At 37.6% G+C, this 576,716-nt stretch overlaps 2 protein-coding genes, 1 non-coding gene and 2 pseudogenes across 3 annotated transcripts; 2 read left to right on the top strand and 3 right to left on the bottom strand.

Annotated features, from left to right (window-relative positions):
* Window positions 1-113,276: 113,276 nt before the first annotated feature.
* LOC115513334 (60S ribosomal protein L30-like) lies at window positions 113,277-128,174 on the top strand. The gene is made up of 2 exons (XM_030314568.1): window positions 113,277-113,286; window positions 127,766-128,174. Exon 2 carries the CDS (start codon window positions 127,782-127,784, stop codon window positions 128,127-128,129), a length of 348 nt encoding a protein of 115 aa, XP_030170428.1. The 5' UTR covers window positions 113,277-113,286; window positions 127,766-127,781; the 3' UTR covers window positions 128,130-128,174.
* A 94,041-nt stretch (window positions 128,175-222,215) lies between these two features.
* PRIM2 (DNA primase subunit 2) lies at window positions 222,216-568,789 on the bottom strand. Its single transcript, XM_030315767.2, has 14 exons — window positions 568,706-568,789; window positions 567,790-567,951; window positions 564,972-565,075; window positions 562,026-562,105; window positions 560,102-560,222; window positions 502,729-502,830; window positions 500,485-500,622; window positions 388,534-388,601; window positions 364,749-364,821; window positions 359,451-359,636; window positions 295,218-295,344; window positions 288,978-289,060; window positions 233,188-233,256; window positions 222,216-222,824 (listed from the first exon to the last, which is right to left on the bottom strand). Exons 2-14 carry the CDS (start codon window positions 567,941-567,943, stop codon window positions 222,600-222,602), a joined length of 1,530 nt encoding a protein of 509 aa, XP_030171627.1. The 5' UTR covers window positions 567,944-567,951; window positions 568,706-568,789; the 3' UTR covers window positions 222,216-222,599.
* Window positions 254,157-254,499, bottom strand: LOC115514627 (annotated as a pseudogene).
* On the top strand, window positions 341,660-341,766 carry LOC115515202. Its single transcript, XR_003969232.1, has one exon. It is a non-coding gene; the product is annotated as a U6 spliceosomal RNA (small nuclear RNA).
* Window positions 529,342-530,603, bottom strand: LOC115514085 (annotated as a pseudogene).
* Window positions 568,790-576,716: the final 7,927 nt, after the last annotated feature.

Raw genomic sequence — 576,716 nt, 5'->3', positions numbered from 1 at the left:
TTCAATGAATTCTCATTTCACTCAAAATAAAAATCCAAAGGCATTAACATGCCTGTCAGGGCACTGCTGAGTCTGTTTACCCTGTTATTTTTCTATGACTTGTTTCTTACTACTTTCTCTCACACTCACTGCTCTAACCACACTAACCTCTTGCTATTCCTGGGACCCTGCCATCCAGGGCATTTGCACCTGCTTTGCCTTCTGCCTGGAGTCTTCTTCAGATATCTGCATGGCTTTTACCTGTTTCAACTCTTTCCTGAAATGTCACCTCCTAAGGGAAGCAGTGATCACTCTATTTAAAATTATAAGCATCATCCTCCAAAATATCTTGTTACCCTCCCTGAAACTTTTTCTCCACAGTGAAATTAATACCAAGTAACATATACAAATACATATATTTATACCTTTACATAAGTAAACATATATGTATGCACAATATACATATATATGTAACATATGTATGTGTATAAATACATGTACATATGTATATGTATTTACACACACACACACACGCAAATATATTACCTTATATTGTTCATTGTCTTTCTCTTATCAGTAGAATGCAGGCTCCATGTAAACAGATTTTTTTTCCTTTCGTTTACTGCTCTGTCCCTACATCCACTACACAATTACACAGTGCTTTATTGAAATCTCAAATGGGAAGAGTCCATTTCAAGACTTTCTTTTGTCTCATAAACTAAGACTTGTCTCAACAGGCACATGAAAAGATGCTCAACGTCGCTCCTTATCAGGGAAATACAAATCAAAAACACACTCAGGTATCACCTCACGCCAGTCAGAGTGGCCAAAATGAACAAATCAGGAGACTATAGATGCTGGAGAGGATGTGGAGAAACAGGAACCCTCTTGTACTGTTGGTGGGAATGCAAATTGGTGCAGCCACTCTGGAAAACAGTGTGGAGGTTCCTCAAAAAATTAAAAATAGACCTACCCTATGACCCAGCAGTAGCACTGCTAGGAATTTACCCAAGGGATACAGGAGTACTGATGCATAGGGGCACTTGTACCCCAATGTTTATAGCAGCACTCTCAACAATAGCCAAATTATGGAAAGACCCTAAATGTCCATCAAGTGATGAATGGATAAAGAAATTGTGGTTTAAATACACAATGGAGTACTATCTGGCAATGAGAAAGAATGAAATATGGCCCTTTGTAGCAACGTGGATGGAACTGGAGAGTGTGATGCTAAGTGAAATAAGCCATACAGAGAAGGACAGATACTATATGTTTTCACTCTTATGTGGATCCTGAGAAACTTAACAGAAACCCATGGGGGAGGGGAAGAAAAAAAAAAAGAGGTTAGAGTGGGAGAGAGCCAAAGCATAAGAGACTGTTAAAAACTGAGAACAAACTGAGGGTTGATGGGGGGTGGGAGGGAGGGGAGGGTAGGTGATGGGCATTGAAGAGGGTATCTTTTGGGATGAGCACTGGGTGTTGTATGGAAACTAATTTGGCAATAAATTTCATATATTAAAAAAAATAAAAAATAAAAATAAAATACCAAAGACATGAAAAAAACAACAAAAAATTGACAACAATTTAAATTGACAATTGACAGCATTGTAGATGGACAAAACATTTATCTGTCTTGACCTTAGACTGATACATATGTTTGACTCATGTCTGCTAATGTTCTCCACTGACTTTCTAGATCAGTTCAGCATTTTTGGCATCTCTCCTATTATAATTTTTTTTTATTACATAACTTCCAAAAAGCTTACATGTTCTATCAAATAATAACACCCTAAATAAAAACTTAATTGCATAGAAAAACAATGACGAAGCCTTCAACAATCACCTCTTAGACTTTTGTCAGAATAAAAACTTGGCCTCAAAAGTCTCTTGTACATCTTTCTGTCTAAACCTGACTAAGGCACAAATCATATATTTTTCAGTTTTTTTAAAGCAATAAACCAGCTAGAAAATTGGGAAAAAGCAAGAGTTACTATAGCAAGGCCAGAATCTGCTTTAAAAGAAAAGCTTTCTAAGCTAAGTGAAATACTAGCTATTTGTTTGTTTGCTTGTTGTTTAAATGTATGGGAAGGGATACCTGGGTGACTCAGAAGGTTAAGCATCCAATTCTTGGTTTTGGCTCAGGTCATGCTCTCACGTTCGTGGGATGAAGCCCCACATTGATTCCCTGCACTGCAAGCATGGATCCTGCTTGGGATTCTCTTTATCCTGTCTCTACCCCTCCCTCGCTTACATGCACATGTGCACTCTCCCTCTCTCAAAATAAATAAATAAACATTTTTTTAAATGTTTGGGAAGGGGCACCTGGGTAGCTCAGTCAGTTGAGTGTCCACCTTTGCTCAGATCATGGTCTAACCGTTCATGGGCTCGAGGCCCACATCAGGTTTGTGCTGACAGCTGAGAGCCTGGAGCCTGCTTCAGATTTTGTGTTTACCGCTCTGCCCCTCACCCGCTCTTGCTCTCTCTCAAAAATGAATAAACATTTTTTGCAATTTTAATAAATAAATAAATGCATGGGAAAAAATTGTCAAGGAGTAATCACATTTTCTGTGAGTTTTAATCTGCATTTGCATTTACGAATCAATAACAGCTACTAGATATGTTTGATCATTGTGCTGGTGTGATTTCTTAAAACTCCCTTCCTAACTGCCAGAGGAATTTGTACCTGGCAACTGAGGCAGAGCAGAATCCATGACTCCCAAAAATGACACTTCGGCATGTGGATTATTTTGAGTAAAGGCAATCAAGGCCTAACAGACTGAGAAAGAGGATTTTTTTTTAAACCTTTCCCTTAAATACCTAAAAGAATTTAGATAGGAAGCCCATACTAGGAGGAGAGCTATTATTACCAGAGACAATTTTTTACATCAGAAAGACTTCTCTGCACAGTATGGCAAACATTTGTTTACCTAACATTTGCTTTTCCTATTTTCCTGCGACTTGTCTTCCTTCACTTTGAAGTCACACACCTACCTCTTTCTCCTTAGCTCAGGATGGCATATAAGTCTCAATTGCCTCATTGTCGAGAGTATCATATCTTTGGAGTTCCCATATACACAGAATTAAATTTGTTTTTTCCTCCTGTTAATCTGTCTTACATCAACTTAATTATTAGACCGGCCAAAGAAACTAGAAGGGAAGAAGGAAAAGGCTTCCTCTCCTATACAATCTACCCTCCTTTCTCTTTTATAATGAAGCAAAAATCAATAGGCTTTCCCCCAAAGTTTTTTTTTCTTTACCCTGAAACTCTCCATGCAATCCATTGAAATCCCTGTAATTCATTTCATTGTTCAAAACCATTCACTGCTGTGGTTGCTGTACACAGGAAGTAAAGAACACATTTTTAAAAATAATAGCACTTTAACCTTGAATGAAATGCTTAAAGCAGGTCTCTTTTTGGTATGAAGGGAAATTGGGAGGGGGCAGGGGAAGGAGAGGAATTATTTGCACAATTACTTAAATACTTGTATTTCTAAAAAATAAAATAGGGCATTGAGCTGAGGCTTGTTCATACAAGTTTAATATACTTTCTATCTCTATTCCTTTGTCTCTCTCTTGTTTCATCTGGTTTAGAATTGGGTTAAGTTATAAGAAGATCAGCAAGCATCTGACCAAGAAATTAGGCTATAGGTAGGGGAAATTTTCTCGGAGCTACAAAAGATTCTCAAAATTTTTTTTAAATTTTTTTCAATGTTTATTTATCTTTGAGAGACAGAGAGAGACAGAGCATGAGTGGAGGAGAGGCAGAGATAGGGAGACACAGAATCTGCAGCGGGGTCCAGGCTCTGAGCTGTCAGCACAGGGCCTGACATGGGGCTCAAATCCACAAACTGTGAGATCATGACCAAAATCTATGCTTAACCGCCCCTGGGCACCCTGCTATATAATATTCTCTACAAGTTGTTGGGCAAACACATGTAACACATGTAACAGGACAACTAAAAAAACAAGGCAGTTAATGACAGCAATCCCATGAGAAGACATATTGTATAATTATGATCAAATGAAATTTTGTATGTAAAATACTCAGCCTTTGGTATATAGTAAGTACTGAATAAGTAGCTTAAAAATGAAGCTCAAATTGGAGATCAGGTTTAGAGGGGTCAATTTAGGACTTAAATTGTAAAGTGCCTTGGTGGCTCAGTTGGTTAGGTGCCAAGACACTTAATTTTGGCTCAGATCATGATTTCATGGTTCATGAGACTGAGCCCTATGTCAGGCTCTAGACGGCCAGCACAAAGTCTGCATAGGATTCTCTCTCTCCCTTTCTCTCTGCCCCTCCCCCAACTTACTCACACATCCTCACTCTCTCTCAAAATTAATAAATATTAAAAAAAAAAGGAAAGTCTCCTAAATCCTAAACATGGAGGCTATAGAGATTAATTTCAAAGGGCTAGGGACTAATCTAGTTTAGACTATGTCAAGAAAAGCAGGAAATTGAACCTCTTCTGTCTCATTCTGCTCCATTCCCATTAATAAACCCCCAAACTAGATATTTTTATTGAACATATCTATACGTTGGGCACTCTGTTGGGTCTTTTACATACATTGTCTCATGATTTCTTACATTCTAGGAATGTTGTGGGGATTCCCACACCAATTTTCAATATGAGGAACAACTTCAGAAGGGGTTATAAATTTTCCCAGGGCTACACAGCTAATTTATAATAAGAAGAATATTTGAGGGGTGCCTGGACAGCTTAATTAAGCATCCCAACTTAGCTCAGGTCATGATCTTGCAGTTTGTGGGTTCGAGCCCCGCATCAGGCCCTGTGCTGACAGCTCAGAGCCTGGAGCCAGCTTCTGATTCTATGTCTCCCTCTCTCTCTGCCCCTCCCCTACTCATGTTGTGTGTGTGTCTCTCTCTGTGTCAAAAATAAACATTTAAAAATTAAAAAAAAAACAGGATTTGAACTCAGGTGTGCTTGACTTGAGAGCCTGTGCATTTTCCCCATGATACTGCACTGACTCCTTTTCATCTCCTGCTCCCTTCCTTCCATTCTCTCAGCCTCTGTTCAGTATTTCATTCTTTCTTGCCCAAGCGGTATTCACAGCTATTAACCTGGCTCCCTGATAGTAGCTACAAAATGACATGGCAGTCTTGGGGGGGGGAGCCACATGGCGGAACAACATGGAAGGTTTTTGTGTGTCTCGCGTCTGTGAAATACAGCCAGATCAACACTAAACCATCCTGCACACCGAGAAAACTGATTGGAGGATCAACACAACAATCTGCACAACCTGAAGCACAGAACTCAGCAGGTACGCAGCTCAGAGAGATGAACTTGGGGAGCAAGAAGCCGAATTCTGCAGGGAGCCACTTTTGCGGGCAGAGAAAGGATGGAGACGGCGAGGGGAGGTGGCGGGGGAGAGGGAAGAATATAGGAAAACCACCCCTTGCCAAAAGCAGCTGGAGAGAAAGTGGAAAATCAGAAACAGCCACAGGGAATAAACTAAAAAGGGAGAAAGGACAAAGGAGAGGGTTTAAATTCCATTAAGACTGTAAACAAGGGGAGCACAAAGTCTGCCACTCTGCAGCTCCATACCTGGCGGGGCTCTGGTGGGAAGGGCGAATCCCCAGGAACAGAGTGGGGTCCGGGAGGTTCTCGGGCCACCCAGGGAAAAGCGGTTCCACTGCTGGAAGGACATTTGGTAGAGACTGTTGAGGCCACCTGGTCCCAGCAGACCCCAGAGAATGCCCACATTTGCTGTTGCTGGAACAAGGTCATTAAGGGTGAATCCTGGTGCTAGAAGTGTGTTGTGATTTTCCATAATCCCAGAAACGCTGCTGCTATGCTATCTCGCGAACTTTTTCTGGGGCAGGCTGACACCTGGCCGCAGTTTTGGGGCTCTGGCAGCAGCAGGGTCCAGCAAGCGTTCCCGGGTGTAGCTGACATTTGGCCTTGTTCGGCCATTGCTTGGGAAGACCCTCCCACAGAGGGGCTGAACAGGTCAAAGCCACAGTCCCTCAGAAGTAAGAGGCCGGGGGGAAACAGCTGCATCTGAGACAAAACTCGGGAGAGTGGTACTGCCTGGGGCCTGGTCACAGACAATGAAGAGGTAGGGAGTGGACGAAAGCTGAAGACAGAGGACGGGTGCACAATTGCTGATCTGGGAGAACAGAGTTCGTTCCGTACTAGAGACTGGCTAACTGAGTGACACCATTTTCCTCACTCTTGCGCATGTGCATATGCACCTATGAGCACAACAACAATCCACCCCAGTAGGCTAGCAGCGCCATCTAGTGGAGACTGGAGCCGTTACACTGAGCCCCGCATAACTGGGCCAACCTCTCTCTTCAATAACACAAGTCTCACCAGGCAGTGAGACTTAGTTTATGGACTATAAAACGCTTCATAGTCTCTGACTTCTACAGGAAAACGAAGTAATTTCAGTCCTATTTCATTCTGTTGGCAGGTCCATATATTCCATTTTCTTTTTTTTTCTCTTTTTCACCTCTTTTCTTTTTCTTGAATACAGAAAGAGAAAAACTTTATTTTTAATTTCAATTTCTATTAAAAATATTTTTCTTTAATTTTTTACCATATTTTTTGGTTTTATGTAAATGTTTTCAAATTCTATCTTGCTTCCATCATTTTATTTTAGTCTACGACAGTGTATTCACTTTTTAAAATTTTCAAACGATTTCTTTTTTCTTTTTTCTTTTTCATTTCTTTTTCTTGAATACAGAAAGAGAAAAAACTCATTTTTATTTTTAATTTTTATTAAAAATATGTTTTCTTTAATTTTTTCTACTATCTTCTTTACTTTCATGTAAATTTTTTGAAATTCTATTTTACTCCCATCATCTCATTTTAGTCTACTTCAGTGTATCATTTTTTCAAATTCTCAAGCGATTTCCTCCCCCCCTTTTTTTTCTCTAATTGTCAAATCACTTTTTTTTTTCTAATCTGTCAAATCAACATCGAGACCAAAGCACACCTAGGATCTAGCATCATTTATTTGATTTTGTGTGTGTGTATGTGTGTGTAGTTTTTTAATTTTAATTTTTTAATGTTAACTTTTCCACCTCATTAATTCCTTTTCTCCCTTCAAAATGACAAAAAGAAGGAATTCACCCCAAAAGAAAGAGCATGAAAAAAATGACAGCCAGGGATTTAACGAACACAGATACAAGCAAGATGTCTGAACCACAATTTAGAATCACGATAATAAGAATACTAGCTGGAGTTGAAAATAGACCAGAATCCCTTTCTGTGGAGATAGAAGAAGTAAAAACTAGTCAGGATGAAATAAAAAATGCTATAGCTGAGCTGCAGTCATGGATGGATGCAGCAGCAGCAAGGACGGATGAGGCAGAACAGAGAATCAGCGATATAGAGGACAGACTTATAGAGAATAATGAAGCAGAAAAAAGGAGGGAGATGAAGGCAAAAGAGCATGATTTAAGAATTAGAGAAATCAGTGACTCATTAAAAAGGAACAACATCAGAATCATAGAGGTCCCAGAAGAGGAAGAGAGAGAAATAGGGGTAGAAGGGTTATGTGAGCAAATCATAGCAGAAAACTTTCCTAACCTGGGGAAAGACACAGACATCAAAATCCAGGAAGCACAGAGGACCCCATTAGATTCAACAAAAACCGACCATCAACAAGGCATATCATAGTCAAATTCACAAAATACTCAGGCAAGGAGAGAATCATGAACGCGGCAAGGGAAAAAAAAAAAAGTCCCTAACCTTCAAGGGAAGACAGATCAGGTTTGCAGCAGACCTATCCACAGAAAGTTGGCAGGCCAGAAAGGAGTGGCAGGATATATCCAGTGTGCTGAATCAGAAAAATATGCAGCCAAGAATTCTTTATCCAGCAAGGCTGGCATTCAAAATAGAAGGAGAGATTAAAAGTTTCCCAGACAAACAAAAACTAAAGGAGTTTGTGACCACTAAACCAGCCCTGCAAGAAATTTTAAGGGGGACTCTCTGAGGTGAGAAAAGATGAAAAAAACTATATACATATATATACATATATATATATATATATATATATATTTGGAAAGCAACAAATTAGAAAGGACCAGAGAACATCACCAAACTCCAACTCTACAAGCATCATAATGGCAATAAATTCATATCTTTCAATACTCACTCTAAACATCAATGGACTCAATGCTCCAATCAAAAGACATAGGGTAACAGAATGGAGAAGAAAACAAGATCCATCTATATGCTGTTGACAAGAGACCCACTTTAGACCGAAAGACACCTTCAGATTGAAAGTAAGGGGATGGGGAACCATGTATCATGCTAATGGTCAACAAAAGAAAGCCAGAGTAGCCACACTTATGTCAGACAATCTAGACTGTCCAGCAATGGACAGATCATCTAAGCAAAAAATCAACAAGGAAACAATGGCTTTGAATGACACACTGGACCAGATGGACTTAACAGATATATTCAGAACATTTCATCCTAAAGCAGCAGAATATACATTCTTCTCCAGCGCACATGGAACGTTCTCCAGAATAGACCATATGCTGGGACACAAATCGGCCCTTAGCAAGTACAAAAAGATCGAGATCATACCGTGCGTATTTTCAGACCACAACACTATGAAACTCGAAATCAACCACAAGAAAAAATTTGGAAAGCTAACAAATACTTGGAGACTGAAGAACATCCTACTAAGGAATGAATGGGCTAACCGAGAAGTTAAAGAGGAAATTAAGAAGTATATGGAAGCCAGTGAAAATGATAACACCACAACCCAAAACGTCTGGGACGCAGCAAAGGTGGTCATAAGAGGAAAGTATATAGCAATCCAGGCCTTCCTACAGAAGGAAGAAAGATCTCAGATACACAGACGAACCTTACACCTTAAGGAGCTGGAAAAAGAACTGCAAATAAAACCCCAAGCCAGCAGAAGACAGGAAATAATAAAGACTAGAGCAGAAATCAATGCTATCGAAACCAAAACAAAAAACAAAACAAAACAAAAACAACAAAAAACAAAAAAACAACAGAACAGATCAATGAAACCAGAAGCTGGTTCTTTGAAAGAATGAACAAAATTGATAAACCACTAGCCAGTTTGATCAAAAAGAAAAAGGAAAGGACCCAAATAAATAAAATCCAGAATGAAAGAGGAGAGATCACAAGCAACACAACAGAAATAAAAACAATAATAAGAGAATATTATGAGCAATTATATGCCAACAAAATGGGCAATCTGGAAGAAATGGACAAATTCCTAGAAACATAGACACTACCCAAACTGAAACAGGAAGAAATGGAAAATTTGAACAGACCCATAAGCAGTAAGGAAATCGACTTAGTAATCAAAACTCTCCCAAAAAACAAGAGTCCAGGGCCAGATGGCTTTCCAGGGGAATTCTACCAAACGTTGAAGGAAGACTTAACACCTATTCTCTTGAAGCTGTTCCAAAAAATAGAAATGGAAGGAAAACTTCCAAACTCTTTCTATGAAGCCAGCATTACCTTGATACCTAAACCAGACAGAGACCCCACTAAAAAGGAGAACTATAGACCAATTTCCCTGATGAACATGGATGCAAAAATCCTCAGTAAGATATTAGCCAACCGGATCCAACAATACATTTAAAACATTATTCACCACGACCAAGTGTGATTTATACCTGGGATGCAGGGCTGGTTCAATATCCGCAAAACAATTAACACGATTCATCACATCAATAAAAGAAAGGACAAGAGCCATATGATCCTCTCAATAGATGCAGAGAAAGCATTTGACAAGATGATGCACCATCCTTTCTTGATAAAAACCCTCAAGAAGGTAGAAGAGAAGGAGCATACCTCGAGATCATAAAAGCCATATATGAACGACCCAACGCTAATATCATCGTCAATGGGGAGGAACTGAGAGCTTTCCCCGCCTAAGGTCAGGAACAAGACAAGGATGTCCACTCTCGCCACTGTTATTCAACATAGTATTGGAAGTTTTAGCCTCTGCAATCGGACAACACAAAGAAATAAAAGGCATCCAAATCGGCCAGGAGGAGGTCACTTTCACTCTTTACAGATGACATGATACTCTATATGGAAAACCCAAGATATTCCACCAAAAAACTACTAGAGCTGATTCATGAATTCAGCAAAGTTGCAGGATATAAAATCAATGCACAGAAATTGATTGCATTCCTATACACCAACAATGAAGCGACAGAAAGAGAAATCAAGGAATCGATCCCATGTACAGTTGCCCCAGAACCCATAAAATACCTAGGCATAAATCTAACCAAAGAGGTGAAAAATCTATACACTGAAAACTATAGAAAGCTTATGAAAGAAATTGAAGAGGTCACACAAAAAAATGGAAAAAGATTCCATGGTCCTGGGTGGGAAGAACAAATACTGTTAAAATGTCAATACTACCCAAAGCAATCTACATATTCAATGCAATCCCTATCAAAATAACACTAGCATTCTTCACAGAGCTAGAACAAATAATCCTAAAATTCGTATAGAACCAGAAAAGACCCCAAATAGCCAAAGCGATCTTGAAGAAGAAAACCAAAGCAGGAGGCATCACAAGCCCAGACTTCAAGCTATACTACAAAGCTGTAATCATCAAGACAGTATGGCACTGGCACAGGAACAGACACTCAGATCAATGGAACAGAATAGAGAACCCAGAAATGGACCCACAAATATGGCCAACTAATCTTTGACAAAGCGGGAAAGAATATCCAATGGAATAGAGACAGTCTCTTCAGCAAGTGGTGCTGGGAAAACTGGACAGCGACATGCAGAGGAAGGAACCTGGACCACTTTCTTGCACCATACACAAAAATAAACTCAAAATGGATGAAAGACCTAAATGCAAGACAGCAAGCCATCAAAATCCTCGAGGAGAAAGCAGGCAAAAACCTCCTTGATCTTGGCCGCAGCAACTTCTACTCAACACGTCTCTGGAGGCAAGGGAAACAAAAGCAAAAATGAACTACTGGGACCTCATCAAAATAAAAAGCTTCTGCACAGCGAAGGACACAATCAGCAAAACTAAAAGGCAACCTACAGAATGGTAGAAGATATTTGCAAACGACATATGAGATAAAGGGTTAGTATCCAAAATCTATAAAGAACTGACCGAACTCAACACCCAAAAAACAAATAATCCAGTGAAGAAATGGGCAAAAGACATGAAGAGGCACTTCTCCAAAGAAGACATCCAGATGGCCAACCGACACATGAAAAAATGCTCAACATCACTCGTCATCAGGGAAATACAAATCAAAACCACAATGAGATACCACCTGACACCTGTCAGAATGGCTAACATTAACAACTCAGGCAACAACAGATGTTGGTGAGGATGCAGAGAAAGAGGATCTCTTTTGCATTGTTGGTGGGAATGCAAGCTGGTGCAGCCACCTGGAAAACAGTATGGAGGTTCCTCAAAAAACTAAAAATAGAACTACCCTGCGAGCCAGCAACTGCAGTACTAGGTATTTATCCAAGGGATACAAGTGTGCTGGTTCGAAGGAACATGTGCACCCCCATGTTTATGGCAGCACTGTCAACAATAGCCAAAGTATGGAAAGAGCACAAGTGTCCATTGATGGATGAATGGATAAAGAAGATGTGGTATATATATATATATATATATATATATATATATATACACACATATACACACACACACACACACACACACATACACACACGTATATGTATATGTATGTATATGTACATATATATATGTATGCATATATATACACACAATGGAGTATTACTCGGCAATGTAAAAGAATGAAATCTTGGCATTTGCAACTATGTGGATGGAACTGGAGGGTATTATCCTAAGTGAAATTAGTCTGTCAGAGAAAGACAAAAATCATATGACTTCCCTCATCTGAGGACTTTAAGAGACAAAACAGATGAACATAAGGGAAGAGAAACAAAAATAATATAAAAACAGGGAGGGGGAGAAAACAGAAGAGACTTATAAATATGGAGAACAAACTGAGGGTTACTGGAGGGGTTGCCGGAGGGGGATGGGCTAATGGGTAAGGGGCACTAAGGAATCCACTCTTGAAATCATTGTTGTACTATAAGCTAACTAATTTGGATGTACATTTAAACAAATTAAAACTAAAACAAGTTAAAATTATCTTTTAGTGTTCAACCTTTATCGTGGTGCTTAGCATTAAACTCTATAAATATGTTTAAAATAATTTTTAAAGTAGTATCTTGTTATACCTCTGGGAACTTGAGAAAGCTGGGTGTGGCAGGATGGAGATGGAATGGGTGAAAGAGAGGGAATGGAAGCAAACATTGTAAAGGAAATATTTTTATTACAATTTTACATATGGGAAAACCAATACCTGGAGAGGTAAGTTACTTGCTTGTGTAAGAGGTAGGACCAAATTTCAAGGCCCTAGCAATATTTGGCTCCAACAGTCTTGTTCCTTCCTCACTATGATTCTCAGAGCCAGGCAGAATTCCTCACCAAAGAGTATATGATTAATATGCCATATGTTCCCAGAGGACATTTTATTCAAATTTATTAATTTAAATCTACAAATACCCATTGTATATTATGGAGCATAGCAAATAATTTGCCATCTTTGAAAAAGGTAAAACAGAAGAATTCAAAGAAATATCATTCTTGCAGCTACTTGATTTGGACTGTAACTTGCAGCTACTTGGTTGGACTATAACTCAAGTTATATCTATTTTGGTAGGAAGTATCAGGATCCACTATTCTGTGCTTTATTGCTTTCAATACAGAGAAATAAAGTGTTTTTGTGCCATGATTTTCAGGCACTGATTATGCAATTCTAAGAATTACTAATACTCTTTTAGCTCTTGGAATGTGTCAAACACTATGCTTATTCTCATTTATACTTACACCATTCCTACAAAGTAGGCAATTTTATTACGATATTGTAGGAGAAGCACCTGAGTCTCAGAGAAACTATGTAATTTTCCCCATTTTCACAGGCAAAGTGTGGATTCAGCATCAGGTCTGTTTGCTTCCAAGGACTGTTCTCTTAACCATAGTATTGTATAAGCAATGGTTTTCTTGAACTGAAACTTGCTGTATAATTCATCAGGGTAGGAATACTAGCTATAGATGGGGTGATACTTGATTAGGCTCAAGGATAGCCTAATTCTGTATTCCAACGTGGTTAAAAATGGGGCCATCTTATATAAGTTGGATCTCTGATCTCTCTGGATAGAATTCACAATTGCTTCAGAGTGCAATTCTCAGCTCCTTTCTGATTGGCCAACTTGTTTGCAGTGAGGTATCATACCTATGTGCACATCTGTTCAGCCATCTGTAGTGTAAAATGTTGTCAATCATTCTTACCTCAGGGAAACCATGAGATTTTAGTTTTGGAAAATTACCATCCTATGGAAGGATAAAGCAGGATGCCAGTGGTAAAGATATTTTAACAACATGTCTTACTTTAGATAGATTACTGGATATATGGATTGTAGTCTTAGGATTTTAAGGTACACAAATAATCTCCCAGCCTTTAAAATCAGTTCATTTTATGCCTACTGGATCACTAGGTCATAAGTTTTCCTTCCTAGGACAGTCTGTGTTACCAAGTCTAACAGTGAAGTTTCTCAGACCAAATGAAACTGAAGTGTCACTGGGCTATAATAAATTGTCCAAACCAGCTCTGTGAGATCTCTGTTTTTGGTAGTTCTGATTGTGGTACAGAACAGGAGCTGATGAAAAGGGGTATAATGAGCTATAACATTGCTAATAATTCAGTTGTTTCCCCAACGGCCACCAGTTTAGTAAGGTGGTAAGTGTATAGCTGGTGATTTATTTTTTTCAAAAGAGCTGAAACTATTGCACATACCATCCCCATACTGCCTCTACCATTACCAAGCCAATGCACTTTGAGTAACTTTATGTTCCATATGTATCCAGTCAACACAGACTGACTTTTCAGATTATTTGAGCTCTATATCACAAATGTTGGGGGGTAAGTGTCCAAAGGGAGATTTTATTTTAACTTATAGTGATTGACTCTCAAACTTGGAGGAACTAGACAGGGTCAGGAGACCCAAGGCCACTTCTTGTTCCAGATTTGCAGTTTGAGCTCATTTGGATGTATTTTCATTATTTTCTGCTACCTTTGTAGAAAGAATTCACAGCTTGTGGTTATATAAATGGAAACTACTCTGGTGACATGATGTGACCTTCCATCTCAAACCTGGCCCTTTTCCCAGTGTCAATGAATGGGGCTGTCATCTACCCAGTGACTCATGCCAGAAACCCGGGAGCTATCCTGATACCTCTCCACCCCATGCTGTATTCAATCTATCACGAGGTCCTTCTATTTAGTTCTGAAATAGCCCCTTACGTGGCCCCCCTGGCACATTCTTGCTTCCCCGTGTCATCAGTATTCTCTACACTGTAACCAGAGTGCCAGTCTCAAAGTTATCTATTCATGTATTAATTCATCTCATCAATATGTTTTTACTGCCTGCTATGTGTGTGGGATGCAGTGGGGAATAAGATAATATTCTTTCCTCACAAAAATGCAACACAATATGTGTCAGGATCCCAACTCCACCTCCCCCACTCCCCACCACTTTGTGTTAAAACACATCAATAGATTTCTAGTTGTTCTTAGATTAAAAACCAAAATATTTCCAATGACTTTCATAACTAGGTTCCCATTCCTCTAGCCTCACTTATTGTCAACATTCACTTCACTCTAAACATGAGCTTTGTTTCTAAACATGCCATCTGCCTGGCCACTTCACAGCCTTTGCACATGGTACCTTGTGCTCAGAATACTTTCAGCCTCCACTACGCATCAGCCATCCCTCATCTCTCAGCTCGAATTGTTCCTCCTTTAGGGAGTCCTTTTCATATCTGCCAGACTAGCCCACATCCTTGAATTCTATGCTTTCATGGTACCATGAAAATTTCTTTTGTGGCTGTCATCAAGGTTATGCCTCAGAGTAATTGATTAATGACTTCACCCCCACAAGTCTTTAAGCTCCATGAGTTTTTTGCTCACCAGTTGTATCCCCAGGGACCAGCGTACCATGGGTATTAAGTGCTCAAAATGATATTTTTAAAATAAATCAGTTTACACAAATGGACAAGCTGGGTCTTATGGAATAGACCTTCACTTGCTAATTCAGTCTTGGGTTGGCCACAAATACTGATGCTGTTTGAGAACACAGGCTCTTGCACTAAATATATACAAGAAGTAATCCTGTCTCCTCCCTTTATTAGAATTATTCATTCTCTTAAGACCTCAGTTTTGGCATCAATATCAGAGGGTTGTTGTAAGGATTAAATGGAACAATGACAAAAACCTCTTGGCATAAGTGACTTGTCTGTGGCAAGTACTCAATAAGTGATAGTTAAAATAATAACAGTAAATCACTGTTGCTTAACACAGCCTCTGTCTTGTACCCATAAAGTAATAGTACTTGGCCTTTTCTATTGTCAGTGAGCTATATGTAAAGCAAGTGCTCCTTGGGTAGAAAGGCTTCAGAAATCCAGTGTCATTTCTCTTAGTATTTTGGACTCCATTTCCATTCAGGAGGATTAGCTGTTGGGAAAGAGACTGCTATTGTCTCCCAGTATTTGTTCTCTCCTATTGTAATAATAGAATGTGTAAGGATACACACTGCCCAGAAGAAATCCTACATTTAACCACCTTCCTTGTACCTGGGTGTGTCCATTTGACTAAGTTCTGGCTAATGGGATAATGTTTGTGGTGGTTGTGGGAATGTCCTCCAAAAGACAGCTTGCATATGCCCCTGCCCTTTTTCTTATTTTTTCTTTCCTTCTACAGTTTGGTTGGAATGCTGGGGTGATGGCTGAACTTGGAGCTTCCATCTTGGACTATAAGGTAACCATGGGAATGGAGGCCATGCAAGGCAGAACTGCAAGGTAGAACCTAGATTCCCAAAGCCCTTTTAGGTAAAAAACTTGCACTATGGAGCACAGTCACCGCACAACTCTGAAGTATCTCTTGGCCAACTTTGACATCAGAGAGAAACAAGCTTTGTCTTGTTCAAATCACAGTCATAAGAAGTTTTATTCACAGCCTAAGCTAAATCTTCATCAACATAGGTCTGTACTATATAAGACATAAAAGAAACAAGAATCTTCTTGTCTTTGGCCCAAGCCCTGTGAGGTATTGATTCTGACATCTGTTTTCTTCAGTGGCCCATGAGCACAATGCAGTGGTCAGGGTCCAGCTGTATGAAGGCCCAAGGAATCTTTCTATGCATTTCCATAGCCATGTCCAAGTCAGAGTCCCAGTATGCTATTTGGCTTGTTCAACCATTCATTCAAACACCAAATATTTGTCCATTTACACTATGGAACAGGCACTGTTTTAGGTTCTTTAGGTACACCAATAAGCTAAGCACCTGAACTGATTTCTCCTATTTCTGAGGACATCCCTATTCTCAGTAGGAGAGACAATCATGTTTTTAGTTGCTATTTCAACCTTAATAACTTTTGGTTTTAGAAGGAATTCTATATTTTGTTGGGAGACTTACAGTTAACATGGGCATTTTCTTTAGCTCCCAATGTTTGTGAAGACTAATGAAAAATGGCATTCTTATGATATTTGATGGTCAGAAATTTGGTCATCATAGCTTGAGAGGAAGCTTAGGTCATAGGTCATAGATCCTTTCATCATCCCATCTGGACAGGCATTTCTTCCTCTGTCCTTGCCAGAACGTATACCAGTCACTCTGGAGTATCGGGATGGAGAAACCATGTGATTATAGCCAAAATGACAGGCCACAACTCCCAGGTGGCTCACCAAGGACATACAGGCAACATGGTTTTCCCTCCTCTGTGTTCAAGTCCTGGTCTGCTCTTAATGACTTTGGGCAGAATGTCCACAACAGAAGACCTCTGCTTCTTCTTGCTTAAACACTTCCATTCCATATCAGCCCAAAAGAGACCATGCTTATCTCAGTATCTTGGTACCCAGGGTTAATCTAAGTCACCTGGTGTCCTTTTTCATTTTAAAGGAATCAAACTTTATCTCCTCTTGATGTTTTCAGTTGTTATTTATCTAGTGGCAATGACTCAAGTGTGGCTGTATAACAGTCTCAAATATTTCTTTCTGTTTCCTTTTCTAATTCAAGCAGCTAGTGCACCTTGTTTTTCTTTGCCTCAGAGAACAAGGATTCCCATTCTGTTTTTCAAAGGCATAAACTATTGAGTAGGATACAATTGCCCAAGTGAGGAAGATTGTATGATTATTCTCTGTACTTTGATTATACCCAAGATATAGCATGACTCAGGGAGGGTGCCTTGTGGAGTACCAGAGAACATGGTGCCATAGAGCCCCTAGGAGGCTGGGTTCACCCTATCCTTGAGTGGCTCAGAAGCAGTAGATCAGGGAACTTAACAGACCACATAAATAGGTGACAGAAGTGGACCCTGTGGAGAGATGACCAATGACAATAGGCCTCATCAGTGTTGGGCACCCTCTATGACTTTAGCACTGGCACAGTATTAGAGAGTGTGCACATGGGAAGCCCCGAGAATGAGCCTGGTTGAGGATGGTTTAGGATTACAGTTGAAATTAAGGTGAACTATAGAAAATCAAATCAGGTGTTATTTATCACACACCTTTTAGTATACTGAAATATAGTGGATAAGAGCATAGGCTCATAACTGGCTCTGCTGCTTACTGGCTATGTGACTTTGGACAAGTTAGTTAATAATGATGACTATGCCTCAGTTGTCTCATCTGTACAGTGGGGCAATCATAGCATGTACCTCTAACCTTTGTTGTGAAAATAAAATTATTTAATCTATATAGTGCTTGGCACATAGTAAGCATTCCATGTAATGGTAGTTGTTAAGATCAGGTATTTATGGAAGATATGTTTTAGTCTGTTGGTTAAATTGTTGTTTATAGGCTTTTTAATAACTAAGAGGAAAATACTTTGGAAAAGAAATGTAAAGCTATAGTATAGGAAAACATTGATCACTGAAAAGCAGTAAGAATCTAAAGTACTCATTTTTGTGGGGCGCCTGGGTAGCTCAGTTGGTTAAATGTCTCACTTTGGCTTAGGTCATGATCTCATGGTTCGCGAGTTTGTGACCCACATTGGACTCTCTACTGTCAGCGTGGAGCCTTTTCAGATCCTCTGTCTCCCTCTCTATTCCTCCCCTGCTCTTGCATGTGTGTGCTCTCTCTCAAAAATAAATAAGCATTAAGAAAATTAAAAAAAATAAAGTATTAATATTTGAAGTGATTTTTTAGAAACTTGAGAAAATATATTAAGTTCATAGCAAATAACATTTCCTGAGAAACACTTTATTTGGTTCAGTAAGGAGGGCCTGTAGTAAATAATTTCATGTGTTCCAACATCCCTTTTGTTTAATTTATGGCCAAACATTGCAGAAGCTGCTCCTTCTTCCCTTGCAAACCATTTCAGGAAACACCCCACCATGATTCCCTCTTCCTTTGGACTTGAACCCAGTGCCTCCGGTTGAGTAGTACAGAATGAATACCAATGAATCCTTGTTTCTTGACTGATTAGTCCTAAAACCTCTAATGTAGTTGGGAGAACACATCACTTATGTTCTACATTTTGATCCAATGCTTCTGAAGCCTAGCTCATGACTTGTAAACCCTAGTTTCCTGTTTAGATTCTTAGCCTTATGAACTAAGGGCAAAGCATCTCAAACTTTAAAGTGCACATGAACCACCTGAGTGTCTTGTTAGAATGCAGGTTCTGATCCAGTAGGACTGGGGTGGGCCCAAGATTCTGCATTTCTGACAAGCCCCCAGGTGATGCCCATGCTGCTGATTGCTTTGAACAGCTTAGGTTCTGACAGGAGAAATATACCAACAGCAGTGTTGTCAGGGACTGGGACCAGTTACCAGGGAAATTGTTGATTCTCCTTTTCTTGGAGAAATCATGCCCTGAATATGAAACAAGGAGACAGGAATTTCTTAGATGCAGTTTCCTCTGGAGGCTAGATGGACTATATGACTTTTGACAGTTACCACCCTCTCTGCAGTTTCATGTGCACAGACTATTGTGTGGTATGATATTCAATTCCATAAACATCCATGTGCCCATATGACACATGACATTCCACCAGGTTGTTGAATAAATTTTAGATCAGTAGCTATCTGGTATTCCAACACTTTTTTTTTTTGGCTATAGGTTCTCTTATAATATTAACTGGATAGATGGAAAGTAAAAGTCCTGTGGTATTAAAAATTTTTTTTAAATTACATTGTTGAGTAAAATATGTTTTAAGTGTAAAGGACACAATGACATGTGAAAATATTGAGGCATATCTATTTGTTAGTACTGTAATTGACACAGAAACAAAATGTCCAAAGAGGAGACTCTTGAAAGTATCAAACAGAAAATGGCATAACCTATATAAGTATACTGTAGAATTCATAATTGAGCAATGTGTAGCAGCTCACCATAAGCTACCTCTCTAACTATTCTAAAGTGGGTATCTTTATCCTTCCCTACCCTAATTTATCAAGAATTATGGGTCTGCAAAGAGCTGATACAAGAGAATCCAGCTCTCATAATTAATGAATAATTTTGATGATGGAGGGCTGAGTGGGATAGAAAGAGAGATACTGAAGAATAAATATCTTTCTCTTTAGGAGTTTCAAATCAGGTTAGAGAGAACACTCACTCATATGGAACTATTAGTGAGTAATTCAGGATACTATAACATAGTGGCCCTCAAACTTTGGCATCAGAACCTTCGCAGAAATAGAAAACCCAGGCTTTACTCTACTCCAACAATCCTATGGTCTTGGTTTGATTTCCAGGTGAGATTCTGATACTCATCACACTATGAACCACTGATATAGTAAATATTTGGTTGTGAATTTGTAAGACATTTGAGATTCCAGAGGAGAGATGGGCTGGGATACCAGGAGGAGGTTTCAAGTAGAAAGTCTGGTTTAGAGGACACTTACAGTGAGTGTGAAGAGGCATAGAAAAGGTTTATATGAAGAGGTGTCATGAGATTAGAGTTGATGGTGAGGATTAGCTAGATGAAGAGGAAAGATGAAGTGAGAGATATCATTTAAGAGGCAGACTGGGTAAGGCACGGGAGCAAAAGAAGCCTCACTTGTTGGGGAAGGTATGAATTGACTGAAATGTCTGCAGTAAAGGGTGCATATACTCAGAAGCTTGGACTTCATTCTGGATGATGTGGAGTTATTACAAACTTTTACACAGAGGAATGACATATCCAACTTGCTCATGCAAAGACTGCTATGTCATTTTTTTCCTTTTTCTTTTCTTTTAATTTTTTTTTATACTTTACATCCAAATTAGTTAGCTTATATGCAACAATGATTTCAGGAGTGGATTTCTTAGTGCCCCTTAGCCATTTAACTGATCCCCTTCCCACAAACCCTCCAGTAACCCTCAGTTTGTTCTCCATATTCATGAGTCTCTTCTGTTTTGTCCCCCTCCTATTTTTATATTATTTTTGTTTCCCTTCCCTTATGTTCATCTGTTTTGTCTCTTAAAGTCCTCAGATGAGGGAAGTCATGATTTTTGTCTTTCCCTGACAGACTAATTTCACTTAGGATAATACCCTCCAGTTCCATCCACATAGTTGCAAATGGCAAGATTTCATTCTTTTGATTGCCGAGTAACACTCCATTGTGTGTGTATGTGTGTGTGTGTGTGTGTGTGTATACACACACATATATATGTAAATATACATACATATACATATACATATGTGTATATATACACCACATCTTCTTTATCCATTCATCCATCAATGGACACTTGGGCTCTTTCCATACTTTGGCTATTGTTGACAGTGCTGCCATAAACATGAGGGTGCACGGGTCCCTTCGAACCAGCACACTTGTATCCCTTGGATAAATACCTAGTACTGCAGTTGCTGGCTCGCAGGGTAGTTCTATTTTTAGTTTTTTGAGGAACCTCCATACTGTTTTCCAGGTGGCTGCACCAGCTTGCATTCCCACCAACAATGCAAAAGAGATCCTCTTTCTCTGCATCCTCACCAACATCTGTTGTTGCCTGAGTTGTTAATGTTAGCCATTCTGACAGGTGTCAGGTGGTATCTCATTGTGGTTTTGATTTGTATTTCCCTGATGACGAGTGATGTTGAGCATTTTTTCATGTGTCGGTTGGCCATCTGGATGTCTTCTTTGGAGAAGTGCCTCTTCATGTCTTTTGCCCATTTCTTCACTGGATTATTTGTTTTTTGGGTGTTGAGTTCGGTCAGTTCTTTATAGATTTTGGATACTAACCCTTTATCTCATATGTCGTTTGCAAATATCTTCTACCATTCTGTAGGTTGCCTTTTAGTTTTGCTGATTGTGTCCTTCGCTGTGCAGAAGCTTTTTATTTTGATGAGGTCCCAGTAGTTCATTTTTGCTTTTGTTTCCCTTGCCTCCAGAGACGTGTTGAGTAGAAGTTGCTGCGGCCAAGATCAAGGAGGTTTTTGCCTGCTTTCTCCTCGAGGATTTTGATGGCTTGCTGTCTTGCATTTAGGTCTTTCATCCATTTTGAGTTTATTTTTGTGTATGGTGCAAGAAAGTGGTCCAGGTTCCTTCCTCTGCATGTCGCTGTCCAGTTTTCCCAGCACCACTTGCTGAAGAGACTGTCTCTATTCCATTGGATATTCTTTCCCGCTTTGTCAAAGATTAGTTGGCCATATTTGTGGGTCCATTTCTGGGTTCTCTATTCTGTTCCATTGATCTGAGTGTCTGTTCCTGTGCCAGTGCCATACTGTCTTGATGATTACAGCTTTGTAGTATAGCTTGAAGTCTGGGCTTGTGATGCCTCCTGCTTTGGTTTTCTTCTTCAAGATCGCTTTGGCTATTTGGGGTCTTTTCTGGTTCTATACGAATTTTAGGATTATTTGTTCTAGCTCTGTGAAGAATGCTAGTGTTATTTTGATAGGGATTGCATTGAATATGTAGATTGCTTTGGGTAGTATTGACATTTTAACAGTATTTGTTCTTCCCACCCAGGACCATGGAATCTTTTTCCATTTTTTTGTGTGACCTCTTCAATTTCTTTCATAAGCTTTCTATAGTTTTCAGTGTATAGATTTTTCACCTCTTTGGTTAGATTTATGCCTAGGTATTTTATGGGTTCTGGGGCAACTGTACATGGGATCGATTCCTTGATTTCTCTTTCTGTCGCTTCATTGTTGGTGTATAGGAATGCAATCAATTTCTGTGCATTGATTTTATATCCTGCAACTTTGCTGAATTCATGAATCAGCTCTAGTAGTTTTTTGGTGGAATATCTTGGGTTTTCCATATAGAGTATCATGTCATCTGTAAAGAGTGAAAGTGACCTCCTCCTGGCCGATTTGGATGCCTTTTATTTCTTTGTGTTGTCCGATTGCAGAGGCTAAAACTTCCAATACTATGTTGAATAACAGTGGCGAGAGTGGACATCCTTGTCTTGTTCCTGACCTTAGGCGGGGAAAGCTCTCAGTTCCTCCCCATTGACGATGATATTAGCGTTGGGTCGTTCATATATGGCTTTTATGATCTCGAGGTATGCTCCTTCTCTTCTACCTTCTTGAGGGTTTTTATCAAGAAAGGATGGTGCATCATCTTGTCAAATGCTTTCTCTGCATCTATTGAGAGGATCATATGGCTCTTGTCCTTTCTTTTATTGATGTGATGAATCGTGTTAATTGTTTTGCGGATATTGAACCAGCCCTGCATCCCAGGTATAAATCACACTTGGTCGTGGTGAATAATGTTTTAAATGTATTGTTGGATCCGGTTGGCTAATATCTTACTGAGGATTTTTGCATCCATGTTCATCAGGGAAATTGGTCTATAGTTCTCCTTTTTAGTGGGGTCTCTGTCTGGTTTAGGTATCAAGGTAATGCTGGCTTCATAGAAAGAGTTTGGAAGTTTTCCTTCCATTTCTATTTTTTGGAACAGCTTCAAGAGAATAGGTGTTAAGTCTTCCTTCAACGTTTGGTAGAATTCCCCTGGAAAGCCATCTGGCCCTGGACTCTTGTTTTTTGGGAGAGTTTTGATTACTAAGTCGATTTCCTTACTGCTTATGGGTCTGTTCAAATTTTCCATTTCTTCCTGTTTCAGTTTGGGTAGTGTCTATGTTTCTAGGAATTTGTCCATTTCTTCCAGATTGCCCATTTTGTTGGCATATAATTGCTCATAATATTCTCTTATTATTGTTTTTATTTCTGTTGTGTTGCTTGTGATCTCTCCTCTTTCATTCTGGATTTTATTTATTTGGGTCCTTTCCTTTTTCTTTTTGATCAAACTGGCTAGTGGTTTATCAATTTTGTTCATTCTTTCAAAGAACCAGCTTCTGGTTTCATTGATCTGTTCTGTTGTTTTTTTGTTTTTTGTTGTTTTTGTTTTGTTTTGTTTTTTGTTTTGGTTTCGATAGCATTGATTTCTGCTCTAGTCTTTATTATTTCCTGTCTTCTGCTGGCTTGGGGTTTTATTTGCAGTTCTTTTTCCAGCTCCTTAAGGTGTAAGGTTCGTCTGTGTATCTGAGATCTTTCTTCCTTCTGTAGGAAGGCCTGGATTGCTATATACTTTCCTCTTATGACCACCTTTGCTGCGTCCCAGACGTTTTGGGTTGTGGTGTTATCATTTTCACTGGCTTCCATATACTTCTTAATTTCCTCTTTAACTTCTCGGTTAGCCCATTCATTCCTTAGTAGGATGTTCTTCAGTCTCCAAGTATTTGTTAGCTTTCCAAATTTTTTCTTGTGGTTGATTTCGAGTTTCATAGTGTTGTGGTCTGAAAATACGCACGGTATGATCTCGATCTTTTTGTACTTGCTAAGGGCCGATTTGTGTCCCAGCATATGGTCTATTCTGGAGAACGTTCCATGTGCGCTGGAGAAGAATGTATATTCTGCTGCTTTAGGATGAAATGTTCTGAATATATCTGTTAAGTCCATCTGGTCCAGTGTGTCATTCAAAGCCATTGTTTCCTTGTTGATTTTTTGCTTAGATGATCTGTCCATTGCTGGACAGTCTAGATTGTCTGACATAAGTGTGGCTACTCTGGCTTTCTTTTGTTGACCATTAGCATGATACATGGTTCCCCATCCCCTTACTTTCAATCTGAAGGTGTCTTTCGGTCTAAAGTGGGTCTCTTGTCAACAGCATATAGATGGATCTTGTTTTCTTCTCCATTCTGTTACCCTATGTCTTTTGATTGGAGCATTGAGTCCATTGATGTTTAGAGTGAGTATTGAAAGATATGAATTTATTGCCATTATGATGCTTGTAGAGTTGGAGTTTGGTGATGTTCTCTGGTCCTTTCTAATTTGTTGCTTTCCAAATATATATATATATATATATATATATATATGTATATGTATATATATGTATATAGTTTTTTTCATCTTTTCTCACCTCAGAGAGTCCCCCTTAAAATTTCTTGCAGGGCTGGTTTAGTGGTCACAAACTCCTTTAGTTTTTGTTTGTCTGGGAAACTTTTAATCTCTCCTTCTATTTTGAATGCCAGCCTTGCTGGATAAAGAATTCTTGGCTGCATATTTTTCTGATTCAGCACACTGGATATATCCTGCCACTCCTTTCTGGCCTGCCAACTTTCTGTGGATAGGTCTGCTGCAAACCTGATCTGTCTTCCCTTGAAGGTTAGGGACTTTTTTTTTTTTCCCTTGCCGTGTTCATGATTCTCTCCTTGCCTGAGTATTTTGTGAATTTGACTATGATATGCCTTGTTGATGGTCGGTTTTTGTTGAATCTAATGGGGTCCTCTGTGCTTCCTGGATTTTGATGTCTGTGTCTTTCCCCAGGTTAGGAAAGTTTTCTGCTATGATTTGCTCACATAACCCTTCTACCCCTATTTCTCTCTCTTCCTCTTCTGGGACCTCTATGATTCTGATGTTGTTCCTTTTTAATGAGTCACTGATTTCTCTAATTCTTAAATCATGCTCTTTTGCCTTCATCTCCCTCCTTTTTTCTGCTTCATTATTCTCTATAAGTCTGTCCTCTATATCGCTGATTCTCTGTTCTGCCTCATCCGTCCTTGCTGCTGCTGCATCCATCCATGACTGCAGCTCAGCTATAGCATTTTTTATTTCATCCTGACTAGTTTTTACTTCTTCTATCTCCACAGAAAGGGATTCTGGTCTATTTTCAACTCCAGCTAGTATTCTTATTATCGTGATTCTAAATTGTGGTTCAGACATCTTGCTTGTATCTGTGTTCGTTAAATCCCTGGCTGTCATTTTTTTCATGCTCTTTCTTTTGGGGTGAATTCCTTCTTTTTGTCATTTTGAAGGGAGAAAAGGAATTAATGAGGTGGAAAAGTTAACATTAAAAAATTAAAATTAAAAAACTACACACACATACACACACACAAAATCAAATAAATGATGCTAGATCCTAGGTGTGCTTTGGTCTCGATGTTGATTTGACAGATTAGAAAAAAAAAAGTGATTTGACAATTAGAGAAAAAAAAGGGGGGGAGGAAATCGCTTGAGAATTTGAAAAAATGATACACTGAAGTAGACTAAAATGAGATGATGGGAGTAAAATAGAATTTCAAAAAATTTACATGAAAGTAAAGAAGATAGTAGAAAAAATTAAAGAAAACATATTTTTAATAAAAATTAAAAATAAAAATGAGTTTTTTCTCTTTCTGTATTCAAGAAAAAGAAATGAAAAAGAAAAAAGAAAAAAGAAATCGTTTGAAAATTTTAAAAAGTGAATACACTGTCGTAGACTAAAATAAAATGATGGAAGCAAGATAGAATTTGAAAACATTTACATAAAACCAAAAAATATGGTAAAAAATTAAAGAAAAATATTTTTAATAGAAATTGAAATTAAAAATAAAGTTTTTCTCTTTCTGTATTCAAGAAAAAGAAAAGAGGTGAAAAAGAGAAAAAAAAAGAAAATGGAATATATGGACCTGCCAACAGAATGAAATAGGACTGAAATTACTTCGTTTTCCTGTAGAAGTCAGAGACTATGAAGCGTTTTATAGTCCATAAACTAAGTCTCACTGCCTGGTGAGACTTGTGTTATTGAAGAGAGAGGTTGGCCCAGTTATGCGGGGCTCAGTGTAACGGCTCCAGTCTCCACTAGATGGCGCTGCTAGCCTACTGGGGTGGATTGTTGTTGTGCTCATAGGTGCATATGCACATGCGCAAGAGTGAGGAAAATGGTGTCACTCAGTTAGCCAGTCTCTAGTACGGAACGAACTCTGTTCTCCCAGATCAGCAATTGTGCACCCGTCCTCTGTCTTCAGCTTTCGTCCACTCCCTACCTCTTCATTGTCTGTGACCAGGCCCCAGGCAGTACCACTCTCCCGAGTTTTGTCTCAGATGCAGCTGTTTCCCCCCGGCCTCTTACTTCTGAAGGACTGTGGCTTTGACCCATTTGCTCCTCTGCGGGAGGGTCTCACCAAGCAATGGCCAAACAATGGCCGAATGTCAGCTACACCCGGGAATGCTTACTGGACCCTGATGCTGCCGGAGCCCCGAGACTGCGGCCAGGTGTCAGCCTGCCCCAGAAAAAGTTCGCGAGATAGCATAGCAGCAGCGTTTCTGGGATTATGGAAAATCACAACACATATCTGGCACCAGACTTCACCCTTAACAACCTTGTTCCAGCACCAGCAAATGTGGCCACCTTCCAGGGTCTGCTGGGATCGGGTGGCCTCAACAGTCTCTACCAAATGTCCTTCCAGCAGTGGAATTGCTTTTCCCTGTGTGGTCCGAGAACCTCCTGGACCCCACAGTGCTCCTGGGGATTTGCCCTTCCCACCAGAGCACCACCAGGTATCGAGCTGTGGAGTTGTGGCCTTGTGCTCCCCTTGTTTACAGTCTTAATGGAATTTAAACCCTCTCCTTTGTCCTTTCTCCCTTTTTAGTTTAGTCCCTGCAGCTGTTTCCAATTTTCCACTTTCTCTCCAGCTGCTTTTGGCAAGGGGTGCTTTTCCCGTATTTTCCCTCCCTGCCTCCCAGTCTTAGTGGTCTCTCAGCCTACACAAGCAGCTCCCTGTGTGCCGCCGGCTTCTCTCTCCCCAAGTTCACCTGTCCGTGATGCATACATGCTGAATTCTGTGCTTCAGGTTGTGCAGATTGTTGTGTTGATCCTCCAATCAGTTTACTATGTGTGTAGGTTGTTTCAGTTTTGGTCTGGCTGTATTTCATAGACGCAAGACACACAAAAAAACTTCCATGCTGTTGCGCCATGTTGGATCTCCTCAAAGATCATTTAATGTCAAAATTTTAAAACCAAATGTGCATGATAAGATCTGGCCTTTTCTGACTTAGCATTCAAAGTCACATAGCATCACTTCTGCCACATACTATTGGTTACAACCAAGGCACTAAGGCCAGACGAGATTCAAAGGGAGAGGACATATACCCCACTATATGATCAAAGAAGGACCCAAAATATGGACATGTTTAAAACACATTGGGGTAAAACTACTCTTAAAAGATTTGAAAGAGAGAGAGAGAGAAGAGAAAGAAGATAAAAAAGATGTGCAAGACTTCTACACAGAAAATTATAAAATATTATCAAGATTCATAAATTGAAGAACTCATTATTATAAAGATACTAATCCTCCTTATTTTTAAAGATTTAATAAAATCCCAATCAAAATCCCAGCAGGCAAAAATAAATCAATGTAATTGATCCTATTAACAGACTATAAGTAAAAAACCACATGATTATCTCAATAATCAGCAAAGCTTTTGATAAAATCTAACATTTATTCCTGATTAAAAAAAAAAAACTCTCAGAAAATTAGGAATAGAAGAGAATCTCCACAACCTGATAAAAGGTTACAAAATACTTAAAGCTAATATCATACTTAATGGTGAAAGACTTAATGTTTTCCTCCTAACATTAAGAACAAAGAAAGGATGTCCATTCTTACCTCTTTTGTTAAAAACTATAGTGGAGTGTGATGGGCATTGAGGAGGGCACTTGTTGGGAAGAGCACTGTTGTATGTAAGCCAATTTGACAATAAATTATGTTATGAAACACAAACTGTAGTAGAGAATCTAGCCAGTGCAATGAGGCAAGAAAAAGAAATATAAGGCATCCTGAAATAAAGGAAGAAGTAAAACTGTATATGCAGATTACATGATTGTCTGTATGGAAAATCTCAGGAAACCTACAGAAAAGCTATCAGAACTAATAAATGTTTAGGAACATTATAGGGGAAAAAGGAGCAATATATAAAATGAATTATATTTCTAATATACTATCAACGAACAAGTTGAAACTGTAATTAAAATGTACCATTTATAGGGGCGCCTGGGTGGCGCAGTCGGTTAAGCGTCCGACTTCAGCCAGGTCACGATCTCGCGGTCCGTGAGTTCGAGCCCCGCGTCAGGCTCTGGGCTGATGGCTCAGAGCCTGGAGCCTGTTTCCGATTCTGTGTCTCCCTCTCTCTCTGACCCTCTCCCGTTCATGCTCTGTCTCTCTCTGTCCCAAAAATAAATAAAAACGTGGAAAGAAAAAAAATTTTTTTTAAATAAATAAATAAAAAAAATAAAATGTACCATTTATAGTAACATCAAAAATAAAAAATAATTTCACAGGGGTAAACCTGTGAAGGGGTGTGCAAGACTTGTACACTGAAAATGACAAAGTATTGCTAAAATACACTTAAGAATATATAAACAAATGGATACATATACCATATTTATGGATTACAAGATTCATTTTTTTCAGATGTCAATTCTCCCTAAATTAATCTATAGATTCAATGTAATTACATTGAATTGTGATTCCAGAACATCTTTTTCTGGAAATTAGCAAGCTTATTCAAAAATATATGTGGAAAATGACCTGTAATAGTCTAGAAAATTTTGAAAAAGAACCAAGTTGAATGACTAACATTAGGTGACTCCAGGACTTAGTAAAAAGCTACGGTAATCAAGAAATCCTGACACTGGTGTCAAGATAGACAAATTGGGTAATCACTTGTATAAAATATCAGCTTTAATCTATACTCCACACCATATACAAATATTACTTCAAATGGATAGTAGACCTAAATGTAAAACTGAAAACTGTGTAAGTTATAAAAGAAAATGCAGAAGAAAATCTTTGTGGCTTTGCATTGAACAGATATTTCTTATACATAACCAAAAGTATGATTGATAATAAAAAAATGATAAACTTTACTTTACAAAAATTAAGAAGTTCTGTTCGTGAAAAGAAATTCTTAAGAGAATAATAGGCCACAAACAAGGAAAAATAATTACAAAGCATTTATCTAGTAAGACCTTGAACCATAATATATAAAGAACACTCAAAATTCAATAAGAAAATAAACCAATAAACACTAGACACAATATTTGAATATTTGAATAGACACTACAAATTAAGATATATAGATGGCAGATAAGCATATGATATCAATATCATATCATATCGACACAATATCAATATCATTAGTCATTAGGAAAATGCAAATTAAAATCACTTCACAGTATAAGAACGGCTAAATTACAAATACTGACCGGGGTACCTGAGTGGCTCAGTCATTTGGGCGTCCGACTTTGGCTTAGGTCATGATCTCACAGTCTGTGAGTTCAAGCCCTGCGTTGGGCTCTGTGCTGACAGCTCAGAGCCTGGAGCCTGCTTCAGATTCTGTGTCTCCCTCTCTCTCTGCCCCCTCCCCTGCTCATGTTCTGTCTCTTCTCTGTCTCAAAAATTAAAAAAAAACATTAAAAAAAATAAAAACAAATACTGACCAAGTTCTAGTAAGGATGTCAGCAGTTAAAATTCTCCTACATTGTTAGTGGAGATGTAAAATGGTTGACTACTTTGGAAAACAGTTTGGCAGTTTCCTAAAAAGTTCAACAAACACCTACTAATCACCTAACCTTTCTACTACCAGATATTTACTCAAGAAATAAAAGCTTATGTCCACATAAAGACTAGCCCATGAACATTCTTAGAAAATTTATTTACAATAGCCAAAAACTGGAAACAACCCAAATGTCCATCAACAGGTGAATAGATAAACAAATCTACACAATGGAATTGTATTCAGAAATAAAAAGGGATGTACTGTTGATAAACAATGATGGAATGGATGACTCTTAAAATAAATATGCTGAGTAAAAGAAGTTAGACCAATAACCAGTATATACTGGGTGATTCCATTTTTTTATATAAAATTATAGAAATGCAAACAAATCTATATAATATCAATGGCTGTCTATGGGTTGGGTTTCTGAGAGGGATGGGATGGAGGGATTCCCACAGGGTACAAGGAAAGTCTGGGGGTAATGAATATGTTCATTATCTTGATTGTGGTAATGGTTTCATAGGTGTTTTCACATTTAGAACTTATAAAACTACACTTTAAATATGTGCAGTTTATTATATGTTAATTATACCTCAATAAAGCAGTTACAAAATTCCAATTTTTTTTTTGTAGAAAATCAAAAGTTGTTTCCAAACCTTACATAAAAAGGGCAAAGTGTCAAGTACAGATCAGATCATTTTGAAGAACAAAATTGGAGGACATATATTATCATATATCAAGACTTATTATATAGTTCATCAATTAAGAAAGTATGATCATGTCACAGGGATAGAAACGCAGACTAATGGAATAGATTAAGGAGTTGACCTACATAGTTATTTGATTTATGAAAAAAGTAACACTACATGCCGTTGGTGAAAAACAGTCTTTTCAATAAATAGTACTACATCAATTGGATATTCATAGAGAAAAGAATAAATCTTCACTTCTAGCTTGTACCACACGCTAAAAACAACTCCACGTGGCTTGTAGATATCAATGAGAAAGACAAAACATCTAGAAAGTAACATAGAAGATATCCTTATCACCTTGAGGGCAGGCAAAAGCATTTTTTAATGTTTGTTTATTTTTGAGAGCATGCGTGTGCCTGCACAAATGAGGGACGAGCACAAAGAGAGGGGGACAGAGGATCTGAAGCAAGCTCCTGCCTACAGCAGTGAGCCCAGTGAGGGGCTCAAACTCAGAACTGTGAGATCATGATGCCAGCTGAAGTCGGTTGCTTCAACCACTGCACCACCCAAGCACCCCAAATTTTTTAAACAAGGCACAAAAAGCACTAACCACAAAGGAAGAGACAGATAAACTGAACTACAATAAAATTAAAACTTCTGCTCATGAACATATGCTATTAAAACAATGAAGAGGCAACCAAAAGAATATACAATATGTATATAACATTAACATCACTTATATCCTATAAATCAATAAGAATAAGACGGTTGGCGCACCTGGGTAGCTCAGTCGGTTAAGTGTCTGACTCTGGCTCAGGTCACCATCTCGTGGTTTGTGAGTTCAGGCCCCAAGTCGGGCTCTGTGCTGACAGCTCGGAGCCTGGAGCCTGCTTTGGATTCTGTTGTCTCCCTCTCTCTCTGCCCCTCCCCCACTCACACTCTGTCTCTCAGGAAATAAATAAACACTAAAAAAAAAAGAATAAGATGGTTAATTTGCTTCCAAAAACGGGCAAAAGACAAACAGAAACTTCACAAAGAAGGGTATCTCAAAGGCCAATGACATCTGGAAAAGTGGTTAACTTCTTTAGTCAACAGGAAAATGCTGAAGAAAATAAAAGTGAGATACCATAATACACCTACCATAATGATATAGTTTTTAGTAGGTGACAATACCAAATACTGGCAAAGTTGTAGAACTGGAACTCCCACGTATTGCTGATGGGAATATAAATTGGCACAATAATTTTAGAATATTCTTTGGAAATATCTAAATTCGAACATATATATGTATTATGTAGGACCCCACAGTTCCACACCTGGTGATAAAGTCAATAGAAATATATTATTAGTGAGAATATAACTGGTACAGGCTTAAAGAGAACAATTTGGCAGGATCAAGTAAAATCCAGCATATCTACATCACAGAAATTTTTATACAAGTACCAAAGCCAATCTGTCTATAAAGATGTTTGATATAGTAATATTTGTAATGGTAAAAATGAGAAATAACCTGGATATTATCAATTGGTAGATGGTTAATTATTTAAGGTCCATGAAAATTATTTGAGCTAAAAAGAATGATGTAGATCTATATGTACTGAGTGGAAAGATATCCCAGACATATTGTCAAATAAAAGATTTTGCAGAGCAATATACATGACATGATTGTTTATTAACAGAATATACAATTTTAATTTAAAGTGTTTTAAGATTACATATATGCAAACGTAGGGAAAGAGGTCCGGAAAGAGACACAGAGGGTTAACAGTGGTTCTCTTTAAAACCTAAAACTGGATGAGGGGAAGGCTGAAAAGTGATACAGGTTTTATACTATATAATTTAAACAACAAAAATATTTTCAAGAATTGCTTGCATATTTTTTAAAAGACTAGTTTCTCGTCACAGGAATACCCCAAGTGAAGAAGTAGTGAAATATAATCATCATTAAAGTCAAAATGAAAGCTGCAGGCTGCATGAGAAGGAAGGGGATAAGATTGTTCATGTGAGCCGCACAGTTCATTTTAGAGAAAACATAGCAAGAGCAATGGCTCCATCTCCCACCAAGGTGAAAAATAACTCTTTGGGGGCACCTGGGTGGCTCAGTCAACCAGTTAAGTGTCTGACTTCAGCTCAGGTCTTGATCTCACAGTTCATGAATTCGAGCCCCGCATCCAGCTCTGTGCTGACAGCTCAGAACCTGGAGCCTACTTTATATTCTGTGTCTCCCTCTCTCCCTGCCCTTCCCCCTCTTGTGTGCGGGCGCACGCGCGCGCGCTCTCTCTCTCTCTTAAAAATAAAGATTAAAATATTTTTTTTAAGTTCTTTGTGGGGAACCAGGAACAGTCCCAGCTCTTATAGAGTCTGATCTTAATTCTCTTTTAAGAAAAATAATGTAAAATTACAGTAATGAAACTAGGAATAGGATCTTAGAAGGGCCAGTGCAAGTGAGAAGTCTTACAGCTTAAATTTCATTAGCTTTATGACAAACTTCTATGTGTAACATAATCAAATATTACATAAATTTTGGATGCAATAATGCAAGTATTTCCAAATGGAGAAGACAGAGAGTAACAACTATGAATAATGAAGTGCTATTTGTGAGAGGACTATATGTTGCCAGGGATTTTATTTTAATTTATAGCCTAAAAAGTTGTATGTATATTCAAACTATAAACTATTTAAAGTTCACATCCATGTCTTATGGTTAACTTCAAGAACAACAAAAAGAACATAGCTAATATTTTTTTCAACTAATATTTTTTTCAATTGAAAATTTCTTCCTGCCTTAATAACATTTCTTGTGATAGATTCATCTTAATTTAAACCTTTAAAAATCATTTACATTCTTTGGCTACTTTATTTTAAGAGTTTAGAATATACTCATTCAGAAATGTATTATAGCCCAGCCAGGAGGCACATCAGACCTAGGAGTCTGACTCAAAATGATAGCAAAAAGTGTGAACATTTCATGAGATCAGGAATCTTGGCTTGTACATTCAGTCCCAACGTCCAGTGCCTGTCAGAGGGCACAGTGAACCATGATAATAACTACCATATATTGTACTGACTACCATATATTCAGCCAGATTCTGTGATAAGTGTTTCACAGACAGTATTCTTCCCTATTATTATCCTCTTGGGAAGGACTATTATTATACTCTTTATTAATGAGCAACATGAGGCTTGATTAGGTGACTTAACCCAAGATCACACAATTTTGAAGTGTGATAATTCTGATAATTCTGTTTCCTAGAACACTTCAGTAAATATTGGTTGTGGGCACCCTTGATTAAATGGAAGGAATAAAGGAAGGGAAAGGAAGAGTGAAGAAGGAAAAGAGGACACAGGTAGATGACAAGGGCCCATGGCATTGACCTTTAGGAAAAAAACCATTTCCCTGAGGGGAATAATGGATGAAAGCAACCTAGCACTCTTATCTCAAGAAGCCTGTATGCTGAGCAGATTATCAGGACAGGCCTACCTAGCAAAGGAGCTTCCCTCTCCAGTTTATTTTGTACCACTCTACACTTTGCTCTCTCCTCTCCAATCACGCTCATTCTTCTCCTTCTGGTTTAGTGGTTGTCTGTCTACACTGGTTCCCATTGAGCTGTCTGTCATTCTGGTCATCTTCATCCCTTTGGCTCTTGTGCATTACTACCTCCAGGTCACAGGCACCTTTGATGAGGCTGTGAGAGACATACAGTCATTCTCCCAAGGGCTAGCCACCTCCTAGGTATACAGCCTTGGAAGCACCACAACGGTCCCCCGCAGAGATCCTCACAGAATTTTATCCTCTCTTCCTAGCTGGGGTACTTTCCTTCTTCTGTTCTGGTCCTCAAGAGCCTTTCCCTTCCCAGTTCCTCTCTGAAATTGGCTCAAGCCATTCCCAAAGACCAGCCTTAGGCTCCAGGCCACACCATTGCAGGCCCAGCCAAGATCCCTAAGTTTCCAGGTCACATTGAGAGACTCTCACTGTGTGTGCGAGTGTCACCCCATTTTTAAATGAATGGTAAAAGAAAACATGAGGGAAAAAAATCACAATCAACATTTCCATACATTATTCTGCCACATTTCCCTGGGTGGGGTGATACCCTGGGTGAGGAACATAGTAAAATGATTAGGTTTGAGGCAAGAGACCACAGACTGGCTTCTGGCGTGATGAGTTATGGTACCTCTGAGATAACCAACAGGAGACATGAAGAAGGCAATTGGATACATAAGTCTGGAGGTTTCTGGCTAACTTTTTGTAGAGTCCCATGGAAAAAAAAGCCCATTATTTTCCCACTTAACCATTTCCAATATGGACAATAATAGATTTTCTTACCATTCAATAGCTTATAGGGCAAGTCTATTTATATCTAGCATGACATTTGATTCTCTAGTTTTACCAGTATTCTGAAAACCACTTAAAGTTTCATTTTAGAAAAAGACAAGAACAGAAATTCAACAAAATATTTTTTTTTCTTAGGAGTAGTTAAGAACCATGAACTTATATAAAACACTTTGAGTTTAAAACAAATTATTGCAGGTGAAGAAAATTATGTCCTTGGAGATCAGTGACCCATTCTCAACTGACCACAATCTCCCTTCTGTTTCACCTGCTTCCTACAATACATTGTTGGACCAAAAAAAAAAAAAAAAAAAAAAAAGCTTATAAATTATTTAAGACATTCTAAACAACTTTCACTCAAAAAAACTGCTGAGTTAATCCCTAGGTATTACCAGCTGGTTAACCTATCCCCAACTTCAATGCTATTACCTACTGCTGAAAACACAATGTTCCAAAGACAGGGGAACCCAAAATAGGGTTTACTGTATAAAAGTTTAAGTTCTACTCATTTGAGGTGTTACAAAACTGTGCCATGGATACTCTGCTTGCGGTTTTCTATTACATTCACAGATTTTTTTATTCATGTCATTTGTATCACAGTGGGATAAATTGTAAAACTAACTCACAGCTCCAGCAAAAGGAATATAAACTGAGAAATACTATTGAGTTTATTGCATTTGAGCGAGGTATACACAAAAGCATAGTCACCTGGAAATGCCACCATGAAACGGCCACTGCCAGCCACAGAGCTTGCAGCTCTGTTCAAAGATTCTTATCACCTCATCAGGGTAGAGCAAACCCACCCTGGTGAGCCCAATCTGCCCTCCTCCATTACTGGACATGGAAGAGAAATGCTATCACAAAGAGTTCATGTCATTCAGATCTCCTTTTATTGCACAAATCTCAAAATCTGGCCCAAATCCGCCCTGGTCTGGAGCCAGCAAACATTACTTCCTATCATCAATATTACAAAATTGGGTAACTTAAAAAACTGGGTGGCTTTTCATGATGTTCTAAAATCCAAAATAAATACAGAAAACACAGCTGACTATGTAATAAAGTGAGGTCCACTTCCCATTGTAGTTCTCCTCTGTAACTTTGAAGTTAGAGGTGAGATTTCAGTAAAATTCCGACGACATTATGGGCAGAGATCCAGACATGACCAGCTCCTGCCTTGTTCATGCACTCTCCCTGAGAAAAACTGGACTGAGGGAGTAGTTACGTGTAAAACATACAAAAGACTGAGAATCAAAGTAAAACTTAAATAAGAGCTGGGGAGACATTCAATATCTCCCAGTACCATGAGTCTTTGGGAAAAGCTACACTGGAAAACAGTTTAGGCTCCTGTTTCTCTCCACCTACCCTTCACATGTTCCTGCCATGACCTGAGATGATGGTGTCCCCAGAGCAGGGATGAATTATAGCCCTACATGGATGCAGGGAGGAAAGACCTTCCTTCCTAACATATAGCCCAACAAATGATCTGACCAATTTGATTAGCAAAAAAACCCTTTCTTGGTTGTATACAGCCAGGAGGTCTGGGCTGAGGCCAGTCTGATGCAGAATAGCTCTTATTAGAGTAAATAATGGCTTTTTCCAAGACAAATTGATAGTGATTTTATCAAAATGTTATTAATCATCACTTACAGTCAAAATATTGCCACAAGTGTTTTTTTTTTTTGTCCTTATGTGCTTACTACGTGGCATTTTAAAAGTTAGTTAATTGGAATATGATAACATAAGATATGTGCAAGATATTCAGCTGATTGCTAGGGAGAATGTGGCAATAAATAAACACATAAGCATTCTCTTCAAAGGATTTACAACCTGGAGAAAAACACAGGATAAGCAATTTATTCAATAAGTACGTCTACACTATAGCACAGAGGAGGCTATGAGAATTCAGAATGGGAGTCTCTTTTGAACTGAAAATATCAGGAGAAACTTTGAGAAGACAGTTGGATTTGAATGATACCTGAAAAGATTGGTAAATGTTTTAAAATAAATATTATATTTTTTCCATAATAAGATTAGTGCACAATTAGTAGCTTTGCTAAGGGAAAAAACATTTAATGAGGGAAAAGAAATAAATCCCACCAGATCCCAACTCTTTTTTAGTTCATTTATTTATTTATTTTGAGAGAGAGAGAGAGAGAGAGAGAGAGAGAGAGAGAGAGAGCAGGAGGAGCAGACACAGAGGAAGAATCCAGATTAGGGCCTGTGCTATCAGCTCACTGCCTGACCCAGGGCTCCATCTCATGAACCATTTGATCATGACCTGAGCCAAGATCCAGAGTTGTACGCTTAACTGAGTGAGCCACCCATGTGCCATGACTTCATCCTTTCCTATTTGCATTTGTCCATTTACAGATCTTTGGTCCTCCAGTTGAGTGGCAAAGTGGCATTGGGCTCTTGCCTGGCTTCAGCAGTGATAGAGGCACCAGAAGAACCAGTGCTGAGAGGAGAAGAAAATTGAATAAGGCAGGGCTGTAGGGCTAAGGATACCTTTAAGCTCTGCAAGAGAGAGAATGTGACATTCTACCTCTGCCAATAGCTGTTGTGGGCAGTGACCAAAACTAAGAGTTGTGGAGCTATATAAGGCACTGAAGATTCTCAAAAATCAACAAGAAGGAACTATGGAGAGGAAAAACCAACTAAACTGCCTTTGGTCAAGGAGTCGGAATCTTAAGTGATTAACACGTGGCTATTACCATAACTGTGGCCTTATTTTAGTAATAGGTAGGTTCTCTGACTTTCCCATTACACAGTCAATAGAGAATAAAACATAGATTGGTGGCTCTGGGAGACCCATGTGACAACAGGGGGAAATGGGCACCAGATTTTGTTCTCAACTTAATATTATCTATTCCCCCCTCTCTACTTTTGAGGCAAAGCATCCAGCCGGGTTTTGGAATGATGGCATAAAGAAAAGTCTTATGTGATGTGGAACTTCTAGTTCCACAGTTTAGGAAACAGTAACACAGCAACAAACCAGATTGTCTCTTCTCACATCTTTCTTGAGAGATATAACTGAGCAAAATGGTTCCCTTATTTCTGTAACTAAATACAATTAAAAAAATAAATCCAATGTTTTAGTTTTAAAATTTCCCTACTTTACAAAGATATCAAAGCAGGAAGAATTTTTTAAAAGAGAATTATCCTACAGATAATTAGTAGTAGTAAAAGAAAGACAGATTTAGGTTAATAGAAACTGAATTAAGTCCTTTGTATCTCTTCCTAATAAGTCATCAATTATGGGCATATCTAATTAAGTAAATCCTCTTGTAGGATAACTGGCACTTAACACCCCAAAACAATGCAGTGGTCAACAACAAGAAGACAAGGACAAAGTTTAAACCTAGAATCAGTCTTTCCATCTGAAGACTCTTGTGGTTCATTAGAAACAGTGAGAATGTGGGAGAATAAGGAGTGTGAGAAACAAAAAATGTAAAATAACGTAACATGTTCTTTAATAATTACTCATGCTTTTTCAAAGAGAAGAAAACTGAGGACTCCATATTGAAAAAAAGTAAATTTGAGGTCATTATTTTTTCAATAGAAATTCCTCCCTTCATCCATCACCAAACAGCGCAATGTGAAAATTTAATTGAATGTTTTCTATGCCTAGGGAGCTGTGAATAATGGCAACAAGGATGGTAAATAATAATTCAAGGTCCTTTGGAGTTCTTAACTTTAAAATAAACAGTAATACTCACAATACTTCCAAGTTGAAAAAAACAAATTTAAATTGTCTAGTACTTTCAGTAAACATAAGCTAACATTTTATTAGTACTGCATATGGGGGAGAGGGCTGTGAACAAGGAGAAACGATCCTTATTCTTTACATATCTCTCCTTTCTTCATCGCTCAAGGGAAAAAGAAAGCTATTATCATTAGGGTCTTATCAATGAAAGAGAGAAATGTCATGACAGTCAGGAGGATTATTCCGCCAAGTCTCTGCTGGCCTTCCATCTGATAAATGGGCCCTGGCCATCCCCACTTTAAGACTTTATCCTGCCCAGGATAAGCACCAGCTATGACACAGACTTTCATGTTGGATCAGAGAAAGGATTTTAATTATATAGTGCAGTGAAAAAAAAAATAACACTAGTCTAAGAGTCTGCCACTAACAGCTGTGTGACCATGGGGGACCATGTAAGGATCAGTTTCCCCATCTGTCGAATGAAGATGCTGGACTAGATCAGGGGGTGGCAAACTTTTGTGCAAAGAGCCAAATAATAAATATTTGGGGCCTTGAGGGCCACACGGGTTTTGTCTAATTACTCAACGGTGCTATTGCATCATAAAAGCAGCCACAGATATTACATAATCAAAGAAGCATGACTATGTTCCAATAAAAATTTATTTACAAGAACAAGTAGCAGGCTGGATTTGGCCCAAGGGCTATAGTTTGCCAACCCCTGGACTATACAACCTCTTTATCCCTTCAACTCTGCAAATCTATAATTCTAAAAATGAGAGAGGCAGAATGAGATTTATCAGACAGGCGTGAGCTGTCTAAGAGCCTGCTGATAGATGCAGGAATACTTCAGGGCAATTCAGAATGCTTTGTTAGCTTCTGGAGCCTATGATCCACCCACATCTAGCAGTGCAACAAAGCAAGGAAATACCTAAAAGTTATAAGAATTGAAAAAGAAATCATAGAAATGTCATCATTTGTGAAAGATATGATTGTGTATATTTAAATAGAGAGAAATTATCAAAATAAGTCACCCATAAGCTGATCAACTTTCTATTCATCTCAGATTTGCCCATTTTTCCCCTGTCCTATACTGTATAAAAGACAACAAAATTGTGCAATCTCTTTTGCCCTCTAGCATTAAATGTGCTACTGTTTTAAGAATATAGACATCAAGCATATAATTTAATCAACCTCACACAGTGTGGAAAGCAAAGCAGAAATCAAGAATGTTGAAAACTGTTTCCTCTAACTGTACTGAGATTTAACCAGGAATACGGGTTTGTAAGCCTCCAGTTGATTCAGTGGACCCAGAGGAAAACAGAACAAAAGGCAAGAACTTAGAGAGATTCAGAATACTTGAACAAGAGGGGCACAATGATAATGAAAAGGAAGATATCAAAAAAAGACTTCCAGAAAGAAACAAAAGCGAGTTAATTTTAATATCACAAAGATATGTGGATACAAAAAGAGTATATAGGAAATGCATGTTTACCTCTGGGCTTGGTTGATTAACATGGGAACAATTTCATTTGTTATGCTCATTTGGTTATTAACTTCTGGATAATGCTCACAATACCTCAATAATTAACAGGTAAGTAGAAAATTCAAAATATTTACTTGCTCAGAACTATAAAAAAAATTTCTTATCAAATAAAAGTTAACAGAATATATATATAATATATATATATACTCTCTCTCTCTCTCTATATATATATATAGAGAGACACGAGCTCGTGTCTATATATACATATATAGAGAGAGAGAGAAAGAGAGAGAGAGACTATATTCTGTTAACTTTTATTTGATAAGAAATTTTATATATATAGATATATATATATATAGCTCATGTCTATATATATATACATATATAGAGAGAGAGACTGTATTCTGTTAACTTTTCTTTGATAAGGAATTATATATATATATATATATATAGATAGATAGATAGATATAGATATATATATAGCTCGTGTCTATATATATATAGAGAGAGAGACAGAGACAGAGACAAAGAGAGCAAGCTGGAGAGAGGTGGGGGGAGAATCTCAAGCAGGCTCCATGCTCAACACAAAGCCTGACGTGGGGTTTGATCCCACGACCCTGGAATAATGACCTGAACTAAAAATCAAGAGTCAGATACTCAACCAACTGAGCCACCCAGGCACCCCTACTGTCTATATTAAGTATGTTTTCTAGCAGGCAAGTTTGGAAGTATTTGGAAAATAGATATAGGTCATTGGATAAATGCAGATTATCAATGCAGTCACATTGATGCCTTGTTAAGTATCAATGCAATCTACTGTATGGAAAAACTATAGATTCCAATCCAGTACCACTAGTTGAATGTATTCAAATATTACAGATTATATAAATTACCTCTTTGTAAAGTAGATAACATTCTAAACACTATTGTGCCCAGCCTAATTAATGAACCAAGAAACACTGTGTCTCAGAAAGTCTCAAAAATTTCCCATTAGCTTAAAAATTCACTATAAAGTTTAAAAATAAGGGGCACCTGGGTGGCTCAGTCAGTTAAACATCCAACTTCAGCTCAGGTCATGATCTCGTGGTTCATGATCTCATGGTTCCTGAGTTCGAGCCCTGCCTCAGTCTCTGTGCTTGACAGCTCAGAGCCTGGAGACTGCTTCAGATTCTGTGTCTCTCTCGCTCTCTGTCTCTCCCCAGCTCGTGTTGTCTCTCTCTCTCAAAGATAAATAAACACTAAAATAAATAAATAAATACATACATACATACATACACACACAGAGTTAGGATTAGAAAAGCATCTCTGTTGTGGAGAAGATGACATAGTACACATTTCATTCAGTGGAGGAAGTCTTACTTTACAGCTGAGTTAGAGGGTATCCTTCTGTATTCCTTGGTTTTTTTAGGCAGGGTGATTTGAATCCTGTGGCCATAACACCTACATTGGAATATAATCTGCTATAAAAGAAACATCTATAGGGTTTTTTTTTTCATTAACCCAGGCTATTATTGGAGGTAGCATTTTTTACATGTAAATATTTTGTCATAATCCGTTGATGCTTCCAAGAGAACTAAAGTACATACAAGACTTTAAAATTCTACATAGCAATTTAACCTTCATCTGAAATGCCAGATTTTTTACTGCCATTTGTATTTTTAATTTGTTTCAAAGTTAAATTGTATTTGTTTTTTTTTGAATAGATACTTACACATGGATTAAAACTCAAATAAGGTACTTTGTGTAAAATCTTTCCCCCTCCCCCACCATGCCTCTCTTCCAGGCACCCAGTTCCCAATCCATGAGCAGTCAGTGTAACTAAGAGGAGCCGTCTCAGAAATGCAGACCTCAGTCTCTCCCTTCCCACTCTGAGGTAATAATACTAGAAGGATCCCACTTGCCACTGCACAAAGATCCTTACAAACAAACCAATCCAGAGAAGTCCTCTAAGACCCTGAGTAGGTTAGGAGATACACCATCCCACAAAGGCAACCAAGGCTTAAGTGAGCTGATCAGCCTCTGTGTGTTCACTGGGTCACCATGGTCATCACTGGCTTGCTTATGCAGCATCACACAAAGAAAAGGGTCTCTTCCAATTCTTGAACCCACTTTAGGAGGCTTTCTTCATTAGCAAGGGAGCTTGCTCTTACTCCTCCTAGTGTTGTTCTGTAAGTGTTATTCTCCCACACACTGCTGATTGTGAACCATTTATGAATATTCTACAAGGTTCCACAAGATCGATGTTTGCCTTATGGTTGTCCTAGGGATATACTCATGTTTGAAATTTTTACCCACTTCATGTGGTACAAATTAACAATTTTGTGACGTAACATGAAGTCTATTTCTTACACCAGTTTTACTGACTTTTATTTTAACTAGAACTTACCTTACTTCAGGAAAAAAGAAAAGGGTAGTAGATTAAAATGTGGGTGAAATTTGGTTGAATTTTCAATGTTCAACAGTCATTGCTAAAAGATGGTTCTCAAAACTTGAAATGCAAAGGAGATAATCTGGAGATCTCAAAGGATATGAAAGATAGGGAACTATTTCCTCTGGGCTAAGAAAAGAGGATTGAGGATGCATTTTGCATTCTTACACATCTGCATTTTTTCCCAAATAAGTATACAATGCTCTTTTAATATAAAATTATTACCTATTAAAGTACATAAGTGGCTATTGTTCCCATTTACAGATAACAAAACTAAAGCAGTGATGGCTGAAGTGACTTTGCCAGCTGTATCTCAGAGAGTCAGTGGGGAAACGGAATATCAAATGGGGTCCCTCCAGGTCCTAGTCTATTTTTTAGCCCACTGACTCTCCTGTCTTCTTTTATAAGAGCACTGTATCTTGAAAGCATCTCTCAGAGACACCTCTGAGGTTAATGCCTTAGAAAAACCTATCAAACATAATGACTTTGATAGAGACCATTTCACATTACTTTTACCAATCTATTTTTCTTGGTTCATGCTCTCAAAAATGTCTGACTTTTCCCAATGACACTGTTCACACTGATTCTAGTTTTTTAACAACATAGGCAAAGATTTAAGCTGACTTCTATGAGGCAAAAAGAAAATGACAGTAGAATTCAATTCTCCAGGATAGATAGAGAATATGCAATACATCTCCGTTTTAGGAACCATCAGTATTGCATTACCCAGCACCCACTACAGCAGCAAAAGGGGACAATCTTGGCAGCTTCATGAGATCCTTGGAGAAATCTCCCTCCTCCTTTGCCCCAGCCCCATCCCAATTCATCCCCAGACCATTCTTTGTAGCTATTATGGTTGCCAATATAACTGGCTCCAGAGCCCTATGGTGTGGGTTTAATGGTAAAGAGAAATGTGAAATATAGAATATGGAATTTCTAAACAGTAGAGGATTCTAGTGACATCTATTTAGTCTAATCCCCTCATAGACAGGATATAAAAAAGACCAAACTTGCTAATTCATTAACAAATAATGGGCTCTACTTCTTAAGGATTTGCTTCTCCATGAAGAATTAAAACCATTTGTCTAGTTTGCCTAATACCTTTCCCAGGAGAAAGGGACTGGAGTAGACCTTTGGATCCCCCTCAAGAGGGATATAGGAAAGGGAGTATGTAGGTGCCAGGTGACTCACCGCTTCTCCCTCACCCCCTTTCATTAGAGCTACTGTCTCCCCATAAATATAGGTGTTATACCTCTTCCAGGGCATGTTTTCATGAGATACAACTTATCTCTACTCCATGAAGCAAATGGCATGCTCTTAAATCCAGAGGACTGGAGTCAAATGGATTGAGCTGGGCTAGGCAGGTCCAACCTTTAATCTGCCAAACTACCTGGAGCCAGGGATTTGGTCCTCAGGGACTAATCAACAAGCAATTCAGATATGATGGGTCAGAGAGTTCCATCTGGGTCCCATTACTCAAAAAGGAGATGAAGTCAAATCAGGGAGTATATGTAACCAGGTCCAAGAACATCATAGAGGCCTAACTATGGGATAGAGCTAAGTATTGGAAGCATGAAAAGAATGGAGCACAGCTGGTCAGAGATGAAAGTATAAAGCACCTATGCAATTTTAGATTGGAGAATCTACCACTTTTCTTTAATTTAGCAGTAGACAAAATACCCAGGGCTGCATCTGACTGGCTTAAAACAAAGACTGCTTTTTTGTAAAAATTTCCTCTACATCTCCACCTCAAAAGCCAGTAGGGAATTGTCATATCCATGTTCTATGCAAAATTGAAGTGCAATTTATTACCTATAATCTATTATATCTCTCCTTGGCATGTTTATTGGTTACACTCCTGGTTATAAGCAACAGAATTTGACACTGGCTGATAAAGCAAAAAAAAAAAAAAAGTATAATAATTCATGGAAGTATTGGCTGGGAGACCTAAAGGCAAGGGCCAAGGATGAGCTTGGGTACAATGTCAAAAACCATGTTGCAGCTAGCCTGTTAAAGAACAACCACCACTGCTATGGTCTCACCAGAGAGTAGAGAAAACCACTGTGGTCACTGCCACCACTGCACCAGCAAGCAGGAACTACACTGAGACCTGTTTGTTCATATTGCTCCCTTCTGTATCAGTCTGTCATGGGTATTGCTGATGGCTGACTCCTAGGCTACAAGCTACATTTTAGCTGCATGAGAGGTTATAAACTTATGGTTTGACTCTTTACTAAAGATGTGGGATTCAAAAATGAAAACTACTCCAAGAATAGAAAAGCTATTCAAAAGGTAATGGGAAATTTTTGACAGGGCTACCAAGATAATTCGACAGGAGAAAATACTGTTTTCAGCAAATAGTGCTGAACAACTAGATATTCACATGCAAAAGAATGAAACTGGAACCATTTCTGACACCACATACAAAAATTTACTCCAAATGGAGCATAGGCTTATATATAAGAGCTAAAGCTTTAAAATGTTTAGAAGAGGGGCGCCTGGGTGGCGCAGTCGGTTAAGCGTCCGACTTCAGCCAGGTCACGATCTTGCGGTCCGTGAGTTCGAGCCCCGCGTCAGGCTCTGGGCTGATGGCTCGGAGCCTGGAGCCTGTTTCCGATTCTGTGTCTCCCTCTCTCTCTGCCCCTCCCCCGTTCATGCTCTGTCTCTCTCTGTCCCAAAAAAAATAAATAAACGTTGGGAAAAAAAAAAATTAAAAAAAAAAAAAACTTGCCTTTCAAATGATATCATAAAGAAAGTGAAATGTATGGAACCAGAAAAGACCCCAAATAGCCAAAGCAATCTTGAAAAAGAAAACCAAAGCAGGAGGCATCACAATCCCAGACTTCAAGCTATACTACAAAGCTGTAATCATCAAGACAGTATGGTACTGGCACAGGTACAGACACTCAGATCAATGGAACAGAATAGAGAACCCAGAAATGGACCCACAAACATATGACCAACTAATCTTTGACAAAGCAGGAAAAGACTATCCAATGGAATAAAGACAGTCTCTTCAGTGGTGCTGGGAAAACTGGACAGCGACATGCAGAAGAATGAACCTGGACCACTTTCTTACACCATGCACACAAATAAACTCAAAATGGATGAAAGACATAAATGCAAGACAGCAAGCCATCAAAATCCTCGAGGAGAAAACAGGCAAAAACCTCTTTGATCTTGGCCGCAGCAACTTCTTACTTAACACGTCTCTGGAGGCAAGGGAAACAAAAGCAAAAATGAACTACTGGGACCTCACCAAAATAAAAAGCTTCTGCACAGCGAAGGAAACAATCAGCAAAACTAAAAGGCAACCGATAGGATGGGAGAAGATATTTGCAAACGACATATGAGATAAAGGGTTAGTATCCAAAATCTATAAAGAACTGACCAAACTCAATACCCAAAAAACAAATAATCCAGTGAAGAAATGGGCAAAAGACATGAAGAGGCACTTCTCCAAAGAAGACATCCAGATGGTCAACCGACATGAAAAAATGCTCAACAACACTCATAATCAGGAAATACAAATCAAAACCACAGTGAGATACCACCTGACACCTGTCAGAATGGCTAACATTAACAACTCAGGCAATGACAGATGTTGGCGAGGATGCAGAGAAAGAGGATCTCATTTTCATTGTTGGTGGGAATGCAAGCTGGTGCAGCCACTCTGGAAAATAGTATGGAGGTTCCTCAAAAAACTAAAAATAGAACTACCCTACAACCCAGCAATTGCACTACTAGGCATTTATCCAAGGGATACAGGTGTGCTGTTTCGAAGGGACACATGCACCGCCATGTTTATAGCAGCACTATCAACAATAGCCAAAGTATGGAAAGAGCCCAAAATCCATCAATAGATGAATGGATAAAAAAGATGTGGTATATATAAACAATGGAGTATTACTTGGCAATCAAAAAGAATGAAATCTTGCCATTTGCAACTATGTGGATGGGACTAGAGAGTATTATGCTAAGTGAAATTCGTCAGAGAAAGACAAAAATCATATGACTTCACTCATATGAGGACTTTAAGAGACAAAACAGATGAACATAAGGGAAGGGAAACAAAAATAATATAAAAACAGGGAGGGGGACAAAACAGAAGAGACTCATAAATATGGAGAACAAACTGAGGGTTACTGGAGGGGTTGTGGGGGGGTGGGTTAAATGGGTAAGGGGCACTAAGGAATCTACTCCTGAAATCATGTTGCACTATATGCTAATTTGGATGTAAATTTAAAAAATAAAACAAGTAAATAAATAATGAAAGAAAGAAAGAAAAGAAAGTGAAACATAACACAGAAAAGGAAAAAATAATGTAAACTACAAATGTTTTAATTTCTTCCTCTCTGACTCATTTGTAAGGGAAGGATTCCTACACTAGAGTTATGGGGATGGCTGAACCTACAACACCCGACACAAAGCAGATGAGACTGGCAGCAGTTCATTAGTCACTATACTCACAGCCAATGGGACAAGGATACCACATCATGTGGAGCCAGCCACATGGGAGTTGTACTCAGGAACAGAGTGTACAACTAGGAGCTGTGGAGGACAATTTCATAGTAGCAAGAAGGTAGGATGACCCTTGGTTCCCAAGAAAGGATGTGATTGGTTTATTTGAATAAACCCATGGGTTGGCTGAAACTTGCTATTCAAGGATCAGCAAGAATCACATCTGTTCTGTTTGATATGGTGAGTTGTTTCAGGGACGTTATATATGGGAGAAGAATGGGAAGAGGACCTGGAAGTTAGATCATCCAAATCCTTTCCAATTTTTCCAGATGTTAAGGCAGCATATGATATTGAACCTTAATTTTATGTTTTAAACCACCATAAGACAAGTCTTCTAAGGGACTCATATCCAGGATATACAAAGAACTCCTACAACTAAAGAGTAAAAATACAAATAACCCAATTTAAAAATGCATAAATGACTTCAATAGACATTTCTTCAGAGAAGAAATAAAAATGACCGACAAACACTTGAAAAGATGTTCAACATTATTAGCCATTAGGAAAATGTAATGTGATACCACTTTATACCTAAGATGACTATGATAATAAAAGAAAATGGACAAAAACAGTTGGCAAGGATATAGAGAAATTGGAGCCCTCCTACATTGCTGTGAGGGATGCAAAGTGATGCAGCAGCTTTGAAAAGCAGTTTTGGCAGTTCCTCAGAATGTTAAACATAGAGGTACCATATGAATCAGCAATTTCACTCCTAAATATATACCCAGGAGAAATGAAAACATATGTCCACACAAAAAGTTGTATATGAATGTTCACAGAATTATTCATAATAGCCAAAAAGTAGAAACAACTCACATGTCCATCAAAACTGTTGAATGAATAAATAAAATGTGGTGTGTTTACGCAATGGAATATTATTCAGCAATAAAAAAATGAAGCATCAATACATACTACAACATAGATAAACCTTAAAAGCATACTAACTGAAAGAAGATAGTCATAAAAGAACACCTATTGTATTATTCAATTTATAAGAAATGTCCAGAATAGGCAAATCTATAGAGACAGACAGTACATTACTATTTGTCTATGGCTGAGGGGTTGTGCCTAAGAAGTGACTGCTGATGATTATGGGTTTCTTTTTGGAGGATGAAAAGTGTTCTAAAATAGGTAGTGATGATGGTTGTACAATTCTATGAAAGTGTTAAAAGCCATGAAATTGTACCCTTTAAATGGGCAAGTTATAGTGTGTGAATTATTGAGATATAAAGTTATTATTTTTTTAAGGTATGAGTGCCTTAAATATGACGATTCCAGAAGTTTAACTATAGTCAAATATCTACTTGAATCTTTTACTTAAAATATCTTCACAAAATTTGGAAACCCTTTATGGCTGATTGACTAATATATATTTCCTTATAAATCTCCTGTAATCTTGCCAAACCTGTTGATGGCAACAATGAGAAACACAGTAGTTAAGTAGATAAGTGACAACTGCAATTTTATTTTTTAAAATATTTATTTATTTGTTTTGAGAGAGAGCACATGCGTGTGAGCTGAGAAGGAGCAGAAGGAGAGGGAGAGAGAGAATCCAAACAGGCTCTGCACTAACAGCACAGAACTTGAACTCATGAACTGCGAGATCATGACCTGAACTGAAATGAAGAGCTGGTCACTTAACCGACTGAACCACCCAGGCGCTCCTGTAATTCCATTTTAACCATCTGTGTAAATAAGGGTTAGGGAGGATTGGAGGGAAGATGGCGGCGTAGGAGGACGCTGGGCTCACCGCGCGTCCTGCTGATCACTTAGATTCCACCTACACCTGCCTAAATAACCCAGAAAACAGCCAGAGGATTAGCAGAACGGAGTTGCCAGACCCAAGCGCAGACAAGAGGCCCACGGAAGAGGGTAGGAAGGGCGGCGAGGCGGTGCGCGCTCCAGGGACTGGCAGGAGGGAGCCGGGGCGGAGGGGCGGCTCGCCAGCCAAGCAGAGTCCCTGAGTCTGGCTTGCAAAAGCGGAGGGGCCTGACGGACTGTGTTCCGACAGCAAGCGCGACTTAGCGTCTGGGAGGTGATAAGTTAACAGCTCTGCTCAGAAAGCGGGAAGGCTGGAGGACAAAGGGAGGGAGAGCTGCTGAGCCCCCGGACGACAGAGCTCAGTTTGGTGGGGAACAAAGGCGCTCACCAGCGCCATCTCCCCCGCCCATCCCCCAGCCAAAATCCCAAAGGGAACCGGTTCCTGCCAGGGAAATTGCTCGCTCCGCGCAAACACCCAACTCTGTGCTTCTGCGGAGCCAAACCTCCGGCAGCGGATCTGACTCCCTCCGGCTGCCACAGGGCCCCTCCTGAAGTGGATCACCTAAGGAGAAGCGAGCTAAGCCTGCCCCCCTGCCACCGTGCACCTTGCCTACCCACCCCAGCTAATAAGCCAGATCCCCAGCATCACAAGCCTGGCAGTGTGCAAGTAGCCCAGACGGGCCACGCCACCCCACAGTGAATCCCGCCCCTAGGAGAGGGGAAGAGAAGGCACACACCAGTCTGACTGTGGCCCCAGCGGTGGGCTGGGGGCAGACATCAGGACTGACTGCGGCCCCGCCCACCAACTCCAGTGATACACCACAGCACAGGGGAAGTGCCCTGCAGGTCCTCACCACACCAGGGACTATCCAAAATGACCAAGCGGAAGAATTCCCCTCAGAAGAATCTCCAGGAAATAACAACAGCTAATGAGCTGATCAAAAAGGATTTAAATAATATAACAGAAAGTGAATTTAGAATAATAGTCATAAAATTAATCGCTGGGCTGGAAAACAGTATACAGGACAGCAGAGAATCTCTTGCTACAGAGATCAAGGGACTAAGGAACAGTCACGAGGAGCTGAAAAACGCTTTAAATGAAATGCAAAACAAAATGGAAACCACCACAGCTCAGATGGAAGAGGCAGAGGAGAGAATAGGTGAACTGGAAGATAAAGTTATGGAAAAAGAGGAAGCTGAGAAAAAGAGAGATAAAAAAATCCAGGAGTATGAGGGGAAAATTAGAGAACTAAGTGATACACTAAAAAGAAATAATATACGCATAATTGGTATCCCAGAGGAGGAAGAGAGAGGGAAAGGTGCTGAAGGGGTACTTGAAGAAATAATAGCTGAGAACTTCCCTGAACTGGGGAAGGAAAAAGGCATTGAAATCCAAGAGGCACAGAGAACTCCCTTCAGACGTAACTTGAATCGATCTTCTGCACGACATATCATAGTGAAACTGACAAAATACAAGGATAAAGAGAAAATTCTGAAAGCAGCAAGGGGTAAACGTGCCCTCACATATAAAGGGAGACCTATAAGACTCGTGACTGATCTCTCTTTTGAAACTTGGCAGGCCAGAAAGAATTGGCACGAGATTTTCAGGGTGCTAGACAGAAAAAATATGTAGCCGAGAATCCTTTATCCAGCAAGTCTGTCATTTAGAATAGAAGGAGAGATAAAGGTCTTCCCAAACAAACAAAAACTGAAGGAATTTGTCACCACTAAACCAGCCCTACAAGAGATCCTAAGGGGGACCCTGTGAGACAAAGTACCAGAGACATCACTACAAGCATAAAACATACAGACATCACAATGACTCTAAACCCATATCTTTCTATAATAACACTGAATGTAAATGGATTAAATGCGCCAACCAAAAGACATAGGATATCAGAATGGATAAAAAAACAAGACCCATCTATTTGCTGTCTACAAGAGACTCATTTTAGACCTGAGGACACCTTTAGATTCAGAGTGAGGGGATGGAGAACTATTTATCATGCTACTGGAAGCCAAAAGAAAGCTGGAGTAGCCATACTTATATCAGACAAACTAGACTTTAAATTAAAGGCTGTAACAAGAGATGAAGAAGGACATTATATAATAGTTACAGGGTCTATCCATCAGGAAGAGCTAACAATTATAAATGTCTATGCGCCGAATACCGGAGCCCCCAAATATATAAAACAATTACTCATAAACAGAAGCAACCTTATTGATAAGAATGTGGTAATTGCTGGGGACTTTAACACCCCACTTACAGAAATGGATAGATCATCTAGACACACGGTCAATAAAGAAACAAGGGCCCTGAATGAGACATTGGATCAGATGGACTTGACAGATATATTTAGAACTCTGCATCCCAAAGCAACAGAATATACTTTCTTCTCGAGTGCACATGGAACATTCTCCAAGATAGATCATATACTGGGTCACAAAACAGCCCTTCATAAGTTTACAAGAATTGAAATCATACCATGCATACTTTCAGACCACAATGCTATGAAGCTTGAAATCAACCACAGGAAAAAGTCTGGAAAACCTCCAAAAGCATGGAGGTTAAAGAACACCCTACTAACGAATGAGTGGGTCAACCAGGCAATTAGAGAAGAAATTAAAAAATATATGGAAACAAACGAAAATGAAAATACAACAATCCAAACGCTTTGGGACGCAGCGAAGGCAGTCCTGAGAGGAAAATACATTGCAATCCAGGCCTATCTCAAGAAACAAGAAAAATCCCAAATACAAAATCTAACAGCACACCTAAAGGAAATAGAAGCAGAACAGCAAAGGCAGCCTAAACCCAGCAGAAGAAGAGAAATAATAAAGATCAGAGCAGAAATAAATAATATAGAATCTAAAAAAACTGTAGAGCAGATCAACGAAACCAAGAGTTGGTTTTTTGAAAAAATAAACAAAATTGACAAACCTCTAGCCAGGCTTCTCAAAAAGAAAAGGGAGATGACCCAAATAGATAAAATCATGAATGTAATGGAATTATTACAACCAATCCCTCAGAGATACAAACAATTATCAGGGAATACTATGAAAAATTATATGCCAACAAATTGGACAACCTGGAAGAAATGGACAAATTCCTGAACACCCACACTCTTCCAAAACTCAATCAGGAGGAAATAGAAAGCTTGAACAGACCCATAACCAGCGAAGAAATTGAATCGGTTATCAAAAATCTCCCAACAAATAAGAGTCCAGGACCAGATGGCCTCCCAGGGGAGTTCTACCAGACGTTTAAAGCAGAGATAATACCTATCCTTTTCAAGCTATTCCAAGAAATAGAAAGGGAAGGAAAACTTCCAGACTCATTCTATGAAGCCAGTATTACTTTGATTCCTAAACCAGACAGAGACCCAGTAAAAAAAGAGAACTACAGGCCAATATCCCTGATGAATATGGATGCAAAAATTCTCAATAAGATACTAGCAAATCGAATTCAACAGCATATAAAAAGAATGATTCACCATGATCAAGTGGGATTCATTCCTGGGATGCAGGGCTGGTTCAACATTCGCAAATCAATCAACGTGATACATCACATTAACAAAAAAAAAGAGAAGAACCATATGATCCTGTCAATCGATGCAGAAAAGGCCTTTGACAAAATCCAGCACCCTTTCTTAATAAAAACCCTTGAGAAAGTCGGGATAGAAGGAACATACTTAAAGATCATAAAAGCCATTTATGAAAAGCCCACAGCTAACATCATCCTCAACGGGGAAAAACTGAGAGCTTTTTCCCTGAGATCAGGAACACGACAGGGACGCCCACTCTCACCGCTGTTGTTTAACATAGTGCTGGAAGTTCTAGCATCAGCAATCAGACAACAAAAGGAAATCAAAGGCATCAAAATTGGCAAAGATGAAGTCAAGCTTTCGCTTTTTGCAGATGACATGATATTATACATGGAAAATCCGATAGGCTCCACCAAAAGTCTGCTAGAACTGATACATGAATTCAGCAAAGTTGCAGGATACAAAATCAATGTCCAGAAATCAGTTGCATTCTTATACACTAACAATGAAGCAACAGAAAGACAAATAAAGAAACTGATCCCATTCACAATTGCACCAAGAAGCATAAAATACCTAGGAATAAATCTAACCAAAGATGTAAAGGATCTGTATGCTGAAAACTATAGAAAGCTTATGAGGGTAATTGAAGAAGACTTAAAGAAATGGAAAGACATTCCCTGTTCATGGATTGGAAAAATAAATATTGTCAAAATGTCAATACTACCCAAAGCTATCTACACATTCAATGCAATCCCAATCAAAATTGCACCAGCATTCTTCTCAAAACTAGAACAAGCAATCCTAAAATTCATATGGAATCACAAAAGGCCCCGAATAGCCAAAGGAATTTTGAAGAATTAGACCAAAGCAGGAGGCATCACAATCCCAGACTTTAGCCTCTACTACAAAGCTGTAATCATCAACACAGCATGGTATTGGCACAAAAACAGACACACAGACCAATGAAATAGAATAGAAACCCCAGAACTAGACCCACAAACGTATGGCCAACTCATCTTTGACAAAGCAGGAAAGAACATCCAATGGAAAAAAGACAGCCTCTTTAACAAATGGTGCTGGGAGAACTGGACAGCGACATGCAGAAGGTTGAAACTAGACCACTTTCTCACACCATTCACAAAAATAAACTCAAAATGGATAAAGGACCTAAATGTGAGACATAAACCATCAAAACCTTAGAGGAGAAAGCAGGAAAAGACCTCTCTGACCTTAGCCGTAGCAATCTCTTACTCGACACATCCCCAAAGGCAAGGGAATTAAAAGCAAAAGTGAATTACTGGGACCTTATGAGGATAAAAAGCTTCTGCACAGCAAAGGAAACAACCAACAAAACTAAAAGGCAACCAATGGAATGGGAAAAGATATTTGCAAATGACATATCGGACAAAGGGCTAGTATCTAAAATCTATAAAGAGCTCACCAAACTCCACACCCGAAAAACAAATAACCCAGTGAAGAAATGGGCAGAAAACATGAATAGACACTTCTCTAAAGAAGACATCCAGATGGCCAACAGGCACATGAAAAGATGTTCAGCATCGCTCCTTATCAGGGAAATACAAATCAAAACCACACTCAGGTATCACCTCACGCCAGTCAGAGTGGCCAAAATGAACAAATCAGGAGACTATAGATGCTGGAGAGGATGTGGAGAAACGGGAACCCTCTTGCACTGTTGGTGGGAATGCAAATTGGTGCAGCCGCTCTGGAAAGCAGTGTGGAGGTTCCTCAGAAAATTAAAAATAGACCTACCCTATGACCCAGCAATAGCACTGCTAGGAATTTGCCCAAGGGATACAGGAGTACTGATGCATAGGGGCACTTGTACCCCAATGTTCATAGCAGCACTCTCAACAATAGCCAAATTATGGAAAGAGCCTAAATGTCCATCAACTGATGAATGGATAAAGAAATTGTGGTATATATACACAATGGAATACTACGTAGCAATGAGAAAAAATGAAATATGGCCTTTTGTAGCAACGTGGATGGAACTGGAGAGTGTGATGCTAAGTGAAATAAGCCATACAGAGAAAGACAGATACCATATGGTTTCACTCTTATGTGGATCCTGAGAAACTCAACAGGAACCCATGGGGGAGGGGAAGGAAAAAAAAAAAAAAAAGAGGTTAGTGTGGGAGAGAGCCAAAGCATAAGAGACTGTTAAAAACTGAGAACAAACTGAGGGTTGATGGGGGGGTGGGAGGGAGGGGAGGGTGGGTGATGGGTATTGAGGAGGGCACCTTTTGGGATGAGCACTAGGTGTTGTATGGAAACCAATTTGTCAATAAATTTCATATATATATATATATATAAAAAAAAGGGTTAGGGAATAGCCTAAGTTTTTAGAGAAAGAAAGGTTAATAGAGACACACCAGGTGAGAAAATTGCTTCTCAAAAATGTTAGCTAACTTTTCCAAGGTCACAAAGCCAAATGATAAAGATTTTGTGTATGTGGAAACCTAATACACCATCCATGCTAGGAGACTGGCTAGCCAGCCTCCATGATGGCTCCCAATGATTCTCACCTCCTGTTATTTACATTCTTATGCAGTCCTCTCTTCTCTATCCCATTGTTCATTCTCAGAGAAACTAGATGAATGTCATGATGACATTTAAGCAACTATGGAGAGGTCTATGTAAAAGGAACTAAGGTCTGCTAACAATCACATGACTGAGCTTAAAAGCTTGTCCTCCCTTACCTGAGTTTTCAGATGAGACTGCAGCCCTAGTTGACAGCTCGATGCAACCTTATGAGAGACCATGAGCCAGAATCATCCAGCTATGCTTCTCTTGAATCCCTGCCTCATAGAAATAGTGTGATAATAAGTTGTTTTAAGCTACCAGGTTTGGGGGAAGTTTGTTATACAGTAATACCCACTAATACATCCTTTATGCTGTTGCCACTCTAACTACTACTTCTTATCTGAGAACCATTAAATACTTACAGTGATTTTCCAGGTTGCACAGGTTAAAATTCAAACCTTCATCTCTCTATTTGGGTAGGACTTTGATTTACATTTCTCCATTTAAGGAGAGGAAAATTAAATATTACAGTATTTGCATAATTTTTTTCAATCTCATTAGGAGATTTTGCTACTCCAATAAGAGCAAGGTATAGTATTTCAAAGTAGGATAACTTCTTAGGTATGTTGCTCCTGCTTTTGCTACCAGGGTAATTAAATCCAATCACATCATGTTCCAAAGGTTCATTGATCTCTATCTGTGTTATCTGTAAACAATTTCACCCATGTTCCTAAATCCACTCTGATCAATTTCCCAAGAGTTTCCCAATGTAACAAAGGAGCCACATGGGAAAATATAGAAAAGAAATCAGCATATCTTATCCTCTACATTGTGGAAGCAAAATTCATAGTAAAATTTATTATGACTGACATCCACTGTTCCCCTGACCTCTTTTCTTCATCTAATGAAGACTCAAGCACCTGATTCTCAGTCTCCTTCTCCTCTCTAATCATGTCTCAGTGACCTCACTAGAAAATAGCAGCAATCAGACAAGATTTAGTTAACTCTCCTTCAACCAAAACTACCAACCAATCTGCATCTATATCCACAATGGAATTCTCATCCACGTTCCTCTCAATAGTCAGTATTTCGGCACCTGGGTGGCTCAGTCAGTTAAGCATCAGACTCTTGGTTTCAGCTCAGGTCATGATCTCACAGTTCACGAGTTTGAGCCCCACATCAGGCTCTGCACTGACAGTGCAGAGCTGCTTGGGATTCTCTCTCTCCATTTTTGCCCCTTCCCAGCTTGCTCTCTTTCTCTCTCTCTCTCTCTCTCTCAAAAAATAAATAAACATAAACATAAAAAAATAGTTAATATCTCCACATGTGCTTTGTACTTCTTCTCTTCTTAAATACTCAAAAATTTTACATCCAGTATTTTCCAACCTCTCTTTCCTGGATTACCAATTTCTGCCTCTCTTTGTATGCACCCCAGAAATTTATCAATATTCCTTAATACCACTTCTCTAAAAATATTCTCTCTTAATCCCATATACCCAGTTGGCTGCTATCCCATTTCTCTGATCTCCTTCCTGGGCAAAATGTCTCAAAGCAGATTGGATTCTTGGTTTCTCTGTCTTACCATCTTTCATTTTTTACTTAACCCATTCTAGTTGAGATTTGATACCATCATTCCACCGATACTACTTTTATCAATTGGTACTAAATACCACATGTTTTGCCACTTCCAGTGGACATTTTTCTATCCTCATCTTACTCAATCTTACATTTAATCCAGTAATCAGTCTCTCCTTATTAACATACTCTCTTCTTTTGGTTCCTAGAATTCTGCAATATCACACTCTTCCTCCTACCTCTCTGGCTACTTCCACTCAGGCTTCTTTCCTGATTCCTCCTCTTTTGCCTGCCTTCCAAATGTTGCCACTTCACAGGGCTCAGTCCAAAGACATCTCCTCTCTCTCCTGAAAGTTGCTCATCTACTTCCAACACATGAAAGTCCACATAAACGCCAAAAAATCCCACATTTATGCTTTCAGATTCATATATCCAACTTCTACTTGAGATCTCTAGTTGCTATTCACACATATTAAACTTAATATGTCTAAAACAGAATTTTTCATTCTCAAATAAATTATTCTCCCAAGCATCCCCATCCACCTACATACTCAAGCCTGAAACTAAGTGGAGTGTTATATATAATTTTTCCTTCTCCTTTTACCTTTACCTATATTCAATCCAACAGCAAATTTTCTGGAGACCATCTCCAAAATGTGTCTTAAATCTATGTACTTTATGTTGTATACCACCAGCATCATACTATATAATACATCGTACACCTATAATACTGCCAGGGCTCCCCTTTTTGGTCTTTTAAGAGGAAACTTGTAGAGTGGAAAGAGCATAACGGTATATTAATTATCTATTGCTACATAAAAAATTTCCCCAATTTCATTTTTTCTAAACTGAGCCCTCACCTTTGTCCCATCTACCGGGTTCTTTACCTGATTAATTTCTTATGATTTTATATATTTTAGATTAAATATCATCTAATTTCCTGACCATATTCCCTCTTATTCTCTTTTTATAAGTTCTTTATAATTTATAATTATAAATGTATTTACTTGTCAATTGTATCTCTACCCCTTCTAGACTCTAAACTCTATAAGCAAACAATGCTTTTTTATTCTTCATCCAAAACCTACTGTCTAGGTCAGTACTCTGAAACTAATAAGCTCTCATTAATATTTGTTCAATAATAATGACCGTGCTATAGGAGATTCATAAAATCAAAGAATATTCAGTTTAAGAACAACAAATCAAAAGACCTTTATAAGTAAACTGGGCATTCTTTTGCAAAAGGCCATCAGTATGCCTTGCATTTGCATTTAAGAAGTTCATTGCATACAATAATGCAAAATTACTGCATTCCCATTTCTGCCAGCCACATATTTGTGTATGTTTGTATGAGGTTGTGTTTATTTCTTAAATATCCTTTTCTACTCTTTTAATTACTATTTTTAGCACCTTCTGACTCAGATTGAACAAGATCTGTCCCCCAAAAATGCTCTTGATTCTTATTAGAGTATTTGACCTTAAAAGGCCTCCTATCAGAAGCCTAAAAATGTCAGCATTTCCCCAGATGCAGAGGCTTGTCTCATTCCTTTAACCACTAAACTAAATGATAAATCAAAGATATTCTAAGGGGGGGGGGGAAACTATCAAAAGTCTTACTTGTAAAGCAGAATTGAAGTTGAAAAGAAAGTAAGAATGAGACACACTATATGGGCATCAGCAGCCACAGGGGAACACTGCCAAAAAGTCAGAAATAACTTCTCAAGGGTAACCATTTTCAATCTATTTTATTTCTTTTTATTACTCTTCCCAGGTAACAGAAAACTTCAACTGATATGAAACCTTTTAACAAATGTGGCTTGTAATATGGTGTATTTATATTCTTATTTTATTTGATTCAATTATTCTCCAATAATGCTCCTGGTATTAAAAGTCCTTTTGATGATTGTTCTGTTTTCCATTTCCAAAGTCATTAACCTCCATTCCCTACCTGAGGTGAAGGGAATGCTCTGTGAGTGACAGCCTTGTTTACAGAGAGCAGTAAAGGACTTGGCAGCTGTTCCAAAGTGTCAAATGAGATAGCCTGAAGAATGCTATAGAAAAATGTCACCAAATTGGGAAGCGACGTCACACTAACTAGACTGGCTCCTTGTCCACTAATAGAATTCTCTGACGTGTACCTCTTGAGAGAGAAAGATTTTGCTAGGAGGGAGGAGTGCTGGGTAATTTTTTTGTACCTTTCATATGACTTTCACAATCTTCCAACTATCAAAAGCATAAAGATTACCTTAAAAATGCAAATAATGAGAAGAAACAAACTAACAAAGATTATATTAATTTGAATTAAAAAAAACAGTGCCTTTTTTAAATGATTTCATTTTTAACATCTCAGAGTGCCTCTAATATGCCAAATTTTAACACAAAATTGATGCTCTTTAACTATTTCAAAAGGTATATCCGAAAGTGTGCCAAAGTGTTAATTTGAACTATGTCATTACTTAAAAAGCACATAATCAGGTATTAATTGGGCAAAGCCTTCTAATATATTTAAGTTTTCTATTCTCTATTCTCTTGTGACATTTAGTCTTTTAGTAAATGCAATTTTTCATTCAATAGACATTCCTTAAACCTCTAGTATGTGCAGGCACAATTCCAGGCACTTAAAATCAAATACAATTAAGAAATCAGTTTCTAAATTGTACCAGTCATATCTGGGAGACATCCAATAGTTCATACTCTAGTAGAAAAGAGAGAAAAGAGAACAATAAATAAATAAATCAGAACATTCACAAAGTTATATTCTTTTATTCCCTGTGCTTTCTCTGGGCCAAAGTCTCTCCCCTGAATCCTAATCATTCTTTCTAATCCACAGATCTCCCATCTTCACCTCAAAATCAGGTCATTCAAGACAGATTTTGCCCTTGTGCCCAACTCCAGCTTGGTTCCAATCCCCAAATCCCTAATTGTCAAAATAGTAACCAACAATGAGCACGTACTATGTATAAAGCACTGCATCAGTGTGGTACACTGATTATCTGACTTAACCTTCAAATTATTCCTATGAATTAGGTCATATTCTTAGTCTATTTTATAATTAAGGAAGCCAAGAATTGGAATACTAAGTAACATGCCCAAATAACTAGAAAGTAGTAGGTGTAGGCTGGTTTTGAAAATCAATGCTACACTGTCCAAAAGTTACATGTGGCCATTGAGCATTTGAAATTTGGCTAATGCAATGAAGAAATTAAAGTTTTTATATAATTTTTATTTATTTTATTTTATAAGTTAATTAAATTTAAGGGCCAATACTTAATTCAGTTATTGGATATGTGAACATAATTTTTCAAATGTAAATTTCATGAAATTTAAATATAGATCAAGTATTTCTCTTTTTTTTTTTTTAAGATTTTAAGTAATCTCTACATCCAATGTCGGGCTTAAACTTACAACCCTGAGATCAAGAGTCTCATGCTCCACCAACTGAGCCAGCCAGGCACCCCTATAGGTCAAGTATTTCTAATTAAAATTTAGCTTCCAAATTTACTAATTTGGAGTATATCAGTATAAAATATACATCAGATTCTGAAGACCTAGTATGAAAAAAATGTAAAATATTTCATTGATACTGTTTTATATTGACTACATGTTGCAATGATATGTTGGATATACAGCAGTTCCCCCCTTGTCCATGGGGGCTATTTTCCAAGACTCCTAATGGATCCCAAAAACCACAAATAGTCCCAAGTCTTACATATATTGTTTTTTCCAGTATATACTTAATTATGATAAAGTTTAATTTACAAATTAGGCACAGTAATATATTAACAATAATAAATAATAGTAGAACAATTGTAACAATATACTATAATAAAAGTTATATGAATGTGGTCTATCATATTGTACTGTACTCACCTTCTTCTCTGTTGATGTGAGATGATAAAACTCTTATGTGATGAGATGAAGTAAGGTGAACAACATAGGCATTGTGATAGCATTAGGCTGCTATTGACTTTCTGAGGATTCAAAAAAAGGAAGATCATCTGCTTCCAAACTATGGTTGACTGCAGGGAACTGAAACCAGAGAAAGTGAAATCATGGATAAGGGAGGTCTACAGCATTGGGTTCACCAAAAAAATATTATTATGATTAATTTTACCTGTTTCTATTCACTTTTTCAATGTGACTATTACAGATTTTTTAATTGGCTCGCATTATATTTCTATTGCACAGCACTGGTCTATAGCCTATTCTCCTAACCACTACACTATCTCAGCTGTCAGGAAGGTGTTTGTTTGTTTGTTTGTTTGTTTGTTTGTTTTAAATATCTATTTATTTGGGGGAAAGTGCAAGCAGGGGAGGGGCAGAGAGAAGGGAACTGAAGGTCCAAAGTGGCCCTGCACTGACAGTGCTTGACAGCAGCCAGCCCAGTGTGGGGTCTCAAACTCACAAAACACAAGATCAGATCTGAGCCGAAGTCTAACACTCAACTTACTGAGCCATGCAGGTGGGGCCCCTCTCAGGAAGGTTTTAATTCCATGCTTATGTGGTAACAAAGACCCAATAATCAAATTGGCTGCTGTCCCTGTCTCTCCCCCTCCGATTTGCTGTTTGAGTGTCCCTGTCATTTCCCCCCTACTATAAGCCATTTGTCTTGGGATATCTTATCCCCTTCACTCTCTAGCCTCCTCTCAATTATTCTTTAAGAATTAACTCAAGTCCCACCATTAAAGAGTGGCTTTTCTTGTTATTTATTTCAAAATATTTTTCATTCTTTCACTTCAACATTAAAATACGGAAATCATCAAACTAGACATTCAAGTCTAGTATTCTGCTACAAAGCATGGCTCTAAGCTACATGTTGTAAGAATGGGGGGAGAATTCATATATTTGTAATCATATTCCAGCTCCTTTTTCTAGTCTGTATCCCTGCCATTCATAAATTGATTCAAATAATTCTTGAATTCATTCACAACTGCCACTGCGAGTTCCACACTTATTTCACGAATGGTACTTTTATTTGCCTAAATTTCCTCATTCAAGTTTTAAAGAATGCCATGGTGTTCCTTCACAATAATGAAGATTATGTGTTATCTTATCCACTGTTTAATTTATAAATTTTAGTCATGTCTTATTTCAGTTTTAAATTCCTCAATTTAAGTTCCTAATCATTCTTTATATGGCAGTTATTATCACCAAGAGCAAAAAATATTATCTTTGACCATTGCATCTTAATCTACAATCTTTCTTGACATACATAAGAATTGACCATGGTCTTTAAGATTCCAGCTAAAAATAATATGAGAGGGTAATAGAATATTTTCTGTTTAGTGTCTAATTTCCTTTATAAAAATTATTTTAAGTACTTTAATATTTAGCCATACATTGATCTGATGGCATCAGGAAACATTCTATAACAATTCTTTGCATTTGAGTAATAACCACAACCTTTTTTAATACACAGAGAAGGTATATAACTATTTTATAATTCTGTTTTTGGTATTCACATTAATTTGCACTTCTCTGCTTATTCATACTGATGCATAAATCTTTATTCCTGTCTCTCCCTATCTTCTTGGTGTCACAGAATTAAGTCTTGGGAGATAATATCACTCTTAGATGTTTCACAACCTATGTTTTCCTCTTCATCATTTAGATCGTTGATTCTCAAACTTCAGAACGCATAAGAATCCTAAGATTTTTACAGAAGCTAAAGATGAAAATGAAGAAAGTAAAAACATGCTAAAGCCTTTGTCTTACTCATTAATTCTCGGCATTCACTCAAAAAAACATAACTTTAAAAATGTGAAAGAACTTATCTGTAAGATTTCTGTTTCTGGCAACATGGTAGATTAAATATTTAAAAAATTCTTGATAGAAAGCACACATAAATGCTGCATAACATATAACAAATATTCTTATAATTACCTATCTGGTATTATAAGAAAGAAAAAAAAAGAAAATTCTCAGGCACCAACTCAAAGAGAATTAGAAACTAAGAATTCATATCCATAGCCAGCCCCTACATTGGTTTGGGAGTTAAAATAATGCTTCATGGTCTAGGAAAAGCCAAGATAAAGTAAGTGAAGTTTCCTTAGGCCTACAATATTTGGGGATTGTCTGGAAGAACAAGCAAATCCTAAATCTAGGCCATCCAGGATTTCTACAGATGAAGTTTTGGTAAAATGGGCTTATATTATAAAAGGAAATATTATAGAAACAAAAAGAGTCAAAGGAAGTGACAAATAGTGAATTAGACACTACAATTTTAGCTAATGAAGAAATTATAACTATAATTATTAAAATAGTAAACTAAGGAGATAACATAAAAAGAAAATTGGATACAACTGAAGCAAGAATTAATGAACTAGAAGATAGGTCTGAAGAGTCCAGCAAAAAGAAAAGTGGTGTATAAAATGAGAAATTTAAATTACATTTAACAGTTCTTCCAAAAGGAGAAAATAAAGGAGGAGAGGCAATATATGTAGAAATAATAGTTAAAAATTTTTCAGAATTTTTAACCAAACATACAGAGAAACATCTATAATGCTATCTATAAAAATTAGAAAATAACAATAGTAAACAAAAAGCATAAAGAAATCTTAAAGCTCCATAAAGAAAAGACAGTTGGCCTTTAAAGGATTAATAACTAAGCTGACAATAGACTTTTAAATAAGCAATGTGGAAGCCATTAGACATGAAAATATTTCCAAAATACTGGGGAAAAATAAGTATCATCTAGAATTCTATACAGAACAACAATTCCTTTAAAAAATATGAAGCAAAATTTTTTTCATATAAAAACTGAAAAAAGTGACCACCAAAAGACTTTCTTAACAAACTTCTGTAGGAAGTAATTCATAAAATAAAAGGGGAAAAAAAGCTTGAGATGCAAAAACATTTTTTGAACAAAAATGAGCAAAGATATTGGTGATATAATAATAAATCTAAAATATATCTGTATAAAATAGTAACAATACCTAATTTTTAGTGTTTAACAATCTCTAAACAAGACTGGCCTAAAATATCAGGCAAAAATTAGATGTAAGATGCAAGACTATGATTGGAATTAAAGCGCTCTAAGGCCCTTCTATCATTCAGGGAGAGGTGAAGATATCAATTAACTTAAGTATATATGTAGTAATTTCAAACATAATTACTAGAGAATGGAAATTATGTGTGACTTCCAAAGCCAATGGAAGGAGAAAAATGGAATTTTTTTTTAAAACTGTGATATCAAACTAAAAACTTATGCACAGTAAAGGAAACAATCAACAAAGTAAAAAGACAGCCTACCAAAAGTATTTCCAACCATTATCTGATAAGGGGTTAATATCCAAAGTATACAGGAAATTCATACAACTCAATAGCAAGAAAACAAATAACATGATCAAAAAGTGAACAAGGATTAGTTATTTCCCAAAGGAAGACATACAATAGCCAACAGGTATATGTAAAATGCTCAACACAGCTAATCAGGGAAATGTAAATCAAAACCACAACGTGATATCACTTCGTATCTGCTAGAATGACTATTATCTAAAAGACGAAAGATAACAAATGTTGGCAAGAATATGGAAAAAAGGGAACCCTCATACACTTGGTGGGAATGTAAATTGGTACAGCCACTATGGAAAATAGTATGGAGCTTCCTCAAAAATTAAAAAAAAAACTACTGTAGGATCCAGTAATACCCCTTCTGGGTATATAAACAAAGGAAATAAAATCAAGATATCAAAGAGATATCAGCACTCCCATGTTCATTGTAGCATTATTCATAATAGTTAAGATATGGAACCAACCTGTGTCCATTGACAGAAAAATAGACAAAGAAAATGTATATTCACATATATGTGTATATATACACACACATACACACACACACACACACACACACACACAATGGAATATTATTTAGCCTCAAAAAAAGGACATCTTGCCATTTACAACAGTATGGATGAACCTGGACAGCATTATGTTAAGTGAAATAAGTCAGACAGAGAAAGACAAAAATTGTATGATCTCACTAATATGTGGAATCTAAAAAAGGGACTCATAGAAGCAGAGAATGCAATGGTGTTTTCCAGGGGCTAAAGGGAGAAGGAAATAGAGAGATATTTGTCAAATTTACAAATTTCAGCTATGCAGGATGAATAAGTTCTGGAGGCTTACTGTACAGCATGATGACTATAGTAATTATACACTATTGTATAATTGAAATTTGAGAGAAGTGGGATAGATCTTAAATATCCTCACTACAAAATAAATATGTGAGGTGATGGATGTGACAATTAGCTTAATTGTAATGATCATTTCATAACCATACTGTGATTATATTTGATAAATAGATAAAAACATCACATTGTACAACATAAACATATGCAATTTCATTTATCAATTATACCTTAAAATCTGGAAAAATATATTAATTAATTAATTAATTTTAATTTTAAAATTGTAATAAATTTATAAGATAGAAAATCTGAATGGAAGAAAAGATGACACAGAAAAAGCAGTGCCCCATGAAATAACTAAATAAGATAGTAGAAATAAATCCAAAATATTTGAAATGACAATAAAATAAATGGACTAAACTTAAAACAGTAAAAATAACATAGTCATTTTCAAATTGATGTTTTACAAAAAAAATTCAGTTCTATGCAACTTACAAAAGACAATGTTAAAATGCAGATGACAGAGAAAGTTAGAGAGTTAAACCACATAAAATTATCCAGGTAACACTAAACAAATGAAAACCAGTGTAACTCTATTAATATAAGAAAAAAAACTTTAAATTGGTAGCTCTTTTAAACCCAGTTCACATTAAAATAATTTGGGGAATTTTTTCAAATTATCAATGCCTCACCTACACCAATTAACTCAGAATTTCTAGAGGTTGGTCTTGCGCATGTATGTTTTAATTTTTTCCTAGGTGATTATGATGCAAAATCAGATTAATAACTTCTATTTTAAAGCAAAACCATGTTTAGGAATGAAGAAATACACCATGTTAATAAACATCTTTAACCAGGAAGAAATAAAAATCCTAAATCAGTATGCATATAATGATATAACTTCAACATATCAGTAAAGCAAAAACTGACAGATTTGGAAGAATATTCATAGTGTAATTTTTTGATACTTTTCTTAATAAAAGAGAAGTCAAGTAAAGCAAAGAAAAAAGTAGGGATAAGTAACATTCTTAGCAAATTTGAAGCACAATATACCTAGATGCTGATACTCAATAATTAGCAACTACACAAAGAAAGTATACGTGGAATATTTACAACATTTTATTATGTAATAGGCTTTAATCAAGTCTCAACAAAACAGATAAAAACTTGCTACCATATAGATATCCTCATCAAAATAAAATTAAATTGGAAGTAAAGAACAAAAATATTTTTAAACCATATATTTAGTAATTTTAAAACCCACTTTTATGTAATTTGATAGTTAAACAAGGTATAATGGAAATTAAATAATAGTAGAACTAAATCATATGGAAAATGTTACATATCCAAACTTGAAAAGTGCTGCTCAAATAGTTCTTAGAGGGGAATTTCTAAACTTAAGTGCTTATATTTTAAAAAGAATGTTTAAAACACACTGAAATAAGAATTCATTCCTAAATAGTTTTTTTAAATAAAATAATACATCATACGCTGCATTGTACTAAGGGTATGATATAAAATAATAATAATAATAATATCTAATTTGTAGAGTTTTAAAATAAGATAGACCTACAATATTGGACAGAAATTAAAAACAAGATGCAATAGGCAAGAGGAAGTAATTAAAAGCATAAAACTCAAAGAAAGAGATAAAACTATTTCTATTTGTAGATGACATAATTGTATATCTGAAAAACCCAAGAGAATCAATAGAAAAACCGTTACAAACAATAAGAGATTTTAGCAATGAAACTCAAATATTAATATGCAGAAATTAATAGCTTTCTATATACAAACAATAACCAGTTAGAAGATACAATGAGAGAGAAGACTCAATTTACAGAGACAACAGTAAAGAAAATACTTGGTTATAAGGTTAACAGGAGATATGTAAACTTATAGGAGGAAAATTTCCTATTATTTGCGAAATATAAAACAGTATACTTGGAACAAATGAAAAGACAGACATTTTAGGATAGGAAGACTGAACATCCTAAAGATATCAATTCCCCCTAAATTAATTTATAAATGTTTCAATCCCCCAAAATGCCAAGAAGTTTTTCCCCGGATACAGATAAATTTGTTATAAAATTGAGACCGAAAAATAAACCAGCAGGATGGCAAAGTTCTGGAGATCCGTTGCTCTACAATGTGAATATACTTACCACTACTATAGTGTACACTTAAAAATGATTAAGACCGTACATTTTATACATCTTTTATCACAGTTAAAAAAAAAACAGGAATATAAAACAACTTCTCCATACTGATCACCTCTCAAGCATTCTTATATAACATTATAGATAATCCCTCTATTCTTAAAGAATATCTACCTGGGGAACCAGAAATACTGATTCCACTGAGCTTCAGTATATTCCCTCAAGTGTGATACTCCTGTGCTTAGTCTAATGCCAGGCATGTAGTGAGTGATCAACAAATATAGATCATAAGTAAACTACAACTTTCTCTGTAAATATATTGAGTTATCAATAAATCTATGTGCATTTCCAAAAAATATGAACAAGGAAAAATCACTAAGTGTAAAAAAGAAGAAAAAATGAGGGAGGCTAATTCAAATAGATACTACAATATTGTTATAAGACCTATATTTAAAATTGTGTGGCATCCAGAAAAACAACATATAGTATCAGGAAAAAAAAAAAAAAGAAACAAAACAGACTGTCCAGAAATAGACCCAAGTGCATTTGTAAGTTTATTGTGTGATAAAGATGGTTATCTCAAAGCAAAATGGCGGCAGATACAAAAATATTAATAAGTGGTATTGAGAAAACTGAATAGTCATTTAGAAGAATATGTCATTAGATTTATACTTCACAACATACACCAGTATAAACCCCAAATGAATTAGATATTTAAATGTAGACAGTTGGATGATATAGATAGATACATACATAGATACATAGAAGAAAGAAAGAAAAGAAAAGAAAAGAAAAAAGAAAGAAAGAAAGAAAGAAAGAAAGAAAGAAAGAAAGAAAGAAAGAAAAGATGGAGAGAAGGGAGGGAGGGAATGAAGGAAGAAAGGAAAGAAGGAAGTAAGGAAGGGAGAGAGGAAGGGAGGGAGAAGAAAATGACAGACGAAAGATGTGAGCCAATTCCTCTATTACCTGGGATAGGGGAAGAAGTTCCTAACCATGATTCAATGTCCAGAAGCAATAAAATAAAATGGAAAATTTTAAAAATTAAAAATAAACAGAATTTGTAAGGCAAAAACAGTAACAGTATGTGGAAAATCAAAAGATAAATGACAATGATAAACCAGGAAAAAAAATCTCAATTTATATCATAGCAGATCTGACCTCTCATATATAAAGAGTTTTTAAAAATTCAATCTTGCCTAATAGGCTTAGACTTCAGCCTATTAAGATAAAACCAAAGCAAATTTCTTTCCATGGCCCAATATTTATTGGTTCTAGATAAAACTTTCCCAGTCTTTTCTACAATAAAAGTACTTCTTTTTGATCAAGCCTATGTTAGTTAAATTCAATTCTCTATTACAAACTATATAAGAAGAAAGAGTTGTCCTAAGAACAGGAATATTTCAGTCATTTCATTTCTAATAAAATCTCAAACAATATGGTGTTGTCTATATTCTAATTTCATCATTAATAGCACCCTTGCTTGCTTTCAAAATTCTCCTACTTTGAATGATAAATTATGTTTACCTTGTCTGTAGACCAAATGACAACCAGTTTTCATCAGAGTGTCACAGAAGGAATTTCATCCACATTAGCTGGCATTCATCAACTAGCAGATTCATATGGACCTAACCATCTCCCCTGTGCTGTTGTACCATGAACTGTTCCAGTTCTAGTAATTAGAACTAAGGCTAAATGCAATTAATTCTCTAAGTTTGAGCTGTTATGTTTGACTCTCTTAAAATTATATCATACAACAGGAGTATTAGGAAGGCTTGCTGACAAAATGAAAATAAGAGTAGGTATTAACCATGCCAGTAAACTTCCTTTGTACTTGTTATTCATATCCTAAGCCTGGGCTCCTCCTGACCTACCATTTTTCTCAATAAGCACTCATGGACCTCTTACACGTACGAATTTCTGATCAGGTAGTCTCCCACCGATGCAATCCGGATGCTTCTTGCTGAAAATATGATTTCTTACAACCTCCAGCTTCACTTCTATCTACCTCTGCCTACCCTCAGGAGTTACTGACATATGTTTTTCACTTTTCCTGGTTAAAAACCCCATCCTTCACAATTTGCATTCTGGGCTAAACACTGAGAGTATCAATAGCATAAGATAACACCCACTGTTAGAAAAAGTAGGAGACAGGTCCCTGGGTGGCTCAGTTTGTTAAGCCTCTGACTTTAGCTCAGGTCACTATCTCATTTGTTGGATGAGCCCTGAGTGAGGATCTGTGCTACAGCTTGGAGCCTGGAGCCTGCTTCTGATTCTGCCTCTCTCTTGGTCCCTCCCCTGCTCTCTCTCTCTCTCTCTCAAAAATAAATAAACATTAAAAAAAGAAAGAAAGAAAGAAAGAAAGAAAGAAAGAAAGAAAGAAAGAAAGAAAGAAAGAAAAAGTGGGAGAAAACACAATAGATTTACAATGGTTTAGCCCAAATCACTGAAATGGAAACACCTAATAAAAGTGAAAAAGAGGGGCACCTGGGTGGCTCAGTAGGTTAAGTGTGGGACTCTTGATTTTCGCTCAGGTGATGATCTCACAGTTCATGAGATTGAGCCCAGTGTCAGAATCTTGGGATTCCCTCTCTCCCTTTCTCCCTGCCCCTCCCCCCTTCTCTCTCTCTTTCTCAAAATAAATAAACTTTAAAATTATTAATAAAAAAAGTGAAAAGTGTATTTAGCTAACTCCCTATGTGTGCTGAGAATAGGTAATAGTGACTTTCTCACTCAAAAAGGACTTCTTGGAGGAAACTAAATACAAACAGGCATAGCTCCCACAGTCCCTGCAGAGCCAACTTTGTGGCAATGGTTTGGTCATATTTCTTCTAATAGATCTACCAATAAAATCTCCTAAATGAAATTCATTTCTTTCAAATAACCAATGAATTTACAATGATTATTTCTACATGTCCATTCACCATAAACAAGCTAGACCTTTATCTCATGGCCTCACTGAAATATAGCAGGCATGTTTCTTTGTGGAAATATACCAGAGTGGTGTGATACATCCACTGACCTTTCCAAATAATCTTGCTTTGTGAACAAAAGGAAATGTTAATTTCCTCGAGAGTAAAAGCTGATGCAGTTGTCAAAGATAAAGCAAAAAGGACACAAAAGCAGCAAACTTCAAATGTGCTCTGGATACTGAAATAATGATAGCAAAGGAGATCAGTGACCTCGAGAATGACAACGAACTAAAGTGGGATTTAGAGGTCCCTAAGTATAATGTATTCATCGACACTTTTATTTCGAATGGACAAGCAATGGAGCAGAATTAATGCCCTGTGGAACTCATGGCTGTGCATCGAAATCCACCAAGTTACCAAGACTTATGGGCTTTCCAAACAACCCAGGTGAAGGTGGCACTCTTTACAGGGTGCCTGACCAGCAGAATACAGATTTGATTCTCCGACCCCTGAGAAAAATACAAAGCAGTCACTTTGAGCTAAGACTCCAAATTACAGCTGTGGTTCAGCTTGGATTTTTTTTTTTAATGAAACTTGCTGACTAAGGCCATAATATTTGATTTATCTTTTCCTTTTAATGGTGTTGATCAGAATAGAATTGGTCTCTTGTTACCACTCTGAATACATTGGGCTTTGCTGGATACCTAGCTGGGTACATCTATTCTAACCTCATTGTGGCTATCAGGAAATGAATTTCCTAATTAATAGCAGAAACCAAAGAACAAACAGAAAGAGTAAATGCAAAAGGATAATATTCTTTAGGAATGCTGTCAAACTGTATTTCGGACAGCTCCCCCTTGGCCAAATAACACACAAAACAAAGCACACAGGGGCTGTCAGCCATGAAGAGGCAGAGAAAAGAAAAGAACAGCAGATTGAATATAGAAATAATTTGTCATCTCAAAAGACTTCCAAAGTGCAATAAAAGACTGTTTGGAATCTAATTGAAATGATTCTGGGAATGAAATGACATCAGCGCTCACTGAAGGCACATTACGAAAATATAGTTGCTTGAGTGAAAAACTAACGGAGCCCTCAGTTTGGCCTAATGGTGCATGGGAAAAGTTACCTCCCAAGGTCACTCCCTTCAGTGCCACCACAAATCAATATGTTGGAACCCACTGAAGACACTAGGCAAACATCTTGATCGTGTATGTCAGTGAGAACCCTCTAACCCCAAATAGAAGTATTTATGATAAGAACAAAAAAGTAAATACAAAGCAGAGTTTTGCCAAACTCTCCACAAGAATTCTGTTTTAGGCTCTCCCAAGGATAAATAGTGTTGCTCCTTTCCCTACAGAAATGTAAAGCACACTGATATCCCCTTGGATACGGAAGGCAAAGTCTGAATCCTGCATTTCTTTAAAGTATTTCCGTCTCATTCAACCAATATTAACTGAACATCACTAAGTACTAAATAGACTCAGTACTTACATGGGGGACCCTGCAAGCCACAACACTTGTTTACATGAGTCACCGCCTAGTGGGGAATGAATTATAATAGTACAATGTGATTATGTGAAAAACATATATAGTCCAGACTGATTTGCTCCATCTGAGGAATTCACACATAGGGAGATGCCTAAGTGTGATGCTAAAGGTGAAAATGAGTTCTCCATCCAGATAGGGCATTGAAGAATGAAGTACCTGGAGGGAGCATCCAGAACTGCTATTGCCAAGAAACACAGAAAGGCATGACACAACAAGAGCCAAGTTGCTGTCCGCCTGTGGGTGCCCTTCTAAGTGTAGACCCTTAGCATTAACAGAGACTTGCCAGTAAAATCTTCCCGTGAAAGAGTTGTCGGTTTTCTTTTTCTCCAATTCCTCTCTTCACGTTTTCCCTTGAACTACTCCAAACAAGCATTTGACTCCATCACTTTGCTAAAATAGCTTTTGCCAAGGTCACCAATAATCTTTATGCTGCTGAATCCAAAGTCAGTTTTCAATCCTTAGAAATTTGGTAGACCAACATTTAACAGACTGTACCACATCCTCCTTCTGGACATACTATCTTCCTCTGGCTTCTTGGACACCAGTCTCTTGACTCCCACCACCCCCAGCTTTATTTCCTTTGCAGAGTCCCCCTCATTCCCTTGCATTCTAAATATTGAACAGCCTTAGGGTTCAGCCCTCAGACCTCTTCTTTCTCTATTCATACTAACTTCCTAAGATATCTTCCACCCGGTCCCACACTTTTAAAAAGCATCTATACGCTGGTGGCTTCCACATTTATACCTCTGTCCTAGACAGTTCACAACTGTGAACTCCAAGTATATAGATCTCACTGCCTACTAAATATTTACATTGAAGTTCTCATAGGAATCTCAGCATTACAACATCTCAGAAGAAACTTCTTACTCCTTCCCCCAAGTTATTCCTGCTATAATCTTCTCCATCTCACTTAATAGTATCTCCATTTTTCCATTGTTTGTGGCAGAAATCTTGGTGTTGCCCATGACTTTTCTCTTTCTCTTACATCCCACATTCAATCCAACACCAAATCAATTTCAGAATATATCCAGAATCTCATCCCTTCTTGGCACTTCTACTGCCAAAATCCTGGTCCAGGCCAATCACCCTTCACTAGGAATATTGTAATAGCCTCCACAGTGGGTCTCCCTGTTTCTGTTCTCATAATAAGAATGATTGTTCAAAAACTTAAATCAGATCATGGCATTTCTTGGCTCAAATTCATCCAATAACTCCTACCAAAGTCAGAGTAAAACCAACAGTTCCCTCCCAACACTGCTACCTGACCATATTTTTGCCCACTCTCTGCTTGTTTAGTCTCAGTCACACTGGCCTGCTTTCTAGTCCTCAAACATGCAGAGCAGTGTCCCACTCCAGAGCTTTGTACTTACTCTTCCCTCTGCTTCTAAAGCTTTACCCTCATGTTATCACATGGTTCACTTTCTCACTTTCTTTAGTATCTGTTTAAATATCCCCTTTGCAGCAAGGTCTACCATGACCACTTTCTATAAAAGAGTAACTCTTCTCCGTTACTCCAGCATTCTCTATTTCCCTCCCCCTGCTTTTTCTAGGTTGTATTTATTACCACTTGATGTAGTCTATGTTTTTAAATGTGTTTATTTCTTTCTCTATCTAATCCCCACCAAAATATAAGTTCTGTGAGGGCCAAGGCTTTGTCTCTTATGTTTACTCGTGTATCCTCCAGCTCCCAGAATGGTGCCAGCTGTGTAGTAGGCACCTAATAAAAACTTATTGACTTAGGGGCACCTGGGTGGCTCAGGCGGTTAAGCATCTGGTTCTTGATCTTGGCTCAGGCTCATGGTTCATGGGATCAAGCCCCTCATTGGGCTCTGTGCTGCAGTATGGAACCTGCTTGGAATTCTCTCTCTCCCTCTCTCTGCTCCTTCCTGTGCATGCACACATGCACGAGGGCACACGCATGCACGTGCTCTCTCTCTCTCTCTCTCTGCTCTCTCTCAAAATATATAAACTTTAAAAAATAATAAATATATATATATATACACAAAAGATAAACTTATTGGCATACTGTGTGAATGAACAGAAATGGTTCCTAATACCTGAGAACTCATATGAGAGCTTCTTCTTTAGAATACCATCAGTGTCAGTTCCTCCAGAAAGAAGGAACTAGAGACTGACATCAGAACCACATAATTCCTAAATTCCCATCTTGCTTAAACAAAACACACACACACACACATACAAACAGTAGATACTGAAATTCTCAGAATTAAATACAGATGTAATCATTTATAGTGTCCTCTTATACCTCTTATAAACTTTATAAAGTTGCTAGTTTAAAAACATCATCTTGGGGCTCCTGGGTGGCTTAGTTGGTTAAGCATCTGGCTCTTGATTTTGGCTCAGGTCATGATCTCAAGGTTTGTGGGATTGAGTCCCAGGTTGGGCTTTGTGCTGACAGAGCCAAGCCTGTTTGGGATTCTCTTTCTCCCACTCTGCCCCTACCCCACATGCACGTGCTCACACTCTCTCCCTCTCTTTCTCAAAAATAAACACTTAAAAACATCATCTTAAGTATATTATATTATGTACTTGAACCAGATTCATACTTGGACTTTACCTGACTAGTAGGGCCAAGGGTGCATTGCCTTTGGCAAAAATTTTATACTAACTTTTTTGAAGAATTTTTAAAGAAAAATTGTTACTAAAGTTTAGATGTACATATCCTTCTACTGGGAATTCTGCACCTAGGGAAACCCTCTGTATGTAAACAAGGAGATATGCATGCAAAATGTTTATTGCAGTATTAGTTGTAATAGGGGGAAATTAGAAACAACCTAAATATCCACCAAAGAATGGATAAATAAACTGTGGTATGTTCATAGAGCAGAATACAAAGTAGCCCTTCAGAATTAGAGCCTCACCTAATAACTTGGATAAATTTCAAAAGCATTGTCGAGCAAATAAACAAGTTGCATGATATATACCAAATAATACCACTTACATAAAGCTTACAAGTGTACAGCACAATACTATAGAGAATTTATGGAGACATAAAATAATAAATGCCAAATTCAGCAGGATGACTGCCTTTGTGAGGGATCAAGAGATGGGGATGAAAAGGGTCTTAACTGTATCAGCCATGACTTATTTTTTTTAACAAAAAATATATAGCTGAAGGAAATGTGTTAGGGTTTTAAGATTTGGCAAAAACTGTTGATGTTTTTGGTATTTCTCTCTGCTTTCCTATGTGTTTGAAATATGTCATAAAAGAAAATATTCTGTTCCCCAGTGTGGGGAAAACCAGAAAAATAGTGCTCTTAACACAGTGCAATATTAATGAAGCTTGATTATATTTATAAGGGCATGCCAGGTGGAGAAAACTGTATTTGCATAATTGCTTATTTTGGTAACACTAGTAGTCAGTTAAATCATGAAGGACTTTAAAAGTCAAGGTGAGCTGTTGGAATTTCATCCTGTTGGCAATGGAAGGTCATTGCATTTTAAGCAAGGGAGTAACTTGATATGATTTATATTTTAGAGAGATCACTCTTGGGGAGCAATTTGGGAAGTACAATGGAAGACTAAAGTGAATGGAAGTAGTAAGACCAGTTTGGAGGCTTTTATAATGATCCAGGCAAAAGATAATGATGTCCTGGACTAAGTTAGTGACATGGGGATGGAGAAAAGCAGAGGAAAGTAAAAGTATTTGGGACATAAAATCAACAGGACTCTTATGTGCGAAGTGCAAAAGGAAATCCAGGGTGCCTTTCAATTTTCTAGCTTGTTGGAATGAGTGCATAATGATTGCAACCACTAGGATAGGAAATTAGGGGGAAGTGCAGATTTGGGAGTGACAGGGGAGACAAAGAGCTGACATATGTTGATTCCAGCCATCTGTGAGAGGATATCCAGGAAGCAGATGAATTAATAGGTCTGTAGCTTGAGAAAAAATTTGGAGCTAAAGATAAATATTTGGTGTTTATCCACATATAGTTGGCAATTAAAATCATGGAAGTGAGTGAGATCTGCCTGAAGAGTATGGAGACAGGAGATTAAGAGAGAAGAGAACCAAGGGTTAGAACTCTAGGATCACCACATTGAATGGGGGAGACACAAGAGAGGTGCCCCTGAAAAAGGCTGAACAGAAGTAGGTGGGGATACTGAGGAAGAATCCAGAGATCATGTAAGGCAACTTCAGACCATTAAGACTGAGGTTGGTCAGAACAAGCCCTCCACTCTCCCCTGCATTGAAATGATTAAGAACTGCCTCTTCCTCCTCCTAAAGATTAATTTCTCCCCCTGGGCTTCGGATGACTTCAAAAATGGATATGTAAACCCTTGAAGGACATTAGGTATGTTGTTTGGAAAAATCTTAAGAGACCAATGTCAGATCCTCAAATTTCATATGACCCCTCCTAAAACTGACCTACCATAGAATATTGGGTCCAAGCATTAGAAAAATGCTCTCTCACCTTCCCTTCAACAATCGCCTTCCATTTAACAATCGCTTTCTTTTCCCTTCACAAAAGAAAGGCATTCTCCTCATCCATTCTTTTTTTTCTCCATATTTTTTTTAAATTTAAATCCAAGATAGTTAACATATAGTGTAATAATGTTTTCTGGAGTAGAATTTAGTGATTCATCACTTACATATAACACCCAGAGCTCATCCCAACAAGTGTCCTTCTTAATGCCTATCACCCATTTAGCCCATCCCATAATGCAACACCCCCCCCCAACAACCCTCAGTTTGTTCTCTGTATTTAAGAGTCTCTTATGGTTTGCCTCCATCTCTGTTTTTATCTTATTTTTCCTTCCTTTCCCCTATGTTCATCTGTTTTTTTTCTTAAATTCCACCTATGTGTGAAATCATATGATATCTTTCTCTGACTTATTTCACTTAGCATAATACCCTCTAGTTCAATCCACATTGTTGCAAATGGCAAAATTTCATTATTTTGATTGCTGAGTAGTATTCTGTTGTATATATACCACATCTTCTTTATCCATTTGTCAGTTGATGGAGATTTGGGCTCTTTCCATAACTTGGCTATTGTTGATAGTGCTGCTATAAACATTGGGGTGCATGTGTCCTATTGAATCAGCATTTTTGTATCCTTTGGAAAAATACCTAGTAGTACAATTGCTGGGTCATAGGGTAGATCTATTCTTAATTCTTTGAGAGACCTCCATACTGTTTTCCAGAGTGGCTGCACTAGTTTGCACTCCCACCAGCAGTGCAAGAGGGTTCCTCTTTCTCTGCATCTTGCCAGCGTCTATTTTTGCCTGAGTTATTAATTTTAGCCATTCTGACAGGTTTGAGGTGGTATCTCATTGTGGTTTTCATGTATTTCCCTAATGATTAGTGATGTTGGGCATCTTTTCCTATGTCTGTTAGACATCTGGATATCTCCTTTGGAATAGTATCTATTCATGTCTTCTGCCCATTTCTTCACTGGATTATTTGTTTTTTGGGTGTTGACTTTGATAAGTTCTTTATAGATTTTGGATACTAACCCTTTATCTGATATGTCATTTGCAAATATCTCCTCCCAATATGTCAGTTGCCTTTTAGTTTGGCTGATTGTTTCCTTCCCCATGCAGAAGCTTTTTATCTTGATGAGGTCCCAGTAATTCATTTTTGCTTTTGTTTCCCTTGCGTCCTGAGACATGTCAAGTAAGAAGTTGCTGCAGCTGAGATCAAAGAGGTAGTTGCCTGTTTTCTCTAGGATTTTGGTGGTTTCCTGTATTACATTTAGGTCTTTCATCCATTTTGGGTTTATGGTGTGTATGGTGTAAGAAAGTGGGGTGTGTGTGTGTGTGTGTGTGTGTAGTGTAAGAAAGTACCCCAGGTTTATTCTTCTGCATTTCACAGTCCAGTTTTCCCAACACCATTTGCTGAAATGACTGTCTTTTTTTCATTGGATATTCCTTCCTGCTTTGTAAAGATTAGGTGGCCATACATTTGTGAGTCCATTTCTGGGTTCTCTAATCTGTTCCATTGATCTATGCATCATTTTTTTTTGTGCCAGTACCATACTGTCTTGATGATTACAGCATTGTAATACAGGTTGGAGTCCGGACTTGTGATGTCTCCACCTCTGGTTTTCTTTTTCAACTTTACTTTGGCTATTTGGTCTTTTCTGGTTCCATACGAATTTTAAAATTGTTTGTTCTAGCTCTGTGAAGAATGCTGGTGTTGTTTTGATAGGGATTGCGTTGAATGTGTAGATCGCTTTGTGTAGTATAGACATTTTAACAGTATTTGTTCTTCCAATTCATGAGCATTGCATGTTTTTCCATTTTTTTGTGTGTCTTCTTCATTTTCTTTCATAAGCTTTTTATAGTTTTCAGTGTATAGATCTTTTACCTATTTGATTAGATTTATTCCTAGGTATTTTATGGTCTTCAGTGCAATTGTAAGTTGGATCAATTCCTTGATTTCTGTTTCTGCTGCTTCATCATTGATGTATAGAAATGCAACTGATTTCTGTACATTGATTTTATATCCTGCAACTTTGCTCAATTTATGTATCATTTTTAGCATTTTTTTGGTGGAGTCTTGGGGGTTTCCACATAGAGTATCATGTCATCTGCGAAGAGTGAAAATTTGACTTCCTCCTTGCTGATTTGGATGCCCTTTATTTCTTTTTGTTGTCTGATTGCTGAGGCTAGGACTTCCAACACTATATTGAATAACAGTGGTAAGAATGGACATCCTGTCATGTTTTTCACCTTACATGGAAAGCTTTCAGTTTCTTCCCATTGAGGATGATACTAGCTGTGGGTCTTTCATATATGGCCTTTAAGATACTGAGATATGTTCCTTCTACCCCTACTTCCTTGAGTGTTTTTATCAAGAAAGGATGCTGTATTCTGTCTCTTCACCCAGTCTTAATTATACTTGGATACATTTCACTGAGGTATAAAAACTTCCAAAGGGGCAAAGAAATGATACCAAATTTTAGTCTCAGGAAAGCCTTCTTGAATCAATTAAGCACCTGAAACACATTGTGGGCCTTGTGTCTTTCCCTATCTTATATATTTCTGTTAGGAGTTCAGCATGGCTATAGAATCCTTTTTTAACCACCTTTTGTGACTTCTTCCACCCTCTCCATCTTCCCTCTTATTCTCATGTCCACTTCCAAACTGACTTTGACCAGCTTCTTGCAGATATAACCTACAAGTTCCTGGCCTCAACTTCTCTGGTGCTGTGGGAGGGTGGAATCTCACACAGGTGCAATCCCACATCTTGAGGAAGTTAACTCTCTGCGGGGTAATCCTGGAGTTATGATGCAGGTAGGTAAAGGTTTCCCCTTTTATTCAGAGAGAGGAGCCTCATTTATTAGGCTCCTCAGGTGATCCTGTGGTATCCAGAAGCCAATCTTCTATACCAATGGCCAATCAGATAAAGCTTCCTTTATTGGCTCTCCTCTTCTTCCTTTACTTGCCTGTCTCACTGCTCCCTGTATGGTAAGTCTCAGGCTCCGCTTTTTGGGGAATTCCATGCTAAGGGAGTTGGGATGCCCTGAATTCAGATATTTTGTAAGATGGGACAGAAGGAGCGATGACAATTGCATTTAACAACTTCCCTTCTTCCATTCCTTGGACTACTACCAAAAGATACATCACCTTAGGAGAATGCTAAGAGAGAAGACAGAACAGGAAAAATACCAAAGGCAGCAGTGTCTTATTTTACCCAGGTGACAAACTCAAGGCAAGGCTCTGTGGATTATCTATCTGTCCTAGAATTAGAATACTTGAGATATGTGGGAGGTATGCCAGGAAATCCAGCTGACCATGAGGCACACCTTCTCTGCATTTTTTTAAATAAAAAGCATTTGATGAGAACTCATTTCAGCTTTGTCTTGACCTAGGGCTCATATACAAGTTTTCATGATCTCAAGGAGGATCATGAAAAGTGCCTCCACAAGTCAGTGTTGCAGCTTCATATAAAAAGAACATACGTGAAGGTAAGTTAGCATTTTATATCTTGAACATTTATTCAGATGTGTAGGAGAAACAATTTTGTTAACTTGTACTAAAATGTTATTGATGGCCACCTGAATGGCTCAGTCAGTTAAATGCCAGACTCTTGATTTCGGCTCAGGTCATGATCTCACGGTTAGTGAGTTCAAGCCCCGGATTCTTTCTCACCATCTCTTTCTGCTCCTCCAACATGCACACATGCGCACTTGCTTTATCCCCCTCTCTCTATGCCCCCTCCAAAAATAAATAAAATAAAATAAAATGTTATTGAACCCACTTTCTTTTTAGATGCAAGTCTCCTGTTTGCTGCCCCTGGTTAATCACTTCTCTGTTCAATTTTTAATTCCTATTATGTGTGTATTAATGTTAGATTAACATAATAGAAACATTTCTTGATCTTACTGTAAATAATGTTAAAAATTGTTAATTTACTGCTTGTAAGTCCCACATTTACAAAAGGGCTGATATGTTCCTTTTTTTCTGTTATGAATTTCCATAAAGCAGGTTAATCTGCACCTTTAAAGCAGAACATTTTCTTGTGTCTAGAAATAGAACACAATTTTCACGAATTGATCTAGGAAATTAATATTAATTTATCTCTCTCAGAGGTAGAAATGCTGTTTAATTGCCTCAAATGTACAACGATAAATATCTTCAATGATAAAATGAAATTGCTAATCTATATATAATACTCAAGTGTGTGACTCTGTCTGACCTCCACATTTTTTTTAAATGTTCATTTATTTTGAAAGAGAGAGTGTGAGCAGAGGAGGGGCAGAGAAAGAGGGAAAGAATCCCAAGCAGGCTCTACACTATCACAGAGCCCCACATGGATCTCGATCTCACAAACCTTGAGATCATGACCTGATCTGAAATCAAGAGTCAGACACTTAACTGACCTAGCCACCCAGGCACCCCTGACCTTCACATATTTTTTAAGACAGTTGAAGATAACATGGAAAATTAAAACTTAGATAAATATAAATTATCTCCATTAATATCCAACAGGAAAAATTCTAAAATGCACAGTTTCCAATTTTTTGGGATTGGTTTTTGCTCAACTGTCATGTAATCTTCACAATGAGTCTCTAAATGAAAGGATGGCAGGTATAATTAAGAGGTATTTGATAAGGCTTGATAAAGCCTTCTAATTGTATTTCCCAGAAAATTAAAAAGTTAATACTTCTAAGACCTAGGTAAAAAAAATACTTGGGAAGTCAGCACTTTTCTATGTTTGCCTTCAACAAAATTATAACAGCAGTCTGTAGCTAAACTTTTAAATATAAGTCTTGACATATTATTGTGAATTTGAGTATATAACTTGGAAGAATTGCTAAGAATTGAGTGATATAAAAATTATTCAATTTCCTTCCATTTACTGTGTAAATAATTCTCATTTAACATACATAAAAATGGGGATATAGTTGATGCTGAATCCCGTCTCATTCTAGCAATGTCATATTTACCTATGGATACATGACCTAATTAGAAAAAAACTTTCACAAAAAGCAATGCAGTTCCCAAAAAAATTTACTTTCTAGATTTAATAATTATCATTATATATAACAAATTCATTTTATAATCATGTATTAAAAATAAGTATAACTTACATTAAGACATACTGCCTTATCTTTGAGAAAAACATGAAAATTTCCATTTATATACATGTTTTCTTACACAGAATTTTGATAGAATGATACATAAGATTATTAAGCATAAAATTATATTACATTAGGATACAATTCTGTGGGGTAAAAGGAATGAAAATACTTCAAGGAGAAAAGGTAATGATGGAAATTTTTCATTGGTTAAAGAAGAGTTCATATACATATTTTTAAAAAATAGATGATGGTGAATATCAAATCATTGTGAAATTTAGATTTCCTTGTTTACATTTGAGAGAGTGATGTCACAGTTTTGTCTTTTAAATGAGACATTTACATGCAGCAGAAATTACATCCTTTTCAACTATTTAAACTTAGGATGAAGAATTTTAGATATTTGCATGAAAATATGTAAGGGGGTACATAGTTTTTAAAAATTTATTTAGAAGTTATGTGGGCAAAAATATTTGAAAACCACTGTATTAGTTTCCTTTTGCTTCTGTGACAATCACAAACTTGGTGACTTAAAACAATACACATTTATTCTACACAGTTCTGTAGATCAGAAGTCTGATATGAGTCTGTCTGGGTTTAAAGCAAGATGTTGGCAGAGCTGTATTCCTTCAGTGGGGAATCTAGGAGAAAACCCATTTCCTAGTTTTTCTAGCCCCAATTCCTTAACTCCTGACCCTGTTTCTCCATCTGAAAAGCCTGCAATGTTAGACCGAGTCCTTCTCACACCGCCGTCTGTCTCTTCTGCCTCCCTCTTCCATGTACAAGGATGCTTGTGATTACATTGGGCCCACCTAATCAAACATAGCCTTTCCATCTCAAGGTCAGTAGATTCGCAAACTCTAATCTCAACTGCAACCCACATTTGCTCCTGTCATAACATAACCTAACATGTTCTTCAGGTCAAAGATTAGGACATGGACATCCTTGTGGGGCCATTATTCTGCCTACCACAACCATCTCTTTCTTCATTCTGGTTATTCACCTTGTGCCCCAGTGGTTGCACATAAATGAATTAATAAAAATAATTTAACAAAGACTTCTCTCCAGTTTAAACTCCCCACGTCGAATGCCCCAGATGCCACCCTTTTTCTCTCTCCCCTTCACAGCCAAATATCTTGAAATAGCTATTGCTTTCTCATTCAGTTTCTCTACTTGTGACCCTCAAATCACAACCTGGCTTTCATCTATGAAAACGATCCTCCCCCAGTGGCAAACAATGGAGTATGTCATGACATCCAAAGGTCATGTGACACAATTTTGATCAGTTTCTCCATCCTGAAACTCCTGATTCGCTTGGTGTTTTGGCCCCACAGTCCTGGCTTTCTTCCTATGTCTGTGTTAGGTACTGCCAGTCTCCTTTGTGGAATCCTCTCCTCATGCCTAGTCCATACATTTTGCTGTTCATTAGGGTCCTGTCCTAACCCGTATCATAATTCTGCACACTCTCTAGGCAGTCACATAGCTTGATAAGCCAACTACAGGTAAATTGCTCCCAAATTCTTATCTCCAGTCAGACCTGTCTCCTGAGCTTCAGAAATACATATTCTACTGTTTATTAAATGTCTCCATATGATGTTCAACGGGTACCTCAGTTTTAATGTACTGAAATCTGAATTTGTCATTTGCTACTACATGTCAACCTACTTTAACTCATATTCTCTATCTCAATAAATGCCACACCAATTCCCTGGTTGAACAAGACAGAACCCTAAGTGTCATAATCTCCACTCTCATGAATCATCATCAAGTTCTGTCAGTTCTACCTCCTAAATATATATTGAATCCTCCATACAGTCACTTCTCAAGTTTATTTCTTGCTCAGATTTCACCATTATTTCTTGCTTGGATTACTGGTCTTCCTGCTTCCAACTTTGACACCCCCTTTGTTTTCTCCATACTGGACGCCCACAGTAGCCAAAATGATTTTTCTAGAAGACAAATGGCATCATATCATTTCCCAATTAAATCACTTCAATGGCTCCCTACTGCCATTAGGATCAAGACCCTAGCCTGATCTCTTACTCCAAATATGCTAAACTTTTTTCACTTCCTTGAACTTGTCATCTTGCTTCTCTTATCCAGACCATCTTACATGCTGTTACCCCTGCCAGACATGAGCTTCCCACACTCCTTGCCTCCCTGTTTAACTCTTACTTAATCTTGATCAGGAATGCATTTCACTTTCTGAAATTGGAGAGGGAAAGGAATGGATGGGTAGGAGAATAAATTATCTTGTAGTTTGGAAGTAAGGAATTGGAATGCATACCTGATGCACTTCTTAGTGAAGTGGTAAAGGCATTTCCTTGGAGTGCAATAAGTAAAAGTAGGTAGAGAATACAGAGGCAGGTGAAGTTTTCCTGATGTCATCCTTTATGGGAAATAGGAAAGAGGATGAGCCAAAGACAAGTAAAAGGATTGTCAAACGGAACCCAGTAATGATCCATCTGTAGCTTTCAGTCTGTTTGCTTGAATGGATTTTTCCAGCAATGCTAAATCAAGCCTGTCCTTCTAAAGCCCATCTACCTGATGTTCAAATCAAATAACCAGATTGTTGACAATTCAGACCTCTTTTTAATATCTTTACAATTCTTCACATGTTCTGTTTTCATTTTTGCTGAAAATAATAATTTGATCACTATAATCAAAACATGTTTTAATATATGTATATACTGTGCAAAAATTACCACAGTAAATTTAGTTACCATCCAGTACCTCACATAGTTAAAATCTTTTTCTGGTGGGGACTGACAACTTTTAAGATTTGCTCCAGTATTGTTCACTATAGTCACCATGCTTTACTTCATATCCCTAGGGCTTATTTGTCTTGTAACTGGAAGCTTGTCCCTTCTCACAACCTTCACCCATTTTGCTCACTTCCTACACCCTCCCTCTGGCAAAAACCCATCTGTTCTCCATATCTTTTAGTTCAGTATTTTTTGATTCCAAATATAAGTAAGGTTATACAGTATCTTTCTCTGTATGACTTATTTTATTTACTGTAACACCCTCGAATTCCATCAGTGTTGTTGCAAATGTCAAATTTTCTTTCTTTATGTCCAAATAATATTCCATTGTAGATATACCCCACATCTTTCTCCATTCATCTGTTGATAGACATGTAGATTGTTTTCATGTCTTGGCTATTCTGAATAATGCTGCAATGAATATGGGGGTGCAGATATGTTTTCAAGATAGTGATTTCTTTCCTTCAGATAAATACCCAGAAGTGGAATTGCTGGTATGGTATTTCTATTTTTAATTTTTACTTCAGTTTGAGAAACCTCCATACTGTCTTCCACAGTGGCCATACCAATTTACATTCCCACCATCAGTGCAGGGGGTTTCCTTTTTCTCCATATCCTCACCAACAATTATTATTTTTTTTTTTATTTGAGAGAGAGAGAGAGTGTGGCGGGGTGCAAGTGGGGCAGAGGGAGAGAGACAGAATCTTAAGCAGGCTCCATGCAGAGCTTGACGCGAGGCTCAACTCCATGACTCTGGGATCATGACGTGAGCTGAAATCAAGAGTTCGACCTTCAACCAGCTGAGCCACCCACGTGTCCCAACAATTATTATTTCTTATCTTTTTTATAATAGCTACGTTCTAATAGATCTGAGGCAAAATTCATTGTGTTTTTTTAATTGAGATATAATTACATATGACATTATATTTTCAGACATACAACATAATGATTCAATATTTGTATAATTTGCAAAATGATCACCACAACAAGTCTAGTTAACATCTATTACCACACACAATTACAAATTTTTGCTTCTTGTGATAAGAACTTTTGAGATGTTCTCTCTCAGCAACTTTTAAATATACATTGCAGGATTATTAACTATAGTCACCATGCTATACGTTGCATTCCCATGACTTATTTATTTCATAACTAGAAGTTTGTAACTTTGACCATCTTCACCATTTTGCCCATTCCCCACCCCCATCTGGCAATAACCAATCTGTTCTCCATATCTGTGAGTTTGGGAGGAGGTTGGGGGTTAGATTCCACATATAAGTGAGATCATGTGGTATTTGTCTTTCTCTGTCTGACTTATTTCACTTAGCATTTTATTACAGTTTTGATTTGCATTTCCCTGATATTGTTGATCACCTTTTTAATGTACCTGTTGTCCATTTTTATGTCTTCTCTGGAAGAAAGTCAACTCAGATCCTCTGCCCATTGTTTGTTTGTTTTTGTATTGAAATACGCTTGACACACAAGGTTATATTAGTTTCAGGTTTACAACATATTTATTCAACAATTCTATACATTATTCAATGCTCACCATGATAAATGTAGCCATTTTCTGTCACCATACATTATTACAATATTACTGAGCATATTCCCTATGCTGTACTTTTCATCTCCAACTTATTTATTTTACAACTGGAAGTTTGTACCTCTTTATTCTCTTTATCTATTTTGCCTATCCTCCCACCCACCGCCCTCTGGCAATCACCAATTTGTTCTCTGTATTTGACTTCTGTTTTTTTGTTTGCTTGTTTTACTTTTTATTTTCCACATATAAGTAAAATCATAGGTTAGTTATCTTTCTTTCTGACTTGTTTGAATTAGCATAATAACCCCTATTCCATCCATGTGGTTCCAAATGGCAAGATATCATTTTTTTATGTGGCTGAATAATATTCCATGATAGATGGATAGATGGATAGATAATCACATCTTCTTTTTCCATTCATCTATCAACGGACAGTTGAGTTGCTTCCATAGTTTGGCTATTGTAAATAATGCTGTAATAAACATAGGGGTAAATATATCTTTTCCAGTCAGTATTTTGTTTTGGGGGAGTAAATATCCAGTAATAGAGTTTCTGGGTCATATGGCATTTCCATTTTTACTTTTTTGAGGAATCTCCATACTATTTTCACAGTGATTGCACCAATTTACATTCCCATCAACAGTGCACAAGGGTTCTTTTTTTCCACATCATTCCAACACTTGTTATTTCTTGTCTTTTCAATATTAGCTATTCTGACAGATGTGAGGTGATATCCCATTGTAGTTTTGATTTGCATTTCCCTGATGATGCTGAGCATCTTTTCATATGTCTCTTGGCCACCTATATGTATTCTTTGCAGAAATGTGTGTTCAGGTCCTGTGCCCATTTTTAATTGGATTATCTGTCTTTCTGGTGTTGAGTTATGTAAGTTTTTCATATATTTTGGACATTAAACCCTTATCAGATACATCATTTACAAGTATCTTCTCCCATTAACTAGGTTACCTTTTCATTTTGTTGATGGTTTCCTTTGCTGTGCAAAAGGTTTTTATTATCTAAAAACTATCTCATTATTTTATTTTTACGTTTGTTTACCTTGCCTCAGGAGACTTATCCATAAATTTGTTGCTAAAATGATGTCCAAGAGATTATGGTCTGCTTTCTTTTAGGATCTTTACAGCTTTAGGTCTTATATTTAGGTCTGTAATCCATTTTTAATTTATTTTTATGCATGGTATAAAAAAATGATCCAGTTTCATTCTTTTGTATCTGGCTGTCCAGTATTCCCAGAACCATCTGTTCAAAATACTGTCTTTCCCCATTGTATATTCTTGCCTCTTTTGTTGTAGAGTAATTGACCACATGGGTGTGGGTTTATTTCTGGGCTCTGTATTCTGTTCTTCTGATCTATGTATCTGTTTTGGTGCCAGTACCATACTGGTACTTTATGCACCAAACCATATATATAGTTTGATTACTATAGCTTTGTAGTATATCTTGAAATCTCAGTTTGTGATACCTCGAGTATTTTTCTTCTTTCTTAAGACTGCTTTGGTTATTTGAGGTCTTTTGCGGTTCCATACAAGTTGTAGGACTATTCTAGTTCTATGGGGTGGGGAGAATGCTGTTGGCATTGTGATAGGGCTTTCATTGAATCTGTAGATTGAATCTGTAGTATGGAAATTTAAGAATATTAATTGCTCTAATCCATGAGTATGGTATATCTTTCCTTTGTGTCATCAATCAATATCTTACTGTTTTTAGAGGATAGGTCTATTACCTTCTTGGGGAAATTTATTCCTATGTATTTTATCCTTTTAGGTAAAATTGTAAATAGGATTTTTATTAATTTCTCTCTCCAATGCTTTTTATTTTATTAGTATATAGAAATGCAGCAGGTTTCTCCATATTACTCTTCTATCCTGTGACTTTACTGAACTAATTTTTCATTTCTAGTTGTTTTTTGGTGTTTTGGTTTTAGGGTTTTCTATATATAGTATCACCCCATCTTCAAATAGTGACCATTTTACTTCTTCATTACCAATGTGGATACCTTTTTTTCGTTATTATTGTTGTTGTTGTTTTACTTTAAGTAGGCTCCATGCCCAATGTGGGGCTTCAACTTACAACCCAGAGATCAAGAGTCACGCACACTACCAACTGAGCCAGTCAGGTGCCCCTGATTCCAGTCTTCTTAAATTTGAGACTTTTTCTATGGCCTGACATATGGTCTATCCTGGAGAACATTCCATGTGCTCTTGGAAAAATGTATATTGTTTTGAATGGAAGATTCTCTGTATATCTCTTAGGTCCATCTGGTCTAATGTGTTGTTCAAAACCACTGTTTCTTTATTGATTTTCTGTCCCAATGATCTATCCATTGCAGTAAGTGGGGTATAAAAGTCCCCTACTATTATTGTTTTGCTGTACATTTTTTCATTTATATCCATTAATATTTGCTTTGTATATCTAGGTGCTCCTATGTTGGGTGCATAGATATTTACAATTGTTATATCCTCTTGTCAAATTGATTACTGCATCATTATGTAGTGACCTTTGAATATGTTCATCCATCCCTTCACTTTGTCTCTATGTGTCTTTAAATCTGAAATGAGTCTCTTTAGACAGCATATAGATGATGGGTCTAGTTTTTTTAATCCATTTAGTCACTCTATATATTCTGATTGGAGCATTTAGTCCATTTACATTTAAAGTAAGTAATAGGTATGTACTTACTGCTATTTTGTTCATTGTTTTCTGGTTCGTTTTGTAATTCTTCTCTGTTCCTTCTTTTCCTCTCTTCCTTTTGGGGATGGCTTTATTCAAGGGTATGCTTGAATTCCTTCCTCTTTGTTTTTTATATATCTATTATAGGTTTTTGATTTGTCATTATGCTTGGGTTCATATATAACTTCTTATATGTATAGCAGTCTATATTGAGTTGATGATGATTTCAGTTCAAACGCACTCTAGAAGCACTAAATTTTTACTTCCCTCTCCAATTTTTATGTGTATAAGGTCATATTTTACACTTTTATACTGTGTATCCTTTGGCTAATTTTTATAGGTAGTTATTTTACTACTTTTGTGTTTTAACCTCCATACTGGCTTTATAAGTAATTAATCTACTACTGCCTTTATTATATGTTTGCTTTTACCTGTGAAATTTTTTTCATAATTTTCTTCTAGGGTATGGCCTTTTTCTTTTTCCACTGAAAGAATTCCCTTTAACATCTTGTAAGAGTGGTTTAGTGGTAATAAACTCTTTTAAACTTTGTTGGGAAACTCTTTATCTCTTTTTTTCTGAATCATAACATTTCTGGGTAAAGTATTCTTGGTCGTAGGTTTCTTTTCCTTCGATTGCTTTGAATTTGTCATGCCACTGCCTTTTGGCATGGAAAGTTTCAGCTGAAAAATCACCTGATCAACTTATGTAGTTCCCCTTGTCTGTAACTGTTTTTTCTTACCTCTGTTAAAATTATTTTCTTATCATTACTTTTGGACATTTTAATTAACATGTGTCTTGGTGTGAGTCTCCTTGGTTTTATCTTATTAGAGGCTCTCTCTGATTCCTGGGCCTGGATGTCTGTTTTCTTCCCTTGGATTAGGAAGGATTTCAGTTATCATTTCTTAAATAAATTTTGTGCCCCCTGTCTCTTCTTTTATTGGGATCCCTATAATGTGAATGTTATTGTGCTTAATGATATCAGAGTTCCCTTAGCCTATTTTCCTTTTTCATTCTTTTTTCTTTTCACTGTTTAGCTTGGATGCTTTCCATTACCCTTTCTTCCAGATTGCTGATTCAGTCTTCTGCGTCCTCTAACCTGCTGTTTATATTCTCTACTATATTTTTTATTTCTATTATTGAATTCTTCAGCTTTGACTGGTTCTTTTTTATATCTTTTATCTTTCTATTGAAGTTCTCACTGAGTTCATCCACTCTTTCCTCAAGTTCACTGAGTATCTTTATGACCATTACTTTGAATTCTCAAATCAGCATTATCTTTGTTTCATTTAGCTCTTTTACTATGATTTGTCCTGTTCTTTAATTTGGGACATACTCTTCTGTCTCCTCATTCTGCCTAACTCTCTGTGTTGCTATGTATTCATAGGTCAGCTATATCTCCTGGTCTTGAAAGTAGTGGCATTGTATAGAAGTACTGTGGTGCTCTATGGTGCAGTCCCCCCTGGTCACCAGAAACAAGCACTTTAGGGGGTGTCCCCTGTATGGGCTGCAAGCATCCTCCTGCTATGGGTGAGCTAGACTGCCTTTAGTCCAGCCAGCTGCAGTGACCTGCTTGGCCTCCTGTGGGCATCTAGTGAGGGTTTGCTCCTGTCACTGTTGAGAGGCTAGTCTGTGGCAGTCATGGACTCATTAGTGGTTGAGGCCAGCAGTCAGCCTTGCTGTCTGCAATCAGCCTCTCTGCCACAGTCATACCAAAGTACAGAGTTTTCTCCCTGTGTAGCCAGCTAAGACACATGCCTACAGGAACTTTAGGCATGCTGATGTGTGTGGTTTTCCCTCCTCCCCCTCCCACAGGGCAGGAGCTACTTAGGAATGGCATCATCTCCAGCAGGGGTTGCCACCCAGGTTTGGTGGGGCAGGAGCTATTTTGGAGTGGCATCTACTGAGGCAGTCAGGTTGGATGTGGGAGGTTCACAGGGGAATGCCAGGACAGGGCACATGGTGCTAGCAAGAAAGATGGAGAATGTTAGTGCTCACTCTCACAAGCACCCAGCTAGGGTGGGAGAGGGGAAGACAAATGGCATCCACCAGCACTCTTATTCCCAGGGAAATCTGCAATTCCCCGCCACTCCAGCACATGCTATAAGATTAGTCAATATACCTCCTTCATGTAGGGGCACCTTGGTGGCTCAGTCAGTTGAGTATCTGACTTTGGCTCAGGTCGTGATCTCACCTTGGTGGGTTTGAGCCCCACATCGGGCTCTGTGCTGACAGCTCAAAGACTGGAGCCTGCTTTGGATTCTGTGTCTCCCTCTCTCTCTGCCCCTCCCCCACGTGTGCTCTGTCTCTCTCTGTCAAAAATGAAAATAAACATTAAAAAGTGTTTTAAATATATCTCCTTCATGTATACCCCAGGCACTTTTTAGGCTGTTATTTCAATGCTGTGTCTTGGGCCAAGTTATTTAGTTTGCTGGCTCTTTAGGGTGGGGACTTAGTTTCTTACTGCCTTCCAGCTTTCCCAGAGTTAATCCCATTGATTTTTTAAATCTCCCAGAGTTAAACCCCACTGATTTTTAAAGCTCCTGGCATTAAGTCCATCTGGTTTTCAAAGCCAGATATTTTGGGGACTCAGTTTCCCAGTGCAGTTCCCCAGTGCCTGTAGCAACTGGTGTGGGGGCTGATCTGGCTTCCCTGTGTTTGTGATAGCCTGGGATTTGGTTCCCAACCAGGTATCCACTCCTCCTACCCTTGTTGGTGTGACTTCCTCTACATGATCAAAAATGGATTCTGCCAGTCCCTGGATCATTGTCAGAGTTCACTACATAGATGCGTATCCATGGGACAAGGTGAGCTCAGGATCGTCCTACTCTGCCATCTGCCTCAAACCCTTATTTGTTTTATTCTATTGACTTGTATGCATTCTTGATACATTTTGGATATTAACCCCTTATCAGATATCAGAAGCTTTTTAGTTTGATGTAGTCCCGCTTGTTTATTTTTACAGTTGTTGCCCTTGTTTTTGGTGTCAAATCCAATTCATACCCAATTAGTCAAGCGTAAGTGATAATCTGGACTTAAAATTGGCATCTGAAGTCAGGGGGCAGGGGGGTTGTCTTGTGGAACTGAGCCTATAACCTATGGGATTTGATGCTATCACAAAGTGAATACTGTCAGAATTGAGTTCAATCGTAGGGCACCCAGCTGGTGTCACAGAAACACTTCATATAGGAAACCCCCACACACATTTGGTAACCAGAAGTGTTCTGAGTATGGTAGTAGTGTGAGAAGTAAAGAGACACATAGGAGAGAAAGACTGGATATTTTTTCCATAAACAACCATACCGTTTTGATTTTTATAGCTTTATAACATAATTGGAAATCAGGAAGTATGGCACCTCCATATTTTTTCTTTCTCAAGATTACTTTGGCTATGGTGTGGTTCCATACAAATTTTTGGATTTTTTTCTGTGAAAAATGCCATTGAAATTTTGATAATGCCATTGAAATTTTGATAGGGAATGCATTGAACCTGTACATTGCTTTTTGTGCTATGGACATTTAACAATATGAATTCTTCCAATCCATGAGCAAGGTATATCTTTCCATTTATGTGTGTGTTCTTTAAGTTTTTCATCAATGTCCAATAGTTTTCAGTGTACAGGTCTTTGACCTCCTTCATTAAATTTGTTCCTAGGTATTTTGTTCTTTTTGATTCAGTTATAAAAGGAATTGTTTTCTTAATTTTTCTTTCTGCTATCCCATTTTTAGCATATAGAAACACAACTCATTGGGGCGTCTCAGTTGGTTAAGTGTTTGACTTTGGCTCAGGTCATGATCTCGCAGTTCGTGAGTCCAAGCTCCACATCGGACTGTATGCTGACAGCTCACAGCCTGGAGCCTGCTTCAGATTCTGTGTCTCCTTCTCTCTCTGGCTCTTTACCACTCGTGCTCTATCTCTCTCCCTCAACAATAAATACTAAAAAAAATTAAAGAAACACAAATGATTTTTGTATACTAATTTCATATCCTGCAACTATAATGCATTTGTCTCTTAGTTCTAACAATTTTTTGATGGTCTTTAAGGTTTTCTATATGTAATATCAATGCATCTGAAATAGTTTTACTTTTTCTGTTCCAGTTTGAATGTCTTTTAGTTTTCTTGCCAAATTGATCCAGCTAGAACATTTTGTAATATGTTGAGTAAAAGTGGTAAAATGGGTATACTTTTTTAAATTATTTTTTTAATTATTCTTTAATTACAGCGTAATTAACATTTGTTGTATTAGTTTCAGTGTACAATATAGTGATTCAACAATTCTATACAAAATTCAGTGCTTATTATAATTGCACTCTTAATCCACTTCACCTATTTTACCCATCCACCTACCATCTCGCCCCTGGCAATCACCAGTTTTTTTTCTGTATTTAACAGTCTACTTTTGTCCATCTCTTTTTTTTATGTTTTTTCTTTTTTTTTTTTTCTGTATGTTTTGTTTCTTAAATTCCACATATGGTGAAATCATATGGTATTTGTCTTTCTCTACACTTAACTCAGCATTATCCATGAATAGATCCATTCATGTTGTTGCAAATGGCAAGATTTCATTCTTTTCATGGCTTAATAATATTCCATTGTGTATATAAACCACATCTTCTTTATCCATTTGTCTATCAATGGACACATCTATCAGTGGGTTCTTCTATATTTTGGCCACTGTAAGTAATGCTGAAATAAACATGGGGTGTATATATCTTTTCCAATTACTGTTTCTGTATTCCTTGGGTAAATGCCCAGTAGTGAAAACACTGAATCATTTGGTAATTATATTTTTAAATTTTTGAAGTACCACTATACTATTATCCACAAAGGCTGCACCAGTTTGCATTCCCACTAATTGTGCACAAGAATTCCTTTTTCTTCATATCCTCACCACTATTTTTTGTGTTTTTTATTTTACTGTTTTTTGGGTTTTTAACACAGGTGTGAGGTGATATTTCATTGTGGTTTTTATTTGCATTTCCCTGATGAGTGAGTGATCTTGAGCATCTTTTCATATGTCTATTGGCTATCTGTATGTCTTCTTTGGAGAAATATCTCTTCATATCTTCTGCCCATGCTTAATTGGATTACTTGTTTATTGGTATTGTATGAGTTCTTTATATATTTTGGATACTAACTTTATTGAATTAATTGAACATATTTGCAAATATCTTCTCCCATTCATTAGGCTGTCTTTTGTTGTGTTGATTGTTCCCTTAGCTGTGCAAAAGTTTTTATTTTGGTGTAGTCTTAATAGTTTATTTTTGCTTGTGTCTCCCTTGCCTTAGGAGACAAAACTAGAAAATTTTTCTATGACCAATGTCAGAGAAATTCATGCCTGTGCTCTCTTATAGGATTTTTATGGTTTTAGGTTTTAGGTTTGAATTTATTTTTGTGTATGATGTATGATAGTGATCTAGTTTCATTCTTTTTGCATATGGCTGTTCAGTTTTTTGAGCACCATTTATTTCAGAAACTGCCTTTTCTCAATTATATATTCTTGTCTCATTTATCATAGATTAATTGACCATATACACATGGTTTTATTTCTGGGATCTGTATTCTGGTCCATTGATCTATGTGTTCATTTTTGTGCCAGTACCATACTGTTTTGATTACTATAGTATTGTTAGATTACATACTGTTTGATTACATTGGAGTAGATCTTGAAATTGTGATATTTCCAGTTTTGTTCTTCCTTTTCAAGATTGCTTAGGTTAGTCAGAGTATTTGGGGGTTCGATACAAACAGTGGAATTATGTATTCTAGTTCTGTGAAAAATGCTGTTGGTATTTTGAGAAGGATTGCATTAAATCAGTAGATTGTTTTGGATAGTATGGACACTTGAACAATATTTGTTTCCCATTCCATCAACATGGTGGCATATCTTGCCACTTGTTTGTGTCGGGTATTCCACCTAATGAAGTTTCTTTATAGGTATTTTATTATATTTAGTACAGTTGTAAATAGAATTATTTTCTTAATTTCTATTTATATTACTTCATTATTAGTGTATAGAATTACAAAGGACTTCTGTATATAAATTTTGTATCCTGCAACCTTACTGAATTCATTTATCAGTTCCGGTAGTTTTTTGGTAGATTCTATAGATTTTCTACATATGGTATTATATCATCTGCAATAGTAAAAGTTTTACTTCTTAATTACCAGTTTGGATGCCTTTTATTTCTTTTCTTGTCTGATTGCTGTTACTAGGTTTCTAAGTACTATGTTAAATAAAAGTGGTGAGAGTGGACATCCTTGTCTTATTCCTGATCTTAAAGGAAAAACTCTCATATTTTCACCATTGAGTCTGATGTAGGCTGTGAGTTTTTCAGATAAGGCCTTTGCTATGTTGAGATATGTTCCCTCTAAACCTACTTTGTTGAGGGTTTTTACCATGAATGGATGGTGTACTTTGTCAAATGCTTTTACTACACCTATTGAAATGATTATATGTTTTCTAGTCTATCTTTTATTTATGTGATGTATCACGTTGATTCATTTGCAAATATTGAACCACCCTTGCATTCCAGGAATAAATCCTACTTGATCATGGTGAATGATTTTTTAATGTATTGTTGGATTTGGTTTGCTAATATTTTGTTGATTATTTTTGCACTTATGCTCATCAGAGATATTGGACTGTAGTCCTCTTATTTGTATTCTCATTATCTGCTGTTGGTATCAGAGTAGTGAGGGTCTCAGAGAATGAACTTGGAAGCCTTCATTCCTCTTCTGTTTTCTGGAAAATTTTGAAAACAGTAAGTATTAACTCTTTAAATCCTTGGTAGAATTTGCCTGTGAATCTATCTGGTCTTAGATTCATTTTTATTGGGAGGTTTTTACTATTATTATTATCAATATTATTATTATTACTATTATTATTAGTTCAATTTCATTGCTGGTAATTGATCTGTTCAAATTCTCTATTATTCAATTTTGTGAGGCTATATGTTTCTAGGATTTTATCCATTTCTTCTAGGTTGGGCAATTTGTTGGCATATAATTTTTCCATAATATTCTCTTATAATCCTTTCTATTTCTGTAGTATTGGTTGTTATTTCTCCTCTTTCGGTTCCAATTTATTTGAGTCCTCTCTCTTTTTTGTTTTTCTTTTAAGCTTGCTTATTTATTTATTTATTTTCAAATCAATGTTTTTATTTTTTTCTTGTTTTGCTCTTTTTTTTTTTTACATGTAATTTATTGTCAAATTGGTTTCCATACAACACCCAGTGCTCATCCCAACAGGTGCCCTCCTCAATGCCCATCACCCACTTTCCCCTCTCTCCCACCTCACATCAACCCTCAGTTTGTTCTCAGTATTTAAGAGTCTCTTATGGTTTGCCTCCTTCCCTCTCTGTAACTTTTTTTCCTCCTTCCCCTCCCCCATGGTCTTCTGTTGAGTTTCTCAGGATCCACATATGAGTGAAAACATATGGCATCTGTCTTTCTTTGCCTGACTTATATCACTTAGCATAATACTCTCCAGTTCCATCCATGTTGCTATACATGGCCAGATTTCATCCTTTCTCATTGCCAAGTAGTATTCCATTGTGTATATAAACCACATCTTCTTTATCCATTCATCAGTTGATGGACATTTAGGCTCTATCCATAATTTGGCTAATATGGCTGAGAGTAGTAAATAAATCTCTTCCCTGTATACCTTTTTCAAACGACTGCTTCTATAGTGTATCTCAGCAGGTTTGCTTGTTTTGCTGTCTCTTTAAGGGTAGTGAATCAGTGTCCTCTCACCCTCCAGCTCTCTCAGAGCTGAGTCTTTGATTTTTAAAACTCATGAAGTTAAGCCCTCTGGTTTTCAAAGCCAAACATTATAGGGATTCATCTTCTCAGTGTGAGTCCCATGTGTTTGGGGTGCCTGGTGTAGGGACTACTTATCTCCCTTTTCCATTCTTGCAATGTCCCTCCCTCCTACAGGTCAATGGTTCTCAACTGTGTCTCTATCCTTCCTACAATTTTTTATATGGTCTCTTCTCTACCATTTGCTGTGAAGAGTCTGGTATGCCAGGGTTTGTTTTATTGTTTTCTGGGTTTTTTACACTGACATGGGTGTTATCTAGGTATATCCATTGGAAGGTTAGCTTAGGATCCCCTAACTCCCATATCTAATCCAGAACTTCTGAGATGTGAATCCTTGTGTCTTATTCCTTATTTTAAGAGGAAACAATTTAAGATTTTCACCATTGAGTATTATGTTAAAAATGGACTCGTCATAAAATGGCTTTTATTATGTTGAGTTACATTCCCTCTATACCCATTTCATTGAGAGTTTTTATCATAAATGGATGTTGAATTTTGTCAAATGCTTTTTCTCCATCTATTGAGATGTTCATATGATTTTTATCCTTCATTTTTTTAATGTGTTATATCAGTATATCATATTGTTGTGCGGATGTTGATCCATCCTCATGTCCCTGGAATAAATTCCTCTTGATCAGGTTGAATATCTTTTTAATGTATTGCTGAACTCAGTTTGTTAACATTTTAATTGAGGATTTTTATTTACATCTACGTTCATCAGGGATATTGGACTATAATTTTCTTTTCCGTGGCATCCTTACTTTGGGTATCCAGATAATTCCAGCCTTGTAAAATGAATTTGGAAGTGTTTCCTCCTCATATTTTTTGGAAGAGTTTGAGAAGAATTTTTATTAATTCTTATTTGAATGTTTGGTAGAATTTATCAATGAAGTTGTCTTGTCCTGGACTTAGTTTGTTGGGAGATTTTTGACCCTTACTGTTTACTGTTCTGCTCAAAATTTCTATTTCTTAATGATTCAGTCTTAGTAGGTTGTATCTTAGAATTTATCCATTTCTTCTAAATTATCCAATTTGTTGGCCTATCATTGTTCATAGAGGTTTCTCTTGGTCCATTGTATTTCTGTTGTAGTAATCTTAATATCTCTTTCATTTCTAATTTTGAGTCCTCTCTCTTTTTTATAAGGTGAGTCTAGCTAAAGGTTTGTCAGTTTTATCTTTTTGAGAAACAAGTTCTTATTTTTATCGATCTTTTATTTTGTCTTTTTAGTCTCTATTTCATTTATTTCTACTTTTTTCTTTACGTTATTGCATCTACCAAATTGGGACTTGTTATATTTTTGGAGTTGTTTGAGGTTTAAAGTTGAATTCTTTATTTGAGATTCATCTTATTTTTGATGTAGGCATTTATTTCCATGAACTTCCCTCTTAGAACTGCTTTTGTCATATGTCCTAGCATGTGTTTTTATTTTCATTTGTCTTCAAGTTTATTTCTCTTTTGGTCTCTTCTCTGACCCATTTGTTTTTCAGTAGCAAGTTGTTTAATCTCCATATTTTTCCAGGTTTCTTTTTGTAATTGACTTCTAGTTTTATATCATTGTGGTTGGAAAAGATGTTTGATCTGATTTCAATATTTTTTAAATTTATTAAGTCTAATTGTGTGATCTAGCATATGCCCTATCCTGGATTATGTTTCATGTGTGCTTGAGAAGAATGTGCATTCTGCTGTTGGATAAAATGTTCTGCTTATGTCTGTTAAGTCCATCTTGTCTAATGTATCATTTAAGGCCAATGTTTTCTTATAGATTTTCTGTCTATATGTAGACAAAAAGATCCATCCATTTTTGAAAGTGGGGTCTGTAAGCCCCCTACTATTATTGTATTGCTGTCTATTAATATTAATCTGGTCTGTTAGTATTTATATATTTAGGTGCTTCTATTTTGGGGTGCATAAATATTTACAATTATTTGTCTTGCTGAATTGACCTTGTTATTATGTAGTGTCCTTCTTTGTATTAGTCTTCTTTTAAGTTTTTAATATTTTATTTTATTTTTGAAAGAGAGACAGGGTGCAAATGGGGAGGGGCAGAAAGAGAGAGAGAGAGGGAGACAGTATCTGAAGCAGGCTCCAGGCTCTGAGTTGTCAGCACAGAGCCTGACACAGGGTTCAAACCCACAAACCATGAGATCATGTCCTGAGCCAAAGTCAAACCCTTAACCAACTGAGCCACCGAGTTGCCCCTGTTTTGTTTTGGTCTTTAGCTTAAAGTCTAATTTGTCTGATATAAATATAGGTACTCCAGCTTTCATTTGGTTTCTATATACATGAAATATCTTTTCCCTCTCTTCACTTTAAACCTGTGTGTTTTCTAATATCTGAAGTCAGTCTCTTGCAGACAGCTTATAGATAGGGATTTTTTTTCCCATAAACTCAGTCTTTTGATTGAATAATTTATTCCATTTGCATTTAAAGTATTTATTGATAGGGATGGGCTTATTGCCATGTTGTTCATTGTTTTCTAGCTACTTAGTAGTTCCTTTTCTCTTGTTCTGTTCCTTTATGATTTGATGATTTTCTGTAGTCAAATGCTTAGAGCCCTCTTTTTATCTTTTATATATCTCAATAAGTTTTTGTTTACCATGAGGTTTACACTCTATTTAAGTTGCTAATGACCTAAATTTGAACACATTCTAAAGCTCTGCATTTTATTACCCCCAAATTTCATGTTTTTGACATAACAATTAAACATCTTTCTTGTATATCTCTTAACAAATTATTAGTTATCTTTACTACTTTTGTTTTTTACAATTCATACCAGCTTTATAAGTGATTAACTCACCACCTTTACAAGATTATTCTGAATTTTACTAGATATTTACATTTGCCTGTGAGATTTATACTTTCATACATTTTTCTATTACTAATTAGCACACTTTCGTGTCAGTTTTTAAAAGTTCCTTTTACATCATTTGGAAGGCTGATGTAGTGGTGATGAACTCCTTTAGCTTTTGCCTGTCTGGAAAACTATTGTCCTTATTCTAAAGGACAGTTTTTCTGGGTATAAAATTCCTGGTTTGCAGTTTTTTCTTTCAGCACTTTGAAAATATCATACCACTCCCTCCTGGCCTGCAAAATTTCTGATAAAAATATGCTTATAGTTTTATGGGGGTTGTCTTGTATATAAAAATCTGTGTTTCTCTTGTTGCTTTTTCAGATTCTCTCCTTTAACATTTGACAATTAAATTATGTACTCTGTGTGGGGCTTTTTGAATTCATTTTGTTTAGAACACTTTGGACTTCCCAGATCTAGATGTCTGTTCTTTTCCCAGGTTAGGGAAGTTTTCAGCCAGTATTTATTCAATTAACTTTTCTTCCCCTTTCTCTCTCTCCTCTTCTTCTGGGACACCTATAAAATAAATATTGAAATACCTAATGTTTTCCCATAAGACCCTTAATATGTCTTCACTCTTTTCATTTCTTTTTCTTTTGCTCCTTTTATTGAATGAACTCCTCTGCTGTGTCTTTGTGTTTGCTAATTTTTTTCTTTTGCTTTATCTAGTCTGTTGTTGAAACTATTAAACTTTTCAGTTCAGTTATTGCATTCTTAAACTCTGTGATTTCTGTTCGGTACTTATATTTTTTATCTATGTTAAAATTCTCACTTTATTCATTCACTGTTCTCCAGACCTCAGTAAATATCTTGGTGACCATTATTTTAAACTCTTTATCAGATAAAACACATCTCCTTTTTATGAAGGTCTTTTTCTGAGGTTTAACTTGTTTTTATTTTGAAACATATTCCTCTGCTTCTTCATTTTCTTTGATTCTCTATGTTTGTTTCTATGCATTACATAAAACATCCACCTCTCCCAGTCTTGACAGAGTAACGTTACGTAAAGAATGAATCAACAGGGCGCCTGGGTGGCGCAGTCGGTTAAGCGTCTGACTTCAGCCAGGTCACGATCTCATGGTCTGTGAGTTCGAGCCCCGCGTCAGGCTCTGGGCTGATGGCTCAGAGCCTGGAGCCTGTTTCCGATTCTGTGTCTCCCTCTCTCTCTGCCCCTCCCCCGTTCATGCTCTGTCTCTCTCTGTCCCAAAAATAAATAAACGTTGAAAAAAAAATTTTAAGAATGAATCTTAACGTTCAACTCTGCCCTAGTTCCTGGTCATGTCTCAAAACTTTGTGATTATACAAGCTGCTTCTTTATTGTTAATGGTTCCCAGTATTTGAGGAAGTGTTAAAACCTGTCAGTGTCCCAAAAGGGAGGCTCTCATTTAGCACCTAGATCCAGGCTGATTGGAGTCTGGATTCTCAGGCAGGAGCTTTTCAAGGTTGGTATGCTTCTTTCAGGGATGACTTGAAGATGGGTGTTTGTGCCTGTTCCTTCTTCATTTATCCCTGGCTTGAAAGAAGTTAAGAATGACTTACTTGTTTGCTATTATCTCATTGAACCTAAGATCCCCAGCCCTCTGGCCACGAGAGTCAAGCTATCAAGGGATGTATCCTCTGGGCAGCAGCCATAAAAGCCTGGATATCAGATATGTACAAAACTCCTTTCGCAGAGACATTGGTGACCTGGTGGGGGGATGGGGGACTAGGCAGAAAGAGATTATAAACATAATGCCCACTGACCTGCCTGATCTCTGGGGAGGATTTCAGTCAGGCCCTAAATGTGTGTTAAATTAGAAGTATATCCCTCAGGGGGCACCTGGGTGACTCAGTCGGTTAAGCGTCCAACTTCAGCTCAGGTCATGAACTTGCGGTTTGTAAGTTTGAGCCCCACGTGGGGCTCTGTGCTGACAGCTTGGAGCCTGAAGCCTGCTTCGGTTCTGTGTCTCCCTCTCTCTCTGCCCCTCTCCTGCTCACGATCTATCTCTCTCTGTCTCGCAAAAATAAATAAACGTTAAAAAATTTTTTTTAAAAAGAAGTGTATCCCTCAGGCCACAAGTTTTAAGATCTACCAATATGCCTCTTTTATGGAAAGACTGAGAGTTTGTCTGTTGTCTTTGTGTTGTGCCCTGGTGGGATAACTGTTTAAGAACTGTTTCTCTGTTACAGTCCTATGGAACTCATGAATGTAAGCCCTTGGCCACCAGAGCCAGGTGATCAAGAAATGTGTTCTCTGGGTGGCAGCCACAAAAGCTGGGGAGTCAGACATGTACACAAGTGCCTTTCCAAGAGATACCAGAAATATGGGGCAAGGCAAAAGGAGAGTACAAAGATGGTACCCACTGGCCCTGCAGTCTCTGGAGAGTAGTGCAATCAACTTCTAGATCTATGTTAAATTAGGAGGCTGCCACTCAGACCAGAACTTGTAAGATAAGCAAATAGGCCTCTTTTGTGGAAAGATTTTCAGTCTGCTGTCTTTCAGACTGCATTTCAGTCTGTTGCCTCTTCACTAAGCCTGAGTCAATAGCCACAGCAACTCCTCACAAGGCTGTTAAGAACTGTATTTTGGTTTGTGATAATCTTGTGGGTCTTGTGAATATATAAGCGCTACTGACTTTCAGAGCTAAATGCTTCAGGGGCCCACCTCTCAGGTAGAAGTCTTAAAAGTTTGGGCCCCAGATGTAGGTCCAAACACTTCCCTTCTCCGGGACAAGCTGAGAGCCATGCATTCCCTACCAATTGTATGTTGTCACACCATGGGATGGGTTTATAGTGAGATTGTGTCTCAGCCCCTCTTACCTATTTCAATGTGGATTTTTTTTTTTACCTATCTGCCTGATGTGTAGGAATTACTCAGCTAGTTTCTGGATTTATTTCATAGGAAATTATTCCATATGTTTCTATAGATTTGGTATGTTTCTATAAGGAAGTAAGTTTAGGATGTCACCATCTTGAACCAATCTCTCCTGGTCTCTGGAATTTAAATTTTTTTTTTTTACCATTCCCATGTGTGTTCTTTTATAGGGCTATTATTAAACCTTTAAAGAGCATTTCAATATGACATTTCTAATTTCTATAAATATTTATCAAATTTGTAATTTTGTGTAAATTATGGGACTATTTTATATCTTTATAGTTGACTTTTTTTCTATTTTTCTTTTGAACCCTTTAAATATCTATTAGCCAGTTTGTACATAGTAGCTATGTTTAATCATAATTATTATATTTTTTACACCATTTATCTTATCATTAAAATAAATTAAGTTATGAAACTCTTTGGACACCAGAATATACATTCCCAAGGCAGAGAAGCTAGGATCACAGCAGGTGTTATACATGTTTTCACCGCATGAGGTGTGCTGTGGGGATTTCCCTATGGCAGAGACCAAAGGGCAAGCTTCTCACTGAAGGCTTTTATAAAATGCTAACAAATAACCACTGGGTATATTTACAAGAAATGTGAGAGAGCATGACTGGTGCTGTCATGCACAAATTGATGGGCACCAAAATCCCATGCACTCAAAATAACAGTTAAATGAGGTTTGCTTAGTTTTTATTTCCTATTTACCTACAAGGTGAAACAATCAAACAGCTGTAGTGAAAACTTAGGATTTTTCTCACTAGATTCCATCACTTGAAATAATCACAGAATTTTTCCCTGGAAATGGCTTTAGAGCGCATCTAGATCAACAACACCTCCTCCTGGGTTTTATTTCATACTCCATTTACCCATTTGCTGGCATGGACAATGCTTCTTTTTAAAAATATCTGTACATATAAATATTTGTGCGTGAATACCCAGTGTGAAAGTTACACAGGTTGTGCTTATTATAGATTATGTGATTTCCTTTGCATCTTTCCTCCTTAAAGCTATAATGCAATGACCTTTCCTGAGTAAACATTAGAAAAAGCACATTAAATACTTGAATTTGTGATGTCTAAATGTTAGGGGAACAAGGAGTAGTTTAGAATGCAGAAAACGCAAAACCATAGCAGACATATGTGAGAATCTGAGGGCCAAAGGAGGTGTAGGACAAAGACTCTGGTTCTCCCCAAGCACTCACTTGAACTAAGTAGGTGATCAGAGTGGCTCACCAAGTAGAGGTAGGAAATGAGTCAGGCTACAGTAATTAAGACCCTCAGTTTGGAAAAATATATCTTAGTCAATTTTCCTTCCATGTCCAATTATTTGCATTTGAAGTAAGAGAAATGTAATGTGTCCATCCCCTTTTCTTGCCACCCCTATGCTTATTGAGCAGCAAAGAAAGTATAGGGCTGGATATAAAGAGCAGTGAATAACCTGGTATTGGGAAGTGGGAAGGTATTTCAGGTTCCAATTTTAGTTCTGATACTAGCTTGTGTTACCTGGAGCTTTGCTCAAACTTTTCTAATCTCAATTTCCCCATTTGATTAGTTGACATTCAACTGGTGATTTCTATAAAATCCCTTCCAGCTCTAACATCCCATGATCACAGGTGTTGATCATCTCTTGACCAGAGACTTGCCTTAACATAAACTGCCTTGCATGGGATCTGTGAAACTTAATCCCAATGAGCCTCTGAGTGTGGTAGAAGGACCTTATGAGAACCCTGTATCTTTTATAAAGCCATCACCTAAAACAAAGTTCACACAAACTCAGTTTTAGAAGTTTCATCTCCCACAAGGCTTAGTGGCATGCCTATAAACTGCAAACCTGAAATACAATTCATTCACTCATTAAGTACAAATGCCAAGATTACCCTCAGGAAACCACATATAACTTTTATTCTGTGAGTACTGGAGAGACAATGTGCACAGAGGGCTAAGAATGCCAGATGGAATCATGAACCATTTGCAAGGACGGAGAGATGATCCAGAGAAGCCTACATGAGCATTGTAAGCATTTGTGAGGGATATCAGAAGGCTCCACAGCCTTTGCAAGGGTTAGAGAAGCACGAAATGTTAGAAAAACATTTTCAGGCTGAAGGAACAATTTGGATAAAGCCAGAGTGAAGGCCATTGCTGTTTCAAGAAATGCTTAAAAATGAACTGAAGCTAAAATGTAGGGGCATAGGATAATAGTGGCCAGGAAGAAAAGGTGTGAACAAGGCTGAGACCAAATTGCAAATGTTCTGATATGCCTGACAAAGGAATTTGGAATTACTCGCGTGGGCAACAGCTGGGGGTTGAGATGTTTGCAAGCATGAGCTAGACACAGATTTGTGTCTAGTAGGAAAATGTGCTGATAGCAGCAAGGAGGATCAAAGAGACTAAGAAAAGACTTGTGGAAGGGAAACCAGAGAGGGGGCTACTGCAGAGAAGATATCTAGCTCATCCTGGCTCGCACCACTTGCCATTTGTAGGACGGAGTCTGAATTATATTAGCATATCCATTCTGGTCTGATCAGGAGTATAAACAGAGATATAGAAAGACTTACCAGGAATCATAATGAGAATAACACATGTCGCTAGACAAATAGTGGCAGTCTTTTATAAATTTTTTTTAATTCCAGTGTAATTAATGTATAGTGTTCTATTAGTTTCAGGTGTAAAATATGGCGATTTAACAATTCTATACAAAATTCAGTGCTTATCATGGTAAGTGCACTCTTAATCTTTACCAATTTCACCCTTCCAGCCACCCATCTCTCTTCTGGTAATCATCAGTTTGTTCTCTATAAGAGTCTGTGGTTTGGGTTTTTTTTTTTTTTTTTATTTGGAGAGAGAGAGAGAGAGTAGGGCAGAGGGAGAGAGAGAGAGAATTCCACGACCCTAGGATCATGGCTTGAACCGAAATCAAGAGTTGGACACCCAACTGACTGGACCACCCAGGTGCCCCAGATCTGGTTTTTTGTCTCTCTTTTATTTATTTCTTTGTCTTATTTCTTAAATTCTACATGTGGATGAAATCATATGGTATTTGTCTTTCTGTGACCGATTTCACTCAACATTATAGACTCTAGGTTTATCCATGTTGTTGCAAATACCAAGATTTCATTCCTTTTTATGGCTAAGTAACATTCCATTGTTTATATATACACCACATCTTCTGTATCCATTAATCTATTTATGGACAATGCTTCAATATTTTCACTATCGTAAGTAATTATGCAATAATCATAGGGGTGCATATATCTTTTTCATGTAGTGTTTTTATTTTCTTTGGGTGAATACTCAGTAGTGAAATTACTGGATCATATGGTAGTTCTATTTTTAATTTCTTGAGAAACCTCCATACTGTTTTTCACAGGGGCTGCACCAGTTTGCATATCCACCAATAGTGCATGAAGGTTCCGTTTTGTCTACATCTTTTCCAACACTTGTTATTTCTTGAGTTTTTTTTTTTAAGTTTTTTTTTTTTTTTTCAACGTTTATTTATTTTTGGGACAGAGAGAGACAGAGCATGAACGGGGGAGGGGCAGAGAGAGAGGGAGACACAGAATCGGAAACAGGCTCCAGGCTCTGAGCCATCAGCCCAGAGCCTGACGCGGGGCTCGAACTCACGGACTGTGAGATCGTGACCTGGCTGAAGTCGGACGCTTAACCGACTGCGCCACCCAGGCGCCCCTATTTCTTGAGTTTTTAACTTTAGTCATTCTGACAGGTGTAAGGTGATACCTCATTGCGATTTTGATTTGCTTTTCTCTGGTGATAAGTGACGTTAAGTATCTTTTCATGTATCTGTTAACAATCTATATGTCTACTTTGGAGAAATGTCTGTTCATATTTTCTGACCATTTGTTAATTGGATTATTTTGGGGGTGGCGTTTGGTTTGAGTTGTAGAAGTTCGTCATATATTTTGGATACTAACCCCTTATTGAATGTATCATTTACAAATATCTTGTCCCATTCAGTAGTTGTCTTTTTGTTTTGTTGATTTTTTTTTTCCTTTGCTGTGCAGAAGCTTTTTATTTTGATGTAGTCCTAAAAGTTTATTTTGACTTTTGTTTCCCTTGCCTTAGGAAACATATCTAGAAAAATATTCCTTCAGCCAATGTCAAAGAAATTGCTGCCTGTGCTCTCTTGTAGCATTGTTACAGTTTCAGGTCTCACATTTATGACTTTAATCCATTTTGAGTTTATTTTTGTAAATGGTGTAAGAAAGTGGTTCAGTTTCATTCTTTTGCATGTAGCTGTCCAGTTTCATTGTATAGTGTTCTATTAGTTTTAGGTGTAAAATATGGTTCGTTGAAGAGACTTTTTTTCCCATTGCATGTTCTTGCTTTGTTATAGATTAATTGACTATATAGGTGTGGGTTTCATTCTGGTTTAAGTCTCTGTATTCTGTTCCATTGATCTGTGTGTCTATTTTTGTGCCAGTATGCCAGTTCCATACTGTTTTGATTACTACAGCTTTCTAGTACATCTTGAAATCTGGGATTGTGATACTTCCTGTTTTGTTCTTCTTTTTTAAGATTGCTTTGCCTATTTGGGATCTTTTGTGGCTCCATACAAATTGTAGGATTATTTTTTCTAGTTCTGTTAAAAAAAATTAAAAAGAAAGTTGGTATTTTGATAGGGATTGCACTATATCTGTAGATTGCTTTGTGTAGTATGGACATTGTAACAATATTTGTTCTCCCAGTCCATCAGCATGGAATATCTTCCCATTTGTTTATGTCACCTTTGATTCCTTTCATCAATACTTTTCAGAGTACAGGTATTTCACCTCCTTAGATAAGTTTATTCCTAGGTATTTTAATATTTTGGGTACAATTGTAAATGAGATTGTTTCCTTAATTTCTCTTTCTGCCACTTTATTAGTGTATAGAAATGCAATGGATTTCTTTATATTCATTGGGTATTCTGAGATTTTACTGAATTTACTACTCCTAGTAGTTTTTTGGTGGAGTCTTTAGAGTTTTCTATATATAGTATCATGTCATCTGCAAATAGTGAGAGTTTTACTTCTGCCTGACCAATTTGGATGCCTATTAATTCTTTTTGTTGTCTGATGTCTGTCACTAGGACTTCCAGTACTATGTTGAATAAAAATGGTGAGAATGGGGGGAAAAAAGAATAGTTATGGAGGTTTCTCAAAAAATTGCCCTATGACCCAGCAACTCAATACTAGGCATTTATCCAAAGGATACAAAAATGCAGATTTGAAGGGGCACATGCACCCCAATCTTTATAGCAGTGTTATCAACAATAGCCAAATTATGGAAAGAGCCTAAATGTCCATCAACTGATGAATGGATAAAGAAGATGTGGTTTATATATACAATGGAATACTACTTGAAAATGAGAAAGAATAAAATTTATTACTGGGTTTTTATTTGTGGTTACCATTATTTTTATATATAACATCTTATACATATAACAGTCTATATTAAGTTGACAGTTGCTTAAGTTTGAGCCTGTTCTAAAAGCACTAAAATTGTACTCCTATCCCACCCTCCTAAGGTTTTCAGTATATAACAGCATAGTGTACATCTTTTTATTTTGTAAATCTTTTGATTTTTATAGATATACTTAATTTCATTGCTTTTGCACTTCCTACTTTTCTTACTCCTGCTCATGGTGTTTTCTTTCTATGCAAAGAATCCCCTGTAACATTTCCTATAGGGCTGGTTCAGTGGTGATGAGTTCCTTTAACTTTTGTCTGGGTAACTCTATCTCTCTTTCTGAAGACATAGCCTTGCTGTATAGAGTACCCTTGGTTGCAGGGTTGTTGTTTTTTTTCTTTCAGCACTCTGAATGAATCATGCCACTCCTTTCCAGCCTGTAATATTTCTGCCAAAAAATCAGCTGGTAACCTTAGGGGGTTCCCTTGTACAGAATTGTTATTCCTTTCTGTTGCTGCTTTTAAAATTCTCTCTTTGTCACTACTTTTTGCTAATTTAATTACTATGTGCCTTGGGGTAGACCTCCTTGGGTTGATTTTGTTGGGACAACTCTGTGCCTCCTAGATCTGGATATGTTTCCTTCCCCAGAGTCAAGAAGTTTTCAGCTATTATTTCTTCAAATAAATTTTCTGCCCCCTTTGGTCTCTCTTTGCCTTCTGGGATCCCTATAATGTGAATGTTACTATACCTGGTAGTGTCACTGGTTCCCTATGTCTATTTTCTTTTTCTTTTTCTTTTTTTTAAGATTTTTTAAGTAGGCTCCATGCACAACATGGAGCCCAGAGTAGGACTCAAACTCACAACCCTGAGATCAATACCTGAGCTGAGATCTGAGTTGGATGTTAACCAACTGAGCCACCCAGGTGCCCCTCATTTTTTATTGTGATTTTTTTCTTTCTGCTGTTCAGCTTGATTGCTTTCCATTACTCTGTCCTCCAGGTGTTACAACCCCACTGCTGTCACTGAGCTATGTTTGCCTTCAGTTCAGCTGTCTACAGTTTGCCTCTTGTGGGTAGGGTTTGGTCCACGTGTTGTTAATGGGCCAGTCTAGGGCCACCTTAGTCTTAAGTTGGGTCAGACTAGATGTTTTCTAGAGCTGCTGTCACACCAAAATGCAAGGCCCTTTCCTGTGTTGTCCCTAAGAGGCTTTCATCGGTGGGTGGGGCTTGTAGTCAGACCAGCTGTCTGCACCCAGCCCTGCTGTGTGTGCTTATATTCTCCTCTCATCTCCTCTGTAAAGGGACAGGAGTCACTTTAGAGTGGGGCTAGACTTTGTTGGTGCTGCTTACACAATGTCATGCTTCTGGCACTGCTTTGGATGGACTTCAATTTAGGACAGGTTGGAGAGGGGTGGATCACAGAAAAGCATAGGTGTGGGGCATGCTGTTAGCAAGCTAAAAGGAGAGTCTTCACACTACACTGGTTCCCACAGATGTCAGTGTATCTGGGGGGGGGGGGCAGGGAAGAGAAATGGCACCCACCAGATCTTTTGTTCTTGTAGAAATCTACTAAAGATCCCTACCCCTTCAGCACACATTCTGAGATTAGTAAAATAAATCTTCCTATTTTCCTCAGGCATTTTTCAAACTGCTGCTTCTATGCTACATCTCAGTGGGGCTGTTATACTGTCTCTTTAAGGGAGGAACTCAGTTTCCTATATCACCCTCTGGCTCTCCCACAGCCAAGCTGCTGTTTTTTAAAGTTCCAAGTGTTAAGCCCCACTGACTGCAAAAACTTGCAAAATTAAGCCCCTCTGGTTTTCAAAGCCAAATATTTTGGGGATTTGTCTTCCCAGTGCAGGCCCCCATGCCTGGGGTTCCCAGCGTGAGGTCTGCTCCTCTCCTTTCTCCCAGTTTGCAGTAACCCTCCCTCCTGTGGACAATCTCATAAGTCAGCTTGGTTCCTGACTGCATCTCTGCCCCTCTTCCTATCTTCAATATGACCTCTTCTCTATGTTAATCTTAGTCTGTTCTGCCAGTCTTTAAGCCATTTTCTTTCTTTTTTAAAAATTTTTTAGGTTTATTTACTTGAAAGACAGAGAGAGAGAGAATGAGCATGGGAGAGACAGAGAGAGAATCCCAAGCAGGCTCAGTGCTGTCAGCACAGAGCCCAATGCAGGCCTCAAACTCAAAAACCATGAGATCATGTCCTGAGCCAAAATTAAGAGCCAGACACTTAACCAACTGAGCTACCCAGGTGCCCTTGAACCTTTGGGTCATTTTCTGAGTTATTTACACTAAGATGGTTGTTCTCTATGTGTTTCCATGGCACAAGGTGAGTTTAGCTGACAGTCTTACTACATGAATAAAACCATCATATCTCTTATTATATAATTTGTTACACAAATTCATTCCATAATTCTTAATACATAATTTATTACAGAAATTAATAGTATGCTACTATCTGTGTTATAATCCACATCCTTAAGGAGGTCTTCCAGAATGAATGTCCATTTCACCATCATCATTCTCTTTCCTCTAATGCTGGCCTTGTCTGAACTGTAGAATTTTGTGTATTGATACTTGCCTTGTTAGAAATAAAACAGATATTTCCAAGCTTTATTTTGTTTTTATTTTGTAAGGAATAACCAAGATAACTAATTTTATAGAATCACATAGGTATACAGAAAACTCAGGTCTTGGGTAAATATGAAAAATATTTCAAGATTTCCAGATTTCCAGTTTCTTCCTACTAAATTCCACTTCTTATTTATTTATTTTTTTTAGATAGAGTGAACAAACTGGGGAGAGGCAGTGGCAGTGGGAGAGGGAGAGAAAATCTTAAGCAGGTTCCACACTCAGTATGGAACCCAAGGTGGGGCTTGATCCCACAACCCTGAGATCATGACCTGAGTCAAAATCAAGAGCCAGATGCTCAACCTACTGAGCCACCCAGGTGCCCCGTCTACTTCTTATTATTAACAATAATTTAAAAGCTGATAGTGTTATTGCTGTCATGCTGAGAGAATACATTTGAAATACCAAAAATAAAGGGTACTTTTCTGTTTCTACAGCTGCCCAAACTCTCCCAGCACCCCTTGCCTCAGGATCTCACAATGCTTTACAAAAGTAAAATTCATTAAGGCTTCCCTTGTAAAGTGGGCAGCATTATTATTCTCATTTCTCACACTGACAAGACAAAATAGAGAGATGTCTTTCAGTTTCCTGCCCAAAGTCAAATCTAGTGGCAAAACTAGAAACAACTCAGTTATCGGCCATCAACTATTATCAAGCAGCTGTGCACTTTCAAGTAAAGCTGAAGTAACTTACCTATAACTAGAGTAAATTGCATTTCAGAATAGAAATAAGAACGTGGGCTACTGCTAGCTCTTACACATTACCTGTATCTTCTCCACTGAGCACCAACTGACCTTCCCCAGAAGGATGCAATCTGATTACTACCTAAATAGACTGATATAACACATTCCAGATCACATCAGCCCTACAAATGGTGACTAAAAGAGTCAAACCCATAAATAAACCATGCCTACCCTGGAGACACAGGTGAGATGAGGAAGGAGAGGACTTTTAAAGAATGAACACTAGAAAGAGAAAGTAAAAGAACTAAAATAAAGTTATAAATATATGTATGTGAATAGAACATATAAATGTATGACATGATATATAAACATGATACATATTATACAATAAATGTGAAATGTGTGACATGTATTTTATATACATATTGTATATAACATATATATTATATATTTACATGTTTTATATATTATATACTGTTATATATAATATGTCCATGTTATATTTATATAAATAAATATTTTATGTTTGTATGTATATATGTATGTATGTATATATATATACATACATATATATGTATACATATACATACATATATATGTATATATGTATATGTGTGTGTGTGTGTGTGTGTGTATATATATATATATATATATATGAGATACAAGACACAAAATATGATGGCTGTGTATCAGCCCATTGAAAATCTAACATGGAATTCAATAATGCACCTCATGACATTTTTTTTTAATTTTTTTTTTTCAACGTTTATTTATTTTTTTTGGGACAGAGAGAGACAGAGCATGAACGGGGGAGGGGCAGAGAGAGAGGGAGACACAGAATCGGAAACAGGCTCCAGGCTCTGAGCCATCAGCCCAGAGCCTGACGCGGGGCTCGAACTCACGGACCGCAAGATCGTGACCTGGCTGAAGTCGGACGCTTAACCGACTGCGCCACCCAGGAGCCCCAATGATATTTAATATGGAAAAGATTTAATGCCTTGGTAGTGGACTGACTTTCTATTAGAAAAACTATATATATTTTTAAAGATGATTTTAATTATGTACTTATGAAATCTGTGCTTTAATTTATATTTCTATAATAAAAGAAATGTCATGTTAAAAACATACATTTTCAGGTAATAAAGAAGTACATTTTGGAGAGAAAAGCTAATTTCTTCAAATTAAGCAAACATCTTTTTTTTTTTTAATTTTTTTTTCAACGTTTATTTTTGGGACAGAGAGAGACAGAGCATGAACGGGGGAGGGGCAGAGAGAGAGGGAGACACAGAATCGGAACCAGGCTCCAGGCTCTGAGCCATCAGCCCAGAGCCTGACGCGGGGCTCGAACTCACGGATCGCGAGATCGTGACCTGGCTGAAGTCGGACGCTTAACCGACTGCGCCACCCAGGCGCCCCAAACATCTTCTTACAATAAGAAATCTAAGGGGAGCCTGGGTGGCTCAGTCGGTTAAGTGACCGACTTCACCTCAGGTCATGATCTCATGGTTCATGAGTTCGAGCCCCGTTTCAGACTCTGTGCTGACAGCTCAGAGCTTGGAGACTGCTTCATATTCTGTGTCTCCCTCTCTCTCTCTCTGCTCCTCTGCTGTTCACACTCTATCTCCTTCTCTCTCTCTCTCTCTTTCTCTTTCTCTCTCTCTCTCAAAAGTAAACATTAAAAAAAAATTTTTAGGAAATCTAAGATGATAAAATACGCTTAAGAAGCAATAGTCTGTACATAAAATTGATGTACTATGATAGATACAATATTACTAAACCATATATGCCATAGTTGAAAAAAAACATGGTTTAGAATTTTAGTTACTTAGCCACAAGTTTTTTATACTAGAGAATTAAGTAGGAAGATAAATAATGACAAATTATTATAGGGACCAATAGAGATTTGACAAATAAAGTTTAAGTAAAATTGTCATATATAGATCTACATATATATATATATATATATATATATATATATGGTCTTTACAAAATAGTTTCATGGACTGATAGGTTTTGAATAAAAAGTATATCTAACTTCTTGAATATATACATTTATACCATTTATTAGTAACAATAAAATTGTCTTCATTACTATGTGTAGAATGACCTTAGCCATCTAAAGTTCTTCTGAATAATGTCCTACAAAAGGATGCTAGAAAATAAGTGGTTGAGTTTGGAAATTTTCTAGTCTTGTCATATTTTAACTTAATTCTTCTCATGAGTTTATTTTCTAAAGTGGTGTTAGTGCAACATGCATCTTTTTTTTTTTAATATTTATTTCTGAGAGAGAGAAAGCACAACAGGAGCTGGGGGTGCAGAGAGAGAAGGAGACAGAGGATTCAAAGCCAGCTCAGTGCTGACAGCAGGGAGCCTGATGCAGGGCTCAAACTCACAAACCATGAGATCATGACCTGAGCTGAAGTCAGATGTTTAATCTACTGAGTCACCCAGTCTGCATCAATGCAGAAAAAGCATTTGACAAAATTCAACATCCTTTCTTGATAAAACCCTCGAGAAAGTTGGGATAAAAGGAACATACTTAAACTTCATAAAAAACCATTTATGAAAAGCCCACAGCTAATATCATCCTCAATGAGGGAAAACTGAGAGCTTTCCCCCTGAGATCAGGAACACGACAGGGATGTCCACTCTTACCGCTGTTGTTTAACATAGTGTTGGAAGTTCTAGCATCAGCCATCAGACAACAAAAGGAAATCAAAGGCATCAAAATTAGCAAAGATGAAGTCAAGCTTTCAGTTTTTACAGATGACATGATAGTATACATGGAAAACCCGACAGTCTCCACCAAAAGTCTGCTAGAATTTATACGTGAATTTAGCAAGTCGCAGGATACAAAATTTATATACAGAAATCAGGTGCATTTTTATACACCAATAATGAAGCAACAGAAAGACAAATAATGAAATAGGTCCCATTCACAGTTGCACCAAGAATCATAAAATACCTAGGAATAAACCTAACCAAAGATATAAAAGATCTATATGTTGAAAACTATAGAAAGCTTATGAAGGAAATTGAAGATACAAAGAAATGGAAAAACATTCCGTGCTCATGGATTGGAAGAAAGAAGATTGTTAAAATGTCAATACTACCCAAAGCTATCTACACATTCAATGCAATCCCAATCAAAATTGCACCCGTATTCTTCTCGAAGCTAGAACAAGCAATCCTAAAATTTGTGTGGAACCACAAAAGACCCCGAATAGCCAGAGTAACATTAAAAAAAAAACCAAAGCAGGAAGGAAAAAAAAAAAAAAAGAGGTTAGAGTGGGAGAGAGCCAAAGCATAGGAGACTGTTAAAAACTGAGAACAGGGGCGCCTGGGTGGCGCAGTCGGTTAAGCGTCCGACTTCAGCCAGGTCACGATCTCGCGGTCCGTGAGTTCGAGCCCCGCGTCAGGCTCTGGGCTGATGGCTCGGAGCCTGGAGCCTGTTTCTGATTCTGTGTCTCCCTCTCTCTCTGCCCCTCCCCCGCTCATGCTCTGTCTCTCTCTGTCCCAAAAATAAATAAACGTTGAAAAAAAATTTAAAAAAAAAAAAAAAAAACTGAGAACAAACTGAGGGTTGATGGGGGGTGGGAGGGAGGGGAGGGTGGGTGATGGGTATTGAGGAGGGCACCTTTTGGGATGAGCACTGGGTGTTGTATGGAAACCAATATGTCAATAAATTTCATATATATAAAAAAAAAAAAAAAAAAAAAAAAAAACCAAAGCAGGAGGCATCACAATCCCAGACTTTGGCTTCTACTACAAAGCTGTAATCAAGATAGCATGGTATTGGCACAAAAACAGGCACATAGACCAATGGAATATAATAGAGACTTCCGAATTTGACCCACAAATATATGGCCAACTAATCTTTGACGAAGCAAGAAAGAATATCCAATGGAAAAAAGACAGTTTCTTTAACAAATGTTGCTGGGAGAACTGGACAGCAACATGCAGAAGAATGAAACTAGACCACTTTCTTACACCATTCACAAAAATAAACTCAAAATGGATAAAGGACCTGAATGTGAGACAGAAAACCATCAAAACCCTAAAGGAGAAAGCAGGAAAAAACCTCTCTGACCTCAGCCACAGCAATTTCTTACTTGACACATCTCCAAAGGCAAGGGAAATTAAAAGCAAAAATGAACTATTGGGACCTCATGAAGATAAATAGCTTCTGCACTGCAAAGGAGACAATCAACAAAACTAAAAGGCAACCTTTGGAATGGGAGAAGATATTTGCAAATGACATATCGGATGAAGGGTAAGTATCCAAAATCTGTAAAGAACTTACCTAAGTCACATCCAAAAAACAAATAACTCAGTGAAGAAATGGGCAGCAAACATGAATAGACACTTTTGTAAAGAAGACATCCAGATGGCCAACAGGCACATGAAAAGATGCTCAACATCACTCCTCATCAGGGAAATACAAATCAAAACCACACTGAGACACCACCTCATGAATGTCAGAGTGGCTATAGATGCTGGAGAGGATGTGGAGAAACAGAAACCCTCTTGCACTGTTGGTGGGAATGCAAACTGGTGCAGCCACTCTGGAAAACAGTGTGGAGGTTCCTCAAAAAATTAAAAATAGATCTACCCTATGGCCCAGAAATAACACTGCTAGAAATCTACCCAAGGGATAAAGGAGTGCTGATGCATAGGGGCACCTGTACCCTAATGTTTATAGCAGCACTTTCAACAATAGCCAAATTATGGAAAGAGCCTAAATGGCCATCAACTGATGAATGGATAAAGAAGATGTGGTTTATATATACAATGGAATACTACTTGGCAATGAGAAAGAATGAAATCTGGCCATGTGTAGCAATGTGGATGGAACTGGAGAGTATTATGCTAAGTGAAATGAGTCAGGCAGAGAAAGACAGATACCATATGTTTTCACTCATATGTGGATCCTGAGAAACTCAACAGAAGACCAGAGGTAGGGGAAGGGGGTAAAAAAAGTTACAGAGAGGAGAGGAGGAAAACCATAAGAGACCCTTAAATACTGAGAACAAACTGAGGGTTGATGGGAGGTGGGAAAGAGGGGAAAGTGGGTGATGGGCATTGAGGAAGGCACCTGTTGGGATGAGCACTGGGTGTTGTGTGGAAACCAATTTGACAATAAATTATATATTTAAAAAAATAAAAAAATATTGATTGATTTTGATGGGGGGGGGGGCGGGGGAGAGAAGGGAGAGCATCCCAAGCAGGCTCTGAGCTATCAGCACAGAGCCCAACACAGGGCTCAATCTCCCAAACAGTGAGATCATGACCTGATCTGAGATCAAGAGTCAGACTCTTAACTGACTGAGCCACCCAGGTGTCCTGAGTGCAACATGCATCTTAATTAACACTGTACCTGGCATTTCATCATGGTCAATCAGTGTTCATTGAAGGGATAAACTCTTCCTAAACATAGTTGGAACTTTTTACTTCTCATGTCCCACTCTCAGCCCAATAAATGAGAACACAGGGGCCTGGGAGGATACTGTCTGTTAACTCCTCTCAGACAACAGTGAGGCCCAACCATCTGTAAGTAAGCTGCCCAGCTGATACTGGCACTTGGTAAACCTGGGTTTAGTAATCATTCCTTTTCTACCCACCTACTCCACAAAGCTACTCAAAGAATATAGGGACACACAGCCTTCAGTTTGCAATTCATTTCGTACCACATTGCTCTTTGCAGATTCTTTCTCACAGTATAGAAGGCAGATGAGCAGGTCAGCAGGAAAATTTCCCCTGTCATCATAGCTTTCATAATTATGTCAGTGACTTAACTGTGCAAATCTGTTTGGACACAAATGTTAAGTATTCCTAAACTCTAGTGTATCATAGATCATATATTTTAGTCAAGGTTTCCCAGAAGTAGATCCCAAAAGGATTTGAAGGTAGGCAGTTTATATTGGAGATGATCGCGAGAAATACCAGTAGGAGAGTGAGACAGGAAAGGGAAACATGCCACTAGAAGATGTGTTGATAAGCTAGTTACTACTGGAGGCGATTAGGACTTAGTCCTGCTAAAGACCTCTAAAATATGGCTAAGAATAGGCTACACAGGCTACAGAGTTGTCCCCTACTCAGGAAGGAAGTTAGGAAAGCTATCTTCCAACTCATGTCCATCATTGGCTGAGATGATTCTTGGGATGTTCATTCTGCTGGCACATTCAGCCTGCTTTATACGTGTCCAAGCTTCCTCCGAGGCCAGAGAAGTGCCTTGAGAGAGTCACAGGTGCTTGTTGCAAGACTATCTAACACAAGGTCTTACACAGCATTGCAATTTGAATCTATCCGGTTATTTACAAAACCCAGGTCCATCCTTTTCTGTGATGGATATCTTCCATTCCCTTTATGTCTATTAATATTTACTTTATATATTTAGGTGTTCCTATATTGGGTATCCAAAATATATAAAGAACATATAAAAACTCAATACCCAAAAACCAAATATTCCAATTAAAAAGTGGACAGAAGACATGAATAGACATTTCTCCAAAGAAGACATCCAGATGGCCAACAGACACATGAAAAGATGTTTATCATCACTCATCACAAATCAAAACCACAATGAGATATCACCTCACATCTGTCAGAATGGCTAAAATCAACAACACAAGAAACAACACTTGTTGGTGAGGATGTAGAGACAAAGAAACCCTCTTGCACTGGTGGGAATGCAAACTGGTGCACCCACTGTGGAAAACAGTATGGAGGTTCCTCAAAAAGTTACAATAGAACTACCCTACAATCTAGGAATGACACTACAAATACAAAAACACTAATCCAAAGGAACATATATACCCCAATGTTTATAGCAGCATTATTTACAATAGCCAAGATATGGAAGCAGCTCAAGTTCCCATCAATAGATGAATGGATAAAGATATGAAATATATATACAATAATATTATTTAGCCTTTAAAAATAAAATCTTGCCATATGCAACAACATGGTTGGAACTAGAGAGTATAATGCTAAGCAAATTAAGTCATATGATACTTAGAAATGAAACAAATGAGCAAAGGAAAAAAGGCAAACCAAGGAACAGACTCTTAACTAGAGAGGACAAGCTAATGGTTACCAGAGGGGAGGTGGATGGGCGGATGGGTTAAATAGATGATAGCGATTAAAAAGTACACTTGTCTTGATGAGCACCAGATGATAAATGGAATTGCTGAATCACTATATTATACATCTGAAACTAATATAACACTAAATGTTACTATACTGGAGTTAAAAATTGGAACTGCCATACAATTTAGCAATTGCACTTCTGAATATTTATCAGTGGTAAATGAAATGCTAATTTGAGAAGACACATACACCCTTATGTTTAGTGCAGCATTGTTTGCAATAGCCAAGATATGGAAACAACCTAATTGTCCATTGACAGTGAATGGAGAAAGAGGATGTGCTATATGTACACAATGGAATATTACTCAGCCCCAAAAAAGGAATGAGATCTTGCCATTTGTAACAACATGAATGGACTCAGAGAATATAATGCTAAGTTAAATAAATCAAAGAAAAACAAATACATGATTTTATTCACATGTGTAATCAAACAAAACAAACAGTCTCATAAATACAGAGAAGAAACTGATGGTTGGCAAGAGGTGGACAGTATAGGGAATATAGTAATATTGTAATAACTTTATATGATAACTAGTCATATGGTTGTGATCATTTTATAATAATGTTGTAAACCTGAAACTAATAAATATTGTATTTATTAGGTTGGTAGGTGGCAATTTTTTTTTTTTTTTAGTTTTTAATGTTTATTTTTTTTTATTTTTTTTTCAACGTTTATTTATTTTTGGGACAGAGAGAGACAGAGCATGAACGGGCGAGGGGCAGAGAGAGAGGGAGACACAGAATCGGAAACAGGCTCCAGGCTCTGAGCCATCAGCCCAGAGCCCGACGCGGGGCTCGAACTCCCGGACCGCGAGATCGTGACCTGGCTGAAGTCGGACGCTTAACCGACTGCGCCACCCAGGCGCCCCTTTAATGTTTATTTTTGAGGGCAACAGAGACAGTATGTGAGCAGGGGAGGGACAGAGAGAGGGAGACACAGAATCTGAAGCAGGCTCCAGGCTCCGAGCTGTCAACACAGAGCCCGAGGCGGGGCTCAAACTCACGAGCTGTGAGATCGTGATCTGAGCCAAAGTTGGTCCCCCAACTGACTAAGCCACCCAGGTGCCCCAATAGTTGGCAATTTTAATAAAAACAAAGAGAATTTATATATAAGGCGTGTCTTAGGCAGCAGCAAGACAAATGGATCTTTGCACCTACCCACCAAAACTTAAAAGTTTATAAAGAGCCCTTAACTGGGTTTAGTCATGTATAACATGCAGGTGTTCTCAACGCCACATTATTATCTCGAGGCTATGTCCTTGAAACAGCCTCTGGGAGGGGAAAAGGCAAGTGGGACTCAGCTTCCAAGAGCAGGGGAGAACATGGGGAGCTTCTGAGTGCCTGGGTCCAGCTCACAGGTCAACTTTTTGATGATGTTCTCCCAAAAAACGTGGATTCATTTTTTGCTGTGAGAATTCAGTACGATGATGTATGTAAAGGAATTCACACATAATCTGGAACATGGTTAAGTGCCTATTCAGTCATTCAAAAAATACATATTAAAAATCTTCCATGTACTTATACAGCTCAATACACCAAAAACACAAATAATCCAATTTATAAATGGTCAGAAAACATAAACAGACATTTCTCCAAAGAAGACATATAGATTGTTAACAAACACATGAAAAGATGTTCAACATCACTCATCAGGGAAATGCAAATCAAAACCACATGAGATATCACCTCACACCCATCAAAGTGGCCAAAAGAGTATGGAATTTCCTCCAAAGTTAAAAATAGAACTACCATATAATCCAGTAATTCCATTACTGGGCATTTACCCAAAGAAAGTGAAAACACTAAATGAAAAAGATATATGCACCCTTATGTTTATTGCAGCATTATTTACAATAGCCAAATTATGGAAGCAGCCCAAGTGTCCATCGATAGATGAATGGATAAAGAAGAGGTGGTAAATATATACAATGGAATATTACTCAGCCATAAAAAAGAATGAAATCTTGCCATTTGCAATAACATGGATGGATCTAGAGAATGTAGTGCTAAATGAAATAAGACGAATATCATATGATTTCACTCATATGTGCAACTTAATAAACAAGACAAACAAAGGGTGGGGGAAAGAGAGACAAACCAAGAAACAGACTCTAAACTATAGAGAAAAGATTGTTACCAGAATGGAGATGGCTGGGTGGATGAATGGATGAAATAGGTGAAGAGGTTAAGAGTACACTTATCTTGATGAATACTGAGTAATACATAAAATTGTTGAATCACTATATTTTACTAATGTGAAACTAACACTGTATGTGAACTGTACTGGAATTAAAATTTTTTTAAACTTTCATGTACTAAGTACCAAACTAGATGCTGGGTTTACAGCAGTGAACATTCCCTATTCTTAGATCCTAAAAATGAAAAAATTATATATATCAGGTAGTAGTAGGTGTTAGAATAAACGATGAAGATATTCTAGATAGGGAATGATGGTAGAGCAGAGATATTTTACAGGGTGGTCAGGCCATTTTGATAAATTTGGGCAGATAACTGATCTGAAGGAATAAACTATGGGATATCTGAGGAAAGCCTATTTGAGGCAGAGAGAAGAGCAAATGCAAAGAGGGGACGTGCTTATTATAGTCCAGAAATACTGAAGAAACCTTGCAACCACAGCAAACTGAGCAAAGAGGGGAGTACAGAGATGAGACCTGAGAGGTGACAGAGACCTAGACCTGATAGACTACTGTAGGGACTTCCAATTTGACTCTGTGCAAGTCAAGCAGCCATCTATGGGTTCTGAGCAGACAGACATGATCAGACAGCATTGCTGTGGCTGTTCTGTTCAGAATAGACTGAAGAAGGGAAGAGCAGAAACTGGGATACCAGCTGAAAGGCTATTGCAATGATCTACATAAGAAATGATGGTACTTGGGCAGTAGCCATGGAGATGGTGAGAAGTGACAAGATTCTGGATATATTTTGAAGCCGTTGAGATTGTTAGTTCGGATACAGAATATGAGAAAAAGAAGCATAAGAATGAGTCTAAGTCATTTAGCCTGAGTGACTAGAAGGAGGCAGTTGCCATAACTAGCTGGGGACTGTTGAAGTAAAGCAGATTTGGAGGGTAGTGGTTACAATTGAGAGCTCAGTTTTAGGCAAACATAAGATGTGAGAGGTGTTAAGAGAGCTGAAGTGAGTAGTATAAGTTGAGTCCCACAAGAATATATAGTTTATATATGATAGAGCTTTGGAACTAGATGATACAACCACTTTAATGATACAGATAGTCCATTAATAAGAGCACCCAGTGTCATGCAATAAATAAACATATGCCTTACAGGAAGTTTCCAGAGTAGAATGATGTTCTTGGTCCCTTTTGTGAAAGAAAGAATCTAATTCAACTTGTAAATGCAACAGAAAATGGAGCCACATAAAACATTTGTTGAAATTTGGCCAGAGCATTAATTTTAAATTGTGGTGGCCTGAGGACTTTAATTACTTCAATTGATAGGGTATTGGTTTCCAGATCACTGGAACTGAGTTTATGTATCTTAAAAACACCAGGGTTGTGTTAGGGAAGGCAACTTTTCTGGGTTAGACTTTTGACAAAATTTCTTTACATAAGTATTCTGAAAGTTTAATAATAATGCCTCTAGAAATTTACTGGCTAGACTTAAGGAAAGCAAACATAACATGCTGTTTTACAATGATTTTACAAGAACTTGAAATATTATCTTATAGCTCAGAGACAAGCAAGCTTTTTCATTAAAGGCCAAATAGTAAATTTTTTTTCCAGTTTTATTGACAAGTAATAGACATACATCACTGTATATGTTTAAGGTGTACAAGATGATACTTTAATTTACATATATTGTGAAGCGGTTACTACAATAGGTTTAATTAACATCCATCATGTAGATACTTTTTTTCTTGTTTTTTAAAATCGGGTCTTTGTGATGAGAACTCTTAGGATCTACTTTCTTTTTTTTTTTTTTTTTTAATTTTTTTCCCCAACATTTATTTATTTTTGGGACAGAGAGAGACAGAGCATGAACGGGGGAGGGGCAGAGAGAGAGGGAGACACAGAATCAGAAACAGGCTCCAGGCTCTGAGCCATCAGCCCAGAGCCTGACGCGGGGCTCGAACTCACGGACCGCGAGATCGTGACCTGGCTGAAGTCGGACGCTTAACCGACTGCGCCACCCAGGCGCCCCTGGATCTACTTTCTTAACAACCATCCTCTATATCACACAGCAGTATTACCTATACCTAATGTTATATATTACATTCCTAATACTGTACTTGTAACTGGAAGTTTGTACATTTTGACTACTTTCCTCCAGTTCCCCCTCCCTACACTCCCTGCCTCTGGTAACCACAAATACGATCTCTTTTTCTATGAGTTTGGGGGAGTGTTTTTCAAAGAGTAAATATTTTAAGCCTTGCAGATCAAATGGTCTCTGTTTACACTACTCAACCCTGCAGTTCTAATGTAAGCAGCCATACACAATATGCAAATGAAGGAGCATGGTTGTGTTCCAATAAAACTTTATTTATAAAAATATGCAGTAAGAATTTGGCCAGGTGGCCATAGTCTGCTTCTTCCCATCCCCACACCCTGCAAAAGCTTAGAAAAACAGCTATATAAATTTTGCTCAGCTTCCCGCTCATAAACAAATAAAAATATATTGTCTTTTCTCAAGCTGTCATTAAATGTTTAACAAATTTAGAAATAAGTTATACCAGTTAAATATTTTTGCAACAATTCAGACAATACTTCATAAGACCTTGGAACTGGGTAGGAACAGTAGAGGTGACAGAAAATGGTCACATTCTGAATATATTTGATGATAGAAGCAACAGGATGTGCAGAATGATTGGATGTAGAATGTGAGAGGAAGAAAGGAGTTGAATATGGCTTCATGGATTTTGGTTCACCCAATATGGCAGCTATTATTATTATGTTTATATAATTATAGTCTATATCTTACTTCCTTAACCTGGCTTCTGTAAGCACAAAATTAAAAATGTGTTCTATGTATATGAGATACTTGCCATCTTACTGAAAAAAGAATATTCCAAGAAAATTGTATTTTAGGAATCTTATTATATTATTTATCAAGGATATACTTCATAAGGATCATGCAATAGCCACATAATCATTATCCCAAAGCCAGCTTCCAGTTCAGATTTTCTTTATTTATCCTATAGAGGCTCACTGGCTGTCAGAGATACAGCTCTGATGAGAATCTTTGCCACAGTATGAGTTCCCTTGTGTACAACCATTTCCTGTGAGTTCATCAACAGTCCACAGCACTAGTACATTCACTCGGCAAAGTGACTCATAATCATTTGCATTTTGCTTTGACATACTGATCATTAACATAAGCCTACTCTTGCATGACTTTCCTAAGGACATATGAAGATGTTCATGGATAGTTGAGCTGTAAATTTCATAAAGAATTTAAATTATTAAAAGTTAAACTTTGGGGTCTTGTGCTTCTTGGTTTAACTATGAAAAACAACTGGACAAGTGAGCCCCTTTAAAGAGCTCCATTTCAGTCTACTGGAGAAGGGGGCCCAAAGAGTCAGATAGGGAGTTATTTACTGTGGTGTAACTTGCAGTAAGGCATCCTTAAGGTCTTGGGAAACTTTGAAAATGCAACTGAATAGGAGTCATTCATTCATTTACTTATTCATTCAGCAAGTATTCCTTTAGGACCTACCAATTGCAGGAAATATTCTAAATGCTGTGCACATGGAAATAAACAAGGTGGACTAAATTCCTGCCATTAAAAAACTCATATCCATGAATATCTTAGGTGAGGGTAACCAGACAATAAGCATGTAATCAAATAATTTGAGATATAGATAAGTGCTATGAAGAGCATAACATAGAGCAGTGGGAGAGAGAATGCCCTAAGAACAAGGGCATTGTACATAAGTCATTTTTTGGGAAATGATACTTGAGATGAGTCCTAAATGATGCTAGTTGCAGGAAGATTGAGTGGAAGAGTATGGCAGGCAAAAGAAGAGCAAATTCAAAATTCTGACTGTGGAATTGATCTTCACATATGTGAGGACATTAAGCATCCTTTTAACCCTCAGGCATTTGGTGATTCAAAAGAACCAGTCAAAAGAGAGGTTGGGTATATTTTTTGGCTATCTCATGATACAGAAATTTGAGCTCAAAGCTAAAGTGACTACTTGCCCAGTTTTCCTGGGACTGAGGGGTTTCCCAGGATGCAAGCAAGACATCTAATAATAAAACTGGGAAAGTCCCAGACAATTGTCCCAGACTAGAAGTTAGTCAACCTTTCAAGGCCCAGCAAGATAAAAGGGCCCTATTAAACACCCCATACTTTCATTTTGAAAGACTCCTTAAAAGCTATACCATTGAGTAAAATAAGCCAGGATAAGGCCATTCCTCACAAAGCCTAAAACCTAGCCTTTTTTTTCACCCTAGTTTCTCTTATGTGCTACTACATATTTTTGCAAATTGATTGAGGCATAATTGACAAAAGTGTGATATATTTAAATGTACATTGTGGTAATTTGATATATGTTTATATCCCCCCCATCTAGTTAATTAATATCCATTACTATACAACACACACGTCTGTGTAATGTGAAAACTTTTAAGTTCCACTCTCTTAGTAGATTTCATTTATATAATACAGTGTTATCAACTACAGTCACCATGTTTTACATTACATCCCCAAACCTTATTCATCTTATAACTGAAAGTATAGGCTTTTACCAACCTCTTCTCATTTCCCCCAGCCCCAGGCAACCACTTTTCTACTCTGTTTCAATGACTTTGTTTTCTTTATAATTCTAATGTCCTAATATGTCATTGTATATGTATATATCTTCTTTATCCATTCATCTGTTGGTGGACACTTGGGTTGCTTCTATATTTTGGCTATTGTGAGTAATGTTGGAATGAGCATGGGAGTACAGATCTCTTCAATATCTTGTTCTTATTTCCTTCTATATATACACACAAGCAGTATTGCTGGATCATATGGTAGTTCCATTTATATTTCTGAGGAACCTCCATACGTTTTTCATAGTCACTGCACCAATTTACATTTCCACCAACATTGCACAAGGATTCCCTATTCTCCACACCCTTGGATCATCTTTATTTTTGATGGTAGCCATTCTAATATGTGGGAAGTGATATCTCATTGTGGTTTTATTAATATTTTTCTGGTTATTAGTGATGTTGAGCACCTTCTCATGTACCTTTTGGCCATATGAATGTCTTCCTTGGAAAAATGTTTATTTAGTTCCTCAGTCCATTTTCTTTTACTTTTTCCAATACTGGTTATTTTTAAATATTGGGAGCCTTTTTATTTAAAGAATTCAATATCTGTTTCAAATGAGAACTCTGGTACTGAGATCTGAATAAGTTGTCTCAGGAAAATTGTTGGTAAACACTAAAAATAGCATTATTGGTGGGGCACTTGGGTGTCTCAGTTGGTTGGGCATCCAACTTCAGTTCAGGTCATGATCTCACAGTTTGTGGGGTTTGAGCCCCACATCAGGCTCTGTGCTGACAGCTCAGAACCTGAACCCTGTTTCGGATTCTGTGTCTCCCTATCTCTCCCTGTCTCTCACCTATTTGACTCTGTCTTTCTCTCTCAGAAATAAATAAAAAATTTTAAATGAAGTTCCCAAAGGTTTTGTTAAAAAAAATAACATTATTGGTTTGCAAAAGTCACCAACATATTATGATGGTTTTGGTAAAGCGAGGCACAATATGTGGGAAAAAAGAAAATTAAAAAAAAGCTTTCATCAGCAGCAATGTTGAAAACCATAAAATCAGTAATTAGATTTAGAGGAAAAGCCAGTGGGGGGGGGGGGCGGCGGGGAGGGGACTACACTGATGCAATCAACTAATCTAGAGCTAGTTAAAACTATAGTTTAGCTTGAATGCCAATTGATATCTATTGCTGATACAGACTGAAGGAATAAAAATCAACCATAACTCAGGACCAAGATGACAGAGTAGGAAAGCCCTGAGCTCACCTCCTCCCACAACACACCAAAACTACAACTGCATATAGAGCAACTCTGAGAATGACCTAAAGACCAGCAGAACACCTCTTCCATTAACTAAAAATATAAGAAAAAGCCACCTCAAGTATGCAGAAGGGGTAAAGATATGACCTCAGGATACACAGTCCCAGCACAGAGACCAACAGTGGGAGCAATATCACAAACACAGAGGTCCTTCCTGAGGAGTGAGAGAGTTCAAGCCCCACACTGGGCATACACACCCAGGGAACTAGTACTGGGGAAACAAGCCTATATACTATCTGCCTTTGAAAATCAGCAGGAAACCAAGGAAACCAAGGACTCCACTCTTAAAGGGCCCATGTACAAACTCACTTGCTCCAAGACCCAGCAGAGGGAAAGCAGTTTAGAAGTTCTTGGGCCTTATGTAAAGATTTATTGACGAATTTTAGAGTATAAAACATAGGGGCATGGATCTGGAGAAACTTTCTCCAGGAATGGAGCACTTGCAGGCATCATTATTCTTACCCTCCTCTACCTTGCTGGCCCAGTGCCAGCAAGTGCCATTTCTGAAACTCTCCATCCATCTTTCTAGTACTGCTTACCTAGACTTGGTTTTCCCCTATGGACCTGCCCCAGCAGGAGCCTCTCCAAAGTGGCTCTTATAGTGAATCGCTTGGCTAGAACCAGCTCTTCCCCAAAGTGACTTCCATACTGTCACACTCAGCAGATAGACTCAGCTGGGATCAATGCCCCACCAAAGCAACTCCTGTTCCACAATACCCAACAGGTGGCCTTGAATGTCACCAGTGTCTCCCTGGAATCTTTTGCCCTAGTGGGACCAGACCTGACCACCAGTGGCCAGTTGTGGCCAGCAGTTGCCACCAGCTTAGCCGGTTCCAGCCCCACCCATGAGCAACACTTAAATCACAGTCATAATAGAATGGTTCACACAATACATACAAAGGACATCCCTGGAGTCCCTGGCTCTGGTGACTAGGTAGGAGTACACTTGTGGAACACACAGGACACTTTCTACATATGGCCACTCTTTCAAGCCTGGGAGACAAAGCTATCAGTTTAATATATGAAAACAGAGAGTCAGGCAAAATGAGAAAACAGAGAAATATGTTTAAAAAATCATAAAAAAGTTCTTTTTAAAAATGGAGATAAGTAATCTACCTGTAAGGAATTCAAAGTAATGAGGGTGCCTGGGTGGCTCAGTCAGTTAAGCGACCTATTTCAGCTCAGATCATGATCTCACAGTTCATGAGTTTGAGCCCCACCTCAGGCTCTGTGATGACAGCTCAGAGTCTGGAGCCTTCTTCAGATTCTGTCTCTTTCTGCCCCTCCCCTGCTTTCTCTCTCTCTCTCTCTCTCTCTCTCTCTCTCTCTCTCAAAAATAAGTAAGCATTAAAAAAAAAAGGAGTTCAAAGTAATGCTCATAAAGATGTTCACCCAAATCAAGGGAAGAATGAAGAAAAACAGAACTTGAACAAAGAGATAGAAGACATAAAAAATAAATAATCAGAGCTAAAGAATACAATAACTGAAATGAAGAAGGTAGCAGAAGGAAGCTGTGGCTGATTAGATGATGCAGACACATAGATCAGTGATCTGGAAGACAAGATAGTGGAAATCAACCAAGTTAAACAACAACAAACAACAACAGCAAACAGAATTTTTAAAAATTTTAGGGGACTTCAGGAACAATATTGAGCATATTAACATTTGCATTTTAGGGGGCCCAGGAAAAGCAAGACAGACAGAAAACTTCTCTGAATAACAGCTGAAAACTTCCCTAACCTGAAGAAGGAAACAGATACCTAGGTCTAGAAAGCACAGAGAGCCCCAAGTGGGATGAATCCAAACAGATCTATGCCAAGACACATAATAATTTAAATGCCCAAAATTAAAGATAGAGACTCTTAAAAGCATCAAGATATGGTGTGGCTCAGTCAGTTGAGTGTCTGACTTTGTTCCAGGTCATGATCTCTCAGTCTGTGAGTTAGAGAGATCTAACTCTATGATCTAACAGAGCCCACTCATGTTGGGCTCTGTGCTGACAGTTCAGAGCCTGGAGCCTGCTTCAGATCCTGTCTCCCTCCCTCTCCCTCTCTCTGTCCATCCCCTGCTGGTGCTCTATCTCTCTCAAAAATAAATAAACATTAAAATTTTTTAATTTTTTTTTTAAAAAAATTTTAAAAAGCAGCAAGATAAATGAAAATAGCTATGTACAAGGTAATACCCATAAGACTATTAGCTGATGAATAGCTGATGAATGACTATTTAGATGAATTTTTGCAGGCCACAATGAAGTGGTATGATATACTTAAGATGCTAAAAGGAAAAACCCTACAACCAAGAATATTATATCTGGCAAGGTTAATATTAAGAATTCAAAAAGAGATTAAGAATTTTCTAGACAAAAAGTTTTAACAAAAGTTAAAAGGCTTTATTGCCACTGAAGTGGGCTTACAGGAAATATTGCAGGGACTTAACTATATGCTACCTAAAGAGACTCACTTCTGACTTAAAGATACATACAAATGGAAAGAAGACATGAAAAAAGATATTCCAGAAAATGAAAACAAAAAGAAAGCAGGGTTACACTTCAGAGATTTTATCAAGAGACAGAGAAGGGCATTAAATAGTGGTACCACCTATAAATATCTATGCTTCCCTTTCTCTCTCCGGGCCATTTTGGCGGTTGCTTCTGGTTGGGTCCGCCCAGTACCTAAGGCAGGAAGATGGTGGCCTCAAAGAAGATGAAAAAGTCGCTGGAGCCCATCAACTCTAGGCTCCAACTCGTTATGAAAAGTGGGAAGTACGTGTTGGGGTACAAGCAGACTCTGAAAATGATCAGACATGGCAAAGCGAAACGGGTCATCCTTGCCAACAACTGCCCAGCCTTGAAGAAATCTGAAATAGAATACTATGCCATGTTGGCCAAAACTGGTGTCCATCACTACAGCGGCAATAATATTGAATTGGGCACAGCATGTGGGAAATACTACAGAGTGTGCACACTGGCTATTATTGATCCAGGTGATTCTGATATCATTCGAAGCAAGCCAGAACAGACTGGTGAAAAGTAAATCACGTAAAATTTTTCGTTAATAAAATTGGCTAGAGCTTGTTTTTAAATAAATAAATAAATAAATAAATAAATAAATAAATAAATATGCTTCCGAAATAGGTATGCTTAAATATATAAAGCAAATAGTAACAGATATGTAGAGAAAAAATTGACAGTAAGGCAATAATAGTAGGGATCGTTAGCCCTCCACTTACATCAATGAATATATTTCTCAGGCAGAAAATCAGTAAAGAAACAGTGGCCTTAAATGATACATTATACCAGATTGACTTCATAGATGGTACAAAACTTTGCAGCCAAAAGCAACAGAATACACTTTTTTTTGTCAATTGCACATGGATCAACTCCAGGATAGATCACATGTTACATCACAAAGAAAGTCTCAATAAATTTAAAAAGGTTGAATCATATCAAGTATCTTTTCCAACCACAAAGTATGAAACTAGAAATCAATTTCAAGAAAAAACTGGGAAAAACAAACATAGAGGCTAAATAGAATGCTACTCAGCAGCTAATGGGTCAACACGAAAATCAAAGAGGCAATCAAAAAATACCTGGAGAAAATTGAAAATAGAAACACAACATTCAAAAATCTATGGGATGCAGCAAAAGCAGTTCTAAGAAGGAAGTTTATAGTGATAAAACTTTACTTCAAGAAACAATATCTCAAATAAACAATCTAAACTTACAGCTAAATGAACTGGAAAAAAAGAACAAACAAATCCAAACATTAGTAGAAGGAAGGAAGTAATAAAAATCACAGTAGAAATAAATAAGAAAAAACAAAATAATAGAACAGTTCAATGATACTAAGTGCTGGTTCCTTGAAACGATAAATAAAATTAATAAGCCTTCAGCCAGACTCATCAAGAAAAAAGGATACTAGGCCCAAATATATAAAATAAAAAAATGAAACAGAAGTTACACCAAAACCACAGAAATACAGAGATTAGAAGAGATTGCTACAAACATTTATAGGCCAACAATTTGAATGACCTAGAAGCAATGGGTAAATTCCTAGAAACATAATCTTTCAAGTCTTGAATTAGAAAGCAAAATCTGAATAGACTGATATCTAGTAATGAAATTGTATTGGTAATCAAAAAACTGCCAATAAACAAAAGTCCAGTTCACACAGCTTCACATGTAAATTCCACCATTTAATGAGTAGTTAATACCTGTCCTTTTCAAACTGTTCCCAAAAATTGATGAGAAAAGAACATTTCCAAATTCATTCTGAGGCCAACATTACCCTGGTAACAAAACCAAAGTTACTACCAAAAAACAGAACTATAGGCCAATATCCGTGATGAACATAAATGCAAAGATCCTTAAAATATTGTAGCAAACTAAATTCAACAATACATTAAAATGATCATACACTCTGATCAAATGTAATTTATCCCAGGGATGGAATAATGGTTTGCTTTACACAAATCAAAGTGATACACCACATTAACAAAATGAGGGATAAAAATTATATAATAATCTCAATAGACATAGTAAAAACATTTGATAAAATTCAACATACATTTATGATAAAAATTCTCGGGGCACCTGGGTGGTTCAGTCGGTTAAGGGTCTGACTTCAGCTCAGGTCATGATCTCACAGTTTGTGAGTTTGAGCCCTGCATTGGGCTCTCTGTTTTCAGCACAGAGCCCACTTCGGATCCCCATCCCCCTCCCACTCTGCCCCTCCCTGTTCACGCTCTCTTTCTCTAAAAAGTGACAAACATTAAAAACTCTCAACAAAGTGGGTTTGGAGACAACATACCTCAACATATTAAACAGTGTGGTAAAGCAACAGCTAACAGAATACTCAATGAAAAGCTTTTCTCAAAAGCTTTTGGCTTTTCATCTAAGATCTAAAACAAAACAAGAATGTTGGCTCTCATCGCATTTATTCAACATAATATTGAAATTGTAGCCACAACAATGAGACAAGAAATAGAAATAAAGGCATCCATTGGCAACAAGTAAAACTGTCACTGTATGCAGATGACATGATACTGTAGATTAAAAAAAAACCTAAAAACCACCACAAGACTAGAAGTAATAAATGAATTTAAGAAAGTTGCAGGATAAAAATTAATATACAGAAATCAGATAAATTTCTATGCAGTAATAACAAACTACCAGAAAAAGAAATTAAGAAAACATTCCTACTTAAAATTGCATCATAAAGAATAAAATACCTAGGAATCAATTTAACCAAGGAGGTGAAAGACCAGTACTCTGAAAACTGTAAGACATTGATGAAAGAAATTGAAGATGACACAAATAAATGGAAAGATATTTTGCGCTCATAAGTTGAAAAAATTCATATTGCTAAAATGTAATTAGTACCCAAAGCAATCTATAAATTCAATACAATCCCTATCAAAATACCAAAGGCATTTTTTACAGAATTATAACAAATAAAGCTGAACATATCATTCTCCATGACCTCAAGCTATACTATAAAGCTATAGTAATCAAAACAGTAGGGTAGAGAACAAAAACAGATACATAGACCAATGGAACAAAGCAGAGAGTTCAGAAATAAACCCACATTTATGTGGTCAATTAATCTAAGACAAAGGAGGCAAGATATACAATGGAAAAAGGACAGTCTTCAAAAAATGGTGCTGGGGAAACTGGACAGCTAGAGGAAAAAGAATAAAACTGAACCAGTTTCTTACACCATATACAAAAATAAACTCAAAATGCATTGAAGACCTAAATGTAAGACCTGAAACCATAAAACACCTGAGAGAAAACATAGACATTAAACTCTTAGACATTAGTCTTAGCAGCATTTGTTTGGCTCTCTCTCCTCACGGAAGGGAAACAAAAGTAAAAATAACAAATGGGATTACATCAAACTAAGAAGTTTTTGTACAGTAAAGGAAACCATCAACAAAACAAAAAGTCAACCTACTGAATGAGAAAAGAAATTTACAAATGATATATCTGTAAGGTGTTAATATCCAAAATATATAAAGCATTCATACAAGTCAACACCAAAAAACAAGTAATCCAGTTAAAAATGAGCAGGAGACCTGAATGAATATTTTTTCCAAAGAGAGCAGATGGGCAATATCACTAATTATCAGGGAAATGCAAATTTTAAAAAACACAGTTAGATATCACTTCACACAAGTCAAATGGCTATTGTCAAAAAGACAAGAAATAACAAGTATTGGCAAAGATGTGAAGAAAAAGGAACCATTGTGCTCTACTGGTGGGAATGTAAATTGGTGTAACCACCATGGAAAAAGAGTATGGAGTTTCTTCAAAAAATTAAAAATAGGGGCGCCTGGGTGGCTCAGTTGGTTAAGGGTCTGACACTTGGTTTCGTGATCTCAGGTAATGATCTCAAGCCCCATATTAAGCTCTATGCCAACAGTGCAAAGCCTGCTTAGGATTCTCTCTCTTCCTCCCTCTCTGCCCCTCCCCCACTCACTCTCTCTGTCTCTCTCTCAAAAATAAATAAACTTTAAAAAAAATGTTTTTAAGCAAAAATAAAGCTACCATATGGTCCAGCAATCTCACTTCTGGGTAATTACCCAAAGAATACAAAAACATAAATATGAAGCTATATGCATCCCTGTGTTCATTGTAGTATTATTTATAATAGCCAAGATATAGAAGCAAACTAATTTTGCTTAGTTTGCTTTGCATTGATAGTTGGATAAAGATGTGGTGTATATGTACAATGGAATATTACTCAACCATAAAAAAGAATGAAATTTTGCCATCATGACAACATGGATGGACCTAGAGGGTATTATGCTAAGTGAAATAAATCAGAGAAAGACAAATACCACATGATTTTGCATGATACATACATATGATTATATGTATAATCTAAAAACATATATATACAAACAATATAAAACAGAAACAGATTCACAACAATAGAGAGCAAACTACTGGTTGCCAGAGGAGAGGGACTGAGGGGAATGGACAAAATAAGTGAAGGGAATTAAAAGGTACAATCTTCTAGTATAAAATAAGTCCTGGCATGTAAAGTACAGCATAGGGAATATAGTCAATAATGTAATAACTTTGGTAACAAATGGCAACTAAATTTTTCATGGTGATCATTTCATAAATTATATAAATTTTGAATCACCATGTTGTACATCTAAAACTAATATAATAGTGTATGTCAAGTATACTTCAGTTAAAAATAAAATCAGGGGCTCCTAAGTGGCTCTGACCTCAGTTCAGGTTACGATCTTGTGGTTCATTGGTTCGAGCCCGGCATAGGTCTCTGAACTGGTGGTGAGGAGCCTGCTTGGGATTCTCTCTCTCTCTCTCTCTCTCTCTCTCTCTCTCTCTCTTTGTCTCCCCTCTCAAAATAAATAAATAAGCTTTAAAATAATAATAACATAAAATCATAATAATTAAGGAAATATAACATCAAAGCTCCATAAAAGAAAAAAATAAAACAACAATACATAATAATAAAGATACCCATTGTAGTTTGCAACTGGATTTTTTTGATAATCATTTTCCAAACATACCATGCAGGAGTTTATCAAAGTCTTGTGGTTTCATTGTGCAGATATTTCACTTGGACAAATTTATTCCTAAGTATTTTATTATTTTTTATGCTATTGTGAATGGGATAGTTTTCTATTTAATTTTCTGATGTTTTGTTTGTGTATAAAAACACCACTGATTTATTATGTTGATTTTATATCCTGCAACTTTACTGAATTCGTTGAACAGTGTTTTGGTTGAGTAAATAGAATATTCTATAAGATCATATCATCTGTACATAGTGACAATTTAACTTCTTTCTGATTTGGATGCCTTTCATTTATTTATTTTCCCTGATTGCTCTAGCCAGCACTTTCAGTACTATGTTTAATAAAAGTGATGGCAGAGGGCATCCCTGTCTCTACCTGATATTAGAGGAAACGTTTATAATTTTTCACTACTGAGTATGATAATGGTTGTGGCTTGTCATATATGGCCTTTATTGGTTGAGGTATGTTCTTTCTACACACAATTTGTTGAGGGTTTTTAATCATGAAAGGATACTGAATTTTGTCAAGTGTCTTTTCTGCTGCATCTATTTAGATGATTATATGATTTTTGGTTCACTCTATTAATGTGGTGTATCTCATTTACTGATTTGTGTATATTGAACCATCTTTGCAAACCAAGGATAAATTCCACTTGATCATGATGTATGATCCTTACAATGTGTTGGTGTTAATCCCCAACACCTATTTAACCCATCTTCCCACCTACCTCCTCTCTGGTAACTATCAGTTTGCTCTCTATAGTTAAAAGTTTGTTTCTTGGTTTTCCTCTTTTTTTTTCTGTTTGCTCATTTGTTTTATTTCTTAAATTCCACAAATGAGTGAAATCATATGGTATTTGTCTTTCTCTGACTGACTTATTTCCCTTAGCATTATACTCTCTTGTTCCATCCATATTGTTGCAAATGGCAAGATTCCATTCTTTTTTATGGCTGAGTAGTATTCCACTGTATACATATACCACCTTTTCTTTATCCATTCATCAGTCATTGGACATTTGGACTGTTTCCCTAATTTGGCTATTGTTGATAATGCTGCTATAAACATTGGGGGTGCATATATCCCTTTGAATTAGTACTTTTTATTCTTTGGGTAAACACCTAGTAGTGCCATTGCTAGATAATAGGGTAGTTCTATTTTTAACTTTTTGAGGAACCTCCATACTGTTTTCCACACCAGTTTGTATTCCCACCCACAGTGCAAGAGAGTTCCCCTTTCTCCACATCCTTGTCAATACTTGTTGTTTCGTGTGTTGTTGATTTTAGCCATTTTGTCAGGTATGAAGTGGTATCTCACTGTAGTTTTGATTTGTATTTCCTTAATGATCAGTGATGTTGAGCATGTTTTCATGCATCTGTTGGTCATCTGTCTTCTTTTAGAAAATGTCTATTAATGTCTTTTGCCCATTTTTTAATTGAATTATTCATTTTTGGGATGTTGGGTTTTATAAATTCTTTATGTATTTTGGATACTAACCCTTTACCAGATATATCATTTGCAAACATCTACCCCCATTCCATAGGTTACCTTTTAGTTTTATTCATTGTTTCCTTTGCTACGCAGAAGCTTTTTCTTTTGATGTAGTACCAATAGTTCATTTTTGCTTTTGTTTCCTTGCCTAAGGAGGCTATCTAGAAAGAAATTGCTACAGTTGATATCAAAGAAGTTACTGCCTGTGTTCTTTTCTAGGATTTTTATGGTTTCCTGTCTCACATTTAGGTCTTTAATCCATTCTGAATTTATTTTTGTGTTTGGTGTAAAAAAGTGGTCCAGTTTCATTCTTTTGCATGTTGCTGTCCAGTTTTTGCAACACCATTTATTGAAAAGACTGTCTTTTTCTCATTGCATATTCTTTCCTGCTCTGTTGAAGATTAAGCAACCATATAGTTGTGGGTTCATTTCTGGGTTTTCTAGTCTGTTCCATTGACTATTTTTGTGCCAGTACCATATTGGTTCAATCACTACAGCTTCTAACATAACTTGAAGTCTGGAATTGTGATGCCTCCAGCTTTGCTTTTCTTTTTCAAGATTGCTTTGCCTATTTGGGATATTTTGTTGTTCTGTGCAAATTTTAGGATTCTTCTAGCTCTATGAAAAATGCTGGCAGTATTTTGATAGGGATTGCATTAAACGTGTAGATTGCTTTGGGTAGTATAGACATTTTAACAATATTTGTTCTTCCATCCTTGAGCATGGAATGTCTTTCCATTTCTTTGTGTCATCTTCAATTTCTTTCCTCGGGGTTTTATAGTTTTCATAGTAAAGATCTTTCACCTCTTTGGTTAGGTTTATTCCTAGATATCTTATGGTTTTTGATGCAATTGTAAATGTGATTGTTGCCATGATTTCTCTTTCTGCTGCTTCATTATTGGTATATAGAAATGCAACAGATTTGTGTACATTGGTTTTGTATCTTACAACTGTACCGAATTTGTTTATCAGTTTCAGCAGGTTTTTGGTGGAGTCTTTTGGGTTTTCTATATAGAGTATCATGTCATCTGCAAATAGTGAAAGTTTGACTTCTTCCTTGCTAATTTGGATGCTTTTTCTTTCTTTTTGTTGTCTGATTGCCGTGGCTAGGACTCTAAGTACTTTGTTAAATAACAGGGGTGAGAGTGAACATCCTTGTCTTGTTCTTGACTGTGGAGGAAAAGTTCTCAGTTTTTCCCCATTGGGTATAATATTAGCTGTGGGTTTTTCATATATGGCCTTTGTTATGTTGAGGTATGTTCACCCTAACCCTACTTTGTTGTTTTATATCATGAGTGTTGTACTTTCTCAAATGCTTTTTCTGCATATGTTGAAATGATCATATGGTTCTTATTATTTCTTTTATTAATGTGGTATAATTGATAATAATTCACTGATTGATTTGTGAATATTGAACAACACTTGCAACCCAAGAATAAATCCCACTTGATTGCAGTGAATGATTTTTTAATGTATTAATGAATTCAGTTTGCTAGTATTTTATTGAAAATTTGTGCATCCATGTTAATCAGAGATATCAGGCTATAGTTCCCGTTTTTAGTGGAGACTTTATCTGGTTTTGGGATCAGGGTAATTCTCCTCAAAGAATGAGTTTGAAAGTTTTCCTTCTTTTTCTATTTTTTGGAATAGTTTGAGAAGAATAGGTATTAACTCTTCTTTAAACATTTGGTAGAAATCACCTCTGAAGCCATCTGGTCTTGGACTTTTGTTTGTTCAGTTTTTTGATTATTGACTCAGTTTCTTTGTGGGTGTTGATCAGTTTTGGCAGTTTATATGCTTCTAGGCATTTATCCATTTCTTCCAGGTTGTCCAACTTATTGGCATATAGTTTCTCATAATTCTCATAATTGTTTGTGTTTCTGTGGTGTTGTTTTTATTTCTCCTCTCATTCTTGGTTTCATTTATTTGGGTCCTTTCTCTTTTATTTTTGATAAGACTGGCTGGAGGCTTATTAATTTTATTAATTTTTCAAATTCTTTCAAAGAACCAGCTCCTGGTTTCATTGATCTGTTCTATTGTTTTTGGTTTTTGGTTTTTGTTTTGTTTTGTTTTAGTTTCTGTATCATTTATTTCTGCTCTAGTCTTTATTATTTCCTTCCTTCTGCTGGCTTTAGGCTTTGTTTTTCTTTTTCTATTAGATGTAAGGTTACGTTGTTGTTTAGTTGAGATTTTTCTTGCTTCTTGATGTAGGTCTATATTGCTATATACTTCCCTCTTAGGACTGCTTTTGCTGTATCCCAAAAGTTTAGACCATTGTATTTTCATTTTCCTTTGATTCCGTGTATTTTTTTAATTTCTTCTTTGATTTCCTGGTAGAACCATTCATTGTTTAGTAGCGTGTTGTTTAACTTCCACGTATTTGTGGTCTTTCCAAATTTTTCTTCTGGTTGATTTCCACTTTCATGGCATTGTGACCAGAAAAGTTGCATGGTATGATTTCAATCATTTTGTATTTGTTGAGGGCTGTTTTGTGACCTACTATGTGATCTATTTTAAAGAATGGCCCATATGCACTTGAAAAGAATATGTATTCTTGGGGTACCTGGGTGGCTCAGTCAATTAAGTACCCAACTTGGGTTCAGGTCATGATCACGGTTCCTGAGTTTGAGCCCCATATCAGGCTCTCTGATGTCAGCCCCGAGCCTGCTTCATATCCTCTGTCCCCCTTTCTGTCTGCTCCTCCCTCACTCTCTCCCGCTCTCTCAAAAGTAAATAAACATTTTTTTAAAATGTGTGTTCTGCTGTTTTAGGATGGAATGTTCTGAATGTATCTTTTGAGTCCATCTGGTCCAGTGTGTCATTCAAAGCCATCATCTCTGTTGATTTTCTATTTAAATGATCTGCCCACTTATATAAGTGGGACATTAAAGTCCCCTACTGTTATTGTATTATTATTGATTAGTTCCTTTATGATTGCTATTCATTGTTTTATATATTTGGATGCTCCTATGTTGAATGAATAAATATTTACAATTGTTATATCTCCTTGTTGGATTGTCCCCTGAATGATTATATAATGCCCTTCTTTGTCTCTTTACAGTCTTTCTTTTAAAGTCTAGTTAGTCTGATATAAGTATTGCTATACCGACTTTGTTTTGACATCAATTTAAATAATAGATGTTTCTCCACCCCTTCACTTTCGATATACAGGTATCTTTAGGTCAAAACGAGTCTTATGCAGGCAGCATATAGATGAATCTTATTTTTTTTATCCATTCTGATATGCTATGTATTTTGATTGGAATGTTTAGTCCATTTATATTCATTGTAATTATTGATAGATATGTATTTATTGCCATTTTATTACTTGTTTTGTCATTGTTTCTGGAGATTTTCTCTACTCCTTTCTTGTCTTTGTCACTTTCACTCTTTCCTTTGCATTCAAAAAATCTTCAATGTTTCTTACAGGGATGGTTTAATGGTCACAAACTCATTTAGTTTTTGTTTGTCTGGGAAACTCTTTACCTCTCCTATTCTGAATGATAACCTTGCTGGATAGAGTGTTCTTGGCTGCAGATTTTTCCCATTCAGCATTTTTAATATATCATGCTACTCCCTTCTGGCTTGCCAAGTTTCTGTTGAGAAATTTCCATCTAGGCTTATGGGTGTTTCCTTATAATTTAAGAACTTCTTTCGTCTTGATGCTTTTAAGGCTGTTTCTTTATTACTATATTTTGCAAAATTAATGACAATATGTCTTGGTGTTGTCTTGTTTTTGTTTATTTTTATGGGAGTTCTCTGTGCCTCCTGGATCTGGATATGTTTCCTTCCCCAGATTAGGGAAGTTTTCTGCTACGATTTTTTGAAATAAATTTTCTGCCCCCTTTACTGTCTTCTTCTTCTTCTGGGACTCCTATAATTACAAATGTTATTACAATTGTTGGAGTCACTGAGTTCCCTAAGTCTATTGTCATGTTGCATAATTCTTTTTCTCTTTTGTTCAGCTTCATTATTTTCCATTATTTTGTCTTCTAGGTTACTAATTCCTTCTTCTGCTTTTTCCAGCCTGTTGTTCATTGCATCAAGCCTGTTTCCAATCTTATTTATTACATTCTTCATCTCTGATTGATTCTTTTTAAAAAAAAACTATTGCTCTGGTAAGGGTCTCACTGATGTCTTCTTTTCTCAAGCCCAGTGAGTTTCCTTATTATTGCTGCTTTAAATTCTCCACCAGCCATGTTACTTATATCTGTTTAACTAGATCTCTGGCCATGGCCTTATCTTGTTCTTTCATTGGAGATAAGTTCCTCCATCTTGGCATTTTGTCTAAGTCTATGCCTACTTCTCTGTGTTCTAAAAGCCAGTCATGTTCCCTGCTCCTGAAAGCAATAGCCTTATAAAGAAGTCTTGTATTGCCCAAAGCCTGGTGCTTCAGTGAGTGTCTCTGTTGTGTGCTGCCTGCTCTCTACTATTGTGTTTTGGCTGCTCTATCCTTCAGGCCAGTTGTCTGAAGAGGCTCTCCTTCCCTGTTGTGGGCCATGTTGGTCCCTGGCCTGAATGTGGTGTTTTAACTAGGTATGCTTTGGTCTGATTGTGAAATGAGACTTGACACCAACTCCACCAGGACTGAGATCCTGCAGAACTCTCTGATGATGAGATATGGTGTGAGCAGGGGGTTGTGCTGATATTCTGGTGGAGGGGCTGACCGTGCTGGTACTGAGGCAAGCTTGACTGAGAAGGGCAGTGCCACCAGAGCACTGGGTGGGGTGTGGGACTTGGTGTAAGCAAGTTGGGCAGCCATTGTAGGCACTGCACCGCTTCCCACAGGTTTATGCTGTTCATGCTAAGGGGTGGAAGAGGGAAATGGCACCAGCCAGCTTCTTTATTCCCAGAGAGATATCTCTGTGAATGCTGCCTCTCAGGAAAGCACTCCTATAATAGTGAATAATCTCCTTTCTGTGTGCCCCAGGCATTTTTCAGATTGCTGTTTCCACATTGTCTGCCCCTGGATTTTTTGCCTGCCTTCTCTCCGGGAGCAGGGAAGTGCCCTCCGGGCTTTATCCCAGCCAAGTCTACTGACCTTTAAACCTCAAGGCTTTAAGCTCCACTGGTTGCAAGAACTCACAGTATTCAGCCCCTCTCATTTTCCAAGCCAATGGCTTTGGGAAAACATTCTCCTTTGTATTTCCCTGTGTGCTCCTCTCACTTCCTTGACCTTCTCCTCAACTATGACTCCTTCCCCTCTGCAGCACCCACAATTCGTTTCTCCCCTAAACCATATCTTCATGCTTCCTACCTACAGCCTTTTCTCTCCCTCTAGTTGTGGAGTTTGTTCTGTCAGTCCTCAAGCCAATTTCTGGGGTAATTAGGATGACTTGATAGTTATCTAGTTTTGTTCATGGGAGGAGACAAACCTAGGGTCCTCCTACTCTGCCACCATATTCTAAAAATTCTCTTAGCTCCCACTTTAAAGAACTGAAAACCCCAGGACTGTTTTGATTGAAGGCATAGTTTCAATACACTCTCACAAAGGAAGTAAATTCACGATACTTATTATTTACAAATCCCAGAAGTGGAATAGGGGTATGATGAGCTGGGAGAAGGCCTCCATCCCAGGCCACAAGCAAGCAAGAGCTAGGGGGCAGAATAGCAAGTAGCTACTACTTATAACATGGTGGGGTGGTAGTCACTAAATTTTTGCAGGTTCAGCTTTAAGTGGTTGTTTTGAAATGTGCCCTAGGAAAAGCAAAGTAGGGATTTGTGGTGGGAATCCTAAGCTTGAGTTCTTATCTAAATGTCTAGACACTGGGTATGAATAGGGCTTTCACACTGTAAATGCCTAAATAGCCACTCAAAATAACTCTGTTTCCTCATCACAATTGACCTCATAATACATAGGCATTAGTCTTTAGGGAAAATCACAAGTACTGTCTGGATGGTAGAGATATTAAAAGCCACTGGCAGGGCTTTAGGCACCCAGCACATGAAACATTTGAGCAAAATAAAAATGCCAATCAATAATAGCAATAGACTAATGGTAGTCTGAAATATTGTCTGTAACTATAGATAATGTAACACATTGGGTATAACAGCCCAATGTGTTCAGTCAGGATGGCTGACAAGTTGGCATTTGCCTTAATTTGGTTTTATCTTTTTTTTTTAAAGTAGGCTGTATGCCCAATGTGGGGCTTGAACTCATGACCCCAAGATCAAGAGTCATATGTTCTACCAACTGAAACAACCAGGTGGCCCTAGTGTTTTTATTTTTAATTAAAGTATACAAATACAATATTATATTAGTTTCAGGTGTACAACATAGCGATTTGACAATTCTATACATTACTCAGTGCTTACCACAGTAAGTATAGACCTTATACTGTTGTTACATGTGTATGGTGGGGGCACCTCACACAGTTCCCATGAGAAATAGTTGCAGACCTACTCCCAACATAATGGAGATGAATATTGCATACTTTTGACAGGAGGGAGCAGAAAAACAGATGGATTGGGAGTTGGTGATTTGTAAAGGTAGTCCCAGGGAGAATAAAATGTGGTATGAACAGACAGGAATTTCCAGGGGCCATCAAGGAGGCAAATGCATCGGAGATTAAAGGAAGAAGTACACATATAGAGAACTACGTAGGTGTGAAGGCCCCAGGACACTAGACTCATAGTGGACACCAACTGTTTGATTAGGAAATCCAAAGTAAGTTGGAATTCTAGGTGCCTGGGCCTCAAGGTCCAAGACCATGTGGATTGTGCTCCTTGGGATGAGGTGTAGGTCATATTCATCCATGTGATGTTGGTACCTGTACAGATATGGATAATTATAAAGAGCATGGGAGGGGGAAGGAGGCTCCTGCCAGGCACCACTTACTATATTGCAAAGTATCCTATGTGAGAGCAGTTGAGTACCATAGAGAGCAGTCAGGCAAGGTGCAGGACATGTGAGTGCCTTCTGTTGGGAAAACAGGGGCAGGGTAAATAAATCATCCAGATAGGCCACTAACTGGGGGAAAAGTCTTTGTTGAGCCCAGTAACATGTCTGGCCATTACAATGACCAAAAAAATGAGCTTCAGTTCCTGCTCATTGTATAAAAATATTAAGACTGCTAGAGGGTTCAAATGGGAGGATTTTAGAGCCCAGCAGCTTGCCTGACTGCTCTCTATGGTACTCAACTGCTCTCACATAGGATACTTTGCAATATAGTAAGTGGTGCCTGGCAGGAGGAGCCTCCTTCCCCCTCCCATGTTCTTTGTAATCATCCATATCTTTACCAGTACCAACACCACATGGATGAACATGACCTACACCTCATCCCAAGGAGCACAGTCCACATGGTCTTGGGCCTTGAGGCCCAGGCACCCAGAATTCCAACTTACTTTGGATTTCCAGTTTCTGACCTTTGTATAAAAATATTAAGACTATTAGAGATTAGAGGGTTCAAATGGGAGGATTTTAGAGCGCTGTATGGTGATGGTGGGAAAGGGTCTCCTCAGGATGGTATAGGGTAGTGACACTGTTGTGGTGGTAGCAGTATCTGCCACCAGAGAAGGGTTCTCCTAACAAATTAAATTCACTCACCCGCAGTAGGGCACATAATATGGACCAATCTAATGGGTGTGATCAAGGCAAGCAATTGAATAAAGTGTTTGAGGATGCCTCTGTATGATTATGAAACTCAACACATACCTTGGCCTTCCAAAGCTTAAAGGCCCTGCAAAGAGCAACTGGCAATCATTGTACTATTATCTTACTCTCAAGCAGCAAGCATTGTAGTTAGCAAGGGTGCCTTGGGGTAGATGCATAGTTAACTCTGCAAATCTGCAAAACACCATTCAAGGGGGTCATCAGTAGGGCATTTCAGTAAACAAGTGTTCAATTCAGCAACCAAGTACCAGGGAGTGCTTACCATCATCAGCCACCATGTCTTCCTCAGCATTATCACTTGATATAGTGGAAGGATATGGAGGCAGTATTCAAAATAAAGTTTTAGGGGCGCCTGGGTGGCGCAGTCAGTTAAGCGTCCGACTTCAGCCAGGTCACGATCTCGCGGTCTGTGAGTTCGAGCCCCGCGTCGGGCTCTGGGCTGATGGCTCAGAGCCTGGAGCCTGTTTCTGATTCTGTGTCTCCCTCTCTCTCTGCCCCTCGCCCGTTCATGCTCTGTCTCTCTCTGTCCCAAAAATAAATAAACGTTGAAAAAAAAAAATTTTAAAAAATTCAAAATAAAGTTTTATCCCATGTTGTCATGAAGTGAGGCATAATCAACTCGAATTATGTCCCACAGTGCTGGCATTGTCATTTCTTGAATTGTCATGTCCTGCACCATCGTGAGTTGGGGTACAATCATCTCCAGTGCTGTTGCCTGTAAAGGAGGTATCCCAGATGAGCTTGTTGGCTTCCCAGGGAGCCACCCAAGAGGGGAATTGAGGGCCCAAGATGTCTGCCAGAGTCACATAGATTTGGGATGCCCTGATTAAGATTTGTTTGCACCACTGGAAGAATGTACTGATGTCACAAATTCTCAGTAAATTTGGGAGGTGTTCAGGGGTACAGCTCATAAATGATTGGGCAGTGCTCTCCTCCAGGGCATAGGTGGTCTCCATCCATAAATAGAAAAGGTTGGAGGCATATGGATGACCTTGGTTTAAAGAAATTTGGTTATATGCTCCTGAAAATCTTATGTTTAGCCTTATATTACCAGAGATGGGTCTGAACTGCACAAGCCTGTCAGTCATTAGGGTCAAAATTAGGGCAGTGATGGCCAATGCCCAGAGGTCAGAATGTTGGTGTTTGGGCAGGGAGGATGGCCTGTAAGCATTTGTGCCAATGATCTTATTTAAGATAGAAGGTTTGAATTACCCAGCTAGTATCCATACCTGATGGCATTTCAGGCTCAGCCCTCCTAAGGCTGACTTCCAACACATAACACCCCCCGATTCTGGGATACAATTGTGGATGAGTGCTATGTGGTTCCAGCAAGTTTCTTGTATTACCTTTCAAGGGTCAAGGAGAAGGCCCATGACCCACATAGCACAGAAGTTACAGAGTAAAACCAACAGTAGAAAGCATTTGCATTTTGTAGTTTTGCATCTACCTGTGGACTGCCCCATGTGAATATTTATTATAGGGCCACCATGACTCAGCAGCTCACTGGTGGCCTCCTCCAAAGTTGGGCAGGGCCAAGTATTGTAATCGTATTTCCATGATGTCATCTTCTAATGTTTCAGGTGTCAACCAACCTGGTTGTGTCCCCACACCTTTTAGAGATCCACCCTGTTCCTTTGATGGGTCTGGGTGCAATTATTTCCACTTCTTTTATTTTTTAATGTTTATTTATTATTTTGAGAGAGAGAGAGAGAGAGTGTGTGTGTGTGTGTGAGCAGAGGAGGGGCAGAGAAAGAGGGAGACACAGAATCCAAAGCAGGCTCCAGATTCTGAGCTGTCAGCACAGAACTGGATACCAGCACAGATCATGACCTGAGCTGAAGTCAAATGCTTAACTGACTGAGCCACCCAAGTGCCTCTTTTCCACTTCTTGTGGAGAAGTATAATTAGGATAAATGAGCCATCCACTAAAGCCACTATACATTAGAATTCAACTGGAATTTTCATATCAAGTGGGCAAGTGTGGTCCACCAACAGCATAGTGGGTCTGTATTTCTCTAGCGGGCCAGGACTATCTATGATCAGGAGGTCATGTTTAACCACAAGTCCCTAATCAAGTTGCCAAGGAATATTGGAAGGCAAGATGAGTGACATTTTCAATCTGTAAGGGGACTCAAAATTGTTGGGAAAAATATAAATAATATTGTCCCACAAGATGAAGACATCAAATTCCCCCATGATAACAATTATAAGCAGTATGATTGGTGAGTTGTAGTTGTAGCAATATGGTCTAGAGTTTAAAGTGGTAAGTGCCTATGGCAGCAAGGAAGTCCATTTAGGATTCCATTTACCACTCTGTAACTTAAGGAGCAAGAATCTTAGGGGCACCTGGGTGGCTCAGTCAGTTAAGCACTGACTCTCGATTTTGGCTCAGGTCATGATCTCACAGTTCATGGGATTGAGTCCCACATCGGGCTCTGTGCTGACAGCACAGAACCTGCTTGGGATTCTTTCACTCCCTCTTTGCCCCTCCCCAGCTCAGAAGCACCCCCTCTCACTCTGTCTCTCAAAATAAACTTCGGAAAAAAAAAAAAACAAGAAGAATTTTAAACTACCATGGCTTTCAATAATGCCAGAGGCCTGTTTCTGGTATGGGAGATAAAAGTACCTTTGAATTCCTGGAGGAGAGGCTAGTGCTGTGCTATATTGGTAATAAAATGAGATCTTGATCTGAGTCATTGCCAAGAGGGCCAAATGGGGGCAGGATATTTTTAGAAAAGAAAAGATTACCTGTTCCACAGAGGTGTTCTTTTGGGTGTAGTAGGTCAGTAAAAGAATCCATATATGTAATGGCAAAGCAGACAGTGCCCATGGAAGGAGGAAGTGGCCATATGAAGTTAGCCTACCAACAGCTAAAAGGACAAGGGTGGTCCCCTCACAGAACTGAGGCATGATGGGACAGTTTCCAATGTTTGGTTTGGGAGTATAAGTTGCATTTTAAAACCATGCATTTTGCAAGGGTGTGTAAGCAGACTGTCCCTGTGGTAGGCCCAGGCCAGTGTGGTAGCAACTTTTCCATAACCCGAAGAGAAATGGGAGTATTTGGCCTGGGAATAAGGAGTATGGAAGTGATGAGTAAGAAAGGCCAGAATGGTGGAATCAAGGATTGATTGAGAAGGGAGAGGCTGTGATTTTGTGGTACTGGATGGAGCTGATGTAATTGGTGATTGAAAGTGCCAAATGGGTGATGACATGGATTTGGATAAGGGCATCCACCTTGCAGTTAAAGACAGACTCTGGTGTAGGCAGTGTTTTTATGTGGTGAAACAGGGATAACCTTAATTGTGACTGGTGCCTGGGCAATGTGTGTCCAAATTGAGGCACCCCAAATGAGATGGCCTTGAATGTGAAAGTTGTCCTGCTGCCGTTGTCCCAACCAAACTTCTAACCTATTAGCAACCACTCCTGAATCGTAAAAATATGGACAAGAGGCTTGCCATGGACAATGGTATGCACAATCATTTGTACCACCATAAGCTCAGCAAACTGCGCTTACCCTGACTTGCTGTCTTTGATAAGCCTGGCACTGCTGCTGGCAGGATGGTACACTGCCCCTCCACCAGATGGTGGCACTACTATCCGTAAAGTACACAGACTCCTTTCCTCACTCCATCAACTCATCCCAAGGGCTACCCCAGGTTGCTAGACACTTAGGCAATTCCTTGAGGCCTCTGGGCAGAGACTGGAGGAGTATGGAAACCACATCTTCCTGTAATTTGGAAAAACCTACCACATCAGGTTTAGCCCATTCCTGAAGATACCATTTCCATTTTAACAAGGTCATGGCTGTGCCAAGTCACTGTTAAGAGGCATTCCTTATCCATGACATAATAGGAATATGCGTACACAGGAGAACAAGCTCCATTCCCACGGGGATTTCTGTTTCTAACCAAGCCCAATAAATGGCTAGAATTTGACATTCTAAGGGGGTGTAACAGGGGTTACAGAGAGAAGCCATCTGCCCAGATGCCCATAAACAACCAAAAGAAGCCATGTTTAGTCCATAGGCTCCCAAATTGTCCATGGTGGTCAGTGCCTCATTCCAGAAGAAGGAGCCAGGAAAACCAGGAGGAGGACTTGACGAATTGATCTTTGTGTCAACTGCAAAGCTTGTTGTTGAAATTCTGCACCCCCCCAACACATACACACACACACACAAAATGTGGAGAGTTTGTGCATGACTACATAAATAGGTTTAGGAATGATGGATCAGTATGGTATGTGTCCCTGCCAAAATGTGAAGAGGCTTTAAGACATGTTGAACTTGCAATAGCATGGTAGGAGACTGAATGGTTAACAATTGATGTAAAAGCAAGCAGAATTTCTCAGCCTTTAGAGGACTAATTAATACCCAAAAATTTAACAGTTGTGGATGACCCTTAAATTTTATGGGGGCAGTAGCCCAACCTCTATATTGCAGATGGGTCACCAGCTGTATTAGGGCCTCACACACCATATCCTCCAAGGGGCCCTGGATTAGAATGTCATCAATATAGTGTCAAAGAGCACAAGGGGACACTGTAAGGGCATCCAGGCCTTGCCAGAAAAGATTGTGTGCAAGAGTCCAGCCATTGAGTTAACCCAGAACCAGCCAGGTAAGGGTATATGGGATGCCTTCAAAAGTGAAAGCAAACTGTGGCTGGGACCTGTCAGGTGACTGAAACTGAATAGAATGTTTTAGCTAGAGTAATCACAGCAAAATAGTCCCATGGAGCCCTTTGGATGTCCTCAATTAACTGGACAGTATTGGGAATGGGATTCTTAATAGGGGGCACCAGAGCATTTACATTTCCATAGTGAACTCTAAGGCACCACTCATGAGTAGTGGACTTTAATACTAGACATATGGGGATGATGAAAGAAATGATGTGTTTAATGACTCCATTTAATAAATCTTGAATTTTGAGTGGCAATCTCTCAGTCCCCAATGTAAGTGCGATGGGATGGTATTTACCATCTTAATTGAAGGCAACAGTCTAATGGGCTCCTAATGTGCAGCTCCCACCAGAAGGTTCAGGAATTTGGATTTGTTCTAAATGGCATGGCTTTGAGTCAAAGTATCAATACATTAAAAAAATGGAAAGGGTAGGGTCAAAAAGGCTACCGCCACTAAAAGATTTTAAATAAAAAATCGTTCAGGGGCACATACATGGGTGGCTTAGTTGATTGAGTAGCCGACTCTTGATTTTGGCTCAGATCATGATCCCAGGGTTGTGAGATCAAGCCTCGAGTTAGGCTCTGCATTGAGCATGGAGCCTGCTTGAGGTTCTCTCTCCCTCCCTCCCTCTCTCTCTCTCTCTCTCTCTCTATCTCTAATAAAAATTAAAGAAAAAAGAAAAGATTGTCCAAATAGTGACATCCAATGAAAGTTGAGTGCCTTTTATTACCTTACCTGTTATGCCTTGTAATTTAAAGGGCACCACTCACTTATGTTTGGAGGAGGTCCTGGGAAGCACTGTAATTTGGGCTTCCATGTCAATGAGAGCTGTAAAATCTTTGTTATGTGTGTCTGAATAGATAATTAAAGAAGCATATGAGCAGTTACCCCCTACAGGAGGGACATGCTCTGGGGAACTGCTGGTCCCAAAAGCAGGGGCCTTGGTGGCTGCTACTCTGAAAGATCAGGGTATTGAATCCTGGATCCCACTGCAGGGGCTTGGGACTGGGTCATTTGAAAGGTGATGGCATATGCCTGCAGAGTGGGACAGGAGGTCTTTTAAAGAGCCTGAGGTGCCCAAGCAAAGGTTTCTAACTTATGTTTGGGCTTTCAGAAATTAAGTCACTAGAAACCCCTGTTCTCCAGAGCTGCCAGTACAGGGAAGCCTATTGATCATCTCATGAGAGAAAGGGCTTGTTCAAGGTGCCATCCCTTGGTGAGGACCAATAAGGGGCCTGAGAGCTCCTATATGTCCTAGAGTCCCTCCATTGATGAGCTCCCATATGTCCTAGAGTCCCTCCATTGATGAGCTCCCATATGTCCTAGAGTCCTTCCATTGATGAGCTCTCATATGTCTTAGAGTCCCTCCATTGATGAGCTCTCATATGTCCTAGAGTCCCTCCATTGATTCTTGGCTGAGGGACAGCATGGCTCATTTGCCTTCATCAGCAAACAAGATTGGGCTGTAGGAAAATTCTCTTTTTCGTGTCTAACTACAGCATTGATGTAATCTAATGCCTCTTGTATATATCTGACATTCCAATGAATTGTAATGGCCTTATAATTATGGAGAATGCCCATTAAAAGGAACTCCTTAGATTCTGGCCCCAAGGGCACCTACTCTGAGTTAAAAAGGTCAGGGGGTCTGTGAGAGCATGATGCTCAACAAAAATATATAGCCACTGAACCATCTCTTTTTAATATAAGAGTAGATATGCTTCATCTAGGATTTTGAACTCACCATGAGCCTTAGCTCTAATCAACATAATGGATGGATGGGTTTGGTTGCAAGCCATAAAAGCCCAGGTCAGGGGCGCCTGGATGGCTCAGTCAGTTAAACAGCTGACTTCAGCTCAGGTCATGATCTTGCAGTTCGTGGGTTCAAGCCCCGCATCAGGCTCTGTGCTGGCACCTTGGAGCCTGGAGACTGCTTCAGATTCTGTGTTTCCTTCTTTCTCTGCCCCTCTCCTGCTTGTGTTCTGTCTCTCTCTCTCTCTCTCTCTCTCAAAAACAAATAAACATTAAAAATTTAAAAAAAAAAAAAAAAAGCTCAGGTCAGGAAAGCCAGACCTTCTTCCTCCTTATTACTGTTGGCTTTGGAGGTTTGTAGGGATCTCTTTCTCAGAGTCCATTTCCTTTTTTATTTTGTCTGTATCTCCTGTTCTGGTGGCTCCATGCATTCAGGAGCACCCTCACTGTAGCAATAAGTTCAGGGGCTCCTCTCAGGAACCTAATAAAATGGGCCATCAGTATCTTGGAGTTTTTAACAAACTATAAATTTTGAGTCTTAGGCCAAATTGGTCAACTGGCATATCTCAGCCACTGTGGGCAACATTAGAGCCAGTTCCAAAGACCCATAAAAGCCAATCCAGGAAAGTCATACCATCATCTTTGTTCTTTGGGGTCCTTTGTGGTTCCATATAAGTTTGGAGATTATTTGTTCTAGTTCTATGAAAATGTCTTTGCAATTTTAATAGAGATTGCGCCGAATATGTAGATCACTTTGACACTTTAACAATATTGATTTTTCTAATCCATGAGCACAGATTATCTTTCCATTTATTTAAGTCATCTTCAGTTTCTCTCATCAATGTCTTACAGCTTTCAGTATATAGGACTTGTACCTCCTCAGTTAAATTGATTCCCATGTATTTTATTCTTTTTGATGCAATTGTAACTGGGATTGTTTTTTAATATTTCTTTCTGATAGTTCATTATTAGTGTATGGAAGCACAGAAGGTTCTGTGTATTGATTTTGTGTTCTGCAACTTTACTGAATGTTTTAGTTCTATCAGTTTTTGATGGAGTCTTTAGGGTTTTCTATATATAACATCATATTGTCTGAAAACAGTGGCAGTTTTATTACTTTTTTCTGGTTTGAATGTCTTATATGTTTTTCTTGCCTAATTTTTTTGGCTAGAACTTCTAGAACTATGTTGAATAAAAGTGGTGAGAGTGAGCATCTTTGTCTACTTCCTGATTTTTAGGAAAAAAGCTTTCAGCTTTTCACCATTAAATGTGATATTAGATATGGGCTTGTAATATATGGCCTTTATTGTGTTGAAATATGTTCCTTCTTTGCCCACTTTGTTGGGAGTCTTTATCACAAATGAGTGTTGAATTTTGTCATCTGCTTTTTCTGAATCTATTGAGGTGATCATAAGATTTTTTATCCATGATTTTGTTGTGGTGGTATATCAAATGATTGATTAGCAGATGTTGAACCATCCTTCCATCCCTGGAATAAATCCCTTGATCATCATGCATGATCCTTTTAATATAATGTTGAATTCGGTTTGCTAATCTTTTCTTGAGGATTTTTGCATCTATGTTCATCATAGATATTGGCCTATAATTTTCTTTTCTTGTGGCATCCTTGTCTGGCTTGGTATCAGGGTAATGCTCACTTTATAAAATGAGTTTGGAAGTGTTCTGTCTTATTTTTAGAATATTTGAAAAAAAAAGGTAGCAATTCATCTTTAAATATTTGGTGAAATTCCCAGTGAAGCCATCTGATGCTGGACTTCTGTTCATTGGGAGGTTTTGGTTACTGATTCGATTTCCTTACTATTAATTGGTCTGTTCAGATTTTCTATTTCTTCCTGATCCAGTCTAGATAGGTTGTAAATTTCAATGGATTTATCTATTTCTTTTAAGTTGTTCAACTTTTTGGTGAATAACTGTTCACAGTAGTCTCTTATGATCCTTGTTATTTCTCTGATACCATTTGTAACATCTCCCTTTTTTCCTGATTTTATTTATTTGAGACTTCTCTTGTTTTTTTTTTTTTTTGTAAGTCTACTTTAAGGTTTGTCAATTTTGTTTTGTTTTTTCAGAAGCTAGCTCTTAGTTTATTACATCATTTATATTGCCATTTTAGTCTCTATTTCATTTATTTTTGCTCTGATATTTGTTATTTCCTTCCTTCTACTTACTTTGGTTTCTTCTAGATCATTGAGGTATAAATGTAGGTATTTTTTTGAGTTTTTCCTGTTTCTTAGTGTGGCATGTATCTCTGTGATCTTCCCTCTTAGAACTGCTTTCATTACATCTCATAAGTGTTGGTATGTTGTATTTCTGTTCCATTAGTCTCAAGATTTTTTTTAATTTCTCTCATGATTTCTTCTTTGACTCACTGGTTGTTCAATAACACATTTAATCTCCATATATTTGTGAATTTTCCAGTTAACGTATTGTAATTGATCTCTAGTTCCATGCCATTGTGATCAGAAAAGATGGTTAATATGATTTGAGTTTTCTAAATGTATTTAGACTTGTTTTGTGGCCTAACATATGATCTATCCTGGAAAATGTTTCATGCGTGCTTGATAAGAACTGTATTCTGTTGTTTACAATAGAATGTTCTATAAATATCTGTTAAGTCCATCTGCTCTAATATCATGTAAGGCCAATGTTTTCTTATTTATTTTCTATCTAGACTATCCATTGATGAAAGTGGGTATTAAAGTCATCTATTGTTATTGTGTTGCTCTCTATTGCTCCTTTTAGGTCTGTTAATATTTGCTTTATACATTTAGATTCTATTTTGGCTGCAAAAATATTTAAAACTGTGAAACTCTTTTTGGATTGACCCCTTCATATATTTATTTTCTTTGTCTCTTTCTACAGTCTTTGTCTGTTTACATTTGCATTTTCATTTACAGAAATTTTTGACAGGGGAGCCTGGGTTACTCTGTTTGTGAAGTGCCAGAATTCAGCTCAGGTCATGATCTCCTGGTTCGTGAGTTCAAGCCCCACATTGGGCTCTCTGCTGTCAGTGTGGAGCCTGCTTCAGATCCTGTGTCTCCCCCACTCATGCACTTGCTCTCTCTCAAAAATAAATAAACATTTTAAAAAAATTTTAAGACACTATTGAGAAATATGGAATTATCACCATTTTGTTAATTTTTTTCTGGCTGTTTTGTAGTTCTTCTGTTCCTTTATTCTCTTGATTTCTTCCTTTGTGATTTGATGATTTTCTATAGTGGTATGCCTAGATCCTTTCTTTTACCTTTTGTGTATCTTTTTTATTTTTATTTTTTTGTATATAATTTATTGTCAAGTTACATAACATACAGTGTCTATAGTGTGCTCTTGGTTTGGGAGGTTGATTCCCATGATTCATCACTTACATACAACACCCAATGCTCATCCCAACAAGTGCCCTTCTCAGTGCCCATCACCCATTTCTCCCCTTGCCGACCCCCACCCCCATCAACCCTCGGTTTGTTCTCTGTATTTAAGAGTCTCTTATGGTTTACCTCCCCCTCTATTTGAAACTATTTTTTCCCCTTCCCTTTCCCCATGGTCTTCTGTTAAGTTTCTCAAGTTCCACATATGAGTGAAAACATATATCTGTCTTTCTCTGACTGACTTATTTCACTTAGCGTAATACTCTCCAGTTCTATCCACGTTGCTACAAATGGCCAGATTTCATTCTTTCTCATCGCCAAGTAGTATTCCATTGTAGATATGAACCACATCTTCTTTATCCATTCATCAGTTGATGGACATTTGGGCTCTTTCCATAATTTGGCTATTGTTGAAAGCATGGCTATAAACATTGGGGTACATGTGCCCCTATGAATCAGCACTTCTGTATCCTTTGGGTAAATTCCTAGTAGTGCTATTGCTGGGTTGTAGGGTAGTTCTATTTTTAATTTTTTGAGGAACCTCCACACTGTTTTCCAGAGCAGCTGCACGAGTTTGCATTCCCACTAACAGTGCAGGAGGGTTCCTGTTTTTCCACATCCTTGCCAACATCTGTTGTTCCTGAATTGTTAATTTTAGCAACTCTGACTGGTGTGAGGTGGTATCTCATTGTGATTTTGATTTGTATTTCCCTGATGATGAGTGATGTTGAGCATCTTTTCATGTGCCTGTTGGCCATCTGGATGTCTTCTTTGGAAAAGTATCTATTCGTGTCTTCTACCCATTTCTTCACTGGATTATTTGTTTTTTTGGGTGTTGAGTTTGGTAAGTTCTTTATAGATTTTGGATACCTTTCGTGTATCTTGATAGGGTTTCATTTTGTGTCTGTCATGAGCCTTCAATCAAGCAATTTATATTTATCCCAGTCTGTTTTAAGTTGATAACAACTTAAGTTTGAATGTATTCTAAAGCTTTACATCTTACTCCTCCCCTAAGTTTTGTTTCTCGTGTCACAAACTTCTCATGTGGGGAATAAAAATGGTGAAAGTCAGCATCCTTGTCTTGTCCCTGATCCTAGAGGAAAAGCTTTTAACTTTTCACCATTGAGTACGATGGTAACTATAGGCCTGCCATCACAGCCTTTATTATATTGAAGTATGTTCCCTCTAGATCCACATCTTTTTATATTGTATATTCCTTGACAAATTTTCATTTGCTTCCATATATTTTGCTAAAGGCAAAAGGCAATATTAGCTTGACATTAGTCCAACCTCCAGAATCCTGTAAGTCTCCCTTGAACATATGAAAATCCCTTTGGAAACTTCCTTGATCTCTACCCACCCCAAGATATATGTTTTCAATCATCCTTCAAGCATATGGCCCACTGATAAACATCTGAAGGGTCTCATGACTAAGGTTTTACTAAGACAGTGTTAAATGACATTTTCCTAACAACAACTAGCGCCTCAAGGTCCTGGAAACCTTCCTTCCAAATTCCTTAGAGACTTTTGATATCCCTGACCCCCTCCCCCAACTTGAAAATATGTAATCAGCCACTCCTCACAATCCCCATGCAGCTCTTTCTGCCCATGGATCCTGTCCTGTGTTTAAATAAAATCACCCTTTTTGCACCTAAGACATCTCAAGAATTCTTTCTTGACTGTTTGCTTCTGAACCCCAACATTTCACATCATTTTGATGCCCAATGTGGGACCTGAGTCTTTTCATCTGGACACTGAGACTCATTCAAACTTGTGAGTACTTTGTCTTCTCTACTATTATTTCAGGGGCTTTTTAAGGACTATGGTCTTATTGGAACACTTTCATGTCAATTGTTCAGGCCACACTCTGCCCATGGCTACTCTACAGGATGGAAAATGCCTGCTTTTTGGCCGAAAGTTAGTACCATGGCTGGAATGGTAATAAGATCTAGAAACGTGATGTCTTCTCTTTATTCCTGGCCTTATACAAAGATGTTTGTCTTGAGCATGGGACAGTCACCTAAGTCACTAGGATGGCTACTAATCTTTTTTTTTTTTCATTTTTTTAATGTCTATTTATTTTTGAGAGAGACAGAGACAGAATTCGAGTGGATCAGGAGCAGAGAGAGAGGGAGACACAAAATCCAAAGCAGGCTCCAGGCTCTGAGCTGTCAGCACAGAGCCCGACACAGGGCTCAGACTCACAAGCTGTGAGATCATGACCTGAGCCGAAGTCAGACACTCAACTGACTGAGCCACCCAGGTACCCCGGGATGGCTATCAATCTTAAGACTCTCTTGTGAGGTTTCCTCCTCATTGGTCTAATGTGACCCCCTCCACATCTCTGGTCCAGCCATTTCTGGTCATGAGATCTCCACTCAGAGTCAGCCAAAACCAGCACCTGATTGAATTAAAACCCAACCAGGCACCATTTCCTAGGGAAGTTTGCTTTAAAGACTACATGTCTTGGAATGTTACTTAGATTGTGACGGATTTTTATCTTTACTGTTTTCCATCAATTTCCCCTGCTAACTACTTAAATTACAAAATCAGGTAATTTTCCCTTGTAAAACTTTTCTAGTATTTTCTATGGATTAAAAATGGCAGATTCTTCATGGCATAGCATAGTATTTTGGTCCATTCACTGACACCCATTTGTAGCCTAGGATGCATTGCAGAAGTTGGCGGATGCTGGCACTCCCTCCTACAGGACCTTGACAGCAAGCAGAGTGATGATCAATAGCGATTTCTTTGAAGGGACACCTTGGGTCACTTTGACACCAGGAACCTCTGATATATCCTGAATGTGGGAAGCCACTCAGAGGTGGGGAGGGTGGATTTTCTTGGTAAAGGACCTTCTCTAGCCATCTTCTTCAGTTTCCAAGGACTCTCCCTTGGGATTCCTTTTAACCCACTGGAAACAATACGGATTACAACGTTTAAGAAAAGACTGATCTCTTCTGTAACAGTGCATGACCTCAATTTGATCTATCAGTTTGATCTCTTTTGTAGGAAACATGGCAAATTGACAGAGGTACCTAGGTCCAGACCTTCATGGCTCTAAATCAGGACCCAAACCTAAAGTCCTCTTACAGAATGAGTTTGGTCAGTAACTAGACTGATAAACTCCCTCCTGATATTTTGGATGATAATTGTCTAAATAGGCTTCCTAAATCCAGGTTGCTGGAGGAAACACAAGCCATCCGTAATGAAGGGAGCATTGACCATCTCTCACTGTTATTCCTCCTAACAGATATAGGGGCTTCTCCCCCATTCATTTCCCAGGTTAATGGCTCTGATAATTGGAGCCAACTGTCTCTGGTTAGTTTATGTTGGGATGAGGACTTTAAGGAAAATTCCCAAGCAATTGCCAAAACTTCCTTTGTTTCAGGGATATTCCCTGACTTCTGTATCTGACATGGACTGCCTATATTTTCACTTGTTGGCAGGAGAAAAACATGGCATCTGTTCATCTGTCCAAACTGATGAATTTTAGAACCAGGAGTCCTCTTTCTCTGCCCTCTAACAGCACTTTCCCTTATTTTTCCTTCCCCCCCCCCCCACTTCTATTTCTGTACCACCTTGGCTGTGGCCTGCATAACTGGCTCCTATTCCACCCTCAGTACCTCCAGCACCATTGGTTCCTCCTTCTACCCTTGCTGTCAAGAAACAAAGAGCACCCTCTTGGACTTATATCACGCACTTCAGATTTCCCCACCAGTGCCCACAGGTAGAAACTGACAATGGGAAACAAATTGACTGACTTTTTTTTTTTAATTTTTTTTTTAACGTTTATTTATTTTTGAGACAGAGAGAGACAGAGCATGAACGGGGGGCCACCCAGGCGCCCCCAAATTGACTGACTTTTAAGCAGACCCAGATGGAACAAAATTCAGTATTTAAACTAATTCAAGTTTTTTGGTTTAATTAATATTGACATATCTAGAGTTATCCACATTAAATATGAAATTTTATTCTAGCGAAGTGTACTGCAGGTCAAATAAGCTCGTGTTATTTGTGTTGCAATTTGTTAGCAAAAAGATAACTTAAAATGATAGTTAATTTTGTCTGTCTCAGAGTTTTCATGGATAATTGTTAAGATAGTCTTTCTTCGGTAACCTGAAATTTTAAATCAGTGCTGAAGCACTGATTACTGAACATAGGTTTGTTCTTTTGACTTCTCATTGCAGAGAAACTAAGAATATTTGAGTTTGTTGGAAAATGTGTTTTGTGCTTAAATGTATTCATAAATTTGCCATCTAAAGAATTCTGGTGCAACAGATTACAATTAGTTACTACTTAGTTTTCACTGGAGGCTAAGATTTCTGAGAGTTAAAATTCTGTTAAATGTAATTAAGATTAATGGAAATTAGGGAAGCAACTCTGTATGTAGGAAAGTAGGAGATGTGTAAGAAAGACGTAAGGAATGGGAATACATTTTTGTTGAAGGAAAAAGAAAGTAATTTGTCCTAGAATTAGACTGGTTATTTCAAAAGAAAATGCTTAGGACAAAATGTAAATGCAAAGGAACGTTGTAGAAAGTTTGTGAAGAGGAATCTTTGAAAAAGAATGTTATGCATGGTCAGGATAAACTTAGGTTGAAATAAGTGGATTTTAAAAGTACACTGGTATAAAATTGAAATTCTGCTTTCTCTCTGTTAAAAAGACAAAGTTTTCTTGGCTTGTTGGTCTGCTCTTGATAAGAAAATGTAACAAAGTTGTTTTCTCTTTCCTTTGCCTCTGCAGAAAAACCAGTTTCTATGTTTTGTCTTTATCAGGTCTTTGATGAGCTGTAATACTATCTAGGCATGTGCTTTAAAACTTTCTAAGGTTTCAACAAACTTCTCTAAGATTTAAAATTATGACTGAAGTCTCCAACTAATTAGACTTGTTAATTTGGTATGTTATGTTCTGGTACAAGGTCATCACTCAATATTCTGATTATTGACATTTTCTGTGTCACAGAAATAATTGGATCTCCTTGTCAGATTCTCAGGTCATTAACAGTGTCCATTTCTGAGTTTTTTGTCATTTGTAATTGTTCTTACTCTTTCATGAAACATGTTTCATTTTCTTTTTTTTTTTTTCAACGTTTATTTATTTTTGGGACAGAGAGAGACAGAGCATGAACGGGGGAGGGGCAGAGAGAGAGGGAGACACAGAATCAGAAACAGGCTCCAGGCTCCGAGCCATCAGCCCAGAGCCCGACGCGGGGCTCGAACTCACGGACCGCGAGATCGTGACCTGGCTGAAGTCGGACACTTAACCGACTGCGCCACCCAGGCGCCCCTTTTTTCAAGGAGATTCAAAAAGGGCTTTTGACAAATATAGGTATTCAATATCTTTAAGATCATAGAACTGAAATGGGAAAGAATTTCCAGAACTGAAAAATCTACATTCAAACTAAGTAAGAATTAGTAACACGGGACTAAATGAACTGAAAAAGATGATTATAGTTTTTGGGACTCTTGTTTAAAACATTGCTGGTTCTCTAATGTTTGCTCTTCCATATTAAGAAAACTTTCTCTTAAGATATCTATGACTGGGGCCCCTGGGTGGCTCAGTCAGCTGAGCATCCAAATCTTGATTTCAGCTCAGGTCATGATCTCAGGGTAGTGAAATTGAGCCCCGTGTTGGGATCCATGCTGAGTGGAGCCTGCTTAAAATTCTCTTTCTTCCTCTCTCTTTCTGCCCCTCCCCTGTGTGCATGCTCTCTCTATATATGTAAACAATTTTTTTAATTAAAACAATAAAAAAGACATCCCATGATTTATAAAAATATGATCAAGTATTCATTTGTGAACAAATTGAAGCATTTAACTTTTCTCTCTACCTGACCCTCTAAAATTCAGAAAAGTCTCAGTGAGTATTCTTTCATTCATGGTAATCATAGTTATTTACATAGGTTCAATAAGAATCTGTTCTCCTTGTAACAGGACACCATTGGAAATATTGGTTATTTTACCAAGACTTTGACTGGAATATCATACTTGAGAGACACGGATAGAGTCACATGTGATTAGGCAGCTTTACGAAACTGAGATTGACTTTAGAAACAGAGAGTCAATAAAGCCCCTTGGAAATGTTAACCTGATACCTTGCTTACAGAGTTCCCATAAACAGAACTCTGTTCCCATAAAACAGAGTTCTTACCAGTAAAGAACGTCACTACCTGGCAGGTGCAGGTACGTCAGGATATTTTGGGTACCTCAAGAAGAGGAATTTGCCCAAATCTACAGGTGTTGCAGGCATGTCTGATGGCAAGTACTTGGGCTGGCTTCTGGCCTAGAAAGGCTACTAAAAGTTCAATCCAGATTCCTATTGAAAAGTTGCAGCAAAGCAGACATTAAAAAATCTATATGGTCAATCACTATTCTTGCTGAGTTTATGTAAATAACTAGGCCAAGTTTTTTAAAATTGGACTTGTTTTGCAAATGAATTAGCTTTGATTTGGTTATCTCCAGAAATGAGACTAATTATAGAGAGAAACTTATGTTTCAATAACACACCTTTGTGAATATTAATTTCTAGTTCTGATTGTCTCTGAATGTTATTTGCCTAAGCTAGGCAACTTGAGCCAAACTTCAGAGAAATTGCCACAATAGCTCATGTATAGACAATCTTCATGTTTGTTATTCTGGGAGGATAACAGGATCCCATAGATATATATTTTTTATTTGAACAGCTGGAAAAATGAGATTGATTCCCCAACAGTTGTGTACTTCAACTATCACCTTGACCAATTCTGTGTGGCTGGAATGACAAAATCACTCCTTAAAAGCTAGAGTGCACCCCACTCCATGGGATTAACTATGAACTTGTAGAATGATGGATAACCCCAATTTCCTTGTGATTGGACCAGATAATGAACTTAGGGATGCCCATATTCCCAGACAAGTCTTCTCCCATTTGCCAGTGATTCCTCATAATTAAGATGTTGGTAAGGCTAACCATCAAAAAAAAAGAGGGCTTCTTGATAGTTTTATCACTTAGCCATATTTGTCCTAGGAGCTGCTTCGATTGCTATCAAATTGCAAATAGAAGCTTTAGCCAAGCATACAGCAGCCTTTTTAAGTAAACCCAACTTCTCAGTATATACTGGATGGAATATATCAAATCTGGGATAGATATTTATGGCTTACCCCCACAACTGGACAGTTAAGTCAGAAAGCAATTCTATGCTAGAAACAAAAAAACCATACTTACAATACATGGACAAACCGCACATGGCAGTTAGGATAGCTATCATTAGAAGTATGCTTACAAATCATTGCTCTCCAGGCCACTGATTGATTTGCTACTGACTGAACAAGAAGGCCTACACTTAGATGGCTGGTTCCTAATGGGACCCAATGGCTATGTGGCTCTAACTTGTGGCCATGACTTTCTCCAGGCTGTATACTCCTCTGTACTCTGGATTCTGCCTGGATGCATGGACACATCATTAAAACCATTACTAACACAGCCAACCTTCCAAATTTAAAACAATAGTGGACACATTCTGTTTTTCATTGGTATGACCACCTCGCATCTATCTTTATTCCCTCTTTAGGACTGGAGGATTTGGTTTGGCACATGAAACTCTTAATAAGTACACAGTCAAAGCCCTAAGTGACACTGAAAATAGCATTTCACTATCAAATACTGAAGTAACACAAATGTGTTTTACTTCAGTTTTACAAAATAGAATAGCATTAGATGTTTTAGCTGCTGCACAAGGTAGCCCTTGTGCTTTCATAAATGCAGAATGCTGTGAGGGCACCTGGGTGGCTCAATTGGTTGTGTATCTGACTTCGGCTCAGGTCATGATCTTGCAGTTCTTGAGTTCAAGCCCCACGCCAGGCTTTCTGCTTTCAGCACATAGCCTGCTTTGGATCCTCTGTCCCCTGTCTCTGCCCTGTCCCCACTTGTGCTCGTTCTCTCTCTCTCTCTCTCAAAAATAAACAAAAACATTTTTTTTAAAAAAGCAGAATGTTGTGTATACTTTCCAGATTACCATATTTCTGGATTTCTAATGGACATAAACACTCAAATTGGTGCTTTAACTGATCCCTCTATTTCCTTTAATGATTGGTTAAACTTCTGGACTAGAGGAGGATTTTTGTCAACTATCAAAGGACCCTTATTCGGGCTTCTTTTTTTGTTGTTATTTTGATTTTGTTTTACTATTTTCTCCCATATCTCTTCACCTGGTGCTGAGACTCCTTCACTACCATAACATCAAGCCAACAGATAATCCTTTCTACTCAGGGAGATCCATACATGTGGTTTTCCTTGGATTCAGCTGTCTCTGCCTTTCATAACCCCTATATACATAAGTCCTCAACTGAACAATATTGATCCATAGTTTGGGATATCTCTATGCTCTGATTCAGCAGGAAGAAGTTACAGAAGTCAGGACCTTCCACCATCAGCAGCCTTAAAGATTTAAGGGTCAAAATTGTTTGGGGGGAAAGATATGATGAATAAAGGCAAAAGAAATAAATAAACTTCCTTATAACTTACAGCCCAATGACAAGCACTTGTGACAGGCAGAGTGACCTTCCTCCAGGAACTCAACTGCCTCAATGTTAATACTTTGCTAAAGGCAAAAGGCAACCCTAGCTTGACATTAGTCCAACCTCCAGAATCCTGTAAGTCTCCTTGAATGTATGAAAATCCCTTTGGAAACTTCTTTATCTCTACCAGCCTCCAAGATGTATGTTTGCAATCATCCTCCAAACATATGGCCCACTGATACACATCTGAAGGGTCTCATGACTAAGGTTTTACTAAGACAGTGTTAAATGACATTTTCCTAACAACAGCTAGTGCCTCAAGGTCCTGGAAACCTTGCTTCCAAATTCCTTAGAGACTTTCGCTGTCCCTAACCCCCTCCTTGAAAGTACATAATCAGCTGCTTCTCACAATCCCAGTGAAGCTCTTTCTGCCCATGGGTCCTGTCCTTGTGCTTTAATAAAACCACCCTTTTGCACCCAAATCGTCTCAAGAATTCTATCTTGACCGTTTGCTACTGAACCCTAACATTTCATATCATTGTGGACCTAGTCCCATTGACTTTTAGGACTGGGTGTTTGGAGGGCCTGTCCCTCAAGTGGAAGTCTTAATAGCTGTAAATACCCAAGGATTTCAGCTGGGAATCCTGAAAGGCTATAGGAGGATGTGTAAAGTAAAAAATAGAAAAGCTGTTACAAAGACCAAAATCATGCCTTCAATCACCTCAATTCCTGGATTGGGATATACTGGATATACCCCTACTGAGTTACCTGACAGAACCAAATGTAAATCATTTCTGAAGGAAGATCAATTATCTCTGCAATTTTTCCTGTACTATTCTGACATTGAATAAAAAGTATGACACAAACTTGAAGACCATCAAAAACCAAGGAAAAATCAAACAATAGCTATAGACCACAGGCAATGACAGATATTGGAATTAAACAGAGGCTTTAAAATAACTACGAAAGGGTTTTTTTTTGAAAGTTAAGTTTTTAAATTGGTAATTAGATGGAAAATCTTAATAGAGAACTTGAATTCATGTTTATGTCTTCCAAGACTATTTCCCATACAAACATCCTTAAAAATATAGATCTTATAAATTTGTAGAAATGTCATTGAGAATCGTTCCCTGACAAAAATATCCACACTAAAAAACGGAGAGTAAAAAAGATAATCTCAGAAGTAGAAGAGAGAAAAGATGATGAAGCAATATTTGAAAGACAATGGCTGAAAATATTTCTATAACTGAAGACAGTGTTTCATATTCCAGAAGCTCCACACACCTGCAACAGAATTACAAAAGAAAACTACTCTATGTATAAAATGATCAAACTGTTGGAAATTAAAGAAAAAGATAAAAGCTTAAATGCAGGAGGAAACAAAAGATACCTCCCTCAGAAGATGGCGAAGTAAGAGTATCTCACGCTCACTTCAATCCATGAACCTAGATAATAATCACATCACTGCAACAAACCCAGAAAATGACCTGAAGCCTGGCAGACCAGACTCTTCAATCACACAGAGGAAGCCACATCAAAAATGGGGGGCACCTGGGTGGCTCAGTCAGTTAAGCATCTGACTTCAGCTCAGGTGATGATCTCATGGTTTGTGGGTTTGAGCCCCACATAGGGCTCTGTGCTGACAGCTCAGAGCCTGGGGCCTGCTTGGGATTCTGTGTCTCCTTCTCTCTCTTCCCCCTCCCCCATTTGCACTCTTTCTCTGAAAAATAAACATAAAAAAATGGTAGGAAGGTTGGAGACCCAGTTGGGACCAAACTCCCAATGAGACTAACCACAAATAGGAGGAACACCACCAGCACACAGAGAAGAGGGGAACAGACCCCACTCCAGGCATCCCAGACACAGGGGACCTGCACTCAGAAGATGATTCTCCACGGCACTTGGCTTTGAATTCAGCAGGGCTTTAGTTCACAAGTTTTTACAACCAGCAGTGCTTAACTCAAAAATCAGAGGACTCAGCTCTGGGAGAGCCAGAGAGTGATAGAAAACTTTAAGAGTTCCCACTCTTAAAGTGATAGCCTAACAAACAACCTGCCTACATACAGCATAGAAGCAGCAGTCTGAAAAGCCCTGCAGTATATATATGAAGATTTATTTACTAATCTCAGAATGGTGCTGGAGGGGCAGGAATGTTTAGGAGAATTCTCCAAGGAAAAGGAACTGCTGGGTACCATTTATCTCCCACCCCCACCCCAATACAGCCTAAATATCTGGACAACTGCAGGAACCAGTGCAAACACTTACCACATAGCTTGCTAACATCATATGCCCTGCCCCCATGTTCTCCTGTGGACTTGCCTCATCCAACCGGCTCCACCTGGCAAGAGTCCCTTCATATTGGTGCATGGTGCATCTCATTTTACAAGCAGCCCTGAAAGTGACCAGCACCACTCCAAAGTGAGTCTTGTCCTAGGGAAAGGGAAACATAACCACACATACCAGTTCAACTGCAGCCCCAACAGTGGTCTGGGAACTGAAATCTGATCTGACTGCTGGCGTTGCCCACCAACAAAAACTCACAGGGGCAGCACAAGGAGACAGCCCTGCATTTCAGGATCACTGCAATCCCGACAGACAAACTAGGAAAATAATACCTGCTCTGACTTCAGGCTCTGTCCACCAACTAAAAGCTCTCAGGGGACAAGGCAAGGACAGTACCCTGGAGTTTGGTGTAACTTCATCCCTGGCAAATGAGCTGAGGGCAGACATCTGGTCTGACCCAACTGGCAACCCCAGACTGGACATGTAACAGCATGGGGACCAAACTTACCCACAAAAGGCAAAGGGGGCCATTGCAGCCAAATGAACTGAAGGCAAATGCACACAACCACAGTAGTACAGTGCACACAAACAGGTACACCTCTGAAGTGCATGGTCCTGTTGAACAGGGAACATTACATGACAGGTCTTTACAGGACTTCTTCATAAGACCACTACTTTCAAGATCAGAAGTATATAAGTGGCTTTCCTAATACATAGAAACAAACAGAGACAGAATTAAGAGGCAGAGGAATATTTCCCAAATGAAAGAACATGATGAAATCACAGCAAAAAGGCTAAATGGAATGGAGATAAACAAATGCCTGATAGAGGATTCAAAGTAATGGTCACAAAGATACTTGCTGGATTTGAGAAAACAGTGGAGGATCTCAGTGAGAACTTCAGCAAAGAGAAAAATGTAAAAAAGAACCAATCATGGATGGTTCATTTCAGCTAACCTCAATAACTGCAATTAAAAATACATTATAAGGAATAAATAGTAGAAAAGAGAAAGCAGAAAAACAGATGAGTGAGCTGGAAGACAGAGAAATAGAAATCAACCAAGCTTAACAGCCAAAAGACCAAAAACAAAAGAATAAAAAATAAGAATAGGTTAAGGAAAATCAGAGACATCATCAAGCATAATAATATTCACATTATAGGGATCCAAGAAGGAGAAGAGAGAATAAAGGAGGCAGAAAATTTATTAGAAGAAATAATAGCTGAAAACTTCCCTAAACTTGAGAAATCCAGACCCAGGAGGCACAATGAACCCCTAACAAAATCAACTCATGGAATCTACAGCAAGACACATAGTAATTAAAAAGGCAAAAAATAGTGATAAAGAGAATTTTAAAAGGCACAAGAGAAAAAAATATATAATTACATACAAGGGAAACCCCATAAGGCAAATATTAGGTAACTGAACCAGCAGTATATAAATAAAACAACATGAACCTAATAACATCATGAACCTAATAAAAGGTTAATTTAACATGAAATAAATCAGTGTTGGATACAAAACTAATATATCAAAAAATACCTTATATTTCCATATACTAGCAATATTTAGAAAATTAAGTTTAAGAGTGGGACACTAAAAAAATAATAAATGAAAAATTAAAAAAATAAAATTAATTTTAAAAATTATAGCATTTATAATAACATCAAGGAAAATATTAAATTCCCAGATAGAAATCTAAAGATGAACAAGACTTCTACGCTAAAGCCACAAAATATTAAGAGAAATTTAAAATGACATAGATAAATGAAGACTCAATAGTATAAAGATATCAATTCTTCTAAAACTGATCTATAGATTCAATACAAATTCAATATATTTCCTAGGTTTTGCATGTTTGTGTGTGTGTGTGTGTGTGTGTACAAAATTAACTAATTAACTTTTAAATTGAAATAAAAATTCAAAGAGACAAAAATAGCTAAGATAGTCTTGAAAAAAACAGGGGCTTCTGGGTGGCACAGTCGGTTGGGCCTCCGACTTCAGCCAGGTCACGATCTCGCGGTCCGTGAGTTCGAGCCCCACGTCGGGCTCTGGGCTGATGGCTCGGAGCCTGGAGCCTGTTTCCGATTCTGTGTCTCCCTCTCTCTCTACCCCTCCCCCGTTCATGCTCTGTCTCTCTCTGTCCCAAAAATAAATAAAAACGTTGAAAAAAAAAATTTTTAAAAGAAAAAAACAAGTGATTAGAAATTATGCTGCTGGAAATTAACTGGTTGCCATGACTTACTATAAAATTATAGAAATTAAGAGAGCTTGATACTGACAAATAGCTAAACAAATAAATAGACCAATGGGTTAGAATAGAGTGTCTGTAATCATACCTACATGTAAATGAACACTTAGGACAAAAGTGACACTGAAGATTTGAAGGAAAGGAATTGGGCCAAATGTATATCCAAATGGAAAAATATAAATGTTGACCTCTACTTCATATCATATTCAAAAATCGATTCCAGCTACATTGTAGATTTAAGTATGATCTGTAAAATGATGTCTGTTCTCTTATGTGTTTTATTTTGGGATATTTTCTCCATTACATCTTTCTTCTCTAAATGAAAGACTTTGAAAGTGAACAACCATACCATGAGGTCTTGTCCAAGTACTCTTATTTATTTCTAACAAACTTGTTTAAGAGAGAGCTGGTGGAGACATTAGAGAACACATGGGAAGAACTAGTAAACTTCCTTCAAAACTTAAAGAATAGAAATACCTCCTTCTGAAAAAGAAAAGATAAGAGTCATTGCAAAATATTTGTTCTTATGTTTTGTTCATTTAAATAATTCTTATATTAAAATAACATATTTAAATTCATATATATGAATACACTTTCTGCTGTTTTCGTTATGAAATAATCCAGTTGTTCCAGCAGCAATAGATTAGAAAACTATTATTTCCTTTCACCGTTAAATAACATTGTCTTCTTTGTCCAGAATTATTTGATTATAAATATGCAGGTCTATTTCTAAACTCTCTGTTTCTTTTATCTATATGTTTGTCCTTACACCAACACCACAGTGTCTTGATTACTGTAGTTTTTATAGTGAGTCTTGAAATCAGTTAAGGAAGCCTTCCAAATTCATTCAAAATTATTTTGGCTTTTCTGGGTCTTTTGTTTTTTCATATAGATTTAGTATCACCTTGTTAATTTATACAAAAACAAAACAAAACACTTGCAAGTATTTAGATTGGGATTACATGGAAACCATAGATTGATTTGGGGAGAATTGAAATCTAAACAACATTAAGACGTCTAATTCATGAAAATAGTATATCTCTCCATTTATTTAGGTTTTTTAAGATTGCTTTCAGCTATGTTTTGTATCAGTGGATAAGTCTCACACATATTAAATTTATTTCTAGGTATTTCATATTTTGAGCACTTAGGGTAAATGATATTTTTTAGATTTTCAATTTTTCTTTTTTTATTGAGATATAACTGACATGTAACATTATATTAGTTTCAGGAACACAACATAATGATTCAATATTTATATATAATGTGAAATAATCACCACAAGTATAGTTATAATCCATCACCATATATAGTTATAAATTTTTTCTTGTGATAAGACCTTTTAAGATCTACCTTTTCAACAATTTTCAAATATATAATACAGTATGATTAACTACAGTCACCATGTACATTATATCCTCATGACATTTATTTTATGTCAAGTTTGTGCCTTTTGATCTCTTTCATCCTTTTTGTCCACTCCTTTTCCCCCCACTTCTGTCTATCACCCATCTGTTCTCTGTATCTATGATTGATTCTTTGGTTAGTTGTTTTTGTTTTTGTTTACATTCTACATATGAGTAAGATCATACAGTATTTGTCTCTCTGTGTCTGACTTATTTCACTTAGCATAATTCCCTCAATATTCATCAATGTTACAAATGGCAAGGTTTTATTCTTTTTTAGGGATGAAAAATATCCCATTTTTTCCCATTCATCTGTCAATGGACACTTAAATTGTTTCCATATCTTGGCTATTATAATAATGTTGCAAGGAATATGATGGAACATATATCTTTTTGAGTTGTGTTATTTTCTTTAGATAAATACAAGTGAAATTGCTGAATCATAATTGTAGTTCTATTTTTAATTTCTTTAAATTTTTTTACTATTTATTTTTGAGAGAGAGAGAAACAGAGCTTGAGTGAGGGAGGGGCAGACAGAGAGGGAGAAAGAATATGAAGCAGGCTCCAGGCTCTGAGCTGTCAGCACAGAGCCCAACATAGGGCTTGACCCAACTAACTGCGAGATCATGACCTGAGCCAAAGTTGAACATTTAACTACCTGAGCCACCCAGGCACCCCCATTTTAAATTTTTTAAGGAACCAACATGATGTTTTCCATTGCAGCTGCAATAATTTACATTCCCAACAATAATACACAAATTTTCCCTTTTCCCCACATCCTTGCCAACACTTATTTCTTATCTTTTTGATATTAGTATTACAACAGGCATAAAGTGATATCTCATTGTGTTTGTAATTTGCACTTCCATGATTAGTGATGTTGAACACCTTTTCATATACCTGTTGGTCATCTGTGTGTCTTTGAAAAATGTCCATTCAGATCTTCTGCCCATTTTTTAATTGGATTGTTACTTAATTTTATGAGCTCATCATATATATATGTGTGTGTGTGTGTGTATATATATATATCACAAAGCTATGGTGATAATGCTGGCTTTATAAAATTAATATATATATATGTGTGTGTGTGTGTGTGTGTATAATGTCTATCCTTATACCAATACCATAATGTCTTGAATACTGATAGAATGTATATATAACCATATATCAGTTAAATGATTTGCAAATATTTTCTCCCATTTGGTAGGTTGCCTTTTCATTTTGTTGATTTTTTTTTTTTTTTTGCAAAAGCTTTTTAGTTTGATAGAATTCCATTTGTTTACTTTTGCTTTTGTTGTCTTGGTTTTTAGTGTCAAATCCAAAAATTATCACCAGGACCAATGTCCTTATCACCTATGTTTTCTTCTATGAGTTTTATGGTTTCCAGTCTTATGTTCAAGTCTTTAATCCATTTTGAGTTTTATGTATGGTGTTATATAGTGGTCCAGTTTCATTCCTTTGTGTGTAACTGTCCAGTTTTCCCAACTCCATCTATTGAAAAGACTGTTATTACCCATTTATATACTTGGCTTCTTTTGGTCATAAGTTAATTGACCATATAAGCATGGGTTTACTTCTGGGCTCCCTATTATCTTCTTTTGATCTGTGTGCCTGTTTTTATGTCAGAACCAGACTGTTTTGATTACCATAGTTTTGTGATATAGTTTAAAATAAAAAAGCATGATGCATCCAGCTTTGTTCTTTCTCAAGATTACTTTAGCTAATTGGAGTCTTTTGCCATTCCATAAAAATTTTATGGTTGTTTATTTCTTTAAAAATGTCATTGGAATTTTGATAGAGATTCCATTGAATCTATAAATCCATTTGAGTAGTCATGGACAATTTAAAAATATGGATTCTTCCAATCCATGAGTATTGAATATCTTTGCATTTATTTGTGTCTGCTTAATTTATTTCACCAGTGTCATAATTTTTCAAGTATGGGTCATTCACTTCCTTGGTTAAATTGATTCCTACATATTTTATCCTTTTTGATGCAATTATAAATGGAATTGTTATCTTAATTTCTTTGGACCGCTTCATTATTACTGTATAGAGGCACAACATGTTTTTGTATATTGATTTTGTATCCTGCAACTTTTCTGAATTTGTTTATTAGTTCTAATAGTTTTTTGGTGAGATCTTTAAGGAGTTGTATATAAAATATCATATCATGTGCAAATAATGGCAGTTTTATATCTTCCTTTCTGATTTGGATATCTTTTATATCTTTTTCTTGACTAATTGCTCTGGCTAGGACTTCTAAAACTGTGGGGAATAAAAGTGGTGAGCGTCAGCATCCTTGTCTTGTTCCTGATGCTAGAGGAAAAGCTTTTAGCTTTTCACCATCGAGCATGATGTTAACTATGGGCCTGCCATCATGGCCTTTATTATGTTGAAGTATGTTCCCTCTAGATGCACTATTGTTGAAAATCTTTATCATAAATGAATGTTGAATTTTGTCAGATGATGATTTTTCTGCACTTATTGAAATGCCCATACGATTTTTCTTGTCTTCATTTTGTTAATATGGTGCATCACATTTATTGACTTGCAGATGTATCCTGCATGGGAGTGGCATGGCACTTGTTCCCTGAAATAAATCCCATTTGGTCATGGTACATGATCCTTTTAATATATTGTGAAAGTTTGTCAGCTAATAATTTATTGAGGATAATTGCATCTGTGTTCATCAGGAATATTGGTCTATAATTTTATTTTCTTATAGTGTCCTTGTCTGGTCTTGGTATCAGGATAATGCTGGCTTTATAAAATGAATTTGGAAGTGTATTCATCTCTTCTACTTTTTGGACCAGTTTGAGAGGAGGTAGTATTAATTCTTCTTTAAATGTTTGGTAAAATGTACCAGCGAAACCATCTGGTCCCGGACTTTTGTTTGTTGGGGAGGTTTTTGATACCAATTCAATCTCCTTACAAATAATCAGTCTATTCAGATTTTCTACTTGTTCCTGATTCATTCTTGTGAGGTTGTAAATTTCTAGAAATTTATTTATTTTTTTATGTTGTGAAATTTGTAGGTGTATAGTTGTTTATACTTCTTTCCATTTATGTGATTTCACTTGGAATTTCTGGCTTTATTTCTTTCATTTCTGGCTTTATTCATTTGAGTCTTTTCTCTTTTTTCTTTGTGAGTCTAGCTGAAGTTTTGAGAATATTTATCTTTTCAAAGAACCACCTCTTAGTTTCATTAATCTTTTCTATTGTCTTTCTAGTCTTTATTTTATTTATTTCTGCTCTTTTATAATTTCCTTCTTTCTACCAACTATGTGCTTTGTTCTTTTTCTAGCTCCTTGAGGTGCAAAGTTAGGTTGTTGGACATTTTTCTTGTTTTATAATATAGGCTTTAAACTTTTTGTAATATTTATTTATTTTTGAGAGAGAAAAAGAGACAGAGACAGAGAGAGCATGAGTGGGGAAGGGACAGAGAATCTGAAGCAGACTCCAAGCTCTGAGCTGTCAGCACAGAGCCTGATGTGTGGCTTGAATTCATGAGCCATGAGATCATGACCTGAGCCGAAGTTGAGCACCTAACCAACTGAGCCAATCAGGCGCCCCTGTAATGTAGGCTTTTTACTGCTATGCAATTTCTTCTTAGAACTGCTCTTGTTGCATCCTGTAAGCTTTTGTACATTTTATTTCCATTTTCACTTGTCTCAAAGTATTAATTGATTTCTCTTTTGGTTTCTTCTTTGACCCATTCGTTGTTCAGTAGCATGTTGTTTAATCTCCACCTATTTGTGAATTTTCATTTTTGTTCTTATACTTGAATTCTAATTTTTACTGTTGTGGTTCAAATGTTCTGTAAACATCTGTTAAGTGCTTCTTAATGTGTCATTTAAGTCCAATGTTTCCTTATTCGTTTTCTGTCTGTGGATGTGAGTATTAAAGTCCCCTATTATTATTGTATTGTTATCTGTTTCTCCTCTTAGGTCTGTTTCTCCTCTTAGGTCTGTATTGTTATCTGTTTCTCCTCTTAGGTATGCAAATATTAACAAACAGACCTTTGTTTCTTATTACAGTCTTTGGCTTAAAATCTAATTTTTCTGATATAAATATAACTACTCCAGCTTTCGTTTGGTTTAAAATGCATGGAATATCTTTTTCCATCTCTTTATTTTTTTGTCTGTGTTTGTCTTTACGTCTGAGGTGAGTCTCTTAAAGGCAGCATATAGATGTATCTTGATTTTTTAATCCATTCAGCTGCCCTACATCTTTTGATTATAGAATTTAGCCCATTTATATTTAAATAATTATTGGTAGGTATGTATTTATTGCCATTTTTTAAGTTTATTTATTTCTTTTGAGGGGGGGGGGGGTGCACACATGAATGAGGAGGGGCAGAAAGAGAGGGAGAGAGAGAATCCCAAGCAAGCTCCACACTGTCAGTGCAGAGCCCAATATGGGGCTCAGTCTCATGAACTATGAGATCATGACTTGAGCCAAAATCAAGAGTCAGATGGTTAACCAACTGAGCCACCCAGGTGCCCCTATTTCTTGCCATTTTGTTAATTTTTTTCTCTATTCCTTTCTTCTTCTCTTGCTACTGATTCCTTAGTGATTTGATAATTTTATGTAGTTATATGCTTAGATTCCTTTCTCTTTCTCTTTTGTATATAGGTTTTTGGAGTTTTTTTGTTTTTGGGGGGTTTTTTGCTTGTTTTTTTGCTCTGTGGTTACAATGAGGCTTATATAAAACAACTTATTTTATAAGTCTATTTTAAGTTGATAAGAACTTACCTTTCAATGCCTTCTAAAGTTCTACCCCTCAGACCACAGCATGAAGACGAACTTTGAGATTTTTTCACAGAATGACTGGGTGACTCAGTCAGTTGCTTCTAGGCGTGCCCTTGGTTGGGGGGGGGAGGGGTAGCTAGTTAAGAACTTTTTCTTCATTTGTTACAATCCTGTGGGTCATTGAGCATAAGCCCTGCTGGGCACTAGACCCAGGCAATCTAGAGGGTCCTCTGAGTGGAGCCACAAACATCAGGTACCAGATGTGTGTACAAGCTTCCTTCTAGGAGATACTGGTAAGTTTAAGCATGGCTTAAGGAGGCTTAAGGAGAGTGCAAAGATGGTATCTGCCAGCATTTGACTCCAGAGAGTATTTCAGCAGGTCCCTAGATATGTGTTAAATTAGATGCCTGCCATTCAGGTTGATCCTTTAAGATAAGCAAATAAGACTCCTTAACAGAAAGTCTGGGTGCTTTCTAGATAGCTGCCTGTGCACTAAGCCCTGGAATAGGTGAATCTTCATGTGTGAACTTCTAAAAAACTGTTTCTCAGTTCAATGTAGTTCTCTTGGCTTTCAAAGATAGATGTTTTGGAGCCTCATTTCTCCCAAATATCTTCCCTCATGATTAAAGCCTTTCATCTCATAATGTTGGGTCATTGGTTCCCAGATAGTCACCTGCATGTAAATCTGTTTATCTCACTCATTCTTACTGGAGCTGCTCCTTTACAGAAATAAAATAATTCAAGATGTAAAAAGCTCTGTTGGGAAGCCCTGTTCCTATAAAAAGTTTTGAGTGAACTTTCCCAATCTCTTTTGAATGGAATCCAGACAGATTAAAAGTGTCAATTATATTTTTAGCACCATGATTTCATTTTAAATTAAGCAAATATACATTTAATTGATAAGACGGGTTGATTCTTTTTGACCTTTTAATATTAGTTATAAACTAGTATTTTAACTGGTTTAATTTAATTTAATTATATTATCTTTAGGGATCCTTATTTTAAGGGTACAGGTGTTAAGTGTAAGGGTGTGTGATATGGGCTTCAAATATTTTTGCTCTTCAGGATGAAGTTTGGGGTTTTGAGTTTCCCCCTTTTGTGGGTTGCTATATTGGGGATAATGGTTTATGGCAAGATTGTGTCTCAGCCTCTTCCACCTGCTTCAATAGGTTTTCTTTTTTTTCTCATTTGTCTGATGTGTAAGAGTTGCTCAGCTAGTTTGGTGGGGGGGAGGTGGTTTCAGAGAAAATTGTTCCATATGTAGCTATAGATTTTGTGTGTCCATGGGAAGAGGTAGGTTCAGTATCTTCCTACATTGTCATATTGAACCAGAGCCCCTAAATTTTCCTTTTCTAATTGTTTGCTGCTAGTATGTAGAACTATAAGTAATTTTAGTATATTGACTTTGTATCCCCTGGCCTTACTAAAGTCATTTATCCATTCCAGTAACATTTCTGAAGCTTCCATAGAATTTTCTTTATACACAACCATCCCAGTGAATAAAGACAGTTTTCTTTCTACTTTTCCAAATTACGTGGCTTCCATTTCTTTTTCTTGCCTTATTGCATTAGCTAGGCCCCCCAGTATAATGCTGAAAGAGAAATGATGAAAAGGGATGTCCTTGTCTTGTTCCAGATGTTAAAAGGAAAGCATTCAGTCTTTTTCAATTAACTATGATGTTACCTCTAAGATTTTCTTAGTTGTCTTTTATCAGGTTAAGGAAGTTCCCTTCTGGTGCTTGTTTACTGAGAGGTTTTGTTTTGTTTTTATCATGAACAGATAGATGTTGAATTTTGTCTAGATCTATTGAAATGATTATGGGGGAGGGTTCTCTTGTATTTTGCTAACATGTTGAATTACATTAATTAATTATTGAAAACCTAACTTTGTAATTTGGGGATAAACCCCATTTGGTCATGATATATTGTCCTTTTGATATATTGCTTGATTTTAGTTGCAAGCATTTTGTTACATATTTTTGCTTCTTCTATATATGAGGGACATTGGCCTGTGATTTTATTTTCTTGTAATGTGATTGGTTTTGGAATTAGGGTAGTGCTAATCTTATAACATGCATTGGGAAATGCTCTGTCCTCCATTTGTTTTTGAAAATTTTTCCATAGGATTGTAATTTTTTTCAGTATTGAATAGAATGTATCAGTGAAGCCATCAAGTCTAGTTTTTGTGGGAAATTTTCAAGTTATAAATTCTATTATTTGTTTGTTTATTTATTTATTTATTTAAAATTTTTTTGACATTTATTTATTGTTGAGAGCCAGAGACAGAGCACAAGCAGGGGAGGGACAGAGAGAGAGAGGGAGAATCTGAAGCAGGCTCCAGGCTCTGAGCTATCAGCATAGAGCCTGATGTGGGGCTCAAACCCATGAACCTCAAGATTATAACCTGAGCAAAAGTCAGACACTTAACCAACTGAGCCACACAGCCACCGCTATTTATTTTTTAAATGTTCATTTATTTATTTTGAGAGAGAAAGAGAGAGATAGAGAGAACAGGGGAGGTACAGAGAGAGACAGAGAGAGAGAGAGAGAGAGAGAGGATCCCAAGCAAGCTCCACACTGTCAGCACAGAGCCCAATGCTAGGCTTGATCTCATGAACCTTGAGATTATGACCTGAGCTGAAATCAACAGTCAGACACTCAACCAACTAAGCCACCTATGTGCCCCTATTTTTTATTTATAAAGGGTTATTCAGGTGATCTATTTATTTTTGAGTCAGTTTTCATAATTTTTATTCTTCAAAGGGGCAAAATTTTGCCTCTTTCATCTACATGAAATTTTGCTAAACTATGGTTCATGTATCAAATCTGGCCCATTTAGGGCCAATCTAGCCATACCCATTTATTCATGTGTTATCTATGTTTGTTTTTGTAATAACAGGGTTGCATAATTACAATAGAGATTATAGGGCCAAAAGCAGAAAATATGTATTATACTGGGTTCGAGATTTAACTAGGGCACTTCTAAAGTGTCCTGCTGTTAGATAGGCTCCAAAGGAAGAAATACACAAGTGGATTAGTGGTGGATTGTATTTTCCCAGTTTAAATGGCAGGAATTACAGATATCCTTTCTCATTAATTTTGTCCTATACAATGAATAACACCATCACAAATAGGCTGTTTTTCCTAATGTGAGGATAAAGTCACCCAGAGGCAGTATCCCATTCTGCCTTGGTGCTTTTTATAGCCTTCAATTTGAGTATGGATAGAAGTTGTACGTAACTCTGGTGCTTGTCTTAGTTTAATGTAGAGATCCAGTTGCATATGGATTTAAGTGTTACGCTTTAAGAAGTTGGGTGTGCCCCAAGGCTTCTAGCTTCTCTTGGAACCTACTGACAGGGGACATCTGCCATATAACACAGTGGCCTGGATGGGTCATTAAGAGAAAAATCCAGAGCTTCTCCCTTTGATTTCTGTGACTAACAACTCAGATTACTTCCTATGGAAGATACATTGTTGTGGATTAGGGAGGGGAATTGAATTAAGATGACAGGGAAAATGCCATGGTGTAGAAAAGGGAGTAAAATTGTAGTCCTCCGACCAAGACCTGACATGATATGTTAACTATTCTTGAGAAGCTGATGGACAACACAAGGCATATAAATTTTCACATGATTTTTTATGGCAGTTCTGGCTCTACTTTTTCTATATTGTCCCATGATACCAAAGAAACCACAGTTAGGAGAAATTCTAGTAGTTGAAACTCCTCATGATTTTGAGTCTGTAGTTTGCTTTTATCTGAAGAGCTAAGGATTCTGGAATTTTCCTTTTGTAGAGTACAATTAAAATATAACTCTTATTCTTTAATAAAATAAATATTCTATTGTAGTTTCCAAAAAATTTTAATAGAACCACTGTATAATAGCTAGCAATTATTTACACCAAATGTACAAAGCATTTGACAACAAGGATCTCATTTAATCTCACACCAATCCTAGGATGTGGTTAATATTATTGTCCCAATTTTATAGATGAGGAAATTGAAGCACGAAGGCTAATTAACTTGCCAAAGACAATAGAAAAGTTCTGGTCTACCTGGGGCCTGCAATTTGGGCTGCTCAGCTATGGAGGGTGGTCCTAAGGCCTTTGGGTGAAAACCAATGATGAAGAAGAAAGTCCATTCAGAGAATCACAGTGCCTGATTTCATCAAGGGGTTTGTGACCCAGCTCAGGGGATTTAACCTCTCCATGTGCCATTTTCCTTTTTAGGGAAAATGCAGATGATTTCTATTCTTATCTACTTCTGGAGGTGCCATGGTAGCACCTGATCTGATACTCCAGAAAGTACTTTTGAAATGCATGGAGACTATAGCATACAGGCATTGTTGTCATTGGGAATCATATGTGGGCCATCAAAATACTACAACCCTAAGCAAGGACATTATATGATGCCTTCTATATGGTAAAGTTCAGGTTACCTCAGTTCTTCCCTTTAAAAGCACAAGCAGTACTCTGTGCATCATTTCAGCAACTCTTTACACTACAGTATATGCCATATATAGAGATCCCACAGTTTCAGGGTTTTTAAATCTCCATTTACCCTGCCTGGACACAACAGTGTCAAAGGTGAGGCAAAGGGCGAATCCACTGACATTAATTCCTTTTACTAAAACCTTGTTTGACTCGTGATTTTTTCCCCTACCTACCACAGTATAGTGCATTTAACAGGATCACTCTAGGTAAGCATGGTTTTCCAGAGTGGATGCCCCTCAAAGAGGGAGGACCCATATATAACATTTGTTGGAAGGGTTGATTATTAAATAGCAACTTCTAACATTTACTAAGTGTTACCATGAGCCAAGCAGTATTCTAAGTGCTGTAGATAAAATAACACTATTCTAACAGAATTTTCTATTCTGATAGAACAACCCTTCAAGTGGATGTAATTATTATCCCCATTTCATACGTAAAGCAAATTAAGCATGTGAGAATTAAAGAAGTTGCCCAGGGGCGCCTGGGTGGCGCAGTCGGTTAAGCGTCTGACTTCAGCCAGGTCACGATCTCGCAGTCCGTGAGTTCGAGCCCCGCGTCAGGCTCTGGGCTGATGGCTCAGAGCCTGGAACCTGTTTCTGATTCTGTGTCTCCCTCTCTCTGCCCCTCCCCCGTTCATGCTCTGTCTCTCTCTGTCCCAAAAATAAATAAACGTTGAAAAAAAATTTTTTTTTTTAAAAAAATAAAGAAGTTGCCCAAAGTTAGTCTGAGGCCCTGTGTCCATTCTACCCCTTTATTTGTCGGTTTTAGAAACACTGAGGTTGATATTGCATGGGATAAATAAATAACCATTCATTCCCTCCACACACATTTACTGAGTACCCAACATTGTCATGCAGCATTCTAAGAACTAGAGATAATGCTAAATATTAAGGGTTCAAATATGAAAGTAATATAGTTCCTTCCCTCAAGGACTTTACAGTCCATTGAAGGGGAACATAAGTAAATGGATGATTATAAATACTGTAAGTACTGTGGTAGAAATACCAGATGGCTTAAAAGGGACAATGAACATATATTGGGTCATCAGAGAAGGCTGAAAGAATGTGTACCTAATCTGAGCCTTAGAGGAGAAAGAGTAATTGGCAGGGCAAGGAATGGATGGGTGTTCCCAGCAAGAAGAGTAACAGGAAGCAAGAGATGAGAGAGCATAGTGAGTGTGCAGGGCAAGAGTATTTGGAATGGCAAATCGCAGGGTTGGATCAGAGAATAGAGGGTGAATGGCAGTCAATGAACTAGAGAGGTAGGCAGAGGTTAGGTCGTGGAGGGCCTCATACATGGAATCATGGGCAGCTGGACATCATCATGTAGGTAAGGAAGTGCCATGTTTAAGGAGGGTTGTGGGAATAGATGCAGGGTAGGCAAATGGAGACTAGATAGTAAGTTCAAAGATCACTGTGGCAATACAAGTTAGAAGTGATGAGAGAGAAATCCAGTGCAATACAAGTGCACTGGGAGGAGACTGAATGGGAGGAGAAGAAATTGTTTTGGATTTCTCAACCTTGACACTACCAACATGTTGAGTCAGATATTTGTTTGTTTTGAGGGGCTGTCCTGTGCATTATAGGCTGTGTAGCAGCATCTTGGCCTCTACCCGCTAAATGCCAGGTAGCAGCATCCTCTCTAGCTGTGACAATCAAAAATGTCTCCAGACATTACCAGATGTCTCCTGTGGTCAAAACTATCCCCCAGTTGAGATCCACTGGTTTAGATATGCTGGTATTAAAACAAAATCAACTGGACTTGGATGTATGGACAAAGTGAGGGAAAGGATAGTCAAGGTTAACTTCAGGGTACCCACAATGACAAACTTAGGAAAAGGATAGGTTTGGTTTGGACACATCGAGATACTTGTGGGACTCCTAATAGAGAGGCCCAAGAGGTAATTGGATGGGTGGGTCTGTGCTCAGAGGAGAGATCTTGGTCTAAGATGCAGATTTGAGAATTATTTGCATGGAGATAGGAGCAGATGAGATCACCTACGGAGACTTATGGAGTGAGAAAGGCATGAGGCAGGAACTTTGGAGAGAACCAAGAAGAGTTAACAGCGGTAGAGGATTATTAAATTGCCATTCCAATTCTCTTCAGTGAAAGGGAAGATAAAAGAGAAGCATATAGCATTGTGTCCTTTTTAATCAGTAACGAAGATCTTGGTATGCTCTATGACCAAAGTGGAAGTTAAAATTTAAAAAAAAAAATGGAGGGGGAATCAGGAAAATTTTCATGATTTGCATGAGATGGTTAGTTTTCCTGCTACACAGTCTTAAATGCATCATTTGCTGAATTTATTTTGTCTCTGTGCTTGCAGTGCAAAACTAAGACAAAACCCAAAGACCCTTAAAGAGCCTCATAGTTCTATTACAGTGAATGAATACTTAGAAATGCGGCACTGAATTGAAAAATCCATCATGCATTTATTAGCGGGGTTGTTTCACTACCTTGTCATCAGTGTTCAAAAACACCACTGCAACTGAAGGCTCAGGGGAAATACAGAAGCTTTATACCCAGACATATTCTTTAGCTTTTGATAAGGTTCTACAGTGATAATTCTCGGAGAAAATAAAATGTCATGGAGCTATGGACAAAAAGAGCTTATGGGATAGAAAGCAAATCCAATAACAGGAAATAGCATCACTTTTGGCAGGAAGGTCAGATGAAGTGGGAAGATAATTTCCTGCAGGTGACAAGATTTCCATAGAGTCACAAAGCTAATTGTCTACAATGCCAATTATGGTGAAAAGCCTTAGTCTGGGGCAATAGCTACTTGTCAGGAACTCAATGTTGAAAAAAGGCCAGATGCTTTGGGTAAACAAGTGGTTACCTGAATGTGAGTTTAGATACCCTTGTGAAAAACACTAACTCTTTGAGCCAACGGTGTGTTAGGGAGACCCGCTCCCAAGTAATGTGCGTCTTCCTGAGGGCCTGATGACCAAACTGGCACACCTGGTCAAAATGAAACTTGGACACACTGCAGTTCTGTGTGTTGAAAGGGAGACAAACCAAATGAAGTTCTTGAAATCACTTCCCCATCTTACTCGCTTGTTAGAGGAGATATTTGCTATTTTTCTTTGGAACACAGGACCCTGATTGCCCGATTTCTAGAGGGAGCACTGCCTTTCCAATTTCAGCCCCTCCTGCCTCTCCATCAACCTTCTCTCTCCCTCCCTTTGCCAACAGTGGAAACGAAGTTAACAAATGGATCTAATTACCACAGTGGTTTGAGGCTTCTCAACTTTTTTTCCCTTCCAGCTGTAAAGATGTCCTCAGACTGAACTTCACATTCAGAACTGCTGTCAAACTCTCACTTTAATGGGCACTTAAATTTAATGTCAAGCTGATGCCTGTGGAAGACCTTGATTAAATTTGCAAACAGTAGACTCTAACCAAGCCAGAACTTTAGAGCTGTCTCATTTTGCCTTTCAAGCTTAAATCCCAGAAGTTTTCTTTTCTTTGCAAAGAATTACAGAAGTTTGCTTGCAAAGACATTGAGTATCAGTAAGACAGCAAAGTGTAACAAACAAAACAATTCCGAGAGAGAAATTGCTTTTAGAGAGAGAAAAAAATCCCTTGGCTTATTAAAATTCTATATGAATTAAAGATTTTTCCCATTGCTTCATTTTGCTCCCTCTCATTCAAAATCTATAACTATTCACTTTTATGACTCTATAATATTATAAAGCAGTCCTAAAAAGTTTATTTAAAATCTTCCTAGTGTTCTTTTATGCACATTGCAATTAAGAGTTTTATACTGTATGGGCACAGTGAGAAACATTATGGAGAAACAACATGAAAGAAATATGATAGAATCTCCACTAACAATGTCATTGTTTCAACCAGCTACAAATTTCCAGCCTGTGTCATTCTTCTGTTTCTTTTTTCCTCTCTGATAATCATACAGCCTCTTCTCTTTCCTCCTTGAAGAGGTAATAAAAAAAAAAGACTAGAAGTTAAAAGATCTGGAAGACTCATATTCTTTTTCATTGGCTACTGTTTTGAAAAGAGCCTGCTGGCTTTGATTTTTCTTTTGGGTTCTTCCTGCATCATCCAATTCAAACAGGTCTACTTTCAAAGAAAACAAATCAAAATTGTCAAGACCTGTGAAGCATGAAAAATAAATTGCTTTTTCCAACTCCAAAAAGCACCAGAAAGACATTAATTTCTATCTTCTTATATAAACCTCTAACCTCTATCCTCTAATCTATAGACTTCACAAAATATTTATATATTCTTCTGTATAATACATGACAGGAGATCAAACCTTATTACAAAGAAATTGAACTTGTAATACAACTAATATTTAAACTAGTGTTATTTTGGGGTTTGACTAGACATATATAAAACATTCAAGTAGGATGATGAATTCTTGAGGCTGCCAGTATAAAATAAATAGTAAACTAAGATACATCTACTGTGCTGTTAATGGCTCTATCCTTTTAGCTGGTGGGAGCACAGGCTTCATAAAAGAAAGAGAACTTGCAGCTGTAGAAAAAGATTCTTGCAAAATGTTGCCAGATATGAAATATCTTGTCATAATATTTCTCATTGAACTACAGCAGTGAGACTGCTTCTAATATTTTCATTAAAAAAAAATACAACAGAGGCCTACATTCTACGCTTGGCTTTCTAAAAGTAACCTAATTCTGTGGTTAAAACAGCCCCATGTAGCATTTGTTCTTAACACTAAAAAAAAAAAAAAAAAAAAAAAAAAAAAAGACGCGGTTTTGCAGTTCATGGATAAAGTGGTAGTCAGTCATCAGATTCCTGTTGAGAACTATAAATGGTAAAAGGAATAGCAGATGGTTTCAGAAGGGAAAGATTTATAGCGGTAATTTGCAGTGGAATAATACTATTTTCTGAACTAGGTAATCATAATTCACAAAGACAAGTAAAGATTCAGATAGTATCTCATCTAATGATATGTTACTAATATTCCAAGAAATCTCTCAGCGGCTTAAAATAAAAACTCAGCCAACATTTTTAGGTTCTGGTGATCTGATGCTGTTTAAAACCTTTTCATATTGCCATAGCTTTTTACAGAATTTAAAACGTGGTGCTTCTAACAGTCCCGTCTTCTGAATACAGTATCCTCTTTTTAATTTAGGTAGTATCTGGGGCTCCTGGGTGGCTCAGTCGGTTGAGCGCTAACTTTGGCTCAGGTCATGATCTCGCAGTCCGTGAGTCCGAGTCCCATGTCAGACTCTGTGCTGACAGCTCAGAGCCTGGAGCCTGCTTCGGATTCTGTGTCTCCCTCTCTGCCCCTCTCCTGCTCATGCTCTGTTTCTCTCTGTCTCTCAAAAATAAACAGAAATAAATAATTTTTAAAAACCCTGCAGTAATGTCTAATTTCTTGTGATAGGAGGACACTTTTTATATATTTACCTTTTAATTGAAGTATAGTTGATATAAAATATTATTTTCAGGTGTACAACATAGCAATTCAAAAATTCTGTATATTACTCAAAGCTCACCACAAGAAGTGTGATTGCCACCTGTCACCATACAATTTATTACAATATTATTGACTATATTTCCTATGCTGTACTTTTTATTCCTATGACTTTTATTCCTATAACTGGAAGTTTATACCTCATAAACCCCTTCATCTACTTCACGCATCCCTCCACCCACCACCCACCACCCACCACCCTCCTCCCCTCCAGGAACAACCCGTTTGTTTTTTGTGTTTATGAGTCTATTTCTGTTTGTTGTTTGTTTATTTGTTTTGTTTTTAGACTCCACGTATAAGTGATATATGGTATTTGTTTCTGTCTCAGTTATTTCACTTAGCATAATACCCTCTAGGACCACCCTTGTTGTTGCAAATGGCAAGATTTCATTCTTTTTTATGGCTAAACACTACATCCTCTTTATTTAACTATCAGACACTTAGGCTGCCTCCATATCTTGGCTATTGTAAATAATTCTGCAATGAACATAAGTGTGTATATATCCTTTTGAATTCATGTTTTTGTATTCTTTGGGCAAATACCCAGAATGAAATTACTGGGTCATAGGATATTTCTATTTTTAATTTTTTGAGGAAACTCCATACTGCTTGCCATAATGGCTACACCAATTTGCATTTCCACCAACAGTACATGAGGGTTCTTTTTTCTCCACATCCTCAACAACACGTGTTATTTCTTGTCTTTTTAAAATACTAGCCATTCTGACTGGTGTGAGGTCATATCTCATTGTGGTTTTGATCTGCATTTTTCCAGTGAGTACTGATGTTGAGCATCCTGTCATATGTCTCTTGGCCTTCTCTATGTCTTCTTTGGAAAAATACCTATTGTGGTCCTCTGCCAATTTTTAAATCAGATACTAGTATTAACATTATTTTTGTTGGTGTTTGTCTGGCTTCTTTATAGTTTGTATATTAACCTCTTATTGGATATGTCATCAGCAAATATCTTCCCCCATTTAGTAGGTTACTTTTTTATTTTGTTAATGGTTTCCTTTATCATGCAAAACCTTTTTAGTTTGGTGTAGTCCCAATTATTTATTTTTGCTTTTGTTTACCCTGCCTGAGGAGACAGGTCCAGAAAAATATTGCTGAGGCCAACGTCCAAGAGATTACAGCATATTTTTATGGTATCATATCTCACATTTAGTTCTTTAAACTATTTTGAGTTTATTTTTGTGTAAGGTATAAAAGAAGTGGTCCAGTTTCATTCTTTTTCATGTAGCTGTCCAGTTTTCCCAACACCATTTAGTGAAGACACTATCTTCACCATTGTATATTCTTGCCTCCTTTGTCATCAATTAATTAATGATATAAATGTGGGTTTATTTCTGGGCTCTCTGTTCTATTGATCTATAGGGCCCAGTTATAGGGTCTGTTTTTGTGCCAGTACCATGCAGTTTTGATTACTATAGCTTTATTGTATAGTTTGAAATCTGGGATATGATACACATGCAGCTTTGTTTTTCTTTCTTAAGATTACTTTGGCTATTCGGGGTCTTTTGTGCTTCCATACAAATTTTGGTATTATTCTAGTTCTGTAGGAAAATACAATTGGTATCTGCATCAGATTCGTAGATTGCTTTGGGTACTATGGACATTTTAACAATATGAATTCTTCCCATCCATGAACAAGGGATATCTGTCCATTTATCTGTGCCATTTTCTATTTAATTCACCATTGTCTTATAGTTTTCAGAGTATAGGTTTTCCACCTTCTTGGTTAAATTGATATGTAGGTATTTTGTACAGCTTGATACAATTGCAAATGGAATTATTTTCTAAAGTTTTCTTTCTGGGGGTGCCAGGGTTGGTTAAGTGTACGACTCTTGACTTTGGCTCAGGTCATGATCTCACAGTTGGTGAGTTTGAACCCCTCATTGGGCTCTGTGCTGACAGTGCAGACCCTGCTTGGGATTCTGTCTCCCTCTCTCTCTCTGCCACTTCCCTGCTTGCTCTCTTTCTTTTACTCAAAATAAATAAAAATCAACTTTAAAAAAAGATTTTCTTTTCTGCTACTTCATTATTAGTGTATAAAAATGGAACCAATTTCTGTGTATTGATTTTGTGTCCATCTTTACTGAATTTATTTATTACTTCTAATCGTTTTCGTTGAATCTTTAGGGCTTTCTATATTGGTATCATGTCATCTACAAATAGTGACAGCTTTAATTCTTCCTTACTAATTTGGATGCTTTTATTTCTTTTCCTTGTCTGGTGGCTGTGGGTAGAACTTCCCAGTATTATGTTGAATGAAAGTGGTGAGAGTGGACATCCATGTCTTTTTCCTACTCTTAGAGGTAAGACTTTAAGACTTGCAACATTGAGTATAATGTTACTTGTGGCTTTTTCATACATGGCTTTTATTATGTTGAAGTGTGTTCCCTCTAAACCCACTTAGTTGAGAGTCTTTATTGTGAATGGATGTTGAATTTTGTCAGGTGCTTTTCTGCTTCTATTGAGATGATCATATGATAATTATTCTTCATTTTGTTAATGTGATGTATCACATTGGTTGAGTTCCAAATACTAAACCATCCTTGTATTCTTGGAGAAAATCCCACTTGATTGTGGTAAATGATCCTTAATGTATTGTTGAATTTAGCATGCTAATATTTTGTTGAAGATTTTTGTATTTACATTCATCAAAGGTATTGACCTATAGTTTTCTTGTTTTCTCTTTTTCTTTTTTTTTAACGTGTATTTATTTTTGAGAGACAGCATGCGCACACAAGCAGGGGAGGGCAGAGAGAGAGGGAGACACAGAATCTGAGGCAGGCTCCAGGCTTTGAGCTGTCAGCACAGGACCTGACGCAGGGCTCGAACTCACAAACTGCGACATCATGACCTGAGCTGAAGTTGGATGCTCAACCAACTGAGCCACCCAGGCACCCCTGACCTGTAGTTTTCTTATTTTGTTGTGTCTTCATCTGGTTTGGGGATCAGAGTAATGCTGGCCTCATAGAATGAATTTGGAAGCCTTCCTTCCTTTTCCTCTTCTGTTATTTGGAATAGTTTGAGAAGAATAGATATTAACTCTTCTTTAAATGTTTGGTGGGGTTTACATGTGAAGCTATCTGGCCCTGGACTCTGTTGGGACTTCTTAAATTACTAATTTAATTTCTTTACTAATATTTGGTCTGTTCATATTTTTTATTTTTCTAATTCAGTATTGGAAGATTGTATGTTTCCAGGAATTTATCCATTTCTTCTAGGTTGTTCAACTTCTTGGCATATAACTTTTTGTAGTAGTGTTTTATAATCCTTTCTTTGTATTTCTATGGTGTCTGTTGTATCTTCTCATTCATTTCAGATTTTATTCTTTTGAGTCTTCTTTTTTTTTCTTGCTGAGTCTGGATCAAGATTTATCAATTTTGTTTTTCTCTTAAAGAACTCTGTCTTAGTTTCATTGATCTTTTCTATTGGTTTTTAGTCTCTATTTCATTTATTTCCACATTGACCTTTATTATTACCTTCCTTCTACTAACTTTGGGCTTTGTTCTTTTTCCAGTTTTTTTAGGTGTAAGATTAGATTGTTTGAGATTTTTCTTGTTTCTTGAAGAGGCCTATATTGTTATAAACTTCCCTCTTAGAGCTGCTTTTCTTGTGTCCCAAAGATTTTGTACCATTGTGTTTTCATTTTCATTTGTCTCCAGGTATTTTTAAATTTCCTCTTTGATTTCTTTGTTGACCCATTGGGTGTTCAGTAGCATAAGCATGTTGCTTACCCTTCCGGTGTTGTCATTTTTCCAGTTTTTTTCCCTTGTAATTGATTTTTGCTTGCAATTTTATTTTTCTTTATAATTTATTTCTACTTTCAAACTATTGTGGTCAAAAATGATATGATTTTGATCTTCTTAAATTTATTGAGACTGGTTTCATGGCCTAATATGTGATCTATCCTAAAGAACATTCTGTGTGTATGTGAACAAAAATGTGTGGTTTACTGTTTAGGGATAGAATGTTCTGTACATATCTGTTATCTGGTCTAATGTTATTCTATCTGGTTATTCAGAGACACTATTTCCATCTTGATTTTCCATCTGGAGGATCCATCCATTGATGGAAGTACATGTTAAAGTCTCTTACTATTATTGTATTACTGTCCAGTTCCTCCCTTTATGTCTGTTAATATGTGCTTTATGTGTTCAGGTGTTCCAGTGTTGGGTGCATAGATATTTAAAATTGTTACATCCTCTTGTTGGATTGATACCTGTATCATTATGTAATATTTCTCTCTGTCTCTGGTTATAGTCTTTGTTTTAAAGTCTATTTTGTCTGATATAAGTGTATAAGCCATAAATATTATATATATAAGTATTGCTACATATATATATATATATAGTTACTCCAGCTATTTTTCTTTTTTCATTTGCATGAAATATCTTTTTCTATCGCTTTACTTGCAGTCTTTATTTGTCTTTAAGTCTGAAGTAAGTCTTTTGTAGGCAGTACATAAATGGGTCTTGTTTTTGTTTTGTTTTGTTTTGTTTTGTTTTTTGTCCATACAGTTGCCCTTAATCTTTGGATTGAAACATTTAGATAATTTACACTAAAGTAAATATTAATAGATATGTACTTATTGCCATTTTGTTAAGTACTTTCTGCTTGTTTTTATAGTCTTCTCTATTCCTTTCTACTTTTCTTAGCTTCCCCCTTGTGATTAATGACTTTATTGGGGTTATGCTTGGATTCTTTTCTCTTTATTGTGTATCTATTATAGGGTTTGATTTGTGGTTACCATGAGGTTCATATATAGCATTTTAAGTGGATAGCAGTCTACATTAAGTTGATGGTCACTTAAGTTTGAACACATTTAAAAAGCACAACATTTTTACTCCCCACCTTCATGCTTTAAGTATATGATATCATATTTACATCTTCCATTTTGTTAATACCTCAACTATTTTTTGATATGATTGATTTTATTATTTTGTCTTTTAACCTTCTTATTAGCTTTATAAGTGATTGATCTACTACCTTTACTGCATGTTTGATTTTATCAGTAAAATTTAATGCTTTCATAATTTTCTTCTAGTTATGCTCTTTTCTTTTTGCTTAAAGAAGTCCTTTTGGGGCATCTGGGTGGCTCAGTCGCTTAAGCATCTGACTTTGGCTCAGGTCATGATCTTGCGGTTGGTGAGTTTGAGCCCCACGTCAGGCTCTGTGTTGATAGTTCAGAACCTGGAGCCTGCATCAGACTCTGTGTCTCCCTTTCTCTCTGCCTCTCCCCACCTCGCACTCTATCTCTCAAAAATAAACATAAAAAAAAAAAAAGAGGGATGCCTGGATGGCTCAGTCAGTTAGGCATCCACCTTCAGCTCAGGTCATGATCTCGCAGTTTGTGGGTTTGAGCCCTGCGTCGGGCTCTGTGCTGACACACAGGCTGGAGCCTGATTCAGATTCTGTGACTCCCTCTCTCTCTCTCTCTGCCTCTCCTCCATTCACACTCTGTCTCTCTCTCAAAAATAAACATTAAAAAAAATTTTTTTTAAAGAAGTCCCTTTAACATTATTTGTAAGGCTGATTTAGTGATGATGAATTCCTTTAACTTCTGTCTGGGAGATTCTTTATTTTTCCTTCAAGTATAAATGATATACTTGCTGGGTAGAGTATTCTTGGTTGCAGGGTTTTTTTTTCCTCTTAGCACTTTGAATATATCATTCCACTCCCTTCCAGCCTGCAAAGTTTCTGCTAAAAAAAATCAGCTAATAGCCTTATGGTTTCCTTTGAACATAACTAGTTGCTTCTGTCTTGCTTCTTTTAAAATTCTCTCTTTAATTTCAACATTTAATTATTATGAAACTTAGTGTGGACCTCCTTAGGTTCATGTTGTTAGGGGCTTTTGTGATTCCTGGACCTGGTTACTGTGTCCTTCCCTAGATTAAGGAAGTTTTCAACTATGAGTTCTTCTTCAGCTATTATTTCTTCAAGTTTTCTGGCCCTTTCTCTCTCTCTCTCTCTTTTCCTGGTAACTCTACAACATGCAATTTTTAGTATACTTGATGTTGTCCCAGAGGTACTTTGCTCTAACCTCAAACTTTTTTCTTTTCTCTATTTCCTGTTGAGCTTGAGTGCTTTCCAATACCCTGTAATTCAGATCACTAACACATTCTGAATCCTCTAATCTGTTGTTGATTTCTTCTAGTACTTTTCATTTCAGTTATTGTATTCTTCCACTCTGATTGGTTCTCTTATATTTTCTATCTCTTTGTTGATGTTCTCACTGAGTTCACCTTCTGTCAAGTCTGGGGGGTATCTATATGACCATTCTTTCAAAATCTTTTTTTAATTGAAGTATACTTGACATGCAATGTTACTAATGTAACAACATTAGTTGCAGTTGTGTAACATAGTGATTCAATATCTCTAAATGTTATGCTATGTTCACCACACACATAACCACCCTCTGTCTCTAGACAATGCTATTACAATATCATTGACTATTCTCTATGATGTACATTTTATCCCCCTGATTTATTCATTCCATACCTGGAAGCCTATTATCTCCCACTCCCTTTCATTCATTTTCCCTTCTCACCAGCACCTTCTTCTCTGGCAACCATTGGTTTGTTTTCTGTCTTTATGGACCTGTTTCTTTTGTTTGTTTGTTTATTTGTTTTGTTTTTTAGATTCCATATATGAATGAATTCATTTGTTGTCTTTCTCTGTCTGACTTATTCTACTTAGCATAATACTCTCTAGGCCCATCCATGTTGTTTCAAATGGCAAGATCTTATTCTTTTTTATGACTGAGTGAGATACCATTGTGTGTGTGTTGTGTGTGGTGTGTGTGTGTGTGTGTGTGTGTGTGTGTGTGTACACCACCTCTTCTTTATCCATTCATCCATCAGTGGATACTTGGGTTTCTTCCATACTGTGGCTATTATAAATGATGCTATAATAAACATAGGGTTGCATATCACTTTTCAAATTAGTGTTTTGTATTCTTTTGGTAAATACCCACCAGTGGAATTACTGGATCATATGGTATTTCTGTTTCTTTTCTTTTCTCCCCCCCCGCCTTTTTTTTTTGAGGAAACTTCATTCTGTTTTCCACAGTAGATGCACCAATTTACATTCTCACCAAGAGTATATACATGGGTTCCTTTTTCTCCACATCCTTGCCCATATTTATTTCTTGTGTTTTTGATTCCAGCCATTCTGACAGGTGTAAAGTGATATCTCATTGTGGTTTTGATTTGCATTTCCTTGATGATTACTGGTGTTGAACATCTTTTAATGTGTCTATTGCCTCTCAGTATACCTTCTTTGGGACAATGTTTATTCAGGTCCTCTGCTGATTTTTAAATTGGATTATTTGGGGCGGGGGCTTTGGGTGTTGAGTTATATTAAGTGCTTTATATATTTTGGATATGAATCCCTTATTCAGTAGATTGACCTTTTGTTTTATTGATGTTTTCTTTGCCATGCAAAGCCTTTTATTTTGATGTAGTCCCAATAGTTTATTTTTGCTTTTGATTCCTTTGCCTAAGGAGACATAACTAAAAAAATGTTGCTAAGGTCAATGTCTTAAAAATTACTATCTGTGTTTTTCTAGGGCTCATATGGTTTCATGTCTCATATTTAGGTCTTTAATCCATCTTAAGATTTTTTTGAGTATGGTGTAAGAAAGCAGTCCTGTTTCATTATTTTGTACGTAGCTGTACAGTTGTCCCAGCACCATTTATTAAAGTGTCTTTGCTTCATTGTATATTCTTGCCTTTGTCATAGATTTATTAATTTTATAATTCATTTTATATTTTTATGTGTTTATTTCTGAGCTCTCTATTCTGTTCCATTGGTCTGTGTGTCTATTTTTGTGCCACTACCATACAGTTTTGATAATCATAGCTTTGTAGTATATCTTAAAAACTGAAATTGTGATATTTCCAGCTTTGTTTTTGTTTTGTTTTGTTCCCTCAAGATTGCTTTGGCTATTTGGAGTCTTTTGTAGTTCCATACAAATTTTAGCATTATTTGTTCTAGTTCTGTGAAAAATGATGTTGGTATTTTGGTAGGGATTACATTGAATCCACAGATTGCTTTGAGTAGTATGGTCATTTTAAGAATATTAATTCTTCCAAAATGTAAGCATGGAATATTTTTTCCATTTGTGTGGTCTTCAGTGTTTTTCATCAGTGTCTTAAAATTTTAAGAGTACAGGCCTTTCACCTTCTTGATTAAATTTATTTTCAAGCATTTTATTCTTTTTGATTCAATTATAAATGGGATTGTCTTACTTTTTCTTCTACTTTTTGTTATTAGTGTATAGTAATGTAACTAATTTAGGTGTATTAATTTGTATCCTGCAAACTTACTGAATTTATTTATTACTTCTGATAGTTTTTTGGTGGAGTTTTAGCGTTTTCTATGTATACAATCATGTCATCTGCAAATTGTGACCGTTTAACTTTTTCCTTACCAATTTGGATGCTTTTTTTTCTTTTTCTTTTCTGATTGCCTTGGGTAGAACTTCAAGTACCATATTGAATAAAAGTGGTGAAAACAGACTTCCTTGTCTTGTTTGTGATCTTAGAGGAAAAGCTCTCAGCTTTTCCCCATTGAATATGATGTTAGCTGTGGGTTTTTCATATGGCCTTTATTATTTCAAGGTATACTCCTTCTAAACCCACTTTGCTAAGAATTTTTATTATAAATAGATGTTGAATTTAGTCAAATGATTTTTCTGCATCTATTTAGATGATCATATGATTTTTATCCTTCTTTTGTCAATGTGATGTACCACATTAATTGATTTGTAAATATTGAAGCATTCTTTTATCCCTTGAATAAATTTCACTTAATTGTGGTGAATAATCCTTTTAATATATTGTTGAATGCAGTTTGCTAATATTTTTTTGAAAAGTTTTGCATCTGTGTTCATCAAGGATATTGGCTTACAGTGTTTTGGTTTTTTGTTTGTTTGATTTGGTTTGGTTTGGTTTTTGTTTTGTTTTGTTTTTTGCTTTGTTTTGTTTTGGTTTTTGGGGGGAGTGTCTTATTCTGTTTTTAGTGACAGTAATACTGGCCTAGTAGAATCAACATAGGAGTTTTCCTTCGTCTTCTGATTTTTTGGCATAGCTTAAGAATAATAGCTTTTAACTCCTCTTTAAATGTTTGATAAAATTCACTTGTGAAACTATCTGGTCGTGGATTTTTATTTATTGGGAGTTTTATGATACTGATTCAGTTTCATTACTGGTTTGTTCGTATTTTCTACTTCTTCCTGATTCAGCTTTAGAAGCTTGTATGGTTTCTAGGAATTTATCCATTTCTTCTAGGTTGTCCAATTTGTTGGCATATAGTTTTTTTCTTTTTCTTTTTTTTTTTGTAATATGTTTGAAGTATTCTCTTATTATCCTTTGTATTTCCATGGTGTCTGTTGCTTAATTTTACTTCTTCTCTTTCATTTGAATCCTTTCTCTTTTTTTCTTGATGTGTCTGGCTAAATGTATTTCAATTTAGTTTTTCTTTTCAAAAATCTAGCTCTTGGTTTTATTGATCTTTTCCATGTCTGGTTTTGGTGTCATTTACTGCTGGCCTCATAGAATGAATCTGGAAATTTTTAGTTCTTATGTCATTTATTTATGTTCTGATCTTTATTATTTCCTTCCTTCTAATAAACAGGGGCTTTTTTAAAAAGTTTATTTAAGTAATTTCTGTACCCATTGTGGGCCTTGAATCCACAACCCTGAGATCAAGAGTCTCATGTTTCTCTGACTAAGCTAGCCAGGCACCACTAAAGATATTATTTTTAAGTAATCTCTTTACCCAATGTGGGGCTCAAACCCATAACCCCAAGATAAACTTGGGCTTTGCTTATCCTTCTTTTGCTAGTTTCTTTAAGGGTAAGTTTAGATTATTTATTTGAGATTTTTCTTGTTTCTTGAGGTAGACCTATATCACTATAAATTTCCCTCATAGAACTGCTTTTGCTGTGTCCCAATTATTTTGGACTATTGTGTTTTCATTTTCATATGTCTCAATGTATTTTTTTTACTTCCTCTTTGATTTCTTCCCTGACCCAGAGGTTGTATAGTAGCATGTTGTTTAGCCTCCACGTGTTTGGGTTCTTCCCTCTCCCCACCCCAAATTTTTCTTGTGATTGATTTCTAGCTTCATACCATTTGAGAAAAGATACATGATGTGATTTCAGTCTTCTTAGACTTCTTGAGACTTGTTTTGTGGTCTAACATGTGATCTATCCTGGAGAATGTTTCACGTGTACTTGAAAAGAATACGTGTTCTGCTGGTTTTGGATGGGTAGTCTGTATAGATCTGTTAAATCCCTCTGGTTTAATGTGCCATGTAAAGACTTTGATGATTGATATTCTGCCTAGATGATCTATCCATTGATGTACGTGGGTTGTAAAGTCCTCTACTTTTATTGCATTACTGTTAATTTCTCCTTTTATGTCTGTTAATATTTACTTTAGGTGCTCTAATGCTGGGTGCATGGATATTTATAATTATTATATATATTTTATTTGTATATATGTTATATATATTTGTATATGTATGTTATATATATTTTATTTATTTATATATAATTGTTTTATATATATATATATATATATATATATATATATATATATATATATACATATAATTGTTATGTCCTCTTGTTGGATTGATCCCTGTGTCATTATGTAATGCCCTTCTTTGTCTCTAGTTACAGTCTTTGTTTTAAAGTCTATTTTGTCTAATATAAGTATTACTACCCCAAGTTGTTTGTTTTTTTGCTTCCATTTTCATGGAATATCTTTTTCTGTCATTTTACTTACAATCTTTAGATTTTTTTTTAATCCATTCTGTCACCCTATGTATTTCAAAAGGAGCATTTAGATATTTTACATTTAAAGTATTATTGATAGGTATGATAGGTGTTACTGATAGATATTTTCATTTTGTTCATTGTTTTCTGGTTGTTTTTGTAGTTTTCTGTCCCTTTCATCATTTGCTCCCTTTCCTTATAATTGATGAATTTCTGTAATGTTATGCTTGAGGTTTTTTTTTTTATTTTAAATTTTTGTGTCTCTGTTTTAGATTTTCAGTTTGTGGTTAACATGAGGTTCATATGTAATATCCTAAGTATATAGCAATCTGTATTGATTGATGTTCACTTAAATTTAAATACATTCTAAAAGAAACTTTTTACTCCCCAGTCTTATGCTTTATGTACATGTTGTCATATTTTTCATCTTTTTATTCATAATTTTCTTCTATATGGTCTTTTCTTTTTCACTTAAAGGAATTCCTTTAAACTTTTTTTTTTTTTTTGCTGTGTCAGTAATAGAAAATGAGAGTATGGTAGTGAATACATCCAAGTCACTGCCTTTATTGAAGCGTACACATAACAAATTCACAAAATCGAATTCACCTAGTATATTGTGCTATGAATTTCACCAAGGTAATGGTCATTATTATAATTACATATTTGTACAAATGCATTCTGTTTTTCTTTTAGATAGCAGAAGTGTTAGGTCAGATTAAAATAAAACGTTTCAGGGGCGCCTGGGTGGCTCAGTCGGTTAAGCGGCCGACTTCGGCTCAGGTCATGATCTCACGGTCCATGGGTTCGAGCCCCGCGTCAGGCTCTGTGCTGACAGCTCAGAGCCTGGAGCCTGTTTCAGATTCTGTGTCTCCCTCTCTCTGACTCTCCCCCGTTCATGCTCTGTCTCTCTCTGTCTCAAAATAAATAAATGTTAAAAAAAAATTTTTTTTTCAAATAAAACATTTCATACATTTATATTAAGATTGACATTCTGAAAATTTTGCTAATTTACTTTCTTACTCTGCCATGCAGGATATGTTCAACTAAACATTGCTCCTAATTTTATGTCATATTATGATGGGCCATATTTCTAAACATTTTGCTGTAGAACAAAGCCTCTAGCATGGCCTCCAGGGACTCCCCTCCTGCGATTCTGGCTATTGGATAATCCCCTCCCCTTGAGTGTATTCTGGACCTGGTGACCCACTTCCCCAGCTGATACCTTAATTTCAGACTTGTGAGTTACCCTGAGCAGGATGACCAAGCCAATTACAATCATTTAGTTTTTGGTTTTCAATCCTGTAGGTTGATATTTGTATATATTGCAAAACAATCACCACAATATGTCCCACTAACATCCTTCACCATATATTGTTATGTTTTTTTCTTGTGGTGAGAACTTTCAAGTTCTACTCTCTTATCAACTTTTAAATATGCAGTACACTGTTATTATATTAACTGTAGTCACCATACCATACATTACTGCCTTGTGACTTATTCATTCTATAACTGGAAGTTTGTACCTTTGACCTTCTTCACCCATAAGTTTTGTACAGACAGGTATTTTTTAAAATTACCTTTAGATTTATTTTAAAAGTTTAACTCATGCATATTTATTTATATTTCTGTTTCATGAATGTTTTAAATTAAGTTTTAAATTTTAATTCCAGTATAGTTAATATTCAGTGTTATATTAGATTCAGGTGTACCATACAGTGATTCTACAATTCTATACATTATTCAGTGCTCATCATAGTAACTGTACTCTTTAAACTTCATTACCAACATCACCTATTTCACCCATCTGCCCACCCACCTCTCCTCTGACAACCATCAGTTTGTTCCCTAGAGTTAGGAGTCTTTTTCTTGGTTTGTCTCTCTCTCCTTCTCTTTTTTTTCTTTGTTCATTTGTTTTGTTTCTTAAATACCACATACGAGTGACATTATATTGCATTGGTCTTTCTCTGACTTAGATTATACTCCCTAGTTCTATCCATGTCATTGCAAATGGCAAGATTTCATTCCTTTTAATTGCTGAATAATATTCCATTGTATATATCTACCACATCTTTATCCATTCATCTATTGATGGACACTTGGGCTGCTTCCATAATTTGACTATTATAAACAATACTGCAATAAACATAGGGGTGTATGTATCCCTTTGAATTAGTGCTTTTGTGTTTTGTGTATCACACCTGTGATTTGTGGATAATAAAATAGCCTTATTTTTAATTTTTGAGGAACTTCCATACTGTTTTCCACACTGGCTGCACCAGTTTGCATTCCCACCAACAGTGCACAAGGGTTCATTTTTTTCCACATCTTCACCAACACATGTTATTTCTTGTGTTTTTGATTTTAGCCATTCTGGCAGGTGTGAGGTGATATCTCATGTAGTTTTTTATTTGCATTTCCTGATGATAAGTGATGTTGAGCGTCTTATCATGTGTCTGTTGGTCACCTGTATGTCTTCTTTGGAGAAATGTCTATTCATGTCTTCTGCCCATTTTTAATAAGATTACTTATTTGGGGGTGTTGAGATGTATCAGTTTTTTATATATTTGAGACACTAACCCTTTATTGTATATATTATTTGCAAATATCACCTCGCATTCAGTACATTGCCTTTTAGTTCTATTGATTATTTCCTTTGCTGTGCAGAAGCTTTTCATTTTGATGAAGTTCCATTAGTTCACTTTTCCTTTTACTTCCCTTCCCCCAGGAGAATTATCTAAAAAAATGTTGCTATGAATGATATCAGAGAAATTATGGCCTATACTCTCTTTTAGGAGTTTTATGCTTTCAGGTCTCACATTTAGGGGTTTTTTTTGTTTGTTTTTTTGTTTATTTCAATATATGAAATTTATTGTCAAATTGGTTTCCATACAACACCCAGTGCTCATCCCAAAAGGTGCCCTCCTCAATACCCATCACCCACCCTCCCCACCCTCCCACCCCCCATCAACCCTCAGTTTGTTCTCAGTTTTTTTTTTGTTTTTTTTTTAAATTTTTTTTTCAACGTTTTTATTTATTTTTGGGACAGAGAGAGACAGAGCATGAACGGGGGAGGGGCAGAGAGAGAGGGAGACACAGAATCGGAAACAGGCTCCAGGCTCTGAGCCATCAGCCCAGAGCCTGACGCGGGGCTCAAACTCACGGACCGCAAGATCGTGACCTGGCTGAAGTCGGACGCTTAACCGACTGCGCCACCCAGGCGCCCCTGTTCTCAGTTTTTAACAGTCTCTTAAGCTATGGCTCTCTCCCACTCTAACCTCTTTTTTTTTTTTCTTCCCCTCCCCCATAGGTTTCTGTTAAGTTTCTCAGGATCCACATAAGAGTGAAACCATATGGTATCTGTCTTTCTCTGTATGGCTTATTTCACTTAGCATCACACTTTCCAGTTCCATCCACGTTGCTACAAAAGGCCATATTTCATTTTTTCTCATTGCCACGTAGTACTCCATTGTGTATATAAACCACAATTTCTTTATCCACTCATCAGTTGATGGACATTTAGGCTCTTTCCATAATTTGGCTATTGTTGAGAGTGCTGCTATAAACATTGGGGTACAAGTGCCCCTATACATCAGTACTCCTGTAACCCTTGGTAAATTCCTAGCAGTGCTATTGCTGGGTCATAGGGTAGGTCTATTTTTAATTTTTTGAGGACCTCCACACTGTTTTCCAGAGTGGCTGCACCAATTTGCATTCCCACCAACAGTGCAAGAGGGTACCCGTTTCTCCACATCCTCTCCAGCATCTATAGTCTCCTGATTTGTTCATTTTGGCCACTCTGACTGGCGTGAGGTGATATCTGAGTGTGGTTTTGATTTGTATTTCCCTGATGAGGAGTGACATTGAGCATCTTTTCATGTGCTTGTTGGCCATCTGGATGTCTTCTGTTTTTTTTTTAATTTTTTTTTCAATATATGAAATTTATTGTCAAATTGGTTTCCATACAACACGCAGTGCTCATCCCAAAAGGTGCCCTCCTCAACACCTATCACCCACCCTCCCCCCCTCCCACCCCCCATCAACCCTCAGTTTGTTCTCAGTTTTTAACAGTCTCTTATGCTTTGGCTCTCTCCCACTCTAACCTCTTTTTTTTTTTCCTACCCCTCCTCCATGGGTTTCTGTTAAGTTTCTCAGGATCCACATAAGAGTGAAACCATATGGTATCTGTCTTTCTCTGTATGGCTTATTTCACTTAGCATCACACTCTCCAGTTCCATCCACGTTGCTACAAAGGGCCATATTTCGTTCTTTCTCATTGCCATGTAGTACGCCATTGTGTATATAAACCACAATTTCTTTATCCATTCATCAGTTGATGGACATTTCGGCTCTTTCCATAATTTGGCTATTGTTGAGAGTGCTGCTATAAACATTGGGGTACAAGTGCCCCTATGCATCAGTACTCCTGTATCCCTTGGATAAATTCCTAGCAGTGCTATTGCTGGGTCATAGGGTAGGTCTATTTTTAATTTTCTGAGGAACCTCCACACTGCTTTCCAGAGTGGCTGCACCAATTTGCATTCCCACCAACAGTGCAAGAGGGTTCCCGTTTCTCCACATCCTCTCCAGCATCTATAGTCTCCTGATTTGTTCATTTTGGCCACTCTGACTGGCGTGAGGTGATATCTGAGTGGGGTTTTGATTTGTATTTCCCTGATAAGGAGCGACGTTGAGCATCTTTTCATGTGCCTGTTGGCCATCCGGATGTCTTCTTTAGAGAAGTGTCTATTCATGTTTTCTGCCCATTTCTTCACTGGGTTATTTGTTTTTCGGGTGTGGAGTTTGGTGAGCTCTTTATAGATTTTGGATACTAGCCCTTTGTCCAATATGTCATTTGCAAATATCTTTTCCCATTCCGTTGGTTGCCTTTTAGTTTTGTTGATTGTTTCCTTTGCAGTGCGGAAGCTTTTTGTCTTCATAAGGTCCCAGTGGTTCATTTTTGCTTTTGATTCCCTTGCCTTTGGGAATGTGTCAAGGAAGAAATTGCTGAAGCTGAGGTCAGAGAGGTCTTTTCCTGCTTTTCTCCTCTAGGGTTTTGATGGTTTCCTGTCTCACATTCAGGTCCTTTATCCATTTTGAGTTTATTTTTGTGAATTGTGTGAGAAAGTGGTCTAGTTTCAATCTTCTGCAGGTTGCTGTCCAGTTCTCCCAGCACCATTTGTTAAAGAGACTGTCTTTTTTCCATTGGATGTTCTTTCCTGCTTTGTCAAATTTAGTTGGTCATACGTTTGTGGGTCTGGTTCTGCGGTTTCTATTCTATTCCATTGGTCTCTGTGTCTGTTTTTGTGCCAATACCATGCTGTCTTAATGATTTCAGCTTTGCAGTAGAGGCTAAAGTCTGAGATTGTGATGCTCCTTCTTTGGTCTTCTTCAAAATTACTTTGGCTATTCAGGGCCTTTTGTGGTTCCATATGGATTTCAGGATTGCTTGTTCTAACTTCGAGAAGAATGCTGGTGCAATTTTGTTTGGGATTGCATTGAATGTGTAGATAGTTTTGGGTAGTATTGACATTTTGACAATATTTATTCTTCCAACCCATGAGCACAGAATGTTTTTCCATTTCTTTATATCTTCTTCAATTTCCTTCATAAGCTTTCTATAGTTTTCAGCATACAGATCTTTTATATCTTTGGTTAGATTTATCCCTAGGTATTTTATGCTTCTTGGTGCAATTGTGAATGGGATCAGTTTCTTTATTTGTCTTTCTGTTGCTTCATTATTAGTGTATAAGAATGCAACTGATTTCTGTATATTGATTTTGTATCCGGCAACTTTGTTAAATTCATGTATCAGTTCTAGCAGACTTTTGGTGGAGTCTTTCGGGTTTTCCATGTATAATACCATGTCATCTGCAAAAAGCAAAAGCTTGACTTCATCTTTGCCAATTTTGATGCCTTTGATTTCCTTTTGTTGTCTGATTGCTGATGTTAGCACTTCCAACACTATGTTAAACAACAGCGGTTTGAGTGGACATCCCTGTCGTGTTCCTGATCTCGGGGAAGGCTCTCAGTTTTTCCCCGTTGAGGATCATTAGCTGTGGGCTTTTCTTAAATGGCTTTTATGATGTTTAAGTATGTTCCTTCTATCCCGACTTTCTCGAGGGTCTTTTTTAAGAAAGGATGCTGAATTTTGTCAAATGCTTTTTCTGCATCAATTGACAGGATCATATGGTTCTTATCTTTTCTTTCATTGATGTGAATTATCACATTGATTGATTTGCGAATGTTGAACCAGGCCTGCATCCCAGGAATGAATCCCACTTGATCATGGTGAATCATTCTTTTATATGCTGTTGAATTCGATTTGCTGGTATCTTATTGAGAATTTTTGCATCCATATTCATCAGGGATATTGGCCTGTAGTTCTCTTTTTTTACTGGGTCTCTGTCTGGTTTAGGAATCAAAGTAATACTGGCTTCATAGAATGAGTCTGGAAGTTTTCCTTCCCTTTCTATTTCTTGGAATAGCTTGAGAATAGGTATTATCTCTGCTTTAAACGTCTGGTAGAACTCCCCTGGGAAGCCATCTGGTCCCGGACTCTTATTTGTTGGGAGATTTTTGATGACTGATTCAATTTCTTCGCTGGTTATGGGTCTGTTCAAGCTTTCTATTTCCTCCTGATTGAGTTTTGGAAGGGTGTGGGTGTTTAGGATTTTGTCCATTTCTTCCAGGTTGTCCAGTTTGTTGGCGTATAATTTTTCATAGTATTCCCTGATAATTGCTTGTATCTCTGAGGGATTGGTTGTAATAATTCCATTTTCATTCATGATTTTATCTGTTTGGGTCATCTCCCTTTTCTTTTTGAGAAGCCTGGCTAGAGGTTTAGCAATTTTGTTTATTTTTCAAAAAACCAACTCTTTTTTGGTTTCAAAAACCAAACTCTGGTTTCGTTGATCTGCTCTACAGTTTTTTTAGATTCTATATTGTTAATTTCTACTCTGATCTTTATTATTTCTCTTCTTCTGCTGGGTTTGGGCTGTCTTTGCTGCTCTGCTTCTATTTCCTTCAGGTGTGCTGTTAGCTTTTGTATTTGGGATTTTTCTTGTTTCTTGAGATAGGCCTGGATTGCAATGTATTTTCCTCTCAGGACTGCCTTCGCTGCATCCCAAAGTGTTTGGATTGTTGTATTTTCATTTTCGTTTGTTTCCATATATTTTTTAATTTCTTCTCTAATTGCCTGGTTGACCCATTCATGCTTTAGTAGGGTGTTCTTTAACCTCCATGCTTTTGGAGGTTTTCCAGACTTTTTCCTGTGGTTGATTTCAAGCTTCATAGCATTGTGGTCTGAAAGTATGCATGGTATAATTTCAATTTTTGTATACTTATGAAGGGCTGTTTTGTGACCCAGTATGTGATCTATCTTGGAGAATGTTCCATGTGCACTCAAGAAGAGAGTATATTCTGTTGCTTTGGGATGCAGAGTTCTGAATATATCTGTCGAGTGTATCTGATCCAATGTATCATTCAGCGCCCTTGTTTCTTTATTGACCATGTGTCTAGATGATCTATTTCTGTAAGTGGAGTGTTAAAGTCCCCTGCAATTACCACATTGTTATCAATAAGGTTGCTTATGTGTGTGAGTAATTGTTTTATATATTTGGGGGCTCCTGTATTCGGCGCATAGACATTTATGATTGTTAGCTCTTCCTGACGGATAGACCCTGTGATTATTATATAATGCCCTTCTTCATCTCTTGTTACAGCCTTTAATTTAAAGTCTAGTTTGTCTAATATAAGTATGGCTACTCCAGCATTCTTTTTACTTCCAGTGGCATGATAAATAGTTCTCCATCCCCTCACTCTGAATCTAAAGGTGTCCTCAGGTCTAAAATGAGTCTCTTGTAGACAGCAAATAGATGGGTCTTGTTTTTTTTCCATTCTGATACCCTATGTCTTTTGGTTGGCACATTTAGTCCATTTACATTCAGTGTTATTATAGAAAGATATGGGTTTAGAGTCATTGTGATGTCCGTAGGTTTCATGCTTGTAGTGATGTCTCTGGTACTTTGTCTCACAGGATCCCCCTTAGGATCTCTTGTAGGGCTGGCTGAGTGGTGATGAATTCCTTCAGTTTTTGTTTGGGAAGACCTTTATCTGTCCTTCTCTTCTAAATGACAGACTTGCTGGATAAAGGATTCTTGGCTGCATATTTTTTCTGTTCATCACATTGAAGATCTCGTGCCATTCCTTTCTGCCCTGCCAAGTTTCAGTAGAGAGATAGGTCACGAGTCTTATCGGTGTCCCTTTATATGTTAGACCACGTTTATCCCTAGCTGCTTTCAGAATTTTCTCTTTATCCTTGTATTTTGCCAGTTTCACTATGATATGTCGTGCAGAAGATCGATTCAAGTTACGTCTGAAGGGAGTTCTCTGTGCCTCTTGGATTTCAATGCCTTTTTCTTCCCCAGATCAGGGAAGTTCTCAGCTATTATGTCTTCAAGTATACCTTCAGCACCTTTCCCTCTCTCTTCCTCCTCTGGAATAGCAATTATGTGTAGATTATTTCTCTTTAGTGCATCACTTAGTTCTCTAATTTTCCCCTAATACTCCTGGATTTTTTTTATCTTTTCTCAGCTTCTTCTTTTTCCATAATTTTATCTTCTAGCCATGGTCTATCTGATCCGTGGTCGTCTCCATTTTATTTTGCAGCTCATTGATAGCATATTTATTTATTTATTTATTTATTTATTTATTTATATATATATGAAAATTATTGACAAATTGGTTTCCATACAACACCCAGTGCTCATCCCAAAAGGTGCCCTCCTCAATACCCATCACCCACCCTCCCCTCCCTCCCACCCCCCATCAACCCTCAGTTTGTTCTCAGTTTTTAACAGTCTCTTATGTTTTGGCTCTCTCCCACTCTAACCTCTTTTCTTTTTTTTTTTTTTCCTTCCCCTCCCCGTGGGTTCCTGTTAAGTTTCTCAGGATCCACATAAGAGTGAAACCATATGGTATCTGTCTTTCTCTGTATGGCTTATTTCACTTAGCATTACACTCTCCAGTTCCATCCACGTTGCTACAAAAGGCCATATTTCATTTTTTCTCATTGCCACGTAGTATTCCATTGTGTATATATACCACAATTTCTTTATCCATTCATCAGTTGATGGACATTTCGGCTCTTTCCATAATTTGGCTATTGTTGAGAGTGCTGCTATGAACATTGGGGTACAAGTGCCCCTATGCATCAGTACTCCTGTATCCCTTGGATAAATTCCTAGCAGTGCTATTGCTGGGTCATAGGGTAGGTCTATTTTTAATTTTCTGAGGAACCTCCACACTGCTTTCCAGAGCGGCTGCACCAATTTGCATTCCCACCAACAGTGCAGGAGGGTTCCCGTTTCTCCACATCCTCTCCAGCATCTATAGTCTCCTGATTTGTTCATTTTGGCCACTCTGACTGGCGTGAGGTGATACCTGAGTGTGGTTTTGATTTGTATTTCCCTGATAAAGAGCGATGCTGAACATCTTTTCATGTGCCTGTTGGCCATCTGGATGTCTTCTTTAGAGAAGTGTCTATTCATGTTTTCTGCCCATTTCTTCACTGGGTTATTTGTTTTTTGGGTGTGGAGTTTGGTGAGCTCTTTATAGATTTTAGATACTAGCCCTTTGTCCGATATGTCATTTGCAAATATCTTTTCCCATTCCGTTGGTTGCCTTTTAGTTTTGTTGGTTGTTTCTTTTGCTGTGCAGAAGCTTTTTATCTTCATAAGGTCCCAGTAATTCACTTTTGCTTTTAATTCCCTTGCCTTTGGGGATGTGTCGAGTAGGAGATTGCTACGGCTGAGGTCAGAGAGGTCTTTTCCTGCTTTCTCCTCTAAGGTTTTGATGGTTTCCTGTCTCACATTTAGGTCCTTTATCCATTTTGAGTTTATTTTTGTAAATGGTGTGAGAAAGTGGTCTAGTTTCAACCTTCTGCATGTCGCTGTCCAGTTCTCCCAGCACCATTTGTTAAAGAGGCTGTCTTTTTTCCATTGGATGTTCTTTCCTGCTTTGTCAAAGATGAGTTGGCCATATGTTTGTGGGTCTAGTTCTGGGGTTTCTATTCTATTCCATTGGTCTGTGTGTCTGTTTTTGTGCCAATACCATGCTGTCTTGATGATTACAGCTTTGTAGTAGAGGCTAAAGTCTGGGATTGTGATGCCTCCTGTTTTGGTCTTCTTCAAAATTCCGTTGGCTATTCGGGGCCTTTTGTGGTTCCATATGAATTTTAGGATTGCTTGTTCTAGTTTCGAGAAGAATGTTGGTGCAATTTTGATTGGGATTGCATTGAATGTGTAGATAGCTTTGGGTAGTATTGACATTTTGACAATATTTATTTTTCCAATCCATGAGCAGGGAATGTCTTTCCATTTCTTTAAATCTTCTTCAATTACCTTCATAAGCTTTCTGTAGTTTTCAGCATACAGATCTTTTACATCTTTGGTTAGATTTATTCCTAGGTATTTTATGCTTCTTGGTGCAATTGTGAATGGGATCAGTTTCTTTATTTGTCTTTCTGTTGCTTCATTGTTAGTGTATAAGAATGCAACTGATTTCTGTACATTGATTTTGTATCCTGCAACTTTGCTGAATTCATGTATCAGTTCTAGCAGACTTTTGGTGGAGTCTATCAGATTTTCCATGTATAATATCATGTCATCTGCAAAAAGCTAAAGCTTGACTTCATCTTTGCCAATTTTGATGCCTTTGATTTCCTTTTGTTGTCTGATTGCTGATGCTAGAACTTCCAGCACTATGTTAAACAACAGCGGTGAGAGTGGGCATCCCTGTCGTGTTCCTGATCTCAGGGAAAAAGCTCTCAGTTTTTCCCCGTTGAGGATGATGTTAGCTGTGGGCTTTTCATAAATGGCTTTTATGATCTTTAAGTATGTTCCTTCTATCCCGACTTTCTCAAGGGTTTTTATTAAGAAAGGGTGCTGGATTTTGTCAAAGGCCTTTTCTGCATCGATTGACAGGATCATATGGTTCTTCTCTTTTTTTTTTTGTTAATGTGATGTATCACGTTGATTGATTTGCGAATGTTGAACCAGGCCTGCATCCCAGGAATGAATCCCACTTGATCATGGTGAATCATTCTTTTATATGCTGTTGAATTCGATTTGCTAGTATCTTATTGAGAATTTTTGCATCCATATTCATCAGGGATATTGGCCTGTAGTTCTCTTTTTTACTCGGGCTCTGTCTGGTTTAGGAATCAAAGTAATACTGGCTTCATAGAATGAGTCTGGAAGTTTTCCTTCCCTTTCTATTTCTTGGAATAGCTTGAGAAGGATAGGTATTATCTCTGCTTTAAACGTCTGGTAGAACTCCCCTGGGAGGCCATCTGGTCCTGGACTCTTATTTGTTGGGAGATTTTTGATAACCAATTCAATTTCTTCGCTGGTTATGGGTCTGTTCAAGCTTTCTCTTTCCTCCTGATTGAGTTTTGGAAGAGTGTGGGTGTTCAGGAATTTGTCCATTTCTTCCAGGTTGTCCAATTTGTTGGCATATAATTTTTCATAGTATTCCCTGATAATTGTTTGTATCTCTGAGGGATTGGTTGTAATAATTCCATTACATTCATGATTTTATCTATTTGGGTCATCTCCCTTTTCTTTTTGAGAAGCCTGGCTAGAGGTTTGTCAATTTTGTTTATTTTTTCAAAAAACCAACTCTTGGTTTCGTTGATCTGCTCTACAGTTTTTTTAGATTCTATATTATTTATTTCTGCTCTGATCTTTATTATTTCTCTTCTTCTGCTGGGTTTAGGCTGCCTTTGCTGTTCTGCTTCTATTTCCTTTAGGTGTGCTGTTAGATTTTGTATTTGGGATTTTTCTTGTTTCTTGAGATAGGCCTGGATTGCAATGTATTTTCCTCTCAGGACTGCCTTCGCTGCGTCCCAAAGCGTTTGGATTGTTGTATTTTCATTTTCGTTTGTTTCCATATATTTTTTAATTTCTTCTCTAATTGCCTGGTTGACCCATTCATTCTTTAGTAAGGTGTTCTTTAACCTCCATGCTTTTGGAGGTTTTCCAGACTTTTTCCTGTGGTTGATTTCAAGCTTCATAGCATTGTGGTCTGAAAGTATGCATGGTATGATTTCAATTCTTGTAAACTTATGAAGGGCTGTTTTGTGACCCAGTATATGATCTATCTTGGAGAATGTTCCATGTGCACTCGAGAAGAAAGTATATTCTGTTGCTTTGGGATGCAGAGTTCTAAATATATCTGTCAAGTCCATCTGATCCAATGTCTCATTCAGGGCCCTTGTTTCTTTATTGACCGTGTGTCTAGATGATCTATCCATTTCTGTAAGTGGAGTGTTAAAGTCCCCAGCAATTACCACATTCTTATCAATAAGGTTGCTTATGTTTATGAGTAATTGTTTTATATATTTGGGGGCTCCGGTATTCGGTGCATAGACATTTATAATTGTTAGCTCTTCCTGATGGATAGACCCTGTAACTATTATATAATGTCCTTCTTCATCTCTTGTTACAGCCTTTAATTTAAAGTCTAGTTTGTCTGATATAAGTATGGCTACTCCAGCTTTCTTTTGGCTTCCAGTAGCATGATAAATAGTTCTCCATCCCCTCACTCTGAATCTAAAGGTGTCCTCAGGTCTAAAATGAGTCTCTTGTAGACAGCAAATAGATGGGTCTTGTTTTTTTATCCATTCTGATACCCTATGTCTTTTGGTTGGCGCATTTAGCCCGTTTACATTCGGTGTTATTATAGAAAGATACGGGTTTAGAGTCATTGTGATGTCCGTAGGTTTCATGCTTGTAGCGATGTCTCTGGTACTTTGTCTCACAGGATCCCCCTTAGGATCTCTTGTAGGGCTGGTTTAGTGGTGACAAATTCCTTCAGTTTTTGTTTGTTTGGGAAGACCTTTATCTCTCCTTCTATTCTAAATGACAGACTTGCTAGATAAAGGATTCTCGGCTGCATATTTTTTCTGTCTAGCACCCTGAAAATCTCGTGCCAATTCTTTCTGGCCTGCCAAGTTTCAAAAGAGAGATCAGTCACGAGTCTTATAGGTCTCCCTTTATTTTTTTTTTTTTTTAAATTTTTTTTTTAATTTTTTTTTCAACGTTTATTTATTTTTTTTGGGACAGAGAGAAACAGAGCATGAACGGGGGAGGGGCAGAGAGAGAGGGAGACACAGAATCGGAAACAGGCTCCAGGCTCTGAGCCATCAGCCCAGAGCCTGACGCGGGGCTCGAACTCACGGACCGCGAGATCGTGACCTGGCTGAAGTCGGACGCTTAACCGACTGCGCCACCCAGGCGCCCCTGTCTCCCTTTATATGTGAGGGCACGTTTACCCCTTGCTGCTTTCAGAATTTTCTCTTTATCCTTGAATTTTGTCAGTTTCACTATGATATGTCGTGCAGAAGATCGATTCAAGTTACGTCTGAAGGGAGTTCTCTGTGCCTCTTGGATTTCAATGCCTTTTTCCTTCCCCAGTTCAGGGAAGTTCTCAGCTATAATTCCTTCAAGTACCCCTTCAGCACCTTTCCCTCTCTCTTCCTCCTCTGGGATACCAATTATGCGTATATTATTTCTTTTTAGTGTATCACTTAGTTCTCTAATTTTCCCCTCATACTCCTGGATTTTTTTATCTCTCTTTTTCTCAGCTTCCTCTTTTTCCATAACTTTATCTTCTAGTTCACCTATTCTCTCCTCTGCCTCTTCCATCCGAGCCGTGGTGGTTTGCATTTTGTTTTGCATTTCATTTAAAGCGTTTTTCAGCTCCTCGTGACTGTTCCTTAGTCCCTTGATCTCTGTAGCAAGAGATTCTCTGCTGTCCTGTATACTGTTTTCAAGCCCAGTGATTAATTTTATGACTATTATTCTAAATTCACTTTCTGTTATATTATTTAAATCCTTTTTGATCAGTTCATTAGCTGTTGTTATTTCCTGGAGATTCTTCTGAGGGGAATTCTTCCGCTTGGTCATTTTGGATAGTCCCTGGTGTGGTGAGGACCTGCAGGTCACTTCCCCTGTGCTGTGGTGTATAACTGGAGTTGGTGGGCGGGGCCGCAGTCAGTCCTGATGTCTGCCCCCAGCCCACCGCTGGGGCCACAGTCAGACTGGTGTGTGCCTTCTCTTCCCCTCTCCTAGGGGCGGGATTCACTGTGGGGTGGCGTGGCCCGTCTGGGCTACTTGCACACTGCCAGGCTTGTGATGCTGGGGATCTGGCGTATTAGCTGGGGTGGGAAGGGAAGGTGCACGGCGGCAGGGGGGGGCAGGCTTAGCTCGCTTCTCCTTAGGTGATCCACTTCAGGAGGGGCCCTGTGGCAGCCGGAGGGAGTCAGATCCGCTGCCGGAGGTTTGGCTCCGCAGAAGCACAGAGTTGGGTGTTTGCGCGGAGCGAGCAATTTCCCTGGCAGGAACCGGTTCCCTTTGGGATTTTGGCTGGGGGATGGGCGGGGGAGATGGCGCTGGCGAGCGCCTTTGTTCCCCACCAAACTGAGCTCTGTCGTACGGGGGCTCCGCAGCTCACCCTCCCTTTGTCCTCCAGCCTTCCCGCTTTCTGAGCAGAGCTGTTAACTTATGACCTCCCAGAAGCTAAGTCGCGCTTGCTGTCGGAACACAGTCCGTCAGGCCCCTCCGCTTTTGCCAGCCACACTCGGGGGCTCTGCTTGGCTGGCGAGCTGCCCCTCCGCCCCGGCTCCCTCCCGCCAGTCCGTGGAGCGCGCACCGCCTCGCCGCCCTTCCTACCCTCTTCCGTGGGCCTCTCGTCTGCACTTGGGTCCGGTGACTCCGTTCTGCTAATCCTCTGGCGGTTTTCTGGGTTATTTAGGCAGGTGTAGGTGGAATCTAAGTGATCAGCAGGACGCGCGGTGAGCCCAGCGTCCTCCTACGCCGCCATCTTCCCCTCTCCCCCTCCCATTGATAGCATTTTTTAGCTCCTCCCTCTATTCCTTAGTCCCTTGATCTCTAGCAGTAGATTCTCTGCTGTCCTTTATACTGTTTTCAATCCCAGCGATTAATTTTATGACTATTATTCTAAATTCACTTTCTGTTATATTGTTTAAATCGTTTTTGATCAGTTCGTTAGCTGTCATTATTTCCTGGACTTATTTTGATGGGAATTCTTCAGTTTTGTCATTTTGGATAGTCCCTGGAGTGTTGCGGAACTGCGGGGCACTTCCCCTGTGCTGTCTTGAATAACTTGCGCTGGTGCGCGGGGCCGCAGTCAGACCTGATGTCTGCCCCCAGCCCACTGCTGGGGTCACAGTCAGACTGGTGTGTGCCTTCTCTTTTCCTCTCCTAGGGGCGGGATTCACTGTGGGGTGGTGTGGCCCATCTGGGCTACTTCCACACTGCCAGACCACACTGGTGCTGGGGATCTGACATATTAGCTGGGGTGGATCGGTAAGGTGCACAGGGTGGGAGGGGCAGGCTCAGCTTGCTTTTCCTTCAGAGATCCACTTCAGGAGGGACCCTGTGGCACTGGGAGGGAGTCAGACCCGCTGGAGGGATGGACCCGCAGAAGCACAGCGTTGGGTGTTTGCTTGGTGCAAGCAAGTTCCCTGGCAGGAACTGGTTCCCTTTGGGATTTTGGCTGGGGGATGGGCGAGGGAGATGGCGCTGGCGAGCGCCTTTGTCCCCCATCAAGCTGAGCCCTGTCGTCTGGGTCTCAACAACTGTCCCTCCCGTTGTCTTCCAGCCCTCCCGTTCTCCGAGCTGAGCTGTTAGCTTATAACGTTCCAGATGGTAAGTCCCGCTTGCTGTCAGAACATACTCTGTGCGGCCCCTCCGCTTTTGCAAGCAGACTCCGGGGCTCTGCTTGGCTGGTAGGCCGCCCCTCTGCCCTGGCTCCCTCCTGCCAGTCTGTGTACCACGCACCACCTCTCCGCCCTTCCTACCCTCTTCTGTGGGCCTCTCGTCTGCACTTGGCTCTGGAGACTCCATTCTGCTAGTCTTCTGGCAGTTTTCTGGGTTATTTAGGCAGGTGTAGGTGGAATCTAAGTGATCAGCAGGACACGGTGAGGCCAGCATCCTCGTACGCTGCCATCTTCCCCAGGTCTCCACATTTAGGTTTTTAAGCCATTTTGGGTTTATTTTTGTGTATGTTTAAAAAATGGTCTAGTTTCATGCCTTTGCATGTAACTGTCCAATATTCCAATACCATTTATTGAGGAGTCAGTCTTTTTCCCATTGTATATTCGATCCTCCTTTGTCGAAGTGTGGCTTCATTTCTGGGCTTTCTATTCTGTTCCATTGATCTATGTGTCTATTTTTTTGTCAGTACCATACTATTTTGATTACTATAGCTTTGTATATACCTTGGAGTCTGAAATTGTGATATCTCCAGTTTTGTTTTCCTTTTTCAAGATTGCTTTGGCTACCAGGGGCTTTATGGTTCCATACAAATTTTAGGGATGTTTGTTCTAGTTCTGTGAATAATGCTCTTGGTATTTTGATAGGGATTACATTTTGTCTGTGGATTGCTTTGGGTAGTATGGATATTTTCCCAGTATTTGTTCTTCCAATCCATGAGCATGGAATGTCTTTCCATTTATTTGTGTCATCTTCAACTTCTTTCATTAGTATTTTATAGTTTTCAGAGTGCAGGTTTTTCACCTCTTTGGTTATTCCTATAAATCTTACTATTTTTTGAGCAATTATAAAAGGGATTGCTTTCTTAATTTCTCCTTCTGTTTCTTCATTAGTGTATAGAAATGCAATAGATTTCTATACATTGATTTTGTATCCTGTGACTTTACTGAACCTGTTTATTAGTTCTAATGTTTTTTGGTGCTTAGGGTTTTTATATAAAATATAGGGTCTTTAGGGTTTTCTACATAAAATATCATGTCATATACAAATAGGGAGTTTTGCTTTTTCCTTACCAATTTGGATGCCTTTTTGTTGTTGTTACTATTGTAGTCGTTGTTGTTGTCTGATTGCTGTGGCTAGGACTTCCATTACTATGGTGAATAAAAGTGTTGAGAGTGGATATCCTTGTCTTGCACCTACCATAGGGAAAAGCTCTCATTTTTCACTATTGAGTATGATGTTCTCTGTGGGATTTTCATATAAAGGCTTTGTTTGAGTTACGTTCCTCTAGAACTACATTGCTAAGGGTTTTTTTAAAATCAGGAATGAAAGTTTTACTTTGTCAAATGCATTTTCTGCATTATTGAAATGATCGTATGGTTTTCATCCTTTCTTTTATTAATGTGATGAAACACTGATTGATTTGCAAGTATTGAACCACGTTGCAACTCATGAATACATCCCACTTGATCCGAGTGAAAGATTTTTTAATGTATCATTGAATTTGGCGTGATAATATTTTGTTAAGGATTTTTGCATCTATGTTCATCAGAGATACTGGCCGATAGTTCTGGGGGTTTTGTTTGTTTGTTTGTTTTGATTTTGTCGTGTCTTTATCTGGATTTGGTATCAGCATAATACTAAGCTCATAGAATGAGTTTGGAAGTTTTCCTTTTTTTTTTAGAATACTTGAACAGACTAGGTATTAAGTCTTCTTTAAATGTTTGGTAGAATTTGCCAGTTAAGCCATCTGGTCCTAGATTTTGTTTGTTGAGATGTTTGTTTGTTTTTTTTAACATAATTTATTGTCAAGTTGGCTAACATACAGTATGTAAAGTGTGCTCTTGATTTTCGGGATAGATTCCCATGGTTCATCGCTTACATACAACACCCAGTGCTCATTCAAGCAAGTGCCCTCCTCAGTGCCTCCCATTTTCCTCTCTCCCCCAGCCCCCATACACCCTCAGTTTGTTCTCTGTATTTAAGAGTCTCTTGTGGTTTGCCTCCCTCCCTCTCTGTTTGTAACTATTTTGTTCCCCGTTCCTTCCCCCATGGTCTTCTGTTAAGTTTCTCAAGTTCCACATATGAGTGAAAACATATGACATCTGTCTTTCTCTGCCTGACTTATTTCACTCAGCATAATACCTTCCAGTTCCATCCACGTTGCTGCAAATGGCATGATTTCATTCTTTCTTATTGCCAAGTAGAATTCCATTGTGTATGTAAACCACATCTTCTTCATCCATTCATCAGTTGATGGACATTTAGGCTCTTTCCATAATTTGGCTATTGTTGAAACCACTGCTATAGACATTGGGGTACACATGCCCCTATGAATTAGCACTCCTGTATCCTTTGAATAAATTCCTAGTAGGGCTATTGCTGGGTCATAGGGTAGTTCTATTTTTAATTTTTTGAGGAACCTCCACACTGTTTTCCAGAGTGGCTGCACCAGCTGGCATTCCCACCAACAGTGCGAGAGGGTTCCCATTTCTCCACATCTTCGCCAGCATCTGTTGTTTCCCAAGTTGTTCATTTTAGCCAAACTGACCAGTGTGAGGTGGTATCTCATTGTGGTTTTGATTTGTATTTCCCTGATGAGGAGTGACGTTGAGCATCTTTTCATGTGTCTGTTGGCCATATAGATGTTTTCTTTAGAGAAGTGTCTATTCATGTCTTCTGCCCATTTCTTCATTGGATTATTTGTTTTTTGGATGTGACTTTGGTAAGTTCTTTACAGATTTTGGATACTTACCCTTTACCTGATATGTCATTTGCAAATATCTTCTCCCATTCCAAAGGTTGCCTTTTAGTTTTGTTGATTGTTTCCATTGCAGTGCAGAAGTTTTTTTTATCTTGATGAGGTCCCAATAGTTTATTTTTGCTCTTAATTCCCTTGTCTTTGGAGACCTGTCAAGCAAGAAATTCCTGAAGCTGAGGTCAAAGAGGTTGTTGCCTGCTTTCTCCTCTAGGGTTTTTATGGTTTCCTGTCTCACATTTAGTTCTTTCATCCATTTTGAGTTTATTGTAAGAAAGTGGTATAGTTTTATTCTTCTGCATGTTTCTGTCCGGTTTTCCCAGCACCATTTACTAAAGAAACTGTCTTTTTTCCATTGGATACTCTTTCCTGCTTTGTCAAAGATTAATTGGCCATACATTTGTGGGTCCAGTTCTGAGTTCTCTATTCTATTCCATTGGTCTATGTGTCTATTTTGTGCCAATACCATACTCTCTTGATGATTACAGCTTTGTAGTAGAGGTTAAAGTCTGGGATTGTGATACCTCCTGCTTTGATTTTCTTTGTCAACATTACTTTGGCTATTCAGGGTCTTTTGTAGTTCCATACAAATTTTAGGATTGTTTGTTCTAGCTTTGGGAAGAATGCTGATGCAGTTTTGAAAGGGATTGCATTGAATGTGTAGATTGCTTTGGGTAGTATTGACATTTTAACAATATTTATTCTTCTAATCCATGAGCACGGAATGTTTTTCCATGTCTTTGTGTCTTCTTTAATTTCCTTCATAAATTTATATAGCATACAGACCTTTTACATCTTTGGTTTCGTTTATTCCTAGGTATTTTATAGTTCTTGGTGCAATTGTAAATGGGATTCGTTTCTTGATTTCTCTTTCTGCTGCTTCATTATTGGTATATAAAAATGCAACCGATTTCTGTACATTGATTTTGTACCCTGTGACTTTGCTGAATTCATGTATCAGTTCTAGCAGTCTTATGGTGGAGTCTTTTGGGTTTTCCATCATGTCGTCTGAGAAAAGTGAAAGTTTGACTACTTCTTTGCCAATATTGATGCATTTTATTTCATTTTGTTGTCTGATTGCTGATGCTAAGACTTGCAACATATGTTAAACAACAGTGGTTAGAGTGGACATCCCTGTCATGTTCCTGATCTCAGGGGGAAAGCTCTTGGTTTTCCCCACTGAGGATGATATTAGCTATGGGCTTTTCATATATGGCTTTTATGATGTTTAAGTATGTTCCTTCTATCCTGACTTTCTTGAGGGTCTTTACTAAGAAAGGATGCTGTATTTTGCCAAATGCTTTTTCTGAATTTATTGACAGGATCATATGGTTCTCATCCTTTCTTTTATTAATGTGATGTATCACATTGATTGATTTTTGGATATTGAACCACACCTGCAGCCCACTTGATCATGGTGAATAATTCTTTTTATATGCTATTGAATTCAATTTGTTAGTATCTTGTTGAGAATGTCTGTATCCATGTTCATTAGGAATATTGGCCTGTAATTCTCCTTTTTGTGGGGTCTCTGTCTGGTTTGGGAATCAAGGTAATGCTGGCTTCATAGAATAAGTCCAGAAGTTTTCCTTCCATTTCTATTTTTTGGAATAGCTTGAGAAGGATGGGTACTAACTATTCTTTAAATGTCTGGTATAATTCCCCTGGGAAGTGATCTGGCCCAAGACTCTTATTTGTTGGGAGATTTTTGTTAACTGAGTCAATTTCTTCACTAGTTACGGGTCCACTCAAATTTTCTGTTTCTTACCATTTGAGTTTTGGTAGTGCGTGGATGTCTAGGAATTTGTCCATTTCTTCTACGTTGTCTAGTTTGTTAGTATATAATTTTTCATAGTATTCTCTGATAATTGCTTGTATTTCTGAGGGATTGGTTGTGATATATCCATTTTCATTCGTAATTTTATCTATTTGGATTCTCTTTTCTTTTTGAGAAGTCTGGCTAGGGGCTTATCAATTTTGTTTATTTTTTCAAACAACCAACTCTTAGTTTCATTGATCTGTTCTGGGTTTTTTTGAGTCTATATTGTTTATTTCTGCTCAGATATTTATTATTTCTCTTCTTCTGCCAGCCTTGGGGTTTCTTTGTTGTTCTGCTTCTATTTCCTTTAGGTGTGCTGTTAGATTTTGTACTTGGGATTTTCTTGTTTCTTGAGATAGGCCTGGATTGCAATGTATTTTCCTCTTAGGACTGCCTTTGCTGCATCCCAAAGGGTTTGGACTGTTGTGTTTTCATTTTCACTTGTTTGCATATATTTTTAAATTTCTTCTTTAGTTGCATGCTTGACCCATTCATTCTTTAGTAGGATGTTCTTTAACCTCCATACATTTGGAGGTTTTCCAAACTTTTTCCTGTGGTTGATTTCAAGTTTCATAGCATTGTGATCTCAAAGTGTGCATGGCATGATCTCAATTCTTTTTTATTTATTGAGGGCTGTTTTGTGACCCAGTATGTGATTTATTTTGGAGAATATTCCATGTGCACTTGAGAAGAATGTGTATTCTGCTGCTTTAGGATAAATAGTTCTGAATATATCTGTCAAGTTCATTTGGTCCAGTATATCATTCAGGCCCATTGTTTCTTTATTGATTTGCTGTCTAGATGATCTGTTCATTGCTTTAAGTGGAGTATTAAGGTCCCCTGAAATTACCACATTCTTACCAATAAGATTGCTTATGTTTGTGATTGAGTGTTTTATATATTTGGGTGCTTTAGAATTTGGTACATAAACATTTATAATTGTTAGCTCTTCTTGATGGATAGACTCATAACTATGATACAATGTCCTTCTTCATCTCTTGTTACAGCCTTTAGTTTAAAATCAAGTTTTTCTGATAAAGTATGGCTACTCCAGATTTCTTTTGATTTCCAGTAGCATGATAGATAGTTCTCCATCCCCTCACTTTCAATCTGAAGGTGTCCTCAGGTCTAAAATGGATCTTTTGTAGACAGAAAATAATTGGGTCTTGTTTTTGTATCTATTCTGATACCCTATGTCTTTTGATTGGAACATTTAGTCCATTTACATTCAGTGTTATTATTGAAAGATATGGATTTAGGTTCATCGTGTTATCTGTAGGTTTCATGCTTGTAGTGATGTATCTGGTCCTTTGTGGTCTTTGCAACATTCCACTCACATGGTCCCCCTTAGGATTTCTTGTAGGGCTGATTTAGTGATGAAGAATTCCTTCAGTTTTTGTTCATCTGGGAAAACCTTTATCTTTCCCATTCTGAATGACAGACAGGTGTGCTGGATAAAGGATTTTTGGCTACATATTTTTCCTATTCAGCACATTAAAAATTGCCTGCCACTCCTTTCTGGCCTGCCTAGTTTCAGTAGATAGGTCTGCTACTGCCCTTATGTGTCTACTGTTGTAGGTTAAGGCCCGTTTACCCCTAGTTGCTTTCAGAATTCTCTCTTTATCTTTGTATTTTATCAGTTTCACTATGATATGTCATGCAGAAGATGGACTCAAGTTACATCTGAAGAGAGTTCTCTGTGCCACCTGGATTTCAATGTCTGTTTCCTTCCCCAGATTGGGGAAGTTCTCAGCAATGATTTATTCAAGTACACCTTCCACCCCTTTCTCTCTCTTCTTCTTCAGGAACTCCTATGATAATATTATTCCATTTCATTGAATCACGTAGTCCTCTAGTATTCCATTTCATTGAATCATTAGTTCTCTCTCCTTGTGGTCCAGAATTTTTTTTAACCTTTTTTTTTCAGTTTCATCTTTTTCCATAATTTTATCTCCTATTTCACTTATTCTCCCCTCTGCCCTTTCAATCCTCGCTGTCACCACCTCTAGTTTATTTTGCACCTCCTTTACATTTTTTAATTCATCATGACTATTTTTCAGTTCCTTGATCTCTGTAGCAATATATTCTCTGCTGTTCTCTATGCTTTTTTCAAGCCCAGCGATAAATATTATGACTATTATTCTAAATTCTTGTTCAGTTATACTGTTTATATGTGTTTTGATCAATTCTTTAGCTGTCACTTCTTCCTGGAATTTCTTTCGAGGAGGATTCTTCTGTTTCATCATTTTGGCTAGTTTTCTGTCTCTTATGTGTTTTAAAAGCTTGTTATGTGCCCTGCACCTGTGAGTACTACTATTAACGAGGGGTCATACACTGTCAAGGGCCTGGCCCTTCAGGAGGTGTTTTTTGGAGTGTGTTACTTGCTCTCTGTTGTTGTGACTTTGGTTACTATATCTCCCTACTTATAGTGATGTTTTAGACCCTCCACCGGGTGTGGTTGATTGAAATAGCCCTGGAAAGGAAAACAAACAAACAAAAAACAAAAAACAAAAACCAACACACACACACAAAATCAAAACAAAAAACCAGACACCAGCTACAAGTAAACAACAGGGTAGAAGCAGTGCTGATGGAATAGGTCTTATCCCTTACAAAGAGTGAAATGACAGGGGTGAGGAAAAATAAAGTAAAATAAAATTGACCAGACAGAGAAACTATATGGCTTAATCCAGAGAGAAAGAAAGGAAAATAAAGAAGGAAGCGGGGAAAAATAAAGTAAAATAAAATTGACCAGATATAGAAACTATACCACTTAATCCAGGAAGAGAGAAAGGAAAGTAAAGAAGGAGGTATAGAACATGTATAAAGAGAATAGATTAAATATGTTTGCTTAAACAAACCAACAGCCAGAGTAACCAAACTAGAGGAAGGAAGAGATAAGAAGGAGAAAAGGAAGGAAGAATTTATTTATTTATTCATTCATTCATTCATTCATTCATTCTGGGACGCCAGAGGAGGGCTATCTGGTTGGTCAGCGTCAATCCCATTCCTGTAGATACACAGTTGCCAGGCACAGAGGGGCATAGTTTGGTGTAGGCAGGTCCCATTGTGGGCCCACTGTCGGTTCCCTGAAGGCGATGGGGAGAAAAGTGGTGACACCAGTCTCTCCTCCACAGACCGGGTGTTCCAAACCACTCTGTTCAAGCCGTCCTCACTGTGCCGTGGGCGCAAACAAGGTGGTTTGTCCCACTCCACCGACTCCTGTGCCTCCCTGGCACTTGGCTGGGATTTAAACCCCGATGTCTTAAGGAGTCCTGCTCTATGTGCCCCGGTTCTGGGGAAGAGCTGCCCATAGTGCCTCACAGCCACCTCCAGAGTTTGTTTGTTTGTTTGTTTTTGTTTTTTACTGATTCAATTTCATTGCTGGTAATAAGCCTGTTCATATTTTCTATTTCTTCCTGCTTTCATTTTGGTAGGTTATATGTTTCTAGGAATCTATCTATTTTTTCTAGGTTGTCCAATTTGTTGGCATATAGGATTTTACAATATTCTGTAAAATTGTGTGTAAATCTGTGGTGTTGGTTGTTATTTCTTCTCTTTCTTTACAATTTCATTTATTTGAGTCCTATCTCTCTTTCTCTCTTTTATGGGTCTGGTTAGAGGCTTATCAATTTTTTTGATCTTTTCAAAGAACCAGCTCCTTGTTTCATTGATGTATTCTATTGTTTGTTTGTTTGTTTTGGTTTTTTGGTTTTTTTTTTAAATTTTAGTTTTTATTATTTTTTTCACCTCTGATCTTTATTATTTCCTTCCTTCTGCTGGTTTTGGATTTTGTCAGTTCTTGTTTTTCTAGCTATTTTCAGTGTAAAGTTACATTGCTTATTTGAGATTATTTTTACTTCTTCAGGTAGGCCTGTATTGCTATAAACTTCCCTCTTAGAATCACTCTTTCTGCGTCCCCCAAATTTTGGATCATTATGTTTCCATTGTCATTTGTTTCTAATTAATGTTTTATTTCTTTGATTTCTTGGTTGACACATTCATTATTTAGTAACATGTTATTTACCTTCCATGTATTTGTGGACTTTTCAGATTTTTTCTTGTGGCTGATTTCCAGTTTCACAGCATTGTGGTCAGAAAAGATGGATGGTATGGCTTTGATGTTTTTGAATTTGTTGACACTTGTTTTATGGGCTAATAGTTGGTCTATTCTGGATAATGTTTCATCTGCACTTGAAAAGAATGTGTATTTGCTGTGTTAGGAAGGAATGTTCCCACTGTATCTGTTAAGTTCATCTTGTCCAGTGTGTCATTCAGAGCCACTGTTTCCTTTTTTGGATGGAAATAGTTCATTCATTTTGGATGATATGTTCATTGATGTGTGGGGTGTTAAAGTCCTCTGCTTTTATTGTATTACTATCTATTAGTTCCTTTATGTTTGTTATTAACTTATATATGGGTATTCCCATGTTAGGTGCATAAATATTTACAGTTGCTATACCTTCTTGTTGGATTGTCCCCTGAATGATTATATAATGTCCTTCATTTTCTTTTGTTACATTCTTTGTTTTAAAGTCAATTTTTTTCTGATATAAGCATTGCTACTCTGGGTTTCTTTTGACATCTATTTGCATAATGAGTGTTTCTCAACCCTTTCACTTTCAATCTGCAAGTGTCTTTCAGAATGAAATAAGTCTTATAGGCAGCATTTACATGGGTCTTGTTTTTTTAATCCACTCTATCACCCTATGTGTTTTGATAGGAGCATTTAGTCCATTTACATTCAAAGTAATTATTGATAGGTGTGTATGGTCATTTTGTTACTTGTTTAGTGGTTGTTTTGTAGGTTTTTTAAAATCCTTTTCCTCTCTTTCATGGTTTGTTGGCTTTCTTTAGTGATACACTTGAATTCCTTTTACTTTATTCTTTCCAGATCTATTGCTGTTTTTTTAATTTGCATCTTCTGCTTATAGCGGTCTATATTAAGTTAATGATTGCTTAAGTTGAACCTATTCTTTTTTTTAATATGAAATTTACTGTCAAATTGGTTTCCATACAACACCCAGTGCTCATCCCAACAGGTGCCCTCCTCAGTGCCCATCACCCACTTTCCCCTCCCTCCCACCCCCCCCCATCAACCCTCAGTTTATTCTCAGTTTTTAAGAGTCTCTTATGGTTTGCCTCCTCCCCTCTCTGTAACTTTTTTCCCCATGAAGACCCCATGGTCTTCTGTTAAGTTTCTCAGGATCCACACAAGAGTGAAAACATATGGTATCTGTCTTTCTCTGCCTGACTTATTTCACTTAGCATAACACTCTCCAGTTCCATCCACGTTGCTACAAAAGGCCATATTTCCTTTTTTCTCATTAACAAGTAGTATTCCATTGTATATATAAACCACAATTTCTTTATCCATTCATCAGTTGATGGACATTTAGGCTCTTTCCATAATTTGTCTATTGTTGAAAGTGCTGCTATAAACATTGGAGTACAAGTGCCCCTATGCATCAGTACTCCTGTATCCCTTGGGTAGATTCTTAGCAGTGCTATTGCTGGGTCATAGGGGTAGATCTATTTTTAATTTTTTGAGGAACCTCCACACTTTTTTCCAGAGTGGCTGCACCAGTTTGCATTCCCATCAACAGTGCAAGAGGGTTCCCATTTCTCCACATCTATAGTCTATAGATCTATAGTCTCCTGATTTGTTCATTTTAGCTACTCTGACTGGTGTGAGGTGATATCTGAGCGTGGTTTTGATTTGTATTTCCCTGATGAGGAGCGACGTTGAGCATCTTTTCATGTGCTTGTTGGCCATCTGGATGTCTTCTTTAGAGACGTGTCTATTCATGTTTTCTGCCCATTTCTTCACTGGATTATTTGTTTTTTGGGTGTGGAGTTGGGTGAGTTCTTTATAGATTTTGGATACTAGCCCTTTGTCTGATATGTCATTTGCAAATATCTTTTCCCATTCCATTGGTTGCCTTTTAGTTTTGTTGATTGTTTCCTTTGCAGCGCAGAAGCTTTTTATCTTCATGAGGTCCCAATAGTTCATTTTTGCTTTTAATTCCCTTGCCTTTGGGGATGTGTTAACTAAGAAATTGCTGCGGCTGAGGTCAGAGAGGTGTTTTCCTGCTTTCTCCTCTAGGGTTTTGATGGTTGCCTGTCTCACATTCAGGTCCTTCATCCATGTTGAATTTATTTTTGTGAATGGTGTAAGAAAGTGGTCTAGTTTCATTCTTCTGCATGTTGCTGTCCAGTTCTCCCAGCACCATTTGTTAAAGAGACTGTCTTTTTTTCCATTGGATATTCTTTCTTGCTTTGTCAAAGATTAGTTGGCCATACTTTTGTGGATCCAATCCTGGAGTCTCTATTCTATTCCATTGGTCTCTGTGTCTGTTTTTGTGCCAATACCATGCTGTCTTCATGATTACAGCTTTGTAGTAGAGGCTATCTCTCCTTCTGTTCAGATTGATAGCTTTGTTGGATAGAGTATTCTTGGCTGCAGGCTTTTCCTTTTCAACACTTTGCATATATCATATCACTCGCTTCCAGCCTGCAGTTTCTGCTGAAAATCTGATAGCCTTATGGGATTTCCCTTGTATGTAACTGTCTTCTTTTCTCTTGCTGATTTAAAATTTTTTTATCACTTCTTTTGCCATTTTGAATATTAAATGTCTTGGCATGGACCCTTTGGGTTGATTTTGGCAGGGAGAATCTCTGTCTCTCCTGGATGTTGATATCTGTTTCATTCAACAGATTTGGGAAGTTTTCAGCTATTATTTCTTCAAATAAATTTTCTGCCCTTATATCTCTCCTTCTCATGGGATCCCTTTAATGAAAATATTAATACGCTTAATGAAGTTACTGAGTTCCCTAAGTCTATTCTCATCTTGCATAATTCTTTTTTCTTTCATTTGCTCAGTTTGATCACTTTCCATTACTCTGTCTCCCAGGTCATTAATTTGTTCCTCTGCTTCCTCTAGCCTGCTACCCATTAACGTTTCTTATAAGGTCAGTTTAGTGGAGATGAAACTCCTTAATTTTTGTTTGGGAAACACTTTATCTCTCCTTTAAGTCTGAATAATAACCTTGTCAAGTACAGTATTCTTTCTTGTAGGTAATTTTTTTTCCTCTTAGCTGATTTAATATATCTTGCCATTCCTCTCTGACCTACAAAGATTCTGCTGAAACATCAGCTGATATACTTATGGGGTTTCCCTTGTATGTAACTAGTTTCTTCTCTCTTGTTGCTTTTAAAATGTTCTCTTTATGTTTAAACTTTGACATTTTAATTATTATGTGTTGTGGTGAAGACCTCCTGGGATTCATCTTATTTGGAACTTTTTGTTCCTTCCTGGATGTTTGTTTCCTTACTCAGGTTAGTAAAGTTTTCAGCAATTTTTTTTTTCAAGTAAGTTTTCACTCTTCTTCATCTCTTCTCCTTATGGGACCACGATACTGTGAATATCTATTCACTTGGTATTGAAGAGATTCCTTAACCTATCCTCATTTTTTAATAAATTCTTTTTTCTTTTTACTGTCAGTTAAGCACTTACCAGTACACTATCTTCCAGATCATGAAGCCCTTCTGCATCTGCTATTCTGTTGATTCCTTCTAGTGTATTTTTCATTTCATTTATTGTATTCTTCAACTCCAATTGGTTCTTTTTTATATTTTCCATATCTTTGTTCTGTTTTTTTTTTTTTTTAATATGTTCATTTATTTTTTAAGAGAGAGAGCACGAATGGGGAAGGGGCAGAGAGGGAGACAGAGGATCCAAAGCAGATTCTGCACTGACAGCAGAAAGCCCAATGCAGGGTTCGAACCCATGAACTGTGAGATCATAACCCAAGCCGAGTAGGGTGCTTAACTTGCCGAGCCACCCAGGTGCCCCCTCAGTTTTTCCACTCTTCTCTCCAGTCTAGTGAGCATATTTGTGATTACTTTAAACTCTTTATCAGGCATATTGTTTACCTCTGTTTCATTAGGTCTTTTTTTTTTTTTTTAAGGGTTTGTCTTATTCTTTTTAGGGGGGAGTTTGGCTTTTTGTGTTTCTGTGAATTAGTTGGAACAGCTACTTCTCCAAAACTTGAAGGAGTGATCTTGTGTGTGGTTATCCCATGTCTTTGCTGTGTGCCTGGTGACATTGGCTGGCTGGCTGGAGCTGCGGCTGGCATGGGCTGGGGGTCTGAAGCACTTTGTGCTGGCCTATCTTGGTGGGATGGCTGAAACTGAGATGGGCATGGGCAGTTCTGGACTCTGCTCATAGGGCACCCTGGTATGGCGGCTGAAGCCGAAGTGGGTGAACAGCAAGATGGGTCCTGGGCCACTCTGTGCTGGGAGCACTCTGGGAGCTGAAGTGAGTGCAAGCCAGTGTATTGGGTGTACTCAGCACAGGGGGTGCCCTGTTGGGGTAACTAAAGCCAAGGCCGGTGTGCCCTGGGGTGTTCTGAGACACTTCACACAGTAGATGCCCTGGTAGGGTGACCAGTAGAGAGGCAGGTGGGGGACTGGGGGTTCCAGGGCAGTCTACACAGGGGATGCTCTGGTGTGGAGGCTTGAGCTGAGAGGCAGGCTATGGACTAGGGGTTTCCAGGATGCTCTATGCAGGGGGTTATCTGGCTGGGTGGTTGGAGATGAGCAGGCATGAGCCAGGAGGTCCCACAGTGCTCTGCTCTAGGGGTGCTCTAGCAAGCTGTCTGTAACCAAAGTGCTGTGGCCCTGGAGTATTCTGGTATGCTTTGCACCTGTGTCACTTGGGTGCAATGACTGGAGCTGTAGTGAGTGCCAACCAGGGGCATCCGTGTGCACCATGCTGTGGCCTCCTGGGTAGAATGGGCTGGGTTGGCATAGGCTAAGAGTCTAGGGGTTCACTGAGACAGCAAGCTGGCTGTGGCATCCAGAACTCTGCTACCGTCCTCAGTATCAAGGGGTAGGGAGCATAAACCATGCTGCTTAACATCCCATCTGGCCTGGATAGAGTCCCACCAACTCCCTGTTTGGTGGAGTTCTAGGGCTGGATCTTTTATATACTAGTTGCTCTTTTAAACTGGCTTTTTTTTCTTGTGTTCTATTCCTTCAGTACTCTCTCTCCCTACTGCACTTTGCATCAGTGATGGGGTTCCCTTGTTACCGTGTCTCTCTCTTGTCATTCTCTATGTGGTCTATCTTTTGTTGTACATAAGCTGTCCAATTGGCCCTTAGTTCTTCAGGAGGAATTGCTCTATAAATAGGTGTTGATTTGGTGTGTCCACAGAGGATATGACTTCAGGGTCTTCCTACCTCACTATCTTAGGCCAGAACTCACTTTGGTACTCTTTTACCAAAAGGTAAATTGCTTATCTCCATTTTGTTTAGTTCTTTCCCTGATTTTGTCATGTTCTTTCTTTTGGACAGTATCCCTCTGTTTGACTTTCTCTGTTGCTATGAATTAGGTGAAAGAACTACCTGAGTGTTGAAGGAGTGGCCCTGGGTGGTGGCATGGACTGCGTTTTGGTGGCTCTGGTTGGCTGGCTAGAGCTGGAGGGCTTGCGGGCCGGAGGTCCTGACACACTTGGTGCCAGGGCTGCACTGGCCTGGACAGCTGGAGCTGGAATGGATCCTGGGGTGCCTGCCTTGATGCCACACTAGCAGAACAGCTAGAATAGGGCAGGCATGGGCTGGGGCTTTCTCCACACCGGGGCGGCCATGGTGAGATGGCTGGAGTGGAAGCCAGCGCTGGCTAGGGGTGTCCTGCCATGCTTAGCACCTGGGCCACCTTGGCAAGATGGTTGACATATAATGGGTACAGCCCAGGGATGTCCTGGTGTATACCACACTGGGGCAGTTTGGTAAGACAGCTGGAGCTGGTGTGTGCTAAAGGCCCAAGGCTCACTGAGGCAGCAGATTGACTAGAGTGTCAGGATGCTGCTCCTGTCTATACTGCCAAGGTGGAGGGGGAACATAAATAATGCTGGTCACCAGTGCCTTCAATCCTGGAGAAAATTTCCAGCAGCTCTCTACTGCTTGGCAGATGCTCTAGGTTTAATAGTGCATTGCCTTCACTTATATACAGTCTAGTTGCTCTTTATGTTACTGTTTTACTGCTGTGCCCTAGGTTAGGCGAATCTGCATCCAAGCCCTTCAGTACTATCCCTCCCTACTGTAGCTTGTAGCACTGGGAGTAGGATTCCCATTACTGTGTATCCAGCTCTCCTACCCTTCTTTGTGTGGCCCCTCTCTATCCTTTGTTGTGCAGAAGCTATTCGTCAGCCTTTAGTTCTTCAGAAAGAACTTCTGTAGGTGTAGGTGTAGGTTGGGTGTGTCCCGCGTAGAGTTCAGGATTTTCCCATGGCACCATCTTGGATCCCTCCTCATAATATGACTCCTTCAACTACACACATTAATACACATTTTTGTATTTATTGACAAAAATGGTCCAGAAAAGGATTAAGTAAAAATTACAGTGGTAAGGGTTAATAGTTGTTTTTAGTTCTACTGTCTCTAGGAAACTGTAAGCAGTCTAGAAAGCTGTTATGTCTCCTAAAACAGGACTTAGATCACACCACTCAAGTGTTAGATTTCAAGAGAAATTCTTCCTTTTTTCCCTTTTGTCAAAGCAAAATAGAATGGAGGTCTTTGTTTTTACCCGTAAGCCTGCTTTCCAGAGGATGAACTGGGGTGGGGTGGGGTGGAGGGAGTAGACAAAGAGGTTAAAAAAGAAACAGGCAAAATCTTGAAAGAAATGAAAGCTAGAGAGGAAAAATGGTTCTTAAGCGCTTAAGAATCATTCATTGAAGTAATCCTCTAGTCCTTCCATATCCACTTCCAGAGAGGAATTCAGAGAGGCCAGAGCAGATGATGCATCCTTGTTTTTCTGGACACTTGGTTTGGGTTGAGGAGCTTCTGGTTGGATGGACTCCTTTCTGATGTCTTTACTACCAGTTAGAATCCGTTGGCTCTCAAAAAAGAACTGGTTAGGATGGCTCAAAGAAAAGCCACAATCATCCACCTGTGTAAGAAAGCAAATGTATATATTAACACAAAGCAAAGGTATAGAGGGACTTCATAAACCAGTCTAGACCTTGTTCAAAAACTATTTAATGCCCAGAACATGGATCTTAGTAGTTCTCGGTCATAACACTCAATCCAGTACTTACATGATTTCATTCAGAGGGTGCTTCAACTACTACCTAAACATTAATGGCTTCTTGCATTTGTATTTCCAACCCAAACCTCTGCTCTTAGTTCCCGTTCCCTATCCAACTCTACTTCCAGATCTACCTCTTAACATCTCAGATGGCTAAACAAAGTGGCTGCCATATTGTCTGTCAATAAATATTTTGTTGTTTAAAAAAAAAAAAGAAGAAGGGTATAATCTTTAAACATTCCAGAATTGGGGCACCTGGATGGCTCAGTTGGTTAAGCATCTGCCTTTGGCTCAGGTCATGATCTCGTGGTTTGTGAGTTTGAGCCCCACATCAGGCTCTGTGCTGACAGCTCAGAGCCTGGATTCTGCTTCTGATTCTGTGTCTCCCTCTCTCTCTGCCCCTCCCCTGCTTGCACTCTGTTTCTCAAAAATAAACAAAATATTAAAAAATAAACATTCCAGGACCATAGGGAGTGGACATAAACAGACACTGTTTTGATATTGGTCCCTGATACCACTCATGTTTTAGAGTATATTTATAAATCTGGCCTATGTAATCCCACTTAGTATCATAATTACTGAAAAAGCAACCTAATGTAATTTCTTCATTCCAATCTTGAGTTTTCCCCGCTCTTACTTTTTTTTTTTTTTACTTTTTTTTTTTTAACGTTTATTTTTTTTGAGACAGAGAGAGCCAGAGCATGAACAGGGGAGGGGCAGAGAGAGAGGGAGACACAGAATCGGAAGCAGGCTCCAGGCTCTGAGCCATCAGCCCAGAGCCCGACACGGGGCTCGAACTCATGGACCGCGAGATCGTGACCTGAGCTCAAGTCGGACGCTTAACCGACTGAGCCACCCAGGCGCCCCTGCTCTTACTTTTTATATAAAATTTTTTTCTTTTGGTAATTTTCAGTGGGACTTAACATAAAACTATGAACCTGCTCATGTTTGCATTATTTCTTTTCACAAATACTATCACTAAACTTTAAATTAAATCTTGAATATCATTTCCAATTACCCATTACCCTGTGCCTTTACTATTCAATGATGCTTTTACAAGGTGTTCAGATGATATTTGAACATTTAGCAAATACTGCTTTTTTTAACTTTGATTCTAGAAACTTTGATTCTAAAATTTATTAATAAAGAAAAATATATTCCTTAATATTAGCAAGCACTTATTTAATGACTACTGTGTACCAGACATTATTCTAAGTGGCATAAAACACACATATATACTCATTCACAAACATGCATATATTTAGTTAACTTCCATTAAGAGCACTGTGAAGGTAAATTATCAGTACTTCCCACTTTAGAGAGAGGTTAAATAACTTACCCAAGATCACACACTGGCAGGGCTGGAGATGGGATATGAATTAGCACAGTCCATGCTCATAACCAGTATGTTCTGCTGTCATGTCCTTGTGCCAAGGTCAATGATTTTATAATGTATTCATTTCTTAAGTTGTATAAACCTTTACTAACTCTTGGGCTGTGACCTAAGAGCAAGATAGCTCCTAAAGTGTAAACCTTCTACATGAGTCACTTTCTACACACTCAACCAGTGGGTCAGATTGAATTGATCACATGTCGAATCTCTGCCCTCCCTGCCTTCTGCAGTGGAAGCTGACAACCAAAGGATACCATTTTACTGCAGTTATTTGTTGTTGTTTTTTGTTAGGGGGTATTTTCATTTCAATTTTTTTTTTTTTTTTTTTACAAACTGAGAAGCCATTACACTTTTTTGTTCATTTGTCTTATATTAACCTTTTTATGTCTCTCTTTGTACTGAAGTGACTTGTATATATATAGTAGGTATCTAAATATTTGGTGAGTTGAGCCCAGAACCAACAGTGTATACCAGTCATATGTGCCACATTATGAGCTGGTAGTTTTTCAGCACACAAGAATGCATTTGACTAAGTCTAAAGAAATTTCGAGCCTAGTGAAGTCAGTCATATACTTAACACTCTTTTATTCTTGATAGAGGTTTTTAAGGGTCACAGATAAAGGCTTATTATCTCCATATTAGAGACACATTCTGGCTGGGGAGATCAAGGAAGGCTTTGTGAGAGAAGTGCTATATGAGTTGAATTTGGGAAGATGGAGAAAGTGAAAAGCTGGGATAATGAGGTCAAGGTTAATACAAACAGCAGAGCCACATGAGCAAGGTAAGAAGCAATGTCCCTGGAAAGCAAGTAGATCAGATGGCCTGGTGTAAAAGGCATATAAAAGGGAATAATAGGAAATGAAGTTGGGAAGACAGACTGGGGCCCGACCTCAGAGAGCCTTGAAACTCAGGGTAAGTAGTCTAGACCTAATTTTGCAGGCATCAGGGAGTCACTAAAAATCCTTGAGAGGGGAGGTGATGTGATTAAAGCAATGGATAATCGTATGGTGGATTCAAATGGATTAGCAGGGGGTTAAAAGAATTGCTGTCATGGTTCAGAATTAACCCTTTTAACAGGTGAACCAATAAACAGAAACAAGGTGTTTTTTGGTAATACTTGAATACCCCAGGATTCTCTGATTCTCTTTAGTCAGCTGTTGATATATGTTGGGCCAATAATTTTATAGTAAAGTCAGTGTATAGTAGATTGATAGCATTTAGACTAATTCACTTTAAGAGTTATTACTCAGGTCACTAGAACAAATTTTTATCTGCTACCTTGCTGCTTAATTTTAAAATGTTTCCTGAATATTTTATGATAAATCTATAATTTTTATTAACAATGGAGTCATTTGTGAACTTCATTATATTCGATTTTTCACCCAACTCATTAAAAAGTAGGAGATATAAAGTTTGCATTTTACCAAGTGTTTCATGAAAAGTTTTTTATGTAACATATCAATCAGAAGGCTTTACATTTTATAGAGAACATTAGAGATTGGAAAGACCTTGAAGATCCTTTCGATTGAACCTTCTACATGTAAAACGAGGAACATGAAGCCTAAAGAGATTACCTAGTTTATGCAAATCATTGAACAAGTAACTGGTTTTGTCTGAATTATAATTAAGGCCTTTGACCAGATCACTTAGTTGCTCTGAAATCTGTTTTAAGAGGTTTTTATGCAAAGTCAAATAAACTTACAATCATAACATAATATTTTTAAAATTTTTAAAAATGTTTATTTATTTTTGAGAGAGAGAGATTGTGTGAGCAGGAGAGGGGCAGAGAGAGAGGGAGACACAGAATCTGAAGCAGGCTCCAAGCTGTCAGCACAGAGCCTGACACGGGGCTTGAGCTCATGAACTGTGAGATCATAACCTGAGCCAGAGTTGGATGCTCAACTGAGCCACCCAGGTGCCCCAAGATTATAAGGATTATAAAAAACATAGTGGTATTATTTCATGTAAAAAAAAGAATCTACTGCTTTGGCTATAATTACATTGGAGATTTTCTACACCTAAAGTTTCAACGTGTTAAAATTCTCAATACATCTATCATCACGGAGAGGACTCTTTGGATCAAAATAAATTAAACTTCAATTTGGACAAAACGAAATCTTTATAAGCCTCGGTTTCCTCATCAATGAGGTAAAGATATTAATATGGTTGCTATGGGGAAAACCAAGAAAACAGGAGTGTAGAAAGAAAGTTGTTGGTTCTATGCTATCTACTGGCTTTGCAAAGACTCAAGAAAAGCAAGTCACTTAAAAAAAGAAACAAATTGAGGGGATCCTGGGTGGCTCAGTCAGTGGAGACTCAGACTTCGGCTCAGGTCATGATCTCATGGTTCATAAGCTTGAGTGCCGCATCAGGCTCTGTGCTGACAGCTCAAAAGCTGGATGGAGCCTACTTCGGATTCTGTATCTCCCTCTCTCTCTCTCAAAAATAAACATTAAAAAAAAAAGTTGAATTCCCAAAAGTTAAGGGAAAAAGATCATATTGCTTTAAATGTGTCCTTAGCTCCCTCTTCCACTTGAAAGAAACCTGAACTGGAAATTATTGATGGCATATTATAGGTGTAGTTAATTAAAAAAAAAAAAAAAGTTGAATTCCAGGGTACCTGGGTGGCTCAGTTGGTTAAGCATCTGACTGTCTTGATTTCAGCTCAGATCATGATCTTACAGTTTATGAGATCAAGTCCAGTGTGGAGTTCTGCACTGACAGCGTGGAGCCTGCCTGGGATTTTCTCTCCCCACTTCTCTCTGCCTCTCCCTTACTCTCTCTCTCTCTCTCTCAAAATAAACTTAAAAAAAAAAATTGAACTCCAATCTCAAAACTATACTCAAATGAGACCTTGCCTGTACATCGAAAGATGAATAAAAGACCTTTAAATGTTTTTAACTTTAAAATATATTGTTTGAAAAATGCACATATTTTTTATTCACTTTAATTTTCTTATTAACCAACTAAAACAGTGACAAGGGTCTTGAATCAAGGGCATGTACCATGTTACTATGTGACATTTGGGTTTTCAACAGTCTCTCTTAGGTTGGGGATTGCATTTTTGTAACTCATTTTGCTAATAAGTTCATTTTACTGAACTTACGGTCTAATTCAGTTGCTTGATAGCATGATGAAATTATGAAGTTCCTTCTGTATGGTGGATTGTACTTTTTTCTAAAATAGGTTGTCTTTTAAATGTTTTCTTTCTTTCAGTTTTATTTCTGGCTAAAGGAAGTGTAATGGCTGCCATTCAGTTTCCTTTCAGCTTGTCCAGAAAAATTAACTTTGGTTTATGCCCTCCCCCCATTGAAAACAGATTTTACTTCAAAATGAATTTAGAATAGAGAAAGCAAATTATCCCCATAGAAACCCTCAATTTTAATTTATTTCTGCTTAAAGGTCAGCAGCTATTTCCTTTACTCCTTATTTTTAAAAAAGTAGGAACATTCTAGATTTGGAAACAGAATTTTTGTTTCTTTCCTTGCCGTTTTTCTTAATTGGCTGCTATTGGTGATGTTTTCCTTTTGGTGGGTCATTTTTTATGTTTTGTACATTGTGTTCACTAGTGAGAAAGGGAAATTCTGTGATGTATTTTCATTCTGCCATATTAGCTTAGTAGTCTCAAAGTACTGTAAGGGATATGAAATAAGATCAGTGTAGTTGGCATCCAGAAAGAAGGAAATGGGTTGGACGCCTTTATAGGCTACATTATAAATTTTGGATTTCATCTTCAGAGCAATTTGGAAGCCCTTTAAGGTTTTTTTTTTTTAAAGCAGTTTACTAAAATAATCATGTTCCTCTATTTTAAAGATCATCCCAACAGCTGTGTGGAGGGTAAAGACCTGGAATGGTGCATGTGTTGTAGATAGTGGGAAATGAGTTAGGAAGCTACTACAGTGACCCAAGCAAGAGACAAGATGATGGCTTCTAGCCCAGTACTCTAATTGATATCCATAATAATGACCCTGAATTATTATAAAAGAGCTTAATTTTATTTGGTATATCCTGTTCAAGCTTGCAGGCAAATGTGATAGAATTTAATAAGATTTCTGCAAAGATTTATATGGTGGGAAAAAAATGCTCAGCTATTTGGCAAATAAGTATCAAGAATGACTCAGTTTGCTAAAGAAATGATTTTCAATTACAATTCAGAGATTAATCCACACAAGGCCAAGTGTTTTCATTTACACATGGAGCATACCAAAAGCAAAAAACAGACCACAGTATAAAACATTGCTCCCTAAAAAACACTGAGGAAAACAGATTTCAAGCAGCCCAGATTTTGACATCTACTTACAGAATCTCTCTCAAACATTTGCTTGGAATCAACATGTTCTGCACACGATGACCTTCACACAAACATAGGTCTCATATTTCTGCCACAGCAAATGTAGATTTTGAAGGAATGGAAGCAATATTGTTTTACCTATGGGATGTTTGGGTTTTAATCAAGAGATTTTGCAATGACAGCTTATAATGAGGCAGCTGGTATTACCAAAAAAGCCATATGGAACTATCATAGTGCGGCTGTAAATGGTATCAATTAACTGGTTCATTTTCAAAACTTTCGTTAAAATGAGCTTGATCGCAAAATCCTCAGGAAAATAAATGTAGCTTTAAAAATTTTTGTTAAGCGGGGAGGCAGGCAGGATGGCAGAAAACTGACAATAAAAATGGATTCTAGTTTTAATTTAATGAGAAAAAATAATAGATATTCACAACTAAAAATCTATAATGAGACATCTAGCGAATTCAAACAGCCTTTTTATTCCATTGATTTTTATGTGGCTTAAGTTATATGTGGGAGGATTTAGACATACATCTTTTCAATATCTTCACTAATCTAAGGCAAGTTTTTAAATTGCCCATAGCAGTAATATTCCTGTAAGAAAAGAATACTCAGTAGATACTACAAAAGCAGATCTGGGAACTAGAAATTTTCTTCTTATTTTTTGTGATTATGTCACAAACTCAATGTTTAAATCTAATTTTCACATTTTAAAAAAAGGAAAGAAGTTGAATGACAGACCTTAATTTGTGGAAGTTCTAAGGTGTCTTATTAAAGAGAATCCACAAATAATTAAGAACTCTCAAGCTGAGTAGGCAAATTAAGGAATATGGTCTCTAAGAAAAAGGTTAATTCAAAACTGGTGCGGAAAATATCAAACAAATGTGGCTTATCGGGTGAGATTCCTAGACTGCTAAAACTAATGAGAATTTGTGCTTGTTTCTATTTAAGTGAGGTTTATTTTGTCTTTTAAATTTTGTGAAAACAAAGTCTTTATGGTGGTAAATAACAGTAATATTTTCAACAGTTAGGTGTAATAGAAAGAAGGGGAAGAGCCACAGCAGACAGTGGTAGGGATGGTTCTGGCTCCGGATCTCCTATTTACAAATTATGGTACCTTGGGCAAGTCATGTAGAATTGTTGGTTTTCAGGTTTTTTTTTTTTTTAACATAAACTATTATAGTTGGATCATAAATATAGACAAGAAAATGCTAGTGACCTCCACAGTCATTATTACAGGTACAGTATCAGATTCCATAGAAGTACACAGTCATGGTCAGGCTCATAAGCTTTAATGACTTACTTAGTCCATCCCTTATAAGCAGTAGGACCTTACACAGGTTGCTCACCTTCTCTAAACTTTATTCATAAATGGGAATAAAAATAGTACCTCACTGTAGTACTGTAGTGTGCATCAAAAGAGCTAATGTGGTCAAAGTACTTAGTGCTGTATTGGGCATGTGTTAAGGGTTCTACAGATGTCGGTTACAGTACTGTATTCATTATTACAGTACTGTAATATTATAGGATATACTTTTCCTATGAAATATTTTATACTATAAGAGATTCTGTTATTATATAACCAAAATATAAAACATATTCCATAAAAACTAAATAGGAAAAATAAAAATGATTATAAGACAGCATAGCATGGTAGCTGATGATGAATTCAACGAATGCAACATCTTTTGGGGGAGGGTCACGGATGAATCCCTTTGAAACCTGATAAACAACAGACTCCGAAAAAATGCACATATACACTCACAGAAAAAAATGTCTCAGGAAGTTGGATGTCTGTCCTAGGTTAGGGAGCCATGATCAAGACCAGCAGTTGCAAACAGGGGGTCAGTGAGCTGAATTTCACCTGCAGATGTGTTCTACTGACTTGTATACAGTCTTCAAACTTGTCAATGTGAATGCCCCTAACAGGATGTGAATTCATCAGCACACCATGGTGCCTCCCATACTCTCTGGTGTTAATCTCAGCTACCTTCACAGTTTTTTTTTTTTTTAAGTGAGAGAGAGAGAGAGAGAGAGAGCATCTTAAGCAGACTCTATACCCAGCACAGAGCCTGATGAAGGGCCTGATCTTACAACTCTGAGGTCATGACCTGAGCTGAAATCAAGAGTCAGACACTTAAATGACTGAGTCACCCTGATACCTCTACCTTCACTTTTTTGGGTTATTTGCCTAACCTCTGTAGGCCTCTGAGTCGTGACCCTTGCTTTACATGTTTCAGAACCTACTAGTTGGTCTTCTTATATAGGCATATTTTGTTTTATTGCATTTCCCAGATATTGTGTTTTCTACAAATTGAAGGTTTGTGGCAACCCTGCAGTTGAGGGAGTCTATTGGCATTTTTCCAGCAGTACTTGCTCACTGTATGTCTCTGTCACATTTTGGTAATTCTCACAGTATTTCAAACTTCGTTATTTTTGTTATGGTTATCTTTGATGTTACTACTGTAATCGTGTTGTGGCATCAGAAACCATGCCCATATAAGATGCCAAACTTAAACTGATAAATGTTGTATGTGTTCTGACTCCTCCACTGACTGGCCATTCTCCTGTCTCTCTTTCCTCCAGCCTGCCTATTCCCTGAGACACAGCAATACTGAAATTAAGCCAATTAAGAACCTACAGTGGCCTCTCAGTATTCAAGTGAAAGGAAGAGCCACAAATCTCTTACTTTAAATCAAAAGCCAGAAATGATTAAGCTTATTGAGGAAGACATGTTGAAAGCTGAGACAGGCCAAAAGCTAGGCTTCTTGTGCCAGTTAGCCAAGTTGTGAATGCAAAGGAAAAGTTCTTGTAGGAAATTAAAAGTACTACCCCAGTGATCACACAAATAATAAGACAGCAAAACAGCCCTATTGCTGATATGGAGGAAGTTTTCGTGGTTTGGACAGAAGACACACCAGCCACAAGATTCCCTTCAGCCAAAGCTAATCCAGAGCCAGGCCCTAACTCTCTTCAATTTCATGAAGGCTGAGAGAAGTGAGGAAGCTATAGAGGAAAAGTGTGAAGCTAGCAGAGGTCGGTTGGTTCATGAAGTTTAAGGACAGCAGCAGTCTCTGTGACCTCAAAATGCAAGGTGAAGCAGCCAAGTGTTAATACAGAACCTGCTGCAGGTTATCCAGAAGACCTAAATAAGGTAACATATGAAGGAGCTACACTAAACCAACAGATTTTCAACGTAGACAAAAGAGTCTTCTTATGGATGAGCACAGAAAGTGGTTTCATGATATGGAATGTACTCATGGTGAAGATGTTGGGAAGATTGTTGAAATGACAACAAAAGAGTTAGAACCTGACATAAATTTAGTTGAGGAAGCAGCAGCAGCAGGGTTTGAGAGGACAAACTCCAATTTTGAAAGACGTTCTACTGTGGGCAAAATGCTACCAAACAGCATCACATGCTATAGAGAAATCATCCATGAAAGGAAGCTAAGTTGATAAGGCAAACTTCTCTGTTGTCCTTTTTTTAAAACCAACCACAGCCACCCCAACCTTCAGCAACTACCACCCTGAACAGTCAGCAGCCATCAACATGGAGGGAGGAACCTCCACCAGTAAAAAGTTATAACTTGCTGAAAGCTCAGATCGTGGTTAGTATTTTTTAGCCATAAACTATTTTTTAATTAAGGTATGCAAAAATACCTATTAATACCTGTAATAATGCTACTACACACTTAATAGACTACAGTATAATGGAAACATAACTGGTATCTATACTGGGAAACCAAAAAATGCATTCAGCTCACTTTATCATGATGGTCTGGAACCGAACCCGTAATATCTCCAACGTATGCCTGTACTATAGAAGCATGGCAAAAGAGGCTAACAAGATAAAACACCAAACACATTTCCTTGAGTCCCTTGCAGTCAGGGGTCTTACATGTAACTAAAGTTCAGCCATGCAGGTAAATATGAGATATGGCAAATAAGAGTAACATGAGGTGGCAGCCAGAAGTAAAACAGATTTTCTACAGGAAAGATGAAAAGCCTCTGGTTTTCCTGGGCACCTAGGGCAACTGTTCTACAGCTACTCCAAGATTTGGCTACCTAAGGCCGTTGGTCAAATCCAGCCCAGTATCTGTTTTGGTAAATAAAGTTCTACGAGAACACAGTCATGCTTGTTCCTTTATATATGATCTATGGCTGCTCTGGACTACAAAAGCAGAGATGAGCAGTTTGACAGAGACCATATGGACAATACGGCCTAAAATTTTTACAATCTGGCACTTTCCTAAAAAAGTTTACTGGCCCTCGGTCTCATCCCTAGACGTGAAATGGTGGGTGGCAGCTGTAGTAGAATAAGGTTTTCTCATTGTGTAGCTTCTCATTGTTACAGTATTTCTGGGTCTGTAGATTCCTAGATTAATTCTCTGGCCCCTCTATCAATTTTATAAGTTACCTAATACCATGTGATAAATCCCTTTCTGGTGAAAATAGCTGGAGCTGCAACTAAAAACCCTGAATGAAACACAGAATAACAACAAAACAAAGGATTAGGCCATAAAGTTTAAAAATGTACTTACATTATGTGTCATCTCGAAGTACTTCTGACAGGCTACTTGGTAATGTGTCCCTTTTACTAAATCCAAAATCTAAAATGAATGGGAAAAGGAGAAAGCAAAATTAGAAACTAAGTCTCTCTAAACCGCTGTAGCTCATGGTTGTTGGCCTTTTCATAATCTTTATTCCAGACAGGAAATGCATTAAATCATGTAGCATGTTGTACTTCTGCAGCCTGGGCACTGTGATAATTTTGACATTATACACCAGCTGCTTAGGTCAGCATTAAGCTACAGATGACAAGAGATAGGAAGTGATCTTTGTGACCTACCAACTGTGAATTTCAATAACTTTACCTTGACAACAAGATGAAAACAGATCCTAGTATTATGACTTTGACAGTTATTGTCAGAACATCACCTTGCAACTTCTCTTCCAAAATTATAGATATAAATCTAGTAATCTAAATGATTGGTGCATGAAGCAATCAGGTGTACTATTTAGATTTTTATTTTCCACATTACAGTTTATACAGATACAGCTCAAAATACAGTTGTGTGCCCATCAGGAAAATTTAATGTAAGTCCTTTGGAAGAGTGTCTGTGGAGAGGGAATGCTTTTACCTTCAATCAGATTTGTTCTTTTTTTGAAATGAAGTTATTTCTAGTAAAGCTCAGCAGAATATGAGAGTGAATAGTCTATTCTGAACACCTATTAGGAACATCATCCTATCTTTTGTAAATACAATTTGCTTTCCAATTCTACTTCATGTAATCTCTTCAGAGCGGTACAAACTCCCATTCTTATCAGCCAGGTGCAATGCCAGTTGAAATTTGTAAAGTTTCACCACCTCCCCTGCCAAATAAATAAAATATATATTTGGCCTATTTATCAAACACAGTAAAAATGCTGGAATTAAGAGATAGTCTAAAATGAAGGGAAATGTAATTCTGGAGAAATGTTCATTTCTATCCCTTTTCAAAAGGCTGACCTTCCTGTGACAACAGAAATGTACATGAAGTCTCAAATTCCTGCTATCCTCATTATTGAATATAGCTTACATCTTTCGACAAACACACAAAATTATTACAGTTACAGAGCAGGAATCATACAATACTGACAGTGTGCTTAAAAGAACTGTTTTTCTTTGATTGTCTTATAGATTACATTTCTGCATTTCAGGTCACCTTTTATTAAATCCTTTATGGAAGACCTATATAAATGCCAACCAACCACAGCACCCAGGATCCTATTTGACCTGTCCATTTTTCTCCAATTCATTAGAGCAGAAATGAAAAATAAATCAATTTAAAATCAATGGCTATAAAGTTTTAAAACTGAAGCAAGCAACAAAGTTTTCAAAGTAATTTTAACACTCTGAGTTCGTATTCTCCAATGTTTTTACATACAGATATTCAAATTGTATTGAGATGAACTTATAACTGATTATTTGCAAACATCAATGATACCATGAAGTAATATCTGTGAACTGCAATTTTGGAGAAGCAAAGCCTTCAAACTTTAGTTAAGTTTAAATGATACCGTAAATTACCTGAAGAGAAATGAATTCACAGAAATAAACAAAAAGCTCAATTGTGTGGTATATAACAAAGCTCTTTTATGTAAAAACACAACAATAAATCCAACATCATATTCTGTGTATATACATACTCTTAAGATATATATATTTAAGTATATATGAGCTTATATACGTATATTTAAATATCTTCCTTGGAAAGTGAATATGTAACATTATATACAAACATTCTAATATATATATTTGGGAAACATTTTTTTTAATTAAAAAATTTTTAAAAATTAAGTTTATTTAGAGGGAGTGGCACAGAGAGAGGGAGACAATCTCAAGCAGGCTCTGCACTGTCAGTGCAAAGCCTGACATGGGGCTTGAACTCATGAACCGTGAAATTATGACCTGAGCCAAAACCAAGAGTCGGACACTTTACCGACTGAACCAATCAGGTGCCCCAAGATTTAAAAAATATCTAGTTAGGAAGCCTAGCTGGCTCAGTCAGTAGGGCATGTGACTCTTGATTGTAAGTTCAGGGTTGTGAGTTCAAGCCCCATGATGGGCAGGGAGCCTACTTTAAAAAATAAATAAATATAAAAAATTAAAAATAAAAAATAGTTGGGTGATATATGTTAAAGAAAATGGACACATAAGCTACAGAAGGAGAAAAGCTTATGTATTTTGAAATTTTAGGTTCCATTAAAATTAAATTTGGATTAATCACAGATCAACCCTTCCCCTCCACCCTGCTCCACTCCGAGAGAAGGCTCTTAACAAAAATCATTTAGTTTTCCTTTCACTTTTTGCTTTATTTTTCTAGAATGAATTGTTACTTGAAAATTTCTTGCAAATCCAGAAATAAATCATTCAACCATCATCAATCCCTAAGTAACTTTACTGATCATTGTCACAGCCTATTTAGGGTGAATGAAGGTTTCTACACATATGTAAAGGTGTAATACGGGGAAAAAAAGACAATAGAGTGCTTTTCATTGCCCAAAAAAGCTATTCAAAGAAAGACCTAAAGAGAGGTTCTAGAGAAGGAGAAAGAAAACCCTCCACAGTAATGGAGATGTGAGGACAATATATGAACTACTAGAAGAAAACCAAGAGAAAGACTGCTTTGAGACAATTAGATATTATTTATAGGTATTACCTTCATTTCAGAGATGAAGAAATATATCCCCTTAAAATAGGGGTGTCTATCTAGCGAGTGCCGTTTACTGTGGGAAGAATTAAAAAATCCTATGCAATTTATGATTTTCTTTTCTTTAAGGGGAATAAGTGAAACATTAACTCAAAAAACCCAGTAACTAATAAACATATATACTTTAATTTCACATTATGATCTAGATTATAGATATACAGGAGGAGAAAAAAGAAAGAGAAGGATGTTATGGACCAATGAATGAAGTTTGGTTTTTTTCTCTGAGTAAAGTGGGGAGCTACTGCAATTTTCTTGGCACAGGAGTGGCATGAACTGACACTGTTAACAGGATTATTCTGCATGACATGATGGAAACAAACTAGAAGGAGTAGGGACAGAAATAGGGAGCTCATTACAAGAATCCAGGGAACAGATGGTACAGGCTTTGGCCAGGCTGGTAAGAGTAGTGGTTACAAGTGGTCACATTTCCCACTTACTGGCCATAACCATTTTTGAAAAACAGCTGTTCTGCACAAAAATACTCAATAGGAACCTATTCCCTGATGTTTTAGAGTAATTCATTACCTATCACTCAACACTTTCCCACTCTGACTGATTTCCTAAATAAAACTAAGTAGTCTAAAAACTCAGTAAAAATGCAGGGATACCTGGGTGGCTCAGTCAGTTGAGTGGCTGACATTGGCTCAGGTCATGATCTTGTGGTCCGTTGGGTTTGAGCCCTGCATCACGCTCTGTGCCGACAGCTTAAAGCCTAGAACCTGTTTAGGGTTCTGTCTCTGTCTGTCTGTCTGTCTGTCTCTCTCTCTCTTTCTCTGCCCCTCACGTGCTTACACTCTCTCTTTCTCTCAAAAATAAACATTAAAAAAATTAAAAAATTAAAACTCAGTAAAATGCAATATGTAAGTAACAAAATATCATGTAAAATAAATGTAGAATACCAAAAATGCCACTTACTAGTCACTAAACAATATGAGTTAACAAATAGATACTTCTCATACAATAGCCAGTGACTAGGACACCTGAAATCTCTATGTCAGGCAACATCTTAGATGCATACCCACTCTGTGGACTTCAAAATATTCACAAGTGATTATGATGTTCTACCATTTTTAAAAAATAATATATTTATTATTTTTTTTAACTTACATCCAAGTTAGTTAGCATATCGTGCAATAATGATTTCAGGAGTAGAATCCAGTGGTTCATCCCCTACATATAACACTCAGTGGTCATCCCAACAAGTGTCCTCCTTAATGCCCCTTGCCCATTTAGCCCATTCCCGCCCCCCCCCCAACCCCCTCCAGCAACTCTCAGTTTGTTCTCTATATTTAAGAGTGTTCTAACATTTCTATATGGAATGCAACTTGGGGCTTTTTCTGCACCTAATTTTCTTTAATTTTTCTGATACAAACCTCACTAGCAAATGCTATACTAAGATAGTCTACAGGTATGTTGAGGATGGTACCGGTATAATTTGTCAATGGGTTGGATGACTCCAAGGCAGGAAATACAAAGCTAAAAATCAAAAGAAAAGAAAACTGAGGTATCAGCAATATACTAAAATCAGTTTGTGAAATAGAAGCAAAGACAGATACTTGACCAAAAAAACATCAAAAACTAAGGACAGATGCCTGAGACAGACTGTAGAAAAGAATTATAGGTCAGAAGCTAAGTTCTCACAATATGTTTTACATGTCCTTGGAAAGACTCTTTGTTTTTCTGAAGGTGGGCCACTTATATGTTAATGTACAGATGCTGAAAATGCTCACTGCTAAGTCACAAAGGCTGGACAGGGATGGTTAAGCAGTGATGGTTGGCATGCACGATGACAGTGGTTACTGACCCTTCTTTATTCTTTAAAATTCAGGGTCTCAGCAATGGTTGGGCTCATTTAGAGTTTAAATTTTGTGTGTATAATTCAAGTAATCACTTTTTTAAAAAATGCTGAGTTCTAACAGAAGAGCCCATGTCCCAGGCCAATGGACATATATGCTTGATTGATAGCCAGACTACTGTGAACCTGAAAAAGACCTAGGGTTTAACCAAAAGTGGTGTGCTTTTCTTTGAAACTAAAAATTTTTCTTTGATGCTTTCAAGAATGAAGAAATATTGGCTGTGGTAATATTTTTATAGTGTTAATTTTGAACTTACCTACCTAATCTTGTCCTTTTTTTTTTTTTTTAATATGTTTTGGGGGTAGGGGAGGCATATGGGGAGTTATTTCATATTGTGCTTGTTTATACATATTTTGTGTGTTGGAATCATATAATATGACATTAAATTTTTTTAAAGAAAATGAAATTCTGTGGGAGGCTGGCTTGGTTAAGCAATTGACTTTGGCTCAGGTCATGATCTCATGGTTTGTTGAGTTCAAGACCTGCGTTGGGCTCTGTGCAGACAGCTTGGAGCCTGGGGCCTGCTTTGGATTCTGTGCCTCCCTCTCTCTCTGCCCATCCCCCACCATCCCCCACTTGTACACGCGGGCTTGCTCTCTCTCAAAAATAAAAAAAACTTAAAAAAATAAAAAATAAAAAATAAAAAGGAAAATGAAATTCTGTAAAGAAGCCAGAATGAAGATGTAGTTAGGGCAACAGTACTTTTTTGGCAATGTTCATTCAGCCAGATAACTTCTGAAGGGTCAAACCTCCATCCTCCTAAATTGGCCTTTGCTCTTCTTAGAGGGATAGCTTCATAAGGTTCCAGTTCAGCAGGCAGGGACTGGCCAGAGAAGAGGGTCAGAAATAAAACAGGTGAGGGAAACTAAATGAGATGAAGAAATGTGAGGAGGAGACAAAAAGAAACAAACAGGAAAATGAAAGAACCAGGTAGAAGAAAAATGTAGAAAGCCAGAGGAATGGGGTAAATGAAATGGAGATCACAGCTTACTATTTACGTGGCCTGTAAACACCAAAGTACAACCCATAGCTCACAAAAGGTGTTTCAAATTCCATTTTGGAAGAGCAAGAGCACACCATGATTTCCTCTTGTATATACCAAAATAAGTGTCAATTCTGATGATGAAGCTAGAAGTTTTTCTTTTTCTTTTTTTAACGTTTATTCATTTTTGAGAGACAGAGTGCAAGCAGAGGGTGGCAGAGAGAGAGACACACACACAGAATTCAAAGAAGGCTCCAGGGTCTCAGCTCTCAGCACAGAGCCCGACATGGGGCTTGAACTCATGAACTGTGAGATGACCTGAGCCAAAGTCAGAAGCTCAACCAACTGAGCCATCCAGGCACCCTGGCTAGAAGTTTTTCTAACTCTGCTTTAGAAAAATGTAACCAAAAAATTTGAATAATCATATCAAATAAGGCTCCTCTGAAAATACAAACGTTTTTTTAAGTTATTTATTTGAGAGATAGACAGTGTGTGTGCACATGTGAGTGTGCATGCAAGTGAGCAGGAGGGGGCGAGGGGGCAGAAGGGAGAGGGGGAGAGGGGAGGAGAGAATCCCAAGTAGGCTCCATGCTCAATGTGGAGCCCATCACGGGGCTCGATCTCATGACTGCAAGATCACAACCTGAGCAGATATCAAGAATCAGACATTTAACCCACTGAGCCACCCAGGTATCCCGAAAATACAAAATTGTTTAAAGAAAAATTTCTGTGAGGATTTAAGACTATTGATCAAATGGAAATTTTACTTTTGGTTTTTAATGCCAATATTTCCAGAATAAAGTACAAAATGTCAAGCATAACAATCCATTTATTGTTCTAATTCATCAGGGACCAAAAGGCTCAGAAAAAAATAAGAGTAGTGACATCAAACTAGATTTTGGTAATTAATATTCTTTAACTTGGCTTTTTATTTTTAATTATTTTTTAACAGCTGACCAAAGCCCACGAAGAATAACACTTCATCTACCTCTTCATCCTCAGGGCAAATAACTATTTTGGTTTTGAATTTTTTGTTTATTTGTTTTGAATTCTAATACAGTGGCTACCCAAGATACCCTTCCAGTAGAGGAGGAAGGAGCATATTAGGTGATGTTTTTCTTATTTCATTGGTAATATATCACAGCTAGTTGACTAACATATGATATACAAAATACTGATGGGAAACCTTTCTATTTACATATGCACACATACACTAGAAATAAAGAAAAAAATTTAAAACAGAAATGTACATATCATTTTATCACTTTGAGCCACACTTCCTTCTTTCTTCCTAATGCTCTCTACTATTCCCTGCCATCTGTAGCTTCCTCTATGCCCTTTACTTCAGAGCCTGCCAGTGAGGTCCAGATGATTTCCTGGCAGAGAACATAGCCACCTGCCTGTCCTTGGCTTTGGTGAGTCAGGTGCTGCACAGCTAGGTGTGCTGAGCTCACCAATTAGACATGCAGTTAATCTGTCTCTAATTCAAGGTCATATTCTGTCTTATTTAAAAGTGATAACAAGCTTGTTTCTTTGTAAAAAGCTCAACCTTTTGAAAGTAGACCTGCTGATATTTTTCCACTTCATCTCTAACCATCCTTTATTTCAAAGGTGAAAGAAAATGTGGTACAGATGCAGAGTCTGGAACACTTTTGAACATACTACTTTGCTCCTATTTCTTACACACTCAGCATAGCTTAGGCAGCCGCCACCTTACATCTCTACTGTGACCTTCATTTATTGGCAGATCAGGGGCAAGTTTCCCTCTCTTGAAGATGTACTTTCACTCATTTAAAACATTACATGCCAAGAATTTTTCTGACTCACTCTTCATTTTCTATAAACATAGTTATCTAACTGAATCGATTCCACCTCCAAATGTCTCTAAAAACATACCCTTTCCTCCCCATTGTTCAGGCTGTAATCATTCTCTTTTTTATTGAAAAGCTTCTTGACTTATTCTTTCTTTACTCAAGACAGCTTCCAAACTGCCACCATAGTAACTTTTCTAAAATCAAATCTAACCCTGGCATTGCTGGCTTCCAGCCGAAAACAGGTCACAAATTCATTATGGTCCAAAAGGCCTTGTTCATCAGGCCCCAAGTCTCCTTCTTTGGGCCCCTCTCCTGCTCTGCCTGGTCACTGGGGTCCTTACGCTCTAGTCCAGGTCCTCCCACAGTGTATTCTTTGGAATTTTAGCTCACAAAATCCTAATGACTCAGAGGGTTTTTTCACCTAATGCCTTTTTTGGTTTGGTTCCAATGAGAATTATCTAAGTTTCTTTATAGCAGGACTTAACAGGATAGTGTTCTTCAGAGTAATTTGTCTCCAGAACTTGTTCCATAGCTCTCCCAGGACTAGGGCTCCTCAAAACATACCCTGACAACCTCGTCTACACAGACTCACCTCCCCAAGTCTTATGCTATTTCCTGGTCTTGGCTAGGTTCCTCTTACCACACTTAATTTGTTCACTGTCTCCCCTACTAGAACAGCAGCTCCATGAAGGCAGAGGTCTTGTGCCTTGAACAGTAACTGGAATATAGTCATCACCTTGTTATTATTTATTCATGTTGAATGAATGCTGTTCCTTTTGCCTCATAAGCCTCACTTCCCTCCACTGGGGAAACTCCTACTCAATTTTCAAAAGCAATGCAATGATCACTTCCTACAGGAAGCATTCCCTGAGTTCACACCTCTCTCTCAGCAGATCCTACCCTCTGATTCTCCAGCTGGCACTTTAAATGTATTTTTATTAAAGCACTTATCACACTTTATTATAGTGAATTATGCCTTTTGGCACCATTAGACTAAGAGCTCTAAAATAGTTTCTTAATCATTCTATTTCCAGATTTGAACACACTGAAAACTCAGTGACATGTCAAGTGCTCAGTAAATGTTTATTGAGTAATAAAATGTCTTTCCTCACCACGGCAACTTCTATTTAAATCAGTCTTAGAGCACTGTTACTAGAACTGTTTCAATTAGTTGCTTTACATTTCTTTCTAACTTTGGGGCGGGGGGGGGGGGGGGGGGGTGCGTGTAGACCACAGCAAAAAAATTACTAATTTAGTTCTTCCACAAGGTGTTAACAGAGCTTGAGAGGTTTCTCTAGTCACATCTGAAGACACTCTGGAGAAGAGAATGAAAATAATCTATCACATTAACTTGAATCCAAATGTAGAAATCTGCCATTGCTATATATAGTTTTACACATGCAGGCAAACGCTAATATATGCAAACACAGACAGGCCTCTGCCAACGCCTCTCAAATAAGCTTTCAGACTATGAACTGATTGAGTGAGTCATTCATTTGCTTACTCCATTCATTCAGCCCACATTCATTAAGCTCCTATAATGAATTCCAGGCACTGTAGTTAGAGACTGGTTTTATTCAGAAGACAGACACCATTTCTGCTCCCAGGGAGGATGAAGTCACAATGAGTCTAGAGGGGAGGGCAAACAATAAGCAGGATGTTACAGAGGAGGAAAGGGAGGAAAAGTGATTGAAACTTCCAGAGGAGGGCCCTACTGAGTGAAATTATAATAAATGAGTAATAGTTACCAAGATAAAGAAAAGGGTAAGGACAACCCAGACACAGGGAATAACATGCAAAGGAGGCAGAGAAACTGGACAGCAAAGTGTTTAAGGATGGGCAGAAATTAAAGTATATTAGAAAGATTACTCTGGCATCATGTGAAGGGCTTTTGGGGGAAAGAGACTGAAAATTAGGAATTAAAGTCACATGACATCCTAGGTTACGGAAGACAGAGAGACGAAAGAGCAAACGGATTCAATAACACTTAACAGAAAGGAGCCTTGAATATTTTCCTGATTTCTGGCTTGAACATCCAGTGTTTTATTCACATTCCGTGGAGATTATGTAGTGGACTCTGTGGTATGCTGTCTACATCCCCTCTCCTCAGAACAAGGACACACATTTCTCCAGGGTCAGAGAGTGTTGATGACTGCCAGCCTGTGGCAGAAGTCCCTCTCAGCTGAGGCTGAGGAAAGCCATTTTGCTCAAGGTGCTGTTCCCTTCCGGAGAGCAGCCAGATCCAGTGACTGGTCGGTGCAGTGATAGAAAGGCCAACAGCCCTTGCTCCAACTAGGGACACCTCTGCAGGGTCATCCCAGCATCAGAGTTCCCTGAAGGATCAACTAAAGACCACCTTCTCCTTCTGCTCAATCCTGTCTTCACTCCCTGACAGATATGGATCCTGAGAGAACTCCCCAATGAACCTCCTGCACACCAATCAGCACAGTGAACCAATCTGTAACACAGTCCAATTATTTTTTGCTTGTTAGTTTTTGCAGGAAGAGGGATGGAAAAATGTGAATAATAATAATAATGATAATAAGCTACTATGTATACTGTTCTAGTTATTGTACTTATCTGCTCTCTAAATCTCTTCATGTGTGCATATATATGCAAACACATTAGAAAAAGAATGATGATAGCTATTTCTTAGATCTTTGCGAAGCCATGAGAATCTTATTAAAAGTGTGAACCTCCTCAATTGGAAAATGTACTATGCCACAATTCATAAATCCTGAAATATTCTCACAAATCAGCCAACTACTAAATAGAAGTGAGGCTTTCTGGAAGGTGTATGACACTCAAATTTGGTAATCATATTACTCCCTATTATGTTTTTTTGTACAATATAAAAATGCTAATATTGAAAATTTCTCATTGTCTTTTAACTTACTATATTTGAATAAAGATTTGAATCATTAATAATAGGTACCCAAAAAGCATTCTTGAGAAGCTATTAAACTGCCACCCAAAATACTGAATTCCTTAGTGCAGTTTAATACTAACATTTGGGTTAAAGGATTTAAGCTTTAAGGGAACATCAATGACTAAGTGAACTTGGAATAAGGGGAGGAAGGGAATGAGAAGAAAGAGAAAAGGGGAGAAGGGAGGACAAATGAGAACATATATGTAAAGTCTACTCAGCAATATGGACAAAAGTACTGCCAAAATCAATCCCACGACTCACTAATTAAAACTGTGCTTAAGTATTCTATTTTTGTGCCTAATATAAATGCAAGTCAGTCCAGAATCCCTATGTCCTATGATCTTTATGGAAATGATGAAAATATTTATACTAATTTAGTAGTTATTTTCAAATATCTTACTTATAAAAAGAAATGTATCATATCAGACATGATATTGAAACAGAAAGTAAAATCTGTCACTTAAAGGTCTGTCCAAGGACTACAGGATTAAGAGAAAAATATATGTAAATTTGCATATATATAATATTTTACATACACATATGCATACAGGTTTACATAAATACATATGCATATATATAAATAAAGATCAGAAACAGAAAACAACATGAAATACACTGTAAGCTGATGGGAAACAATACCAAGAAGTCTGAAATGGCTTAAAGCTAAGCAGACTAAGACTTTCTAACACTTGCTATATAAAGTAAGGTTAGTTATTTAATTTTTTGTATTCTTTAAGTTTGCTTCTCTTAAAAAAGGGGAGGAAGGCTCTGGGAGAATACTCTATAAAATGGATCATGAAATAGAATTAAGCTAGGTGAACAGTTATGTCTACAGGTAGACAGACTAGATTTTATTATAAGTATCATAAGTGACAGCATCATATGCTACTGAAATTCCTCTATAGATATAATTTTCATGTAATGAACAAATAAAATGATTCTAGAAATAGAAATAATTAGGGGCGCCTGGGTGGCGCAGTCGGTTAAGCGTCCGACTTCAGCCAGGTCACGATCTCGCGGTGCGTGAGTTCGAGCCCCGCGTCGGGCTCTGGGCTGATGGCTCAGAGCCTGGAGCCTGTTTCCGATTCTGTGTCTCCCTCTCTCTCTGCCCCTCCCCCATTCATGCTCTGTCTCTCTCTGTCCCAAAAATAAATAAACGTTGAAAAAAAAATTTAAAAAAAGAAATAGAAATAATTATAAACAGGGTACTAAATTTCCTTTAAAGAAAAACTATGTCTTCTATTTTAATGCAATTTTAATAAAAGTAAACTTCAATAGGTTTGGCTAACAGTGGCAAATGTTATTTGACTTTTGAAGTGATTTTTCCTTTGAAACATATTGAACAATATTAAATAATCTTCAAATGACCATTTATTTTCAGGGTGCCTGGGTGGTTCAATCAGTTAAGCATCTGACTCTTGATTTCAGCTCAGCATGATCTCACCATTTGTGAGCTCAAGTCCAGTGTTCCAATCCCCCCTTGTAACTCTCTCTCTCCCTCTGTCTCTGTCTCTCCCCAGCTCACACACTCTCTCAAAATATATAAACATTAAAAAAAAAAATCGCACAAATGACCATTTATTTTCAATCTATAAAAAAAAGGAAGGATATATACAGAAATATATTTTAGATATTCAATGATTTTTGTGATAAAGCCAAAAATGCAATCACATCCTCCTCATCCCAATTCTAATGCTCAACTTCCAAACTTTTCCTTAATGTAGTTCTAAGATATACCAAGAATAATGTACACATCTTCAACTACAACTATAAGAAAAGCAAAGCTAAGTGCAGCAATCTAAGTACTGTTCTCATAAATCAAGACATGCTCCTAGAGATGAAATAGACAGAAAAGCTGCTCTTCGAAGCAGTTACTGTTCATAAAGTAATGGACAGACTGAATACTATCTATTGACAAGTACTCCTTACCTAAGAAAATCATAGGAGTTTTAGGTAGTTCAGATTTATATGAACATTGAGTAAGGAGTCACTGAAGTTTATCTTTGCCATAAAATCTTCTTGACATAGTGTTACTTCTGTTTCTTAAGCTGTCCATTTTGAAAGATTTCTTCATTAAAAGGCAATTTGTCAGTTTTAGATTTAAGATGGTCACTAACTTCTTGAGAACTCTTGTACTAGGAAAACGAAAGGTTAACCTACCTCTCAAAAAGTAAAAAGATGGCACAAAAACAGACACACAGACCAATGGAATAGAATAGAAACCCCAGAACTAGACCCACAAACGTATGGCCAACTCATCTTTGACAAAGCAGGAAAGAACATCCAATGGAAAAAAGACAGCCTCTTTAACAAATGGTGCTGGGAGAACTGGACAGCAACATGCAGAAGGTTGAAACTAGACCACTTTCTCACACCATTTACAAAAATAAACTCAAAATGGATAAAGGACCTAAATGTGAGACAGGAAACCATCAAAACCTTAGAGGAGAAAGCAGGAAAAGACCTCTCTGACCTCAGCCGTAGCAATCTCTTCCTCGACACATCCCCAAAGGCAAGGGAATTAAAAGCAAAAGTGAATTACTGGGACCTTATGAAGATAAAAAGCTTCTGCACAGCAAAGGAAACAACCAACAAAACTAAAAGGCAACCAACAGAATGGGAAAAGATATTTGCAAATGACATATCGGACAAAGGGCTAGTATCTAAAATCTGTAAAGAGCTCACCAAACTCCACACCCGAAAAACAAATAACCCAGTGAAGAAATGGGCAGAAAACATGAATAGACACTTCTCTAAAGAAGACATCCAGATGGCCAACAGGCACATGAAAAGATGCTCAGCGTCGCTCCTTATCAGGGAAATACAAATCAAAACCACACTCAGGTATCACCTCACGCCAGTCAGAGTGGCCAAAATGAACAAATCAGGAGACTATAGATGCTGGAGAGGATGTGGAGAAACGGGAACCCTCTTGCACTGTTGATGGGAATGCAAATTGGTGCAGCCGCTCTGGAAAGCAGTGTGGAGGTTCCTCAGAAAATTAAAAATAGACCTACCCTATGACCCAGCAATAGCACTGCTAGGAATTTATCCAAGGGATACAGGAGTACTGATGCATAGGGGCACTTGTACCCCAATGTTCATAGCAGCACTCTCAACAATAGCCAAATTATGGAAAGAGCCTAAATGTCCATCAACTGATGAATGGATAAAGAAATTGTGGTTTATATACACAATGGAATACTATGTGGCAATGAGAAAAAATGAAATATGGCCCTTTGTAGCAACGTGGATGGAACTGGAGAGTGTAATGCTAAGTGAAATAAGCCATACAGAGAAAGACAGATACCATATATTTTCACTCTTATGTGGATCCTGAGAAACTTAACAGGAACCCATGGGGGAGGGGAAGGAAAAAAAAAAAAAGAGGTTAGAGTGGGAGAGAGCCAAAGCATAAGAGACTGTTAAAAACTGAGAACAAACTGAGGGTTGAGGGGGGGTGGGAGGGAGGGGAGGGTGGGTGATGGGTATTGAGGAGGGCACCTTTTGGGATGAGCACTGGGTGTTGTATGGAAACCAATTTGTCAATAAATTTCATAAAAAAAAAATAAATAAATAAATAAAAACAAATAATAACAATCAAAAAAAAAAAGTAAAAAGAGCATACATCTTTACATATTTCATAATTTTAGTATCGCTATTAAGTTTCTTGAAAGCACCAATTAGATTTGCTTTTAAAATAATTATTGGAACACCTGGGTGGAGCATTTGACTTCGATCTATTCAAACATATGAACTAATCGATTTCATAGTTCGTGAGTTTGAGCCCCGCATTGGGCTCTGTACTGGTGGTACAGAACCTGCTTGGGATTTTCTCTCTCTCCCTCTCTCTCTGCTCCTCTTCCACTTACACATGTGTGCTCTCTCTCAAAACAGATAAATAAACTTAAAAATATATTATTAATGGTTATGCCCAGTAAAACTCCTAAAACGCATTTCCTTCTTCTCTTAAAAAAACCTAAAAACTAAAATGAGAAAAAAGTTTCAAAAATATTAATACATAAGTATATTTGTAAATAATGCATCATTTCAACTAAAAAACTTGAAAAATATTTATACTAATTTATGAGTCAACATGTAAAAGTAAACATCAGTTTTAATTGGTCAAATACAATTGTATGCTAGAAGCAAATATTAAAATATGATAGGGAAATAGAAACTAATCACTCTAATACTTAGTCCCAAAGGCTCAGTAGTCCCATGTAACTATTTAGAGCATTGTTCTCCAACAGAAATATAATGAATGACATCTATAATTTTAAACTTTCTAACTATAATTAAAAAGGTAGCAACAGGGGTGCCTGGGCCGCTCAGTTGCTTAGGCATCCCACTTTGGCCCAGGTCATGATCCCACGCTTCATGGATTTAAGCCCCACATTGGACTCTGTGCTGACAGCTCAGAGCCTGGAGCCTGCTTCAGATTCTGTGTCTCCCTCTCTCTCTGCCCCTCCCCGGCATGCACTCTGTCTCTCTGTCCCCCCCAAATAAATAAACATTAAAAAAATAAAAATAAGCTATTGCCTGGGTGGCTCAGTTGGTTGAGCATCTGACTTCAGCTCAGGTCATGATTTCATGGTCCGTGCGTTCGAGCCCCACATGAGGCTCTGTACTGACAGCTCAGAGCCTGGATCCTACTTCAGATTCTTTCTCTTTCTTTCTCTCTCACAAATAAACATTAAAAAAATAAAAATAAAGGTAGAAACAAATGAAATTAATTTTAACTTATTTGAATTAATAGTTTGTCATTTTGACATGCAATTAATATAAAATATTTCTGAGATATTTTATAATGCTTTTTCACTTAAATTTTTGAAACCTGGTATATATTTTATCCTTTAAGTGTTATACTAGAGCTGACTCACATTGGCTTCTGAGAATCAATTGTGCATTATGACTTTCCAAGTCAGGGTTTTGACATCACTTTGGTAGTTTAAAATTGGCCACAACAGAAGTACTTACATTAACAGAAATCAGCAAATGACATAAATCAAGGCTCTCCTACCCGACCCCTCCACTAGCTGGTTTACCAATACACCACTGCCTTCAGTGGTACATCTTGATTTGGACCAGCCACATTTCAAGTGCTAAAAAAATCAATCACAGAGATTCTTGTTTTTAATTTTAAAAAATATTTATTTATTTTTGAGAGACAGAGACAATAGCGTGAGAGTGGGGGGGGGGCAGAGAGAGATGGAGACAGAATCTGAAGCAGGCTCCAACCTCTGAGCTGTTAACACAGAGCCCAATGTAGGGCTTGAACTCACAAGCTATGAGATTGTGACCTGGGCTGAAGTTGGACGTTTAACCGACCGAGCCACCCAGGTGCCCCAATCACAGAGATTCTTGATCAAGATGGTGGAGCAGGAGGATACTGTCTCACCTCATCCCACAAACACACCAAAACTGCAACTACATATAGAACAGCTCTCTCTGAAAACAACCTGATGAATAGCAGAACAGCTTTCCACAACTAATGATGTAAGAAAAAGTCACATCGAGATGGTTAGGGGAGGCAGAGGCACAGTTTGGTCAGGGCCCACACGTGGGAGGGATATCACCAATGCAAAGGTCTCTGAGGAGTGAGGGGTTCAAGCCCCACTTTGGCTACTCCGGATCTGGGGACCTGCACTGAAAAGACACATCCACATAACTTAGGGCTTTGAAAATCAGTGGGGCTTAACTTTGGGAGAGTCAGGGGGTTACAGGAAAATAAAAGTATGCACACAAAATCGCTTGCTCCACAAACCCGCACAGAGGCAGCAATCTGAAAAGCAAGCACTTTGGCCATACATGAACTGGCTAATTTTAGGCATGTGCCAGAGGTGAAGGAATCTATAGGAATTTTATCTGGATTGGAAGTGCTGACAGGCACCACTTTTGGTACTCTGATCAACATAGCACTGCTCACCTTGCCCCAGCATTCCCCTACAAACCTGCCCACCCCAACAGATGCACCGCCAAAGTGGCCCCCATTCCCATCACACCTCCCAGTGGGTGGTGTCAGCCTGGAAACAACTCCTGCCCCTAGTGGCAGCCCTACCCATCAGTGTGCCTGCAGCAGCCATGACCCACCCTACAACACACAGGGTATACCCCTGGTGTTCATGCTTCTGCTGATTGAGGGGACTGTGCTTATGGGTCCCAAAAGACACTTTCTACATAAGGCTACTCCTTTAAGAATGGGAGACTCAGCTGTTCTACATTATACACAGTAACAAAACAGAGAATCAGGCAAAATGAAGAGACAGAAGAATATGTTCCAAATAAAAAAAACAAGATAAAACCTTAAAAAAGAACAACACTGACAACGATGGGGAGATAAGCAATCTACCTGATAGAGTGCAAAGTAATGGTCGTAAGGATGCTCACTGAACCCAAGAATGGATGAACCAAATGACGATTTCAACAAAGAAAGAAAAAAAAAATCAGAGCTAAAGAATATAATAACAAATGAAAAGTAGAGGGAATCAAAAGAAGATTACAGGATGCAGAGTAGATCAGCAACCTTAAAGAGAGTAGAGGAAATTATCTAAACTCAAAAGCAAAGAGAAAAAACATTTAAAAAAAATGAGGATAATTTCAGGGACCTCTGGAACATCAAGTGTACTAATTCACTCATGTACAAAAAGGAAAAGAAAGAAAGGAGCAGAATATTTATTTGAAGAAATAATAGCTGAAAACTTCCCTAATCTGGAGAAGGAAAGACATCCAGGTTCAGGAATCATGGAGAGCCCCAAACAAGACGAAGAACCCAGAGGTCTGCATCAAGACACATAATTGTTAAAGTGTCAAAAATTAAAGATAAAGAGAGAATCTTGAAAGCAGCAAGAGGAAAGCAATTAGTTTTATACCGGAAAACCCCCATATGACTATCCACTAATTTTTCAGCAAAAAATGAGCAAGCCAGAAGGAGGTGGCATGATATATTCAAAGGACTAAAAGGAAAAAACCTACAACAAAGAATACTCTATTTGGCAAGGTTATGTTTCATAATTGAAGGAGAGAGAGTTTCCCAGACAAACAAAAGTTAAAGGAGTTCATCATCACAAAACCAGCCTTACAATGTTAAAAAGACTCCTTTAGACAGAAAACAAAAGGCTGTAACTAGAAGAAACTTATGAAAGAAAAAAAAAATCTCAATACTCTGGTTTCTCTTCAGATCGAATAAATCTTTCACCTTTTAAAGAAAGAAAGAGAAAGACAGAAAGAAAGAATTTCATTGGTAAAAGCTAATGTATAGAAAAGGTAGTTGATTAACCATTTTATAAAGCTAGGATGAAAGTTAAAAACCAAAAATAGCAAATAAACTATATCTATAACTATTACTTAAGGAAAACACAAAATAAAAAGTTGTAAAGTAGGACTTCAAAAAACATACAACATGGAGGGGGGTGTAATGTTTTTAAAATGCATTTGAACATAAGTAACCATCAACTTAAAACTGCTGATTGTTATATATGAACCTCATGGCAACCACAAACAAAAAACCTATAATAGAACAGTTCCTTGGATCTTCTATCTACTAGATTGGGTGCTGCCCAATTCATCAATCATTGAATAAAGCCAGTAAGATCTTTAAAAATGTACTTAGTTGATATTTGTTCAACAGGCTGATGGCAGGAGTGGAACCCAGAAACTTCTGATGGCTTCGGGAATAAGAAACATGAGAGTTGAGGCCCATGAACCTTTGGGTTCTAGGTCTTTCTCACTGTTTCTGAGGGACATGGGTAAGTTCCTCTTGGTTCTGAGCTCCACTCTCTTTGTGTTGTATGCTCCTGATCTAAATGGCTTTCCAGTCCAGGATTAATGGGTCAATCTAGACTGACAGGAGGCTCTAACAGAGAGCCAGTCCTTAGTCCATGGTTAGTCCACAGTCCCAGTCAAGGGTTTATTTAGCAGGTAGGCTTGAGCTGGCAGACAATTACATCTAAAATCGGAGTTCCTTGCCCTTGGTTCAGTCCATGGTCCCCATTTGCTGCAGTGTGATGGTTCAGTCTCTAGTTCCACTTTGGAAACTGCTAGTGGTACATACCTAAGGCCTTTTCTTGGCCAGTCCACAGTACTCTCTCTTTGGTTACTGCTGATATGCACAGTCCATTTCCTTGGTTACTACTGGTTTCTGTTAATGTTTACATGAGGTTAAATGATTAACAGATCTGCTGTTAATGGAAGTCACAGAAGCCAAAGTTGCAAAATTTGTAGGCATGGATCAAGCGCTTAAAAGCTGTATTAGAATCCTCGCCACCTAACTCTAAGACTCCCATACTAGGATAAACTGATCATGGAATGGGTTAGATTGACACTAGGTCACCTGCCAACCTCAAAAAAAATTCTATGCAACGAGGTACACTGTAAAACACCCCAAATCCCCAACCTAGCGGCATATCCCTTTTCAGGCATTAACTTGGCTCCAAGAAACCGAAGGAAAGAAAGAACGTTTCGAAGGAAACGAAAGAAATGGAATCCTCATATTTAAAAAAAAAATGAGTATACTACCATCTGGCACAACTGCTTATTTTATATCTAAAAACTGTGGTCCTAGAAGCTGCACATATCTATAAAAATGGCAAAATCTTATTAAGACAACCTAGAATTAAAACGCCTTTACAGGGAACAAGAAGTGCACTTGAAAGCAAGAGTTCCCAAATCAAACAAATAGGATACCTATTTGAACTGGTATGCAGAAGCCTCCAAAAGGCTATAAGATTCAAAAACAGCTTCACTGAATGATTCATTATAAAAGGCTAATGAAAAGACTTAAGAGGCACTTACAAGACTAAGGCTGATGTGACTTCTACTACTCCCCTCTATCCTCCTTTACCTGAGTACTCAGAGTCTACTACTAATCTACTATCTGAACTGCCTTTCCATTCTGAAAAGACTGTCATACAACCATAAGAGAAAGTCCACCAAGTTAGTGACTTTACAGATGCCACCATATTTACTCTTGGAGGGTCCTCATATAGGCCCCTCTCAGAGTTGATAGGACTCTACGAATTCTCTTGCAAATTGCTACAAGTTATTCCATTAAATAGCCAAGAATAAATGAAAATTAAGGGAAAATCATGCCAATATTGGACCTACACTCTGAAACCCACTCAACTCTGGAACCTACAGATGGGATCCTGGGAGAACTGGCAAAAGCCAGTGAAAGGTGAAAAATCTTAACAAAGTCAGCTCTCCTGGATCTCTATCTGTAGTACTCAGCTGAGAGAAGGTAAAATTTCACATTGTCCCTTCCTTTCCAAATCCAGACCCACTGGTTATTGATCCTTTCTCTCTCACAGACAACTATTTCCTTCTTGTATGTCTCATTTTGTGTTCCGATGACTTGGCTTGGCATGTCAGGTTAGGGATCCCCCAAATATGGTAAGACAGAAATGATGGTACCACTCCATTTGCAGTTTGGGCTTCACCACATGCAGACCCTGAGGGGAATTGTGAAAGTCTTTCTTTTCTTTTGACTATCTTTGGGAATGGCTCTGGATCTTGGGAGGGTTGTATCCTTTGTACCCTCTTTGGGGACATGTCTTGTATCCAAAGAGTTGTTTGATTTTGCCAGAAGTATTTCCTGTCTGTCTGGCTAAAAGCTGACAAGATTTTGAAAGGATTTTTTAAAGTAGCTCTACTGACAGAGATAGGCAAACTGAAAGCTGATATTGAAAGCCTGACAGGAACTTCTAGGCCTTGTCACCTAAGCTACCCAGAGGTAAAGACAAATATCCCAAAAACAGAGCTCTAAATCTAGAATATAGAATTCTTCTGATTTCCATCTCCATTGAAGATATTCTCCTTGATAAAAACAAGCAAATTGAAGATAATGTAGTTGCTTGAGTGTGTAAAGCCTTTGAATTCAGGTTGCTACTGACTCACTGAAGAATTAAGAACTGTTCTTTTCATATGAACTGGGTCTTTACCAGGACAGAAAATGCAGCTCTAGAAGCAATTCAAAGCCACTTAACCTTTCTGTCAATACCAAAACCCTTAGTCATCTCAGAAGGCTGGTTAAGTACTGTAAAATTCTGAATTCAGGAAACAAAAGCCCTGCTTAGAAGGACATTCATTCTTTCCCTGGGTCCTTGAAATGCAGATGTTCTACTACTATCTTCTCAGTAACTCCTATGTAGGCTATCTCTTCAAAATGCAAACTTCAGGGAGGAATTTTTATCAGAAGATAAAAAAGGGTGGGGGAGGACTATTTGAAAACAAAGTCTATGAAAATCTTAAAAGTCTTCTTTACAAATGAATAAAAGCTTTAGGCATCTGAGCAGGTAACCTTAACTTATACCATCTGTCAGAAATATGATTTGGATTCAACTGCTTTTTTATAAACTAGGAAGTTTTGCATCATCACACCTGACTCATGGCTAAAATTTTATTTTTATTTTACTACTATTACTTTTTTGAGGAAATAGAAAAGGAATTTGTTTATTGAGGGCAAGAGGATGCAAGCAATATAATAATCAAAAGTTTATCTGGTTTTCACTGACTTTTCTTTCTGTTTCCCAAATGGGGGTTAGATTTTATTTGTACATTTTCTGAGAGTCTCAATTTGCTCACGGAATCCTTTACACAGGGGAGGGAGCTGTGGGGCAGATTCCTTAAGAGACCCCGTGGGAGAACTCTCATTGGGTGGGAGTATTGCTCAATGTTGCCTACTTCTTTCCCTTGTGCTTCATGTGTACTACAAAATGGTCATTTTATGCAATGGTGAGCCCAGCCATTAGCAAAAAGAAGTTCTGGAAGCCCACTTTGCCATCTTGGGACTGGTTTGGGTCCTTCATTATTTTGTCCACAGCCAGAGGATCTTTTTGATTTTCCAAAAATCCAGGGAACTCCTTTTCCATGAGTACTCTCAGGTCCCCCTTTGTTAAGCAGCCTTTATCCTCAGCAAACTTTGTGAAACATGAACATCATGGTTTCCATGGCATGTTCCATTTAAGATGGGGTTTTTGTGGCTGGGAGCCTTAGAACCAAGTAGGTGTGGGGGGAGCTCATGCCTAGCCTCCACCAGCTCTCACTTCTGCTGAGAACATTCCTATGGCTAAAATTTTAGAACAATAAAGTATTTGTTTGCATCTTTCTATATGTTCATGTGTGTTTATGTATAAATGTTGTAGTTATGTCACATTTTTCTACCTCTGGATGGTACTGCCAGAATTAATTTGTATAACAGCTCTATTCAATTGGCTTAAAGAAAAACAAGTGCCTATAAAATTAAGAATTTCTAGACTCAGAAATACTGAAACCAAACCAAATACTTTCAAATTCATCTGGGTCATCTTCAGTAAACAAAAGCTAGCTTAAGTTTGTTACTCTAATTAAAATAGGTATGTCTTTACAGTCATCAGCATCAAATAATAGTGTATACAAATGACTCTCATTCTACTTGGTTTACTAGTCAAATAAGTTCATGTGATATGTTACAAAAAATATGCCAGCAACAAAGAAAAAAAAAACAACTTAGCAGGATGTCTAATTTTGATTAACATATTGTGAAATTTTTAAGAGTAATCTAAATACATAAAAAATGATTTAAAGAGAGATAAGTTGGATGAGAGTTTACAGATAAACTTTTTAGCAATGATTATGTCTAACAGGCAAGGAAAGTAAAATAGTTGTTGTAAAGTAACTACAAGTATATGACAAAATCATATATAAAATCAGGATAGAAAAGTAATAGAAAGTTTGTATTAAAAAACTGGGGAAATAAATTTTACATGTGATCCAGCTGGCTATAATTAGAATGGATTTAATTTTTAAAATGAATTTTAAATTCAAAAGTACACTGTTGCACAGTTAGATTAGTTTCTTGGACTTTTGGTCTGCTTTAAGCAACTATGAAAGTTTCTTTACCTTTTAAGTAATCTGAATGGTCGGCAAAGATTTTGTGTCTTATGAAAACAATTTACTGTGTTACCTGTTGTCTTTACTAGCTCTGTGATTGCTTAAGAAAACCCAATATTCTCAATATTAAGAGAGCTAAGTTTTGTGCACAACTATGTAACCTTCTGTATATGTCTTTAACATCTACTTTGCTTAAATTGGTAATTAGGTATTATTCCATAATGATCTGTGATCATATTTGGTCAAATGTGCAAACCTTTTGAAGGTTTGATGACTTCCCCAAATCAAATTCTAAACAGTCTTTTTTTACATGAAAGAAGCTTTGAGATTTACCAGAAGGCCCCTGAAAAATATCAGAGGATTTGTCTCTCACCTGGTAAAATGTTAAACTAATTTGGTTTATTTGATATGTTCAATTAAGTGGAAAGCATTATCAAATAAGAAGTGATGTTAAAAGTTATTAGGCAATATTTGTATGGATATGAGTTATTCATTATGTATTCTAGAAACTGTATGAAATTCCTAGAAATCTGGTATGTCCTGGTATAATGTTATCAGTCATAATTCCAGTCATTTTCTTAAAATGTTGTGTATCACAGAAATAAGCAAATTTCCTGGTAAATTACATTAAAATAAACTCTCATCACATCTTTAGCCACAGGCTTTTTAAGTCTTTTGTCATATGTAGACAGTTATTCTTTTACTCTGATGCTTTTGCAAAAGTGAGATTCCAGAAAAAGGACCCTACAAAGGTACTTTTACAAGGTATTGAATCTTGGCTGCATATTTCACAGCTGAAAAAAGTCCTCACATGACATCCTGTTCTTTGAAAATAATGGCCCTCTAAATCAAATTGACTAGGGAAAGACGTAGCCTAGATTGAGGTAGACTGCTTCCACCTAAGACATCAGATCAAGAATGTTTCTTTGTAGGGACACCTGGGTGGCTCAGTTGGTTGAGTGTCTGACTTTGGCTCTAGTCATGATCTTATGGTTAGTGAGTTTGAGCACTGCACTGGGCTCTCTGCAGTTAGTGCAGAGCCTGCTTTGAATCCTCTGTCCCCCTCTCTCTCTGTCCCTCCCCAGCGCGTGTGTGCATACTCTCCTTCTCAAAAATGAACAAACATTTTAAAAAATTAAAAAAAAAAAAGGATGTTTCTTTGCATTCCTTCTTTCCTCTGACCATCCTTTTCGTGAATTCTCTGGCTATACTTAAGATCAAATTAGTATCTTAATTAGGAACATCTTTTTTACTCTTAAAGATATTGAAGAATCTACTGCTAAAGCAATATATATAGCAATAAAGCCTAACAAAAATACCTAGACTCTCTGGCTAAAGTTGCTCTTGATTATCTTTTAGCACAGCAAGGAGATGTTTGTGCTATGGCCTACACCCCTCACTTTACTTGGATTGACACTTCTGGGACAGTTGGGATTCTGCCACAGTAGTTCAATGAAAAAGCCAGATGGCTTAAGAAAGTAACTCCTTCAATGCAGTTTTTCTTTGACTTACTTGATTCGAATTGCTTTGGGTTCTGGGGACCATGGTTCTGATATGAACCCCAAACACTGGGAATTATGTTGCTTTTAATAATCTAGTACTCTCCCTGGTACACACTGTTCTCTCAAAAGCTTTAAACGCATGTTTACAGCTGCTAACCAGCAAGCAAACGATCCTCTTTAGATAAGCATGTCAGAAAAGGAATGAAGAGAGTGACCAACTTAAAAAACATAAATGCAACATCATGACCCAAGAGTTCCACTAAGAGATTCAGCAAAAAGACAACATGATTGATGAATAACACAGAGATTCAGCAAAAAAGCCCTCAGAACTCCAGAGTGGGAGCTGAGAGTAGTGGTAGTACCTTCAATTTTTATCACATCTCTCAGGCTCAGAGTCTGATCAAAAGAGTGAATTATAAACAAGACACTAGGACCATAAGGAAGTCACTTTTGCTAAGCCCCATCTAACCAAATTGAAACTTGACTTAATTATAGTTTCAGCTCTTGCAGAAATAGAATCTTAAACTAGCTAATCAGGAATCACCTAGTTGGCACCTAATCTCCCTGAAAGACACCTGCCATCCTCTAAAGGAAAGTGACCTTACAATAAGATATCCACTTTTTTGGCCAACTGTTAACTTCCCTGTTCCACTCCTTTCTGGCTATAAATGTCTTTAATTTGTACAGTGCCGAGGAACTCATTTCTATTTCCTAGATTGCATGTTGAGTAATTTGTGAATCACTGAATAAAGACATTAAGGGGCGCCTGGGTGGTTCAGTTGTTTAAGCGTCTGACTTCAGGTCAGGTCATGATCTCATGGTTTGTGAGTACAAGCCCCACGTCTGACTCTGTGCTGATAGCTCAGAGCCTGGAGCCTACTTCAGATTCGGTATCTCCCTCTCTTTTTGCCCCTCCCCCATTTGTGCTCTCTCACTCTCAAAAATAAACATTAAAAAAAAAGACATTAACTTTAAAATATATTCAGATGCATTTTTAATAACAATAGCTCAAAAAGCTAAGTGAGATGTAAAGCTTTAGAACCTGAAAAGTGTCTTCTCCCATACATTCACTCATTCAAGTTTTACTGAAGTACTATTTTACTAGTCATCGTTATAGTAATGGAGAGATAAACAAGATGAACATAATACTGCTCTCTTGGGAGTTTATGCCTCAGACAAAAAACAAATAAAAATGAACATTCACCAAATGATGTTGATGTGAAGAAAACAGAATAAGGTGCTATCATAAAGTACTTGGGGTGTCCCCTGAAGTGGTTGCTGACTGAAACCATCCAGTAGGCAGCCTCAACTAGAACTGCCATCCCTAAAAGTGGCTTCTGCAAAGGGGAGAGAGTGTTCAGCACCACCCACCAGCATACCTGAAATAGCTGTGGCCAGACCTCAGCGCCCAGCAAATTAGGGTCTAGCCCTGACCACCTGCATTACTGCAGTAGTTGAAGCCATATATAAAGCTAGTATGAAGGATAAAAGACCAAAGTAGTAAAATCAACTATACCTTCAACGAATAGTTAACAAATACACAAAATAAAAATATGTAAAATATCTTTATACACATCTATATAAAAATGTGGTGGGGGTTAGTAAAAATGTAGTGATTTTAGAATGTATTCAAACTTAAGTGACCATCAATTTAAAACAGACTGCTATATAACAAAGAGTATTATGTATGAGCTTCACGGTAACCACAAATTATGATACATGAAAAACAAAGAAAAAGTCCAAATAAAACTGTAAAGAAATTCAACAAATCACAAAAAACAGAGTAAGAAAAGGAACAAAAAAGAACTACAAAAAATACCAGGAAACAATCAAGAAAATGGCAATAAGTACATACCTATAAATAATTTAAATATAAATGGAAAAAATGTTCAACCAAAAGGCATAGGGTGACTGAATGGATAAAAAAACCAAACACATCTATTTGCAAACTACAACAGATTCAATTCAGACCTAAAGACCCATACAGTCTGAAAATGAAAGGATGGAAAAAGGTATTCCATGCAAATGGAAACAAAAAGAAACCTAGACAGAAATATCTCTCAGATAAAATAGACTTTAAAACAAGGAATGTAACAAGAGACAAGGAAGGGAATTACATAATGATAAAGGGATCAATCCAACAAGAGGATATAACAATTCTAAATACCTATGCACCCAACATAGGTGTACCTAAATCCATAAAGCAAAATATTAACAGATACAAAGAGAAAAATAGACAGCAGCATAATAATTGTAGGGAACCTTAACACCCCACTTATGTCACTGGATCAATCATCCAGACAGAAAATCAATAAACAATGGCTATAACACATGAGATCAGAGGGACCTGACATGTGAAAGTTTTTTTAAAAAAATAGCAAAACACATATTGTTTTCAGGTATACATAAACATTCTCCAGGACAGATCACATGAAAGGCCATAAAAAACAAGTCTCAGTAAAATCACAAAGACTGAAATCATATCAAGCACCTTATTGCTAATGCTTTGAAACTAGAAATCATTTACAAGAAAAAAAATGGAAAAAAAAAAACCTAGTAGAGGCTAAACAACATGATACTAAACAACTAATGAGCCAATAAGGAAAACAAATGGGAAATCTAAAAATACCTGGAGACAAGGGAAAATGCTAACACAAATTTCCAAAAAAAATAGGATGCAAACAAAGCTGTTCAAAAGGGAAGTTTTTAATGATAAAAGTCTACCTCAGAAAACAAACAAAATTTCAAATTAACTTTACACCTAAGGAATGAGGGTGGGGGGAAATGCCTAACATTGGTAGATGGAAGGAAAATAATAAAGGTAAGAGCAATGATAATGGAAATAGGGACTAGAAAACAATAGCAAAGATCAATGAAACTAAGAGCAGATTCTTTTAAAAGATAAAATCAATAAACTTTTAGCAAGATTCATCAACACAAAGAGAGGACTCATAAATAAAACCAGTAATGATGGAAAAGTTATAACCAACACTACAGAATTACAAAAGATTATGAGACTACTATGAAAAATTACATGCCAAAAATTGGGACAAACTGGAAGAAATGGATAAATTCCTAGAAACATACAAGTTTACAAACACTGAATAAAAAGAAATAGAAAATGTGAGCACACAATTACTGACAATAAAATTGAATCAGGAATCAAAAATTCCCAATAAATAAAACTCCTAGATATGTCATTTGTAAATATCTTTTCCCATTCTGCAGGCTGCCTTTAAATTTTGTCGATTGTTCCTTCACTGTGCAGAAACTTTTCATCTTGATGAAGTCCCAATAGTTCATTTTTGCTTTTGTGAACTCCCTTAAGTTTATTTTCATTTTTTATTATTTTCTCTCTCTCCTGCTCAGCTTGATTGCTCTCCATTACTCTGCCCCAAAGGTAGCTCATCTGCTTTTCTTCTTCCCCTAGCATACTATTTATTCCCTCTAGTGCATTTTTAATTTCAGTTATTGAGCTCTTTATCTCTGATTGGTTCTTTTCGATGTTTTATATCTCTTTGTTAAGGGTCTCACTGAGGTCCTTCACCCTTTTCTCATATCCAGTGAGTATTGCTATGACCATTACTTTAAATTCTCTCTCAGGCATATTCCTTATCTGTTGGATTTTGGTCACTTGCTGTGATTTTGTTCTGTTCTTTGACTTGGGACATATTCCTCTGTCTCCTCATTTTGTCTAACACCCTATTTCCGTGTGTGAGAAAAGTCAGCCACATCTTTTGCTCTTGAAAGTAGTGGTCTTATGAAGAAGATTTTTTGAGTGAAATGTTCCTTGTGCACCAGACCTTGTCACTTCACGGGTGTTGTGTGGCTGAGCTGCATTTACTATCTGTCCAGTCATCTGCGATGGCTCTCTGCATGTTGTGGGCAGGGTTTGGCCCCTGTATTGTTGGTGGGCCAGTCTGGGACTGCCTTGGACTTGAATTGAGGCAGACAAGGCGTTTGCCAGAGATGAGGTAGCACCACAGCTGGTGGGTTTCTCTGTGTTGTCCTCTGAGATGGCTTTTGTTGGTGGGCGGAGGCTACAGTCATACTAGATGTATTCCTCTAGCTCACTGGTGGGGCTGCAACTGGACTGTATGTGTTATCTTCCCCTCGCCTTGGGGTAGGAGTCAGTTTGGAGTGCTATTCCTTTTGGGGCTGCTTGCTCACTGCCAGGCTTGTGGCACTGCTTTGAATGGGTTCTGGCCAAGGGCGTATTGGTGTCCACAGGAGAATCAAGGGTGAAGCATGCTGTTAGCAAGGTAGGTAGTGTGTGTGATGCTGTGCTGGTTCCCACAGGTGTCCCTGTGTTTAGGTTGGAGGGTGGAAAAGGAAAGGGCACCCACTCTTTTAGAAGTCTCCCAATGATCTCTGCCCCGCCAGCACACATTCTGAGATTAGTAAAGAAATATCCCTTCTGTATACCCCTGGCATTTTTCAAACTGTTGCTTCTATGCAGTATATCTATGGGGCTGTTTGTTGTGCAGTCTCTAAGGGTGGGGACTCTGTCCTTTCGGGTATCCCAGAGATGAGCCTGATTTTTTAAAGTTCCAGGTGTTAATTCCTGATGATTACAAGAACTTGCAAAATTAGGTCCCTCTGGTTTTTCAAAGCCAAATTTTATAAAGATTTTTCTTTCCCAAGTGGGTCCCCCATGCTTGGGGTACCTGGCTTGGGGATATGATCCTCTTGGCTGTCCATGCCTGAGGTGTCCCTCCCTAATGTGTCTCTGCCCTTCCTCTCCTCTTCAATGTGGCCTCTTCTCTATGTTTATCAGGGAGAGTTTGTTTTACCAATCTTCAGGGTGTTATCTCATTGTATCCATGGGACAAGGTGATCATATTAGAGTCTTCCCACACCACTATCTTCCTCTATCAACAATTTTAAGAAGAGTTAATACCTTTCCTTTTCAAACTGTTCCAAAAAATTAAGAGAAAGAATGCCTCAAATTCACTCTACGAATTAAGCATCACCCTGAAACCAAACGTATATGAAGACATTAAAAAAAAATTACAAGCCAATTATCTGTGATGAATACAGATGTTGCAAAAATCCAAATATTACATTCAACAATACATCAAAAAGGTCAAGTGTGATTTACTGTGATCAAGTGTGATCAAGTGTGATTTATTTCAGGGACCCAAGGATGGTTCAACATTTGCAAATCAATTAACTTGATAAAACACATTAACAAAATGAAGGATAAAAATCGTATGATCATCTCAATAGATGCAAAAAGCACTGGATAAAATTAAACATCTGTTCATGATAAAAACTCTTAACAAACTGAGTACCAAAGAACATACCTCAATATAATGCTGGCCATGTATAACAATGCCCAGCTAACATTTTACTGAACAGTAAAAAGGTAAAAACTTTTTCCTTTAAGAACAAGAAAATGATGCCCACTCTTGCTACTTTTACTCAACATGGTACTGAAATTTTAGCCACAGCAATCAGACAAGAAAAGGCAGTATAAGGCATCCATATTAAAAGGAAATAGTAAAACTGTCATTATTCGCAGATGACATGATCTTAAGGTAGAAAACACTAAAAACCACCACAAGGCTGTTAGAGGTAATAAATGATTTTAGTTAAGTTGTAGGATACAAAATTAATATACAGAAATTGGATGCAGATGGGTCATTCAGTCATTAAGCATTTAAGCATTTCACTTTGGTTCAGGTCATGATCTCACGGTTTGTGAGCTCCGCTTCAAGTTTGAGCCCTCCTTCTGGTGAGCACAAGCTCCATTATGGGTGAGTTCCACTTCTCTCTCTCTCTCTCTCTCCCCCCCTTACTCATGTGCATCCCCCACCCTGCTCCTTACTCATGTGCACCCTCTCTCTCTAAAAAACAACAACAAAAACACACACAATCCCAGATAAACAAAAGCTGATGGAGTGTGTTGCTAGTAGATTTGTAAGAAATAGGAGATGGAGTCCTTCAGGCAGAAATGAGAGGTCACTAATTGTAACTCAAATAAGAAATAAAAAAAAAATACTAAAATAAAGAACACTAGTAGAGGTAACTACACAGGCATAAAAAAGCCAGTATTATTGTATTTTTGGCATATAACTCTTTTCCTTATAATATGATTTAAAAGACCAATGCATAAAACACTAATTATAAATCAATGTTAGTGGGGATACAATATAAAAAGATGTAATTTCTGACAACATCATAAAGGGAAAGGGACAGAGCTACAGAGAAGGAATTTTTATATATTACAAAGGTTAAATTGGTACTGTTATAAGTTTAAGAGGTTAATTATAATACCTAGAAGAACCATCAAGAAAATAACTAAAAACAGATATACAGAGAAAAGAGAAAATTGAAACAGTACACTACAAAAATATTAATTGCAAAAGAAGGCAGTAATGGAGGTACTGAGGCAGAAAAATGTATGAGATATACAGGGAAGAGAGAAAAATTATGAAAGTGAATCCTTTCCTACCAGTAATCATTTTATTTATTATTTTTATTTGTTTTAATATGTGAAAATTATTGTCAAATTGGTTTCCATACAACACCCAGTGCTCATCCCAAAAGATGCCCTTTTCAATGCCCATCACCTACCCTCCCATCCCTCCCACCCCCCATCAACCCTCAGTTTGTTCTCAGTTTTTAAGAGTCTCCTATGCTTTGGCTCTCTCCCACTCTAACCTCTTTTTTTTTTCCTTCCCCTCCCCCATGGTCTTCTGTTAAGTTTCTCAGGATCCACATAAGAGTGAAAACATATGGTATCTGTCTTTCTCTGTCTGACTTATTTCACTTAGCATCACACTTGCCAGTTCCATCCACGTTGCTACAAAGGGCCATATTTCATTCTTTCTCATTGCCACGTAGTACTCCATTGTGTATATAAACCACAATTTCTTTATCCATTCATCAGTTGATGGACATTTAGGCTCTTTCCATAATTTGGCTATTGTTGAGAGTGCTGCTATAAACATTGGGGTACAAGCGCCCCTATGTATCAGTACTCCTGTATCCCTTGAGTAAATTACTAGCAGTACTACTGCTGGGACATAGGGTAGGTCTATTTTTAATTTTTTGAGGAACCTCCACAGTTTTCCAGAGTGGCTGCACCAGTTTGCATTCCCATCAACAGTGCAAGAGGGTTCCCATTTCTCCACATCCTCTCCAGCATCTATAGCCTCCTGATTTGTTCATTTTGGCCACTCTGACTGGCGTGAGGTGATATCTGAGTGGGGTTTTGATTTGTATTTCCCTGATGAGGAGCGACGTTGAGAATCTTTTGATGTGCTTGTTGGCCATCCAGATGTCTTCTTTAGAGAAGTGTCTATTCATGTTTTCTGCCCATTTCTTCACTGGATTATTTGTTTTTCGGGTGTGGAGTTTGGTGAGTTCCTTATAAATTTTGTATACTAGCCCTTTTCCAATATGTCATTTGCAAATATCTTTTCCCATTTTGTTGCCTTTTAGTTTTGTTGATTGTTTCCTTTGCTGTGCAGAAGCTTTTTATCTTCATGAGGTCCCAATAGTTCATTTTTGCTTTTAATTCCCTTGCCTTTAGGGATGTGTCAAGTAAGAAATTGCTGTGGCTGAGGTCAGAGGGGTCTTTTCCTGCTTTCTCCTCTAGGGTTTTGATGGTTTCCTGTCTCACAATCAGGTCCTTTATCCACTTTGAGTTTATTTTTGTGAATGGTGTAAGAAAGTGGTCTAGTTTCATTCTTCTGCATGTTGTTGTCCAGTTCTCCCAGCACCATTTGTTAACGAGACTGTCTTTTTTCCATTGGATATTCTTTCTTGTTTTGTCAAAGATGAGTTGGCCATACGTTTGTGGGTCTAGTTCTGGGGTTTCTATTCTATTCCATTGGTCTATGTGTCTGATTTTGTGCCAATACCATGCTGTCTTGATGATTACAGCTTTGCAGTAAGAGGCTAAAGACTGGGATTGTGATGCCTCCTGCTTTGGTCTTCGTCTTCAAAATTACTTTGGCTATTCGGGGCCTTTTGTGGTTCCATATGAATTTTAGGATTGCTTGTTCTAGCTTCGAGAAGAATGCTGGTGCAATTTTGACTGGGACTGCAATGAATGTGTAGATAGCTTTGGGTAGTATTGACATTTTAACAATATTTATTCTTCCAACCCATGAGCATGGAATGTTTTTCAATTTCTTTATATCTTCTTCAATTTCCTTCATAAGCTTTCTATAGTTTTCAGCATACAGATCTTTTACATCTTTGGTTAGATTTATTCCTAGGTATTTTATGCTTCTTGGTGCAATTGTGAATGGGATCAGTTTCTTTATTTGTCTTTCTGTTGCTTCATTATTAGTGTATAAGACTGCAACTGATTTCTGTATATTGATTTTGTATCCTGCAACTTTGCTGAATTCATGTATCAGTTCTAGCAGACTTTTGGTGGAGTCTATCGGGTTCTCCATGTATAATATCATGTCATCTGCAAAAAGTGAAAGCTTGAATTCATCTTTGCCAATTTTGATGCCTTTGATTTCCTTTTGTTGTCTGATTGCTGATGCTAGCACTTCCAACACTATGTTAAACAACAGCGGTGAGAGTGGATATCCCTGTCGTGTTCTTGATCTCAGGGGGAAAGCTCTCAGTTTTTCCCCATTGAGGATGATGTTAGCTGTGGGCTTTTCATCAATGGCTTTTATGATGTTTAAGTATGTTCCTTCTATCCCGACTTTCTTGAGGGTTTTTATTAAGAAAGGATGCTGAATTTTGTCAAATGCGTTTTCTGCATCAATTGACAGGATCACATGGTTCTTATCTTTTCTTTTATTAATGTGAATTATCACATTGATTGATTTGCAAATGTTGAACCAGCCCTGCATCCCAGGAATGAATCCCACTTGATCATGGTGAATCATTCTTTTTATAAGCTGTTGAATTTGACTTGCTAGTATCTTATTGAGAATTTTTGCATCCATATTCATCAGGGATATTGACCTGTAGTTCTCTTTTTTTGTTGGATCTCTGTCTGGTTTAGGAATCAAAGTAATACTGGCTTCATAGAATGAGTCTGGAAGTTTTCCTTCCCTTTCTATTTTTGGAATAGCTTGAGAAGGATAGGTATTATCTCTGCTTTAAATGTGTGGTAGAATTCCCTAGGGAAGCCATCTGGTCCTGGACTCTTATTTGTTGGGAGATTTTTGATAACTGATTCAATTTCTTCACTGGTTATGGGTCTCTTCAAGCCTTCTATTTCCTCCTGATTGAGTTTTGGAAGTGTTTGGTGTTTAGGAATTTGTCCATTTCTTCCAGGTTGTCCAGTTTGTTGTTGGCATATAATTTTTCATAGTATTCCCTGATAATTGCTTGTATTTCTGAGGGATTGGTTGTAATAATTTCATTTTCATTCATGATTTTATCTGTTTGGGTCATCTCCCTTTTCTTTTTGAGAAGCCTGGCTAGAGGTTTAGCAATTTTGTTTATTTTTTCAAAAAACCAACTCTTGGTTTTGTTGATCTGTTCTACAGTTTTTTTAGATTCTACATTATTTCTGCTCTGATCTTTATTATTTCTCTTCTTCTGCTGGGTTTGGGCTGTCTTTGCTGCTCTGCTTCTATTTCCTTCAGGTGTGCTGTTAGATTTTGTATTTGGGATTTTTCTTTGTTTCTTGAGATAGGCCTAGATTGCAATGAATTTTTATCTCAGGACTGCCTTCGCTGCATCCCAAAGCGTTTGGATTGTTGTATTTTCATTTTCGTTTGTTTCCATATATTTTTTAATTTCTTCTCTAACTGCCTGGGTGACCCACTCATTCTTTAGTAGGGTGTCTTTAACCTTTGGAGGTTGTCCAGACTTTTTCCTGTGGTTGATTTCAAGTTTTATAGCATTGTGGTCTGAAAGTATGCATGGTATGATTTCAATTCTTGTATACTTATGAAGGGCTGTTTTGTGACCCAGTATGTGATCTATCTTGGAGAATGTTCCATGTGCACTCAAGAAGAAAGTATATTCTGTTGCTTTGGGATGCAGAGTTCTAAATATATCTGTCAAGTCCATCTGATCCAATGTATCATTCAGGGCCCTTGTTTCTTTATTGACCATGTGTCTGGATGATCTATCCATTGTTTTAAGTGGAGTGTTAAAGTCCCCTGCAATTACCACATTCTTGTCAATAAGGTTGCTTATGTTTGTGAGTAATTGTTTTATATATTTGGGGGCTCCCATATTTGGTGCATAGACATTTATAATTGTTAGTTCTTCCTGATGGATAGACCCTGTAATTATGATATAATGCCCTTCTTCATCTCTTGTTACAGCCTTTAATTTAAAGTCTAGTTTGTCTGATATAAGTATGGCTACTCCAGCTTTCTTTTGCCTTCCAGTGGCATGATAAATAGTTCTCCATCCCCTCACTTTCAATCTGAAAGTGTCCTCAAGTCTAAAATGAGTCTCTTCTAGACAGCAAATAGATGGGTCTTGTTTTTTTATCCATTATGATACCCTATGTCTTTTGGTTGGCGCATTTAGCCCGTTTACATTCAGTGTTATTATAGAAAGATATGGGTTTAGAGTCATTGTGATGTCCGTAGGTTTCATGCTTGTAGCGATGTCTCTGGTACTTTGTCTCACAGGATCCCCCTTAGGATCTCTTGTAGGGCTGGTTTAGTGGTGACAAATTCCTTCAGTTTTTGTTTGTTTGGGAAGACTTTTATCTCTCCTTCTATTCTAAATGACAGATTTGCTGGCTATAGGATTCTTGGCTACATATTTTTTCTGTTCATCACATTGAAGATTTCCTGCCATTCCTTTCTGGCCTGCCAAGTTTCAAAAGAGAGATCAGTCACGAGTCTTATCGGTGTCCCTTTATATGTTAGAGCACGTTTATCCCTAGCTGCTTTCAGAATTTTCTCTTTATCCTTGTATTTTGCCAGTTTTACTATGATATGTCGTGCATAAGATCGATTCAAGTTACATCTGAAGGGAGTTCTCTGTGCCTCTTGGATTTCAATGCCTTTTTCCTTCCCCAGATCAGGGAAGTTCTCAGATATTATTTCTTCAAGTACACCTGCAGCACCTTTCCCTCTCTCCTCTTCCTCTGGAATACCAATTATGTGTAGATTATTTCTCTTTAGTGCATCACTTAGTTCTCTAATTTTCCCCTCATACTCCTGGATATTTTTTACCTCTTTTTCTCAGCTTCTTCTTTTCCCATAATTTTATCTTCTAGTTCATCTATTCTCTCCTCTGCCTCTTCAGTCTGAGCTGTGGTCGTCTCCATTTTATTTGGCAGCTCATTAATAGCATTTTTTAGCTCCTCCTGGCTGTTCCTTAGTCCCTTGATCTCTGTAGCAAGAGATTCTCTGCTGTCCTTTATACTGTTTTCAAGCCCAGGGATTAATTTTATGACTTTTATTCTAAATTCACTTTCTGTTATATTGTTTAAATCGTTTTTGATCAGTTCGTTAGCTGTTGTTATTTCCTGGAGGTTTTTTTTGAGGGGAATTCTTCCATTTCATCATTTTGGATAGTCCCTGGAGTGGTGCGGAACTGCAAGGCACTTCCCCTTTGCTTTCTTGAATAACTTGCGTTGGTGGGCGGGGCCTCAGTCAGACCTGATGTCTGCCCCCAGCCCACTGATGGGGCCACAGTCAGATTGGTGTGTACCTTCTCTTCCCCTCTCCTAGGGGCGGGATTCACTGTGGTATGGCGTGGCCCGTCTGAGCTACTTGCACACTGCCCGGCTTGTGGTGCTGAGGAAATGGTGTATTAGCTGGGGTGGATTGGCAAGGTGCACAGGGGCGGGAGGGGCAGACTCAGCTCGCTTTGCCTTCAGTGGTCCTTTTCGGGAGGGGCCCTGTGGCACCAGAAGGGAAGCAGACCTGTCAGAAGGATGGATCCACAGAAGCACAGCATTGGGTGTTTGCGTGGTGTAAGCAAGTTCCCTGGCAGGAACTGGTCCCCTTTGGGATTTTGGCTGGGGGATGGGTGAGGGAGATTGTGCTGGCGAGCGCCTTTGTTCCCTGCCAAGCTGAGCTCTGTCGTCCGGGGCTCAACAACACTCCCTCCCATTGTCCTCCAGCCCTCCCGTTCTCCTAGCAGAGCTGTTAGCTTATAACCTTCCAGATGTCAAGTCCCGCTTGCTGTCGGAACACTCTCCGTCTGGCCCCTCTGCTTTTGCAAGCCAGACTCGGGGGCTCTGCTTGGCCGGCGGGCCGCCCCTCGCCCCGGCTCCCTCCGGCTCCCTCCCGCCAGTCCGTGTAGCGCACACCGCCTCTCTGCCCTTCCTACCCTCTTCCGTGGGCCTCTCATCTACACTGGGCTCCAGAGAATCCGTTCTGCAGTCTTCTGGCGGTTTTCTGGGTTATTCAGGCAGGTGTGGGGTGGAATCTAAGTGATCAGCAGGACGGTGAGCCCAGCGTCCTCCTACACCGCCATCTTCAAACTGTAAGCCCCCCTCAGTAATTATTTTAAATGTAAATTAAACTCTCCAATCTCACAAATGCGAAAAAATAAATAAAAGTAGATGCTCTCTAGGAGAGACTCAGTTTACATCTGAAGACAAAGATAGGTTGAAAGTGAAAGGATAGGAAAAGATAATCCATGTAAATAGTAACCAAAAAAGACCTGGAATGGTTTTACCAACTTCAGGCCAAATAGATTTTAGGTCAAAAATTGTTACAAGAGGCCAAAAGAGCATATTATATACTGATAAAAGTGTCAAGCCATTAAAAAGATGTAATAATTACAAACATATACACATCAAAAAAGAGACACAAAACATACATGAAGCAAAAACTAAAAGACTTGAAGGTAGAAATAGTTCTAAAATAATAGTTGTAAACGTTATTATCCCACCCTCAGTGATGGGTAGAACAACTACACAGAAGATCTGCAAGGAAATGAAATTTAACTCTATAACCAAGTAGACATAATAAGCACATACAGAACACTCTATCCAAAACAGAATACATTTCTTCTCAAATGCATATGGAAGGAACACTCTCCAGAATAGACCATATGTTATGTGACAAAACAAGTACTAATAATAAATTTTACAATGCTGGAATTATATAAAATACCTTCTCTACCACAATGAGATGAAATAAGAAACTTATACCCAAAGGAAAACTGGAACAGGAAATCAAAGGAAAGGAAATTAAACAACACATTTGTAAACAATCAATGGACCAAGGCAGAAAAAAAATCACAAGGAAAACTGTAAAATACTTTGAGACAAATGAAAACAAAGATACACCACCACGAAGCCATGTAGAATATGAGAAAAGCAGTTCTCAAAGAAAAATTTCTAGCTGTGAACACTTAAAAAAGAAGAAAGATCTCAATCAATAACCTAATTTTATGCTTTTAGTAACTGGAAAAAGAAGAGCAAACTAAACCCAAAACCAAGAGAAGGAACAAATAAAGATCAGATTGAGGGTGCCTAGGTGGCTCAGTTGGTTAAGTGTCCAACTTTGGCTCAGGTCATGACAGCTCAGAGTCTGGAGCCTGCTTTGGATTCTGTGTCTCCCTCGCTCTCTTCCCCTTCCCCGCACACACTATGTCTCTCTCTCAAAAATAAACATTGAAAAAAAATCTTTAAAAAAAATGATGAGTGAAGATAAACAATAGAGAACAGAAATGCAAAAGAGAAAATTAAAAAAAAAAAGTTGGTTCTTTGGAAGGATCAATAAAATTGGTAACGCTTTAGCTAGATTAAGTAAAAAAAATCAGGGATGCCTGGTTGGCTCCTTAGTTGGTTAAATGTCCAACTCTTGATTTTGGCTCAGTTCACGATCTCATGGTTTATGTGATCAAGCCTCTGTTAGGCTCCATGCTGGGTGTGGAACCTGCTTAAGATTCTCTCCCTCTCTCTCTCTCTCTCTCTCTCTCTCTCTCTCTCGGGAAAAAAAAAAAGAAAATCAAAGACTAAAATTACTAAAATCAGAAATGAAAGTAGGGACATTACTACTGACTTCCCTAAAATGAAAATGATTATAAAGGAATTCTAGGTACAACCTTACATCAACCAATTAAATAACCTAGATGAAAAGGATAAATTCCTAGAAACACATAAATGTCCAAAACTGAGTCAAGAACATGTAGGAAATCTGAAGAAACCTATGACAGACAAGGAGATTGAATCAGTATTTAAAAAAACCTCTCAACAAAGAAAAGCCCAGTACCAGAGGGCTTCACTGGTCAATTCCACTAAACATTTAGAAAAGAATTTACACCAATCCTTTTCAAACTCTTCCAAAAATAGAAGAGGAGTCAACATTTTCTAACTCATTCTCTGAGATCAGCTTTACCCTGATAGCGAGGCCAAAGACATCATAAGAAAACTGCAAACAATATCCCTAATGAATACAGATGCAAAAATTTCAACAGAATACCAGCAAACTAAATCCAGCAGCACATTGAAAGTATTATAAACTATGTCCAAATCGGATTTATCCCAGTAATGCCAAGGTGGTTCAACATATGAATACCCATCAATGTAATAAATCACATTAACAAAATGAAGGACCAAAACCCCATGATCATTTCAATTGATGCTGAAAAAGCTTCTAACAACATCCAACACCTTTTCATGATTAAATACACATATATACACGTATCAACTAGGAATAGAAGAAAACTTCCTTAACATCAAAGGACACTTATGAAAAACCTATAGGTAACCTCATAATCATGGTGAAATTTTGAAAGCCTTCCCCAGATCAAGAAAAGACAAGGATGCCCACTTTCACTGCTGCTATTCAACATGGTACTGGAAGTTCTAGTCAGAGTAATTAGGCAAGAAATAAATGGCATCCAAATGGAAACAAAAAGGTAAAACTATAACCTCTTCACAGATGCCATGATTCTATATGCAGAAAAATCCTTAAAGAATCAAATTAAAATTGAAAAAAAAACCTACTAGAACTAATAAGTGAATTCAGCAGAGCTGCAGGATACAACATAAAGAAATCAGTTGTATTTTTAGTACAAGCAATGAACAATCAGAAAATGGAAATTCCACTAACAATAGCATTCACAAGAATGAAATATCTAGCAATAAACTTAGCCAAAGAAGTGAAAGACATGTGTACTGAAAACTACAAAACACTGCTGAAAGTTATTAAAGACCTAAATAAATGGAAAGAAATCCCTCATTCATGGATTGAAAAATAATATTGTTAACATATCAATACTATCCAAAGCTATCTATAGACTGAAAGCAATCTCTATGAAAGTTCCAAAGGCACAAATGGAGAAGACAATCTTCAAATTCATATGGAATTGCAAGGGACTCTAAATAGCCAAAATAATATTGAGTAAGAACAAAAACGCCAGAGGATTCAAAGTTTATGATTTCAAAACTTACTACAAAGCTACATTAATCAAAAACGTGTCATACTGGCAAAGAGACAGACATATAGACCAATGCTACAAAATTGAGAGCCCAGAAATAAATCCATATAAACCCAATCCATGTCCAATTGAGTTCTGACAAGGGTGTAAGACCATTATAATGGGGGAATAGTCTTTTCCATAAATAGTGCAGGGACAACTGGCTATCCACATGAAAAATAAAGTTGGACCCTTAGGCTATTATCATATGCAAAAATTAAATCAAATGGATTAATGGCCTAGATGTAAGAGCTAAAACTATAAGATTTGTAACCAGAAAATATAGGTGTCAATGTAACACTGAATTTGGCAATGGACTTTCAGACATGACATCAAATCTACAAGTAACGGGGGTGTCTTGGTGGCTTGTCAGCTAAGCATCTGACTCTTGATTTCGGCTCAGGTCATCATCTCACAGTTTATGGGATTGAGCCCCTCATCAGGCTCTGTGCTGTCAGCTTGGGATTCTCCCCCACATTCTCTCTCAAAATAAACAAATAAACATAAAAAAAAAACAAAAAAACAAAACCAAAAACACCAAACTACATGCAACAACAACAGAAGCAACAAAACCATACCGGATTTTCATTAAAATCATAAAGTCTTGTCCATCAAAAGACATTATTAAAAAAGTGTTGATCAAACAACCTAAAAGATGGGAGTAAGTATTTGAACACTGTTATAGAGTGAATGTTTGTGCCCCCCTCCCAAATGCATATGTTTAAATCTTAACCTCCAATGTGATGGTATTAGGAGATGGGGCCTTTGGTAGGTGATTACTGCCCTTATAAAAGATACCCCAGAGAGCTCCTTCCCACTTCTGCTGTGTGAGGACACCATGAGAAGACGACCATCTATGAACCAGGAAAGCAGGGCCTCACCAGACACTGATTCTGTTGGCACCTTGATCTTGGAATTCCCAGGCTCCAGAACAGTGAGAAATCAATTTCTGAGGTTTATAAGCCATCTAGCCTACAGTGATTTGTTTTAACAGCAGCCCAAATGGACTAAGGCAGGAATCATATATCTGATAAGGGTCTAGAATCCAAGATATATAAAGAACTCTTAAACTCAATAATAAAAAGATAACTGAATTTTAAAATAGGCAAAAGATTTGAATAGACATTTCTCTAAAAAACATATACAAATGGCCAACAAGCACATGAAAAATACTCTAATTTATTAGTCATCGGGAAAATGTTAAATAAAAACACGATGTTTTTTTATGTGGTTAAAAAAAAAAACCACTTCTCACTTATTAGGACTGGGTTATGGACTGAACTGTGTGTCTCCTCCACAAAAGATATGCTGAAATCCCAATCCCCACCACCTCAGAATGTGACCGACAGAGAAAGGGTCTTTACAGATGTAATCAGATTAAAATGAAGTCATGAGGGTGAGTCCTAATCCATTATGACTGGTATCCCTATAAAAAGAGGAAACAAAGAACTCACAGAGGGAAGATGATGTGAAAACATATAGTAAGAACATCATGTGAAAATGCAGGCAGTGACTGGAGAGATGTGTCTTTAAGCCAGAGACTGCCAACAAACCACCAGAGACGAGCAGAGAGGCCTGGAATAGATACTCACTCCCTCAAGGCTCTCAGAAGGAACCAAACCTGCCAACGCCTTGATGTTGGCCTTCTGGCCTCTAGGACTGTGAGACAATGATTTTTTTTTTTTTTAATCCACCCAATTTACCACCCAATTTATGGTACTTTGTTAAGCAGTCCTAGAAAACTAACATAGCTATAATTATTTTTTAAAAGGGAAAGTAACTGTTGGCAAGGAAGTAGAGAAATCAGAACCTTCCTAACATTGCTGGTGGGAATGTAAAACGATCCAGTCTCCGTGGAAAACCTCTTAACAATATCTCTTCAAGTTACACAGAATTACCTTATGACCCAGCAGTTCTACTTTTAGGTTTATCTCCCAAAGAACTCAAAGTAGGTACTCAAATACTTATGAACGTATATGAACGTTCATAGCAGCTTTATTATACTATACAACCAAAAGGCAGAAACAACTTAAAGTCTATCAATGGATGAATGGATAAATATGGTATAGACAAGCACTGGAATATTATTTAGCCATAAAAGGAGGAAAGTATTGATACATGCCACAACATGAACCTCAAAAATACACTATATGAAAGAAGCCAGATACAAAAGTCACATATTATGTGATTCCATTTACATCAAAAATCCAGAATAGGCAAATCCATAGAGACCACTGGTTGCCAGGTGCTGGGGAGTGATTAATGAATAGAATGTACTTTGGGGACGATAAAATGTTTGGAATGTGACAGAGGTGGTAGTTGCACAACATTGTGAATATACTAAGTGCACTGAATTGTATACTTTAAAATTATCAATATGTTTATATTATGTGGATTTCACCTCAATAAAAAAAGTAACCAGGACTTTTGAAACGCTGTTACTTTCTACAATTTATACTTCATGAGTTATTCTTTATTCTCATCTTTGTTTCTTATTATTTGCCAGTGTTTAAATAATGCGTTAACCACATACACAAATTTAGGTACATAAAAATTCACTTCACATTAATGACCTTCCCTGAAAGAAACCAAAGAGAATCTCAACTGAATTTAAAGAAAAAAAGAAAAAAAAAAAAAAGAATAAATAAATAAATAAGAAAAGAAAAATACTATACAGAAACAGAACAATGCAGGGGCGCCTGGGTGGCGCAGTCGGTTAAGCGTCCGACTTCAGCCAGGTCACGATCTCGCGGTCCGTGAGTTCGAGCCCCGCATCGGGCTCTGGGCTGATGGCTCAGAGCCTGGAGCCTGTTTCCAATTCTGTGTCTCCCTCTCTCTCTGCCCCTCCCCCGTTCATGCTCTGTCTCTCTCTGTCCCAAAAAAATAAAAAAAAAAAAAAAAAAAAAAAAAAAAGAAACAGAACAATGCAGTGGAGGCAGGATGAGCTTCAGGGCCAGGTGAGGTATAAATCCTGCGCTTCTTGTATATTAGCTCTACGGTTTTGAGCAGCCTTTTATCTTTTCCAAACCTCAGCTTTCTTTTCTAGGAAAGGCTACTACTCTGGCAAAATCAAACAACATACAGTTTACTTGTGTAAAGCCCCTATCATAGTGTTAGACACAAAGAAGGCCAAAATATAAAAATAAAGTACTGTAGCTACAAATTGTACTGTGGCCAGTGACAAATCAGGCACAGAAGTCATTACTATATAATAAGAAAAAAACCACTAAGTAGTAAAAGAACTCCTAGATTATAACAAAAGATGTTAACTCAATTGTGGCATGTATTACAATGAACTATTACCTTTAGGTTAGCCTGTAGGCAGCAATTATTGTTTATTGATTCAGCTCTGTGAGAATTAAAGATATGTCATATGTGTTTTAGTATAGTAAAAAGACACTTTCCCCATTAAAATAGGATATAGCACACTATTATGGACACCAGTAAAAAAATATGAACATTTCAGGTGTACCTTATCACAATAGAAAAAGAATATTTTCAGGAAAATAAAAGCATTTAAGATCAAAGACTTTATTCTCAATAGTTTGAATGCATATTCTTAAAATTTCTATATTTCGAAATATTAGTGTTTCATCATGAAACTGTAGTTTCTTTTTAAGCAAAATGAAAACTAAAATGCCAAAAACTCAGTAAGTTATCTAAATTAGGCAATAACTATGGATAGATATGGTTAACTGAACAAACTAATGAAGAATTGAAAGGATTATTACCTTGTTGGAAATTTTTAAAAGAAACATTATGGAAGGAAATTGACAATAAAATGCATACCGATACTTTAAGGAGAAAAAGAGAAAGTGCCAATAGAAAAATGGCCGGCACAGCTTGTAGACTTATATATTACTTATTCACTTGATCACCTGCTATGTACTACCGAGAGATAATTTTCCAGGGGTCTCAAATTTCTGGACATTTTGCAAGCAGAAAAAACAATGGGTTTTGCTCCAGATCACTTTCCAAGGATGTGCATATAATGAACAGCTTTAGAAGATACAGTGCCTTCCACTGAATGAAAGAAGAGACATGCTACTACTGTCCACTATAAAAGATTCAGATTCCCTACACTCAGGATTTTTCTCTTCCAACATAACCCATGGTAAATGCCAGTGGTACCTGGCCTTCTTCATGTCGCTCTCTGGGAATGGTGCAAGAAAATGCTGATATACTACAACTACTGCTACAACTTTCATGCCTTCTGCCATCACCCATGAACTAAGTAACTAAGTGGGGCAAAATCTTAGACCTTTCACAATTCTTTTTTTTTCCCCCCAACGTTTATTTATTTTTGAGAGACAGAGAGACACAGAGCATGAGCCTCTGAGCTGTCAGCACAGAGCCCAACACGGGGCTTGAACCCACAAACCGTGAGATCATGACTTGAGCTGAAGTTAGACGGTTAACCGACTGAGCCACCCAGGCACCCCTAGACGTTTCACAGTTTTTAACCATGGACGAGATACTGTGGGAGGTCTGTAAGGACAGAGGGATAAATGTTAAAATCTCACACCCAAAGATGTCACAGTCATCTATTACCACTTCTTTTGTCATCTATCCATGAGGCACATTATCACTTAACTTAAACTTCATATTTAACATGAAACTTTTTTTTTAACCTTGAAGCAAGTAACACATGTGGAACTGAAGAAAAAAATTTAAGTACATAGTATGGCTAATAATTAATGTCAACAGCTTCCACATCACATTTCTTTCCTGCCTGGTCTGCCCCCAAGAGGCAATTTCTAACCATTTCCATTTGGAGCTATAGTAACATCTTTGGAGATGTTACCTACATAATTCTAAATTACATGCTGACACTTTGAGTTCTTTATTTAAAAGATGAATATTTGGCTTACTTATGCTATCTCCATCTTTTTCAATCAAAAAAATTTAATGTATAATTTTCATGCAATTAAATATACCCCTTTCAGTGCATAGTTTTGTAAAACTGGACAAACTTAGTCATGCTATCCCACTACAATCAAGACAAAACATTTCCATCACCCAAAAGTACTTCCTTATCTGTTTCTAACTAATACCTGGGCCCTGCTCCCAGCAATCTCTGTTTTCTGTACCTATAGATGTCTTTTTCAGAATATAACATAAAAGGAATCACATAGTATGGCTTCTTTCACTTAGCATGATATGTGCTATTGGGTCTACCAGTAGTTTGTTCTCTTTTTACTGCTGAGTAATATTCCATTGTATGACTATACCACAATCTGTTTATTCAGCCACACACTGAAGAACAATTGGGTTGTTACTAGTTTTGGCAAGTAGAATAAGCAACTACAAACATTTATATACAAGTTTTTGTGTGGACTTACACTTTTATCTCAAAGGTATAAATAGCAGTGGTAATAACTAGGTCATACAGTATAAGAAACTATCAAGCTGCTTTTCACAATGGCTCTACCACTGGATTTCCTCCAGCAGTGTATCAAACTTTCAGTCACTCTATATCCTCACTAGCATTTGGAATTATCAATTTTTTAAATTTACTTGACATATAGTGTTCACCGTAATTTTAAACTGCATTTCCCTAATACCCGATAGTGAGTTTTTTTTCATGTGCTCATCTTCCACGGATTTGATACAATATCTGTTCAAACTTTTTATTCATTAAAAATGATTTTCTGGGGCACCTGGGTGGCTCAGTCAGTTAGGCATCCAACTTCAGCTCAGGTCATGATCTCATGGTTCGTGGGTTCAAGCCCTGTATCGGGCTCTGTGCTGACAGCTCAGAGCCTGGAGCCTGCTTCGGATTCTGTTCTCCCTCTCTCTCTGCCCCTCCCCCACTCATGCTCTGTTTCTGTCTCTCAAAAATGAATAAATGTTAAAAAAATAAAAATAAAAATTGAGTTTCTGATCACTGAGTTTTGAGAGTTCTTTATATCCTTTTTCAAATTTTAATTTAGAGACAGAGAGCACGAGCAGGGGAGATGGGCAAGGGAAAGAGAGGGAGCTCAGTGTGGAGCCCAATGTGGGACCCAATCCCATGACCCTCAGATCATGACCCAAGTCGAAATCAAGAGTTGGATCCTCAACTGACTGAACCACCCAGGTGCCTTAAGAGTTCTTTATATCTTTATACGTTCTGGATACAAATTATTTTTTGAAATGCGTGACTTACAAATACTTTCTTCCAGTCTATGGCTTATTTTATTCTCAATGTCTTTACAGAATAAAAGTTTTAACTTTGACAAAGTATGATTTATCAATATTTTCCTTTCATTGAACATACCAAACCCAAGGTCGAGAGTTTACATTTTACATTTAGGACTATAATCCACTTCAATTTAATTTTTATATAAGATTTGAGGTATGTGTCCAGGTTCTTTCTATTTTTTGCATATGGACATTCAATTGTTCTACAACAACTTATTGAAAAGACTATCCTTTTCCTATTGAATTGGTTGCCCATTGGCTCAGTGTGTCAAGCTGCTGACTCTTGATTTCGGCTCAGGTCATGATCTCACAGTTCATGGGTTTGAGTTCCACATCAGGCTCTGCACTGACACTATGGAGTCTGCTTCAGATTCTCTCTCTCCCTCTTTCTGTTCCTCCCCCACTCACTCTCTTTCTCAAAATAAATAAAACTGAACTTAAAAAAAATCTGGTTGCCATTTACAGGGCACCTGGGTGGCTCAGCCTGTTAAGCTTCCGACCTTGGCTCAGGTCATTATCTCAGTGTTCAAGAGTTTGAGTGCTGTATCAGGCTCCACGCTCAAAGTGCAGAGCCTGCTTGGAATTCTCTCTCTCCCAGTTGCATGTACGCTCTCTCTCTCTCTCTCTCAAATAATAAACAAACTTTAAAAAAATCAGTTGCCCATTTTTAAATATGTGGGTCTATTTCTGGACTTTTAATTTTTCCCAGTTTATCTCTATGTTTATCATTTCTCTAATATCACATTGTTTTGATTATAGCAGTTTTCAAATAAATCTTGAAATCATGTAGTAGGGGGACAGTTGAGAGATAAATGCAGGCTGCCCATTCTCTTTGGCTTTATTCTGTTGTTCAACTGCTGTTTTCTGAAGCTTGAGTATCAAGCTCATTCAAAAAGGGAGAAATGTGATCCTATGAATGTACTTTTTTTAAAAAGTAGGTGATGCCCCAGCAATAAATAGCACTACTAGGAATTTACCCAAAGGAGACAGAAGTGCTGATTCATAGAGGCACACATACCCCAATGTTTACAGCAGCACTATCAACAACAACCAAATTATGCAAATAGTCCAAATGTCCATGAACTGATGAATAAATAAAGAAGATGTGGTTTATATATACAATGGAATACTACTTGGCAATGAGAAAGAATGAAATCTTGCCATTTGCAACAATGTGGATGGAACTGGAGAGTATTATGTTAAATGAAATAAGTCAGGCAGAGAAAGACAGATATCATATGTTTTCACTCATATGTGGAATTTGAGAAACTTAAGGACTATGGGGGAAGGAAAGGGGAAAAAATACTTTCAGACAGAGAGGGAGGCAAACCATAAGAGACTCTTAAAACCAGAGAACAAACTGAGGGTTGATGAGGGGGGTAGGGGAGAGGGGGAAATGCATGATGGGCATTGAGGAAGGCACTTGTTGGGATGAGCACTGGGTGTCATATGTAAGTGATGAACCATGGGAATCTACTCCCAAAGCTAAGAGCACACTGTATACATTGTATGGTAGCTAACTTGACAATAAATTGCATTTAAAAAAAAAAAAAAGTAGGTGATGCCATGTAAGTCACAATGATCTCTTTTCTGATCATCAAGATTCTGATTATTAGCATCTAGGTATTTTTTATAGTGGAAGGTATCTTTCTTTTTTTTTTTTTTTTTTTTTAATTTTTTTTTTTCAACATTTATTTATTTTTGGGACAGAGAGAGACAGAGCATGAACAGGGGAGGGGCAGAGAGAGAGGGAGACACAGAATCGGAAACAGGCTCCAGGCTCTGAGCCATCAACCCAGAGCCCGACGCGGGGCTCGAACTCACAGACCGCGAGATCGTGACCTGGCTGAAGTCGGACGCTTAACCGACTGCGCCACCCAGGCGCCCCAGGAAGGTATCTTTCTCAAGTAGTTCTCTGAAATAAAAGTAGCTACATTGAGTTTTACCTTACATGCATTTTAATGTTTATCTTTACTTTTTTTCCAATATTTTAAAGTGCACTTGGAGTTTTTGAGATCTAATTTGCACTCATGCCAACCTGCAACTGAGCATTCATCAAAATGTTTTACATGGATTTTTCATTCATCAACTTTTTGCCCTTTAGAACAGTCTCCCAGCTGCTTCATTCTACTGAGATCCACTCAAAAAAGACATCAATTGAAAGCAAAATATTATTTACAGCTTGCCCACATGCACTATACATCTGTGTTCATCTCAGATAAAAGGTTACCATGCAAGTCCAAAGGCTGATGTGGAAATTACTAGTCAGCTTCAACTCAGTAAAGGATCTGCTTAGAGAATGAGGGTAAATGGAGGAATGCAATGGAGTCAAAAGCAAAACATGTACATAGTGTAGGAGTGCAGACCATAGTGACTCCATCTTTGGCCCACCACCTTGTCCATGTCCACATGATGACCTCGTAAGTGCTACATGTTCCAGGCCCCTTGGAGGTTAAAGTATTCCCTGACCAGAACACAGGAAGGATTGTTCTGGTCTTTCCTAAATCTGATTAGGTAACAATTAGAAATAACATAGTTTCTCCCCCTTCCTGACTCACAGATGGCCACACGAGTTCTGTTAAATGTTAGCTATCAATTAGGCAAGTGTTCGTAGATCCTCTGACAGCACGACAGAGCCCTCCAGGGTCCCCTTACTCTATAAAATCATGGACTGAAGTCTGGACTCTAAGGAAAATAGCTGTTCAGCTATCCAGGTCACTGCCTGTTCAATCCTGTCAGTAAGTTACCCTGAATAAAACGCTGTGTAGACTGAATGGAGTTGCCTCTTTAGTTTCTCGGTCTCAAACTGCCTTCTCAGTTTGGGGGATATTTTACTGTCCTTCCTCCTCCTTCCAACACATAGTTATTACTATTAAATAAAAATAGTGATATTCTCAATAGACACAGTAATTACCTGTATTTTTAAAAAAGTGATTCTTTATGATGGCTAAAAAAGCCTTTAGTTAATTCTTTTTCTAGATTCCCTATCAAATTTACTGTCAACAGTTCCCAACCTTTCCTACATCCAGAACACCATTCTTAACCTCTACTCTAAGCTAATAACCAGACCTTTTCCTTTGCAAGTTAGAGTTAAGGCCTCTTAATCTACTCCACCAATTTCCCTTTGTTCTACACCTCTACATTTTTCTCTATATTCCCAAATGGGCAGAAAGATATGCCTTTTTCTGTCACTATCCTTTTGTGCAAGTATACAGACTCCTTTCTTTAATAAGATTTTCACTTGTGTCATTGAATTCCCATGTGGCTCTTTCTGCACCCCTCCAAGCACAACCTAGCATCCAACTCATACAAAAGCTACGCCCACTTACTTCTCCAACATTTTTTTTAAAGCAGCTACCAAGTGCAAACTCACTGAATTACTATGAGAGACAAAGTTAAAAAAAAATCTAATCCTCGTTTCAGGAAACTTACAAGTTAGAGGGGAAGATGAACGGTTAAATAATTATAATCTTGTGTAATAAGTTTAAGAGCAAAGGCATGTACAATATAGTCACAAAGGAAAGAAAAGTTAATTTTGCTTAATTCAAGAGGGATTATCTTTTTAAAAGTATTTTTATCAAGATTACCCTCAAGATACAAACAGGTTCAGATCTCCTCTAAACCATCACAAGATGTTTAAACTAATATCACCCTGTCATCCCTTTCGCCAGCACATTTCTTGAAAAGGCTACTTATATCACTATCTACAAATCCAATGTGCTGTCTTTCATTCACTTATCTTCTAAGCAAATGTGTTCTGGCTTTTGATTTCTATCACTACAATGATACCTTTCACCAAATCGAAATTGGGTAACTCACTCAACACACCCAGTCACCACCTTTTCTCAGTCCCCCTCTCTCTGCTATGAAGGACACCTGTGGACCCTCTCCTCAAAATTCTCTGTGACTTGTATGATACTTCGTTTCCCTAATGTATTCCCCCTCCTCTCCCTTTTTTGTTCAGTCTTTCCGATTCTGCTTCCCTCTGCTGGCAAAAGGGAAGTGTTAGCCAAGCCTCCATTGTAAGACATGGTTTTTGACTCTCTACCCCCTCTCTCCATTACTTAGTTCTCCCTTTCTCTTCCAACCCACCCCCCCCCCCCAACCACACACACACAACACACAAAACACATGATAATCACCCTCAAGTAAACTGGCGCTGAGAGGGGAAAAAACAAAACAAATCAAAACCCATGGATTCAGAAGGCCTGGCTTTAATTCTGGTTCTATCACTGACCTATTAGCTGCATACCCATGGCATGTCACATCCTATGTGGCTCTATAAAAGTGAATAGCTTCCTATTGTCTCCTCAAACCCTACAGTTCTACATTTCTAACTGGGAAGAACCTCAAATTTCCACTTTTAACTTCTCTAATGAAGCACAAATCTATATTCTGTCTGCCATTTAAATATCCCACCTCTAAACCTAATCTCACAAACCAATTTACTTCTCTCGTCTATTAATGTTTATGTACTAGCACTTCCATTATCTTAAGCTTCAAATGCTAATAATCTATATACTTACTGCTTTTTATTCTTGCATTCTTTTTTAAAAATTTTTTTAACGTTTATTTATTTTTGAGAGAGAGACAGAGCATGAGTGGGGGAGGGGCAAAGAGAAGGAGACACAGAATCTGAAGCAGGATCCAGGCTCTGAGCTGTCAGCACAGAGCCCGAAGTGGGGCTTGAACCCACATACCGTGAGATCATGACCTGAGCTGAAGTCAGACTCTTAACCAAATGAGCCACCCAAGCGCCCCTGCATTCTCTTCTTTTAATTCCCACTCCCCATCCTCCACTCCTGACCCAGGCATAATTCAAAGAGTAGATCTTCCAGAGGTTGGAAGGTGGCAGCAGAGTAGGAGGACCCTAGGCTCACCTTGTCCCATGACTATAACTAGATAACTATCAAATCATCTTAAATACCCCAGAATTGACCTGAAGATGGAAAGAACAAACTCTACAACTAAACGTAGAGAAACAGTGGCCACTTCAGTGGAGCGGGAGCTGCAGTTGCCGTAGAAGGGCAAGAGACAGACTACCTCACAGGGCAGCTCAGGGGAAAAGGAATCACCAAAGCAATTGGCTTGGAAAGTGAGAGGGAATGAATTTTATAAATTCTTGCAACCAGTAGGGCTTAAAGCCTAGAGTTTTAAAGGTCAGCAGGCTTGGCTCTGGGAGAACTTGGAGGGCACTGGCACTGCTCTTGGAAAAAAGGCAGGGAAAACAGCCTAGGAACATACAGCCTGGAAACAATGATCTGAAGGGTGCCTAAGCACATAGTGGGGAGGTTATTTACTTATTTCAGAGCATAGCCCAGAGAGACAGTGTTCACAGAGAGATCCCTCTGGGAACAAAAGAAAATACGGGTGCCATTTCCCTCCCCTGTCCCTCAGCATAAGCACAGAGCCACCTACGGGAAGCAGTGCAGCACCAACATTTGCTACCTAACTTGCTTATATCAAGCCCTGCCCCCCCCCCCCACACACACAATGGTGGAATCACCCTTCCCACTCACCTTGCCTCAGTCTCAGAGCTCAGATCCCCTTTCCCAGAAGACTAGCCCAAACACCTGCTCACACCACGTCTCCTCACTTGGGAGTTTTGCAGAGCCTTGGTTCTGGTGACATTGGAAGTAGGTCTCATTTCATACACAGACCACAACACATCTAGCTAAAATATGTCACCTTCAGGAAAGGGACGAAATTCTACTCACAAAAGGCAAAGAGAGCCTTTGCAGATGACTTGCCAGAAAGATTAGGCCAGGACAAAACAGCAGATTGCATGCAGTACACACTGGAGACACTCCCAGAAGCGTCAGGCTGGGGGGAACAGGGATCACTACAAGGCAAGGAAGTACAGGACCACTTTTTCATAAGGGCATTACCCCCAAGAACAGGAGACATAGCTGACTTTCCAAACACAGAGAAAGAGGTACAGAGACTTAGTCAAAATGAGGAGACAAAGAAATGTATCCCAAATGAAGTAAAAGGACAAAGCCACACCCAAATACCTAAGTGAAACAGATATAAGTAACATAACTCATAGAGAATTTAAAATAATGGTAATAAGGATACTCAGTGGAAGACATGAATGAGACCCTTCACACAAAGATAAGAAATAACATAGCAGAGAAAAAGGGTATGATACACAAAATGAGAAACATGCTTAATGAACAGCAGGCTAGAAGCAGAGAAATGAATTAATGACCTAGAAGACAGTGATGGAAAGTAATCAAAATGAATGAGAGGAAAAAAAAGAATTCTGCAAAACAAGAATAGACGTAGGGAAGTCGGTGACTCCATCAAACATAGTAACATTTGTATTATAGGAGTCCCAGAAGAAGAAAGAGAAAGGGGGCAGAAACTTTATTTCAAGAGATAATAGCTGAAAACTTTCCTAAAGTGGGGAAGGAAACAGATATCCAGATCTAAGAGTCAAAGAGTACTCTCATCAAAATCAACAAAAGCAGACTGACGCCAAGATATATTGTAATGAAATAGCAAAATGTACTGATAAAGAAAAAAAAATTAAAAGCAGTAAGACAAAAGAAGATAATAACTTCCAAGGGAAAATCCATAAGGCTAAGCAGATTATTTTTAACAGAACCTTTCCAAGCCAGAGGGGAGTGGCATGATATATTCAAAGTGATGAATGGGAAAAACCGCAGCCAAAATACTCTATCCAGCAAAGCTATCATTCAGAATAGAAAGAGAGATAAAGAGTTTCCCCGACAAATAAAACCTAAAGTAGTTCATGGCCGCTAAACCAGTCCTTCAAGAAATATTAAGGGGACATTTTGGAAAGGAGAGACCAGAAGTGACAATATAAAGGTAGGAAACCCAAAAGCAGTACAAATGAGTATTTCTATAAAAAATCAGTCAAGGAACTCGCAAAATAATAGAATATAAAATATAACAACAGTGGGGAGGAGAAGAGTAAAGAGTAAAACTTTCACTATTGGCAGATTACATGATACTGAATATAGAAATTTTGAGACTCCACCAAAAAACCCCTAGAATTGATAAAAGAATTAAGTAAAATCACAGGATAAAAAAAAAAATCAATGTACAGAAATCTACTGCATTTCTACACACCAATAACGAAGCAGCAGAAACAGAAATTAAGAAAACAATTATCTTTTACAATTGTACCAAAAGTAATGAGATATTTGGGAATAAACCGAACCAAAGAAGTGAAAGATCTGTACTCTGAAAGCTCTAAGACACTGATGAAAGAAAGTGAAAATGACACAAAAACATGGAAAGACAAGCCATGCTCATGGACTGGAATAGCAAATACTGTTAAAATATCTTTACTGCAATCTACACATTTAATACAATCCCTATCTAAACACCATCAGCATTTCTCATAGAACTAGAACAATCCTAAAATTTGTATGGAACCACGAAAGTCCCTGAACAGCCAAAGCAATCTTGAAAAAGCAAAGCAAAGCTGACAGCATTACAATTTCACACTTCAAGTTATATTACAGAGCTGTAATAATCAAAACAGTATGGTACTCACATTAAAATAGACACATAGATCAATGGAACAGAATAGGAAGCCCAGAAAAAAAAAAAAAAAACCTACAATTACATGGTCAGTTAATTTTTGATAAAGCAGGAAAGAATATCCAAAGGGAAAAAGAAAATCTCTTCAACAAATGGTGCTGGGGAAAATCGGACAGCAACATGCAAACAATGAAACTAGACCATTTCCTTACACCAAACACACACAAAAAATCAAAGTGGAGTAAAAACCTAAATGTAAGACCTGAAACCATAAAAATCCTAGAAGAGAACATAGGCAATAACCTCTTTGACATCAGTTGTAGCAACTTCTTTCTAGATGTCTCCTGAGGCAAGGGGAACAAAAGTAAAAATAACTACTAGGACCAAATCAAAACGAAAAGTTTCTCAATTAAGCATCCGACTCTTGATTTTGGTTCAAGTCATGATCTCAGGGTTGTGAGACCAAGCCCTACATCAGGCTCAGAGCTGGGCATGAAGCCTGTTTAGGATTCTCTTTCCCCCTCTCTCTGCCCTTCCCCCACTTGCATGCACACTCACACGTGCACTCTCTCAAAATAAATAATAACAAAATGAAAAGTTTCTATATGATGAAGGAAATAATAAAATTAAAAGGCAAACTATGGAATGGGAATAGATATTTGCAATAACATATCCAATAAAGGGTTAGTATCTAAAATATATGAAGAACTTATAAAACTCAACACCCAAAGAACATATAATCCAATTAAAAATGGGCAGGGGTGCCTGGGTGACTCGGTTAAGCGTCTGACTTTGGCCTAGGTCATGATCTCACCATTCCTGAGTTTGAGCCCTGTGTTGGGCTCTGTGTGGACAGCTCAGAGCCTGTTTCAGATTCTGTGTCTCCCTCTCTCTCTGCCCCTCCCCTGCTCATGCCCTGTCTCTCTCAAAAATAAATTAAACAATGGAAAAAAAAAAAAAAGGGGCAGAAGACTTGAAGAGACACAGCTCCAAAAAAGACATACAGATGGCCAACAGACACATGAAAAGATGTTTACCTCATCACTTACCATCACGGAAATGCAAATCAAAACTACAATATCACCTCACACCCATCAGAATGGCAAAAATCAACAACAAAAGAAACAACGTGTTGGTAAGGATATGGAGAAAAAGAACTCTTGTGCACTGCTGTTGGGAATGCAAGCTGGTGCAGCCTCTGTGGAAAATAGTATGGAGGTTCCTCAAAATGTTAAAAAAAAAGATCTACCTTATGATCCAGCAATCACACTACCGGGTATTTACCCAAAGAATACAAACTATGAAGTCAAAAGCATAATTGGACCCCCATGTTTATAGGAGCATTATTTACAAGAGCCAAGATATGGAAGCAGCCAAAGTGTCCATCAACGGATGGATGAATGGATAAAGAAGATGTGGTATATACACATATACAATGGAATATTACTCAACCATAAAAGAAAATGAAATCTTGCCATTTGCAACAACATGGATGGAACTAGAGAGTATAATGCTACATGAAATAAGCCAGTCAGAGAAAGACAAATCCCATATGATTTCACTCATATGTGGAATTTAAGAAACAAAACAAATGAACAGAGAAAAAAGAGAGACAAAGCAAGTTACAAAGAAAAAATTCATGGTTACCAGAGGGGAGGGGTGGATGAATGGTTTATTAAATAAGTGATGAGGATTAAGGGGTGTACTTGTTCTGATGAGCACAGGGTGATGTACGGAAGTGCTGAATCACTATATTGTACACCTGAAGCTAGTACTACACTCTATGTTAACTAACTGGAATTAAAATAAAAACTGGAAAAAATAAAACAAAACAAAAAAACAATGGAGTATCTCTTCCAGATAGTGTTCCTTGGCCTCCCCTATTTGGTTATATATAGGCCACCCTCTTCAGAAGATCTAAGACATTCTATGTGTACATCTCTCATAACACTTGGCATGTTTTCTTTCAGACTCTGGTTCTGTAGGAGCAGGATTTATACGATTCTTTGCATTTCAAAACAGCACTTTGACCACTGCCTTAGCCAGAGAACCACAAAACTCTCAAGATCTGAAATAAGTTAAATTCAAAGTTTGGACATAGTAAAAAAGTAGACTTTTGTACAGTAATTACTTTAAGAAAAAATAATTAAGGACATATAATGATTTGAATGTCATAGCTCTAAAACATGTATTGTTCTTCTTAAACTAAGGAAGCAGATACTCCTCTTGAACTTCAAATCCCAAGTCAATTCAAAAGCACACAGAGACAGCAGCCTTTGCAATGTCACAATATTTTTTAAAGCACATTTACTAAATTACTCTTAAATATTTGGTTTTACATTTGAACATTTCTTTTTTTATCTCAATTATTTACCAAAGTATTTTTGACAGATTATTCAACCCTATGAACTACCATTAGAAGTGTAAATTTTTTTTTTTAATGTTTACTTAATTTTGAGAGAGAGACAGAGAACATGAGCAGGGAAGGGGCAGGGAGAGAGAAGGGAACAGAGGATCCGAAGCAGGCTCTGTGCTGAAAGCAGAGAGCCCGAAGTGGGGCTCGAACTCACGAACCAGGAGATCATGACCTGAGCTGAAGTCAAGCTTAACTGACTTAGTCACCCAGATGCCCTTAGAAGTATAGCTTTAACATGGTAAGAGTTGATGCCAATCAGAACATTAGCCACTATATTATATCTGCTTTAACCTATAAGCAGCACAGAAAATTTCCCAAAATAAAATATGATGCCATTACTTTTCAGCTTCGTTAATAACCTTCAATGTATTCCTCTAAAAATTTATTTTTTTAAAAACTCCTAATTGAGATAATAAAACAAATTGAGAGAAAAAGGTTTCCAGCTTCCTTTCTTACCAAGAAAAATAAGACTGCAGCCTGGCAGATAGGAGAACTAGAATTTCCAAGGAATCTAAGCCAGGCAAGTCAAAGCTTTAGCTTACTTCATGCAGAAGACAGGATGTGTGGTGTGAGCCCTGACAAGCAGTACAAAGCGCCACTGCAAGAACAGTAAGTGAAACTCAGCGACTGTTTGACTCCTCATTACTGAGGATGTGCGGCAGCGTCTGACCTACCTGGCTTATCCCGTCGGGAGAGATCTTGTATGACTGCAACTTCTGCTTCAGCAGCTCTGGATCACTGTGACGGAATGGGCACCCTGACAACGAAAAACAAGCCAGCACACCAACAAGGTTATTTACCCGGGACTTAGTACAATACCACACTCGAGAGACTGTCTAAGCTCCCCTTAATTGTCTAACAGCTTATTAATAAAAAAGTTAATTGCCCATGGGTGCAACTGCTTTCCTCTCTTTATCTAAATGACGATTTAGTTGTACGGTTATCAGGACACTACAGGCTCAAGAGTTACATAAAACATTACAGCATTCTCAGGCAAAGTTGCCCATTCGCTAGGAAGAGGAAACAGTTTTAATTATGCTACTTGCTAACAAGTAGAGATAACCACAAGGTAGCTATAAAACAGTTTATCTAGAAACTTTATACAATCTCACATTTTATTATTTTTAAAAATTACATTAAAAGACTATGAGAAGATAATGTAAACAAAAAGAAAAATGTACAAACTGCAAAAAATATAAAAATCTCACATCATTTTCAGATGTAAATTTTATGTCTATTTCCCACAAAGTAAAATCCATACAAATTTAATAGGAACCACAGATGGGAATGAGATGGACAAATGAGAAAGTGTTTCACCGAAAAATAACTTTTGTAGATACATGTCATCTCTGTATTATTTCATGAGTAACGCAATAATAATGATGAACTACTAAAATATTTGCATAAATAAGAACACAGAAGAAATGAAATGTAAAAACTGTATTATAAGGACAAAATCTAGAAAATTTCATATATTTTAATAAGAAACAGCGATATAAATGAAAATACTTATTTTAAAATTTAATTTTGGAAGGCAGATTACTTTTTTTTTTAAGTATACAGATGATGGATCTATAAGTTAATTAGAAACAATTATGCATTTTTAATGAAAGCAATGGGAAATGGGTTATAGCAAAAACAGGAAAGGGCCTAGATGCCAAACAAACACGTTTACCAAAAATCTTAACTATAAAAAACATCCACTAACCCTATGGACTCCTACAAATAATGAAAATTCACAAAATTCATAGTTTATACTTCATTCAGATTAAAACTATAAACCAGTAGTACAAGGAAACATAATGAGCAGCTGTGTAACATGTGGCTAAGAGTCTGGAGCTGTAACACCTAGGTCTGAATCTCAGTTTCCCGCCTAGCAGGTGGGAGACCACGGGCAAATTCTTATCTTGTCGCTGACTGAGCTTCACTTTCTGTCCAGTGAAGGAAATAATCACTCACAGAACTCTTGTGAAAACACAATATAAACCTTTTATATGCTCCTGGCATATAGTAAACACTCAACATGTATACGCTGTTGTTATTATTCTCAAAAATAAAAATAAATAAAAATCTGATAATGAAATTGCAAAAGATACCAATAAGAAAGAAAAGAGGCTGCACAAGGAATTCTTGGGTAAGCCCAGAATTAGTAAAGGGCACAAAAAAAGGAGATTAATTGAATTATCCAAATTACATTTGAAATAATGACTGTATCTGTATGGAAAAAGTTATAAAGGGCAAAGCCAAGAAGAAAATGAAGATTGCCAAGGTACTAAAGGTCACAAAAAAGTGTTATTAAGCTATGCTGACAATAAGCAAAAAAACAGAAAAAAACGATTACTACTTAGAGAAGCTGGTGTTATTTTAACAGATAACAGACAGAAAATAAAGCTCAGTAACTCCTGTTTATTTTTTTTCCTTCTTCCACGTCAAAGAAAATTATCTTCAAAACTGGACAGGGTTGAACCAGGTAACCAAAAATGAAGTGAATGCACACCCAGTTAAGTATCTGACAAAGCTTTCCAACATCCATTTGCAGAAGAGACGGATAAACTTAGTTTGGAATGTAGTTATGTACAGATTCATAACAGTGCTGGTTAACGAAATGATACCAACACAGGGGACTAAACAGTTTTATGAACAACGTAAAACTAAAAGGACAGGGATATCTCATTTCTAGTCTGGCCTGTGAAGAGCTTATACACTGCTCCATCCTAACCAGGAAAAAGTTGAACTGAAAAATCAACAACTCTGCTTAGACTCATCAAAGAAATCAGATCACAGGGCACACCACTGTCCCCTAAAATTGGAGAGAGTGGCAGATACAGAAAATCACAACATACCAGAGCAGAAATCTCTGCAGGAACCAGTGCTGGGGTAGGAAAAACCTTACCTATAACTGAGAAATTTTTGAAGTCTGGACAAGTCTGAGCATCAAAAACTCCAAGGAGACCCAGTCATAGGGAGGCCCCATACTTCGTAAGCCTAACTTCCAGGAGCTCTACCAAGTGCTCATGGTGAATAATAGAGAGAAATTTTCTCAAGCTTCTGGCATGGGGAGGGGAAAAGTAACCATTTTAATACTATAGAGCAATCTACTCTTAATAAGGCCTGCCCTCAGAACAAACTGTTTTACTGGAGCCTAAACTTACGGGGTTTTATCAGAGGCTAACCTATCAGGGGTACGGAAATACCCAACTCCAGCCTCCTCTAGGCATCCTGTCCCACCTAAGGGAGAAAAACTGAGTCACTGTTGAAGTTAATAGCCGAGGGCCACAGACTCACTAAAAGACTAAGCAGAGGACTACAGAACACCAACCTCTCCACCTCCCTGCTTACCACCATATTACTAAGGGTCTATTTATTGGAATTCTTTTCATCCAGTATGTCATGTCTACTTTTTAACAAAAAAGTACAAGGCTTATCAAAAGGCAAACAATACAGCTTTGAAGAGACTGAACAAACATCAGAACTACAGTCAGATATGGCAGGGATAGTGGAATTATCAGACCAAGAATTTAAAATAACTATGGTTAGGGGCGCCTGGGTGGCGCAGTCGGTTAAGCGTCCGACTTCAGCCAGGTCACGATCTCGCGGTCCGTGAGTTCGAGCCCCGCGTCGGGCTCTGGGCTGATGGCTCAGAGCCCGGAGCCTGTTTCCGATTCTGTGTCTCCCTCTCTCTCTGCCCCTCCCCCGTTCACGCTCTGTCTCTCTCTGTCCCAAAAATAAATAAACGTTGAAAAAAAAAAATTTAAAAAAAAAAAATAAAAAAAAAAAATAACTATGGTTAATGCTAAGAGCACTAATGGAAAAAGTAGACAATGTGCAAAAACAGATAATGGAGGCAGAGAGATGGAAATCCTAAGAAAGAATCAAAAAGAAATGCTAGAGAACTAAACACTCTAATGGAAATGAACGTCTTTTATGGGCTTATTATAGACACGGCTAAGGAAGGAATCTCCAAGTTTGAGGTTATGCCAATTGAAACTTCCAAAACTGAAAAACAAAGACAAAACGACTAAAGAAAGACAATAAGAACAGAATATGTAACACCTGTGGGGCATTATGAAGGGTAGTAATGAGAATACCAGAGGAGAGAAAGGAAGGAATAGAAGCAATATTTGAGGCAATGGAGAATATTCCCCAAATAAATGTCAGACACCAAACTACAGATACAAGAAGTCCGAAAAACACCAAATAGTATTAATGCCCCCCAAAATATAGTTTAGATATATCACATTCATACTTGAGAAAATAAAAAATAAAGAAAAAATCTTGAAAGAAGCTGGCGGGGGGACACCTTACCTACAGAGAAGCAAATATAACAATTATATCTAACTTATCCTCAGAAACCATGCAAGCAAAAGAGTGAAGTGAAATATTTATTTATTTACTTATTTTTTGGACTGAAATATGTAAAGCATTTAAAAGGGGAAAAAAACCTCCACACACCTAGAATTCTGTACCCTGTGAAATTATCCTTCAAAGACAAGAAGAAATACTTTCTTGGACAAACAAAAACTGACATAATTTGTTACTGGTAGACCAGCAAGGCAAGAAATGTTAAAAAAGCTCTTCAAAGAGAAGGAAAATGATAAAGGCCAGAACTTGGGTCTACCTAAAGAAAAGAACATAAGAGAGTAAGTAAAGGTAATATAAAAACTTCAGAATGGGAAAATATATCGAGGATATTACGTAATGATAAAGCAGTGCATACTCCAGGAAGACATAACAATCCTTAATGTGTATCCATCTAGCAATAGATCATCAAAATACAAGAGGCAAAACTGGTAGAACTGCAAGGACAAATTGATGTATCCCCTATTACAGACTCCAATACTTCTCCATCAGAAATGGACTGATCCTGGGGTGCCTAGGTGGCTCAGTCGGTTTAGAGTCTGACTTTGGCTCAGGTCATGGTCTCCTGGTTTGTGAGTTTGAGCCCCAGGTTGGGCTCTGTGCTGACAGCTCAGAGACTGGAGCCTGCTTCAGATTCTGTGTCTGCCTCCCTCTCTGCCCCTCCCCTGCTTGTGCTCTGTCTCTCAAAAATAAATAAACATTAAAAAAAAAAAAAAAAGGAAATGGACAGATCCAGCAGGCAGTAAATCAGCAACAATAATCAGAATTCAAAAGCACCATCAATTAATATAATTGATATCTATAAAATGCTATATCCAATAATAGCAGATTACACATTCTTCTCAGTTCACAAGTAACAAACCACTCTAGTGAAGGATGCTGCTGATAGTGGCAGGTTGTGCAAGTGTGCGGCAGAGAGTATGTGAGAACTCTTTGTATTTTCTGCTCAATTTTGCTGTGAACCTAAGTGCTCTAAAAAAATTAAGTTTACTCATTAAAACAAGGACAATCAATGATTCTAATAAATAATACGAACTCACTGAGTGTCTGCTAAGTAGATTATTTTTTAACTGACAAGAGTTTAAATTAAAAATAAAATAAAACAAACAATGGACTGGAATAAGATTCAGTTTAACAGGAATAAGCAATATAAAATCCTGCATTTGAGCTAATAAAAATCAACTACATAAGTGGGAGTTCTAGGATCTGGTAAGTGATAAAAGAATCCCTGGGAGTTTTACTAGGCCAAACTAAATGGCCTAAGAAAAGTAATATATTTTCTCAATAGAAGTATGTGGTCAATCAAAGTTTAGAAGACATAAGCAATTATTCAGGGCACATGCGAATACATCTGATTTTATAAGTCTGAGGGTGGAGCCTGATAATATGCATTTCTAAAAGGTACCTTAAAGTAACTGACACAAGTGATGAGAACCACTCACTGTGAAAACCAGTACCGGCCACCTTTTATCTATTAAATATGAAAGTAAAGGCATTTTTTTAGTGCTCTGGACATGTCAAGCATCTTCCTTAAAATTCTGTTTGTGATTATTTGGATCTTGATCCATAACAGCCTATAAATGGATAATCTTTTAATAAAGAATTACATTCAAGATGCTGAAACAATAATTAACAAACATCCTTCTACACATAAAAAAAAATGCCAAGGGCGCATGGGTGGCTCAGCTCATTGAGTGTTTTACTCTTGATTTCAGCTCAGGTCATGATCTCACAAGTCATGGGATCAAGCACACATTAGGCTCTGCGCTGACAGCACAGACCTTGCTTAGGATTCTGTTTCTCCCTCTGTCTCTGCCCCTCCCCTGGCTCATGTGCATGCTCTCTTTGTCTCTCAAAATAAATAAGTAAACGTTAAAAAAAAAAGTGCTAAAAGAAAAAAAGTTCTGACACATACTGCAGTAAGCTTTAGTTATCTAAAGTATTTACTAATGTGGATTATTAAAATCATTCTCTGACATACCAGACGAATGAAGAACTTTTCAAGGTATGTGCAGAGAACTATTTTAGAAAAAAAAATTGTTGAACTAAGAAATCTACAATAAAAAGTTTAGCCTTTTTTTTTTCAACCTACAGTAACTCAGGTGAATTGACAGATGTTTGATACCATGACCCACTAAATTCCTCCCTCAATCTCATTCATTAATGATACTAAAACACACCTTTCCTCAGTAGTCTTTTGAAAATTAATAGATCAACTATTCTATAATTCAAGGTACTCAATTTCAAAAACCTTTGAAGAACCTGTATTAGTCTCCTAATCATGAGAGAAACAGAAAATAGCAGGTGAAGGGGGATACTGAGAACTAAAGAGCCTGGTCCAGCACAATCTTTAGCATAGCTGAATAAACTCTCTTGCTGACCTAGTTCAGTAATACGACAGATCTCTAGAACAGTGCAGGAGCACAGTGGTGACTGACACAAGCTACAAGGGATATGGTGATACAAAAAGCCATCAATCACACTGCTTCACTGTTTCCTATAGAGCTAGTGGGGTTTCTACACTTCACAGACATGTATCCAGTGGAAGCACTTACCATGATAATCCCCTTGGCCTGGTGGATTGGTTAGAATAATCTTCATGCAACTGAAAGGTGTATAGTCAGTTCTCTTGCCTTCCTTTCCAAAGCTATGACGGATATTGTAAGAGTAGCCTTTATCAAACTGGAGGAAAAAGAAGAGGCAAAGTAAGTCAATATCATCTAGTGGTGTCAGCAGTGACAGACAGCTATAATCAGAGTACAAAATGGTATTTTCTAAAATAAATTCAGCATTCATAGGTAGATGTACATATCCTATACATCATTCGAGCCCTTCATGTACAAATACATTTTTTTAAAAGTGCAAAACTTACAGGAAACAAATTATTCAGTAAAGACAGCAAATGTTTACATGTATATATGTTTAACAATGCGGATAATCCTTTCCTGAGAGTAATCAAATCACCCATTTCTTGGTTTGATTCCAGAGCTTATAATGAATGTATATCAGTTTAGTCTCAACCCCCTTATCTTAGTACTCCCTGAATTCCTATATCCTACCTATGCTACTTCTGAAATGCATAACACAATTAATCCCTTCTTCTGTATTCTCACTTACAGGAGAGAAGCAATGTGTAAAAGAGAAGCAAAGCAAGAAGAAATGCAAGCCAATGCTTGATTAATGAACTACTGCAATTGCCTCCCACCTGGAATTCCTGACTCCATGTTTACAAAGCAAGCTAACAGTATAAAAAGGAGTTTGAAGTGGGTGGGAAAGAAAGAAAATAGGAACTAACATTGATTGAAAAGCTCAGTAGGACTTAGCTAATACTTCAAGGAAAGTAAGAAAGAACTAGATTAAGAGAGTAATATACTGTATTATTTTGGGGGGTGAGATTTTTAAATTTCAAGTTACAACCTGAAATACACAGATCTCAAGTCTACTGTTTTATTGGTTTTGACAAATCACTGTACCTATGTAATCCATACTCTTATCAAGAGACAGAACGTTTCCATCACCCAGAGTTCTCTGGTGCCCCTTCCCAGTCAACATTCTTCCCTCCCCTCCATACGTACAAGAAACTACCGATGTGATTTTCATCACCATAGTTTTAACTATTCTACAACTTTATATAAATGGAATCACACAGTATAAAGTGTTTTATAACTCACTTGTTTCATGACTTTATATGCTTTGAGATTTATGCCATTCATTACACATACTGTCAACAAGCCCTTTTACTCAACTATAGACCCCAACAGTTAAAACCAAAAAAAAGACAAGATTGCTAATTCATGCTCTAACTAAAACCTGCTGCACTTATTTCTTATCACGCTTCCTTGAGGCATTGACAAAGATGTTTTGGCAATGACTGGAATGTTCCAACCACCCAGACAGAAAGGCCTTGATAACAAAGAATGCCTAGAAGACCATACCCCACCTGTCTCATTTTGTGCCCATGATCCTGTGCTGAACACATACCAACGCCCAACCATGATCACATGTTCTCTGCATGCTTTCTTGCCCGTACCTCCCTGAATGTCTATAAAACTCTAGGCATCCAACTTGCCATGAAAGAGGTTGGATATTAAGACTTGAGCCTGGGGGCGCCTGGGTGGCGCAGTCGGTTAAGCGTCCGACTTCAGCCAGGTCACGATCTCACGCTCCGTGAGTTCGAGCCCCGCGTCGGGCTCTGGGCTGATGGCTCAGAGCCTGGAGCCTGTTTCCGATTCTGTGTCTCCCTCTCTCTCTGCCCCTCCCCCGTTCATGCTCTGCCTCTCTCTGTCCCAAAAATAAATAAACGTTGAAAAAAAAAAAATTAAAAAAAAAAAAAAAGACTTGAGCCTGCCACCACCCTGGCTGCTGGCACCCAAAATAAATTTCTCCCTCTTTTCTAAACCTTCTCCCTCTTTTCTAAACCTTCTATACCTTCTAAACCTCTAAACCTTCTCCCTCTTTTCTAAACCTTCATCGTGAGCTTCTCTCACGATGAGTTTATCCAAGTTTGTTCGGCAACAGTGTAGGCAAACCCAGCCAGGAACTATGCTTTCGATTTGTCCATCCCTCTCAGTATTCCCCAGGATGGGGCAGTTGGCCATGGCAGCATGCCGGGGCTTACCCGTTCACTTCCTGAGTTAGCAGCTGTGATAGACTGATTGGTAACACTATCAGCAGTTTGTTCCTTTTATTGCTAAGTAGTATTTCATTGTATGAATATACCAGATAGTTTATCTAGTTCTCTGGTGATGGACACCTGGGCCATTTTTCCAGTTTGGGGCTATTACCAATAAAGCTACCATGAACATTCTTGTAGATGACTTTTGTGGGCCTATGTTTTCATTTCTCTCAAATGCTGCCAGAATTGCTGCCAACAGTTTTCCAAGGTGACCGACCATACTATTTTACAGCCTACCAACAATGCATGAGAGTTCTACACTGTCCCCAAAGTTTGGTGCTGACTCAATTTTGTTCATTTTAGCCAGTCTAAAGGGTAGGTAGTGATATCTCACTTTGCATTTCCCTGATGAGTAATTCTTGTGAGCACTTTTTCATATCCTTTCTTTTCATATGCCTTACTTTGGGTTTTTTGTCTGTTTCTTTGAATCTTTACCTTTATTCAAACATGTTCATGTTTACAATATTGACTTCCTGCATCACTGACCATATATAGATACATATATGTATATGTGCATATGCATATATATTTTTTCCCAAGATTTTATTTAAATTCAAGTTACTTAACATATAGTGTAGTACTGGTTTCAGGAGTAGAATTCAGTGATTCATCACTTAACATACAACACCCAGTGCTCATCCCAACAAGTGTCCTCCTTAATACTCATCCCATTTAGCCTATCCTGCTGCTCACCCCCCTCCATCTACCCTCAATTTTTTCTCCAGTTAAGAGTCTGTTTTGGTTTGGTTCCCTCTTATCATATAGTATTTGTCTTACTCTGACTGACTTATTTTGCTTCGCATAATACCCTCTAGCTCCATCCACATCATTGCAAATAGCAAGATTTCATTCTGTGGGTTTTCGGTTTTTTTTTTGTTTTTGTTATTTATTTTTGAAATAAGAGCATGAGCAGGGCAGGGACAGAAGGAGACAGGATCTGAAGCAGGCTCTGCACTGTCAGCACAGAGCACGATTCAGGGCTCGAACTCATGAACTGCGGGATCATGCATGACCTGAGCCTAAGTTGGACACTTAACCAACTGAGCCACCCAGGTGCCCATGATGGCTGAGTAATATTCCATTGTATGTATGTATATGTATGTGTGTGGGTGTGTGTATACACGCACGCACGCGCGCACACACACACACACACACCCCAACTCTTCTTTATCCATTCATCATGCCTTATTTTGTGAAGTGTCTGTTCAAATCTTTCTCCCATTTAAAAAAACAGATTGTCTTCTTGTAGGAATTCTTGATAAGCTCTGGATATAGCCCTGGTGTCAGATATAGGTGTTAGAAATACTTTCTTACAATCTGTGGCTTGTCTATATATTTTCTTAACGTTGTTGTCTTCTGGTAAGTAAATGTGTTTATTTTTCATGAACCCTAAGTTATCAATTTTTTTTTATGGTAATGCTCCCTGTGTCCTCAGTTAGCTTACAAAGATATTCTCCCATGCTGTCCTTTAGAAGCCATGATGTTTAATCTCTAAAGTCAGGTCCTTTTCGTCTCAACTTTTGTGTGTAAGGTAACGTACAAGTCCAGGTTGTTTTCTACCCCTCTAGGGGAGGAAGGATCTTCATGGCTGGTTCATGGTTCATGGCTGGGGCTCATGAATCAAACTGATCAAAGACATTTACAAGAAAAAAACCCATTTAATTACATATGTACATAAAGTGTGCTGATGGCAGTCTTAACAAAGAAACAGGACTCAAGGAGGTAGCCAGATGATTGAGGCTTATATACCATTTTAGGCTAAACCAAGAAAAAGGGATTCTTGGTGGGAGAGGCAAGTTCTGAGAAGGTGAGCGGAGGAAATATACGGCAAATAAAGGTTGTACTGTTTTGCAGATGAGTCTCTTGGGTGATAAGAGTTGTCTGGAGTAGCTCTCTTCCCCATACAGAGACATCTTAACAAATGTAAATTTCCTTTAAAAGGGGAAATTTATATTTTATTTTCAGGCAGTTAGGAGGAGGTAAAAAGTTCTTCTGGCTTCTGCTGGTTTTCAGTTGCCTTTAGCTCAAAATAATTTTTATGTCAAAGTGACATATTTTGGGGTGGCATATTCTAGTACCCTTCAATACTATTTGCTGAAAATATTTTTCTTTCCTTACTAAATTTCTTTGAATAGAAAGAGACTCATAAATACAAAGAAAAAACTAGTGGATGCCAGAGGGAAGGGAAGTGATAGTATAGGTGAAATAAATGAAGGAGATTAAGAGGTACAAACTTCCACTTATAAAATAAATAACTCATGGGGGAGGGGTGGCACCTGAGTGCCTCAGTTGGTTAAGTGTCCAGCTTTTGATTTAGGCTCAGGTCATAATATCAGAGTTTATGGGATGGAACCCCGTGTCGAGCTCTGTGCATCCTGCTTGGGACTCTCATTCTCTCTGGCTCGCTCCCTCTTTTTCTCTCTCTCCCCATCCCTCAAATAAAAATTTACAAATAAATAAACAAGTTATGAGGATAGAAAGTACAGCATAGGGAATACAGTCAATAATATTGTAATAACATTGTAAGGTGACAGACTACACTTACTATGGTGAGCGTTTTGTAATGTATAGAATTGTTGAATAACTATGTTGTATACCTGAATCTAATATAACATTGTATATCACCTATGCCTCAATTAAAAATAAAAATAAAAATTGCTTTGGTACCCTGGTCAAATTTGACCATAAATGTATGGGTCTATTATTCCACTGATCTGTATGTTTATCCTTTTGTCAATGCCACATTGTTTTAATTACGTAATCTTTAGAGCAAGTCTCAAATTCAGATAATGTAAGTCCTGCTGCTGTGTTCTTTTTCAATATTATCTTGGCTATTCTATGTCCTTGAATTTCCATATAAGTTTTAGAATCAGCTTACCAAGTTTTATTTAAAAAATGCCTGCTGGAGTTTTCAACAACTGGTAGCTTATGGCTTCATAACTACCTATCTGCCCACTAGAAAACTACAACCAGGAGAACAAATGGCATTTCAACTAAAAGAAAACTTTCAAAAAAGAAGAAAAACTTTCAAATCAGTATATTTTATTGGTGAAAACCAGAATGTTGAAAGTTCCAGCAAAAAAAAAAAGTTCCAGCTAACATCTTTAATGAATACCTTCTGTTTGTTTCATCAGTCATAAACATTAACTATAATCAATCTCTGTGAAAACTTTTAGGTATGGAGTGAATTTAATTAGATACAAGATTTCTGTATGTTCTTCAGAAAACTTTGGGTCAGCTATTCTATGCAAGTAATGGTGTTAGAAATAAGCCCATCGACCCAATCGAAGGAGGGACCAGGAAACATGGAGCACAGTGAAATAAGGCTTTAATCAATATTCTTCCAAGAGCAGGTGTCTGTTGGACAGGCACACTCAGGGCGGTTACAGCAGACAACTTATCTCCGAGCATTCAAGTCCCTCCCCTGATTCCCCACTGGCTGAGTAGTACAGAGGTTACAGCCTTACCCTGAAGTCGCCTATGCCCAGGTAAGGCAAAAGGTAGTCTGACTGGAACAAACGTACATTCCCTGAGATTACGAGAGACTTTGAGCCCCTCCTCCCTTTGTTCTTTGGTCCATGCTCATTGCAAAGCCCCCCAAAATAAGCCCATGAAACGGAGAGGGGAAGAACCAGGAAGTGAAGTATCTAAGGGTTTGGGGCTCCATTGAGGGGGGAGCCCCACATATTTCCAATAGGTTGTAAACCTATTGTTATTAGACAGCACAGCTTTCATTTGGTATTTCTGAAAATGAAACATCTCCCTTCTCACAATGGCAAGGTACTCTCTCTAAAGGAAGAAAAGCTAAAACTAGTATCTTTCACCTCCCTTTTCTTTCCAACTTATTTACTGCCTCCATGTATGTATGTATGTCTAAAATTTGGACCTTATAATTAAGTTTTCAGACCATTCATGTATTTATCACACAAATTGTCTTCTCTAGTTTTCAGACTAGCAAACTCTTGAAATATTGTACAGAAGGTACACTGATTGGGAGACGTTTTCGTTACCAAATGATCTATCACAGCTGCTAACTCGGGAAATAAATGGGTAACCCCTGGTGTACCACAGCAGCCAATTGCTCCATCCTAGGGAATCTCCAGGGGGCTAGGCAAATCAAAAGCATAGCTGCTTGGCTCTGTTTGCCAATACTGTAGCCGAATAAACTCCAGAAAAACTTGTCGCAAGAGAAGCCAATAACTGGAGACGTGGGTTTGGAAAAGAGAGGGAGAGATTTATTTCGGATGCCGGCAGCTGGGGGAGGTGGCAAGCTCAAGCTTTAACAACCAACCTCTCCACTGATAAGAAGGAGACCTAGTGTTTTCTAAAGGGAGGGTCAGGAAGGTATAGGCAAAAGAGCAGAAAGAGAGAGCACATGACCACAGGTGGGGGGCAGTATGTGTTCAGTATGGGATCACAGGCAGGGAAGGGGACAAGTAAGGTGTGGTCTTCTAGGTATTCTGCTCCTGTTTCTGGTCTGGTACTTAGAATGTTCCAACACTGCCAACGCCTCAAGAAAATGCAGTAAGAAATAACTGTTGGGGTCTATAGTTGAGCAAGAAGGCTTGCTGACATTTTCTTAGAGAACACTTTCTAGGTATCCACCTCTACAAGTCAAAGAAATATTTCTTTTTTTAAACTTTTTTAATGTTTATTTATTATTGAGAGACAGAGAGAGAGACAGAGCATGAGCATGGGAGGGGGAGGCGCAGAGACAGGAGGAGACACAGAATCCGAAGCAGGCTCCAGGCTTTTAGCTGTCAGCACAGAGCCTGATGCGGTGCTCAAACTCACAAACTACGAGATCATGACCTGAGCAGAAGTCGGACGCCCAACCGACTGAGCCACCCAGGCGCCCCTCCCTTTTTTTTTTTTAATTTTATTTATTTATTTTGAGAGACAGAAAGAGAAGGTGTGTGAACATGAGCAGGCAAGGGGCACAGAAAGAGGGAGACAGACAATTCTGTCCAGTGATGGGAAATGCCAAAAAATCAACACTGGTCTTTTGGCGGTAAGTGGCAGTTTTCAACCTTCCAAATTAGTCCTGACATGCAAGCCATGGCACTGGCAACACACCAATTTCTGCCAAAAACAACAGTAAATTATTTTCAGGGGCACTATGTTACCAATGGAACACAAGAAAAATTATACAATAGGCACTTCTTTATCCTGCTCCTACCCTGTCTCTTTCAAAGTCTCTCTCAAAGTTGCGTTTCCCTTTTTTTAAATGTTTATTTATTTATTTTGAGAGAGTGTGCACTTGCACGCATGAGCAGAAAAAGGATAAACAGAGAGGGAGAGAGAGAGAGAATCCCAAGCAGGCTTCACATTGTCAGCACGGAGCCCTATGTGTGGCTTGAACTCTCGTGAGATTATGACCTGAGCGAAAATCAAGAGTCAGACACTTAACCAACTGAGCTAACCAGGCACCTCATCTAGTGACCTTATCTTGTTATGGTTTAAAAAGTGTTTACACCAGAATCTACTCAGAAGCTATGAGTATATATATTCAGAGGCCATGGCATAAACATTCAATTGCCTAGAAGAATAATGTGTGGTTTCCCTGGAAGAATGTCTTTCCTACCAAGAAAAGCCCCAAGCCCAATTATTATTCCTATTGGCAAAGCAACAACTGCCATTCATTATGGTCAAGCTCAGCTTGCACAATGAAGTGAGACTGGGTAAACAGCAAGTACCCTCAGAGACACATTTATATTTGAAAAGGAAAATCTTTTTGACTTAAGTGAGGCAAAACAGCCACATATATGAAGGCAGAGAAGAGGGTAATGATATAGTATTTCTTAACAGGATATTTTCGATCCTTCCTTAGTGACATTTGTTTCCAACCCACAAGAATTTGGAGCTCTAATTTACATATTTAAAAAACACTAAGGGAGGGTCTGCTAAACTACAAAGAGAATTAATTCAATACCCACAATTCAGCATATCAAGGATCATTACTTTGGTCCCAGGAAGTTTAGCTATAAGTAACAACAGGAATTCACAGCTTAGCAGCAGGGTTATACAAGTGGACCTACAACTAGGAAAGAACATGAAATCATCCCAATGCCTTTTCTCAGCATGTTCTTGTTCGATCTTCTACAATTTCTAACCTGTTGATAACTTCTTCTTGTGTCATTTCCCTAAAGCTTCACTTATAATGTTAATAACCAGAATGCACACTACCGGCATTTAATGTATTGTGACCCCCTTTTAAATGCCTACTTACTAAACTACTCAATTATTACCTATAAAACTAATTTTGTCATCAGTTACCTGCAGATTCTAAATACTTCTCTTTAACCCTTAACTTCAACCACAGTTTCACTCTCAAGGTCACTGAAAAATCACACATACCCTAACCAAAAACACACTGAAGGAGACTAGGAGGCCCCACAGAGTATGGGAAGAAGAAAAGGCTACTAAGGCAGGGCTTTAAGTCAAATACCCAAGTTTAAATCCTGTCTTACCACATGCTGTTACTAACCAATCTGTAAAGATCCCATATATACAGTTCATATACACATATACACACACACACACACTCACACGAAGTGATAGGGTTGTGAAGTGATGGGGGTTTGGAGCTGATGGCCAAGAAAGAATTCTTGAGACGTTTTTTGGTGTAAAAAACTTGGGAGGTGGGGAAGGTAAAGTCAAGGGGAAGTTTCCAAAGGGATTTTCATATGCTAGGGAAGACTCACAGGATATTGGAGGCCTAGTTATTATCAAGCTAAGGTTGTTTTTCCCTCTAGCAAAGCATTAACATTAAGACAGTAGGGAGTTCCTGGAGAAATGTTATACTCCGTATTTGCCTCAAGAATTTGTCAATGGGCTGCAGGGTATAAGGAAGTTTAATTTTACCTGCCATTTCATTCTTGCCTTTGTTCCCCACATCACTATGGACGGGAGGGTGATGTTGGGGTTATAGGTTTCTGGAGATTAAACTATTGATAAAATTGCCTTTTTCTTGTAATTTACTAGGATATTTGTAAACTAATGGAGACTCATGTCTTGCAAGACTGTGATCTCTATCAGTTAACCATTTGTTTTCTTTCCTTTGTTCCTGGGCAGCAGGAGTGCCTGAGGAATGTTACACATATCCCACTTGGGGCTGGGGGCGGGACTGTTAGTTTGTGCTTTGCCCTCAGCTTGCCTTATGCTCCCTCATCAGAAGGAGTAGTATTTAACAGATAGGGTGATGTGGGGATTAATTAGATCATTTTCATAAAGCAATTGGTATAGTATCTAGCACAGAGTCAATACTTTAGAGCTGTTATCATTACCAAGGTAATCAGTTTTGTTATTAACCAGAAAAGGCTATCTTAAGTGGGTCAGATCTGGTGTGTTATTTAATATTACTTAAATTACTTACATGTTTTGCCTCCAGCTTCCTCATCAGAAAAACCTGGAATCTAGTTCCTCCCTCTAACTCTTTATAGAACCTTTAAAAAAAAAATCAGTTAAGCAATTTCAAATCTGTACTACAGCTGGAAGGCATTGCTGCTATTAATATAATTCAGTAAAATACCTCCTATGGTGTACTAAATATTTCGTCTGCTGCTCTGCAACAGTTAATTCGTTTCTCATGGGTGAGAACTTTTCACAAGCTTATGAGGCAGCAAGGTGTTAGAGAGATAACACAGATTTTGGTTCTAACTCTGCCACTCCTAGCTAAATAATGTTAGGCAATTATAAATTACCTCAGTCTGTTTTTTCATTTTTAATATTGTAGTAATGAGACCTATACTTCACTCTATGCAAAAGAAATCTGTAAACTGTAAAATGCCAAGTATATACTATAATTATTCACTACAATTATTTGCATAAAATTGTATAAACTTGTTTTACCGTGTTTGAAAAGTGAAATGTTAAAAATCAGTTCCATTTTATATGCAAGTATATCACTGAATACTCCTGGGAGTTCACATGAAAAAGTGTGAACATACATTATATATATTTTGAAGGGTGCCAGAATATGCCACTCAAAATATGCCACCTTGGCATATGGATTATTTTGAACAGCCACTGAGAACCAGCAGATGAAGGACAAGCTCTAAAAACAGGTACTAAGTTTTCTTTTTGTAAAGGAAATTACCAAGAGTAAATAGGTCTCCCACTCCCTACCAGTGAGAAAATCACATTAGAGAACACACTGACTTAAAACTACATAACAAAGCTTACTGAATAACCCTTGTTTAGCATTATTTTCCCAATCAACTCCCCAGAACTTGCCCCCCACCTCACAAAGCCCAGAAGCCCCAATCCTCTTTCTTTTGTTTAGCCTAAAACAGCATAAAAGCCCAAGTTGAAAACGCCCCTTTGAGTTACTCATTTCTGTGTGTTCCCATGTGTATGCGCTATGTATACGTTAATAAACTTGTTTTTTCTTGTAAATCTGTTCTATGCCAATCTGATTTATGAGCCCCAGCTGGGGAACTTAACAAAGGTAAAGAGAAAAGATTTTTTTCCTCCTCTACAGTTTCATCTGAAAAAGTGGGCCACATTTTCCATCTTAACACCCTAATCCCCTTCCCTGAATTTATGGAGAACACTTGCAGTTCTAGACCCCAGGGCATGCTGATTGTCTTTCCTTCAAATTTCCCTGAGGCAAGATCAAGCTAAAATCTTAAAATTTTGATGGGCTATTTTATTAGAAAAATTTTTAAAAAAAAAGTGAAATGCCAAACCCACAGAAAAAGTATGAAATGGAATGATCCTATTGTGAGAAATAAGCCCACTAACCCCATCAATGAAGGGGCGCGGAGACTCTGAGCACAGTGATGTGAGGTTTTAATCAACATTCTGGCAAGAGTGTGGTGGATAGGCACACTCTGGGCGTTACAGCAGGCAATTTATCTCCTAGCAGGAAGTCCACCCCTGATTCCTCATTGGCTGAGTAGTAGAGAGGCTACAGCCTTACCCTGAAGTCACCAAAGCCCATGCAAGACAACAAATGTACATTCCTTGAGGTGACGCAGAGACTGCAGTTCTTTAGTGCATACTCATTGCAAAGCCCATGAAAAACAAGCCTGAGAAACCGCGAGGGGTTAGAAGAACCAGGAAGTGAAGTGTCTAAGGTTTTGGGAGTCCATTTTTGGGGGCAGGGGAGGGGTTCGTACATATTTCCAATAGGTTGTAAACCTACGGTTAAATAGACAGCACAGCTTTTATTTGGTATTTCTGAAAATGAATCCTCTCACTTTTCACATCTATATAATCTGATAAAGTAATTGATTAAGCAGATCACTTTCAGTAAAGCCAGTATATCAAAAGATTACCTGTGTATATTAAAAAAAAAAACAAAAACCTGCCATAATCATCAGAGGAAAATGGAAAGCTATCTGTTCAGGAATGCAGATGGGGTGTGGGCTAGGGGGTTTGTCTTCTTCATATTCACTGTACCCAAGTGACTCAGAAAACAAGATTTGAGGGTCACCTGTGACTGTGTAATCTACATCACTCTAACTGTTCATTCAGACAGAAGGAAAGAACATCACTTCTAAATTTCTAATGTGCAATTCAGTACATATGCACTGCTGTTATCAGCAACAGAAAAATAAAGTAATACTTAGTGATATCTCAATAATAATAGTTTACATTTCTATAAATCTTTAGCAGTGACACAATGATACTTCTTAGACCTTTTACAACCTGTAAGGTATGGAAGTTAGGTAGCTCTATACATGAGTCAACTAAGGTTTTAAGAGGTCACGTGAATAGTTATTTCAATTACTTAGTGGACAAGTTGGAATTAAAATCCTAGTCTTCTACTTTCTAGAAAATATGACAAAATTATAAACAGAGACAATTAATAAATAAATATTAATTTATGTGTATTATGTATAACTTCAGTTATCTACGGCAAACATTCAGCTGCAGGCTGCTTCCCTGCTCTCAACTGTTTCGGAACCATCTGAAAGTCACACTGAACCAGAGTTAAACAAAATGCTTCTGATTCTACTGAAAACCAGAGTAAAGTACCTACTCTCAAAAGAAATACTAACTCCAATGAGCCACTCACATATCATTTACTTGGTTTCTAATCTACCATGATTTTAGAATTGAAAAAAAAAAATGGTAAACTGAGAGTTAAACATTAACAAAATGAAAGAACACTAGGTAATATTCCACATGCTTTCAAATACCAGGCACACTTGATATTCCTCCTTCTATAATCTAAGTGGGGATGTAATAACGAACTGGAACACAAAATCCGTGAGAAGAAAGCATGAAAACGGACATAAAAGCATGCAGAACAACACCACTGCTTATTAAACTGGCAACTTATTTAACTTCATTTGGAGCTTTGGCAAATTTAGCTTCCTTACCAGAATCAAAATGGAAGAGCTAGAAACAGGCTTTAACCATCATCTAGTGCAGGCGTTACTAGACGTAGAGAAGCAAGTAATGACAGTCTAACTTGCAGCGGAGTTAGGGAAAGCACCTTAGTCCCTGCATTCCCCATCCCAGGCACCTTTCATTCACTCCTGTCAGCCTCATGCCTAGCACAAGGCCCAGCAAATTGCAGTTGGTCACTAAATGTTTACTGCTCTGGAGTTAAGAGTCTTTCCTGCACTGAATGTTCTCTGGGTCCTGGGTACAAGAGGACTTAAAGCTAATTTTGTACTTATTACCATGTTAACTTTCAGTGACAAAGAGATTTAGCAAATTCCTATCAGTAAACATTGTAACTTAACATGTTATTTCAATAGAGGCCTGAACAATTCCACGTGGAGGAGATGGTCTGGGGAAGCTGTGTAGTAATTTCACCTGGCTATTTGTTCAGCCAAGTGTGCTGATATTAACAAAGGGGCAGATTAATGATGGAAGTTTCAGCATTTCACTTGGAATGCTTACTTTAGAAAAGTACTTTATTCACTGGTATGAATACCACTAACATAAGTGAACGAAAATTATTAAGATTCCAAATATAATTTTCCAAAATTTGAAGACAGAAACCATTGACAATCCTTCATTCACTGAAGTAAAAGCATTTACTGAATCACATTCTTACAGCCTAAAAAACTAAATTTAGTAACCGTTAAGAGGTGATCAATTTAGTTTCTATCTCACTGGTAGGGAAGAGCTAACATAAAACAAATTATCACCAGAAAACCACAGGAGCAGGCTGACTGATGTAGAATGCTCTAGTCCAAGATGAGTTGGCTCAGCTTGAATAAATTGGTCTTTTCATTCGCTGAAAACAAGAGAAGCAAACTGAAAACATCATCCAAGCCTGCAATCAAAGACTACACAAAAGTTAGCAGATGAGAGCTTCTAATCTCCAAGGGAAAGGCTCCCTCTTCTTCGCAGATGCAGGAATTTATTTTTACAAACATTTTGAAGTAAAAATTAAATGTAAATTTACTTAACTTCTACCAGATTAGTTTCATCCTATTTACTCATTTCTCAGATGTTCTGTCAATTTTTTTTTTGAATAGTTTGCTTTTCTAGATTTTTTCATCTGGCAACCTCAAACCAAAGCAAGTAATTTCTGGAACTAAATTTCTATTATGAGAGAATTTTAAAGATCTAGTCTGATCATTAAAAAGACATTTTATGGGGTGCCTGGTGGCTCGGTTGGTTAAGTGTCCGACTTCCACTCAGGTCATTATCTCAGTTTGTGGGTTGGAGCCCTGTACTGGGCTCTGTGCTGACAGTTGGAACCTGGAGCCTGATTCAGATTCTGTGTCTCCCTCTCACTCTGCCCCTCCCCCCGCTCATGCTGTTTCTCTGTCTCTCTCTCTCAAGAATAAACATTAAAAAAAATTTAGGGGTGCCTGGGTAGCTCAGTTGGTTAAAGGTTCAACTTCGGCCTAGGTCATGATCTCACAGCTTGTGAGTTCAAGCCCCGCATCGGGCTCTGTGCTGACAGCTCAGAGCCTGCAGCCTGCTTCAGATTCTGTGTCTCCCTCTCTCTCTCTGCCCTCCCCAATTCGTGCTCTGTCTCCCTCTATCAAAAATGAATAAGCATTAAAAAAATTAAAATAATAAATAAAATTTAAAAACGACATTTTAAGTATTATTCATAGCCTAGTATATATGTTATATATAAGTCTAAGAGTGTTTTTTTTTTTAATTTTTATTTATTTTTGAGAGAGAGCTTGCACAAGCAGGGGAGGGGCAAAGAGAGAGAGAGAAACAGAATCCCAAGGAGGCTCCATGCTGTCAGCACAGAGCCCGATGTGGGGCTCAAACTCACGAACCAAATGGTGAGGATCATGACTGGAGCCTAAACCAAGAGTCATGCACTTAACTGACTGACCCACCCAGGTCCCCAGCAAGTCTAAGGTTTTAAAGAGCTACCAAGATAATCACTAAAATATAGTTTCCAAATGCTACAAATGTTTAGAAATATGTATTTTATATAAACATTTAAATATTTATATATATTGACATATTTCAATATATCTGGATAAAGGTTCAGAATTGTCACATAGTCTTGATGGTGTATGCCTCTTGTCAACATGTATGTGTCCTGTTTCATACTTTTCTCCTTGGACTACATTTTAATACCGTCACTCAGTTTTTTGATTCTGCTTGCTGGTATTCCCTTCCCCCTCTTTATTGTCAATCTTTCAGTATCAGAACGTTGCAAATAAAGAGCAAATGGGTAACTGGTTACCTATGACCACCCTCTAGTGGTTACTCATAGCATATTAAAATATGTATTCTATCAACGTCAAAAATGAATCACTCTCTACAAAATAGACTTTAGCACACTTTTACTGACATCATTAATTATAAAATCAGCTCCAAAATAACTTTAAAAATGAACTGCTAAAAGGATTAAATGATTTTCTCAAATTCACAACAATACAGGAGATATTTCACTGATTAGATTATATGTCATCTTCTAGTCATCTAAGTTTGGCTACATAACCAGTGACCAAAATAAAAAATTTTAGGGGTGCCTGGGGGGCTCAATTGGTTGAGCATCCAACTCTTGACTTCAGCTAAAGTCATGATATCATGGTTTGTGAGACTGTACCTGGTGTCGGACTCCATGCTGACAGTGAAGAGCCTGCTTGGGATTCCCTCTCCCCCTCTCCCCTCTCCCTCTTCTCCCTCTTCTCCCTCTCCCTCCTCTCCCTCTCCCCCTCTCCCTCTCCCCTCTCCCTCTCCCTCTCCCTCTCCCTCCTCTCCCTCTCCCTCTCTCCCTCCTCTCCTTCTCCCTCTCCCTCTCTCTCTGCCCCTCCCCTCCCCCCTCCCTCCCTCTCCCTCCCCCGCTCAAAACAAAAAATTTATTAGATTAAAAAAAACTTTTTTAACATTTATTTATTTTTGTGAGACAGAGACATTTATTTATTTTTGTGGGGGAGGGACTGAGAGAGAGGGAGACACAGACTCTGAAGCAGACTCCAGGCTCTAAGCTGTCAGCACAGAGCCCAACGTGGGGCTCGAACTCACAGATGGTGAGATCATGACCTGGGCTGAAATCAGATGCTTAACCAAGTGAGCCACCCAGGTGCCCCAAAATTTATTAGATTTAAAAAGCCAGCAATAACTGATAGAAATGACAAATGGCATGAGATAAAGTTTTAATGCATAGTAGTGACAAGCCAGATTGCTCCTCTACAACTTCAGGGACGAGAGAAAATCTCTTGCCTCCTGTTGTAGGAAGTGTTTTGTCTCTCTTCTAAAGATTAGGAACCAATAGTTCCCACTAAATTCTCTAAGGCTGCATCTTAAGGAGATGACAAAGAGAAATATACAAAATATATCAAGAATTAGAAAAATGTATGTTGGGTGACAACGGCAAAATTATTCTTTAAGGGATTTACAAGGCTTTCTGGAGAACTGGTTGATTCTAGGACTGGGGCAGGGAAATTACAACATGAGCCTAGGGCATCTTGTGTACCTGAGATGTGCTCAGAAAGAGGATAGGGGCATGTGCAACAGGCACCGGAACCAACCTGAAAGGTGGCCAAAGCTGGAACAATCTGAGCAACAAAGTAAGAAATAATAGCATGAAGTTATAACCCCTAAAGTGAAATATATAATTCAAAGGATATGCATGAGTACATACTGATAAAAATAACCAAAAAAATAAATAGATGGGGGAGAAGAGACAGCTTTTCCTTACAGAAGAATTGCAATTAATAAATGTAGAAGGATAGGGAAAGAGAAAATAACCATTAGAACACCATACTAATAAGAGTTGCAGGCAAGATGTACTGAGGGATGCTAAATTCAGCGGGGAAACAGGTTATTTACACAGTCTAAAAGTATTTCCACCAAGACATTTTGAGGAGAAAACACTTAACTTTATAGTGGAGAAACCAGCAGATACCAACTTAACCAAATGATCAAGGTTAGTATCACCAGTAAGGAGATATGCTGACATCATATGCCCCAAGTATCTCCTATGGTATCCTTGCCAAAAATGCATAACCTCAATCTAATCCTAAGAAAACAATAAATAAACCCAAAGTGAGAGACCATCTACCAAAAATTGACCACTATCCTTCAAAAATATCAAATTCATAAAAGACCAAGACAGACGGGAAAAGCCACTGGAAGATACTAAACAGACATGACAAGTAAACGCAATGTGCAATCCTGGATTGAGTCTTGGAGCAGCAAAAGGACATTTGCGAGAAAACTGGTAAAATCTGAATAAAGACTCTAGTTCATATTGTACCAATATTAACTTATTAATGGTGGTAACTATGTAACAGTTAGTTAAGACCTGAAGATTAGGGGAAGATGGGTGAAGTGTTTATGAAACTCTGGGTATGATTTTTACAATTTTCTGTAACTCTGAAATTTTTTCAAAATGAAGTATTTATATACCAGGCAATGGACTAGGCATAACACCAACAATCTCATTTTTTTAAAGGTTTATTTAGTTATTTGAGAAAGACAGAGCAAGCAAATCCCAAGCAGCCTCCGCGCTCAGTGCGAGCCCAACACAATGCTCAATCTCAAGACACAAGATCATGACCTGAGCCAGTATCAAGAGTTGGACACTTCACCAACTGAGCCACCTGGAAGCCCTACCACAGATTTTGATTGTCCTAATGACCCTAAAAAATTAGTATGGTTATCCCTATTTTACCGCCTGGAAAACTGAGACTTGGAATGATTAAGTGAAATGTTCAAATGTACACAGTGAAGGGTGTTAGGACTGAAAACTTTTTTATGACTTGCTCAGAGTCCATGTTCTCTCTACCATGTTATGATAAACACATGTAAAAATAGCAAAGGCTATTTTCAGAACTTAGTGGTAATTTTCAATTCACTTAAAATATGAGGTATCAGGGAAACAAAAAAGGTTTTTTATCATAATAACAAAAGGCAAATTACTCTGTTTAAGTGAAGCCATTTAAATTTACAGTAGCATTTAGCAAGTCATGCCAAACTCTACAAATAACAGCACACTTCTAGGCTTCCCAACATGAAGTATAAAAAAGGTTGATTTGTTACAAGGGTCATTTGACGCCAACAGGCATAGCTTTTTCCTATATAATTCAAAGATTCTACTATAGCAGCTTCTGCTGGCTCAGTCGGTAGGACATGCAACTCTTGATCTCAGGGTTGTAGGTTCGAGCCCCGTGTTGGGTGTAAAGATTACTTAAAAATAAAATCTTAAAAAAGAATTTCCAAAGATATCTAGAAAACTTAAGTGAATTTATCTTAGTAGGTTTTTCCCCTTGCAACATTTATACCACTTACCTAAACATAATCAACATATAAATATTATTTAATACAAAGGAGCAACATACCAAACTCCAGGGAAATACTTGAGAAATAATAATATATTCATGACAGAGGAGAAACACTTTTCCCTTTCCCCTTGTATTGATATGTTACTCACAGGCACCACTGTAAGGATAGGTTACTTTACCTCGTGAATTATGATAAAGAATCAGAATTAAAGTCTCAAAGCAAAGCAGCTACTTTCTTATAACCTAATGTAACTAACCTGAATTATTGATGGATTATGTTCTGAGCAATGCAGGAAGATGGCTCTACCAAGGGAAGGCTATGTAAACTTATTGTATAGCTTCAGGTTATCGGTCTACTTCTCAACTTTGATGTGGTATCTCATTAAGAAACGAATTTATTTTGCCATGCTAGTCTTCTGAATGAACTAAACATCAGGGGAGTGTTAACAAAAAAGGATGATAAAACAAACCAGGAAAATGCTTTTTTTCCCAATTTTATCACCTTAAAAAAATTTAAAGCATATATTTTTAAATGTTAAAAGAAGCTTTCAATAGCCTAACAAACCTCTTTTATATTCATTCATGGGAATTTAATTTAAAAATATATCAATGCTATATTATGATGAGCACGGTCAAAAGAACAGCTGGCTTCCCTGCTGAGACTTGAGCTGCCTGTTGAGCAAAGACTAAATCACATAGTTTGATACATTTCAAAACAAGGTTTTTTCGGGTTTTTGTTGAAAACAAAATTTTGTAGTACCTTAATCAAGAAAAACAAAACAACAAAAACAAAAGCCTCACAGATTAAACTATGAATATGAAACTATGACTATCTGTATTTTTATAACAATTCTCATCTCTCAAAAGTGAATTTTCAAGCCACTTGGTAATTTTATCCTCATTTATTTTCACATCACTGAAGTATGTAAAAAGTTAACTTATATTTCCTGATGGATACTTGAGTAACGGAGCTCCTCAATAGCAAATCTGAAACTCCAATCTAGCTCCATAGATTCCCTATCCAGAGCACATTCACTGAGTCATAACACGTCTCAGCTATTTACCATGTGTAGTGAAGGATACAGAATAGCTTGTCGCAATGTATTAGGAAGAGCAAATACATCATAGTTGTGTTTAGCAGTCTACCAGGCTCCATTTTCATGTCTGAGTACATTTTAAAATTCAATAGATAAAAATCACCATTTGGTGCTACAAAAATTACTGCCTTATTTATTGGCTCTATTACCTTGATAGAGACAGAAAAAGAGAGATGTAGGGCTAGGCCATACATTCATGATCCTACTGGCTGTGATTTCTATCTACAAAGCAAGCAAAATCTGGGGGAATTGTTCATTCACTAGGAACTTGGTTTGGAATATGTCTGGATGCCTTTATGGCAGCCAGGTGGAGGTGTAGAGTAGGCAGTGGATATACTAGTGGATCAAGAGAGGTCTGGCTGGAGAACCCATGAGAACACAAACCCCACGCAGACAGGGATTGTTTACTTCTATGCCTTTAGCTCCTACAACAATGCCTGACACCTGCCAGTGGCTCTGTAAATATTAAGTGGGACCAAATGCAACTGCCATGACTACATATTGCTAATCTACATAAATGGTAATTTCATACGGTTCCACCTAACACTTACTGAATGAATGATACACCATAATTTTTCATTTCACAATCTCTCCTCTGGACCTGGACTAGAAAAATTACTGTCGTTTAGAAAGAGTATAATAACTGGAGGAAACCAAGGTTGGTGCTTGCTCATTTTGAATCGTCTAGGTTCTCAGGTTTCTGCTTCGAGTCTAGTGCATTACAGGCACTGAATAAACCTTTACTGTTGGTGGTGATGATATCCGTAACTACTATTTCCTATAAGTAATTGTTAGAAAATTAAAGATAGCCACTTGTAAATTATATAAGCAGTTGACTGAATATATTTGCAATATCCTTTTCAGTACTACAATCACCATTTTATAGCTAAAATAACCAAGTAATGAGCATTATTTCTCTAATGTCATAGCAGGATAGAGAAATAAACTCAAAGTCCCCAAGTTCACTTTCCTACTAAAATCATTATAACCTATTCCTATTACCAACTACCCAGAAATATACATGTGTATATGTAGGTATGTTCCTATGGTATTTAATTACATTAAGGGATTTTCCCCCTTCATTTAACTTTTTTTCAAATTTTGTTGTTGTTGTTATCGTCTTTGAGAGAGAGAGAAAGAGAGGGAGCAGGGGAGAGGGGCACAGGGAAGGAGAGAGAATCTCAAGCAGGCTCCATGCTCAGCATGGGGCTCGATCCCATGACACTGCGATCATCAGGACCTGAGCTGAAATCAAGAGTTGGATGCTCAACTGACTGAGCCACTCAGGCACCCCTTAACTTTTTTCTGTGCTGTGTCACATTTAAAAACTTTTCAAGAAAAATCCATTGCTGATAATTTACCTGGGTAGTTACCTAGATAAATTATCATGTGAAACACCCACACATACCCATATATAATCTTCAAAAGATGTATGAATAATGCTTCAAAAATTATCATACTGCTACAAAAAATTTAAGTAGCTCTCTTTTTCATTTCATCATGTCATAAATTACGCATTTACTAGAAACTATCATTGTCCATTCTGTTTTACAAAGAAAAGCTGTTTCTGAAGTAAGAAGTCTCAGTGTACATTAATTCAAAATTAATGACTTAAGTGACAGGGTAATAACAAAAACTAAAACTGGGATTGCTGTGAAAATCCAGGCACGGTGCTCTGATATGACAACTTCTAGGATCACAAGTCTACTAGACACTTAATATGTAGATTAATTTTCTTTAAAATTCAAAAGCTGCCTCTGGAGCCCCATATAGCATACAAATGAGGAGAACAATAATGAGAAACATAACACACATAAAATTACAGGAATAATAATATTTTGATATGCGGTTTTAAAGAGTAATTTGTTGAATAATAATAGTCCCCAAATCAAGTTGATACACCTAATTTGTTTTTTTTTTGTTTTGTTTTTTTTTCAACGTTTATTTATTTTTGGGACAGAGAGAGACAGAGCATGAACGGGGGAGGCGCAGAGAGAGAGGGAGATACAGAATCGGAAGCAGGCTCCAGGCTCTGAGCCATCAGCCCAGAGCCCGACGCGGGGCTCGAACTCACGGACCGCGAGATCGTGACCTGGCTGAAGTCGGACGCTTAACCGACTGCGCCACCCAGGCGCCCCACACCTAATTTGTTTTTAAAGAAAGCAAAGCATAATATCACTTTTGAAACTTAAGTAGTAGCAGATAATGAGAACCCTTTCACCAAACAGCTACATTAGATGATTTATATAAATGCTAAAGAATGTGCTTTATTTTAGAACACTAAAATTTCACAGAACAGGCTGCTCTGACTTGTGTTAAGCCATGAATGAGAGCACCCCATCATGTGGTTTAGATTTCTCTTTCTTAGCTGTATTAAATCCAATCCAGACAGTGAATTGTCATAGCAGGGACTTCTATTTCCTTAAAGCTCTCTGCTTTTTGCCCACCATCCCTGATAGTGAGGATCCTCAAAATTTATAAATTAAATTCTATAGGTATGCACAAAAATTGCATATAAATGTATAATGAACTGTTAAATCTCCATTCCTTAAAGGTTCAGAGGATTATTATCTACTCTTCCCTTCTGTTATGAAAACATCATGTCCCATAAACCTGCAAAATTAAGCTACCCGACCAACAAGCACAAGCTGTTTAGCTCCTAAATTGAGGTGACACAATGTGCAAAGAGGAAAGTCACCTTAATTCCACTAAGGGAAAAAAAAATGTACTAAAACCCATCACTCTCAGCTGAGCCTTCATTCAATATTGAAACAAGTAATCTCAAATTCCATGGTTTTGGCTGCTGCTCAACACTATTCCATTCAACAGGGGATTGAACAAAAGAAAATAAAAAGGAGCTTTAATCTGCCTTTTCTTCTTTTTGCTATACTACACTGACAGCATCTTGTTCATTAATTAAACTTTTTCGCCTTAAAAAAATAGACTTTAGAGTAGTATACTGGACAATGGAGCAAGAAGGCAAAAAATAAAAGGCATGGTTTAAAGAAAATCTAGGTTTTAAAGACTCTAGTTACAGATGTAAAATATTCATAAATGATAAGATCGATACAAAGAAACATTTCAACAAATACAAAGAAAGATGTTAAGAATTTAACACATACAGGAGTGACACAGAGGCAGGACCGGGGTGGCTGTGGGTTCCTTTTACAGATTACACATAAATCAAGATGGCTCCATTCTTTCATTCATGTGCATTGCCCATTTCTGCTCATCCCCTCAAGAGATGGGGGCCATAAACTTAAGTCTTTAGAAACTATCAACCCAGCTAATAGTAACTGTAATTTACCAAATTTGCTGGAATCTCCAAAAACAATTTTCGGTTTTGTGAACCTGACTTTCATTGTGCTTCTTAAGAAGAGAATGCATTCACTGCAATTTGCTCTAATAATAATAGTCAGCATAGGGAGATCATAGAGGGAAAAATAACCTACAATTTATATTCATGGCCTTATTTATACGTAGGAACTTTAGCTTTCATAATAATTTAAAGAAGATAGGTCATTTCTGGTTTTGCCATCTTAAACGTCAGAGTAATAATATAATAACTAAGCTTATGAAAAATCTTTTGACAGAAATGACAGGTTCTAAAAAAGGATGATTGAAAAGTAAAAAAAAAAAAAAATGAGAAAATGCTTTTCCTGTATTTCTTATTGGGTTTTTGATACCATAATACAAGAGAACTAGAGGAACAATGACATTCTTTATTATTTTATCATTATGTAAATGAAATAGATTTTCTTTTCCAATAAAATTCTATTGTGTAAACTGCCAGTGTGAGTATTTTGGGGGCAAAAAAATTATAGGAATGATGCCAGTTTGAGAGTAACCTCAATTAAAAAACAAAAAAAAGCTCCTCAGCTTTATAACCTGGAGATCAAGAAACTTACACATTTTCCTGAAGTCTCTCACTAATATCTAATGGCCGATATGAATGAACTATATCTTCTCATGGCTCATGCAACAGTGATTCCAAAACTCAAACAATGTCCTGAATTCATATCCTAACATTTGTGGTCTGCTTTCTGGCAAAGAAAAGTGATTTTCTAACCACAATAACAGTTATCTTTTATTGAGAACTTACCCTGTTCTAGGTACTGTTTTACATACATTAAAATAGCTTCTTATTTTTTATTTTCCTTAAGTCCTAACAAAATGGCTTCAGTGTCATTTTACAGATAAGAGAATAGAAGCTCAGAGAAATGAAGTCACCTGCTTAAAGAAGGCTGTTATCTAATCAGTGGTGGAACTGAGATCAGAACTCAGGTCTGGGTAACTCTAAAGTACGTCCTATGAAAATGGTTTTTTTTAATCAGATTAATGTGCTATAAATCTGAAATATAAAATTTAACAAGGGAATAGTAATATTTTTAAAGTACAGTTATTCCTATTTTCCCCACACTGAAAAGTAGACATCACAGTCACTTATTTTTTTTCTACAACATACTATTCAATTTGAAATATATACTGTCTATAAAACAAATAACTATACCAAAAGTTATGTTTAAAGATTAGATCTACTTTATGTGAGTTAAAGGTTGAATCACTTTTGCTAATGAAAACATCTACAACATTTTTACAACAGTCTTCAAAAACCGTCATGAAATGTGACATTCTGAGAACAAGAAGTGGCTACTGTGAATTACAGAATATGAAACTACAGTCATAGTGGTACACCCTAGCTCCTAATTATCTCATAGGAGAAGATACTTAATTTTTCAAACAAAAATCTCAATGCTTTAATTCCAATCATGCAATTAATTCAATTACAGAAAATATCATGAGTGCATCGTTTATTTTTCCCCTAAATTAACTGCAGTTTTTATAGGCAGAAGGCTGGTAAGAAGCTGTACAGTTTATCTAGGACATGCCAGAAAGCCACTCAAAACCTTTTCACTAGAATTGCTGGAAAAGAATAACTCTTTCATTACGTATTTGGGTACTTAACAATCAGAAAAATTATCTTAATGTTAGAATAACAATGCTGTTTATAGGCACCAAGAAAAAGCCTCAAAGGATAGAGAACTGTGATGACCAAGATTACAGATAGTGAGTGGGAAAACTCAATCCAGTTCATCAATTCTAAAAGGAAATTAAAAACATCTGTTAATTAGATGACAACAAAAGAAATGGCAAGGAACTGTTTCCCACCCTATGATACAGACAAGGGATCAAACCAAAAAGGTGAAACAAAGGCATCTGGCTTCACTATAAACCCATATAAAACAGAATTAAAAAAAAAAAGTCTTATACACAGCTCTTTCACATCAGTTAACTTTGATTCCTAACATTTTCCCAGACAAGTGTTTCTATTACCTTTCTTAAAGATGTCGCCATGGCTCAGCAGCTGCCATGATGAGTTAACGAACTAAAAGATGGTTTCTCATGCACACACGATTCATTTCCACATCCACAAGGAAATAATGGGCAAGAATAACTGATAGAGTTAACCAAAGACTGAGAACTGAAATGAAAGCTGAAGGCTTTTGAATTCACCTTAGAATTCATAGGCAGATACTGAACTTCAATATATAAATTTCTCATTTAATTATACTTTTACTTTTTCAACTTTATGTTCAAATTCTTTAAAAAAAAAAAAGGCTGAGTAATGAACATAGATGACAGCATTCAGGGAAAAGGAAAGCTCTTAAGTATAAATTAAATCCAAGCTTAGAAATTTCCTTACTTATTTTAATTATCAATGTTTTGGTTTCAAGAAAAATCGGTATTGTTTGCATAATTTTGCAACATTGGTTTTTAATTAATCCTAGTACGTAAAAAAGAAAATTATTAGAAATTGACACTCTCCACAAATGGCATATGGTATTAATATTCAAAACTTGCTCCTTCTACCAAAAGGGGTGTTACTTTCTTACATGTTAATATGCCTGAAATGAGTATTCATTAATCATCAATAATTTTTTTAAAAGCCAGTGACAACAGCAGCTACCAGGCACAGAGCACCTACATGTGCCTGGCAGTGTGCTGGGCACTTGACAGACATTTTAAGAACTAATGCAAAACAGTGATTATTATCCCCACATACAGATGAAGGCATAGACACACCTGAGGGAAGGCAGGATCTTGACCAAGATCATAAAATGAACCTAGGCAAATCTTAACAGGCCCAAACAACTATTACTGTACTCTCTCTCATAACCAATATGGCTTATCCTAACTCTGATGCACTAGTAATCTGTACTTGAGAAAGAATTTTCACACCCAGAAAACTTACTTAACCTTTGATCCTCACAGAAAAAGCAGGTATAATTCAGAAGCCCAAAAATGGTAAATAGTTTTACAGAGCTCCCAAGGCAGAGACAAGGGTCTTGTCTGCGACTGTTAACCTTCAGGTCCAGTATTCTTTTCAACACTCAGGCCTTACCAGAAGTTAAAAAGACATATATCTGTGGGGTGCCTGGGTGGCTCAGTTGGTTAAGTGTCTGACTTTGGCCTAGGTCACGATCTCACGATTCGTGAGTTCAAGCCCCGCGTTGGGCTCTGTGCTGAAGCTCAGAGCCTGGAGACTGCTTCGGGTTCTGTGTCTCCCTCTCTCTCTCTGCCCCTCCCCCCACTCATGCTCTGTCTCTTTCTTTCAAAAATAAACAAACATTGGGGCGCCTGGGTGGCGCAGTCGGTTAAGCGTCCGACTTCAGCCAGGTCACGATCTCGCGGTCCGTGAGTTCGAGCCCCGCGTCGGGCTCTGGGCTGATGGCTCGGAGCCTGGAGCCTGTTTCCGATTCTGTGTCTCCCTCTCTCTCTGCCCCTCGCCCGTTCATGCTCTGTCTCTCTCTGTCCCAAAAATAAATAAAAAAAAAAAAAAACGTTCAAAAATAAACAAACATTAATAAAAGGGGGAGGGTGCTTGGGTGGCTCAGTCGGTTAGGCAACCGACTTCGGCTCAGGTCATGATCTCACGGTTCATGACTTCAAGCCCCGCTTTGGGCTCTGTGCTGACAGCTCAGAGCCTGGAGCCTACTTCAGATTCTGTGTCTCGCCTCTCTCTACCCCTACGTTGCTCACGCTCTGTGTCTGTTTCTCAATTATAAAAAAACGTTAGGGGCGCCTGGGTGGCTCAGTCGGTTAAGTGTCTGACTTCAGCTCAGGTCATGATCTCACAGTTCATGAGTTCAAGCCCCACGTAGGGCTCTGTGCTGACAGCTCAGAGCCTGGAGCGTGCTTCGGAATCTGTGTCTCCCTCTCTCTCTGCCCCTCCCCCACTCACGCTCTCTCAATAAATAAATAAATAAATAAATAAATAAATAAATAAATAAAATAAACGTTAAAAAATTAAAAAAAAAAAAAGACATGTATCTGCATCAAAGTCCATGGATAGGCACACCCCTTGAAGACTTTGATAGCTCCCTGATCTTCACAATTTAACCACATAGTTGTTCACCATTTTTATTATTCCCTTAATGTCTTTGTAAGAATAGAAATGTATACACACTTTTCTTTATTTGGAAATCAAAACTGCTATAATTAGAAAGCTACAATTACTACTAATTTTATTCTATTCAATCAGAACTTTCTACAATAGTGTTTCATTTGCAAATACAGATATTCTACAGTAGGCAGTAAACAAGTAATACTGAAAAGGTGGTTCAGTGGATAAACAGTGTTTTCGTTCATAAAATATTAATACAGGCCTCCAAACCTGCAGTTGTGCACATGGTATTGCTTCCTACTTCTGGCTAGGTGATGCAATCTCACATAAATAATGAGGGAGAAGACTGACAAAAACAGTTAAATCCTTACAGTAATAAAGCCAAGTTACTCACTGCATTTGGGTCATATAACGAATCACATTATTATCGGTCATGGACACACATGTCCACCTATATATATACACCTAAAAGACTGGTCTAGCTGCATCCATTCTGATTCACATGGCCAAATACAAAGCATTTTCAAATAGAAAAATCTTAAATGAAGTATAACACATACCTAGAGCAAACTGTCCTTTTGAATATAGCTCAAAAGATACTTGACAACTCAGGCAATAAATAGTGAAAAACCTTTCATAACACTGTGTAACAAACTGGAGAAGAAATGGCTAGGAACAAATAGGAACAGTCTATGATCAAACCAAATATATATACATACTTTCACCCAGTCTTAAAATGCCAACCATAAGAAAATAATGCAAAATGATAAGGTTATAAGCAGATTTCACATCTGGAAAATTACAATTATGAATTCCACTACTTTATAAAATGATGAAAAATACTCTGCTGAAATGGTCCTTTACAGTCTTTAAAAGTCCTGCAAATAGGACAAAGATATGATTATAAACACAACTTAAATATAGTGATACCATCTATCACACTAACAAGTAGGTAATGGAAAAGGGGGAAAAAGGCAGAGTGCATTTTGCTTTTCCCACATACTACACAATAAAGTATTTTATGTTCTGTTGAAAATATGACAATACATTTGACAGCTTTTCCTACTGTGCTCAGAGAAAAGCTTTAAGACTCCAAAAAGAAGTATTGTTCACTTTAAGATATCAAACATAAAAAATCTAAAATGCAGAACATTCAGGTTACATGCATCATTTCACCAATTCACTAGATAACTAATCCTATGTATATAACTAAAAATTTAAAACAAGTTTCTCTGCAGTTACAACTGTTACAGAAATGTAGCATCTACAGCTTTCATTCTTTAGATTCGTGCCATTTCTTAGGCTGCCAAGTAAGAGAACCCAAATATTGACTTACCACTTTTAGCATCAACAAACAACATAATACTGTTTTCCTAAAAATTACTGTATTATTTTGAGTGTTTGTTTGGATGGCTGGTAGAATTAAAAGTATACCTATGGAACAGTTTTATTTCTGAAAAGCTAAATGATACTGAGTGCTTCCTATATGCAAGGCACTATTCTAAGCCCTTTACTTGTATCGACTTCATTTAATTGTTACAACAACCCTTTGAGACAGATTCTATTAGGATCCTCACTTTACAGACAAGGAAACTAGATCATGGAAAGGTTAAGCAACGTGCCAAAAGTCAGATTATAGCTGCTAAGTGGTAAGAACAGGAATGTGAATCCAAGCAATTTGACTTCTAAGCATTCAATTGCTCTAGAAAACTATCAGATAAAACTACCTACTCTCCTTAACTTACCCGGGAAGAGACAGAAAGGAAAGAGGAATCATCCTAAATCATGCTACTTCTCCGACTTTAACTTCTGAACCAAGAAGAATTTGTTATGCTAGTCCATTGGCTCCCACTGGTTATCTGGGATAACCAGAATTGGTATCAAAAACGTTGGTTTTGGGGCGCCTGGGTGGCGCAGTCGGTTAAGCGTCCGACTTCAGCCAGGTCACAATCTCGCGGTCCGTGAGTTCGAGCCCCGCGTCAGGCTCTGGGCTGATGGCTCGGAGCCTGGAGCCTGTTTCCGATTCTGTGTCTCCCTCTCTCTCTGCCCCTTCCCTGTTCATGCTCTGTCTCTCTCTGTCCCAAAAATAAATAAACGTTGAAAAAAAAATTAAAAAAAAAAAAAAAAAAACGTTGGTTTTGATTCTGAGCTAGTTAGGTTACTAAGTTTGTAACTTCAGGCAATTCATTTAACCTTTGAGAATCAATCCCAATCTATAACATGAAATTCAAAAATATTGCCTTCCTTATGAACTGCATTTCGGGATAACGAAATACTCAAGATGATTAGGGAACATTCTTTCAGAAGAATTCCAGCCAGTAAATGTAGAAATGAAAATAAGATCATTGATTTGGGAAGGATGATTCAATGAATAAAAACATTAGATGAAAAGTTGAAGGGGAACTTTACAAGGGAAGGTTCAGGCTACTGATACGACTCCTGATATGACAAAATATGAAAAACAAAGTACCACTTAGGAAGGACTATTGCCAAAAAGGCTGAACTTAAATTTATATAAGTCTTTACAACTAACTTCATTTATAGGAAAAAATGGGAAATATGGTAACATACAACAGAGGAAGCAAACAAATCTAGAATGTGAAACATTCTACAGAACAGGAACAACTGGCTAATTCCTTCAAGGAGCTAGAGACTGAAAACAAACAAAAAAAGGAAAAGTAAGAAAAGGGGAGATTAAGATTATTAGAAGAGACTTATGAGGCAACAGCCAAATGTAATATATGACTTGATGTAGGTCCTGGTTCAAACAAATTAGATGTTAAAAAAAATATATATGTTTTAAGGCAATTGGGTAAATGTGAACCTGGCCTGGATAACAGATGTTATCAAAAAAGTACTGTTGGGGCACCTGGGTGGCTCAGTCGGTTAAGTGCCTGACTTCGGCTCAGGTCATGATCTCGCAGTTCGTGAGTGAGTTCAAGCCACGAATCGGGCTCTGTGCTTACAGTTCAGAGCCTGGAGCCTGCTTTGGATTCTGTGTCTCCCTCTCTGCACCCTCCCCTCCCCTGTCTCAAAAATAAATAAACATTAAAAATTAAAAAAAAAAAGTATTGTTGATTCTGCCAAGTGGTAAGATACAGTGATATTACAATTACATAAGAAAATGCTCACATTTTCTAGAGACACATAGTAAGGTATATAGGCATCACAGGACATTTAAAGTTTAAAAACTTACTTTAAAATACTTCAGCTAAAATACAAAGAATAAAAAAATAATAAAGAAAGAAAATGAATAAAAAGGGATAAACAAATGAAATAGGGAAAACACTACCTACTGTTTGATATGATGATGGATATATGGGGATTTGTTTTTGTATATGTTTGAAATTTTTCATAATGTAAACATTTTAAGAAGTATTTTCCCCATCTGTCTCATAAGTCATTGTGATGATCATTGATCAAAAGTATATAAAAAGACCTAAATATACATCAGGCATGTGATAAATGTCAGTCTGGAAAACAAAGAAAAAAATTAAGGAATCCAAGTTCTAAATTAGGAGTCTGTAAACTAGGTCCAGCCTATAGGAAAAATTCAGAAAGCTGCCTGTTTTTGTCAATAACAACACAGTCTCATCCATTCAGTTAGATATTACTTATGTTTGCTTTCATGCTACAGCAACGGAGTAAGTGCAACTGAAACCATATAGTCCACAAAGCCAAAAATATTTACTTTGTCCCCCTTCAAAGACAGGTCACTTACTCCCATTCTAAATTCTGTATTTTCATTGTCTCTTTGGGAGTAAAGTTGGCCTCCAAAGATTTTCTGAGCCTTTCTCCTTAGAATTTACCAAGGATTTCCTATTCTAGCTTCTTACAATTAAAAACAAAACCACCCACAAAGCAGGGTTTAAGTAGCCCCATGCCTTTTTCCTATAAGTGAATAAAATCATTCCATAGCTTTAGGGTAGTTGCTACCCTTATTAGATTGAGTAGTCTGCTAAATCTAGAAACTTATAATGAAAGTAAACAAGTCAAAAAGCAGAGGTAAAAAAAAATACAAATAAAAAAATCTATTATTATTTTACCTCAAGTTCCCTCAGTTTACTAAAAGAGCCTGAGGGAAACAATATATTACATGTTTCAACACATCACAACCAAAGGGTGTTTTTGTTTAGGGAAGAAGGCAGGGAGACAGGGAGAAAACACATACACACACAGTGCTGGGAATTTCTTTCTTAAGAATCCAGCAAAGAACACTATAAACCCATGGGCCATTGTTTCTAACTATAAACTTCTGTATATTTTGGATTAATAGTTTAAACACATTTCTTTGGCAGTCTTCAACTTAGCTTACATAACCTTCGGGTACACCCATGAGCTGATTAGTAATTTAAGGCCTGAGAAAAGCAAAGTTTCAGAGGGAAATACACTAAGACACGAATGAGTTTAATATGCAAGTACACTAGCTAAAGGGCATAATTAAAACTACACCAGTCCTTTAAATCTACATAATTATGTCCCAAAGACATTCTCATTAGTATCTTTTACTTTGCCACTAAACCAGAAACAGCCTCAGGTCTATAGGGTTGGGAAATAAATATAAAATAAAAAGTTAAGGAATATTCAAGTCAAATAAAATACCTGCAAAATTCAATTGCTGACCTTTCCTTTCTTAAATAATTATAAAATCCACCAGTCAACAATCACTGCTAGTGAGTCCACAACAAAATCTACCACCATAATATCCATAGATTACCTTATGCCCCAAATTTCAGAGGGGAAATAACCAGAAATGTTTAATAACTATTTTTAATTTTAGGAGAGAGAAAGCTGCTTTTTCTGGAAATGTCTACTAACCACCACTTCCTTTACTATGCAATGATAACTGATATTTCTAATGATCAGCCTGCAGCAGTTCCAAATTCTGAAGTTCATTCTAAATCATTAAAAAGAAGATGAAATTATGTTCAGATACTTTCAGCAGTGAGTACACTTCATAATATTCTCATTATTTTAAGACTAGTAATATATTTAAGATACATAGGGTAACTGTCCATCAAGAGACTGTTCAAGTCAGACATTCACAGGGGCCCTACTGAGAAGCTCTTACATTACAGGCAACAATACACAGGGAGGAAAAAAATCACTTCTCTCCAAATCTAGGGCATGAGACTACAGGAGGTATTAACAGAAATTTTGTCCAAGAGCTTCAAAGAATTTTAAATTCCTTTTAGGGAAAATACTGGCCTAAACAGTGACCCTTTCCCCCCCCGCCCCCCACTCCCCTGTTCTATTGACACTGATTAAATCTTCTGAGAAAGAAGCTAAGAAGCAATTAGAAAGCTACTGTTAATAATCCAAATGAGAGATGGTGATGGTGTGGCCCAGTGTTGTGACAGTAGGGACAGTCAGAGATGATAAACTTTCAAGGTTGAGCCTAAAGGATTTGATGACAGCAGAGGTATGAGAAAAAGAAAGGAGTCAAAGATTGTGTACATGAAGGTTTTTGCACTGAGCAACGGAGAGAATGGAACTGCCATTACCTGAGACAGAAAAGGCTGCAGGTGGACTTGGACGGGGCAGGTTGGTAGACCAGGAGCTCAGTTTTGGAAACTTCAAAGTTTCAGATGCTTCAAACATTACTGCGTGTGTATGATCTAGTGCACTTAGGAATCAAGGCCCAGAGCTCAGGGAGAAGGCTCAGCTGAAGATATACCTCAGAAGCCTTAAAAGGAGGGGAGTTCATCTATGGAATCAGTATACATTTTAAAAAGATCTTGTGCTCTGTCTCTGTCTCTCAAAAATAAATAAATGTAAGGTAAAAAAAATTTTTTTAATTTTTTTTAACGTTTATTTATTTTTGAGACAGAGAGAGACAGAGCATGAACGGGGGAGGGGCAGAGAGAGAGGGAGACAGAATCGGAAGCAGGCTCCAGACTCTGAGCCATCAGCCCGGAGCCCAACGCGGGGCTCGAACTCACGGACCGCGAGATAGTGACCTGAGCTGATGTCGGACGCTTAACCAACTGAGCCACCCAGGCGCCCCAGATAAAAAAATTTTTTTAAAAAAAGGTCCTCCATTATGTTACCAATAGCCTTCCTATAAATATTTCATAGATCACGAAATACTCATTTGTCTCAATTCTGTATATCCAAATCCTGTCATCTTTCAAGGTTCAATTCAAGCATCAATTTCCTCATGAAGCCCTCTCTGAGTACCCTGGGTGGATGTAATATCTCACTCTTGAGCTGCCTTCATAGTGTACTTATCACTTTCTATCTCAAATTAAATGAGAACCAAGGAAAAATTTTATTAATTATCTACTATACATTAGACAGTGTGTTAATAAGCAGTATACTAAGAGTATTATATGCAATCCCTGTACCAATGCCATCAGTATCTTCATCTGAGGGATGAGAAAATTGAAGTTGAGAAATATCAGTCACACAGTTAAAAGTTAACAGATGAGGTCTGAGCTCCAATCTCATTCCAAAGTATACATTCTCCCTTCAGACCACATTGCCTTCCAGAACTACTGAACTAGCTCAGGGGGCTAGTGTTTTATTTATTATGTTATGAGAAAGATTTCCAAGTATCCAATAAATGTTACCTGAATTTAAACCTGAAAAAAACATAGTCTTCACTCCTCAAAAAGGGTAATTCAATAGTTGGATTCAATAGTTGGGTAATTCAATAGTTGGATTATACTAAGATATCAGTCTAGTATAGACTATATTCCTAGAGGCTATGAGTCATGTCTTATGCATATTTTTTCATTCACCTCTTAAAACATTAGTATTTATATGGAGAGTTTAATTAATATGAATATATAACTTCTCCTACTCTAAATAGAAAGATTATGTGAACCTTGGAGCTTCCACTTACTAGGAAATTCACTGAGCTTCAAGGTGTATCTTTGTAAAACTCAAATAATGATACTACCCACTCTCATATGATGAATTCCTGAAATTAAATAATTATTTACATAAAGTGTCAGTCACACTACAGGACTCAGTAATTGCTAGCCCATTCTAACAAATTACTCCAAATGGCTTAACTATGCCAGAAAATAGCAAGCTTACCCTAAATCAGTCATCTTTCTAAGAGTCACTTAAAAAATGGGAATGCTGGATGGTTCAGCCAGTTAAGCATCTGATTCTTGATTTTGGTTCAGGTCATGATCTCAAGGTTTGTTGAGTTCAAGTTCTGCATCAGGTTCTGAGCTAACATTGCAGAGCCTGCCTGGGATTCTCTCTCTTCCCCCCCCCTCTGCCCTTCCCCCCCCCAAAAAAAATAAATAAAATAAAAACTTAAAAATAAAATAAAATAGTAAATGTTTCCAAGAATGACATTTTCTTACTTCATTTGCCTCTATAAACAACCTTAAATATTATATCTCCTATTAATGGCTGTTCTTTCCCTCACTGTAGATAAACCCTACAAACATTTTAAAAATATTCTCTTTTTGGATTTTGGCTTATTTTTTATAAAAAGAAAACACCACAAGCCATTTCACCCTGGCACTCAGGGTCCACATGCTTTAAGGATGAGCCACCTTATAAGCAACAGTCAGAAGAGCAAATTATCTTGCTGGAGGGGTTCCCTGAAAGAATGACAACACGTTCCTGATCTTTTATCTTTCATGTTCCTTATACTTTTAAATTGAGAAGTATGTCTTTATTACTACAGTTAAATTCAAATGTGAAGGGAAAAGAAAAAGAAAGTGGCACACCTGGAACTTAAAAAAATTTTTTTAAATGTTTATTTGAGAGAGAAAGAGACAGAGAGACAGAGACAGAGAGAGAGAGAGAGAGAGAGAGAGAGAGAGCATGCATGTGCATAAGCAGGGGTGGGGCAAAGAGAGAGGGAGACACAGAATCTGAAGCAGGCTCCAGGCTCTGAGCTGTCATCAGAGAGCCTGACATGAGGCTCGAGCCCACGAACTGTGAAATCATGACCTGAGTCAAAGTCAGATGCTTAACCAACTGAGCTACCCAGGTGCCCCACACACTCTGGAACTTTTAATGAGGAAAACTAATAGCCTGACATAGTGAAGACCATTTTTAACCAAATACATGTTACAGAAAGGCTAGGTGCACAGCATTCTATGCAGTGCAATGAGATAGATGGAGTCTCTGCTACTTAGACACTTAATATGCAGTTGAGATTAAAAGGGATATTCAGGGAGTAGTCAATGCTGGTGCAGATATTCAGGAAAAGATCAACACAGGGGATGGGCCTTAGATGATAAACAGGAAGGGTTCTTTGGATCTTATTTAAATCTAAGTCATTCCCAGTAGTACAGAAATTAATTCATCTAGCTAACGCTTGGTTATTCAGAATTCCCTCCTCCATCAGAAAGTACAAGCTCTCCTTTTTTTCTAGATAATAAATTTATTCATGTGATGGGAAGACTAAAATTATCTTTTAAAAAAATCACATAAAATTTTGAGCAACCCTGAGTGTCAACATCTAAATCTAACAAAATATAGCTTATAAAATAATATTACATGTAAACCATATAAACCATACATGCTATGGAGTCCCTAAGAAAGGAATTATTATATTATTGGGGCGCCTGGGTGGCTCAGGTGGTTAAGCATCTGACTTTGGCTCAGGTGATGATCTCACAGTCCATGAGTTCCAGCCCTGTGTCAGGCTCTGTGCTGACAGCTCGGAGCCTGGAGCCTGCTTCAGATTCTGAGACCCTTTCTCGCTCTACCCTTCCCCCACTCATGCTCTTTCTCTGTCTCTCTCTCTCAAGAATAAACATTAAAAAAATTTTTTTAAAGAAAGGAATTATTATTGGCTGAAATGAAACATAATACAACTGTAAACAAAGACTAAATGGGATTGCCACAGTATTATTGAAATTAAGTCCTTTATGTAAAAGGCCTCAAGGTGCAACCAACAAAATTAATAATTAAAGTACATAAAACTATGTTAAAATAATCTTTAAGTGTTGAGTTATGAGAAAGAGCCCATTACTAAAGACAGATTTTTTTTTTCACTATTCTTAGAAGGTTCATACACTGAAAAACAATGGTAACAGATGAAGAATGTCTTACATAAGGTACATTTTGGAAATCATCCTGACTCTAGTTCTTTTCAGTAAGAATTTAGAAACTGCAGAAACATACTGGATGAATTCATGTGTGGCCAAGGCAATGCTTTGCAAGGGATAAGGAAACAATAACAGGGGACAGAAAGTAGGCTTAAGTATTATGACATCCTTGCAACTCCAAGGATTAGGCTAGAGTGTTTCTGTAGTCACAATATCACTAAAGAATGAGTATACCAACATCAAAGAAGTAGGAGACTCAAGGCTTTCATGGTAAGTTAATACAGATGTACCAGGAAGCAAGAAGAAAGGGCAATCAAAGTGCATATAACATTAGCAAAAAAGAAGTAACACGTCTAACTAAAGACAGAAAGAATGGGACATTTCCTGGAAAATGAGGAAAAATACTTTATAATCTCTCTTTTTTTTTTAATTTGAGAGAGAGAGAGCGAGTGAGCATGAGCGGGGGAAAAGGGGAAGAGGGGAAGAGAGAGAGAATCTTAAGCAGACTCCAGGCTCTCAGTGCAAAGTCTGGTGTGGGGCTCAATCTCAATAACCTGGGACCATGACCTGAGGTGAAATGAAGATTCAGATGCTCAACTGACTGAGTTACCCAGGTGCCCCTTTAATCTTTTTCTGAATTATCTTGAGTGAAATCATTTTTGTTAGTTAGTGAATATGATAGTCAAATAAACTATTTGACTATCCAAATGACTGTCTTAAATTTTTGTTTTCCTAAATATTTTCAAAGAGAATTTTCAAATGGCTTTAAAAACTGAAGGTAGAAATAAAAGTGAAAATGATAAATTCATATCCAAGAGAATTTATCAATATACATTTTTTTCCTATGTGGGTAAAGAAACATCACACCTATGATAAAATTTAAAACCATCAAAGGGAAATGTACACATCACCTTTAAGCAGGTTTAAAAGTATATCATTAGATCTAAATTACCATAGTTATACCAAAAAAAAAAATGTCTTTAATGAACAGTTCCAGTGAAATGTCAGTTTTTACTATTACATATGCATTAACTCAACAATATTACGTAGTCACTACCTAAGCTAATGACAGTGATGTATTGTTTCATAAATATTTACTCATTCTGACAAACGCTTTGTTTTCCACTGCACTGTCTGAATAAATCTAATAGGATAAAATATAATTTATTTCCAGTGTTTTTAATATTACTATGAAGCATATCTGAAATGAATTTTCATCATGAAGTTTATTTTAAAAGGATTTGGGAAATAAGTGTTTATTTATAAAAAGAAGTTCTCACTAAAAACTGTCCAAGGAAGGGGAAGAAAAGACAGCTAGATGAAGAGAAAGCTGGAGTTTTTGCATGGTGATGACAAAGCTGATCTGCCAGAGGCAAGGCTAGGACTTCAGTGTATAAGGAATACTTTTTTGAGATCCATGTGAAAATTTAGAGAATGAGGATGAGATATAGAATCTATTTGGATAGTTGAGGAAGTGTGAGACAGACTGAACCAATGCAAAGGAAAAAGAGAAAGAAAGGTGGAAATAAAAAGTTTTTAGGTACAAGATGTGGAGGAAAATTAAAGGACATAGTAGCTTAAAGAGGACTAATTGAGCTCAAAATTCATGGACAATATTGTAGACATCAATCATCTCTCTTTGGGGTATCTTTCCAGTGGGGATAAAAAGCCAGGAGCTCTTTTGAGATTTTAATTGAGATTTCCCTTTCTCAAACTTTAGGATCTTGACTAATTCACAGCATCCTCAGGTCCAGGTATAATTAACACAGTGTTACTTTAATCACCCTACTAAGCTATAGGGAGCAAAGGCCTGAGAAAGCCCCAATCAGTCCTAGAGTGATCACAAAGCCTGGTACATTTAAACCATAACCTTTCCAAAATGAAGGGTCTGAAAGCTGAGATGCAGTGAGCTCAGTACAGGTCTCAGTATATGCGCAGGTCCACCAAGACATGGCTTCCCACCTGATTTCTACGAAGTCTTATATAGGATCGGGAGTTAGCCTCAACCTATAAAGGTGCTCCACTGTCTCCTGCTGGCCTTTCCCAAATCCCTAACTTTTTGGCTAAATATGGCTTCATTGCAGGTCAACTTCCAGAAACCCAAATCACAATATCCAAGAGTACTAAAATCCAGTGTCTGGTGTTTCTCGGCACATTTGGACAGTTTTCTCACCACAAATTTTCTTCATTGTAAAATGGTGAACACTGACATTTGCTCATTCCAGTTCTACTAGATATGATAAATGACAATGCCAGGCCCAGAGATCTTATGCAAAACTCAAGTTGTGGTTAAAATGGCATCTTTTAAGTTTTCCCTGACTATCCTATTCAAAGTACATTCCCTATCTTCTCTGCAAATTTTTCTCCAAAAATATGTAATTTACTTTTTTCTTTACTGTATCTCTCACATCAGAGTATCAACTCCAGAGGGCTGAAATTTTTGTCTATTCTGTTTACTAGTATATCTCTAGTATCTAGGAGAGTGTCTGGAACTAAGAGACACTCAATAAATATTTGTTAGATAGATGACTAAAATCCAGTCTTAACATAGCCACCTAGGAAAAGACAGGTTAGCCTGCACATACTTGAGATAATACAAAAGAAAACAACAAGCTTGTTCTGAAGACCCTCGGTCAAAAAGCAATCTACTTGTTAGGCTGCCTCATCAATATCATCCCAACCATTCAAATTTTTTAACCCGAGTATCTATGCCTCATCCTTTGTGGACCTATATTCTCACTTAAAAGCTGGCATTCTTGCCAGTCCAAAACATGAATCATCTAGACCTCCTCTTGAGCAAACACCCCTCTAATGCCTTACCTGGTTAGGGTTCCTACTCTTCTAAGTCACATACCACCATAATCACACCATTAAGGCACAATCATTCTCAGAGTCCCCAGAGCCACGCAAACTTATCATCTCTTACTATAAAAGGAAATGCAAGTTGACAGATACAAAATAGATATTTGGTTATTTTTTAAATAAAATGAAATCCTACTTTACATAGAAGTAAACTAATTGGAAAGATGATGCCAAGTATTTTTTGTTTTTTAATTTTTTTTAATGCTTTTTTATTTTTGAGAGAGAGAGACAGAGTGCGAGCAGGGGAGGTTCAGAAAGAGAGGGAGACACAGAATTCGAAGCAGGCTCTGTGCTCTGAGCTGTCAGCACAGAGCCCAATGCGGGGCTCAAACTCACCATGAGATCATGACCTGAGCCAAAGCCAAATGACTGAGCCACCTAGGCGCCCCGTATTTCATTTTTTAAAGCAAAACAAGAAAAAACGTAAATCAAGGAAGATTTATAGGAACATGACGAATGATAAAGACATAAAGGGTTAAAAAATCAAGACAGTACCCTCTCCACACACCAAGCCCTTAAGAGCTCCTAACGGCTCCAAATCTTCCAAAGAGGGGAAAATCCTTTAGTATCAAAGTGTGACCCATTTTATTATTTTCTTAAAATTTTTAATGTTTATTTTTGAGAGAGAGCGAGAGAGAATGAGTGAGGGAGGGGCAGAGAGACAGGGAGGAGACACAGAATCCGAAGCAGGCTCCAGGATCTGAGGTGTCAGCACAGAGCCTGGCGAGGGGCTGGAACTCATGGACTGTGAGATCATGACCTGAGCCAAAGTCAGATGCCTAACTGACAGAGCCACCCAGGCACCCCAAAGTCTGACCCATTTTTAGAACTTCTTCATCCCCAATTTATCTAGAGACAATGTGCCACCAAGACATGGTCGGTGAAACCTTAAACTGGTACCTTCTTATTGTCATTCTCTCCTAAAAGCAACGTATATATTAGCAATAAGATTTTAACCTACCTTTTAAAATGTTAAATGTCATTTTAATACAACCTAAACCATAAGGTATCACTGATAAGACAGTTATAAATAAATGATTAAAGTTTAAGTCTTCTACTTTTTATCTCATTTTCATAATTAAGAATTAAAAAGCATTTGGAGTAGAACACCAAAAGCATTTAGATTTACTAATGCTAATTTTTCCAGAATAGTTTTGGGAGGGAGGGATAATAACACCTGTTTTATTCCAAAGATAGACTTAACACAATACATAATTTGAGATCTAACTAGCTATGACAATTCATGAAATCAAGTCTAAACTGCTCAAGTCAATATTTAAATAACTGTGTTATCTAAAATTTGTATTCCAAATGCAATGAAAGGCATGGAGATAAGACATAAACCCTTAACATGCACATATCTTTATCATATATTAAAATGTTTAGAAGAGAGAATGTAACAAATCTTATACCATAAAACTTTAAAAAAATATATTCTAGATGACTTGGTAACTGCTAAAGTTACCTCTAAAATTTGTACCCAAAAACAACAGTGACAAAGATTAGACTACTTCTGCAAGAAACTACTTTTTATTATATTCAAATTACTTTCCCAGGATGTCACTAATGTGAATATTCAAGCAAAACAAAGTTTGCTTTGAAAGAAAAAACAAAAACATAATCAACTATCATAATTAACATAACCACTTAGTAGACTAATTAAGGTTTCAGACTACAAGTTAAAAGACTTATAAATATACTGAGAAAACATGTGAATGATCGTAGAATAATATATTTATTATTTCTAAATTACTATTAACTAATATTGGTTTAATGTTTTACTAATTACATAGTATTGCATGTATATACATATTTCCTTGCAACATTTTAGCAGGCATTACTATTGTCCCCATTTTAACTTACGATATAATTGAAGCTCAGATGATTGAACAAAACTGAAAACCTCTGTTGTTTTTTTTTTTTTAAGATTATTTTTTTTAGGTTTACTCATTTTGAGAAAGTGTGTGAACATGAGCAGGGGAGGGGCAGAGAGGAAGATCAAGAATCCCAAACAGGCCCTGCACTGTCAGCAAAGAGCCCGACACGAGGCTCGAACTCACAAACCATGAGATCATGACCTGAGCCAAAATCAAGAGTCAGACGCTTAACTGACTGAGCTACCCAGGTGCCCCAAAACCTGTGTTCTTAATTGTGTCCTCTTAAGTCTATATGGTTGATCACACCAATGTCAACGTAAACAACATGTCTGTTTTTCTTGAGAGTGCTGGGTAAAAGCACAGGTTGTAGAATAAAATAGACCTGGGTTCTAACTGGGGTCTGATCATTGACTACCTCTGCCACCTGGGGAAAAATCATTAAATTCTCCATAAAAGGAGGGTAATATTTACTTTGCAGTGTTGTTGTGAGATTAAATGAAATAAGGAACATAGGAAGGATTTAATAACAGCATGCCTGTTTTGCCAGTTCGTGAGCCTGAATAAATTTTACCTTCTGCCCTTTCTGCTTCTGCTCTAAGGCCACAAGACATTGCTAGAGAAAGCAACAGAACAGTGCTCACTTAGCCAATCACAAATTTATGGCCTAGGACAGTTTTCTCATTAGTAAACTAAGACGTAAATAAATACCTATTTCCTAAGACTGTTTTAAGGATTCCATAAGATGGTGCATGTAAAATATTAATTATAGCGCTTGGCATATGCTAGGCACTTGGTAAATGACCAAATTGTAATCATTCTGTAGCTTAGCAATCTTTTTTATTTATTTTAGGTGAACTCCTTAGCATACTTCCAGAAAGTGTTACTCTACACTCTCTTCAACATTCCTTAAGCCCTAAATGCATCAGATCTTTCTGGTAAAGAATTTGCCTGCCTACTTTATTGAAAATATGGGCAGTCAGCATGACCTTGCCCAGCTCTTTTCTTCCTTCAAACACTCCTTTACCAACTTAAAATCTCTCGTACATTCTTCAGGTCTCAGACAAATAGGGATCCTCACTGAACTCTTTATGCAATTCATTCATTCATTCAACAAATTTTACTGAACATCTATGAACACTTTTCAGGTGTTGTGCCAAGTGCTGAGTATGGTGGTTAAAAAAAAAAAAAAAAAGGCAGAAATGGTCCCTACTCTCAGGGAGCATCATATGGGAGGGGAGATTGACACTATAGATAGATGTTTACAAATTCCCTTTCTCTTTCCTCAAGCCTTGTTTCCTCAATTATTCCAGCATATCCTCCACTTCCAAGAGTTTCACTGATTCTGCCCTCGCCAACATGAAAACAATCTTTGTTTGGCCCAGTCATCCTCTATAGCTAATATGTTCTATTGCCCTTCTTCCTAACTTCTCAAACTTCTAGAACAAATACTCTATTTCCATTGCCTCCCTTTCCACATAAGGCCAATAAAGACTAAGAAACCTGTGTAACTTCCTAAAAATATCATCCATGCTGAAAGTATCAAGTACACCCTACTTTTGAGATTCTTCTCTTTCTTAGTGCCTAGGATCCCAGACTGATAATTCTGCTTTCACTTTAGGTTTCTCCATTTCCATTCCAAATGGTGATTATTCCTTTAAAGTTGAGTCCCCTGTTCTCTAAACTTCTCTCTATACTCTCCATCTGATAGCTTATTTACCCTCAAAGGATTTTTCTCTTATTTTTATTTCAATGACTCTCAAATCCACATATCCATTTTTCTTCTCAAAGAACAAGGCCTTTCACAATACAAGTACGGAATAAATAATCACAGAATGAAATCAAGAACAAACAAGCCAACGAGTCAACCAATAAGAATTTCTACTACGTTAAAGGTGGGGGCAGGGCACAAATCAGAGAACTCAGCCTCCTTATGAATTTTTGCCCCCTTTTGCTAATTAAAATCAAGAGCTCCCACGAACACAGCCTGAAATACATTCCATTAAGCTATATCCCTTGAAAATTTCCTAAAACAAATTATCTCTGCTGGAATTTGGTCCCTAATTCCCTTCTTTCCCTTTAAATTCCCTCTCCATGACACCTTTTAATAAGCCAGCACAAATTTTATTCTACCTGTAGAAACTTTACTGAGTACTCCATGTCAATCTAACCTCTCTTTCCTATGAATGATTCACACTTACAATATGTAAGAATCTATACCAAACCTTGACTGAATCCTCAATCAATAAAGTACAGAGATGTGACTATACATCTACATACATGTATGAAATTACCATCCACATTCATATGATTTTCCAAAGGTATGTATATAATAGAACCAAATCTGAACTCAGTCCGCCTCTATATCTGTACCCTATATTAGTTCTTTCCAACATTTTTCATGTCACTAAGCACACATAAAATGATATTTGTAAAGCACTCTACAGTAATGGCAGAAACTGCTCACAGTTGAAGGCAATTAGCTTTGAGTAACCCAGGTCTAGCCCAGCTTCATCAAGGGTTCAAGGGATCAACAGTGGAGTATACTGGAAATTCACTAGCTGTACACCAGATAAGAAACTCTGCTGTACACATTCATTCATTTGGTATATACTAGGACCTGCCATATAACAGGGACTCAAATATATATACGTGTGTGGCTTACTGATAAAGGACAACACTGTTATGTTCAAACTGCCTACAGGAGAAAAATGAGAGCTGAAGATTTTCAATGTCTATATTTTTATAACCAATTTATATAACGCTAGTTCATAATCTTTAGTGTGCATCAATTTCTCCTGGAATTCTTGTTAAATCACAAATGGTGGGACCCACCCCAGAGTCTGATTCAGAGAGCGTGCATTTCTAACAAATTCCCAGATGATGAAAAAGCTGATGCTGCTGGGATAGGTCCTGGGAGAACCACTGGTCTTAAAACCAAAAAACCTAAGCAATAAATATGACCCATACTTACACCACCACCCTCAGCCAACTATTTAATCCTTTGGTAGTCAAATTTTGATGACATAAGTCTGTTTTAAGTCATGATGCAAGCTGGATTCTAGAACAAAAGATAAGGTTTTTAAACAGTGCTAAATGTTCCTTGACCCAATTATAACAACATGTAGTAGACCTTACGTATGCAATCATCAGGGACAGGAATTTCAGCAACATAAAATGTTCATGAGATACATATTGTGCTTAATATCCAATAGAGCCCGGTCAAAGCAATTCAGAACAACAATACTATAAGCAATCTGATTAAGAGGACACATTGCTTTGAATTTATTAGAAGAATTATCCAGTCCAATTTAATTCTTAAAGCTAGTGGCTGATACAATTTAATATTTAAGTTCCAAGTGAAAGAGTATTTTAGGGGTATGTTCTTTTCAGGCTTTAAATAGAGGTTTGATTAATTTTATCTCTTAAACACAGGGTGAGGCTTTTTCTCAGGTAGACTGGCATGTAAATTAAAATTACAAGTAAGAACAACTCACATAAAACTATCCTGTAATTAATTAAATCTATTTTACTTCCATAAAGCATAGGTGTATTTACTTTATGAATTTAAGAAATTGTGTATGGAATAAGGCATTTAAAACTTCAAATACCTCTTACAGAATCATTCACAAATCCAAAGAATCCAATTTGGCAACCTAAGTGCAATTAAAATTTTTTTTAATGTTTATTTAGTTTTTGAGAGACAGAGACAGACAGAACCCGAGTGGGGAAGGGGCAGAGAGACAGGGAGACACAGAATATGAAGCAGGCTCCAGGCTCTGAGCTGTCAGCACAGAGGCCGATGCAGGGCTCAAACCCATGAACTATAAGATTATGACCTCAGCTGAAGTCGAATGCTTAACCAACTGAGCCATCCAAGCACCCCTCTAAATGCAATTTTAAAATGTCCTCACGCCCCAGTGAGAAGGGTAACTGAAAAGGCTTTTGTTTTTCAAGTTCTGATCTAAGAGAGTGACATAAGAAGAACCTACACTCACTTTTTCCATGGACACACAAATCCACAGCTCTTCATAAAACACTTCTTCTTAAAGAAGAATGGAGGGCTGACTAAACAGCTTCTGCACTACAAAGGAGAGAATGGCAAGAACAGCAAGAGAGGCAGATACAAGGTAACTAACAAAGGGAATCCCCTACTGGAATGCTGCGGTGGGGAGGGAAAGCATTGAGGGACCGGAAGCAGGTCACCTGCCCTGGAACACAAGAAAAAGAAAAAAAAAAAAAAAAAGCCCTAATTTAAAAGAACAATGAGCATATAAAAGAGCCATCCCTATAACACTGCCAAAGGGCAGGGGTGCTGCTGGAACTCTCTGTGGCTCTAAGGGACTGGTGAAGACCATGGTTTACACTTTCCCTCTACCTTGAGAGGGCAGAATGGGGCAGAGTCTGGTCCCCACAGACAGCTTGCTGCCTTATCCAGCACCATGTCCCTAGCCCACATCAGCCCCTGAAGGACCAGGGAAAAGAAAAGAAACCGTGGTTTCAAAGGGCAACTAGCGTACAAAAAAGCCAGCTCTAGAACTTGGCCAAATGGTGGGAAAGAACTCTCTCCAGGTTAGAGTGGCTGGCAAGAGCCTTGGTTTATATTCCCCCTTCATCCAGATGATATGAAAGGGGGCAGGGTCCGCGCATCCTAACGGACCTGCCACCTCAGTGAGCCCTGATACCCTGGCCTACACCAGTCCTAGCCATTCCACCAAGGTGGCCCCAGGGCAGTGCACACATGGACACCCCCAAACACTCCAGGTTCATGCCACATCAGATTCAGGCAGCTTGCTGGGACACATCCAGTGCAGAGCACTCTGGGGCCTCCCAGCCAACACCTGCCTCAGTTCCAGCCATGTGACAGGGCGCACCCTGTGCAGAACACCCAGGACACCCAACCCAGGGGCACCTGGCTGGCACTGTCAGTGGAGCACATGACTTGATCTCAGGGTTGTGGTCTTGAGCCCCATGCTGGGTATAGAGAACACTTAAAAAAAAAAATCTTAAAAAAAAAAAAACTTCTATTATTATTATTTTTTTTAAAGGACACTCAACCCATCCTCTACTCCAGCTACCCTGAAGGGCCCTCCCTGCACTTAGCAGCCTGGGTTACCGTGACTTATACCCACTTCAGTTTCAGCTATCCTGCCAGGGTACCCTCAGTGTGGAGAAACCCAGAATCCCCGGGTTGCACCCACCCCAGTATTGGCTGTCCTGCCAGGGTACCCTTTGCATGGAGGGCCCAGGGACCACAGTGACCCATAACTACTTCAGCTTTAGCTATAATGGCAGGGTTTCCTCTGTGCAGAGCGCCCCAGGACTACCCCAGCCTGTGCCCACTTCAGCTGCAGCTGTCCTGCCAGGGCAACCTTTGCATAGAGAGCCTTAGGACGAACCCCAGCCTAGGCACACATGGGCCACACAAACAATGACCATACACAAAATCATTTCTTCAAGTTTAGAAGCAGCTGTCCCACCTAATTCATAGAAACAAACACAGAGAGTAAAGCAAATTGGAGGGACGAAGGAATATGCTTCCCCCAAAACACAAAACCTCAGAAAAATAAATGAAAAAGAATATTCCTGGTAAATAGTTTAAAGTAATGATCATAATGATATTCACTGGAATGGAGAGGAGTATGGAATAACTCAGTAAGACCTTTAACAATAAGAGAGAAAATATAAGAAAGAACCAATCAGACTTGAAGAATACAATAACTGAAACAAAAAAATATACTAGGGGGAGGCCAGAGTAGATTACTGGATGTAGAAGAACAGATCTGTTATCTGAAAGACAAGATAATGGAAAGTACCAAGGCTGAAAAGCAAAAAGAAAAAAGAGTTTTATAAAATGAGGATAGGTTAAGGGATATCTTGGACAAAATTAAGTGCTCATTCACATTATAGAGGGCCCCAATGGAGAAGACAGCAAAGGGGCAGAAAACGTATATGAAAAAATAATAGCTGAAAACATCCCTAATCTATAAGAAAAAATAGACCTCCAGGTTCAAGAACCACAGAGTTTCAAACAAGTTGAACACATGGAGGCCCACGCCATGAAATATAATAATTAAAATATTAAAGGTTAAAGATAAAGAGAGAATTTTAAAAGCAGCGAGAGAAACAATAAGTTACATACAAGAGAAATCACATAAAGCAATCAGCTGATTTTTCAGCAGAAATTTTGCAGGCCAGAAAGGAATGGCATGATGTACTATTCAAAGTGCAAAAAGTAAAAAAACCTGTGATCAAGAATACTCTATCCAGCGAGACTATCATTTAGCAATGAAAAAGAAATAGTTAAAAAAAAAAAAAAGTTTCCCAAATGAAAGTTAAAGGAGTTTATCATCACCAAACTGGCCTTAAAACAAATGTTATAGAGTGCTCGCTTTGGCAACACATATACTAAAATTGGAATGATACAGAGAAGATTAGCATGGCTCCTATGCAAGGATGACACGCAAATTTGTGAAGTGTTCCATATTTTTTTTAACAGAAGACCACGGGGGAGGGGAAGGGAAAAAAGAGTTAGAGAGGGAGGGAGGCAAACCTTAAGACACTCTAAAAAACTGAGAATAAACTACGGTTGATAGGGGGTGGAAAGGAGGGGCAAGTGGGTGATGGGCACTGAGGAGGGCACCTGTTGGGATGAGCACTGGGTGTTGTATGGAAACCAATTTAACAATAAATTTCATATTAAAAAAAATAAAATAAAATGTCCTAAATATAAAGTTGCTCATATTAGACATATGAATAAATAGAAAATAGGTGAATAAAAAGATGTAAAATATGATTCTCTCTCTCTCTCTCTATATATATATATGGTAGAAAAGGGAGTTTGAAGATGGCGGCATAGGAGGACGCTGGCCTCACCGCGCGTCCTGCTGATCACTTAGATTCCACCTACACCTGCCTAAGTAACCCAGAAAACCGCCAGAAGACTAGCAGAACGGATTCTCCAGAGCCAAGTGCAGACGAGAGGCCCACAGAAGAAGGTAGGAAGGGCGGAGAGGTGGTGCGCGATCTAGGGACTGGCGGGAGGGGGCGGAGGGGCAGCCCACCGGCCAAGCAGAGCCCTCGAGTCTGGCTTGCAAAAGCCGAGGGGCCTGATGGAGGGTCTTCCGACAGCAAGCAGGACTTGACATCTGGAAGATTACAAGCTAACAGCTCTGCTCGGAGAACGGGAGGGCTGGAGGACAACGGGAGGGAGAGTTGTTGAGCCCCAGACCACAGAGCTCAGCATGGCAGGGAACAAAGGCGCTCGCCACCGCCATCTCCCTCACCCATCCCCCAGCCAAAATCCCAAAGGGGACCAGTTCCTGCCAGGGAACTTGCTTGCACCGCGCAAACACCCGACGCTGTGCTTCTGTGGATCCATCCTTCCGACAGGTCTGCCTCCCTCCCAGTGCCACATGGCCACTCCCAAAAAGGACCACTGAAGGCAAAGCGAGCTGAGTCTGCCCCTCTCACCCCTGTGCACCTCGCTGATCCACCCCAGCTAATACGCCAGATCCCCAGCATCACAAGCCTGGCAGTGTGCAAGTAGCCCAGACGGGCCACGCCACCCCACAGTGAATCCCGCCCCTAGGAGAGGGGAAGAGAAGGCACACACCAGTCTGACTGTGGCCCCAGCGGTGGGCTGGGGGCAGACATCAGGTCTGACTGCGGCCCTGCCCACCAACGCAAGTTATTCAAGACAGCACAGGGGAAGTGCCCCACAGTTCCGCACCCCTCCAGAGACTATCCAAAATGACAAAACGGAAGAATTCCCCTCAAAAAAACCTCCAGGAAATAACGACAGCTAACGAACTGATCAAAAACGATTTAAACAATATAACAGAAAGTGAATTTAGAATGATAGTCATAAAATTAATCTCTGGGCTTGAAAACAGTATAAAGGACAGCAGAGAATCCCTTACTGCAGAGATCAAGGGACTAAGGAACAGCCAGGAGGAGCTAAAAAATGCTATTAATGAGCTGCCAAATAAAATGGAGACGACCACAGCTCAGACTGAAGAGGCAGAGGAGAGAATAGATGAACTAGAAGATAAAATTATGGGAAAAGAAGAAGCTGAGAAAAAGAGGTAAAAAATATCCAGGAGTATGAGGGGAAAATTAGAGAACTAAGTGATGCACTAAAGAGAAATAATCTACGCATAATTGGGATTCCAGAGGAGGAAGAGAGAGGGAAAAGTGCTGAAGGTGTACTTGAAGAAATAATAGCTGAGAACTTCCCGGATCTGGGGAAGGAAATAGGCATTGAAATCCAAGAGGCACTGAGAACTCCCTTCAGACGTAACTTGAATCCATCTTCTGCACGACATATCATAGTGAAACTGGCAAAATACAAGGATAAAGAGAAAATTCTGAAAGCAGCTAGAGATAAATGTGCTCTAACATATAAAGGGAGACCTATAAGACTTGTGACCGATCTCTCTACTGAAACTTGGCAGGGCAGAAAGGAATGGCAGGAGATCTTCAATGTGATGAACAGAAAAAAATATGCAGCCGAGAATCCTTTATCCAGCAAGTCTGTCATTTAGAATAGAAGGAGAGATAAAGGTCTTCCCAAACAAACAAAAACTGAAGGAATTTGTCACCACTAAACCAGCCCTACAAGAGATCCTAAGGGGGATCCTGTGAGACAAAGTACCAGAGACATCGCTACAAGCATGAAACCTACGGACATCACAATGACTCTAAACCCATATCTTTCCATAATAACACTGAATGTAAACGGGCTAAATGCGCCAACCAAAAGACATAGGGTATCAGAATGGATAAAAAAACAAGACCCATCTATTTGCTGTCTACAAGAGACTCATTCTAGACCTGAGGACACCTTCAGATTGAGAGTGAGGGGATGGAGAACTATTTATCATGCCACTGGAAGTCAAAAGAAAGCTGGAGTAGCCATACTTATATCAGACAAACTAGACTTTAAATTAAAGGCTGTAACAAGAGATGAAGAAGGGCATTATATCATAATCACAGGGTCTGTCAGGAAGAGCTAACAATTATAAATGTCTATGCGCTGAATACAGGAGCCCCCAAATATATAAAACAATTACTCACACACATAAGCAACCTTATTGATAAGAATGTGGTAACTGCAGGGGACTTTAACACTCCACTTACAACAATGGATAGATCATCTAGACACACGATCAATAAAGAAACAAGGGCCCTGAATGATACATTGGATCAGATGGACCTGACAGATATATTTAGAACTCTGCATCCCAAAGCAACAGAATATACTTTCTTCTTGAGTGCACATGGAACATTCTCCAAGATAGATCACATACTGGGTCACAAAACAGCCCTTCATAAGTATACAAGAATTGAAATCATACCATGCATACTTTCGGACCACAATGCTATGAAGCTTGAAATCAACCACAGGAAAAAGTCTGGAAAACCTCCAAAAGCATGGAGGTTAAAGAACACCCTACTAAAGAATGAGTGGGTCAACCAGGCAATTAGAGAAGAAATTAAAAAATATATGGAAACAAACGAAAATGAAAATACAACAATCCAAACACTTTGGGATACAGCGAAGGCAGTCCTGAGAGGAAAATACATTGCAATCCAGGCTATCTCAAGAAACAAGAAAAATCCCAAATACAAAATCTAACAGCACGCCTAAAGGAAATAGAAATAGAACAGCAAAGACAGCCTAAATCCAGCGGAAGAAGAGAAATAATAAAGATCAGAGCAGAAATAAACAATATAGAATCTAAAAAAACTGTAGAGCAGATCAGTGAAACCAAGAGTTGGTTTTTTGAAAAAATAAACAAAATTGCTAAACCTCTAGCCAGGCTTCTCAAAAAGAAAAGGGAGATGACCCAAATAGATAAAATCATGAATGAAAATGGAATTATTACAATCAATCCCTCAGAGATACAAGCAATTATCAGGGAATACTATGAAAAATTATATGCCAACAACAAACTGGACAACCTGGAAGAAATGGACAAATTCCTAAATACCTACACACTTCCAAAACTCAATCAGGAGGAAACAGAAACCTTGAACAGACCCATAACCAGTGAAGAAATTGAATCAGTCATCAAAAATCTCCTAACAAATAATGGCTTCCCAGGGGAATTCTACCAGACGTTTAAAGCAGAGATATACCTATCCTTCTCAAGCTATTCCAAGAAATAGAAAGGGAAGGAAAACTTCCAGACTCATTCTATGAAGCCAGTATTACTTTGATTCCTAAACCAGACAGAGACCCAGTAAAAAAAGAGAACTACAGGCCAATATCCCTGATGAATATGGATGCAAAAATTCTCAATAAGATACTAGCAAATCGAATTCAACGGCATATAAAAAGAATGATTCACCATGATCAAGTGGGATTCATTCCTGAGCTGCAGGGCTGGTTCAACATTCGCAAATCAATCAACGTGATACATCACATTAATAAAAGAAAAGATAAGAACCATATGATCCTGTCAATTGATGCAGAAAACGCCTTTGACAAAATTCAGCACCCTTTCTTAATAAAACCCCTCGAGAAAGTCGGGATAGAAGGAACATACTTAAACATCATAAAAGCCATTTATGAAAAGCCCACAGCTAACATCATCCTCAATGGGGAAAAACTGAGAGCTTTCCCCCTGAGATCAGGAACACGACAGGGATGTCCACCCAAACCGCTGTTGTTTAACATAGTGTTGGAAGTGCTAGCATCAGCAATCAGACAACAAAAGGAAATCAAAGGCATCAAAATTGGCAAAGATGAAGTCAAGCTTTCGCTTTTTGCAGATGACATGATATTATACATGGAGAACCCAATAGACTCCACCAAAAGTCTGCTAGAACTGATACATGAATTCAGCAAAGTCCCAGGATACAAAATCAATGTACAGAAATCAGTTGCATTCTTATACACTAATAATGAAGCAACAGAAAGAGAAATAAAGAAACTGATCCCATTCACAATTGCACCAAGAAGCATAAAATACCTAGGAATAAATCTAACCAAAGATGTAAAAGATCTGTATGCTGAAAACTATAGAAAGCTTATGAAGGAAATTGAATAAGATATAAAGAAATGGAAATACATTCCGTGCTCACAGATTGGAAGAATAAATATTGTCAAAATGTCAATACTACCCAAAGCTATCTACACATTCAATGCAATCCCAATCAAAATTGCACCAGCATTCTTCTTGAAACTAGAACAAGCAATCCTAAAATTCATATGGAACCACAAAAGGCCCCAATTAGCCAAAGTAATTTTGAAGAAGACCAAAGCAAGAGGCATCACAATCCCAGACTTTAGCCTCTATGCAAAGCTGTAATCATCAAGACAGCATGGTACTGGCACAAAAACAGACACATAGACCAATGGAATAGAATAGAAACCCCAGAACCAGACCCACAAACGTATGGCCAACTAATCTTTGACAAAGCAGGAAAGAATATCCAATGGAAAAAAGACAGTCTCTTTAACAAATGGTGCTGGGAGAACTGGACAGCAACATGCAGAAGAATGAAACTAGACCACTTTCTCATGCCATTCACAAAAATAAACTCAAAATGGATAAAGGACCTGAATGTGAGACAGGAAACCAAGGGAATTAAAAGCAAAAATGAACTACTGGGACCTTATGAAGATAAAAAGCTTCTGCACAGCAAAGGAGACAACCAACAAAACTAAAAGGCAACCAATGAAATGGGAAAAGATATTTGCAAACGACATATTGGACAAAGGGCTAGTATACAAAATCTATAAAGAGCTCACCAAACTCCACACCCAAAAAACAAATAATCCAGTGAAGAAATGGGCAGAAAACATGAATAGACACTTCTCTAAAGAAGACATCTGGATGGCCAACAGGCACATGAAAAGATGCTCAACGTCGCTCCTCATCAGGGAAATACAAATCAAAACCACACTCAGATATCACCTCACGCCAGTCAGAGTGGCCAAAATGAACAAATCAGGAGACTATAGATGCTGGAGAGGATGTGGAGAAACGGGAACCCTCTTGCACTGTTGGTGGGAATGCAAACTGGTGCAGCCACTCTTGGAAACAGTGTGGAGGTTCCTCAAAAAGTTAAAAATAGACCTACCCTATGACCCAGCAATAGCACTGCTAGGAATTTACCCAAGGGCTACAGGAGTACTGATGCGTAGGGGCACTTGTACCCCAATGTTTATAGCAGCACTCCTAACAATAGCCAAATTATGGAAAGAGCCTAAATGTCCATCAACTGATGAATGGATAAAAAAAATTGTGGTGTATATACACAATGGAGTACTACGTGGCAATGAGAAAGAACGAAATATGGCCTTTTGTAGCAACGTGGATGGAACTGGAGAGTGTGATGCTAAGTGAAATAAGCCATGCAGAGAAAGACAGATACCATATGGTTTCACTCTTATGTGGATCCTGAGAAACTTAACAGAAACTCATGGGGGAGGGGAAGGAAAAAAAAAAAAAAGAGGTTAGAGTGGAAGAGAGCCAAAGCATAAGAGACTTAAAAACTGAGAACAAAGTGAGGGTTGATGAGGGGTGGGAGGGAGGGGAGGGTGGGTGATGCGTATTGAGGAGGGCACCTTGTGGGATGAGCACTGGGTGTTGTATGAAAACCAATTTGACAATAAACTTCATTAAAAAAAAAAAAGGAAAGGGAGTTTAAAAAAATTTTTTTTGAATGTGTTCAAACTTAAGTGACCATCAACTTAATATAGACTGCTATATACTTAGGATGTTATACAGAACTTCATGGTAACCACAAAACCAAAATCTACAATAGATACACAAAAAATAAAGAGAAAGCCATGGGGCGCCCGGGTGGCTCAGTCAGGTAAGCATCTGACTTCGGCTCTGGTCATGATCTTGTGGTTCATGAGACTGAGTCCAGCACTGGGATCTCTGCTGTCAGCGTAGAGTCTGCATAAGATGCTCCATCTCCAGCTCTCTGTCCCTCCCCCACTTGTGTGCTTTCTCCCTCTCACAATAAAAAATAAACATTAATAAATAAAGAGAAAGCCAAATGTAGCTTGTGGTCAGCAACCACAATGAAAGGGAACAAGAGAAGAAAAAAGGAAAGAGAAGAACTACAGAAACAACTAGAAAAAAATGAACAAAATGACTATAAATACACACCTATCAATAATTACATTAAATGTAAATGGACTGAACACTCCAATCAAAAGATACAGGTGGCGGGATTAAAAAACAAAACAAAACACCCCACAAGACCCATCTATAATGTACCTACAAGAGATTCACTTCAGAGCTAAAGACACATACAGACTGAAAGCGATGGGATTGAGAGAGACAGTTCATGAAAATGAAAGAGAAAATAAAACCAGGGTAGCATTACTTACATCAGACAAAATAGGTATTAAAACAAAGACTGTAACAGGATATAAGCAGGGGCATTACATAATGATAAAGGGATCAATCCAACAAGAGGACATAACAATTGTACATATCTATGCACTCAACATTAGGCACCTAAATATACAAAACAAATATTAACAGAAATAAAGGGAGTAATTGACAGTAATGCAATAATAGTAAGGAACTTTAAAACCTCATTTATATCACTGTGTAAATCTTTCAGGCAGAAAATCAATATGGAAATAGTGTCTTTGAATGACATATTAGACCAGATGGATATAACATATACAGATCCAAAAACAACAGAATACACATTCTTTTCAAGGGCACATGGAACATTCTCCAGGATATGTTAGGCCACATAACAAATCTCAATAAATCTAAGACTGAAAGCATAACATGCATCTTTTCCAACCACAACCACAACATGACAATGGAAATCACAAGAAAAAAACTGGAAGAAACACAAATACATGGAACTAAACATGACACTAAATAACCAAGGGGTTAACAAAGAAATGAAAGTAGAAATAAAAAAATACATGGAGACAGATGAACGTAAAATCACAATGGTCCAAAATCTTTGGGATGCAGCTAAAGCAGTTCTAAGATGAAAATATATAACTATACAAGCCTACCTCAAGAAATAAGAAAAAGCTCAAACAATCTAAACTTACACCTAAAGGATCTAAAAAAAGAACAAAGTCTAAGGTAGAAAGAAGGAAATCATAAAGATATGAGCACAAATTAAAGACACAGAGACTTAAAAAAAGGAAAAAAAAACATACAAAAGATCAATGAAACCAAGAACTGATACTTTGAAAAGAAATACAAAATTAATAAACCTTGACCTAGTCTTACCAAAAAAGGGAAAGAGAGAGAGAGAGAGAGAAAGGACCCAAATAATCAGAAACAAAAGAGGAGAAATAATAACCAACTAACCAACAGCACAGAAATACAAAGGATTATAAGAGACTACTATAAAAAATTATATGCCAAGAAACTGGACAACCTAGAAGAAGTAGAAAAATTCCTACAAACATACATTCTTCCAAAAGTGAATCCGGAGGAAATAAAAAATATGAACAGACCAATTACTAGTAATTAAACTTAATCAATACTCAAAAAACTACAAAAAAAATAAATAAGTAAAAGTCCACCAGGACTAGATGGATTCACAGATGAATTCTATCAAACATTTAAATTAGAGTTAATACCTAGTCTCAAACTAATCCAAAAAAATAGAAGAGGAAGGAAAGCTTTCAAATGCAGTCTAGGAGGCCAGGATTACCCTGATACCAAAACCAAACACACCATTAGAAAAAAATAAACCTACAGACTAATATATCTGACAAACACAGATGCAAATATCCTCAAAGTATTACCAAGCTGCACTTAATAATACATTAGAGCAATCATTCACCATGATCAAGTGGGATTTATTGCAGTGATGCAAAAATGTCTCAACATTTACAAATCAATGTGATACATTTTATTAATGAAGAATAAAAATGCTATGACCAACTCAATAAATGCAGAAAATGCATTTGACTAAATTCAATATCCAATCATGATAAAAACTTTCTCAACAAAATAAGTTTAGAGGGGGTACCGCAACATAATAAAGGCTATATGTGAAAAACCCACAGCTAACACCATACTCAGTGGTGAAAAAAAGCTTTTCCTCTAGGCTCAGAAACAAGACAAGGATGTCTACCCTCATCACTCTTATTCAGCAAAGTACTGGAAGTTGTACCCACAGAAAACAGACAAGAAAAAAGAAATAAAAGGCATCCATATACGTAAGGAAGAAATTAAACTATCACTATTGGCAGATGACATGATACTAGACATAGAAAACCCTAAACACACCACCAAAGAACCACTGGAGGTAATATATGAATTCAGTAGGGCACCCGTGTGGTCCAGTCAGTTGAGTGTCTAACTCTCGGTTTCAGCTCAGATCATGATCTCAGAATTCATGAGTTCGAGCCCTGCATCGGGCTCCCTGTTGACGGTTTAGAGCTGCTTGGGATTCTCTTGTCTTCCTCTCTCTCAAAAATAAATAAAATTTTTAAAAAATAAATGAATTCAGTAAAATTGCAAGACACAAAATTAATACACAGAAACCAGCTGCATTTCTATTCACTAACAGCCAAGTGGCAAAAAGAGAAATTAAGAAAACAATTGCATTTACAAATGCACCAAACAGAATAAAATACCTAGGAATAAATATAGCCAACAAGGTGAAAGACTTATACTCTGAAAATTGTAAAACACTGATGAAAGAAATGAAAACCAACACAACAAATGGAAAGATATTTCATGCTCATGGACTGGAAGAATTAATATTGTTAAAATACCCATTCTACCCAAAGCAATCTACAGATTCAGTGAAATCCCTATCAAAATACCAATAACATTTTTCACAGAAGTGGAACAAATTTTCCTAATATTTGTATGGAACCACAAAAGACCCTGCACCACCAAAGTAATCTTTAGAAAAACAACAAAGCTAGAGGTATCACAATCCCAGATTTTAAGATATACTACAAAGCTGTAGTAATCAAAACAATATGGCCCTGGCACAAAAACAGATACATAGATGAGTGGAACAGAATAGAGCCCAGAAATACACCCACACTTATATGATCAATTAATCTATGACAAAGGAGGCAAGAATATACAATGGGGAAAAGATAGTCTCTGTAATAAATGGTGTGGGGAAAACTGGAGATCTACGTGCAAAAGAATGAAACTGGATCACTTTCTTACACCGTGCACAAAAATAAATTCATAAAGGAGTAAAGACCTTAAATGTGAAACCTGAAACCATAAAAATCCTAGAAGAGAACACAAGCAGGAATTTTACATTGGCCTTGGCAACATCTTTCTAGAAGATCTCCTAAGGCAAGGGAAACAAAAGCAAAAATAAACTACTGGGACTACATTAAAATAAAAAGCTTTGCACAGCAAAGGAAACCATCAACAAAACAAAAAGTCAACCCACTGAACCTATTGCAAATGATGTATCCAACAAGGGGTTAATATCCAAAATATAGAAAGAACTTCTACAACCCCACATCCCCAAAACAAGTAATTCGATTAAAAATAGGGCAGAGAACCTTATCAACATTTTTCCAAAGATGACATACTGATGGCCAACAGACACATGGGAAGATGTTCAACATCACTAATCATCAGAAAGATACAAATCAAAAACAATGAGATATCACCTCACACCTGTAAGAATGGCTAGTATCAAAATGATGACAAATAACAAATGTTAACAAAAATGTGAAGAAAAATAATCCCTAGTGCACTGCTGGTGGAAATGTAAACTGGTACAGCCAGTGTGGAAAAGAGTATGGAGTTTCCTAAAAAAATCAAAAACAGAATTACCCTATGACCCAGTTACTTCACTTCTGGGTATTTATCCAAAGAAATGCCAACAATAATTTTTTTTAATGTATATATCCCTATGTTTATTGCAATATTATTTACAATAGCCAAGATACGGAAGCAGCCCAAGTGTCCATCGATAGATGAACAGATAAAGTGGTGTGTGTGTGTGTGTGTGTGTGTGTGCGCGCTCGCGTGCGTATACATACATTATAGAAAATTACTCAGCCATAATAAAGGATGAGATCCTGCCATTTGTGACAGCATGGATGGACGTAGAGGTTACTATGCTAAGTGAAATAAAACAGAGACAAATACCACATGATTTAACTTATGTGTGTAATCTAAAATCAAAACAAATAAACAAACAAATGAAAAGCAGACTCAGACCTATAAATAGAGAAAACAATTTGCTGCTTGCCAGAAGAGAGGGGAGTTGGAATGAACAAAATGAGTGAATGGGAGTGGGAGATACAGGTTTCCAGTTATGGAAGAAATACATCATGGGAACAAAAGGTAGAGCACAAGGAATATAGCCAGTAATATCATAATAGATTATAACTATACTTGTGGTGAGCATGGCATAAGCTTAAGTTTGCTGAATTGCTATGTTGTATACCTGAAATTAAGGTAACATCACGTGTCAACTATACTCAAAAAAAGGCTTTATTTTTAAATTTTTAATATATCATAAATATTCATACTCAATACAATTAAGTCCAAGAATAAAAACCCTACCTTATGACACTAATATTTTGGGAGTCAGGTATGCCCTAAAATAATTACTCTGCAAGATCATTCATAACACCAGAATATTCCTCTTGGAAATGGTTGATATTTTAATACAAAAATCCCTTATCCTGTAGTACAATATGCACCCAAATAAAAATGGTATTCAAATATACTGACAAGGTAAAATCCAAAAAGAAGCCTGAAAACAGCAATTTAAAAATGACAACATCCCTAAATCTCAGCAATTCCCAAATTAGCTGGCCAGAGAAAAAAGCCCTCAGTGAATACATAGTAAATAATGAAATAATTATCAAATAATAAAAACAAATAATAGAAGCATGAACAATGCTTTGACTACCTTTCCCTCATTTCCTGTTCAGTGTACATTATTTTCCTTCCCTACCTCTGTATTCATCCATGTCATTCACTTCTTTCAAATCCTAATTCAAGACTGATGTTCAAGAAACACAAACACGATCCACTTTAATAACTTCCTCTAGCAATACTTTCCTTTCACCAATCAGGTTTTGTAATTGCTTTCTTGTTACTTCTATCTTTCAACTCACCTTATTACCAAGCAAATGGAAATCCTAAAGCAAAAACATTTTTAAAAAATTAATGTTGGCCCATAATCAGAAATCCTTATTTAAAGAAGCCAAATTCATTTGAACCAAGTGGAAATGCAGGTGGAAATTTCGTTCAAACTATTTCTCTTTGTCAGTAAACCTTCATAACATCCCAGATTCATTAGGCAATTTTAGTAAATATTCAAGCTTATGAAATTATGTATATCTAACTAAACTACAGTTATCAACTGACTATACAAAGATGACCTAACCCCAGTCAGAAATTACCTATCTAGCAATAAATACCACCTCTTACTGGCCTACTAATCCATCCATCTTTAGTAATTATGTTAAAATAAAAGCCTGTATCTACAGACTTCATCTCTAGCCACAATTCTACTTTTACAGCTCAGATTTCTACCACCTAGAGCAGAGGCTACACTCTCTTACCTAACGTTTCTCTTGAAACACAATCCACTCAACATGGAATTCCTTTGCAACTTGACCTGGCAAATATGACATCTCCACTGCATGACACATTCAGTTACTATTCTCCTTCCTGTCAGCCCCTTCCTATGTTTTACTACAGAATCCTATGACCATCTCAACCATGGCAATTATCATACTGAATTTGTATATTTGCACTTATGTTTTTTCCAGGAGGCTATAAAGTCCTCATAAACAAGGGCTATGTCTTTTTTTGCAGTATCTCCAGAACACTTACCCATGATGAAATAAAACCTGTTGAGTAATCAATGCAAAGTAAATGGATTAAGTATGTTTGTGTATACACACACACACATATGCATATTTCTTTGTACTTTTAATGAGAATCAGAATTTGACTACTATATTTTGTATATAACTGTAACTGAAACTATATTTCTGGACATTAAATAATAGTGATGATAACTGGTTACCACTTCCTTTGTAGTTATATATTCTTCCAACCTATAATTTTGATTTAGAAAAATACATGTAAGACAACAAATTTGGTTAGCTACTAAAATAACTGTTAATACTTCATAACTTGTTAGAAATATACCGCTACCTAAAAAAGAAACAAAAAAAAAGTATTTTCTCATACACAAAGCCACTTTTTAAAGCTTAGGCAGAATCTACCATGTATTCACAGTGCAGGGATAACAGCACTGTGGCTCAACAGCTAACATCTAACATCTAACAGCTTCCAGGTCTTGTGCTAAGCCCTTGAGACCAAAAGTGGAAAAGTCATAGTCCCTCTATTCAAGTAGCTCAAAACCTAGTCATAAGACATACATGCAAACAAAGATATTACAATTTGTTAACAGTTCTAAAGATGGTATGTGCAAAGTTCAATGAAGACAGATCAATACTGATATTCTATATAGCAGGAGAAAAATGAAAACTGCAATTACTAAATAAATAAGTATAGGACAATAAACTAAAAGCCCTATCCTCTGCTATGATAACCTTTAAAAGTTCTTAACCTTTTTTATACCATGGACCACTTTTGGCAAGCCCATGATGAGAAATCTCTTCTAGTTTATAAAATAAATAGCTTATATAGCAAATTTCAGGTTCTATTAAAATTCTTCGTTTAATTCAGCTTCAAGTTCACTATAAATGGAATAAAAGCACATTAACAAACAATTGTGTAAGTACTGTGTCCTGAGTTATATGAAGGAATTTGGAGAAAACATGCAATTTTCTAGTTTTCCACGGATTTATTTGTATGGAGACTTATTCTTCAGTTCATTCAATAAACATTTATTGAGTGCCTATTATAAGTCAGGCACTGTTCTAGGTGCTTGGACATGCAACAGTGAATAAGACTGACAAGATACCTGCTTTTATATAGTTTTTCTTCTAACTGTAGGATATAGATAATAAATTAAGAAACAATAAATATAAAGTAGTGATAAGTGCCCAAAACTAAAGAGTATAATCAGTAGCAAGTAACTGGTAGCTATATAAGGTGGTACCTCTACATTACTAACACCATCTGCTGGAGAGTGTATGCTAGTCTGAAAAAATTTTTAAAGAAACAGGAAATAACCAATCCAAACTAACAACTCTGAATAAACATTTTATAAACAGATGGCTACGTTTTGCATACATAGAAGCACTGACTTAATACACTGAATTCCCAATAAAAAATAACAGTGAGCATCAGAACCATAACTTGCTTCCACAAATGCATCAGTACTATTTAAAAATGTTTATAAGATAAAACAAGAAACTGTAGACTGTAATACAAAAACTGCTAAACCTTAATAAAAGATATCTCGGGATTTGCTACTTTAGTATTTATACTCTAGATGACAGTTACAAAAACTAATACATGCAGCTTTAGGTTATTTTACAGTCAGCAAATTCCCCTCCAACATGAACTATAACTTTAGATTGAAAAGTATTCAAAGTATTAAACAACAACTAAATATATGTCTGCAACAAACACAAGCAAGGGAAGATGAGAGAAAGAAACAGATACGAATTGGGCAGTCAATTCACTAAGAGAACTTCATTTTTAGAAAGGAATTAGGGAGAAGCAATATTTAGAACTAGGCAGTGCAATGAGGGAAGGAAGCAGTGGTAACAGCACTGTGGCTCAAAAGTGCTGGAGGTACGAATGACTTCTCTGTTGCCTCAGAAGCAATGGCTAAGTCCCCATAATTTTTGCTCAGATGTCCAAAGCAATGTATCTCAAATAATGTACAATGAGGACATATGCATAAAGAGAAAGAAAAAAGATATGTGGTATTTTGGGAAGCAATAGTATAGAAGAATTTCAGTTGAAACTGACTCTATCACCACAACATACAACAGAAGTGACTGAATGTTCCAACATTCCTAGCTTTAACACCAAGGTCCTTTAATTGGAGCACTACAAAAAAAAAAAAAAAAAAAAAAAAAAAAAAAAAGCCTAATATACTTCGTTCAAAATCATTCTCCGTAAACAGTATTTTAAGCCATCAATTTTCTATACTTCTTAAAAGGAATATTTTTAATTTTATGTGACAATAAATGGGTAATCAAACTGAAGAGAATATTTTAATAAACTCAGGGATACTAAATGACATTCTGTTGCAAAAATATGTGAGAAGATATAATTGAGAAAAGCACGAACATTTATTTACAGGTACAGACTAACAACAGAACACTAGACAGACACAGTAAATTATAAGTGTAACTTAAAATCTTCAGTCAAAATAATTTATTTTCTGTAATCAATAATAAGCAAATGAAAATACAGACTGCAATATATTATCTAGAAAGGTAAAAATTATTTGATTTTCTTTTACAATAATTTTTGAGGAAACTACTTTTACACTGCAAAATAAAAGTCGCATTTAAAATTGTTTTTCAAAAACACTGATTTAAAATAATTAAATACTGACGACATGGATACATAGACCATCCCAGACACACATAAAAGAAGGTGGTCAGTGAACAGGTGCACAAGACAAACTTGCAGCAAGTTTCCCTTTCTCTCCCTTTCTTCTTTCCCCTCTCAGTTTACAGCACAAACCAAGCTAAAATGCTAGCTCAACTTCTCTCTCTTTTCAAAATCAAGGCTCATAAGCACTTATCTACTATGACAGTTAATTTTATGTATCAATTTAACTGGGCCACAGGGTGCCCAGACATTTGGTCAAACATTATCCTGGATGTGTCTGTGAGGGTGTTTCTGGATTAGATTAACCTTTGAACTGGTACACTGAGTAAAGCAAACTGCCCTCCCCAGTGTCAGTGGGTCTCTTCCAATCCTCTGAAGTCCTGAATACAACAAAAAAGCTGACCGACCCTCCAGTGAGTAAGACAGAATTTCCTCCTGCCTGACTGCTTTGAGCTAGGACATGGGTTTTTACTGCCTTCAGACTCAAACTAAAACACTGGCTCTGCCTGGGTCTCAAACCTGCCAGTCTTCCAACTGGAACTATACTATCAGCTCTCCTGGGTCCCCAGGATGCCAACTGCAGATCTTGGGACTTGTAAGGATCCAAAATCGCCTAAGCCATTCAATATAATAAGTATCTTTTCTCCTTCCCTCCCTCCCTCTGTTTCTCTTTTGATTCTGTTTCTCTGGAGAACCCTAATACCCTTGCCCACTTAATACATCAAATTCCTAATACAAAGATCAAAAAATATTTTAAAGTAATAATATATAATGATGCCAGTGACAGAGCAAGATTCTCATAAAGCTTGATGAGAGTCTAATTTAAAACCTTTTAAATAGTCATTTTGTGTAACATGCATCAAAACTTTAAAGCTGTGTATAGTTTTTTTACCAGGTAAATTTATTCCCTGGTGAATATATACAGAGGACATAATCAGAGCTATAATCAAAGATTTATGTGCTGAGGATATTAGTTGCAATAACATTTATGACAGAGTCAAAAAGACACAACGAAATGCCCAGTAATAGGGGAATGATTAAACAAATTCTAACACGTTCAAAGGATGAACTGTCATGCAACTCATCCAAATGAAATTTTCAAAAATCATTCAACAACCTGTGGTAAAAAAAAATGTCAACTTTTAAAACACAATATTCTAGCTAGTTATCTACACCCTAGAGAGAAAGGCTAAAGGTGATAATAGTTATTTCTGAATGGAGAAACAGCAGGTAAATTTTTCTGAATTTTTCACATTTCCTATAATCAAAACATGTTACCTTTAAAATAAAAAAATATATAATAAAGGTCTAAGAAACATAATCCAAAACTGTGTTTAAAGAAAACTATTAAATGATAAGTTTAAGATTCTTTGAAAAATTTACAATAAAGCCAGTTTTAAAAACAAATCTGTAATATTATAAAATGATCTGAACTTTTTAAAAAAGATAAAGCTAGAGATGTGTTATAAGCTGAGGTGTATCTTCCGAAGATTCATGTGTCGAAGTCTTAACTCCCAATGTGACTATATTTGGAGATATGGCATTTAAAAAGATAATTATGAGACACAGGCAAACTAAAAAAGCAGACTCTTAACTATGTAGAACAAACTGATGGTTACCATAGGGGAGGTGGGTAGGGGAATGGGTTAAACAGGTGATGGGGATTAAGGAGTGCACTTGTGATGAGCACCAGGTACTGTATGGAAGTGCTGAATCACTATATTGCATACCTGAAATTAATATCACACTGTATGTTAGCTGGAATTTAAATAAAAACTTAAAAAAATAAAAATAAGAAGTTAAAGTTAAATAAGGTCATAATGGTGGGACTCTACCCCAATATGATTGATGTCCTTATGAGAGGAGGAATAAACATCAGAGAAGTGAACCGAGAGAGAGAAAGGGTCACTTGAGGACAGAGCAATAAGGGAGCTATCTGGAAGCCAAGGCTTCAGGAGAAACCAAATCTGCCAACACCTTGATCTTAGACTTCCAGCTTCCAGAACTGCGAAAAAATAATTTTTTGTTGTTTAAGGCACCCAGGCTGTGGGATTTTATTATGGCAGCTCTAGCCAACTAACAGAAGACTTAATAAAGTGTCATTATGAAATTTACTTGGTAAATATTCTTTGTTCTATATAATTTATCTTTTCTAAGAAAAAGCAAACCAACAAATAAGCATTAAAGAACTTAATTCATGGCACACAAGGGACAAAAAACTGTATTTCCAAAATAAAATGTTATTAGCTAGTACTACTGAAGAGAAATAAGGAATAGGAGTGGGGATCTGAGTACTATGAAAAGATTGAAAAGCAGTCCTCAGGTTTCTAGTGATTAATGTCTAACTAAAAATGCTCAATGAAAGATTCTGCAGAAAAAAATTTAAAAACATCTAAAATTGTTTTTGTTCTCAGTATCTCCTAGTTCAGTCTTATAATGACTATTGGCAATATACCTTCACAGACAATGACTCTTAAGCATGACTTTACCACTTACATTGCTGTTTCAATCTCATCCTTTGAATTAAATTAAACTTTCCCAATCTTTTGTTTAGAATCTATTAGATTAATATGGGAGTTTTTTACCAAAATGAAATTGTAGACACATTTATCTTTTAGAATGTTCAACTATATTTCAGAGATATATTTAAAAAATAGACCAACAGACCTTAAGTTTTCAAACCAAATTAAAATTTCAGCTACTGTTGTGAGTTTTCAAAATTACCTTGTCTGGATCCATCTTTCCTCTGATAAATTCCTGCTTCCAGAATTGCAATGCCTGTTCCAGTGTTAAACCAATGCCCTTCAGGAAGAGGCCATACTGCATTCGGCCCCCATGACGAAGATGGTGATTTTCCCGCAAAGCTTTATGTAACTGCCGCATGCAAGGTGGGAAGGATTTGGTAGAAAGCTACGAGAAAAAGAGTTTTTTGTTATGTGGAAGGTTTACCAGGTTCCTCACAATAGCTGTTGCAAACTCAATCTAATTTGCAAACTGTAAATTTAGTCTAATTAGAATAAAAACAAAAACTATAAGAAAGCATTTTTAATGCAATTACAGATGAACTGTTTTCTTAACATTTTTATACTGATTGATTACATGTTGAGATGATAAAACTTTGGATATACTGGGTTGAATAAAATATATTATTAAAATTTATTTCACTTATTTATTTTTCATTTTTAATTAAATTTTTCTTTTGAGGTAATTATAGATTCACATGCAGTTGCAAGAAAATAATACAGAGGCACCGGGGTAGCTCAGTCAGTTACCCACCTGACTCCTGGTTTCAGCTCGGGTCATGATCTCAGGGTTCATAGGTTTGAGCCCCTTATCAGGCTGTGTGCTGACAGTGAGGAGCCTGCTGGGGATTCTCTCTCTTCCCTCTGTCTCTGCCTCTTCTGCCCTCTCTCTCTCTCTCTCTCTAATAAATAAACTTTAACAAAAAGAAAACCTTTTTCATTTATGATTTCAATTGCATTCTCTTTGTCTTCCTCAATATCCTTCTCCCAAGACTTAATTCTCACGCCCTCACATATTTTTTCGGAAGTTCAACTCTCCCAAAGCAGAAGCAGGTATCACTTTGTTTGCCTTTGCTGCTCCCTCTAGCGACCATCCAGTTTCTTTATCCTCTCATCTTTTTTTTTTTTTTTTTTAATTTTTTTTTTTCAACGTTTTTATTTTTTTTTTATTTTTGGGACAGAGAGAGACAGAGCATGAACGGGGGAGGGGCAGAGAGAGAGGGAGACACAGAATCGGAAACAGGCTCCAGGCTCTGAGCCATCAGCCCAGAGCCTGATGCGGGGCTCGAACTCACGGACCGTGAGATCGTGACCTGGCTGAAGTCGGACGCTTAACCGACTGCGCCACCCAGGCGCCCCTCTTTATCCTCTCATCTTAACAACTTTGAAATTCTTCCATCCCCAACCTAGTCCAGCCAGGCCTCTATCCTCCCTTGTCAGGTATACTGTTTTCATGTGTTCCTTCTTGTATCTTCATACTATTACCAAATTATTTTTCTTAAACATTTTTCTAATCCAAAAACACCAATGAATATTTAACCTCCTTAGTATGAACATTCAAGGTTCTGTCAATGTCTGTAACTAGCTACTTTTCAATTACGTGCAACAGAACAAATAGGTATTAGGTGGCTTGGGAAACAAGAAGATGAATACAACGTAATTTTCCCCTTTAAATCACTTACACAAAATAAAAAGAAACAGTCACTATTATACAACTAAAACTCACATAAATCAGTCATATAATGGGTGCTCTAACAAGGGCATAAATCAAGTGCCATGGAACTAGGGTAAAAAAGCCCAGTGTGTTACCATACCAATATGAATCCTTTGCTCCAGTCAGTTGGGTTATTCCATGATCACATGGTCATGTTTTGTATGTTCCTTCTCACTTTTGTCACTCCACTGGCCCTGCCTGGGGTAAAACCCTTCCTACTTCCCATGCCATCTAGCCAAAGCCAAGCCATTGGTCAAGACCCAGTTCAACTTCAGCTTCCTTTGGCACAATTCCTTGAACACTGTTTACTCATTCGATCACTAAATATCTACTGAACACAACTCTGTGTGCAGCCTTGGGGAACTAGCAGTGAACAAAGAAGTCAAATACCCTGTCCTCAAAGAACTTACATTCAAATGGGAGAACAGACAATGAATGCAGACATAAAGGTAACATCTAATTCCAAAAGCCTTGAAAATAAAACAGATTAATGGGATCAAGTGTGAATAGGAAAGGAATACTTTAGGTGGCCATTAAAGCCTCTCTGAGGAGTTGGCATTGCAGCTATGATCCTATTTTAAGCAGGATTCCAGTCAAATGAGATCCAGGAATACTGCTCTAAGTAAAGGAAACAAAAGCAAAGATCTTGAGAAGGAATGAACATGGTGTGCTCCAGAGATAGCAATAAGGTCCAAGTGGCTAAACGTGTGAATGGGACAGAATGGAGAAGATGAAATTGGAATCATGAGTACACATGGCATTATAGGCCATAGTTATAAGTTTGGATTTTAGTCTAGATGTGATAGAAACTCAATAGAGGGTTCAGATCAGAAGACTGACATGATGTGATAAGCAAAGAGAACTCTGGCTGTTGTGTAGTGAACAGATTATATACGGAAGCAAGGAAGATACTCTGGAAGTAATCCAAATAATGGAAATGAAAAACATACGGTCTAGGTTGGCAGCAATGGAACAGAAAAATGCTTATGGATAATGAGCAGACAAAGGAATTGTAAGACCAGAGCATGGATGAATTATCAACATGGATGTTGCAGAGGCCAAGAAGAGTAACAAGAGTAATGCTAGTGCAAGAGACCATGACAGCATGCTACAGTCACCCGTGAACAAGAGCAGGAGACAGGGACGCAGGCAACAAGGAGAACTGTAATGGGATTACAGGGCTTTAAAGGAGCTATAGCTCTGCTAATGGAAGGCAGGAAGGCAGAGAAATGGTTTGCAAATGGTAAAATGGACCAAGGAAGATACATCTCATACCAAATTAAGGTGTGTGTGTGTGTGTGTGTGTGTGTGTGTGTGTGTGTGTGTGACAGAGAGAGAGAGAGACAGACAGACAGACAGACCAACCGACCAAGAGGCACAGGAGAAACAACATCATTGAGAGAGCCAGATTTCAATGAGAAGAAAAATCTAAAGAAAACATTTGAAGAAGAAACTGAGAATATCAAGGGATGTGATAATGACATGCTGTTATAAGGACGAGGCAGTACAGATAGTTAGGAAGAAGTACAGATAAAGATACACTTAATCAATTTAGCACAGGGTCTCAAGCATAGACCCACAGATATGATCATCATAGCACTTAAGATAATTTATCATTATATTGATTATTTATTATTTACATGTTGTCTACCTCCCTCATGTAAGGTCCATGAAGGTAGAGGAATTTTCTGTTTTATTCACCTCTGTATCCACAGCACAGTGGCTGGTACATAATTGATGGGTTCAATATATATTCAGTAAATTAATGATTATATTTCTATGTCTTCCCACAGTATCCAGTGAAGTTCACAGTTGCTTGTGAACGGCAGAACATCTTGATTGAATCAGGAATAGAATTAACTTCTAACCATTCACATAGTAGAAACACAAATCATATGGCACAGAGGAAGTGTTAGAGATAATAACTGTTTGAGGAAAGTAAAGGATGGGGCATCCTTGAGAACAAATTTCAATTCAACTGTACAAAGCGAGCAATCCTTATGTTATTTCTAGACATATTAACTGCAAGTACTTGATTATAATTTTTCCAAACAGGAAGACAACCTATTCATTCTGGTCTCTAAAAACTCCTGGTCTCTCCCTACTCACCTTATTCTTATTTCCAAGCATTAAAATGTCAATGTATTTTTAATTTATTGTAAATAATTTGGTAACTGTCTAAATAAAGATTATTTATGGCTGGTTTAGTTTCCCTTTTTGGGGTAGAGCAGAAATTCTACAATGCATTAAAAAGAAAAACTCTATAAATTATAGTAAAGCATACTACTCTTTCATTCTACAACAGAACCACAAAGTGAAGTTGAAATGAGCTGTCCATTAATCTAGTAGCAACACAAGCATGGGAGCCTATACTTAGTGTTAATGAAATCAACTGTAACCTACCAAAATTCATATGCTGAAGTCCTAACCACCAAGACCTCAGAATGTGATTGTATTTGGAGCTGGGGTCTTTAAAGAGGGAATTAATATAAATGAAGTCATGCGTGTGGGACCCTGATCCAATGTGACTGGTGTCCTAAGAAGAGGAAGAGACACCAGGGATGCACAAGCACACTGGAAAGACCACATGAGAACACAGGGAGAAAGTGGCCACCTAAAAGTCATGGAAAGAGGCCTCAAATTTGCCAACACCTTCATCTCAGAATTTTAGCCTCCAGAACTGTGAGAAGATAAATTTCTGTTGTTTAAGGCATCATCAGTCTGTAGTGTTTTGTTATGGCAGCCCTAGCAAACTTAGCATTTTCCATTTCTCTTTTTCTCAATGTATAAGGTTGGTGTGTAGGTAGGTGGGTGGGTGGGGCATTCATTTACTCATTCATTCATTCACTCAATGTATTTTAAACTTTTTTAAGTTTGTTTATTTCTTTATTGAGAGAGAGAGAAGAGACAGAGAGAGAGATAGCGTGTGCTTTAGCAAGTTACTCAGACTCTCTATCCCCCAGGTTTCCGATCTTTCAAATGGAGATAATAATGCTTGCTTTTCAGGGTTGATAGGAGATTTGAACTAAAGTAACTTCTGTTCCAAAATCTGACATATGGGAAGTAATCACTATTTAAAACAAGTAACATCTGAATGTCTGAATAGCACTTTGCATGTGCAAAGAAAGAGTCCTTACGTATATCCTCTAATTACATGCTTGTTTTTTTAATGTTTGTTTGTTTGTTTATTTATTTATTTAGAGAGTGAGAGCGGGGGAGGGGCAGAGAGCGAGAATCCGAGCAGGTTCCGCACTGTCAGCGCAGAGTCTCACACAGGCTCTAATTCACGAACCAGGATACCATGACCTGAGCCGAAATCAAGAGGCGCTCAACCGACTGAGCCACCAAGATGCCCCTATTTTAAAGTTTATATATTTAAGTAATCTCTACACCCCACATGGGGCTTGAACTCATGCCCCACTCACTCATGTGATTCCAAGATCAAGAGTCACATGTTCTTCTGATAAGCCAGCAGGCGCCCTTTTAGGCATAAGGTATTTAAATATAAACATACAAATACCATTTAGCTATCATCACCTAAAAGAATACCCCTTTGGAAAAACTGATTAAATTCTGTTCATCAGAATGCAAATAATTTCCTGATTAAGTTTGATTTTCCTATGATTACAAAAATTCACCTGTATAGCACATGGGACTTCCTTTAAAAATGATTGGCAAGCAATAAAATGAAATTCTCTCCCATCTCCTCACCCCAAAATAATCTTTGAAGAAAATCTGTGCTTCCTCATTGACAAATGTTCAAGTTTAGAAGGATGCGATGCTTACCGAATCAATCTGATCCAAAGAAATCTTCCCAGCATTTCCCTGTGTACTGTAATCTTGACCAGTGTAAGAATGACTAAAATTAAAAAAGAAGAAAATATTAAAATAGGATTTTTACAACATATTTTAATCATTTCAAAGGAAATTTATTCTGATACAGATTAAAATCACAATAAGACATTTTACATATAAACGTTGGCAGAAACATAGCCAAGTATTTTAAAGGTATTTAACAGAATACATTTAAGTAACTTACTCAAAAATAATACAAAAATATAGTGACCATCTGGATCTCCTGACTTCTAAAGTGTCATTTCCATTTCTTAGAAGCATAATGCAATTTATTGTTAAAGTTCAAGTCTCTACTATTGATCCCTTATTAACAGCAGGGCAGCAGAGCAAGGGATACACTGGAGCTTAAATAAGGAACCATCACTTACTAGTGTGGGTCCTTCAGCAAGTTACTCAGACTCTCTATACCCCAGGTTCCTTATCTGTCAAATGGAGATAGTAATGCCTGCTTTGCAGGGTTGATAGAAGGTCTGAACTGAAGTAACTTCTCTTTAAGGACCTGACATATGGTAACCACTGTTTCTTAAAACAAGTAACATCTGAACAGCACTTTGCACATGTGCAAAGAGTCTTTATCTGTATCTTCTAATTACACCCTTGGTTTTTTTTAATGTTTTATTTATTTTTGAGTGAGCACAAGCAGGGGAGGGGCAGAGAGAGGAGGACAGAGGATCTGAAGCAGGCTCTCAGCTCACAGCAGAGAGCCCGACATGGGGCTTGAACTCACAAACCCTAAGATCATGACCTGAACCAAAGTCAGACCTCAACCAACTGAGGCACCCAGGTGCCTTCATCCTTACTTTCTTTTTAACTTTATTTATTTATTTTGTTATAATTTTTTTTTACGTTTATTTATTTTTGAGACAGAGAGAGACAGAGCATGAACGGGGGAGGGTCAGAGAGAGAGGGAGACACAGAATCTGAAACAGGCTCCAGGCTCTGAGCTGTCAGCACAGAGCCCGATGCGGGGCTTGAACTCACGGACCTCGAGATCATGACCTGAGCCGAAGTCGGCCGCCCAACCGACTGAGCCACCCAGGCGCCCCTATTTATTTATTTTGTGAGATCATGATGTGAGCAGAAATCAAGAGTCCAACGCTCAACCGACTGAGCCACCCAGGGACCCCAATATCCTCTAATTACATCCTCACAACCCTGAGAGTGTTTTAACTTTACATTTAACAAACGGGGGACCAGAGGAGTTAGAGACTTGTAAGATCAGAAGGCAAGTTTACAGTGCGGTGGGAATTCAACCTTTTATTTCTCAATTCCCTGTTTCTTGACTATACCGCACCATCCTCTTCGTTGCTGTATTCTCATTTTCCTGTTGTATTATTTACAAATTAAGAAACAACATGGTATATATCATCTAAAGCCATCTAACTTCGTAAATTTTCAGCCTCTTGACACAATGCCCAACTCCAACACTGATTCAGATGCAGACATTCAGGAATGACACAACAAACCACAGCTGCAAGATTACACAGAAAACCACAGTCAAACCAAGGTTTATGCAGACTCCACAACTAAAGAAAAATTCTGGAGTAAAGTAGCACTACAATCCTAAAGACTTCCAGACTCTCTACCTAATACCTGCTCAGTATAGACTCTTGCTGCTAAACAGCACACACACTCGAGATGCTCTGTAGAAAGGCTATTATTCTTGCAATCAATCCATCTGCTGATTAAACAATGGGTATGAATTATGAAGCAAAACCAGAGTATATCTTGGGATGCTGCAGCCACTGCCTAGGAGACTGTTCCAAATGTAGATTTCCCATCCCGAGAGTTCTGCCTCCATAGGCTAAGAATGGCCTCAGAATTAATCTGAGAGCAGGAGGAGCAGAATGCCAATGAGTAGTACAGGATGATCCCAATCTCTAAAACACATTTTCTTGCCTGTGGTATTATTTCTCCTTTCAGTAACATATTTTGGACAATTAATGTATCATTGGATTCTAACCATTCCGTTTATCATAGTAGTAGCATGGCATACAAAACTCATGCTAAATTAAGCCAATAGTAGTCGTCATTTAATTTTAATATTTCACATTTTAATATACAGTATAACGGAGAGTTGTTTCAGTGAAATCCCCCAAATAAAAACCTATTTCACTTTCCAACTTATATTACAGTACAGCAAAGAGGCAGCATGAGGCAATGGAAATAGCAGTAGGCTAGAATCTAGAGATGTGTTGTTTTTTAATCATTAGTTTGGCAAACTGGGGCAAGTCATTTAACTGCCCTGATTTGCACTATCCTCATTTGTAAACAGAATTAATAATGCCAGGCTTGTCTAACAGAAATACTGGAGAAATGAAATGATATATTCAAAGTGCTAATTAAAATCGGTAAACTGTATTTTAGTACACAAAGAAACTGCAGTCTTGACCACGAAGCACAAAAAGACAGGATGGGAAAGGAGGCAGCATGATCCTACAGCGGAGCCATCAACCTGCTAGGAGGTACTGGGACACTGTTGACCTTTACAAGCTTCAGCTTTTCAGTCTACAAATACTGTTTAGGGTTCCTGGGTGGCGTAATCGATTAAGTGTCTGACTCTTGATTTCAGCTCAGGTCATGATTTCACCGTTGTGAGATCGAGCCCTATGTTGGGCTCCATGCTGAGCATAGAGCTTGCTTAGGATTCTCTCTCCCTCTCTGCCCCTCCCTTGCTTGCACTCTCTTTCTCTCAAAATAAACATTTTTTAAAAAGGACTATTTAGATTTAAAAGATTAACAAATACAAATGTCCTCTATAAATGGTAAAATGATGCACAAACATGACTACTTATTGAGTATACAGAACCAAATGATATACTATCCCACAAAGAAGTTTTTCTCAGCCCAGATTATTGCAGTATACTAAATACAAAGAGAAGATATTTAAGAGGACACACACTTGCCTGAATGGCACCATAAAACACTTGTTCCTCCACAGTTTAATGGGCTATGCAAAAGAGCTAAATTTCAAGGGGGAAACAAAAGAGACTGGTAGCAATGATTAATGTAAAGACTAATGAGTATAAATAACTACAGACGGAATATAAGGAAACTGTATAGAGACATCATACTTCTAAAAATATTATCAAAAGACAGAAAGATGGCCACCAGCCAACCCCATAAGGGCAAGCATGAAACCCATGGGAGGAAAAATGACACAAATGAAGATGTTAAGCACCAGAATTAGGAATGAGATTTCTCCTCTACTCATTCATGATCAGAAGGGGTAACTTATATCTTGGTTAGGGAGTTGGTACATATGGCTATTTAATACATGTTTGAACCAGTAATGGATGGATGAAACGGAGGTGGCAGGAATTTTCAGATACAGTACAAAAAAGGCAAATCACAAGAAGTGTTGCACCCAACGCTATGTAGGCAATAAAAAACTATGACAAGATTTTAGGCAACAATTCACATAAATGTTTATACTTGAGAAAGAAAGCAATGTGGAGGAAGAACTAAAAAGGGCAGTGCCTGGGCAACAGAAAATCAGTTGGAAGAACACTGAAATATTACAGGCAGAAAAGGTGAGAGGCTGAAGAAAAGTGGTGGCACTGGATGGAAAAAGGAAGGCAATGAAAGAAGAAAAAGAAACAAATAATGCCACCACAAATGGATAAAAATCCTTAAGAAACAATTCACATGAAACTGGCTCTTTGGCTTTTACTTGGAAGTGCCAAGGGATGTTACTAACTGAGATTCATAGCAGGGACCCAGGAAAGGTGAGGCACTCTGTACCACATTCAAAGCCCATGTCAGCTTTGTATCATCCTGCTTCCAAGTGAAAGCAGCTGCTACACTAACAAACAAAAATATAAAAAATGGACTGTCAAGATACATTCTTATTTTCACGATTTAAAAAAACAGATCAATTTTATGAACATTTTTTAAATTGCTGTATTGGTGAAACACAGAAATAGTAAATTTTAACAACAAAAAATTGGCTCAAGATACACACACACACATACACACATGTGTGCACGCAAACTCACCAGAAAATACTGTTTTCTATTTTAAATAATCAGTTTTATTTTGAGAAACACTCACTGTCACTTACGTACAATTTTCAACAAAGGAGATTAAGTAGGCAGCTTCTAAGCTTCTAAGCTTTCCAGCTTCTAAGCTTTCATTAGAGAATAAATTAAGATGTACCACAAATACCCTTTTTTTCAATACAGCAAACCAAAGCATGTTAATGGGCCACAAAATTCAAATTATGTCACTAATAACTATTTTGTGAAATATGAAGAGGAACTTTTGATCACAGAATCTTGAAAAATCAAGGTTTGACTTAATGTTTGGAGGTAAGGGATTAGGAATTACAGTGATTTATTTAGGTGCATCTTCCATGCATAAATTATCTCTTACTTGCTATAGTAGCAAATGAAAGACACAAAGGGTGAAATGTTACAGTTTTCTCAAGTTGCCAAAGAGCCAGAAAAGTAGTGAAAACATAAAGATGTGATTCAGTGAGTATTCAATTACATTAGAATAGTATCTGAACACATCCAGTTGTATAAGGATACAGCACAGTTGCGAAAATGTAACAGTTAACTACAATGTACCTGAATCATAAATAATTTCACTCCCCAGCAGAACCATGTAAATGCATAAAGCCCAAGGACAAAGCTTAATTTTTTTAATGTCATTAGACTGTCAGACTCTCTAACAAACTTCTCCCACATCCCAGCTGTTGTCCTCATCAGGATATAACAGATTCTAATTACCGAAAACAAAACAAAACAAAAACACAAAACAAACAAAATCCCCCAAAACTTTCAAGAGTCCCTTTAGCCACTCAATCACTCCTTAAGCATCTCTGTGACCATGGAAGAGTCAAAAAGTAATGAAGGATCCAGAGACAATTCAGAAAGCACAGTGTGAGGAGTGCCACAACAATGCTCAAAACAAACGCTCCTGGAGTCCACAGAAAACAGGTCTCTTTAAAAGAAGGGTGTGAGGAGAAATAACCAACGTGCAGCATTAAAGCTTCTTGAGCAAAGAAATGGCACTGAACAGAGTGATATGTGTTGGAAACACAGACCTGAGGCCTAGTACAGAAGGATGAGATAAGAGGAGGACAATCAGCGAGAATCAGGAACTGCAGAGTAAGCAGAAGAGCAGGAGATTATAGTCAGAAAATAATCTGAGCTCAGAGGTTTAGAACTAGGATGTCATGACCACAGAAAAGGCAAAGTCTTGGTTATTTTAGTACTCTTATCATTTGCATGCAGTTTACCAACTGCATGCATATGCATTAAAACATTCTTAAATTTTGACCAGGTTCATAAAAGTATGTGATGTCATAGGAATTTAACAAGGTTACTGGAGGGGTTTAAAAGTAACTATGTGATAAGGAGGTGGGATTCTGGGCTAATAAGAAAGTCTTTCTCAGGATCTGGAGGGTGGGCACGTTATCAGAGGGACAAGCAGAAAGAGATAAGCAAAGCCACGGAAATCTTTTTTTTAATGTTTATTTTTGAGAGAGAGAGAGAGAGAGAGAGAGAGAGAGAGAGAGAGAGAGAAAGTGCAAGTGGGGGAGGGGCAGAGAGTGAGGGAGACACTGAATCTGAAGCAGGCTCCAGGCGCTGAGCTGTTAGCACAGAACCTGACTCTGGGCTCGAACTCTAGAACCGTGAGATCATGACCTGAGCCGAAGTTGGTCATTCAACCAACTGAGCCACCCAGGGGCCCCAAGCCATTGAAATTTCTTTAAAAAAATTTTTTTAAGCATTTATTTATTATTGAAAGACAGAAAGAGACAGAGCATGAGCATGGGAGGGGCGGAGAGAGGTGGAGACACAGAATCTGAAGCAGGCTCCAGGTTCTGAGCTGTCAGCATAGAGCCCGATGAGGGGCTCGAACTCACCAACCAGGAGACCATGACCTGAGCCAAAGTCGGATGCCTAACCGACTGAGCCACCCAGGTGCCCGCCCCACCATGGAAATTTCTAAATCAATTTCTTTACAGATGAAGAAGTTGGGTTATGTAGTGGAAAAGACAAGGAGAGGCAAAGGAGGGGGGAAAAAAAAACAAACTGAAATTGGGTAGATAGGTCCTATAGTGCAGGTCTCTAAACAAAAACCATTAAAATTAAAAGCAAACTTTAAATCCTATCTCCTTTTCCAATTACATAGTGCTAAGTCACCATCTTAATGAAAATTTGAGGTTTGGTCAAGTTTAAACCTTTAAACACCTAAACATACTTAAAGAGTCAGGATGCCTGAGTGGCTCAGTAGGTTAAGTGTCTGACTCTTGATTTCAGTTCAGGTCATGACCTCCTGGTTTATGAAGTCAAGCCCTCAAGTCAGGCTCCACAATGTCAGAAGGGGGCCTGCTTGGGATTCCCTCACTCTCTTCTCTCTCTCTGTCCCTGTCCTATGCGCGCTCACTCTCTCTCAAAATAAATTAATCAGCTTAAAAAAAGAAAAAGAACTAAATATATGCAAATTAAGTATTTTCTAAGAAAAGAGAATTTTATGATTGTATACAAGAAATCCTTTGATACACAGAAGTAATTCAGTGACTGTCCGTATTTTTTTGTTTTGTTTTGAGGCGATGGTGCTAAATTATCTAATCTCTACAATAAGAGAATAGCATACAAAATAAAAAAGCATTTTATTACTGTATCATTTGTTCAATAAACTTACACGCAACTTAATTAAAACTCAGTCACATTTGAGGAACTTTTTCCTCCCCTATTTCCTTGCTCATTAAACAGTAAGAGGTAAGCACAGTTAGTTTTCCAATATAGCTAAAAATCACAGTAAATAGAAAATTATAAAGCTAACAGTTTCAAATGAATTAAAACCTGAAAGGTTGAAAAGACTTTCAAAATATCCAGAATACATATCTGTGTAACCAAATTTAAAATGATCCTAACTGAACTCAAACTGAACCATTCAAGGGTGCGGTGGTAGAGGGACAAATGAGACAGGAAGGTATATTTAATTATATCAACACAGAACTGGAGTTTTCCCCCAAACACTACCACACAACATCTACTTTACAGAATAAAAAATACAGTGGATATACATAAAGATAAATCTGCACACATTTGATCTGTGAATCATAGGTGAAAGGCAGGTCTACTCCTAGTCTTTGTAAAAACGAGAAATTTAAGTCCTGTTCAATACACCACAAATATCAATATGAGCACTTAGGTACTCAACAGGGAACTGTTTTTGAGTGTTGAAACTGAGCACTGGAAACAAAATGAAGAAATTATATGAAAGTGGATCTCTGAGTCTCCACTGCAAGATTAGCTGGTTAAGGAAAAAAAAAAAAAATAGTCTTTTCATGCTGTGGTGCTTATCGTTAGCAGAAGAGGGATCACTGCACCTTGGCTCCGAGAGTGGATTCAAGAGCTCTGCTACTGTGACATAAATGCCACAGGGCAAAATGGACAAAATGAGAGGTCAAAAGTTAGCTTTTCACAGGTGATCACTTCTCCAATCATTTTCTCCCTTTCTGACTATATGAAAACGTGATGGAATAAACAAGGAGTCATGGAATAGTTATAACACTTCAGGAATTCTCTGCAGCCCCCCTCCCTGCATTTGCATACATTTTCCAAGTCCAGTTTGCCCAAGGCAAACACGTGGGCAGAACAGAATAATAAGGGAGTAAGTAGAGTGATGAAGACGACAGATTTCAGAATCCACTAGCCATGGGTTTGCATACACTCGCTATCTGTGTGACTCTGTAAACACCTTTTATTTATTCTTTGCTTCCTCACTGGGAAACAGAGATCATAAAAGGGATCACAAAAGTACCTTCCTCAAAGGGCTGTTGTGAGGATCAAATGAGATATCTGTCGAAGAGTTTATCGCATTTTTCACTCAAATTGTTATCATTATCATCACGAACATCCAGGCTTAAATTTATTGCATTTGAACATTTTGGTTATTGATTTTCTCTATTCCTAAAATTCACCAGCTTCATCTCTTAAATATTAGTAAATATGTTTCTTTCCTACCTTCTTTATACTATCACAAAAAATATTTAGTTTGCAAGTGGAATAATTTAGATGTCTTTGAATAATCTCATGATCTGGAAAGTTTTGTCTAAGCTAACACTCTTAGGAAGTTTACAAAGTGTAAAAATTCAATGTCAAACACTGGAGATTTCAATGGAATCCAATCTTGTAGAGCTACAACATTGTCCAGTATAGTAGCCATTTACCAAATTTGACTACTGAGCACTTGAAATGCAGCTTAGTCTAAATTAAGATGTTCAATACATGTAAAGTATACACTGGGTTTCAAAGACTTAGTATGAAAAAATTACTGTAAAACATTTCACTCAACTTTTTTCATATAATTACATGTTGAAATGATATTTTGGGTATGAGTTAAACAAGGTATTATTAAAGTTAATTTCACTTAAGTAATTTAAAATTACCTATGAAGCTCACATTTGTTTCCTGGGGCAATCATGTTTTCACTGGACAGGACTGTTACAGAGTGAGGAGGACTTAGGCAATCAAATGATTCTCTTGAGGACTAGGCACACCTATATAATAGCCAACTGACTCACCTTGATTTCAAGTTAAGACTCATCTCTGCAGGTCATTAGCAAAATATAAACTGCAATTGGGTCCACTAAAGGAAGTGCCTCAAGTCTACTGCAAATATGCTTGCTTTCACATTTTACTTGGGAATCAAGTTTTTAAATTTTAGCCACAGGTTGCCACCTATAGTATTAGGAAAGCAATCTTGAATCCTGATTAGCTTGGAAGGAGCATGAAAGGTTTCCTTGGGAAAAAACAAAGCTGTGACACATTTCTATCTGGGAGTTTGGGGGACTGCCTGGCTCACTTCAACACCTAATGACAACTGTCCATTCTCTCATTTGTAAGAAGACATGCATGCTAGGTGGGATATGAATAGGATGACAGGAAAACCCTGGGCCAGACTGGAGAGAATTCCTCTCCCATCCTCGGAAATGTCTCTCTGCCCTCCCTCCCTGTCAACAGATTCTGAGGGTCATAAAATAGCAGCATATAAAAAATATTTCCTTTCTTTGTTAAGCATTTCCCAGTCCTCTTGAACCTGAAGAGGTTAACACTATTTACTTCTATCCGGCAGCCTACAGTTTATCATATCTTAAAAACTGGTATAAAATAAAAAAGCAGTGAAGAATGCACCACAAGTAATCAAAACTGATGTCTATATCAAGGAAACATATTTATTTGAACCATTAAAAAGTAATCTAATACATCTTTCAAAATGAACTATATTCTTCTACATCATTCTATAAAAATATACCAAGTTCCAATACAACCTTTTCACATAAAGCCAGGTGCGATCATGGCACAAATGGAAAAACAATTTCAGGAAGAGGAAACAAAGGTTTTGTGTATCACCCATATATCCACTTTTGCAATCACAATTTTACCCACTTTGGACGTTGAAAAAAAATAGTCTACCCACATAAGCCAGGCTATTCAGACATTTAGAGAGCACAGTCCTGCGGTTTGGATTTGTTGGGTGGGTAAGATATCAAGGAAGATGAAGTTACAATATATCATTTCCTGCTGTGAAGGGTATCACAGGAAAATTCACTCAACAGCTGTCACCATAGAAATTGAAATGAGTTTCTTTTTACAAGCTAGGTCCCTAGTAAATGGTATCCAACTCCTGTTAGCCCAGGTGATTTTCCCTGCAGTTATTCCAAATGAGAACACAATCAATAACATTCTGTTATAAATTGAATGTAAATGATTTTTCCACAAGCATGAGGTTTACTCAAATTTTGCACTTAAAAAACTCCCCAAAAAAACTACCAGCAGACAATACACAGTGGAATGATCTATATTTCTCTACAATTGAGAGAAATTGTATGATTCTAGGAGACTCACATATCCAATAAATATCAGGACCATATGGGTTGTCACATCGGGTAAGAACCATAAATGGCACAACTTCTACTTTAACTAGGTTGGCCGCATCTTTCCATATTTTCCTATTTATTCCAATTTCTAATCTGCAATAATCCAATGAACTGTAAGAGAGATGAAAGCTGCATCTCATTTCTCTATCAAAAACACCTCTACTTTACAAAAGTCAAAAGTCATTAAACTATTCCATTAAAATGAGTGCATTTCATTGTGTATAAATTATACCTCAATAAAACTGATTTAAAAAGCAAAACACATACATCCTTATAAGATACAAACTATAGCCTTACATAGGTATTTTCAATATACACACTTAAAGCCCCCAACAGGGGCACCTGGGTGGCTCAGTCGGTTGAGTGTCCAACTTCAGCTCAGGTCATGATCTCACAATCATGAATTCAAGCCCTGCATGGGGCTCACTGCTGTCAGTGGGGAGCCTGCTTTGGGTCCTCTGTCTCTCTCTCTCTCTCTCTCTCTCTCTGTCTCTCTCTCTCTCTCTCTCTCTCTCTCTCTCTCTCTGCCCCTACCTGGCTCATGTGCTCTTTCTCTCAAAAATAAATAAAAATGTTAAAAAAAAATAAAGCCCCAAACAAATATCTCTATTTTCCTAAGTAAATTTTTCATATTCCTTTACATTCTTAGTGTATATTCTGGTAGTATAATAATCCCCTAAAGAGAGGCTGTTCTGAATTGGATCTGACTTAGAGTAGTCAAATGATTACAATAAAGAAAAGCTGCCTGAGAGAGTGATAATGAAATATAGAGGGATGGGGGGACCATGGACTAAAGATCAAACATCCAGCAGAATTAATACATTAAATTGATGGATATCTTCCCATTCCCCCACAAATAGTTACAGAGTGTAGAATGCTTCTGAGATTGGCTATCATAAGTTTATGTAACTCTAGGATTACCTCTCACATCTTTCCCTAATAACAGCAGAGAATCAGGGACACAATGTTTTGGGGTTTCTGGGGGAAAGTGGACAAAGACAAGATAAAGGCAACAGCTAATGAGGACTTAAAGTGACAGTCCAGAAGTCACACACTTTCCCTATAGACTCCTTTGGTTTTGAACAGCCATTAATGATGGTCATAATGTTTAAAGCTGTCATTTCATAGATAAAAACAGCAAGGAACATAACAGGCTTTTTTGTTTCACTTTTTAAATGAGCATTTTCAAAATCCGAATTCAATGGGGAGAAAAAAAGGGATCTCTCTTCTGAGGTCACATTGAGGAACAGAAAGCACTCTCAGTCCTCCATGATTAGTTCCTGATTTATGAAAGAATCCCAAATTCCCAAACAACAAAACCAGGACTGAATTTCTGCAAAGGTAGAGTATCAGAATTTTTACTTAGAAATGAGAGAAAAGCCACCAGCTTTCTATCCAAACTACCATCTCATTCAGTCTCAACACTTAGTAGTGTTAAAAACAAGACAAGAGGCCCAAAATGGAGTCACTTACACTAAGACTTAATTACAGTTTCAGTTCTCCCAGAAATGGAATCTTAAACCAGTCAATCAGGAATCACCTAATCAGCACTAGTTAGGTAATCTACCCAACAGACCCCTGCCAAGCCCTAAAGAAACGTGACTTTGCAACAACCAAGCCTCATTTATCTAGTATAATTTCCTTGTTCCTACTCCCTTCTGCCTATAAAGGTCTTTCATTCTGTACAGTTCCTAGGAGCTCATTTGTATCTGTTAGATTGGATGCTGCCTGATTCATGAATCACAAATCACTGAACAAAGCCAGTAAGTTCTTTAAAATTTATTTCATTGAATTTTTTAACAGTAGCTTTAAAAAACTAAATGAGAGGTAAAATTTTAAAACCTGAAAGTGTTTTTCCCATTCATTCACTCATTCAAGGGTTTACTGAGGTCTTATTTTGCCAGCCACTGTTGAAAGTAATAGAAGGATAGCAGTGAACAAGGTGAACATTATTTCTTGTTCTCATGGAGCTTATGCTGCAGACAAATGAACAAAACAAAATGAACAAACAAACAAACAAAACACCAGCTAGTGATATTTCTGTGAAGAAAAAGGAATAAGGTATATCACAAAGCAATGGAGGGGTGTGCTTTAATTCGGGTGGTTAGGGGCAGACCTCTCAAGATCTGAGAAGACACACCGTTAGACTCCTTTGGTGGATGTCCTTAGTAGCCTCCTTTAGATTGTCGGTGAGCAATATGTCAAGGACCAAGGTAGCTCAATTAAAAATAGGCTTTTTAAATTCACTTTGTATTATCTTTTATATAATTACTTTCTCAGTCGTAGTTGTAAACAACTGAAAGGGTATTAAACCTTTGGTGAGTCTCAGTATCAGTAGTCTGTCTGCCCTCAGCTCAGTTTATCAAATTTTGTTTTACAAACAAAACTGGATGGAATAGCACAGAACACTTCCATCAGCACCAAACAAATTAGTTGTTAGCTGCTAATGTATTACAGGTACGACCACAATGCTTTTTCAGACTTTTTAAGAAAGCTATTTCATATAGCATCATCATCATTTTATACTTTGTTAGCACTTTATGCCTAACACAGTATAAAATAACTAATTTTCTTTATTACTTAACTAGAGGACAATCAATGTTTTAAAGAAACCCACTAAGCAAGGGGTGCCTGGGTGGCTCAGTAGCTTAAGTGTCCAACTCTTGATTTGGGCTCAGGTCCTGATCTCATGGTTCCTGTCGAGCCCCATGTCAGGCTTCACATTGACAGCATGGAGACTGCTTGGGATTCTCTCTCCCTCTCTCTCTCTGCCCCTCCCCACTTGCACAGGTGAGCTCTCTCTCTGAAAACAAAAATAAATAATCTTTAAATTTAAATAAATAATCACCCACTAAGTGAATAAGAAACTTAATAAATGTAGATAATAAAACTACTTGAAAAGCATAAGCAATCATAAATTTTGCTTCTCAGGAAGACTACCAGCTTCCACAATCCAGAAATCCCTAAGAAAACTTTGGAGTAAGAAGGCTAACAGAAACCTAAACCTCTAGTTACAGATAAGCTACAAGAATACTACACAAGGCTTCAGTGTTTCCATGACACTGTGTACTCCCATGGAATCATGTACCTCTACAATGCTAACAATCATTATGATTTAGTGTAATTACTTTAGTTAAAATTCTTTATTTTCTGATCAAGATTAAGCCCTATAAGAGCAGATGCAAATATGTATCCCTAGAACTGAGCACCATGTCTTGCACTGAGTAGAATTTCCCTTAAAATATTTCCCTTAAAATATGTTAAATAAATGATAATAAAACTCCTAGAATGCTAAAAGGTTTATAACCATTTATTACCAAACAGCTCTCACACCAAAGTTCCTCTGCAAGTCACAGCCACTATGCACAACCTGATTACAAAGTCTAATATTTACAAAGGTACATATTTGGCATGACTACATAGCCAGTCAAAGACAGGAAAGATTTTCCTATTTTCTTTCTATATCCTTAAAAAGAAAATCAGTAACTAATTTATGTTTCCATAAATATATTTTTATTTTACATATATCCATGTTTCTGTAAATCATTTGTTAACTTTTTTCAACTTTAAAACATGTTAAGCTAGCAAAGTGAATTAACCTATCTAAAAAAAACCCAGGGAAATTTAGTATTCTATATATATTAAGAGTGGTGGCTTACTTGTACAACTGATGAAAGGTGATGCAAAAGCTGTTTTCAACCCCCTAAACAACTTCCTCATTGTAACAGGCAAATCAATGCCCTTCCAAAGATGTTCACACTCTAATCCTGGGAACCCATGAATATGTTAGGTTACATGGCAAAAGAGACCGTACAGATGAAATTTAGGTTAAGGACCTTGAGATGGGGAGACTATCCTGCATATTTATGTAGGCCAATCTAATCACATGAGGTGGTAAAAGCAGAAAACTTTCTCAGGATAGAAGCAGAAAGATGCAGAAGACATTAGAGAGGTCTGAAGGCATAAGAAGGGCTTGATGAGCGGTTGCTGGCTCTGCGTTAAAATCCACATGCAAGCACCAGAAAGAGACCTCCAGGAGCTCCTACACAGCCTAAGGAATGTGGGCAGCCTCTAGGGGCAAAGACAGGACCCTGGGTGACAGCCCACAAAGAAACGGGAACCTCGGAAGGAAGCATATTCTTCCCCAGAGCCTCCAGTAAGGACCGGAGCCTTGCTGACATCTTGATTTTAGTTCAATGAGACACATGTAGGATTTCCAATCTATACAACTGTATGACAGTAAATGAGTATTGTTTTAATCTACTAAACTTGTGGTAATTTGACATGGCTACAACAGAAGGTTCCAATCTAGATGTATACGGTTTAAAATTCAGCTTCGTGAACTTTTTCAAGTCAGTGGTTAACTTAAGAACTCTGCCACTTTCTCACCTGGACAACACGACACTTTTAGAATAATGAATTCCTTGTATCTTCAAACCTATACACCACCTAGTTTGCTGCTGCTCTTTGTTCTTAGCTCCCTCTGCTAGAAAACATCTACATTACAATTCATTCGTCATAAAATCATTGTGGCATTTCTTCTCCCCAGTTTACTTCACCTGGCCATAAAAAAACTGCTAACATTTTTTTTAAGTTTATTTATTTTGAGAGAGTACGTGAGTAGGGGAGGGGTAAAGAGAGGGAGAGGGAGAGAAAGAGAATCCCAAGCAGGCTCCGCACTGTCAACATAGAGCCTGATACGGGGTTCAAAATCAAACCATGAGATCTTGACCTAAGCTGAAGTCAGACACTTAAGTGACTGAGCGACCCAAGTGCTCCCAAACTGCTAACATTAAAAAAATTTTTTTCACAGATTTATTCAACCAAAACAAAAAAAGAAAATACCCAATAAAATGGGAACAATTAAGTAAAAATAGATCTATCTTCAATTGAGCATTACAGACTCACTTAAAATTAGACTCATGGAAATAAATTTTATACTTAGTTATGACATATTATAAGAAAGAATGTTTAACTTTAACCACTTTAATTATAATTACATAAAATTATACATAGAGATTACAACAAAGGCTTGGCAGTGGTTTTATTAGTAACACAGGGTTCATCTCTTGTATTTGGCCAAATTTTATATATTGTGCCTACAAACTTTTTTGAATGTTTATTTGTTTTGACAAAGAGAGAGAAAGCACACAGGTGTGTACTGGAGAGGAGCAGTGAGAGAGGGAGAGAGAAAATCCCAAGCAGGCTCCACGCTGTCAGCGCAGAGCCCAATGTGGGGCTCGATCTCACGAACCCAGAGATCATGATGCGAGCCGATATCAAGAGCCAGATGCTTAACTGACTGAGCCCCTCAGTGGCCCCTATATTTTATCAGAAACAATTTAAACGGCATTAAACTTGTAACATAATCCACATAAGATATCACCTCTCACAAATAAGATTTCCTATGTCTATTTACTCTACTTGATTAAGCTGTAGCAATTATTCTAGTACAGCTTTGGTTGGGGGGGGGGTGTGGGGGAGAGGCACTGTATAGGGGCGTGTGTGTGTGCATAAAATGGTCTTCTTTCCTTGTTAGAATATACATTTTTAAGGGATCACATCTATTAGTTCCTTTGTATATAGTCAGAATATCCTTTATAGTGCCTTTAACACAACAAGCTGATTTTAAATACTTTTTGTGCATTTCTAAGAAGGCATGAACATGTTCCATACAGAAATGAAAATATTCCAAGGACAATAAATAATAGAAAAGAATACATTGTTTTTAATTTATTAGTATCTTACAAGGCACCTAGAACACCCTCACAGTAGTCACTGAGCTGTAAAAGCTTGTTGTTGTTGCATGCAGGAAAGGAAATACATAGTTCAAAGCACTGCTGGAGGCTAGAACTGGGGATAAGAGAGGGTTGACAAACAACTGAAGCATGTGGACCACATTAATGAGGCTTTCATTTCAGTCCTCAATTGGTGGAAGTCCCTATCCACTAAACCTTTTTCTAGCACATGAATGCCCACACAATTTTCTGATTTCAAAATGAGAATGAACTCAAAAAGAAAACACCAAGAACTGCACCATGATGTACACTGGGAAAAGTCTCTTACAGAGATTGTATTTCTGATATAAAATCTATGACAGCAAGAGCTTTAGAGAAATAAATAAAAATGTGTACATACTGGGGCACCTGGGTGGCTCAGTGAGTTAAGTGTCTGACTCTTGATTTCAGCTCAAGTCATGATCTCAAGGTCGACAGATGAGACCCATGTCAGGTTCTGCACTGGGTGTGGAGCCTGCTTGGGATTCTCTCTCTATCCCTCTCTGCCCCTCCCCCCCAGTAGCACACACATGCACTCTCTCAAAAAAACAAAAATGTACATATTAACCAAATGTACTGCATTAGAAAAAAAATTTACAAGAGCAGTCTGTAATAATACCAACTGAAGGAAGATGCTCATTATTTTAAATGATTTTAAAATAAAGGGTTAATATAAGCATGTGTTTACAAATTCAGGATGCATTACAAGTTAATCCATGTGATGCAGTCCAAGTATTTACTATAGGCTATATGCTACTTTGCTGGTTTATTTTACCTTTATTTGATTTCTATTTCATTGTTGAGCTCAAATATGCTAACAAATTTAGGAGAAACAGTATAATAAATACATGTTTTTTAATTAGTTGTTCTTTAATGAAAGGCAAAGCATTACTTAAGAGCAGCTATTAATCTATTAATTAGATTACTAATTAATAATCTAGGGCACCTAGATTATTGGGGCACCTGGGGGGCTCAATCAGTTAAGTGTCCGACTTCAGCTCAGGTCATGATATCACTGCTTGTGAGTTTGAGCCCCACATCTGGCTCTGTGCTGACAGCTCAGAGCCTGGAGGCTGCTTCAGATTCTATGACTCCCTCTCTCTCTGCCCCTTCCCTGCTCATGCTCTGTCTCTGTCTCAAAAATAAACATTAAAAAATTTAAAAATAAATAAAATGTTAAAAAAAATAATTATAATCTGCCCCCATTCATTTCAAGTCTTGAGGTGGAAGGGTAAAAGAGGATACATACACTGTGGGGAAAGGCATTATTTCTAAGGAAAAAAAAATTCAAACAACTAAAGTTCTCACGTGAGCTGAAAGTTTCCCTCTTTAGTCTCACCTGTTCATACTTACTTGTTTTTAAGTGACATAATAAAAATCATCTTTAATATATGCTCTTGATAATCTAATACCATTTTATAAGTATAATCCCATGGGTAATATAATTAGGTTAGCAAAGATATTTATTTACGATAAACTTCTACATTCACAAGAACATAGTCCAAGACCTTTATATATCTCCAAATTTAAAAATCAGTACATTATACAATTCACCCTAGAAAATGCAGTGATGTGAGGATGACAGCAAAGTCACGATGAGATGAGACCCATTAGATGACACATCTAATGATAGGTTCTTTACAGATAGATAGAGAATTTACTCAAATTCTCTCTGGCATTTGGAAATTTAACTTTTTTTTTTAAGTCTAAGCAATTTTATTTCTTCCAATTGAGGAGTTCTTAGTATCACTTTTGAAAAAATAGTAAAGTCTTATGAAATCATTCATTCATTCATTTCTTTTGAGAAGGGAAATGTAGTACTTTTCATTAGAAAAATCAGGTTTCCTTAATAGTGAACATCTTGAGGTTCTATCACCAACCAAACTTTAAAACAGGAATAATGAGGGACGCCTGGCTGAATCAGTTGGTGGAGTGTACAACTCTTGATCTCAGGGTTGTGAGTTTGAGCCCTATATTGGGTGTAGAGATTACTTAAAAATAAAATCTTAAAAATTAAAAAAAAAAAGGATAATGATAAAGGACCATCTGTCATGAATTGGTCTTACGGGATGAGATGGTCTGAATAAGAACTATAAAAAGTACTTTGTGAACTCCAGCCAGTGTGATTTCTTGGTCCCATCTCCTCCTACCTCTTCTAAAAACTCGCCCCTTCAATTATTTTCTCTTAGTTCCACAGACTTCATTCCCCCCTTAACCTGTACATATTCACCTTTCCAATCTTAAGGAAAAATACAACTTTCTCCAACTATGAAACTCATGGATATTGTCTACTTTTTTCCTTGCTCTGCCAAGAGTAGGCTACACTCCCTTGTACTTCCACAGCATAATTTCTCATTTACTTCTGGACTCTTCACAGGAATCAGAATGATATCTGCACCACTACAATGTTGTAGCTAAGCCACCAGTGACCCCCACATGCCTAATCCAACTGACATTATATAATTCTCAACTGACTTTTCTATGGCATCTGACAATGTTTACCATTCCTTTTTGAAATCTTTCCCTTAGCATCTTTGATCCCGTTATCCCTTGTGTTCCTGTTTCATTCAAGATTCCTCATTACTTTTCACTGGTTTCTTTTTTAATTCACCTCCTACCTTCATCACTGCCCATTGCAAGTCACCTAAACACTGATGTTCTACATATGAGTTTTATCCAGGGCCATGTCCCCTTGTCACTTTATACTCTCTCCCTGAGTGATATCAACCATTGCCCTGATTTTACCCACCACCTAAACAGTGATGATTAGCAAATGAGTCTCTCTGTGGTGTAAACCTCACTCTTAAACTGTGGTCTGTATTTAGCCACTTACTAAACATTTGCCCCAGAGCTCCACAGGCACCTGAAGTTTAAAATGTCTTAAACTACCAAACCTATAATCTCAGCAACATATTCATTCCCTAATCCCCTTGTCTTCCTCTATGCTCCTTCTTCATTAGTGACAACATCAGCTCTCAAGTGAGAGTAAAGTTCAGTCCAATATGAGTACCCACTGGGAGCCACTACTGTGCAGGAAGTACAGAATCCAAAACAAGTCACGACTCTACTATTTAAGGAAATAATTCCATGAGAAACACAGTTAAAATAATAAAATTATGTATTTTGTGTTTAATTCTATTAGAGATGTTTACAAATTTTGTGCCATGTTTAAGTGCCTCTCAAATGAAGTCAAAACTTTAAACTCCTTGCGAACAGAAAATGGGTCTTATGTTTTTATTCCAAGCTTATAACAGGCACTCAGTTGCTGATGAATGGATGGACACTACAAATGAATAAAAATAAGCTTGTATTTCCATAAGACATTGAAGCAAAATGTTTCTCTATGCTTAATTTATCTTTTAACTAGAGAACTAGGTTAAACTAAAAAAAATTGACACATCACTTCAACATCCTCAGAATAATATATATTGTTAAGCAATATCCTAGATTAGTAGGTTGGCAAAGTGTTAAACTAATTCTCTTTTGAGTGTCTAGGTCCTGTAAAAAGGATTTGAGAATTTCTCTGTAGTGCTACTTTAATTTTTACAGGTATTTGTATCATCTCCCAAATTAGTTTTATTGACAAATTTAATTAAAATGCAATTCATCATTCTTCTTTGATCATTAGAGGCACTAAACAAAATTAGACCTAATAATGATCTCAATCTCAACCTCCTAACGTCTATCCCCCCTAGGTAACATCTAAACTATACAGGTCATGCAAATCAATGATGGTAACTATTTTGTAACAAGATTATCATTAGAACCTTTCAAATCAAATAGCATTATTTCCTATTTTGAACTAAGCAAAAGAAAGGTAAAAAGAAAAACATTACATTTAGACACCCAAAAAAGACAATATGCTTGAAATGCATATCACAAGGTTACTTTCTTTGTACAAGAGAAAGTGTCAAACTATGCACATCAGCTGCCACCCTACATACAGACGTCTCTGACATGGTAATAAAATGAGAAGCCATTTCATTTAATAATGATAAAAAAGAAACATCAGTTGGTGCATATTACATGTAGCATCTAGCCCTTGTTGCCTAGCAACCAGTCCTGAATGAACTCTGCTGAGAATGAAAGGCCTAAACGAATGTACAGTTTGTGCAAGTTTCAAGGACTTGAAGAGATGTGTCAGTAGTTAATCTAAATTCTAGTTGACAATTACCATACTGAGGTGGAGGAAGAAGAACCCATCATTATTGCATAGAATCAAGCATTAACTAAAGGTGAGATTCAGACATTTAGGTTTATATCTTCTGAACCAGGTTTTATACCCGAAAAAATGTGGCAATATGACTTACAAATTACAAAAACATCATGCAGGAAACAAACAGAATATTTCTGTTATAATATGCATTCATTCATTCAATGAAACACATAATGAACACCTATCATGTGTCATATACTGTCCCAGCACTGGAAATACAAATTTGAAAGTCACCTTACAAGCTCTCAAGCAGCCCATACTATAATGGAGTCATCAGAAAGTAAACAAATGATTACCACATTGTAAGTTCTGTAATACACAAGTAGCCATGGGGATATTATGAAAACACATATAAAAAACATCAGATTCAAACTGGGGGGAGTGGCCTGGGAACTAAATAGTCAGGGAAAACTTATCAGATGAGGTAACATGGGCTAAGTCTTAAAGGACAAGCAAAAATTAGTTAAGTTACTGAAAGGAAGGAAGGGGAGAACATTCCAGGCAGATGGAAAGATATTCTCAAGGGCAGAGAGGTCGACAACAGCAAGCAGTATTAGAGGAACTTCAGGCATTTGGTGGCACTAGAAGTTAGGGGACCAGTACTAAAAGCATCCAAAGAGACACAGCAGGCCCTTCTAGAAGGACCTCACAAGCCACTCAAGAAGTTCAGACTTCCTTTGCAGTGAAATTGGGGAGACAAAGAATGATTTTAAGCCAAGGAATAATATAATTCTGGCAATCGTGTGAAATATTTTAGAGGGCAAACAGGGCAACAAGGAAAATATAGAAGAAGTTACTACAACAATAGAGATACTCAGGAGACAAAATCAAGAGATTTGGATGGGCAGGAGAGGGAGGTTGGGGAAGCAACTCAAACATGATTCAGTAACAGTGCTCTAGGAAATGCAAAAACTGTGTACAGTATTCATGCTAGTCAATCCAATGAAATGTTAGTCTGAACCATCCTCAACAACAAAACAATTATACAGAGGTTAAAAATCGTGTCTCTGGGAAGGAAAAGTTACCAGAGAGAAGAGTAAGAGAGGTGGGAAATAGAAAAAAGTGAAAAGGAGTGAAGAAAAATAAAGAGCACTAACAGATACTAGAAATTAATATCCATCTAAGTTTCTGAATGAGAAGTAACATTCTAAGTTTTAAAAGAATAAAAAGTTGGTAGCTACACTTGTGGTGAGCACAGCGTAACAGATAAACTTGTTGAAGCATAATGTTGTACACCTAAAACTAAGGCAACATTATGCTTCAACTATACTTCGATTAAAAAGGTGGGGGGGGGGATTAGATGGGAGGTAGGGCCAATTTTCTATAACTACCTTTTTATCCATTCTCACACTTCAAGCATGTGCCCAAAGTTTATTTACATCCTATCTACTGAGTTGCCCACTCTCAATAACATCCATCCTAGGATCAGGTAAGTCAAAATATGAAGTGGGGCCCAGATTAACATTGCTCTGGTCACTATTAATCTATTTGATCTGACTCCTTAAAATATTAAAGCCAAATCTACTTTACATGTTACAATTCAAAGGCACAATTAGCAAATGCTTGGATCAGTATCGTTTTCAAATTGTTACTCATTCTTTAGCTCAGAAATTCACTGTTTTTGACATTTCTCATCTACTTTTATGATGACATTTTATCTACTCTTGCCCTGGCCTTTGGCAGAAAACAATGTAATTCTAACTAAATAATTATAGAATTGTATTTTTTAAAACAACAATCAGACAGACTTCTTGAAACATATTTTCCAGAATGTTGTGTGATTAATGGATACCATATCAGTTTTCAAACCCTGACAAATAAGCAACTGAGATTCAAAACACATAAAAATTGAGAAAGAAATCTTGTAAAGCCATACTTTGTGCTGTTTGATACAACAGCAGGATCCTGATCTCCTTTCATTCTCAATGAATTCTGTCTAACTGAGCTCTGTGCAAAGGTAAATCCCAAAGACATTAATATACACATTTATACATAAGACAAATATGTCAATTAGGACAAGCGTTTAATTCACCAATATGTACTACTTGGATTTAGTGAAAGCATTTCCTATTTTTCTTTTACTTCTTAAGCATTACTTCTGATTTGAACATTTTGCCTTTTGTCTGTTAGAGGCAACAGAAAGAGGAGTAAAATCTTGAAAGAGAAATAGGTTGTGAAGAGACAAACAGAGATCAAAATGGAATAAATTAGGGTGATTCAGGGTTGTTGAATGAACTTGGGAAGTGTGGGAGGCAGGGAGGAAAGAAGTCACATACAAACAGGTAGTTTAGAACAGAAGTGGGCTGAGCCATAGTTGATATGTTACTGGCATTAAATTCAAGAACCAAACTCTCTCAAAACAGGTTAATTGAAGAGAACTGGCAATTCTGGTAACCAGTGCAAGCAACAGGAAATTGGCCCTCAAACTTACTTTGTAATTCATGACATGTTTTGTTTCTATCGTTGGAAGGGAAGGGGAAGCATGTGCTGTCAACATGTGAATTCCACACAATCTAAGATAGCACAGTGATATATAGCCATTTAATAAAAACTTTGTCCCTCTATATTTAGGTCCCTTGGACACACTCAAAAAGAAAAAAAAAAAGAATAAAAAGAAACTATAAGATGTTTGCCTACATAAAACTTGAAAACATAGGTATGATGGATAATGCACCATTTTCAAAAACTTTCAAGAAAAAAATGTAATAACAAATACACCTCAGAATTACTATCCTTTACATCTAAAATATGTAAGATCAAATAAAATCAGGAGATTCTAACAACACATGAACAAATATACCAATAGTTAATTCCACTCCAAAATGAAAATGGATAATAAAATGTTTTAGGATCATTCTTACTAAGAATCAATGAAATGTACTTGGTCACAGTAGTATCCTCTGTGATTAACTATTAAATTAGCAATGGTTTTAGTTGTCCTCTCTTCTTCAGGGTACAGTAAAATGGGCGATCTTGTATAATATAAAAATATAAGCAGGATAAGGTTTTTGAAAAATACATATACTTAAATCTTTAAAATGGTTCATATGCCTTGACAAAGTAATTGCACTTCTGAGAACCTATGCTAAGAAAATGATAAAAAATATAGACAAAGATTAACATATGGCATTTTTTACACTAGTGAAAAGAACTGGAAATGATCTAAATGCCCCCAAAAGGATGAATAGACTACAGTACAGTCATACAATAAAATACCATGAAATCACTAAAAATAATGTTTTTGAAGAGAGGCTAATAACAGAAAAGTCTTGCATTTATTTTAAAATGAAAAAAAACCCAGCAAATGTAAAGTATAATTTCAACACTAGGTTCCAAAACAGCACAGAAGGAAGTATTACTTCTGAGTGGTAATGATGGGTTTTTCCTTTCCCTTTCCTATACTTTCTAATTTTTTAAAAAATAATGAGAATATATTATTCTTGTATTTAGAAAACAAATCCTACCTATTTCATCTATCCCCAATAAAATTGTGCGGGTCCCAGAAGTATGCTTTCACTTTGCATGTAAATAGCTCATTCCTTTGAGATCTTTCTGTAGTTAGTCACCTCTGCTTGTTTTAACTTCAACTTATCAACTAGTTCTACATACTTTCATGGAATTAAAAAGCTTCGAACAGACCCCAAAGTCAAGGGTAGCAAGTGTATTATATTAAGAACTTCAACTTGCATCACAGAATTAAAGCAAGGAACAAAAACTGTTAAGTTTTTAGTAACTGAAGGGGTTTTAATCACTTTAATACACTTTGCCCACTTTGATGCACTTGCAATCATAAGCATAAGAAGGGTTATGTCATCTTATTACCTGAGATGGTTAAGCAGAGGCTGAAGTCTCTCATCTGACTGCACAGCAGGCAAGGACCTGGCTGTTAACTAAAAGCAGAAAACAGGGTTAGTAAAAACGGCAAAGATCAATTACTGAACACATCTGAACACTAAATGCAAAACAGGGAGAGGGGGTACTTAAAATGTAAGCACATTTTTTTTCTTTTTTAAATTAAAGAATTGCACAGAAAGCTGACACATGTGAGTAAAGCTAACTACATGGCCCTAAGTTTTGCAGGGTAGGTCACTGAGTTTAGAAGTAAAGAAAAAGGAGGTAAAGCAAAAAGAATAAGAGAAGAATATCTTGAGAACATCTTTTCATGAGTTCATGAGAAAACTTCTAGTTATAAAAATATTATCTTTGTAGGTACACCTGGGTGGCTCAGTCAGTTAAGCGTCTGACTTTGGCTCGGGTTGTGATCTTGTGGTTCATGAATTTGAGCCCTGCATTGGGCTCTGCGCTGACAGCTCAGAGCCTGGAGCCTGCTTCGGATTCTGTGTCTCCCTCTCTTCGTTGCCCCTGCCCCACTTGCGCTCTACCTCTCTCTCAAAAATAAACAAACATTAAAAAATTAAAAAATATACATAATCTTTGTAAATAAAAATGAAAAAACTTCTAAATTTATAGCAATCAACTTTGTAGCACTGAATCGTGGGATGATGAAGAAACTGGGGAGAGGAACTTTCATTTATAGCTAAGCCACTGTGAAATTGGTTACATGCAGAATTGGTTACACACACACACACACACACACACACACACACACACACACACTCTTTTTCTCTCTCTCTACCATGTACTCCTTCATTCTGAGAACCACATTACTATAAGAAACCAAGAATATCTTTTAAACACACAAAAGCAACTCAAAAGTATTTAATATTGACAACTGACACCAAACTGATCTAGAAAAGAAAATGTAAGATTCAAAGCCTTATTGTTAAATATCATACCTCAGGTTGAAAGTTTATCATGAAAATGTGAGCCTCTGCTATACTTTATTGCAATATTAATTATATCTCTATGTATCTCTCATTCTTTTCTGTTCTTTTTTTTTTTTAATTTTTTTTTCAACGTTTTTATTTATTTTTGGGACAGAGAGAGACAGAGCATGAGCGGGGGAGGGGCAGAGAGAGAGGGAGACACAGAATCGGAAACAGGCTCCAGGCTCTGAGCCATCAGCCCAGAGCCTGATGCGGGGCTCGAACTCACGGACCGTGAGATCGTGACCTGGCTGAAGTCGGACGCTTAACCGACTGCGCCACCCAGGCGCCCCTCATTCTTTCTGTTCTTAAAAGAAAGCCCTCTTATACTATAAGAATTTAACTCCCCCAAAGTAAAAACATTCATCCAAAGCAACCAGAGAGCCTGAAGTAACCTTAATAAAACACCAAAACAAATGTAAAAGATTTCTTCTAGATCCTATTATGTCAATATAGATCTTGAAATGTAACAGTGAATTATTTGACAGTTCACAAAACAGAACCTTCCTTAAGGCAAATGACAAACTGAAAGTAGCCTTTGCTTTTATACAGGGTATCCTTTCTAATTGTTTCATACATTAATTAAAATGTTCTAAAAACAAAACACATTTAATTCATAACACCTAATTTTTAGTATTATACAAGTAAAATAAAATCACTTTTAAAACATCTAATATATACTGTGCTTGTGGGGAAAAAATGTTGACCAAAATGCCACATGTGAAGTCATTCTAATTAAATCATCTAATTAATAAAATGGAGAGACATTCCCACTTTGGGACAAGAGTTAACACAAGTCAACAGTCTTCAACTAATTTAAAATAAAGTGAGACAGTCTGCTGCAAATTTAGCATAGCCAAAAGACTCTCAGTATCTCTAAGAAGTGTTAAATCTATACTTCATGACATAAAATGTTGTATGTTTTATAAGGTTTTATAAACAAAACACTTTTGGGGCACCTGAATGGCTCAGTCAACTAAGCATCCAACTGTTTTTTTGTTTTTGTTTTTTCATTTAAAAAAACACAGTAGAGAGCCTGATGGCAAGGCTCAAACTCATGAACCACGAGATTATGACCAGAGCCGAAATCGAACGCTTAACCGACTAAGCCACCCAGGCACCCCGCATCCCATTCTTGACTTCAGCTCAGGTCATGATCTCACGGTTTGTGAGTTCAAGCCCCACATTGGGCTCTGCACTGAGAGTGTGGAGCCTGCTTGAGATTCTCTTTTTCACACTTTCTCCAAGTGTGTACTCGCTCTCTCTCAAAATAAATTAACTTAAAAAGAGCCAACATTTTATAAACATAACACTTTAATACACACGATATCTGCTAGTGTCAAATCCCTTAATAAAATGTCATCTAAGAGATTGCATGGCTCAGAACCAGTTATGCTCAAAAAAGAAAATTTATCTAGATATTTCAAAAGTGAATTTTCTGAAAACAGATGGAGAAGACAGACTGGGCTTTTTCAGTTACTTCTGTCAATCTACATAGCATGCTTTCTAATCAAACTGTCTTTTCTAAATGAAAGCAAACAAAAACACTCCAGTAACTGCAATATATTTCAAAATATATTGTTCATTCCATACAGAGAATATTTCTCAACTCAATGCTATCATAATCTTAGCCTTCATTTCCTTTTTCCTAAACTATTAATACATCTCCACTCACTGTTGTTTCTGCTTCCACTCTTGCCTCTTCCCTAATTTATTCTCCACACAAAGGCCAAACTGAAATTTTCAAAATGAAAGTTAACCATTCCCCTCATTAGGCTGAAGTTATTACACCTGCTCTTTCATTAGACATTCTAAAATGTCCTGTTGACCCACACTGCTGAAACACTGGGCACAGGATGAGTGTGACTGACGACAAGCACACTTTAGAGATACTACAGGTTCCGTTCCAGACCAACATAATAAAGCAAATATTGCAAAAAAAAGTGAATCAAGTAGGTTGTCTGGTTTCCCAGTGCACATAAAAGTTATGTTTACACTATATTGTAGCCTATTAAGTATGCATGGCATTACATCTAAAAAAAAAAATGTACTTACTTTAGAAGTACTTTACTGCTAAAAAAATACTAACCATCCTCTGAGCTTTCAGCAAGTCATAATCTTTTTGCTGGTAGAGGGTCTCGCCTTAATGTAGATGGCAGCTGCCTGATCCAGGGTAGTGTCTGCTGAAGGATGAGGTGGCTGTGGCAATTTCTTAAAATAAAAGAGAAGTCTGCCACATCCATTAACCCTTTCAGGAATGATTTCCCTGTAGCACACAATGCTGTTTGATAGCATTATACCCACAAAAGTTCTAGGGTCAATCGTCTAAAACCCTGCCGCTGCTTCCTCAACTAAGTTTATGTCATGTTCTAAATCCTATGTTGTCATTTCAACCATCTTCACAGCATCTTTACCAGTACATTCCATTTCAAGAAACGACTTTCTGTGCTCATCCATAAGAAGTAGCTCCTCGTTTGCTCAAGTTTGATCATGAGCTTGCAGCAATTCAAGCGCATCTTCAGGCTCCACTTCTAAGTCTAGTTCTCCCGCTATTTCCAACACATCTGCAGCTACTTCCTCCACTGAAGTCTTGAACCCCTGGAGTCATCCATGAGGGTTGGAATCAACTCCTCCCAAATTCCTATTAATGTTGATATTTTGACCTCTTCCCATGAATCACAAATGTTCTTAATGGCATCTAAAATGTTGAATCCTGTCTGGGTTTTCAATTTACTTTCCCAGAACCATCAGAGGAATCACTATGTATGGCAGCTACAATATCACAAAATACATTTCTTAATTAATAAGACTTGAATGTTGAAGTTACTCCTTATATATCGTATTGGCAGGCATGAAAACATTAATCTTTTTTTTTTTAATTTTTTTTTTTTTCAACGTGAAAACATTAATCTTGTTCTCTATCTCCGTCAGAGCTCTTGGGTGAGCATTGTCAATGAGCAGCAATATTTTGAAAGGAATCTTTTTTTCTGAGCAGGAGGTCTCAACAGTGGACTTAAAATATTCAGTAAACCATGCTGTATACAAATGAGCCATCACTCAGGCTTTGTTGTTCCATTTACAGAGCACAAGGAGAGTAGATGTAGCATAATTCTAAAGAGTCCTAGAATTTTCAAAATGATAAAGAAAGAGCATTGGCTTCACCTTAAAGCCACCAGTTGCCTTAAGGCCTAATAAAAGAGTTAGCCTGTCCTTGGAAGCTTTGAAGCCTGACACTGACTTCTCCTCTCTAGCTATGAAAGTCCTAGATGGCATCTTTTTCCAATATAAGGCTGTTTCATCTACGTCGGAAATCTGTTGTTTAGTGGAGCCACCTTCATTAGTTATCTTGGCTAGATCTTCTGGATAACTTGCTGCAGCTTCTACATCAGCACCTGCTGTTTCATTTTGCACTTTGATGCTATAGAGACAGCATAGTTCCTTGAACCCCATGAAACAACCTCTGGGAGCTTCAAACTTATCTTCTGCAGCTTCCTCACCTCTGTCAGCCTTCACAGAATTAAAGAGAGTTAGAGCTTTGCTCTGGATTAGCTTTGGCTTAAGGGAATGTTATGGCTGATTCAGTCTTCTATCCAGATCATAAAAACTTTCTCCATACAGCAATAAGGCTGTTTTGCTTTTATCATTCATGTGTTCACTGGAGTAGCACCTTTAATTTCCTTTGAGAACTTTTCCTTTGTATTCACAACTTGACTGGTACAAGAGGCCTAGCTTTAGGCCCATCTCAGTTTTTAACATGCCCTCCTCACAAAACTTATTTCTTTAAAGTGAGAGACAAGTGAACACTTGTCTCATCCGAACACTTAGAGACCATTTTAGCATTATTAACTGGCCTAACTTCAAGATTGTTACACATCTCAGGGAACAGGAAGGTCCAAGGGGAGAGAGAGACAGGGGAATGGGTCGTTGGTCAAACACAACACAGAAAACGTTTATCAATTAAGTTTACTATCTTCTGTGGGCACAACTTGTGGTGCCCCAAAACAATTACAATGGTACCATCAAATATCACCAATCATAGATCATCATAACAAATATAATGATAACGAAAATGTTTGAAATATTGGCAAAATTACCAAAAAGTAACATAGAGACAAAGTGAGCTAATGTAATTTGAAAAATGGCACTGATAGACTGGCTCAATGCAAGGTTGCCACAAACCTTCAATTTATAAAAAAAAAAACGCAGTATCTGCAAAGCACAATAAAACAAGATATGCCTGTATACAGTTTCTGCCAATTGCACAAGACACAACGGGAGCATATCAGGTAGAAATCTGCCATAGCTCCAGTTTCTGGAACACATATACTTAATGATTTGACTCCCATCTCACCGCTTCCCATTCCCTACAACTTATTTTCAAACGTCTTAATCACTGACAAGAATAATTCCTCAATCACTGGTCAATGCTCTGACTAAAATTATTTCAAGGAAGATTTTGAATCTTCCAAAGGTTTTTGCTTTCAACTTTTAAAACAATTAGCATTTTCAAAAAGAGCATGTATCTCTTCATGGTAAGCAGATGAGGTTATAAAGCTCTTTCCAAAGCTCTTTAAAGCCATCTGCTGACCTTTTGCTGACAGAACATAAACCTCATTTTAGGGACTGCTGGCTCCATCATTTCTTCTGAAATTTCTTTCTGAGCCCAAGTAACTATGAGTTCATTACCTGGACTATGAGGGGCACTGCATCCCCAGCAATGGCATAACAGATATTTAATAAATATTAATGTGTTGGGGCGCCTGGGTGGCGCAGTCGGTTAAGCGTCCGACTTCAGCCAGGTCACGATCTCGCGGTCTGTGAGTTCGAGCCCCGCGTCGGGCTCTGGGCTGATGGCTCAGAGCCTGGAGCCTGTTTCCGATTCTGTGTCTCCCTCTCTCTCTGCCCCTCCCCTGTTCATGCTCTGTCTCTCTCTGTCCCAAAAATAAATAAAAAATGTTGAAAAAAAAAATTTAAAAAAAAAAATAAATATTAATGTGTCACAAATCCAAAAACTTCCAAGTGTATAATTCCATGCAAATATATCCGTATCTACATCTCATGGTTAAAGCTTTTCAAATTCATGCTTTGAGCAAAACTAAATCTAAATCAAAATTGAATCACAACTGTCAGCCTTACAAAAAAGCAATACACTATCGTAAGATTTTCAACATTAAAAACTTTTCTCTATAACATGAAATGAATAATTGTCTAGTTTCAATAGGCTTTGGTTTGCACATTTTGTTTGTTGTTTTTAATTAAAAAAAATACAGCAATGTCCTTGACATGTAACAATGAAAGAGAAGGAAGATCTATCACAGTTTATATCTGTGATGGCTAAATGGGCTGTTTGAGGTAAGGATGTTTCATGGGAACCATAAAAAAAAGTTGGCATAACATATACTTTATTTCTTATTACTATTGAGAGGTTGGGGTGAGCTGTCAGAATGTCCTTTCATTATTAAGAATGCATCTAGTAAACTGAATTAACTAATACAAGGCTTGTGTGGTTTTTAGACAAGTATAACAGATTACTGATTCTTTTTTTTCTTTAACATTTATTTATTTTGAAAGAGGGAGAGCACTGGAGCAGGGGAGGGGCAGAGAGAGAATCCCAAGAAAGCTCTGCACGGCCAGTGCAGACCCCAACGCTGGCCGAACCCACAAACCATGAGTTCATGACCTGAGCCAAAGTCAGATGCTTAACTGACTGAGCCATCCAGGTGCCCCAAGATTACGGATTCTTAAAAAAATGTCATTTTAACGGTCAGTATCACTGAGTATATCTAGCATTTTGCACTATATGTAAGTACAAAAAATAAGGGATTCTGCCATCTAATAACTCTCCTTTTAAAAATTTTTTAAATGTTTTATTTTAAGAGAGAGTGACAGCATGTGTGCATGCATGCACGCAAGTGGGGGGAGGGGGAGGGGTGAGAGACAGGGAGAGAGAGAATCCCAAGCAGGCTCAGTGCTGTCAGCACAGAGCCCAATGCAGGGCTTGATACAACAAACTGTGAGATCATGACTTGAACCAAAATCCAGAGTCAGATGTTTAAACAACAGAGCCATTCAGGTGCCCCTAACAATTCTCCTTTTAATGCCAATAAATACCACATAGATTCAAAGGTACAAAACACAAGAGAAAGTCTGCAGGCATGTGGTCCAACTTTGTCACTATACTTCTAAGGAAACCAGGATCTTTTTTTTTTGTTTTTTTAATGTTTATTTATTTTTGACAGAGAGAGAGACAGACAGAGACAGAGCACTAGTGGGGGAGGAGCAGAGAGAGAGAGGGACGCACAGAATCTGAAGCAGGCCGCAGGTTCTGAGCTATCAGCACAAAGCCCAGCATGGGGCTCGAACCCACACACTGTGAGATCATGACCTGAGCCAAAGTAGGATGCTTAACCAACTGAGCCACCCAGGTGACCCAGAAACTGGGTTCTTTAGACCATAAGCAGCTAGCTACCGCACTCGCGTAGAACCTGTGCTAGCTCCTGAAATCAGCATCCACACGGTAGACAGCACTCTCCATGATTCCCAGCAAATCACACTACACCTGTAAAGCAGTCAAAGGCCCTTGCCTGATCCCAGTGTGATTCTGTCTCCTCTTATTTCCTTCACTTTTCAGAACAGGGCAGTGCTCTTCAAGAACCACCAACCCATAAACTTTCAGTCTTGAAGATTCCCAAATTTTGCACTGAAGGTTCCTTAGCATTATTTGCAACTTGGCTCAAATGCAACTTCTGCCCACAGGCCTTCCCTAATCACTCGTGGTAAAGCAGCACCCTCTCTGCAGGTATTGTTATTCAGTCATCTCACAACATTCATCACTATCTGAAATTACCTTATTACTCTGCTTACTTGTGTCTTTCTCTTCCCAATAGAATATAAACTCTGTCTATTCTGTCTTGCCCCCCACTTTTCCCCCACTGCTTAAAACGGCATATGGTGTGGCATACAGTAGGCACTCAATAAATACTGTAGAGAAGATGAAAGATTCACCTCACTCAAACATTTCCTATGGAACCATGAGCTTAGAAAAGTCTCCCCTAGACACTGGCCTTTTTGGTGTTGCATTTCTCAAGTTTTCCTAAGTAAATATGACCTATCAACTAGAGGGACCACACACATTTCTCTTTTCATTTCTAGCTGACTGGAGTATCTTTAGTCTTCCTTTTACAATGAGGGGAAGCACTCAATGCAGTTGAAACTATAGCTCCCTAGTTCAAAGGAAACAAGTAGCCCAAAAACACTAGTCCAGGGGCACCTGGGTGGCTCAGTTGGTTAAGCGTTCGACTTCGCTCAGGTCATATTTTCGCGGTCAGTGAGTTCCAGCCCCGCATCGGACTCTGTGCTGACAGCTCAGAGCCTGGAGCCTGCTTCAGATTCTGTGTCTCCCTCTCCCTGCTCCTCCCCTGCTTGCACTCTGTGTCTCTTTCTCTCTCAAAAATAACATTAAAAAATTAAAAAAAAAAAAAAACATAAACCAGTCCAAAACTTAAATTATGGATATACTATAACAGTAATCTAAATCTAAATACTAAAAAGTAATCACGACATAGTTCCTTCCTTCTAATCTATGTCTTTTGATGTGGGTTTTTGTTTTGTTTTGTTTTGGTCATACAATAATAGCTACAAATAAAACAAAAATGTCTACTAAAATATAATTTTCCCAACAATACTGAAAGTTTAAAACATACATCAAAGTTAAAAGTCTTCTACAGTGAACACCCATTAAAAAACCATAACCTGGCAAGACACATCCGCTTCAAAAATTTACAGAAAATGAGTCAGGAACAGTGTACAAGTGATTCTATTCAAATACAGCTCACTTAGATGTAAAAAAAAGAAAAAAGTCCTTTGTCATTTATGTAAATTGTTACATAATGAAGGAGCTATGTTAATTTTCAAGATACTATTGTTAACTAAATGGGATGCACTTCCTGGTAGAGAAGTTATTTTAAAAGGAGTCTTAAAACACTTCCAGCTCAAAAGGACACAAAGTTGCAAGAAAATTTAAATTCAAATAGCAATTAGAAGATTAATCTACTCGGGGCGCCTGGGTGGCGCAGTCGGTTAAGCGTCCGACTTCAGCCAGGTCACGATCTCGCCGTCCGTGAGTTCGAGCCCCGCGTCGGGCTCTGGGCTGATGGCTCAGAGCCTGGAGCCTGTTTCCGATTCTGTGTCTCCCTCTCTCTCTGCCCCTCCCCCGTTCATGCTCTGTCTCTCTCTGTCCCAAAAATAAATAAACATTGAAAAAAAAAAAAAGAATTATGATTCTGGAGGTAAGTACATGCATACATTTGTGTTTGAAACAGTTCAAGAGAGGAAAGTAAGGCTGAGTGATTTTCTAGCAGTATGAGGAACTGTTTGTAGGTGAGTGATCCAGGTATCTAAGATAAAGAATCAAACTATGATAGAAACAGTGGCAAGGAAGTGGAAAGGAAGACATGAATGTGAGAAGTATGAAGGAGGTATACTCCACATAATTTTATGCCTAAAACAGAAGCATATGCTATAGAGGACATCTAGGCAGGTAGATTATTCTATTAACTGCAACATAGTAGCTATAGGAAGAGGAGGTTGGGAAGAAGAAAGGCAATCAAGTGTTTTGGCATGCTGAATTCGAGGTGCTTCTGAATACCCAAGTGGCAACTGAATATGTGGAGCTAGAGCCCAGGAGAGGATATGGTGTTAAAGATATAAATTTAGGTGTTATCAGCAGGTAAGTCACAGGTAAAATCATGGACTGGCAAAAAAGGCCAGGGATTACACATAAAGCAGTGATGTCCAACTGTTATTCACGAGTAGGTTATAGAGCCCAGTGTGGAGGGTTCATTCCAAGCTACATCCAGGAAAGAGGACTGATTGCCAATATCTGCTCTGGATATGGAATGGGAGATTAGAGGTTATCTGCCTGGTGTGGGCTATCCCTAGTGGGAGTAATCAGAAAAATAAGGCATTTTGCCAATAGACTTAAAAGTTTATAACACTGATTCTAAGAAATTACAGATTTACTAGAGAGAGGGAGAGAAAGAAAGACAATACAACCAACAGCTCCTTTAACTCTTTCAATAAACACCTGGAATAAATGAATTACAGTTTGTAAAAGAAAATGTTCGCTAAGGAAAGCATTCTGCCTCCAGCTGTGAAGCTGTTGCTCTTAACATGTTAAAGGAGACTGTGCTATCAGCCAGTTGTTATTTTGAAGCAGAATTTTTAAAGGGCCCTGTAGAAAGGGGAAAAAGAAATCATGATTTTCTTCTTCAAATGATGGGCATGAAGGGAAGGAGCAAAAATTCACAAGGAGCTAAACTACACAGGTAAATACGGTACATGATTCTTTAAGAGTCAATAGACATTTCAAAAACAAAGGTGACTCAATCAGTTGAAAATGAAGAACAAAAGGGTGGCTTCATTTTAAAATAATAAATCCCTTCTTTCTGAACGACTCGCTCAACACTGGCTAAATTAAAACACATAAAAATGACAAGAAAACAATGCTCACTTGGAAAATATTGCTCAATTTTGTTCTCTGGGGTTTTACCCTCTACCACTGATTTCACCTTCCTTACAAAACTCAAGAGGAATGACAATATGCACTAATATCAAAGTTGTACCTTAAAAGAACTCCAAGATAGGTAATCAGCACGAGTTAGACCTTTCCTTTCATACAATCTTGTTCTGCTCAAAGAGGCAGAATAGTACTTACTCTCTCTTCCAGTGATATTAGGGCAGTGGCATTTATATATATCTACAAATGACAAAGACACCAAATTTAGTGTTTTTTGTTCTGGTTTGGTTTTTTACTTTTTTACTTTTAATAGACTTTATTTTTACAGCAATTTTAGGTTCACAGCAAAACTGAGAGGAAGATAGAGAGATTTACCATGTACTCATCTGTATAACCTCCCCCATTACCAACATCCCCCATGAAAGTGGCACAGTTACTACAACTGACGAATCTATGTTGACAAACCCAAAGTCCATAGTTTACGTTACGGTTCACTCTTCATGCTATACATTCTATGGTTTTGGACAAATATATAATACATGCATCACCACTTTAGTGTCATACAGAACAGTTTCAATGCCCTAAAAATCCTCTGTGCTCCACCCATTCATCCCTTCCTTTCCTCTCCCCTCTCCTCCCCAATGCCTGGCAATCACTTATCTTTCTACTCTGCTGTCTCCTTAGTTTTGCCTTTGCTAGAACACTGTAGGGGCCACAGGCAGACCACCCCAAGATAGGCCACTTGGACATAAACATTATGTTGAGTTCAAAACAATCAAAACCCAGCAGATTCAGGAAAAGCTCTTTACTTCCCCTTCAACTGCCTGCGTATACTAGAAAGAGAGTTATTAACAGCGATTCCTCTTTACCTAAGAAACTTCCCTAACAGGGCAACCTTGGTTTTGCAAACATCTCCTCACCTTCCTGCTAATGGTTTTCTCCCCTATGTGTCCTCAGACCATATCCATCTCCTTAGGTCATACAAGCAGCGCACTGTCACGCTGTCTTCAGAATTTCCATGTCCATATCGATTCCCCATACATATGCTATTAACTTGAATTTTCCCGCATTAATCTGTCTCATATCAGAAGGACCCAGAGGGAAAGAAATCCTTCCTCCCCAACAATATCACATAGTTGGAATCAGAGAGTATGTAGCCTTTTCAGATTGGAATCTTTCACTTAGCAATATGATTTTAAGATTCTTCCATGTCTTTTCATGGTTTGATAGCTCACTTCTTTTTAGCATTCCATCATTTGGATGTACCATGGCTTACTTATCTATTCACCACCTGAAGGATGTCTTGGTTGCTTCCAACTTTTGGCCATTATGAATACAGCTGCTATAAACATCCATGTGCAGGTTTTGTGTGGACACAAGCTTTAAACAGGTGTGTTTTTAAATTAAGAACAAGTGGGAATGCTTTTCAAAATGCCTTTATAGTCTCATTTCATACAAGATTTGAGATGGCTTCCACTGCACCTTACTTCACCCAAGAATACCAACTCAAAATCTAGAATACTAACACTTTTCTAAATTGAAGATGCATATATTATGCTTATGCCTCAATTGTAAGAGATAAAAATTTATAGGTTGAAAAAAATTTTTTGAAATCTAAAGGCAACAATTTATTTAAATGGAGGCCTTACAGCAACAAAAGATATAGCTCTAGAGAGCACAGGTTGCTGAACAGAACTATCACTTTTATTACTGGGACCAAGGCAGATGCCAAGTAAAATTAACTTTTAGAAGCAGCTGCTCTTTTAACTTCATTGATGTTAACCAATGGAAAATCCTGTTCTTTTTGAACTCCATTTTCTTATAATAGCAATGGATCCCAATTACAAATCCCAAACTGTGAGAACCCACATTATATTCCCCCTTCCTCCTGGAACCAAGTTTGTTGCCCAGTTTCAGGTTCCCCTTTGGCTGCCTGAGATGCTGTTCATCACTAATCCTAACACTCTAGTGCTCAGATGCCCACAGTACTTTCTGGTTTTCACTGGGCTCACACACACATTATCTTACTTGATCTTCAAAACAGACTTGGTTTCATCAGTACAATGCTTCAGTACATGAAAATTTCCCTATCAGGTAGCCTCAAACATGATTTTCAATATGTAGGCTCTAAAAACCAACCAACAACCTTGTCAAGCAAAACGCATAGATTTCATTTGAGCTCTAAACATGCCCAAGTAGTTTAATTGCCAAAGAATATTAAACAGTGCAGAGTTAACAAGATATTTCCAGTTCAGGGGTCTGGATGATATGAAGAACTGAGAGAGTAAACCTGGGAATAATGCAAGCAGACATCGCAGTGCTGATTTTTGATCATGAAACCTATGGTGTGAAAAGAAGCTTGTTATTCAGAGGCTAACCTAAGCACCTTACTGATGCTCTACATCACTTAGAAATGTAAAACAATTGCTTGAGCAAGGAAAAAAAGGTATTAAGAGATATGCAGTGATAAATGTACATGGATCACTGGATTTTCTTCCATAAAGTAAAACACCCATAAAATCATTTTACTTCTAAAATATTCCAATAATTTTGGTTCAAAATTCTCAAGCTACTATAGCAAGCAGTTTCACAATTAGACTTCTCACAAGCCAAACAAAGATCTGCCAAGTGGAATTTGACACATTTTGTTTTTCATGTTGGCACCCAAGAGATAATGCATTGTCAAACTTCTGTTTGTCTTCTTAAAGGACTGCTCTTGTGGAGGCAACAGCAACACAGCCAGCACTCCTCATGTTTTTACTACATGCAGGGCATTTTATTAGAAGTTCTATACAGACTGTTATCCTCACAATATCCCTAAAAGTGATATTATCCCCAAGGCACATGAGGGCTTCATAAACTGTTCAGCCAAAGACACCTGGAACACCCAAGTAAAGGCAACAGGTGACCTCTGTATCCTAAGCACCAAATTTTTTTTAGCCTCATGTATTTGTCTTACATACTTATCCAAAACTTGCATTTGATTCTAGAACCTGTCCTTCTTGGTTTTACTATAGAGATGTTTACTTTACCATTGAGTAAAACAGTACCATTACTGTCCTATCTATACTTTTTACATTCCCTAATATATCTAGTCATAAATATTTGGCCATCCTAAAGCTTTAGAAAACATAACATACCACATCTATACTCTTTACAGCTTCCCTGAAAGAAATCTCCAGTGCTACATTTGCGATAGGGAAGTCAGCTGAGAGGATTCTGGCCCCTGCTGGATTTCTCTGGCCACATTCTCTCTCATTTTGTATAACTACCACAATTACACAGAGACAGAACTGACATTTGTTCAGCCATAAATCTTTATATGCAAAGACTCTAAAAATCACTTAAATTCCTAGGTTTTTCATTCATTTAATAAATTTGTGAGGCAGTAACAGAAGTTCTAAAGTTCCTTATTCATTACATTTTCATTCATCATTTCTGTCTCCCAAAACATCTATACCATATTTAGTTAAATTTACATCTCTCAATTTCCCATTTAAGGTAAGAAATATACTTATCTGGGTTTTCCACAACCAAACTGTTCCTTTTTTGTTTGTTATTTGTAACCATGAATCTTGGGCAAAATATTATGTGGAAGTTTTTCATAAAGCTTCCTAAATATGCACATAAATTGTACTATGTGCACTGAAATTGCCAACTGCATCTATAGGCTTCTAGTAAATGTTTAAAAGACTGCCCAGACAGAAGAGTGGCTTTCATAGTGCATGCTATTTATCTTCTTTAAGTAGTACAGTCCACAATTCTTTAACTTCCTGCTGAGTCTGTTTCCTGGTATAAATGGCAGACATAAGCTACACATTACATTGGCAATCTTATCTCCATTCTAAATATTACTAAACAATGTACCACTGCTGATACTGGAAATTTTAATTAAACATAATCTATTCTGCACTACACTTACATACTTAAATTTATTAAATAATCTAAAACTAATGTCAAAGGGTCTACAATTATGTTCATTAGTAAAGTGAAGACACAAAAGATATGTATTTCTAAGTACATATTTTAATTTTCTACAAGAATTCTTTTTCCGTTGACATGGACTTTTACTAACACTTGGAAGTAGAGATAGAGCAATAGGGAGTGTAGCAAAGGGGGTGGATAGTATCTATCAAAACAGCACCAGCATTCTTCACAGAGCTAGAACAAACAATCCTAAAATTTGTATGGAACCAGAAAAAACCCCGAATAGCCAAATTAATCTTGAAAAAGAAAACCAAAGCAGGAGGCATCACAATCCCGGACTTCAAACTGTATTACAAAGCTGTATTCATCAAGACAGTATGGTACTGGCACAAGAACAGACACTCAGATCAATGAAACAGAATAGAGAACCCAGAAATGGACCCACAAACATATGGCCAACTAATCTTTAACAAAGCAGGAAAAGACTATCCAATGGAATAAAGACAGTCTCTTCAGCAAGTGGTGCTGGGAAAACTGGACAGCGACATGCAGAAAAGGAACCTGGACCACTTTCTTACACCATACACAAAAATAAACTCAAAATGGATGAAAGACACCAATGTAAGACAGGAAGCCATCAAAATCCTCGAGGAGAAAGCAGGCAAAAACCTCTTTGATCTTGGCCGCAGCAACTTCTTACTCAACATGTCTCTGGAGGCAAGGGAAACAAAAGTAAAAATGAACTACTGGGACCTCATCAAAATAAAAAGCACAGGTAGCCTACAGAATGGGAGAAGATATTTGCAAATGACATATCAGTTAAAGGGTTAGTATCCAAAATCTACGAAGAATTTACAGACACTTCTCCAAAGAAGACATCAGATGGCCAACTAACACATGAAAAAATGCTCAATATCTCTCATCATCAGGGAAATACAAATCAAAACCACAATGAGATACCACCTCACACCTGTCAGAATGGCTAACATTAACAACTCAGGCAACAACAGATGTTGGCAAGGATGCAGAGAAAGAGGATCTCTTTTGCACTGCTAGTGGGAATGCAAACTGGTGCAGCCACTCTGGAAAACAGTATGGAGGTTCCTCAAAAAACTAGAAACAGAACTACCTTACAACCCAGCAATTGCACTATTAGGTTGTTTTGAAGGGACTATATGCTGTTTTGAAGGGACACATGCACCCCCCGTGTTTATAACAGCACTATCAACAATAGCCAAAGTATGGAAAGAGCTCAAATGTCCATCAATGGATGAATGGATAAAGAAGATGTAGTGTATATATATATATATATATATATATATATATATATATACACACACACACACACACACACACATACACACACACACACACAATGGAGTATACTCGGCAATCAAAAAGAATGAAATCTTGCCATTCACAACTACATGGATGGAACTAGAGGGTATTATGCTATGTGAAATCAATCAGAGAAAGACAAATATATGACTTCACTCATATGACGACATTAACAGACAAAACAGATGAACATAAGGGAAGGGAAAGAAAAATAATATAAAAACAGGGAGGGGGACAAAAAAGATTCTTAAATATGGAGAACAAACAGAGGATTACTAGAGGAGTTGTGGGGGGGGGGGTGTGGCCTAAATGGGTAGGGGGCATTAAGGAATCTACTCCTGAAATCTTCGTTCCACTATATGCTAACTTGAATGTAAATTTAAAAAATAAATTAAATTGATAAAAAAATAAAAATAAAATAAATTTTGAAAAGAGGGAGTGGACAGGATTTTTATTAAAGCATCAGTAACAGCGATGTATTATGTGACAAAACACTGTCCTTGGGAAGGCACTTGAAGAAATGGAGGGTCTTGGGTTGTTAAAAACAACTGATCAACAAGGATACTTAAGAGTTCCATTTCCTTCCACAGCTGAACTTCAAATATTTTTTTTTCAACGTTTATTTTTATTTTTTTTGGGACAGAGAGAGACAGAGCATGAATGGGGGGAGGGGCAGAGAGAGAGGGAGACACAGAATCGGAAACAGGCTCCAGGCTCTGAGCCATCAGCTCAGAGCCCGACGCGGGGCTCGAACTCACGGACCGCGAGATCGTGACCTGGCTGAAGTCGGACGCTTAACCGACTGCGCCACCCAGGCGCCCCTACACAGCTGAACTTCAAATCACTGATCCAAATGTATAGTTCAAGCATGGTAGCCCCAGATGGCTAACAACATATTTCTAACATTTATGTTAACAGATGCTGCAAAATGTATTCATTTGTTTAGTACTTCAGCTACTTTTTCTTGCCTTTATGACCTAATTTTCTTGCTGTCTTAAAACACCTTGATTTCTTCCTTGATAGAGACTCTGACTTTGTAGATATAGCAAGTGGCTTTAATTAAATGTAAAAAAGCCCAGTGCTCCTTCACATCTCATTCATAGCTTCTTTCTCTAACCTGAAGCGAGATACTGCACTATTTTTGGATTCATTAAGTAGTCCTACAGTTTTCCTCTAAAAGGTGCTTCAGTCAGTTAGGTGTCCGACTTTGGCTCAGGTCATGATCACATGGTTCAGGGGTCTGAGCCCCCATCGGGCTCTGTGCTGACCGCATGGGCCCTTCTTGGGATTCTCTCTTTCTCTCCCCACCCCCCACTTTCTCTCTCTGCTCCTCTCTGACTCATGCTTTCTCTCTCTCTCTCTCTCTCTCTCTCTCTCAAATAAACTTAAAAAAAAATAAAACTATTATATAATTTCTATCCTCTAATAAAGAATTTGTATATTTAGGCCCTTCTGGCATGAGCTTCTTGACATATTTGACTAGCTTCCAATTACACAAAATTAGAGTCTTGTGATTAATTATAGAACTTCTGATTATATTGAAAACAAATCAGAATAGGAAAAATAATTTCCATTGCTAGGACATAAAAATCAGTGACAAACTCTAATTATGAAAAGGAAATAGAAAAGTATAATCTCTTTACTGTGGTAAAGACATTCATTTAAACAATGCCAACTGGACTTCTCACCTCAGTATTCTATCAGATAAGATGCATTTTCAAAAGGGTTTATCATAAACTTAGAGACAAAATTCATCAATATGATTAAGGAAGTAAGTAGGAATATGAAATAAATGTATTTTGAAATGCTGCAACAAACACAGCAGGGTACCCCAAATGCTATTCTTTTCTTTCTTCCTTTTATTTTTTTCAAAATTAGGCATCATCACAAGTAACAACCTGAATCACTGATGTCTTCTCATTTCTCATTTCAAATAATATACAATCCCTTTAAGAACACAGACCCAAGCTCCTGAATTTAATTTACTTAGTATATAAAAACGAACCATTTCATTATTAAGTTAAATCACGTAGTAAATTTAAACTGCATGCAAAATTCTATTTTCCTAAGAAAAACAGGTATTTTTCTTATTCCTTATTTCCTTTCAGGTTATGACCTTTTCTATTATTTTTAAGGTTCGAGATAATTACTAGATTCTATGGTAAAGAAGAAATGCTGGTCTCAAAACTGAAAGAATCCTTACCTGCTGGCTTAGCTAGAGAAGGTTTTCTTTTTTTGTTTTTTAATAATGTGGCTATAAAAATTGCCTATTGCTCTGACTGCCCCAAACTATAAGCTGACATTTTAGTGATGGAATGGACCCTAGCTAATATTTCTTGCAAGTTATAGTATACAGGGTTTGGATTCTAGACCACTATGACATACTATTAAGTGCACCTATCCCATCTGAATCAAAGCACAAGGTATCAAATCAAGAAAGGGCTAAAGAAAGCATGTTTAAAGATACATTTCCTACGAGTAATCATTTCAGTATATCATATTTGTAAAACATCCTGTGATATCAGAACAGCTAGTTGAGACTTTTAAAAGACCTTGACATCATTTGACTGATTGCTTTCAAATGACATTATTTCATACTTTCTGGCACAATCAGGCTGATAGTGTTTGATGGATAACCAGACAAGCAAAGGACAAGTCTGAGCAATAGCTATCCTTTATATCTGACATCTTCATGTTTTATTACATATCTTAGGAAAAGAGAAAGGGAACAAAAACCCCTAGGCAACGCTAGTTCCAAAAGATCTTACTACACACTAAAAGGCCCAAATCAGTATGATTTTAAAGCAGCCAATCTTGACATAAAAATCCATTTTGTTGCAACTAAAGAATCATCAACAGTTCTAAAATTGAGAGGAATAGAGATCTGCATCTTACACTTCTTCAAGTTTACTTTCTCTAATAAAGTGCTTTAAACAAATGGCCACAAGATCCCCTGTATAAAGCACAGTATACCAAATGCAAAGCTTGGTTTTTCCTGTTCTGCTGTCTGTGCCTGACTTATATTGCCCTCTCAGCTTGTTCATTTTAATCAAATGTAAATGAATGCCAGCATGAACTAAATCAGTCCTACCAAGAGGTTTCAACAGTGTTGGCATGTGAACTATCAGACAGCTGACAGAATTTTAAAGTCAACTACTGAAAAATACATATATTTGTCCTAAATCTCCACTGAGTTTTTTTTAAGTGACATTAACATTACATAAAGTGCTCAGCAGACTTTTTTTTTTTTTTATTATAGACACTTCATAGTAAAAGTATGGAGAACTAAGGATTTAAGCCAAGTGGACATTTGCAACAGCAGACTGTGACTTTTCATCAATGTTCTAGCTGGAAGTCAAAGAAAGAATTTTTGGCCCCTGTGCCAGGAAAGAACAGAAATACCATTCACTAATATGAGCAGGAATCTGGAAGGAAAGGTCAAGGTTCAGTTTTGCCCATGTTAAATCTGAACTGCCTGTTGGACAATCAGAATTATCTGGACTTAAGAAGTAAAACTATAAAACCAGTCAGTCAGACTCAGAACATTCTACACATTTCTGTGTTTTAACATAATTTCTACCCTGAAAACTATAGCAACCAAATAGTGTCTTGCAGTCTTGGTGTTCCTTTTCATGACTAGCTACAATTAATGGATATAAATATCACTTGCTCCAAGAGCATTCAGTTCTAAGATCCCTTACAGCAACTGAAGTCTTACAAAAAGCTCTTACACCACCCAACAATTAGAACACTGAACCATCATTTGTTTCAGGGATGCACTGACAGTATGGTAGCTACTAGCTCTATGTGGTATTGAGTTCTTAAAATGTGGTTAAATTGAGATATGCTGTAAAATACACACCAAATTTCAAAGACCTACTATGGAAAAGAGAAGGTACAGTATCTCATTAAGGGGAGCCTGGGTGTGTCAGTTGGTTAAGTGATTGACTCTTGATTTCAGCTCAGGTCATGATCCCAGGGTCATGAGATCAAACCCCACACTGGGCTCCACACTGAGCATGGAGCCTGCTTGGGATTCTCTCTCCCCACCCTCTCTGCCCTTCCCCCGCAAATAAATAAGTAAGCTTAAAAAAAAATGTTTGCATATTGATTACATATTGACATAATATTTTGTATGTATGTAATACAGTATAATTACTTTCATCCTTTTAAAACTTTTTTAATGTGGATACCAGAAATTTTTAAATTACATATGTGGTTTACATTATATTTCTACCGGACAGAGGATTTCTGAGCCAAAAATGAGTATGACTTCTTTTGGGTATACAAGCAGTGATAACAGACAATGTAAATAATTAAAATCTAAGAGCACAAAGAAGAGCAACTGAAAATTACTTGTGTCATATTCAATTACTAGAAACAGAAAAATCATCCCTTTTACATCTATGGCTACAAAAACACATTTCTTGCCCCACTATGAGGTCAAATAGAACTATACCCCCCCCCCAAAAAAAGGAGAGATAGAATTCTTTAATGAAAATAACTTTTCTCAAATATTTATACAAAATCACAAAATTATATATTTTGATCACTCACCCTAAATCTGTTTTCAAGAAGTAAGGTTCTAAAGAAAATATGTCCCTTATTACACTGGGAAACAGTTTATCAAATGCAATATGAATTAATGAATTTACTTTTCAAGTTTTCAATTATATATTACACAGATATTTTCCCTAACCTCAAATACTCAGAATAACAGAGAACCTCAGGGCTAACCAGGTAATTTAATCTGATTCATGTTAATGTGTGGATAGTCAATTCTTTTGCTCCAAAAGTTTAGATTTTTTTGGCTATGATATTCCTAAATTTCACGAGTCTATCAAGATGTGCTGGATTTTTTTTATCTTCAGGATTTTCTTACCTTTCATCTTTGGTATCCTATTAACCCTTGAAAGTCTCTGTTCTTTCTTAATTCTGAGTTATTTACCATCATCATTTCTTTGAATATTTTTCTCTCCGCCAATTATCTTTTCTCCCTTCGGAGAATACTATGATCTTAATGTTGGCATTACTATTTCTGTCCTCCATATTTCTTAGCTTTCTCAATATTTTCAATTTCTGCTTTCCTCTGCCTTCAGAGGAATTCCTCAACAGGATCTTCAAGTTCATCAGAGCATTTTTCACTTGTATTCATGCTCTTTATCTAATTCATTAAGTTCTTTACTTCAACTACTATATTTGTCATATCTAATATTTCTACTTTATTCTTTTTATACTTAATACTAGTACTGTCCTCTTTTATTGCTGAGTATATTATATTTCTATTTATTGCTATCATTTTCACTATTATATTTGTGTTTCCAGCAGTGGCTATACTCTTCATATATCTAATCATTTTGGCCTACAAGGTCATATTCACCAAAGGATAGGAGTTAGAAGATCTAGAAACATGTGTGAAAAATGGCCAAAAAACCAATTCCTACTATTATTCCTCTTGGTAAATTTGAAAAAGATGAAGAAGATGAGCCATAGGCACCAAATAATCACTCTTGACCACTTCTTTCTGCTACCTACAACAAGGCAATTCCTTTGGAAGGGATTAGCCTTTAAACTCTTAAAAGCAGCAACACTGGGAGAAGGCAATCTTGGGAGGGACAATCTGCAAGTCCTAGGAGGACGAGTGCTGTCTCTGGGTTTGCTGGTTAGTTGATACCTGTTTTCATTAGCTCCTCACCCCAGCAAGGCTTATGCCCTCCCCTGACAGGATCCTACTGATAAGGATTTCTGTAGCAGAGGGGTAAGCAATTAACATCTTAAGGCATGTGGAGGAAGTCAAGTCAAAAACAAAACTTTTTAAAAGGAAAAAACCTTAAAACAATGTATTTTCTCTCAATTCCTCAAGCTAGCCTGTATCCCAAGCTAACAGATTTAGGTTTTTTTTGATGATTTTAGTTATTTCCTCAGATCCATGGTTTCCTCTTACTTCTGTCATCTCTCCATGGTTAGTTTTGGTGAAAGGAGACAAATGCCCACATTCACTCCATCATGACAGAATCCCAAATAACTCAGCAAAGGAGTAAGCTACGATTCAGTAAACTGATAAAATATTAGAAAATAGGATTACTTTAAGTAACTGATTATTAATGAATTGGTAAATGAATATAAACAGTCCAATGGGTTTTTTTGTTTTCTGAATAATGTAACACTTTTAAAGCACCATACATAAAAGCAAAAATAAATGGGAATGCAAGCTGGTGCAGCCACTCTGGAAAACAGTATGGAGGTTCCTCAAAAAACTAAAAATACAACTACCCTATGACCGAACAATTGTACTACCAGGCATTTTTCCAAGGGACACAGGTGTGCTGTTTCGAAGGGACACATGCACCTCCATGTTTACAGCAGCAATATCAACAATAGCCAAAGTATGGAAAGAGCCCAAATGTCCATCGATGGATGAATGGATAAAGAAGATGTGGTGTACACACACACACACACACACTGGAGTATACTCGGCAATCAAAAGGAATGAAATCTTGCCATTTGCAACTACATAGATGGAACTGGAGGGTTTTAGGCTAAGTGAAATTAGTCAGAGAAGGACAAAAATCATATGACTTCACTCATATGAGGATGTTAAGAGACAAAACAGATGAACATAAGGGAAGGGAAACAAAAATAATACAAAAACAGGGAGGGGGACAAAACAGAAGGGACTCATAAATATGGAGAACACACTGAGGGCTACTGGAGGGGTTGTGGGAGGGGGGATAGGCTTAGTGTGTAAGGGGCAGTAAGGAATCTACTCCTGAAATCATTGTTGCACTATATGGTAACTAATTTGGATGTAAATTCTAAAAAATAAAAAATTAAATTAAAAAAAATAAAAATTAAAAATTAAAGTAAAAATACACACCTCAACACACCTCAAATCCAAATGTTGGACTAACACCAACAACTAAGAATAATTCTTAAACAGTGCTTGTGATACAATCTAAGTATCGTTAGGAAAGCAGTCACTTGCAGGTTGCTGCCCTTGAGTAGCTACAGAAGAAATGTCTTGGGCTCGGAACACTTCCTTACAGAGAGAAAAAGAGCTCCCACAGCCTGTGCTGGTCACATTTCTCAGTTTGGGAATATCTTTCCCTGTTCTGGGTCTGATGTGCAGACACAGGTTTGTTCTGCTTAAACCTGTGTATCATGTGGCACATGGCCAACTCCACTGCTATCTCTGTTCCCAGCAGCAAGAGAATGGTGTCCTTCACGTGCAGCACAGAGAGGTGAGTAAAGACCATCTCCCTACATCAGACAGGCTGTGGAGCAAGACCTCCTGGCCAGAGAGAGCCAAGGTTCACTACAGAAGCTGATCTTGTTCTGCCTCTTCTCTATGTGAATAAAGCTTTCCTCTATCCAATGTTTGCGTGAGTCATGGCTTTTTTGGTGACCTCAATACCCACAAACCACACAGTGGGTTGACATCCTGGGATTGCTGTCCCTGGTGACAGGCATGGTCTTGCCCTTTGCTAGACTCCACAAAGTGGGACTCCTCCCCTGGAGATGGTAACAGGTGTCACTTGCTTAACAAGTATAAAAACATTCTCAGAATCTCAGGTTTTTCAATGAAATTGCTAGTGACTTAAATTACATTCTACTTTGAAACTAATCATAGTTCCTAATGTTAAAAAGGCACAGCTTCGAAACCTCACTGTATCAACTCTGTGGAGTTTTCCCAGAACTACTGCTCCTGGCCCACGTTATATTGCAGATGATGAGGGGCACAGGAAATGCTGCTGAAACAATGATCCTGGAAAATCTGATCTACTGGGATTCCAACCAACACCACCAAGAAACATCACATCATTACTGGCCATTCATTTTACTGGGATTCTCCTTTCCAACCACCTAAAATATAAAATCAATACTGTGTATGCTCTGACTGTAGCCAGGATGAGAAATCTGGTATAAAGAACACAGTAATGAATGATGTCAACTGGAGCTTAAAGTCAGGCCCAGATTCAAATACCTAGCCCATATAAGTTATATGGCCTTGAAGTATTCAGTTCCTCAGTGCCTCAATTTCTTCATCTGTGAACTGATGGGACTGGTTCTTATGGCTACTGTAAGAACTACACAGAGTAAATGAAAGACACTTACAGACCTAATATGCCTTCAATTATTTATTCAGCAAATATGTACTGTGCAATACATGCGGCTGTCCACTAAGAGCTCCTGGCTGCCGCTAACTCACCACTACTAAAATTACCACCATCACCATTACTACTACTTCCATGATTTTACATAAATTGACTGAGCTTCACTCAGAATTAATACGTTAACCCTTGAGGCAATTACCCTAAGAGTACATTTACTGACTGAGTTCTCAAATTATTTCAATTTCCAACAGATCCAAACCTGCTTCTTTAAAAAAAACAAAACAAGACAAAAACCTATTACCAAATAGTTTTTAGTAAAATGTTACCTCCACAAGTCGGTAAACATGTTTCTCATTATCTCTAAATACATTATTAGTACCATAAGAATAAAATGACTTTATATTTTTAAAGATCAAATAAATTCAGCCCCCAACATGATATAGATTGCTACATTTTTACCACAATATTATCCCAAAAGTGGACAATTCTTTATAAAGCAACATATATACATTCATATATACAAATACACATACAGACACCCGACACACACATTAGATATAGGTCTCTTTTATGCTAGCTTACACCTTCTTGTCCATCTTCACTACATGAATATTTCATAGAAGAGGGTAGACTTGAAAACACTGATTCAAAACCAAGTTGAGTGCTTGTTTCAATTAAAATTTAATATTAAACAAGCTTATTAGAAGACATTTCTTTGCTGTAACTTTCTAGGGGAATTGTCAGAACTTGACTTGTCATCTTTTAAATTGTTTTTCTGACGCAACAGTGACTGTAAAGATTCAAGGGCTAAATAAAAGGCACCAAAAATAAACATTAAATGTATTTGCCAAGCAGCATACAAGTTTTTCTGAACTGCTTTATTTTTATAATATGAATAAAATCCTTATGCTTCACACTAGAAGAAATCAAATGTATATTCTATGGAGTATACATGGGGGGGGGGAGACTGTGGCTCCGGTAACTTTATATAAATAATTAACCAAATAAATATTTATTGAATGTCTACTCAATTTTGCTCCACTTTCCCCAGCTATCCATGTCACAAGACCAAGCTGCTTCACAATAAATATTGGTCAATGCTGGTCATCTAGCAGTTTTCCAAGACCTCATTTCTGACTCCTACATTTCTCATTTAATGTGAAACATGACTGGTTGAGTTATGAAGATAGTGCAAGTGTTAGGGAAGTTGAGCCTGTCATGTATACTAAACATATCAGGAATCTGTCATGTGCCCAGTGCCCTCTTGTATTTTTTAATGTTTATTTACTTTTGAAAGAGACAGAGAGAGAGAAAGTGCATGCATGTGCAAGTGGGGAAGGGCAGAGAGATAGAGAGGGGGAGAGAGAGAGAATGCCAAGCAGACTCAGCAAGCTTCAGCCAGAGCCCAACATGGGGCTCGATCCCACAAACCATGAGATCATGACTTAAGCCAAAGTCAAGAGTTGGACGCTTAACCAACTGAGCCGCCTAGGCACCCCTCCAGTGCCCCCTTGAAGCTGAATCTAAAGCCTCTGCTAGGTAAATTCTCTGGATTATCTTCTTTTGCTAAGGATGATTCTGTGTCTAAGAACATGAGAATTCACATATCTGCTTTCTGTGGTCTTCCTGTCTTGTCTTCCAGCCTGTATTCACTCTACTTTGTTCCTGCTAAAGCACAAATCTGCTCTGCTATTATTCCCTGAAATAAATCTTTTAAGTGACTCCTCATTGCCCTCGAAACATAGTCCCATCCACTTAGACCGCTCGACCTCTTTCTGCCTCCTCTTCAGCCCCGTCTCTCATCTAACCCTCCCTCCACTTGGGCTATGTGCTCCAGTCATTCTAGAATGCAGCTTTTCCCATTGGTCCAGTAGCTACATACCTCTGCTCTTTGGAATTCCAGTTCTCCTTATACACACCCATGTCCCTCTCTGGCAAATACCTATTCATCTTCTCCACTCCTTAAGAACCTTCTGGGAAACTTCTGCTATCTGTCTCATACCTTAACCTTAAAGCTAACGACTTCCTCTTTGGTGTCCCCACAGCATGCACCTCTACACTGCTATGCACACATCTGTTTGCTTACTGCCCTCCCTCTCCTGGACTGCAAGCTCCTTTAGGGCAGAGGCCAGAGTTTATTCATCTCTGCCCCCAAAATAGGCAGCATAGTTTTCACTCAATAAACGACTCTGTCAAATGAGTTAAACTGCATGTAAGGAAAATGTCCTACACAAAGGGCTAGATCCAAAATCTATAAAGAGCTCACCAAACTCCACACCCGAAAAACAAATAACCCAGTGAAGAAATGGGCAGAAAACATGATCAGACACTTCTCTAAAGAAGACATCTGGATGGCCAACAGGCACATGAAAAGATGCTCAATGTCGCTCCTCATCAGGGAAATACAAATCAAAACCACACTCAGATATCACCTCACACCAGTCAGAGTGGCCAAAATGAACAAATCAGGAGACTATAGATGCTGGAGAGGATGTGGAGAAATGGGAACCCTCTTGCACTGTTGATGGGAATGCAAACTGGTGCACCCACTCTGGAAAACTGTGGAGGTTCCTCAAAAAAGTTAAAAATAGACCTACCCTATGACCCAGCAATAGCACTGCTAGGAATTTACTCAAGGGCTACAGGAGTACTGATGCATAGGGGCACTTGTACCCCAATGTTTATAGCAGCACTCAACAATAGCCAAATTATGGAAAGAGCTTCAATGTCCATCAACTGATGAATGGATAAAGAAATTGTGGTTTATATACACAATGGAGTACTACATGGCAATGAGAAAGAATGAAATATGGCCCTTTGTAGCAATGTGGATGGAACCGAAGAGTGTGATGCTAAGTGAAATAAGCCATACAGAGAAAGACAGATACCATATGGTTCCACTCTTATGTGGATCCTGAGAAACTTAACAGAAACCCATGGGGGAGGGGAAGGAAAAAAAAAAAAAGAGGTTAGAGTGGGAGAGAGCCAAAGTATAAGAGACTCTTAAAAACTGAGAACAGGGGCGCCTGGGTGGCTCAGTCAGTTAAGCGGCCAACTTCGGCTCAGGTCATGATCTCGCGGTCCGTGAGTTTGAGCCCCGCGTCGGGCTCTGTGCTGACTGCTCAGAGCCTGGAGCCTGTTTCGGATTCTGTGTCTCCCTCTCTCTCTGATCCTCCCCCATTCATGCTCTGTCTCTCTCTGTCTCAAAAATAAATAAACGTTAAAAAAAAATTAAAAAAAAAAACTGAGAACAAACTGAGGGTTGATGGGGGGTGGGAGGGAGGGGAGGGTGCGTGTTGGGTATTGAGGAGGGCACCTTTTGGGATGAGCACTGGGCGTTGTATGGAAACCAATTTGACAATAAATTTCATATATTGAAAAAAAAAAAGAAAATGTCCTACAAACACTTTAAGTATTCATTAAATACCCACTGAATAAATGAATGAATGAAAAATTCTCTAGCCATAATATGTGGACTACAACCAACACTCATATTTCCTATAATCTAAGAGTTTTCAAACTACAGATGTTAATTCTTTTCCTATCTTCTACTGTCTTGTAGAGACAAAACAAACAAAAAAAAAAAAAACCACAGGACTACACTCATCAGCCCTTTCCACAGACCAATACCCACTCAGATCTAATGGTAACAGTTACAAACATCTGAACTGACATGACATGTCTCTGCCGACCCTTATTAGGCAGCACTCTTAGGGACAAAGAACAGATACAAAATTTTAACCACCCAAGGAGGAAAATAGCAATTGTTAAAAGGAGCCCAGGTTGAAGTAAAGTAGCTCACAGAGTCTAAGAAAGAGCTTCAGTAAACAGAGGAATGGCAGGGCCTCAGAGAATAGAGCCAAGTACTCTGCCCACCAGCTCAATTTAGGGTAAGATGCACTAAACTAACCCCTGTGTCCAGAAGTCTGTGAAACTATGATCTCCCAGCTTATGTCACATGGTCACAGAATCTGAACTTCCACTGTGGATATTTACCCCTCTACTAATCACCCCATATAGCTAACCTAACAGTCAAATACTATCTCCAAAATACCAGCTTCATAGTAACTGGTCTTTTCAACTTAATTAGGCAAGTATTCATCCATTCATCAATACTTTAGTCCCTCCTCCCTGACAGTCACTGCTCAAGATGCTAAAGATGGAAAAATGAGCAAGGGGAAATCCCTGCCCGGTAGTGATGGGAACAATAAACAAACACAAAATTCCATGTCAGGTACGAGTGCTAGACTGAAGATGACATCTAAGGGGAGAGGGAGTACTGAGGAAGACTTGGGGGGTAAGACTCTTCTAAGGAAAATTTTCTATTAGAAAGTCTTACAAGATGACATTTGAGGAGAGAGACCTGAATAAAGTGAGAACACAAACCACATAAATATCGGGGGGGGGGGGGGGGAAAATTCTAGGAAAAGGGAAAAATAAATGCTAAGGGCCTAAAGTTCAAGTGTTCAAGGGACCACAAAAAAAAAAAAAAAAAAAAAAAAAAAACTGGAAAAAGAGTGGTCCATGGTGAAGGAGAACAAATACAAAGTCCCTGAAACAAGAAAAAAAAAATGGTACAGCTAGGGAAGAAAGGCAATAGCAGTTTTACAAAATTGATCTGAACAGACAGGTTATGAGTTGGGATTTTTTTTTATTCTGAGTGTGACAAGAAACCAGGTGAGTTTTTTCTCATTCCAAATAGTTTCCAGTTGACACTAATGTCTATACTTTCTTGTGGGGGGGGGGGGGGGGTGGCGGTGAGCAGACGGCAAGTTCAACAGCTAGTGACAGCATAACCCGGTAACAATCCCTACCTCTATTATTCACTTTCTCAACATCTGTGTAAATACTATCATGCATCAGGTTTTAGAATCTGCTACAAAAAGATTTGGTGCAATCATCCAAGTGAAGAACATGATTTTAATTTTCCATGTTGTAAAGCTTTAAATCTATAAAGCTCAAGCAGTCAAAACAATATTTGTGAACAAGCAAAATGAAGTAGATTTTAACTATTTTAACAACGATCATAGAATCAAATATTTGAAATAGCATAAGGTACTGTAAATAAAATAAAATAAAATAAAATAAAATAAAATAAAATAAAATAAAATAAAATGATACAAAGCCTAGTACTATTTTAATAACATCATAACTACTTAATATTTTGGGGCACCTGGGTAGCTCAGTCAGTTAAGCATCTGACTCCTGAATTTGGCTCAGGTCATGATCTCACGGTTCGTGGGTTTGAGCTCTACATTGGGCTCCGCGCTGACAGCGTGGAGCCTGCTGGGATTCTCTCTCTCCCTTTCTCTCTTTGTCCCTCCCTCTCACCCTCTCAAAAATAAATAAACATTAAAAAAAAAAAAGAACTACTAAAATACCTTTCACTTTAGCACCAAACTCAGGCCACTTCATTTACTTGTTTACTACTTCTGCATCACAATTTATCTTCTGGTGCCTTTCTTTAGTTCAGACCAATACTGGCTCACATTTCACTCCAAGTTATGTAACTGCATTTCAAAGAAAATAAATATTTCACCTTACAACAAAGGTAATTCTGTTAGGTGAAATACCAAGTCTCAGTGATTAATGATGGTGTAACACCAACACCACTTCTCCCAATCAAAAACCCTAGATGCGACACAACAATGGCTTTGCCTTCAATATTCCCACTCTCCTACTGAATGAGTCTTCTCCTGCTTTTGCTTCCTAGACTTACAGAACGCCATCATCGACATTGAGTCAATAATAACAATGCCCTGCCCAGTAATCCTCTCATCTATCCTGTATAACTAAAAAAACCCCTTAGTTTATGGGGTGCCTAGGTGGCTGTCACTTAAGTGTCTGACTTCAGCTCAGGTCATGATCTCGCAGTCCCAGAGTTCAAACTCTGCGTCGGGCTCTGTGCTGACAGCTTGGAGCCTGCTTTGGATTCTGTGTCTGTCTACCTCTCTCCCTCTCTCTCTGTTCTTCCCCCGCTTGCACTCTGTCTCTCTCTCAAAAATAAATAAAGATTAAAAAAAATTTTTTTTAATCCTAGCTTCTGACAGAGAGTTATAAATTTTGCTTTGGATGTTTTAAGCTATAAATCATAGGTGATTAGTGTATTTTCAGTTAGCCATAAATTGTTTTAATTTTTTTTAACATTTATTTATTTTTGAGAGAGAGAAACAGAGACAGAGACATAGTGTGAGTGGGGGAGAGGCACACGCAGAATCTGAAGCAGGCTCTAGGCTCTGAGCTGTCAAGCATGGAGCCCAAGGGGCAGGGCGGGGGGGGGGGGGGGGGGGGCTCAAACCCACGAACCAGGAGATCATGATCTGAGCCAAAGTCAGATGCCCCAGCCATAAAATGTTTGAAAAGACAATTTCTTAGGGGTACCTGGGGGCTCAGTTAAGCATCCAACTTTGGCTCAGGTCATGATCTTGCAGTTCATGGGTTTGAGCCCCCACTTGGGCTCTGTGCTGACAACTCAGAGCCTAGAGCCTGCTTCGGATTCTGTGTCTCCCTCTCTCTCTCTGATTCTGCCCCACTCACACTCTGTCTCTGTCTCTCAAAAATAAATAAATGTTAAAATAATAATTAAAAAACCCCGACAATTTCTTTCTGGTCAGATACATCAGTAAGACAGCAGTGCATCCGTTTTAACACAAGCCCACTGATAGAATAAGATATATTGTTTATGCTGCTGGCATTTCTTTTTGCTGCTGCTGTTTAAACATTTTAATGAAAGATTGTATTGTTCTCATATCCTAAGGCTTTAATCAAAGCCATAGTTTTAAAAATAAATAATCTGGAATCATCTAAAATGCTTATTTAAAAAACCATCTATGTTCCTAAAAGGGTCAAGGAGGCAATGTGATGCTGTTCCTCAGTCTACCTCCTCAAAAAAAAAAATCTCTGTTTGGCACATCCACCTCTTTCTTCCTTCTCGGGTACCATGCAAGATATATTTAATTTCCTTGACAAAGATGATGTTTGCTCCTGTCTCTTGATGCTCTCCCTAACATTATCATCACATTTTGCTTTGACCAAGTACATCTGCCCTGCAGCTTTGAGATGATTTGCCCTCACATACATCTTAAATCTTTCATGGTCCTATTGGTTCCTCTTTCCTCTTCATATAAACATGCTTCTTTCGGGGCGCCTGGGTGGCGCAGTCGGTTAAGCGTCCGACTTCAGCCAGGTCACGATCTCGCGGTCCGTGAGTTCGAGCCCCGCGTCGGGCTCTGGGCTGATGGCTCGGAGCCTGGAGCCTGTTTCCGATTCTGTGTCTCCCTCTCTGTCTGCCCCTCCCCCGTTCATGCTCTGTCTCTCTCTGTCCCAAAGATAAATAAACGTTGAAAAAAAAAAATTAAAAAAAAAAAATAAACATGCTTCTTTCTCCTGTGTTTAAAAAAAAAAAAAAGAAATCTCCAAGGGCGTCTGGGTGGCCCAGGTCATGATTTCACGGTCCGTGAGTTCGAGCCCCGTGTCAGGCTCTGTTTTGACAGCTCAGAGCCTGGAGCCTGCTTCGGATTCTGTGCCTCCCTCTCTCTCTCTGCTCCTCCCTCACTTATGCTCTCTTTCTCTCAAAAATAAACTTAAAAAGAAAAATCTCCATAGTTAATGCTCACATTCACACTACAATGCCTTCAGATTTGGCACTCGTGTCAATAGATATTGGCCACCATTATCTATTAAATGGATTCCCTCAGGTTTTCTTCTAAATCTCTGATTTATAAATTTCTTTTCCTTACTATTGCCCCTTTGCAAGCAAAATGTGAACTATCATCTCTCCATATTTGATTTTTTTCCAATACTTCTGGCCCTAACCTTTCTAAGCTACAGACTCCAATGTATAACTTTCTGGACATCTCCACCCAAATAATCTATCTGCACTCAAACTGAAACCAAATTCTTCATTTTTCTAAAACTAAAAATAAAATTCTGAATTATTTATTTATTGTCAAAAGCACTCTAAACATCAATGCCCAAATTTTCATTTTACTTTTTCTGTCCCTCATCCATACCTGTCCAGACATTCCCACCATTCCTTCTCCACTGACCTTGGCCACCCAAGAAGCTTTCTGAATTTCCCACCTAAATTAGTTCAACAGCTTCTAAATTAATCTTTTTCTTATTTCACTCCTCACCTATCCACACCAGAAAAATGTATCAGCTAAATATATCAGTTTTTAATTCAAATTCTTTAATGGAAAAAAAAATCACCTCAATATCACTAGCCATTAAGGAAAAGCAAATTAAAACCACAGTTATCACTACACATCTGTAAGAACAGAAACAATAAAATATAGCAATAACACCAAATACTAACGAATAATTACCATATGATTCAGTAATTGCACCCTTGGGTGTTTACCAGAAAGAAAATCAGAATCTATGTTCATAAAAAAACCTGCACACAAATATTGACGGCAGCTTTATTCATAATAGCTCAAAAGTGGAAACAATCCAAATGCCCTTCAACAGATGAATGGTTAAACAAATACCATGCAGTGATAAAAAGAACAAACTACTGACACATGACACAACTTGGATGGATCTCAAGGGCATAATGCTGAGGAAAAAAAAAAAGTCAATCTTAAAGGTCACATACTTTGTGAGTCCATTTACATAATAGTCTTGAAATGATATAATTATAGGGAAAGCAGATTAGTGACTATCAGGGATTAGGGATGGAGTAGAGGCGGGAGGGATATGGGTGTGACTGTAAAGGGTAGAATGAGGGAAAGGTTCATGATGATTGATTAGTTCTGTGTCTTGACTTCCATGATGGTTATGTAAACCTACCATGTGATAAGATAGCACAGAACTATACACCTACATTACACCACTGCCAATTTCCTGGTTTTGATAATTAATATAGTCTGTAGGATATGAACACTGGGCAAACTAAGCAAACGGAGGAAACTGCACTGTATTTGTAACTTCTATATATCTATTATTATTTGAAAATAAAAGGTTTTTATTTTTAAAAATTACATACTGTGTGATTCCATTTATATAATATTCTTGAAATAATAAAAATATAGAAATGAAGAACAGATTATAGTGTTTTCCAGCAATAGGGTGGAGGTAGAGAGGAGAGAATGGGTGTAGCTATTAAGGAAAGCCCTGTGGTGATAGTTACACTAAATCTATACATGTGATAAAATTACATAAACACACACATAATACACACATAAAACTGGTGAAATCTGAATAATTCTGTGGGGTATACCAAAACCAATTTCTTAGTTTTCGTGTAGTCCTACAACTTATTATGCAAGATGTTTCCACTGGAGGAAAATGGGTAAAGGATATACATTTTTTTGCAACATCCTATGTATCTACAGTTATTTCAAAATAAACAACCTGAAAAATAAAAAATTTTAAAAGTCATAGATGGGTTTCCACTGCCTACTTAAGTACAAATGCACTCAGATTTCAAGGTCGTCTCACTGTCCCCTACTCTTCACCTTACCTCACTTCCAAGTGAACATCTACTATATCCTAAACATAAGTCATGCATTTATAATTCTAACTTTTACCCTACAAGACTCTCTCTGGATCATCTGCCTAACTAACTCTTTCAACTCCATCCCATCTGGGGAAATCCTTCTTATCCCTTAATATCCATTTCAAATTGCACCTTCTTTCCGAACACTTCTGTTTCCTTCAACTAGATACTATCTCTCCTTCCTCTGAATGCCACAACTATTTATTCTATAATGCAAACCGCCATATCCTGCCTAATATTATCATTACTTGTTTTGGCTTCCCTTCAGACTAGTGGCTCTCCATATTCGTGGCTATTATCGCTCATCTTTTTATCTTGCCTACCAACTAGCTAGTGACCTTGCATATGGTAGGCAATATATATTGGCTGAATTTTCAACAGGCAAAGTGTTTTACAAATCTAAACACCCCCTCTCCCAATACACACATCCTTATATATGCTGCCAGGTCTTTTTATCTATTTTCTTAGCCATCTAAGCACCATAAGGTGGAGAGTGGTGCACCTGAGCACTCTTCAAAGGCCATATATATATGGGACAATATATCCATCCAGCTGCGAGGGAGAAACAAGAGAGAGAACGTTTTTGCCCCCTGTAAGACAGGAGAAACAACATTTTAGACTTTCCTCAAATGTGTATCTTTTAGAATTCTCCAAGGAATAGCTTCAAATTATCCTTTACTCAGACAAGAAAAATCATTATTTCTCTCTCTGCTTAAGACCCGAGAAACAAGATGAATATCGTAAAAAGGGTATGAATAAAAGCACTCACATAACTTTTCCTACTCCTGTTCTTTTTGCAAGAATTATTTTAAGTTTTGATGCTTTTGTTTTTGAGCAACTCACAAACACATCAACCAAATAACCATAGGCAATCAAGCAATTTCAAATATTTTACTGTATAAAAAAGACCATCACTTAATGCTCAGAATTATCAACTAACACTCAAATCTGTTCCAATGATCCATTTTTTTAAGTTTGTTTTATTTATTTTGACAGAGAAACAGCAGGGGAGGGGCAGAGAGAGAGGGAGAAAGAAAATTCCAAACAGGCGCCACATTGCCAGTATGGAGCCCGACACACGGGGGGCTTGATCTCACAAACCGCAAGATCATGACCTGAACCTAAATCAAGAGTCGGATGCTTCACCAAATGAGCCACCCAGGTGCCCCCAATGATCTATTCTTAATTCAGAGGATTTCTTTATATTTTTGGCCAGCTTCTAAAATTTATATGCAATGACTATAATAAATTTTTAACCTAGAATATAGTTTAAGCAATTATCCCCACTCTCCAGGACAATCAGTTAACAGAGCCACAGAAATAATGATAATCACTTCACAGAAGAGGAAACCCAGCCTTAGAGATGTTAAAAAAACTTGCCCAAGGGATCAGTTAGGAGACTGGCATTGCTCAACTTCAAACCCAGTTCTGTGTAACACCAAGTAGATACAAATTCTAGTACTCTCACCAAAGAAAGCTCACTTGCAAATTTCCATCGAAGATACATTCTTACAAAGGCAAAGCTTAAACAATATTAGAGTGTGTTAATCTCTATATATCTTATATGTGTTTTGTATACATCAAGAAATGATATACCTCTTATTTGTTCAACCTGTTACAAAGATTACACAGTATTTATCACTTAAGAAAAAGAATCCAACAGAAAATAACAAAACAAGGTAGTGGAACAGTGGTAAAGAACACAGATAACAGGATTAGTCAAAATTAAGTGACCTTTAGCCAGAAATTTTATCTCTGAGTCTCATTTTCCTTATCTGTAAGAAATCACTACACCTGACAAGATTACGAGTGTTAAACATACACAATTACCTGGCCTATAGTAAACAATACACTCTAGACATTAGTACTGTTAGTATTTATTATCTATGTTTTAGTACAGTGCATGATTCTGAATTCTCAGACACACTGAATATCTAGTATGTCTGTGAACAAGGAATAATATGCTACCTCAGACACGAACAGCTTACAACACAAGTAGGGTTTATACTACTTTAATACCTTCTATAATCACCCATAGATACTACTTGCTTTATGCTGACTTCTTCCAAGTATGTCTTTCCTCACTCAAGTCTCCAATCCCCTATTACCCTTCTCTCTTACTACTATAATTTCCTATTATTCTACCCTTAAAAATCTAGTCTTTACTATTTACTACTTAATTAAAATACCTATTGTTATTTTGTTATTAGTAGCAGTAGTAGCAATATACAGCTTGGAGCCATATGAATATGAAAAAATCACTTGTGAACACAGTATAAAAATAAACACTCATCAGAAAATTTTTATACAAATAAAAGGCATTTTGGTTTCCTTTGAAGAGTGGAACAATTTTCTCTGGATATCAAGTCCTTTTTTTGTTTTGTTTTTTAATTTTTTAAATGTTTATTTTTGAGAGAGTGAGATAGAGACACAGTGCAAGCAGGGGAGGGGCACAGAGAGAGGGAGACACAGAATCCAAAGCAGGGTCCAGGCTCTGAGCTGTTAGCACAAGGCCCAATGTAGGGCTCAAACTCACGAACCACAAGATCACGACCTGAGCCCAAGTCAGATGCTTAACCAACTGAGCCACCGAGGTGCCCCTGGATATCAAGTCTTAAAGAAACATTTTTGATACTAAATGGTATTGATTTTCAAGATGTCATTATTCTACTTTTAAACATATACACTTCAAAGTATAACTATTCAACACTATTTGTAAGTAATATCTAATATATCATCTTCAAAAACCAGCAATTAAATTTTACAAAATTCTTAAAATCTAAATAATTCACAAATCAGGAAGTGGAATCTTTTCTCAGTTTATTACAAACTTTTAAATCACATAATCATATTACTTACACTATAGGATATTTAAATCAATGAATCAAGACAGTCTACAGAGTTTTTAGCAAAGAGCAAAATAAGTACACAGTGAAACATTCCTAATTGTGCCATATTACGATGACAGTGACACTGAATATTTTCATGTGGTATAATATTAAGTAACATTAAGCAACAGGGAAGGGCGACATGCTGTCTACAAAATCTAACTGAAGCACACAGATGACACTTCAAAATATCCTAAAGAGAATTTCTCTTGTGGATCCATAGTTTACTCAAGTGGCTAAACTGGTACTGATGCAATGCTTATCAGGGTGCGCAGAAGCTGTAAGGTTTTCCATCCATCAAACCTGCCTTTAACTTGAGTTCCAACTGAATTAAGTATGATATTATCATTGTGCAATTTTGGTGGCTGAATATACTTTACCATTTCTGAACATTTCCGTAAGTTGGACTAATAGTCTAAGTTTTTAGATTCATTAGGACTCACGACCTTCAAGTTTCTAATAAAATTTTAATATTTATTAGTTTTAAACTGGAAAAATTCCAGAATGATTCAGACTCATATTTTAACATTTAAATTCATGGGAGGGTGGGTTAGGGATGAACTTACTGAATATTAGCTTGTATCTAGGAGACCTAAAAGCACTTCAGAGAAAGGTAATGATTTAACAACAAACAAGCAAACAATAATAAAACAACAACAAGCTGGGCACAAGAATTGGCATCCACAAATCTCAAAGAGAATTCTTTCCTTACTCTGAACCTGGCTTTGCTTCTAACACACGTACAGCATAGGTCACATATTACATCATATCTTTTTTTTTTGTTGTTGTTGTTAGTTTACTTATTTATTCTTGAGAGAGAGAGACAGAGAGACAGAGAGAGACAGAGAGACAGAGAGACAGAGAGAGAGCGCATACATGTGTGCAGGGGAGGGGCAGAGAGAGTGAGACAGAGGATCTGAAGCAGGCTCTGTGCTGACAGCAGAGAGCCCCAATGCAGGGCTCGAACTCATGAACCGTGAGATCATGACCAGAGCCAAAACCATATGCTTAACTGACTGAGCCACTCAGGCACCCCATCAGATCTTTTATATACTATAAAATCTAGCAGAGTGCTGTACATATACTAGGTACTCAATAAAAAGGTAATAAATGCACACAAAAAAATGGATGGTTCCATTTTACTCCCACTTAAGCTGTGCAGCTGGGTCTGTTTTCTTGTGTGTTATTAAGCTGTAATAGTCAAAACAATGCTGGGAGCCAGGGGTGTAAGATGTAAAAGCCAGAACACAGACACCAAGCAACTACGTCCATATAAAGACATATTATTAGATAATAAAGAGAAATTAAGTTGATACATGCTACCACATGGATGGAAATATCATGCTAAGTGAAAGAAGCCAATCACAAAGACCACATATCATATGATTCCATCTACATAAAATAGGCAAATCTATAGAGTAAGGAGATGGGTAGATTGAGACAGGAAGCCAAACATTATAGGGTTTCTTTTGTGGGTGATAAAAATGTTCTGAAATTGATTGCAGTGCTGGTTACACAACCCAAACCACTGAATTGTACACTTTAAATGACTGAATTGTATGTTATGTAAATTATACCTCAATATAAGCTGTTAACAAGAAAAAAAAGAATACAGTTACCAATCAAATTATATTTACGTCTGTAAGGGAAACGTATTCAACACTCTCCGCAGGGCTTTCCGGTGCCCCCTTCACTCTGCCAAGCCCCAAAGCATGCCTACGTTCATTAAGGCCTAGTCTACTACACGTGCAAGAAGGATGCCAAAAGCAGATGGTTGCCTATATTCAAGTAGGGAAGAAAGCAAAAGGCTGACGCAAATTAAGTCAATGAGTTCCTCTGGAAGGAAAGGGGATCCAAGCAAGAGCTCTCTGCTAGAATGTGTCAGCACTGAGATACACATAGGTAGGAAAAAAGGCAGAACACCATGGGTTAAGAGTCAGGCGCTGATTCAGGCAAATCTGGGCTCTTCCACCCACTGGCTTCCATTTTCTTCGCTATAAAATAGGAACAACAACAGTATGTACATCTCATAAGATGAGGTGAGGCTTCAACTGGCCATGCATGGGGAGCACTTAGTGCTGTTTAACATCAACTAAGCTTTCACAAAAACTGTAGGTGCCACTACCATTATTAGATTTATTAATATTTTTCCTTCAGAACTTCTTACATCATTTAGGACCACCTGCCACAACTAAATTACTACTTCCAAATATATTCAAACAAAAGAGAGCATAGTAGCATTTGTAGACAATGAACACTAACCCCATTTTCAAATGGACAACCTGGTGCCTCACAAGATAAATCTGTACTTACTTTGCCTCCTCTCATTAAAAAAAATTCTTCAGGTATGTATATAAATAAGTAAGTAAAAAATATATATATAACCAGAAATAATAAATACATACATACATACATACTTCAGGTATGTGAAGTTTAATGAGTAACAACATGTAAGAAAGATGTAATGTAAAACACTATAAATCCTTATTTTAAAATGTTTCTAAGTTAAAATGTAGTTTTAAATATTCACAGAGAAAAAAATGACAAAACGTCACTAAAAAGCAGGTCCCTGATCAGACTATAAAATGGCCAAGTTTAGCAAAGAAACCTCAGATTAGACACTCGTCACATGGGGGGTGGGAGGAAAGTGAAGTTACAAAATTTAAGGGAGGTGCCAGGGAAATGTTTGTTCCTGAACAGAATTAGACCATGGAGAAGCCCAAGAGAAAACAATGCAATCCAGTTTTGTTTATTTGTTTTGCTTGATCATATTTTCAACTTCTAGAAGGAATATGGAAATACAAAGCCAAAAAAACAGAGGAAATATAACTTTTCAGGTGAAAAGCCACCAAATAGGACTGAATAGACTTGTGTTTTCATTCTTGGCCACACATTATATTCAATAAGGAGCCCTTTAAAAAACATCCACACCTGGTATTTAGTGGAGGCGGGGGGGGGGGGGGGGGGGGGGGGGAAGGTTCAAGCCCCCAGGTGGATCTAAAGAACAGCTGGGGCTGAGAAGCACTGAGCTGTCCAGGAAGAGCGTGTACTGGGTACAGAGCCTGGCACAGTACTACAAAGATGATCAACAGCTGGTGGATGAATACTTTCTGATTAATGCTTTGCAGTCTTCCCCTTTGAACCGTGTTGTGGGAGGCCTCCTCATTATAAGACCAGTAGCTCTTCTAGTTAGCTCATCACCCTACAAAGTTAAACAGCTTGACTGGGCTGCACTTGATGTCAACTGAGAAGATCTCACTGCACCAAGTACTTTTGATGAGATTCTAAAAGACAGGACTCACTATTTAGCATAACACCTAATGTAAGCAATTCTTCTTCAAAAGGAGAATTTAGGTTTACTGAAGCAGAAAACTAAAAGCCTTTAATACAAAGCTGTAATTAATGGGTATTATAAATCATAGCAGCACATCTGTGATTTCAGGTTTGCGGGATGCGCTGCGTGCAACACACAGTAATTCAACAAAAAGTGGCCTCCTGCATATAATTGCCTTTCTTGGGGAGAAAACCAATTTGATCCCAAAGAGGCTGGAAAGGAATGCAGATAATTACACACACTCTTACAATACAACTGCTTTCTGCTCTCTAAAGCAAACTTTAAAAAATATGCTTTTATTTTAAGCAAAATAATTTTTCTGTAACTAGCCCTTTTTACATTCAATCTAACAGAATAGTAAATTTTCTCATTTGCCTATTATATATTTAATTAAGTTATTCTGAGACTTGAACATTCCTAGATTTGGCACTGACTAAATTCCTCTATTCCACCAACAGAATGATATACTAAGTAAAACTGCCCCAACATAAAAACACAAATCAAGAAGAACTTTAAAGGGGCGCCTGGGTGGCTCAGTCAGTTATGTGTCCAACTCTTGATCTCAGCTCAGGTCTTGATCTCCGAGTTGTGAGTTCAAGCTCCATGTTGGGCTCTGCGCTGGGGGTGAAGCCTACTTAAAAAAACAACAAAGTATTTGAAAGACACCATTCTTACAGTCTATCTTCTTGTTCTGTTAGTTCCCTCCCCTTGCCTCTCCTGCTCTCACTTCTGCCTTGGCCATTTCTCTGTCTCTACTATTTGTTTAGTGCCCTGTCCTGGTCTTCTTTCCACAAGCTCACATCTCATTTCACTGTCCAAGTACTCTTCCCTAATGAGATGCCCTCTAGAGAAAGGCAAGATCTAAAATGCCAAAGGACAAGAAAAAGTAGACTCTGGATTTAAAAAAAATAAAACTCTAATATCTCTATAAATCTGTGTCATATGGGGCCAATTCAATTGCTATCATTGTGATTTTCCACAAATGCTTTTTCAAAAATTGAACAGAGAGAATCAGATTCCGATCTCACAGAATTTAAACAGGTGGTTTTATTCATCTTCGTAACTGTACCCTAGAAGCTGCTACAGGGACTCATCCTGGCTTCCCCTCACTCAATCTCTGAGGTTCTTAAGAGGAAAGAATAGTTAGTGGGGTGGAACAACCACAGTGCCAAACTCTAAGAAGAAAGCACAGTATTCATGACAATCTAGAATCCATGTACTATTTGTACCTTTAAAATGAAAGCACAAGATAATAGGCTATAACTAAACTTAGCTGTAACTGAAATCCGGTAAGATTTTAAAAGACAACGTATATTAATCCTAGCAAACTAGAATTAATACCTGCTAACAGCAAAGTTATGTGTAATTACTTAATAAATACCTTTTCTAGAATAAATTCTCAATGGCAATTAAAAATTAAAGCAGAATTCTGGAATTTAAGGTTTCTAAAAGTCATTGTGAGATATGACAGTTCCTATTTATTCTCTACACGTTCTTCTACCAAACAGCAATGCTCCTTCCAGTCTTAAGCTTTGCTAGATATTACCCAAAGAGAACTTTGCCTCCTCATCTTAAAGAAACTAGCACACTAAAAACCCAAGCCAACTGATTCGTGATGGAATTTAAATAAAAAGGCAGTAGCAGAACAGGGCATCACGAAGAGAAGATGGCGGCATGGACAAGAGAGTTATCCAGAGAAATAAAAGTGTTTTCAAATATTTGTAAGATGTGATTGAAAAGATGAAGAGAAAATGAAAAACATTTCTGATAAAAATGCCGCATCGTTCAAATAAAAATCTACCTGCATTACTGTTTTAGGGAGAATTTTTTGAATACTGTTTGTCCAAAAGATAACCTGTGTTTCTTAAGGTGAACTTAAATTAAAATGGAAAGGCTTCTTTAAGAAGTCAGGGTAACTCAACTTACTATATTTTTTGCTTTCAATGGACTAGAAATTGAAAGATAAACCTCTAGATGGGTAGTTTTACAGAAAAACAAATTTTAGAAGGCTGAGAATGTAGAAAAGGAGTATGTTCAAATGTGGGCAGAGGAAGTTTATAGCCCTGTATGGCTGGGTCTTTTTAAAACTGAAGATACTACACTAGGTTCTTTTTTTTTTTTTTTTTTACACTAGGTTCTTAAAAACAGTATATATTGGGGCGCCTGGGTGGCTCAGTCGGTTGGGCAGCCGACTTCGGCTCAGGTCATGATCTCACGGTCCGTGAGTTCCAGCCCCGCGTCAGGCTCTGTGCTGACAGCTCAGAGCCTGGAGCCTGCTTCGGATTCTGTGTCTCCCTCTCTCTGACCCTCCCCCGTTCATGCTCTGTCTCTCTCTGTCTCAAAAATAAATAAACGTTAAAAAATAAATAAATAAATAAATAAATAAATAAATAAAACAGTATATATTAATAAATTAATACCATTTTAATTTTAGAGAGAAAGCACAAACAGGGGAGGGGACAGAGAGAGCAGGCAAGCACGCATGGGCATATCTTAAGCAGGCTCCATGCTTCGTGCACAGCCCAACACAGAGCTCGCTCTCATAACTGTGAGATCACGACCTGAGCCGAAATCAACAGTTGGACACTTAACTGACTGAGCCACCCAAGTGCCCCTTAATACCATTTTCAAACCAGAAATTAATATGTAAATACTAATTACTGTGTTTTAAACACACAAATATAAATACATAAATATCTCTTCTGGTAATATATGTTAAAATATTAAAAGTGTATACTACTCAACATAAATTCAAATCTACTGCATAGAACCCTGGCTCTCATTGCTTATTCTGAACCAAGGACAAAACTCATACGATTTTCATACCTTGCATACAAAACAGCTTGGTTCTCTAAAAAATCAATAAGTCAAATATTTGACTGCTCTGTATGCTCTGATTAGAGAATTCACATCACTAAGGTCACAGTGTTCTACCTGCTTTTTCAAGTTTTTCACATTAAAAGTCAATATCAGGGGTTGAATTTTCCTAGGTTTAAATGCCACTATCTGTTCTCATTGTAATGATGACAAAACCATAAATGTGATTCAGTAGTGTTTTTATACTGAGGGTGGTGAGAATTTGCCTGCTGTGAAAATACCAATAGTTCACCTTGCATGACATTTTCCCATTTGAAAGTATCTGCTTTCACAGGCTGAAAGCTAATCTGCCAGGAGACATTGTACTCCTCAGCAACATAAAAAGGGTTCCAGAGGGAAACTCGGGCTCTGGATGGCCCTTCACTCAGGATGAGAAGTGAGTTAAATAGGCTTTTCACAGATTATCAGCAATAAATGTATGCCAAGATAACTGAAGTGGTAAAGATAATGAAATCACTACCTGACACCAGCCAGATATCCTAACATGTGATGCATTTCACCCTCAGGGAGAATTTCTGTTTCAGATTTTGCTCAAACAAATATTGCAATAAGCCTGAAGTCAAAGTATGAGATATTGAATGAACTAAGTCAATCCAAAACAAATTAGAGAGAAAGTTAAGTATTTTAATAAAAATAATACAAGCTTTGGCCCCGACATGCATGTAGAAATGGTTCTATAAACCCCTTCTGAAAAAGAAACCTGTGACTATGGCTATACCCTACCCACAGTTATCATTCAACAAGTGTGTGTTGTAAGTATCAGTCAGGGCACTAAGTTGTAAGCAATATAGTCCAAAGGATAATTTAAGCAAAAAAATAAAAAATAAAAATAAATAAATATATATATACATATATATATGTATATATATATATGATATATACTTCCAGAGAATACCCAGAGGGTCAGAAAATAATGATAGAAAATACTAATAAACATTACAATAAATATACCAGATACTGTTCTAAGAGTTCAACTCACCTAATCGTCACAACAACCCTGTGACATGTATCTATTATTTCTCCTCTTTACATTTGAGGAAACCGAGCCACAAGAGATTAACTTCCCCAAGCAAAGTTATAGTTAGTGGCAGAGCTGAGATGTGAACACAGCCAATCTTGTACCAGAGTCCACTCTCTAGGCTGCCTCAGAGCAAGACAAATACCATGATTTCACTCATATGTGAATTTAAAAAGCAAAACAGATGAATATAGGGAGAAAAAAACAGAGGCAAACCAGAAAACAGACTCTTTAAACTACAGAGAACACACTGAGGATTACTGGAGGGGAGGTGGTTGGGGGGATGGGCTAAGGGTGATGGGTGATGGGCATTAAGGAGGACACTTGTGATGAGCACTGGGTGATATACGTAAGTGATGAATCACGAAATTCTAAACCTGAAACTAATATTGCAGTATCTCAACGAACTGGAATTTAAGTGAAAACTTGGGGGAAAGAAAGCAATAAATATAAAGAGAGCAAAAATGGGCATGATCTGCATTCTCGTGGAGCTTACAATACATAGGAGAAGGAACGAACTAATCAACCACACAAATAAATGACATTATAATAATGGCAAATGCTAGAAAAGAAAGGTATATGGTACTGTAACTGTGTATAAGCAGAAGTGACCTTGTCAGCTGGGTCAGAAGAATGGTTCTTTTTAAGCGATGCTTGAGGGGAAGACCTGGAAGTGAGTAGCAGTTGGCTAACTGAAAAGAGGTTGAGAAGGCTAAGAACATTCCCCTGAGGAAGGCACAACAGCAAAGAGCATTTGTTAGAAGGTGGAGGAGGGACGGTAAAGTATCCTCCAAAATGAGAAGGCACTTTGAAACCAAAAAGTGAAGCAGGCAGCTCCATCCAGTTTACAGTTTTATTGAGAGTAACTTACTGACAGCGGGGATCGATCAGGTAACGATCGGATGCTGCACGGGCATTCTCCGCAGAAGTCGGACCTTAGCCTACAGATTTTATAGAACAAGAAGATACATGGGAGGGCACTTCAGTAAGATCAAAAGGTCTGCATGCACCTGACTGACATCTAACATTTAATTAGATTTTGTGGCACCACCTATGTTTCGGGAAGGGGAGAGACTATGTTATCTTTACCAGTCTACAGAGGGCCAAAGCAAGCTCCCCCCATCCCAGCCTTGGTGGACATCTGTCTGTTAATCTCCAGGGGACCTGGAACACACAGCCCCGGGGGGTCAGCGAGCGACCTGAACAAGATAGAAGGCTAAAGATGGAGTCAGTATTGTCAGCTGTCCTACAGCATTCCTGGCAGAGAGAAGAGCAAATATAAAGTGGACCCAGTGTCAGGTGGAAGCACGTGGCATTTCAGGAACTAAAAGGAGGCCACTGTGACTAGACAGGAAGAAGCAGGAACCATATTACAAGAGACGTACAAATCACGTAATGAATGCTGATCCAATCACAAGGCCAATGAGTTAAGACGACAGCCATCACATTTCTCTTCTTTAATCAGCCAACTAACCCACCCTGTGAATATCACCACCACCTGAAGGTGGGAACCTCTGTGTGAGGAAGATGGTGTACATGGGTTTAAGATACTGTTAACATCCAATGCTTCATGTACATTGTGAAGACCTGAACAGTTTGAAATCTATGAAGATGCTTTGAAAGATATTTGTTAGCACTTCTGCCCTCCATCTCCAAAAAAAACAAACAAACCACAAAGTGTTTTGAATCACAGACTCAAAGAAGGAATAAGTTAACGACACGAAGGACATCGTCTGACCTAATCTCCCTCATTTGCTAAGTTGAAGAAATCATGCTGGTCGTAAGAAAACTAGGTCCAAAACGCAGTCCTAGATTTACAATCCAATGCTCTTCCCGCTAGTCGACTGCCACTCAGAAAATCCCATCTCTTTAATCTGTACAAAAGCCAGAACGGTCTCAACATGCTGCAAAAGCTGGCTCATTTCTCACTACTGAGCACAAGTTTGCCCTTATAGAAACAATACTAACACGCAACATAATGAACCAGAAACTGAAGAGTAGCAAATAGCTGGGGATGTCAGGCTGTATTGGTTTAACAGCTGTCAGCTTTCCTCCAAAGCAGTTAAATCCTGATTAACTGGAAACTTCCCCCTTTTTTTGTTAAAGACTCCACTTTCAAGAGAAATCAAATTATAAGCAAAGAACATCAGAGATTTTTTTGTTGTTAAAAATAATTATGAAAGGGAATACAAACTTCTACAGCATGCTGGGTGACACTCTGACATTAACTCAATCATAGGGAAAAAGTCATGGTCACAATAACAGCTCCAGGGATGTAGGGCTCTTTTAAGTGAAAAAGGACACACTCCTTCCAACACTGAGCTCTTCAGGTACAGCATCCGGCAGAGGCCAAAGTCTGGGCCACAGCAGGTCACAGATGAAAAACTAGGAGAGTAAACTCCTGCACACTGCCTGACAAAATCCTACACAAGTGTTGGGCCAGACATATGAAAAGATAATTTATAGTTTTGAAGACTGATAACTAAGACGCTAGTTAATCTCATTTTTTTTCTTTTTTTTTTTTTTCTTTAAATTTTAAGGGGCCCCCTCAATGGCTCAGTCAGTTAAGCGTCTCAATTTCAGCTCAGGTCATGATCTCACGGTTTGTGGGTTTCAGCCCCACATAGGACTCCGCACACACTGTCAGTGCAGAGCCTACTTAGGATTCTCTCTCCCTCTCTCTGCCCCTCTCAAAATAAACCTGAAAGAGAGAGAGAGAGAGAGAAAGAGAGAGAGAAGGGGAGGGAGGGAGGAAGCAAGGAAGGAAGGAACGAAGAAAGAGAGAGAGAGAGAGAGAGAGAAAGGGAGGGAGGGAGGAAGCAAGGAAGGAAGGAACGAACGAAGAAAGAGAGAGAGAGAGAGAGAGAGAGAGAAAGAAAGAAAGAAAGAAAGAAAGAAAGAAAGAAAGAAAGAAAAGAAAGAAGAAAAGAAAGAGAAAACTCAACAGCACACCATGATTTCTAATATTTCTCCTCTTCTAAAAGTTGACTTACACTGAATTCACCATCGGATTAAGATACCAAGCATGCTAAAAGCTCTTCTATACCACTCAGACATTCAGACACACTGAAAATGCACTTGCACATCTGCCAGAAGCTTCTGTTGCCAGAAGTTGTCAGAGCGAGAATGATTTAGTACTAATTGCAGTGCCCTTGACAGTCTTGAACTACAAGGTTTATCCGTCTCAGTAAGATGGAGCAGGTGAGGTAGCATGTGAGGGCAGATGTAGGAAGCAGCACAATCTTCTCTGACAGCTAAACAACAAGACAATCAGTAACAGTGCTCATCTTTCTACTATGTCAGCAAAGCCACTTACTTACCAAGGTTTTGTGTAATGTTTTGCTGGCTTCCCAGATGACCCCCCTCCCCTTCCCACAAGTAATTTTCAAAACTATACTGCTGCCTGAGCCTTCTCTGTTCCTCCTCTCTCTGATCCACATGGCTTAACTAAAACCTGACTTTTCCTTCTCTTTCATGGATCATATCATCCTTAAATACAGACTTTCAATGGTCTCACAATGAAATGAGAGATTTCTAGTTTCCTTGATTCTAATCCCACTGCAACAAGGTACATTTTTCTTATCTGTGTCATTAATCAATAAAGTAGCTGACGAGAGAGTCACTCAACATTATGAGCCATTCAGTTGAGCTGGAACATTGCTCAGGTAAAATTCAGAATAAGAAGTCGTCAGGCTTCATAAAATTGAGCTTACCCCAATAAAACTTGGTTAAGGAGTCCTTCTTCATTCTTCATAGGGAAAATCCAAAAGCAAGGAAAACACAGCTTAGAAGCAGTAATATAAAATTAATAATATTACTTTTGCAGTAAATCAAACCTATAGATTCAGAAGTTATACCTAGAAGTCAACCTTAAAGTTCAATTTAAAGGCATTTTTAAAAAGTAAAATCAAGCTGACACATATAAGCAAGGCCTATCAAAAGACTTAAATCAGTAAACTCTTAAAAGGCACTCTTTAAAATGACAGAAGTTTAGGGGCGCCTGGGTGGCGCAGTCGGTTAAGCGTCCGACTTCAGCCAGGTCACGATCTCGCGGTCCGGGAGTTCAAGCCCCGCGTCAGGCTCTGGGCTGATGGCTCAGAGCCTGGAGCCTGTTTCCGATTCTGTGTCTCCCTTTCTCTCTGCCCCTCCCCCGTTCATGCTCTGTCTCTCTCTGTCCCAAAAATAAATAAATGTTGAAAAAAAAAAATTAAAAAAAAAAATAAAAAAATAAAATGACAGAAGTTTAAAATCCAGTAGATATATTTAACCTGCTAAAGAAGACAGAACTTGACAAGCATTACAGAATAATATCCTCCTGATGGTTTTCAGAAGTATTGTCATTTGTGAAATTGCACAGACTGTTCAATTCTCAAAGGAGAAGCTTACTGAGACTTGGGTGTATTCCTGAATACCTTAGAAAGCACCACAAAAGCCCATCAAAAACTATCACTAAATTCAACATTCCAACACATTTAACATGCTCCTAACTTTTCTATTGGTAGCAAGTGACCAGCAGCAAAAACAATTTTTCTAGACCCATCCTCTCTCTGATATCTAACAAGCTACTTTTAGATCTAATAATGAACAAAATATACTTTTTCTTTAAAAATAAGTTTGAGGAACAGAGCTCCCAGTTTGGAGACCAAAACAAAGCTGTTCAAACTGGTTTATATATTACTGTCCTCACCACATGGCATCAAAGGTACTAAGAAAAGCATGGAGAACAAGGCTGCAACAACCTTCAATACAAGTAGGTGAGAAAGGAGGGTTTCTGAGTGTCTGGAACGCTCATCTTCTGACCTTTTCATCTGCGGGATGATTAATTTCACATGTCACCTTGGCTAGGCTATGGTGCCCAGTATGGTCAAACACTAATCTAGGTATTGTAATGAAGGTATGTTGTAGATGAAATTAATATTTACTATCAGCAGACTTTATGAAAAGGAGATTACCCTTGAAAATGTGGGTGAGCCTCATTCAATTAGTTGACCAAAATAGTAAGACCAAAAATAAATTTCCTGGAGAATCTCTGTCTCTCTCCATATTCTCTCCTATTGGGTCTGTTTCTCTAGAGAACCCAGACTGGTACAAACTGTTTGAAGTATTAGGCTCAGGAAATATTTGGAAAATCACTGGGGTAGAAAATCAAACAAAAAATAAACACCAATGAAAAAGCCTTCAGAGGGGTGCCTGGGCAGATCAGTCAGCTAAGCTCCAACTCTTGGTTTCAGCTCAGGTCATGATCTCACAGTTCATGAATTCAAGCCCCTCATCAGGCTCCATGCTGACAGTACAGAGTATGCTTGGGATTCTCTCTCTCCCTCTCTATCTCTGCTACCCCTTCCTTACTTGAGTGCTCACACACACACTCTTTCTCAAATAAACTTAAAAAAAAAAAAAAGTCAGATAAAAATAAAACAGAATACTTTATACTTTTCCAAAACAGGCTAAGCTTTTTCCATCTCTGTACCCCTTTTAAGTGTGTTATTAAAAACATTTTTTAAAGCTTTTTTTAAGTGATTGTTTTTGAGGCAGAACATGAGCAGGGAGGGGCAGAAAGAGGGAGACACAGAATCCAAAGCAGGCTCTGTGCTGTCAGCCCAAAGCCCGATGCAGGGCTTGAACCCAAGAGCTGCGAGATCATGACCTAAGCCAAAGTCAGACGCTTAACCAACTAAGCCACGCAGATGCCCCTTAAAAACATTTTTAACTGAGGGACGCCTGGGTGGCTCAGTCAGTTAAGTGCTGGACTCTTGGTTTTGGCTCAGGTCGTGATCTCACGATTTCATGTGTTGAAGTCCCACAGCGGGCTCTACACTAGGAGCGTGGAGCCTGCTTGGGATTCTCTGCCCCTCCCCCACTCACGCTGTCTCTCTCTCTCTCTCTCTCTCTCTCAAAATAAATAAACTAAAAAAAAAAAAAAAGCATTTCTAATGGAGAAAAAACGAAATGTAAATTATAAATGTCACAAATCTTTTTTTGAGTCATTCTGTCCAACTGAAAGGACATACTGTATATTGAAAGAATATATTGGATGTCACTGAAGAGATACTTTACTCAGAGATTTCACTAAGCATTAATTACCCATTGCTGTGTAATAAATAATTCTAAAATATATTGTCTCACATAGTTTCTGAGAGTTAGAAATTCAGATGTGCCCTAGCTAGATGGTCAAGTTGGTAGCAAGGGCTGCAATCACCTGAAGACTTGACTAGAGCTGAAGGGGCTAGAGATCTGTGTCCAAGATGGTTCATTCACATTGACTAGTGGCCCCAATTCCTCCTGGCTAGTCACAGAAAGCGTGCATTCTTTCATATATGTACCTTTCCACAGGGCTGTGTGAGTGTCCTCCTAACATGGCAGCTCGTTTCTCTCATGGTCACATGAGCAATCCAAGAGCAAGAATATGAAGGATACCACAATTCCTATTATGAACTAGTCTTGTAAGTCACATGCATCACTTCTGCCACATTCCATCCAGTAAATAGCCACTTTCCACCTTTTGAAGGGAACAATATCAAAGAGTTTTTAGCCCTGTTTTAGAACCACCATAAGGCATGAAACCATATTCTTGATTTGATCCTTGCCACAAGGCTGAGCTTTAACTGGTCTTAGTCTCTTCTCTCAGTTTTATCCTTATTGTCAAGATTGAGAATTAGTTTGTCTGTTTTTATCCTACATGTCTCTAAATGTGTAGACTACATACTTTTTCATTACTACTTGTGACCTGGATGCTTCATCTCATTTTTAATAGCAGCCAACACACACACTATTAGCATCATCTTATCTCTTCCCCCATGGGTACAAGTTCATTGTATATATATTCACAGATGTCTCTTCTTCTTGAGCTATGGCAAATCATGGGTCACTGACAAGCTATTAAATTAACTCTTCTTAGTGCCTGTGTAACAGGTAAACCTCCATGGACAAGGTTGGTGGTGGTAATAGTGGGGCTCCTTTATGCAACCTGACTATTCAACAGGCAGAAGAGTTTTTCTTTGAAGGGTTGGAGGTTTGGGAGGCATGCTATAGCGGGGCTGACTGAGCTCAGTTAAAAACCTAGTTGACTTATCACTGCGTAGAAACCCATCATTTGCAAAAAAGATTAGTTCTTTTTATTTTTTAATTTTTTTAATGTTTATTTATCCTTGAGAGATAGAGAGAGACAGAGCACAAGCAGCGAGGGGCAGAGAGAGACAGAGAATTAGAAGCAGACTCCAGACTCTGAGTTGTCAGCACAGAGCCTGATGTGGGGCTCAAACCCACAGATCGTGAGATCATGACCTGAGCCGAAGTCAGACACCTAACCAACTGAGCCACCCAGGCACCCCAAAAAAGATTAGTTCTAAGGACTAATCTGGACTCTCCTCAGAAGGAAACTCTTAAATTTGGGCTAAAAAGGTCCACTGAAGGCAAGCATTGTATTCAATCCCTAATCTCACAATTAACTCCAATTACTTAATTTCTTTTAGATAATCCTGTATTCAAACAACTCTGCTAACTGGGAAAGCAAGGTGGAAGGTAAAAGGAAAAGAAATGACACTTACTGAACCCTTCTCTCATATGTTGAGTGCTATATTAAATATTTTACAAGTTATCCAATTTAATCCTCACATCAGAACTGTAAGGTAGGCCTTATTATTACCTCCATCATACAGAGAAGAAACCCAGTCTCAGGGAACTTAAATAACCTACCCCAAATCACACAACCAGAAGAGTTAACACTCAAGCCCAGTTTGTCTTAACTCCAAATTCCATTATGTAAAGTAAGCTTTTGTGGTAGCAACAAATCCAAAATCTCAGTGACCTACCACATCAAACATTCATTTTTTTGTTCCTGTTAAATGAAAGATAAAGACTGGGTCAAGCTCTGCTCCATGTTGCAGGTCTACTCTACATGTCTTCTCATACAGGGATTCCAGCAGAAGGAGCTATTTCCTATCTGGAAAAAATTCAAGTCAGACCACACAAACCACATTTAAAGCTTCTACTCAGAGTTGGATACATCATATCTACCCATGTTCCATTGACCAAAAAGTTACATGGGAGAGTACACTTTGGCTACCAGAGTTATTGGAAGTCACATGGCTAAGGATATGGATATGAATGCCTGTAAGATTTTTAAACTGTATCCTAAGAAAAGAGAGAATGTATTTCACGTAGGAAGAAAAGTAAAGTGAATAGCTCATAGCTAGAGGGGCCAACTGCAATAGTCATTACTGTTGTCGTCCACTAAGATAACTGCAGTTCTCTTCCAGGGCACATTGAAGGATTATACTTTCTCATCCCATTAATGTCATGGGTGGCAAGGTAACTTGGTCAATGAAGTATGAGCCAAAGTGATATGTCACTTCTGGATGAAAGCGGTATAAGCTGGTGCATGATTGGCCTCTCTTTTTTCTGACAGTGCTTCAAAAAACGGCTGCGGCTTGGGTCCTGGAATGAAGACAATATGGGAGCTGCCAACCAATCCATGATGAACATATAGTATGAATAAGGAATTATGTGAATCATTTCTGTTACCTCAACATAAATTAGCCTATTTTGGCTGGAATACAAGTCAAGTAGATTATTTCTTCCAGGAATGTAAAATAAGAAAGAGAAAGACCTAGGTGATGAGCAATAAACAAATGCCAAGGTTGAATCTAATATACTTTATGACAAGCCAAAACTAATTATGAGTAAGTAGAAGCTGGGAGACAAAAAAAGAGAAACCAAATAAATGATGAAGGTAGTATGCAGTTAGAATTCCAAAAATGGAGCAGACACAAAGAAAGAAAGAGAGTCATACAAAAAAGAGATCATGTGGCTCATCAGTATATTGATGAGAGTTATCATTACAATCCCGTTTTCTTAAAGAGCCCAAGTGAGTCTTCAGTGGGGGAAAAAAAGAGGGTGGGACAAAATAAGACCTATTAGGTGCTCTAATGCAATTATGGTAAGTCCAATTACAGAATAAAGATTCACTTTCTAATATAAACATTATTTTTTTCTTCCTGTATCAATTTTACTTAAGGTAATGTTCACATATAATCAAAGATATTAAATATATAACACTTATATAAACTCATCAAATATCTCCTACTAAATATTATCCAGATAAATTTCAGAAAAATAGATAATTAAAGCAAAAATAAGAAAATATTTTCCCAGAATCAAGAGGCTAAAAAACAAAACAGAAAGAAGATCTCATCTTCCTAAAAACTGTTTTTATGTGTCAGGTTAAGAAGAGAAACAGATTGTTTTATACACACATGTTGATCATGTACAACCTCCCAAGGAGGCTTCCCAAGGAAAGCCTTAAAGCACATGAAAGTACCTACTATAATACTGGGCTCAGAACTAGAATTCAATAAATACTTGGTTGACTATCGCATAAATCATTAGGGAAAGCAACTGCTTTATAAATCACTTAATACATGCATTCATACTTCAGATCCCAGACAAAAAGCTATTGGTGATAATCACACTGACTGACTATCAGGCCAGATGCTGTAATTTAGATCTAAAGTCCAAATAGAAATTAATATATTAAATTAGGCATATGATGGGCGAAACGGAATAGCTCAAGAGTATACAGAACTTTATTTTTGTTTAAACACAAGCCAAGCCTCTTAAATCAAAATAGGAAGTACTTACTAAAAACCTACTTTACAGGTGGCACAATGCTAAGATTTTTCAAAGGGAAGAAGTAAAAATCATTCAAAAATCTTTTATAAACTATGGTATAGTATCTACTGAAGCACTAAAGTTATTAGTAAGTTCAAACAGTTAATTGGCCAAGTGGACAACAAAGTACATGAAATAAGTTTCCGACAGGTTTGGGAACTAGACAATGAAAAGAGCTAATAACCAAAAAGTTGTAGTGGTAGTTTCAGCTGCATTTTGCAAATCAATAAATTTAAAGTTGCTAACTTTTTGAAAGTGCTATTATAATCTGTACACTTGCCTATTACTTAAATCTTGTTTTGTGTTTAATTCAGCCATGATGATGGACAGATAGGAAAGCAACAAAATTTATACTTAATTGGTTTTTAAAAGATTGGATAAATTTTCACCTTTAAGTGACAGGCTCTCTAAAATGACAAGTAATGTGGCAGGTAAAAGTAAATGAAACAAAACCGAATTACCCTTGTCATCAATCTTGTTCCTTTGTGTAGTAAATCTAGTTTGGGAGTGACACATTCTGAATTTTACTATTCAAGCACTAAATGAATCTGTCTCTTTCACAATGATAGTTCCAGCACAGCAGTGATACATATCCTCATTTTAATTAACCTAATGGTCTATTCACCGATCATACTTGGAGGTCTATTTCATTACCCTAAATTAACATTTTCTTTTCATTAAAGTTACAGATAATAAAAAAAGACATTGCTTTCATGTGTGGTTTACAACACATTTAATCTATAGTACTCCTTTGCTTAGCGATTACAAGCACTTAAATGCTCTCTGAAAAGCACTTAGAACCACTAGCAGCCCCATGATTTATTTACTCCTTTGTAGGGAGGACCATTAATAAGGAGAATAAAAAATGCAGTATTTCAAGAATAAAAATATCTATTCATTAGCTCAATGAAAGCAATTCTAAGAAAGGTGTTGATTGATCACATTTTAAAAGGTGTGATGGTTCTCCTAAGTAAATGGGTTTGTATTTACATAAAATAATTGAATAATCCTAACTGACACATTTTGTCATTTTATTCTCCTTGCAATTAGAAGATTTAGTTTCTGAAGTTTAAAGTCAAACACAAGAACAACAAGGTAACTTTAATTGTTCAAGAGGACTTTTTAATGTGAACGCTTGACAATTTAATGAGAAATTATTTGATCATAATTCTTTTTTTTTTTTAATTTTAGAGAGAGAGCACACATGCTTGAATGGGAGGGAGGGAGGGAGGGAAGGAGGTGGGGGGAGAGAGAGAGAGAGAGAGAGAGAGAGAGAGAGAGAGAGAGAGAGAATGAATCAAGCAGGCTCTACGCTCAGTGCGGAGCCCCACTCAGGGCTTGATCCCATGACCCTGGGATCATGATCTGAGCCGAAATCAAGAGTTGGACACCCAACCAACTGAGCCACCCAGGTGCTTCTTGATCATAGTTTTTCGATACAAACTCAGCACCTAAAACTAAAATGTCAACTTTGGATAGAAATTTACATGTATATCAGCCGATTATTTTTTACTTTCCAAATTAATCCCTGTTGATCAAAATGAAAACATAAACCTCAATTTGATTTAAAGATGGTTTAAATTTTTTTCATATCATCCCAAGTATAAAACACATCCTCAAAAGTGTTAACTGTCAGACAAAAATGTATTCCTTTGAACTCTTCCTCTTCCCATCCAATTCCCAGACTATACCAGAATTTACTCTCAAAAACTATGCTAATGCCTCAAAGAAACCATAAATTATAAATGAACATTCTATTACCATTACATGGTATTATGAAACTCTTGTTGATATGAAAATATAGATATCTCTTAAAAGTGATCTGATTTCCAGTTAATCTATTTTGATTCAAATATATTGCCAGAAACACATTTTAGTTAGTGTTAAATTTTTCTATAGAAATTTCTATATAGCATTATCTTAATAAAATAGTTTTGGAAGTATGCACCTTAGAAAGTGCTTGCTACACATTAAAAAAAATACATTTAAAAAAGGGGAGGTGCCTGGGTGGCTCAGTCACCTGACTTCAGCTCAGGTCATGATCTTGCGGTTCAGGGGTTCGAGCTCCGCATCAGGCTCTGTGCTGACAGCTCAGAGCCTGGAGCTTGCTTCAGATTCTCCCTCTCTCTCTCTCTCTCTCTGTCCCTCCCCCACTTACCCTCTGTCCTCTCTCTCAGAAAAACAAACATTAAAAAAAAAAGTGGTTGCTATACAAAGACAGAATTTTTTCATTCTTTCAAATTTCTTTCAGAAAACTGAATGATGATTTGGTTATTGCACCTTCCAGAAGTAAATGAAACAAATAGTAAATAAACACTTCAAGATGAACTATCTCCAAAGTTAGCCTTGGAAGCCTGGGGATATTTTTGCTGTCAATTAGAATAATGTCAAAAACAAAAGGTTATGCATTCCAAATATTTTTCTTCAGTGATTAATATAGATGGTCCCAAACTTATGATGGCTTGACTTAAATTTTTTTTTACTTTACTGTGAAAAGGGATAAGCATTCAGTAGAAACCATACTTAGAATTTTGAAATTTTATCTTTTCCTGGGCTAGTGATATGTGATATGATACTTTCATATGCTGGGCAGTGGCAGCGAGCTGCAGCTTCCAGTCAGCCACATGATCAAGAGAATGAACAACCAATACACTTAACAACCATTCTGTACCTGTAGTAGGTAAAGCCAGTAGCAGGTGCAGCCTAATGAACAAGCAATTGGTAGACTGGTGGGTAAACCAGGATAACATACAGAAATGGAGATGGCCAGCTGAGTCTGGACTCCTCTTAAGGGGAAGGTAAACAGATCCCATTCCCAATATCTACTCCAGGAAACTAGCAAAGTCCTATGCAGAAATTTAAAGTTCAAGGGCTGCTTAATCAACAACCCTGGACCCAGTCCAGGATAATGGACTGGATATTAATTAATCCTGAATAGATATTCTTGATGGTTCTCACCTACCCACTTCATTGCCTGTACCTAACAAAGCAGCCTCCTTATAAACCCAAACAAGAGACTGTATTCTATTTCTTCTCTTTCTAGGAACTGAGACATTTCACCATTCACTTAACAATGTTCTCTTACTTACCTTTCAGACATTGTACTTTCAAACATATTTTCATGAAAGTATTATAAGTGAAAGAGTGAAATTTCCTCTATCTTAAACTCCATTTCGTCTCTCCTCTAGCTTAAATAGTTGCTATCCATTTTATATGAGTTAGAGCTACTCTACAAAATTAAGATTGGCACTGCAACTTAAAACTTAAGAGCACTGGCAAAGAAAGACGATATAAATAATTCAACATTTTTTAATCCTTGCATTTAAAAAACAAAACTCTGGGGGCACCTGGGTGGCTCAGTCGGTTAAGCATCCAACTCTTGGTTTGGGCTCAGGTCATGATCTCACGGTTCCTGAGTTCAAGCCCCGTGTCAGGCTCTGCCTTGACAGCTGCAGAGCCTGCTTGGGATTCCCTGTCTCCTTCTCCTTCTGCCCCTCCTGCACTGTCTCTGTCTGTCTGTCTGTCTGTCTCTCTCTCTCTCTCTCAAAAATAAATAATAAACATTTAAAAAAATAGAATGAAAAATCTTTTTTAAATACCCCCACCACTGCCCCTCCCTGCTCACAAAATTCTTTTCTTAAAGATATTTTTAATGAATAAACACATTACCCTAAATGTTATGAAAGCCAAAGTTACAATCACTATTCCATGAGAATTACTTTACCTTGTCGTGCCTGTGCTGTTCTAGATGAAATTCATCTCAGCCCCATCTGTAAGGGTATGTCTCAATTAACCTCAGCCAATCAGCATAATTTCATTCCCTTGCTACAATCTTTGATTCAGGGATAAATACATGACCTGAATTGCTCCAATCAGCAAAAAACCAAAATGTTAATACTCTTTCCCTCTGGCCCATGTGGTATATACGGATGCAAAGCCTGAAACAACTGCAGCCATTTTGTTGCCACAAAGGAAGCTACCCAAAGTCAAAGCTGATACAGAGAGAACAGAGCCAAGAGAATCACAAAGAAATGGAGCCAGAACCTGCCAGGCCTAAAGTCCACCCTGATTCTGAATTTTGTTAGTTGTATGAACAGATACATTCACCTGCAGCTAAAAAGAAATGTCACTCATCATTCTGAGGCACGAAAAAGAGTAAGACCACAGGTTTAGGAACAGAAAGGAGGCTTCTATCCTCATTAGGATGCTGAAGTTTTATGAGAGGCATTTTCAGATACAATGCTGGCTAGAGCTACAATTTCTGACCCAGTGCCTGGGTCTAAGGTGTTGAATACCAAGAAATGGCTTTGTGTGTCAGCACGTGCTGAAGAAGCTGGAACTAAAGAGCTGGAAAGACACTGGCTGAGCCACCCTCCACCCTTAGAAATAAATTCTAGACCATCAGTGACAGTACATATACCCAATACTGTTGGGGATTAGGCTGCTGCCAGAACCACGTTCTCTCTACTGAAGGAAGATTGCACCCGGCTGCAGGGAACACAAGCCTCTTGGTAATCTTCTTCATGCTTCCGTTCTATGAAAATAGTCACCAAGACCAACCTGCCCTTTCCTCTCCATCTTGCTCTCCTTTTTGTTTCCAGCATGGAGGAGTCAGCACAGTGGCTGAGGTGAGTAAGGAGGCAGCAGTGAGGAAGGGGTTGGAGTCTATGCAGAGGCCCAGACCAGTCAGGGCACTGGCAGAGGTGGCCGAGAGGTGGTAAGCCACAAACGCAGCAAGGCAATTGGGAGATCTACGTACAGCAAATTATTTTTGATTGAGCACATAAAAAAAATATATCAAGAATAATAGGTGCTGTGTTTCTCACTGCCAGAGAAAGTTTTTAAAAAGAACTCCAAGACACTGGGTGTGAATTAAAGGTATCATTATGTAGCCATGATTTTATTATACACACCCAAACAGATAGAGATAAAAATATTTATAATGTGTGTATATGTGCATCTGAGGGGAGTGTGTATATATGCATGTATCTTCTAATTCTGTCCCCAGATAACATCTCATTTTCTTCAGTTACGAAAATAAAGGAATACCCTAGAGTCATCCTGAATCCCTTCCAGCATTAAATGTTGGCAAATACAAAGACACCCACTTTTCTGCAATCTGCAAAACAAAAATACCACTTCAAAAAGACATGCGTCATGACAGTTAGAAATTATATATCTAACAGGAGAAAGCAGAATTCTCAATTACATCTACCACACAACACAATAAGAAGTCACACATCATAAATGATCACTCTCTAGATGCTGTTAGTTAGCACTCACAGAAACTGTCACCTCAGCAAATGATTTCTCTCATTGCTAGAAAGACACACAACACAAACAGTACCCTGCTTTAAAAACGGGGCAGAGAGGACTATCACTGACAAGAGGCTACCACTCTATTTCACTTCCACTTTACACTAGAGATGAAATTTTAAATATTTAAAAACCAAACTGCGTAGCATGCAGAGAGGAGGCAAGCAAAAGCAATTAGAACTGTGAAATACTCATTTTAGCTTTTGCTTCTTATAACCTTGATAAATGCATCAATCAAATTGTTAACTTTTCTGTTAAAACTAAAGTGCAAAATGCCCTTGCAAAATGAGCATGTATCTATTAAGTCTTCTACTCTTTTTTTACAATGTTGCCACTCCCACAAGTAATAGAAAGAAGTTTAACATTCAACACCCATAACACCAGAATTCTTACTCTGCTTAGTGATTAGATTATTCTAGGAAATACACATTTAAGTCCTTGCCTACCATATAATTAAATGGGATTATATATAGTCACTACTCCCAAACAATATCAATAACTTTTTAAATACATGAATGAATTAACCCAAATTCAATTTAAATTAACCTTTAACAGTACCAGCAAGTGAAATCATTACACTGATGGCAGAATCAATAGGACACCACTTAAATTAAAAGAGGTAACAAAAATCAGCAAGGTACTACACCAAGTTTGCCTCCCTAGAGAAAAACAATGCTTCCTGATCATAATTCTCTGGCTCTCTGGGAATTTACATGTGCTACTTTTCGTTGTTTTTTACCTTCTTAATGTCTTCAATTCTGACCATATTCTCATCTAAACTCCTACAGCATTTACTCTATTAAACACTCATTTAATACTCTGTATAACATTCTCTGTGTTATGAGTTCTTTAAAAAATAATACTCAGCACAGCCACTGTAGAAAACAGTATGGAGGTTCCTTAAAAAATTAAAAATAAAAAAAAACACAGAATCTAATAATCCCATTACTGGGTATTTACTAGGGAAAATGAAAACACGAACTCAAAAAAATATAGGCACCTCTATGTTTATTGCAGCATTATTTACAATAGTCAAGACATGGAAGCAACCTAAGTGTCCATCAAAAGACGAATGGATAAAGAAGATGTGGTATATTTATACAATGGAGTATTACACAGCCAAAAAAGAGGATAAATTCACACCATTTGAGACAATGTGGATGGACCTAGAGGGTATTTTCCTAAGTGAAATAAGTCAGATTGAGAAAGACAAATACTATAGGTTCCTGCTCATAAAAGAAATCTAAAAAGATGAATATACAAAAAGCAGAATCAGACCTATAAATACAGAAAACTGATGGCTGCCAGAGGAAAGAGGAGTGGGGAATTGGGCAAAATGGGAGGGAGGAAGAGGGAAGAGGGAGATACAGGCCTCTAGTTATGGAATAAACACATCACGGGAATAAAAAGAGCATAAGGAATACAGTAATATTATGACAGTGATGAAATGGGATAGAGTAGATATACTTGTGGTGAACACAGAGTAATGTATAAACTTGTCAAATTACTAAGTTGTACACCTGAAACTAATGTAAAACTGTGTCAATTATAAATTTAAAAATTAATTTTAAAAATTAAAAACAATATTCAGTCTTTTCAGCTAGAGCTTAAGCCCTTCAAGAGTAAGGACCATAATTTTTGTAGTTTGAATATCCTGCACAGAGTTAGCAAAATAATGGTCACACAATAAATATTAAACAAGAATTTTAGTTTTCTAAGTGCTAATGTTTCACAATTATGCATGGATGACAGCACTGTATCAAAAAAAAGTAAACATGGATTTTAGTTCTCATTCTGTCCACAATAGCCAATGAGTCACTTAACCTCACTGGGACTCAGGTTCCTCATCCATATAAAGAGATGACCTCTAAAGTCCTCGGGTCCAAGCATCTAAGACTCCATTCACAGTTAAAACAAAATTTACTTAGTATTATCAGTGGAATTACATGGCTGTCATCTACATTTTTAAGACTTTTTAAAACAATTTTTTAAAAATATTTATGTATTTTGAGAGAGAGAATGAGCGAGTGAGCAGGGGAGGGGCAGAGAGAGAGAGAAAGAGAGAGAGAGAGAGAGAGAGAGAGAGAGAGAGAATCCCAAGAAGGCTCCACGCTGTCAGCACAGAGCCTAACATGGGGCTCAATCTCACAAATCAGGAGATCATGACCTAAATCGAAATCAAGAGTCGGACACTTAACCAACTGAGCCATCCAGGCACCCCTAAACAATTTTTATTTCTCATGACAGAGCTGCATCTCACAAATGAATCAAAATATAAAATGACTCAATAAGTCAACTGTTCAAATGTTAATTGAATCATGGCTCTACTAAGAGATTCATTCTACTCAACTGTGAAACAAACGTAAAGCCCTAGAACATGAATGATTCAACAATACCTAAGCTTTTCCACCAGTTTGTAGAGAAGCACCTGCATTACAGCCCAGGAGGAGACAAGAAGATGTTCCCTATAACATGAAGTGTATTTGGTTTTTTACATCAACCACTATCAAAGTTCTTTTACTAATCAATTCTTTTTTTCCTAATCTGTTTCCCTTCGTTTTCCTCTTTGTAAAAGCAATCATCATGTCTCTTCTGTTTTTTCCTTTTCCTCATGTCATAAAAAGTATCTAAAACATGGAAAACATCTAGACCCATCTTTTTAACATTAAATGGGGAGGGCAAAGGTACCTAATGCAACTCACTGTGTACTCTTGATTAAAGTCCCAGACTGACTGAGGTCACTTGTTAACTTGTAGATTTTTATTCAACTGAGATGCAAAATCTCTGGATTGATGGCTCGGTTAGGCATTAACCAATTTTCTATCTAACCCAGAAACACTTCTTTGTTAAACTGCTCATATGTGCCTAACTTATCAAATGCTCTTTGAACCAGACATAACATTGTACTGACTTCCTTATTAATTTCAGGAGTTAAATAACATTAAATTTTTGTCACAGGTTCATTTCATATTTACCTGAGTGATGATTTTACCTTTTTGAAAATTATCCTTCAACACGAATAAAAACAGAAACCAAGTCTGTACAGAATTATGATGGGTCTGTTTACACAACCACCATTTGTTAGTGACTGCTTAAATTAAACAAAATACTGATGAAAATCAAAATGATTTACATGTTATCAGATATTATTGTGTCCCTTATAAGAATCACTATTTTCAGTATGAAAAAAAAAAATAATATACTGGTTGATTTTCTCCTGTTGGGTTCATTACAATTTCTCTGGTAAGCTCAGAAAAGCTAAGGGGAAAAAAAAGATGTTGACCATTAAGTTTGGCAAAATCAAAACCTCAGAGCTCTGGCAGCTGGCAAGGGGTTCTCTTCTGGATTGGTCTTCTCTTCAAATTATGCTTGAGAATGAAAGAGCACATAGAAATGTGAAAACTCCTTACAAGCACATGGGTTAATGAGCAGTGGGACCTATGCAGCTACAATCAGTACAATATCACTGACTCTTATTAAATGACAAACAACACATTTGACGTCAGCAAACAATATAAACAGCAGCCTATAATTTCAGTCACTTTCACAGAGATGCTAAGTCTGGGATGTAGACATTTCTTGGAGTTAGGCTCAATGAGAGGCTGTGATGCTGTTTATGCCAAACCAGCACGATTTCTGTTCTGCTACATTTATTTTGCACAAGGGTATTATTTGAATTTTGCTGTTAAACGGCAAGTATAAAGGTCTTACTTGAAGATTTTTCTGTGGGAATTTCTAGAAGGAAAAGATTTAGACAGAGGGAGCTTTATAGAGAATGAACAAATAAGGCTACTGGGAAGCAATTTAATTTGGTCAAGAAATACAGTTACTGTAAAACCTTGTTAGTTGATGGAATCATTCAAGGTGCTGCCTGTCAAAAGTCAAAGTTATTCTCTGAATGACAGGTGACTTCATGAAGAGTGGATTAGTCAGAATACTGGATTTCCTGCAACCAGAGAAAACTATTGAGTCAAGGGCAAGCAGGATTGTATGCATATGCTTCAAAGTAAATCAGCTGTCTACAAACAACTACAATTACTTTTTCAAAAGAGAAAATTAAAGGGGAATATGATCCCAACCAAGTACTAATCTCTAACTCCTTTTCTTACATTTCTCTCTTGCTGTCAAAAAATAATCAATACTCTTTACACAATCCTTGTAGGAGTCTGACTTAGAAGGTTCTCCTAAAGATAAAACACAATTTAAACAAGAAAAAGTAATGGAAAGCTATTTACCAGAATGTAAATTGTGGCTACTTCTATGTGATGACTTCTAAGTTACTTAATTTTCTTACTGGCACTGTTCTGTATTTTCTTAAATTTCCAAAGGGAACATGTATTACTCGGGCCATAAGAAGAAGCATACAGGCAAATACATAAACATATGCATATATATATGTAATTTCAAATATTTTTAAATGAACCATGATCATTCAAAAGTCTTCTGCTTTAAAATAATTTAGAAAATAATCTTGAATTTTAAAATAATAATCAAATTATTAGTTTCAAAACAACACTTCAAAAAATTTCAACTATCCTGTCTGATACATGAAAACTAAGTTGTTGACATCTGCATTAAACATATTTTACATAATCCAGGGCACTTGGGTGGCACAGTAGGTTGAGCGACTGGCTTTGGCTCATATCATGATCTTGAGCCCCACATGTCAGGCTCTGTGCTGACAGCTCAGAGCCTGGAGCCAACTTCGGATTTTGTGTCTCCCTCCCTCTCTCTCTTTCCCTCCTCTGCTTACATGTTCTTTCTCTCTCTCTCTCTCTCTCAAAAGAAAAGCATTAAAAATTTTTATTTTAAAACATATTTTACATAACCCTAAATAAAGCAAATGAAGTAACATAATTTATATATTTTCACAAAAATAACAAAGCCTCTGTCCTCAACGTTCATGGCAGTCTAACTAACCCTGTCAACATAAGAGAAAGGCAATAAAATAGTTCAGACTACTGACCAGGATAGGGAGACTCTCTGAAAAAAAAGTCTGCCCAGTTTAGATACAAAAAAAAAAAAAAAGTTAAAACAAAAATGTAATTTTTTCCATTTTTTACTGTCAACTATGCTCAGAAGGAAAAATACTAGGGGCGCCTGGGTAGCTCAGTCGGTTAAGCATCTGACTCTTGGTTTCTGCTCAGGTCATGATCTCACAGTTCGCGAGTTCAAGCCCGCAATGGGCTCTGCACTGTTAGTGCAGAGCCTGTTTTGGACTCTCTGTCTCCCTCTCTCTTTGCCCCTCCGTCACTCCTGCACATGCTCTCTTTCTCTCTCTCTCTCTCTCTCAAAAATAAATAAATATTTTTTAAAAAGACAAAATACTAAATATTAAAAAAAAAAAGACAAAGTACCTAAAGCCTTCAACACCTATCTCTCTAAAGTCAAAGTAATCACAGCTAATTTTTTTTAAAAAACAAAAAGACTTTGATGTAAACCATATCACAAATTTGAGTTATGGCTGCTGAACTCCCTTAAAAAAAAAAATACAACCTAAGTGATTCTTTTTTTATGCTTTTAAGTAATCTCCACATCCAACATAAGACTCGAACTCACAACCCCAAGATCAAGAGTCTCATGTTCCAATGACTGAGCCAGCCAGGAGCCCCAACTAAGTGATTGCTATCCTAAGATGCAACATCTCCTTAAAAAGCTCTAAAGCAAGATACAGAGTTCATTAACATGGGGAATAAACCTAAAAGAGCCAGGGACCACCCTACCTTGGAAACAGTATAGCTTTCTGCTCATATAAACAAGCACTGCCTTTAAACAGACCCCATAAAATTCTCCAAGTCTCAGAAATGATCATTCTAAACTAATCTCTCAAGGAACTTTTAAATGTATTTCATATTCCTTCATGCTTAAGGTAATACAACTTCTATGCACCAACACCCAGAATTAGTATGATTTCTGAATATCTTAATTTTAACATATGCTCACACTCATCAAGCTCAAAGAGAGCTACAACAGCAGGCAAGTCTTGCTTGGTAATTCTAGAGGCCACCACCTCTTCACTGGAGTTGTAAGAGCCAGTAAAACACTTCCCATATTATTTTTAACTATAATTTTCCTTCTCTTGGTTTCCCTTCAAACAGTCCCTATAATTCAAGAGTATTGCAACCCAGGCCCAAACAATAACCCTTCCTTGAAGGGTATTTTGTTTCAAAGCAGTAAGCTTGTAAAGTTTAACTTTTCAAAGGGAAAAACTTTAGTTACTGATACACTACTAAAAGGGGAATCTTGCATTTTTTGAGGTTTTAGAAAAAATCTTAAAAAGTAAATCATATATTTGAGAAAAATAACTAATGGACTTTTATCAATTTAGGCAAAAGACTACATTTTAAAAATTCTAAAACTGAAAATAGACTTTTAAAAATCAATCTTAAAAATGCTATTAGGAAAATATTTAACGAATTCTTCTAGTGACAAATACCACTTAAATAGGGAGTATATTTAAAAATTCTTCCCAAGATCTGTTAGTTGCTAATGTATAGATCGTCTCTCTTTCAATCACTATATCTCATAGAATTCTATAATAAAAACAGAATCTGGGTCTTAATCCTCCCCTCCATAAAATTTTATCACCTATGCCACTCTACCTCTGCTAGGCAAAGGGTATGAAAGAAAGCTTGAGCAACAGTACATTAGAGTCAACCAGATGAAGAGAGTAACTGAAGACAAAGAGTGAATAAAGGTGGGGGGATATAATGATAGCATCCCAAAACTTGACGAGAAGAGAAGAAGAAAAAAGAAAAAAGCAAAGCAAACAACTGGTAGCACTTTCAATTTCAAAACCAGTGCACACCATAACTTTTGTTAGGAATGTACACAGCCACAAGATTCCCAGGACTTGTGAAATTCAATTAAATATAAGAAAAAAATCTCTGGGGAAAATGTCGTAATTTTATTCTTTCACTCAAATTCTTGGCCAATAGTAAAGTAAATCTGTTCATCATAACAAAAAATAAGGGCTAAACCTTTACATGAAATGTACTGCACAGAAATATATTTCATTACAGGTCCTTTGCACATCAACATTCAGGCCTAATGCACAACTCAAAGGCCCTAAGGGCTGGGTAAGCAGCATCCAATCTAAGACAAGTCAGTCTGTATTTCACTCATGAACACTCCCCAGCGGTCAGCACTGCCAACGGGAATCCAACTCATTATTGCTTATAAGTTTTGTGATTCTAAAAAAGTTGAAAATCACATTTTCTCAAGACAAATGATCAAACATTTAAATAGGAGTTTTTCTCTCATGATTAACGACATCTGCAGCTCACAAAGGGCGACAACTGACAAATCACATTATGCTCTGGAAGAGACCTAGGGACCTTATAAGGATTTATAAGATATGATGTAGTTTTTTCATACCTTTACTCATTCAAATCCTCTTTGTCCAAAATAAAGCTGTCCCCACAGCTCTTAAAAATTACAACCCAGTCAATACCACTGTTGGCAAACACAGCAAAGGCTCTGAGATCACATATTAGCCTCCTCATTGTAATACATGAAAACGGAGGGGGTGAATCCAAGGAAAAGACATGTAGAGAGAAGATAGGGACAGAACAAAAGAATGAGATGGGAGAAGTACTGAAAACTAACAAGCTGAACTTAGAACTAATTTTATTAATAAAAAGAGGATGGCATAGTTTTCCTAGACTCTGAATGTAATTGCCAACTGCTGACAAGAAGAATCAATCAGCAGCTCCAGAGAATTCTAAATTAAAAATGATCAGTCACTACACTCAAGAAAAATAAAGCCTGCTGATGAATTAAAAGAAAAAAACCCAAGAAACAATAGAAGCAATGTCTAGTCACACAAAGGTGGAAGCAATTAAAGATCTCAGAGTCAGAATGGACCACAAGTTTAATCAATCAGCATTAAAAGAATGTTTAAAAGAAACTTTATGTGAAATACAGCTTGATAGTGGTACAGAAGAAATGCATTACAATCCATGATGTTCACTAAATATTGGAACAGATTACCATGACAGGTTGTGAAACTGTCTTTCTTAAACACTTTTGAAAATAAGAACAGAACAGTTTAAATGCAGGCCTCTCCATAGTCAGAAGACATAAAAAAAGGGCCACTGTTGGCATTCAGATTCCCCCGTAACCCCTATAACATCATTTACTAAAGACACACAGTTTACAGTGATAGTCACTGAGTAACTCTCAATGATCCACAATAATGGGGACCAGAAGTTTCACGTCAAAAGAACTTTGCCCTTCCTCTGTTGTATCTAATTCTGAAGACAATAACCCAACAAATTAACATGGAGATAAAGTACTGTTATATTGTTACACTGTCCTACACAGAGGACTTAATAAAGGAAAGGAAAAGGAAAACTCATTTTGTAGGAGTTGTGTCAATGGGATGCAAAGTAAAGGAGTAGTATATCTAGCATTAAGATTTGTTAAGCATTAATCACCCTTATTTACAAAAAATACTGAACTTGGGAGGATAGATGGAGTCTGGAAATTTTCAAAGGAAGTTAGGAGTAGGCACTGTCTTGAAGTGAAGAAAAATGAGCAGGTAGATGCCCTCAATGTAGCAATAAATAAGAAGGTGGACAAAGACAACAACTGGAGGAAAAGTTCAGCCAAGCAAGTCAGACCAGCTCATTAAGTGCTAGAAAAAAACGATATGAAGCTCAATAAAGTTCTTCAGTCTCTTCAATAGGATTCTTGGGAGCAGAAGCCCATACTTCAGAAGCGTATTTTTACAATGTTTGTCCCTTAAGTATTTGTTTTCTCCTTACTTTCCAAAGTTCTGTTGGAACTATCAGGCTGTCTCAACAGGGCTAGTTCAGTGTAAGCACAGTTTAGGCTGGAGGTTAAAAGGGGAGAGAGTAATTCGAGTGACAGAAGGGAGTCCCAGAACAAGGACAGCAAGAAAAGGGCACAAATGGTCACACCTTTGAAATCATGTCCTTCCTCCACAGTCCCTATTCAAGCCTCAGCAAATTCTGTGACACTGACAGAAACCCAGTGTCTGTCAACAGTTTTCATCTCCTCCACAGTCCAGCCTCTTACCAAAAATATTGAAAAAGTCAGAGAACTCAATGGTTTTCAAATTATTTTGTTCCCCATATCTGGTTCTCAGATTTCAGTGTGCTTATCACCAAGGGTCTGTCCATTGAGGTTTTGATTCCGTGAGTTCAGAGCAGAGACTCAGGAATCTAGTATTTTTTTTTTCAACGTTTATTTATTTTGGGGACAGAGAGAGACAGAGCATGAACGGGGGAGGGGCAGAGACAGAGGGAGACACAGAATCGGAAACAGGCTCCAGGCTCCGAGCCATCAGCCCAGAGCCTGACGCGGGGCTCGAACTCACGGACCGCGAGATCGTGACCTGGCTGAAGTCGGACGCTTAACCGACTGCGCCACCCAGGCGCCCCATGGAATCTAGTATTTTAAAAAGTACACCACACTTGCAGAAATTCAAGCTGATGGAGAAAAGTATTTAAATGGCTGAAGGTAAGCAATAAAAAGAAAAATTAAATCAAAGGATTAAAAGAATATTTGCCTTAAAGAGGTTAGAGTGGGAGAGAGCCAAAGCATAAGAGACTCTTAAAAACTGAGAACAAACTGAGGGCTGATGGGGGGTGGGAGGGAGGGGCGGGTGGGTGATGGGCATTGAGGAGGGCACCTGTTGGGATGAGCACTGGGTGATGTATGGAAACCAATTTGACAATAAATTTCATATATTAAAACAAATAAATAAATAAATATCAATAAATAAATAAATAAACAAATAAATAAATAAAAGAATATTTGCCTCAATTAACTTATTACTCAATAACTAAAATTAATTGTACTATATGGGTAACCTGCATGTTACTTGAAAAATGTACCTCCTTGGCTGGGGTTCAACCCTCGTATCTCATATGAACAGCATCACTTGAAAGCTATTGCTAATTACAGAAAGAGGTGGGGTTTCAGGGCAAATTCTCATGAAATTTTTTCAACCTTCATCTGAGCACAGTTGCTTTCAATAACAGAGGCTACTACCTTGTGACTGGAGGAGCTTCAATAAAGTATTATAAAAGCAAGCCATACTAATTATATTAAGCATTTACAGTATGCAAGGCACTGTACTAAGTGCTTTACATGTATTAGCCCAACAACCCTATGAGATAGGCCTTATTGTTATCCCCATTTACAGATATGAAAATTAGGGCACAGAGAAGTTACTTGCTTCCACAGCTACTAAATAGAGAAAACAGAATCCAAACCCAAGTCTCTCTAGATATGCCACATAAAAGACTCAATTCAGGCTGTAGGGAAAAAATTAAAAATTGATTTTTCACATCAAAATATAAATAACTTGAGAACAAATGTGGTGCAACAAAATAAGATATGGGGCACCTGGGTGGCTCAGTTGGTTAAGCGTCCAACTCCTGATTTTGGCTCAGGTCATAATCTCACAGTTTGTGAGTTCAAGCACCACGTCGGGCTGTGCACTGACAGCACAGAGCCTGCTTGGAATTCTCTGCCTCCCTCTCTTTTTGCCCCTCCCCTGCTCACTCACTATCTCTCTCTCTCTGTCAAAATAAAGAAATAAACATTAAAAAAATAAAAGTAAAATATGAAAATAGATCTAAACATCTGCTTAAAGTGTCTTCTATAACTTAACTGTTAACTTCTCAAAAGACACTGGTTTGTTGCTAAAACTTCTGGCTGTTTAAGGTTTCTGTAACTGCTAGGTTAAAGGTAAAGCTCATTTCATAATTCTGTTTCATAGCTGAGGGGCCTTAGTGTGTCACCATCTGATTTGGGAGACACTACTATTGGCAAAAGAATTTAGGAAAAGCTGGATTGCTTGTTTTGTCAATTAAAATTCCTAACTCCCAAAAAAGAAAAAAATTCCTAACTCCTTTCAGTAAATGTTCCAGTTTAAGTTATGGTGTGGACTATCCTTTGGCATTCTGCTAACACTGCTAAGCCACAGCGAAATTTAGTTTTTTTTAATCAGATAACAAATATTCGATTGCCTACTACGTAGATGACCAAAAACTAGTCAGTTCCTCAAAGTTCTACAGCAAGTTTATAAAAGCTTAATGTCATGTGAGCCATACAATATAAGGCTCTTAAAATGAAGAAAAAAAAAGACTGAAAATATGGTTATAGGTCTGTGACTTATATAAATTCTTTCTAATTTTTTCCAGTAGTTTATTTTTTAACTGTCATACTCTTAAAAGTAAAATGCAAAAAATGAAATTTTTACTTTAGTACCATTAGAAATCTATTTATGGAGGTTTTCCTAATGCAAATATTTTACTTGAGAATTGCCTATAATCAAGGCAAAGAGGTTTTCTTTTGTTCATTCTCTAAAAGCTATTAAGTGTCTGCTCTCTTCAGCTTTAACAGTCCCCATCACAGAACACATGGAACAGAATTCTGGCCTCCCAGATTCCTCATTCAATACCTTTCAGTCTTCCTGATTCACAAAAAAACACGAATACAATTTTTGGTATCTTAACACGCCAATCCTACGTTTTAAAATATTCTCAAACTTTGTCTCTTTCGCTAGAACCTAAACAAATTTCTTTTATGAAAACGACCGTACCCCCTAAAAAATGGAAGCTTTTCTCATTTCTCATACTTACAAGTTCAGTCAGTTCAAGAGCTGGCAAATTTAAAAATCTTATTTCCTCTCCTTTTCACACACACAAAAAAAGAAATCTTAAATACCAGTACTCCATTCATCTTACTTCTATAAAAGCTAAGTTGGTGATAATATATTACTCAGAATAGACTATATTACAGAATAAAATAAGTGTTACAATTATCTTACAATTCCTGTGGTAAAACCAAGTGCTACAGAAAACTCAAATCTAAAAAGACTGCTTAAGCCTTACTGCATTTCAGCCACAACTGGTCAGAAAACTCTCTTCAGGTCCAAAATATATAATTAAAACACACACACACACACACGCACACACACACACACACACACACGAGTACATATATTTTAGGAAATCTTAGAAGAGTGAGACAGTATTCTACATAGAAGTAGAGGAAGAGAGATAATGAGATAAGTACAATGAAGCTAACCAAAGCTAGATCTGGGACACATTACCAGCATACATGTGGCAGCTTCTGTATGAAAATATCATTAGGTACATGATGGCTACATATCTAGGTTTATATTTCAAAAAAGAACAGTTCAAATTTTTTCCAAAAGTATATCAAGATGGTCTATGGAGAGTGAAACAGGCAAATCTTACCTGATCTCTAGGAAGTATATTTAACAGAAATGAGGTAGTTCACAGTTGTTAAACAAAGTAGAGAAATATGGTTTGGTTATATGACCACCTGAGAAAAGGCAATGCTTCTCTGAGTATGCTCTCCACTGTACTACAGATTACAAAGACCTAAGAACAGTCGTTTGCTATTTTCTGCATGGACACATTAAAAAAGGAAAGATGGAAGAGATAAGGAGAAATATACAATCCAAAGGAAAGGAAAAATAAAAGGGACTGGAGTACTGTGCACATGCGCGCACACACACACACACACGTGTGTGTGTGTAGGAGCATTCACTCTTACAACCGTCCCTAAAATTGCCATCTATAAATCCACAACAGTTATGAATGCTATGTGAGAAAGTGGTCTGATTTGAAATAATAATGTAACTTCAAAAACATGTAAAAGCTTTTCTGTTTTGGGAGAACTACTGCCATTAAAACTAGGAAAAGCTATCTGAAGGAAATGACTGGAGTCATCGAGGATACATTTAAAAATTATTCATTATACAAATAATCTTCAAAACCTACATTAAGGGATTTAATTATATGTATTACTTACTCCATTAGTCTAGCTTGCTTCTTTCAATAGTAGCTTTCCAGGGTTTGGGAAATTTGTGTTAGAAGAGGACATTTCATATAAAATTGCTTTCTGTTTTCCATTACTTATTTATAGACTCAGCCTTTAATCCAATACCCTCAGTATCATAGTTTTTACTAGTTAGTAACTAACCCCATAGAACACTATGAGCAAATATATAGAGGGGTAGTAATTAGTTCACCTATTACCCTTCATGAGTAACATTCATGTATTTTAATAGTCTCCAGCAAAATGGATTTCTCATTCAAGCACTGATTTTCCTTAATACAACACAACCCAGAACAGCAGACTTCAAAGAGCTATTTCACTGTGGCTGAGCTAACAATACACCAGTCCCTTAAAAGTATCCCACTTCCCCTACTGCCAAAAGAGCTTTATTGCCATCCTCAATTCCAATTTCCTGTCCTTGCTCTAGGCTTGCAACACTCTACATCTGAAGTATCTCCAAACACAGTCACTCCAATACTGGGTGCTGGCGTTTCAACATATGAATACAACTCAATAAAGCCCGTAACAGTATGGTTCCATTTATATAACATGCTCAGTATGACAAAAGTATAGTGATGAAGAATAGGTCAGTGTTTGCCAGAGCTGAAGGGAAAGTGTTGGGGGAAGCATGAGAAAATCTCTTGGGCATAATGAAGAAGTTCTGTATCCTGTTTGTAGTGGTGTTACAAGTGTTAATGCGTGTGGTAAAATTTCATAAAACACTCACATGGAGAATACATATAAAAACTGGTGAAATGTGGAAAAGGTCTATAGTTTAGTTGACAGTACTACTGTGGTATGTAAGATGTTATCTTTGGGGAACGGTGAGTGAGGAGTGTAGTAGAAACTCTCCACCATTTTTGCAATTTCTATGTGAGTCAAAAAATTTCCAAATAAAAAGTTAAAAATATATATTTATAGTTCATAGAATCTCTGCGGAAGGCTGGAGAATCATACCTAATGGCTATAATGCCAGGCACAAAAGTCTTTCCTCCAACCAACCCCAAGAGAAACAATTATGGTATCAGGCTACTCCCTTATCCCAAACACCCAAGTTCCACCACAATACTATGGGTATGTTTTCAAAAGGCTAAGAAAACCTCAATAGAAAGCCCTAGTGGAAAATATTTGAGAATCAATGTTTTAGGCAGAGATTATCAATGGTTGTATTATTTCTTTCTTCAAAGTATCTTTAGGTAAGGATTTGAATAATTTACCTTAAAACATATTATAGAATTTCAAGAACAATTTCATACCAATTTCTGTTCATTGATTTTCCCCCCAGATTCAATTTTGGAAAAAATGAAGTAAGATAGAAAGGAAAAGTAAACAACTTTATGTCTTAGTATTGAGTCATATTCAATTACTAAAGAGTTGCCTCAAAAATGATTATATTTCAGCAATAAGACAATGATAGGTTGCATACATTTCTTGTGTATATAATTTTTTTTTAAGAAAACCACTTTCCAGGGTATAAATCAACCCTAACTTTAAGATATATATCAATTCTGGGGTGCCTGTGTGGCTCAGTCAGTTGGGTCAGTAGTAATCTCACAGGTTTGTGAGATGAACCCCCACATCAGGCTCTATGCTGACAGTGCAGAGTCTGCTGGGGATTCTTTCTCTCCCCCTCTCTCTGCCTGCCTGCCCCTTCCTCCCTCCCCCCCCCAAAATAAACTTTAAAAATAAAATATATTTATCAATTCCAATTATCTAAAATTAAGTCACAGGCCTAATACATTCCTTTTCAAGTTAATTTTTAATCTAGCTTCTCTCCTGTCTAGATGTAGCCACAGGATTCACACAGTACCCTAGGGAAACAATCACTAACTGAGTATTCCATACAAATTTAAATTAATTTGTAACAGCTTGATATTTGCAGTTAATCTGCAACATTTTACTTGTAAGAATAAGGTTTAAATTTATAGTATTCTTACTTCAAAAGAAAGCAGCATTACAATGCACAAACCATATGTTAAGGATTCAGAATTTCTGACTTCTGATCTTATGATTTTTCTACCTTCTCAGTAAGTATTCCTGATAAGGCCCTTAATTCTTTATCCTTAATGAATTCATACAGTACAGCTTAATTTCATTCATAAATTAACCACATACCCAAAAGAGACTATGACTACAACACAGACAACAATGATATAAATTCACTATTCAATGAGGCTGAGAATTGAATGTTACAGTTAAAATACAATTCTGCAAGTTTTTGGTTTAAAGGACAATCTAACAGTTCTTGACATACCCATTCTCAAAATCTTAAATACCTATGAAATTTGGAAATTAAGAAGACTTACAACACGAAAACTAAGTCTGAAAGAATCTGAAAGGAGTCAAAACAAACTATTATTTTAGTCAATTTGTACCAGGGTAATACAGAAGTCCATCTCATTTTCTAGATAATTCAGTTCTAACCCAGGAGAAGAGAGTTTTCAGTGGGCAGCTATTTTCGGTCAGGCAGGAACATGGCTATGCCACATAATTAATCAGATTCTACAGGCTTATTCTAGGTCACATAAACAACGCAGAAATTCAATGTCTTTCAGTGGGTTAGTAACACCTGTTATCACAACACCTGGGTGGCTCAGTCAGTTGCGTGTCCATCTGACTCTTGATGTCAGCTGAGGTCATGATCCCAGAGCCGTGGGATCAAGCCATGTATCAGGCTCCGCACTGAGTGTGAAGCTTACTTAAGATTCTCTTTCTCCCTACCCCCACTCGCACTCTCTCTTTAAAAAAATAAATAAATAAAATAAAACCTGTATTACAATGTGTTTATTCTCTTGTTGGTTGACATTTGGGTTGTTTCTAATTTAGAACTATTCTGTATAGAGCTGCTATGAATATTCATGAACATGTCTATGTACAAGTATGTTTGCTTTCTTTTGGGTAAATACCTAGGAATAGGACTGTTGCATCATATGGTAAGTGTATGTTTATAAGAACCTCCCAAGTTATTTTGAAAAGTGGTTGTACTATTTTATAACTCCAACAGCAGTGCATGAGAATACAATTTAGTCACCAACACTTGGTTTTACCACTTTTTTGAATTTAGTCATTCTGGGAGATATATAGTTCTATCTCACTTTGGCTTTAATTTGCATTTCCTTGGATAACAAATGATGCTGAGCATCATTTTCACAGACTTACAGGTCATTTATATATATGTAATCTGGGATAGTCACACAATGAAATATTACTCAACAATAAAAAGAAGTACAACAAATGATGAACCACAGAAGCATCTTGCTGAGCAAAAAAAGCCAGATACAAGGGTGGATACTGCATAATCCCACTTATATAAAATTCTAAAATAGGCAAAATATATAATATGCAAAAGCATTCAGTGGTTGCTGGAGCAGAAAGTTGGAGAAGAATATAAGGGCATAAGAATATACAAGGATATTTTCTGGGAAGATGGAAAAGTTCTAATATATATATATATATATATATATATATATATATAAATGGGATAGTGGTTACATGAGTGTATACTTATGTGAAAATTTAGAGACATGTATTTAAAATCTATGAAGTTCATTATATGTAAATTATATCTGAGTAAACACCACATGAACTACTTTACATATCTTCAAACATCATATCTGAATTACAATGTTTCTTGTGCGAAAAGAAATGCTGACTCATTAACTATCCATATACATTTAAGTTTTAAAACTCCTTCATAACAGGAAACTGACATCTGACTCTGAGGTCTATGTTCAGGTCCCTTCTGAACACAGGCAGGTTTTAGCTGACTAAAAGACCCTGTCATTCTGAATTTCCATCTACTTTACAACACTTCAACTAACATTGGGAAGAAAATGAGTTAAAAAAAGGTACACTGGGGCGCCTGGGTGGCGCAGTCAGTTAAGCGTCCGACTTCAGCCAGGTCACGATCTCGCGGTCCGTGAGTTCGAGCCCCGCGTCGGGCTCTGGGCTGATGATGGCTCAGAGCCTGGAGCCTGTTTCCAATTCTGTGTCTCCCTCTCTCTCTGCCCCTCCCCCATTCATGCTCTGTCTCTCTCTGTCCCAAAAATAAATAAACGTTGAAAAAAAAAAAAATTAAAAAAAAAAAAAAAAAAAAAGGTACACTATTTTTGAGAAACATGATTTACTACTGTGTCTGCCACTCTCTGTCCCTCAGAACCCCGGCCTCCTGAGAGTAGCTTGGAGTTGTATTCCTAAATGCTGTCATCGTTACTCAAACTATTAATGACTTCCAGCTTCTGAGAATTACTTACCTGGTCTTTAAAAAGACCATTAAGGTGCGCCTGGGTGGCGCAGTCGGTTAAGCGTCCAACTTCAGCTCAGGTCACGATCTCACGGTCCGTGAGTTCGAGCCCCGTGTCGGGCTCTGGGCTGATGGCTCAGAGCCTGGAGCCTGCTTCCGATTCTGTGTCTCCCTCTCTCTCTGCCCCTCCCCCGTTCATGCTCTGTCTCTCTCTGTCCCAAAAATAAATAAACGTTGAAAAAAATTTAAAAAAAAAAATAAAAAATAAAAAGACCATTAGGACCCACACCACAAGAAATGCTAAAGGAGGTGTTCAGGCTAAAAAATGATACGAAATGGAAATGCGGATCTATGAGAAGTAATAAAGAACACTGAAAATAGTTTAAAAAAATAAAAAGACCATTAAACTTACGCTGACCAAATGTTGCACATGCATGAAGGAGATTTCTAATCTTCAAGATTTCAAATATCTAATGTTATTATAAATTAGACCACATTATGAATAATATAAAATTCCATAAAAGAGTGTTTAGAATCCAAATCAAATATTAACTCCAAAAGGAGAGGAAATAAAAAGAATTAAATACACAATCAAAGAAACTAGACACACATAGCACACAGTGAGAAAAGTTAGAAAAGTCAAAGCCATTCCTAAGTATAATTCTATAATCACATACTTAACCAAGAAAAAAAAAAAATGTCTGATGTGTATCTGTTCTTTCATTCAATATTCTACTTTATATGTGAGGGAATCCTATCAAGGGGGCAGGGGGGTTAGTTATTTTATTTGAATAGCATTTAATACATATACATTTGCATATGTTTAAAAAATCTAAAGCAATTCTTGTTAGTTCATTTAATAATTAGTAATAAATTTTAGGTGTCTCAAATTATGCTGATTGCATCAAGAATAATAATTACTTTTTAGTAAACACTTTGCTGCTCAAAAAAGGTATTTCCAGCATCAGGCGCAAAAAGTGAAATCAGAAATGTGCATTCCAATCTCTTCCATTTGTAATATCCAACTTGGTGTTTTTAAATGTATTATTCTAGATAAATACAATACCCTTAAATTACAGACGAGTATTATTGTTTAAGTGTTTCTTGGATTTAATGATAATTTAATCTCCTGAATATAAGAATTTTCCAAATTTGACAGACTCTTAATAAGGCTATTGCAAAGATCAGTATCCTTGATATGCTGTTTACCAACTACCCAGCAAGTTGAAATATTTTATTTTCTTGTAGCTCTTACCTTATCTTCAGAAGTCAGGCACTTGCTCTTATCTTTGGCATCTGTTCTCACACAATTAACTAAATATTTTAAATGTGGTTGTTTCTCTTTGCCCAGACCTTCACTTTCATTTAATCTCAATGCAACTTTAAGAACTTTTTCTTCACTTTGGCGAAACTTTTACTACTTTTACATTAACACTACTTCAAGCACTGTATGATGTGCTGATGACAAACAAGAATTTAATTCATCTTGGTCTTTTAGTTAAACCCCAGAGAGTTAACAAAGAAGAAATAAACGGAGAAAATTTCTCTACTTTCTGGAAGTTATCTGATACTTAAATCCATAGTTTTTTTGTTGTGTTTTTCTTATAATTTACTGAAATAAATGCACTTTTTCACAATCCGTGTTGTCTAAAATGCACTCCATCTCTACCTCTGTACCAATCCGACCACCACTAGCCTCGCAAACAAAGATTTCTGGTCAGCCCAGAGTCAAAGAGCAAGAATGCCACTCCTAAGAAATAAAGTGTTAAAAACAAAGTGTTCAGAACATAACTTGAACAGATATTGACGAAGCTTCCATCAAGCTGAAATTGTGTACGATGCGTGGACATGCACGCGCGCGCGCGCACACACACACACACACACACACACACACAGTGCACCCACAGGCATGCATACTACCATACATGCAGGCAGAGAAGGAGTTCCAAATACAGCTGAAAGGTGTAACTCCATCTTCAAATATGAGTCCTTCAGCTTCTGCGCTAACTGGATAAATCACTGACTCATGGGGGTGAGTTACTGAATTAATATATATCCATAACCACAGTGAGTATTACTCCAGGGGCTGTACTCAGCAGAAAATGTTGGGTCCTTCAGAATTATATTGGTCAGAGATATTTATTAGGACAGCATGAAGTTTCCCCTGGTTTTGCACATACCATTCTTAATTTGCTACTTTGCCATCATCACCTCCAGAGGACTTGAGAGTGACTACAGCTTAGGCCCTAAACCTTTAAATCCTACTGCCTAGTAACTACTGACATCTTACTAGACCCTAATTTTGCTGCCCCCAAGCTTCTTGGCTTTGCCCCAGCCTCATCCACTGCACTTATGTCACCCCAGCTATCAAGGTTCCCATCCCTCAAACCCATTCAGGGGAACAGGATCTAAGGTAAAGTTTGTGTTCTCTGATATTTTGCACTGCCCCCCCTCAGATTTCTTTTGTATCAACAATCAACTGAACCTTATTAATTCTATATATTGTTGACTTCTCAGCTCACAGGCCCATAATGAAGTTTACATACATGGTTACTTGAATAATAACAGAAAACTAAACTATGTGAAAGCACATAAAAGTATATTAAATATGTTCCTAAAAACTAGACCTTCACAGACCAAACAAAAAAAAAAAAGACCATAAATTGTCAGAAAAATACCATGGTATAATACTAATGAATAAAGGAAAACAACCTTTCTAATAGGCTAACAAGTCAACTTCAAAGTGAAAGAAGGCAAATGACACCAGGCTTTTATTGTGCTGCTAAATTATTAGCTTACTTTACTAACCTGGCGTGTGCATATTATAAAAATCATCCATTTGTGCTACATGGAATTACTTTGGGCTAACACTGCCAACACAGTACCTGAAGTGAATTCTAAGTGACAAGCTCCTCATTAATCATCATTTTGAAACATTCATGCTTCAACATGGTCTTTTAAGCTCATTGTTTAAAATTTCAGGTAAATGGAGCATCCCAAAGATTCACCTGGAAAATACTATGTTTTTCAACCATTCTTAGCTCTCAGCATCTGACATGCTTGACAATTTATTCTGAAAGGTCACAGTGTAAACAGAGTTCTGCTATATCTAGGAAGAAAACCTGTTTAGTGTAAAACAGTTATTTGTATACTATTAATACACCATAGGGAAAAAAAAAATTCCATCAAGAAAAAAATGTAAATGGTATCACTGCCATTGAAATTCTGACAGGAGTTCAAATAAAGTTTTTTTTCTATAGCAATTCGGTCTCTCAATTCTAAATTTCAGTAATCAACATAATCAACATAGCCACAGGCAAAAAAAAAAAGAAAAAAAGAAAAAAGATTTATTTTTTGGACTACCTGAATATCTTAAAAATACTTCCATCAAGACAGCTTATTAATAAATAAATATCAAGTAAGGAATTCAAAGTCTCTAGTAAATATCCATTCTTCAACAGACCTCCACCAGGTAGAAGTCAACTCCACTGAACCTCATTTTCTTCATTTTGGGAATGGGGACAGAAGTAACTCTCTATCACTAGGATTAAATAAGATTTAATTTACTGTGTATGCTGTTGGGGATTAGGTCATAAACTTAATATCTAAATGATACTTTAAACTTTCGTATGCATAAAGGAGTAATTTACAGATTCTAAACTAGATGACCACTGAAGTACCCTTAAAGTTCTATGATATGTCATAACATCCATATCATCTTCTATAAATTGAAAGTGAACTGAAATTAATTTTAAAACACTGTGCACAAAAATAATGACAGAAGAGGGACACCTGGGTGGTTCAGTTGGTGGAGCATCCTAACAGCTCAGGTCATGATCCCAGGGTCCTGGGATAGAGCCCCGCATCAGGCTCTGCGCTGAACGTAGAACCTGCTTACGATTCTCTCTCTTTCTCTCCCTCTGCCCCTTTCCCCTGCTCACATGCTAACAAAACATAAAAATAATGACAAAAGATATAAATAAATCTTTATTTTAAGAAACGTTTTGAATTTTATGTTTTCTGTTTGACTATATAAATTAAGGTTAAAAAAACAGGATTCTAGAATTTAAACTTTATACTTGATGAAATACCATAACTCAAATTATAATGCAAGATACATTTTTAAAACTGGCACAAGATCCAGCCTTGTTGATAATAAACCTTTGCAAATTAAGAATGGCATCTTTGCATCTTTCATCTTACTCTAGTATCTTCTGTCTACTCTAGATAATTATTTTGAAGCCAGAATTCAAGGAGCATTAGACTTTCATTTTGAGCAGATAATTCTACCAGAATATCAAACATAAAGAGAGAGTTCTTTACAATATAGAAAAGGAAAATGTGAAAAGACGGCACTTCCAAATAAAAAAAAAAAAAATTAAAATCTTGTGTGGCACAGCTCTAACCAACAACAGTAGTCAAGCTTTTCTCATTCAGCAATAACGAAGTCACTGTTTATGAAGACGGGGGTGGGGTGGGGGGGAGCTGGAATAAAAGAATGCAGTAGGTATCACTTTGTAATCTGGCAAAAACGTAAAGCAAGGTCAAATTGTTAACAATAATCATTGTAATACAAGAGAGAACTTCTTACATTCACATAAAAACACAGATGTCACAAACATTTAAATTCTCTAACATTTATTTACAGCTTACATAATAATGCTTAATGAACACTATAATTGTAAAGCAAAATATTTCCCCAAGTTTTCCACACTAGAGTTGCTGCTTCATTAAAACAGAATTTGACACATCAGGGCAGATACTCAAAAAGACAAACTAAACAACTAGACTGATAAAAATCCGTTAAAGAAAAAGATATGGGTTGTTTTCTGGTTTCAGAATTTATTTTATGATTTAGATTCCAAATCTAACAAAATTTGACCAGAATGTCCACTTAACCTCTTTTGTTCCAAATATAACCTCAGCCCTTTGCCCTGCTACGGTTTAGTTCTATTTTCCATGACTTTCTTCAAAGTTAAAATATAAATGGCCTCTTCTCAGGCTTTTGTCTCCTCTGTATGATTTGATACTCCTGCTTATCTGCTCCTTGGAACTCTACCTTCTTTGAGCTTCCCAAATAGCATACCCCTCAGCTCTCTTCCATCCTTCCAGAACACTCTTTTTCAGGCATCTTCACTCTCTCCTTCCCCTAGCTTCCCTACAATTACTAACTGTCCCCAAGGGTCCGTCCTCAACCTTCTTCCCTCTTCATTCCATGTTGCTACCCTTAGCACTCTCATCCAATTTCAACAAAGTCTTGAAATAACTGTCAGCTGAGTAACTCACTTCTACCTCCAATCCCTTTTCTGAATGTTAACAATGCATTTCCAGGGCACCTGGGTGGCTCAGCTGGTTGAACATCTTGATTTCAGCTCAGGTCATGATCTCATGATTCATGAGATCAAGCCCAGCATGAGGCGCTATGCTCAGAGCACAGAGCCTGCTTGGGATTCCATCCCTCCCTCTCTCTCTCTCTGCCCCACCCTGCTTGCAAGTGTGCACACTCTGTTTCACTTAAAATAAACCATCCAGGGGCACCTGGGTGGCGCAGTCGGTTAAGCGTCCGACTTCAGCCAGGTCACGATCTCGCGGTCCGTGAGTTCGAGCCCCGCGTCGGGCTCTGGGCTGATGGCTCAGAGCCTGGAGCCTGCTTCGGATTCTGTGTCTCCCTCTCTCTCTGCCCCTCCCCCGTTCATGCTCTGTCTCTCTCTGTCCCAAAAATAAACGTTGAAAAAAAAATTTAAAAATAAATAAATAAATAAATAAATAAATAAATAAATAAATAAATAAATAAATAAATAAAATAAACCATCCTCCTGGGTTAGCCCTTCCCCATCAACTGACCACCAAGATCCCAGGGCACATCTCCCATTCAGCCCTCCCCTTCTATCCCCACAGTCACCATTTCACTCCAGGTTGTCATAACTTCTTATCTAAATACTGCAACAGTGTCCTAACAAATCCTGCTATGCCAAAGTTCCCTTTGCACCACCTCTACTATTACACATGCATATAAAATTCATGTCAAGTATTTAATTCTTTGGGAAAATGAACATCTTAGAAAAGCAAACTGTGTATAAACACAGAAAGCACTGTGGAAAATGTGCTCCAAAACAATTGAATCTCAATGTCCTAAAGTACCTTCCTAGAAACCAAGAGATCTACAACTATGTCATCACCCTTGTCACTTTCACACATGAGTATGAGTAGAGATATGAAAGAAAATCCCATTCAACAAGCAAATAACCCCAGTCTTTTCTGACTGCTCAGGCAAAAGTAAAATATGAAAAACACTTCCTAAGTTCCTCTTTGCAGACTGTGGAGTTGGGAGCAACCATGCAATATTTAATGAATAAGAATAAAACGCAATATTTAATGAATAAGAATAAAACGAACAGTAAGGCAACACAACCTTATCCCATTACTACCTTTAAGTTTAGTTCTTAGCCACACTCTAAATTCATCTGTTACCTTTTTTAATTTAGGCTTAAACTTTTCTAAAAACCCTTCCCAACAAATAGAAACTTTTCCTACTTGAGTTTCCTCCCTAAAATTTCCACTACATTTTGTCTAATGTAAATGTAGTCTTCTGCCTAGCTCTTTTCTCCAATCTTGTTATTATAGCATTTGTATATGGCCATTTTTAAGACTTCTTATTTGTAAATACCTCCTACTCCCTCCTCTGTGGTGAAGCATTTTTTTGCACTTATTTTACACTACAATTTTCCTCAGAGCTGCATTGTAGAAACCTTCCGGCCATAAATACTCACATATTTGCAATGAGGCTAAGTTCCTGTTAAAATAATGATTTACAATCTTTGTGTTCTAACAGATTAGCAAAATCTAGATGGCTGCACACATACTTGAAAAAGAAGACCTAGTTCCTTTTCTTTCTTTCTTTAGCCAGTAAAAAGTGGTTGAATAAATTAATGAACTTCTATCTTCCTTTTAAAGATTAATCAGTGTAGGGGTGCCTGGGTGGCTCAGTTGTTTAAGTGTCCGACTTCAGCTCAGGTCATGATCTCACAGTTTGTGGGTTCAAGCCCTGCATCGGCCTCTGTGCTAACAGCTCAGAGCCTGGAGCCTGCTTTGGATTCTGTCTCCTTCTCTCTCTGCCCCTCCCCCACTTGTGCTCTGTCTCTCTCTGTCTTTCAAAAATAAATAAATGTAAAAAAAAAGTGATCAAAAAATAAAGATTAATCAGTGTTGCTTTCACAGTCTTTAACAAATTTGAGACTCCTTTCCTTTTCCAAATTGGCAAGCTGGTTGAATAATGTTTTTATTTTGCTGTATTGTTATGTTTATTTGTTTGTGTCAAGTAAAAAGAGCACATAAACTACTCTGTCTTAAACCACTTGTATTCCACATTTCATATGCAGAAAGCACTTAGAAATATTTGTTCACACATTCCATAAATACTGTGTTAAATACTAAAATAGGTGTCAGAAATATAAAGTCTAGCAATCAAAGAACTTTGATAATTAAAAAGCAATTTTTCCTAACCTACTACATTGAGCTATTAAAATCTGTCATTTCTTTACCAGCTGAGTGACCAATGATTTCATACATGGGATTATCTTGTAAGTACATACATACAACTTCCTATAAAGTAGTACTATTTCATTTAAATACTGAAGACAAACTAGATGCTTAAAAAAATGACAAATTGCCCCGTAACTGTAATTAGAAAAATAAACAGCTCTTATTACCTAATCCTTTCTTTAAAAAGTTTCTAATTTTGCTTGATAAATATTTTATTTCTCTTACAAACTGTTATAGAGCACCTCTCTTCCATTCTTCCTTTCATTCATTCAATAAACATTTACTAAACCTTTATAGGGGAGCCTGGGCAGCTCAGTCGGTTAAGCATCCAACTCTTGGTTTCAGCTCAGGTCACCGATGTCAGGGTTTGTGAGATCGAACCCCGCATCAGCCTCCGAGCTAACAGCATGGAGCCTGCTTGGAATTCAATCATTCATTCATTCATTCATTCTCTCTCTCTGCCCCTCCCCCACTTGCTCTCGTCTCTCTCAAAATAAACTAAAAAAATAAAATAAACCTTTATAATATCCAAAGCAGTGTGGTAAGCACTGAGGATTCAAAGATGAAAAAGAACTATCTATTCTTTTCTTTTTCTTTTTTTTTTTTTTTTAAGTAGGCTCCATACCCAACATGGGGCTTGAATTCACAATCCTGAGATCAAGAGTTGGATGCTCTACCGACTGAGCCAGCCAGGCGCCCCATGTTCTTTCCAATCTCAATTGTCATAAAAATTCATGTCCTTCAAATGGGTACCATTTGTGACCATCCTTTGCAGAAGATCTGAAAAGTGGTCTCTTGTTCTCCACTTCAATGTTATCTGGGCTCTGAACTGAATTCAGAAGGATGAAACCAAGCTGCACTTCACCATCTCCAAAAGAACTTCTTCCTATCCCCAACTTATTTCACACTTAACCAAATATTTCTAGATCCAAATCAAGTAATTCACACAGTACAAGAAATATATTGATAGCTGGTACCTTTAAGCTTGTATTTAATTATTTTTGAAAATGTTTCCTGTTGTTCATTTGCCTTCCTGTCTAGAACTTAAGCTTTCATGATACAGGAACCATCCGGAGTGTATCTGTTTCCTTTCAAAGTCCTGGGGACAATGCTCAGTGTATAGGAGCTTCTCAATGAACACTGGAGAGATGGGATAAATACCTAAATATCAAGTTAGATACGTAAAAGTTCAAATCAAATATGTCTACTATAGTGTTTAACCAGAGTCTGAAATATACTAAAGGATTTTACCATTTTTTTTTTAATTTTTTTTTTCAACGTTTATTTATTTTTGGGACAGAGAGAGACAGAGCATGAACGGGGGAGGGGCAGAGAGAGAGGGAGACACAGAAACGGAAACAGGCTCCAGGCTCCGAGCCATCAGCCCAGAGCCCGACGCGGGGCTCGAACTCACGGACCGCGAGATCGTGACCTGGCTGAAGTCGGACGCTCAACCGACTGCGCCACCCAGGCGCCCCTGGATTTTACCATTTTGATGATTCTTCTAACAAAACATATATGCTCCAGTAAAAATTTTTATTTAACTGGCACAGCATAGTCCTTAAGTTACATAAAAAGCCCCTCCCTTTTTATGTAAATGATAGTTTTCTTTTTTGCCTTTATTCTCAAGAAGTTATAACTAAAAATGAAGCCCAACCACAGCATCCACATTGACACTTAGTATTTATGAACAAATCATAACTCTTAATTTCTTCTTTTTTTTACTACTCCAAGCTGCCTCAGATGTTTGAAACAAGTTATAACTTAATTTACCTACCATGAAAAAGATACACAGATTTTTATTTAAAAGTCCCTATTTTCTTTTATCCACCAAAGCATATTTTAATTCAAACTTATTCCTCTCCATTTTTCTTTCTCCTCTAAGTTTTTGTTAGTCATCCATGTTCTTAAATTGTATCGTCTATCAAATTTACTATGAAGACCAAATTTTCTGCTTATATCTTCACACAGTTTGAGTTTCACTGCTATTTTCTTTCACTTTTTTCAAATTACTACTTTTGAGTGGATCAATAGCATAGTTGCAAGGCTGAATGTGGTCACCTTCTCTGTGCTTTTGACACCTATTTTTAGATAATGGGTAGCTATTCTGCAAAAACTTTCATCAGTGACACAAGCTATAAAAGTCAACTTTCTAAGTATTGAGATGCTTTAAGTTTATGAAGTGTTGGCATAATATAAAGAAATCAGAATAGGAGATTCATGGATCTTATGTCATATTCTACCCATTTCCCAGTAAACTAGTAAGGTCATTTAATAAAAACTAAATTCTCTTTCCCTTTCTTTACGTTAAAGAAAGTCTATAACCTTATGCATTTGTTTTTCTATTTGTTTCTTTTACTTCAAGAACTTACTTCCCATATATTCATATCCCCTTCATTCTTCTGTTGCATAACTCTTCTGAACTAGTCTAAAAGTCTTCAAGAAATTTTTAAAAATATTTCCCAAGTAATTAAAGAAATGGAATTAAGCACAATATAAGATATGCGGGGCACCTGTGTCGCTCAGTCAGTTAGGCATCCAACTCAGGTCATGATCTCATGATTTGTGAGATTGAGCCCCATGTCAGGCTCTCCACTGACCGCGTGGAGCATGCTTGGGATTCTCTGTCTCCCTCTCTCTCTGCCCCTCCCCAATTTGTGCTCACGTGCTCGCTCTCTCTTCTCAAAAAAAAATAAAAAAATTTAAAAAATTAAAAATTAAAAAGATACTCATTTTACCTATCATATTAGCTAAGACTTCTAACTGTGAAATCCCGTATCACTGAAGAGTGAAACCAGACATCCTTATACATTGCTTGGGGAAGAACAAACTGAAGTAACATAGAGAAAACAGTTCCATAACATGTATCAAGAACTTTAAAATAGATTTTTTGACCCAATAGTTTATTTTCTAAGTCAATCTTTAAAAAGATACAAGAAAAAAAATAAAGAGGATACAAGATAAACAAAGGCTAACATCAAAAATTAAAACTACATAAAATATTAGAAACAGGATAAAATTCCAATTATCAACAGAATTATCTTAAGTTCACATGATAATCTAGTCATTAAAAATGCTGTTAATAAACATAGTATTTTTAGAAAATGCTTATGAAATAATGTTACGACAATGGATTCTAAATGTTAAATACCACATTACCCAGAATATAGCTATATAAATCTTTTATCATACATTCCTATATTTCCCAAATTTTTCCAAATTTCCTATAAAAAGGCCTACTGTCCTAAGATTATTAGCATACCTACTTTTTAAATCACAGAGCTTTTTCCGTATGCTCTTAAAAAACTTATGAAAATATTAATTTTTAATTATAAAACATTAAACCAGCTTATAACACAAACTTAGTTAAGGTCTATTTTAAGGGAAAAGAAGAGAGAAGTTAAAGATAATTTATATAATTCCACATATAAAATAATTAAATTGTATGTTTTATACTATACTGTTACATAAACTGTTACATAAACTTAAGGAAACATTTCCCAACTCATTTTATAAGGCCACCACTAACCTGATACCAAAGTCAGACAGATATTAAATTAGAAAAAGAAAAAAAAAGCTAGATTAGTATCTCTTAGGAGCAATGATGCAAAATTCAGCAATACATAAAAAAGATAAGACACCTGGACACAGAAGGTTTAGTCCAGGAATGCAAGACTGATTTAGTATTTTAAAAAAGAATCAACCACATTAAGAGACTAGACACATTTTAAAACCACATGATCATCTCAATAAATGAATAAATGCTCACACCATAAGACAATGTTCCACAACCATTCATAACCATCCCTATCCCCCAAAATCAGCAAAGCGGGAAAAGAAGGAAGCTTTCCCTTATAAAGGAAGGGAGCTTAACCTGATAAAAGGACATCTATGAAAAACCTACAGCTAAACTCATACTTAATACTCTAAGACCAAATGTGTTCCCCCTAAGATCCGGAACAAGACAAGGATGCCCACTCTCACCACTTCTATTTAACACTGTACTAGAAGTCCTAACCAGTATAATAGGCAAGAAAAATAAATACAAGGCATACAAATTGGAAGCAAAGAAATGAAACTGTCCTTATGCACAGACTATATGGGTGTCCATATAGCAAATACTAAAGAAATCTACCAAGAAGCTACTAAAATTAATAGGTGAGTTTAGCAAAATTCTAAGATGCAAAGCAAATATTTAAAAAATTCTGGGGACACCTGGGTGGCTCGGTCGGTGCAGTGTCCAACTCCAGCTCAGGTCATGATCTCATGGTTAATGGATTCAAGCCCTGCATCGGGCTATGTGCTGACAGTTCAGAGCCTAGAACCTGCTTCAGATTCTGTGTCAACCTCTCTCTCTGCCATTCCCCTGCATGTGCGCTGTCTCGCTCTCTCTCTCAAAAATAAACATTAAAAAAAATGTTTTAAATAAAATAAAATATATAAAAATAAAAATTCTATTTCTATACTAGCAACAAAAAATGAAAATGAAAATACTATTTATTAAAGCATCAAAAACAAAATACTTAGAAATAATTTATGTAAAAACTTCTACACTAAAAACTATAAAATATTGCTGAGAGAAAATTTCAAAGACCTTAGCAAATTAGATACATACCATGTTTGTGGATTAAAAGACTCAATACCATTAAGATATCAGTTCTCTCTAAATTGATCTACAGATTTGATGCAATCCCAATCAAAATTCTGACAGACTTCTTTGTAGAGATCAACAAGCAATTCTAAATGTATATGGAAAATTCAAAACCCTAGATGAGCCAAGACAGTTTTTTTTTTTTTTTTTTCCTCACCACAGTAAGTACAGTCACCATCAGTCACTATACAACATTTCTACAATGATACTGACTACATTCCCTATACTGGGCTTCTCATCTCTGTGACTTATTTTTAACAGAAAGTTTCTGCCTCTTGATCCCCTTATTTTACCCACTCTCCTTTTCCTCTGACAACCACTAAGTTTGTTCTCTGTATTTAAGAATCTGGTTTGTTTTGGGGTGCCTAGGTGGCTCAGTCGGTCAAGCATCCACCTCTTGGTTTCAGCTCAGGTCACAATCTCATGGCTTGTGGGTTCAATCCCCACGTTGGGCCCTGTGCTGACAGTATGGAGCCTGCTTGGAATTCTCTCTCTCTTCCTCTCTCTGCCCCTTCCTCACTCACACTCGCTCTTTCAAATAAATAAATAAACTTAAAAAAAAAAAAAAAAAAAGAATCGTTTTTTAGATTCCACATGGACATGAAATTATATGGTATTTGTCCTCGGATTTATTTCACTTAGAATAATACCTTCTAGGTCCACCCACATAGTTCCAAATAACAAAATCTCATTCTTTCTTAAAATGGAATATTCCATTGTGTGTGCGTGTACACACACACACACACACACACACACACACACACACACACACAACCTTCTTTACCTATTCACCTAACAATGGACACTTCACTTGCTTCCTTAATTTGGGCTTCTGTAAATAATGCTGTAATGAACACATGGGTGCATGTATCCTTTCGAATTAGCAGTTTTGTTGCCTTTGAATAAATATCCAATAGTGGAATTGCTGGATCATATGGTACTTCTATTTCTAATTTTTTGAGGAACCTCCATAGTGTTTTCTACAGTGACTGCACCAATTTACATTCCCAACAGTGCATGAGGGTTCTCTTTTCTCCACATTTTCACCAACATTTACTTTGTCTTTTTGTTACTATCCATTCTCATGGATGTGAGGTGATATCTTACTGTGATTCCGATCTGATGGAATCAATGATGAGTATGCTGAGCATCTTTTCATGTGTCTCTTGGCCATCTGCATGTCTTCCTTGGAAAACATGTCTGTTCAGGTCCTCTGCCCATTTTTTAATCGGATTGTTTTATGGTGTTGAGTTGTGTAAATTCTTGATGTATTTTGGATATTAACCCTTTACTGAATATATCATTTACAAATATTTCCTCCCATTCAGTAAGTTGCCTTTTTGTTCTGTTGACAGCTTCCTTTGCTGTGCAAAAGCTTTTTATTTTGGTGTAGTCCCAATAGCTTATTTGTAATTTTGTTTCCCTTGCCTCAGGAGACATATCTACCAAAACGTTTGCTATGGTTGATGTCAGAGAAATTACCGCCTGTGTTCTCTTCTAGGAATTTTTGTGGTTTCAAAGTCTCATGTTTAGATCTTTAATCCATTTTGATTTTATCTTTGTGTGTGGTGTTAGAAAGTGGTCCAGTTTCATTATTTTGCATCTAGCTGTCCTGTTTTCCCAACACAATTTATTGAAGAGACTATCTTTTCCCCACTATATTCTTGCCTCCTTCATCATAGATTAATTTTGAAAAAAAGACCAAAGTTGAAATGCACCACCTGATTTCAAAACTGTTATAAAGATATGGTAATCAACACAGAGTGGTACTGTTATAAAGACAGACATATGCACCAATGGAGTAGAATAAAGAACAGAAATACCCTCATGCTTACATGATCTAATGATTTTCAACAAGGTGTCAAGGTCATCTAACCAGATTAGGTAATTAAATCTAGAAAAGATTACAAGTGCTGTTGAAACAACTGGAAATCAATATGGAAAAAGGTGAATGCTAACCTTTACCTTACACCATACTTTAAAATTAACTCAAAATGGATCAAAGAGCTAAATAAAAGCTAAAACTATAAAAGTCCTAAAATATAGGACAAATTCTGTGTCCTTGGGTTAGGCAAATATTTCTTGGATGGAAAATGAACCATAAAAGAAAAAACTGAAAAAATGGGACTTTATCAAAACTTGTAACTTGCTCTTCAGAAGATATTGTTAAAGCAATAAAAAGGTAAGTCCACACAAGGAGAAAATATTTCCAAAACACACACACATATATATGCATACATTTATACATAGATGTGTATGTATATATACATATAATTATGTATACACACACAATTCTATATACATAGAATTGTATATATACACACATATACATATAACATCTAAAGAATATATAAAGAACTCATAAAAATCCAATAACAAAACAAACAACCCAATCTCTAAAATGGGAAAACAGGGGTGCCTGGGTGGCTCAGTCAGTTGAGCATCTGACTTCAGCTCAGGTCATGATCTCACGCTTCATGAGTTCGAGCCCAATGTCGGGCTCTGTGCTGACAGCTCAGAGCCTGGAGCCTGCTTCAAATTCTGTCTCCCTCTCTCTCTGCCCTTCCCCAACTCGTTCTCTGTCTCTCTCTAAAAAAAAAAAAAAAAAAAAAAAAAAAAAAATATATATATATATATATATATATATATATATATATATATAACTAAATAAATAAAATGGGAAAAATATGAACAAGACATTTTACCAAAGGAAATTGATGAATCACAAATAAGCACTGAAAATATATTCAACATCATTCATCATTAGATAAATTAAAACAACAGTAAGATATCATCATGCACCCTCTAGAATGTTTGAAATTTACAACTCTTACAATACCAACTTTTGGCAAGGTTTTAAAGTAACTGGAACTCATATACTACTGGTGGGAATGCAAAAAGAGTCTAGGCACTTTGGAAATAGTTTAGAAGTTTCTCATAAAATTGAACAAACCTTAAACTTACTTACCATCCATCCCAGCAATACCACTCATAGGTATTTATCCAAATGTTCACAGCAGTTTTATTCATAATAACCAAAAACTAGAAATAATCTAAGTGTCCATCAAGTGGGAATGAGATAAACTGTGGAGCATTCATAAATTGGATTATGCAACAATAAAAAAATAAATTGCTAATACATGAAATGACACAGATGATTATTAAAAACATAATCAAGATCAAACAAAAGCCAAACACAAAAAAATACATTCTGTATGATTCAATTTATATGAAATTCTAACCAGACAAAATTATCATTATAGAAAACAGATGAATGTTTGCCCAGGGCCAGTGGTACAAGAAGGGGATTGACTGCTAAAGGGAATAAGGAATTTTAGGGGGGGTGATGAAAATGCTATATATCTTGATTGTGATGATGGTTACACAACCACATAAATATGTCATCCAACAGTACACTTAAAGTTAAATTTCATGTATATAATGTATACCTCGATAAAGTTGGTTTAAAAATGCAAACATAATACAAACAAAAAGCACAGTCCCAATCATAATAAGAAAACGAGAAACAATTATTAAAAAAGAAAAAATAGGGTCATAAACATTTAAAAAATAATCTGCATATATTACTAACCTAAGGTATAACGTGGTCATATGTAATTCTAGTCTTTGCTATAGTACACTACAAATCTTTAACAAGTCAAAAAACCTATACTCTTATTTCAAATAGCTTCTATTCTGTTTGATAGTCATGGGAAAAGTAGATCTGATCCTTAAAGAACAAGATTACAAAACCAAGAGTGAGGGATTCTTAAGTGAATTGGGGCCCAGCTGCTGAAAAGGAGGCCCCATTGTGAGACATTTCTTAACAAAATGTCAGTTTCAATGCCTCAGAGGCCAAGGATGGCCTTAAAAAGAACTACTAAGCACAGTTAAAGCAAACAGACTAATAAGAGCAAAGAGGATAACTGACATTGTTCCCTTAGGGACACACACACACCTGGGAATAGGAGTTTTAACAATTTCCAGAGGATGACCCAGAAAGAGAAAATAGCCTGCAATACATATAAAGGACAGAACACTTTTCTATTAACAAAGCTTACAGTAGAAGGAAAAAAGGTGTAGAACTTAAACTATGACACTCAACTTTCTCCTAATTTTTTTTTAAGTTCATTTACCCATTTTGAGAGAAAGAGAAAGACAGCAAGTGAGGGGCAGAGAGAGAGAGAGAGAGAGAGAGAGAGAGAGAGAGAGAATCCCAAGTAGGCCCCATACTGGCAGCACAGAGCCTGAAGCGGGGCCCAAACCCACAAACCATGAGATCATGACCTGAGCCTAAATCAAGGGTCAAATGCTTAACACTGAGTCACCCAGGCTTCCCTATTTTCTCCTAATTCTTAAATTAAGTCTTCTCTACCAAAAGTAAAATATAATCAACATTTGGATGTTTCTTTAATAAAGAATTACACAGTTACATAATAGACGTTATCTCTTTTTTTAATGTTTTATTTATTTATGTTTGAGAGAGAGACAGAGACAGAGACAGAGACAGAGAGAGAGAGAGAGAGAGAGAGAGAGAGAGAATGCGTGGAGGAGCAGAGAGCAAGGGAGACAGAATCCAAAGCATGCTCCAGGCTCTGAGCTGTCAGCACAAAGGCTGAGGCAGGGTTCAAACCCACAAACTGCGAGATCATGACCTGAGCCAAAGTAGGACACTTAACCTACTGAGTCACCCAGATGCCCCAAAAGACATTATTATATCTTAACTGAAGGTGTTCTGCCCAATAGACCTAAGGTACTTTAAAGCAAACTACCTACTGAGAACAAACTGAGGGTTGATGGGGGGTGGGAGGGAGGGGAGGGTGGGTGATGGGTATTGAGGAGGGCACCTTTTGGGATGAGCACTGGGTGTTGTATGGAAACCAATTTGACAATAAATTTCATATATTAAAAAAAAAACAATAATACTAAAAAAAAATAAAGCAAACTACCTATTACTGCCTTCTTGGTTGAATTTTCCCAGAAGTTGTTAATCTTGCTCACCATAATATTATAACAATAATAGCAGAGTCATGAGTGAAAAAGTTTAAAAAGTAAAATTGGAGAGTGTATGTAAATGCATGCGTGTTTACACACTGAACCATATATTAATGTCCAACACTGAATTATGAATTAAATCTAAAATGTGCTGAAGTATTCTAATAACATAATAAACAACCAGCCAAGAGTGTAGCTGAATCGTCTGACACTATATGAAACCTTAAAAGTCCCATAATCATATTTTTTAAAGACACTAAAAATATTCTATTTAATACTGATTTCTTCTTTCTAAATAAAATGATGAGTTCAAATATATGGTATTCTCAGAAGCTGAGAACGTACTGGCGCCAAAATAAATGTCAAATTGTTGGCTAGTCCAATAACAAGCACGATTCATAAGTTGTTATTTTTTTTTTTAAACAGCACTCATGCATTATGTACTTTTAGCAATGTATATGCAGAAATTACAACATTAAGTGGAGAATCATAAATTATATTGGGCCACAAAATCACAATAAAAAAAGAACAGTTGTGACCAAGCAATAAGAAACACAAACTACGGTTCACCACTGGAAACAGAAAAAGAACCCACACGGGTTTCCACAGTTGCAAGATGAGTACATAGGTGCTTTCCTCACTGGACATTTACCTGCCATACAAATCAGAACCAGGTACAATTTCCCCATTGATGAAACTGCAGTATCTTCAAAAGTCAATTACAGCTTCAATAATTTAAAATATATCGTAGATTATAAACTATGACTTTCTTCTTCCTTTATACTTTACAAAGTGCAATAAAATCTACTTCTCAGCTGACTCCATATCTTTAATTTATTCTCTCATATAACTTATTATGCAATTTCGTCTGCAAAGTTGCATCTTATTTACCATCTTACCTGAACAGCATACTTTACTGTGCCATACTGATAACTTTCCTCCTGCCAGTGCAAGACTTATTATATTGATATTTCTTTTTTTTTAAGATTTTAAGTAATAATCTCTACATCCAACTTGGGGCTCAAAGTCACAACCTCAAGATCAAGGGTTGCATGCTCTAGTGATCAGGCCAGCCAGGTGCCCCTGATATTTCTTTTAAGAAATATTAACAATATATTTATTGAGATAAATTGTTCTATAATTATATATTAAGATATCCCTTACTGATAGTTAATATATATAATATACTATATATATTAATACTTCTTTCAAGGCAAATTTAAGAAACAGTTGAGGAAAACATTGACAATATTCAGGTCAACATGTTTCAAGTACAACCTATACACCAAATACTAACTAGGAAACAATAAGGACATAAAGTATGGAAAAGTGTGATACAGGGGAAACATTTAAACAAATTAATGCAACAGAATCCCAAAATAAAATATGGTAGATACAAAGCCCTACAGTAAATACACTAAACAACTTTTTCCTATATTTCTCACATTTTCATTAAATAATATTAACATAAATACTTCATTTTACTCAACTAAAGACTAAGTGTTATTTACTAATAAATTCTTCCCCACCTCACTTTCCACCTTGCCTTGCTTTATTTATCACCGAGAGAAAGTAAAATAATTAAGATACAAGAAAAAGGAAATAAACACACAACTAGAAATATGACTAAAGAGTTAAGAGGGACCAAAAAAGAAAAGTGCATTTTCAAAGAATACATTAAACTCACATTATGGGAAAAGAATAAGTTTTCTTACAAAATCTTATAAAGATGACAGGTAGTCTACTGTCAAAGACACATTCCAAAAGGGGAACCGTCTTACACTGTTGGTTGGAATGCAAATTGGTGCAGCCATTCTGGAAAACAGTATAGAAGTTCCTCAAAAAACAGAACTGCCCTATGATCCAGCAATTGCACTAAGTATTGACCCAAAGGATACAAAAGTACTAATTCAAAGGGATACATGCACCCCAATGTTTACAGGAGCACGGTCAACAATATCCAAATTATGGAAAGAACTCAAATGTCCGTCAACTAATGAATGGATAAAGAAGATATGGTGTGTATAGATATGGAATATTAATCCGCCAACAAGAAGACTGAAATCTTGCCATTTGCAATGGCATGGATGGAGCTAGAGAGTATTATGCTAAGCAAAATAAGTCAGTCAGAGAAAGACAAATACCATATGATTTCACTCATATGTGGAATTCAAAAAACAAAACAGATGAACGTAGGGGTGGGAGGGGGGGAAGAGAGGCAAACCAACACACAGACTCTTAACTATAGAGAACATACTGACGGTTACTTGGAGGGGAGGGGAGCAGGCAGATGGGTTAAATAGGTGATGGGCATTAAGGAAGACCCTTGTGGTAAGCTCCAAGTGTCATATGTAAGTAATGAATCACTAAACTCTATACCTGAAACCAATATTACATTCTATCTTAACTAACTGGAATTTAAATAACTTGGATGTAAAACAAAACAAAAAAAAAAAAAAAACAAAACACCACATTCAAATCAAAAAAGGAAATAAACTCACTATCTTGAAAATACATCTGCACTCCCATGTTCACTGCAGCATTATTCACAATAGCAAAATTATGGAAACAATGTAAATGTCTGTTAACAGATGAATGGAAAGAGAAAATGTTCTGTGTATGTATGTATATATGTACACACACACACACACACACACACACACACACACACAAAATGGAATTATTTTTCTGCCTTAAAGAAAGAAGTGAATCCTGCCATTGGTAACAACATGAATGACTCCTGAGGCATTATGCTAAATGAATAAGCCAGGAAAAGAGAGGCAAATATTGAATAATCTCACTTATATGTGAAACCTTTTTTAAAAAAAAATTAAGCGAAATTCAAGTGACAGTGAGTAGAATAATGCTTACCAGAGGCTGAGGATGGGGAGAAAAGGCGGGGGGGGGGGGGGGGGGGGGGGGGCGCAGGAAGGAAGTAGAATGGTGGTTGCCAGGCATTGGGAACTAGGGGCAATGGGAAGTTACTGTTTAATGGGTACAGTTTCAGTTTTGCAAGATAAAGAAAGTTCTAGAGATTGATCATGGTGATGGCTGTACAACAGTATGTATGCACTTAATACCACTACACTGTATGCTTAAAAATGGTTAAGACAGTAAATTTTATGTCATGTGTATTTTACAATAAAAAAACTAGGAAAAATATAAATGAGAGACACAAGACATCAGGTTCAAAGTTCATGGAGTATGTAAGTGATAGTAAAAAAATGAGTATAGGGCATGTAAGACATGGGATGGATACGCTATAGGATGAGTAGGGAAAGTGGGAGTCAGAATCTCAGTGTAACTCAGAAGGTTTGAACAATTAGGAATATCTACTTAAGTTTCTGCATCCAAGATTAAGCTGATAAAAAATACGTATTTTCTCTCTCCTTCTCCTTCCCCTCTCGCCCTCCCTCCCTCTATCTCTTTCTCTCTCACACAGACACACAACAAAGACACTACAAAATGCCTGTTCTAAAATCTAAAACAGCAATGAATTAAGGGACCTCATTCAACAGAACAATCTAACATAAAAGAACCATAAAGAAAGGAACTTATTTTTTAAAGTGAGGGGAAACTTATACAGGTTAGGGCTACCTTGTCACCTGCCAGGCACCGAGACCCAACAAAGTGAATGACAATAATCTTGCATTTGCTGCAACATCCTTCACTGTCCGCAGACTTTCCCTTTGCACTGGTGAGCGAAGAGGGCGCTTTTCTTCCTTCCCAGTCCACCTTCTACAGCCATACTTGTTAACTGGGGACACGACAGCAGAAATGATCAGCACCTATCCATTCCCAAGAGTAAATGGATAGTGTGACTTACCCTCACTCCATCACTCAAGAGACTAATCAGTCTGAATTTAGTGATTCAAACGATAAGAATAAGGCCTACATGTTCATTTCAAAAACACCTGCTAAAAACCGGGGGGGGGAGGGTGGTAAGGACTGGCTAGTAATTTATTAGTGAGCCCCAAAAACACACAAGCTACCCAAGAATTCAACACATTCTTTTTTTAAAAAAAGATTATTTTTTAATGTTTATTTATTTTTGAGAGAGAGAGAGAGACAGCACATGAGTGGGGGAGGGGCAGAGAGAGAGGCACAGAATCTGAAGCAGGCTCCAGGGTCTGAGCTGTCAGCACAGAGCCGGATGCGGGGCTTGAACTCACCAACCGTGAGATCATGACATGAGCGGAAGTCCAACACTTAACCAACAGAGCCACCCAGGCGCCCCAAGAATTCAACACATTCTTAATTTTAGTTTCTCTCTCTCAATCCAGTTTTTCTCAAAAATAAAGTCCAAGTTCCTCTTCCTCCAAAGCCTTGTCCTTTCTTCACAACTTGCTGAAGATGACCAGCCCTTTCACCCAAACCTAAAGGTATGTTCCAGTTACTCATCAGGAACAGTACCAACTCCTGGTACTACCCACCATGCAGTGCAGAATACAGTTCATTCCCACCAGGTACACATTTATGAGGTCCTCTTCCCTAAGAGACTAGAGAGCTTAAAGTTCTCATCCTAAGAGAAAAAAACCTTGTAACTATATATAGTAACTAGACTTATTGTGATGATCATTTCGCCATTATAACAATATTAATTTGTTTCATCTCGCCTAAATTCAGCAGAACTGATCAATCTTGTGGCAAACACGTAGGCAGGCTAATTCAATCAATCCCTTACTCCCTGGCCTGCTTCTACCAAAAGGGGCTGAAGAAATAAAGCATGTGCCCTCCAAAACAAAAGAGGCCATGAAACACAGCTCTGGCTAGAGAAATAAATAGAATTTGCTAGAGAAGAATAGCAAAGGATAACAATTCTAAGAAAACAGTTGCTCCTCTTGCTCCTCTGATGAAGAGGAGCAGAAGTAGCCGATCTTCCTAACAAACACAAGAAAACCGAAGCTAAGCAGCCATGAATCCTGCAACTGAAAGACAATAATCGTGAGGAAAAGTATTAAGAGGATTTAAAAAGCACACCCTGACACTGTTAAGCCATTGCGGTGTAGTGAGCAAACACCTATCTCAAGGTGAGTAAGAAAAATAACTCCTACATGAGGAGTTTAAGATATTTAACTGGTTTAAGGTATTTCTAACTGGTAAATTCCCAATTCTGCCATTACTCTGTAGTCATAGGCTGACTGACACCTTTATGCTCATCTACACTCATCCAAAAGGAAAAGGAAGAAAAGAATCCTACTAGTGTCACTTCCCACAGAGAAAGATATCATTAAAGATCACGAGCAGAGAAATTATGGATTCAGGTGGACTGGCCTGTAATTCTGGCTCAGCAACTAACCAGCACTGGGGTCCTGGAGAAGTTATTCAACCTTTTAAAGCCTCAGTCTCCTCATCTGCAAAAACCATGCTATTAATAACCACCTCATAATGTTACTGACAGGATTAAATCGTAGTACATATAACAAATTAAAGTGTCTGATATAGAGTAAGTGCTTAAAAAACTTAGAAACCTGCCTCCATCACCACTACGACAATCACATAACCCAGCAAGCCAGTTCTCCAGCTGAAGTAAGTAAAGTTCAGAGGCTCTTGACCTCTGAAAAGAAAAATGATTCCACACTACATCATACAAGGGGAAAATACAGTTTGAAAATACTGTACCCTGCCGTAGGCCCAACCTACAGCGTGCAATTGATAAATATTTGCTGAAGAATAAATCCCTTAGTCAAAGTGTTAAGAAATCAAATTGGAAACACATAAAACACTGAAATTATCAAGATAAAGAAGTAATTTCTAGGACCTTCAGTACACAATTTTTTGAGCCATCCTCAAGAAGTAGAGATGATTTCCTTCTTAATATTTTAAACAAAACTGAAAAGTAGTCTGAAGGACTAATGAAAATGTACTTACAAAGCTTTAAGCTACTTGGAAGAATAGACTATAAATGCAAATTGTTATTCTCTTTCTTTGGGATTACAGGGGATTTTGTCCTGCCAAAATCCAAAACTGTATTAGTTTGTTTTTTTCCTCAAAGATTGAATACTATTTCATCTTCTTTCATTATTTTAGCCTTTCATAGTCAATGTGATAACTGTTAGATTTTTTATGGAATGGCTATAGAAGATAACATTCTGGTTAGCAATCTTGCTTGCTATTCTTCTGTTTTCAAATTTACGACAAAGAAATCCATCTTCTGTACCTTCTTCCAGTTTCAGTTCTCTATTTTCTAGATCATTACCTCATTCATAGCTCAATTTAGTAAGCTCACTGACACTGCTCACCTGTTTTGCAACTCAACAAATATAATATTGTATGTGGACAAAATCATAGTTTCATAAAGAAGAGCCATAACTGCTCTTAAACCACAGCTTCAATGCTTTCCATATTACTCAAGTTTCATAATTCTGCTAAGTTTATAATTTAAAATGTAGGTATAAAGACACAAAGTCACCTAATAATCATGGTTTAAAATGTACCCTAAAAGTATAAAATGATAAAAACAAAAAGGATTTTATACAAATAGCAAGAGGCTCAGAAAACATTTATTCCTACTGTTAATGCCTCCTTAAAAACGTAGGGGAAACCAAACCTGTGCATTTAGTTATTCTCAATTCTATCATTCCTTGATTATTTCTAGTATCGAGTCTAGAACAATTTTCATTTGATGTTTTTATTTGAACATCAAATATGAAAATGATGTTTTATCTGAAGTGCTCTGAACTTACACAATGCTTCCTAGAACATTCTAGATAACATTCTCCACACCACCCCAATTTTAGTGTATATGCTGCCTGAGTTCACAGGGTTCTGTGTCACTTAGCTAAAGATGTAAAGCCTTAATAAGATTTTTATTTCTGAGGCAGAAGATTCACAATGCATGTAAATCAGAAGATGGATTCTGCACTCCCTGACAAGTTCCTCAAATATATGTGTGCAACTAAATAGACAAGCAGTGAAATTTGAAGGTACAGAATTAGAAACTGTATATGGACAGTACTCGTCTGCCTGAATGGAGTGGGCAGGATGAGAAATGCCAGCGTTTGTTGTCAGCCATGGGTATGGACAAAGAGGGAACTTAAAAAAATGAAGAAAAATAACAGCAGCCTCATTTACCATCCCCTACTTCTATTCCCCAAAAAAGACAAGGTCAAGGAATTGTTCATATCTAAGAAAGAGCTCTGCAAAATCCAGACCAGAGTTGACATTTTCTTTGAAACTCTCTCTGAGATCTCCACACTAATTCATCCCTCTCTTTTCTATGCAACCTCTGTACTTCTGCTTTTACTGACCACAGTGTAGCATGGCCATTTATATCCCTCTCCCACTGCTGCTCCCTCTCACACTTTCTGAGCACCCTAAAGCTTAATCATACCTGTGTTTTTGCCTGGCCAAAGGTGAACACTCAAGAAAACGTACTGAATGTGAATAAAAATCTTTTTGTAAACGTTACATAACTATCACAAAATTAAATGACATCTAGTTATAAAAGAAAGCCAACCTGATTATAAATAAATACTTCTTTTTAATATTTACTTTCTCTGGCACATATGTTAAGTATTATAGGTAAAAGAGCAAATACAGGATGCAGCCAATCCTACTTCTACCAGACAAAGTTGGTTTAATTAATATAATATTTTACTCTGGTTAAATCCTATGTCCTGTGTGTGTATGTTTTATATATATCTCCCTCCCATTCTCATTCTTTCATTAATGATGACTCAAACCTTTAAGAAAACTAAAATTCAGGAGCAACTTGGTGGTTCAGTCCATTGAGCATCCGACTTCGGCTCAGGTCATGATCTCATGGTTCCTGAGTTCAAGCCCCACATCAGGCTCTCTGCTGTCAGCACAGAGCCCGCTTCAGATCCTCTGTTCTCCTCTCTCTCTGCACCTCCCCTATTTATGCTCTCTCTCTCTCAAAAATAAATAAAACATTGGGGCGCCTGGGTGGCTCAGTTGGTTAAGCATCTGACTTCGGCTCAGGTGATAATCTCACGGTCCGTGAGTTCGAGCCCCACATCGGGGCTGTCAGCACAGAGCCTGGAACCTGTGTCAGATTCTGTGTCTCCTTCTCTCTCTGCCCCTCCTCTGCTTGTCCTCTATCTCTCTCTGTCTCTCAAAAATAAAAATAAATAAATAAATAAATAAATAAATAAATAAAGCATTGAAAAAAAACACTAAAATTCAAAATTGTCTAATCAGTACTTTTCAATGCCCAGTCACTGTTACAAATTACACTCTAACCACCTAATCAATCCTCAAACATTTTTCATATTCCGAGCTCCCTTGTGCAAATTTTTTAAACTAGAAAACTAAATATAACACTGTATGCTGTATGTCAGCTAACTGGAATTAAAATTAAAAAATAAATAAAATATAAAAATACTTCATATTTTTAAAAATTGGAAAACTAACAGGTGATGCGTCTTTCCTTGCAGTGACTGAATAAATTTTTGCTCTAGAGAGTAAAACTGTCAAAGATTTGAATTTACAAGTACCCCCCCCCCCAAAAAAAAACCTATTTCAGTATTCAGCTGTTTCCTAGCAACTGAATCTGCTGATATTTTCTCATCACAAGTAATAGGGATAAAAATCTGTATTTCAGTATACTCAGATATCAGTTAAAGCAATGCAGCTGAGCAAAAAAATAATAAGTAAACCATAAATAATGGCATAAATTTATGGCATTTTCTAACCAATCTAGGCTACAGCCTTAAAATGGGTAACTATAATTCTTAAATACGATAAATGACCTGAGAAACAGGAGTATTTATGAAAGAGTGTAGGAGGGATCTTTTCTGTGACTGGGGGTAGGTAGGGTACACAGGGGACAAGAGGTGACCACAAAAATAGTAACCTAAGAATTACTCTAGAGAGTTAGTCCAACTATGAAGAATGAAGCTGCTATTCTCAAGGTGGCTAGAGTTTAAGCCTGGTTTATGCTGCATCATGAGAGTTTCTAAACAAAATATAAAATTCATATCTTACATACTCCAGAGGAAAACTGTCAAAAGAGTTAACTACTGCAGCCAACTGAAGGAGTTCTTCAGAAGTGTTTTGAGGTTATAAACAGTTGCACTTAACACATTATCAAGATTTCACTCTTTTATAAGCCGTACACTAAAGTGCAACCTCCATTTAACTTTAGCTTCCTCGATACAGCCAGAGAAAATATAAACAGGCAGTTCTCACAAGGTACTTCATCAGATCCTGAGGACCTTTTCTGCACAAGGCACTGTGACAGGCTTCAGAGATAATTAAGCTGAATACAGCACAATGCCTACAATGGAGAAGTAGAGTATGGCTCGATCTCTACCCTGGTGAATTCTACATTTAAAACATGTAATGAAAATATTTATTGAGGGCAAATGAGAGAAAGCAGTAGAAGGGCAGAGGTATTTGACTGGGCCGGGGAGAGGCAAAAAAGTGTAGCAAAAAGGAAGGCTACTGGACTTAACGAGCTTGGGGAGACCTGGGTCCTTTACTAATTAGCTGAATGAATTCTGATAAACCATTCAACCTTTGTGAGGCTAACCTTTCACGGGCAAAATGAAGAGACATTGCTGGTATTTACTGAGAGCCTCTCATAATAAGAAAGCATTGCACTAAAGTACTACCATACATAATAGGACAAGAAAGCATGCCCACTGATATCTATAAACTTAGAGTTTGCCTTCTAGTCACCAAGAATCGGGGCAAGAAAGCACAAATTATTACCACACAGCTCTAAAATCCTTTCCTGCTCTAAAGAAATCTGTGTATATGTACCGCTAACATTTCCTGGCAAAAAGCAAAGAAAACGTGAAATAAGTGGTTCATTAAAATTCTTGCCACCAATAATTTCCATAAACACAAAATGCAAAACTGCACTAAGCACTATTGGGGGAAATAAAAAGAAAAATCAAAACCTCTTAAAATATTATTCTTCCCAAGAACTAAACCCTTCGAATGAGTATCTAAAAAATATACAGCACTTTGCAACTTTTAAAAAAAGCACTTTCATATACATTACTGATTTTCCTCAATAAGTAAAACCTTTCTATCAAAAATCTAGAATATTTCACTAAGACAAGAAAATAACTGTTACTGAATCTTATTCCGTGAATGGTGCCAAAAGTCTCATTTTGTAAAGTAAAATACAATTGGTGAAAAAAGCCAAGACTGATTTGTTCATTTGTGGTATCCAACTCATAGCACCTGACTGATCCCCATACCCAACCTTGAAATCGTTTGGTATTTGATCCTCTTCTCTCTTTATTCTTTACTCCTTAGAAATTGAACCCACTATTTCGTGTTCAAAAACTTCACAACCATGTGTGACTCCCAAATCAATGTCTTCGTCTCCAAGCACTCTTCTAAGTTTCAACCCAGATTTACTAGAATGTCCTATTAGTCCAAGAAATTCAACACACCCAATACGAAAATCATTTTCTCTCAAACAGCTCTTATATTCCTATTACTAAAACACATCTCCAATGGTAACACCAGCAATTTATCAGTATTGTTTCCAAAATGGATAATGAAAGATGACCTACTGAGATAGGGAAAGAAATTATTAAATATCTATTCCTATTTTCTTCTAATTCTTTTTTAAAAGCACCCTTTTCTAATATCTACATCTGTACATTAAAGATGTGTGATATTTTAACAGGGAGTATACCAAAAATGTCTGGAAACCATTAGCATACAGACTAAAACTCAAACTCCTTAGCCTAGTGATATGCATTGCTACAGTTTATCTTCTACTATTCATCACAGGCATTAAATCTAAGCAAACAAACCACTAACCAGTCCCCAAACACAGCCCACACATTCCAGCCACCCAATCATTTAGCTTTACTGCTCTCTGCAATCTGTTCATCTCCCTATAGCAAATCACCTAAAGCCAACGTCAATTCCATCCTTTCTCAAAATTCCCTGAGTTGAGGTGACAAAACTATCAGGACAATCCCCATTATCAACCTAGTCACTGAGTCTTTAATGTACACACTTTAGCTCCCCCTACTAGATAAGATAGTTCTTAAGGGTCAAAGCCCTGTCTCATAAATTTCCCATCTCCATTACTACCAAGGCACTTATATAGTAAACCTGACATATGTTTAAAAAATGCTTGTTGAATGGACAAAATTGTAAGCTGGACATTATATAATGCTTAATAACAGTATATATTAATAAATTAATACCATTTTTTTTTAATTTTAGAGAGAGAGCACAAGTGAGGGAGAAGGGCAGAGAGAGAGGGAGAGAGCTTAGTGTGGAGCCTGACACGGGGCTCAATCTCACAACCATGAGATCATGACCTGAGCTGAATCAAGAGTTGGATGCTTAATTGACTGAGCCACCCAGGCGTCCCTAACTGTATCTTTTTAAGGAGTTGTATTATCAAGGGATTTATATTTTTTTTAAACTGAGCAAATGTTGGGGCGCCTGGGTGGCGCAGTCGGTTAAGCGTCCGACTTCAGCCAGGTCACGATCTCGCGGTCCGTGGGTTCGAGCCCCGCGTCAGGCTCTGGGCTGATGGCTCAGAGCCTGGAGCCTGTTTCCGATTCTGTGTCTCCCTCTCTCTCTGCCCCTCCCCATTCATGCTCTGTCTCTCTCTGTCCCCAAAATAAATAAACGTTGAAAAAAAAAAAAAATTTAAACTAAGCAAATGTTAAAAATTATATTAGGGTCCGGTTACAGAGGAGGCATAAAGGTTGAATTAGGAGCTGAGATACAATGAACTGATAACTAGTTAGGGGAAAAAGAATGAAGGAAAGATATATTTCTTTGCCTCACATAACAATTTTAGAAGCTTTGGCCAGTTCTTTCAGTTAATAGTTTATTTTTTTTAATAACTTTCTGTTTACCCACATATTGTTTTGGGTACTAGGGACACAGTACTTAACAAGATAGATAGATGAAATTTTCTTTTATAAAGCTTACTTTGTAGTGGAGGTAGACAATTACCAAAGAAATAAACAACAACAATATTATATCTAACATGAAGGAGCCAGCTGAACAAATACAGAGGAAAATGTGTTTTAGGCAGGAGACAATCATGGCACTTTTGCAGAATAAAAAAGGCCAGTATGGCTGGAGTGTCATGAGCAAGAAGGTGGTACAAGATGGGACTACGGTAACTCTCTATAGAACAAATTCATTAAAATTAAGTCAGAATCCACTAAAGTGGAACATGGACATACCCTATTTACCCTACATTTCCAATCCTAGGCATATAACAACAGAAATGTGTTTTCCAAAAATGTCCTAGAATGTTCGGAGCAGCAGTATTAGTAATAACGAAAAGAAAGAAAACAAAACCAAATGTCTCTCAACAAAAGAATGAGAAAATACACTAAGTCAATCAGAATTGAGATGAATCAAAATCGTGGATTACCTAACAGGATCCAATAAAAACAGCATATCACCAGTTTTATGATATTCCTGCTCAAGATGTATAACTTGAATCTTAACATGCAGAAACATCAAACAAATCCCAACAGAAATATTCTACAAAATAACTAGCCTATTTTCTTCAAAAGCAGCAAAGTCATAAAAGTCGAAACTAAGAACCTGTTCCAGACAGACTAAAGAGACATAACTAAATAATACATGTAATAGAAGATTGGATCCTTCTGAAATAAAGGACATGATAGAGAAAACTGTGAAACTTGAATGGGGTCTGAGGATTAGCTGGTAGTCATGTATTGGTGCTAATGTGCTTATTTTGAAAGGTGAACTGTGGTTATACAGGAGAACATCTTTGTTTATAAGAATTACACCCTAAAGTACTGGGGGGTAATGACACATCAGGTTGGGAACTTATTCTCAAATGGTTGTGGCAAAAAGCTAGTTTTTTACTTGCAACTGTCTTTGAATTGCAATTTCAAAATTGTAAAAGATTATCAATTTTGTTTAAAAGTTATTTTGGGGGGAGAAAAGAATAAGCAGGAGGGAAGCAACAAAAAGGAATTCAAAGTTCATATGTTATGTATATTTTTAATGTGTATTTATTTATTTTGAGAGAGAGAAAAAGAGAGAGTGCAATCAAGGGAGGGGCAGAGTGACAGGGAGATAGAAACAATCCCAAGCAGAGACAATCTCTGAGCTGTCATTGCAAAGTCTGATGCAGGGCTCAAACTCATGAACCGTGAGATCGAGAGTCAGAAGTTTAACCAACTGAGCCACACAGGTACCCCCATATGCTGTATTTTTTACCAACAAGATACAAAACTTAAATGCAATTTGCTGAAAAAAATAAAGATATTACTAACTTAAGAACTTAAAGAGTTTGCCCTTGGGACACATGGGTGGCAAAGTGAATTAAGCATCCCACTCTTGGTTTTGGCTCAGGTCACGATCTAATGGTTCTTGGGTTCAAAGCCCCATAGCAGGCTCTGTGCTGTCAGTGTGGAGCCTGCTTAGGATTTCTTTCTCCCTCTCTCTCTGCCCCTCTCCCTCTCTCTCTGAAAATAAATAAACTTTAAAAAAAAAGTTTGTCCTTAACCTCAGTATATTTAGAGGTTGCATCCTCTGCACAAAACAAAAAAATAAACTTTGCAAAAACCTGCACATATCCTTTCTACATTAAATTATTAGAAAGATAAACTGAAAAAAAACTGAATAGCAAACATGCATGTGCCCATTTTTTATTAGTAAGAAAAACTTTCTTTCAGAAGCACCCAAACAATTCAAATTTTCAGCCAAATTGCATTATACTATGTACACAGACTAACAATTTGGAAGAAAAAAAAAGAAAAGAAAACTTTCCTTTTCAAAATCTTTTCAAAACTTTTCAAAATCAGCACAGGGATGTTACCAATACTCTAGAAGCTTTCTGCAAATGTACGATGATATTTTTGGTTGTCATGGGAACTGGGGAGGGCCACTATTAGCATTTAGTAAATTAGAGCTAGAGATGCCCAACATCCTGAAAAGTATACAGCTGTTTCACACAAAGAAGTGCTGTCCAAAATGTCAGCAGAGAGAAAAATGGGTGAACAAAACCAGTAATAATAACACAAGGGGAATGGGCAACCAGGAGGCAAACATCAGTGTTTGCCACAGAGATTCATAGCAGTGAAAGACACTATTTTCATCTGTAAATAGATGATGGTCCAACATAAGTCACAGACAACTAAAGAAACTACTTAAAAACATCAACTATACTGAGGATTTTTTAAATATGAAAAATACAGAATTAGGGAGAGAGAAAGAAGATTTAAGTTAGTAAACACCTATCATACTAGGTGGTTTCATTAACTGCCTTATCAGTCAAACCAGAGGTAATATTTTAGTCTTCGCAAATGCTGAAATAGCTGAATTATACATGTTTAGGTAACCCCGGTCAGTAATAAAAATTATTTATGCCAGAAAATATAACAATTTTTAATTCAAAAGAAAAGGTTGGCCTACCATTCTACTGTGTGTATAGGTAAAAAGAGTAACATCACAACTTTAAAGTTCTCTTCTGCACCAAGTACCAAAAATAGTATTTTTAAAAACTAGATTCCTATTAAAAGGCAACAATACTGCAAAATGTGTATTTTTATTCAAGTATAATAAACATACAGTGTTATATTATTTCAGGTGTACAATATAATGATATAACAATTCTATATATTGCTCAATGTTCATCTTGATTAGTGTATACTCTTAATCTCCTTCGCCTATTTCACATAACCCCCACCCACCCTCCCTCTGGTAACCATCAATTAGTTCTCTGTATTTTAGAGCCTGCTTCTTGTCTCTATTTTCCTTTGTTTGATTTCTTAAAGTCCACATTAAGTGGAATCATATGGTATTTGTCTTTCTCTGACTTATTTCACTTAGCATTATACCCTTTATATCCATCCATGTTGTTGCAAAAGGCAAGATTTCATTCTTCATGGCTGAATAATATTCGTGTATGTGTACATCTTCTTTACCCATTCATCTATCAATGGACAGTTAGGTTACTTCCATGTTTTGGCTATTATAAATAATGTAGCAAAATGTAAGGGTGCATATATCTTTTTGAATTAGTGTTTTCATATTCTTTGGGCAAACAGTAGTGGAATTGCTGGATCATATGGTAATCCTATTTTTAATTTTTTGAGGAAACTCTATAGTGTTTTCCACAGTGACTGCACAACTTTGAATTCTTACCAACAGTGCACAAGGGTTCCTTTTATTCTGCATCCTTGCCAATACTTGTTTCTTGTGTTTTGGGTTTTAGCCATTCTCTCAGGCATGAGGTGATATCTCATTGTGGTTTTAATTTGCATTTTCCTGATGATGAGTGATGCTGGGCATCTTTTCATGTATCTCTTGGCCATCTATATGTCTTCTTTGGAAAAATGTCTTTTGAGATTCTTTGCCCATTTTTTATCAGATTATTTTTTTGGTGTTGAGTTGTATTAAGTTCTTAATACATCTGGACATTAACTCCTTATCAGACACATAATTTGCAAATTTCTCTCATTTGGAAGGCTTTTAGTTTTGTTAATGTTTCCTTTGCTTTGCAAAAGCTTTTTATTTTGGTGTAGTCCCAATAGTTTAATTTTGCTTTTCTTTCCTTTGCCAAAGGAAACTACCTAGAGAAATGTTCCTACAGCTGATGTCCAAGATATTACTGCCCGTTTTCTTCCAGTACTTTTATGGTTTCAGGTCTCACATTTAGGTCCTTCATCCATTTTGAATTGATTTTTTATATATCATGTAAGAAAGTGGTCCAGTTTCATTCTTTTGCATGTAGCTATCCAGTTTTCACATTTGCTGAAAAGACTTTCCTCTTGTATATTCTTGCCTCCTTTGTCATAGATTAATTGATCATCAAAGCATGAGTTTATTTCTCTCTATTCTGTTCCATTGATCAGTATTTATATTTTTGTGCCAGGATATTATTGTTTTGCTTACTATAGCTTTGTAGTCTACCTTGAAATCTGAGATTGTGACACCTCTTTTTTTGCTCTTTCTTCAGATTGGCTATTCGGGGACTTTTATAGTTCCATACAAATTTTAGGGTTATTTGTTCTAGTTCTATGGAAAATGCTATTGGCATTTTGATAGTGATTGCATTAGTTCTGTAGATTTCTTTGGGTAGAATGGACATTTAAACAGTATTAGTTCTCCCAATCCATGAACATGGAATATCTTTCCCTTTGTAGATGTCATCTTGAGTTTCTTTCATCAGTGTTTTACAGTTTTCAGAGTACAGGTCTTTCACTTCTGTTGTTCAGTTTATTCCTAAGCACTTTATCTGATTTGTTTTTTCAAACACCTTTTTTGGTACTTGATTCAGAACTTCAAGGTTACGTGATGTGGCTCTTTTTAAGCTATACTAATTACAGTTAGAAGTATAGGCCAACCTTTCCTTTGGAGTTAAAAAGTATATTTTCTGGTATAAATCATTTTTATCACTGACTGAGATTACCTAAATGTATATAATTCAGCTATATCAGCATGTGGGCGTGATTATAAACAGAAATGCTTCCTTGGGGCGCCTGGGTGGCTCAGACGGTTGAGCATCCAACTTCAGCTTAGGTCAGGATCTTGCAGTTCATGAGTTCAAGCCTTGCATCAGACTCTGTGCTGACAGCTCAGAGCCTGGAGCCTGCTTCGGATTCTGTGTCTCCCTCTCTCTCTGCCCCTTCCCCACTCATGCTCTGTCTCTGTCTCTCAAAAATGAATAAACGTTAAAAAAAAAAAAATTAAAACAAAATGTTTTCTTAATTTATCTTTCAGCTACTTATTATTAGTGTATAGAAAGGCATTATTTCTGTATATGAGTTGTGTATCCTATGACTTTACTGATTTTATTTATCAGCTCTAGTAGTTTTTTAGTGGAATCTTTCCGATTTTCTACATACAGTATCACGTCATCTGCAAACAGTAAAATTTTTACTTCTTCCTTACCACTTTGGATATCTTTTATTTCTTTTTCTTGTCTGACTGCTCTGGCTAGGACTTCCAAAACTACGCTGAATAAAAGAGGGACAGTGGACATCCTGGTCTCATTCCTGATCTTAAGGGAAAAGTTCTCAGTTTTTCACCACGGAGTATGATGTTGTTATATGGCTTTTATTATGTTAAGTTCCCTCTAAACCTGTATTACTGAGGTTTTTTTTTTTTGTTTTTTTTTTTAAATTTTTTTTTCAACGTTTATTTATTTTTGGGACAGAGAGAGACAGAGCATGAACGGGGGAGGGGCAGAGAGAGAGGGAGACACAGAATCGGAAGCAGGCTCCAGGCTCTGAGCCATCAGCCCAGAGCCTGAGGCGGGGCTCGAACTCACGGACCACGAGATCGTGACCTGGCTGAAGTCGGATGCTTAACCGACTGCGCCACCCAGGTGCCCCTGTATTACTGAGTTTTAATGATGAATGGATGTTGTACTTCTCAAATGCTTTTTCTACATCTACTGAAACAATCATATGGTTTTTACCTCTTTTTGATGTGATTTATCACATTGATTTGTGAATATCAAACCACCCTTGCATACCTGGAAGAAATCCAACTTGATCCTGGTGAATGATTTTTTTTAATGGATTGTTGGATTCAGTTTGCTAATATTTTGTTGAAGATTTTTGTATCTATGTTCATCAGAGATATTGGCCTATAGTACTTTTTTGTAGTATCTTTTGGTATGAGGGTAATGCTGACCTCATAGAATGAACGAAGCTTTCCTTCCTCCTCTATGTTTTGAAATGGTTTGAGAAGAATACGTATTAACTCTTCTTTAAATGTTTGGTAGAATTTGCCTGTGAAGCCATCTGTCCCTGGACTTTTGTTTTTTGCGAGTTTTTTGATTACCAACTCAATGTAATTGCTAGTAATGAGTCTGCTCAAATTTTCTATTTCTTCATGTTTCAGTTTTGGAAGGTTAAATGCTTCTAGGAATTCTTCTGTTCCTTCTAGGTTGTCCAATTTGGTGGCATATAATTTTTCATAATATTCTCTTACAATCCTTTATATTTCTGTGGTGTTGGTTGTTACTTCTTCTTTCCTTTCTGATTTTATAGGAGTCCTTGCTCTTTTTTTCTTGAGACTTGCTAAAAGTTTATCAATTTTGTTGATCTTTTCAAAGAACCAGCTCTGGTTCTGTTCTATTGTTTCTTTAGTCTCTATTTCACTTATTTCCACTCTAATCTTTATTATTTCCTTTCTTCTACTGGCTTTCAGCTTTGTTTGTTCTTCTTGACTCGACCACTACTGTTATTATCCTCCCTCTTAGACCTGCTTTTGCTGCATCCCCTAAGTTTGGGCACTATATTTTCGTTTGTTTCCATGTTATCTTTTGATTTCCTATTTCTTTGTCGACGCATTCATTATTTAGCAGCATGTATGTAACCTCCAAGTATTTGTGTTCTTTCTGAGGTTTTTCTGTGATGATTTCTAGTTCTATATTACTGTGACTCCAAAAAATGTATGACATGATTTCAATCTTCTGGAATTTGTTGAAACTTGTTTTGTGGCCTAATGTGATCCATTCTGAAGACTGTTCCATGTGCACTTGAAAAGAATGTGCATTCTGCTATTTGGGGATAGAATATTCTGAACAAATCTGTTATATCCATCTGGTTCAATGTGTCATTCAAAGCCACTGTTTCTTACTGATTTTCTGTCTGAATGAGCAACTCAGTGATTTAAGTGGGGTGTTCAGAGCCCCTACCAAAACATGTATATTTTTTAAGATGTTATCACTTAAGTGTAACACTTGCAACAAATCCATTGAAAAGTGCTGATCATGTTATTTACTCAAACAGCTACCACCAATTGCATTCAGCAGGTTGTTTACTGCAGCACTAGCATATCGCTGTTTTTATTACTTAATATAAAGATTTTCTTCTACATTACCCTCTACTGACACAAAATACCAATTTAGGACAGAAATCTAGGGGTTATAGACACCACAGGCCACAACAAATGAGAAGGGCCTTATATGAAATGCATCTCCAAGGGAAAAAAGCATGACCTTGAAGACATGACCCACAGAAGCTTCTCACAAAATTAATCAGCTCACTATTAGTATTACTATGAGAAAGATAAGTAAGAAAACTAATTATGGGCAGTAACAAATAAAAACCTAGTGCTTCCAGAATTACCAGTACATCATAAGCAATTTGAATGTTGTTATAAAAATTACCTTATTTCTTAAGAAGTGTAGAACAAAACTACCAAGGGTATATAATTAAAGCATGTGTATGTGGACATAAAGTAAAAACAGAAATAAAGTGAAATACTTACTGCCAAAGCCTTGGACAGCTTGGCTCTAAATTCATTCAGGACAATTGCCACAATATCTTTAAGTGGTACATAAGCAAAGCCATCTTCCAAATAGACTTTCCTTCCTCGGAACAAATCCAGAGCATCAGCAAAAGGGATCTGAATTCATGTGAAACAGGGAAAGTAAGTCGGTACCTGTCATGAAATCCTCCTAAGTCTTCATACATACTAAGTCTAAACAAAATACTTCCTGCGAGAAATTCATTTGTCCCAGCAGATTAAAAAAAAAAAAAATCTATTTATATTCTTTAAAGCTAAACAATAAACATTAGGAAGAGATGACAGTCAAAAATGTGCTCATTTCAGAGTAGATGATTTGAAAAATAATAACAAACTTAGTATGCAATATTTTAGTCTTAACTCATAAATTTACAAATTAAAATCCTCAGAATTTTAAACTCTCAACTCAAGCCCTCTAAGCACATTGCATTCCCCTCATATGACATTTTCCACAACTTTATTCTGCATCTATTATCTATATACAATATGTTCAGTGCTGAAAATTACTAAAGTAATTCCAAATTTCTTCATCTGTTTCCATTCTTTCTCCAGAAAAATATATTGGAAAAGCTAATCTCAATACCAAGAAATGGAAATAGTAAGTGTTCAGTTCTGCTACTGAAGTATTTGCCAGTAAATACCATTTTAAAAAAAAAAAACATACCACTCCACTTGGATTTTTTAACATTCTAAGACCTACCCTAAAATTTTATGATATGAGCAGAATATGGTATTAGTAAACTGAAAATCATCCTCTCTCTCCAATATAGTTTTTCTTTTTAAAAATGAGGTTAAAAAATCAGGTGAAAGAAATAATCCCCAAATTGCCTAGTCACCCAAGTTTTAGAGGAATTAAATCAATATGCCTAAGATTCTTCCATATATCCAATACCACCACCCAATAAGCAAATCACGTTTTTTTTTTTAACAGATCTGTTACTAAAGTTCATCACATAGTTGAGCAAATAAGACAGACACATATGGGAAGTCAAACAGCTCTACAGGGTGGTAGGTGTCTGACACAGCACCAAACAACAGTTACACAGAGCATATTAGAGGAAGAGGTTAGAGGGTTTATTTCAATGATGCAGGGAAGAGATGGGGATAGTTTGGAAACATGAGCTCTAGTCCAAGTTCTGTGACTGACCAGACTTATGATTTCTACACATTTAATGAATGCTTCTAAACCATGGTGGCCAAATCTACAAAACGGGGGAAGGGGAGAAAGGGATGGTATAAATGACCCTTAGGGGTTCTTTAGCTCCAATATTCCATGATTCTAGCTTATTAAGGTAGTCACAGTGGAAATAAAAATGCCCAAGGAGAAGCAGAAAATGATGTGAAGGCAGAGTTATGGGAAATGTGTGGTATGGGAGGAATAAATGTTGATTCCCATACTCTAAGTTTGGGAAGCTTACTGAATGGTGGCCTAACGAGTAGAAGGCAGAAGCCTGAATAGGGAGCTAATGTGGAAGCAGGATTTTAAATTACTGGCACTCACCAACAATAATCAGTACATCCTTTTCAAAGGAAATTGTAGTGTTAAAACTGTCAGATTTTAAAATCACTTTCAGCTCTCCCCCTTCCCCTTCTGAATTATTCAGTCCAAAAGCTGTTCAATGGGTTCAAGCAAAGTAGTTACCTGTGCTGAGGAACAGAAGGCAGCAGAAGTGGCCTGGTTCAAGATGTCAGAACCTGAGTAGGTTCAAGAAGGTCTTGCCATGAGAGAGCAAGTAGGCAGATGGCATCATAGCCCAAACAGAATAAGAAAGAGTCCAGGTGGGGAAGACAGTCCAAGCATGGCATCAGAGCCCAAGAGTGATGTAAAAGGCTATCACACAGCAGTGATCCAGAACGAAGTGTTGAAGTCAAGTAGACTCCAAGGAGGGGAGAATACTCCTGCCAGTGCAGCTCAGCATGAAGTGTAAAAGCCTAAGCATTGTGAGCAGAGTATTTCTTGAAGAGAATGGTCTGCCTTGGCAGGGTCAGAGTTCAAACAAGGTTACAAGGGTGTGTAGGCTATGTAGGAGGACAGCCCAGCACAGAAGGTTGGCACACCCTCAGTGGGGTGAAAATGAATTCTGCAAAGGAGAGAGAGAAGCTACAGTGACCAGAGACTATACAACTGTATTAATTAAATACGTATATAAAGCTCAATGTGATATATTTAACAAAACCCAGGAAGTATTTTAAAAGTTTATATACCTTATAAACTGACTCCAACTCCAACTCCGACTTAGACGCACTCGAAGAGGTTGATGAAGCAATAATCTCATGTTCTCGGAGACTCCTCTCTTCATCACTTATCTAAAAGGAAATACATTTTATGTGGTTTAAGAAATTAAAATTTTTAAAAGAAATTAAGCCTTCATTCAATAAAACACTTTCCTATTCTAGTAAAGATACTATACTTTCACAAAATTTTTTTTAAAAATCCTGATATCTCAAATAATTCCTAATATGAGTACTAAATCATTAAGAAAGTCAAAATATGAAAGAAATTTTACATTCAATATACTTTCAAATTCCTACTCTGCCAATTTCTTTTTTTTTTTTTAAGTTTATTTTGAAAGAGAGACCAAGAGTGCATGCGAGAGGGGGAGGGGCAGAGAAAAAGAATCCCAAGCAGGCTCCACCCTGCCAGAGAGGAGCCTGACATGTGGCTTGAATCCATGACCAGTGAGATCATGACCTGAGCCAAAACCAAGAGTCAGATCTTAATCAACTGAGCCACCCAGGCACCTCTACTGTGCCAAATTCTGAGGACATATACCACAAAGGAACAACAGCAAAAAGAAAAAGTATTATACTAGGAAAGAAATTATAATAAAAACACAGGCTAATACAGACCAAAAAGAACCATAATCTTAATTCAAGAGTTATATTAATTTCTTAAACTATCTATTTGCAGGGGCGCCTGGGTCACTCAGCTGATTAAGCATCAGATTCTCAATTTTGGCTCAGGTCATGATCTCACAGTTCATGAGAAGATAGAGCCCTGGGTAGGGCTCTGTGTTAACAGCACAGAACCTGCTTGGGATTCTCTCTCTCCTCTCTCTCTCTGCTTCCCCCCTGTTCGCGCTCACGCACATGCTCTCTCTCAAAATAAACATACATTAAAAAAAAATACGTATTTGCATTTAAGAGTGGTTTATTTCTTTTTTTTTTTAATGTTTATTTTTGAGAGAGAGACAGACAGACAGACAGAGTGCCAGGGAGGAAGGGCAGAGAGAGAGGGAGACAAAGAATCCGAACTAAGCTCCAGGCTCTGAGCTGTGCACACAGCCTGATGTGAGGCTCAAACTCATAAACCATGAGATCATGACCTGAGCCAAAGTTGGACACTTAACCAACTGAGATACCCAGGTGCACCAGTTTAACTATTTCTCAATTTTCTTTTTTACCAAGTTAAGTTTTGTTAATGTTTATTTATTTTGAGAGAGACAGAGCATGCATGCAAGCAGCGGAGCAGCAAAGACAGAGATAGAGAATCCCAAGCAGGCTCCACGCTGTCAGTGTAGAGCCCAATGCTGGGGATCTCATGACCTGAGCTGAAATCAAGAGGATGCTTACCCAACTGAGCCACCTAGGCACCCCCTAAAAATTTTATTAAGTAATCTCCACACCCAACATGGGGCTCAAACTCACAATCCCAAGATCAAGAATCATGTGCTCAGGATGCCTGGGTGGCTCAGTCAGCTAAGCATCCAACTTCGGCTCAGGTCATGATATCACCGTTCACAGGTTCGAGCCCCATGTCAGGCTCTCTGCTGTCAGGACAGAGCCCACTTCAGAACCTCTGTCCCCCTCTCTCTGCCCCTCCCCTACTCGTTATCTCTTTCTCTCAAAATAAATATACTTCAAAAAAAGAAAAAAAAAAAGAACCGTGTGCTCTACGGACGGAGTCAGCCAGGTTCCCCTATTTCTCAATTTTCTAGCCATACACAACAACTTCAAACTTAAACTACCAGCTTTCCTAGGAACAACTATAGATCTACTAGCTCAGATCATTATGTCTTCAAAAAGGAAAACATTGATCTGACTGGATAAGAATTTCAAACTTCGAGAAAAAGAAAAGATCTGAAAATGAAGATAAAATATAAACAACAAACTGAAGGGAATATTTATATCATTTAACATCCAAGTTACTCTCAATAAACCCCTAGGTTATAAAGACATAAGTACAGTAATCTAAAAGCAAAACACAAACAATAATCATATAAATGACAAAAATAAAAGTAAATTAAAATTCCATTCATTTATAATTGTCCAGATGATCAGCCTTTGTATCTTTCCTGATCACTTTTACAGTGATCTACATTGGTTAAGATTGGTTAGGTTATACTACAGTTAAAGAATTTGAAATTTTTAATGGATCAACAAAAAATGGTATTTCTTGCTTTTCTGCATGTTCGTGAAGGGATGGTAGGAAGGCGCCAGCGGGAAGCAGGAACACTTCACTACCAGTGGTTCTCACCACACAATCAGATAGCTTATGGATGCTCCAATCTCCTGCATAATGACAAACTGGTTCTTTCTAAAAGTTATACAGGTCAACTCCACTCACATTTCATTGACAACAGCAAATCTTACAGGTGTGCAATGTCCAAAGGAGCAGGAAGTATAATTCTACTACTTGCCCAGAAAGAAGGAAACCAAATTTACTGGTGAACAGCACCAATGATTATTGCAATCCATTCGTCCAGTCACTAATTTACAGTTCACTCAACTTATGCTACAAAATACATTCAATCCTATCACAAGTGAAATAATCTAAAAGTTCTATTCAGTAATGGCATTAGTCTCAAAGTCCAGCATCTGTGGATGATGCTTGGTGGTCTCTGTATTAGAAAACGATAAAGCTTCTCATTTCAAAGATAAGGTATCTATCCTCTGCACGTGCGTGCACACACACACACACACACACACACACTTAATAAACAGTACTAGAACAGGGACAGAAAAACCATGGTAAACATTCCTATTTAGGACAGGGAAGAATGGGGAGGGGAGTCAATTAAAATAATAATGCCATATCAATTTTTACCTATTAAAAAGGCAAAAATTAAAAAGGCTTAGAAAACACAATGTCAGGACAATCTTTGTGTAGCACACTTTGACAATACGTATCAAAAAGCCTTAAAAAAAGCAGACCCTAACAATTTTACTTCCAGAATTAGTATGAAGTAAATTAACAGGACAAATACAAATAAAGGAATAATTTCTTTTCATCACAATATTATTTTAAAGTAAGAAAAAAAAATCTCAATGTCCAACAACAGGTATTTGGTTAAAGAAGTAGAACATGATGTTTCAGTAAAGCAGGCTTTATAATTCAGGTCAATCTCTCACAAAAATCAAAGAAAGAATACTGATAAAAATTTTAACAGCATCTTCTTTAAAGCACAGATTAATATTCATATATAAAGTCAGATTCAAATGAAAGTGGAGTATCTAACAAAAGATCCCCCTACTTAAATGCCATTAATGAAATCCCAAGCCTTGAATATGTTTTAAGGTGGTCCTTGGTTCAAATACTCCAGACACCTGGCAGAAACAGACTCAAATCCTCTCTGAAGGGAAACACATTCCAGCGTGCCTGAAACGATTCCTGCAAATACAGCTTCAAATACAATGTCAATCATATTGTCTTTTATAACAAGGTTGACAATAAAACATCTCTTCATGAGCAAAGAGAAAAAGACTCAAAGTATATAGATAATAACTATGTTAATATGTGTAAAGAAAAGACAAATATGACGATGGCTATATGAATGGGAAACTATAAAAAGTGATTTGCAAAAGAGAGAGATTCTAGAAACAGAAAAAAAAAACTCAGGACCAGAAATACAAATTCAGTGGAATCATAAAAAAAACCTCTTCAAGTTGTAGTGATTGTGGACTAGGTAGGTGATTCAGACCAATCCATCTGCATCAAAGTTCTCACAGGTTACTTGGGAACTGTCAGACTAACAGGTAAGCCTTGTCATGTAAAGCCCGCTTTAATATTTGCTAAATTCTGGGAAAGCAGCTTCATGGAGACCCTGCCAAAAGTGGTAACTATGCCCTACTCTCTAGCACACTGAAGGACTTAAGTGGGTATGAACCAGAAGTTTATCAGCCTTCATATGGAGTTGCAGCCAAGTATCCAATTATCTAGTGGGACAGGGACTTCAGATTTTGGATTTAAATTAAAATCATCCTGAACTAGCACTTCCTACAAGCCCATGAAAGAAACAAATGAAAATCCTTTGGAAGAAAGACAATCCTCCTCGGCCTCAATAAATATGGTCCTCCAAATAACTTCCCAAATAGTCTCTAGCACACAAAAAGAACAAAGTACACAAGGAAGTAAGACTCCACGAACAGGAACCAGATAGGTAAGACCAAAAGAGGGTAAGGACTGAAAAAGAATAAAATAGTCATTATTCACAGATTGTATGATTAGTATCCTTAGAAAATGCAGAAAAAGCCACAAATAATTAGACCTACTGAACTAATTAAACAAGATTTCTGGAGACAAGGTCAAATACAGAAAAACCAGTTGTATTTCTATATGTCAGCAGCCAAATTCAATAATGGAACTTTTTAAGGTTACTACTTACAAAAGGATTAAAACTATCAAGTACCTAGGAATAAATCTAACAAAAGACGTACAAGGCCCCCACAAAAAAAACAAAAACAAAAAAACTGTGATCTTACTCAGGGAAATTGGAGAAAACTAAAAATAACAGAGAGATATCCCATTTGTGCCAGAAGACCAAATATTGCAAATGTACCACTTCTCCTCAAATTGACCTATAAATTCAAAACACTCTCAAAATTAGAACAGTTTCTGCATCTCTATGTGTGAACATTTACAAGTTGGTTCTAAAGTGTATATGGAGGGGCACCTTGGGTGGCTCAGCTAGTTGAGCATCCAACTCTTGATACCAGCTTAGGTCATGACCACACAGTCGTGAGATCAAACCCCACACAGGGCTCCATGCTAAGTGTCAAGCCTGTTTAGGATTCCCTCTCTCCCTCCCTCTCTCTCTGCCCCTCCCCAGCACATGTGCACACCATGCTCCCTTTCTCTAATAAATAAATAAATAAATAAACATTAAAAAGAATTATGAAATGTATATGGACACACAAAGGCCCAAAAATAGCCAAGACAGAAAAAACGAAAAAAGATAACCACTCCAATGGAAAAATAAGCAAAAAACATGAATAGGCATTTAACAAATGAGAAAATTTAAAGGGTCAATAGTTCTATGAAAAGTTGTCCGATCTCCTTGGTCAATCAGGTAAGCACAAATTAAAACTACAGTGAAAAACTCCATGACCTAACACTATACAACCATTAGAATAGTTAACATAAAAAAAAAAAAAAATGTTGGTGAAGGTGTGGAGGAATCGGAACTCTCATAGATTGTTGGTGGAAATACAAATGGTGCAGCCACCTTGGAAAAAGATCCACCACTTGGTTATAAAACTAATGACAGCTGCCACTATGACTCAAAAATCTGACTCCCAGGTATCTACCCAGGAAAAGTGAAAACATATGACCACAAAAAGACTTATTTAATCCCACTTATATAAAGTTCTAGAACAGGCAAAACTTCATGTGGTAGAAAAAGATGTGAACAGTGGTTTGCCTTTTGGAGGGCAGGAACAGGGATTTTCTGGGAGGCTGCATGCAGAAACTTTTAGGGCTGACAGTTATGTTCTGTTATCTTGGGAAGTTTGAGTTGCACACGTTTATGCATCTGTCAGAACTCATGAATGGTGCACTTAAAATTTGTGCATTTCATTGTATGTAAGCTTTACCTTAAATAAAAAGAGAACTGTTAACAAACACTGAATTTCAGGATATGCAGGTGGGAATTGTAACCATTTCTGTAACTTACTTAGAAATGGACTCACTCTGAAACGGATAGATACAGGAATGGAAAATAAGTGATAAACAAGTACAGTAAAATGTAAATTGTAGAATCTAGATGGTGAGTACATATGGGTATTCACTATAAGATTCTTTCAACTTTTCTGTATTTTTGAATCTTCTCACATTACAATCTGGGGGGCAAAATAACACAATGAAGGTATTACTACTCACCAGAACTAAAATTAGGTTGGACAATACAGATGAATGTGTACAGCAATGAAATTCTTCAAAACCCACTGACAGCAGTACAAATTTGTATAAACATTTTATAAAATCTGGCATTATCTCATAAGTTGAAGGTAAACATATCCCATAACCTAGCAATTTTTCTCCTAACTATATATACTAGAGCAGAGATAAGCAAACTTTTTCTAGAAAAGGCCCAATAGTTAAAATTTTAGGCTTTGTAAGCCACAAGGTCTCTTTCACAAGTACACTGTTTGTCCTTATGGAAAGGAAACAGCCGTGTATAAATAAATGGATACAGTTGTGTTACAATAACACTGTATTTATGTACTCTGAAACTTATATTTCATATAATAATTTTTCTTTAATAAGAAATCCTGGGGCGCCTGGGTGGCGCAGTCGGTTGGGTGTCCGGCTTCAGCCAGGTCACAATCTCGCGGTCCCTGAGTTCGAGCCCCGCGTCAGGCTCTGGGCTGATGGCTCAGAGCCTGGAGCCTGTTTCCGATTCTGTGTCTCCCTCTCTCTCTGCCCCTCCCCCATTCATGCTCTGTCTCTCTCTGTCCCAAAAAAAATAAATAAACGTTGAAAAAAAAAAATTAAAAAAAAAAAAAAAGAAATCCTCTTTTACTTTTTCAACTCATTAAACATGTAAAAACCAACCTTCACTCACAGGCCACGCAGAAACAGCAGACAGGATTTGGCCCACAGGCCACATTTTGCTGAGCCCTACCCTAGAGCAATGGATTTCAAGCAGTACTATTCATGAGAAACACCTAAAAGGTTTGTTAAAATAGAAACTGCTGCACCCCGCTCCTACAGTTTGATTCATAATCTCTAGGGCAGATCCCAAAAATTATCTAACAAGTTCCCAAGTGATGAGAATGTTCCAGTTCTCAGACTACAGCCCTTTAAAGAAGCATACATACAAAGAAACATGAACAAGCACTTATCATATAATCATAAAGCAACATTATTCACAACAGCCAAAAATTAAAACCCCAAAATGCATCAAAAGCAGAATAAATAAATGTAATATATTTGTAGTATAGACTATGCAATAGCAAAAATAAACTTCACACACTATGCATAAATCTTAAAAACATATTAAGCAAAATAACCCAGATACAATATAAAACATAGCCCATTGCTCCATTTACATAAAGTTTTGTTTTAGTAAGAAAAATTATACTGTTTAGGGATGAACACTCAGGTGGTCAACTCAAGAGAAAAAAAGGTAAGGAAATGATTACCATAAAGTCAGACTTCAGTGGTTTCCTCTAAGAGAGAGAAGACAACTAGTTGAAGGAAAACACAGGAGGAACACAAGGATAAGTATGAAGAGTAAGAGTAACGCTTTATTCCTCACCTGGATGACAGACTAGTGTTCACTTAATAATAATCTACTGAACTGTACCTTTTTGTTTTATATATATTTTTCTGGATATGTGTTAAACTTCCTACTCTTTAAAATACTAAAAAGGAAAACAGAACTATACCATAATGAAATATTCTACACTTGGTAAAATTCTTCTTAAAATTATGACAACTTATGATTATTGTTATAGAAAAATATCCATGAAATACTGTTAGCTGAAAGTAAATTAATACAGTTAGGTGAGGACAAGTTAAAACAAACCTTTAAGAGATTCCATGCCAGTATTTGTGCCTAAGTTTATGTGTTGGGAGAAAGTTTAGACCAAAGTAAAACTGTCTAACTCTAGATAAAGGGATTACATATTATTTTTATTTTCCTCCTGAAGCTTGCACATATTTTAGTAAATTTATTCCTTACCCATTTCATGAATGTTATTATAATGGTGTTTTTTAATTCAATTTCTAAATGTTGAATGCTTTCTTACATATCCTTTTACTTTGGAAGAAATTGTTGACTAGCTTAAGTCCTATAAGTATGAGAGTGACACTACAGAATCACCACTTTGCCATGGCTAATGATTTCCATATTTATCCAAATCTGTTGAGTCTAAGACTATTGTTGCTTAACTACTAATATTAGTTAAGCTTTTCTTTCTCTGTGTTCCCTGAAAGGTAAAAATCAAGCATATTCTGAAAGCTACCTTAAAAGGAAATCTTAACCTGGAACAATGTTATGTTACAGAAATTAGGAAAAGAACACAGTCTAGCTGAAGTGAGGCTGGGCCCAAACCATACCCATTCAACCCACCATCACTCCATTCCTGCCCTTCCGTTGCCCATTTCTATAGAGCACAGGCAGAAAAAGCTCTACAAAATAGTTAATAGCACAAACCATACCATGAAGAGAATGCTGGCACTACAACTGAAACAGAATCACTGGCTGGTAGACAACTATCTCACCACCGTGTAATGGCTTAAAATGTCTGCTCACCAGCTGTTATATGAAAGCTGAAATAAAGTACAGAGGAGGTAGTTTAGGTGTGTCCACCCATAGATTATTAAAAAGCCAATGGAGGGTGAGGCCCATGCATACCATCTGCTAGTTACACTAATTTATACTATTTCATTTAATCATATCAACAACCCTACAAGGTTGATATTATCTTAATTTAATAGAAATAGAAATCAAATTGGATCTTCAACTAAAACCTGACACTGAAGTTCACAAGGCCACGCAAGCAGTCTCCAAATAAACAAGATGATGCTCTGCAAGAGAGTTGAACAAACATGTAACATCAAGAAAAAGTCGTTGATTAAAATCTTCACCTTAATTCCTTTTTCGTAATGAACAGGATAAAAATACCAACACTAGGGGCGCCTGAGTGGCTCAGTTAAGTGTTAAGTTAAATTGGTGAAGTGTCCGAATTCGGACCGGGTCATGATTTCACAGTTCGTGGGTTCGAGCATCGCATTGGGCTCTCTGCTGTTAACATGGAGCCCACTTCAGATTCTCTGTTTCCCTCTCCGTCTCCCCCATTCATGCTCTCTCAAAAATAAACAAACATTAAAAAAAAAATTTTTAAATACAGAAACCAAAAATGTAATATAACTAGATGTCATGGTAAGTGTTACAGGTAAAAATTTTAAAGGGTGTTAATAGCACAAATTGTATATAATCAGTACTCATTCTACAGTGTTTTAAGTTGAGGTTTAGCAATAGCAAGTATTTTCCTAAGAGCTAACACCAAATTATTCTGCTTCAGCATTTGTTTTATTTATGTCTCTGTTGACAGTATCTTCTCAACTTAATGGACTATTTACCTTTCCTTTGCATTCCATACAGGAAATCCTTCAAAACTCAAATGTGCAACCAGATACAAACTACAGAGAGCACCTGGACAAAGGGAGGTATATTTTAGACCAATTTTAGAGTCAAACTGTAATTCTCACACAGCAACTAATAAAATAAGAAACTGATTAGGGAGATAAAATGAAAGGAGAAGAAATCTTAATGTCTTTATGAAAGTTTTCATTATTTTTAAGTGAATTTCCAACTGGAAATATAAAAGATAAAATAAAAATGTATTTTGAATTTGCTCAATGAACACTTACTTGAATTTAAATAAAATTCTAATATACATGTCTGTTCTCCCCACTATTGATGAAGATAATCATAACTGACTGTGTATACTGTTTTTTGCCCCAAAAAGTGTGATGAATCAGCCTAAAAAACTGAAGTTCAAGTATGTTAGTTAATCCACAATGGCTCTTTTATGATCACTTACAAAGAAATAGGTATCTATGAACGTATAGATGTTTCTCCTAATATTTTGGGTTCTAACTAAACAAATCCAACAGCAATATATAATGCTAATACTTCTCCAGGGTAATACAGTATCTCCCTTTCCCCTAAACTCAGCTCAAATATTTTCATTAACAATACCACAGGTGTTTGTAAGCAATTAATTGCTTACCTAGTAAATATCAGGGAAGCAGTGAAAGCACACATCACTTATGCAACATAGTAAGTTACAAGACTTTACTTGTGCAAATAGTCTTTTTTTTTTTTTTATGTTTTTATTTATTTTTGAGACCGAGACAGAGCATGAGTAGGGGAGGGGCAGAGAGAGAGGGAGACACAGAATTTGAAGCAGGCTCCAGGCTCTGAGCTGTCAGCACAGAGCCCAACACGGGGCTTCAACTCACAGACTGTGAGATCATGACCTGAGCTAAAGTTGGATGCTTAACTGACTGAGCCACCCAGGTGCCCCTATAGTCTTTTGCCTTAGCAACAGAGTCAAGACTAAATTATTCTTTTAATTCAAAAATTTCTGAATAAAAACTAGAGTATTAAAGAATGTAATTAAAGGAACGCCTGGCTGGCTCTGTCAGTAGAACATGCTACTTTTGATCCTGGGGTCATGAGTTCAAGCCCCACACTGGGTATAAAGCTTATCAAAAAAAAAAAAAAAAAAAAAAGAATGTAGTAAGATTTTCTTTCATTGAAATGTTACCCTCCTCCAAAAGATAGGGAAAAAAATGCCTACTCTTGCTTAGATTAGAAATAATGAAAAAATTCTAAGGAATTCAATATGTTTCTAAATCATTCACCCAAAGAAACCAGGTGCATTCTAAATAACATATGTTCTATCTAAAATTCATGTCATTGCTTGTGTTATAGCCTTTCGGTAAATACTGTTTTTCCTTGGTGAATTAAAAAGTTCATCCATTTGTCACACACATTCTATATTTTCATTTATCAGTTTAGTTATAACCAAAATATAAACGGCCAAAGTAAGAAAATTCTCATCAGAAAACACAGGATGCTTTTACAAAACTTTATTAATTAGTATAAACTGCTACAGACTTGATTATTTCAAATATCTAAAATAACTTTGAGTATTCTCTTCTGTTTTCTGTCTAAAAACTACAGGTAAAATATGAGCATATTTCATATTCTCAGACTCCCTCAATGAAGTTACCTACTACATGCCTAGAAAATACCCTCTAAAACATCAAGACAAGATTAAATGGCTTCCTGCTTCTACAAAGAATCTCACGTAACAAAATAAAAACAGACACAGTGGAACAATTATAAAAGCAGAGTAACAGAGTGGAAAGTATATAGTTTTTAAATGCAGAACCCTGAGTTCACATCTTAAGTTATAACCTCTTTGCACCTCAGTTTCTTCATCAGTAAAATTAAGAAAGTAATACGTATTTTACATAGCTTTTAAGTAAAATAAAGTATGGAAAGTGCCTCAAACAGGCATCGCCAATAGCATGACCTTAATACATGGTAAATATTTATTATTAATATCACTAATGTTTACAGATTACATTTTGATTAGTTTCTGTTTTCCAGGCATAAATTGAAATGTTTGGGGCAACTAACCTAGTTTCTGTACACTTGTCATTTTATTAAACACAGGACTGATCTCTGGGGGGTACTCAAAATAACTAATAAAGATCACTGCAACATCTTACAATCAAGGTGTATCACACTTCACAAAATAAACATCTTCCTGAAAAGAAGTATATAAACAAATTGCTCTAAATGAAATCACATTTCCATAGTAACTGACATTACTATTCTACAGATGCTCAACCTTTACTCTGATTAATTTTCAATTAGCAAAGACCCTAAACATTTGAGCTCTGAAGTTCTTTTGTTTCCACCACGACTCACAATTCCCCACATCTCAATCCCTGTTATCCAGACACACCCACCAAATAGTACCTCAATGTTTCAAATGGCATATGGTATAATGGTATAAATCTTTTTGTCAAACAGAAATTACTGGGCTTTAACAGTTTTGATAAAGCTGCATTTCTACACTTTATAATTAAACTGTTACAATTACATTGCTTTACATGCTGCTTTACTAACAATATTAAGTACTTGGGCTTTATGTTCTTTTTCTTTTTGATGTTCTCCATCAAACCAGGAACTGGGAGAGCAGCTTCACTCTGCCAGCTCTCCTAAAAAGAGATTAAAAGTGAGCTCTGGTGAGGCAAACGTTCCACAGAATAACAAGTTAGAAGCTATCTGTGTAGACTGTATTGCTATTCACCCTGTGCAGAGTCTCGCACTAAGAGAGGGTTGTATGTCCCCTACCTGCTGGACTCCTACAATGCCATGTGACTTGCTTTGGCCAGTGAAATCTAAGTGACATGTGTGTCACACTCCAGCAAAAACTTCATAAGCACATTATTTACCCAATTCTCTCCTCCCTCTGCCACAGCAACTGGTGAAATTTCAGATAACGCCTGCTCAACCAGTTTGAGTGCCAGCATCTATATGACACAGAGCAGGGCTAAAGATGGACCACACAATACATAAAACATGAATGAGAAACAAACCTTTTTGATAGTCAACTGAAATTTAGGGCTCATTTGTTAACACTGCATAACCTATCCAGACTGGCAGAGTGATCTCCATGCTCTTTGGATCCCACATTTTCACAAACAAAGTATCTTGAGCACACACTTTCTTCCACTACGTGTATTTTTACAAATTACATACATGTATTACTATGTATTATGTACTTAAAACATGCCTCCATCCCCTCAAAACTGTAAAGGGAAATTCAAACTATATAAGGCATATTATTTATTTCCTTCCCACACTCCCAAATGATCAACTTTAGCACATCACTTTGGAATCACTAGTCTATTACAAAGGCCTCTTAAGTAAAGATATAAACAAGGCTTCCCAGAGATTTCATCTATAAACTTCACATCAACAATATTCAATTCTGTTTATAAATAATTTTGGTCAGAAGACTTCTACTTGAATCCACACAGCTTTCTCTCTCTCAGACCCTGGTCCCTAAATAAGGCTGTATATTAGATCTGCGGCAGAGCTTTTCAAAATTACAGATTCCTGGTGGCTCCCAGACCTACAGAAGTATATATTTTTTTAAAGGTCCATTAGTGATTTTGATACATATCACCAGTCTAAAGAGTAAATCCCAGCGAAAGAATTCTCTTTTTTAAGATTTTACTTTACTTTTTTTTTTTTTTTTTTTTTTTTTTTTTTTTTTTTTTTTTTTTTTTTTTTTTTTTGAGAGACACAGTGTGAGCTGGGGAAGGGTCAGAGAGAGAGGAAGACACAGAATCCAAAGGAGGCTCCAGACTCTGAGCTGTCAGCACAGAGCCCAAAGCGAGACTCAAATTCACAAGCCATGAGACCATGACACCAGCCAAAGTCAGATGCTCAACTGACTGAGCCACCCAGGTGCCCCTAAGATTTTATTTTTAAGTCATCTCTACAACCAATGTGGGGATCAAATTTTCAACCCCAAGATCAAGAATTACATGCTCCACAGACTGAGCCAGCCAGGCGCCCCAAGAATCCTCTTTTCTAAAATAAATTTATCACATTCTGGAAATATCACCATCAATTCTAAATTTGATTTTTTACATATAATTCTTTCTAAAAACATTGAGGACCTACTATGTACCAAGCACTATTTACAGAAGATGAGATCCAGCTGTAAACAGCAAAACAAAACAGAACTGCACTCATGAAGCTTATATTTTAATGAGACAGACAATACACAATAAACAAACTATCAGGCAGCAATCTAGGATGAAAATAAAACAAAAGAAAAGTGCTATGAATGGATTTATACTCTGTGTTGTGTGGTCTCTCTAAAGAAGTGACATTTAAAGGGAAATCTGAATGTAAAGCAGTCAGTCACGCAAAACCTATGGCAAGAGCATCTCAACCAAAGAAAAGAGCTGGTGCAAAGGTCCTAAAAGGTCCTTTTTTTCAGGGGGGGAAAGGGCTAGCAGGTTGAAGCAAGAGCAAGAGGCTGATGGAGAGCAGTGGCAGGCAGGGGTGTTGAGAGGCAGACAGCTAACCCTCAGACCTGGTTGAGATAGAGTTTTATACTATGAATGGTACATTAAACTGAGGTTTTAGGGAGAGGAAAGTTAAGATCTGATTGTTTACACTGTGGTTTTGAAAAGGCCATTATTGTGCTGAAAAGAGAAGGTAAGGTAAGAGGGATTGAACTGGAAGAAAGGTAGAAAAAAACAAATAGATTTGGAATATATTTTGGAGTAGCACAGATGGATGGATTGTAAGAGAAGGGGATGAAGAAAAAGCCTCCTAGGTTTGGAGCTTTAGCCATTGGGCAGACAGTGATGCCATTTACTGATGGGTTTTTCTTGACCCTCATTATCCACTGTTACTTATATTTTACTCCAATACAGATGTGTCATATGTGTCTTGTTGCAGGTCACCTCAAATCCTTTGTGGAAAGGAGCAGGACATCAATAAATGTAAATAAATGATTTAAAGTATTAGTTTTTCTTAAAATGAAACATACCTGTACTAGCAGGTAAAAAGACATGTCAAAAATTCCAATATTAAAACTACAATTAGGGGTGCCTGTGTGGTTCAGTTGGTTAAGCGCCCGACTTCGGCTCAGGTCATGATCTCGCAGTTTATGAGTTTCAGCCCCACATCAGGCTCCATGCTGATAGCTCAGAGCCTGGAGCCTGCTTCAGATTCTGTGTCTCCCTGTCTCTCTGCCCCTCCCTTGCTTGCACTCTGTCTCTCAAAAATAAAGAAAACATTAAAAAATTTTTAAAACATCTAAAATTAAAAACTACAATTATTAATGAAAAGACTGTTTAAAATATACAATGCTTAATGAAACAATTACAAATCATTTCTTATACAAGGAAATAAAAAATCTGTGGATGAAACAAATACCAAAGGCAAATATCCTGATTTTTAATACTGCTATCACTGTTCCTAATAAATGCAGTTCTATATTGGTACTAAGTATTGTGATCTATAAAGGGCACTTTGTTTCTCAAATGCACTGTGACCTATTAATTAATATTACTGTGGGGATTAATGGCTGCAAATTTTTTGACCCTTCACCCATTAAGAGCTGAGATCTATTTGTCTTCCTTTTAATCTGGACTGGACTGTGACTGCTTTGACCAACACAGTACGGCACAAGTGATGCCAGTCTCTCACACCTGATCTTGAGAAGACTGACAGCTTCTGCCCTAGGTCACCAAAGCAGTCTAACCTCCTCGCTTTCAGGATCACATGGAGAGGATCCCAGCAGAGTTCAGCATACTAGAAGTTCTCAACTCAGTGAGAGCATGTAAGTGAAGCCATCTTGGACATCCTACACCAGACTAGTTGCCAACCGAGTAACCTCAAACGAGACCATGGGGAGCAGGAAAATCACCCTGTTGAGAGCCCAATATGAATCCCTAACGATCAGAATTGTGAGATATGGTTTAAGTTTTAAGATTTGGTTTTAGTTTTCAGTTTTGATATCAGATTTTAGAATTGTTACTTAGATTTGGGCTTAAGTTGTTACATAGTAATAAATAACCAGAACATTTTCAACCTAAAATAATAGTTAAAAACATTTTTTTCTATTTACAATCCAATTCTTTTTTTTTTTTTAATTTTTTTTTTTTAACGTTTATTTATTTTTGAGACAGACAGAGCATGAACGGGGGAGGGGCAGAGAGAGAGGGAGACACAGAATCGGAAACAGGCTCCAGGCTCTGAGCCATCAGCCCAGAGCCCGACGCGGGGCTGGAACTCACGGACCACAAGATCGTGACCTGGCTGAAGTCGGACGCTTAACCGACTGAGCCACCCAGGCGCCCCCAATTCTTTTTTTAATACGTTATTTTTTAGGAATCTCTACAGCCAATGTGAGGCTCGAACTCAAGACCCCAAAATCAAGAGTCACACACTCTTCTGACTGAGCCAGCCAGGAGACCCTATAATCCAATTCTTAAAATATATTTTCTACATTTAAATGTACAAAAGAGAGCCATATAATAGGAAAAAATGAAAAATAAATCGCTAATAATTACTAAGTTTTTAGGAAAGAGGAAAAACAGCAAATAAAAAAGGAAATAATTATCACTGTGCTGCTGTGTTAATTAACTAAAATTGATAGCATAGTATATCACTTACAAATTCTTTGCCATTTATAATCATTCAAAACATTCAGTTAGAAAACAAACAATAGTTTAATATCCTGAGATTCTAATTAGTATGTTGATGTCTCAGTAATTCTGCCAAGCTGATCAATGGAAAAAATCGTCTGGTTACTTTATTACTGTTTTTTTTTTTTTTTGGATGGCATAGGCACATTTGAATAAACTAAAATTTATACTAGAGAGAAAAGATTAATTACTTATACTTAAGCCCATTTCTTCTCTTCTACAAGAAAACAAATCTTTTTTTTTTTTCTCCAAAAAAACTGGGTAATTTATACAAGAGTTCTTAAAAGTCTCCTAAGTAAATCAAAACAGCAGTAATTTCTAAGCTGGGCATGATAGGACCAGAACCTTACAACCTGCCAGGATGCATCAGATACACATTCTATCCTATCCCACAAACATTTCTTCAGCCTCTTCTGTGAGCCAGGCACAGTGCCAAGAGATAACACAAATAAAAGATGCTACCTTATATATTAACTGTATTATTTAACCATAGCATGACCTTATAAAAGAAGTTGACTCTGCTAACAATTAAATCTGAAAGCAGCAGCCACTCACAAGAGGAAAAAAGCCTGGCTTCCAGGATGCAATGGAAGAAGAGCAAAAGGTCTGTGAGGGCCTGAATGTCCACAAGGTCTGATACTTAGCCTTGCTTACTACAGGAGTTAGAAATGGTCAGAGTGAAAGCAAGCACACTCATTAAAGTGGAAAAGACGCGACAACATGATCCATCCCAGGAACCTAATTTCAGAACCCACCTCCAAGACTGTTTGCTCAAACAACTGTAGATAAATTGAGTGCAAAGAACAAAAATCCATAACATAGCAGATCTCTAACAGAACCAAACAGAACCTCTAGAAATTATAGTAGACAAAATTTAAAACCCAATGGTAGCAGAACTGACAAAACAGAAGACAGAAAAAAAAAACCTGGGAAATGGTTCAAGAGGAACAAACCATAAATCAACAGATAAAGAATAAAAAAGGAAAACACAAATTTGAGAATAAGATGTGAAGGACTAAAAAGATCTAAAATACATTTGCAATTCCAGGAGAGGAGAAAGAATTAGGACAAGACAACCAATGTACAGATTCAAGAAGCCTCATGAAACTCAAGACAACATATAAAAAGAATCCCACTATGGGGTGCCCAACTGGTGCAGTTAAGCATCAGACTCTTGATCTCAGCTCAGGTCATCACCTCACAGTTTGTGAGTTCGAATCCAGCTCTATGCTGATAGTGTGGAACCTGCTTGGGATTCTGTCTCTCCTTCTCTCTGCCCCTCCCTGGCTTGTTCGTCTTCTCAATCCCTCTCTCTCCCTCTCCCAATCTCTCTCTCTCTCTCTCTTTCTCTCTCTCTCTCAAAATAAATAAACTTAAAAAAAAATGTGTTTAAATAATCCCACTACCAGACAAACAGAATGTTTAAATCAAGCAGAAGCTGGGGCTCCTGGGTGGCTCAGTAGGCTAAGCATCCAACTTTGGCTCAGGTCATGATCTCACAGTTAGCGAGTCTCTGCTGTCAGCACAGAGTCTGCTTCAGATCCTCTGTCCCCTCCCCTACTCGCTGCCCCTCCCCTACTCTCTCTCAAAAATAAACATTAAAAATAAAAGAGAAGTGATCCAAAGTATCTTTTTATTTTTGGGAGAGACAGAGACAGTGTCAGTGGGGAGGGGCAGAGAGACAGGGAAAGAGAATCCACAGCAGGCTCTGAGTTATCAGCACAGTGCCCAATGAGGGGCTCAAACTCATGAAACTGTGAAATCATGACCTGAGCAGAAACCAAGAATCGGACACCTAACCAACTGAGCCACCCAGGCTCCCTGGGAACCAAAGTATTTTAAAAGGAGACAACTAGCAGTATGGCTTTTTTTTTTTTTTTTTTTTTTTTTTTTTAACTTCAAAGATTGGATTTGGAGAAAACGAACCAAAAAAACCCACAACTCAAAGCATGGGATTTTACATTTCAAGACAATCTCTCATGTATTAAATCTACAGATTATAAATCATTTTCATAGAAGATAATTAGTATAGATTTTATAACTATTAAGGAGCAGGAAGGACATAATCCTTGTTTCTGTTTTAACAGGGGAATAGGAGAGGGGAGTAGGAAAAAAAACAGCTTTTATTGGATGTAACTATTTGGAAGGAATAGACCTAAAGAGGGCCCTACCTTTTTATCATCTACAGCAAAAGTTTTTTTTTAAGAGGAAAAAAAAAAAAAAAAAAGCCTTTCAGAGGCACCTGGATGGCTCAGTCAGTTGAGCATCTACTTGGGCTTAGGTTATGATTTCATGGTTCATGAGTTCAAGCCCCAAATCAGGATTGTTGCTGTCAGTGCAGAGCCTGCTTCAGATCCTCTGTCCCCCTCTCTCTCTGCCCCTTCCCCACTTTCTGTCCCTTTATCTCTCTCAAAAATAAATAAAAAGCATTTTTTAACTTTAAAAAATAAAGAAAGAAAAAACTGTTTTAATCCCTTTCAGCCTTGGGTATCTCTGTCTAAAACTCACTTCCTGGCTACTGGCCAATCCAAGCCAATTATTTAAAGGTAATTTACTTGGGGCGCCTGGGTGGCGCAGTCGGTTAAGCGTCCGACTTCAGCCAGGTCACGATCTCGCGGTCCATGAGTTCGAGCCCCGCGTCAGGCTCTGGGCTGATGGCTCAGAGCCTGGAGCCTGTTTCCGATTCTGTGTCTCCCTCTCTCTCTGCCCCTCCCCCGTTCATGCTCTGTCTCTCTCTGTCCCAAAAATAAATAAACGTTGAAAAAAAAAAAATTTTTTAAAAAAATAAAGGTAATTTACTAGTACACGATTCATTATTCCCACCACTGCAACATTCATAAACCAACATGTCTACATGGCCACACAGGGTCTAAACTAGGACTGATGAAAGGGCTTGCAAATAAGAGACCAAGGTGTCACTTCTCTGCTGGTACCACTATCACCCATAAGGATACATCTACTGGGCTGACAATACAAAGGTGCACATAAAAGCAGGCAACCTAAGCTACTGTGTTGCAGGAGAAACCAACACCTTGTTAAACTGCTCTCTCCATTATCATTTATTCTCTAAAGTTAAAAAAAAAAAAGCTTTAAAAAGCTTAAAATAAGAATTAAAAAAAAGCTAAAAAAAAGCTAAAACACACACACATACACACACACACACACACACACACACACACACACACACACACACACACACACTGGTTGAGGCCCCATTATAAATCCAAACATTGGTGTAGGATTTCAGTAGCAAGAAGAAATCTTGTAAAAACATAAACAAAAGACCCAATCGTGGTCGTAAAAATGGCTCACAAAATTTTTTATTTACTTATTTTTTTTAATTTTGAGACAGAGACAGAGAGAGAGAACAAGCAGGGGAGAGGGGCAGAGGGAGGGAGACAGAGAATTTCATACAGGCTCCCATGCTCAGTGCAGAGCCAGTTCCAATCCCGTGACCCTGGGATCATGACCTGAGCTGAAATCAGGAATAGGACGCTCAACCAACTCAGCTACCCAGGCATCCCAAGAATGGCTCGCATTGTAACTGTCCCTCTTTATCCACCCTCACTCACCACCTAAGACCACTAATTCTAGAGTTTTCAAGGTATAAAAGGGGTCGAAAACGGAGGGAAGGAATGAGAGTCAAAAGACATGAAAACACCAAGATTTGCTTGAGAGAAACAGTGATTCCTCATTTGCTTCTGGTCCCTGGGGCTGATAGAGAATGCCCAGATCAAATATGTGATTTAAATAGAAGCTCCTCAAGGTGCCTGGATGGCTCAATCAGTTAAGAGTCCAACTCTTCATTTCAGCTCGGGTCATTATCTCACAGTTTGTGAAATCAAGCCCCCCATCAGGCTCGGTGCTGACAGTGTGGAGCCTGCTTGGGATTCTCTCTTTCCCTCTCTCTCAGCCTCTTCCCCTCTCATGCTCTCTCATATCTAGATAGATAGATAGATAGATAGATAGAAAAGAAAGAAAAGAAAGAAAAGAAAGGAAAGAAAGGAAAGAAAGGAAAGAAAGGAAGAAAGGAAGAAAGGAAGAAAGGAAGAAAGAAAGAAAGAAAGAAAGAAAGAAAGAAAGAGGCTGCTTTGTGGTAGGTAACAGTAAAGAGTAGCATGAGGGAGATATTTCAGCCAACATGGCTGAGAAGTAGGGGGAATCCTTACTTAACTGTAGAAGCCAAAGGACTTTGAACACCAAAGCCTGGGAGGAAAAGAGACTGAATCTACTACGAAGAAAATGGGAAAGTTGGAAAAAAGATGAGTGAGTAACTGCGAACTGGGGGAGATTAAAAAAAAAAAAAAAAAAAAAAAAAAGGCCTCGCGGCATGGAGGGGAGGAACCCCCTTCTGCGGAAAGACAAAGGGCAGAGAAAAAACGGCTAGGGGAGTGCAGGACCATAGCTGGACAGGAGAAAGACCTCAGACTGAGACTGAGAGGGATCTGATCTCTAACTGTGGGGCTTTCTTCGGACTGGAGCCGGCTCCCTGTTCGCGCATTTGGGGAGGGGAGGAGAGGAGCCAGCCTTGGGTGCAGTGGTAGGTCAGGGGCTCATTCCGCAGCTGGATAAAGTGATTCCCTCCCTGGAGGGCTGCGCGATAGCACGGAACCTGCCTGCGTCTGCCACCCCCGGGGCACAGTGGCTGGGCTGAGGGCTCAGTCTGCAAGAGGAAAAGCCTGCCCTTTCCCTGAAGTACTGTGGGAAAAGACAAAGCCTGCCTGCATCCGCCACCCCGGGGGACTCGAGATGGCTAGGGCAGCAGCTCTCAGTCCACAATAGAAGGCTGTCCTCCCTGAAATGCGGCAGCACAAAGCCAGCCGGAACCACATATCCCGTGGCATGGAGAGGCGCTTCCCCAGTGCCAGAGCACACGGAGCGGGACTTTGAATCCCAGCCAAGCGCAGGGTTAGGGGAACTGACGGAGAGAGAAGGGTCCGCCCCATCTGCACCCGTGGCACAGTGAGGACGACTCCAACTGAGTCCACTGGGTCCAGCTCCATGGAGAAGAGACTGGAAAATCACCATTCCCACCGCACCCTCACCACCCAACCATCAAGGCAGGGCCTCAGGGATCACTCCCGGGGCCCATAGTGGAGGACGGTCCAGAAAATGCCAAACCACACACTTTTGCACTGGGCAACTGCATATCCACCAGAGTGGCACAGACCCGGCAGACAGCTCCTGCAGCCAAGCGATGCAGCATTGCCTGGATTAACTCTAGGTCAATTCTGCATAAATAGATATATTCTCCCTCCCCCCTTTTCTCCTTCTTATCTCTTCCCTCCCCTAGGCTGGTTACTCTGGTTATTGGTCTGTCTAAACAGGCATATTGAATCCATTGTCTTGATACATGTTCTACACCTCCGTCTTTACACTCCTTTCTCTCTCTGGAATAATCAAGCCATATAGTTTCTCTGTCTGGGTAACATTATCTTCGTTTCGTTTTCCCCACCTCCTTCTTTATTTTCCTTTCTCTCTCTCTCTCTCTCTGGATTAAGCCTTTTAGTTTCTCTGCCTAATCAATGCTTACTTTTTCTCCCCCCACCCCACTCCTGTCATTTCTCTTCAATGTAATGAACAGAAAAAATATGCAGCCAAGAATCCTTTACCCAGCAAGTCTGTCATTCAGAATAGAAGAAGAGATAAAGGTTTTTCCAAACAAACAAAAACTGAAGGAATTCATCACCACTAAACCAGCCCTACAACAGATCCTAAGGGGGACTCTGTGAGTGAAATGTTGCAAGGACCACAAAATACCAGAGACACCATTACAAGCATGAAACTGTAACAGACATTACAATGACTCTAAACCCATATCTCTGAATAATAATACTGAATGTAAATGGACTAAATGCTCCAACCCAAAGACACAGGGTATCAGAATGGATAAAAAAAAAAACAAAACCCATCTATTTGCTGTCTACAAGAGACTCATTTTAGACCTGATGATATCTTCAGATTGAAAGTGAGGGGATGGAGAACTATCTATCATGCTACTGGAAGTCAAAAGAAAGCTGGAGTAGTGATATTTATATCAGACAAATTAGACTTTAAATTAAAGGCTATAACAAGAAATGAAGAAGGGTGTTATATAATGATTACAGGGTCTATCTATCAGGAAGAGCTAACAATTACAAATGTCTACGCACCGAATACAGACGCCCCCAAATATATAAAACAATTAATCACAAATATAAGCAACCTTATTGATAAGAACGTGGTAACTGCAGGGGACTTTAACACCCCACTCACAACAATGGATAGATCATCTAGACACATAGTCAATAAAGAAACAAGGGCCCTGAATGATACATTGGATCAGATGGACCTGACAGATATATTTAGAACTCTGCATCCCAAAGCAACAGAATATACTTTCTTCTCGAGTGCACATGGAACATTCTCCAAGATAGATCACATACTGGGTCACAAAACAGCCCTTCATAAGTATACAAGAATTGAAATCATACCATGCACACTTTCAGACGACAATGCATGAAACTTGAAATCAACCACAGGAAAAAGTCTGGAAATGCTCCAAAAGCATGGAGGTTAAAGAACACCCTACTAAAGAATGAATGGGTCAACCAGGCAATTAGAGAAAAAATTAAAAAATATATGGAAACAAACGAAAATGAAAACACAACAATCCAAACGCTTTGGGATGCAGTGAAGGCAGTCCTGAGAGGAAAATACATTGCAATCCAGGCCTATCTCAAGAAACAAGAAAAATCCCAAATACAAAATCTAACAGCACACCTAAAGGAAATAGAAGCAGAACAGCAAAGACACCCCAAACCCAGCAGAAGAAGAGAAATAATAAAGATCAGAGTAGAAATAAACAATATAGAATATAAACAAACAGTAGAGCAGATCAATGAAACCAAGAGTTGTTTTTTTTTTTTTTTAATTTTTTTTTTCAACGTTTATTTATTTTTGGGACAGAGAGAGACAGAGCATGAACGGGCGAGGGGCAGAGAGAGAGGGAGACACAGAATCGGAAACAGGCTCCAGGCTCTGAGCCATCAGCCCAGAGCCTGACGCGGGGCTCGAACTCCCGGACCGCGAGATCGTGACCTGGCTGAAGTCGGACGCTTAACCGACTGCGCCATCCAGGCGCCCCCCAAGAGTTGTTTTTTTGAAAAAATAAACAAAACTGCTAAACCTCTAGCCAGGCTTCTCAAAAAGAAAAGGGAGATGACCCAAATAGATAAAATCATGAATGAAAATGGAATTATTAAAACCAATCCCTCAGAAATACAAGCAATTATCAGGGAATACTGAAAAATTGTATGCCAACAAAATGGACAACCAGGAAGAAATGGACAAATTCCTAAGCACCCACACACTTACAAAACTCAAACAGGAAGAAATAGAAAATTTGAACCGACCCATAACCAGTGAAAAGATTGAATCAGTCATCAAAAATCTCCCAACAAAGAAGAGTCCAGGATCAGATGGCTTCCCTGGGGAATTCTACCAGACATTTAAAGCAGAGATAATACCTATCCTTCCCAAGCTGTTCTAAAAAATAGAAAGGGAAGGAAAACTTCCAGACTCATTCTATGAAGCCAGAATTACCTTGATTCCCAAACCAGACAGAGACCCAACAAAAAAAGAGAACTACAGGCCAAGATACCTGATGAATATGGATGCAAAAATTCTCAACAAGATAACTAGCAAATCAATCAACAGCACGATCAAGTGGGATTCATTCCTGGGCTGCAGGGCTGGTTCAATATTCGCAAATCAATCAACATGATACATCACATTAATAAAAGAAAAGATAAGAACCATATGATCCTGTCAGTCAATGCAGAAAAAGCATTTGACAAAATTCAGCATCCTTAATAAAAACTCTTGAAAAAGTCGGGATGGAAGGAACATACTTAAACATCATAAAAGCCATTTATGAAAAGCCCACAGCTAATATCCTCAATGGGGAAAAACTGAGAGCTTCCCCCTGAGATCAGGAATACAACAGGGATGTCCACTCTCACCGCTGTTGTTTAACATAGTGTTGGAAGTGCTAGCATCAGCAATCAGACAACAAAAGGAAATCAAAGGCATCAAAATTGGCAAAGATGAAGTCAAGCTTTCACTTTATGCAGACGACATGATACTATACATGGAAAACCTGACAGACTCCACCACAAGTCTGCTAGAACTGATACATGAATTCAGCAAAGTTGCAGGATACAAAATCAATATACAGAAATCAGTTGCATTCTTATACACTAATAATGAAGCAACAGAAAGACAAATAAAGAAACTGATCCCATTCACAATTGCACCAAGAAGCATAAAATACCTAGGAATAAACCTAACCAAAGATGTAAAAGATCTATATGCTGAAAACCACAGAAAGCTTATGAAGGAAATTGAAGAAGATACAAAGAAATGGAAAACAACATTCCATGCTCATGGATTAGAATAATAAATATTGTTAAAATGTCAATACTACCCAAAGCTATCTACACATTCAATGCAATCCCAATCAAAATTGCACCAGCATTCTTCTCGAAGCTAGAATAAGCAATCCTAAAATTTGGGTGGACCCACAAAAGACCACGAATAGCCAAAGTAATAGTGAAGAAGAAAACTGAAGCAGGAGGAATCACAATCTCAGACTTTAGCCTCTACAACAAAACTGTAATCATCAAGACAGCATGGTATTGGCACAAAAAAAGATACATAGACCAATGGAATAGAGACTCCAGAATTGGACCCACACAAGTATGGCCAACTAATCTTTGACAAAGCAGGAAAGAATATCCAATTAAAAAAAGACAGTCTCTTTAACAAACGGTGCTGGGAGAACTGGACAGCAACACGCAGAAGAACGAAACTAGACCACTTTCTTATACCATTCACAAAAATAAACTCAAAATGGATGAAGGACCTGAATGTGAGACAGGAAACCATCAAACTCTAGAGGAGAAAACAGGAAAAAACCTCTCTGACCTCAGAAATAAAAAAGGAAACAATCAACAAAACTATATGGCAACCAAATGAATGGGAAAAGATATTTGCAAATGACCTATCAGGTAAGGGCTAGTATCCAAAATCCATAAAGAACTCACCAAACTCCACACCCGAAAAACAAATAATCCAGTGACGAAATGGGCAGAAGACATGAATAGACACTTCTCTAAAGAAGACATCCACGTGGCCAACAGGCACATGAAAAGATGCTTAACGTCACTCCTCATCGGGGAAATACAAATCAAAACCACACTGAGATACCACCTCGTGGCAGTCAGAGTGGCTAAAATGAACAAATGAGGAGACTATAGATGCTGGCGAGGATATGGAGAAACAGGAACCCTCTTGCGCTGTTGGTGGGAATGCAAACTGGTACAGCCACTCTGGAAAACAGTGTGGAAGTTCCTCAAAAAACTAAAAATAGATCTACCCTATGACCCAGCAATAGCACTGCTAGGAATTTCCTCAAGGGATACAGGAGTGCTGATGCATAGGGGCACTTGTACCCCAATGTTTATAGCAGCACTTTCAACACAGCCAAATTATGGAAAGAGGCTAAATGTCCATCAACTGACAAACAGGTAAAGAAGATGTGGTTTATAACAATGGAATACTACTTGGCAATGGTTAAGAATGAAATCTGGCCATTTGTAGCAACGTGGATGGAACTGGAGAATGTTATGCTAAGTGAAATAAGTCAGGTAGAGAAAGACAGACACCATATGTTTTCACTCATATATGGATCCTGAGAAATTCAACAGAAGACCGGGGCAGGGAGGGGAATTGGGGGAAAAATGTTACAGACAGGGAAGGAGGCAAACCATAAGAGATTCTTAAATACTGAGAACAAACTGAGGGTTGATGGGGGGGTGAGGGGAGGGGATAGTGGGTGATGGGCACTGAGGAGGACACCTGCTGGGATGAGCACTGGGTGTTATATGGAAACCAATTTGACAATAAATTTCGTTAAAAATAAAATAAAAAATAAAATTTAGATGAATGAAAAAAAAAAGTAGCATGAGGAACTAAGACCAGGACAATAGCCTAAATTTTTAAAGCTTCAAGATTTCAACAGTTCAGGGTTTCAGAACTTTCAGAAAGGACACTCACTGTTTAAGAAAAGGCAAAAGCAGGATATATAAAAGAGCTGGGAATTCCCACAACCCCTACGTGCTTCCTGCTCCAGTGTTTATTGGAGGTCATACCATTTCCCCCTATTAATGGTGCAAAGTAATTCGTTGCCTCGCCACAGCTTCCTTTCAAACCACAATTTTCCCACTTATTTTGGTCACCAGGCAATCCTATTCTTATTCTTTAGTGGCCAATAGATTCACTCCTTAACTATTCCCCTGGAGGTGAAGAGGCATAAAAATGAAGAAATTCCCCTTAGGCTGGCCCCAGTAACTCAGAATTAAATAAGAGGAGGGGCTAGCAGCCTCCTAGAGACTAAAACAACTTCAGAGACTAAACCTACTTTTCCAAGGACAGAAAATTTATTCAGATAATGTTTGAGAATTCATACATGCCACAATAGGATAAGAATGAAAAGGTAGAAATCTCACACTCTTCCTTATACCTGCCCAACTGCCCAACCAGATCCAAACACAGCATCACTATCACTTGCCATTTTGCTAAGTGGAGACCCCCAGGCACTAATCACACGGGCCAACTGCATATGTCATAAAACTGTACAACTTTTCCCTTCAAAGTTGTACGTCTCTTTCTTGGACTACACTGGTAATTCTCCAGTTAATTCAATACTGTAAAGGCTGCAGCAGCATGCAAAAGAATTTTTTATTTCTGTTTTTAAAGAAAGGTCTCCAGGAGATGGTGGGTTTTACAGTCCTGTCTGGATAGAGGTTTGATTTGCTCTCAAATGTTCCTAGTGAGACTAGAAGAAAGCTCAAGATGCAGAGGTCCATTCAGTATAATCTTCTCCCTCATTCCCATCTTCACCAACAGAGCAAGCAGAATACTTGCTTGCCGAACCCAACTTGGAAGTTGGATTTTCTTTAGGTTTCTTTGACTCAGGTGCAGATCGGGAGTCTTGATCCTTTTTGCCATCTTTCCTATCTGTCTCCTTTAGGTGGTCTTTGTTCCCTCCATCTTCCGGACCACAGCTGGAGTTCCCACTTTGGCCCTTTGGGACACTCACCTCATTTACTTTATTTTCATCTTTCCTTGCTGGTCCTTCCCCAGATGGTTAAGCCTGAACTATTTTCCCCCCACTGGTAGGGGATTGCTGCTCTGTATCTGAGGTCTAAGATGGAGCAGGAGGGTTAAAACTTGGCTTCATTTGAGCATTCTCCTTTGGTGGAGGGGCTGGCATTACTTTTAAAGGCTGTTCAGGTTTGGGAGGCTTAGAAGTTGGAGAGTGACAGTCTTCCTCTTTATTGAGTGTTTCACTTTCTAGAAACTTTCACTCTCCTTCGTGCATTTCTGCCAGATGGGGCTGAGGTCCCAGTCTGTGATGACTCAATTCCTGTCCTGGACTGTTCTGTTCGTGAGTTTCTTCGCTTCGCCAGCTTGCGTGTCTCTCCTGAGGCTGTTGTTCTAGTTTTGGCTCATGCAGCTGGTGTCGCAGTCTCTCCCATTCCTTCCGTAGCTGCTATTTTACTTCTTGGTCTCTAGCCGCTGTGTTAACAAGCTTTGACCCTCCAAAGACAGAGGCGGCTCAATGAACCAGAACCTCTGCTAGCAGAGGAATCTTCTTCGTTAGGAGTACTGCGAGGATTTAGATTCACTTTGGGTCTTGGGGGTGGGGTAGGGAAACTCAACCATCATGCTTATGATTATCCCAAGAGTAAACATCTCTGGAGCTCCATGACCCATCATCTCATGTGTCATACCTGTCTTCATAGCAGTCCCAGCCTCCTCTATAGTCATCATCCCTACAGTACCCACTACCAAATGCTCTCCTACTACCGCCTATCCTGTTATCATAGTCTCTACTGCTTCAGTCCTCATAGCAATCTCGACCCCCATATCTATATCCTGACATGGGGGCCATCACAATAGCACAGTGGCTATCTTACCCTCAAAGGAGCTATAGTTAGACTATCAGTTGACTTCTCAATAGCAAAAATGGGAGCCAAAACACAGGAGAATTATGTATCTTAAATGTGTTAAAAGAAAGTACCTGTCTAAAAATCTCTTTAAAAATAAATAAAATAAATAAAATAAATTAAAAAACGTAGGGGAGGCCTGGCTGGCTGTCAGTAGAGCATTAGACTCTTGATTTTGGAGTTTTAAGTTTGAGCCCCATATTGGGTGTAGAGATTATTTAAAAATAAAATCTTAAAAAAAAAGTACCTGCCAACCTAAAATTCTACATCCAGCAAAAATATCTTTCAATAAAGAATGCAATCTCCTTTCTTGCTTTTTTTGGTTTGGCTGACAATGTCTAAAAGATAAAAGAAGTATAGTAATAAACCTTAAAGAACCCTACTTCACTTCAAACTAATGCAACATAAGAATAGCCAGACATTTATAGAAAGAAGAACATATAATGTTTTCCTGCACATCTCCTTAATACATACAAATGTTTTCTTTTATTAATTGGTTACTTATACAATTGTGTCACGACTATTCAACAGATAAGGAGACCGAGGGTTAGACACCATTTATATGCTTTGTTGGATAGCCTTCCTACAAACTCATAACCACACTATGCCCAGTTTGGGAATTATTTACTGACTGCTAGGACAGTCAACAGTTCAAGACTGAACTCCTATGATCATAATTCATTTCACCTAAATATACCTAGAATTTTATTTCAATGGTTTAACATAAAATACTAAATTAACAATTCTGATTTTACATTTAACATTATAAAAACCAAGTATTTTGGAGCAAAACTATAAAGAATAGTAAATATGCTTTACAACTCCCATAACCTGAAGTTTGTTCTCCACTCCCCAGTTTCTTTATGAACTAAGTTAATCCAGTCTTTGAAATTTGCATCTGTTTCTTTAATTCCAAACTATTTATTTCAAGCACCCAGCTAATTGGCAGAATGCCTATTTCTTCACACAGCTTTCTATTACTGAGCTTCAAATTTTCTTCTTTATGACATCTCCCTTATGTTTTCTTCTGCAATAACCTTTTGGTGCACAATTAAAGGCCTCCCAAACTCAATCTTTGTTGAGGTTCCAACTGGCAAATGTCCTCCAAATAAAAAACAAAACAAAACAAAAAAAAGTAATTTTCCTTTCCCATTTTTACAATGTAGCCCAGTAGAAAATCGTTCAACTTTACTTGGTTCTAAGTTTTTAAACTATATAGCACTGTGGACATTTTCAAGATGAATGGAAGAAGGGGAGCCAAACTGATTCATGAAAGATATGGTTAAGGACTGAAGCTTTTGAAGTTAAGGAGCCTACAGCAGATTATCAAAATATGGCTTTACTTAGCTGGGGAGGAAAGGTTGAAACTTAAGAGTCAATACGGACCAATGGTGCAGCTACGTTTATTCAAACACATGGAGAATGAAATAAAAGCAGGGAAAAATAAGGTACGAAAAAGAAATTGACTTGTTACAATTTTTTCGTATAAGCCATGGGAAATCAAATCTTATTATTAAATTTACATTTTCATCATTATTATCTGAAATTCAAGCGGATAGAACACTAGCTATTTTTTTTGTGTCTGGGGTAAAGGGAAAGGAGGTACTTATTCCAAGAGATGCTCAAATATATTTGCAAATGAAAATATTAGAAGCAGTTTTATGGCTTTGACAAAGGTTTCCCATTTTGTTGACCCAATTCAATATTTATAGTTCCTTAGAAAATTATTCAAATATTTGAGGGTGCAGGTGGCACAATATCCCACCCATCAGAATACCTGTACCTCCTTTGTCTCTTATCTTTTGAAATTCAGTTCAAACACTGTCAGCTCAATGATGCCTTCCTAGATGAATCCAGTCTGTAGCAATATCCCCCTTACTTTTTCTTAACTCTTAGAGACTATATCAAACATTCTGGCAGGTTATTATTTTGCACTTTGTTTCATGAAAACAGTCTCTACTCTCTCAAACTAAAAAAATATAAATCCTCTGTGACACCAAACATAATGCTGGATATACATACAGCATTTATTAAGTATTAGCTATGAAGTACTATGAAGGACCCCAGTAGCTCGAGATTTTCTATGTAGCATGTGCTTCAGAGAATTTTGGCCGTTAGGGACTTAGATTAAAGATATATCAGAACAGCAAGCACACTTTTTATTTTTTTAATGTTCATTTATTTTTGAGAGAGAAAGAGAACACACATGTAAATGGGAGAGGAGAAGTGTGAGAAGGGACAGATGATCCAAAGTAGGCTCTATGCTGACATCATACAGCCTGATGTGGGGTTCGAACTCACAAACTATGAGATTATGACCTGAGCAGAAGTCAGATGTTTAACCAACTGAGCCACCCAGGCACCCCAGCAAGCACATTTTTTATAAACTGTGTGTTAATCTAGGTACCTCTCACTCTCTCTCTCAAAATAAATATTTAAAAGAATAAAACAAAAACATGTTAATTTAAAAAGAAAAATCTGCAACCATTTCAAAACAGCACACAAAAATCAAGGAGCCTATACAGTAATGGTGTCTATAGTAACTTATGAGTGCTTTTACTCACTTATTTATAACCTTTCTATGTAATAAAGTGCTTTAGGGGGCGCCTGGGTAGCTCACTTGGTTAAGTGTCTGACTCTTGATTTCTGTTCCGGTCATGATCTTGGCAGTCGTGGGATCAAGCCCTGCGTCAGTCTCTATGCTGAGCTTGGAGCCTGCTTGAGAGCCCCTCTCTCTCTCTTTCTCTCTCACTCTGCCCCTCTCCCCAGCTCACAGTCTCTTTCTCTCTAAAATAAAGTTTAAAAAAAATGTTTTTTTAAGTGCTTTAAATCCCCCACAGCACCTACATAAGGCCCTAACCATATCTCTTAGTTCACCATCTCTTAGCTGATTTTTGGTCTACTCTAAATTTTGGCAAACTCTGAGAGGGTAAGAACACTGACAACATCAACTACCTTATACCTTATTACCTCTCTTCCTCAGGTCCTGAAACATAAAAAGGTATCTCTGAAAATAAAGAAGACCTCAAAAGATTTTCAAACTCCTGGCAGATCTCAGAAATGTAGCAAGCTTCTGTTCTTCAAAATTAAAAAGGCATCAACTTCTCAGCTAACTCTTTTTAAGCAGCCTCACCAATCAAACTTGTGAAAAGTGGAAAGCATTCATCAAGAATGTTCCTATTTCTGTCCCTTCTGAGTAATCTGAGGGAGCTCAGATTATCTTCTCTACTCATCTAATTACCAGAATTTCATTTTCCATACTATTAACTATAGTTCTGAGTTATAAAATTTTCACTATGTTTCAAAGTCTTTCCAAATCATGGTAGAGTTGAGGGTATCTAGGTTACACTGCTTTGGTTTCTGCTTAAATTTAAGAAGCCAGAAGCTCTAGCTTACCTATGGATTCCAGTTACATGTTACCGCATAATAAATTACCCCTAAAACTTAGCAGCTTAAAGCAACAACAGTTTTATTTTCTCCCAATTTTGTTGGTCAGAAATTCAGAAAGGATACAGTCAGCAATTCATCTGTTCCATATGGCATCAAATGAGGTCACCTGAGGTCTTGAAATGATGAATAAATAGACTGAAGAGCCCAAGATGGCTTCACTCACGTCTGGCACCTTGGCAGAGATGGCTAAAAGGCTGAGCTCCGCTGGGACTGTCGAGAAACGCCAAGACATGGCCTCTCCAGTATGGCAGTTGCTAGTTTATGCCAGGCTTCAGAACAGACCTCTCCACCAAGCAGATCTGAGCAAGTCTAGCTAGACTTCTTCATGACATATCAGGAAGTAGAAGCTGCCAGTTTCTTAAGGTCTGCACTCAAAAACTAGTACAGTGTCACTTCCACCAAATTCTACTGGTCTAAGTGTTTACAAAACCCATGGCATTCTTTACCCTTTACGCTCTTTATCCTATTACATAGTAACCTTTTAGTCTTCTGAGAGCTAGAAAATAACTGAATTTCAAAAGCACCTCCCATTCCACCCTTTGAATCCAGATGTAAAAACTACTCATGATCAGGAACCATCCAGTTGTCAGTCTAGCAACTATCTATACATACTGCTAAACTGACATAAAAAGAACTGGACTAAAATTAAAATCTGCACTTATTCATTGTAATAAAATTCTAGTATTCCAAATTCTATTAGCTTATCTCATACAACTCAAGTTCTTACATATTTTTTTGTTATTATACACATATTTGTAGCAATCATTTTTAAATCACTCAAAGGGATATTTGGGGAAAGAACCCAATGTTCTCTATGTACACCATCTTTTGCAAATCTCACAAAGAAACTAGAAAGTAACAAATAAGTTATAGTTACCTTTTATTATGTGCTTACTATCTGCCAAACACTGCTCTAAGTACTTTACATGTATTAACTTTATTAAAGCTTCCTAACCTTATGAGACAGTATTATTATATTTTCTATTTTTCAGACGAGAAAACCAAATTGGAGAAAAAATATAACCACCATTAAGAGGCAGCTCCAGTATTCAACCCCAGGTAGTAAGGCACCAGAACCTGTGCTCTCCACCCCTAGGCCATATGACATACAAATTATCCCCACTTAGACATCATGCTGCCTCATCCTACTACCCTCGACCTTGGTGCAGATCAAAGTAGGACCATATCAAATCTTGTATCCTAACACCCTAGGTCTGCAATGAAAAACCCCAAACATTTTCTGTTACTGGGCTGTTTGTATCTAACTCAGATTAGGAATTATGCAGTCTCTGCCTTGGTTTCTCTACTCTTAACCCTAAATCAGCCACAGACACTTGACTGAACTGTAAACAGTTTTCTGTCTTTCCTCTGAGGAATTTAGTATACCTATTTGAGATACACCTGCCTACATACCTATGTATGGTTTAAATGTACACGCACAGGATTGTCTTGGCTCCCCACAACATTGTTTTCCTTTATAGGAGAGGGAAAAAAGAGGCAGGAAAAATGTCAGAGACCCAAAGGACCAACAAAGGTACGACTAGACAATCTAATGAGCTCAGTAAAAAAGCCCAAGTTCAGCTCTTAAACTTTGAGAGTACTGAAATTCATAATGACACTGCATACACCAAGTCTTTGGTGTAAAGCATTTGTGAATTATCTCGCCATGCATTACACTGAAAGTCTATAGATAACTACTGGTATTTGTTATTCCTTAAATTTATATCTTAATTAGTTTGACAAGTTGATTTTAAATAATGAAAGCCATCTCTGAAAGGTCCATTTAGACTTGTGCAGATAATCAGCATCTGCCTCTAATCAAACTGAGATGATTAGCAAATTAAACCCTTTAATTAGCATTTTGCATAATTTAGCCAAATTATGCTTCTTAGGTTTAAGAAGGTGAAACAGGGTGAACTTATCAGTTAGATATTCCTTTAAATCTTTATTAATTATCAAATTTTACATATATACAGTAAAAATAAAGAAACACAAATTAAACTCAGTTTGCTAAAATCTAACACTTCACAACATTTAAGCTAATTATGTCATTTGGAGCAAAGTAACACAATACTCAGAAGAAAAGAAAAATATTTCATTTCAATTATCCTCCATCAACTACCCAGGAGGTCAACTTTATTCAAACTTGATTCAAACAGCATTTTTTAAGGAAAAAAGGAAGGAAGGAGCACGCTTCTCTCCACTTCTGCCATTCAGTACCACAGGAGCCAAGGCTAATTTCACTAAGCATTCAATCATACAGTTTTAAAGAAATGCACTCATAAAAAGGTAAGTAACCTGTCAATTTTCTTTGTTAGACAAGAGACCATAGGACGATATAAAGTAGCAAAGCTCATCACAAGAAACTAAGATAAGCCATTACTTTTATCCGCAGGCACTACATTCTCTCACACACAGAGTGATGCTTTTTTTTTTTTTCAATTATCTCCTCTCTTAAAGGACCAAAACACCCTATTAGCTAACAAAAGTACCAATTTCCAGGATTTGATAAACAAGTAATAAATAACAAAAGCTTAAGAGATGGTAGAGGAAGCATATATCATTTCTAACATATATTAAACCCCAGCTTCTGATAAAGATGTGGCCTTGGAAATAGCCCCTCTGTTCTAGAATTAATCCTCTTACCAAAAAGAGGCCGTGAAATTCAAAAGTAGACTTTTCTCATGACTACAGACATCAACCTACTAAAAACTTTCAAACAAATTATCTTTATCCTTCTATCAATACTACCCAAAATGTAACTCTTCATGGTGTGTGCATGTGCCTATGTGCCTGTGTGTCAAAGGGAGTGGTAAATAATAAGAAAAATAATCATATCAAGCTTATGTTAAAAAGGGACACTAAGGGGCTCCTGGGTGGCTCAGTCGATTAAGTGTCCAACTTCGGCTCAGGTCATGATACCATAGCTGGTGAGTTTGAGCCCCTTTGTGGGCTCTGTGTTGACAGCTGGGAGCTTCAGATTCTGTGTCTCCCTCTCTCTCTGCCCCTCCCCCACTTGTGCGGGCCTGTGTGTGTGTGTGCACGCTCACTCACTCTCTCTCAAAAATAAATAAACATTAAAAAAATTTTTTTATTAAAAAATAAAATAAAAAGGGAACTAAAATGAATTCTAATTCATTTGAAAGGATATACAACAAACCAAATGAAAACTGACACAGAATAAGCAAGAAGCTATCTTTCCCAAATCCAAATTTCAATCTATCTGTATGCAGATTCTACTGCATCCCCGAACAACCTGGATCTAGAGACAGTACAAACAATACCTCTGATATACACTAATCAACAAACAATAGCTCTGACAGACACTAATCAACAGTACCAAATTTCTTCTTTAAAGACTTAATCAAGTGGCAATATTTGTAATATAATTCAGTGTTTTGCATCTACAGGCACTCAGAAAATATTAGTCGGTTCAATGACTGGAAAAATCAAGTCTACATTCCAAACGCAGTATTCTGGTATTTCATAGTAGGTCTCAAAGGAAGAATCGGCAGCCTAATTTGGAACAACTACAGCTCTGAAGTGATAGGACACATATCCAGCTGAAAATACTTATTTCTCTTAACCACTGAAATATCAACAGGACACCTAACATGCAAAAGTGAAAAGTTAAACTTTAGGAATACAAATGCCCAACATTTAGCCTTATTCATTTGCTATTTAACAAACCCCAGCAGCCATTTACTATTAAAGCAGAAGGAAGAAACATATAAACACCTGCAAACCATGAACTTCAATTCATTTCACTACTCTTCCCTTCCACACTGAATGGACGATTGGAAGTTTAAGTACAGTGCTTTGGCTCCCCCAAATGACACGTCTAGAGCATAATAACCCTGTCACAGAGAAACGAAACAAGCCAAATACAGCTGGGTTCCTTGTATCATTTTCATCAGAAGAAACCTGGCCAGTACTAAATTCAGTTTTAATAACATCACTGGTTTACTCCACTCTCAACCTAATCAAAGAAAAATATTATATATTCAATCAAGAGTTTGTCTCCAAGTGCCAAAAGGAGAATGGATTATATAATTAAGAAAAGAGGAGAAAAGTGAAAGTCAAAGTATTGTACCAAGGGCTCCTGGCTGGCTCAGTCAGAAAAACCTGAGACTCCTGATCTCAGGTTGTGAGACAGAGCCCCACGCTAGGTGTAGAGATTACTTGAAGAGAAGAGAAGAGAAGAGAAGAGAAGAGAAGAGAAGAGAAGAGAAGAGAAGAGAAGAGAAGAGAAGAGAAGAGAGAAGAGAAAAGGTACTGTGCCAAAGTTTGCATCACTGAAGTATTAATAGTCAAGAAAAGTGACAGCTTTCTATAAAAATTCCTTAAAGTAATTAACCACAAAGATTAGTTCCGAGATCACAACTGACCAGACTTTCAAAAACCAAAAAGTTCTACTTTGAAAAATAAAAAAATACCACTGCTAATAAGGTCACTTGTTTAATTTTATTTTTTAAAATTTTTTTTTTCAACGTTTATTTATTTTTGGGACAGAGAGAGACAGAGCATGAACGGGGGAGGGGCAGAGAGAGAGAGGGAGACACAGAACCGGAAACAGGCTCCAGGCTCTGAGCCATCAGCCCAGAGCCCGACGCGGGGCTCGAACTCACGGGCCGCGAGATCGTGACCTGGCTGAAGTCGGACGCTTAACCGACTGCGCCACCCAGGCGCCCCACTTGTTTAATTTTAAACATACATTACAACTTCTAGAGTTAGTTGTTTTCATATGCATTATCAAAGTGCTTATTACTAAATAATAAAATAGCCAACTTTTGTAGGTTTATAATATGCCAAGTACTATGCAATATACATAGGTAATTTCATTCAATTTCACAATAATTCTATGAGGAATATACTATGATGTTCTCTATCTTATTGTAGAAGAAAATGAGGCATCAAAAGGTTAGGTAACTTACCCAGGGTCATAAATAATCCATTATGAGATTAATTTTCCCAGTTCTCACTCATACACTCTCCCTAGCAATGATCTATCCCACAGTTTCAAACACTAATGTTACATAGCATTTTTATTACATATTTTCAAACATAACTTCTTCAACACAGCCTAATACTCTGAATTACCCACTGCCTATCTCCACTGGCCCACCAGCACTCACAAGCAGGATGTTCACAAGCAAATGTACCATCTTATCCCAAAACCATACTCCTATTTTTATATTCCCTACCATCACTAACACACTATTTTGTACCCTATATACCAAACAGCTTGGAGTCATCTTCATTTCACATTCCATTAGTCATCAAATCTTCAGGCTACTTCCATGTCGACCATATCTGCCTCCTTCTTTCCACTGCCACAGCCATTGCTATAATTCAGACCCTCATTCAGTCCTTCATTTGGACATTTACTCAACAAATTTCTCCTTGTTAACACAGAAATTGGAAACATCCTAACAGAAATCTGCCCTAAGTCTTAACATTCTTTCACTTGAGATCTTTTTTCTTTGAGCTTTTAAGTTTAAAATAATTATAGACTCACAAGAAGTTACACTGCAAAAATACTAGAGAGTTCCTGTGTACCCTTCACCAAGGGTCCCTCCATGGTTACATCTTACATAAAACTACAGTACAATATCCAAATCAGGACGAATGACACTGGTACAGTGCATGTGGACAGTTCCATGCCATTTCCTCACATCTGTAGATAGATGCAACAACTACAATTGAAAGGAATTATTTTTACTCTGAGGTTCTTAGGGCTAATTAATCTCATTGAGGCTTTAGTAGACTCATTCTCACATTCAGCTAGTAGACAGATCCACTAAAAGATACACGAAATGATGTCTAATATTACCTGACAATCCTGAATCTCGATTTGGGTCTCAACTCTGCACTTCCTTATTCATTCAGCTACTGCCATTATCTTTTATCATACTAGATTCAAACATGTCAGTCCACTCCTCAAAAAGTTTCAACAATTCCCTCCTGTCTTTATTCTATCTCACTAGCCTCATCTTCCACTCTCCCCCATAATCTAACAACAAACTTCGTTGTCATAAAAACGTACAACCAAAACCAAGATTAATGTGGGCAATACATGAATGTACTTCCTTGAAATAAAAAAGGGGAAGAAATCATTAAAATAACACTAAATGAACAGAGTATATGATATCTAGGAGATCTCACAGTAGGGGTGATGCTGTGGTTAGGAAAAATAGGATTATGGAACTATACATGTTCAAGCTGGAAAGAAGAAAGAGTAACACACTACATTAAGGAAGAACAGGCTGCTGTTGCTAGGAAAAAGAGAAAAGAAGGGTCCAAGGCCCTCTATCACCAGCCAGTCCTCGGAACAGAGCTCCATCAGCCACTAAGCCCCCACAAAGAAGCACAAGAAAGAGATCACCTTAACCCATCCAATTCCATCCCTCAAGTTTATGTTCAGGACCTGTAAGCTGTTACATGTTACAAGTTAAAGAAATTTCAGAGGTCCCTAGGTCCAAAGGCAAAGTTATCTCAATGGTTTGATGCTTTAAATTCCTCAATTGTTTATACACATCATCATCATGCATTAAAATATAAATAATTTTTTTAAAAATTAGAGTTTTTGTGATTAATACTCAAGACTATTTTAAGTCATTGTCATAAACATGTAATTTTTAGGAATTACTTCTATACAAAAGTGACCCAAAGACCAGACACCTCACTATATGAACACCATAATCTAAAGAAAAAAGCACCTTGACTCTATGTTCTACAAAGACATGTCCAAGGAGAACAGAAAGAACTCAATGTCCCACCCCAGGCCCACCAGGTGATCTGTGAGCAGACAACCAGTTTTTTTTGTTTTGTTTTTTAATTTTTTAATGCTTATTTAATTCTTGAGAGAGAGAGCAAGTGAGCAAGCTTGCTCACAGAAAGAGAAGGAGACAGAACAGAAGAACAGAAAGAGAAGGAGACAGAATCTGAGCTGTCAGCACAGAACCCGATGCAAGGCTCTAACTCACGAATTGCAAGATCATGACCTGAGCCGAAGTTGGAGGCTTAACCAACTGAGCCACTCAGGCACCCCAAACAACCAGTCTTAATTCTCCCCATCTGTAAAGTCTGCTTGCCCTATTCCACTAGGATACTGGGAAGTTCTGTATTCACAATGCATGAAGACTTTTGAACTGTTTATGAATGGGACTACAAAGAAGTATTATTTTGATGCTACTTTTAGCTGTTTCCTTCATCTGCTATGTTCACGGTTATTGTGCATACTAGAAGTAGGCAATATTGAGGGTTTAAGAAGTTTTGTTTTGTTTTTAGAGAGAACACGAGCACGGGAGGGGACAGAGGGAGAAAGAGTTTTTTTTTTTTTTGTTTTTTTTTTTTTGTGAGAGAGAGCAGGCACAAGTGAGCAAGGGACAGAGAGAGAGAGAATCCAAGGAGGGGCAGAGAGAGAGAGGGAAGGGGAGGGGGAGGGGGAGAGAGAAGCGGGGATGACCCGAAGCAGGGCTCGTGCTAACCCTAAGTGGGGCACAAGCTCACCCCAAGTGGGACTCACGCTCACCTGAAGCGCAGCTCAAGCTCACCCCATGTGGGACTGGAACTCACAAACCATGAGATCATGACCTGAGCTGAAATCAGATGCTTAACCCACTGAGCCACCCAGGTGCCCAAGAGAAGGAATCTTAAGCAGGCTCCATGATCAGTGCAAAGCCCATTGCGGGGCTAGATCCCATGACCCTTGGATCATGACCTAAGCCAAAAACAACCATGAGATGCTCAACTGACTGAGCCACCCAGGAACCCCAAGAAGATTGTTTTTCACAAATAATCGGAAGACATCCAGATCTAACCTTAGTTATGGAAACAATGTGTCTGAGGTGACAGCTACTTTAGTGTTAGTGACATAATCTGTTTTTTAAATAGGGGTAACTCCATAACTAAAATACAAAGAAACACAAAAGCAATCCAGAATAAAATAATTTTGACATACATAAATAATCACGTACAGTGCATTAAATGCCATAATCAAGTAGTTAGGTACTGTACCCACTCCTAGAAACACTGCGAATGCAACACCCACCAACGCAGACTGGTATAGTGAGTGTGTGGTGCCTCAAATGCCATATCAATGAAGTGCTTTTCCAAGAAGGTGAACTTACAGAAACATATGGAACAAAACAAAGTATAATCTCCCATCAATTCACACAGTAGTTGCATTCCAGGAATTACCAGGATACACAAAAACCAAGGGGAAATATTTTATATTTATAGAATAGTGTTTGGTTCTAGATTCAGATCATTAGAAACAGGTTTTTTTCTTTTACTCCACATAAGTTTTTTATTTTTTTAATTATTTTTAATGTTTCTTTTTGAGAGAGAGAGAGAGAGAGAGAGAAGAGTGAGAAGGGGAGGGGCAGAGAGAGAGAGAGAGAGACACAGAATCTGAAGCAGGCTCCAGGCTCTGAGCTGTTAGCACAGAGCCCAACGCAGGGCTTGAACCCATGAACTGGGAGATCATGACATGAGCCGAAGTCAGACGCTTAACCAACTGAGCCACCCAGGTGCCCCTGCACATAAGTTTTTTAAAGGAACCTTAAAAATCAAGAACGGGAACACCTGGGTAGCTCAGTGGGTTGAGCATCTGACTATTTCAGCTTGGATCATGATCCCAAGTTTGTGAGATCAAGCCCCATGTTGAGATCCACACTGAGCGTGGAGTTGGCTTGGGATTCTCTCTCTCTCTCTCTCTTTCTCTCTCTCTCTCTCTCTCTCTCTCCCTCCCTCCCTCCCTCCGCCCCTCTCCCCTGCTCTCTCAAAAAAAAAAAAAAAAAAAATCAAGGACATGGGAAGATTCACTGTAGAGAATTATCCAGTGCATTGTAGACACTCCAGCATCCCCCCATCTCCCTTCTATGAAATGCTTGTAGCACCAACCAGTCACTGTAACAGCCACCAGAAACACCATAAAGATGTCCAAAGTATCCAGTAGGGGAGTAGCTCCTGGAGTCCAGAACCCATAGAAGGCCCAGTCTGTAACAACCAGTGGACCTCCCTCTAAAAAGGTCCTCCTCCTTCCTTGTAAAGCAAGAACAAAACCAAATTGAGCCCATAATCTTTTATTACTGGCCTGTTAAATTCTTCTTATCTCAAGCATAAAATGTCTTGAATTTGTCTCCAATGACCCTTCTGTGTTACACGAGTCTATTGCTGAACATGAACTAAAACATACAATGTGACCAAAGAAAATTTCAAAAAAAAAAAAAAAAAAGGCACCAAAGAAGAACAGCAACATAGGGTATAGAAAAGCCATGGGCTAGATAATGAGACCTTCAAGAACTAAGATGTGAAAATATATAATGTTTTCCCTAGAGGTAGCACACATAGTACACTGGGAAAACTTATGGCATATTTAATATACATTGTTTCCATTTCTGCCAAGAACTGTCAGCTAAAATAAAACACCTTAGTAAAATTACAGTTAATGCTTTAATTTCCTACATTAATGTAAATCTCTAATCTCACACCTGTGTTTGCATATCCCTTTTGATGGGCACTGTCACCTTAAATGTCAGCATCTATTCCACTTGATTTCAGTGCTAGTTAAGAACTAGCTGGGAAGAAATGTGCTCATAATTTTAGTAACATACTTTGTGATTTACACATTTCAAAAAATCTAGAGGTTGGACTTTTGAGTTCCAGTTCTATCATTTAACTCTGGGGAGGTTACTTCACCTCTCTAAGCTTTCCCCAAAGCACTACTATAAGGAGTAAATTATACAATCCATAGAAAGCATTTAGCTTAGTGCCTGGAAGTTAGTAAGCACATCACAAATGTTAGCTATTTAGTGACTAACTTCTGTCTCCTTAGATCACTGTAAAGACCCAAAACTTAATAAGTCCACTGCTCATTTATTCACCAACAAGTATTCCTTCCTTGGGGAACAAGAACCCCATACAAGCTCCAAAACAGTCCTCTGCATTTTCTAGCATTCATACAGGGGTGTCAACTCCCTGGATCAACTAAAAGAAACTGAAATATATTTGGCTATTAGACTCCAATATAGTCAACAGAAGGATTCTCTTGCCCAAAACCTTCATGAGACACTGGATTTGGAGAACAACACTTTGACCAGATATGAACAGGTGAAAAAGCCAGACAGCTGACAGGTATCAATAGTGAGAATATGGCACCAGGAATCTGAAAGCCAAGGAGATTAGCAATCAGTGGCAATCAAACAGCAATCTGTTAGGAAGTAAACAGAGAAAAGGAAGTACAGAATAAGAATTTTAACTGCTTTATCTCTATGCCTTCAGAAGGGTGGGGAGTAGCAGGATAGATCTAATGATTGAGCCTAGGCTAACTGTAGTTATGCAACTACTTCCTCCTGCCTTTATAACTGAGATTTAGCCACTCAATATGACTGAGAACACAAAATGTTTTTTTTTCTGCAACTCCATCAGCCTTGTTCCTATTCTCATCCCAAAGACCTAGGATAGGCACTCTGAGCTAGGCTCAGAACTAATCCATAACACAACTTCAATTAAAAAAGGATTAAATTTTCAGGGAGTTGGTAGAAGTTGGGAGTGGAGGGAGAACAGGAAACAACAAAAAGTGAGGAAGATTATAGAATGAAAAAATAAAGTATATGTTTAAAAATCCAGTATCTTTTTTTGGAACACTTTCAGAAAACATGAGTAACACTTTACAATGTGAATGTTTAACCACTGAGGCACCTGGACGGTTCAGTCAGTTAAGCATCCAACTCTTGACTTCAGCTCAGGTCATGAACTCACAGTCATGAGATCAAGTCCTAGAGCCTGCTTGCTATTCTCCCTCTCCCTCTGCCCCTCTACTGCACACACTCACAAGCATGAGCGCACTCTCAATAAATAAATAAATAAATAAATAAATAAATAAATAAATAAAGCTTCATCTCAGAGAATATGAGAACACTAAAGATGTTATTAAGTAAATTAACTTCATTCTTTTGAGTTCTAAATAGTAACATATATATAACATTACAGGACGATTAGGTGAGAAACTTCAGCTAGGTCACAGTCATACTTTTTCAAGGGCAAAGTTAGAGGCATGAAGTCAATACCAATAAGAACACAATGAATTGTGTATTCAAAAGCTATACAAAAACTTTAAAAAGGAAAAATGACTTTCATAAGTAATTTGAAAATTTTTGCATATGTTAATTTTAGCCTTCAAGGGTAATTCAGCTTGAAGTCTCACATTTAGTCATAGCATCTCTAGGTTTAAACTATCTTATAATGAGCAAAATCTAATTTTGTAGCTTGATCAGGAAAATCCAAATTCTGTGAACTTCTAAAATATTGCCACTAAAGACCATCTGCTATGGTGTATTTTTACAATCATACACATAAATGGTGAGGCCTCAATTAACTAAAAAATTCAATGAATCTTTTCCTCACTCTCCAAATATAATACTAGAGCTGCCAAAAATATATATATAAACTAATACAAGGTTAGCTTCCATAATTATCTGGCGTCAAAAAAAAAAAAATACTGTCAGGATGTAAGTACTGTATTTGTGTAGTGTGCTTACAGAGGGGAAGCCCTGGTAATGCCTTCACTTAAATCATTTGGAAAGAAGTTAAGGGTATGCAGTTGTAACAGAAACACATAAAGGGCTCTGCGTAAAACATAAATTGTTCTGTACAGAATACAAAACAAATTGAAATCTACTAACCAGCATAATTCCTCAAATTCAGTTCAACAGAAAAAGGTCATTTCATTTATAACATATATCACCTGATATTTAACCCTGAGAAACGAAAAGTATCTCATGTTACTGTACTCATCTTAAAGATTACCTCGAATTTATGAAACACAAATTGAACTAATATTTTCTCTGGAAGTTAACTCATTTACTCAACACTCAGCATCATGCTTGAATCCGTTAAGCAGTGCAACTTAAACTTGCCTACTTCAGGGGCACTTGGGTGGCTCAGCTGGTTAAGTGTCTGACTTCAGCTCAGGTCATAATCTCACGGTTCATGAGTTCTAGCCCTGTGTCGGGCTCTGTGCTGGCAGCTCGGAGCCTGGAGCCTGTTTCAAATTCTGTGTCTCCCTCTCTCTCTGTTCCTCCCCCGTTCGCACTCTGTCTGTCTCTCTCTCTCTCTCAAAGATAAAGATTAAAAGAATTTAAAAAAAAAAAAAAAAAAAACTTGCCTACTTCCAATTCTTAGAAGTAGGCATAAAACATAAAACAACTTACTTCTCCATTATAAAAATCAACTTGACCTTTCATCTGATTATTAATCCTTTTTCCCTTAGTTCGTCTGAAGTCTGGAATTTCCAGCAAAAGTTAACAGTATGAGTCTTACCACCCCATTTCACTCTTCTCCAGGCCCCCTTTCCACTCATATCATAGTCAATGGCTTGTCAGAAGCCCTATGAAAAGCTTCCATGCTCAAACACATTTGTTGTCTAGTGTATTCCATTCTCACATCTGCATGTCCTGTCTCAGCTATATAACATCAGATTCTGAAATTTAGTTGTTGCCTGAAATTTAGTCTGCATCAAAGGGAATTAAAGGTACACGTTTCTCCATTTTGCAGGCATATTAAAATCAGTTCACAAGTTACTAAGAGGCTTATGATAATTTGTAAACACATCCCAGAGGGTAGCTACAAACAGAGGCATATACATCAGATGAATGGCATTTTCCTACCTTATGTAACAGAAAGAGCTGACCACAATGATGAATGCACAGTCTGAAAGAGCTACAACAATCCAAACTAGATCAACTAACAATGAAAACAATATAAGGACCAAAATGATCAGAAAACCCTGACTACCTCAAGGCCAACTTGCAAATACCTAAGAAATAATATAATACACAAGTGAACACCAAAAACTATTTTAAATTTTTTTTTTCAACGTTTATTTATTTTTGGGACAGAGAGAGACAGAGCATGAACGGGGGAGGGGCAGAGAGAGAGGGAGACACAGAATCGGAAACAGGCTCCAGGCTCTGAGCCATCAGCCCAGAGCCTGACGCAGGGCTCGAACTCACGGACTGCGAGATCGTGACCTGGCTAAAGTCGGATGCTTAACCGACTGCGCCACCCAGGCGCCCCACCAAAAACTATTTTAAAACTCAACACATAAAACTATCAAATAAATGTAAAATCAATGTTACAATGTTAACTGGAGAAATGCATCCCCAAGTTCCTAATAAATTCACACAACTGACATTTCCAATAACAAGTGACAAATTAAACATTAATTCATGTGCAGTGAAAAGTTATCAGCCAAAAATGACATGAAATAATTTCTAAGACAGAAGAAATTAAGTTTTCAAACTATAAGGGATAAGAAACACATTTCAAATATCAGATTCAGGATAAGGAAAATTATTTTAAAATGGGTAAAAATAAGCAATACAAAGTTTTACATGTACTGGTTTTCAGTGAGCCACGCATAATGTTACCATCCACAATCGCCTTCACTCAAAAACCCTCACTTCCTGAAAATATTTGCCAAGTGAATAACACTAACTCTATTTAATAAGCAGTGGACTTCTCATTTGTGACACACAGAATACTCTCCATCTTTTAAGATGCTCATCTTCACTGCCATTCTGGGCTATATAAATGGAATGCCTCCTACCATTAAATCCACTAGTATTTCAAATCAGGTAAAAAATATTTTCTGACTGTTCCAAGAAGGTTGTTTTGTTTTTTTTAACATCAAGGCAAATTATAAACAGGTATCTGACTCTGAACTTCAACAGCACAGAGAACCTTTGTCTGCGAGGCTGACAGGTGTCAAAACCTGACCTTTCCCTAACTGGCCAAGTGAAAAATCACTAATAGCATATTTGACCTTACCCACTCACCTTTAATGTGACACAAGGTTAAGTCAATCAACTCAGCAATGAGATCCAAAATAGCCTCCAAAGACAATATTTACTCATTTCTAATCCTTCCTAGAAATTACAGATTTAAAATCCAAATTATTTACATGTAAGTCCAAGAATGAAAAAAAAGTTTTTCCTTTCTGAATACTTCACATTAACATTTTGTGTTATATATCAGAATCTACTATGCACTAGAAACCCAAACACAGACTACAAAAGCCAAATTATCAAAACACAGCCAGAATGAGAAACACAAGAATCTGAATCTGATAACTGGCCCCATTCCTCTCCCCCAAATTTTTACCCAATAAAATTACATCAGCTATGGCAACCTGAACAAAAAAATTTAAGAAAAAAACTATGCAAAAAATTGTTCCTTTTTCTGTAAATATTTCTCCATCATGCAAACATAATGCAATTTAGTTATAACACTGCATCTCCTAACATAAAAATATATTTATTTTACATAAACAGATCCACATAGAAGTCACTGCAGCCTTAGGGACAACTGGGTGGCTCTGCAGGTTAAGCATCAGACTTCTGCCCAGGTCATGATCTCATCGTTCATTAGTTCGAGCCCAGTATTGGGTAAGCATGAGCCCCACTTCAGGTGAGCCCCGCTTCTCTCTCTCTACCTGCCCCTCATGGCATTCTCCCTCTCTCTCTCTCTCTCTCTCACTTGCTCTCTCTTCCCCCACCCTCACTTGCACCCTCTCTCTCTCAAAAAATAATGAATGAATAATGAAAATTTAAAAATAAAATATTTTTTAAAAAAAGTCATTGCAGCTTTAATGAAACTGTAAAGATAAACAAAGACATACAAACACAGAGTCCAGGTAGACTCTAAGATGTGTGTGCCAGGAGCCCAGCTTCTGTAGCATGGAAACGAAGATAGCCTTGTGGCTCTCCACTCCCCGATGTTTCCTTCTGCCTCAACTTGGGCAGCACCGTCTATTATACATCAGAGACCAGCTTATGTAATAAATGCTAATAATGTTTCCCTAACTCTTGCTTTGCCTTAAGTCTAAAAGCACCTGTTTCAGCCCAACAGTTTCAAATGCAAACCAAATATTCCAAAGTGAAAACTGTGCATGTTTCTATTAACCAAATGGTAAAAGTTGGTAAATGGGAAGAGCCACAGGAAACTAGGGGTGAGCTAATCAAAAGCACCTGAATTCAAGCGCCTTAATTACCAGTACCAGTTGCCTTGAGAGTATACCAGAAGGAAAAAGTCTCAGCCAGGAAAGTGATACAATGTATCACAGGAATGGGTTTTCTGCCAAGCTCCTGCAATGCTTTCTCACTTTTTCCATGAAAGTGAGCTACAAACACCAGCTACAAACACTTGATCAAGTTTTACATTCCACAGTTTATTTCAGAAACAAAAAACGTGTTTTTCACACTCTACACACCTTCAACCAACATTCTAATAAACCCCCAGGAGGACTACCTACATCCCATCCCCCAAGTGAGAATCACTGAACTAAAAAAAGTCACACTAGTAAGCCAAAAGTTACTATTCCTTTTAGAAATTGCACAGAACCCCCTGTGACATACAAATGTAGACATTAATTTTCCCTACAATCAATTTCCCAATCATCCATATTTCTACATCTTACTTTAATGCATGTTTATTATAATGCACCTCAAACGACTTGCGGAATGAAATAAAATATAATTATAGCAAACACACTGGAAGCAACCACAATATTAAAAACCAATCATGGGGCGCCTGGGTGGCGCAGTCGGTTAAGCGTCCGACTTCAGCCAGGTCACGATCTCGCGGTCCGTGAGTTCGAGCCCCGCGTCGGGCTCTGGGCTGATGGCTCGGAGCCTGGAGCCTGTTTCTGATTCTGTGTCTCCCTCTCTCTCTGCCCCTCCCCCGTTCATGCTCTGTCTCTCTCTGTCCCAAAAATAAAAAATAAAAAAAAAAAAAAAAAATAAAAAAAAAACCAATCATGACCAACACACATTAGTTTCAGGGATACAATAGAGTGATTTCAAAATTCCACACACCACCCACTGCTCATAACCACAAGTGCACTCCTTAATCCCAATCACCTTTTTCAATCCATCCCCCGACCCACCTCCCTTATGGTAACCATCAGTTTGTCCTCTATAGTGAAGAGTCTGTTTATTGTTTTGTCTTTTTTCCCTTTGCTCACTTGTTTTGCTTCTTAAATTCCACAGATGAGTGAAATTATATGGTATTTGTCTTTCTCTGACATTTGGCTTAGCATTGTACTCTAGCTCCATTCACGTCATTGCAAATGGCAAGATTTCATTTTTTATAACTGAGTAACATTCCATTGTAAATAATACCACATCTTCTTTATCCATTTATCAACTGACGGACAGCTGGACTGCTTCTATAATTTGGCTGTTGTAAATAACGCTGTAATAAACTAAGAGTGCATGAATTAGTGTATTTTTGTATTCTTTTGGTAAACACCCAGTAGTTTGATTGCCGGATCATACAGTACTTCTATTTTCAACTCTGTGAAGAACCTCCATATTGTTTTCCACAGTGGCTATACCAATTTGCATTCCTACCAACAGTGCACAAGGATTCCTTTATCTCCACATCCTCGCCAACACTTATTGTTATTGATTTTAGCCATTCTGACAGGTGGGAGGTGATATCTCATTGTAGTTTTGATTTGCATTTCCCTGATAAGTGATGAAGAACATCTTTTTGTATATCTGTTGGCCATTTGTAGGTCTTCTTTGGAGAAGAAGAATGTCTTCTGCCCATTTTTAACTGAATTATTTTTGGGGGGTATTCAGTTTTATAAGTTCTTTATATACTTTGGATACTAACCCTTTATCAGACATGTCATTTGCAATATCTTCTCCCATTCCACAGGTTGCCTTTTAGCTTTGTTGACTGTCTTCTTTGCTGTACATTAGCTTTTTATTTTGATGTAGTCCCAGGAGTTTAGTTTTGTTTTTGTTTCCCTTGCCTCAGAAGACATATCTAGAAAAAAGTTGCTATGATCAAAGTCAAAGAACTCACTGCCTGTGTTCTCTGCTAGGATTTTTATGGTTTCAAGTCTCCAAAATAGATTTTGTTTTAAATTGCAGCAAAAGTATATTAAATCTAATTAACCCCAAACTTCTCCAACATATAGGCATTTGCTGCCTCTGTATCTGCCATAGTATTACTAGTTAACATATATGCCAGCCACAGTACTAAGAACTCTACATACTCTAATCCATTTAAAACTCACAAATCTGTGAGGTGAGGATTAGGATTATCTTCATTTTATTTTTTATTTTTGAGAAAGTAGGGTAGAGGGGGAGAGGGAAAGAGAGAGAGAATCTTAAGTAGGCTCCACATTCAGCATGGAGCCTCATGAGGGGCTCAACCTCAGAACCCTGGGATCATGACCTAAACTGAAATCAACAAACATTCAAATGACTGAGCTACCCAAGTGCTCCAGATTATCTTCATTTTAAAAAAGAGGAAACTCTGGGCGCCTGTGTGGCTCAGTCAGTTAAGCGTCTGACTTCAGCTCAGGTTATGATCTTGCAGTTCATGAGTTCAAGCCCTGTGTTGGGTTCTGTGCTTACAGCTCAGAGCCTGGAGACTGCTTCAAATTCTGTGTCTTCCTCTCTCCCTGTCCCTCCCCCCTCATGCTCTGTCTCTCTCTCAAACGTAAAAAAAAATTTTTTTTAATGAGGAAACAAATACAGATTAGAAAATTTACTCTAAGGGGCCCCTGGGTGGCTCAGTTGGTTAAGCATCTGACTTCAGCTCAGGTCATGATCTCATGGTTCATGGGTTCGAGCCCCACGTCAGGCTCCATGCTGACAGCTGAGAGCCTGGAACCTGCTTCAGTTTCTGTGTCTTCCTCTCTCTCTGCCCCTCCCCTGCTCATGGTCTCTCTCTCTCTCTCTCTCAAAAATATATAAAACATTAAAAAAAAAAAAAAAGAGAAGAAAAGAAAAGAAAATTTACTCTAAATCACATAGCTGATTGTCAAGTCTGGGATTGAATTTTATGCTACCTGTAAGTCAAAAGTTAGCCTGCTGTTTAATGGATGCTGACAGAAGACACAGACTCCTGCATTAGAGACAAAGAACTTTATTACTCCTATCACAAGAAGCAGCAAGAGAGCCAACATGTGTCATTCTCCTTAACCCTAAGTTCCTGGGGGGCAACATGACATAGTCCAGATGAATGGTCAAGTAGAGTAGGTTTGCACTACGAGGGAACACGGAGAAACAATCAACTTTGTAGCAGGCAGTAAGTAAGCCTCCTCTATATACCAGGAAGATATTTCTTCATCCCTCAAGGCTGCTTACTAAAATCACAGCTGTGAGAAATGGCCTGGTAAAGAGTGATCATGACCATGTTTTCATGACATACCAAGCAAGATATGTAGGATCAGAAGAGACCCTTGGAGGTGTTTTCCCAACACTGATGTGTGCCAGAGAGAAAACTCAAACTAAACAAATACAACACCAGAGTCTGGACTATTGACCACTATTAATAAAACATTCAAAAACTTCACCTTTGTTCCCTAAATTTAAAACTATAATTACTGAGGTCATTAAGGCCTCTGGCTAAACACAACATATTTATTTCCATTACCTCCACAACAAAAGAAAAAAAAAGTCTCAATAATTTTAAAAGGACTGAAGTCATACAAAATATGTTCTCAGACTAAAATGAAATTACGTTAAAAATCAGTAACAGCAGCAAGTTTAGAAACTTCAAAAATACATAGTAATTAACACTCAAAATAACCAGTAAGTCAAAGAACAAACAAGGAAATACTTTCAAATGAATGAAAATGAAACATGACATAGCCAAAACTCACGGAATGCATCTAAGGCCGTGTTCAGAGGGAAGTTTTAGCTATAAATGCCTACATTAAAAATGAGAAAGAAAAAAAAAAAAAAAACTCAAATCAGTAACCTAAACTTTGACCTTAAGAAACGAGAAGAGCAAACTAAACCCAAAGCAAACGGAAGGAAATAATAAAGATTAATAAGTGGTAATAACAAAAATTAAACACACAAGAATAGAAACACAGTAGAGAAAAATTAACAAAACCAAAAGATAGTAATTTGAAAAGATCCAAAAAATTGACAAACCTCAAATTCAATGACAAAAAAAAAAACAAAAACGACTTAAATGAAAAAATGAGATCATTACCAACCGTATAGAAATAAAAAGGATCTCTGAAACTAACATCAGATGTTAATTATATCTCTATTTTTTTTTAAAAAAGGATTGTAAGAAAATACTATGAACAAGTGTACATATCAATTAGATAACTTAAATGGACAAATTCCTAGAAAACACAAATTACCAAAACTGACTCAAGAAGAAATAGAAAATTTGAATAGATTTATAATAAGAGTGAATTAGTAATTTTATTTTTTTTTTAATTTTTTTTTTCAACGTTTATTTATTTTTGGGACAGAGAGAGACAGAGCATGAACGGGGGAGGGGCAGAGAGAGAGGGAGACACAGCATCGGAAACAGGCTCCAGGCTCTGAGCCATCAGCCCAGAGCCCGACGCGGGGCTCAAACTCACAGACCGCGAGATCGTGACCTGGCTGAAGTCGGACGCTTAACCGACTGCGCCACCCAGGCGCCACCCAGGCGCCCCAAGAGTGAATTAGTAATTTTAAAGCACCCCACAAAGAGAAGCATAAGCCCAGAAAGATTCACTGGTTAAATTCTACCAAATGTTTAAAGTAAAATTAACACCAATCCTTGACAACCTTGTCCAAAAAAACCACAAGAGCAGGAAATACTTTTACAAACTCATTATATAAGACCAATATTACCGTGATACCAAAATAAGACAATGACATCACAAGAAAACTACAAACCCACATTCTTTATCGATAAACACAAAAATCCTCCACAAAATACTAGCAAATCAAATCCAGCAACATATAAAAAGAATCATACAGAATAATCAAGGGGGATTTATCCCACGAATATCCCAGCAAGATTGGTTTAACATCCAAAAACCAATTAATGCAACACACGATATTAATAAAGGACAAATCCCTAAGATAATCTCAACGGGTGGAGAAAAAGCACATGACAAAATCCAATACCCTTTCATGATGAGAATGCTCAATTACAATTAGAAGGAAACTTTCTCAATCTGATAAAGGGCATCTACAGAAATCATATATCTAATATCATAGGTCATGCTAAAAGACTGAATGCTTTCCCTCTAAAATGAGGAACAAGATGGGTGTCCACTACTGCCACTTCTATTCAACATTACATTGGAGATTCTAGCTAGGGAAATTAATCAAAAATGGAGAAATAAAAAGCCTCCAGATTGGAAAGTAAGGAGTAAGATTATCTCTATTTGTGAGACATAACCTCCTAAGGAATCCACTAAAACTGATTAGTACTAACAGAGTTCCATAGGTTGCAGGATATAAGATCAACATGCAAAAATCAACTGGACTTCTACACACTAGCAAGAAACATTCCAAAAATGAAATAAAGAAAATAACTCCACTTACAATGACATTAAAGAATAAAATACTTAGGTATAAATTTAACAAATATAGTACTCAATCTTGTTGAGAAAAATTAAAGAAAACCTTAAGAAATAAAGGACGGAGGGTGCCTAGGTGGGCTCGGTTAGTTGAGCATCCAACTTGATTTCAGCTCAGGTCATGATCCCAGAGACATGGAACCGAGCCCCACATTGGGCTCCGTGATGGGCATGGTGCCTGCTTGGGATTCTCCCTCTCTCTCCTTCTGCCCCTCTCTCCCACTTGCACTCTCTCTATAATAAAATTTTAAAAAATAATTTAAAAATAAAATAAAAAACATCCCATGTTCATGAATAACACTTAATATTAAGATGGCAATACTCCCCAAATTGATCTACATATTCTCTGCAATCCTAGTCTGAATCCTAGCTGATTTATCTGTAGAAAGTGGTAAGTAAATCCTAAAATTCTTAAGAAAATACAAGGAACCAGAATAACTAAAATAATCTTGAAAAAAGAATAAAATTCATTTTATTCTCCTACTTCTCAATTTCAAATCTTACTACAAAGCTACAGTAGTCAACATTCAAGACCACAATAGTACTGCCACAATGATAAGCATACAGCTCCAAGAAATAAAATTAAGAGTCCAGAAGTAAACCAACTTATAGTCAAGAGTAACAATTTGGTGAGGAAAGAACAGCTGTTTCAACAAATGATGCTAGAACAACTGGATATCCACATGCAAAAAAAATGAAGTTGGGACTCCTACTTCATATCATATACAAAAATTAACTCAAAATGGACCACAAACCCAAATATAAAAACTAAAATTATAAAACTCGTAGAGAAAGCCAGAGGAGTAAATCTTCATGACCTTCCTTTAGCCAAAGCCTTCTTAGATCTGACATCAAAAGTACAAAAGAAAAAAAACAGACGAGACTTAACATAAATTAATAACTTTTGTGTTGCAAAAGATAACCATCAAAATGAAATGACAATCCAAGGGGCGCCTGGGTGGCGCAGTCGGTTAAGCGTCCGACTTCAGCCCGGTCACGATCTCGCGGTCCGGGAGTTTGAGCCCCGCGTCGGGCTCTGGGCTGATGGCTCAGAGCCTGGAGCCTGTTTCCGATTCTGTGTCTCCCTCTCTCTCTGCCCCTCCCCCGTTCATGCTCTGTCTCTCTCTGTCCCAAAAATAAATAAACGTTGAAAAAAAAAAAAAAATTAAAAAAAAAAAAAATTGAGATGACAATCCTAAGAATAGGAGAAAATATTTGTAAATCATAGATCTTATAATGGACTTGTATCCAGAATATGTAAAGAATTAACACTCAACAATAAAAAGAGGACTCAATTAAAAAATGTACAAAGGAAAAAAAACAAATGTACAAAGGATTTGAAAAGACATTCCAAGGATATACAAATAACCAATAAGCACATGAAAAGATGCTCAACATCATGTGTCATTAGAGAAATGCAAATCAAAACCAGTGTTATGTTATCATTTCACATCCACTAGGATGGCTACATTCAAAAACAACTGTGGATGACAATGGTGGAGAAAGTGAAACCATCATATACAGCTAAGATGTAAAATAGTGCAGCCACTTTGAAAAAGTTCGTCAGTTCCTCAAAAGCCTAAGCACAGAATTAATTACCCTACAACCTAGTAATTCCACTCCCAGATATATACATGAAATAAAAAAGACATCCACAAAAAAAAAAAAAACTTGTACACAAATACTCACTACAGCATCATTCCTATTAGCCAAAATGTAGAAACCCAAATGTCCATCAACTGCTGAACAGAGAAGTATCATTTGACAATAAAAAGGAATGAAATACTGATATATGCTACAACACGGATGAAACTTTAAAATATTGTGCTAAACAAACCATTATTCACAATACCCAAGATATGAAAGCAATGCCAGTGTTCACCCATAGATGAATAGATAAAAAGATGTGGTATATTATACAATGAACTATTCGGTCATTAAAAAAAAAAAATGCATTCTTATACACCAACAATGAAGCAACAGAAAGAAATCAAGGAATCGATCCCATTTACGGTTACACAAAAAACCATAAAATACCTAGGAATAAATCTAACCGAAGAGGTGAAAAACCGATATGCTGAAAACTATAGAAAGCTTATGAAAGAAACTGAAGAACACACAAAAAAATGGAAAAAGATTCCATGCTCCTGGATAGGAGGAACAAATATTGTTAAAATGTCGATACTACCCAAGGCAATCTACATATTCAATGCAATCCCAGTCAATCCCTACCAGCATTCTTCAGAGAGCTAGAACAAATAATCCTAAAATTTGTATGGAACCAGAAAAGCCCCCAAATAGCCAAAGCAATCTTGAAAAAGAAAACCAAAGCAGGAGGCATCACAGTCTCAGACTTCAAGCTATACTACAAAGCTGTAATCATCAAGACAGTATGGTACTGGCACATGAACACTCAGATCAATGGAACAGAGAACCCAGAAATGGACCCACAAACGTATGGCCAACTAATCTCTGACAAAGCAGGAAAGAATATCCAATGGAATAAAGACAGTCTCTTCAGCAAGTGGTGCTGGGAAAACTGGACAGCGACATGCAGAAGGAACCTGGACCACTTTCTTACACCATACACAAAAATAAACTCAAAATGGATGAAAGACCTCAACGTAAGACAGGAAGCCATCAAAATCCTCGAGGAGAAAGCAGGCAAAACCTCTTTGATCTTGGCCACGGCAACTTCTTACTCAACACGTCTCTGGAGGCAAGGGAAACAAAAGCAAAAATGAACTATTGGGACCTCATCAAAATAAAAAGCTTCTGCACAGCGAAGGACACAATCAGCAAAACTAAAAGGCAACCTACAGAATGGGAGAAGATATTTACAAATGACATATCAGATAAAGGGTTAGCATCCAAAACCTATAAAGAACTGATCAAACTCAACACCCAAAAACCAAATAATCCAGTGAAGAAATGGGCAAAAGACATGAAGAGACACTTCTCCAAAGAAGACATCCAGATGGTCAACCGACACATGAAAAAATGCTCAACATCACTCATCATCAGGGAAATACAAATCAAAACCACAATGAGATATCACCTGACACCTGTCAGAATGGCTAACATTAACAACTCAGGCAACAACAGATGTTGGTGAGGATGAGAAGAAGGAGGATCTCTTTTGCATTGTTGGTAGGATTGCAAGCTGGTGCAGCCACTCTGGAAAACAGTATGGAGGTTCCTCAGAAAACTAAAAATAGAACTACCCTACAACCCAGCAATTGTACTACTAGGCATTTATCCAAGGGATACAGGTATGCTGTTTGAAAGGGACACATGCACCCCAATGTTTATAGCAGCACTATCAACAATAGCCAAAGTATGGAAAGAGCCCAAATGTCCATCGATGGATGAATGGATAAAGAAGATGTGGTATATATATACAGTGGAGTATTACTCGGCAATCAAAAAGAATGAAATCTTGCCAACTGCAACTATGTGGATGGAACTGGAGGGTATTATGCTAAGTGAAATTAGTCAGAGAAAGACAAAAATCATATTACTTCACTCATATGAGGACTTTAAGAGACAAAACAGATGAACATAAGGGAAGGGAAATAAAAATAATATAAAAACAGGGAGGGAGACAAAACAGAAGAGACTCATAAATATGGAGAACTGAGGGTTGCTGGAGGGGTTCTGGGAGGGGGGATGGGCTAAATGGGTAAGGGGCATTAAGGAATCTACTGAAATCATTGCTTCACTATATACTAATTTGGATGTAAATTTTAAAAAATAAAAAATAAAGTTAAATCAAAAAAAAAAAAAAAAAAGAGGGCAAACTTCCAGTAGAATGATAGATATAGTTAACAATACTATATTATATAACTGAAAAGTTGCTATGTGAGTAAATTTTACATGTTCTCACCATAACCACAACAAAATGGTAATTATGTGAGGTGAAGGATGTGTTAACTAGCCTTATGTGGTAAAACATTTCACAAGGCATACATGTATCAAATCATCACATCTGACACCTGAAACTTACACAATGTTATATGTCAATTAGGTCTCGATAAAGCTGGCAAAGAAAAACATACTATATAATACCATTTATATAAAGTCCAAAAAATAGTCAGAATTAACTTGTGATATTAAGAGTCAGACAGTGGCTAATTTTCGGTGGAACATAGGAGATAGTGAATGGGAGGACGCATAAGGTGCACAGGTGAGAGGAACATTCTATTTCTTAACTCTGTTAATGTTCACTTTGTGATACTTCACAGAGCTATACAATTACAATCTGTGCACTTTTCTGTGTGTGTTACACTTAAATTTTAAAGTTGTTTTTTTTTTTAATATTTTGAGAGAGGGGGAGAGAGAGAGAGAGCGCGCGCGCACACGTGTAAAGGAGGCGCAGAGAGAAAGGGAGAGTGAGTTTCCCAAACAGGCTCCACACTGTCAGCACAGAGCCCAATGCAGAGCTCAATCTCATGAACTGTGAAATCATGACCTGACCCAAAACCAAGAGTCAGATGCTCAACTGCCTGAGTCAGCCAAGCACCCCAAATTTTAAAGTTTTTTAAAAGAAACATGGTTTTTGCTTTAAAAAATTACATGTGACAATACATGGAGACACCGTAGACACATCTATAAAAAATAGATCTTCTCAAAGACACTCTTCTATTCATTTCCACAGGAAAATATACACTATTTTTATCATGAAAGGATAAAGTAACTGTAATTGAATTAGCAATAATGGACTTCACTAAGGATATAAGTTAAAACAAAGGGAAAAAAAGCATGGGGCTTGGGTCAGATGATCTGAGCTTGACACTCTTCTATGCCCACATAGATGTTATTTAGAAATCTCACTGACCTCTTATGAGAAGGAAGAGAAATTTGAAAGTGCTTCCCTAGCACATGCTAAACACTAAACGTCTATCAAATGTTTACTTCCCTTCATGCTATTTCTTTCCACCAACTTCAATAACCAACAGTGTTCCTGTATACAGTAGGTACATTTTCCACTTCTCAGACAGGACCATGTATTTCACTCCAACTTCTACTTTATTTGGCTTTAAGTTACTCACTCTAACATCAAAATCAAGACTCACCCAATGCTACTACCATCTGAGTCTAAGTCTTCCAGAACAGAATTTTTCAGCCTTCCCACTACAACACAGATCCACCTAAAAGACATAAATCCTATTTCCACCCACAATACTTATACCTGCTAAATATATCCTAGACATTTCTTCTTTAATATATAGTTATGATACGTAAATTACATATATCTGCAGAATAACTATTCAGAGATTCTACTGACAACTGACTTTTCAAATAAAGTCTAAATTAAACATCATCATTAGAAGTAAATACTACCACCTCTCTATTCTCTTTAATGTATATTGTTAGCTTTAAATTTTCAGCCTAGAAGATTAAAGATGAACTCTTATAAATTAAACCTTCTTGTGCTTTCACAAGTCACATATTTAATAAAGCAACTAAATGTGAAACTTCGGTACTAAGGAGTCCCTTTTCTTCTAGTCACGGAAAGGCAAAGTTTCATTGCTGTGCAAAGCCAATAGCTATTCTTTCAGGCAAGTACTTAAGAAAATGTAAACAGAAAAAACACCTCACATTAATACTCGCACTTAAGGTGAATGGGAAGGGATGAATGGTGAAAACAACTGAAAATGGCTACAAAACCATACTCACGGCCTCAAAATGCAAATGGCTATCCTTTAAGAAACTTTGAATCTTGTCTTTGGGTAAAATACTGAATCGAAATCGAAGGAGATCCATTTCTTGTTGAATGAACCAGCGTCTAAGATCCTCACTGAAATCAAAACAGAGAAATGATAAGTATAAATGAAAAGTCCACTGATTATTTTCAAAGTCCATGGATTATTAAATCAAGAAATTTTTATGAAATAAAACTCAAATATGAGCAAGATGCCGACAGAAGTTAAAAGCACACATGTCGTCTATTATGATAAACAGTATACAGAGCACATACCACAATCTTCAAGGATGTGAACATTGGGAGAGGTATTATGAATATAGAATTAAATACAGAATACCTTGAGCCTAGCTGATTATCCAACAATATAAAAGAAAACAGTTCAGGGGCGCCTGGGTGGCGCAGTCGGTTAAGCGTCCGACTTCAGCCAGGTCACGATCTCGCGGTCCGGGAGTTCGAGCCCCGCGTCGGGCTCTGGGCTGATGGCTCAGAGCCTGGAGCCTGTTTCCGATTCTGTGTCTCCCTCTCTCTCTGCCCCTCCCCCGTTCATGCTCTGTCTCTCTCTGTCCCAAAAATAAATAAATAAAAAAAAAAAAAAAAAAAAAAAAAAAAAGAAAACAGTTCATTGCATTTAACTGCAAAACGGTCATTTACATCAGAAAATGGGGTATTCCTTCAGTCTAAGGTGGTTTCATCAGTGCCAAATCAACACCAAAAAAATTTTGTTTAACATTTATTTTTGACAGGGAGGGAGAGACAGAGCATGAGCAGTGGAGGGTCAGAGAGAGAAGGAGACACAGAATCCGAAACAGGCTCCAGGCTCTGAGCTGTCACCACAGAGCCCGACGCGGGGCTCGAACTCACAAACAGGGAGATCATGACCTGAGCCGAAGTCAGATGCTCAACTGACTGAGCCACCCAGGCGCCCCAACACCAAAATTTTTAAAGGTCACTTTATCTCTGAATAGATGATGATCAGATAAACTCTTAAAGTAAACTTTGTTTACAGCTTTATAGTTAATAATTTCACAAAATTTAATATGCACAACTACATCTTGATTTTTGAAAAAGCAACAAATATAAATTCATAAAATACATAATGGTTATTACTATTGTCACAAAATAATTATACTACTATAGATAAAATATGATGTAGTTCCCCCCCTCAAAGGGACTTTCACAGATTGTCAGCAATTCATTGACTGCATAAATTACATAAACTGCACATTCATCTTTACAAAAGAAAACCTCCAGAACCAAAGACGGTCGTGGATAGGATCACCTGTCCAGGGATAAGTGGGATACTAAACAATTCAAGATTCTCATTTGATAAGACTCTTAACAGAAAGAAACAGAAAAGAAACTTACACTAAGTATATTATTTAGCCAAAATTAGTACAGAAAAAAAAAAAAAAACAGTTTAAAAAAAAAAAAAGAAAAAGGCAACTAACTCCTTCTCCCTCTGGGTGGCACTGTAGACTTACAAGAAACCAACTAGCAAAGGGAAAATAGCTTACACCTGTACTAAATTCAAGTATATGTTTGAGGTATTATTTCTTATAAATAGTGCCACTTTTTTTCTGAGAAAACAGGATCAAAAAGTCCTTTCTTACCGAAATCCCCCCACCCCCACAATTGTAAATCCCAAATGAAGAGCCTCTCCCATAAAACTAGTAAGTGTTTCAACAGGCAAGTTTTACAATAGAATTTTTTACAATTTTTTTTAGTAAACAACTGGCTTCAAACAATTTGCAACAACAGTGTTCAACCCATGAATCACCAGCTTCTGATGTTATTCTGAGTTTTCCTATGTGCAGTACAATACATGTCAGCTTCCCACGTACCAATTTGTAACCCAAGATAGCAGCTTTGACTATGAGAGTCTAAACGTATACTCACGACTGGCAATAAGCAAGGCGTAAAATAAAGTGAGAAATATGATCTCTTCTTCGGCGTTCATATTCATTTTCTACATTTTCCTTAAAAATAATGACACATGAATAACATAAACACATTAGAATGTTAAGAGGTATAAAGAAAAATGGAGTCAATATAAGCCAATACTAAAATAAAAGTTTCAAAAACAAATTTCATAATATGTAATTACCATTTTACTTACGTTAGCAAACAAGTGACACTGAGATCTGACCTGATCTCAAACAAAACCTCCTGGGTTTGGACTCTCTTCCTATCAACTCCTCTCTTAACTTTCTTTCTTACCCAGCATATATCCAGGGTTCTCCCCTCTTCCACCACCTCTGGCATGAACCTTCATTTAACCATCTGGCCAAACCTAGATTCTAAATAAATCTGCAGTCCTATTCCCAAAACACTAAGAATTTCTGGGGGAAAAAAATACACAATTATTGAGAATTTGGAATATTAAAAATTCACAACCTCTAACCTGAACTGGACTTTTATAAGCACCAAGAAATTCTTATTCAAGTCCAACACAGTAAGAGCAAACATGTCTTGAGCATTTATGAGGTACACTTACAGCACTGTTGTAAGCATGTTTAATCTATTAACTCACTTAATCTTTAAAAAAAACTCTCATGAGGTAAGCACTACTATATCCCTATTTTAAATATGAGGAAACCGCCTAGGTGGCTCAGTCAGTTAAGCATCCAACTTCAGCTCAGATCATGATCTCACGGTTCATGAGTTTTAGCCATGCATCAGGCTCTGCTCTGACAGCTCAGAGCCTGGAGCCTGCTTTGGATTCTGTGTCTCCCTCTCTCTTTCTGCCCCTCCCCTGCTCACACTCTGTCTCTTTCTCAAAAATATATAAAAATTAATAAAAAAAAAAAAATTTTTTTAAGGAGGAAACTGAGGCACAGGGATGTTCTGAAATTTTTCCAGGGTCATAAAGCTTATTAAACAATAGAACAGAGATTTGACACATAATCATCTCTTTCCTCACTGTTAGAAAAGCTGCTTCAGTCTTCACTACTTGACCCAAGCTCCCTACCACGTCATCTTCTCTCTCAACAGAGAACTTCACTTACTTTACAGAAAATAAAGGCCACCAGGCCAACTTCTTCAGCTCCAAGCTTGTGCATCCACTGTATTACTTTCCCTTCCATCTCTATGGACAAAGGATCTCCCCCTCCTCCTGAATAAGCTCATCCCTAAACCTGAACCATGCAATCCATCTGCTCTTGGCTCCTAAAGATCTTGATTTATCAAATGCTCTCTCCAAGTATCTTTAAGCTCCCCTCCTCTTCTTCTCTTCTAGATTTTTTCACTCAGCTTATAAGCATGTTCAAGTGTCTCCTGTTATGTGTCCTCTCTTTTTCCCTACAAATTCTTCTATATTCAGACCTATTTCTCCCGTCTTTTCAGCTAGCCATCTTAAAAGAGTACATATTCTATACCCACCTCTCTCCTCCAAACACTGTCCTCATTTTGGCTTCTGCCTCTATCTACAACTCATCTATCCGTACAACTCATCTTACATGAGCCTAAGCTTCTGAAATTATGTGATTAAGAGTATCACCTGAGACAAAATGTCCAGTTCTAATCTTGGCCCCACCATTTACCATCTTATAAGCCTGGGCCAGTTACTCAGCCTATCAATAACTCTGTACCTTTATCTATAAAATAGGGATGACAATTGTACCTGCTTCATAAGACTATTAACTATATTACATGGATTAATATATGTAATGTGCTTAGGGCAAACTCTGGGATACACTAAGCATAATATGAATGCTTGCTGTTATTATTCCTATGGGATCAGTATTTACATCATAATCATCATTATGGAAACTCCAAATTTCCTTGGCTACCATGCCACTATTATCCCTGCTAATCTCCCACCTCTCAGGCAGCTCCTTCTCAATCTCCTTCCCAGACTCCCCCAATTCTACTTCACCTTCAGTACTGGTATTCTTCACATCTTGTCCTCCATCGTCTTCTCACTCAAATATTTCCCTCCTCCTGATGATTCCAACCTTCTTCGTAAATCCATACTCCCAACTCCAGCCTTAAGTCCAAGCTATATGCATATCCAATCATCTACTATACAGTTCCACTAGAACCTCAAATTCTTGTCTAGAACTCAACATGTTCCTTCTAAGACTTGCTTCTCCTCCTATATGTCACCTCTCAAAACACTACCACCATCCAGAGTTGTCCTAACCAGAAACCTAAGGTGTCATTCATAACTCTCTTTTACCTTCTCCCTGTAAGGTCACTAAAATCTTTTGATTCTACCTTCATAATATCATTATACTAGTCCTCTTCTCCAATTCAAATCACTCTCATCTTTTCTCCAATTCGAATCACTCTCATTATGTCCAAGCTACTTGGTTTTCCTCCCACAGACATGGCCCTCTCAATCTGCTATCTTCCCAAAATAAAAATCTGATCACATCTATCGAGTTTCAGTTCCAGCACTGCCTGGAACTTTAACACCTTCCCAAACTTCCCCAAGCTGGGCTGGGTAATCCTATGTGCTCTTGGAGTTCCTGGAACACATATCTAGAAACAGTACTCATCCTGTGGTGCACAGGGTACATCTGGCAATGTCTGGAGATACATACCAGGTAGAAGCCAGAGATGCTACTGAGCACCCTACAATGCACAGGACAGTCCCTACACCAAGAAATCATTAGGCCCAAATGTCAGTAGTTCCGAGGCTGAGAAACCCTGCTGTATTATAATCGTCTGACTATATATGGCAATCATTCCTAGTGGACTGCAGATATACCTTCAGGCACAGTCCATGCTATTTTAGTCTTTTTAAAAGCCCTGTGCCTAATACAAGATATTTTCCACAACCAAGACTCAGTATATAAATATATACAAACTGAAAAACATTTCTTTCCCACGTTTACTTACTCTGAAGGAAAACTTGAGCCTTCTTATCTCAGCCTCCAACTTACTCTGGTATTGCTCGGTTCCTTTCACATGGCTCACACCAAGATTTTCGACTGTTTTTAGCACTAGAAGTTTTTTAAAAACAGAAGAAAGAAAAATGTATGAATGCAAGATAATTTTTTTTTAGAAGACAGCACGCACACAAGCAGAGAAGAGGGACAGAGAGGGAAAGGAAAGGGGGGAGGGACAAGGAGAGGGACAGGGAGAGAGAATCTTAAACAGGCTCTGCGCTCAGCACAGAGCCCAACGCAGGGCTTAATCCCACGATCCTGGGATCATGACTTGAGGTGAAATCAAGAGTTGGATGCTCAAGTGACTGAGCTATCCAGGCGCCCCAAGATAGTTTTTAAAAACTAAATCCCAAGACAAAGCCTATGAACAATTCCATAATTACTTGTTTTTAAAAGATAAGTTATAGGGGCACCTGGGTGGCTCAGTCAGTTAAGCATCCAACTCTTAATTCCAGCTCAGGTCATGATCTCACGGTTCAGGAGCTCTAGCCCTGCATCAGGGCTCTGCACTGACAGGGAGGAGCTTGCTTGGGATTTTCTCTCTCCTTCTCTCTCTGCTCCTCCCCTGCTTGTGTTCTCTCTCTCTCAAAGAAAACAAACTTGAAAAAATAAATAAAAGATAACAAGTTGTAATAGTTTTATTTTCTGCAAGTACATTATATAAATTATATAAATTTATAAGAAGATAATTTCCATCCATGTGCAGAAAATATTCATGTCCCATACCACAAGTTAATACCAGGATTCTCAGAGAGTGAAGGGTGGGGAATAATCATTGTTGTACTGAGCCACCATTGTCGAGGAATGCAAGTGTGCTGGTATGAAAAAAAAAATTAAGTACCCTTGTTTGCATCCCTTCTGTGGAACTGTTAGTTTGTTTCAATTACTCAGCATAGAATCATCAGAAAAAACAGCCCTTCCTTTCCTGATGAAGTAGAGGAGAAGACACAACAGTGAAGAAGCAAAGCCCTCCAATGATGCAAGTGAACTGTCCTGATTAGATGCATATTGTTCAAAGGTTCCTTGTCAATTCTTTCTCAGATTAATTCTACTTCCATCAATACAAAAAGCATTTTTGTAATTCAAGGATGAAAAACTAAAAATGAATCCTGAACATAAATCCATGTCCCACAGGTACCTCCTTATTATAGTATCTCAAACTAAACTCATCATCTTCCCCTCAGTCCTGCCCCTCTTCCTATCATCCCCATCTCAACTAGCATAGTTTTTTTTTTTTTTTTAATTTTTATTTATGTTTGAGAGAGGGATAGACAGAACGTAAGCAGGGAAGGGGCAGAGAGAGAGGGAGACACAGAATCTGAAGCAGGCTCCAGGCTCTGAGCTGTCAGCACAGAGCCTGATGTGGAGCTTGAACTCATGAACCATGACAGCATGACCCAAGCCAAAGCCGGATGCTTAACCAACTGAGCCACTCAGGCACCCCTCCACTAGCACAGTTTCTAACCACACCATCCAGACTGGAATTTCAGCCACCCCCACTGGCCCCCTCACTCCTCACATCCAAACAACTCCCAAATCCTGTCAGGAATACCTCCTCAGTATCCCTTAAATCTCTCCCTGCCTACACACTGCCACTTGTCACTGCCTTAGTTCAGGCACTTACTAGCTCGCCCCTTAAGTGCCAAATCCAAGGGACACTCTTCAATCATCCTCTTAATCTCCATGAAGCATCTGACACTGCTAAGGTTCCTAAAACCCTTTTCTCCCTTGTCTTCACTCTTTCAGTCAACAGACACTAAGTGCCCCCTCTGTGTATTAGCAGTTGTCACTCTGCTCTTCTAAAAATGATGAACAGTTTCTCACCTTACCTTCTGATTTTCCCACAGGGATATCCTGGAACATAAACTCAGAAAACACTGCTTTTATTTCTGTTTCAATTCATGCCTAGCTTATTTCTTTCTTCCACTAGCACACAGAGGATAAGTAGGCCACATCCTGCCTACATCCTGATATTACACTGTTAGCTTGGCAAAAAAATGCCCTTGGTTATCCATTCTTCTCCATTTGCTCTGAACTTGTCACTGTTCCCTCAGATAGAACATTCTCTCTTTTGCCTCCCAGCCTTAGTACAGTTTGTTATCTTGGACTGAAAAAACCTTTAACTACTTCTCTTTTCAGAAATTTCTACTCATCCTTCAAGGTCCAGATTACACTTCAACTTCTCTAAGAAGTCTTACTTAATCAAACTAAGTCACCCCTGCTTCTGATTTAAGAGCATTACTATTTGGGGCGCCTGGGTGGCTCAGTCGGTTAAGCATCCACCTTTGGCTCAGGTCATGATTTCATGGTTTGTGAGTTCAAGCCCCGCGTCCAGCTCTGTGCTGACAGCTTGGAGCGTGGAGCCCACTTCGGATTCTGGGTCTCCTTCTCTCTGCCCCTCCCCCACTTGTGCTCTGTGTGTATCAAAAATAAATGTATAAAAAAAACTTTTTTAATAAAAAAAATAAGAGCATTACTATTTACCTCTAGTAAGGCACTTACAATACTAAATTATGATTATTATTTTGGATGCCTTTATGTGCGTACTAGAATACAGCTTCAACAAATATGAGAATTACATTATTCATCTGGAAATCCCCACCCCAGAATATAGTGGCACTCAATAAATATACACTGAACAGTAAATAGCAAACCCTCAATAAATATTTCGAGAATGAACTGAATGAAGGAAATTACCCTCATTCATTTCCACAAAGTATAAGTGAAGTTCTCAAGAATATATAAATTCTAATTCAAATATCACTCACATTTAACTCTATCAATAGCCAAGCTTTCAAACTCAATCAAAGATATGTTTTCAGAAGGTGGCTCCAAGTAAAACTGAAGGCTATGAGGATAGCAAGCATTCCTTTGGTCACCTCCCAACCTCAGTCTTCTCCGATTTCCTCCAGAAAACTGCATCTCATTATCTTGGAAGGAAACATAAAAGGGTTAAAAGGATGGCAAATGGAGTTGAAAACAACAAACAACAAGTGTAAAAAACAACTCCACATACACAGCAAAAAACTGAAGGGCATGCATAAAATGTTAAAGTGGTCATCCCGAGGCAATACGTCTTTCTGGATTTTCCAGATTTTCTACAACACACCTGTAACAATTCTGTAGGGAAGGAGGGGGTGTGCACGGTGAAACGCAGGTGGTGGTCATAACTTCCAGCAACATCAAAGTCAAAGTCAAGCGATAGTGCCAGTTCACTATAGGTCTGTGTACCACCGTCGTTAGATCTCTACAGTCCCAAGAGTTAAGATGAGATTTTAAACCCGCTGCAATCGTAAATTCGGAGGAAAGCGCGGTAGATTCTGGCTTTCCAGAGAAGAGACTTAATGGTCCGGGTCCAATTCATCACTTCCTATATTATGACCCCGGAAAATAGAACACGTCTTTCTAATCCAGTCCTTCCGAACCCCTTTTAGGAAACATCCTCAAACTCCTATAAAAATTAAGCCCCTCAATCCTACCTGAGCACTCCTCCGACGAAGCTGTTCTCTCCTCAGCTCGCTGACACCTGCGTCTCTGCCTCAACCAACCAATACTCAATACACCCACCCCAGGATGTCATTCTTCTGTTCCCACGGCTCGCAAAGTGCTCTCCCTTCTTTCTCGACCTGCAAGCCTTAACACCAAGACTAATGTCCGTGGTAAAACCACAGAAGATCCTCTTACCTGCAACCACACCAAACACGATACGCAGAAACGCCGATAGGCGCTTTTGTCAGATGGCGGGAGAGTTCATATATGGCCGGAAACGGAAGTGACTGGACCACAAAGCCCGCCCTTCGAACCTCCCGCCCACCCAGCGCGCGCCCTGCGCATGCTCAATGTGGCGCCCCTCGGTTCCTGAGGGTGTGTAATCCACGTTCCCCGCTTAAAGTTTTTTAAGTAGGACTGTTTGTGTCTCCAAATTAAAAGCTGCACGGCCTGTATGTGCAGTCGGTAGCTTTTTGACGATTGCAATTGGGGAACTGGAAGGCTATCGGCAGAATTTCCAGACTCCCAAGAGTGTGGCGCTTTAATCCACAGGCTGGACTGTGGAGCTAGCGGAGGAAGGGAGGAATAGGCGTTTACGGAACTGCTCAGTATTAGAGGTTCTGTTCTTTTCTTCCTTAATCTTTCAGCGACCTTGAGATATTACCCCCATTTTACAGATGAGAAAATAGAAGCTAAAAGATGAACGTTAGTTAGCCTATATATGGTACATATTTTGATTTTTCTATGGGACGTCAAGCCGAGTAAAAACAGATTGTACCTTCATTTCTTCCCCTTCCACGCCTCGCGCATAGTAAGCGCCCCGAAAAAAACTGGAATTAGAATGAATGCACACACGCAGAAATAGCTCCGAGCCTACAGAAATTAGAAGAGATTCGACTCAGAGGGAAGAAGTAGGGGTCGAACAGAATCGGTGAGTCAGCCACAACAGTTCTCCGACTGAGGTCTGTTGGTTTTCAAGAGCTGGAAATAAGCTTCACCTGTGGCCTGTAGGAGGCGTGTCTCACTAAAGTAGCTGAGGAAAGATCTAGTAAAGGTAATTATTGCAGGTGAAGAGCTTTTTGAAATGAAATGTTCAAGTTTCTAGAAATGCAAAATATATTGAAACGGTATCAGATTTCAAAGAACATACCTATCATGGACCAAAATGTGGCTAGCACTGACTTTGTATCAGGACACATTCTAAGTGATTTCCATATCAATTCATTTTATTCTCATAACCCTGTGACATAGCCTTATTATTAACCCATTTTACAGATAAGGAAACGGTAGAACAAGGAAAGAAGTTATCTCAAGATGACAGAGCCACGTTCAAAGTGAGGGAGAATGTCCCCAAACACCACAGTGCTAACCAGCATACTGTACTAATTACGTGTTATGACAACAGTGCCTCACTTTAATGCTTTCCTATCTGTATCAGACAACATAATTAACATCACCTGGTACAAAGAAGGTATCTGAACGCATGAGAGCTGCCTGAAAAAATCTGGAGCACAGACGATAAGAACATTTATTTGAATGTTCATCTGATCTCTGGATAGGAAAGGAAGGTAAATAAATTACAAAGAAATCTAAAGATTTCACTGTAAAAATGTAAAGTTGGGCATCTAAAAAAAATCAAAACTAGAGGGAAAGTTTACCGTAACTAATACCATCAAGATGCAAAGAGCTTGTGGGGCGCCTGGGTGGCGCAGTCGGTTAAGCGTCCGACTTCAGCCAAGTCACGATCTCGCAGTCCGTGAGTTCGAGCCCCGCGTCGGGCTCTGGGCTGATGGCTCGGAGCCTGGAGCCTGCTTCGGATTCTGTGTCTCCCTCTCTCTCTGCCCCTCCCCCGTTCATGCTCTGTCTCTCTCTGTCCCAAAAATAATTTAAAAAAAAAAAAAGTTGAAAAAAAAATTAAAAAAAAAAAGATGCAAAGAGCTTGTGTAAATTAATTAGAAAAAATCCTGACACAAATTGAAAACTGGAAAAAGAACAGCAGCAAATAACTCATAGCCAATAAAATGTGAAAAAATGTTTGTTATTGAGAGCAAAGAAATTTTCCCCAAATTGGCAAGGATTTTACAATGGAAATACCCAGTGCTGAACCAAGTCCAGTACAATGAGCTCACATAGGAATTGATCTTGGTGCTAAAATTCTGGAGTACAATATAGTAATGTGTATTATAAGCCCTAAAAGAATTCATACAGTTTGACCAAATAATTTCAATTGTATGAATCTATGCAGAAATGGACACAAAAATTTGTGTCCAAGTAACTTCATTACATCATTATAAGAGTGAAAACCCAGAAAAAAGAATAAATGAGCAATGATATAGTTGTATCATGGGACATTACACAACCATTCAAAATATATGTTTTTGAAGAATATTGACTCAGGAAAATGCTCAAGATACTACTCACAGCAGAATACATAAAACCACGTATGTCATATGATCCCAATTTTGCAAAAACAAACAAACAAAAAAACAAAACAAAAAAACTGACAACAGTCATTTTTAAGTTACTTTTCCTAGTAAAATAAAACTGTAGAAATTTTGGGAACTGTCACAAAGAAAACCCACCTATGATGTTGCTATCTACTTGTGCCATCACCCAGGGACAGGCACTGTTAACATTTTGTTTCAAGCAATAAAATTTCATGGTTGGTGAGAATGAACAAAAGATAGTGGTACCATACCAGTATATTTTTCTGCAATGCTTCTGACTTCCAGAAGGAGGCTGCCCTCTGCAACTCCTTCTCCCTCCAAATGTACACCAATCCACAACCTCCCCTCCTCTTACAATCTGGGCAGATGGTATCCGTCACAAATAGAATTTTAGGTGCAAGACAGCCACTCTGAGCTATACATAGTTTTTATTTAACTTTTCTTAGCTTTATCTTCAGTCCAGTCTAAAAAAATTGGTCTACTGCAAAAATAACAATGCTTTACATTGATAGCGACTAAGCCACTGGCAGTGCAGTAGTATTTTTCTGGTATTTTTAAAGTTCTATTTTAATTATTCAAACACATCTTGGGGACACCTTGGTGGCTCAGTCGGTTGTGCATCCAACTTCAGCTCAGGTCATGATCTCCCGGTTTGTGAGTTTGAGCCCCGTGTTGGGCTCTGTGCTGATAGCTGGGAGCCTGGAACCTGCTTCAGATTCTGTGTCTCCCTCTCTCTATGCCCCTCCCCCACTTGTGCTCTGTCTCTCTCTGTCTCTCAAAAATGAATAAATGTAAAAAAATTAAAAAAAAATTCTATGTAAAAAAATTCTCCTTCAAGGAGTCAAATGCTGCCCTCATCCATCCTATTGAGCCTTTGCTTCTGCCAGCTGGGTTGCTCCTCATGTAAACCGCCATGCTCTTTGAAATTCCATACAGTATAATTCTTTCTCTAGTTATATCCCTATCCCACAGAAGTTCTTAATCTTTTCAGAATGTGAACTACCGTATGATTTGATGAACACACTCCTCAAAGTACACTCCTTTGGTCACTACCTCACTATAAAAAGTGTTTTCTGTATCCAGAGGCAACTGTAATATGCATCTACCTATCACAGCACCAATAATGGACAATAGTGTCATACATTTCAGTAGCCATATTTGGTAAATCACTGTAATCTTTTTCATGTATTTATTTTCATCAAAAAAATTAATTAACACAATGCTCAGCTCTGGCAACCAAGATGCACATAAATTACAGACCTTGACCTCATAATCCATGGGAGGAAAAACACATATAAACATATAACTTTTACTTCCATTAGACCATAAGCATCTCAAAAACAGGGACCAGTGCATCATTCATCTTTGTAACCCCTACAAATATCTATTATTTTGAATTTGATGTAAAATATGAAAGATGCATGAAAAAACTGATGGGTTCAGCTTGCCATGCAACAGATGGTTTGAATCAAAGGTGGCTCAACATATAAAACTTCAAGTCCTCATCTGAAAACTACATACACATTCCTTTCAGAATGACTTGGGTCCCAAGTTTAGCCTATAGTAAGCACAGAGTACCATCTCTGATGAAAATTCCATGATCATCACTGCTAAATTCAGTGCCTGCCCTGGACATCACCCAGCTACAGGCAGACTGTCCCACAGAGGGGCATTCACTCTTAGATGACTCCACAACTCCAAGAGTTATGTCCTGTAATGTGTCGTACTTACAACCAAGATTTTCGTTACCATGCTTAGCAAATCAAAATGAGTGCTCATTCTTCCCCTATGCAGGGTATGCTGCCCTAAAAACCAAAGGTCTGGTACATTTCTTTATCCAGTGATGACTCTATAAACTCTAGGTCCAGCCAGCTCTGCTTGCCAATGAAAGCAAAGACAGGAGGGATTTCCAGCAGGATAGCTAACCCATAAAATAATACAGTTAGCCAATATTGATCTCTCCACCCTTTTCATTTCACTGCCCACCTCTGGACATGGCAAAGAAAGAAACCTGAAGGAGCACTTTGTTTTTATCCCTTTGTTTCAGATTGCTTTTATTAGTCGAGCATCAAGTAGCAAGAGAAGTAGAGAAAAAGCATATTCCTTTTTTTAATGTTTATTTATTTATTTTGAGAGAGAAAAAGAGAGTGCAAGTGCTGGAGGGGTGGGGAGAGAGAGAGAGAGAGAGAGAGAGAGAGAGAGAATCCCAAGCAGGTTCCACACTGTCAGCACAGAGCCCAACATGGGGCTCAATCTCATGAACCTCAAGATCATTACCTGAGCCGAGATCAAGAGTGACGCTTAACCAACTGAGCCACCCAGGCGCCCCAAGAAAAAGCATATTCTTAAAGGAAAGTACAGGGAGAAAAGATTACCCTTCCATGTATCAAACTTATGTGACTTGTTTTAGAAATACTAATTCAGGGGGCGCCTGGGTGGCGCAGTCGGTTAAGCGTCCGACTTCAGCCAGGTCACGATCTCGCGGTCCGGGAGTTCGAGCCCCGCGTCGGGCTCTGGGCTGATGGCTCAGAGCCTGGAGCCTGTTTCCGATTCTGTGTCCCTCTCTCTCTGCCCCTCCCCCGTTCATGCTCTGTCTCTCTCTGTCCCAAAAATAAGTAAACGTTGAAAAAAAAAATTAAAAAAAAAAAAAAAAAAAGAAATACTAATTCAGTACCTACCAAGTGCCAGGCAATATTTTCTATGTCAGGGATACAAGAATGATGACACAGCCAAAAATCCCAGCCATCACAAACCTTATATTCTAGTGGAAAAGAGAGACAACAAAGAAGAGAAGAATACACATTACTATGTTAAATAATAACTGCTAAGCAGAAAAAAAAAAATTAAAGCAGAGTATGAGGATATAAAGCGTTTGGAAGAGGCATTGAAATTTTGAAAAGGGTAGTCAGGAAAGACTAGCTAAGGATATGACCATAAGAAAATTATGGATTTAGTTATGTGTATCTTTAGAAGAATAACATTTCAGGCAGATGGAAGGCATATCATAATTCCATAGTATTTAAGACAATGTGATATTGTGACAGTAATAGACAAATCAACAATAGCAACAGAAAAAAAAAAAAAACCAGAAATGGACCTACACTTATGAAGAAACTTGGTATAGGACACGTCCACTCTATGACTCAGAGAAAAGATGGATGATTCTAAATGGTCCTGTGACCACTGGCTATCTATATGGGGGAAATATATTTCTTACCTCTCGCTATACACAAAAATCAATTCCAGATGGTTAAATGACTTACATGTGAAAGGAAAAACTTTAAGAATTTAGAGCAAATATATGGATGGTCTTAATATGGCAAAGAATTTCTTAAATAAGATATTATGAAAAAGCACAAGCCATTCTGGAGATGGACAGCAGTGATGGTTGCACAACGATGTGAATGAACTTAATGCCACTGAACTGTACACTAAAAATTGGTTAAAATGGTAAGTTTTGCACCACAATTTTCTCAAAAAGCACAAACCTAAAAGGGGAACATTGATAATTTCAGCCACATTAAAATTAAGAACTTAGGTTTAAGAAACACATAAAGATATATTTTTTTAAATCACCCACAAATTGGGAAAAGAAACTTGTCAGATATGATTAACACAGGATTAGTATCAGAATACAATCAATAGAAAAAAGATAAAAACACAATAGAAAAGAAGGGGAAGAACAACCCTGAACAGGTATTTCACAACAGAAGAAACATAAATGATCAATAAACATACAAAAATATGTTCAACCACATTAGCAATTGGGGAAGTGCAAGTTAAAACCACAGTGAAGTAATAATCTATATCCACTAGATGGGAAAACATTTTAAATCTGAAAATATCGAGTATTAACAAGGAACTCCTACTGTAGGTAGGAGTATTAATTGGTGCAACTACTTTAAGATTTAAAAAAATTTTTTTTAATGTTTATTTATTTTTGAGAGAGAGAGCGCAAGTGGGGGAAGGGCAGAGAGAGAGAGATGGACACACAGAATCTGAAACAGACTCCAGGCTCCGAGCTGTCAGCACAGAGCCCAACACAGGGCTCGAACTTGGGATTGGTGAGATCATGACCTGAGCCAAATTCAGATGCTTAACCAACTGAGCCACCCAGGGGCCCCTTTTTAAGATTTTTTTTTAAGTTTATTTATTTATTATTTGAGAGAGAGCACAAGTGGGGGAGGGGCAGAGAGAGAGAGGAAGAGGGAGAGAGAATCCCATGCAGGCTCTGCACCACCAAGGCAGAGCCTGACATAGGGCTCAAACCCACAAACATGAGATCGTGACCTGAGGTGAAACCAAGAGTCAGATGCTTAACCGACTAAGCCACACAGGTGCCCCTAATGCAACTACTTTTAAAAACAATTTGGCATCATCTGGTAAATCTAACCCTTTGTCTCAGTATATATAATAATTCTACTCTTAAGTGTATTCTCTAGAGAGATTTTCATGCATAGACATCAAAAACCCTTAACAAGAATGTTCATAACAACATTAAGATATTAAAACACTGAAAACTATCCATCATCAGGAAAATGGGTGAATAAATTGTAGTCAATTCACAGAATGGAATAAAACAAACAAAGACAGCAGAAATGAATGAACTACATGTTTGCAACAACGTGGATGGAGCTAGAGAGTATAATGCTAAGTGAAATAAGCCAATCAAAGAAAGACAATACCACATGATTTCACTCATATGCAAAACTGAAGAAACGAAACAAAGGAAGAAAAAAAAGGCAAACCAAGAAACAGTCTCTTAACTATGGAGAACAAACTGATGGTTACCCAGAGGGAAGGCTGGGGGATGGGTGAAATAGGTGAAGGAGATTAAGAGCACACTTAGCATGATGAGTACTGAGTAATATATGGAAGTGTTGAATCACTATACTGTTTACCTAAAACTAATATAACACTTTATGCTAAATATACTGGAATTAAAATTAAAAATTAAAGAAAGAAACATTAACACCAACTGAAAGAAATGAATGAACTACAATTAAAGTAAATACATCAACATGGGCGAATCTCAGAAATATGTTGAAGAAAAAGCAAGTCTAAGGAATATATATCTATGTACTAGATCTCTTCCATTCCACCCCTCACCCTACACTCCCGCCCTGTCCCATACTCTCTGATCCTGACTGGCATGGACCATATATCTTCCTGTGCCTTCTGCGTTCTGCTTCCAGAACTTTTTTTTTTTTTTTTAAGATTTATCTTTAAGTAATCTCTATGCCCAACATGGGGCTCGAACTCAGAACTCTGAGATCAAGACTTGTATGCTTCACCAACTGAGCCAGCCAGGTGCCCCTGCTTTCATAGCTTCAAAAGTTACTTTGGGAGCCCCAACAGGAGATGGGAAGGAGAGAAGAAAGTGAGATCAAAGTATTGATTCTGCTAGCTGCTTCCCTGCAGAGCTGCCTGTGTTCTCAACCTGTCCTTGCTCTTTCAAGGTGACCCTCACCCTGGGTCTGGAACAGCTCCCATCTCTACTTTTCAGGTCCACACACACTAAAACATCAACTTCAATTAAGCCCTACTTGGTTAGACTATCCCTTATGGTTCCCTACTCCCACATCTTTGTAAATAGTCTCTGCAAATTCTTTCAATTAGGCTATTTTGAGTGTGCCATCTGTCTCTTGTTGAATACAATTCAGCCTTTATATAAAAACTAAAAAAAATGGAATAATATATTGTTCAGGGATACATACTGCAAGTGGAAAATTATCAAGAAAGCAGAGAGTGGGGCGCCT

This window comes from Lynx canadensis, chromosome B2 (assembly GCF_007474595.2).
Source record: "Lynx canadensis isolate LIC74 chromosome B2, mLynCan4.pri.v2, whole genome shotgun sequence".
NCBI classification, from domain to species: domain Eukaryota; kingdom Metazoa; phylum Chordata; class Mammalia; order Carnivora; family Felidae; genus Lynx; species Lynx canadensis.
Note: the sequence above shows the minus strand (reverse complement) of the source record. Positions and strands in the feature narration are given on the sequence as shown.

Coding starts and splice junctions, on each gene's coding strand:
- LOC115513334 (XM_030314568.1), top strand. CDS start 127,782: ATGGTGGCCTCAAAGAAGATGAAAAAGTCGCTGGAGCCCATCAACTCT.
- PRIM2 (XM_030315767.2), bottom strand. CDS start 567,943: ATGCAGTTTTCTGGAGGAAATCGGAGAAGACTGAGGTTGGGAGGTGAC. Junction 388,602..500,484: donor AGCTGTCCAAGGCTTTGGCA/GTAAGTATTTCA, acceptor TTCTGCTTTTAG/TTAACAGCCAGGTCCTTGCC. Junction 364,822..388,533: donor CCTCTGCTTAACCATCTCAG/GTAATAAGATGA, acceptor TTTTAATTTTAG/TCATTCTTACACTGGTCAAG.